Below are 558,154 nucleotides of genomic sequence, written 5' to 3' on the forward strand. Positions count from 1 at the left end.
AAAGGGAGTGCTGTTGCATGCAGAATTAAACTGCTCAAGCATTCCAATTAATTTAGTCGTAATAGTAGGATTTTTAATGCACTTCGGAAATACCCACCGGAGACACTCCTGCTTGGCGAAAACACCTCACTAGGGATATCGACCCACCCGACTTATCCTAAACATGAGTATATTTCCTTTATAGTGTCGGAAACCCTCGTTTACCCTTAAGTATGACTTAATAAATTTGGCCATATTAATGAGAACCTGCAGAGTCGAGCTGTTACATCGAATTCAGTATTCCCTTTTACTTCACAAGTTACGGGTAGAACAATAGAGCTATCAGGTTATCGGTATTCAGCTAATGAGAGGAGTAATTTCCAAATTTGTTAGCATATCAATAGGAATCGGCAAGAAAATAAAACAATAAGAAAAATAAGAGAGAATGCTATAGTCGAGTTTCCCTACTATCAGATACCCATTACGCAGCTAGCAGAAATGCAAACGCGTTTCATCATTTTTCTGAGATATCGAAAGATATTGGAAAAAAATCAAAAATTGTTCAAAATTGTGGGCGTGGCAGTTTTGGCCGGTTTGTGGGCGTTAGAGTGGGCGTGGCAAAATTTGGAAACAATCCTGCGCTACGTATACCTAAACATTCTAGCTTTTATAGTTCCTGAGATCGCGACGTTTATACGGATATGGTCAGATCAACTCAACTAGATCCTTACCAAAAGTTATGGTCGGTGTGCTACACACTTTATAAGGAATCTATTATACCCTTCTACTCGATGAACAAAGTGTTGAAATAAAAATTGTTCATTGTTCAATTGCGCTATAAATATAATATGCATCCATCATAATATGTACTAAAAATAAGCAAAATTGTATGGTTTTAATATTCTCGTTTTATTTAAATGCGTTAAAGAAGTATTTTGTCGTTTTATTTATGGCTTATAAAAATGTTAATGCAAATTGAGAACGTATCGCATGACGTTTCATCTCATCTCATATCATATATATTTGTTTAATATTGATTGATCTTTGCTCTATTAAATATAAGTTTGTAAGACATTATCATAGTTTAGCTTGTCGTCGTTGTCCCAAGGGGTTCATTTCTGTTTTTATTCTCCGGTTCCGTTTTGTGGTTCAGTCGTTATGAAATACGATTGTTTATAACTATGTTGTGTTTTTCCTTTATATTTATCAAAATATATCAAATGCTAACTTATTTTTTAAAGCTTTCTATTTAGTTATTGTATTACAATTCTGTTAATCTCCGTTTTTCTTCCGTTTTGTGGCTTTGTTTTCCTTTAAAATTTGGATACGTTTGAAATAAAAGTTTTGGCAGCTGCTCTGGAGTAAATAATGGTTTGAAAAATTCATCAAACGCACAGTTTCTTTTTAGAGTATCAAATTTATCTATTATTCAAATCTAAGCACTAGCCACATAAATTCTCCTTTTAGTTATGCATCAGATGTTCCTTCCATTGGTCATATGGGTAGTAAGTTATACAAGTATTACATATGGTTGCTGTGTACGCGCTTTATGACTTTCGAGTAAGTATTTTATACGTTTAAGGATTTATAAAATAAATCGGCTCTTAAGCATAACAAAGCTAACGAATTTTCCAAGGGGGCAAAAAAAAAAACATAAATATTTTAACTAAACCAAAGCCTTGTTTGCCATTTTTATATGTTTACAGCCTTTGGCAAATTTCATTCAGCAGATTTCCAGCCATGCGCTAAACTTCAGAAAAGTAAAGTTTTCGAAGCTAATTGTAGTAAGCTTAAGCTTTCTGAAGTACACCAAATAAATCAACAAAAACACCTATTATATTACTTGTAATTAAAAGTAAACTTTAGTTACACTCGAACTAGAGCTTTGTAGTATATAAGCGCTCTGTTTTTTTTTGTCAGTGAATCCTTTCTATGTATTAAGTATTCGGTTTTTCTTTTATAGCGAACGTTACCAGTTAGTGTAAAGGTATTTGTATATACTTATAGACAACCATATTGTTTATTTAGTTTTACTTTCCTCAATTCAAACATTTTCGTTAGTAAGGAAAATATATTTGTGTTTTAGTATGTGAGAATCAGATTGTTTCTATTCTGACCAAATACATAAATGTTTACTTAACGCTTCACGGAAGTCTGGATTCTAATTGAAAACTCGCTTAAGTCGGGTACACAGGCTTTTCAAATCTCCAGTTACGCATATAGTTTCCATTAGCAACAGTTGAAGGTAAAGCCAAAGAGTATATACAAGGATTGGTTTGGTTGAAGAAAGAGTATGTGAGTGACAATGCAAATGAGTTTATTGTTTTAAAAGTACATATAAATTAATCGTATAATAATTAACTTAGGACACCTTGCTCAAAGTTGTTGCAAATGCTTTCATTAGAAACTAAGAAAAATATCATCTCCGATACATGCGTCAAAGTTTAGTCGCAAAAACAAGAATATAAAAACACTCGAGACACAAATCAGGCAAAAACAAATCGAAATCGAAGCGGAATTCAAGAGGGTTGAATTCCGTGCTTTTTTTTATGGTCAAACGAATGAAACTTAACACCTATTTAAAGAAACTCCCAAAATGCAATAACAATATGCATTGTTTAGGATCGAGGGGTATGGTAAGGATGGTCTTTTAGTTAAACTCTCTTCATGCTGCTTCAAAACAAAATTGAATTTTGCATATGATTTAAGGCGCAAAGCGTCGTCATTATGATTATCATCGGTATATCTTTATAAATGTGGTTGCAATAAACACGGCGTTATAAATCAGTATGTCTTTGGATCCGCTTGCGCCGTATATGTCAATAACACTTGAGAATTTCAATGCGCTTAGGTGAATGATTAAAAACTAAATAAAATATATATGCGTTCATAGGCATATATACACGCTGCTCCAGAACTGTGATTATATGTAGGTAGCGGTCTCATTTTTTCGATGTAATTAGTTGCTAAAGTTGCCTTAGCCTATTGGTTTTGTGAACGAGATTCGAACATCGCTGTCACGTCGCGTATTGAGAATTGTGGTGAGATCTTTTCTCTGTTGCTGTAAAAGAAAGGGTCGTTAGTAGAGTTTAATAGTGGGAAGCTCTATGCTTACTTGGTGCCTGCATTGCTCTCGGCCAAGGAGTTCCTCTGCAAGCGATCGCGCGGCATGGGCTGACTACGTTCAAACTTATTCGCTGGCGTCTTGCTGGTGCTTCCATATTTCTGGGCCGTCGTCTTGACGCTGAGTAGCGAAGTGGAGGTTATGCCACTTACGCCACCGTTACTGGTATCACAATTTTGGTTCTTTTCGTCGGAAATCCGGCGCACGCGCTGTTGTCCCAGCTGCTCCTGTCCGTTACCCTGGCTCAAGCCCATGTGCAGGGTGCACTCCGATCCGCCGCCAGTGACGCGGCTCAGCTGCTTTAGGTTCATGTCGATATCCTTTTGCAAGGCGTGCATATCGCCGCGTGACTTGGACTTGATTCGCAGGGATTCTGCAGCCGGGAAGTTGTCTTCCGAGTTCAGTTCCGTACGCGACCGAGACTTGAGAGTATCGCCGTAGTACTTTTGCGTTAGCTGCTGACGCCGCTCCTCCTTGATTTTGTCGATGCGCTCACGATCCAGGACCACGCCTGTTAACACGCTCTTTCGACCCGCCGGGGGCAGGAACTGATTAGCTGACGATTGCTGCTCCTTGGGCATATTATTCTGCTGGATGAGTGAGATGCGGTTCTCGGTGGTGGGGGTGATTGCCTCCAGTTCGCCAGCGCGCTTCTGACATATCTCCTCGGTAATGCTCATACCCGGCAATCGCTTAGGCGGATTCAAGGTTTTAGGTCGCGTGAAGTCAAAGCTCTTGCGCCGGCTGTTGACCTCTGACATTACCTCGGGCAGTTTGTTAGATAAAGACAGATCTTGCAGTTGCTTGCCCCCAAACTCTCTGACAAAGGCGTTCTCATCCAGCGAGCGGGTTATTTTTTGGGCACTGCTGTTCAGTTTCTTGAGTGGCACGGGTGCGGGCATGGCCTTGGGCACGCTCAGTTCGTTGGGCTTCTTCATGGAGCCGCCACGCACCGAAAAATCAAAGTTGGGCAGCTGCTCCACAGGCGAGCTCTCGAATTTGTTGGCCAACTCCTTGACGCTGAAAGTCGGCGATTTGCTGGGCGATGACTGTTCGTGTTCCATGTTGTCTGGCAAGCTGTCTAGACTATCGAGCTCAATTCTATCAACGTTGGGTTTCTGTTCTTCTGTAATGAATTTCATCTCCTCGCCACGTAGATTTTCGTAAACTGTTTTCGGTTTGCGTAGCTCAATGTTTTCGTAAAGTAGCTGGGATTGCTCCTCATCCTCAGGCTCATTGTCCTGCTGCTCTTCGTGGTCATGGTGCTCCTGTTCCAGCTGCAGCAGTTGCTGCGTCATCTCTGCTGCCTTGTAGGCACCCCCATCGTGCTGCTCCTCCTCGGCAATCTGTTTCAGGCTGGAGCGCTCATGTAACATTTGATTAACCTCGGTTACCGAGTTCCGGAAAAGCTTCACCTGCTCATAGACAGTGTTTTCATCAAAGTTGGTCTCTAAGACGGCCGAAGGTTTCTTTTCCTTCTCGGGCGACTTGTATGTGATGCTAATGGTGGATTTTATGGGGCTGGGCACCATCTTGACGGGGGTCTGTTCAAAGTCCTCGTACACGGGCGAACTCTCATCGGTCGCTAGCAGGGAGTGCATGCTTAGTTGTCGCTGCAAGTGCTGATAACCATACTCGCTCGGTGTCACTGACTGACTAGTATTGTCCGTAAAATTGGAATTGTTGGGCGATGAACACATGGCCGCTGCAGCAGCCTGCAGCTGATCTTTAACCGGTAAAGTGGCAGCTCGATTTGCGGGCTGTGGTAAGCGCGGCTGAAGTGGGTTAAGGTCCAAAGATAGCTCCCGTTTCAGGGCATTCATATCACGCTGCTCAGCTTCATGGTGGTTGTTGATCTGCAAGGAGTTAAATGTCAGTTTTGGATTCTGGATATCCCTGACCAATAGATGATTCCCCTATGGGAAAATAATCAATTGGAATTCTTACGTTCTGTCCCAAGCTCTCGTGCGAGCTGCCTAGGTAACTGCTGGCCGCATCCAGACCTAAAAGCAGCGGCTGCTGCTGTACATTGGATGAAACACCGGATAAGCCAGACATGGCCGATGTCAGCATAAGGGGCTCCATGTCATATTGCGGCGTATTTACCGCCGAACTGTTATCGGAGCTTTCGGTGTCGCACAACAACAATGAGTACCGGGGACTGCGGGCAGGAGTTGTAGGCGTAGGCACATGCAGCTTGATCTGACCATCTTCGACGGGTTCCACTCGAGGTTTTCGTAGAGTAGCACCGTTGTTGGTACTGTTAATAGAAAAACCGTGCATCGTTTTTTAAATGAACAACCGTGAGATGAAAACTATGTATACTCACTGCACAGGTCTTGGAGCTGAAGGTTCCTGTTTCTGCCCTGGCTGTGTAAAGGTTCCCTGGTAGCTGAAACGCTCCTTAGCATCCTGCTGTTCTTTCCGTTTGGCCCCCAGCTGGACCGACGGATAGCTGTATCGGGTCGACGACGAGGAGGAACCTGCAGATGCTCCATTCGACGACGATATGGGAGATTGGATTGCCCTCGCTGGCTTTGGTGGCGGGTGCACTTCAACACTGGCGAACTGCTGTTGAGCAGTTGGCACATTTTCGGGAGTTCCACAGTCAATGAACTGAATGTCGCACAACTGATCTTCAAGCTTGTATCGCTTACAGCAGTTTTCGGCTCCACCGGATTCATGTCCGCAGGAGGAGGATGCAGTTCCAGGCGCTGAAAGAGGCGGTGGGGGCATCGTCCTGGCTGAGCTGGGCGATAGGAGATTGAGGCGTGGCTGCTTTTTAGGACTGGGATTAACGCTATTCGTCTGACTGGAGAAATCCTCGGGACGAGCGCGCATTATGCGACGAGTGGCGGAGCCAGAGGCAGGTGGAACATTCTCCTTGCCCACGCGCGGTGAGCTAACCAGAGATTCGCTCTCTGAGAAGATGCGCATTTCCGGCTCTTCGCGGTCGAAATTGAGACCTAGCTCGGAAAGCTCCCGCGACGGACATGTCGTCATGTGACCCCTTTGCGGAGACTGCAGCAAATCGAAGTACGAGTCATGCGAGACGCTCCTCGAATGACCAACAGTGCGCAGGCTATCAATTGAATTGGAGCGTATGCACAGGTCCATTGGCTTCGGATCGCGTTCATTGCTCGTTGTCTCCAGGAGCTCAATAGATTTGGGCTTGTCATGCTTGGTCAGTTCCTTGCTAGCATGAGCATGTGATGCCTGCACAAAGCTCACGCGAGAAGCAACGGAATCCTTGACATCTGTGGTTATTTTCTGGCCAGGATCGGGATTACCCTGTCGCTGACTGCGGGAGAAAATCGACTTCCAAGACGGCGTCTTATCCGGCTTACGTTTCTGCCAGCTGCGCGGGGCCGACAGCACCGTGTGGTATTTATCCGGCAAGCTGGACGGACCACCGCCCACTTCGATGTAGGAGCCAATGTTGGAGGCAGCGTTGCTACTAGCACTGGTCAACATGCTAATGGGCAGCGACTGCTTGAGGTCAGCCCCCTCAACCCGCGAATGCCTTTCCTGGGCCTCTTCCAGGCTTATCAGTTTGGCTCCACCGGTGCTCAGACTCTTCGGCCGCTCCACAACGCCCAAAGATTGATCTTGCTCCCGCTGCTCCACGAGCAGACTTTCGCAATCGGTAAGTGACTCCAGACGTAGCTCACCACCAGCCGCATTCGCAGCAGCAGCTGTAGCACTCGCCACCATGCTGTGTCGCGAGGGATGATCGTCCAGAGCGTCGAAGATGTTATGGCAATTCCGTATCAGGTACTCGGTGACCACCGCCTGCACGCCAACGCCACGCAGAGCAGCCACGCCCCCCGATTCAAGGGCAGGTGAGCGCAGTAAATTTGGCGCCCAAACAATGGCCAGATTCTTGTCCGTCATTCCGGTGCGTTCGTGGTGTTGCGACACCTTGTACAAGTGCTCGGCCAGATATTTGAGGGTTCTGCAAGGAATATAAAACGATATTAATCTAATCCCTGCCAATTTATCCAAGATTTCAATTACTCACCGATAGTGTGGCGGTGGCAGCTTGAGCACCGTCTCCTTCATAAGTCGCAGCCGCTCGTCAGCCTCGTCGGCCTTCACTTGAATGGCCTCTACAAAGTTGTCGTACAGTTGGTAGGTGCACAGGGGATTCGGAAGCTCGCGGAAGTACATCTTGAGCAGCGAACTGACTGCATGGATGTCCTGCTTCATTTCAGGGTTACCCAAATCCGGCACACGCTCCTCATCGAAGGCACGCCTCAGCCGCTGGATGTTGGAGGTGATGCCGGAGAGCCGGTAAATTCCGTCTATAACGCCATAGTTTTCGATGAACTCCGCACAGGACCGGAGAACCATGGGTATGTCCTGACCGCTGTTCAGCAGATGCTCGGACAGGTCACAGTTAAAGACGCGCTCGCGGTAAATTCCACTTTGCTTCAGGCGCCGACGTGATGGTCGCGACAGGATAAAGGAACGGAAGAAGGCGATCAGTTTGCCGTGCTTACGCAGCACCGGCTTAGTGGGTGAAGCATCCAAGTGACCCACTAGCGGTGCTGGCATTGGAAAGTTCCTGGGCACCTTATCGCCGATAGTGGCCACACAGGATTGAGGGAAAAAACCCACTTCGTAGAGGGACTTCTGCAGATGCGACTTCTTGCCGCGCCACCAAATCGACTCCGCCGGACTGGGCATATCGATCACTGAAATCATGTCGCCCACCTCAATGTTTATCTCGTCCGGAGCTTGGGCCTGATAACGCCTCACTCCGTATGCGGCACCCACCGCAGGTGTGTTGATAGTCCTCTGTGTCTCACCATCCGCCAGCGGTAGTCGCCTGCCCTTATTGTCCAGCTGTAGCCAGGTCAGAATTGTGCCGCAGGTCAGTGAATCGGAGGCGATCTTCGAGAAACGCTCCAGGTACTTGGCCACCGCATACTCCACATCCGATTCGCTGGGCAGCTCGGCCGCCAGTTCCTCCATGTTGCGCAGTCCACTGATTTTCCGGTCGTACACGCACCGGTGGAGCATCTCGTCCAGCAGCTGCATGTTCTCGAAGCTCCGCTTGATCAGGAACGGTTCGCAGCGCTGTGGGCACACGCGGATGATGAACCAACAGCTCTCCGGAGAAAAGCTGCGCAGCGAGCTGTGTGGCAAATCACCGCCAAGAGATTGGGAAGCAATACTGCTGCCCATGTGCTCCGACTTGTCATCCAACAGCTGCACGGATAGCGGACCCAGCTGGACCCTTTCGTAGTGGAAGTGGGCGCACTCCTCTAGCTTGGGAAATCGGCACGATTTCTATGGATGAAAAGTAAGATAAGACTTTGTTGGATTGAATCGACTCACTACTTACGCTATTCAGCGGCTGTACGGCCATGTGACGACTGGGCTTTGGAGGCGGTACAGCGCCCTGGATGGGCGGACTGCAGCTGGACTCCGTGGAGGCATTGGAGATTTGTGATGTATTCATGGAGGCGAACATGTCCTGATAACTCAGGCCTGGCAAACTGTCAGCGGGCACGATTTTGAAGTTCAGCTGAGCACTGATGGCGGCCGCCGGGGCATCCATTTCAAACTGGAGCGGTGGAGCCTGGGCATCCTTATCCGTGCTGGCATGGCAGGCAATTGGGCCACCGTTCACTCCACCAACACCACCTGGTTCCGCCGACGCCAGGGCATGGGAATGCAGCTGGGCTGCCAAGGATGTGCTCACCTTGTCCGACATGATGGATCGATCACTCTACGCCAGTTGCGACATCTGAAAGAAGCGGGGAATTCAGATTTAGTGAATGCATTCTCAGTGCTTAACTCTTTAGGCCTTCAGTGGTCGAGAACCCACGATAAATAACAATGCGAAGGCTGCAATTCTTCCCACAAGTCTTCCATTTACCATGCCCATCATTACTATTCCGTTTCCAGGCCTTTCAAATCCATTTGCATAAACAATTTGCAGACTTTATATAGTCACGTTGAAGTTGGTAAATGGTAGACTCAAGTCTTAGGAATATCTTACGTACATGCACCAAATTATATATATAATGATACCCTATTTTGAACAAATGTTCTCTTTCTTTTCTAACTAGCTATTTGGGACATGACTACCTGTTTTTAGAATCTTGTCGATCTCATTCCGAAATCTAGAGCTTGAATCCGGATCCCAGGCCGTTCCCAATGTTTCACTTTCGTATGATCCACTTCCAGCCTAGAATTTCCCACCCCAAATGGAGTGTCATTTAGCTGAAAGTGCCCAAAAGCTAAATTAAACATTCAGGCCTCGTTTATCGGCGTTTACTTTCTAATGGCACGCGCGATCTTTTCATCAGCCAAGCGAGCGACCTGGAGTCTCGCCAGGCCAAATGTTCTACTTTCGGGGCTAAAAAGCTGTACTCTCTCTGTCGCCGATGTGGATTTTTCCCGACTTGGCGGTGGAATAAATAAGGTCACTGGCTCAGACAAGCGGCAGGATGTGGCACACGTAGGGGTATGGTTCGACTCAATAAATATATACAATAAATATTTATAAAGTTCAAACCAGTTGGGCACCGAATGGTTGGTCGGTCGAATGGGATTCGGATTCGAATTGCGATTCGAAGTGGAGGAGATGTGGATGTGGATGAGGATGCGATGGGATGGGATGGGATGCCTAGCGGTGGTTCTGATTTACAGGCGACACGAATGCAATGCAATCGCCGCCAGGCTGCAGCATTTAAACTTTCATAAATTAAGCCAACAGCGGACAACTTTGGACGAAGCGAAACCATTCGAGAGGAGCATGGGGCACGTAGCTGGGGGAAAACGGGTTTTTCCACTCGCCTAGGAGGAAAACTCGAGAGCCTGCTGGGGCCGTCCATCACTTGCGGCCAAAGCGCAGCTAACTATTAAAAATTGTTAACGCTAACGGTCTCAAAATGCAGTCGCATAAAGAAAGAGCAGCGACGGATTGACAGAAAATGTAAAGTGCATCTAAAATCGGGTAAAACAAAACATAAAAACCATGTGCCAACGACCTGGGAAAATGGATACAAACGTGTTACAAAAGATCGAATCGATGTCATCAATCGATGGATCGTGTGATTGAGAGCTACCCAACAATGGTGAATGAATGGGTGAGATAATAACACTCCGCTCCACGTAACCGCAATCTTTAAGCTTTCCCGACGTATTCTTATGAATTAATTAGGGTTCTTTTATTGTTAAGTCTGTTGTTCTCCCATTGTCAGTATCTAAAGAATTCTTTTTGGTCAGCACGTTCTGCTGATATGAGCCGTATGATTTTGTTTTTGACGATGTATACATACATTGGGAAATGCAAATCAGCTACCGGGATTTATTGTTTAAACTCACATTCGAACCTATCTGGCCATAAGAGCAGTTTGCATTCTGATCAGTTTTACATATTTTACAAGTATTTAAAGTTTAAAAAACCATATAAACGACGTTATGTTGGGCAATTGAAATCATTAAAGATTGTGAGATAAAAATTATCATACATGATTAGGCAGATATTGAAAGCTAAACAAATCAGTTTCATCTCAATTATGCACAAAGGTCAAAAAGAAAACACCAAAATACGGTTCGAACTCTGTGCATATTCAATTCCTTGATTGCCCATTGCACTTTGGCCAAAAACGAGCCCAATGAAGACATTTTCCCATCGGTTTCTTTCGCCCAGCTCACTTTCTCCAATCAATTAAACAACATTGTCTATGTCCGGACTGCGAGCCGCCAAACTCCGGAGTTTGTGAGAGCAGCAAACATTTCAATCGCTGTGCAAGAGGCTCAGGCCAATTTAATGCTATGAAATAACTTAATATTGGACAATAGTTAATGGCTTTTTAATGGCGGGCTTCAGGCTCCGTTTTCCACCTCAGCTCGGCCGGGGCTTGACCCAATTGACTCGCAGCGAGAAACCGAAAGCCAAACATGACAATGATCTATAAATCAAGACTGGAATCGCAAGTGCGTGAGTCTGGAGCACAACTAGACAGCATGGACACACGTTTATCTTTAATAAGCTAAATAAAAGTCGCCTCTCTTGACTGCTGTTGGTTGTGCTAATTTATGGTCCAAAGTGGGTCACTCACTCACTGGTTTCTAGAGCGGACAATTGCAGCGAATGATGTCGGTTGTCGGCCATAAAAGACTTACGAGGCTGCAAATGCATGCATAATGTGCTTAAGCCTAGTTGCTGAGACTGCCAGTCAGTTAGTCAGTTCCCCTCCGTTCGACATTCATTCAGTCAGTCAGTCAGTCACCCAGTCACTCATTCACTTCAGCCGGCAAGTGCTAAACGATGCTGGTGTGCATCTGAATGAGACGGATACGCTGACGGACAATTAAATAGATCCGCGACGGTTAATCACAGGAAAATTCCAGGGTAGAGGACTAGAATGGATAGAGTGCGCTTACTAGTTGCTAGCAATTCAAATATTGTAGTTAATATTATAATACCGACTAGTTTACGAACTGAAAATAAACGTAAAATTTCTTGTTTCCACTTTTGAAAATATTTTTAAATTGTATTTTTTTAAAACCCATAGGTAACTATAATTTTTAAAGCAGCTGAACTTGTTTTGATTTCGATATCTGTACAATGTTTTTCATGGCAAACCATTTTCAGGACTAACTAATGATTAAGAGCAATGACGACGACCCTTCTTCTAGATTGCTCGATGACTCTTTCTAGCTTTGACTCACTTTAAATAGTCACATTAGACGGCTAATTGTTCTTGGCAGATTCGCATTACATAATCTAATGATGTATACAGACGTTTGATACCGGGACCAGGTCAATCGAAAGCCATTTCACCGCAGACACATAGATTGGGACCGAGTGACTAATGGCCCAACATGAAGTCATTAGACTGGCCAATTGATGCCAGATAGTCAGCCAGCCAGCCAGCGCTCCTATAAACCATGCAGCATGAACAAATTGCAGCCCAAGGCTGATCCGGTTGCTATATGCCGTTAATCTGTTGAGCAGAGCGGTATCAATCTACGCCCCAGTTGACAGCCAGTGGCACTTGTGCTCTTGGAAATCTGATCGGTTTGGCCCGCCTGGCTGACTCACATGGCGGATTTGTTTGCGCACCACTGTAGTGCATCGTAATGGGGAGCCCTTTGTGGGGTCTGCTCCCGAATCGATGGCACACAACCCCACCGTCGACAGCTGACTGACTGACTCATAACATAGAAATAAAAAAGCAAGTCCGCCATGTGGGAATTGCAATTAGTCTAACCGCCACATTAGTCAACGCTCGTGCTTCGGACTGCCCAAGTCCGTTTTACTAATTTTACCTGACCAAACTTTACACTCCACTCCCATGGCCCCCTTAATTGTCGAGCTCTCGACTTCCGTTCACACAATTATGGACTGTGGCAAACACAAATGCCGAGTTGCAAGTTGGGGAAACGGTTTGCTTGGTTCAAAAAGTTTGAATGCGCTTATATTACATGAACATATCCAGTAAGCAAAGTGTATGTTTCGTTTATTACGCTTTATCTGATTCTTAAATAGTTCAAAGTATATCTTATGCGTTTCCCAATTGGTTTCAGTCCCATTCCGACATGATTACACTTTCATATGGCCATTGCATAATTCCGAAATGTACCAGCCGCGAATTTCCAAAGTCATTAAAGTGCCATTGTTAGGGCATTAAAAGCGTTCATCTGATATGAAGAAAAAAATGGGAAAGCACAGGGCAGAAAAGAAAAGCGAAATCGCTCAATTCCGCTGGCCATGTAAATTTTCTACTTTGACATTTGTGCAGAATTTCGCCTGGCCTGGCCCAAGCCAACTCATCTCCGCCAGCGAACCATAAAACCTAGCCTAGTGTCATTTAGCGAAGTCGAAAAACAGGTACACGTAAACCCACGGACTCACACTCCGACTATCGGCGAGACCAGCAGACTTTATATTTTTAATGGAAGTGAAAGTTTTGCGCGCATCAACGAAATATATATACATGTATGTATGTAGATATATAGCTGCTCTACGTAGACAAAGCCAAACACACGCGGCCGGCAATATCCAAATTTTTTCTTTCAGGTTGTCTTAGACTCGTGGCGCCGGCATGCGAAATTTTTGAAAATAAACAAGCAAAATAAAATCGTACAATAAAAATCGCATTAACAAATATGCGAAGCAGCTGCTGGAAGAAAGCGCAATGGCCAAATATTTAGAAGCAAACGTCAGACGCGAACGGGCAGTGGCAATATAATTTAATTATTATTCATTTCTATGCGAGCGCGACCGACCGAGTGGCCGTGCATATGAATTGTTAAATAAAGTGTTGAATTTCAATAAGACAAACGGCCACAGCGAACGGGGGCAATTGGCACAAGCGTTGAAATTCATAAGCAAATGCGAAAACATACACAAAATATCACCCTCCCCCCTCCATCCAAAATTTGTTCGTATTAATAGACAATCCTGTACTCTACCCATCGCCGGGCATATGAGCTAGGGTGTCGATCTCCGCTCGACTGCGGAATCCTTCAGAGGAATTTGGTATTTCGAAGGGCTATTCTTAAACTTCTATTCTTGAAAGAGGCGATCCGAACAAATTGTTTAGGGTTTGGTTTCTCTAAAAATAGAGAATAAATGAAGATATCGCAAAACTTAAACTTTATTCTGCATATTCTATTTAAATGCATTGTGCACTAAATAAAATGCAATAAATTCAAGCGTTTGCTTTCCAAATTTGCTACTTCGCCTTTTGTTTTGCTGCACACAAGTGGTAATTAGAAATGATAAATTACACATGTTCAATTAAAACTATTCGAGCTATAAATATTCAAATAAGGCAACATTCCATTCATTCACTGGATTTGCGCAGGTGATTCATGGATGAATTGTAGGTTGATAAAAATTATTCTGTCTCACTGATGAGTCAGAACGAAAGGGGACTTTCTTCTTATCTGAGGCTTGGATGAAATGCTAGATATAGAAACTTATCAAAAACTAATGAAAATTATTTGTAGCAATCATTTACAGCATTCATGTTTCCACTGATCGGAGATCATGCAGATTCAACTGAGCAATCGGCGATTGAACAGACTACATTTCGTGATCTATATTTAAACTATGAAATCATCGAACTCATTATATGCACAATAAATGTCAATAAAAGATAGAGCATCTATATTTATTTGCCTTCGACACTCTTGGGCTATGATTTCCTATAATTTAAGTTTTCCAAATGAATTGAATAGTTCGTTCTTAGCGCATTTCACATTCGACGCAGCTCATCGAGCAAACAGAGGGCACAACTTTTGAGGCATTTTGATGGTTTTTGTTTCATATGACTTGGCACTAACAACCATAACAGCAGCAGCAACAACAACAAGGCCCCAGCGACTTGTCAGTTTTAATTGAAATCAATTGAGCTCAATTATTTGATACGCATATGAAACACAACCACAACAACAGCTACAAAAGCCGCCAACCCAAAAATTCTTATACGCCGTGTGGGTTCGGCATTTCCCCCGCTTGCACTTAAATAACCACGAGATAGTTGGCGAGGCTGGGGGCAAGTCAGTCGCCAAATATGGAGCGTTTATGAAGAATTCTTTACATGCATGTAAACAAAAAAACAAAATGCGAATATAAAACGCGACGGCGTCGGCTCGAACAGGTGTAAACAGCAATAAGACACACAGGGCGAAATGTGTAGAACAGCGAATTTTCTGTTGGCAGTTTCGCTGCATTGTTTTTATGTGTCTGCAATTGTAAACTGTTTACATTGGCCAGCAAAACAGTGGTTGGTAATCAGTAATCAGTGATAACGGCTGCAATTGAGCACTATTTGTAATCCATAGGTATGAAAAGTCCCACCTGAACTGTTTTTAGTAGCAATACTGTGCAGGCCAGTGTAATTATTATCCCTACGCTGCTTGGAGAGGGGAATGGGAAATTCCTTCTGTGGAACTAGTCAAAAGTAGTTCACAAGGTTCGAGGATTTAGTTAGCGCTGTTACGAAACGAACCAAGGAACCAAGGCGTTGCAGTCCAGTGTAGCCCTCCACTCCTCTTAGATGTTTGGTGTCACCCGGGTGAAGGCAACTCCCTCCTCAGATGGGAAAGGGTTTTGGTGGCGGGGAATCTGCCGCATCTGGGGGCAGTGGTGTAATGAGCTGGACGCCGGCGAGGTAAACGTTCCCCATTGCAAGCGGTGTGAGCTGTCCGCCCGTTTGAGCGGATGTTTGAGTTGAGTGCACAGCTACCGAGGCGCAACGAAATTAATCGAACTCGAAATCAGGCGCTGGCGGGGGCGGGAGCAGCTTGCTCGCTTGGTTATGCTGCTGCACATATAGTGCCCGTGTATATACATATTTAGTATGTATGTTCGTGTATATAGACGTAGAGTAGATGTATCTGGCCAACTTGACACGTTTCTGCAACAGGCGGCCGCAGCGCAGTCAACTTTGCTCTCGTCACTCGAAATGTGCCATAATCGTGCGCAGTCGCGGCGCGAATCTTTCCCAGAGACGTGAGCCACATAATAACCGCAGTAGGAGCACCACGCGAGTGTATGTACAGCTGCGGTTAAAATAATAGCACTACTGCAGGTGGAAAGGTGATTTCCTAAAAAAAGGTATTGAATGTTTATTTTTTTAAAAGTCTGATTGCATGAATAATAAGTACCATATGTTGTCTCTCTAAGCAAGAAATTTTGACTCTCTCAATGTAACGGTTCTTTTTGTTTTTGGGCACTTTCTGCAAAAGGGCGCTAAATGAGGCGGTAACAAAAATAGCACTGACCACGTTTTTGCTGAATAAAATTAATAGGAGTGATTGCTTTGGGTTTTTTTTCGACATATTTTGAAAAAAGGAGTTGCATTAAAGGTTTTAATTGAATTTTTTTCAAAAGAAGACCAAAAATTCTCTAGTTATGGGTCGGGGAAAGCATTCTACCGTCGAAAAAAGGAATTTGATTAAAAACATGATCTCTGAAGGTAAAACCTACGCTAAAATGGTACGGTTTGTTGGTTTTTCAAACAAAATGATCCGCAACGCACTTCTGTTTGTCGAAAATAACGAAAAACGTGGAAGAAAGCCCTCTATGTCCAACGTGGAGATCAAGCGCTTGGTTCGGCAAAGCAAGAAGGAGCCTTTTAAGCCGGCGACGGAACTGAAGAAGGAGCTCCAGATAGCTGCAAGCGTGGAAACAGTTCGCAAACACTTAAGACAAAACAACCTTAATGTGTGCAGTCCCAGAAAAGTCCCGCTTCTGACTGTTAAGCATGTGGCAAAGCGAATCTTATATGCCAAGATACGCAAGGACTGGCCTGTGGAGAAGGGGCGCCACATTTTGTGGTCAGATGAGAGCAAAATTGTGTTTTTTGGTTGGAAAGGCTCTCGGTCTTATGTTCCGCGTCCACCACGAACTGAAAAAAATCCTCGCTTCACCTTTAAGACGGTAAATCACGGGGGATCCAACATCATGGTATGGGCGTGCTTTTCATACTATGGAGTAGATCCGATTCATATGATTCAAGGCATCATGGATCAGCACATTTACACAGATATCCCGGAAAATGTGATGGCGACATATGCCGAGGATGAAATGCCGTTTTTTTGGACATTTCAACAGGATAACGACCCAAAACACACGAGGAAGAAGGCTCGAAAGTGGTTTGAGCAGAAATCGATCCGAGGAATGAAATGGCCTGCTCAGTCACCCGACTTGAATCCAATCGAAAAACTTTGTGCGGACGTGAAAAAAAGGTTTCTGAAGCCAAACCCAACCATAACGAGGAACTTTGGATTCATGGGGGATCGAGGATCAAGGATTCATGGAGCAAAATTCCTCAAAAACGGTACCAGGACTTGGTGGACTCCATGCCAAGAGGATGCGCAGCTGTCATTGCCTACAATGGTCACGCAACCAAATATTAAGATTCTTTAAACATAGTTCTTAAGATATAATCCATTTGTTGAACTCTTATTTTATTTTTTTAGTTAGTTTTAGCAAAATACGAGAAACAGTGCTATTTTTGTTACCGCCTAAATTTGGAGGTTTTTTTTTGTTTTACCAATTATTTTTAAAATATCCATTAGATCTGTTACCAATTTTATTATTTCGATTGAAAATCATTGTAGTATTTAAGATTAGTGGAAAAAATGATGAAAAAATGTCAGAAAATAGAGAAACGCTGGGGCAAACACGAAATGTGCTTTTGGTGCTATTATTGTTACCGCAACTGTACATACATATGTACATAAAGTATAGTAGCACATATCTGTACGTATCTCGTAATAACAGCGAGAAAGCTGCCCGCACCCAGCCCCCGCATTCAACGGCCAAAATGAGTCAACAAGCGCCCAAAATGTTCTCATAGAACAGAAGTAAATCAAGTTAATGGGGGAAGTTCGCGGATGCGGGGGGATAGGCAATGGGTTCCCTTTTTAAGCCGTTTTCCAACACATAACTTCGCATAAATACCCATTGGGAATGGACGAGAACGAGCAAGATACATATGAAGTTCACATAATATTTAGACAGCTAATCATATTTAATTATAATTATTATAGGTCTATGAAGATCATAAATCAACCATAATTCTACTTAACTTAGCATCTCTACGAACGTAACTAAAGTTTGAACAGTGGAGTAGAAAAGTGAAATGAAGTACCACCACCTATCAATTAACCATCAGTCTAAGCCAAATAGTATTGGTTAATTGATTTTTCCGCCTCCTTAACACCTTTTCGTTAATCGCACACCTCGCTCCTTTCACAAAACTCTTGACTCTACTCGCAGAAGGGTATGAAGAAAAGTAAGTGAAAGGCCAGGAGTTGGCTTTTTGGGAAAGTAACAGAGCGGGTCAAAAGTATCAGTCGCTTGGCAGAGTGGGTGGGGAAGGGGGGTTTTGGGGCACGAGGAGCTGGAGGAGCATGAGCAGCCGGACGGAGCGAGTTCAATGTCAACTGTGTGGGCAGCGCCACGAAAACTCTTTTACGAGCGCTTCCGCTTGAAGAAACACACACAACTGGATGTGTGTAAGCCCGCAACTAAAGCACGACCACACCTAAACATTAAAAACCAGCGAGGGAAGTACATGCTTCCTCCTTTCGGCGTGGACAAAAACAAAGAGACACAAGCGACCATACAGCGGGGGTCAAGTCTTTAAAGTCGTGTTGAGATTTTATTTAAGATCATGTGTAATCTTAGGTTTTAGGTCAATGGTTTGTAAACTCACTTTATGTGACTTAATTAGCGTTTAGTGTTTCTCACACTTAAAAACCAAGACGCGCGTAATACCCGAGGATTGAAAACAAAGGTTAAGGAATGTGGTTCTCCCAAAGGGTTGATTGCGATGAGTCAAATGACAGCAGCAGGCATGAGTTGTTCTATAGCTATTACTATCAAATTCCAGAATAGCATATAGGAAATACAAATGTTTCAAAGTGAACAACATAAACCAAGTTCTAGTCACGGTCAAGTGAGGAACCCTATTTATAGTTATAGGGTTTCAAAATGCACGTTTCTGGGTTTTATCTGGGTTTTTGGGGTTGAAGTTGCAGGACAAAAGACGGCAGCTTTGGAGGAATGCTTTTGTCCGCTCTTCCTCTTCCTCGCTTACCAAGGACTCCATAAAGACGGCAGATACCGGAGGCCCATTACTATTATTTTGACTGCAGCTGTACGAAAGAGAGGCATTGCCAATGGGGTGGAATGTGCATGTGAGTGTGGATGTGTTAAGGAAAAGCAGCAGCAGACAGACAGACAGGCAGACCGACAGACAGACACACAGACGGATGGACATATGGTGGAGTTGTGCCAGGTGAGAGTGTGTGTGTGAGTGTGGCTGCCACAGGGTGACAAAGTCTAGTGTGAAACGGACATATCGCACTTATGTCTTTTACATACCAACTGTTCCAATAGCAAGGCGCAGGCATAGTTACGTGCGCGAGACAGAGAGGGAAACACACTCAGCTTCCTTCGCAAAAAATAATATGGGAGAGAGGAAAAAAAACAGAAAAGACGGGGCGTTATTCGCTGTTATTCGGCACAGAACGCGTCTCGAATGATGATGGGAAAATGGTAAAACAATGGCTTTGGCACAATTAATAGACCCCAAAGACGCCAAACGGTTTTTCGTTTATGTTTTCCTCTTCCTCTCCCTCTCCAACCAGCAGTCGCAGTCGCGGCAGCTATTATTTATTATTTTCGTTGCTGCCGCACAATACACTGACACACATTTTTAAATAGAGAGGAGATACTTTTCAGCATATCTTTTTCCTTTGGCACGCACACGAGCATGCAAACACACGCACACGCAAGGGCGCACCGCACACACACACGCACGCAAGCAGACGGCGGGTGTGTAAGCCCAATTTTCGCATTCGTACACACCTTTTCTCGAATAGATCACCGTGGCAATGGTAAAATTACAACATTTCTCACTGTCCGTCCCACTGCAGAATTAACTGGCTTCCGATCCGCAGCCTTTTACAACGCGACAACAAATGTGACGATAACGATTAAAATACCGCTGGCCAGGGTATAACGCACTATTTAATACCTCTGCACATACAAGAAATACCAAATAAATATCTCACAATTAAAAACTATATTTGCATTTAAGTCGGTTGTAAATTAAATAAGTGTGCTACATATTATTTATATTAGCATTTAAATTAAGGAAACTCCCTGAGTTCAAGAAAGTGTACTGTTATCGATAACAATTTCTCTACTACCGAGGAATAATTACTGAAATACTGCATGCACTGCTTGCTTGTTATCGAAAAACAGGCGATGGTATTTCCTAGCTAGCATCAAGCAGTCACACACCGCCCCAAAAACATAAACAAATAAAACGATTTGAAGATGAATCCGCTAACAAATATGAAAAATGTGCTCAAACTGAGCGAACACGAACTGCAACATGGCGGAAAAAAGAGCTGGCACGACATGTACAAGGACTCGGCCTGGATTTTCGTGGCAGGATTTCCGTATACGCTAACTGAGGGCGACTTGGTTTGCGTTTTCTCGCAGTACGGCGAAGTGGTCAACATCAATCTAATTCGAGACTCAAAAACGGGAAAGTCCAAGGTAATGCAATAGTGCTTAGGTTCCCTTTCTAGAATGTTTATTAAAATCACTGTCTAAACTTCTGCAGGGCTTCTGCTTCCTGTGCTACGAAGATCAGAGATCCACAGTGCTGGCCGTGGACAACCTGAATGGCATCAAAATCCTCGATAGGACACTAAGGGTCGACCACGTGGCCGACTACAAGCCTCCCAAGGAAAATGAGAAGATGGACGAGGAAACGCTGCGCCTTTACATGGAGGGCTGTGCGCCGAAACCTCAACTTCAGCACATCAAGACTGAGAAGAAAGACAGCAAAAGTTATAGATGATAAGAAGGTTAGTTTAAATATAGCAAAGTATGCAAACAGAAATTGTATATTAACTTAAATTTTTTAGTTATTAAACGCTAAAGTAACTATATTATTTTTTAAAGCCAGTAATTTAAGGTGAAAGAATGAATTGGCTTTCCAACCTCTCATTCGCCATCTGCGCTCGCAAAGGAGTCATCATCATCATCCTCATCTTCTTCTTCCTGACCCTCCAGCTCCTTCAGAATCCTTCGCTTGTAGCGCTCATAGGCGCTGCCCCTCTCCCGGTCGACATTGTAAAAGTCCACGTCGTCCACAAACGAGTCTTCCTCAGTGTCGATCGTGTGCACGTAGGGATCGCGAAAGGCTGCATAGTCATCATCTTCGCTGGTGCTGGCAAACTCATCCTCGTCGTCATCTGGAAGAAACATATGCATAGTCAGAAGCGGAATCTATGCAAACAGTTTACCCAGATCTTACCGAGCATAAACTTGTTCATTTGCCGACACAACTCATCATCCGAACCCATGGCGCCCGCTTCGTCGTCGTCCGGGTAATCATTGGTAAAGTAGTTCTCCTGGTTCGAGTCCTCCGAGTCGTAGTCCTCGTCCTGGTCGTTGTAGCAATCTTCTAGCACAATCTCGCCCACAGGAATCACTCTGCGGAATAATCCAAATAATTAGTGGGTTTATTTCGATTCTTTGATCGCGTAGCACTTTCAAATTGAAACACAGCTAAGTTTGTCACGTATTTTGAGGGTTTCTTTATTTAGTTTATATTCGATTTCGGGCAACGCTAGGCCCCAACAGAAATAAAGCAAAACAAACTAAAACTATGCACTTAATTAGACTTCGGCACTAGTGTTATCCGTTTTTTATTGTCGGAATGGAAAAAGAACAAAAAAGGCAACTGACAACTGGCGGAAACTAAACGAAAAATGCTCGGTGAGCTGTTCTTCAAATAATGCGGTGTGTGCGTGTTCGTGTGTGGGGGTAAATTATTCTAATCTAATAGCTAATTAATTCTATTAACATAAGGTAATGAGAGACATTTGCCTAAAACGATTCCGAAAAGTACACTAATTGGGCGTTTTTAGCAGGATACATCTTATTTTTATTAAAAACTTTGGCAAGAGGGAATTATGGGAACTTTACATAACTATGATACATTATTTAAACTAAGAAGCTTTCATCTAACATATTTATAAATGGAATATGGCATAACATAATTGTGTTAGAATTGAACGGAATCTCACAGTAACAAATCAAATAAATAGCTTCCAGAATCATTAGTTTTCAGATCATGCCATGTTTATCTCGTAAAAACCACGTTTTATCGGTAGTTTTGGGCATTTGTCAGATGCTGACTGTAATGAACTATAAGTGATGTGATTTGCCAGTTGCAGTCCTTTTTTATTGTCGTGGGTGCGGCGTTGGGTGTCCTGTCCTCACACTTCCTAAGTGCCTGCGGCTCTGTCTGTCTCTCTCCATTCAGTTTTTTCTTGTTTACCAGTAGCAGTTGTTGTAGTAATTAAACGGATAATACAACCTTATGGAGAACGAACGAATCGTATTATTGAGCTGTAGTGATTGCAATCGTGTCTAGATGGTAAGGATAATATGCAAGTATGAGACTGCGCCCGAGGACAACGAACACAGACACACGCACAGCCACACCCACACAGATACGCCCATAGCACCGACACACAGACACACCGCTTAGATATATATATTCCATATAGTACATAAGTGTAGTGGTGATCGATTACATATAGTAGTTGGTAATGCTCAACGTTTTCTGTGGCTCAATTTGAATGACAAACCTTAAGTAGTTGTCGTCCATCATGTCCACATATGCCGCCTGCATCTCGTTCTCGGGAACATATAGATCGTAAACATAGCCCACGTCCGAATCGGCCGGCAGCTGCTGATCCTGGCTGGGTGTCATCTCCTGCTGCTGCTGCTTCTCAGCGGCTGCATTTTCAGTGCCCGTCTGCTGTTGCTGCGATTCAATGTCCACGATGGTTATGTGGCTGCTGGACTCCTGACTCTGGCTCTCCGGGCATTCCGCTGCCGCGGCACTGTTTTCGAGCGTGCTGCGCAGGCAGTTTACGACCCGGAAACGCTGCTCCCGTGAGTTCTCCTGGGCCTCCTGCCGCTGGCGATCTCTGCGCAGCGCACTGGCAATGGCTGCATCATTGGAGCGCTGCTGTTGAACCAGCTCTCGGGCTGCGGCCTTGTTCAGCCTGGCAGCGGCAAATTTACGAGTGGCACAGTCGTCCTGGGAAAGAGGCATACAAATCAACGTTAGAAACAGTGCATTAAACTTACTATATTTCTTAAACATTTTAGATTCATTACCAATAACCAAGCTCGAGCTATCTTTTATAAAGTACCGACTATTTATTGCGGTTGTGAAATGGCCTTTTGCTATGATAAATGTGCATTCACTTTACAGATAACAGGCCAGTACCTTTAACTAAGGTTAAAGATCACTACTACTGATAAGCATTATTAAAATTGCACACATATATTTCATTAGGGAAACACAAATCAGTTCAATGAGTGCATTTTGGCAGAGATTAGCTAGCCCATATCTTTGTGCATCTCAAAGATGAGGACGTTGACCTTTTTATCAGCAACATTAGGATTCCCTACAGCGTGCCTTTGAGCCACAGCAATATACAGAAAGTAGTGGCCATCAAGGGCATGTAAATTATATCTACGGTTGCTTCTCTAAGCCCTCAATCCTACCTGCTTCTCCAGCGTGCCGGCAAACTTGAGCACGGTGGTCAGTTCGTCTTTGTCTGATGCCGTTGCTCCCGCCACCGCTCCCGCGTCAACCAGGGCGTTCTCATCGTTGTGGAGGCGCCGCCGCTTGCCGTTCAGCACAAATGCCGTGTGCGGCTCCTCGTCGATGCGTCGCTTGATTCGCACAACCGCTGGCATTTTGATTAATTCGCAGAAGACGACAAACAACGAAAGGCGAAGCGAAACAATTAAAAATGTGCGACGCGCAGTGTGACCGTTCGGGGCGTGCCAAAAGATATCTGCAACTCTGGGATTTCACAATACCTGTTAGAGATGGGATTGGTTGAGACTGCAAAACTATCGTAAAGAATCCTTAATTCGTAAAACAAGTAAACTTAATTACTCGATTTAATTGTATAATTTAAAGCTATCTGTTGATAATCATTTGAAATCATTTGATATCTGACAGGAAAAGATTTGAAAATTTGGCTGTGACAGTTATATGTGGTTGAAACTATCAAGCTCTGTGTTTTATACTACTAACTAAGATTTAGATTTCTGTTTTGGATTGAGTGTTATGCATTTATTGGGTATTTGCCATTTATGGCGTATTTCGTATTTATACAGGAAGTTACTATGCTCGACAGTTAGAAAGCCCGCCAATTTTGAATACTTTTCATCCCCGTTTCCGGCACTTCCGGTGCTTCTACCCCCAATCAGCTGATCGAAAGCCGCCACTCCAGGGATGAAGTCCCCAAAAGAAGTTGAAGCTCGCAGGAATGGCAGTTAGTGCTCTTAGCCGGCGAAGTGTGGTTGTCATCGCGGGTGGTTTCCGTGCTCCAGACTTCCGGCAAAAATCTGCCGTCGGAATTACGTTCTTAAAAGTGAAATGATGGCCAGAAGCGGCGACTTCGGCGTTCTTGTGTTTTTAATCAACGCCAGCAGTGCCACAAGATTAAAGTGAGCTCAGTCTCGGATTGAATTGAAGCCATTAAACCGTGAATGGCGCCCAAGTGTTTTTGCGTTTCCGCCCGCGCTTTTTGCCTTTTGTTGCGGTGCCTCGAAGGACGTGTGTGTTTGTGTGTGTGTGCCGCTATTCTCGTCCTGCCAAAATGAAACTCGTATAGGCCCGAGAATGATTTAGTGCCCGATCGCAATCCGCGAAAGCCGCAATTATGTTTTAATTGGCGCTAAATGGTTTACTCACACGCGCACGCACGAAAGGATTAGCAGCAGGAGTCGAAAGTTCGTCGCAAAGGTGGGTTGTTTGTGGGTGCTCCTGCAGGATTGGATTTAACCCTGTTGATTTTGGCAAATTGGAAATGCATTGAACAAATTGGGAGCGGAACAAATAAGCAGTCAATCGTTATAGCGAATTTATGGGACAACTATTCGACTGAAAATCACTGTATGATTGTTATAATCATTTTTGAAGTTATAATATTCGCCTTATTTCTATATATTGGAATTGTATTACTTTTATTTTTAGTTTAGAATGTTGATGTTAGCTAACATATTTATCAACAACATTTGGTAATAAGGAATTCGCTGATAGATAGTTGAGTTTAGATACAATTTAGCTGTCTTAAGTCTTTGAAAATCTGGTCTGGAATTGAAATCCCTTGAAGGACACGGTCAACTTGCATTGTTAGAATTTGCGACATTTGAAGAGCAACCTGATGATGACAGAGGATTGTGTTTACACAAAGTGGGTATACCAAACGGCAAATAAAAATCAAGGACACGGACTTAATTAATAAAATGCTTCATGACAAAGGCGTTACAGGAGATATGTGGCCCGTGATTTTTCCACAATTTCCCAAATAAAGAGAGAAAGGTGGCCCGTTCGTGGCAAATATTTATTTAATTCCGCAGAGCACCTGCCCGTGTGGACTCTTCGCGCTTTGTTCATCCGATGCGGAAGCCTTAGTGCCTATAAAAATATTTACGAGTGAATATTACAGCCTCTGAACTGGGCCCTTTGACCCGGGGACTATCCAAACATACGTACATATGTATGTCTGAGCTCCCCGGGCAGCCTGTTTTATTTATGTGGCGGGCGTCAGAAAATTTGCCATCGCATGAATCATCTGCCACGTCGGAAAAGCCTCCACCGCGGAGGCATCCTCCGTGGACTCCCCACCGTATGTAATTCGAGCCTGCCCACGTGCATTTGGGGGAGTGGGGCATCCTGATGCGTTTGGCATAATAATGAAATAATAATGTCGCCTTTTGTTCGGCTGGAGGTGTCTCAATGTCTCCGGCAATAAATTAATGGGATCCGCACATAAAAACATAAAGAGCACCCTGCAGGTTGAGCCTGCCTCAGTTTTGATTATGTGACACGCAGCTTCCTCATGTGGCAAGTACTACTTGCCTACCAGTTCACTCCAAGGGAGTGAGCCATGGGGTATTCCCACTCATTTTTTGGGGGGCGTCACATTCCTTAAAACATTGCCAGCTGTTGCCGCAGCTCAGCCAAAACTAAATTACCATAAATATGGCCAAGTGCTTGTCCCGAAACACGGCATGATGAGCCAAAGGATCTGCTGATAAAATGCTAATCATGGCGACAATGTTCGCTGACTTGCCAGGACAACCCAAAAGTATCCATCCAAGTTCGGAAACATTTTTTATGCTTTCTTTCGCTGGTTGTGGTTGTTGGTCTTGATGAAAAAAAAACAGCTTAAACAACTTTTGCACTTTTGGTTAAAAAAAAAGATTTGCGATTTTTGATTTCCTTCGGGTAGCACTAGTTTTTTGTTCAGCAAGAAAATATTCAAAGAAGTATTTATGATATGCATCTTAGAAGGTATAGTAATTTCAACTATATAAAAGTTGAGGATAGCTTGAAACATACTAAAGATAAATAAACATTTTAAAATATATTATCCGTTATTAGCAATTTTTACTTCAATTCCAAAAATTAAACCTAAAAAGTATTAATAAATACATTAAATATTAATAAAATTGTTTTAGATGTATTTTGATACATTAGTTTTTGTATATAGTATACTGAATTAAATTTAAATCTGGAATTAAAAGTACAAAGTGCAGTGTACAGTGAGTTCGTTGTAACCGAAGAAGCTCCAGCTTTATTTCCTCTCCTTTTCTTACGCTCTTTTGTGCAACATTTTTGATTAGCTTCAAGTTCAGGAAGGGAAAAGGGACGGAAAGGTCGTGGCCATCGAATGGGGAGGGTAGGTGTTTTAATTTTCGTTTAAACTTGGTCGGGAAAACACCTCGGGGCATCTGCGTGGGTCGAGTGTCTCTTTGTGGCTTTGACAGGCTTTGTTTTTTGGGTGGCTCTGCCTTGGAGAGAAGCATCATTATCATCATATATCCTTGTTAATGTTAATTTGTCCGGAGGGTTGATTTTTTGGCTACGGACCCACGCCCATAAATCATTATAATGCATTTTGTTTGGGACAAGTTGTAGCGGTCAAGTGCTGTGGTCACTTCAATAATGTATTAATCATCCTCATTTTTGTGAATTAAATGTACGGTGGTGATGGAGAAGTGTAATTTATAAGTTAAGTGCAACGAAAAACATATTAATGAATTTCAAATCATTGTTCTTAGTTTACATATTAGATATTATAATGAATGTTGTTCTTTTTTAAAGCATAAAATCTAGAAAATTCTTTTAAACCAAAATATAACCATTGAAAAATCAATACAAAATCCACATAGTACATATTTCAAGATAAATGCGCGTGATAAAATATTTATTTATAAAACACGGCGAATTTATTTGATTTGATAAAAAGAGAAACACAGCCAGAAATAGCCATAAAATGCGTGCATTTTCACGTATCCAACATTTTTCACTTTTATTTTGGGGATTGTGTGTGCTCAATTATTCATTAAACTCGATGACTGTGCAGCCAAAATGGGCGGAGTGTTAGGGATTACGAGTTGGGGGGATTGCTCCCCGGACCAACGCGCCAATTACAAGTGCAAATAGAAATCTGCTGTCGGCCACAATACCAGCGTTATTGGGCTTCCTGTATTATCCTGCATTATCCTGTATATTCCACTTCGATAATACAGTCGTTGCACCCTTCGACACAAATCACATTAATTTTGTTCGTGCTCATTACGGACGAGCTGCTCGGCTTGGCTGGTGCCGGACCAGGACGCACTTTCCACTCTCCACATTCCACTTTCACCCTGCCATTCTGCCATCCTGACATCCTGCCACTTTTCGTGGAAAGGGGGCCAACCCCCTTTGGTGCAGCCGGGAATCCACCCCTCTAATATCATTTTGCAATTTGCACTTGGCAAATAAAGGAGTGAATGCTGTGGCAGATAGAAACGATTCTCTCCTTTGTTCTAGCCCCCGGGCCAAATGCTTCCCAGCCAGTCAGTCAGCCAGCCAGCCAGCCATCTCGCAGCTGGCCAGGATAACACATCCCAAAGCGTTTACATTTCAATGGACAAAAGCTTCGGATCGGGCTCCCCGAGAAAAACGCATGCCACACCAGAGAACTGCAAGGGTGGCACTTTTTTACCACTCGACTCACACCCTACAATTTTGTGTGCGGGTGCTACCCGCCACGCACATCGCGGGTACTTACAAACACACAGTATAAATCTGAACATGCAGACAAGACACCCCGTTGTGCGCGCACCCGAATCAATACGGTGCTCTGCGTCGCGGGTGCCGATCACACACTGCCTAAAAAGGGATGAGTGAGAAAAACACTTATGGGTTTACCGTTAAACACATGGGTGTTTCCAAAAATACTCGGGTGTTTCCAAAAATACTTGTGTGTCTCGTAGATAGGCGAGTCACAGACAAGATGCGTAACTCCATACGTTTTACACTCCATACGTTTACACACTATTCTTTCGGCGTGGCTCTAGACTTTGTCGAATACTTTGTAAAATATGCCCTTCATCTTATTATTATATATTATTATAATTATATATATTATATTATATTTTATTATATTATATATTATTAATATATATATATATGTAATTTAATTATTATATATATATATATTATTATATATTATATATATTTTATTATATATTATTATTAAAAATAATAATTATTTAAATATAGATTCTAGTAAAAATAATAGTAATAGTAATAATGCTAATAGCCGAATCTATGTACATAATGTCACAAAATTAATTTCAAAAATGACTTTATGTAAGATTATTTGTCAGTAGAGTATTCAGCTAGCGACGTGTGAAAAATTAATAAGGCAATGATTCGAAACGGGTGGCACCCATTGAAGAGCAAAGACATGAGCACGAAATTTTTCTTGGGTATTCCCTTTTACCCTTCATTTCTTATACCCGTCACGCTTCCACCCATACAAATTTTAGGCGTACAAAAAATGACCAGAGAACTGCAGCCCGCATACAAAAAATGACGTGCGGCCGATCGTTGACTGTGCGTCCACTCACCCAAACGGTGATTGCGCAGCAGGCCTCGGGTGGTTTTTTTACTCGTAACAATAACACCACGTTGGTAAAACACTCGAGTATTTTGTGTTGCCGCAAGTAGGGTGTCAAAAAACACGGGGTGCCTAGAGTACCGAGTGTTTATCGGGTGGACGTAGAGTGCGAGTGGCGGGCTGCAGTTCTCTGTGCCACACATTGTTAAATAAATTATCGCCTATGCCATGAGGAGGCATCGATGAAATCGAAGCCACTGAATCCGCACCTTGGATACCCTTTTAGTATATAACAATACTTTTATTCAAACTATAAGGTCCTATTGAATGTTCTACTTGTGTATAAGCCTTTCAATCTTATTATGACTTCATGGGTAACCATGAACTCCCATTTATTTCCAGATAATGCTTCTCCTCTTCCAAATCTTTTTATTTGTAGGGTACAGCAATGTCGTTATAACCCGCCTTGAACTTGACACCCACAGCATGATTCGAGACTGGTCCGATTTGGGTCCTTACTCTTCAGATCCCGCCTCCTGGGATGCAAGCGAGTGGATGGGTGGATGGTAGTGGTGGTGCAGCCAAGGCTGTGGGTGCGCGTGGCTGCTTGTGGCTTGATTGACATGCCCCCGCTCACGAGGGGATCCCCAACTGCCAGTGACCCACCCACAGAGTCACTCACTCGAACACATCCTCGATATGCTTTGTGACAAACAGCTGATTGCGTGTTCATCCTGTCTGATGTCCTGCATGTTCGTCTCGGGCATGATTTATGTTCTCAATTGAATTTCTTGACTTTTTCTTGCCGAGGTCGCTGGGGAGCTGGGGGCTCACACGAGGCCGGTGGAGCTGGCCAAAAGAAACGCAGCACAAATTAGCTCATTTTCCGGTACACTTGCCTCACGTGCTCGTTAGCATCCAGTCAAAGGAGCCGCAGGTCATTGACCCCTCACCCCACCAGCGTCCCCCAGATCTTCGCAGTTTTCCGACTTGGTCACGGGTGGGGGCCACTGGACAGCAGATGTTTGCATTTTGCACTACTCAAGTTCTTTGTGCCCCTAACTGTACACTTAGAAAAGGATATTCTCCTTCAAAAATTAAAAGGAATATTTAAATGGTTGAAAATTAGTATTATTATGCTTTCAACCTAGTCAATCCCTATGCATTCCTTCTTAAATGTAAATATTATATTGCATTTTATATTATATAATTGTGGCCTAGTTTGTCAAAGTGTAGATTCTGGGCACAAGTCTGGAAAAGAGTGAGTCACGTACTCCTGCCAGCTGATTGCCTCAAATTGTTTTCGCCCATTTTTTCGAACACATTTGACAGGCGTTTAACTGTGACAGGATGGGTGGGAGTGGGTGTATGTCATAGGACGGAATGGGAAAATTCTTTCGTTTTCATTTAATGCCGACCTAATACGAGTCAAAGTTGCCTGACGCAATATCGCCGAAAGTCCTTTAAGGACACCATTCCACTTCTCTCCGCTGAGCAAGAGTTTGGCTACTTTTGCCATATTTTTTAGGTTGCCTAGCAGTTTATCTGCTTGTTGACGGCTGCCCAAAGGGAATTAGTTATCAAAAGACGCATAAATCCATTTTCATTTTACAGAATACTCTGCTTAGCCATGGCTTCTACGTCCTGCCACTTACTGTAAATAAAATATGAGTAGAATTGAAATTCGAGCAACATGGCTAGACGATATTTGCCTTGGTAATCCCTTAAAGGCAGGACCAACTTTAAATTACATTTATGTGTGATACACAGAGTAAATTCCCTAGTAAAACATCATACTTTCTAAAATTTAAGGAAGGACGACACAATTTTAAGCCCACAGAAACCATCGTCTGATCTTTAAAAGCTAATTTCTATACTTTCTTTCCGTTTAACATAATTTTCTGCTTGGCTGGGAAATGGAAAACATTCCTGACCTTTTTCTCATTAGCACTTTGAGTGACATAAATATTTAGGCCACCGGAGAGCCAAACGAAAAGTGCGTTCATCCGTTGCTCAGGCGACTTTTATGGTCTGCTTGTTAATGCAAATAGCATGCCAAGTGTAATAAAATTATTTCCGCTACTGTTTAGCTTTAGCTTTGGTTATTAGCCCCATCCCGCAGATTTTCCCAGCCCATTTTCATTGGCACGCGATGGGAAAGCGCTCTTGATTTAACTGCCTCGAGATAAGTTTCTTTGGGTTTCTTTGGCTTTCTTGGCTGTTTTGATTTTCGACTCGAGCCAAAAACAGGATAAACATAAATTGTGGCAATCCGTGGCATTGGCAGCTGCCCAGGACACAGGCCAAAAGGCAGGACACGTGTTGGGACTCCACCACCACCACTGGTGGCATGTAAGGCTATGCCACGGGTCGCCGACTCTCCGGGATCCCAGCCCCCTCCCCGCTACCTGTGGCTACCCCCGTCCGTCCCCCAAGCTCCTGCATCGAGTGTGTTTGCATTTTAAAATCCACCCTCGAACAACATTTTGCCAACTTCAATTCCAACCGCTGTCATTTGAAGCGAGTGCTCCTCCTCTCGGGTTTCCCCAGGACTAAAAGTGGACAATGGGTCATTTTAATTTAAACTATACATATTTATAAAGTAAACTATAAACTTAATTTTTATGGGTTCTTCCATTGAATTAGTAAAACGAAAAATAAATAAGTAGAGGCAGATTGTTTAAAACAATAACTTTAAATAGAGTGAAGCTAAGGGTACAATATCATTTAACTTTGGCCATTCAAAGTGATCAAGTAATGTGCAGATTGGGCCCACTGTTTTAAAGCCTGATACCATGGCCCTCATGGGAATTGACAGCGTTTGTGTTTCTGTAACCCCATTTGGCCTCCATTTTGCGCGCATTTTGATTCGGATTTTCCCACTGCACATTCCCATAGAAAGGACTCGTCGTTTGAAGGAGCGGCGAGATATGCCCACTTGTCCACCTGCCGATGGACAGCAGCCAAACTTGGATGCGGATGGCCACTCTCCGAATTTTGTACTTTTTGCGACTTTTTCCGTTGGCAGAGCCTCTATAATTTTGTTGGCCCGGCAGATTGTTGCTTTTCCTTCCCATTTGCTCTTTTCCTCCCTCGAAAAAATTCAATCAAAGCACTACAAGCGTAAACAAGTGGGGTAACATTGGGCTCGCATCCTTGCATCCTTGTTCGCCAGCACTTCAATTTCGAGTGTTTTCTTTTCTATTTGAATTTCAGCTCGTTTTGGCCTTTTTCGAATTTTGAGCCCCAAAATGCGAGTTTGGGGCCTTTGTGCTTTTATGGTTATGCTTGCCTTATTATTGGTGCTACTTGTACACCTGTTTCAATACCCTTTCGAATTTTTAGGTCCTTTAGCTAGGCAAGGATGCAGATTGTAGCTTACTTTCAAGTTTTAAATTGTTTCAACTCAATTCTTTTCCATTGGAAAAGACTTCTTAATAAATCCACTTAAATATGACTTCTAATTTAGCTTGAAAGAGCATCACACATTCGTTGCCAAGGACTCTTGAACTGCCTTACTCTTGAATTAAAAATCGCAGATGGCCCTTTTCGGTCTTTGGCAAGTTTGAATGCCGCGCTGGCAACTTTGCTCCTTGGCTCCACCCCAAATTTCCCAGAATCCCCAACCTTCAGCTGCCTCAAATTTCCGAGTAGCAGCTTGATACACCTAACAGCCGTGCTAAGTCCTTGCAGGATTAGGCTAAACGCCCTCGCATTTTATGCCAAGTACGCTATTTCAGCGCCTTTCTGAGGCCTAAAAGTACACAAAGCGGCAATTACTTGCCAACACGAAAATTCTGCGGATGTGTGCGATGATTCGAGGAAGCGGAAAACTCGGGTTATCTTTTGATTTTCCCTTATCAGAAACTTTTCACCTTATATCTTTAATCATCAGAGAACTGTTTGTATCCCAAAAAATTATAAAAATATGTTTTTTACCCATGTTTCAAGAGATTTTGTTTAAAATAATATAACTGAAGATACTTTAAACAGAACTTAAATATATTTACAAAGTATTTTCTGGTTAACTTGATTTTTTGCTAGGGTATCTGAAGCTTCCGAATTGCTCCCATTTTATATTTTGTTTTTATTGCTGATTGTTTCACTTCTTTCAGGGATAACCATCAATTTTTATTGTTGTTACGGCCGCATTTCACATCGACTTGTTTGTCGGTTTGTATTTTTGGTTTTGTCTGGCTGCCTTCTCAATTATTGATTTTTGTTCGAATTTTCGGAGGCGAAGAATTTCAGTTGAGTTTTTTTTGTATTTTGCCGTACTTGCGGCAATAACTGCGGCTGACAAATGATCTGAACTTTGTCGGAAAGTATTTTTAAATCTAATTAAACCGCAAAGCAAACAGCTAACTTCATCAGGTTCTTTAATTTTTGTTGCTATCCTTGCCCGTTTGTCAAATTTGCCGTATGCAGAAGGACGAAGTTAGTGTCCCCGAACAACGGTAAAGGATAATGGATGGGGCTGCGCGAATTGTCATAACTGCGGGGACATTTTGTAATTAACATCGGCGTCTGCTTTTCCTCAACCTGTTGGGCTTTCCCCAGTTACAACTGTTGCCTGTTCCCACTCCTTTCTTTTAGTTTTCCAGGCCAACACAGTTGTGTTTTTCGAAGTAATTGTGACTAGGATGTGAAGTTGGTAACTTCTTGAAGTAGCAAATGTGGCCAAAAAGATAATGGAAATGTTGTGCTGTCTCAAAATTTGAGTGGGCTTAAGGGTGACAAATGGCAACTTTGCTAGTTTTTCCCATTCATCCCTTTGCTTTATTTTATTTTACAAACAATTAGGAGCTTAAATATTTTGAACACTTCCGAATGTGGTAATCCGATTAGCCAAAATTATGCACAAAAGTTGATTATAATTATATTTCCTGTCAACGAAATGGAGTTTTTAATAGGCCCTAATAGGATTATCATAAAATGGGTTGGTTAAAAAGGCCAGCAATCACTTTTGTATATTTTTTAAAGTGGGATGTAAATTCCCTTTATTTATCTGAGAATTAGAATAAAATATATTATGCTACTATAGCTTAAAACTCATTATTTGACATATTTAATTCTTTGTTAGTAATTAACTTAAAATTAGGGTAATTACTTTTTTCAAAGTAAAGATAGGGCACAGTGTAATTAGAATGAATTTACTTTGATCCTATTCCACTGGCTTTCAACTGCAATTTCCAAATGGCTGTGCCTTGCCAGCCGCAGTGTCTTAATTGAAACTATGTGGCATAGTATAGTATACTTGTTCTTATGTAGTACGTACTCCTTCAGAAGTTGGAGCCTCTCTGGGACCTCCTTTGCCACGCCGTGGGGCACATTCAACCCGTTCAACTTGTCCTGCTGGCACTGCCACTTTTTCACTACTTTGTCATAATTTGCAACTGCTGCACTGCAAAATGCTCCTCCTCCGGCTTCCCGCACAAGTTGTTCTTATTAACTGCTCAGCCATTTGGCGTTCGGCTCTCGGTTCTCCAGCTCTGGCTCTCTAGAGGAGTTAATAGACCGTGATGGGCGGGCTCCTGGAAACAGGACACAACTGCTTGACTATGCAACTGCATATGCCTGCCGTCGGGTGCCATGTCCTGGGCTGTTGTCCTTTGACTGTGTCGCTGCATAATTTATGACTGCTTACTGGCTGCCTGGCACTCAAGCTGTTTTTTGTTAGCCAACACAGCACAGGACACGGGACAGGACCTCGCTCTCTCTCTCAGCCACGAGTCCTGAATCAGTTGTAAATCGATTGATGTATGGCCAAGTTATTTGCACCGAACCAATGCGACGGCTTTAAGCGCCCTGGGCCGCATTGGGGAATTTCCTCGACTAACTCAATTATTTAACAATTTAATTTGGGCTGCACTGCTTGACTTTGAGGGTCTGACTTCCTGTTGCTCCTGGCCATCCGGGTGTTCCTCGATTAGCATGTTCTCAACACATTTGCGTACAGCCCACAAATATTCACACTCCCACAAACACTATACATTTCTAATCCATAAGCAGCTAATAAATTTTGGTCATGCATCATGCGGAGAGATTTTGGGCGGTGCCTCAGCTCCACATCCTGGCCCAATGGACCCCCACTGGAGGGCAAACATGGATGTTGTTCTGGGCGTAATTAGTGAAATGGCTGGACCCACCAAACCACTCTGCACTCTGCGATTAAAGTTGTCGCGTTCACGGGTCCAGCCAGCAAAGTGCATCATTAATTTTAAAGCACTGCCGAGAGAGTCGTGATATATTGTTAATGCCGCCTGGAACTTGTTACACACTTTGTTAAATATAAATATATATGTTATTAATGACTTTTTGCATCTTGAAAATTAAATTTTTCCTTTTTAATGGAAGTTCTAACTCTGTTTAATGTGAGATTAAAGTGGTACTCAAATGAAGTTAATTCAGTTAGTAAGCTAAGCTATCTTTTTTATGCATTTTTGTCTAACCCGATTCGAAATTTTATACCCCTACTTATAATGAATTTGTGGCAACCTCACGCGGCAGTCAACAAGTTTTCTTCAAGCCAACTTTTATGGGGTTATAGAAATCGAAAGCATAACATTCACTTTACGACCAAATGTATCTGAGCTGATTTTGACGTAAATTTCGGCCTGTCTACGCATAAAACTTAATGGGCATTACGAAATTACAGCTGTAGCTCGCCCCTCACTCCTTCACCATGGATATTACTTTGTTTATCGACCTTATTTTGTGTGTCAACTTTTATGACATTTATGACGGCCACAAAAGTCAATTAGCCCTGTAGCTACGATGCTGGCCTTTCAAGGCTTCACCAGGATACTGCCTAATTATTGGTTAGTTTTTTTGAAGCGTCTTAGTCATGATGAAGAATGCTTAAGCAGTTGAAGTATCCAAGCAGAGAAGGTTGAGCAGCTTAGCGGAAAGTTTGCTTTTGGCAATCCTTGGCTATTTGTTTCTACACATACATAAAAAATACACATAAAAGATAAATTTTGTAAGATTTAAATACATTTGCGCACAGCAAAGGACCAGAAATTGTGTGAAATAGAAATTTATTTTAAATAAAGAAAATACTTAAAATTTTTTACTCATTTTATAAAGATTCTATATATAAAGTAAGTTAGTAAACGTTGAGCCTAAGTTAGCTTTTTCTTAAACTGGAGCTATGATTAAAGATGACTGCATTTTAAGCTATTGATTAAACTGAAGACGAAGCTTGGCATCGTTTAGTCCTGTAACCGCTCCTAATTGCTTGGATACAGCTGTATTCGAACTTCGAATGTCTTTGCAAAGTACATATTTGTGTGTGCGTGCCTACTATTTGTTTCTGCCAGTGCCTTTGGGCCATTGCTCGATTCTTTGTGCGTTCTCGGCTTATAAATTTAGTCAAAGCACGTAGCGTAAACTTGGCAATAAATCCGTAAGCCCAGTCGTCCATGGACCACCCCGAGTATGCGTTCGCATGTATCCCTGACTTACACGCATCCCGCTGTGGAACACGTGGCGTATTAACAATATCGACATGAGTAAACAAATGCCCAAGGGGGATCGGAAGGGGGTGGGGAGCATGAAGAAGTCTGCAGATTGCTCGAAGTAATTTACACTTTTCCAACTTCAACTTACCAACTTTGCCCACTCTCTCGTTTTACAGAAGAGCAAACGACGGGAAAAGAGGCAAAAAAAAGTGGAACGACAACGAAAATTAACACAAATGCCTCATAAACTGGCATATCTTGATTGGGAACGGGAACCGGAAGTGCCACCACCCACCAGCCCAAGGACACGTGTTAAGTAGCTCTATCCATAGTCATTATCAGTGAACTGTGAGCAAACATGCCGAACCTCCATCACGTCGACTACAATCGAAAGTATTCCGCCACGGAAACGATTCAGGTAAGCTTTTACTCCATGAGGTCCTGCCTCCCATTTCCTTGCCATTTAAGTCGAAGTCGAATCGCCTGCTGGCTGGCATTAAAAAATACAACTCAAGTGCGATAATTAAAAATGAAACGAACAATTTACGACCCGAAGGAGCTTGGCACGCGACCAGGTTTGTGGGCGTTCCCCGGGCTCTATCTTATCCTGGTGATTTTTCACACCCAGGATAGCGGGGATCTGGGGGCCAGGACGTCGTCCGAATGGAGACCTTACGTTTGACTTGCTCCTCGACTGGATTGATGTGCTCCGTCGCTTTGCTGTGTGTTTTTCGAGTGGAGTTCGGCAAATTAATTGAAGAGTTTTCCGTGTTTTTTGGACACTGCCTGCCTGGGAGCAACCCCCAAGACACGCCTACTGTCCCGCTAATTGCTGTCATAAATTTTGAACTCAACTCGCTGGGAAACATTCCTTGGGCAAATTGTTATACTCTGTCGCCGGGGAGAATGGGCTAAAGGGGGTAGTTGCGCTATTACCAAAGGGTTGCTCAAGGAATTCGGGTAGATTGAGCAATTAGCGAAGAAATAGCTTAATGGAAAGTGTTCTTGGGGGAATCAAGAAGCGACTGGTCTCTGAAAGAATATTTACTCTCTTGCGATATTTACTTTTATTTAAATATTTGAAGCATAATTTGAATATAATAAATTCTCATTGATGTATTAAGTAGATTTTTCTTTTGCATCTTAGTATTTTCGGATGCTCACAATTAGTTCAAATAATATTTATAACTAACTTTGTCAATCCTTTTAATATTTAAGTTATACCATTTATGACATGTTCTATAATGTTTTTAACATATCCCAACAATCAGCTCTATCTTGAATTAAAGGTCTTTAAATATTTCTACATATTTCAAAGAGCATCTATTATTCGGCCAAATAGAGCAGTGTTACTTTTCATATCCCATTTGTTTTGGTTTGCATGTTGTCTCAGCTTCGCCTCTTCCCGCGACCACTTTCCCCGAATTTTCCCGCACTTTCTCCGCCCGTCACCCTGGAGTAAAATCGCTAAAAACAACGTCGGGAAAGTTGAACTGGCTGCTGTTGCTTTTTATTCCTCAGTTGGGTTTGTTTTGTTTTCCCTCGCGGAGAACGCGGCTCTTCCGGATTCCTTTGGAGCCGGGTAAAAACGGGATGGACATAAACCGGGGCGGATGAAGGGCGGTCCTCGTCTCTGAAACTTGATTAAGTAGTTTCCGCGTGCTTTTATTTGCACAATAAAAACATAACTTTTTTGTTTCGCTAGAGCTGCTCCTCTAGTATTAAAGTCGGATGAAAAAGACCGCTAGAGCAAAATGTGTGAAGTGGACTTTTCCCCGGCAATTGCATCCCTCTTTTCATTCGGGACGTGTTTCCTGGCTGCTACTATTTAAGCCGCTATTTTTATGGCTTTTGCGCTGGAATGATAACGTTATGGCTCCATTGTGACAAGTCGCGAACGTGGCTTAGTTAAAATGTCTCGTCATGTGGGATCACACGGATGGTTGGGTCCTTCCCTTCCGTGAGAAAGTCAGTAGTAGTGGGATTCAGACAGTACAGAAACCTAGGTATCCAGATCCATTGTATCATTTCTTCTTTTATTTTAATTTCCTCTAAATCAAGATTAAGATCTTGAAAGACATATATTATTAAATATTTAAAGTGTTTATTTATTAATCTCATTTTAAGTAAGCAAAGCATTTCTATTGTTGTGAATGGTTACTATGCTCTTGGTAATTCTGTTAAAGACTGTAACACGAATCTAGAGTATTGGTCTCTGCTCCCAATTGCCATTCCTTTCCGCCCAAATACCATTAACTGTTTTCTGGTTTTGGCTAATGGTCGGGTATCTGAACAGTCTGCGATACGAACGGAAACAGCGACCATATGACGCTCTATATACCCGCAGACGCCGCGGCCCATTAAAAATGATTACAGAAATGCCTCAGCACAACCTCCCACGAAGGAAATTTCACTTTTCGCCGCATATGCTGCCCGCTTGGAAGTTTCCTTTTTTGCCACTTTTTTTTGGCAAAACAAACAACATAAATATGGATTTCTCATTAAAATGCCAAAGTTATGCCGGCACGTAGATGGAAATGCTGCGAGTCCTTCGAGAGCGGCGCCTGCGCCTGCGACCTGTTTTGCTCTCCCCAATCCCAATGTCAATGTCGGCGTTCTCTTAGCCACATTTGCTGTGCTCTCTTATGGGCCAGGTCACGTGCTGGCATTGAAGGAATTTCACTGCCTGCAGGAGCGGATCGTCGAGGAGCGCAGCCGGAAGGGAGGGTGGCCACGGCTCTTAACACTCAGCCAGGACACCAGGACAATGTGACGCATTTGTCATGAAACGGATTTCCGGTATTGTCGTCGCTGTCTCTGCCACCCCGGGGCGGTGAATAGGTGGTACCCATCCTCATCCACATCCACATCCTCATCGCACTTGGCTTCCCTAGGCAAACTTGTTCAATTTTTTATGACACAGGCGCGGAGGAGAGAGGAACGAGGAACGATAGAAGTCGAAGGCTAAGGAAAAAACACAAAGTTTGTCGTGCCCGGCCGCAAAAGTGGCTATTTAGCATTTTAGAGTAGGCGAACATGACCTCAAGGAACCTTGTGCCCCGTTCTTCATCCCACTCCTCGGAGTCCTTGCGACGCTAGGCTCTGAATTTTTCATTAATTGTATTTCGAATGGGTCGCTAAAATGCAGACGAAATGGAAATTTAAATGAACGAAGAGAGTTGTAGATTTAGTAGATTTAACGTTTATGTTGTAAAACATAAGCAATGGGCATTTACCGCTTGAAAGCAGTATTTATTAATGATTAAGCCAAATAATATCCTTTTTTAATGGTTTTATCTAGCATTCGATTTTTATTTCGTGTTAATATACACGATACATACGATAAACCGAAACTCACCCCTTAAATGCATTTGCCCTCCCTTCCTTTAAAAGTCAGGTAGTAACTACCATTCAAGTAGGATCTGCATGGAAAGTATGCAACATTTTATCGTGCGAGGGTTCATCCTTAACTCGCTTATAATTCCCAATTCGTTCTGGCCTACTCTGGATGGAATAGGGACTGATTTGGGTTTGAAAGTTATCTTTGCGCAGAGGCGATATCGTAACCAATGAAGTTCTACTGAGGTGCGATTATTGCTAGTTGAAAACTTTAACCAATACCCCGCCATGGGGACGTGAAATACCGTCCACTACGGCAATTTTTGGAAGCCCGAGAGGGCCATTAAAAATACATTCGAATATTAGTCTTAAGTTGATAATGAGCAGGCTCTCTTAAAACAGTGCTGAGCTCATCATCTCATTAATGTGCGTTAATGAAAGGACACTAAACTCTAATCTTGATGGGTCATAATCGTTAAATGGCCATCCTTGGGATAACTAACTGCAGGCTTAAAGAGGCTATGAGATTCCCACAGAAATGGCAAATCATCGTGTAAAACTATTTTGCTCAACCATTAATTTAAGCCATTCGGAATCACACACTCAACCCTCGAAAAGGGTTCATGGGCATTAGACGAATTAAACTTAATGTTAACTCCCATTTAGCCTACTCTCTAGCTAAATTACAATAACCACCATCCTGTATTTCTGTGCATGCAAATGGACTGGTTGTGTGTGAATGCGGGAAAATTCCCGAAATGTTCCTGACCGAAAATTACTGTCGCAATTTATGTTTATGCGACTGGAAACTTTTCCTTCGGCTGGATTTTTGTGTTTTCATAGTTCAAGTTCGACAGGAGGAGAGAATCGGATAAACGGAAACCTTTAACTTCTATGTAAATTTACAACTTTGCTAGTTTTGGCTTTCGAAAAACTTCAACCGGTCCTTTTTTGGTTGCTCCTGTGGCATAAAGCCAATCTGGACACACACATAAATACAAAAAAAAGGAATGACCCTCACAAAGTTCAGATTTTCCGATGCGTAACGTCGGTTTAACTCTAGAGACTAACGTCGGTGGCTTGTTTCCCTTTTATGAACTAAGCAGATGTAATTCCAAGGCGACCCATGACCCCAAACATATTTCATTTTTTACGCTTAGCCTACTTTTTGTCAATGCCGAGCATGTAGCACAGATTTGGATTGCTGGCCTTTTCTTGGATCTTCTCAATTTATGCGTTATTTATGCAAAGCAATCCCGCATTGATGAAGATGCTTTCCCGGAATACTTGGGCTTTGGCAAAACAAAGAAAAAGATATAAAATAATTCAATTAAAATTAACGGTATGCCGAGCTGAAATGTTGAATTTTCCCCCTTCGAACTTCTTTTATTTTTATTTATTAATCATTGGCCCGGTTAAATAAATAACCAGGCCCCAACAAAAATTGAGTTTAGACTCATTAGAGTGTTCCTCTCCACGGAAATCTTTAGTAAAAGGCGAAAGATTTATTCGACAATTGAAGAGAAACCAGAGTAACTTACGCTTCAACATGGTGTAAGTCCTTACTCAATATTGATTAGAACCGCTTGGGAATTTTAAAGCAAACAGTTCGGAAATTTAAGTATATTGCTTTATTGTTTGTTACCTGAATGATTAACAAACTTAAGGGATTGTTTTCGAAAAATGTGTATTATGTAGGGATGCCAAATATATGAAAACTACTTTAATTTGAATAAAATCTACAGTATAAATATTTTACATGGAGAATGTTTAATCATTTCAGTGTTTAGTTATGGATATTTTAAGATGGAATTTTATATTGCTGTTTGCTTATGTTTTTTATATCGGGCATTTATTTAGTGTTGACTTAAGTAACGAGTTACGCTCACAAAACAATTTCGTTGATATTCATTGGAGAGTTGTGATACTCAGATACTCTAAACGCTTTAATGTTTAACACGTAATTGTGAAAAAAAGGTCTTTGCTGTAATAAATAACACTGAGAGAGTGGATCATCCCTTAAAGTATACAGTAGTATTTGTTGTTTTGTTACAGATCTGAACATAGTAATTCCCAACTTATTTTAGCTGCAGTCGCATGAAGTCCTTTGTCCTAGGAAGGAGTAGTTATCGCTTCTCGGCCTTATGGCTAAGATCAAAGTGTAGTATCTGTTCTTATCAGCTTAACATCTGATAGTTCCTCCATTGGAGGACAACAAATGTTAAACTGATTTTTGGAATCAGACGGAGTGCTAGGGGCTTGCTCCACCTCTGTCACGGGTTGGCCCGGTATTGCAGTACCGCCGGGATTTCGGCCCAACTGAATAATAAATATTTAATATTAACATTAGTAAAGAATCCTCTCTTTACAACCTATTTATTGGAAAGAGTCTTTCACGTTTGACGTTAAAAACAATCTCGCCCTGCAACATGCAAATTCGAATGGTAGGATAGTTTCCTGCTGACATTGCAAAAGTGTCCTTTGCCTTGCCTTCAATTCGATTCTATTCCCTTTGGGCGGAGGCAAGCTGGTTTTGTCTGTCGAAAATTGTTTAGCCTTCGTCGCCGTTGTCAAGTGATTTGAAAAATTGAATTGATCAATTGCTTTGCCATTTCTGTTACCTTTTACTGATTGGCGGATTTATGGTGTTTGACTGAATTGGTTGGCCCTAATTATACCTGTTACTCGTAAAGTATACTAGATTCGTTGAAAAATGTAACAGGCAGAAGGAAACGATAAAGATAAATATATATTCTTGATCAGGATCAATATCCAAGTCGATCTGGCAATGTCAGTCTATCCGTATGAACGTCGAGATCTCAGGAAATATAACGGCTAGAAGGTTGATAATGTTGCCTCGCCCACTTTTACGCCCACAAACCGCACAAAACTGTCACGCCCACACTTTTGAAAAACGTTTTGATATTTTTTAGTCTTGTAGGTTTCTATTTGCCACGCCCTATGGTTTGTCTTGCCAATTTTTATCGGTATACGAAAAACACATTTCGCGGTCGAATTTCCACTAGCTGAGAAATGGGTATCTGATAGTCGGGGAACTCGACTATAGCATTATCTCTTGATTTTTTTTCACTTTATCTTTACTGTTCTTATTTTTTAACCGTAGACCGTATGTTTTTTTTTTTTTTTTGAAAATTTCGATGATTTAATACATTAGAAAGTAGGATCTCGATCCCTGAGAAATTAACATTGATTCTGCCATTAATTATCATATATTTCTAAGTCTTCAAAGTCCATGAAAAAAATATACTCAATGCTGGACTAATTGTAAAATTATTCCAAACATCTCTTATCAGTATGTGAATTATGCAGATGATATTTTGAATAAAAGCAATCTCTCAATTATCGCCAACCTTGAAAGCTAATTGCGATAACAATATAATGCCATTGTGCTGACGACCTAGTTAAAATATTAGTCCACTCCTACTTTTCATTCCATGTTGTATAAATCGTTTTATTGACTTAAGTTTAGTACTTATCCTTGAAGCTCATGATTTTCAAAAAGAGAGCTTCGTGCTGCTGTATATCAGTGGAAGCGATGTATTTGTCGATCGCCTCGAAGAGCTCACTCTCCCGAACTATTGTGCTCGGAGACAACTTAGCCTTCATTTGGGTGGCACCTTCGACGAACTTATTGTGGAGTTTCTCATTCTCATTGGCGAATTCACTGCTAACGGCCAGTAAGCCCAACAGGCTCATTCCAATCACCTGGGATTCAGGTGCCGATTGACTCAGCTTGCTGTTGAGTCCCTCGAACACCTGTTGCAGTTCGAAGATGTAGTTATATTTCTCGCCAGTGGTGCCTTGCTGGCGGAGGCTCTTGCCCTTGTTGGCATAGGCCTGGAGGGTAGCCGTGCCCGGTCCACGTTGTTCAGCCGGAACGCTGTCCACAACTTGCTGCACGAATTTGATGGTGAGTGACATCATATTATGGATTTGAATGCCCCGGATGGTCTCGGCATAGCCAAAGAAATGAGCTAGTATCTCATTTTGCGATTTTGGAGGAGCAGCACAGGCCAGGCTCTATGGAATATTCGCTGGGTTAAGGCAATGAGATCCGACATTTTGAATTTTTATATTTACCACAGCCGCTATGGCAAATATAAGCATACAACGCATCTTCAGCAAGTGATTTAATTCGACTCAAATAAGTTTGGGCAGAGATAGGCTTTTTATACACAATTCGTTATCAGTGAGTCTTTTATTTTTTTTTTATGAATTATTGTGTTTTTAAAATGGCTCATTAAATAAAGAAAATGCGATTAGGAACTAGAAATTAATATTGCCAGAAGGTTTTGAACTTTCGCTATAAAGTCTGGGTAGGTATTCGCACGGAATAGTGGAGGGAAGACTCTGGCTACTCATTGTATCAAGATAAAAATGAATTAATTAATAATGACAATTACTTTTGAAATACATTCAATACAAATGTGGATGTGTATGTTGACAGTAAAGGTGGCTGATGGTGTGTATAAGAAGGTGGCTATGTTCATTGTTAGCTTGGAAACCAAACGAGACCATCATTGCAAGGAACATGGATAGACGTGACAAAGTATTTGGCGGCACCACAGCGCTTGACCAAAGACACTAGAATATTCTAGTGTCTTGTTCAACTCATGATAGTTTGGACGAAAAATCTTACTTGGAAAGCACTACCCCGCCAACCGATTGACCAATGATTGCTTCCTCTGATTACTATTTTTCCTGACGATGGCTCATGGCCTGGCAGACTTCTTCGTTTATGATGTATTCAAAAATGGATCGGTTCATGGATAGCAGAATCCGGGATTCGGCAGAAATGTAACAAAAAGTAGTGCCTGGCGAAAGAGAAAATAATTTGGAATGATGTAAATGTATAAAAAAACGCATGAGTCGAGTTCATCGACTATCAGATACAATTTCAACCAATTCAGGCAACTATAAAAATTTGCCAATCAGTAATAGGTAACAGAAATGACAAAGCAATTGATCAATTCAATTTTCCAAATCACTTGACAACGAGACGACGGCTAAACAATTTTCGACAGACAAAACCAGCTTGCCTCCGCCCAAAGGGAATAGAATCGAATTGAAGGCAAGGCAAAGGACACTTTTGCAATGTCAGCAGGAAACTATCCTACCATTCGAATTTGCATGTTGCAGGGCGAGATTGTTTTTAACGTCAAACGTTAAACGACTCTTCCCTTGTAAAGAGAGGATTCTTCACTAATGTTAATATTAAATATTTATTATTCAGTTGGGCCGAAATCCCGGCGGTACTGCAATACCGGGCCAACCCGTGAAAGAGGTGGAGCAAGCCCCTAGCACTCCGTCTGATTCCAAAAATCAGTTTAACATTTGTTGTCCTCCAATGGAGGAACTATCAGATGTTAAGCTGATAAGAACAGATACTACACTTTGATCTTAGCCATAAGGCCGAGAAGCGATAACTACTCCTTCCTAGGACAAAGGACTTCATGAAATTGCAGCCAAGACCAGTTGGGAATTACTATATTTGCAGATCTCAGAATCGAATATCGTTATTACATATTTCAGGGAGGGTTTTCCTCACATAGCAAAGGTCCTTGGATAATCTGGTCAGGTAACATTCAGGTATAAATGTACACATGTCAGTAAGTATGAAAAGTAAAAGGGTATTATTCCGTCATTGAATAAAACTTTCTTAACTAAAGTGTCGCTACCAAGTCTATGTTTAATATTTTATTTATTTTTTTAACTATTACATTATTTTATTAGGCGTTGAAACCAAACATTCTAAACAGCATCTTAAAAACACATATAAAAACAAATCTTAAAAAAGCAAACCTCTCACGAGGATTACTAGCAGGTTGTGGGAGGGCTGGACAATTAACGAAGCTGAATCCCAGTCTTTTAAGTCGCCTTAACGGCCTAGCTGGTAGCAGTCTCTTTACAAGTATACTGCGGTGTCTAACAAGTCGATCGTTGTATCTGCGGGAATGTCTACAAATCTGTTCTTCCACAGTGTGTAGATTGAGATCACGGTGAAGAGTGGAGCCACGCACGTACCAATGACAGTTAGTTATTTGCCGCATGGTTCGGTTCTGCATTACTTGTAGCCGCTTGTAGTTGGATTTGGCAGAAATCCCCCAGGTCTGCACTCCGTACAGCCAAATTGGAGATATACAATGCACGTGTACTGCTCTTTTGGCTCTTAGCGACATAGTGCTCCTTTTATTTATCAACCGTCGTAGTTGCTGCATTCTTTGGCCACACCTTTTGGTTATTGTTTTTATGTGAGGCCCAAAAGTAAGACGCTTATCTAAAATTATGCCGCGGCATTTCGCTTGAGATGGCTGTTCCAATGTCACACCTTCAAATTGTATTGCTGGTGTAGCAAGCCTGTTTACGTGTGAAACATGGATTCAATGTTTTTTAAGGATTGACCTTCATGTTCCACCTTCTGGGAATGGGAGGTATCCTCCCATTTGCAGCTTCAATGCGGCATTTGGATCTGTAAAGAACCGCAATATCTTCGGCGTAAATCGCAATGATGGCATGTTTAATAAGGACAAACGGTTGAAAGGACATGGCCAGATCGACACGTCTAGTTATATTGATCAAGAATATATACATTTTATAGGGGGTCGGAAAAGTCTTCCTCTACCTGGTACATATTTTTTAACGAATCTGGTGTAATCTGTTATTCTAAGGGGAACGGGTATAAATATATATAGAAGTAACTACCCTTAGAAATGTGGTATCTAGGTAGCGAAGACAGATGTCGTGAAGTGAGTTTTCCTACCCAAAGGACACTTAAAATTCCCAAGTCCTTCTGGCCAATACTGATCCTAGAGGCTTAATACTTGGTGGTGTAAAGTCACTCTGGTTTCTCTTCAATTGTCGAATAAATCTTTCGCCTTTTACTAAAGATTTCCGTGGAGAGGAACACTCTAATGAGTCTAAACTCAATTTTTATTGAGGCCTGATAATTTATGTTATCGGGCCAATTAATTATATATTTTACAAACATTAGTTACATTTGATTGAACAACGTGTTACCTGTTCAGCACAACACTTGGTGCAGTGGGGGACTGTTTACAATCCTGCGTCTGTGTCTCTGGAATCTGCACGCCTAATTTCTTTTTATCTTAAAAAGAAAATTGAGATTTCGAAGTTCATACGAAAGGCTAGATTGGTTAAGAATATATATACTTTGTAAGGTCGAAAACCATTCCTTCTTTTTAGCGAATCTAGTAAGCCCTTTTACCCTATGAGTAAAGGATATAAAAATGAAATGTTTATTTCACTGTTTTTCTAGTGAAGTTGTTAATAACGATTTAATTCAAAGTCTTGCAATAGTAAAATAGCGCCACCTGTCGGCAAATGGTATTTGGTCTCCATCTATAGGCGGGGTTCTAACTAAACTCTTAAAATTTCCCCACAAACGACAAAGAGGAAATAGGTTTGTGTCTTTGCTGGACGCTTCTGCCGTATATTTCTATATTTCGATGTTTTTTCCATTTCCAAAAAAGGACGAATGCCGGAATTTGTTATATGTACGTGTAGAATGTAGGATGTCAAAAAGAAAAATGAATAAAGCGATAATAGAATAGATTACGTGTGTGTGAAGTAGTACTACCATCGTTTAGAAGTATGTAACAGGATAAAGTATATACATTCTTGATCAGTATGCCTAGCCAAGTCGATCTGGCCATGTCCGTATAAACGTTGTGATCTCGGGTATTTTAAAATCAAGCAATTTGAGATTAGTATTGAAATTCTTGTTAATTCAAACGCCTTATATTGTTTGGTATTTTTTTTTATTATTTTTAGATATCTTGCCTTTTCCTATAAAATTTTGATTGTTTCGCATAAACAGGGGCTATGTTGATTTCACGCTTTGCAGATATCGTAAAATCGCATAGCATAAACGAAGTATATTTATATGTTTGTTTAGTAATATCTTATTTTAGTTTTCAAAGGTATATTTTACATACATTCTTACATATATCATAAGTAACGCTTATATATCAAATGAAATTGTGATTTTGTTGAAAATTAAAAAAATTTGATGATGTTAGAATTAAAACTAATTAAATGAATATTCTGCAAGCCTTTTCTTTTTATTTTAAAATGACTCGTGGATCTGAGATTAAACGCGTAGGTAAAAGCTGACTGTTGAAAAGTGTTTCAACTTTCAGTTTGGCTTTTACCTTGTATTATCTAGTCCCATTTTCAATTTCTTTCATCGTTTCCGGCTTTTCTCTTCGTAGCGGGGCTTTCTATCTTCGCTTTGCATAAATTTTCACTTTGTTTTTATCAAAGTCCGTCCTTAATTCTTCCACTCGCTGTTTTTTATTTCGCCTTTTGTTTTATCCATGTGCCTGAGATTTTTCTATTGAGATAATATTTTGTTGTCGCCGTTGCCTTGTTTTTTAATCCTTTAGCCATTGACTGCGACAACGAAGGACCCTTTTTTGTTTGTGTTGTCCTGCGTCCTGGTTGACTGCATACACGCGACGCGACTCGACGGACATTTTATAGTTATTGCCCCGAAAATTCCCTAGATGGTTTCGTCCATTTTCTATGGTCTTTTGGTTTTATTTCGTTTGAATGAATGTGCAGGCCCGTGCCATGGAAATTGGGGCTCTATTGTTTTATAGTCGCGACTGGGAGTTATCAATGCATAGACCTAGACAGATGATGAACATGTTATGTGGAAATGGGTGTACTTTCAGTATGAGAAGGGTGGAAAACGAACATCATTTGAGAGCGGCTTTCTTCGGTTTTATGGGGGGCCTTTGCTGGTGTATGTGACTAATCAAGTTAGCCATAAAAAACAAATGAAAATTTTAAATTGTTGATTGCAACAGCTTGTGCCAAAGAGCCACAAGGGAAGAACTGAAATAATTTACAAAAGGATCCAAAATGCTGCAATATTAAGTATTAACTCATATACTCCCATATGAATGTTCCTTGGCCCACCCGAACCGACTAGCAACTATCCTAGCTGATCCCATCTCCCTCCGAAGACTGAAGAGGGTACACCCCAGCGATCTCCTTACCAGGAGGATAACATAACATATTACATTTTCTTTTGTACTTTATAATTAAGATACCACTTGGTCTCATTTATCTTTATCACACATTAGGTTAAGTTCAGAGGAATTACTGAACGATTCCTTTTGAAACCATAATAAATAGAATTAGAGAATTGTCTGGAAAAAAAAAAGAATGTTCCAGGGGTCTTGAAATTTGAAAACCTATTTTAGCAAACAACCGGTGGTTTTTATAATATATAAAAAAGTATTTTATGCAATTGATATAAAATTCTCAAATAAGCATATAATAAGTATATTAAATATACATATTTTTGTACAAAATGCTATTTGAGAAATTTAAAATTCCATTTAAATTACGGAATACACTATTTCTTACTTGATGCTGACAAAACTGTGAACAACCACAAAATATGTAATATCTGTACTAACATGTTTACTTCGTTTATAACTCATTAAATGCCAGTATATTGGACTTAAATGATTTTTCCAAGGCTCTTCCAGCCGAATAAATACCTTTGAACCCCTACAAAAATATCCTTCTGGTGACAATTCCCCTAGTCAGCTGTGACGTCACGTGTCAACCTGTTAGACCTGTGGCATTCAACGGTATCCGGAGCAAGGACCAAGCACAAGGACAACAATGAGAGAATTTCCCCAAGGCGAGAGAGTCCTTCAACCCTCGTCCTGAACCGGTGGTGCATTGAACCGAAGCCGGCTAGAAGGCGGATATCCTCGAAGGCTAAGGTCAAATGCAATAGGCGGAGGGGAAAAACCGGCAGCACTTCCAGTGAGCGCCAAAAGTCCTTTTGGGAAATTCCCTGTTGCTCTAAATGTTTTGGCTTTGGCGAGTCCTTCGAAGTCCTGTCAGTGCTTACTTGTCTGTGGTGGCGCGCACTTCGTTTACCACGCTCGACACACGCGTTCGCGTTTCACATCATTCATTCTGCGTTATTTTTTACGTCGTTTCGTGAGTTTTGGGTCCTGGCCAAAGGAACTCGGCATTCTTTAGCAACTGTGGATTATCATAAAGAAATGTCTTCCTTCCACACTCGACCGCCAACGACCAGCACAAAAAAGTGAAAATTAACAAATATATGTGCAATCGTCTAGTGATTTGTTATGCAAACGTGGCAAGAAGTTCGCGAATCGCGACACAGGCAACACTTTATGCATAGTAAATTAACCTCTGGCAACCCCGACTCGAACCCTTTTGGCGATATAAAAAGGAGCGGGAAAATCATAAATGCCAGAACACACATTCGCCAGGATAAGCGAGTCAAAATAATCATAACCGCCGCCACAGGACATTGTCTATGAATGTCGGTTTGCCGTTTTGGCACCGCCGTGGCTTCCGTTTCCTGTTTTAATGTTTACTTTATGCCCGGCGAAAAACACGTCCTACTCCCTCTCCCTCACTCTGTCTCTCTCTCTCTCTCAGCCATGTGTGTGTAAGGATTTTAAGCTAATGTAGTGACATTTTAGGCGCCACGATATAATAGATAATAAAATGTAATGTCGTCCTTTTGGCTTTGGCCCCCGGAACTGAAATGTTTCGTTTCGGGAAAGCCTACTTTGCCCTTTGGTGCGTGCTCTGGGCCGATTATTGCGCTTGTGGGCGTTATAAAAATCAGTCGCAGAAAATCTCTCGTTCGTCGGGAATTTATCAAGAAACAACAAGCCATCGTCATGCCTTAAATTAGATTGGATGATGTGCCATAATGAGGATCTCAAAGTGCGTGTGTGGGCGGCTGTGAGGAGTCAAAGGCTGAAGGGTATATTAATTTGAACGATATGGGCGCAGTTTACTGTGGAATGAACTGCGAGGAGGATTTAAGTAATCTTTATTGCCAGCTGAACCTAATGTATTCTTTTTTCTCTGCATGGAATCGAAAAGGAAGGTCCTGTTTAGAAAGCTTATTTAATTTGTTACTTTCGTAAGTCCTGTTTTATGTTCAATAAAATTAAAGTATTTCAGCTAAGCAAACAACCTATTAAATATTCAGTTGTTGATTAGTTCAATTGATTTAATGAGTTCAGCTTATTAGCTTTCACGCCCAAGGGGTGGCAAATTAATTATTCAGTCTGTTTGTTTTGCACTTCGAAACACACATGGCTTTTTAAAATATATATGTTTTATATATGTTTTTACTGATTTTCAAGTGAAGCAATGCAATACAATTAAAGTTCGAGCACATCCTTGCACGGAATCTCCTCCATCCGTCGGCATTTATTTCTCCATGTGTGTTTGTTTGCCTTACTTATTATGCGTCAAATGCTCCCGAAAGTAGAAGTGAGCTTGAGTGTAAGGCGTGTTTGTCTAATTTTCGGAAGGCAAAACTTCCGTGGACGTGTTGTGCAACATAAAATCTGCTTAAAGTTTATGCAAGCAATACGTTTTCGCAGCATCTTAGGAAAGCGATAGCTAATTTTTTTGCAGTTCATCATTTCTATACTGTGTGCCAAACGAGCAAGTGTTTTAGGTAGTGTAAAAGACTTACAATCTTAGTTTATTTACATATTTAAACTAAATACCTTATTGTAGTATACCAGTATGACTTGTGGCAAATAAATGTATGAATGTATGAAAGCTTCTATTTGGCTGAAATGTAAAAACATTCGACTGTCACGCAATATTGTTCCTAAATGTTTTGAGAGCTCAGAAAATATAATTAAAGTTTCCAGATGAGAAGTTTTGTTGTTGCTTGTAACTCTGGAAGTTGAAACTGCATTAGGAGTGTGTAGCTTGCTTCCCTCCATATGCGGACATGTCAGTTAAATTCAATTTTCCACTCGTAGCAATTAAAGCCCCCACAGAGCAGCACAGCCACCCACCGCCCCTCAGTCCAAGCCCCTGACATGCGTTGTGTCCCACTGTGCCTGATATGTGCTCCTCTCACTTCCGGCGCAACCGGAAGTACTCAAGCAAGCATGTAAAGGGAAGAGGGCAAACAAATCCAAAATAAACAGAAATCATGGACACAGGCGGAAAAAAATAGACTACCAGGAAGAGGACGAAACAAAAAAGATGCTGTTTGGGAAAAAGAAATGCTTGCGAAGCGGAAATTAAGACCCACTCCAGCGAAACGTGCCACGCCCCCGAAACAAAGCTGCCAAAAGTTCGTAAACAAACACATGTCTCGTCTGCAGGACCCCCGATCCCCAACCATCCAACCAAAAGTACCCCACCAACACTGTGTGTAAACAATCCCAAACATATCACATTTTAATCCGATGTAGTGGAAAATTGCGCCATGCGAAACAAGCTGGAAGGAAATTGTTTCCTTCGCGTCGGCGAAATCCTTAGAATTGATTGTACGCCATTTTTTGTCCTTAGCGGATTAGTGAGGACACGTAATAAGTTGGAAATGTCTTCTCGGCTTACGTAATTAAAAACATCCGGGGCGGGAAGTTCAAATGCGAGTTTGTTGTTAGCCTTGTTAGCAGCTTTCGACCCATTTATGTTAATGGCTTTCGTGCACCTGGCCAAATCCTTACAAATGTCCCTCTTGCTGTCTGAAAATTGAATAGTCCTTCGTCCTGCGTCCTCACTTCTCGTCCGTCGTATGGTGCTAATTTATGAGCTTGAGGCGTGACCATATGGTTGCACATCCGTCTGCAGGGACACTTGCCACCAGCTCCGCCTGTTTATTTGCTCAATTTATGAAGTTGAATTATGCTTTTGGTGTGTCCACGTCGACAATGGCTCGGAAAATTGTCGGGCGGAGCTCGAAAGTAACTTTAAATTAGTGCAAATTGTATGCGGTCTAGCTTATAAATATTCAAAGGTTTTTCGATTGCTATCGCAGATGGTGGGTGGTGGCCATTTCACTAATGGAGACACCAGTCATCGCACACACCTATCAAAAGTTGAGTATTTGAGTAGATTTGTCCACCTTGGTGCTATACGGAAATGATTTCACTATGTTTTTGTGTTACCTACAAATGATCCCTATACCTACAATTTAATATTATTCATAAAACCAAATAATATTGACATTGCTTCAGTAATTCCTTTTAGTTAAATTCCAGTACTCAACGATTTGTTATTAAAGGACATGCCAATACTCGCTGGAAGTCCTCCTATAAATATTAATATTTTTGCAGCTTATTTCGATGACGCTTATGAATATGCTCTTGATAAATATTTATACTTTTTGCTTGAATTAACGCCGGGTCATTAAAATTCCGCTAATGTTTACGGAATTTCTAAGGGTGTACGAAACCGAAGAAAAATCTTGTTTTCATTTCCTCGGTTAGTTTGTTTTTTTTCCGTTTCCTTTGGTTTCCCCCACCATAAATTGTCTATTGCTGTCATACTTTTAGGCATTTAATAAATTTTATGACTTTTTTCGCAGGGAGGAGGGAAAATGAGTGGGTGCAGGAGGGGGACTTGCTGTTTTAGCGTTGCTCTGCTTTCCTTTTTTAATAACATTCGACGTGGTCCCCGCTGCTTTTCCGCTTTTCCTCGTGTTCGCCGTTGTCCGCCTAGGGATACATTCGCCTGTCTCCAGAATCCCTCTTCCGACTTTTCCCATCCACTTCCACTTCTGCGGATTGCAAATACGGGTATTTATACCTCCGCTCCGGCTTTCCGCTCCCAGTTGCTCCCCGAAGTATGCAACAATCTTTTATATGAGTTTATTATGTATGCTTTTGCTTGAAACACACAATTTCCTCAAGCGATTTCCGTTTTGCCCCTCTCTATGGGTCTTATTAAATTGCCCCACACCCTTCGCGCTCTTCATTATCCGCCAACTGGCTCGTTAAGTAACGAAAATATGATGACTGCCTGCAAATTGCGCTTTAATTGAATTGCACATAGATTCTGATTTAGTTTTATATTTTTTTGTGCCCTCAAGCTGGAGCGGAAGTTGTGCGTTGTTTTTGTGGTGCTTTGCCACGCCTACCACGCCCCAACTTGCGGCGCAACTCAAAAGTCCTTAGAAGTGTTTCAAACTGTCATACGCATTGTAGTTGGCTCTTTTTATTCTACTTTTTTTTTGGTACGGCCTTTCCACTTTATTTATGCCCTGTAATTTAAAATTTGCCTAAGAATTTACTGAATTATATGAGTATATACCCTTTAAAATTCTATCAAATTTTTTTATAATTTCCCCCAAAAATATTTGTTTTGATGCCATTTTCAAATGAAATCTAGTGGATAGAGTATCTAGAAGTCACACAAAAGGCGTATCTATGAGTTTTTTCTGGCAAACCACACCATACTTATACTTCTCTTCTTTGTTTGAATAACGTTTTGGGTTCTGGTTGGGCTTTTTGGTGCAATAAGAGCAACTGGAGGATGGAAAGAAAAGCGTGCACTTTCCAAAGTGGGCTTTTGTGCGGAAAGCGAGTCGAGGGGCTGGGATTCTGGTCAACTTACTAGCAAATCAAAAGCATTTCTAACCAACTTGCCAGCGAAGTTTGCACAGCGTGTTGGGCGCAGAAAGCGGCGCTAAAAGAACTCAGATTGAGTGCAAATAAAATGATGTCATGAAGTGGGTGGGCGGGCTAAAAGGCCCGGAATGCATGCTCCACTTTATTTCAGCTATCAACTCGTAAAGTTTGCGGCTTGATGGCCTCCGGCAAAACGTCGGGTTTTCCCAGTGGGTGGAAATCTGTTCTTTTTTTCATTCTTCCCTGCAGAGCTGAAAGAGACCACGGCAAAGCTGCAATTACAAGTTGGAAGAGGAGGACTCAACTCAATGCGCAAATCTTGACAAGTATTTTGTCAACTTTGACTGCTGCCAGCTGGAAGCAAAGGCAGATGAAGTGCGAGCAATTTCAACCTCAAAGCAAAAGTGTTTAACTTTAAGTCCTGCCTTTCTCTTCGGGTCCTTTCATTTTTTCCTTTTTGCCCCCATTTCGTCCCCATTTCACGGAATCGTCATGGAAACTGAAAGTGTCAGGGATTAGGTGATGCTGGAGTAGGGAACTATCCACGTGGCTTTCAGGGGGATTTTAAGCCCAGGGGAATGGACGCAGACAAGGATTCTGTGGCCTTATAGGTGTTAAATATTTAATACGTGTACTGCCCAGTTATAAAAGTATAGATTCAACTGATTAGACCACATTTTTGGCACAGATTTAACATTTCTGCTTCTTGAATATATCCCATTTCCTCGCCATGAGAACTACATTCGTAATTGTGATGTAAAGAAACACTGCGTTGTTCCTAGAAGATGGATTACCAATTGCATTTAATCTGGGAAGTAACTCAAACTGGAATTAAATATTATTTGCATTTATCACCATTTCATTAGCATACTTTGCTAATCTGGATAAATCAACCTCGGGGTAGAGTGCTGCCCAACTGCCCTCCCCTTGTCAGCTGCCTGCTTTGACACTAATTAACTTGATTCAGTATTCGAGACTACTGCCATTGCCTACTGCCATCTGCAATTCAATTAAAAATTAACATTTTAATTGCAAATTACTTTCAGTATACTTTATGGGACGCAGGCACAGACACCGGCGGAGAAACTCCACTTAACTGGAGTAACTTCTTTCGCCTCTGCCACCTGCAGCCTGCCATTTCCGGAAACGGAAGTAGCAGGAGGAGGAAGAAGAGGAGAGCGGTAGGAGCCATTGGAACATCGGCTCATTGCGAGGCGTTTAATTCTATCATGCGCCAACAATTATGCAACTTGTTGGTTCACTGACTCAAATGGCCAGGCGGTTTTCAATTTGTTGCCAATAAAACTTTTTCCATTTCGGTTTCCTCTCAGTTGTTGCCACGTTGGCCTGGCAAAAATGTTCGTCATAGTTCTGTTCTGTGAGTGGGCTGAAATAAAGGAAATTAAAAGTTCATTGCTGGTTTTCCGAGTGAAAACAATGCTGGGATAATCTCGATTTGGTGAACATGCTGTTCTTTGTCGTTGTTCACTATTTGCTATATCTATTTTGATTACTCACATTTACTCTTCGAATCTCAGCAAGTGTAATGGAAAAGATACCTGTACGTGAGTGCTGAACCATTCCTTTGTTCACTTCGCTTTCCACTTAATAAATTCATGGATCCATTTGCTGTCAATTTGTTATTGATATCTCCGTTATGTCTGCATTTTTGCGACGGGGGAAACTGAAGGAGAAATGAAACTTAATCAAATGTGAAACTCTAGTGAGCACTTGATATGCATTTTCGTATTGAATTTCGCTTCCAGCTTCTATAGCACAATCGCTTTTATTCGCAAATTTCACGAACAAAATAATACCTGTGCTGTTGCCGGAAGCTGAAGAAAAATATATGTGAATGCTTTTCGGTTTTTTCAATTTAAAGCATTTAAGTTGGAAATATAGGTATCCTTCAATGCACAAATTCAAGGCAAAACCGCATGTGCAGTACTTTAATTGTATTATTGTTCACCTTTTATCGCAATCCCTCCAGCGGTGGCTTCCTGTTAATTGCTTTGTAGACAAATTATAAAAAGCTCGACTTTGGCATTGTTTCGGGGGCATCCTGGAACACTTCAAAAGCAGACGAAACCACGGCGTAACCATGACCATGACTATGACTCTTTGCCCGAAAAAACAACCTAGAAACATATAACTCTTTTTTTCCCGACCCGCTGGGTCAGTTTTAATTTAACTTTGACATGCATCAGCTAAAAAATCCAATTACAAACACAAATGTAAACAGAGAGAGAGAGAGAGAGGGAGATGGAAAAAAGGACCTTATTTTTTCTTTGGTCGAAAGACTAGAAAACCCATTAACGCGTTTTTGCCCTCCATAAAGATGAAGATTTATAAAGCCATTAATTTGGCCCGAGCGCCGAAAAAATGTATACAAAATTTGTGAGTGAGTGTGTGAGTGAAAAGTGCTGAGCCCATGGAAGCTGCAGAGAAACCCTAGAAATGTCCAGTCAGGCAGGAAAACTGCGTCCGGGCTCCTCAACCAAGCCCGATCGCAATGCGAATGAGGAGAACCAACTGGGCGCCAAGCCCAAGAGCCAAAGAACGGACAATCACCATCAGAATCAACCGAAGATGCTGCCACATCCCAACTACATGGAACTGGAGTTCCTTGCCACGGATCCCACGACATCGGCGCAGAGTACGGCCTATCCGGACTTGCCAGTTAGCTATGCCACCTGCTTGGTTGGTCCACCACCGTACAGGGATCCGCCGCCTCCCACACCACCGCCCCTCTCCCAAATGCCCTCGAGGCTCCTCCACTCCGCCCCCAATACGCCTAGTCGTGGCAAGGTGGTGCTCAGCAAGAAGGAGCGCAAGGAGCTCAGCAAGCAGCTGGGAATCGACGAATCCTCGATCCTGAGCAGCAGCGCCCAGTCGAGTCCCTACAAAGGACGTGTAAGTGAGCTGAAGAACTGCATAGCTCGTGGCCTGTTTGCCACCCTCCACAGGGGCTCACAGAAATCGCTGCAGCAGCAGGAGGAAAGACCCATCAGTCAGGAGATATCCCCGCCTCCTCCAGCTCCAGAATCAGCCAATAACAATGAAGATGTGGCGGATTACTCAGAAAAGCTAAGGAATCTACCAGTGAGACAGCGCAAAGCTGCCACCTCGCACATGGAGAACTACTGTCTCTTTGATCCCGTGGACTTTATCAACGAGAAAGCCATGAGATATCCCAGTACTCAAGCCCACGGATTGAGGGATCCCCTCTTCAGCTCAAGGCAGCACTTGGTCTGTGAGGATGAAGATGAACTGGTGCCAGAAGTAATATACGATAACGAGGAGCTCGAGTTGGAGGAGACTATTATCATAGAGACTTCAGCCATGCCAGAGGCGGAATCAGAGGCAGAACCGACTCCCAAGAATTCAGAGACCATGTCTAGTTTTGATCACCACAACTACTTTATCATAGACCCAGCGAACTTTCCCATGGACATCGGCATACCTAATCCCTATACCAACGAGAAGCTGGTCAATGCCAAGTTGGAGCAACAGAACCTGGAGAAGCTCTTCAACGAACTGGAGAACACGGCCAGCATGTCGAACAGCCAGGAGTCCAAGGATACCGAGACCACATCCACCGCCCTCGTAGAATCATCCACCTCCACGAACTCGGCAAGTTCCGCGGGCAGCTGTTCCCTGGCCAATCCCGCCCAGCTATCGATGAAGAAAAAGCTGACATTTCTGAACCTTTCGCCCTTTCGCAGCGGCAAAAAGTCTATCGACAAAAATACTTCTGAGCAGCAACGGGCCATTTCCGAGCTGGTCAGCACGGATCACATGTTGCACCTGCAACAGTTGTTGCAGCAACAGCGGAAGGATCAGCGCTCCCACACGGTTCCAACGGAGTCCAACTATGTGCTCTTCAATCCTGGCCCAGTGCCCAGTCGGCATGTCCAGTACAAGATACGCAAACCAAGACCTCTATCAACCCACAGCGATGCGGATAGTGGTTTCCTATCACCCTGCTCACCCGAAGAAATGCGGGCGAATCCGGCCATTTTGGTGCTTCAGCAGTGCGACAGTGTTCAGGGATATATGGAGGTAAGTTGAGGAATATTTAATGATATATTAGTATAAAATATCGACATGGGTTAAAAAAAGATGAAGCTTTATAGCAGCATCTGATGGCTAATGGGAGATATGCCAAAGTATACAAACCACTTCAACAGAAACCTAAGCCCCTTCATATTTTTGAACAGAACTTTTATGCTTAAAATCAGCTTACACAGTCAAATTCAATTTTTATCCAGACATTTTTTGAAGACTTTGAAGAAGAAAGAAAACATTTTCCCAAAAGATACAAATCATTTATCTTTTTAACTTTGATGGCGTGTCCTTACAAAGGGAACTTTATTATTACCTATGCAAATCTGGGTTTTAATGCTAAGATGCAGCCCGAAAAGTGCCACCATAATGTTCAGTTCGGTGGGGCTCACCACCTAATGGCTTATTTTGGTGAAGCTCTTATGACCCCCTCAATATCCCAGTGCATGTGGCTAAGTTTCATACATTTCCTACATAATCCTCTTACCGTAATGTGAATCGCAGCATTAACCAGTGGAAGGAACCCCACGCAGCAGGTTGCATCAGGGCTTATCTATAAGGATAATTTCGCATATCTTAAGCCGGTAATCATTGCGGGCTGTTTCCGAAGTCGCACTTGTCGCCATTTGCCGGCTCACTTATCTTAACGAGCGAGCAACTTAACAAGTCTTATTATGCATCTTCAAACACCCCAGGGGAGGTGTTACCCCTCGAAGGACCCTTTTCGGAAAAACCCACCCGCAAAGGCGATGAACAAATGTCACCCCCACGGCCGAGTCCTCGAGTATAAATTATCAAAAAAAGAGAACTCCTTCACGGAATTGCAGTTTGGAGGCAGTGCACTGCAGATGATTCCCGAAATCGAGGGCTTTTCAGAGCAGTTCTTGCTGGATTGCATCTGGCTTTCCCATTTTCCCCCGCCCTTCGCTCATCGCTCTTGTTTTCAGTTGCCTCGGGGGAGCAATCAATCGTCGCGTTTTCACTGCTCGCTTCATTAGTTTTCCCTACCGCCAAACATTAGTTTGATTGTGTGCCCAAGTGAGGGACAGGTTGCAGAGAAAAGAAAAGCAAGGAAGAGCGAGGAAAGCGAGGAAAGCGGGAAAACCCAGAAGGAAACAACAACCACACACCAGCTGCGAATGTATGTTCAATCTTAGCGACTTTTAATGGAATTGAATTAAAATTGTTGCCATGGTGTCGAGTCGAAAGTGGGTGTACTCACACCACAACTGGCCCACATAAGCTATTCGCCCTTCCCAATTTTCCGTGCCACAGGCATTTCCTATCATTTGCAAATTGAAATACGCGCTGTACATTTTTGCTTTGAGGCATGCTCCCAAAAAAGCAAGGAATTACAGCAGCCAAAGAATCTCTTGGGGCAGTTTTTTGCCATCAGAAGCATCTAATGAAACGCCGACAGGACAGCAAGTGAAGCCCACTTTTTGGCCCAGCTGAAGTGGCCGGCAAAGTGTCAAGTGCATTGCTTTTCATATCCTTGTGGGCCGTGGTGGTTGTTAGTTCCTGGCTGGCTGGATGGATGGATAGCCGACCGGGTGAGCTGCAAATGAAGGTTTCCAGCAAGAAAGGTCCAGGGATGATGGGGCGAGGTCCTGCGGCAAATGGAATGTAAATTGATATACGCGGGAGAGCGGATGTCAAAACAGAATCAGCTGGCGGGTTCAAAGGTAAAGTGCTGTCGGGGATGTTGTGAGAAGGTAAAATTAGTTGCATCTATTGGTGCCCTAAAAATATATATACATGTTACTATATTAAACTATTTTCAAAGCTAGTTCGTTGGAGTTTCTTTTTATTGTATTCGATTCTCCAGTAATTCAAAATGGTATTCTATTTTTTGTAGATCTTTTGCTATTATCTTTATAGATACAATTTCAAACTGAAGAATTCCCATCAAAATAATTCAAGCTGCCACCCCAAGCACATCTCATTAATTTCAAAATTTTTAGTGGCACTAAGAACCAAAAGTTACAATCAAGATACACACAGCTGCAGCATCAGGAGTCAAGTGCTGTAATTGTCTACACAATTTTCTCTTTCGAAATGAAACCACAGTTTTCCACTTCACATATTCCACCCCTGTTGTTCAGTCCAGTCCAGTCCAGTCCACTATATCGCAGCTATATCGCAGCTTTTCCAAGCCGACTCCTCGAATGCCACTTTCCATCAAAGTAAAAGCAAACAAAAACATTTCTGGAATTTATGCAAACGGCGGCTGGTGTTTGCATAACCATAAATTACAGCCCCTCCCATTTTTCGCTTGGGAATGGTCAGCGGATTTTTGGCCAGGCTGCATGTTTTGGCTACTGCCCATTTTGGCCAGCAATTTGGGAACTACCCCGACTGCTTGGCCGAAAGTCTCAATTGCAATTGCAAACAGCACATTGAGGCATGCAATTTGGCTTGCCGTACAGCCACAGCCCTTTCCTCTCATTTTCCCGCACTTTTCCGAAGAGAACTTGTCGCGAGGCGCTAAGCTGTCAACTGTCAGGCATGCTTGCGTATCCTTGTGCCAGGATGCGAGTGCGGATGCGGATGCTGTGGATGCACCCACTGCGAGGGGTGGCTCTAAAATTGCACCCAAAAATCGTTTACCCCTTGTGGGCGAGGGTGGGTGTTTCGATTGCGCGGTGAAGGAGGGTCGTAAGCCATCCGGGGGATGGCCATTCGCAAGTCGCGTGGCATGCGGCTACTTTATGGATCCAGACCCAAAAACACCCTGTACCCCAACCGGAAAATGCCTCTGATTAGTCCAATAAGTTGTAAAAAGTGTCGCTTCGACTGCTGATTTTGCTACTGCATTCCCTTGGTGATTATCAGATGTGCTGTCGGTCGAGGGTTGGGATTTCATCTCGATAACTTTTTGATTTATGAGCGGCAATAAATGTTCAATGCATTTTATAATTATGTTCCGCCTACAGCGGCAAATGGACGGGAAATGCCAATGCCATATGTGCAAAATTGCACATAATTATGAATGCGATTTTTACTTGTGTTTCGCAGGGAAAATTATGTTGCATTTTGTGCAGCTCGAAAATGCACTGTTCAAAAAGAATGTAGCAAAACTGGATTTTAAAATATATCTACTTAGTGTTTTTATTTCCCATATTCAGTATGGACGCTCTTAAACGCTTTTTCCGATCATTACCAATTCATAAAATTATATGAATTCCGAATAAGCTGCAAAAACTACTGAGCATTCAATAAAACCTTAAAGGGGATCATCGGGATAACAGGTGAAAACTGCAATAAAAAATTACCATTTCAAATGGTTAATCATCTCAGCATTTCATTTATGCACTCACGTGACTCCATTTTCCATTTGAAATCCAGGCAACAGCGAATTAACAAAAAACACCAACACCAAAAAAGTCTCCTCTTCCATCAGAGCAATAAAAAAGCGATATTATTTCTGCTTTCACATTTAACAATTAAGCAGCACGGATGTCCTCGGCAAGGAACTCCAGCCCCAGCTGCAACTGTCAATATTGTAAAAGCTCAACTCATTGCCCCGCGTGTTGCCCCCTGGGATTTTCCCAGACTCCCCTACCAAAGGAGAGCAGATTAAGCTGCAATTTATAGGGAAAATATTTTTGTCCATTCGTAATTATATTGGCGGGAAAGAACAATAATTTTAATTTTAATTTTTCACCAGTCCTTCGAGGCAAGTCCTGCTGGCGGCACAGACTTCGTTTAATGCGCTCTGGTGTTATTAATGCCACAGTTTGCTGCACGTGCGATGGCGACAGCGGATGCCATTCAGCTTCAGCTTCAGCATCGGGCTCTCTCCTTCATTTTCCGGCTCGAAATGCACTGCCTTCCCGTTAAATGCACATTTCATATTTTGCCGACACACTTAAAGTTTTCAATTCGCCGCACTACAAGCTGTGAATGTCCTTTGCTGCAGGCCTCGGGTTTTCGGACCCATTTTATTTACATGGACGGAGGCTCCGTCGCTGTCACTTAGTGGCCGCATGCGGGACATTAAAGGCAGTCATCCAGTCAGCCAGGACGAAGGATACTCCTCCTGCTCCTGCCCGCCGCCCACTCTGTGCTCCACACTCCAGTGGAAAATGCAGCCCTGACAGCTAAATGCGTTGCACTTATGCTTAAAACATGTCAGGCCGTCCAGACAGCACTCAAACAGACGTAGAAAGAAGCTCTTCCAGGAGGGAGCTTCCCTCTGCCTTCCTCCTCCTGTTCCCAAATGATAGTTATAGTAATAGACCGGCAGGAAATAGAACAGAAGCCGAAGATTAGGTTCCCAGGGGAAATAGTTCTCCAAACGACTCGGCGAATAGTTTTGCAGGATAATACGACCTTACTTCTGGTTAAAGTCAGGCGTTTTTAAAGCAAGAAAAATTTGTAGATGGGTCAGGAATTTATTTATAAAATACATTAAAATGAGACCAAGTTTGTGGATTGGATAGATACTTTTGGGAATTTATTATACACCAACAAATTTTAGTTTAAGATGAGTATTTAAAATGTCATTATATATGCAAGCTTCCGAAGGCATTTGCCTTTAACTTTAATAAGGCCCTTAAAAGCAAGTACTGTCCTAAAAGTAGCAAAAGTTCTTCACTAAAAATATATATAAATCCCAGAAGACCTAAAATTGCGAGGTAAGCCAACAAGTTTGAAATTTAAATTTAAAATAGCAGCGTCTGGACGGCGACTTAGTTGCTTTTGCCTGGCCAAACAAAACATCAAGTCCCATGCATTATTTAACAATAATCGTGACAGATTTATAATGTCCCCAGATCCTGTTTTGCTTCCTGGTCGCCTATTCCTATTGCAAAAATGCATCAGAGCAGCAATGTTGAAAAGGGAAAAGTTTCAGGCTCCCTTCTTTCCTTTTCCCTCCATTTTCTTTTATATTTTATTTTATTTTCCGTACTTTTGCTTACGGGATAATCGCCGGAGCGGAGCTGGGAAAGTTTCCTGGGCCTCGTTCCGGTTCTTTTAGGGAGCTGTGAAAAATTATAGCCATAATTTTTGGCCACTAACCAGACTGGGCAGGCTTCCACGGAGGCTGGCAGTCGGCACTTTGCTGCTTTCGACCAGTTAATGCATATTTTAAGCTGCTTTGTTGGCAGTGGGTAACTGAAAATGGCGCATTTTGGCTTATTGAGAAATTTATTTATTAAATTCTAGTTGCAGCTTGAGGCTGGCTGGTGCAACTAATTAAAAGTTTGGCTTTTTTCCGCCCTCGGGCCGGAACAGCTTGCATTGGCGCGCACTTGTATATGCCATAAGGTCTGTAGTCTGGGCTCTCAAAATATGCAATTAATTTACTAGTCAATGCTGGCGAGTATGCTGAGCACATAAAATAATTGCATTGTTTCTGGAATTCCTTGGCAAGCGGCAAAAAGATTTCCTCGACGCAATTATTTACATTTCTTTTGGCGCAAGACGCCTGCTATCTTTCCCATTTTTCTCTCCGCAGCTTTTGTATATTTGTGCATTTGAAAGGTAAGGAAACATGGCAAATAAATCAGTGCACAATGCTGGAAAAAACTCCTTTCTTTCCTTTTTATTTTTTGAGCTGAGGGAACTTGAAAGCCAGAGGTAAAGTTATCTCAGCAAAATAGCTTTGCTGACACACTTTACCAAAATGTAAATGGAAGTAAACAGAACTGACTACAATACTCTTGGGAAAAGGAGTTTTTAAATTTAGTGATGATTGCATTAATGGCGATTAAATACCAAGTTTTCTTGTATTACCATATGCAGTTCTTAATTAACACGGAATGAATATTTTATTAGCTGTTGCATGTGGCATATACTTTAAAATGCATTGAAATGCTCTTGCCAGTTTGTTATTCTTGCATACCCATAACTTCACTAAATATGTTTTGCATAACTCTGAAGGCAAACAGGCAAAAAATGGCTTGCCAAATCCAGACTCCGTTCCGAGTTTCTGGTTGGCCAACTTTGAAGGTAGCTTCTTGCTGGAAAATGGCTGGCTTTTTGTGCAAATACTAATAGCATTAAATATTTATCATTGTGAGCTGTCAAACAGCAACGACAAAGGCAAACGTCTGAGATTTGTAGCTAATTAGAAGAGACAACAACTCACCAAATTGACAAGATGAATGGCCACAGACGTAACCTAGTGATAAGAGTTATAACAAGCAAACAACAACGAAAACCAAGGGCGCACGACAGGATCATGGGAGTGTGGGTGTGGACACAGAAATTTATGACGTGCACCCCAGAATGTAGGCTACACACACCATATCCCCCAAAAATCCCCAACTGGGGGGCTATCAATAACGATTTTTTTGCCCGGCTGCCGATGTTTTTGTGCTACTTTGGGGTTGCGACATAAATGCCATAAAACTAATGCCCAAATGTGTCCCCGTGCAGAATCATTGTGGAAAACACAATACAAATGAACCCAGATACTCTCACACTTGGTGTATTGTAAATACTTCTAAAAATTAATTCTGAAATTGTAACAAATTCATAATCTGTAGTTTTATTTGAAACGTTTTAAAAGTGTTTTCCCACCTAAAACTTAACAAATTACCCAAACAAATCGATATACCCTTTCCTTTGTCACAAAGGTTAGTGCAGCAGATTCGTTTGGGGCACCCTTTGTGAGAAATTAATAACCTGGTTTTACTGTATTTCCCTTTTGTTTTGCCGTTTGCTGATCCTGTTTTTTTTTCGCCCCGGGTCGGGGTGCTGCATGTTGGCCCAGGGGGTTGGGGAGGATTTATTTGCCGGAAATAAATATTAGCCGCAGTCAAACACACTTAAGCCTACGCAGGCGACATCGCCGAGTCCTGTGTGCCATTTATAGTTTTACACAGGCTTAGAACTTGCTTTACACGCACGTACGGCTCGAAGGACCTCCATGATATATGGTGTCTGAGTGTGTGTGTGTGTGGGTTGCTTCCCAGGCGCGCAGATTCCCATAATTGATTTTGTATTGAGGGGTATCGATAAGGGGATGTTGGCCAATATTGGACCCCGACTGCATATTGAATTTCAAAGACTTTTTCTCGGCGGATGGAAAAAATGTCCTTCCATCAATTACGCCCACTGAACAGCGGGGAAATGGTAAAGGGGTGTTGAAATAAACTCCCAGCCAAGATTAAACGTCAACTACAGTAGGTTTGTCCATATAAAATGCAATATGTGCCCCAGTCATAATCAAATTGAACTAAATTCATTTAAAAACTTGCAGCCTCAAAAAGGAAAGTAATCCTCCCTTGATGTGTTGTTCCACCTGTAATAGACCTGCCATAGACAACCTCCTTCGCAGGACATTTGTGCTAGTCTAAGCTCGAAAAGATGCGGGGGTTCACATCCTGCTGAAGAGGGTTGATTGAGCAAGCATTTTAAGTACACTCAGAACTTATTTGCATGAAAAGAAAAGAATAAAATAAACGCGTTTTGTCTTCTCATTAGAAGTATAATTTATTCGGATGTGATCACTTTGAAGGTCAGCCATACATCAGATAAATTTTAACTCATTTTACTATGGTATAATATGCTTTCCGTTGCTATGTAAACAATAAACAGTTTGTTAAAATGAAAGAAATCTGATCTTGAATTAAAAATGTTCATCATGCGGCCATCAGAGCTGTCAAATTTTGATAGATAACAAAGATCTAATCTCTCGAACTGTATTAAACTGCAATCCATCATTAGATCATCTAAAGACAACTTCTCAGCTAACCCTCGCAGTTGCAACCACCAAAAAAGCCACCGCAAAGTAAAGGGGGCGAAACAACAAAGAGCAATCTCGGGGAATCGGAGTTTGAGCATCGCAGACGGGCAGAAAACAGAAGCCTCACCTAAGGCAGCAAAAGCTGGGAAAATGTTGCACAGGTTGCCCCTGCCAACAGGAACAGGAACAGAAACAGGATCATGCGGACATATCAAGGATGTCTGTTGCAGTTACCCTGGAGTTTATACCACCCACCTAACTCCTGGGGCTTATGGAGTGTTGAATCATTTGTTTTTATGTGCCCAGCAACCCAACCCCTCCGCCACTCGCATCCCGGAGTCCTGGCAACCGTAAACTACAAGCGGGGGTTGCGGGTGGGCGGGCGTAGCGAAAAGGTTATCCCAGTGCCAAGCCTTAAACTTGATATGGAAAGTATAACAAATATTTATGCTCTGAGCTGTGTTATTAGATTTTAATTTCTTGCACCCATGGCCACGATGACCCACCCTTGTCGTACATCCGGGGTATCCCAGCTATTTCCGGTTGAAGCGTGCGAATGTTTCTGGCTTGTATTTGCATTTGATGTGGGTGTGGATTGCTCAATCCCCCTGGCAATTGCCTCCCCCGGACTTTCCGCCACCATTGTTGTGAGGTGTCATGGCCAGTAATTGAGTTTGAGCTTCAGTTTGCCGGAGTTCGCTGCTCTCTGCTCATTTTGGCATTTGCTGATGCAACTTGCAAATATTTGACTAACTGCCTTCGTTAAACAACAATTTTTTCTTTGCGAAATTTTCCGCTGTGGCAGTGCGAATTTCCCTAGCTGTTGTACGTGATGAAAGCCAGAGAAAGTTTTCCACCCTCGAAAGGGGGTGTTCGGTGTTCGAAACGACGTTTACCAAATTACATTATTAGAAATTGATGGTTCCGTTTCTGCCGTTGGACGGGGGGAGAAGTCGTCAGCACTTTTCGAGCACTCACTGCGAAAGTGTTTGAAATGTTTTAACCAGTTTGGAAATGGGTTGTCACACTTTTCAAAGGGCCGCAAAGCAGCAAGAGTAATGAGCAGTGAGCAGTGAGCAGGGTCCTTCCTAACACCTCTCTTCGCATAGTCAGACTTCACTGCCACTGGCATTGCGGGAATTTTTAATAATATCCCAAACCAACCGCATTTCAACTCAGTTTAGCCCTCCATTTTCCCATTTTTCCAGCTTCCCTTGTGGCTTAGCCACATTTCAGCTCGGCAAAGGCACCGTGCAACCTCATTTCAAATGTTTCGTTGGTTTGGGGTCCCAGGGTTTACTAGCTTACGCATGCAAATGCAAGTTTTTAGCCCTCAGGCGTCATTGAAAAATGCATTTGCCCTTTTTTGTTTTTCTAACCTGGCTAGACCCCTTGGAATTTCTCGCATTCACTTTGCTGCTGCATTTGCATATTTTTTAAATAACTGAAAATATCGTTGACGGCGTAAATAATGATCCCGGCCGCAATAAGTTGGAAGTTCTAATGCCGGAAAAGCTATGTGTCACTTTCTAACGAGTTATGAAAAGAGATATGTCAATGGATTTACCAGCGAGCCAAAAAAGTTAATATATAAGTTATTTATTAGTTTTACGTATTTAAATGTTGGTCATTTTAAATTTTGGAATTTCTATCGTATTTATTGAGTATACCATAAATCAGATATTCCAGAATATTTTAAAAATGCATAACGGAAAAGAATAAAACATTTCGCAAAATCGCTTCTCCGCCTTTCGGGCATAAATGTCGCTGAATTTGGCATAGATTTGCATGGCAATGAGAATCGGGAAGGAGGAGCATCCAGGAGGCCATGGACATGCAGAGATAGGAGTGCCCGTGCCATATCGACTGGCGACATATTGCAAAAGCTGACTGTGGCATTTGGCATCCGTTCGAGTTCCGGTTCCATTTCGGGTCCTAGCCTGATTTTTTCCACCGGACAGTGGCAATAAAAATGAAAACGCCCCGAGTGCAGCGCCAGGAAGTTGGACTACTTCCATCGAGACCAGACCAGAGCCCTCTGTCTGTTTGATAAGCCAGTTAGGGAATGGGATCGGATGGAATGGGTCTTTTTTGTAGCCCCAATCGCAGGTGACACTGCTTTTGTTGGGTTAATTGTTTGCTTTTTCCCATTTATCTAGCTGGAAGAAGCAGGCGGCGAGTGACGAGGACTCGAGCTGCCTGCCGCTTGCACACTATTAATCAAGTAGATTGGGCTTCCCCGTGGAATTCCCAGCGGATGCGGCTGGCTTGTTTATAATTAATGTGATGTGTGTGTCAGTCTGTTTGTCTGTCTGTCTGTCTATGCAAATTCCCCAGACGCGCTGTCCTCCAGCTTTTCGCCGCCTGGTAATGAAACGTCGTCGAGTTTTGATGGCTGCTTGGAAGGCAGGATGCGATATCCTGGGAGCAGGCCAATCTAACTTGCAGCCGAACTTAATAAACACTCTCGTCGAAAATTGCAAAGTGCAGCGATAAAGTTTTTCATTAATCTCTGGCCCCTCAGCGAATTTGAAGTTTAATCCCAGTCGAAATTTCTTGGCCACACGGCCCCGTGTCGTTTACAATTTACACTGGCTCCACCGCAATTAAATTGAATAAGTTGGGGCCTTCCTTCGGCGGTAAGGGCCACCTGAGCTCCTTTCGGAGTTTTCCGCTTGTCAAATTGATATTTGATTCATGACCAGCGCATTTGTCAAGTCATTCATCTTTCTCCAGACTGAACTCAACTTTTTCGCCACCTAAGTCCCCCACTTTTTGCTCCTTCAATTTCTCTGAGTGATGAATGGACAGTGTTAGGAGTAGAGGCAACCATTGAGCTCGTGCTGGCCGTGATTTCCTGCCCCTTAAGGAGCACTCCTCGAAGCGAATCGAGCTGAGTATATTAGCAATGGCAAAATATATTGCAACCATTTTAAAATTCATTGCAAATTGCAGGAGCAACGGTATGGTTGACTTCTATGAATAAATCAATATTTTGTTTAGTATTTGAATAAAACATTTGTTGTGTGGCATTTTAAAGTGTGTTTATTTAGTTTTGAATATGTATACACTATTGGGACAGATTGTGAAATTATATATATGACTCTTAAAAAACATCCTTGGTAAGCACATGTGCTAACTAACCCCAAAGCTGTAGAGTATCCTATCCAGAGCCTCACTGAATTTGATTGCTTATGATTTCTTACTTTAGATAAATGGATATATTTCTCGTTGATTTCACTTAAGCTCAGGCCGCAGGCCCCGAACATATTAGGCTGTTCCAAAAAAGTCCCTTTGGGCCGACCAGTCGGTTGTGCCTCCTCATCATCATCAGAGGGTCTCCTTTGTCCTTCGACTCCTGTGACTATTCCGTGTTTGGTACCACGGGCACGTAATAAGCAAAAAAAAGGAGAAAAAGGAGCAGAAATATAATGGGGATGTGGGTGGAATGAAGTTTTTGTATGTAAAGGTTTACATTTCATTCCTGCACGATTTGTCAAGTCAGCGGAAATCGTGCCGGCCTATCAGCGTGGCAGAAAATTGAAAAATTGCTTTGCGTGCGAACGAACTTATGAGAAAGTCATAAAAATATTCTGCAACTTTTGCCTTGATTTGTGGTCGAGTCAAACGCCAACTTACCTAGGCAACAGTTATAACTTGGCCAACTAGCCGCAGGTGCCAACCGCAGCGAATACGTAAATCCCCCCGAAACCGGACGGATTTTCGTGGTGTGGAGTGGGTGGAGTGAGTGGAGTGAGTGGCTCCTGCCAAATTGTAGTGTAAATATTTTGGTTGTTTTCCGCACTGGCACTCGAAATTGTACGGGGGCTAATTAAGGACGTTTTCGGTGCCTGGGTAAATAGTCATGGTTCCAGCGAAGCACCCCCTTTTTTGGTTGCCCCAAAAAGTGGCAGGCAATGGAAGTTAAAATAAACTTGTTTCCGATGATTCAGTTGGGAGTGTTTAGACCGCTCCTCGCCGGCGTTTTATTTATTTGGCCAAAAGCAACAGTTTCGTGGCATTGGAGGTGGTTGGGTGGCAGCGAGTTTAAGCCATTTAATGATTCGCTGAGTTTCAGCAAATTAGCATGAAAATTAGAGTACGTTAACCATCAAAATTGAATAATATTAAAACCAAAACAAAGTATTTGTTCATCAACTTGTATCTTTTAAGCCATTTAAATAAGCTTTAAAGTAACATTTGTAGTTTAACATGATTATAATCTCCTGTGATTTGAGCATGCTATTGTGCATTTTCCTAGAAAAGGTACCTTTGCGTGTTGTACTTAAATATTTTGAAAGTTAATGGAACAAAGTTGTGTGGAATTTGGACGCTAAATGCCACTTGGGTTTCTATTAAAGTAAATGTGAGGCGGCAATCGCTGCTGATAAAACTTGCTTTTGCAGCCAGGAGTGCCTGTCATATTTATTTTTAATCTTCCGCAGCAGTGACATTAATAACATCATCTCCTGAAACATAAAACTGCCTTCTTGCATGTATCCTCACTTCGCAGGAAATATTCCCAGAGTGTTTCCCACAAATTTCGTCCTTGTAGTCCTGGTGCGTGTTAAAAAATAATTTCCCTAGATAATTTGACAGGACGCGTGGGCAGTGGCGCCCCACCCCAAAGTTGGCATCCCAAATTCTGCCGCCGTTCCCTTGTTGTTTCGGCTAATAGCAGGCAAAGTTTGAGTTGGCCAAAGTTTTGACAAAACTTCCTTTCGCTGGATTGTTATGTTATTTTTTGGTAAAACTTTTTCGGGTTCCTGGAACTTGTTTTGATTTCATTGTTTATTTATTTTGATGTGAGTGTTCGCAGAGTGTTGATTTAATTGAGCCAAATGTGTTATGAGGCCATCAACTTAATAGGGGGCGGAGTTAATTATTTATTTTCCCGTTTTCAGAGCAGGAAGGAGCGGAAAAGCGGCTTATGGACAGAACAAATACGGTGCGCCCAAAAGTATGCAGCCAAAAATTTATAACACGCCAATTGACTAAGGGACCAAATGAAAAGGAAGGCGCTGCGTCGAGGGGGAGGCGTATTAATTTAACATTATGCGGCAGACAGAGCAAAATAATAAACAAAAATATGCCGTGTATCGTTTAAATTGTTTATACAGCACGAGCAATGTGTTCCCGAAATTCCTGCCCCCTGCAGACCTGCAGCTTGACAGGCTTAAGCCCAGGAACGTGACCTGAACGGGCGGCACATTGTTTGCCCAACTCTTGTTATTATTCCCTTTCAATATTTGTGTGTGTGTGTGTTTGCGTGGCGGCAGGGGGCGTGGCAGGTCCTGTCAAATGAAATCCGTCTGGATATGTGTGTGTGTGTCCAGTTCGGATCGCCTTTGTCCCTTTGCGTTGGGGAGGCGAGAGTAAACAGCAAAACAGCAAGTGGAGAAAAAAAATTGAAAATAGCGTTAAGCCCAGTCGACTCCATGGAATATTTCTATTTTCCGGCGGAAAGCCCAACTCCCCACTCCGCGCCTAGTTGTGTAAGCAAGTGAGAGTGATTTATGCATACCGAACCGTCCTCCCACAAAACGCTCAACCGCTCAACCTGTCATTGAATAACGCCCCGCCAAAAGCGCGTAGCCCCAAAGCTCCAACTTCATGTCCTTGTTGACTCAGCCGAATGATTGTTTTCGAGTGTCTGGATTTGCGTCCTTTTAAGGCATAAGCATTATACAAATATCTGCAAATTTTGGGGTCTGCTTGGTTAGGGCTTAATGCATCCCCTTTGGAACACAATTTCCATTTCCATCCGGAATACGAAAGCAATACATTTTTCGAAAATTTCAAGCAATGACAGTGGGCTCTGCATGTTTACTTAAGGAAAATGTGTTCTTGTTACGCGAAGAGCCCTTAAAAATAAGAGATTTTTATTTAATTAAATAAATGAAAGAAACATTGTGAAATAAGTTTTCGCTTTGTTTTAGGCTTATCAAGTAGCTTAAGAAGTTAATTAGCCACGGGGAAAAGGGAAAGTTCTTAAATACCTAATAAGCAATTAGCAACTAATATAACTCTCGAGTGGCGAGTGTTTCGCAAGAGCATAAGAAGTTATTAGCCAATAACAGACCTTAATGACCCGTTTAAGCCCAGACACAAAGCCACTAGCCCAAAAGACCATATCAAAGGCACATAAGCGCTCATTTCAAGCCAAACCACATCACATACTCAAGCCAGCACTCAAACTCGCACCCCAAAGTCCTCCCGGTATATTCAGGAGTTGTGTAATGTAATCAAGTGTCCACTCCACGGACGTTGGGGCTGGTCAAACAGAATTACGTTGGCCAAAGCCCAACATAGCCCCCAAATTAATTTAATACCGGGATACAAAAGCAAAAAACAGCAGAAACCGAATCAAAAAGGGAAATCCAAACGGGGGGAGGAGCGAGAAAAGAGTCGCCAGAGTCGGGAAACATTATAATAAAATTAATCTCCATTTGTTTGGTGGGGTGGACGGCCAGTCTGGCCGGGTCCCGCTTTATTAGCATCCAGTACATCCAGTACCAACGAGCTACTGGAGCCAAAAAGTGGCAATTATTCATTTTATGAGCCCACGTCGAGGAGGGCTGGGGGAAATGTCGGGGAAAGCATGTGAACCATAAAAATTAAAAATTAGCCCCTGGCAGCTCTAAGGGGATTATGTAACACGCATTCGGGAGAGTCAACAACAGAAGGGGGTCGCTTGGCTGGTCGGTTGGTTGGGTGGTTGGAGCCAGGGCGCCGAAGAATCACCCTTTTTCACTGACGGCAAAGTCAAGAAAATGAATATTTATGCGACACTCGGGGGAGTCACTCACTTCCAGGCATTGTTATGCGGCAAGCACATGTCAAAATTTTCACAGCTCAAAAGGAAAACTGCTGCTGGCCAAAAACAGGCGCTTTTTGGGCTTGGGAAACTGCGCTCGGTCCTGGATATCTAAAATGTTAATGGGTTTTGTCCTGGACCCAGTGCAGGTCCATTCAGGCTCGTCGCCTATTCAAAAATTAAATCCAATTATCAGTTTAAAGACACTCGTTTGCTCCGGGGATTGGAAAACTCATATGCATGTCGGCTTGCGAGGCCCAAAGTCCCAGGCCCAGCCAATTTTAATGCAACAAAGTTTCGGTTTAATGATAAACTTTTGTTTGGACCACACTCCTTTTGGCCAGGAGACGTGCGGAATATGGTTTCCACGACGGCTGCAGTGAATTAAACTTGGAAATGTTAAGAGTTCGGGCTAAGCTTGTAAAACTGAACTTGAAAGGTTACTTGCCCTGGGTTCCTAACTGGAATTTAAAAGGTTTCGTAAAGTTCCAAGCCGAAACTGGAAAGGTTATAGAGGGCATAGTTGCTAAATGCGAGTTTAAAAGTCTTCGCAGTTGGAGTTTATGGCACAAATTTCTGCCAAAAGGTTAATTTGCTTGGGTTTCTATGCAAACATAGGGCAAAATTTCATTGGTCTTTCCACGAAAAGTGTTTCTGAAAGTTTACAATCCGCTAGAAAAGTTTCAACTAAACAATATTTTAGTAATTTTTAGCAACCCACTATGCAATATGGATTGCATCATTCTAATTCAATGAGTTGTGATGCCTGTAATTTAATCCCAATTTAAAATTATATCCTTTTCCACATGTGGCCAAAGTGGAAAAGTATCAAAAGGGTTTTCCTTGACTGATTTGTTGCCATCCCTCGTCAGAAAGTGAAAACGACAGGGATCCACTTGAGGTAGCAAATAACTAAAAGATTTAGCCTAAGCCCGAAAATAGGCAATGCCTCTTGCCAAATGCCTGCAGAAAGGATTTACAATTTGTGAAATGGATTCAACAATTTGCCGGGTGGGGAGTGCAAATAGAATACTTTCCTGACCCGTCCCCAAAAAATATTAGCATAAGTGCCCCGAATTGAGAGCGAGCCTTCTGGATTTCTGGGCAGGTTGAGAAATTCAAGAAATGTAAATAAAATCAACTGCGGAAGGACAAAAGGGACAACAATGGGGGGCAGAAAAAAGGCAGAAGGTGCCGGTCGACAGGAAAAATATCATTCTGAAAACGCTTGACAGCCACTTACACATGTCAAATGCAACAACACCAAAGTGGATAAGACTGGGAAACCAACAAAAAGAAAAAAATCAGAAAAAGAAAATGCAATACAAAGAAAAGGGCAAAGAAAAGGATAACGAGTAAAACGGATATTAGAGTATTAGACAGGAAGCTGGTTGACATGGCTCTTCGTTTCTCCATTTTGCTCCGAAATGGTTGCCAGATGGCTGGATGGCCAGATTGCTAGATGGCCAATGGACCAAGTTCCCAAGTGCAAGTAGGCGCCTCCCCTTTGTTGCTCCTCTATTTTCCACTGCTTTTTTTGGCAGACCAAAGGAATTTTCATGGCATTAACTACACTTGAAGCGTAAAATGAAGCCACGAAGCTCATGGTAAATGCAAGGAATTTCCTAATATTTACCAACGCAAAGTGGAAGGGATTTCGTGGCCGAAACGAAAAGGGAATTTCGCGTATTTTAAATCTTGGCCTCCTAATTGCTGTTGATATTTGGCCAAAAGCCCAAGGCCTGGCCAACTTAATCTGCGCTCGAGTTTTGCGTCTCTGGCCGCTAATTAGCTTACTGTTTCATTTTCACATTTTAAGGAACTTTAATTGGGTTTCATCATTAAAATTCTAATTTGCCCCGCCTTTCTCTCATTTCAGGTAAGCCGATTTGTCGATTTTGTTTGCCTGCTCTATGTTGTCGATGCTAATAAGTTGTAAGTGGATTAGGAACGGATCGGAAAACCTTGGCAAGTTGAAAGAACAAAAGTGTGAATTATTCAAAAGTATCTAATTAAATTTCTAAAGTTATCTTCATGGAAAAGATGTATGAATAATTGCTAGTTATGAATTATAATTAAGGGGAAATATAGTGGTGCTATAAATAATATAAATAGAGCTCACAGAAATTGAACTGCCTTTAGATGCGTTTCAGATTGAAATGGAAAAGCATATGGATGGCTATTTCGAGTTATTTGGTAATAAAGCGCAATATGGCGCATTTAACCTGTGAACTGCATTAATAGTCTCGATTTCGTCACTGGCATGTGATTAACAGGCATCGGGCATCGAAATACCCATTAAGCACCTGGAGACAAGCGGCTTTCATCGGCCTTTGTGCAGTTCGCATTACGGGCTCATTAAGCTCCAGCGACGTCCTCATTAAATGTATACACGTTTAATTGACTTTATGACCAGACACGGCCACGGAAGCCAAAGGAAATCGGTGTCGATGTGGCGTCTGTCCGGGCCATCCTATCCTAGTTAGCACGTCGTAAAAAACAGGCATTTTTTACCATCAACTCGTGCACCCTTTATGTACTCGCACACACATATGCATCCTGCCACAGTGCTGCACGTATGTATAGTTCACATGCTCACGCATAAGGGCTTAAATAATAAAGCCAGCTGCCCCAGACGCGTGCTGCATGCTCATAATTATGTGACATCCGACGAGCTGCCGCATGAAAGTTTAAAAATGCTGAAAGCAGAGTCGAAAAGGCAGCGCCAAGTGCGCAAAGAGTGAACATGGCTTTTTTAACAAAACAAAAAAATAACTGCTTGACTTCTTGTTACCTGCTAATGATGTCATTTTGGAGTATACAGAACAGAGACCCATTCAATGCAATTTATTATAATCTCAAAACTGTAGAGTACGAACCTAATAAATTTTAAGCGTTAACTTTCTAAGTAACTGAATAATTAGTGCACTCCGCACTTACAGGGTAGCAAGAACCGCCCAGAGAGTCAACACAATTTCCTGGGCCTGCAACAATGTTGCCAAGCAACATGCAAATGCTCCATTGGCCATAAAGTCAAAAGGGGGAAATCGAGCAACGCACGGCCTTTACATACATACTTGTTCTTGGGCGCGTTCTTTATGTTTTATTGATGTTCTCGGAATGGTTTAATATGCTGTAATAATGTGTGATTTGTGGTTTATTCGTAATTTACGACAACGTCGCCGTGGGAAGGGGTAGTTCTTAAGGAGGACTTAAGTTGTGCGCCGACCATAAACTTGTTTCGCAATGGTCCATGTGAAATTGTGACACACTGTTTAAAAGTGGCCCGTTGGAAAACTATTTTACGATTAAATTTAAGGATGAAGTGGGAAAATTAATTACAGCACGTTGTCACATGAGCTGAACCCTATCTCTGAAAAAATTATGAAATTATAACAACTCCTAATGAGAGACCATAAATTATGGCGCCGTGAACTCAGCTGGCTGGAAATCCTGCCGCAACACGGGCTATACTTTCGCCTCCTGTTCCTTCCGCATGTGATCAGTCAAAGTTTTTCCAGCTTTTCCGGTTTTTCCTTTCGCATTCTGAGGCCCTCGCACGCGCTGTCTTTCTAATAACGAAGGAAGTTTCCCTCCGGTCGGTGCAACGTTGCAATTAATTATGAGGCACGTTGACAGTTTTTTCCCTCGCAACTTGCCGCTGTGTTACTATTTATTTTTAGCAGCGTTTTCCCTATTTCCACTTCGACATTTGGCGGCGTTGAACTTGACGCAATTTATTTTGTCAAAGAAGCAGCGCCAGCAGACAAAAGACACGCCTAGTTGCGAGTGTGGCACATGTTTCCCTGGGAGGCTGTGCAACTTGTGTTATTTCTATAAATACGGATAGCCAAGTGATCAGGCACCTTATCTGCCACCGGGGAATACCCAGTCATTGACTCACACCGATACTAGGAATAGGGTATAAAAGATATTTGAATTACTCGCTTTACAGAATATTCCAGCTATATTGCAACATTAATTATATATAGATTTAAGAGTAGTTCAAGTCACGGTCTTATGTAGAAATTCATAATAATAAAACAGTGTTATGTTTTCAATAAAGTAAGTTCTAGGTATTATGCTAAAATGACATTCCAAAAACATACTATTTGCCCCAAAATCCTTTTAGTTTCTCATTAGCTCATTCGGACCTTGAACTCTATGTGAGCAGCCTAATTTGTTTTCGAAACGATTTTCCCAGCCTCCAGTTTGTTGACTTTCCCCCAGCATCCCGCTGCCTGTTCGTTTATGGAAAGAATTTTGATTTTGAAGTGCCTGTTGTCAGCATCCTATAAATAGCCTCGAATTTCTGATACCCCAAATGCCGTACCGCCGCGCCTTTTGTTTGTCTTCTGTGTTAATTAACATGAGTAGTTTACTTAATTAGGCGTAAACCCTTCACGTTTTCCCTTTGTTTATGTCTGGTGGTGGATTTCATATAGGTCCGCTCATAACTTGCAAGTTGCAACACTCTAAGGCCGATTGATGATGCCGTTTTCACGCCGCATTAACTGCAATTAGTCTTCATCAGTCGCAGCGTCAGCCAGTCAGCAAAAATGTGCTGTATTGACTTTGGCCGAGCGAGAAGGAAATTTGCGAAACAACTAACAAGCTGGAGGGACATCTACATCCACATCCACATCCCCATCCCCATCACGACCACGTCCTCATCCACAGGAAGCAGCCACTTGAAGGGGCCACTTAGTTGCCATGTTGTGAACGCTGACTCCTCCCCTTGGATGCCCTGGATCCCCTGGATCCCTCGGATCCCCGGAATGCCGATCCTGTTCCGTGTTGTGGTTCAATGTCGTGTGCTCCTCCATCCTAGACGTCTCGCTGTTGTTCTGCTCCCCAATCCTTGTCAACTTGCAAAATTGTTTGTAAAAATAGCGTGTGGCAGTGGCATAAAGTTGGCGAGGCACTGGCAGTGGCACTGCCAATGCCACTGGAAACCCATGGGGCTTGCCGGCTAAAAGAGTGGACAAGCTGCATATATTTAGATATTGTTGATGCATTGTCTGGGTTCAGTGGCGTCGAATGGAGAGGGGTCCCGTTTAGCAATTGCTTTTGAAGTAGACGAAGTGCTGTCAAGGTGGCATTGGTGTGAGTGGTACTATGAATGCTTTGGCGTGGAGTCTCTCGAGTTGCTTCCCATTAAATCGGCTGCATCGATAAACTTCAGCCTGGGTTAATCAGAAGTGGTCTGCGGCACGATGTCAAGTGGTGGTTTAGAAAAATATGTAAAAGGGCGGCAAATTGGCAAAATGCTAATATTATCGTTTTTGATGTCTGACATGGGAGCAGTCGTGGGATCTTGATGCCAAAGATTGTGTTATTATAGGTATTTATAATACAAATTTATGCTCTTAAAGTTCATACGGATTATCGGACTTATTAAGCGCTTAATCAATTCAAATAAATTTTCAATGAATTCCATTTTTATCACGCAAAGTAACTTGAGTTTTACGATACCCATAGGTCCGTAATTTATGTATCCATTCCTAGATTTATTTACTGCAGCACTGAAATTAAAGTCCTTGTAAGTTCCCTTTGCAATATGCTGATTTACCTCTGTAGTGACTTTGCATGTTTTATGGCCAAAAGGGGAAAACTGTTGCATGACTGGCATTCAGCTAGCAGTTTTTATTGTAGGGGCTACGTTGCTAATTTCGCACTGGCTTGACAGTTGAGTAAAGAGAACTAAATAGCAGGTCTTAAGTTGGAAAACTTTTAAAGTGTCATAGAAAAAGGATATTGCATCGCCAGCTGACTTTCCATCTTGGCTTTCACGTCTTTTCCTTGTGTCCACCCCATCAATTTGCTGTTCGGAAGATCTCCAGAAAGTATGCAGGGATTCTTTCCTTGTTTTTTGTTTAACCATTTGCCTTGAGCCAACATGTTGTTGCTGCTGCCGTTGTAGATTGTAAATGTAAATTAATTTTAACTTGACTTATTTGCATTGGCCACCATCTTTGCCACACCGAGTCTGCACCGCTGAAACTGAAAACTTTCCATCTTGAGTGATATTGTATTACAGAACGAAGGAACTCCGCTGCCAACCCTCAGTTTTCCTCCACTCACGAATACTTTCATTTCATTGTTTTGTGCCGGTGCATTTGGCATGTTGAAGTTGCTGCTTTTCCATCACTCACTTTTGCCCAAATCTAATTGTTTGTTTTGTAATTTAAATTTGATATTTTTCCCAAAATGGTTTGAGTAATTGAATTTTCAGTGAGTGTGCACAGATTTCCCATTTTCCATCGCCCATTTTCCATTCGGCGATCGCTTAATCCGGCAGGCAGTAGTAACATTTCCGTTTACACGCATTTATTTTCGTGAGTTTCGACGAAATGTTGCTGGCCATCGTGGAAATGTTGCTGGCATTCTACCAAAAATAGATTCCCCAACTGAAAGAGGAGCAAGATGCTCCCATTTCTCTCGGATGCTCAGTTCGCTTCTGATCGCGTCGCCTATCGGTTGGGGAAAAGCGCTTTTCCGAACGTTTCGGCAGAAAATAGAATTGAAAAGCGTGCCCAGACGGTTTTTGCCGGTTCGGCTTATTTTTAATGAATTAATTGCCCCCTTCGGTAGTTTTTTGTTTAAAGCGCGTTCTGAGAAAGTAGTGCGGCAAATGGTTTGATCAAGTGAAATTTATGTGCTTCGGAAAATGCAGTTAATTAAGTGTAAATAAAAATGCGCTTCGCTATCGCGGGGGAGGAAAATGCCGCTTTCCCGCCCAACGATATAAATTATTGAATGCGGCACATTAAATGATAGTGCCACCAATAATAAATCAATTTTCGGAGTGCCGAGGGCTTAATGTTTAACAAACAGTTTAATTGAATTCCCATTATAATGAACAAAATGCGTGGTAATTGATGTGGTTAATAAATTTCAAATTAAATAGTAAATAATACAGGTCGTGTTGAATTTCAGAAAAGTTAAAGTTTTAACACACAATATAACAATTTCAATTAAATTAGTTGCAGTGAAATAAATAGTACAATTAAAATGCTTACTACAGCGGATGTGCATGAAATCTTTAATTTTAAAGGGTTTAATGTTTCCTATTAATGAGCCACAAATCATGATAAAGGGAAAATACTTAATTATAAAATGTTCTAAAAACTCCCCGTGCTTTTGCGCCAAAATGGAACATTACAAGCTCCAACGAGCCCATTTTTGTGAAACCCCAAACCCTTTTTGGGCCATCAGCAATGAAGCCATTAGGCAACAATTTCTTAGGCCCCCCCCTCATTTTCCTTTTCCACTTAGCTCCACAAGCTCCCAATCCGGGACTTTGATTTTACCCCCTTTCCGCAAGCTGTTTTAAATTCGAACGTAAGAACAAGCTGTTAAAAGGAGGCACCCTTTCGAAACAATTTTTTGTTTTCCCTGCCTGTGGCAAACTTTGATTGCCCGCCACCCCGAGCAACTTTTCACCTTGTTGTTGCCCCCATTTTTCTGTTGGCTCGTTGCTCGTTGCGTATGCGTAATACAAGCCGGGTGCTTCCTAAAAGGGTTCTTATTTTCACGATTTTCCGCCGCAGCCACACCCCACTCCTTCCGCCGACGACAATTGCAGGTGACTCATGGCTGTTAAGTTGGCCCAAACACGCCATGGCCTTAACAGCTGTTAACACCGCGCTGCGCTGCCATTCGTGCGGCATAATAATAAGCAGTTGACCCCCTTTCGTCCCTCATTCCGCATTTTAGAGGTAATTAAATTAACGCCAGAAAGTTTTTCTTCCTTTGCCTTATGCCTCTTGCAGTGTTTTCCGAAGGGTGCCACAATGTGGCATCGCATAATTAATTGAAAACATAATTAAAAAATTACTTTTCCTTTTGGCCTGCAGGCTTTCGGGTCAGCCCCGAAATTTTTACAATACAATTTCATTATGAAATTGTAAGCTATTTTTAGGTGCCCACATATCGATTTCCACTGTGCCATTGTGCCCCATTGGGGATGCTGGGGGTTGTGTCCACTCGGAACCCAGTCCACGTGTCACTCACACTGGCACCGGGCATTTCAACTCGCATCTGTGCCCAATTGCCCGAATGGCCATGCCCATTGACTTTGGCGTAGTGGCCTGTTTTTAGTCCTTTCGTGTGTATCCTGCGGTCCAATATGCGGTTTCCTGGCCATTCTCCTACTCTCTGCGGTCAACCATTGGTGTTTTTTCTTCGGCCTGTGCAAATTTTATGCAAAATTAGGCAAGCAGCTGATGCGTCGGGCAATTAGTTTAATGTCTGCATAAAGCAGCTTTCATTGGATTTCCACCAGATAAAGCGGCAGGTCAAGCGGGCTAATGGTCGGGAAAACTACCAGCAAAGTGTTTGGCTTTTGGCGAAGTTGTCTATTGTGAGTCACGATAATGGCCCAAATAATGCAGTAAGCTGGTGACACGAATGGAGGCTTGAATAACATTGTTAACTTTTTGGATCAGGTTTGATTTAATTGATACAATTATTTGTGCCCAAGTTTATATTAAGAGAAGCATGTGCGAAAACATTTTAGCTTTGATTAATTGAAGTTTGCTAAGTTGATTTCCCACATTGATAGATTCAAAATTCAAAAACACTTATTATCAATCAATATAAATTCCGATCGTATCTTGTGCCATGTATGTATGTTATATTCTGCCACTTATCTGACCCTTAAATGCTCCCCCGATGCTTTTTGGGGCCACCGACCCCCGTGCATCGCTAATTCCGCACTTAGCCCCAGCTGGGATATCCTTCCACCACCCGCCCCCTCCCCCTAAGGACCTTATCCAATTGCCATGAAAGTGCTGGCGGCACTTTAGCCGAACAGCAAGGCAAAGTTTTGGCCAACTTGCGGGATGATATATATTTTTATATATATTTGGGTTTTGTTTTGGATCCGTTTGTGTTTTATTTGGAAAAGTTGTTCCTTTTTTTCGGCATATTTTAGTTGGTTGATTCGTGGGGGGTGCGTGGATCCGGGCAACTGGGTCATATACATTTTTGATGAGTTGTCATTATTAAAAGCGACAAGCCATCCCTCACCTTTTCCTTCTTGACAATCGCTAAACGAGGAGGAGGAGGGCTTTTCCGAGTTTCCGCTTGGCTTTGCCAAAAAAATAAATTTATATATTTTATTTATGTGACAGTTGACAAGCATTTCTGTCTGAACTTTTACTTTTCCTTCCGCGTTTTTTCCTTTTGCCCATCAGCAGAAATGCTGATTTCAACTTATGTTCTTGTTTATTTGTTCTGCCTTCAGTTTCGCCCAGTTGTTATGGGTAATAAAAGAATTGAGGCGAGTTTTCCATTAATTGTGTCACGAATTGTTATCAATTAATGGACGGGACGACAGCATAGAAAAGCGAATAGAAATACTCAATTCAGAAGTCTCTTTCACGAATTCTTCTGCGTGGGCTGTGGAAATTGCCCATAATCACTTTGGGCTTTTCATTCACTTGACACACCTACACAAATGTTTGAATGGCGGAGGGGAGGGGATTCGAATTTCGAATGGCGGAGACAAGGGTTTAGTTTATTGGCCTTTGTAGGCGATAAAGTGCGGTGGGGAATGATTTTGTGAAAACGAGAGAAGGGCTGCCGTCCATTTCAGTGTCATAAAACACTTGAATTGCCTATTTATTTAAAATCCTACAATCGAAATTGAAAAGCTGCATATGAGCAGCAAATGGCACTGGACTTGGAATTTATTGCAGCGTATAAAAAACAGAAATCCTGGCCTGCAGATATTGTCTGCAATGTTGGTAATAACGTTTTTACATTTTATTTTCATGGTAATTTTTTGCTACATTTGAATAAATAGATTACTTTGAATTATATGGGCTGCAAATATAAAAGTACAAAAATATTGTATTGTAACTGAAACTTTGTTTAACTTGTTTGCTTTTCTGGTATTTTTCTTAATTTAATGTTTCATTTAGGAATATTATCACTGCATCATAAAGTATTTATAGTTCATAAAAGGGAAACATGAATTTAAAAGCTTTTATCGGTAGCAATCTGTAAACTCACTTTAAAGCATTAAAGGCACATTTGTCGCTCAGAGGGGCAGTTTTATTGCCCTCTTATGCGATTGACCCATCCCAAATGATGTCACATTCTGTGCCTCCCCCCTCTTGGCCATGTTAACGGACCCGCCTTTAATATGAAACTCAGAAACGCAGTTGATTGGGCACATCAACACATTGGCGCAATCAGTCCACTTGCCTTGAATTTCTCCCCGTTTCCCGTTTCTTCAAGTCCGTCCAAATCAAAGTTGCCGGGCAAAAGGTGTCCGAGATTGTTTTGACATTACTTTCAAATGTCAATCGTCTGTGATTTGATTTCTTCTTCATCTGCCAAGGCCTTCATTGAGTTTCGGGCAAATTGAGTTCCAGGTGGAGGTGAAGATGCCTGAAATGTGGGGTCGAATGCGATAAAAGCCGATAATACAATCCAAATTAATGAGGTTATATGGGGATGCTGACTACAAAGCCGCATCCTGGGGTGAGTTTTGCTCATATTACTGGGTGAAATGCCCCGCCGAGGGGAAGATGGGATTCGGAGAGCTCCATTATCAAAGGCTGACAACAGGTTGTCATTGGATGCCATTCGAGCATGTTCGAATTTTCAAGAGCGACGTATCTGAGAGGCTTAATATCGAAAATCCATTTACACCGCGCGTCATACTTTTAAGCATATGCTTAATAATTTATTATTGGAAAGACATAAGATCATATTCCTAAAATTCCAAAAATGTATTAAAGTTAGAATGATTTGAACTCCTGAAACTCACTGATTAGAATCTACTTAGCATTGTGCCGAGTGGCAGGATCTCATACACCTGAGTTGGCACTCAGAGGCTTTTGGGCAATCCTTAAAGCGGCTTAAAGCGACTGCTAACTGCGAGATAGCCGAACCCACTTGGGCACACGGCGCACATCATCGATGGAGTTATTTAACAGCCTGCAGACCCATTTATGGGCGTTCGATTTAACATAAATTTGACGCGAAGCTCCCCGCCACGCCCCTAAAATCACCTGCCACTTTGGATGTTGCCATGCAAATTCCAATAAAGTAAAGTACCAAAGTCGCGACATTTTTGATAAAGAACAGAAGGAACAGGGAAAGCGACAGCAAGCCCTCGGGGGCGGTTATTTTTGTTTTTTGCACATTTCTGACAAGCTATAAAAATTTTATCAGCATTACTTTTATTCCGACATTTCACTGACATTTCACAGAAAGTAAAGTAAAGTACTTCGGGGCTAAAGTTCACACAAACCCACCGCTCAACCCCCGAAAAATGTTCACACACTAGATAAGGGCGCCCGGATGGTGGGCGTGGCTGCTTTTTCATTTCCTAAATGGCTGTTTGACCTTTTTCTTACCCGAACTCATACCCCCAATACCGAAATTGATTTCCTGGACGATTTGTCAACCCCTTTTCAGCCCCAAACTAAAACTTATCAGGCCAGCAAAATTGCCTGGCCTACACAAATCTGAATTGTCGCTGACAAGGGTGTCAGCTCCAATTATGCATAAGCTCGGCACCCTCCCCCCAGAAAGTTGGGGCTACCGGGGTCCTGCCCAAAAACCCATTTCCGGAACGCGGGTTCGGGAGCAACCAAACAACCAACCTGTTGTTGGCAAAATGATGGCGGGCTGGGCTCTGTTTCTGTCAGCTCGGGGTGCCACTTTCATTTTCAATTAGTTTGTCCAAGTGGGCGTGTGATTTTCAACACGGAACTTCAAAAAATAAATAATAAGAAAGGTGCACGACAGGCATAAAGTGTACGGTGTTTAAAATACCCTTGAATCATGTAAAATACAATTTGCAATGCGTGCTATTCAGTATATAATTGAAATCATATTTTCTTTTTAAGTATAATTTTAAGTCGCAGGCTGGCGAAGCTTTTTTAATATTTATAAACCCCTCTAAATTCAAATTCTCATGGAACCAATACTCCCCAAATGTTAACAGGTATTTGCTTAGAGCACGGGAAGTGTTTTTGAAAAGGGTGAAAGTGAAAATGTTGCCTAATGTTTTTTATTATTATTATTACCGAAGCTGGCTCCATTCTGGTCCCGCTGATAAGGCTTAATGTGTTCAGCGCTCGGTGTTCCAATAAAACTTTATCATAATTGACATTTTAATGGGGCTGCAAAATAAAGAAAAGAATACACTCTACATCGCAGCATTTCTACTTGCGGGCAGCCGTTGGAAGTAATTTAATATTTATGAAACGGTCTGGAGGAAGTAAAAAGTGTTGAGAGGGCTTACCCATAAACACGGCTGTGGTTGAAAGGTGCATAATGTGTAATAAGTACAGCAGTTTGAAAAATGGGTTCTGTTCTCTTGTGTGTGTATTACTAGGGACATTTTAAATGGGCTTTCTGGGGCTTTGTTCTAAGCCTTTATATGTTTGTTTATATGGAATTTGGATGCCACCCTATCAGTTCATGGAAATGCTGTAGTAATTCGTATAATTGTACTATTTCCTGCCGCTGTCGGATAATTTAATATTAAATCAATATTTAAAGCCATTTGCCATTCCAAATGATAAGCGACTCCCTGCAAATGCAAACAAAATGTGTGAAAAAGTGCAAATAAAAAACGGAATCAACTCCATCAATCAGTGAACCTTTTTAGCTGCGGAAAAAATGTTGGCTCGCTGTGTGAGCTACCAAGGGTCCTGTGATAATATCAACGGCATCCTGACGCGTGACTATGCCGAGGTTTGTATAAAGGACGAGACACAAGTAATGGAACTAAATTAATTAGCAAAAGAGTAGCTTTTTGTGCTCAGCAAGGCTAACTGAATTTATGTTACGCTGCGAGTGTGGAAAGTGGAAAAAATGTCGCTTCATAAACATAAGTATCTCTCAGATACACACGCCGAGGCAGTCCTTGCAGCCCATGAGCTACAAGCCAGTAACCGTGACATTCGCCCGGCTATTTTCCACTAACAAGTTTTCAGTTTATTGTTCGGAAAGCCAATGCCAAAGCCAAAGCCAAATCCAGAGCCTAAAGAAAGCAGCTGAAAAATGGGGAAAAAGTTACATTAGCAAGCCGGCTCAAAGTCCTGGGCCAAGTCCATTGTTGTGTGTCTGGCCCTTTGAGATGGAAAGCCCGTTCGTAACTCGGTCGGAAATGGAATACGGCTAAATAGCGGAGTAGCAGAGGGCCAGAACGCAGGCACAATAACAGAACGGCAGCTAGACAAACAGAAGGCTGGCGAAGATAGCAGAAGTACAATGCAAGATATTTTTATTGCCAAGCAAGGCGAACATAAAATGTGTCGCATGCATATGCAGAGGAGTCCGGAAGATGAGGGCCACATTAGGATTGCCAACTGGCAGGGGGCACAATAAAACTATGTAAGGATGTGGCTAACGACGTGAGGGCCAATGTCTGGGAAGCTAATAATGCCCTTGCCAGAAACAAAAAGGAAAGTTCAAATACCCTGAAGATCAGAAGTTTAGCAAAGGAAAGTGTATGTAAGATTGCTCTAGAAGCATAAGCAAACCGAAATGCATCTTTCATATTCGCAATTTTTTTTCTTCTGGTAATTTTGCCAGTTTTTTAATAGATAGCTTTTATGCTTTGCTATCTGACAGTCTTTTAAAATTCGAACTAGCCCACGCAGACCAAACACCCATTCGGCATTGCATCACAAACTTGTGTTTCTTGTAGTTAAATTTATGTAACCAAATTTAGGAAGTCAGACGGATGAGGGATATACCAGGCCAAGGACGACCAAAGACAACAAATGAAACTTGCAGGACATTGCGAGGGAAGGGAGATGGAAATGGGATGAGGATAAGGCCAAGGAATAAAAAGGATTTTTCGTTTAGCCAAAATTGTTGCACAGATTTTCTTAACGACTTCCAAGGGCTCTCAGGGAGGAAATGTCTTCTATTTTAATTTGTTTGCTCAACTCCTTGTGCATATGTTGCCGTTGGCCGAAAGGCAGGATGGCTAATGATTTCCTGATAACCAAATTGCCAAAAGACTGCAATTTTGTGCAGCACCAGGGGACAGCTGTGCTGGCTGAAGTCATAATTACAACTTGAATGCACCATTTGGTTTCCGTTTAGAAAACATTTAAATTCATATGTTTTAATCTAATTTCAGATCTACACCGACTGGGCCAACTATTACTTGGAACGTGCCAAATCGAAAAGAAAAGTCACAGACCTCTCCGCCGACTGTCGAGATGGACTGCTCCTCGCCGAGGTTATCGAGGCGGTTACCAGCTTCAAGGTGCCCGATTTGGTCAAGAAGCCAAAGAATCAACAGCAAATGGTAAGTTGATATCAAATGGGGGCTTAATTCAAAAGAGACATTCCACAAATTTTAGAAGAAGAAGTAGAAACCTTGGATAATCAATAGATTTGCACGTCTTGCTTAACGAAAAGAGCTGTCCAACCAACTTGAATAATTTGAATTAAATGGGAACTGCGGGAAAAGCTTCCATTAGGCAATGACTAGCTGATTTTCCTTGGAATTTTGCTCATTTACCGCACCACCGAAATGCCACTGGAAACGTGGAAAAATCTAAGCGTTGATTATTTCATCCGCAAAGGCTCATGAGTCACTCCCATTTTTTGCGTTAATTGTTTTTTACACGACCAAAAAAAGCAAATGGCAATGGAAATGGAAAAACAGAGGGAAGCGACTAAAGCCAGACCATTATCCGGCATATGCAAATGCCGGCTCAACGTGAAAATATTCCACACACACACGCTCGCACGCTTTGAGTGCGGTGTGCATTTGAAAGGTGGATCCGTCATACGCCGTGTTGGCTGTACCACGGGGCGTATGACAAACTTTTTCATCCGTGCTGCGGCGGCAGCTCCGCAATTCAGTTACGAGTTGGAAAATGATGATTTCCGCCGCACTAAGCAATTTGGCACCAGGTGGCAGTTGCTCCGCCGGTTCCTCTGATTGAATTGGGATGATGACGACGATTTCGAATCTGCTGCAGCGATGGCTGCACTTCACTGCATTTATGAAATTAAAATTAAAATTAAAAAGTTTTGGGTTTCCGCGTTCCACTCACATAGATTCCTCCCAGCGGTGAATTTATCCCGTCTCTTTCTCCTTTACTTTTCTGTCTGCTACGTGAGAAGCTTGCCAAAAAATGCTTTCGCTAGGCTCTTTCGGCTCCTTCGGCTCTTCAGGACCAAAGGCTCCCCAAGGCTTTGGCATATTTTCGTGGGGCTTGCGCTGATTCTGCGGCAAGTTCATTGCCGATATATAAACAGAGACTGAAAGCGGGTCCATGAAATAAAAATTTATTTCAACTTTGTCAGTTTTCGGTTAGTTGACGTTTTGCATATTAAATAGGCGGCAGGGACTGCCAGTTAGAGATGCCAGGAGACAAAGTCTTTGAGAAAATGATAAGCTCAGCTAAACGTGCGCCGCTGTGGCACGTGATGCAGCTAAGAAAATATAAGAATCGAAAAACAAAATCCGAAAGCGAGAAAGAAACAAAAAAAAAAAACAGAAAACGTGGAAAAATAGCTGACAAATTGCCAGCGAACTTGCCCCAAAAGTGGGCGTGACTTAGTCGCGCTGACGTATGTGACATGGGCGCCAAATTGGGTTTATTTGAGATGAAGAAGCTCGAAGCCATGCAATGCATTGCACATTTCTCCGTATATGTATCTATATACACTTCCATATAGTTGACGAGCAGGAGCTTGGACTAACAAACTCAATTTGCCAATTTGCCGTTCAAATATAGACGAATAGAAGAATGCAATAAAAAGTATATCCAAAATTAGTGGGTAGCATGCGAGTTTTGTGTGTTTTTTAGATGGCCGGGGGACCGTTTATACGTTTAGGTGCAAGTTTATGATTGGCAAGCTCTTTCCGCTTCGAATGGAAAGGCAAATAACTGCTGGCGGTGCCGGAAAACACGAAAATATATTTGCATGTCAAAATGAAATTCGCAAATTAAAACCGCCTCTGTTAAAATGTTGTCACATTTGCCCAGCTGGTGATATGTGTGCAACTTATTAAAGAGTTTCAATGCAGGCTCTTCCTTTTAAAGTTTTAATAAGTCTTATTTTAGGTAAATATTAAGTTGGTGTTGATTGCCGAAATTAAATGCCCCTCGGAGGATTTAGCATTTTGCATTGCTTGCCCTTTCATTACGCTTGTTGTGCCATCTGATTCCCATTGATCCTGTTCTTACAACATCATCATTAATTACCCAAACTGGTGGCCCCCTGTGGCTTTATACCTGTTGTGTGAGTCCTTTGCCACCCCGCCACTGCCTTAATATCCTAGACTCAGAACAATGGGCATGCTCTGTCCCGCTTCATCGCACTATTCGTGTTTTCCATTTCAAAGCCAGCAAACAATGCATTTGAAAATTTTCCCATTTTCAGGCCGTTTTTTGTTGCGAACCGGCGGCTCCTCTTCTTTCATTTCCCATTTGCCTTTCATATTTGCATGGCGAAATGGGAAATGCACGTGGTAGCCGGGACGCAAACCAGGTGCAGCGCAGCCAAAGAGGAAAACCTCGTGGAAAGGACGAAAAACAGGACGAAGAACGGACGAATCTGGCCAAGACACATTTGAACAAATTCAATAAAAACAAATAACACCGTGCTGAGTGCATTGAGTGCAGACTAAAGTAAATTTTATCAACTTTTAAATCAAATATTAAACTTTAGTTTGCGTTCTCCTTTCTTTGGCGCGTGTTTCAGTCCAAACTTTGTAATAAACTTTTCCTGGTCGTTTTCCAACCATCTTCAGCTTTTTTGCGAGCCAGCTTACTTTTTGCCAGTGCAAACTTTACATGAGGGTTTTCATTGCCGTTTTTTTCGTCCCTGCAACACGTAGTGCACATTTTTTTCGACTTTCGCAACGTTTTTCTAATGAGTGACGACGAAGGAGCAGGCAGCATCTGAAAGAGCCGAAGGATCCGGGCCAGAGTCAAATGTGGCTAGAGCCGCAGCGAGAAATAAAAAAGGAAAACGAAACTCTTGAAAAATCAGCGAAACGTAAAAGTGTTCAAAGTCAACTTTAGCGACGGCACTTGCCAACGCGCAGGAGGAAAAACCGAAAGCCAAAGTTTCCTGGCTGCCAAATTAAAGGCCGCAAAAATCGAGTTAAAGGCGAAAGGGTTAGAACGGTGGCTTAAAGTTCGCCCAAGCTGAAATGCAGTTTGAACTGCACTCTTATTAACACGAGAACAGAGTCGTTAAAGACGAATAAACCCACTTTGATCGTTTAAAGTGGGTAGTTCACATAGTCAGTTCTTTAATTTTATAATTAATTTTGTTCTGAGTGAAATCATCAAATAAATTTTTTTTTTTTTTTTTTTATTTTTTTTATTATTTATTGAATCTTCCCTTTGTGTTAAGAGACTAACAATAAGTGTTCAAATCTTAATCTAACTTAATTAACTTTCACTTAGTGATAGTTTTTTTTTTTTTTTTCATTAATGCCCTAATAAGTTTATTGCTGGGCTGGGAGGTCGTTGCGGTGCAGCCGGCTTTGACTGCATACTCGGATTAGTTTTCTTGCGAGGGGATTTGTATGGGTGGTCAGCTTTTCGTTATACTTCGTTTTTTTCTCAGCTATTACTTCGATTACTAATTTGATTTTTAGGTCTCTGTGTATGTTTTCGTTTCGAAGGTACCACGGCGCTCCAGTGATAATTCTCAGAATTCTTGACTGTGCTCGCTGAATAATGTCTATGTTACTTCTGGATGCGTTGCCCCACAGCTCGGAGCTATAAGTCCAGATTGGTTTTAAGACGGAGTTGTATAGAAGAGCTTTGAACTCCAGACTAAGTGGAGAGCGAGCATTTATGAGCCAGTGGAGGTTCCTTGCTTTAAGTTTAAGATGTTTCGATTTGGCTTCTATATGTTTGCGCCAAGTGAGCCGCCTGTCCAGATGAACTCCCAGATATGTTACCTCGTCGGCTTGTGGAATGCATATGTTATTCAAGACCAGTGGTGGGCATGTTTGTTTGTTTAAGGTAAAGGTAACCTGCTTGCATTTTTGAACATTTATTGAAATTCTCCAGTCGGCAAGCCATCGTTCTACAGATGTTAAGTGTCGGGATAGGAGTGCCGTGGCTTTTATTGGGCATTTCGAGCGACTGAGTATCGCGGTATCATCAGCGAACGTGGAGGTTGTTAGATTGTAGTCTATGGGGAAATCCGCCGTATACAGGGTGTATAAGATTGGACCCAGTACACTGCCTTGCGGCACTCCAGCTTCGATTGCGCAATCGCGTGAAGTGCTTGTATCGCATCTTATTGCAAACACTCTGTTATATAGGTATGACTTCAGTAGCTTATGTGTGTTTTGGGGCAACAGCTTGATTATTTTAAACAAAAGTCCATCGAGCCACACTCTGTCAAATGCCTGCGCGACGTCTAGAAAAATGGCTGTGCAGTATTCTCGATGTTCAAAAGCAGTACGAATTTCTGACGTGATTCGGTTGACCTGTTCGATGGTTCCATGTTTTTCTCTAAAGCCAAATTGATGTGTTGGAAGTGTGTTGTTTATTCTAAGATGAGGGCTAATCCGAAGGAGTAGCATTTTTTCAAACAGCTTTGAAAGACATGTTAGTAAGCTTATCGGTCTATATGATGATGGCTGCGTTTTATCTTTTCCTGGCTTTGGAATCATTACTATGGTCGACTTTTTCCATTTTTGAGGGAAGTATCCAAGCTTGGCGATTGCGTTGAACAACAGGCAGATGTGAAGAATAGCACACTTTGGGAGTTCAATGAGCATTCTTGGAGTTATTAGGTCGTAGCCAGGCGATTTTCTTGGGTTCAGTTGCTCTTTGATAACCTTTGCTAGTTCACATGGTCGGAATTCAAAGGGTTCTTGAGGATCTAGATTGGCTGCTATTAAAGGAGGGAGAATAAATGTGTTGGTAGAGGGATTTGGTCGGAATACAGTTTGTAAATGGTCAGCGAAAGCACTGGCTCTTTCTTCATCACTTCGAAACCAGGTGCCAGAGGGACTTCGGAGTGGCATAATTGGCGCTATTGGAGTCTTTAGGTTTCTGTGAGCTCTCCAAAGAGGGTACTTAGTGCTGGTGGGAGAGAGTTGCTCGATATATGAACGTTGGCTGTTTTTTTCCTCTTGTTTGAGAGCATTGGTAAGCCTGCGTGTGGCTATCTTAAGCATGTGCTTAGTAATTGGTGATCTATTAGACTGCCAATCCCTTCGTAGGCGTCGTTTATCTAATACCAGCCGCTCGATTTCGCGATTAGTTTTGATGTAGTTTGGTTTTGCATACGTCACTGGCGGGGTTGAAGCCTTTGCAGCCGAAACTAAAATGTTTTCAAGAGTTTCCGTTGACTTGTCTATATCCTCCTTTGTAGATAATGCCGTCGTTAGTTCTATGTGTGAACAGACATACTTTTGATACCTTGGCCAGTTTGTTCTAAAATTTGTGAGTCTATACGGTGGGTCGACGATGTGGGGGCGAGTTAGCATATTTAGAAAAACAGGTGAGTGATCTGATGATAAATCTGCTAGTGCTTCGGCGGTGACCATGTTGCGGGGGACATGTTTAGTAATTGCAAAATCGATCAGGTCTGGGATTTTTCTTGGGTCTGCTGGCCAGTATGTAGGCTTACCCGGGGATACATAGTCTAGCTTGTTTTCTGGCTTCGTAAGCGCATTGTACAATTGCTTACCCTTTGGCGACACAAGTCGAGATCCCCAATGGGTGTGCTTGGCGTTATAGTCACCCGCTGCGATGAACCTGTCACCTAGTGTGTTAAAGAATTCCATGAATTGATCCTCAGAGATTGGAAAGCGCGGTGGGCAGTAGACTGCGGCTAGAGTCGTTGAACCATTGTTGAGTTGTAAGGCTATGGACGTAGATTGTAAGTAGTTTTTGTCAAAATTGTTTAAGTGGTGGTGTTTTATGCGATTTCTGATGAGTATTCCAGTGCCTCCATGAGCTTTACCATCTGGATGATTTGTACCATAGAACAAGTATCCTGGTATATGAAAATTGTTTTTATTTGTGAGGTGCGTTTCTGATAGTAGCATTACGTCGATGTTTTTTTCGTAAATGAACTGTGTGAGCTCTTGTGTATGCCGTGAAACGCCATTTGCGTTCCACAGAGATATCCGTAGGGAAGCCATTATGGGGATTTTGAAGATACAAGAAGTTGAATCAGGATATTTTGGTTTTTCATGAGCTCTTGCAAAGTATTTTGCATGAACGTCATGAAGTCTTTCATGCTTTGCTGTAGGGATAGCATCATAGCTTCGATGCCACTTTGTTGTGTTTGTTGGATGTTTGTCGGTGTATGTTCGGAATGAGCAGTTCTTGTCGGTGGGGCGGGCACTTCTAGTCCGGATTTTAGGGCGCTAGCGAAAGAAATTGTTGGAGTAGTGCTTGGGACAGTTAGGGGTGGTTGAAAAATCGGTTGCGGAGAGTAGAAATTGACTTTGTTGTATGTATGTGCTGTGGCAATACGTTTGTTTAGGCGGCTCTTCAATTCTTTGTACACCACACAGCCTCTGTAGTTTGCAGTATGTTTTTCCCCGCAGTTACTGCATTTCTTCACAGACTTATCGTCCTTGTTTTTGGGGCAGTTTGCGGTAGTATGAGGTTCGCTACAGACAACACATACGGACTTAAGGGTGCAGTATGCCTTGGTGTGGCCGTATTCTTGGCAATTAGTACATTGAACTGGATTGATACGTTTGTGCGGCTCCTCCACGGTGATCCTCCGATGTAGCAAGTACTGTAAATTGTATATTGGGTGCACTTCGTTTTTCTTTAGTGCCTGGAGCTCTGGTTCGAGTTCTATTTTGAATAGTGGCTGCGGAACTTTGTCTTTGTTTAAAATATTAATAGCTGTCTTTGCAGAAAAGTTTTTGGCCTTCAGAGCCTCAATTATCTCAGCTGGTGTCACTGTTGCTTCAATGCCCTTAAGTACTACCTGTAGCCCTTTGCAACTTTTTAATTGGTATGTGTAGTAGTTTTTACCAGCATCATTTAGGTATTTAGTCACTATACGGTGGTCTGCTTCTGTTTGGATCTGTAGTTTTATTTCATGAATATTTCCTTTTTTAAGTGGGATAATGTGGAACTTGCTGTCACCAATCAAAGCAACGAGTTTATTTACAAGTGCATTTGTACTTTGTTCTCGTATGAAAATTGGTGGAGGCCTGGTCTTTTTTGGCTCCCCTACCGTTTTTTCGTTGGGTTGTTCGGTCGCAGAATCAGCCAAGATAGCATATCGGTTTGAATTATTTACTGCAGAGTTTTCATTGCCGTTGTTGGTTCGATTGATTTTGGGTTGATTACCTGCCTTATTGTTTTGAGGGCTGAGCTTTCTCTTGATTTGGATGTAGCGATCCATGCCAGTCTGCACAGTCGAAATCGACTTCTGCTTTTGTTTTGATTCTTCTTTACGTGCATTATTGTTGTTGCAAACGGTCAGTGCTGCTGAATTATTTACAGCTGGCACAGCGATAATTAGTTGGGCCGCTGACGAAGTTGATGTTGTGGCAGTTGCCAGTGAGGTCACTGCACTCGTTATTGCAGTGTTACAGTTACCCGGGACGGTCGTTTGGCGCTGCGAGAGGAGCGGGGTAGGAGAGGCGGTCTCTTCGCTCCACGACTTGTGAGCCGAAGCAGGCAGAGAGGGAGAGCAAGAACGCGGTCTGTCGTTCGCTGAGGGCAAAAGTTTCGAGTTAGTTGAAGGTGAGGGTGCTCGATCACCGATTTGCGGTGAGACGAAAGAAAAGTATGCATTGTTGCGTTGTAAAGAGAGCCGGCGCTCGTCTTGTTCACATTGTCGCTGAGAACGTATGTCGTTTTGATTCATTGTTCTAAGTCCACATATAACAATTACCAGAACAATATGGAATAATTATTTATTTTAGTAAATAATTACTATAGTCAATAATTGTTAGTTGTGCAAACTGCACTTTACACTTTGTGTTTAACTTTCACTATACTGTTGTAGTTTTTAGAACTTGCTATTCGTAGCTTGAAAGAAACACGTCTCCACCCGAAGACTCGAGACTCATTTAATCATTTAAATAATTGTTATAGGCTATATCCAACTTTTCCTGCGGGAACATGATCGTAAGACTTAAAGTATCTTCTGCCATGAACTATATCCACTTTGTCCTTAAAGTCCTGCCTTCAGCTGAGTCACTGCCGTAACAAAGAGCAATTTGTGCAAATTTACTTAAATGCATTTTACAACGCTACTAATTTGATTTCCACTCTCGAGCCAAACAAAGGGAACATGTGGAAGCTGCCAGTCGAAAAGGTAAATGGCTCCTCCTCCAAGCAAACGAGTTCGCACATAAAGATTTTCCCAATCAAGTATGTAAATAACGGGCGGGCGAAGTCTTAAATGGCAAATTAAATCAAAATAAGCACATGCTGTGTCTTACATAATTGCCCGTCTTGGTCCTTTGTCCTCCCATCTTGTCCCGAGCAGGCCAGAAGCTCCTGTTATAGCCAGTTTCTGTGGCCAATCTTCCTGCATTGACTACGCTTTGCCGGAGTTGTTGTGGGTTTTTCCCGTAAGCTGCTTGCAGTTATTAGCAGCAGACAAACATGAATAACAACGCACAGGGCAATTATTATGTAATTAAACTAAAACAATAGCTCAATTTAATGCGCTTGACTGATTTGCCCCTCGAAGGAGTCGAGCCATTGTTGTTTCAGATAAATGCCCTGATTGAAGTGCGATTCGAGAGTTTGGGGTTTTCTTGCCGTCTTAAAACGACTTAAGTGCTTAAAAGTTGAGTGAACATGCAAGGAATAACTTTAAAATATTCAGAAAGATGGCTGAACTAAAAAATCATCTTTTGGCTTAAATACAGATGTTGAGTGGCTTAGAGGAGCTTTGCGGCAAACAAGGCAATGAACGGATTGTGACTTTTCTAATATTTTACTTTGGCATTTAACTGCATGGATCAACAAAAGCCCAAATAAATTTCGGACGCCCAGTCAGCTTCAATCTTTTAAAAAATTACTGCTCCAATCAGTTTACACGTCGAAGCCCACTTAAGATAAATGCAAATGCATAAAAATTCGTGCTGCAGCCCAATTTCCACCTTCGGTTGCCGTTCCCTAAACCTCTTTCGTTGGCTTTTCCGGCTCTTCAGCTGTCCGGGAGTTTTCAATGCTCGTAGTTCAATGGAAAAGCTTACGTCTGCTCTATCTAAAATGAAATCTGCTTAGGTGGCAGGTAACTAAGGATGGGGCTTCGGGTTCCTCTACCGTTTTCCTGTGCAGCATCTGGCCCCAAATTGAAGTTCATTAATGCAGCAGACTTTGCTTTATTTTTAGGGAAATTCCTCTCGTAGCCCAGATACCATTTTCCCATTCGTTTCCCTGCATCGTTTCCATGGTAAACAATGCATAGTTTTTATGGCTCCACATTAAAGTTTACATGTATTGTATGCCACAATTGCTGGTCGGGGGCTAAGCTTTTCTGTGTACATTTCAATTGGCTAAATATACTCGTAGTCGACTTCGTCTTGCACAATCTTCTCCAGCTCTGCGGGTTAAGCAAATAAAATATAAATTCAACTGCGCCCATTTTTGTGTTTTGCAATTCACAATTGCGTGGCGAAGGCAAAAAGGAACAAATAAAGAATAACAAAAAAGTTTTGTTACCACAAATCAGGCGGTAAAAAACTTTCTGGGAGGCCCAGGCCACTCAGGCCCTTTTGCACGTGCAGCATCCATAAATTCCGGCACACAAATTAAGTTGTACGGGAAGAAAAGCCTGGGAGGTGGGTGCAAAATGGGTGGAAAACCGGTTGCAAAGTGGGTGGGGCAACCAATCAATGGCTGCGCCTTCTGTTGCATAAATTAGTCGCGGCACGTGATCCGGTCAGGGAAACTTTCAAGTACAGTTGCCGCACTAAACTTTAGTTACCCCGCCACTTAAATGCCAATTCTTTTCACTTAGAAATTACAACTCTAAGCCTGCTTTAGACGGCTCCCATAAGCCGTTGGTTTCTATTGGTCAACAGAACAAGTGCACTTGATTCGCTCGCCAAGTTTGTTTATCATACGCCATGTAAGCCGGGGGTTGGCCAATTGAGCCATCTCGAAAACTATGAGGCCACAACATTATTTCATTAGTTTGTCCTGTTGCCCTGAAGTGCTCTCGCAGTAAATTAGAGACATTAACTGCAATATTCAAGTTGGCGACTGAAAGTTTCCAAATTGCGTTTGGATGGTGCATGTGGCACAAACAAGTCGTTGGAAAACTACGCTGAAATAAAAAAGATGGACACGGAAAACATTTTAGCTGCACAAAAGATGTTTGTGGTACATGTTTTTGATTTGCCTTTGTAAAATCTTTATAAATTTAATATGAATTTGATATTTGATATATAATTTGATATATATTTTATATAATTTGACATTTTGGCTGAATTGTTTAATAATTAAATATTTCTTTGCATGGAAATCAAAAATACATGCACACACCAAATTACAAGTACAATTTTAATGAAAATGATATCATAAAACTCTATTTTATGTTTAAAAAAGCAAGCATTATTTTTGAAACTATTATTTATTATTATTTATGGTTTTTTTTAGGGTATATTAGGAGCGCATTTCCCAGTTCATTTTGATGAGTTTTCCGTGTTCGTTTTTTGGCTGTTCATTCGTCAAAGTTTCACCAAAGCTTTCTAATTACAAATGTAAATCCCCCTTCGGTCGTGTGTGTTTCTGTGTGTTCGAGAACTTTGTTTAGCTTTTCCACCAGCTCACAAGGGAAAGGGAACTGCGGCGGGAAATCCCCTGTCTGGTACTTAGCTGTGGTCGTACCCGGTAATTGTCATTGGGGGAGTGCAGAGTGCAGGACTCAGAGCTGAGATCCCAGTTCCCAGTTCCCAGTTCCGTGTTCCCAGTAACAATATCGGACCAAGGACCCCCAACCAGTCGGGGAATTAGCTCCACTGATAACTGGACTTGGACAGATGTTTGCCCGTTGTCGCCTGCTGGGCCAGTTGACATGCACATGGAAATGGGGAAATGGGGAGATGGACAACATGGTCATGGTCCTTGGTCTGGTCCGGTCCGGTCCGGTTTGTCTGGATTTTGTTTTCGCTGCGGTTATGGTTTGGGCTCTGGCTTCCCAACTGGTTGTTTGGTCAACAAACAAAAGCGGAAGTGAATTACACTTCAATTGGCTGGCTAAACTGCTCGAAGTTTTGGCCCAAGTCCAAAATGTGTAATGTGTGGAAATACATTTCTATTCTCGGCCAGCTTTTTTCGTGAGCAACTCTTGCCAAGATTCACGCACTTAATTAGACACGGGGCCCCACAGTCGATTTGGGTGCCTCCGATGCTCCTCTAATTGCACTGGTTCCTCCCCGAAAACGACTTCAAAAAGGCGGAACATAGCATCGACCTCATTTCGAGTGCTCTGCAAGATGTTCTATCTAAATTTAGATGGAGATGCAGACTTCCAAAGGCCTCTCGAGTGTACACATACATATGTATGTACACTTGGCAGACTTTGCTCTTTGGCTACAGGTTGACCCAGCCGACATATTTCTTGCTCTCAGTTCGGCCCCCCGATTTTTTCCACTGTGGCCTCGTCTCTTCAAATTTATGTGCAGCGAACTTCTTGTTGACATCATTTTTGGAGGCCACAGCGAGAAGTTCATTGCAATTTATCATCGATTTGGTTTTGGTGGAAAGCCACCCACATGATTTAGGTTTGGCTTCGCTGGGGTTACAAGGGATCTTCACGATCTGCGGAATGATCTTGGAACCCAGCATGTCGCAATTGCTGTAAGATTTTGCGATTGAAGATAATGTTGATTCTACCTGAACTCCCTCAAACAAATAAATAAACAATTATGTGAAGTGAAATAGATACAATTTTCGATCTTAAGATTTATTGTCTGCAATCTAACTTGTCTCTACCTACATCGATTTATTTTAATTATGATTTACATCCTCTTTAAAATGAAACCTTGCCTTTAACCTTTTTATTTTTTTATTATAAAATTGTAAACTTTTAAATTTATTTTTGAATGCTTGAATAGTCCAGTGTAGAAGTCTAAATCGCTCTTATATTTGGCGATGCGACCAGTTCGTGATTACCATATAGATTTATCGACTGCCACTTTTGCCATTCATTCGGTTGGTTGGTTGTGGTTTCTTTAATTGCCAGTTGACTCGCAAGTTGGCTGCGCCATGTAAACTCAACTGAAAAGAACGAAGTGCACAGCTTGGCCCACTTTTTAATTCGGCTCTGTTCTTTGGGCATTGTCTTGCACGTTTTTGCAATTATAATTTATGATACTATTGAACTCGTTGATGGTTCGATGGGGGAATTCATTGAGGGAATTGCGCTCGAGATCGTGGGGATTATCGTGGCGACTGTGTCGGAGTTTACGAGTCCATTCAGGAGAACAGAAACAAGAGGTGATCCATCAAGATACATACGCATACATATATGCTCATGCGTACCTCTTTGATGACTTATTGAAAATTCCATTTAAAATTTGTTTACTCATTGCCCCCAGAACGATGTAGCAGACAGTCGAGCGCTGTCCCTCTTCCACACTCCCCCACAACTGTCAAGAAAACAGAAATCAAAATTGAAGAACTGAAATGTGTTTATGTCTGGGCAGGGAACAACAACAAATACAATCCAGCTAGTACCAATTTTGGCTGGCCACATGCTGCTGAGATATTAACTACATGTTGTGGAGATTTTGTTGCAAAGTACTTCGTTTTGGAAATAACAATTATCTTGAGTTAATAACAAAACATTCAGTTCCATAGCAAAAATAGCTATTTTTGAAAACCAACTGAAAACCCACCAAACCGGTCAGCACTGTCAGCAACATTTCCCTGGCTAGCAACATTGCCAGCAACCCCCAGTCTGGCAACATCCCAAAACCAGTCTGCGAAATGTTGCCTATGGTTGAACAGCTGTGCGATCATTCCATGGGCAAACAAAACAAAAGCAAAAACAGATGACACGACCCACAACAATCAAAACGATTGAGCCGAAGTCGAAGCCGAAGTCAGCACGATCGATGATCTTTTGCCGGTTACGAGTCAGTAGACAACCAACTGTTGCTCGACTCAGTTGTGTTTCTTGTCGATTGAAGGCGCCGCGTTGAGATCCCAACGAAATTGGGTACATTTTCGCGGGAATTGATTAAAAACAAGCTAATTAAATTGATTGATAATCAAAAACAAACGATTGGCCAATCCAGAGTGCAAAACGTCAATAAAGGGCTTAAGCTTGAGCGCGAGTTTTCTGCCAGTCTAAAGTGCTGATTTCATGCAAATTTCGTCGATGATTTCTTAAGCTCGAGAAGGAAAAAATTCATTTCATTTGTTTAATTGCGAACGTTGATTGCCTTAAATGTGCACATCGCACATACATATTATACTTGTGCGCGAATTCCGCAATAGATGATATCAATTAAAAATTTCGTTCAAGCGTCTTTGTTTTTCGCTGCTCCAATTAAACTCAACCAAAAAAAGCTGAAATATCGAAACTCAAAAACAAACAAGGGGAACCAAAACCATTTCGTGCCATCGACGTATGCAGGTCAAGTAACCTCAAGTAGCCAACACAACAGCAGCCAGAAACTCGAAAACTGAAGAGGTAAATGAAAATGTTTGACCCATTCCCCCGTGCTCTCCCCCTTTCTGGGCCCAAGATATTCATCAATTTAACGTTAAATTAACATCAAATCAACATAAACAATGCGAGGAGTCATAAAAAAGAAGGCATGACACCCCCGAAAAACAGGCCAAAACTAATTATCATGACACAACTGTCAAAAGGTGAAGGAAAACCCAAAAACCGCTGGCAGGCGCGATTGCCACGCCCCTTGTTAGCCTATCGTCCTCGATCTCCGCCCCTTTGCGTCCTGTTAGCCACGTCATTTTTACGACTTTCCCTGCCTATTGTGCATGTATGTATATATATGTGTGTATGTGCCTCCTTTTGGCTCACCTTTTTAACCAACATACATACGCACATACCCATGTAGGTAATTTTTGGCCTTTGTGGCTAGGCGTGTGCGGCACAACTTCGGCTACGTGCCCATCTATTCCGGCTAAAACCGGGGCACAGCTGCGCCGGATCAGTGGCGTAGTCTGCGCCACGGGGGTCCTCGTTCTACCTTTCCACTGCAGTCGGTGTGAATGAAGGTGGTCCCTGAAAAGGTAGTGAAAAGAATGTAGGAAAGGCAATGGAAGTCAATAGGTCAATTAGAATTTCAGGGATATTAAATTGCAAGAAAAGGAATCTGTTTCACTTGTACTTTCTTTAAATTCCATTTAGCTTATATATTGTAATAAAAACATATTAAATTAAGTTTAATGCAAACCATTTATGAATTCGATCATCTTTAGTTGGACTTTAGCCCCCTTTAGTATCCCACGTCGCAGCCACTGCCAACGATTTTACTCTGAAAGTGCTCTTCATACATAAAATTACCTTTTCAATCCCATTTCCCTGTATTGTTGGCCAAGTTTATTGTCATTCTATTGCCTCTTATTGTCGCCGTGAATGGCTGCGATGGCGGTTGGCCCTCAGAGGTTGACAATAAAACGCCCATTCCAGCTACAAATTACATAATTATTGCTATTGACCTTTGTTAACGCGCGGCTTATTAAATTTCGTTGAACTAATCCTCCCGAGAGATCGCCTCTTGGGTGGTTTTTGGCCAGATTTTGTATAGCTACCCGCTGGGCTTTCTGGGAATCCGAAAAGTCGATGGCTGGCTATCTGTCAAGATTGTCCGATTGGCCAGTTTTTATTTGTTTGTAGGGGGAGGAAGCTATCTGGCCAAAAGTTGTGGCCAACTAATGAGCTTTTATTTATCACTGACACAGCGATGAGCTTAGGCCACCGCTGGCGATTCATCATCATCCGTGGATGGCTAATACCCCGGCTTAAATCTAAGCCTAAGCCACCAAATTGAGCGTTAAATCGAGCCTGACTTGCCGCTTGCCGCTGCAACAAGCTGTCACAGTGACTTGGAAGTTTATTAATTTAACAAGATTTGGTCGGGTTGGCTGCCTGGCAAGTATTAAATTTAATTTTCGTTAGGCTGCCGGGATCCATCTCCATTTAGTGGGGGGAGGGGGTCCTTTCCCACCCACCTATGTGTGTGCTGCACAGCTGGCAGCTGGTTGGCCAGACAGAATTAGGCTTTTGTCTAGCCGGATAAATGTTGAAGCCGCAGAGCCACGAGACAAACGGCTGTTGCAACGGCCTGTGGACTTTGGCCCGCGGGCCAATGAAGTTGCAAAGTGGCAGCGGCAGCTCGGAGGTGAGTCATCGTGTGCGTCATGTGTTCCAAACTGGCTGAGGAATTGGATTAATTGAGACTTCCACGTTATAAGGCCAAACAAGTGTGATCCAGCATGCCGAAATGGGCTTACGGGGAACTGGAATTTATCCCAAAAGATGTTGACTTCTGGAACACCATATGTCAACAAAAAGAAAAGTTTTTCTTTCCAGCTTCTAAATAAAATATGTTTCGTGTATATCATATTATTATTATTATATTATAGATTATAGGGAAATCTTTCTGTTTTACTTAAAACAACAAGATTTGGAGGGTAATTAGACTGGCTTAACGTTGCTAACTTTTGTACTACATTTTTTTAACCCAACTTTTTCATTGCCATCCTATGCAAAGAGAAATTCAAATTGGACAGAAGGCAAAACAAAAACCTCTTGCTAATCGTCGGAGCGCATTGTCAAGTTAGTTACCCATTAATGCCAAAGGCGAAACTTGTCCGAAACACAGGCTTGTCAGTTGGTTTTGTCTGTTTCCGATTTGCTACTCAATGGAATGGCAAATGGAATTCTGTGTCTCGTGTTTTATACCCCTCCTCCGCCTCCTCTTTCCACTCCTCCTTCACTCCCAAACAACTTCCGCAACACATTTGTCCAATTTGCACACGGCAAACATTGCTCTAAGCCCGATTGTTCCCAATTATTGCCGGCGGTGCGGTGGCCACGAAGGTGAGGAAAGTGTTTTTCGATGCCATAAATTGCGTTGGCCAATTAGGCGGAGGGACCCTAGACCTCAATTAGTGGGTCAGTGGCTAGGGCCAGCCCAGAAACTAATGACATTCCTAATAGTTTTGGGCTTCTAGTATTCAGTTGAAAATAAATCAGTTGGAAAATAAATCAGTATTAATTCGAAAGTAATGCACTTATCATTATTAGCAGCATCAACACTTCAGTGCTCCTCGGCCTAGTGGCATAATTTATTGAGGAAGTGAGCAGGCAAATTGGCTGGATGTAAATAAATTATTTCAGCCTGTGCAATGCTTTTAAATTGCCAATTAAATATAATTTAAGGCTTAACAAGTTTCTGCATAATCCGAAGTACACTGACTAAGCGCCATTCGCTTGAAGACCTACTGCCAAACTATCACTTATTATAACTTTATTAGAAGAACTTTATTTGGGACCATCCCATACTTCATGGAGATTTCACAGAGATACTACCCAAGCATTCTTTTAATATCTCATCGTTAACACAGGCCATTAGTTGTGTCAACTGGCGGCGGGCTTCCCTTGAAATAAATTTCGAGAAACGGCACGCGTTACTCGACAATCGGCCGCATTAAACACAAAATAAATCCATCAACGAGTTCAGAACGGTTAGGTTCAAAGAACCTTTTGCCGTCCCGGCCGTATGTTAAATGGCAAACCGGTTCCCAGCTCAAAGGTGACTCAGTTTGGCTGCAGTTGGTGGCCAGTTGGCCAGTTGGTGGTCATCCATGGCCACCTCACACTCACCCCAACCATTATTGGTCTGCAGTCAAGGTCGCTGGTTTATTTGCGGTTTGTGTACTTTGTTGGCCAAGTATCGTCTCGTCTGCTTAAAGGGCGTTAAGCTTTGTTTACGACCGGAATCCGGAATCGGACAGCGGTTGGCTCTTGCGGCGTGCTAATTGTGGGGCATCAATAAAGAAAATCTTTCGTGGACCGCACAGCGCGAGTCGGAACATCCAAAGGATCCGCGGAGGACCCGCCGACACATAAAGAACGGAAATGGGCGCTACAAATTAGCACGGCTTCGAATGTCTCGCTTTTGCTCCGGGGCAGTGTGTGAACCAAATCGGAAGTACCCTGTAAGTCACAGGGCTTTGGAGTAAGGCATATTAGGCTGTAAAGCATCCTGAGCTTCACTGAAAAGGCAGCTTGAAATGGGTAACTTTTGTTTAATGGATTCTGATCAATAATTTATTTAGATTCATTCTATTTAATAACAATGAAGATAGTTCAGTCTATCATTACTTTATTTCGTTATGCAACTTGGGCCCCCACTCATTCGATCTCTTGATACCCTATTGTGTTTCCTGTGTGGCCACAAATAATTTCTTGACAAAAGTAAACAAATTATTGATTTCATTTATTATGGCTTGCGGTCATTTTGTTTCGGGTTTTCGCTGGGCTTGTGCTTGTTAGAGGGCCCCTCGATGGTCGGCGAACTTCAGTCAACAGCAGTTTTGCCGGCTTCTTTTTCGGCTTTTACTGGTACGCCGGGGGCGAAACATTGGCAAACTTCGTGGGCGAAATTCACATTAATTATATATAGGACTCCAGCGAGGAAGTCGCTTTTTAGGTAGCTCAGCTAACCGGCAATCAAAATTCGTTTAATAAGGTCTAGGAAGAATAAAATCAGATAAAACAAAAGACTGCGAAGAGGGCAGAAAATTTTCTAAACTTAAATTGTTTGCTATTATGGCTGAAGGTTGGTTTTTGGTAAAAACTATATTTTAAATATAATTAGGCAAATTGCTGCTGATGTATAATTTGTGGTTGCTGAACAGAAAAGCGTTGCATTGAATTGAGTTTGGCTTGTGGCTGGAAATCAATTAGCGAATTTAGCCAAGCTATTAATGCCAGTCTTTGCCAACCTTTTAACTGCAATATAATGCAACGTGCCAATTTGGCTTCACTATCCCACCTGAGCCGAGCCAAATGGCTTAATTAATTGCACGTGAATGATTTTGCCCGGCTAAAGAGGCTCCTTCAAAGGAACTCGGCTCAATAGATAGCCGTCCACTCAATCAGTTCGAGATGCACAATGGCTGCAGCACGTCATTTCCCTGCAATCCTGGCCACTCCACCACTCGAAGACCAAGTGGGCCAGAGCCCCATTCATTAGGGCCCAACTGGACCGACTGCAACTTCAACTCCAACTGCAACTTCAACTGGAACACAAAGTGCCGTCCGAGTGGAGCTGCAATCAGCAGAGTCGACGTGCCTTATCATTTATCGCCCCGACTTGCATTTTATTGTTTGCCACTTTGGTTCACATTGTCACTCTGTCCAGATACGCTGGTCTTGTATTATTTTTTGGTACGTGCAGATTTTATTTTATATCATTTCTGCGCTCCTCGCCTTTTGATTGAAGAAGCGCAGCGGAAATGTCAACCGGCAGCAGCATAAACACAAACATAAATCTCAATGACGATGATGATGATGATGATCGTGCCACAGATTACAATGCTGCTGATGTTGACGACGATGGTGTGATGGCACAGTCAAGCCACCCACATGTGCAACCGCCTCCGGTTGCATGGCATGGCATGGCCATTTCACATCCATCTGCATCTGAATCCAAATCCGAATCCGCAGCTGCGTTCTGGGGTTTCCATTTTCGTCTCTTTAGCATAAAATATGCGCCAGAGATTTGACGAAATCCAGGCGGACGCCCACGCAATTCTATGCGCGACTAGATGCAGTGACACATTTTACAATTCGAGGAATTCTGAATTGTGAATTGCGAATCACGGGAACTGAGTAATTAGACATACGGATTGGCTGTTTTCCTTTTAATTTGGCTGGTTGCCAAACGAATGACTAAGACAACGCAAGAAGCTTATCCATGAGGTATAACCAAAAAATAAACAACAAACCAGCGAACAATAAACTATAATCTAAAGTTATACCATTACAAAACTATAGACTTTCTTTCTCTGAGTACCTTTTGCCATACTAATATGAACATCTATCTAACTAAATGCAATGCACTACTAAGGTAAGTGAGTAGTAAGTGTACCCAGTAATTGAGAGCCTTTCCAGTTGCATTCCTTGATCCCTGATTAATTCGATTCATTTGTGAGAATTGCCTTTCTTTCTCCGTCTTCGGTTGCATTGGAAAGAAATTGCACGCAATCAAAATATTGATTGAGCACATTTTTTAGCACGACAACTCTTATTTCGTTCGAAATTAACAGGGAAGAAAGGTGCGTGCCCCACTCGCAGCACAGTGTGCCCCGCCTAAGAGCGACCGCCACTCCTTGTTTTTCCCGCCAGCTGGTCACGCATTGTGCGGTCATAAATCTTGTGGCAAAGGCGTTGAAAAATCGCAAGAAGCAAAAAGTTGAATATGCCAACAGGCTGCGCCTTCGAGGGACGGGGATCTTAGCCTGGCCAAAAGGCGCCCTCTTGCCATTGTTAAGTCAGGTCCAACATGGGAACGGGAATGGGAATGGGAATGGGAATGGGTGTGTGGAAAGCGATTTCGACTGACGCTTTACATAGTCTGCAATCTGGTTTATGCCTTCATTAGCAGGCGACAAGTTTTCACTTTAAAGTATTCAAGTGGCGGCAATTAGCCACGCTTCATTGGCCAACAAATCAGTTCGTTGTTATGGTTATTACTTGTTCGCCATACGATTTCTAGCTGCTGGTTGAGTAGAGATGGAGACGCTCATTGAGATTGACAGGAAATCATAAGACTATAATTTGAGGCCTAGCTGCGCCGCGTTTGTTCGGGCTAATTGAATGCGAAGCGCTGGGTGGGGAGCCCGGTAAACTAATACATATTGGCAATTCGAAACCATAAACAAGTCAGTTCTTATATGTACAGTTGAAACCCGATCTCCAGAGCTAACATCTGTGTTTCGGCAACTATTGATTACGACGAGTCGTCTTCCCATCCGACACTCCCCAGAAAAGCTGCCATTTTACTGCATTAGCCCGCCATTCCAGCTCTGTTTCCCAGTTCTCCTGTCCGATAAAATCTAATTAAATTCACAATTACCAACTAGTTGGTTGCCTGGATTCTATCAAATATTTGTCAGCTCGCCAAGTTGCCAGCAGCAAGAAAAGCCGCATCCGAAAACGAAGGCACAGTAAATTATGTTTTGCTAGAATGCAAAAGCCAGCTGGAACTTCTTCTTGATCCCTATAAACGTCTAAACAGTGAAAGAAAATTAAATATATATTAATTATTAAAAATCAAATCATCTTCAGTTTGAAACATCTAGCACCTAATATTAATCTTTGTATTTTCCAAAATATTATAAAGTTATTTGACTGAGTAAAGTAATTAAAAAAAGTAATTTCATACTTCCCAGATAGTATTTTATAAACTTATGAAGTCCATATCCTTAATTTCTTGACTTGTTTTTCTCAGTATGCGTTTTGGTGCCGACTCTCTGGATGCACGACGTTAATATTGACATGACAAATAAATTGGCCAGGTTGGGAGTGGGCGAGTTGGAGGGTGGGGTTGGGATGGTTGTTAGGGAGCTACTGATGCTGCTGCATGCGGTTTGCCTGCCAGGCAAACAAACCTCAAAATAGTTTGGCAAAATTATGCATTAATGTCGGCCAGGTCGGCCTCCACTCCGCTGGGGGATCCTACGTGCAAATAATGCAGGTAAATTTGCTGCCTCGTCCCAGTGCAGCCCATCCCATCCCGAACCAACCCATGCCATCCCACCCAAGCTATCCCAGTCCAATCCAAATCCCCCGGAATGCCGAATTCAGAGTTTCGAGACGAGTGGAAACGAGCCGGCCATTGGCTAATTTCGCAGAGTGCAACTAAACTATGCAACATTTTCGACAAACCAGGTTGATGTCGACAGGTGCCAAAGGGCATTCATTTGTGTGCAGTTCTAACGGTGCAATTGTCTCCAGAACTGTGTTTGTGCATGACTACCTCCGCCCGAGGCAGTGGCGTAGTCCCCATCGAGTTGCAGGGGGGGTGGAGACTCTGGAGAGCCCCTAAGCAGAGCCAAATATTCGGATTTTCGGGGGATAGCGATGATATAGATTTCAGAAAAAACTTCAGATCATACACTTTTCCGATCACTTATTAATCAGTTTATATAACCATGTCTTTCTAATGTGCATACGAACCAGCATTTGTTACTTGCTCATTAAGTTAAGATATAAGTAGGTCAACTAGGCTTTAAACACCATTTAAATGCATCTTAAAAGCAGGCTTAACTTTTAGACTATAACCAAACCTGGCTTTAATTAGATTTACTTTATATAATGTAGCTTATGCCCTAATGATCCCACTACAATTTTCCAAGCACCGCCCTTGACTGGAGGCGTGTTTTCGCATGAGAACGTGTTTGTCTGTGAAACTGTTGACAACTACCGGGCACAAATGTTAATTGCATTTTCGGCAGTTGTCAAACATGACCAGAAAACGCGTGTACCACGATTTTTCGATGTCCTCTAGCCATTTGAAGAGCTTTGCTCGTTAAAAGGCATATTAGGCCGTCAAAACTGGATTCCACCGACAATTTGCGTTGGCCGTGAACTAGTCGAGGTCTTTAAATTGAATTGCCAACTCTGGTGCCATTGTGTTTGGGGTGCAGGCAAGATGCAATTGTTCAGGGCCATGGGAAAAACGAAAATAATTCATTCGGTCTGAAAAGCATCACTCAATTTGCTCAGTTTATCTCGAAACTGACTGATGGCGGCACTAAAAAAGTTGTCAAATTGGTGGGGCTTCAAAGGAGCAGCGAAGTGGAAATGCTCTAGAATAAAAATATTTTAAAATTATTAAAGACATTTATAATACTTATTTTATAATATTTAAATATTTCTTTCGTCAAAATTTTTACATTTCTATGAAATATTTATATATAACATATTGTGTTTCACACAAGCGGCTGCAGGAGACTCAACTGCAGCATCCCGGGCACTGCACATAGATCTTCCCATTCGAACATTAATGTCTACGGATACGGATACAGATGCAGATATATTTATATATACATACATTGTATATTTGCCGTATGCATATATTTTTGCAGTGGCCACAGCGCTTGACACTGACAATTGCACGTTGCGTGTTCAAGAGGAATGCCCCAGCCCAGTGTCGCTGGACGCAGGGAGCTGCAGTCAGCCGACTGGCAGACAGACATAAAGACAGACATATAGACCGACATATAGACCAACATATAGACCGACGTATAGACCCACCGACGGACCGAACAACGAACAGTTGGACATGTTAACAGGAGCGAGAGCAACAACACACAATAGCAACTGCAACTGCAACGGCAACTGCGAGGTGTCAAAGTCAAATATGCAAAAAACCAAAGAGGAAGCGGTGGCAAGGGGCAGGTTAAGCCAAGTTAAACAGTTGACAGCCGAGAAATGCAAGCTTCAAGGATATGTCCAAGCCATGCAACCTGGCAACTGCGAGCTACCTGGCCCAACGTCGCGTCACTCGGGAACTACCTGCAAAGATAGCTGTGCGTGATGGCCCGAATGGACCAGCAAGTTGGTAACACGACTTCCTGGAAGAGGTCTTAATATGCAAGCTCTGATTTGCATTGATCTCTGAGCGATCTGATCCACTGATCCAACCTTTAAGTTTTGTTAAATTAATTATTTATTCATATTGTGGCTTAAAAATTCATATTCATTCTTGTTGAGTGTATTCAGTTATTTATTATAATTATTTGTTTCTTGGCAACAATATTAATAATAACTATTATTTTTTGAAGGGTAACAGCGAGCAAATTAGCGAAGTTTCTGCTAATCACCTATTCACAGATTAAATTTACTCGCACTCGCTTGTTTTAAATGACATTTCCGAGCATAAAAAACAGCATGCTTCAGTGAGCATTTAAACCGCATATCAATACATAATTAATTTGTCAACACTGCCGAACAGTTAGAGGCAAAAGAAGAAGAGTTTGAATTATGAAAATTGCATTTCAAATATTTTTTACACGCACCGTTTTCAGTGTCAACGAAATGCGAAGTTCTGTCAAGCGACATAAAATATTCTGCGTTCGTGTTGCGTGGCAAATTTGATAAATTTTGCATGCGTAAGTTCATTATGCATAACAAATAACAAATAGCACGCGGGAGTTTGTGTTAAATGTAGCCTATAATTAAATATTGTGCGCAGCGACATGGCGAAATCGGCGGATTGCTGGAATGGTAATTGGCGGAGGAGTTCGTAGGCCAAAATAAACGCCTAACGCATTTTGACAGCGCCATTATTTAAACGCCGACGCTGTGGCACTCGTATCTTTCAGATTTCTGGCTGAAAAGTGCAAAGTACGAACTACAAAGGCATTGCAAGTGACACACCTTGTACCCGAATCTGAATCTGAATCTCGCTTACTTTTGCAATCTTATAAACGCCTTTGCTCGGGGTTCTAACGATTGCCTCGAGTGTTCGGAGTTGTGGCAACCTATGATTGCTGACCCGATTTCATAAATTGCTGATATTGCCATTGCCTTAACGGAAATCACTGCTAAGATCGATCATTTGAATATTTTCTTGATTTCGAAAGCGCTTGGATCTTTAGACTTTAGGATTTTCGTACAGTACATAAGTAAGAACCAAAAATATATTTGAAAAGTTCGTTTTCATTCACGCAACTTAAATAGTAACTAAATTATAGTGAATGCTGCTCCTTTTGACATAAAACAAAATTAATATTCTCGAATTACTTTGCAATCCAAAATTGATCGCCACAGCGACAATTTGTCGACCGTTTTGAGTAAATACTTGTGCCTATAAATTAGCAACTAAACTTTCATTTCTCCCGCACCTAATTAACTCAAATTGTCCACGTCGATGTCGATTTGTAGCTGCATTTGTTGACACGGGTTCGACGAGCCTATTTACCTAATTAGCCATAATTATCCGTGTTCCCATCGCAGCCAAACCGTCACATTTGCTCGGCCATAAGCTACAATTTGAGCTTTCCCAAATCACGACTTCCGTTTGCGTTGGCCCTGTCATTAGCATGGAATTAGAAACGTTTCAAGTATTATTTTGGCCCATTTTGGGTACATGCTGGATCCGTTTTGGCCAGCAGGGCCTCTAACGGCATTGCCCAGTTGGCTGGCCAAGTGGTAAGTGTCAAGTTCAAGGCACAAAAGAGCCGAAAAACAAAGGCGGCCAAACCGCCGACAACAATTGGTAAATAAGTGAGCGATTCGAATGCTGATTGATTTCTGGGTCCCAAATTGGCCTGGACACCTGCAAAATGGAAAAATAACAAACCAAAAAAGTGAGGGAAGCCGGGTAAACAAAGAGGGGAACGTATATGAAATGCAAATAATACAATCGGTGGACAGAATACTCGTCAAGTGAAACCTCCGAGCGGCGACGTTGACACCTGTTCCAGCTTGTTTAGTTTCAATATTTCATTTGCTTGCACAGTCCATTTGTTTGTTTGCATTTCGGATCCGCACTAGAATCGCTGAAAAATATATTCGAGTATATTTTTTCCACCCAGCCACAGATACAAAACCTCGGATTCACGCTCGACTGCAGTTTTGGCACAAAAAATGCGATGGGAACGGATGTGCGATGTGACTGTGGCATCGCAGCAGCCGAATATCATTTAATGAAAATATCAAATTTTGTTTGAATACCGCACTCGGATTTTTATACCTGCCTCAGTCCATTTGTTTCGGGACTCTCATACGTGGGGCCAAAACAAATTTGAATTTTGGTAGATTGTATGCCCAGCACGTTTTCACATTTCTTCGTTTGCTTTTTTTTCGTGGTGTGCCATTTTATTTATGGGCCTCATAAATACATCTCTGTCTTAAGAAGCAGATACAATTTGAAGTTGCCAGAAGTTGATTACCATGTACCAGTACATTGCCCACCTCGCTCCTGTCACATGATAATCAAATGAGTCTGCCAGACAAGTGGCACGTGTTCTGTCTTGGAGGCTATCCAGAATCTCGAAAGATTCGGAGCTATCTTCTGGGCAATTTAACGAAAATATAAAGAGCTGCTCAATATGTAAAGTGTGAAATCTAGAAGTTTATATATGGAAACGAAGTTGCTTCAAAGCTTCAAAGTCAAGAATATTACTTGTCAATTATTTAGATTTAAATGACATTAAAAATTCATAAATACATATAGTTTCATAAACATTCCTTTTTGTGTAAGCAAACAGAGGATTCGACAGAACAAATATATTTGTTTAGCTGTTTTTTACGGATGTAAGCCCTGATGTTCCTTTTACTAATTAAATAACCGGCAAAGCTGTTTTGAAAGCAAAAACCAACTCCAAAAGGCTAATCCATTTACAAACTGCAAAGGGCTTTAAATCAAAGCCGCTGCATCTAAACGCGCATTGCAGTTGGCCATGTGTCGATTGAGTTTGGCCAGCTTTTCGTGTGCGGCTTAAACAATGCCCCATTCATAAATAACTATCAAAACAAAAAAAAAATAAAAAAGAAGAGAAAAAACTGCAAATCTCCGCTCAAAGTATTCATGTAAATAACACAGAAAAAGTATAGGGGAACGTATCTAACAGATACACGCGCCATAAACTTTGAAAATCGTATGCTGTGTGCCATTTTCCCCGATCCCTCCCCTTTTGCCCCTTTTGGCCAGATGAGCATGGCCATAAAATATCAATTTCGTTTTACTACAAACGCCAAAATCGAACGTAAACTTATGAGTCTCTCCCTGTGTAAAAAGAGAACCCGAACAGGGCAAAATGTCGAAATAAAATGTATGCATAGGGAAAGGGAGTAATTGAAAAATGCATTGCAGTAAAAATGAAGAAAAATACATTTGGTAATATATATTCCGAATATATTTCAATAGAATGTATTTTGTATTTTGAATAGCAACGGAATGAATTACAAGCGATTTATCCAAAAACTGGGAGACAAACAGCGATACAACTTGAAAATGCATGTTTGTGATTGAAGAATGTATCTCCTCCTAAATATGAATATCCTTTTACGGTTTCAATTGCAGGAACAGATACTTTTAAGGCTTATTAATTTGCAACAACTCATTTTAAAGTGTACGCCATTCAACTCGTCCTCAATGAAGCCAGAAAAAATATGAGGCAATCATGTTCGATTTGTCAACGTATCTCCGTTTTTGTTTTAATAGCTGTCACGATTTATCATCGATATGAAAACAGCTCATGCTTTCAGAACAATCCATATTTTCCCATTGTCATTTGCTTGGCAGCTCGAAAATATTGTCGCTTTAAAGCTTAACACTTTTGGCCACATTCAACCTTTCTGGCCAGGCTTTTCTGTTCCGTTCTGTTCTGTTTCGCTGCAGGTGAGTGGGCTTAATGACGTTTCACCGACACGGTGTTTATATTGATTTTATACATATCTGTAAATTTGTAAAACAAACGAATCTTTGACTATTATGCAAACAATGCAAAATGCATATGCCGTCGATGCCGAGCTGGCCCAAATGAAATTTAAGCTTAAAATGTTTGCATTCCACTCTTTTTGGGCGTGGAAAGTCAGCGGCAGCAGCACAAATGACTGGTTATTAATTATTTGATTTTTGTTTGCTCTTTCATGCATATTTATGGCCGTATTTTGTGCTAACTGATTACGCCAACCAATTAGTGAGCTTGCAAATTCTGCGACCTGGGCAAATATTTCCAACACTCGTATGTATTTTCCAATCGATGCAGCCGGCCATGAAACAAACTCCGAACGCATATTTATAATTAATTTTACAAATTTGTGCTTTTGATCCTTGGCAACGGCCACGCATCGCAGCCAATTTGATAGCCATGTTTTTTTGCGCTAAATTCAGCTGACCAAATTATTAGCTTGCATTCCTTGTCAGCCGGTGCAAATATTTTCATATTTGACGCAACTTGCAATTTCTCGCAATCTAAACACTCGCATCGCAACGCGCAGGATAAAAATGAAAACAGCTTAGAGCGGCATCCGTGTTGCCTGTTGTTATACGTTGGATGTTGCTTGTTTGTTGGCTGTTGGCTGGTTGGGTGGCAAAAGTGGGAGGTCGAGGTGGCTGGCGATACTCGCACAGCATAACTTAAGGCGTAGCTAAGGCTAAGACGGTGTTGCGACCCGACAGCCCAGAAAATAAAACACCAAACGAAGGAAAACTCACCCAATTGTGTGCCAATGGCAAATGCAGCACAAAGCGATCAGAACACTGAGCGAAATTCAGGTATAAAACTAATGCAACTGTCCCTCGTTAAGAAGCTTAAAGCATTGCCAAAAATTAGTTAGAACTGCAGTCCTAATAAAACAATAAATGTTGTAGTGTTGTAGTATTGAACATTACAAGCTTACAAGTCTGCCTATTTACTTAGTACGCATAAAGTATATCCTTTATAGACATTTTTTGATATATTTTAGTTTGTTTTTTAACTTATAGCTTATTATAAATTATATATTCTACTTAATGTAGTATAAGTACATGTATCTGTGACTTACCATAGCTGTATGAGTGAAAGGCATACTCAAATGAATTCGTCAGCATATTGATATATAATTAAAACTGAGCCCCTTCACATAGATCTCCTCGTGAGGAGAAATGTCCCTCCGATTTGCGTAAGTGCAACATGGAAACACGTTCGCAGCGAATGCTCTTAGCCTGCGCTGCACTTTCTTCGGACGCCTATTGAAGGCAGCCCCAAGTGAAACGGGATGTGGAGCGCAGTGGAGTGGAGCGGCACCTTAGCATACCATATCTCCAAGGCTAATCTCGGCGAGGCGAAGGTGGAGGAGGCCATGGCCAGGGAGCCGGGATATGGAATACTGGATACGGGAACAGACGTTCGAATCCAGCGCAGGAAATTGAGGGGCTTGCGTGCGCAATTTGCCTGCTTATGCTTTCGCCCATTTCCCCCTTTTTCCCCATTTCCCCCAACCAGAACTCCCGGCTTATCATCATCTCGAGTTGAGACCGTCGTCTCTTTATGCGCGTTTTATTTTTATTTTCCCACTGTATTTCTATTTAAGTTGCGCTGGCAGTAAATAATCATAATGCATATTTAAATTGTGACCGTGTGTGCTTACCTGCTAGTTTTTCCCTGCTTTTCCGGCATTTCCCGAGCCACCACCATCCCAAGGCTGCAGTTTTATTAAGACCTCTTTAAGCTCCTCTGCCCTGGCTTTATCGATAATTTCATTTTCTTTTGCTACAGTTGCGAGGGAAAAGAAAGAAAATGGCAGAGAGTGTGTGGGGAAACTTAAACTCAAATTGGCCGCGCCTCATCCTGGAAATATTTTTATCGCAATCAATTTAATGCGCCGGAGCACACGCACTTTGCCAAAGGTCGCTATAGGAACGCTTTTTGGGGAGTGGGTGGATGGATTTGCTGGATGGATGGAGAGAAGAAGCCTTGAAAGTGATTTCGTTTGCTTGCTGAAAAGTTGCCACAATTGCTGTGAATGCGCTGAAATCTTACTAAATATTTCAACACTGAGCAAAGTAACGATGTGGCTGCCGGGAAATTTATCGGAGTGGGCGGGAAACTGCGGATGTGGCGGAGTTTGCGTTGCGCAATTCCAGTGGGAGGTCCCCAGAGTCGAGTCTTTAGAAAACCATACAAGTTTCTTATTAACTTTATTGATATGAACAGGTATTAAGTTTCCCGGGAACACTTCCTTTGGCGGGAAGTTGTAAGTTCAACTACACTTGTCCCCTCTCATTTTGTAATTTTAGCATATTGTAAAACTAAATTGTAGTAAATAGGAAGCAATTATGCACAATCAAGAACACATTATGAAAGTTTTCGAACTTAAATGAACGCAAAGTGAAAGTATCTAGTATCTTCGCGTATTACCAGCTCATTGGTGGCGGATACTTGACACAGAAGGACTAACATTTACGATCTTTAAGGTTCAAATCCAGGCACTATGGCCGATTCAACTTTCACTCGATTGCACTTGCCAAATTAAACTGCCCCCATCTAGGAATTCCCCGGCTCTTTCGGCGCCGTCTGCCCTTTCCTGTCTCCTGTCTCCGGCAAACACATATGTCCGGCAATTTCAATTACATTTCTTCACTTCAATCAAATTGCATTTCGCTTTGGCCTTTGGCCATCTCGGCCAGCCAAAAAAAGCCAAATCGTTTGTGCAGTACGCGTGTTGCACTTGCAGTCATTCGTAAATTGAATTTACAGTTCAGTCTTAGCGGGTGCAGCACTTCTCAGCCGCCCCGAAACAATTCCATTTGAGTTTTATTTTATTTCGCCATTTCTTATCGCCCCGTTGGAAGTCGTGACTCTGGCGACAATTGTCCCAAATCGCCAAATCTCGCATCGAACCCCTGTGAATACGATGCGATTGCCACTGCTGAGTGACTGCTGTCCTGCCACGAAGGACACTTGAAATTATTGAAATTGTTTTGCCATTTTGCGCTGCCCTTCCGCACTTCGAATTCCCAAATTCCCAATCGAGAGGGTGTCTGAATGCAATTGTCTGTCTGCTTATCATTGCCCAGGAATTTTCTCATTTTGAGTGATTCGAAGAATTTGTGTGGATTTTGGTTATTGATTTCCATTTCCGAATGCCAAGGAGTCTGCTCTGCTGCACGACGAGGATCTTTCTCGGCTTGAAAGTGTATGTGAAGTGTGCGTCTGAGCTTTTAATTAGTTGCTAATTGGTTTGAGGCAGCTTTGTCTCTGCAAGGGGATTATTGAACCCAGTTGGTGGTACTTAAAGACTTTAAGACTACGAAATGTATTTATTGCTTGCAATTGTTTCCAAGACCTACAAAGTAGAAAGAGGCTGAAATTAGGTTGGATGTGGCTCATTTTTATATTTGCCATAATGTTGCATGCATTCTCGTGTTGCATTGTCGATAAACTGATCCATTTGCCAAACGAGTACCCTGTTAAACAATTCAATTTTCGGCTCTACCACCTGACAAATTCACAGATATTGCGAATTTCCATATTGTTTTTGTGGCCGAAATCGCAGACGAAAACACACATTTATTTCGCATTTTTTGTTGTATAATTCCTTTGGCCGGCGGTTAATTAAAAAAGGGGCTTGGCCGCGGGCTTTTGGGGAAAGGGGAGCAGACGCCTACGTTGATTTATCGCAATGGGCTTTAAAGTGTGTATAAATCAAACGAATTGTACATGCGAGTATGGTATTTTAAATGAAGTGACACACGGAACGGATGCAAAAGTTGACTTCGGCGATGTCCTGTTGGGCGCGCCACTCTTTAGCGCCATTGACAAAGGACTTTCCATGGCCGCAGAGCATTCGATTCTGGTCCGTTTGCCTTTTCATTTACGTCGTCTTTGTTGACCACTCTTAATCCTTTGGCGGAGCCTCGAGCCGGCGAACGGAGATGCGCTCCGCATTCTGCGATATATTCGCATTAAACGAGTGGAGCCAGGGGGGGTGAAAATGGGAAGCCAGGGCGGAGAATGGGGAAAAGGACTTAAATACAGACTCACTGGCCATGGCCAGCAACACCAACACCAAAAGCAGCACCAACAGCAACACAATGCATCGAGTGCAATTCAGAAATTCTCTGCGCTTGGCACACAAACACGAAGATAGAAAAATCGAAGAATGTCAATAATGGCTGCTGCAGTTTCTGCCTCAGGACCTCTCGTCCTGCCTCGTCCCTCCTTCGAGCCACCCATTTTTGGCTTTAATGACACTGCATCCTGCGACAATAAGCGTCACTTGGCCAGTTTGTTGTCTTCATTTTCGATTGCGCGCAAGGCACAGAGTTGAAAAGTCCCATCATAGCGCCACAGTGAGCTCAACCGAAGCGGAAAACGAAAGGGATATCGTAAGACGAATGAGAACTTTCCTTAGTTATTGAAGCATTTACTCATTTACGCATAAAGTAGATGTTAAAAGTAGTTAAATTATGATGGAAGCACTTTCTCAGAAGCAACATAATGTCATATGGATATGGATATAACTACTATAAGTATGACTATCTTTATAAAGATTTTATAGAACCTTTGGAATGCACTGTAACCCACTGTTCGCCCATTTGGTGAAGGGGTCATTGATAGGACTCGCGCTCCCCAGTGCAATTGACAGCTTCAATGCGAACAATATTATTTGCATTTATTTTTCATTTTTGGGGAAAAGGAGTGAGCCTGCCTTGCGTTCCCAGTACTTGGCGGTTCAACCCGTTTGTGTGTCTGGCTATCTGAGTGCAGGGGGAAGGAAGCTCCTTGCTCTGTGGCTGCGGCAGACTTTGCTGGAGTATCGCCTCGTATCGGTTTCGCGATTTCGTTACATTCAAGTTGCGGTTCGCCGTCTTCTTTGGAGAGGCAACAGCTGCCGCATCTTGTTGCACTTTCGGCACCGCCCTCCCCCCAGCCCATCTATTGTGGTTTGTTTGACTTTTGTTGCATATTACGTAAGTCGGGGCTTCAATGCACTTTGCCTGCGCTAGCTACGCGATTCAATGGGTCTTAACTGTGCCACAGACACTCGTGTTCGGTGACCCTGTTGAGTCACGGGTATCTACACTGTGGAATGGGGAATAAGAACTATTTCTAGTTTGACTCTTTGTATGAAAAATATGGAATTAGTCATCAAAATACGTTTTAAAAGAGAAAGAACCAAAATTCAATATCGATTAGTTCATATATAATGATTGCCTTAAAGTACTTCACACACTATAAGTATTTTGAGAGGTCATCTAGTCACATAATCATAAATACTAATATGCAGTGCTTATTTCTCGCTGTGCATACGGTGCTACTGTAGCTTTGTGGCTTCTGTGGGCGGTGTTCATTGTGGAGCATAGTAAATAAGTGCACCGCTCTGTTTGACACTTGCAGCTGTCAACGCGGCGCGTGATTGATCGAACGATAGTACTTGCCCCTCGGAACGGTGGTAAAAAGCAGGGTTCGCGGAGAGAAATGATGTTGTCAAGGCGAGCTAATGGAGGAGTTCCCCATTAACGTGGCCATAACAAATGGTCCGATCTGTTGGCTCAATCGCACTTAGACAGTTTGATTAAATGCAGGTGCGGAAAATGCGTTACGAGTTCGAATGGTTTGTTTCATTCGAAGTAACAAAAGCTTTAACGACGTAAAATTGCGAAGACACTTTTAATTTTTTTCGTGCAGTAACAAATACGAAGGAATTTTATAAATTAGAACAATTGATGTTATTACTCGCTTTTAGTCTACCATTATTCCCCCATTTGGTATCAGTATAACGCGTAATGATTTGATAAAAGTCTAGCCAGGAAATCTGTACAATTTCTCAGGGCCATTAGTAAGTTTCAAAACTAAAGTTTCAACTCTGACCAATTAGTGCAACATCATAATAATTGCAGTGTGTTTGAAAGACAGGAAAACTTTCGTCGGCAACTACAGAAGTTAATGTGGCATTCGACAGAACTTATCTATCAGTAGAAAGCCCCATCGATAACGAGCAACAGATACAAATTGATAGAACGCAAGTAGGAGCTCTCCGCTTTCCAGCAGTGGCCCCATTTTCCCCGAACAACAAAAGGAAAGCTGAAATTAATGTAAATTTATTGTCCCAATTTATAATGCAACAAATTGAGCAGCGGCGAGCTAGCAGGAACACTTTGGCCAAATATTAATGCTGACAGGCGGTGGGGACGTGGATCCTAGGGGAAAGTATCTCGTAGATACGCATAATGGCGCGGCATTGAACTTGAACTTATCTGCGATTGGAGTTTTTCAATTGTTTGCCAAAGTCATTGGGCGAAAAGTTGCTGCCATTTTGTCTCTCACAAAGTTATTACAAAGTTTGCCATATAAGTTTTGGCAGCCTTTTAAAGTTTGCCCCGCCCAGCCCCACCTCCACTGTCAACTGGATATGGATAACTTTGGACCCTGGGATGCTGCATCGACTTCTCGACTTCTCGGCTTCTCGACCAGCAAATTGAGTGCACACAGCCGGCAGACGTTTGTCATTTGTCTGCCTTCATGTCAGTTGTCAAGTTTGATTTTTCGACATTTGCCTCTCAGTTCTATTTAACTACAATATATGTGTGCTTTTTGTGTCTCTTAATTTGTTGCAACCACTGTGACAAAGCTGGGAAAAAATATGAAATATCGTGCTCTATGATACAGACATGATAAAGACAAATTTGTGAAGTTTTTCGGAAGCACGGCGACATTGTTCTGCCCAATCCCTTTCCCAGCAAAGTGCTGATTTGTGTAGACGATCAATGAATAATTTTTAATATCTGAGAACCTTTCTTTTTTAAAACAATATGAATACGAAAACGGTAAAGTGCCGTTTTAGTTATGTTTATGTATTAAAGTCAAGAGAACTTTATATAATAGCCTCCACTCCTTTTATTCTTGCGTTTACCTATACATAACTTATTGCTTATAAACGTTTAACGAATATAGGTATTTAAATCTCTTATCAAAATACCACGACATGAAAATATTTAAGTTCTTTACAACGAGTGCTTTTTATGTTTCGAGATTAAACCTCAACGTTTCCTAATCCCAAGCCATAGTATCTCAAAGTCGTGCGACCTGTCATTTGTGTTTTTTCTGGTGTTGACAAATGAAAAAGGGTGCTGAGGGGGGCAGTTGATGCCTGAACACTTTATCTTAATGCCAGTTTTTGTTTCGTTCGGCTTCGGTTTGATTCGAGAGGTTTTCCTGGCCAGCTCGTGCTCGTGTGCGTGAAGCAGTTAAAGACGCCTGGGCAAATTAGCCATAAAAAACGCATTTGTACATCGGTGTTTTTTTCGGGGGGCGCCTCATTTGGGAGTCATGTCAAAATCACGACTTGCAGGCGCCCGGCGATAAAAACAGCGCGAGGATTTACATTTATATTAGGCGGCCCAAAGAGATCCGCCCATGAATCATCGCGCGGTTAAATAGCTTTAAGTGTTGGCCTTTCCCGAGCTCTGATTTCATTTGCATTCCGCTGTTCAATCCCTGTTCTCTGTTTCAGTTTGACAACGTCAACTCGTGTCTGCATGTGCTGCGAAGCCAGTCGGTCGGCGGCTTGGAGAACATCACCACCAATGACATCTGCGCCGGCCGCCTGAAAGCCGTGCTCGCCCTCTTCTTCGCCTTGAGTCGCTTCAAGCAGCAGGCCAAGCAGACCAAATCCATCGGCGTTGGCTGCGGCGGCGGAGTGGGCGGCTCCTCGTCGACTCTCACCGGCGGCGGCTCGGTCCTGGGAATCGGAATCGGCGGACTGAGGACTCCGGGATCCAGTCTGAACCAGGATAAGAATCAGCAGGAGCAGCAGCAGCAACAGCAGCAACAAACGCCACAGCAGTTGGCCCAATCGCTGGAAAACGGCAATGAGATGGTGAATCGGTAAGTTTACTTAATTAACTGAAGTCCGTAAGCAAATATCAAACAATTCTTTCTGAATGGGGACAATCTATGATTATTATAATCCTTTAGATACATTTACTTTTCCGCTGGTCATATAACAAATTTTAAAGAGTATGCACCGAAACAGTTGATACGTTTTTCAAACGCGTTGCATTGCATACTCTTAGACACCCTGAATTATACTTATAATATACATTCTACATATTGACTTATACTGCATGTCAAAAATGTATGCTGCACTGACTCCCGAGTACAGAGTGAACCCCTTACATACAGAGCCATCTAGTGGCGAGCTGCTGCATTGGTTTTCTGTAGCAGCGAGCTTTATATCGACAGCACTTTGTGTTAGGTTTGCCCTAATTGTTAGCAGATACTCAAACCATTGGGGGCGCTTTAAAAATTATGAAAAATCTTACATCTAAATACACATTACAATTTCTTTTTTAGCTGAATTTAAATCGATTATAAATTAAAAAGAAAGCAATTCTTTTCGATTGAATATACAGCTATTTAAACTTGCTTAAAGTTACACTTAGAGACTTAGACTGAAAATTTAAATGAAACAGTCAGTTCCATAACTTAAACTCCACTAAGTGGTAAATCATTTTTCGACTTATCCGAAACTCCCCATCGATTCAGAGAAGAACCTCCCCCAGTGTCACCCAAAACACTGCATATCCGATGTCAGGGATTTCCTTTGAATTTAGCTTATACTGCCATAAGACATCCGGCATTTCTTTCTGCACTTTCCCAGAATTCCTTGCGAGTTTAATATGATTTATTGGTTTGTTTGCCGGAAATTACAGGCAGTTGGTCCCCGGATTGGGCTACCATTTTTTGGGGTTCCGCCTCACACCTCAGCCAACAGATGTCATCGGGAAAATGGCAGGAAAACTCCAGAAAGGCAAACACAATTGGCGTGCTACAAGTTTAAAGAGAGGAAAATCTCTGCCGGAGGGCGAATCTCCGCCAGTGCGAGTGCTCTCTGAAAAATTCAAAGTAAGAAGATGGCAAAATTAGAAAACTTTATTTGCCCAATGTCTGTGGGGAGGTCTTCGGTTTTGACTCCGGCTTGTTCCTTTTGGGGGTTTCCTTTGGAGCGTCGTGTTTGCAACCCTCGGGGAAATCCTCGCAGTCGCAGACAGGAAGCGGAAGCTTTTGTGTGGCGCCCGTCCCCTCCTCTCGTTTCCCCTCCTACGACTTGGTCGTTTAACTGGGGTCTCGAGCTAAAATGCGTTGATGACTTTCACTGACTATGAAATTTAAATGCGTTGCGGAAATGCTCTGGCAGACAAATAAATTACACAGGATTTTTATGGTCGTCCTTGCGCCTAGTTTGTGGTAGGCGGCACAATCAGGCGACTGCAGCGCTTCCCTTTAAGTTGCGCCCCAAAACTTTCGCCTAGACCCAGTTCGGTAGTTGGGGATCCCGCCAGCCACCCGGAACGGTGACAAAATAGCAACCCCGAGAATGGTACACCCAAATGAAAATTTTAGAAAGTCAACAACTTGTGCAGGTGCTGAAAAGTTGTGTGCACTCGCATGAAAGCCCTGGTACAAGTAAACTAAATTCGCAACTATTGAAGGTAACTTTTATTCAGCTCGACGAATCTGGCTAAAATACTCCTTCTAGTATTTACTCCACTTCCTTTTTTTGCGTGTACCATTAGCGACACTCCTTGCTGGAATTTGGGCAATGCAAAATTCAAAAGCATTTTAACAATGGCAGCTGCTACTGACTGTTTTTTTATTCCGCACAGAGGGTGGGTGGCTTGCTCTTGGGGAATTCCAATTTCATGGCTGTTCGCAGGTTTTCAGCTCCTTGAAGCACTGACTGTGATTTTTTGGGGACAACCTGCTGGCAGGAGCAACATGTTGCAGCGACGCACATAATTAAAACTAGAGGACACAGGCCATAAAGCACATAGAGCACTTGAATTTATACCCCAAATACCCCTACATATCCTCCGGATTCCAGCAACAGCTGATGGCGATATGAACCGGAGTGCACAACTCCCACCATTTATAACTGCAAATTGCTTTGGCAGACATGCCAGCCATATGTATTGTATTTATAGCAGTTGTAACCGAGCTTAGCCTCTGGAATTGGCTCGAAAGTAACCCCTGAAGACGGGAGAGGTCCTTCCAAAAGGGGAGGAAACTCACATGCACGATATGGGGCCCCACATTTAGCCCCTGAATTGGATAAATCCGCCCACGTGCGTGTGTTCCTGTGGCTCTCTAATTCGCATGCATTTATGCGTGACCATGAACAAGAAGCAATCCCCCAGGATCCCAGGATCCAGAGTGTCCTTTCCCTTCCCGCTTCCCCATCCAACTGCACTCGTCCTGGCTGTGACCACTCTTCACTGGCAAATTGTCAAGTCCTTGTTGTCCTCAGCCTCGTCTGGCTTAACTTTTGTTGTCCTGCGGGCTTGGTTTTTTCCACATGGTCGGCTCCTCTGTTCTGAATTTATAATTCCATTTGTGGTTTTAATTTCGTAAATGTGAGATTAATTTTATTCAATTTGCGTGCCCAGAGTTGGACGGCTGGGCGAAATCCTGGCAGCTTGCGTTTAGGTCTGGGATAAACGCTTCATTGACTGTCAATTGTTGGCAATTGAAGCGGCAAGAAAGAAAGTGAGAATTTGGCAAACGAAATGTTGCCAATGTAATAAAGTAATTTAAAGGAGAGGGATTTTGGAGTCCCAATATTTTAATTATCCGTAAACACCTTTAATTTAAATTTTTTATCTATTAATACTTTTTTACTTATATTAAAGGGCAAGGAATGCACAATGCCACACCTTAAAAGTACTTTTTATTTCGTTTTTCCCTTCCCAAGTCTTCCGTATTATCCATTACACTCTCAAGGAATCGTTCCTCTTGTGGATCCAGCCTCGTTATGAAGATGTCCCGCGTGGCTCTGAATTGGCCACAATTATACAAATGCTCGTTCTCCAGGCGCAGAAAGTTCCAGAAAAATCTTCTCACTATCTCACTGAAACAAATCAACGATTTGCCATTGTAGGGTGCTATCAATTCCTGATGGACCAGGGCAAACTCCAATATCCAAACGCACCGGAGCAGGGTGTTCTCCACGATCACAAAGTAGTAAAACCACTGTGGCATAAGATGATGTCATTAATCACTTTCGAACAGATTATGGTTTAAGATTTTACCCTGGGATAGACCAAGTTGTCGCGTAGAAATTTGTTCTCGCCATTCCACACTCGGAATAAACCAAAGTCCATCAGCAAGTCCCAGAATACAGTATAAATTGACGAAACAATGCAAATTGTTATATAGGCCCAAGTCCAGGGGCTCTCAAAGAGATCAGTATAATGAGCTAAGGATGTTTTAATTCAAATATGAGATTTTAATAAGAAATCAAATAGATTTAAGCTACCAATTGTTTCCATTTGTATTGTTGAAAAGACGACTTCCGCAATGAATAAAAAGTACTTCAAGGCGTTGATCAAATAATCCGTGGACTTGGACCCACTGTCCCTAAATCTTCGCAGGCTCTGAGCGAATCTAAACCACGCAGGCAAACATCGAATGACAGCCACCGCGTAATCGGGCTCAAACTCGAAGGCATCGCTCCGATCCAGGAAATATCGCACATAGAAGCGGACTAGGTAATAGTGATCCACGATGGTGACCACCAGAGAGGTCCACTGATCCGCCACCCAAAAGTCCGCGAAGTTCACAAAGAAGAAGGGGGACAGAAGGATGCGACCCATGACGGTCAATAGCCAGATCCTGCCGGAGTAGAAAAGAATGCGCAAGGGGTTCAGGAACAGCACTACTACAAAGGCCACCTGGACCAGGGGTATGTAGATCGGATCCTCGATGAAGAACTCCTTGTGGAGCAAGTACAGTAGAATGCTCAGAGTGCACATGTATCCAAAGAAACTGGATATTTCCAAGGCTCTCATGGCTCCTATGGCATTCCTCCGCTCCACTTCGAAGATCAAAACGTGGTTCACGCCCACCTTCTCGTACACTTTAATATTTATAGCCAAGCAGAAGCCGAAAGTCACACCTGAAATGGGCCCTCTAAACAAACTGACAAAGGTGTAGCGAAACTCTGGACTCGTATCTACCGAAAAATCTACAGGAAAAGAAAGGAAACATAATCTGCGAGGAGAATCAAATACATAAAATCCACTCACAAGATATAAAACATATAATAGCGCCCACCAAAAAGAGACCTAGAAAGAGCCCGGCGCTGAAAACATGAACCGGTGGAGTTGGGTGGCCCAATGGCGGCACTCGAAGCTTGGCCATCGCCTCAGATCTGTCCCCGTTGGCCAAGTAATCCGTGTACATGTTCTCCGTGGTGGATATCATCCGGTCCAATTGCAGGGTTATGGCCAAAGTGGACCTTAGAACGTATTTATCGTACCAGGCAAATCCAGCCTCTGATTTTAGATTCTTGTCGTACTTCTTGCAGATCTTGCGAAACGCAGTCATGTTCAATGTCTGATAGTTCTGCAACATTATCAGACTGAGATGGTGTACTATTTTAGCTTTTATGTAGTTAAAGTTGCAAGTAATAGTATAAGAGAATAATATGAAAAGTTGTCCATTTTTCTTCTAAGCCAGGATATATGTTAAGTTAGGAACCCATACCTAAGGTAGAACTCGCTCATGGCCAGTCGAAGTTTCTTGATGGGCGGCAGCTTGCGCTTGTTCTCCGTCTGGCGACTCCAGGACGAAGCCGAGCCCCTGGAAGCTGTCGATCCCCGAGGATCCTGCTGTGCACGACGACGGTCTAGTTGGTAATTGAGGGTGGCCAGCTTGCGATGCGCCTCCGCCTGCTTGTGGGCAAAGAAGTAATTCACTTTGGTCAATTCTACTCCGCAGGAGTTGAAGAAGAGTTCCTCGAAGTCCCTGTAGTAACCGATGGCTACATCATTACTTGGCCGACTTCCACTGGGCGCTTTTTCCACGGCATTTCGAATCATTTGCTTAAGTTCCTTGAAAAATTAGATTGAAAGTTTAGTATAGATTTGAAATTGGTGTATTTAGAGTTACATTGTAGTTCATGTACTGGTGCCGCCATTCGGGCACCATAAGATTATCAAGAGTCTTGCCAAACTTCATTTTTACAGGACTTGTATTTGTTCACTTCTATCGTGAGCTTCAATTATTTGACAAGTAATACAAGTGCGATCGTTATATGATGGATACACATTACTTTCATAACAGAAAGCTTAATCCAAAATTAGCCGAAGGCATTATATATCCAGCCGCCCTTGAAATCTGTAATTGAGAATTCATCCCTTTCAGAACGTCAACAAATTTTGTTTGCTTGGTGCTGTAAAAAAGGTTCACTGTCCGCGGAAAACCCACGCAAATTTTGACATGCGTTTCCCATTCCCTTTTTCCAGCAGTTGACAATTTCGCTTTTGTTTTCGGAAACGCTGTCCGCAGAACCGCAACTCTCATCCCTACAATTTCCCGGCTTTTCATGTTCGTTTTTTTCAAGTTTTCCGCCTTTTTTGAAGTGACTGCGTTCGGGTGTATTATTAAAAATAAAGGGAAAATCCTGGAAATGAGTTGACTAAGGGTTGGCCTCAGTTTGCAACTCTTTAAGCTCGCTGACTCTCCAATAGAGAGCCACAATTCGATTCCGGAGGCTTGCCATTAGTCATAAGAAAGGAAAATTGGCAAAAGTGGGAAAATGTCGTCTACAGGCATCCCAAGATGAGTAGTAGTGGGCGGCCAAAAAGGACTCCCATCTCACCTCAATCGTCATCATCAAAGCCGGCATTCATCTTCCCCTCTGAGCCACAATGTGAAAAATGTGAAACAATTGCAACGATGATTACTTTTTCCAACAGTTTTGCCCCCTCGCTGTTTTTGTTCGGTCGTAAAGGAAAATTGAATTGCCAATGGGCGGGGCATCCAGTTTGTCCTGCCCTCCAGGGACCATTTCTGGGGGGGATTGGACGGAAGGCAGGACACGGACAGGCGATGATGAAAACAGGTGAACTCCATAATTATATGCTAAATACTCGGGTAATTAACTCCCACGGGAACATTAACTATTTGAAGAACTTGATTAAGCAGATGAGTACGGCTCGTGAATTTCCCGGGTGATGAAGAGGAAAACTAAGCCAGTGAATGTTGAAAAGTTGCAGCATGTGCGAAAAATAATACCGAATATTATCCTTTCGCAGCAAGGGAAAATGAGCAGCTGTCAGCAGAGTTGGTTTCATTTACATTTCGCTAGCTAACGATGAATTTAAAAATGTACTATCCTAAGACTCAGTTATATATACAATATATTCTAGTCTAAACAGTAAGATTATAGTTTCTAAATGTTGCTTTCTACTGAGGAGCTGAAAGATTTTTCATATTTGAGAGCCAGTTTACCATTTAATAAGTCAAACGTAAGTCTAGAGTATTTCCCGCAGATTTTTTTGGAGTTTGTCCTGGCTGGACAGCCATAACCATTGGGCAAATAAAAATATTTGCATAGACGAAGCGCTCAACAATTGGATGGACGGCCAAGTGAACAACATGGGGTGGTGCACATCATCGGCGGATTCCGGGGACAGACAATATAAAATGAAAAGTAAACATTGCAGTGTCCGCCGGTAGCCATTGAAATGATAAAGTGCCCGGCTGAGCTCCTCTCCTCTCCTCTCCGCTCCGTCCGGAAAGTTCGCCGGAGTCGGACAAAAGGCAGTAAAATGCATGCTTAGTGTTTTTGGAGTCCGGAGTCCGGAGTCCGGAGCAGGGGCTTAATGGCATTAGGAGGGGGTTCCGGAGCAGTCAGTCTGGAACTACATCTGGTTATAGCCGTATGTTGTGTGTGGCAAGTCGGGCGAAAGGCTTTCATGCTTTCTGGATTTGTCCAAACAAAGATTTATTGGGTCTAGTTTTGTATTTTGTAGGAGTGGCGGAGGGTAAAAATGCTGTTTATTTTTAAACTGTTTGCGGCTGTAACGAGTAGTGGAAAGAAAGTTGTGGAAGAGCTAAAGAATCTCTACATTCTCTATTCCCCCTATAAAAAAAAACATTAGGAGAAAGTGCACAGGCGACAGTTTATGCCATTAGTGTAAGTTAATACCCTAACTTACTTAGCTTATCAGATAGTACATATCATTTGCGTTAATTTATTTGCTTCGATTCAATTAACACTCGCTCGCTAAACCTCATCATTTGTATATCAGAATTCAGACTTGGCAGCTACATGAGCTCCAATCGCATTCCATGACAATATCTGCGCGATAAATTCAATTTGAAATCCAACCTTCGCTCGAAACTAGTCAATTCGAGACCTTGCACCTTTTTCAGCTGTCTGCAACAACTTAATTGCTTGCGGCCACTTTCTTTGCCGCCCACTTCTACTGAATACACTAAAACCCAACTCCAATCATTGACTTATAGAAACTCGTTTTTTGCGTTCAATCACTGCGATTTTGGAGCTAGATCGCACATGCCAGTAATTGCAATCATATTTCGACACGCTGCGCAATATGCATTGGCCATAAACTTCATCCCGATCAAAAAATAAAGCATTCGAAAAAAGTGTCAATGCCAGACAGCTGCAGCAAGCCGACGAGTGAATACACTCTAAGCAATGCTTCACTATTCAGATACAAAAAAGGGGTTAGGGTATAGGTGGTAGTACAGCACAACATTCAAACTGGATGAAACGAGTTGAGTGCGTGCCTGATCGGCTTAGCGTCAAACGAGCTTCTCGATGGAAATTAAGCTCGATGATTAAACAGTTTTACTTTCAGCCTGGCCAATTGCCTCAATTTCTGAGACAGTTCATGTGACTCGAAACTATTTGCTATAATTGCTTACTTTGTTGAATTGCGGCGATTTGTTTGCCGGTCAACAATAACTTTAGCCGGCTTAATTGGTCTCGTTCGCCACTCGGCTGACTTGACCCCCAGCAGCTGGGGCATGTGCATTGAACTTCAACTTCGGAGGAGACCAGACCCAGACCCAGACCCTCCGCCCAAGTCCTCCTCCCAGAAGTGCAAGTGCCAAGTATTTTTAGAGCAGCCAAATGCAGCACACCAAACAAGCAAGCGAACAAGTCAAACGCCTCCAGTGATGCGATGCACCATGAGAAATGAGATGATGGAATAATGCACATTGCATTTTATTTTAAATCAGTGGGAAAGAAAAAAGTTGTTAAATTCATTTTCATATTATTGCTTTGATAGTATGCAAAAATCCTTTCGTAAAACATTGTCTTACATCCCAAATCAATGCCGCAAATAAAATTATTTTTTAGAGTGACTTACCTTTTTCGTTCATATTTGTAAATTAAATTTGTAAGGCTTAAGTAATTGAAGATATTAAATTCAGATCAATCTTAATCTTCAGATCAATTTATATATTTATATTATTATATTCTTTTATACACATGTGTGCTTATTTTACAAGTCCATCTATTGGTTTTGTGCCACCTTTATACATTTGATAATGTAAAATAGAGCATTTTAGTTAATTTAAAAATAATTCATATATTATTTGAGACATCATTTTGTCCAGTGTAGCCATCCAACCAGCTCACTTCGAACATCGAACATGTTGCCAGGGAAATTGTGAGTTGCGACGAAAATCGCCGGCAAAAGCGAGTTTTTCAAAACCACCATCAACAGTTCGGTTCGGTCGCTTGATTTCGTTGCGTCGACGGACGCGGGAGATTTTCGTGCGGGTACAGATACAGATACGGATACGGATACGCATTGTTTTGTTTTGTTTCGCCGGCTTCGAGAGACGCGTGCCACTCGCGAAAATAAATGGCGGCAAATCAAAGAGTGTGTGAATAAAGTTGATTAACGACGAGCATCGCTCAGAAGTGCCAAAATAAAGTTTATGTGCCAAGTGATGGTCTTTCGGAGAATTTACTGCGGATATTTTGATTTTTAAGCATAGAGTTCGTCCATAAAATGTACCCAACAGGCTGTTGCATACTTCGTGGCTTTAAGAACACACCATCAGCAGTAACCAGAAACTCTCAACCACCCCATAATTATCGCCTTATCTCAATGCACACAAATTAAAAGGCTTACTGCAGCCAAGCCAAACAGACCCAAAAAATTGCCAGACCAGACGATTTTGTCTCCATGGACCATGTTTTATACACGTATCCTAGATAAGAGTTGCGCGTTGTTTAAATCCTTGGGAGGAGTGGTTTTCATGTCGGCGGACCTTTGGGAACAAAAAGTTTTGCGAATAAAAAAGTCGGAAAAGCTTAGCTCTAATAAGATATATGGGCGTGTGCTAAAGCTAGCTAATGAAAATTAATTCCATTGGACATAAGATCTCATAGCGTGTGGCTTTCTCCCCAAAAATCTATGTAAACTTCGTTTTAGACTTACTGTTCTTCCAATGAAATTCTGACATGGGATACTGTTTCCTCAATTTCCGCCAACGTAAATCGACTCTTATAAATGTTTTGCAAAAGTTTGCTTTCATGCCCGTGGAATACAATCCCATCTCGGAAATTATCGAACCACAACATCGTTTAGTAAAGGGTGAACTTTATCTTCTTTCTTATCAGTCAATTTCACCCTAATTTGCCACCTTTCCAAATGACTGCCTCCAAAGCAGTCAGATGCTCCGAAGAAAATGGGAGTTTTCTAAGTTCATAGCGCAGTGGTAATTAGTGGAGTGTCTGCCATTTGGTTAGAGAAGCTAACCAAATTTGGGATCCCAAAGGGTGCTAATCTCCATTGTCATCGCATGTTGCAGACTGGTTGATAACCGGTTTTTTCGGGTCTTACGACGCGTGTCTCCAATTAATCACCGGCTCGAATCTGTTGGTTCTTGGGAGCTTCTTGAAGCGTCTCTAATTTCATTTTATTCAAGTGGCAGCTGGGGCCGAAAGGATTATGCTGCTACGTAGTAAGGAGATGTATGGCAGCCACCATATTCGGGATTCCGGCTAATTATGGTTAGCAGGAGTTGGGCAAGAGATGTTTTGAAGTTTTCAATTTTCCAATGCTTCTCTGCCACTGACATCTGACAAACTGACAATCTGACAATCCGAGACCCTGACAAGCGGGTAACAGGCGCTGTCAAAATCCTTCGGCGGGGGAGCATTGAACTTGCAACCCTCACAGAAGCCGAATCGAAATCCAAATCAAAGTCGAAACTCGAGATATCAGAAAGCAAGCTGTCAAATTATCGAGCAGCCAAAATCAATTGTTCGGGGAGCCCTATTGCTCTGCCTTCGGCTCAATCCAAAACATGGGCTAATGATAGGGGCACAAGATCTCGGGGCAGAGCGTGTGAATAACCCGAGGTACCTGACAGTCGAGGGCGAAACGAGCATTATTAGTTGATGGCAGCGTTGCTCTAATGCCTTAATTATGATAATGGTAATGGCCAACGGGAGGCGGGCTCAACTCCTTGTGGTGACGATGACAATAAAGCGATTTTCAGCGACGAGCTGCTGGCATGAATAATGAAGATATTTCAAGAATTGCATCTTAAATGAGCCAGGGAGAAAGTAATTCATTCATAATTATATTAATAGTGAGGGCATAAATCTCTTACTATACCCAACATTCACATATCTTCAACGCAATTACCTTGAGTTTTTCATGCAAATTGCTCGACAATTTAAAGTCCATATGTGGATTCTTTGAGCTTGGGATAGTTACACTCCCCTTTCAATAAACGCGATTTAAGAGACCACCCAAGTCTGTCGTTCAGAAACATTGATTATCTTTCAACGTTTCTTGTCGCCTTTTCAATTGGCCAGCGGAGCGAGGAATCAAGATTTCAGACAGCTCGAGGAAATGTCAATTGCAACTTCAGCAGACAGCGAACGATTATGAAATATTCATGTAAATATATACATATATTTTCCGATTTAAATGCAAGATGTGGGCCGCACCTCGCACATTGATCTCAAGGCGGCCCTTTCAAGCAGTTAATTGGCTGACTGGGGAGACCGTGTTGGAAAGGGTAAAATAGTCGGAAGACAAATGTCATTTTGAGTTGCCCAAAAAGAGTGAAATGCGTATAAATCTCTTACCCCATCCAACTTTGCCCTCCTTCCTGCCTGCCCCCTGCTCCAATTCAATGCAAAATGCCGTGACAAATTGTTGATTTGCTTTGACATATAAAAAGAAAAACGCCTTTGTCTTCAGGTTTCCCTACAGATACCCTGCAGTTATTCTCTAGAGGGAAGTAGTAAACCTAGGAAGTCGAAACGATCAGTATTTCGAATCAAATAAGAAGTGTTGGCCCATGGAGAAACCACAAATCCACCTTATTTGGGGTGGCTAGTAAAATAGTTCCGATAGTGACTGGTCATAAAAGCTTGAAATATTGTTTTGCTTTTAATTTCCTTCACCCACTTTGGAGTGCAGTAAAAGAGATTTATTTCCTGTCCACCGAAGTGCAGTGCTCATAAAGCCAAAAGCAGAGGGTATCGCAAAGTTGTGACACTCTCGAAACTTTTCCATTTTCCCTTTGTTTTTCATTCGTTTTTCCACTTTTGTATATTTAAGCGGAAGCTAAAAGACTCTTTCAAGTTGATTTCTGCTCCATAAACTTGTCTATTTTTGTTTTGGTCCCCGCTGTTCGCTGGAGCGCAAAAGGCAGCCCCGGCTTCGCATTCCCGCCCCCAAAATCCCCCAATCCACATGCGTACTTACCCCTCATCTGGCGCTACTAGAATTTGGAGCAGCACGTGCATTTGCACGTTTTAAATTTGTTCCCCACTCCCCCAGTCCGCCCCTTCATTTCATGCCCCTGCTTTTGTTTATATTTAGATGGAAGTATTTTTTTATGTCAGCTAAGAGGGGATTGTGGGGCTTGGGGGCGGGCTTTTGCCATAAATCTCCTCAGAATTTATTTGTTAAAGCCACAGACGAAGTTCGGTTCGATATGCACTGCATGTGCTCGTAGCGCCACGTTGGAGTTTCCACAAACCCGAGGACCATTGGAGTGATTGAACGCTAGCATTGTTAGATTTATGTTCCGAGACGCTCCAGGACAAAGAAACTGCCAAATGGCCCACAAACTCCAGTCCAGTCGGGTTTGACCGGCACCAACAATGGCTAAGTTACATCGATTCGGAGACCCATTCTTTTTCCCTGTGAATTTCCTCTCTAAACTGCATTCTGACATAGGGCTGTTACCAAAACCAGCCCACCTTTTGCCACCCGCGCTGGGAAATTATGTTCGTGACGAAACAATATCCAATGGCCACTACTGAACACTGAAACAAATCATTCTACACCATTTTTAGATTCTAAGTAAAATCTGTTTAGGAACCGAAGTAAAATGAATTTAAATTGGATATTGGTCCATCCGCATTCGTTTCTCTCAGTGTTTTTTCACATATTGGATTATGTATGCGTGTCTTTCAACAACTTTCTGCCACTTCTTTGCCGCATATTAAATTATTTTCCTTTGGCCAACTTGCGGGCACAATGACTAAACGATCAATTTCCAGTTCTTGCCGCTTCGGGCCACTATGCAAAATGCATTTTCCAAAACCGATTTTAATAATTTCTTGGAGCGCCCCTCGGGTCTCTTTTGTGTCGGCGTAGATAAGAGCTGGGTAAACGACTTTGCCACTTTTTATGCAGTGTGCGAAAAGTGCAACGCTCTGATAAGAACATCAGTTTCCTTCACTCCTGCCACTCGAAACTTTTCCAACTCAACTGGCGGCCGTCGGCATTTTAAGTGTGTCAAAAAGTTGCGGTTCAAGTTTGGTACGTGATATTTCTCGAATCGAACGATTAGTTATCGGCGATTATAGGTGGTGGTAAGGGGCAGGATGGGAATCGGTTACAGATATTATTGCCAACGTTAAGAGGGTGTTAACTAATTTTGAGGGCTTTTGTGCCTGAAGTATGGCTTACTATTCTCACTGATTTTAAATACAAAGAAAATCAGAATTAATGGAAATTTTCTCATTGGAGATATACTGAGAAAAGAAAGGGTATTAATTTTAAATGAGCAAAGAATCACCTTTGAAGTTTAGCATCCCCAAAGAAAACCGTTCAGCAAATCACCTTTTTGTTACCTTTTCTATGCCTCCCTCTGGATGCCAACTCATCTTGGGTCAAAAGTCTTGTAAGCACATCGTTTTCACTCCACCGACTTGTTGTTATTCAGCCTGCCAAGACTCCCCTGTACTATTCATGGATTTCTATAGATGCCGCCTAACTTCCTGTTCCACATCTTCGCCCAGCCTGAGCTCTTTGGGCCCGGACTTGAGTGACAAACAACAAACAGCAATTTGCAACAATTTATGGAAATTATGCAGTCAGTCGGGACTCAGCCGAGTCGAGTGCTTTCGGTCTGGCCTAGTCCGGGTTTTTTCCGAAGTTCTGATTGTCGTAATTGTTGCTGTGGCAGCGTGATTACGCAACCGCTGCAAACTTTCAATAAATCAGAAAAATGCACCCATAAGTCAAAGTCGATGGGGAAATAGCTGACAATCCCGGTACACGTCGACTTCCTTGTTACATTTATCGAATCGAATCCAGCCCGTTTCTATCCATTACATTTTACGTCAAATTGATTAAGCTTGAGCTTCGCACCCTCGCAACTACCGGGGAGATGGGAAAATATGACCACTTTGAGAGCATTTAGCAGGCACTTGAAAAATTCCTAAAAAAGGATGTTGCAAGGACTCTCGCTGGGTGGGCGCAGCTGCCACCCACTCACGTGTCACGCACACGTGCGTATTATTTACACGCAATATTTTTTGTTCCAGCTCTCCATCCTTGTAATTGAAGTTATTGATTTTCCTGCCAGGAACCAGCAAAAAGAGCAGGGAATCCGCATCCGCTCAATCCCGAAGAAGTTCATGGCGAGTTGAGCCAAATCTACCCCATGTTTTTGGGTTCTTCTCGATTAGCCGCATCGGCAGTCATACATCAAAAACGAATGTCGGTCCGTCTGGTTCGGTCTGTTTTGGTTTGGTTTGGTTTTTCTTGCACGGAAGCTGCAAATATGTTCATTTAATTGCATTAAACTTGGGACCGCCTGTGCAACCCCCATTTGTTTCTGGGCTAAGATCAAAGTGCTGTGCAAATATTTCGGTTTGGTCATCCCAAAATGGATTAATTTTCCCTTTTCGGACTGTATTTGAGGGAGGAGGGCGTTGCTACCAGGCATTTTGGCTGATTTGGTCCATTTCTACTTGGACTGCAGCAGCCCCCCTTAATTGCAAACTAATTACCCAAAGTAAACATTCTGATATCTGAGCTCATAATTAGTGTGAAAATTGTGTATTTATGTAATTAAAAGGGAATAGTGAAAGACGGAAAGAAGGCGAAAATCGAGTTACTTATATTATTGGGGGAAGATGGGAGTTTCTTATAGAATGGGAGAGATCAAAAATATACGCTTTGATCTCTTCTTAAAATAAAAAAATATGTAGAGACATCATACACTTTTTAAATAGCCATAAAGTATACAAAATAAAGCCATATACATCCAATTAGGTCTGTTAAGAAGCTATTATTAGTATCTTAAATATCCCTCGTAGATAAATAGATATTTTTATGAATCACCAATGAAGAGCAATGGAAAACTCCAAAGTGTAATGTGAGAAATCGAGAAGTTAATCAAAAGCTAATTCAGTGCCAAAGTTGCATCTAAATGCCAAATTTAAATTAGTTATCCATAATCCCCAACAACCCAAAAAACATGGGAAATGCATCATCCTCATCGGCGAATGGTGGCAAAAGTTCACGGAAATGTCGCAGTCTACCCAACTCACCGGATGTCAGAAGGTAACCAACGAATTGAACTTTCAGCTTCTATATATTTTTTCCGGGAAAGTGACAGTTTGGATTTCTGGCCACTAATGAGTGTCATTATGGGTACGAAGAACATTTGAATTGAGCCAAGTGTCAGCACAATAAATCAAGTCAATCACGCCCAACCTGGGGGCTATCTATAGCCCAAAATGAAAACAAAGTTCCACCAGATTTACGATAATTTCTCAAGCTAAACGGGATATTTTTAGGAAAACATTTTTCCGGCCAGCTAATGGAAATGACATTTCGTGGTTCCCAAGATGTTTGCCGGCAAGTGCAAATTTTCCCAGCTCACTCCAGATTCATAATTAATGCCGGCGCAGTCTGTGCCGTCTTATTCCCAATCCTAGTGGCTTCTTACTCCGGTATACACATCTGTGTGGAGGTGCCGAAAGCGACACAGAAGATGACACGCAACGATCGTAGTGCCGAAAGCACTTGGATCTGAATGAAGAACGAAGAAGTTCTGGCTGCCAGCCAGACGGCATCTAAATTCAGCTGGAGCCCTCGGTTTGTTGCCCCCTCCCAGTGGAAATTCGTTGCATAATCCAGCGATCGGCCGGGTTCAGCTGCCCCGCCATATCCATATTACTCAAATATTTCAAAGTGCATTTTAGATATGGGAACACACTGCAGGGAGTGCTCTGGCAACCACCCGAAAATAATCTTCGGAAAGAAACGCATGCCCGAAATCAACCACCGTATCTAAAAACCTTTCAGTTATGATGGAAATGGTGTGACATTCCACTTTCCCTCCTCGTTTCAAAGTCAATAAATAAAACATTTGCCAAAGTTGCATAATTGAAAAAGAGAGCGAGTGCTCGGGAATCTCGTAGTGCGTTATGCCTGTGTGCTACTTATCAGAAGTCCTCGTGCAACCCTTGGAATATTCGGATTGTTTGAGCAACCCCCGCACGGAACATGCGTATGTGAAAGACTCGACTGCTCAAACAAAAATATAAAACTCAAAATGTTGTCAGCTGCATTTTGCCTCGGGTGTGAAGAAAATGTCCATTTCATGTTTTGCTAGGCAGCGCTATAAATGTCGTTATTAGAGGACAGAATAGTCCTATATGTAAGGATATATGTAATAGATGAAAGTAAGATTCACTGAGTGAATTGTACAATTGCTTTCTTAAAATCATCAAATATTCTAATGTTTCATTTAAATTCGTTCCAAAAGTGTTCACCTAACATCGTGAATGCTCCACCTCATTTCGCTCAAAAAAACCTACTTATGTAGGCTACAGACTTGGGTGTGACTGTGCACAAGGAAGTGGAAGTGGAAGTCGCCACTTGAGTTGGCCAAGTGTGGAAGCTGCCGAAGAGAGGCTCTCCAGGGGGCGCAACCACCCCCCCACGTCCTTCCAGACTCCAAGCCTCGCACTCTAGGTTCCTATTTGGGTTTGTTTGCTCGGCCACTCTCCATTTGCGGCTTGTTTACAGGCTTAAGCCAACCTGCTGCATATTTAAGGATGTCAACCAGCCGACAAAAGGTGGCCGTCCGACGATGACGACAGCCATTAGCAGGCTGAGAAACATCTTTCAGCTTGCTTGCGACCTGGGAGGGGAAGGTGTATCTTGGCAGACGCTATTAATTGTTTCTTGTGCCACCAGCTGCAGCTGAGAAAATGCGTCTCCGAAGGCACACAAAAAACAAAAAGCACGAAGTTTCGCCCCCCGTCTAATAGCTGAAAATCGTGACTTTATGTGTGCACTTGAAAATGGAAGAACACAATATGGCTGTAGTTCTGTTTCTTCTGGGCCAGAAAAGCAGAAAGTCAGGAGATTCCCGAGGGTCTGGGGCACTATGTATGTAGATGATGGTACACGACTCCAAAGAATGAACACGTTCTCCAGCGTATCGCATTACCAACATTTCAAAGGGCGGAGACATTGTGACATGGCTTTTAGTTAGGAACAAAGCCGGTGTTCATTATGAGCTAAGTGAAAGAGCGAGGTATCCCTATCCCCGAAGACTTTCATCAGCGGAATAAGTTCCTTCAAGCGAAAATTGCGGAAAGTTGGCGGACAGCTTTCCACAAGATGATTACTTTATAAAGAGTTACACCAGATATGTAAACAGAACGAAGTTCTTATGCCCGTCTAAGATTTCCTTCTGGAAAATGCACTCCCGCCGATTTGTTTGTGATTTCATAAGAAGCAGACTCGAATAAACACACATCCAATCGATTTTCATTTAGAGTTTCTCCCGAACCATAAACATTCCTCCTCTGAATAGCTCTTTAATTCGATTCTGCCCTCCGTTCCCTGACCATATCAATGGCATATAATTACGCTTATTACCAGCCATTCAACACCTACTCAGAAGTCCAATGGCGAAGGGAAAACAGAGATACAAAGAGTAAAAATAAAGCACTCCTTAGACGAAGTAACTTATTCTCGAGTGGCCCAAGCTGTTCTGGCTTTTTGGCCAGGCCAACTCGCATAAATTGCAAACAGGCCTTGGCTGTTGATTTGGGCTGACAGGCAGGCGAACGGGGAAGTATCCGATGGATGCGGTTTTGTTTTGGATAGCGGTTCTTCGGTTCTTTGAGGTTGTGCAGTAGCCAGCCGAATTGCTGTGGCAAATTTATGAAAACTCTGCGCTTAACGGCAATACCGCCACAACCACTCAAAACTCAGACGGTTCAAGGGGTTTTTGGGTTAAGATGGATGTGAAAATTGGCCGAACCGATCTATCGTGACGGGCCTTTAGAGGTGCACAAAGTGCGGTCTTGAGGTGCGGCCGTTCGGATCTCGAAAGCATCTCTTCTCCGGATGGTTTCATATTGTTAAATAACTCAAATGCCAAAGGGACAAGCCGGATTTCGAGTTCTAACCATAACGGGCTAACTCCATGCAACACTCCATGTGTGCTGAGCAATAATAAAAGCGAAAGATGCTGCATAAAAGGCAACTGGCAGATTCCCAAAATGGTCACAGCAGGCGCAGCCAGTGGAGCCTTCTTGTGTCCATACATGCAGGCCCACTCTCGTCTCATGTGCACTGAAAAATAACTCGCGACAAGAGGTACTAGGTATATAGGAATATGAATCGGAAAGTGTAAAATGATTCCTGTCATGGGTCAGATAAATAATATGAACGCACTAGCTCTATTCATATATGTTTATGTACCTAAGGTTTAGATATTCCAGATACTCCTGGTGTGTTAAAATGTACAAATTCATTGTGTTGCTCCACCTTTATTCCCCGAGTGTAGTACTTGGCTCCGCAACGAGAGTCAGGCTTTCAGAAGCTGTTGCCATGACAAATGCAACTCAAGTGATACATTGTACACAAAGCAGCAGCGAAATGCAATGCAAACTAATGGGCAGCCAGGACGAGAAGTTTTCCGGGGGTGTGGGCAGCAGGAGCAGGACTTCGTATATATATATATATGTATATAGAAGCACAGATGCCATCAGCGTTTCCCCCGCCACACGGAAATGTTTAGTGAGTGGTCCAAAACTGCGTGGGCTTGTGGGTTTCAGCAATGGCGGAGTAGCTGGATGTAAGGGGAGGTAAAACACAGGTGAATGCCACCAGTGGAAGGCAGTGGAATCGGAGGAATCAGCCATCCGCAGTGGCAGCTATTATGAGGAACACACACCCGTGGCTCATTCAGTCTGCCGGCAAAGGTCAAAGACATTTGGCAGCTGCTCCTCGTTCTGTTCTGTTCGGCTCGGTTCTTTTCTGCATCTGTGCAAATCTCCTCATCTCCGCATCTCCAGCAACAAATCAAAAATGCGTACTAAAGACGTAAATTCAATTTGTGCAACAGCGGGGGAATGGGGCGAAATAAAGCAAATAAAGAGATGTCGAGGCGCCCGGCGCATCACTTTTGACATGCGACACCTGAACGAGGGGATGCCATCGAAAAGATACGAAATGCTTTCCCACTCAGAACAAGCAGCACAGTAGTTCCCTGCAGATGTGGATAAAGGATGGAGTCGTGGTGAAATATTATGTGGGTGGAGGCGAGTGCCAAGCAAGAAGTACAAATGCATCATTAGCACAATAAGATAGGGGTCTTCATGGTATATTTATATTTATGATGGTAAATATTAAAGCAGGTTAAAAGAATAATTTAGTCTGCATATAAAATTGTTTCAATTCACAATATCTTACAGATGCACACCAATAAATATTGAAAGTATTTTCCATATCTTGAAGAAAGCAATTAGTGTGGGGTGAGATTTCGTCTGAGTTCCCAAAGATACAAAGGTGTTCTGTTCCACTCTTACAATTCAAAGTTAAATGCGCGAAAAGAAGTGTCTCGTATGCGGAAATCCTTTTAAAAATCGCGCCGACAAAGGCGAGCCAAACTCCGTAGACGTCTTGAGGAACAATATAAAATGCAAATAAAATAATATGAAAGTAATTTTGCAAGATTTGGCGAAGTTTCGTTGGCTGTTTGCTGTGCAATGGCAAGTAGAAATGTCCTGGCGGGGGAAACATCCTTTCCGAGTCCATGAGTCTGGCATGCGTATTTAATTTGCAGAAGGAGACGTGGCAACTTCATTTGTCTGTCAGCTTTGTTTTTATTGTCTGCTTTTTATTCATTTAATACAATTGTTACCAGTTCTCCGCCTTTTCTGGCTGACTTATTAATGGCCAACAACAATTGTATGGCGGCAGCCGTAAGATACATTTGTATCTTTGTCTGCCACTTGGCTTGGCATCCCGTCCAGAAGTTTATGTTCGCGACTTATTAAAAGTTAGTGCGTTTTGTATTTGTATACGTTTTTTTTACTTCCCTCTTAATTTGCCTTCTTAATCAGTCTTATGACTAATTGCACAGACTAAAATGAAAAGCTCTGAAAAATGTTTTGTTTTCCTGGGTAATTTATGAAGGATCTCCACTGTAAAAAGGTTTCCGTTCTTTCTTGACGAGTTTTCATTAAAGCAAATTTATACTTTTCTAAAGGGTCTTTAAATGACCATGAAAGCCAGCTTAACGTTCGGAATAGAAATACATTTGCAATTGAGGAACAATTATAGACCAATTAGGAAATTTCAAAGAGCCTACTCATGTGACTACGCTCTTTACATGTCCGCAAAGAAAGGTACTTTTTCCGTTGACGATCAACAAGATATGCAAATTTATGATCACGAACATAAAAAAATTTACTGCATTGCCAGGTCTTAAAGTCGATGTGGTTTTCTCTTCACGTTTTTTTATTGTACAAAGGGGCTTGGCGGCAACAACAAGCCATACGTTCGTTTATTTATAAGCGTGAAATTAATTCAAAAGTATCTTGCAGATACTGATACCGCAGTTCGCGCAAATTGCGGACTGTGATTGCAGACTGCCAATAAATATTTACCGGGGACAAGAGGCGTGGGCGACGGCCATTAAAATCATAAAAGATTACTTTTAAAAAATATACATATTTGTAAATCTCTGTGAATTCATGTAATATTCTTGTTATTATGTGCACTTTAATATCTATATGCATTTTTTCTCGATTGCAGACAAATTGCCCCCGCCTACGCAAAGGTCAATGGCGGAACTGCCATTCCACTGCCCGCCACCGTGATGGTCCAACGTCGCTGTCCGCCGGATAAAGTGCGTCCACTGCCACCCACACCGAATCACACGCCATGTGAGTGCCCATCTATGGTTTGGGAAAATTTATTAAAAAATGCCATAAGCCCGCGCAACCATCCCTGATGCGTTTTTAAGGGAGGCGAGGGACCTCCCCCTTGTTTACCGGGAATAAACAAATTTCGGTCTCGGGGCTCGACAAACAACCCCCAAAGCTGGAAAGTAGCGACTGCACTTAGCCCCTTTCAAATGCGTTTTATGGGTGGGCTTGTGACCGAGATTTTGGCATTGGAGGGGATAGCCCAACTCCACCACAATCAGAGCTCCCTCGGGATGCGTTTGGGGTTAGAATTTCGAATGCCAAAAAGGTGACGTTGATTTAAGGACAAGGTAACTGAATTTTTCATTTAATTAGGAGGCTGGAGAGTAATTAAAAATGCAAAGCATACGAACTTGGTTCTTGGTTTCAGGGTGAATAACACAAACACTCATGAAAGAGCTTTAAATCGTCGAAGTATTCATATTAACAATCAACTGAAAGGTGAGAATTAATCTCATGAGCCACAATTTCCCGTTTGTCATGCAGTTTTGACCCAATTTGTAAGAGAGTGCCGTACAAAACGCTTCTTTCTGCTTGAGTCACGGTCGTGGGCATATTTATAGAACAGTTTCACTCTCCATCATGATTTATACACCAAATATTCGACTGGTCTCTGGTCAATCATAAATCTCGCAGCTCAGACTCCTCCTCCCAATCTGTTATCAACCTCACGCAAGGCAATTAATTAAGTTTAACGTCCACGTTGCCCTTTTGCATTGATTTATAGGTTGACTCTTTCTGTTAAGTGGGCGCCGATCGTGAATTCAAGTGGGCTTGCAGTTCCTAAAAGCATTCTGTAACCCTTGATGTCGCTCTCGTTTTCAGCAATACCGGGCCTGGGAAAGAGCGGAAGTGATTTCAATACCAGCCGTCCAAACAGTCCGCCCACCAGCAACCACACGATCCAGAGCCTCAAGAGCGGTAACAACAACAGGTAAGATTCTATTGAGGTCTCCACGTATATATCCTTGAATGTATACACATTTCTTTATAATTATTGAAAAAAATGTATCTAATTCCAGCCTTCGACCCCCGAGCATTAAGAGCGGCATTCCCTCGCCGAGCAGTCCGCAGACCGCTCCCCAGAAGCACTCGATGCTGGACAAGCTGAAGCTCTTCAACAAGGAGAAGCAACAGAATGCGGTAAACGCCGCCTCGGTGGCCAGCAAAACGCAGATTCAGTCCAAAAGGACATCCTCCTCATCGGGCTTCAGTTCGGCACGCTCGGAGCGGTCTGATTCCAGCCTGAGTTTGAATGACGGCCATGGCTCCCAGCTGAAACCACCCAGTATTAGCGTGAGTTCCCAGAAGCCGCAACCAAAGACGAAGCAATCCAAGCTGCTGGCTGCCCAGCAGAAGAAGGACCAGGCCAACAAGGCGACCAAGCTGGACAAGAAGGAGAAGAGTCCGGCGAGGTCCTTGAACAAGGAGGAATCGGGCAATGAGTCGCGCAGCTCCACAATGGGCAGGACTGGCAAGTCTTCGTTGGTCCGCGCAGTTGGTGGTGTGGAGAAGAACACACCCAAGACGTCCTCGAAGTCCTCTCTGCACTCGAAGTCGGACTCGAAGAGCTCCTTGAAGACACCCCAACTCCTCCAGAGTCCCAGCGGCGGGGGATTGCCCAAGCCTATTGCTGCCATCAAGGGCACCAGCAAGTTGCCCTCCTTGGATGGTGGTGCTGGCCACCTTCCGGCTGCGGAATCCCAGCAGAACCAGCAGCTGCTCAAACGCGAAGCCAGCGACATATCCTCGAACATATCCCAGCCACCTGAGCCCCCCATCAGCACAAATGCACATATCCATCAGAATCAAACGCCACCACCTCCCTACTATGCAAATAGTCAGCCAACGAGCCACATATCATCGCATGGGTTCCTGAGTGAGCCCAGTACTCCGCAGCACAGCTCTGGAATTTACGGCAGCAGTCGCCTTCCGCCACCGAAGTCCGCCCTGAGTGCTCCTAGAAAGTTGGAGTACAACGCCGGACCTCATATACTGTCTTCGCCACCGCACCACCAACGGCAGGGACTGCCGAGACCGCTGGTCAACTCGGCTCCCAACACACCCACCGCTTCGCCAAACAAGTTCCACACGATACCCTCCAAGATTGTGGGCACGATCTACGAATCCAAGGAGGAGCAGTTGCCCCCAGCACCACCACCAGCCAGTGGGGGCTCCATCCTGCCCATGAGACCGCTGCTCAGGGGCTACAATTCGCACGTGACTCTGCCGACGCGAGGTGCTCGCGGTGGCCACCACCCACATCAATCCTACCTGGACTTTTGTGAGTCGGACATAGGCCAGGGCTACTGCAGCGATGGCGATGCTCTGCGAGTGGGCAGCTCCCCGGGGGGATCGCGATTCCACGACATCGACAATGGTTACCTTTCGGAGGGCAGCAGCGGTCTGAATGGACCCAGCTCGTCCGCAGGAGGCATCTCACCCGGAAAGCACTTTCTCAGCATGATGCGGGCCCGAACCCAACTGCCCACCACCATCGAAGAGCGGTATGTTCCATACATATATTTTATTCATTTAGCTTAAATTGAAGGATAGCACATCTAACTAATCTTCAATATTGATTTATTGCTGTGTACTGTTCAATTGCAACTGATGGATTGTATTATCAATTCCTCTGCTTATATACATATTTGGATTTTAAAAAGCGATGTTCTTATCACTCTCGGATGCAAGACTTATTGTGTTTTTTATTAGCTCGTTTTCAAGTTATATATACTATTAATAGTATACAATACCCCATAGAATCTTAATTTAACTACAAATTTCAAAGTAATAGTGTAGTTCGGTCAAATTGTTCTCCTTATAATTAACTTTAAGAATACTCTTTATACGATCAGACTCGCCTTTATACCATGTTATACACATTAGTATTTTACATAAACATAAATTGCCTGTGGGATATCTTAATTCCCTCCAATCACCTTCTGCTAATTTGGCAACCAACCATCTTCATACTTGGAATACAACTTCCTTTGTTCTCCCATTCCTCCCCTTCAACCTTATTGAAATGAGCCTTGATTGGGCTATGTGGTTCCTAAGGTGAGCACTTACTTTCTCGCCAGTTGCCATGAGTCACCTGGAATTCGCTGTTTAAGGCACTGTTGCCTCCGCTGACACCAATGAGTCAACCAGAAGCAGCCGTTCTTCGAGTATCGCTTGCTTTGGATGGATGGCTGTTTCCAAGAAGATGGACCCCGCATTTGTATCTTGTAAATGTGGCGTGTTCTTTTGTCGCCTGGTGGTGGGCAGCAAGCGGAATTTAAATGGAAGAATTGACGGTACTTTGAGTTCAGGCTTCGCTGCACTTTCGATGGGCTTTGGTGTCATTTCACTCAGCTGGCTCCATTTTATTCGAGCGCCACGCACAATTGGCCGCACTTTTTGTGCCACATACTCAACGTACATATGTATATAGCTGACAGTCAGTGAAGCACCTCTCATCAGCATGTGAAGCAGTTAATTGCGTTGGCAGCCACTTGACTACCATAACAACTTCCTGCAGGATACACAAGAGTATCCACTCCACAAAGGCCATCTCCGATCCAGCCAAAATTTGCCAATTGGCATAAAATCCACTCGACGTCAACTGCCAGAATCCAGGGCCACACTCGTGTTGCGGCATGTCAAATGTCATTTTCAATTGTCAATGGCAGGCGACTCGACAATCGACAACGCTCACCTGTCAACGGGAAAATGCTCCTCGCACAGACATCGACACTCCTGAAAATCCCCATGGATACCCATCCACCTGCTCGAGCCTATTTTCCCAAAAAAGGTTTGGAGGTTGCATTGAATTATATTCTTCTTCTATTATAGTTGTTTTAAGAATTGTTTTAAAATCCAAAGTCTGCTACCAGATGGTATGGCTATTCTCTGATCGCCTTGGCGATTCCTTCCACAATTGACATAGCGAAAGGAAGAAGTAGCGCGAACACCAGACCAATTCCGCCCTGAGCAGGAACACCATCGACCTGCTGGTTGTTTTGTGCCCGGTACCTCCTGACCACATTGTTAGCATAGGTTCGATCCTGGACAGTCAATGGCAGACGACTGGAGTACTTCTCGTAGAACTCAATCAATGCGGGCAAATTTCGGGACTTGGTGTATCTATCGACCTCTGAGTTGCCGAAGATTGCGAGCATTTGACGAGCCTTGGCCGTAAACTCAGGATCACTCTGTGCATGTCCTTCTCCTAAATATCCAAGAAGCACCAGCAGGAAACTAAAAATTTATCGAATGTAGATTTGTCTATTTATCTTTGATCGGAGAAAGACTTGCCCAAATAGAATTACTGTCTTCATATTTCGTCTTGATGTTGCACTGAGTACGTTGCGATTGAAACTCCTTAGCTGTGCACTAATTGCCTCTGTATTTATAGCTATGCTATGGTCAAGCTCAAGTCACTGTCTTATCATCTTTGCTTGAACTTATTCTGAATAATTCATTTTCTCGGTATTCCATAGTGTTAAGAAAATTCTTCGGTAGATAATGTCGCTATATATGTATATTGATATATAAGAAAAAATGTAGCCTTGCAGACGGCATTAAAAAGACTTTGGAAGTGAACCCAATTTCTTTCTTGAGCAGCTTTTATTAAAGCCAAAACTATAAGATACCAATTTCTGAGATAGTCGGAGCTAAGATATAGTAAAAAAGGACTTGTTTACGAGATTGCTCCTGGTGGAAAAATCAAGTATTGTAATTGTAATTTGCGGGCGTGGTCGTATGAATTAATTAAGATAAAGCGTGCTGATTGAGTATATAAAACGTTGTTTTTTTTTTTTTAGTCGCAGTTAAATCATGTTTCCCCCAAAAGTTGATATTATGATAGATCTTTTGTATGTTGAAGGCGGGGTTTTTATTATATTTTTAATTCTTTAAATAAATACCAGATATTTAAAGTATATTTTTTAAATTAATTCATGTTTATTATAGTTTCTACATAAAATGACTTCAACAAATGTGTTTGTTTTCGTTTTTTTTTTTTTTGAAAAGTTTACTTTTACTTTAGCTGGCAAAGTAACAATTTAAATGGCACAATTTTGACAATTAGTGACAGAAATTAAAAGTTACAAGCTTCACCATGTGGTCTCATTCAACGGACTTTACAATGATTGCAATAGCTGTCTTGATGATGTCAGACAACCATCCTCCCTGGGCAGATACTCCGTCAACTTGCTGGTTTCGTTGTGCCTTATACTGCTTGATAGCATTATTGATACTATTCCTTTCCTGAGGTGTCAGTCGAAGGCGATTGGAGTATTTCTCGTAAAAGGCAAGCAGCGCGGGAAAATTGCGAGCCTTCGTGTATTTATCGACGGAGGGATTGCCGAACATCTGGGCTATTTCTCGGGACTTGGCCGCGAATTCGGCTTTACTTTGGCAGTGTCCTGAGCCCAGAAGGCAGCCAAGAACAACGAGAAGGCAGCTGATAATATTCAATATTAAGCCGGATGGATATAGCTTCAATTTCAGTATTGCTTACCTAATTTGCAGTGCGGAATTCATCTTTAATATTGATGTGCTGCTGTGTACTGTTCGAGTGTAACTCATAAGTTGCAGTATCAATCGCTGCCCTTTTATATGTGGATTTTCAGCGATCTGCTCCGCTTTCTTATCACCCTTGGATGCAAAAGTTATTGGGCACTTCCTAGAAATCATTATCAAGCTATCAATTCTGCACATACAAATTCAAAGGAACAAGATAGGAAATTTCAGGATGTCGTCTCAATAGGAATTTTATACGGTTATTAACCTGCTTAAAAAGTGACCTTTAACCACTATCTAAAAAACAAGAATGGAATCAAATGATTTTGATGTACCCAAATTATTGACCCTTACTATAAAATAAAATTCTCGAAATTAGTTCTTGATTCGACAAAGACTTGTCGGAATGGAGTTTTGCCCACACATCGGCGCGTTTCATTAAAAAGCGCCCACGTACTGTGAATGGGAAATGGAATGAAAATGCGGCTGTCAGAGGCTTTTCACATTTTCATTAGCTTGCGGTTCTGTCAGCGCATTTGATCTGAGAAATTAATGCAATACCACGGCCGGAACGAACTGAGAGCTCTTGTAAATAGGAACAGCTGTCGCGAAGTTCAGTAGAGTCGAGCCCCCCTGCCATCGTAAAAAGAAGTGACCCTGGACCCTGGAGTCTAAGCCTCGGTCACGTAGTGCAGTTGGAAAATATTTTGTAATTGAATTTTAATGCACGTCGCTGGCTGTGGCAACCTGTCGCATTAGCGTCAGTGGCGGAGCCACAGGACCCTCGGCGAATCCTTGGGGCAGGAGCTAATCAGTTGCGACGCAGACACCTGCAGGACATAATTTCCGAAGCCCAACAAGTGAGCCGGTCTTATGACGCCTCAACATGCGTTGTCTAGCCATGAAGGTAAATCAAAGTGCAGCAGGGCGCAAAATACTTCAGCAAGGATATGGATATCTGCGTGGCCAGCGCAGGCAAAAGGGGTAAAATTGTGGCATCCGAGGCAGACAGTTAGGTGCAAGCCAGACAGGATGTTCAGAGGGGGTTGGGGCCAGTGGTTCCCCAACTGGACGCACATATGGCGATATCCTCGTTGTTCCGACGACGCTGGCCATTGGAAATCCCTGCTACCTCCTTTTATTTAATAAAGCATTTTTCAAGGCAATTGATTTATGGTGCGAGCGTGCCAATTCTTACACTTTTACCAGACAGGGAAAGCGTAAATGAATTTTTATTGCGTATTTCGAAACGGAATTTTCCAGCACCTATTTTAGATAGAAGAATTTGTATTATATTTTAACGAATTAAAGAGGAAATCAGCAAATTAAAATACGCATTTGCCCAAACTTATTTCACGCATATGGGTAATTTTCCATGACCGCAGCGCGAGGCACAAATTGAAATCGCACTCACCACATTATAATGCCTGGAAATTGTTTTTATTAATTCAATCCCGAAACTCAGTGAACCAAGCAGCGCGGACTAAAAGTGTTTCCTGACCGGGCATTTCCACCTGTCTGCTGTCCACTCGAGTGTTCAATGGCAAACTGACCCTCAACAGCCTCGATTTGATACACTTTTTTGGGCTCCTTTTTTGCTCATCCACTCTTTTCCGGTTTTAGTTGACCCCCGAGGGTCGAGTGGGTTAAATGAACCGAACATTTTTGGGCTATTCAATTTATTTTAACGTCCTTTTGCGTTTATGCTCATGTGACGCATTATGGACGCATCATATTTATTGAAGAGCTAGAAAATTCCTTTAGCGTCAGGGAAAAATAAAATATGCAAAGAGCATAAGCATTTAAATGTCTATGCCTTTTTTTATTTCAGTGTGTTTTTACAGAGCTTTGGTAATATATACAGTGAACTGAATATGCTAATTTTAAAATAAATTAATATTCATTCATTTTTTATTAAAGGAAACCTATTTATCGAAACCTACCTACATATCGTTTATTTTCTACATTTTGTTCGTACGTAACTTACATCGAACATATACATTTGACATGGTTTCGAAAATGACTAAAAGTATCTGGTACTCAAACCTAAGTCTCCAATTGTCGACATCCTTGCAAATCAGGATGGCAGCGCGTTAAATGCTTAAATATTAGCAAGTACCTATGTGTTTAGATGACAGGATGGCAACGCAAATATAAGAAATTATTTGAAAATTCATAATTCATTGAAAGGCTTTTCGAGGTTTAAGCTAAATTCAGAAAACATCAAAATTATGTGCTTCAAATTAGCGTCGATAAGTTAGCGGCGATGACGGTGGAACATGTTTTTTTTATTTATTTTTTGTTCGTTATTTAGAGGTGTATAAAAAATGTACAAAATATATAAATGTAAAAATGTTAAGAAATGAAGGATTTAACTATCTATGTGAGACTTATGATTTTAGGACTCAAGAAAATATATAAAATATGCAATTGAACAATCAAAATTATAGTTTTATACCCTTGCAAAAATCAATTCCTTTTCGGTAACTCGAGGTGGCTATACAACGAAATTAAATATTTGTATTGAAAAGAACATAAATGTATAGCTTGTTGATTTGCATTTACTATCTGACATTATGCAAAACGCAATTCAACAAATTGCTCGCAAATCTATTGCAACATTTGTCAAGCTTGGCGAATCGAAAACCAGTTGCAGTTTTCCGTATGCCAGAAAACCAAAAAGATACAACTGCAGGCGCCCTGGCTCAAAAGCCAACTTTTTTCATTCGAACTCCCCCACGGCATGTGCTAAACAATTAAAAGCAACTCAAAGCGTGCGGCAAGCAATCGTAAGCCTTTAAGCCATAACTGACCTTTCCACATGCCCCAATCAAACCAGTTGGTGTGTGTGTACGTTATCTGTCTGTTTGTATACATAAATATGTACATTCTGGCCAACAGCAGCAGCTGAGACTTGGATTTGGACTTAATTGGTTTCCAATAACTTTGCCACGGCTCCAAGCTATTATTCTCAGCTATGATTTTGGCCAGCATCGTGCATTTTTAATTATCATCTTGGAAAAGACTAGTAGGCGATTGTAATAAATTGATTGTCTAGAAAAGCAGAGAGATAATAATCCCGAAGAACTCGAATGTTAATTCAAAGCAATGTGTTTTTATTATTTATATTTTGACAATCTTAATCTTTTGTTTTGGTATCCACTGGTCTTAATTTATCAATTTAAATTGGACAGACTTGACATTCCGTATGCTTTTTATTATTTTTCCAATGAAAATCAATGATTAACTGACTGATTGGAATCCTCAACAAAATCGCTGATTTCCATTCCACAAGATTAATGAGCTGCGGCAAAATAATGAAAGGCCATAAAATGTTCTGTGCGTGCACATGGTGCTTGGATATCGCTGTCAATTAATGAATTTCCATCGTCAACTTGCCAGCCAATCAAGTTTCGCTTTTCATTCACCAAACCAAACACTTGTGAACATTTCGCAGTTTTTTTTCGGTTTTTGGCGGATTGCAATAGCATAACCAGCCCGCCCTTGGCTCAATTACTTCTGGCGTTTAAGCCGGGCTGCCAAACGCCCAAACAGTGCGAAACGAGTTTCGGTTGTTGGCATCAGAAAAAGAGCGAACTTAGTTTCGAACTCGGCTTTTCTCTTAACTTTGGCCCAACAGCTGTAGCTGGCTCTCCCCACCGAAGTGTGGCTAAAAGACATTTGTTGCTTTGGCAGACAGTTGAGTTGGCCGAGAGTGGGTGGAGGAACTCTGCGAGAGAACCACCACCACACCACGACCACCCACTTGGCAGTCGCAAGATTCCCTCACTCTGCTCCTGGACATGATTCACATCATATGGCAGGACTCAGGACTTGGCCGAAAGAGAGCTAAAGTGCGGAACTCTAGAAAAACAGGAGAACTCAAGACCGCTTTTTATATGCACGTACTGGGGAACCATAAACCCGAATGACTGTCGTCCTAAGAGAAAGGAATATGACAGTTTTATTGCTGTTTTGGTAGCAGTAAATACCTTTTAATCTTAGGAAACAGTTTTTAAATTTACCGAAAAATCCTTTTGTTGAAAATATATAAATGTTCTTTAATTACAAAGAGTTTATTGTTTGAACCCGCTTGATTATTATTAATGCAGTGCGCCAAATCAGCAAATTCTTTATCTTCGCAGTAAGACAGCCCATAAATTTCAATTGCAAGCTGGCAGCTCGAGAGCCATGCTACAAACTTTGCCAGAACTTCCATTTCGGCAAACTTTCCTACCCACTGCCACATCCGATCCGCTTCCCCCGTTTTTGCTGTTTTGGTAAATTATCATGCTCCGAGCTGCTTAACTATTTAACAAGTGCGTGGCCAGCAGAGCACGGACCAAAAAAATACGCCCAAAGCCAAAAATGCCAAGCTCCAGAGTTGCAAACAGACAGGTATGGCCATACAGAATTGGCGTGGAGTTCGGGTGGGCAGGTGTCTTGAATTCGACTGGCGTTGCATGTCACAAAACCTTTTACTTTCAACACAAGCCCCGCCAGAGTTCTCTTTTTCCGCAGCGGCTCTCTTCTGGTCTCTCTTAAATGGCTTTTCGAATTTCCCTGCCTTTCGAACTTGGGGTTTCCACGGCACAACGGAAGAGCAACCCCAGAAACGCATTTGAACACTCGGTCTTTGCGGTTGGCACATGAAAATGCTGCGGCAGAAGCGGATGAAAACAGCGCGTTCATAAAAACATTTCAAATTCAGTAAAAATGTAGAATGTTGTAAAGTAAATAGAGCTAATAAATACGTTGTGTGTAGTTTTAAAGTGACTTGTGATGTAATAGATTAGGAGGCTTCCCCTTCCCTACGAGCTCTTTAATAAATTCGCTCTTTAATAAATTCAAACGAAATATTTTCCTCGCAATAAATATATATTCAAATGATAAGTGAAGTGCGGCTTATTTTCGAGTGCTGGGAAAACATAACGAATTCCCATGAGTTACGCGAACTTGCATACTTTTCAGCGTGTGGATAACAATGTTCGTGGAGTGAAAACTTTTCCAATATTTGCCGACATCAGATAAAGGTAAATTTGTTTAATTAACATGTTCCAATCTGGATCCCACCTTCGCCAGCAAATGGAGTAGCAGCGGGTGTCAATGACTGCCCCGGGGCATTAAACCCTCGGACCGACTCTGACTTCCATTCGAGGTCCTGCCTTTGTTTACTCGCTCCTGGTGTGTTTGCCCTGGTGTTTGTCCTTCTGTTCTGCTGGCCAAGTTGTATGCAAAGAAGGTCACAAAAAGGGCTCCCCGTCAAAGGTAAAGGTAAACAAACATGGAAGCCAGAGCTCGCTCGCATTTTCCCACATGTCACCCTAATCAATTTACTCGCTCTGTCTATCAGCTGTCCATCAATTTCGACAATTACTTCAAATAGCAGACCTTCTTCTATGTATGTTCGTTTATTCCAACTAGTCAGGGGCCATAAATCTTAAAAGGGCACCCACTGGGGAGCAACTTTTCCAAAAAAGACTACACCTATAGCAACAGCAACAGCAACAGGCAGTGTGTACACTTCGAAGGACCTGCTTTTTTCACCTCTCTAACCACTCGAGGGGCTTTGCTTAATAGTTTCTGTGCTCGGGCTTAGCTGGAATTTACAATGAGATAGGCGGCTTTCGAGGCACGCCTGACTGGGGTCTGAAGAACCCCCAGCAACCGCAGAGGGTTAAGCGGGCTAAGCTCATCCAGGCGCCATGTGGTTTTCATACCGATTCAGTTGAAAAACTAAACAGTTTTGGGTGTAAGAATTATATTGTAGATACTTCTACAAGCGTGTTCATTTGAATTAGTTTTTTTTGTGTGCATTCCCAATTATTTATGAAACACTTGTTGATTAAATTACTTTAAATTAAAGCCTCATGCAAAAAAAACAGATGTTTATATAAATATGTGCTCTTTTATTGTGGAAAAACCTTAAATAATCAGAGTTATTTAATTCGAATCTATTCGTTAAGCCCAACAATCTGATACACTCTCCCCTCTGCGATTCCATGTAAGTGCAATGAACTTCGGCAAACGTTGGGTTCTCGTTTTCCTTTAATTTTGTTTTCCCGGCATTCCAACCCTCCTGCAAGGTGAAATGGCACTTAATTTAATGTTAAATTTATGTAAGACAGTCGGAGGCTAATAAAAACGCCTCAAACGTCGGCCTGGCATATATAAAACTTTTATGTCGGCCAGCGCAGAAAGAGATTCACACTACTGCGGCAAGGGAAAGCGAACGGAGGAAGGAACGGAGGAAGTCCCGGGAACAGGACGAGGCAGGACAGGATAGCCCGAACGGGGCCATAAACGGGTTGGCCTAAAAACGGCAGAAGTTTGCCGCAGTGGAAACTGTCAAGTGGCGAACCAAAAACAATACCGCAACGCAAACCCACTTTGCATGATTTAGGGCCATAGGGAAAATCGCAATATACCTTGCGATATACCACTTATCCTGCTGCTGCTTATCCTGGCTCACACATACTTCTGGCCAGTCAGATATGCGAGCGGCCGGGAGGTGTGTCCTTTGTATGGAAAATCGATGGCACAATGTGATTAGCAACCCAAAATTACTCGGCGTGGAGGGGGGCGATCGAAGAGGGCTTGTCTTTTGCGTGTCCTCTTCCTGAAGGACCCTGAAGTAGACTGACAAGCGACGTAAACAAACTAACTAACTTAGCAAATGAGTTTATTAATGAGCAAACTAAGTAGTTCTGCAAGGTGGAAATGGAAAATGGAAACGGAAGGGGAAAGTAGGTGGAAAGTCCAGTAAGTTCTATAATTAAAACACGCTTGAAAGGCTAGCCTTTAGTTTGAACTAAAACTGGGAACTTAATACAGCGGCAGATGTCCTGTCATTAAACCTCGACGTCTGTCCAAAATTACTCCATGTCTGGTACCTTATTTAAGTTTCATCTATCTTCTTCCCCTACTCAATTGCTAAAGTCAACTTGCCTGGTTTCTGTATCTCTCATATCCGGTTTTTATCCTGCCCTCCACCCGATTTGGTCAGTCTGTTCTTTGTCGGTAATTTGCAGCTTTCTTAATTAAAATGTGCAACCAAAAACCCAGCTCCCTAATTTTTCAGACTGTGCTATTCTCAGCCATCGGACCAAGCTGAGGTATTGTGCTTTTGTTTCGCATATTAACAAAGTTTTGTGCTTAATTTAATCTGCACTCGTTTGACGCTTTCGTTCGAGGACTCTTCTGAACTTCAAAGTAACTGGCCAAGAATTTTTGTTTCGCAAAACTTGCCGAAAAAGTTTCGCCTTTGAGTGAACCGCTACACAATGTTTTAATCCACAGGCAGGCCTCTTTTCGTCTTACCAACTGGACCCATTTTCATGGCTGCCATAATTTATGGCCCACACAGTTGGTCGAGTATCGCAAAAGGCAAACAATTGCTTTGGGGAAATGCTCCCTGTCGGTTGCATAATTGATGTGGGCCTGCTTGTGCGAGTGTACACTTCTTTTTGCTACCCTGTAATCGCGAGTCAGGGAGTTTGCTTCAGTGGCATAATGGGAAACAAAGGAAATTCCTTTAAGTTATCTGTTTGACAATAATTATATCTGTAAATTATATATTCTATTAATTCGTATAAATAGATATTAATCCTAGAGCACAGAAGGCTGGTCTGGTGAAAGGGATCCCTTCATTGCTACTCAGTTGGCAAAGGCGCCTACTAAATCCTCCATTATATCCTTGACACGGTCTCCGCTCTTTGCCATGTTTTCGAGTGTTGCCTGCTTTTAGGCGCCTTTTCGCCTTGTTTGCCGCCACTTGCAAGGCCATCGCGGAATAGAAACCAGGCTGGGAGGAGCTCGGCTGAAGGTTGCGTGCCAACTCATCTCGGATCGAGCGAACCACCCACATTCCGGCCTGCATGTTCGACACTTTTATTAATGCGCTCGTAACGCTCGTAAGGCTGTCAGAATTCCATTCACAGAACGTTATCGTGTCCGGGGAGAGGGAGGGGAAATCCGAAGGATACTGTAGCATTGTTCGCTATTTCCTGGGCTGATAAGTCGGAATACTTTCTCGCCAACGCTTGTTGTCCTGCTGACAGTTGTAATAAATGAAAAGGATTGCTATCCTGCAATGGGACATAGAATTCCACATGGTTATAACAGGAAGTAGATGTTAGGAGGCTAAGCATGCAATGAGCTGAACGAGAGGGATATAATTCTAATGCAGTGATTCCTTACTTCGAAGAAGTACAATAATTAGAACTATGTTAATTCCAAAGCAATCCACTTAAACAGCTTTTTCGCGCCGGAGTCATTACCACTTCGCTTGGCTTTCGCCGAGTCCTGCTCATGACCATCATTAGTCACTTTCGCATGTACGCACGTAGACTGCGCAAACACAAGTGCCTGGGTGAATTGGGGTCACTAATTTTTGTCAAGGACCTGAATTCCACGCCTAATTATCTACGTAAAAGCCCGTGCCAGTTCGGCGAATTTAGGAGCCAACTGTCAATTAAAAGCGGCAATTACGGCAATGTGTTGCCACCTCGCAAAGCAATCCCCCTCTGAAAACATGGCCGCCAGAGGCGTTCTCATTTAAATTGAACACGTGCTTTTGGTCAGGGAATAAATTAGCGAGACTAAATTAAAAACTACACCAATACAACCCCGAATTTAAACGGACCGACACTCTGAAGCGCAATGAGTACCGCTTGTTTATGGCTTTTCACTTTGTCTTTTAGCCCTGGTTGTTGTTTCCGTTGTTGTTGTGCTCCTGCTCCACTCGGATGCCATGCAAATTACATTTTGTGCACGAAATTAGGAAACTCCAGCGGACTAAAATGGCCGAAATGGTGGGAGCCATGGATCCGAACTGGGTAGTTCGGTGCAGACATGCATGGAATTTCATTTTTGCACTCTCGCCTGGGGAGGCATTTATTTTTTGGCAACACGTACTACGTACTACATACATATGTGCCCCATGTGCTCCCAAAAACTAAAGTCCGCGCACTGACATCGATACAAAGAGCACACTGCGGCAGGACGAGGCTCTGAAATGCCAGGATTCCATTTGGGCGACGAGGTCCGTGCCACCCACAAACACAATGGAGGATGAGGCTTTTCTTTTGAACATTAAAGGCTGGCAGGGAAGAATTAGTGCGATTAGCAAGAGTTGGTGTTAGCATCAAGCAAAATAAACTAAAGCGAAGCAAAGTAGATTGAATCAAAATGCAATATTTAATTCGCAGTAATTCCCATCCGTATTGGAATTTATATTTCCTTGGAATTTACACATGTCATCTGCAATTGACGTATATTGCTCAATTGCTGGTAATAAAAAACGTCACAAAAGTCCCCTACATCTGCAAATTGGTTAGACTTTCCTGATCTTTTTCGTATTAAAAGCACAAGCTGCCAAATAAGTATCAAAATTAAACTGTATTTCACTACACAAATAAGATACAGCTTTTAAAAAATATAAAGGTTTTATGAATATTTTAAATCACACAAGACGAACTAATACGTCAAACAGTTCAGTAAGTAAGTGTATAAAAAGTTCGGCTTCAAGCTGCCCTCCTCTTCTTTCCATTTCGAATAAATTTAAGCTGAACAGAGTTTGCAGTGCACATTGAATTCGCATACTTAATCCCACTAAATAAATAAATTCGACGAACACACACACATTGTCCAAAAGAACGATAAATAAACATTGCGTTGTATAGGATATCGCGATATGTTAATAAGTAAAATAACCAAAGCATTTGACTGGAGATGAGTTCAATCAATCAATTGTTGTATGCCAGCGTTTAAGTTAACTTTAATTGAATTTAAGGGCAACGCTCATATTCGCCCGCCCATTTTGACTGATATTCCTATCGATTTTACCCACTTGCCGTTCAGAAGGCAAGTCGGGGGTCATTTGACCAACTACACTGTGATACGGCAATCGCTATTGATTTTTGCCGCCAGCTACGTACCTACGTCCCCCATTTCCAACCCCGCCCCTTTCATGCATATTGAGTGCGCGACAATTTATGAGCTTTATGTGTCACTTCTGATGCCACTTTCACTGGCATTTTCCGCCCACACACACCCCCGCAACCAACATGGGACAGTCACGCATTCTTCGAGGGTATGACGAGCTGAACCCAACCCTCGGATCCAAATGGACGTCTCAGTTTCAGGGAGAATGTTGTTTTTTCCCTCCAGTTGGGACTGAGCTGAGCTAAACTGTAATTGCTTGCTGGGGTGTAGTTGGGTTTTACGACCCAGACAGCTGTTTTCCATCGTCCTTCGGCTGCGCTCCACTTTATGGAGCCCCAAATCATAGCGTACTATTCGGGATTTCAGCACTTTAGTCGCCCGGGAAACCGCTGTGAAACGCAACACCAATTAATTAATTTATTGGCCAGCTTTCCCCTTTGTTGTCCCATCAAATCCATCTAAATTGGTAGTTGGTTTAAATTGTTATAATTTGGTTTGATGCCAGCAGAAGCCGCATGGAATATTTGCTGTGTGATATTTTATCTTTGCAATATTTATTTAGCCATTCCGTTTTGCATTGTGGCAGGATTCTAGGATTATTCTAAAATAGGAAAATAATAGGGGCTGAAATGAATTAAATCAATTTATCTTTATCATTTTAAACAAAACAGGAGAAAAGAGTAAAGGGATTAAATATTTCGTTATACTTTTCGTAATTATTTTAAGAAACTTTATGATGGCTTACTTAAATTCTTTTTAAGTTCCCAAAATTGGAAATTAAATTAATAAAGTTCTAAAAATTTCCGAATTCATGAGAGCACTTCGTGCTCTCGACAGCAGAATGGAATAAATGCTTTTCACATAAATAAACAACATTATTTATTGGATCACGGACACGCCCAATTAGTTTTGATATATGGCAGCCAAGCGGAGATGATACCGCCCCCATGGCGAAACAGCTTGGATTAGACATGCAATTTTCCGGCTGACTCTTGGCCGGGAGGGACGCCCGCTCCCAGCCGGAATATCCTTTGTCATTTTAATTGAAAAATGTAGCCATTCCTTGAGAAGTTCCTTTCCCTGCCCTCCTCTTTCGGAACACCTCTTTCGCTAGCCACTTGCCAATTGTATTTGCGGACTGTCTGTCAGCCCCTCTGGTTAGGGTCTTTTGTTCGCCTTTGTCTCTGTCGGATGGCTTGACTTTCCGTCGTTTGAAAGGCGTTTGTTTGCCCGCTGATTTGGCCATTGTTTGACAATTTAACTCTTGAATATAACTTTGATGTGTACATTATACAAATGTATTTTATAGTACTTAACTAGGTATATACAATCAATTTTGAGCCCTGACTTGCATAAATTAAAGATGAAATTGTTAGCGGAATGGTAATTTGTCATGGGTTCAATGTGGCGATACTTAATGTGCGCATCCTTAACAGCTCTATTGTAAGCTTTTTTCCATAAATGTATGTTCATTCATTCGTTAGGGGGAAGAGAACTCAGTAGCGTTTAACCCTTATATTATCGATTGCTGTTTATTATCATTAATTAAACAATCCGCTTCTTGTTGATCCTTTCAGTATTCGCAACAGTCGCGGCTCCTTGGACAGCATTGGAACCGCCGCGAACGGCAGCTCAGCGGCCAGCCAGGCCAGCTCCAGCGGCGGCTCCACCACCACCCACGCCCACAACAACAACAATAACAACAACAATAACTCGGGAGGCGGCGCTAAAATGGATGGCAGTCCCCACCATCGGCCAGGATCTCGAAATGGGCGCGATAACTGGAGCAAAATGCCGGAACCGCTCAACGGCCAGAAAGTGGAGAAGTCGGACAAGTCGTCGCCATCACGTCGCAGCATGGGCGGCGGTGGGAGTGGCAGTTCCTCCAAGCAGGGATCGCCCTCCTCCTCCTCGCGCACCAAGGGCGTTCCGCCCAGTTTTGGCTACGTAAAGCGGGCCAACGGCAGCATCGCCTCCACCGCCGAGCAGCAGAACATCGCCATGATGATGGCCGCCGGTGGAGCGGCAGCCAATGGTCTGCCCTGCGGACGCACCGCTCATGTATCGGCGGTGCCGCGGACCGCCAGCGGTCGCAAGGTTGCCGGTGGCACCCAAACCCTGCCCAATGACATGAACAGTGAGTATCAGTAATTGAACATGTAAATTGTACGTTATTAAAACTGTATTTGAACCTTTCATAGAGCTGCCTCCGAATACTCAGCATCGCAGCTTTTCCTTGACAGGACCAACAGCCACTCAACTGAGTCAGTCGATTAGGGAGCGACTGGCCACCGGATCACACAGCCTACCAAAGCCGGGCAGCGATTTGCACGTATTTCAGCACAGGTATGCAAATGTATTCAGATAAAAGGAATATAATTACTTACAATTTATCCAATGCAGAATATCCAATCGCGGAGGAACTCGTCACGACGGATCACTGTCCGATACGCAAACTTACGCCGAGGTCAAGCCAGAATATAGCTCATACGCCATGTGGCTCAAGCACAGCAATACGGCTGGCAGTCGGCTGTCCGACGGCGAGTCCGTGGAGCAGCTGCAGATTGGATCCCCGGCGATGACCCGACATGGTCACAAGATGATACACAATCGGTCCGGAGGACCAGGTCAGATGGCGGGTCAAATGTCGGGCAATGAATCGCCCTACGTGCAAAGTCCGCGCATGAATCGCAGCAATAGCATAAGGTTGGTCTTGTTTCAATAGCAGGGTTTTAAGCTCTCCCTTCCTGCATGAATGTATCTGTATCTCAACTTTTCTCTTTTCCCTCTGTAAATCTGGTTACCCTTGAACAGCTACTTGAAAGAAAGGACATATCCAAGGTGACCATAGAGTTTTAGCACACGAAACATTTTTGCATATCATCTGAAAAACATTCATCGCGCCATCATTACGATAAACAATCAGCAATATTTTAACATATTTTAGCCACCCACTTGCATTTTAAATGTTGCATGCATATTATCTAAATAAGTTTATCAAAGCACCAAAACATCAGTTGAGTTGTAGACTTAGATAATGCAACTCCATTGGGTTTTTAATCTTCAGTGGTACTTAGTTTATAATTATTTTGTGTGCTTATATTCAATGTGTTATTGTGGACTGACTTTATCACAACACACACTAATGTCAAGAATGTCCTTATATAAAATATCGACTACCACACAAGCAAACTTTTTTTGCCTGTCAGCTGTATTTTACTTTTTCCTCTGCCTTAAATATGCAAACAACTTTTGGTATTCCTGTTTTATACCATCAGAAAGCCAAGCGAACTTACCTTCGACTGCAGCCTCCATGTCGCCAGGACATATGCTTGTTTTTCCACATGTCGCTCTGCATATTTAAAGGATTCACTTAAAGCCCGAAAACTGTGAAGGGCGACACGCCCAGTTATTTAAAGAGCAAAGTTTTCCGATATTCTGGCGCTTGGGCAGGTTGTCGCCAACAGACAATGTGAAAGCTCGTTGCCAAAACGAGTTGGGAAAACCATTCAAAAAAAACATAAAAACCCCAAAGGGCAAATGGAAAGCGAAAAAACAAAGAGGAGTCTGCTAGCTCGGAGGTGTTGTTGATGGCCAGATTATTATTTGACATGTCAATAGGTTTGTGAACCCCGACTTGGCAAGGGTGCAGATGAACTTCATCGCTTTTTCCTGGCTGCCTCGTCAGCGAGTTTAGGACTGCGGTCGATTCTCGGTGGCCAAGGGCTTAATTGAAATGTGTTGCACTGCGGCAAAAAGTTGAACGATTTTTGAAACACAAATCAGCTCTAAAAGTCGATAATTTCCACTTTGAATTAATTTGGTAGATATTAACACAAGTAGTGTGTTCAACAAATAATGTCACAATCATCAAATTGACTCAAGTATATCAAATATTTACACATTCCCGGATCCTTGCTAGCCCACTTAGATAGCCCCAATCTACTTTTCCAGTTTATATGTGCCTTCGCTTTCAAGGCTTCGACATCAATTATGCAACAGGAAGTGTGGAAAGGATTGTGCCAGGGGAAGTGGAAACCCTCGAAACCAGTTCGGTGGCTTGTTATCAAATTTTACACTACTATTCACACACCCAAGGTTTGTGGCAAATAGCCCCAGAGAAAACCGACAGCTCTCACCACCAAAAGCAAACAACTGAGCCCACCCGCACCGAGGGGCGCCCACTTGACGTATACGTAATATTAGATTTGCATGCGAAATGCCATTAATGTCACAGTTATCAGAGCCAGGCGAGTGGACATGACTGGATGGACCAGCCCCCATCCTTTTCCGGAATCCTTTTCTGTTTGTGGAGCGGTCATTGTGTGAGCTTTTAGAAATCTCTGCATTTTATGACAATTTGTCTAGGGACTTAAACGCAACGATGGCTCCACCCAATAGCCTTATCATTCAGATGCACAGTGGCCGCAACCAATTTGTAACAGAATTAAACGGAAATGGGGCCCTTTTTCAGGGGAGGAGACCGAAGTGTTCATTTCTCATAATGAAATCGGACTCATAAAGTTGACAAACGCGGCGGAAATTTGCATCTGACCACATTTACCCATCACAATAGTGATCTAAATCGAGATGTACGCACAGAGATATGCATGAAAACAGAAGTGGTATTATTTGGTAAATCCTCTGAATATCCTTTTAAATATTAAACATTATGCGCTTTTGTGTTGGGTGTTTCATTTTCTTTATCTTTCCACGAGCTTACGATTGATAAGGATGCTTTATACATATAATCACGCCTTGGTCCATTTCAGTATGCTTTTGATTCATTCACGCACTCATTCAATGTCACATTAGCGCCACACGATACTAATGAGATTCCATTTCAGATCGACGAAATCCGAGAAGATGTATCCCTCGATGATGAGTCGTGCTGGCGAGGTGGAAATCGAGCCCTACTACTGCCTGCCCGTGGGCACCAACGGCGTGCTAACGGCCCAAATGGCAGCTGCCATGGCTGCTCAATCGCAGGCGGCCCAGGGGAATCCCGGCGTGGGCGTTAACGTGGGGGGCGTGGCCTGGAGCCAGCCCACCTCGCCCACCCCCCTCGCCCGCGGCCCATTCAACACGGCGGCAGGTGCATCGGTGCTATCGCCCACCCATGGATCCACATCGGCCGCAGGACTCGTGGGTCCTGGCGGAGGAGCTGGTGGTGGTGCAATGGTCGGGCATCGGCTGACATATCCCAAGAAGAATGACGAAGGTGAGATACACTCAAAAAGATTTCAGAATTGAACTGAATATCTGACTATATATGCTAAAGTCATATAAACAAATCCATTGAATATATAATTATATTCAGGATTAAAAAGGGGAAACGAATCCATTGAATATATAATTATATTCAGGATTAAAAAGCGGAAAAAAGCTACTTTTGCTCAATATTTAATGGGCTTCTTTAAGTGCAGGCTTAAGAGCAGATTAATGCAACTTTGCCGTTCTGTTTCCTTTTCAGTTCACGGCAGTGCCGCCTCCTTGCTGTCCGGAGGCAGTTCCCTATACGGAAACGCGGAGGAGCGACAGGCGCACGAAATCCGGAGGCTGAAGCGCGAGCTGCAGGATGCCCGGGATCAGGTGCTCAGCCTGAGCAGCCAGCTGTCAACCAATGTGAGTACTCCGTTTAAGTTCAGATGAATTGTGAGTGCAGTCGAATCCTTCTGCTCGGCTGAACTTGCTGCCAGAACTTACTGACAGCCTAAGATACTTTTGGTGTCATTCGCTATCACCTGAAACGTTTTGATGAGCCAAAGGCATTTTTCCTTTCCTCCACAAGTTGCGAGCACTGAAATAAGTTATTAGGGATAATAACAAATAGAAGCTTTATTTCAATGTGTTTCAAATTTACCTAGAAGTAAATAAATCAGAATAGACGCTTTGTATTTATTTTCACACATTTTTAAAGCAATTTATTTTGATTAAAACTCGACCTTTCACCACTCTTACTGGCAGGGTCGTATAGTTCTTGCCTTATTTCCTTAACGATACGCTGAATCGAAATGGCCACTTGCCACTGCAACAAAAGTCACCTGAATAAATTACGAAAATAGGGAGAATTCGTGGCCTCCTAATCTGACCCACCGCATCTTTTATGGTTCAGCCTCGTCGTCTGCATTGTGCCCGGCCATTAATTTAAGTGGTTATGCCGTGTACTTTGGGCCACAATTTATTTGGTTTCGCAGCTGTTGCAACATTTTGCGCATTTTCATGGCCTACGCTGAGGCGCGCTGGTGAAAAAATGTGGCAACTGGCTGCTCCACCGCCTTCCCTCCACTTTTCCCTCCAGAATGGCGGGAAAGAAAAAGCTGTGCGCTCTGAAAGATTCATTCGCCTCCCTTATCAAACAGTCAGCTTGCATTCAACTTTTCCGCCAAGTCGGATTCCGTCATATCCCATTTAAGATGCCCGATACACGGGAAACAACTAATGAAAGTTTCCTGTATTTATATAAAATATTTTCACTGCATCGTCTTAGAGCTGCAAACGTTGCTGCTTTTGTTCAACGACTCCATTCGGGTTTCTTCCAGTGTAAGGACTAAACGACTGAGACTGTGACTGTCTATGAAATGGTGTGTGTGCGTGCTGTCAACAGAAGTCACGCAAAAGTCTGATAAACTTCCGCGGCAGACAAAAGTACTTGAAGAGGCGGAGACCAAGTTTTGCCTACTTTTGGGCGACTTTTTTTGATGAACCTCCCTGCATGTGGGGCTGAAATTGATTTCATTTACAAATTTCTTGCCAACAATTTTCATTTGAAAATAAAACAAAGTTTAAATTGCATTCCGTCGGGGAGAGATCAGCCATTGTACACTTTATGCCTGTCTACATTGTAAAATCGCTATAAAGTATTTTATAGCCAGTACCCCAAGCCACCCAGCCACCCACACCTTTCGCCATCAAATTTATCGGGGCCAGACAGGCAGACAACATAAATCTCTTATTTTTCCACACTTTCCACAGCTCCGCCGCTCCAGCAGCTCCAAGTGGGTGGGTATGGGAAAGTCTGGGGCCAAGGTCAAGGCGTACGTGTAAATCGCCAGAAATGGCCTTTACGGATTCGACGACGATTTGATGGACAGAAAGTTGATTGCAACTTTTGCCAATTTTCCCCAACATTTTCCATTCTCGCACTTGGCGGCGGAGCGCAGAACCTTCGGCTGCCCAGCTGCCATAAAAGTGCAAACAATGTGGAAGCAAAGAATAATTGCAATGGAGTTATGCCGGCTGGAATCTCTCCCAGCTGATATGGTCTGATATGCGGTCTGGATCCGAGTCTGGTTGGTTAAGTGGATTAGGTGCTTGGGTGGGGAAAAGTGGAAGGAAAATGGGTCGCCCCAGCATGATTTATCTGCGAGTGGGTTGAGCAGAGGAGTACATTTACCATAATGCGAAAACTTGAGCCAGATTCCCAGCTGGCTGGTCAAACTTTCCACCAATGTGATCACACCTAAGATGCGAAACTGACAGATTGCGATTATTTATACGCCGGTGAAGGAAAACTATATTTTCTGAATTCTATCTGCTAGAAAAGTTCTATATCTTTTAAGCATAATGTGTAATGAATATAGAACCATTTTTTTGAAGTTAGATGAGGAATGAAATGGAGTCCCTTCTGCAAACGTTTCTTTTCCTATTCAATTAGGTTGGCAAATACCAACAAGCTTGTGCGTTAAAAAAGTTCAAAAACGACTTACAGTTTCAAGTGGATCTGGGATTCCTAACTACAGTTTTGCTACTTCTACTTCTTTGGCATTTCAATCCCCCTTGGCTCATCGTCCAATGCGGATTAAAAACTTTTTAATTGCCCATTGACTTTGATGTCGTTTCTTTTGGCTTTCCCTGCCATTGTCTCGGTCTTGGCCAAAGTTGCCTGCGTTAATTAAATTTCTGCCAGGGCCCATAATGGCTAGATGCCGATATGTCGCTCCCGCACTTCCTCAGTACGTCGTCTATCGATCTAGTTGAGCCTCCTCAGTCCACATGCAACGCCAGTCTGTCAGCAGTTTTGCCGCATATTATTTGCCATTGGCTTTTTGTATTACGAGTATTTTTTATTGACAGACGCCCGTTGTGGAGGCTTCGACGTCATGAAATTTCACTTTGCGGTAGTTGGGCTGAAGCTTCCACACATTGGCAGTTGGTTTGGTTTTTCGCATTTGCTCGAGGAAATTGAGATGTGGATGGGGCACTGAAAGTCTGACAATGCAGTTTGTGAACTTTTTGCAATGCTCTCGAGATGTGCGCTTAAATGTGGGTAGTTTCAGGAGCATTGGGAATATTTTTGCAGCTCTGCCCTTTAATTTTGCAAGTTTTACACTTATTCTAAAAGTTGTTATATAAACGCGAACAGTTTGCTTTAGTTTTTGATTCCGTTTTTTGTGCGCACACTTGATATTTCTGTATAAATTCATTTAATTTAACTCCAAGAAGTCACTTTTCCCGGATTCGCTCCACCTTTTCCAACTCCAGTCTGAGCCAATCCCCCACGCGAATATCCCTTTTTTATGGCCCAGCGCACCCTTTCCCCGTTTTGCTTATCAGCCTGAGCTTTAAGGTAGTTTATAATACGCTTTATTCAAACGCTCTCGCATAAAACCCAAACAGCTTATAAAACTTCCAACCTACATCAACTTTAAACAGCTTTCGACTCAGTCGAACTCCATTCAGTTCGTGCCCCCCGCCACACTTTCGGTGTAGGAAAACACCAATTGAGCAATCTTATCATTGACCATAAATACTAAGCCACAACAAAAACATCAACATGAAGCTACGAAACTGGGCAACCGCCACGCAACGCGCCCATTTATCACGCACTCGAAACTGACCCAAGTGACCGGGGGCACAGACATGGGACAGAACGGCCCCATGCATCTCAGTGTAATAACACTAAAAGCGTGATGGAGCCCCCAAACAACCCCCCAAACTATTACCCCTCCCCCACGCCCCTGCGATAAGACAAAGGGAAATAACTATAACAGATTAGACGGATCGCCTGAAGCGCCACAACTCGCGCCAAATCTCGGAACTACTGCCAGATGACTCTATCCGGACCGATTGAGATAAAGATACGGATGGTAGAGACAGGAAAGGTTACTAGAATATAGAATATGGAATATAGAATATAGGATAAGTGCGGGCGAATGTTTTATGTTTGCTGGCCCACAATTTAATTGATTTTATCTTTGAAGAGAGAGCACTTGAAAGTATTAGTAGGAATATGAACTTTTGTTCAGCAGCTTGATTCATATTTGTTTATCTACGTATTCTTTTTCTAAATTTAGTGCAAATAGCATCTCGTTTAATTTACCCCTTAAGTGACCCTTGCTTGCCAACTGAGCAATAGACTAAATTGCTTAATGGGTGTTTTTGATTGTCTCAAGTAAGAAATAAGACATGAAATTCAGGTTCATGCGCATGAGAAGTTCATGCTAGAAACCTACTTTTAAGTGGCTATAATGACTTATTAAACTAATGTATTGCTCTTTTTCTTTCAGGTAAGTAAAACTCACCAGTTGTTGTCTTTCAATTGTATACACTGAGTATGTATGGGTATGTAGATGTTACTATAAAAACAATTCAATGTGGGTTATTTATAAGCTATTTATTTCTATTGTGTCTGCTCTCATTGTAATATGAAAATTCCCTTTAATATCGAAGTTCATGGCATATTTATAATACTCCCATCTAATAAGTAGTATTTTACCACTCGAGCATGAAATCAATTCCACGCCGCTATTACTATTTTCCACAAATAAGCGATTCCGGATATATGCCACTGGGTAGGCCAACAGAAGTTAAACTAATGCCAAGTCGGCGATTTATGCTGAGTGCCGCCAAAAGTCGGCGACAAATGGGAAGGGGAGGAGCTCCAGAGGCAACAACCCGACTTCATCTTGATTGGCGATAATCAATCATTTTTCAGCGACCGCCCACTAGACTCGTTAAGCGCACCACCCGGCGAAGTTTTAGCAGCTCTATTATGCCCCAGTCTCTGGGACTTGGCCTCCATGCGAGACTTCGAAAGCATAAAAGTATGTGCAGACATTTCTTTGGTGGCGCCGCCGAGTCTCGCGCCAAAAATAAACGACATTGGGCGCTGTGCGTCCCCACCGGGTTGTCCTTCACTTTGGCCTTACGACCAGCCACAAAACAGAAAACTCAAATTTGCAATTTTTTCCACTTTGCCAGTCGTCCTGCCATCCTGGCCGCCAAGGAAGCTGCGTCTGTAATTTTTTCGCTCTGCATAGTTGTGCGCACATCGAAATAAGGGGTCGTCGATGGGGCAGACGCCTGCGACACGGTCCGCAAAAACATACGTATCCTTCGGCGGTGGCGCCACACTGGCGCCTGACTCTGGTCGCCGGCAGTCCTGCAGGATACTCTGGATCAGGGCATGCCTGCTGCCCAAATCCCCTGCGTAGCTCGGAAAGTTTGGCTTGTCTCCATGAGCAAATAAGTACTTGTATTAAGAACCATTTATTACTCAAAAAAGTTCATATTATATATAAAGTTGGATTGCCTGAAAAAAGTATAAAATTAGTATCGTTGCTAGGATCGTAAAATTTGTTAGTACTTTCCGTCTAAATCTTTTCCAAACTCAGGTAGTAAAAACGAAATAAAGTTATCAATAATTAACACATGATACATGCAGTAATTAAAACCCTTTTTTGAAATTATTATAGACCCCTTGTGTGTTAATTTATACCTCCTTTTCGTTAGCAATGTCGAGTTCAAAGCCAACGTAATTATAGTAATTCAGTTTTTTCACACGATTGGGTACAGGAATGTAGTTTCCATTCTCAGGATGTGACTTCCGCATCGCGTGTTATTCCATGTCCTGTGAACTGCACGTAGCGCCCCTGAATATCGAAAGACCCTGCCTTCAGAGCATCCACCCCCTCCGCTTTGTTTTCCCTTTGGAGTCTGTTATTTGTTTTGTCGCCGACAAGGCGGCGTCACTTCCCAGCTGCTGCTGCTGCGCAGTCGACGTCGCGGCAGGAGCAGTTGCCAAACGATTTTTTGAGTCGAGTCGAGTCGAGTGTGTCATATTCAGTTCCGCGCTTGAAGTCGATGCACACGCACCAGGAATCGGAGTTACCAGGGTATCGATCTTGGGGCTCGACTGCAGATCGCAATCAGTTCACTCACGTCCTGGTACTTACAGATACTGAGGACTTTGCCAACTGCAAGTTCCTTTTGCTAGACCACAAAACGAAAAACGAATTTAAAATTGAGCGAATCGGTAAAAACGAACGCAAACGAACGCGAACACGAACACGAACGAGCGCAACTGATCTTGCTCAATATCGGCGGGCTCAGTTCCAATCCGACTGCCAGCAGAGCAGCACGTACTGACGGGTGTATCTGAACCCAGTAGCGGAGTATCTGACGGGTGTTTTTTTCGAGCGGGTGTATCTGCAGTGCGTGATCGCTGGCGGCTGTTTGCCCAACTGATTACCGAAGTGTTGCGCGAAGTGAAGTGAAGATTTGTGAGAAATACAACAGAATTACGCGGGCCAATAGGTTCATTGAGCAGAGCTCCAATGCTCCGGCTATAAATAAATGGTAAAACGCCAAAGCCAAATGAGAAACGTGTTTGTGACGTGCAAAAACAAAAAACGCCTTGAAATGAATGGATACGAATTGGTGTTTCAAACCGGTCAGCAAAAGTTCTCCCACTAAAAACTGCTGACACAGAAAGATAACACAGAAGAGTTCACCTACAATTGCTTAAGTTAAGAGGCACGCAGCGAGATAAAAACTGATAAGCAAATAAACAAACATTGCAATACAAATTAACCACGCGGAAGCTGCGCCACAAACTATATACTGTTCATTGCCTGGGTGTCCCATTCCCAGGGTATTATGCACATACATACAGATACAGATGTATCTGATTCCCAGGGAGAGTTGCTGCTATAAAGTTACTCGTCACCAGAGCCACGCGAATAATTGCAAAATCAGCAAAACACTTCAGGGGCACCGGGGGAAAATCCGCCATATCAGCTGCCTCACTCTGACACTTTTCTCCTTTCCCCATTTATTTGTTTTCTTTTCATCCACCAAAATAGCTACAAATTAAACTGGCTCCATGGAGATTTGCATAGGTGCAGGGAGATGTGCAACAATGGCCAAAACGCTTAATGGAGCATGTCGAAATGCGATGGGCGAGTTGCTGAGTTCAGTTCTACACATGCAAGTGATGAAAAGGTTGACTCAGTGGCGTAGAGTGGCAAAGGGGGCTTTTGCCTTAGATGCAACTAGAAGTATAGATACATACATAGTTCCCCGATCTTTAATGGATACGTTCATTTGCATGTTTGTGCCACATGGAAACATACCTTTGCTTATCATCTACTCCATTAGTGCCACCACCAGCTTCAACTGCTTACAAGCAATATCTCTTTATGATCTTTATAGCGGACCGTAAATCACCCCCTAACCACGTCCATGTCCCCTGCAATTGAACCGAACAGTAGCCTACACACAAATTGCACAAACATGTCAAAAAGGGGAACCGAAAATACGGGGTTAATAAAAGACTGTCTGCTGCATTGTGGAGTTTTATAAGGTTTTCTGTTCGTCGCAGTTGTGCAGCTTATAGTTATTCCCACCGAAAGTGGAGTATTTTTTTTTTGGCCAGCGGGTTGCATTTCAAAACGCTGGTGGGAAATGCTTTACGATGTTGCCAAATTTCAGCCACGTAAATAGTCCTTTGTTTTCGCTGATTTCCCGCTAATGACTTCGATTCAACATCTCACAAACGAAAAAAATGTAAACGAATCAGCGCTGACTGTACTGGTTGATGTAAGTTGTGTGGCATCGTTCAGAATGATCCAGGGAAACTCCCTCACGGATCTCCCTCGCATATGGGCTCTCTGTTTTCCGGGCAGCTGTCCCAGTTTTCGGGAGGTGACACCCTCCCTCACGATTTTTCCATTTTCCACATTTCGCGTCGCGTGTGTGCGTGGAAAGCGATCAATTAAAATCGGGGAAAGGAGACAAAGGGAATTATACTCGCACGGTTCCCATCATTCCATTCATCCCTATATCCTGTGAAGTATGTGTAATAAATTCCTATTGGAGGGGAGTTACAAACAGCAAACTCCCCCTCAAGGAAAACAATTTATGAGCCTTGACTTTCCACTTCCCAAAAAAAAGAGAAGGAACTCAGGGTCGTAAACTCCCAAAATATTTTAATTGAGAGAATATTGCAATTAATTATGCCGTTATTCCAGCGAACTTTTTGCCAGCATCCTTGATGAAGATTGATTTTTGCAACGACGCCGCTGCTGCGCATACATTTTCACGCGCAGCTAATCAAAATTAGTCATGCCTGAAAATCGGAGAAGGTGGAGTCCATCGGGGGTGGGGGAAAGGAAAATTAGTTTTTAATTTGTAATTTTTCGCACACCGACAGGAGTCAACTTTGATGTTGCTTTTGATTTCTAATAGCCGTTTCTCTTTGAACTGCTCGGCCGGCGAGAAAGTGTGAAAATCGTCGAAGGAAAACTGCTCAAGTTTTCCAGTTCAATTAGCCGCCTCGGATCGCCGCCGATCGCACAAGTCCATAACAATTTCCGGCCAAGCGATCGATGGGCAGCCCGAGAAACACATGTTAGCAGCAGCTATCAGGAAAGTATCGGGAAAGTATCGCAAAAGCATCCCAAGATCGCCAGCCTTTCCCTGAAGACCCCGACTTGCCTGAGCCGATATAAAGGCAGCAATTTTGCTCACTTTTCTGTGATTGAAGTACTCTGGAAATGGCAGTGTCTACTCCAATTTTGTTTGTCGAGAGTTGATTTGCCGTCACTTGAATCGAGGAAGAGGAAAACGATGTCAAATGCCTGCAACTCAACCGACTTTGGATGCCGCCAAACAGTCTGTCTCCATCTGGCAGTATACGTATGTCGCCCTGTCGGGTGATTTGCATTTCCCCGTGTTTGATGTAAATGCCATGTAAATATTTGATCAGCCCGGTAAACATATGTGCACTGCACACAGGGCCAGCCCAGAAACACTTAAAGAAATGGGTTGGAAGACCGCGGCAAGGGGCACTTAATTAATGGGCGAATTTTATGAGCGGACCCGCGGACCTGTGACCCGCATCGATATGCCTGCTACTGTTCGGGCTAATGACCGCCGAAATCCCAGATATCGGGACCCAGGGCGCCTGTCCGGCATACTTAAGTAGAGTCCCGTTGAGGCGCTACCTGTTCTGCCCACCAGCGATTGGGTCGGGCTTAAAGGGTTAAGGCTCGGCTCGGTAGATTCTTCTTTGTCTTTCTTAATTGCCGAAAAATATTGTGGTTTATAGCCGAGCCCGGAGAAATGATAATTATGAGGAGAAATCAAGAAAAGATTGTCGAGAGGAAACTATTAAAAAGGAAATTGTCATGGGAAAACAAAGTGTGTTGGAGGAATAGACACAGTCATGCTACGAAGACAAAGAAAATTCGGGAGGTATAATTTGAAAACGAAACATTTGTACACCTTAAATAAAGGTGAAAATAATTATGCACAGTGGTTGAAGAATAGTTCTATTTTTTTTCTTTTGCTTGCAAATAGCGGGGTTAATTTAATCGTGCACTCAATATGAAAGATCTACTAAGTTCAAGTTTCATTTTATACCTCAGAGTTTGCCAGAATATAACTTGGCTTTTGTGCTAGACCTTATTTTCTTTATTAATTATTGCTTATACTTGGTTCCTAACTAGCCAATTTGAATGTTTAGTAAATACAGTCCAGGAGCAGCCTTATGGAATAGATGGTCCTCCATAGCCAATGCAGTAATTACGTAAGTGCAGCTCGAGTCGCTCTCGTTGGCCAAATTGCGGAGTAGCCACCAGCCAAGGTTGCCTGTCAAGTGTTTACCCTATTCAGATGCACCTTTCGTGGACGGCGTGTGCCGGCTAATTGGGCTGCACCTTTGGCAGCAGCTGCTTGCAGCAGGATGCAGCCGTCCTTGTGGCTTTCTGGCACTCTATAAAGAGGCATTAAAGTCGCCCTTTGTCTACTCTTTGTGCTGTTAAGCGAGAGGAGTGGCACCTTTTAAGGCCGAGGAATGCGCTCCAATCATTAATCAGCTGCGACTAATATTGTGGCAGATAGCAGATGAAACCCATTCCCAGTACCATTCCCATACCGATTCCCATTCCGCCGCCATGCACATATTTCTAATTGCAGTTGACAAACACTGAACTGAACCCATTGAGCGGGCATCCAACTCGACCCGCCTGCTCCAGATCCACTCCATGATGGTTCTCGGAAAGGCCAACTTCAACTGAAAAATACCCAGCCCTTTTCTTATCTGGGGCTTCCATTTAGTGCTTGAGTTTCCACGGAAGGCGCTCCCTTTGGTTCTTGAAAATTTAATTATCATTCTCCCAGAACATCACTTGTTCTCGGCGAGGTAGATGAGTATGGATCAATTTGGTGAATTGAAACGATCGCCAGGGGTGGAACCTGTACTGTATAATTTCCGATGGAAAAACGATTTAATAAATGAGTTGGCTCTGCCAACACTTTTCCCAATGTCCGACCAACTTAATTGACTTTCCTCACTTGATTTACGGAGTCAACATGCGAGTGGGAAATAGGATAAGCAGATGGCGTATCTGAAGACATCCATCAATATGTCCGGACCTTGTTAATCGCATAGAAAGCATCTACGAATCTACCAGAGACACCCCACTTCCACTTCGCTTTCGAACAAAACTGGAAAATTTGCATATGACTCAAAACAGACCGAGAAACAGGAGTCCATTGTGAAGTCATAAAATAACAAAAAATCCGAATGGCAGCGTCTAGAAATCTAATCAAAACGATAGCCTCTTGAAAATGGGAATCGAGTTCGGTCCGGTCTCTGGTAAACAAATCACGTCAGCAGACCATCTATCAGTCTTGGCCTCAGTCTCGGTCTTGGCCAGTCTGGTTCGAATGCTTAAAGCTAATGAAATGCAATTGGAAATTTATTGGTTTTCACGGCGATAGGGCTGCGTCTGAATTCCAATTTTCGGCCAGCCGTCCTGTCAGCTGGGGAGCTGGAACTTCCACTGGAGTTCCACTCGAGTTGTCCGTAATTACAACTCGGGGCAACTCTTCCTCCCAGTTCGCAGCGGCGGCTGGCCGTCCACTTGGCGGACGGACAACTACAACTACAATGGGGGCTGTAGTATCTGGAATTATTGTACATGCACACAAAACAATGACGACAACTGCACATCAGTCTGTCAGTCTGTTCGGTCTGCTCAGTCCGCTCAGTCTTTTCAGCTCAGTCGGTTGGCAACCAGGCTGTGTGCATGTGGCATGCAACATTCGCCGCCCTTTCCCCTGTTGATTATGCTGATGAGTTTTTGGTCTCTGTCATATCTGGCGGCCCCCATCTTCGGCGCTAATAATAATAATGAAAAAGTTTTCCTCTCTCGCATTTTCGGGCCTTGCACTTCTTCTTTTTTTCGGGTAATGTAATGGTTTGGGTTAAGGGGTCGACTGTGTTTATGCCCCTCGAACATGCAGACCAATGGACATTATTACAAAAGCCTAAGCTGCAGCTGGAGCGGATTACTAAAGTGGCACCTCCACTGTAACACTTTACTCAGATGAAAGATGTCAAGGAAAGTAGTCACGGGATTTCCACAGAAAAATACTGTATTAAAATCTTTAACATTTTACGGAAAAGCAGAATAGTGGGCTGCACTTGTATCTTATCAATATCATTTTATCTGCGATAGACAAATATTTTTAATAGCCAGTCATTAAGAAGGCGGAGATAAGCCTGCAGATACTTTACTTTGCAGAAACTGGCTAAAATCCGATTATCTACCAACAGCTTAAGTGCATGCAAATCTTAGATTGCTGCCTTCTTATCTCATTAAGCGGCTATTAACTGGCTTGCTGCGCCATTAACTTACATAATTCCAGTCGAGATGGACGCCGTTTTTCCGTACCATTCAGACCGAATCTTCGATTGAAAACGTTCTGGCTTTTATATTCATCGAATTGACCTTCGTTATGCAATGGCTGGCGATTCCACCCCCAGTGAATTGCTATTCAGAAACTCGGATGCAGTTGCAGCATCTCGCGCCTCAAGTGACTCTTAATGAAATGCATTAAGTCTATATATAAGGCACTCTGACGCAAAAACTCATTTCCCCATTCGAGCCAGCCTCTCGAGTTACACGGCTAATGTTGTTATATGGTCTACGATATTGCACATCTCGCAGCGTTTGCCAGTGGACGATGAAAAAGAAACTTAAATTAGCCTCAATTGTTTATAATTTCCACAAAAGTGCTTATGCCGCTGTCAAGTGCGTCGAGTGAGGAAGTGGAGAACGCCGGGGATCGTCTTGCCGCCATTTCGGGCTCGGATTCGCTCTTCTGGCCGATTAAGAAACTCTAGGCTGGTGGGAAACCGGTTTCGCACTAAATAAGTCCACCCGCTAAAAATCAAATCCCCAGTTGGCCCAGACTGCACAGAGAAAAACCCCATTAACTTATGCAGATTTGTCTTATTATAATACAAAATGAACACTTTGAAGTTTAGACTCAATTGAAGAGAGCAAAGTAAATCCCCAAAAAACAATGCATGCAACGCATTCTAAACATCACTTGTTCGACTGTTTTTTTTTAAGTGTCATAAGTTCGGCTCATAACGGTGGCTCAGCCCCTTCCTTTATTTTCTGACCCTCTCGCACAGCAGGTTTCGTGCCTAATTAATGCAGGCTGATAAACTTCAGGGTAAGGTTTTAGGTAAAATATGTATGTTCGAGTATAGAAACTTTTGGTTTTGTAGATTGCTGGCGCTCCCTTTGCAAGACCTTTTATTTTTTGCATAAAAACAATAATTGTATAATTTTACGATCGCAGCTCGATCGCGGAGATAAACATTCGATGATAAGCCGGTTTTTCGGTGGAAACAATTTCGGCGTTTTAGGCGCCGCCGCTGTCAACGAAAAATGTTTTCGTAGCGCTAATTTTCATAAATTTGAAATAGGAGCCATAAAACACTTTAAAGGCGGGCATAAAATTGCTGTTCTCTAATTAATAATTTCTTAGAGTTTATTTGCGTCACGTTTTGTTACTTCAACACACCTTGAATGAGCTAATGGCCAAGCTTCTTGAGCAGTCGAATGGAGGCAAATAGAGCCCCAACAATTGAGTGGCTCTCAAGTGAATTGATGTTTAGCCAAAAATTATTTCAACCACACACCTCCTCCACCTGTCAAAATTGCCGCCCCAACAGTTCTGAGCTACTTAACTATGCAGTTGACAGCCCAAGTCGGCTTTGCGTTTTTGCGCACTTCAGATATTTTTTGGCTTTTTGGCTTGGGTTTTTATTTTCAACCAGTTTCGTCGCCATTGAGCACTCAGAATATTTTGGATATTTGCGCCTGACACAATTAGCCAACGAGTTTGGTGCCAGCCAATACGCCATTGTGATCAATGGAAGCCCCAATGTCAGCATCAGCAGTATAAATAGTTTTCAAGCGACCCCCAGTTCCTCTGTGGAGAACATGTGTTGAGTTGGGAATTCACGCTTTAATCATCAGCAGCTTTATACGAGTATGTGCTCGATTCGATCGCCTAAGCACATTAATCAAATTTTACCCCCGCGATCTCAGCTTATATATTTAAGCGCTGTTTCCTTATATACATACATTTCTGACGAGTCGCAGGCAATTTCCTTTTGAGATTTTGGCTGGCTGATAAGACAGCTCGGCAGCCTCGTCGTCTAGACTTGGGCCCTTTTATTTTTCAGCTGCCTGCCCACAGGAAAAGCATACAAATCTAGACAGACGCGACAGACACTCGCGATAAAGCCGCCAGTTCCCAGTTCCCAGTTTTGCATTTCGGCGAAAGTTGTCAATGCTGTCAAAGGTGCGTTACAGATAAACTAAAAAGTGGAGGAATAGCAGCAAACGCCTTCGCAGAGCAAACCAGTCCGTTTTGAACCCGTGCCATTTGGCCTGCCTCAAAAGTTCAGTTTTTACTATTTTAGCATAACAATAGATACCAAATGCACCATTAAATGCCAATGCAAGAGCTGCAATTGCATAAATTTCAATAGACAAAGCCAATTGGCGGGGAAAAATGCCAACAATTAGACGCCCACATGACCCAGAAAAGTCAAATTTCGAAGGGGGAAAAACTCAGACGCATTCCCGATGCCCTGTGGGTGCTTTGGGCCATTGAATTTTGACAAAACTTGATTTATTTTCGCTCGTTTCGAATTAATTTGCACGATTCGTGATTGGGTTGATTGAATTTTTCACCCGGCCAGTGCATCCCAAACTGCGGCCAGTCCTGCTCAAACTTTAGCCGCAGGGTGACTCACTGCAGACTCACTCCACTTTTTCTGTTTTCCTTGGTCTTTGCATAGGCCATAAATATTACACTTTGTCGCAAAGTCCTAGCCACATTATGTCTGGGTGTGTATAGCATATATTGAATGGTGATTCACTCTGCAATCGTCTGCTGGATCTGCATTGAAAGGTTTGATTGATTGCGTTGATAGATTCAAGGAGGAAAAAAGAGTTTTCATTGTGCGAAACGTCTATAACAAAGCACTTAAAAGATTCTCGTCCTAGTAATTTATATTTTTTATGTGATTATTTGTCCTGATGATCCTAATCAAAATGTTTTCTGTAAGCTACTGCAGCAATAAAACAAGGCTAGTTTGACAACATTTTTCCCAGTAAGTTGCTACAGTTCGTAATACTCGACCACTAATTTAGCTTAGATTCCTGTTCGGAGTGTTGCTCTAATCGCTGGAGAGCGTTAATTTTTAGTTAATTTCTTCATTCACATTGAGTAATTCCAAAATGATATACATTCCGTCGCATCGCCACTCCACTTCCACTCAAAGCAGCCCGCAATTAAAGTCGCTCTTTATTAGAAGCCCCAAACCCCAAGCCCCCGAGAACCGAGAAGTCCGAGAAGTCCGAGTGTAGCACACCATGAACTGCAATCAAAACAATTACAGCCAATTCACGCAGCGCTAAAAACAACAGCAACTGTCCAGAGCAGTCACAATTGCCACTTCTCACTCCACGAGCACTTCCCAGTCCACTCCCAACTGCAAGACCTACAATAAAAAATAGAAAAAAAAAAATTAAAAAAATAGAAAAAAGAGAAAATCAACAGCAATAAAGCAGAAACATTGAAACGTCGTTCGCAGTATGTTGATGACATTAGAAAATGGTTGTTTATTGCATTTCCTTGTTATTGTTGCCGCTGTCAGCTAACCAGACGCATGGCCAAATGGCAAACTGGCAAACTGGCAAAGTCCGGCAGTCGAGCTGTGGTGTTCTATGTAGCCCCAGCCCCACAAGGAACCAGAACTCCTTCGTGGCTCCCAAGTGTCATCGAACCGAACCGACAAACCAATTGACAGGCAGACTCAGCCATAGGAATCGGTTTCGATGCGGGATGGGGTTTGTGGCGACTCCATCGGATCTCGGGATGCCACATGCTTATAGATATGTTCAAGTGCCGTTTGTGTCAGTCGAATGTGTCGCGCAGATGATAGAACCCATGACACTCGGCTGAAATGAAATATGAGATATAGTTTTAGGGGGAAGTAAGCATTAATTGTACTTGGTTCCTTAGGTATTTGTATTTAGTTATGGAAACTGACGTTTAATGATATACATTTTTGGTACCTAGTCGGTATTTGTTCGCCTTCGTCTTCACAACTTTCCCTTTCTTTGAATCCCCCATGCATTTAACACCCACTCTAATTTTCTGAACGATCCCAACCTTCAACCAGCCATCGTATCCATTAGACTGCCCTCCAAAGTGCTGCCCCATCAAGGGGGTCTAAGGTGCGATAGTTTCGCTTTTATTCCACGTTTCTATGGAGGATGTCCGTCAAAATCCGACACAACGTGCGTCATGTGGAATAGATGCTAATTAGGCGCTAATGAGACAACTTGGCCATAGAAACGAACCAAATTTGAGGGACAGGCACGAGTGCGGCTTTGGAGCGGAGAAAGATGGGCAGTCACTGGAGTTTGGGGCGTGACCGAGTTGAGGCCGAGTTCGTTGGACCGGCGGCTTCAATTTATGAATCCCAGGCTCAATTAAAAATGATTGATGCAGTCTTATCTCTTAAGTCCCAATGGGGGGCCCTAGCAATGAACAATCGAGTGCGCGAGTGGGGCAAACTCTATGTTTGCTTGCTTATAAATGATAAACCTCAATTTGAATGCCGCAGCAATTAATCAGTGTTTATAGTGAACGAATACAGAGACGGTCCAGCATGAAAACCATATGAGCATTAGTCCTAAAACTACAGAAAAGAACAGAAAAATGTCGGCAGTCAGTGCGAGTAATAGGCCGCCTCCATCGCCAATATCGGTGCCCATATACGATGGCTATGCCACGATACGAGCCCGCGGATTGACCCGATCCCGATCGATAAGGGCGGAATCGGAGAATGGTGCCCAACTCCCGCCGGTCTTGCAGAAACCCCGAAGGCAGAGAACCATTTCCCTGAGGAGTAACTACAGTCTGCCGGGCGGTCAGCCGGAGGAGATTTACGCCAGGGCGAAACCTGTTAGAACGCCGACCATCGGGGATCTGGAACCTATATACACCAATCCCTCGGCGTTTCGTCCACTCTCGGATGCCTCGAGTTCCTCCGGAGGAGGCAGCATGCCCTGTGATTATCAGAATGTGAAGAAGAACTCCCGGTTCTCATTGGATTCGCTGCAGAGTAGTGCCACTCCAAAGACGCCCGACTACAATACTGCCGGTGAGGAGGAGCCCATCTTCCTGTACACCGCACCCGAGAGTCCGAAACGTAGACTGGACAGTGGAATCCGGAGCTCCTATGATAGTTCAGATCGCGGCTGCTACTCGCCATCACCCAGGATGAGCTTCGACATGCAGGAGAGGGACTGTCCGCGTCTAAGACCGCCGACCTTGCGTCACAACTCGGTGGGTTCAACGGGCAATAGGCGTCCCATGACCTTGTCCCTGAACGAGACACCGAGGTCGCCCACGGGACTTCCACCACCGGCGCCAGTTCGTCGGGAAAGCCTCTATGCCAAGCCAAAGATTTATGCCACGCCCATGCGACCGCCGACCAGTCCACGCCTTAATCTGTATGAGCTTCCAATTGTGACCCAAAGGAGCAACAGTGCCGAACTGCTGGAAAGATCCTGCACCAGCCAGAGTCTGGCCACCATCGACCAGGACGAGATGCTGGTGATCCCCAGTGCCATGCCCATGCTGCCCAACGCCGTGGATAGGCGATACCACACCCTGGGTCACATGAGGGTCAAGAGCATGGGCGCTGGACTGCATCGCAGCCTGGATGTGCCCACGGGCTCCATGTTGGACATGGCCAGCGGTGGCCACTGGCGTTACAGGGCAGGCAACCAGTCCGCCGGGAATATTTACGCCTCCGCCGAGGCCGCCGTCAGCGATCTGAACCGCATGGCTCCGGAGTACATGGATCCGTTGGACTTCAAGATCGGATGCCAAACCACGTTGCGGAGTAAGCCCTTGATTCCCTGGTACGAACTGGCAATCCGCAGGGACTTCAAGCGGCAGTCATGTCCTCCGATCAGCGGATCCGGCGTAGGAGGAGGGGTCTGTGGATCCTTAACCTTGGCGACCTCGCCGCAGGAGGACCATGAAGAGGTGAAGTACAAAACTAATTCAATAATAGGGCTAAATATAAAATGTGCAGTTCATCTACATAACATATATGATTCATATACCTCAATTTGGTTTGATGTACTATCTTAACCTTATTATACTAGCATAAATCAACTTCATTGCCTATGACCAACCCATCTTGGAGTCGCCTTGTTTAAGGGGAAGTAGGCAAACTGCTTTGAGAAACTCGAGCCATTTGTGAGAGATGAAAACTGCCTCTGATATCCGCTTGACAAACTGCATGCAACATTGGATGCTACAAATTCTATGTGGTTTGTTGCTGCGGTTATGGATTCAATGTGGTGCGTGTTCTGTGCCCGCTGATGTCTTCACCTGGAATTCCTCATCCGGCTTTGGCATTGCGAATGCAGCTCCCGCTCCAGCTGCAGCTCATCGAATATGGCCAAGCTATGCAGGAGCAGTGGGCCGTGGACATGAACCCGACGGCAAGTTGGGACTAAAGTGGCCACAGAATACCTGGTGAGGAGCGAGTCCCATTCAGAGTTGCCACAACTGTCAGTCGCCGTTAGATGCGATGCTTTTGTGCGCTGATTGATTTAATCAAAGTTGCATGAGCAGCCCGGCTCCGTAGGCCTTTGGGCACGGGTATATTTGGCCTATTAAGCCGGCAGGCCAGGCTGAGTCTTCACCCATTAGTTTCACGTCCCATGGATTACAGTTGGCGAGCGATTGGCTTTTAATCCCACGACGACAGCACAGTCGCATCTGTAGCTGCTGTCTCTGCAGTGGTGGCCCCAGCCGCTGATGACCAAAACCGATGACCTGGTTTCGTGGAACATGCAATTGATATGTCCACGAAAGAAGTCAGACATCGATGATGGGGTCTGCTAGCCATTGGAATGCCCTGTAGTGGCGATATTGATGTTGAAATCCACACTCGAGCAAGAATGTCATTGGTATTGACTAGGGCGTTTCTCTCACCTAGGAGACTGTTTTAATATCGTAATAATGGTTACTAAGTATTACTAATCTGCCTAGAATACATGCTCTTAGATTTAACCCTTTCATAGCATAGTATATCTTAGAATATCAAAGATTAGATCTATTATAATTAATAGACCCATAAAAGAAATCGCTCAGCATTAAGGCTAGGGCACTCAGTGGCCGCAATTTAATCCGCAAATGTTGAATGAATTAAGAGGCCGGAGGAAATATGCCCATTTATACCAACCTATATACCCAGCTCATTCCGAGCGACAATCCAACATCAATGGCGAAGCACTAAAGACAACAAAGCCGAGTGACTTCGTCGCCAATTGCGGGTCCAATCAATGTCAACTTTCAAAACAAATAAAGTTGCCATTAATGCCGCACGCTGAGTACGTTTGTTTTTTTTTCATATTTTTTTGTTCATTTCCCCCCCATTTTTTAGTAGTTTTTGCTCATATTCGATTTGGCGCGTTTTTAAAGCGGTTTTTAGGCTTAGCCCCAGCGACGCCGCCGACTGTTTTTAAGGCGTTTTTCGTGTTCATTTCATGTTTATTTATGAGCGGCTCCAACAGCTGCCAGTCCTCGATGGCAGTGGTAACCCGAGCTGGCCAAGATGCCGAGAAGTCCACTGTGGAACCGTGGAAAGTGAAATTGTCAGATGGCGTGTGAACAAGCGCCGCTGACAGTTTGGGGAGCACTGCTGATCCCAGATGGTCGGAGGTGATATCACAATTTTGATTGGGGAGTCAAGGGGTTGAAAGCCAGAAGTTGATTGCTTTTAATTGATTATATTCATCGCGGTATTTTGTTATTATTGTTCGGAATTTACATATTTGGCAATTGTTATTGTTGGACACAACTAGACTGTGAAATGATTGATGTGAATTTGATTACACTCTGCAGAAAGGTCGAATTGTTAATTGAATAATGTAAGATATAAAGCTGATTCAATTGAGCATTAATTGAGTGACCTCACCTGACGGCTAAAGTGTGGTTAACAAAGGTATGATTCAGGAATGGGGTGCTGTGCAGCAATTTGTGGCACCTTCTTATAGAATTTGTTAAACGGCTAAGACCAGAGTTTGTGGCAAGGACAGTTCGTCAACCGTTTGTGCCACTTTCGAAGTGCTGCCATGCATAATTAATAAATCTTTGGCTGACAAAACGCCAACAAATTGGCAACTCGAGCTGGCCTTAAGTAACTTGTTGGCTTTTATCTGTCGGAGATCGCTTATTAAAACAGTTGCTCTCTGATAAACGAGATGGCGAACCGGCGATTGTGGCGAGTGGTCGATTGCACATGAAATATATTCATATCGCGCAGATAGATAATGGTTGCAACTGCTGCACAGAGCCAACAAAGAAACTGGTTAGCCAACTAACTAACAGACTGACTGACTGAATCTCCGAGTGCGTCTTTCCCAATTGGCGGCCAGTTTGTATCTCTATCTCTAGACGATTCCCAAATGCTTCTCCGGTTTTCACCGCTGCCGCACCTGAGCTCGCCCGTTCAGTTTGTAATTAAACTATAAATATTTATTCATTTCACTGTGCAAGTCAGCAAATTATTCCGAGCTGGGCACGTGTTTGGATTTCGTAGTTTGTTCATTTGTCCGTTGGCTTTTTGTGGCCATTCGACCTGTCACAGGTGGCTGCGGCTCGAAACCAGTTTTTTACGAGTAGTTCTTGGGCCTGGTGGTTCCCTTCCCGAAAGACGGCCAACCAACAGCCCAAACCCAGCAAACAAAAAACAGAACAAAAAACTTGTTTCCGACCGCAAGACAAGCTGGAAAAGTGGGGGGAAACTGACGGAGGGGCAGGTTCACAAACACAGACGTGACCATGATGAAGCTGTTCGGTGAAAAGGACGAGTCGGTGCCGACTATATATACCCATCTATATGTAGGTATAGCCGTCTCCCCGAGGAAATCAGCGGCTGGCAAAGTAAACTCAATTCGACTCGAGCCCAGAATCAAAACAAACAACAATGGTCAAACGGAATCGAGCTGCAGAATCCAGAAACCAGAAACCAGTCACCAGAAACCCAAACTCAAATCCAAATCGAAATCCATATCTTTTGGCCTCTTGTTTGATAAGCAACAAAGAGGGGAAATGTAAACAAGCTCAAAACTTTTAGCTGCGATGTTGATTTGAATGCTCCACACCAATATTATTTGTATTGTTACATCGTCATCGTTGCATCTTCATTGTCTCTTCTTGGACGTGCCTCTTGTGGCTTCCGGTCTTGAAAGAAATCAATAAAAAACGACAGCAGAAGTATAAAAAGTAAATTGGAAAGGGGACCCAAGACCCTTGAATGCCCATTGATCGTCATGATCGCGGACAACCAAAGCCAGTCATTGCTGTGATTTTCATAAAGGAATTAACTGAAACAGTTCAGAACAACGATTACCAAATGGTCGTTTGGGCTGATCCGATTGATGTCAATAAACAAGCCATCAAATTATTATTTTTCTAATGGTTGGGTCATCATAAAAAGGGATATGGGATCCTATGAAATGTCGTCAGTATAGGGAAATGTTTTCTTTAAGAGATTCTAAAGACACCATGATGATGTACAAATATGTTCACTTTATATATGTATAATATTTATAATCCCTGCACTTTTCAATCAACTAATTTTGGCTCTTTTCTTCCTTTCATTGCAGGTAAGTTCACACACGGAAAAACACGAAAATTGCGAGGTGGTCGACGTGAGTTTGTGGTGCCACCATTAGCCAAATGGCATATTTATCTGGGTAGCATTATTTCGTCGGCGGGGCAGCAGAGGCAATTGTACAAATAATGGAGCCGCAATCGCGATCTTTCACCAGCCACTGGCACAGAGTCTTCCATTCTTGAAAAAGCAAAAAAAAATACGTCGAAGTTGCAGCGGAGACTGCGGCGGCGGATCAAAGTGGACTCGATTGGACTGTGTGGATACAACTTCGTTGTGGGTTTACGTCCTCCACCTCTCTCCACCGATCCGCCGATCTTCCCAGCGCTGTCCAAGATTTTAATGATGATTTGCTATTTTTTCCGCTCGCGGCTCCAATTCGCCTTGCCCAGGATCCTTGGGTCTCCACTCCGATTTGTGACTGTGTGCGCCACAAACAATCAGAACGGATTAGTTTGTTAATCATTTTATTATGTGGCAGGCCGCAGAACTCGATTCGATTGGTTCGCAGATGAAATTGTTTTTTGGCCGAAAAGAAGAAACCATCGTCAAATCGACTCCACGAATGGTTGAAAGGAATCCCAAGGCAGGAAATCCTGATTAGCGAACACAGCACGCTACTTAGTACCCAAAAACTGTGAAGTTCTTTTCTCGCAACTTTGAATGCTGAACAAGAGATACCCACTGTTAAAAATAGTTTCTATTTAGCACACGCTATCTTATCTACTTGAAGTGGCTTAGTCTCCTGCGATAGTGCAAGTCAGCTCCTTCTAATCTTTACTAGCAATCGAGCATGAGGGGGCTTTCTCAATCAACGCAAGGTCACATAGGTTAGAGTCTTCAGCTTCCATCTTCATCAGTTTTCCCCTATCGGAAAATTCAATCAGCTGTACAGGAAACACATTCATAATTCAGCAAGGTTAAAGCCATCAGACCTGGCCGAAAGAAACTTCCGAGCCCCAACTGACTGGCAGCTGACCTTGCAACGCCTTCCCCAATTAGTCATTACCTACCGCCCATCCTGGAAATACTTTCACTATTTTCGGAGACGGGGCAGATGCCTTCATCAATCATCAAATATTCCAATGCAAATTAGACGGAGACACGACCACGCCCCCGCCCATGACCGCCTACCTAGTGGAATAATAAATCAGGCAGCCAGTGACAACTGCTACAGTTTGCTTCTTTTGTCCAAGTCCAACAAATGTCAAGTGCTGCAGTTGCATGTTGCTGGTGTTGTTGTCGCTCTCGTTGTTGTTTTTGCGGGGCATAAATCATCGGAAAGGTCAAAGTGCACCCGCCTACGGCGTGTCGCCAGTAACACCACCAGTAAGCAGCAGAACGAGCACAGCAACATCTCGCTACAAGGGACGAACACATGGTCGCCTGATGTCTGCAGCAGTTGTCAAGTGGGCAACAGCAACAGTCGCTGCTGCTGCTGCTGCTGCTGCAACATGATTTATGCGCAGCAGCAACACCAACGGACAATTTCGGGCTGGCTGGATTTATTGAATTTTACAGTGGACATGAGCGGTGCGACCTACTTTTATCACCCACTATCGGCGGAACGCAGCCCATCGAAGGCCAACTATCTTATCGGGTTGAAACTTAATCAGCTGCTTATCAGCAAAACAGCATTTCCCCTGCTTAAACGCTGCTTTTAAATGTGTTTTTATTATTTTTCGGTTGGGGAAAACTCTGTACGGCCACCGTTGAACTTGAACTTTGTTTCGCTGTCTGCAAATTGCCAGCGATAAATTCTTCAATGCATCCCCCGCAACCCACCTCACCCACCAGCCACATTGACAGTCAAATTAAAGTTGGCAGTTTCGTTGGGGGTTCTGTTGCTGCCTTAGCCATTTAGCATATGGCCCCTCGCACCGACTGCCTTCTATAGCCCCTTCTATTCGCCGGTTTTTTACTTTCCGACTGCGTGTCGCTCGCAGCTGATGCATAACCGTTTAACGCTTCGTTGCCTCCAACGTGCAAATGAACTGCCGCAACAAGAGGCAACAGCAGCAGCAGCAACAGCAGCAACATCATCTGGTGCAACAGCATCGAACTCCCTTTTTTGTACCCACCACCGTACAGTTTGAGAGGCACTGAGTAGGGGCTTGGAGCAACATCATCGCTGCTTTTAATTTCGATGTCGTTTTTTCAGGCTGCTCCTTCTATTTCCCCCCTCTTTTCGCCGTTTTCCTTTGGGGGTCTTTAATGTTTGGCTTTTAGTAGTTGAAGAGGGTGTTTCCTTGCAAAGAATATTTTTCCGAACACTAAGATGGTTCTTAAATGCGTAAGAGACGGAACAAGTAATTTTAGAGCGAAAAAATGCCACAAATAACAAAGTTGCACTGGCAAATGCAACTGAACAATCAAGTATTTAAGTCATGATGCCTCGAATTTTATGAGCTAAGATCAGTTTTGTATTTACAACTAATACTTATTGAGTCAAAACTGATCCAGCTATATATTAAATCTTGTGGGTGGTGAACAAGTCATCTCTTTAATCTCGATCCGCTCTACACTTGAAATGATTTCTAGCAAATTGACCTGACCATATACGGTTGCTACCGAAACCTGCAGAGTATATAATTTTAAGCTTAATTAAATACCTTACTTATCGGAATTGACTTAGCTTCGGAAAATATAAGCTCGCCTAATGCCGCTAAACCAACATTAGCATTGGCATGCGGCAAGTTAGTTGGCTGGACATAGGAATGACCTCATCGCAATGATTGGCTACCGGCAAAACAAATCACACAGCTATGGGAAAAATTAAAAACAAATATAGCGAGCCATACGGATTACAGCAAAATATAATTGCTAGAATTGCCGCTAATCTGTATTTCAGACTATACCCCGATTTCCCACTTGTTCGCTGATATCCATCTAGCACGTTTCGCTATTTAATTAGCCACTCATTTATGCAAATTGCGATGGCACGCTCTATAGAGCTGCATTTTTAAACGGATATTCATCATCAGTAGATGAACACTCCCCCAAAGGTTTTTAAAGGTTCAAGGTCAGAGTGAAGCAATCTTTGGGGGCTGCTCTCGAATAAAATCACTGGCACTTTCCACTTTATCACCCACTCAAAGGAAAACGGCTCTTAAATCGTTTTAATTGTCGGCGGAAACGAAAGGATGTGCTCCTGCGGCTACCGCCTCGTACTGCGTGTCACGTTACCCATACGCACCGTAATCAATTTTTATGCTTGCCACATACGTGAGTTGGCAGCCAAACGAAGAGCCCTTTCCCAAATATGCCGAAGCGGAGAAAGTTGAAAGGGTTTCTACGTGGTTTTTTAATGCAAATCGTGCTGATTGTAATGTGCGCGGGTGGGCTATACACTTGTTGTGATCACGTTTGCCAATTCATAATTTAATTAGTCTGGCGCATTAAAACACCCGCCATGTCGCCCAATTTAATAATACTACAAATGCTAAATTACTTTACGAGCATTTCTGCCAGCAAGACGTAAAGATTGCGCTGCTTCCTCACAACTTCCTTGGCAATTACAACATCCGCTCTGACTCACCACTTTTCTTCTCCGAGTTTCCCTAATGACACTCATCAACTTGATGCAGAAATATATATATTTTCCTGGGTTCCCTAAACACATACATATACGTCACCAGTCACGTCGGCTCATAAAAAATAAGCAACGATGGCAAATGGTGACACAGGTTCTCAAATTCACACGGCCGAATAATTAGTATTAGAGAAGCAACCTAAAACTTTATCTGAAATAACTTACTCTTTAATTATTTAATAATCCAAAGAACTCAGCAAAATTAACATATGTTTAAAAGACAACCTTTGGCTGTCTATAAATATATAAAAAAGACTTCTTAAAAAGGTTCAAAATATCAAAATGGACTCAAAAAATAACTCAACAACTGTGGTTATGCATTCTCTAAGTGCACGTCTTTCTAAGAAGGAACAGAAGTTTTAAAAGTTCTTAAAGCCCGGCTTTTGGCCCGGCTTATTGTGCGTGAGTCATGTGGCCGGGTTGGGTTGCAAGTTGCGGCTGCAACGCCATGCATGCCAAGCAGCAACACCAGTCCTCAGAATGCGAGGCACGATCGAGATGTGCTCAAAACGGGCGATGATGGATTGTAGAGACCTGGCCTAAGCCCATACCCATACCCACCTTAAGCTAATCGCTCCTCTCATCTTCTTCCTTGCAGGCCCATGTGGTCACCGCCTTCGAGCAGTCGCTGTCCAACATGACCAACCGACTGCATCAGTTGACGGCGACGGCGGAGCGAAAGGACGGCGAGCTGACGGACATGCGGCAGACCATCGAGCTGCTGAGGAAGCAGTCCATCCAGGCGGGACTGACCACGGCGCACATGCAGAGCATGGGCGTCCAGACCCAGGGTCAAGGTCAGGTTCAGGGCCAGGCGCTGGGTCAGCCGGGCTCGGATCAGAAGCCACCGAACTCGGGTTCCCAATGCGCCATCAATGCCAACAATGGGTCAATGCCACTGGGAATGCAGCGCCAGCATAGCACCGACTCCATGTGCTCACTGAACTCCATCAGCTCGGGCTGCTCGGCGGCCCAGGACAAGAACAAGGCGAACAAGAAGAAGGGCTGGCTGCGGAGCAGCTTCACCAAGGCCTTTTCCCGCAATGCCAAGATCTCCAAGACGAGTCGTCATGTGGGTCACCATCATCATCACAACCACTCGCAGCAAGAGTTGGCCTCTGGGAAACTTCCCCTGCACAATGGTCACGGTGAACCCTTGGGACTGGCCTCGTTGGCCACCCAACCTGCTCCTCCCCTGCCGAATAGCAAGCAGAGCAGTCCCGCCAAGACCGTCACCCTCATAGACAATGCCAAGCCCATCGATGCCATTGACCAGGAGGATCAGCATGTGGTCGAGGACCTCAAGAAGCAGCTGCGCGAAAAGGATCTCGTCCTGACCGATATTCGCCTGGAGGCCTTGAGCTCGGCCTCCCAGCTGGAGAGCCTCAAGGAGATGATGAACAAGATGCGGGCGGAGATGATGTCCCTGAAGCACAACAACGAGCGTCTCCAGAAGCTGGTGACCACGCGATCGTTGGCCGGTTCGGAGGCCAGCTTGGGACAGGCCATCAGTCCCAATGGATCAGTGGCTGGAAGCTCTGAGGTGTCGAGGCGCTACTCCCTCGCCGACAGCAACAATCGCCCACCCATGGAACTCCCAGGTCGACTTAGTGAAGAACTTGAACTGGAGGAGGACTGTTTGCCACCTGCCCCGGCTCCCGAACAACCTCCACCACCGGCTCCCAATGGCGTCAGTGTGGCTCCCCTTAGTCCCAGTACCCACGTAGACCTAACGCCGCCACCTCCTGCCTTGGAGGCGGCACCTATGGCCAGTCCGGTGCACATGGCCAGTGCCACGGAGGAGTTGGCCGATGTGTGCGATGGCAAGAAGATAGCCATTGCCTGTTATCTGGGTCAGCCAGAGGCGTTTGCCAAGTACTGTGAGGAGCTGCAGGAGCTCGACGGCTTCTATGCCAATGGCCACGAGGCGGATAGCCAATCCCAAAGCGAGAGGAAGTCCAACTATGCCAGCGCCAGCTGCAACGAGTTCGTCATAGCCTGCACCTACATATCCGGCAAGACGACGTGGCAGAATCTGGACTACGTGGTGCGCAAGACCTTCAAGGACTACGTGGCGCGCATTGATCCGGGCACCAACCTGGGTCTCAACACGGACTCCATTACCTCGTACCACCTGGGAGAGGCGAAGCGGGGTCCCGAGATGGGATTCCCGGAACTCCTGCCCTGCGGTTACATAGTGGGCAGTGTGAGAACCCTATACATTTGCCTCCAGGGTGTGGGAAGTTTGGCTTTCGACAGCCTCATCCCGCGCAGTATTGTCCACCGATACATCAGCCTGCTCACGGAGCACCGTCGTCTGATCCTGTGCGGACCCAGCGGCACTGGAAAGTCCTACCTGGCCCGACGACTAGCCGAGTTCCTGGTAGCCCGCTCCGCCAGGGGCAATCCTTCGGAGGCCATTGCCACGTTCAAGTAAGTCTCAAAGAGAACACTATCTGTTCCATATTGCTAAACCATTTCTCCTCAGTGTTGACCACAAGTCCTCGAAGGATCTGCGTCAGTATCTGGGCCACATTGCCGAGCAGGCTGCCATTGCCAATGGAGTCTCCGAGCTTCCCTCTGTGATTATTTTGGACAACCTGCACCACGCCTCCGCCTTGGGCGACGTCTTCTCCTGTCTCCTGAGCGCTGGGCCCGCCAACAAGCTGCCCTGCATCATTGGCACCATGTCGCAGGCCACTTGCAACACCACCAACCTGCAGCTGCACCACAATTTCCGATGGGTATGTTGTATTGATGGACTCTACAAATTTGACCATTTCTTATTTGCTTCCTCACTTGCAACAGGTGCTCACAGCCAATCACATGGAGCCCGTGAAAGGCTTCCTGGGTCGCTTCCTGAGGCGTCGACTCTTCCAGCTGGAACTGCAGACGCAACATCCTCAGCCGGAGCTGGCGGCAGTGCTGGCCTGGTTGCCCTCCGTTTGGCAGCACATCAACCGATTCCTGGAGGTGCACAGCTCCAGTGATGTGACCATTGGTCCGAGGCTATTCCTAGCCTGCCCGATGGACCTGAAGGACTCACAGGTGTGGTTCACCGACATCTGGAACTACCACCTCTCGCCATACTTGGTGGAGGCGGTGCGCGAGGGAGTTCAGCTCTATGGACGACGAGGAGGCGCCTGGAACGACCCCTCCGCCTTCATTAGGAACTCCTATCCGTGGCCCTATGGTCCGGACTCAGTGCCTCCACTACGGCAAATAAATGCCGAGGATGTGGGACTCGAAGGCGTGGCCCTAACCAACGGAGACCAACAGGATCCCTTGGTAAGATACAGGACTAACATTGCTCCTTTGACTTTCAACTCATGAGGCGTTTCGTCAACAGCTCAACATGCTGATGCGCCTGCAGGAGGCGGCCAACTACTCGGAGGCCCAGGATCAGGAGTCCGATTGCGCCAGCCTGGACTCGAATGTCACGCCCGAAAGTTCCGCTGGAGCCGAGTGAACAGCTGAAGAAACCAACCACTTCGTACATGCCAAATTTAGATGGACTAACTGAGAGGAACACGCCAGCTGAGGGTCTGCTGCACCCAAGACATCCTTGCCCCCGCACAAATGAGACTTCTTGCACTACTTTCGCAGCGAGGTTCAAAAGCAGTTCCAAGAGTTTTCCATTTGCACCAAGTCACCGACCTTTCCACCCATCGTTTCTAGGCACTCCCTGCCATCTAGAGTAAATTGCACTTTTTAGCGCACTTGTTAAAAATGCAAATTGTCCAAGCCACAAACTGAACCTGATAAGGAAGCACTACCATCCCAAAAAGCAAGGACCCCGGCTGCGTTTCCGAAAAACCCAAATCTTGAGAAAAGAAACCTTAACTAACATGAAATGTTAAAGAGATAAGACGAGTGAATTCATTATTGTACATATAGAACAAAGTAACCCCAAATCCCCTATGCTTAAGTGTGAATCTGACCGACGGTCTAGACTTTTTATACCCTTTATCCCAGCCCAGAACCGGCGGATCATATGAATTAAATCGCAACTAATACCTAACTCTACTGTAAATGTAGCTATAAGTTTTTGCTACTACCAATTTACAAGATGTATAGTTGAAGAAAAAAGCTTTCACTTTAGTTTAATTATTTGCGTAATTATCATTAAATATTGTTACAAACATATTGCATATTTATAAAGCCCAATAAAGCAAAATACCATTAACATATTTATTATGCCAAGCGGCGCTTAAACACAGGAATACGCGAAAGTGAATACGTAATGCCCCATCCTCGATAAAATAGCTAAATTTCCGAACTCCAGATCCCTATCGAAAGATAAGCTCATGTAATACCAACTCAAGCAGCAAACTATATGATACGATAAAGCAAATTATGTGTCTCTGTCTAATTTAAATGTGTGCATTTATGAGATATGACATCAAATCAAAATAAAATATAATATCAAACATTCATTGTGGTTTATCTTCTCGCGACCAAATATTCCGCCATGTTGCGATGCACAATAAAATATAATGGTTGCTGTATCCTTATTTTAAAATATTTAGATTTAAATATCCCGCCACGTTCCGATTGATAACGATTGAATATATCGATATATTGATATTATTAATTTTATACTCGAGTTGCGGTCACATTGTTCTGCACGAAAATACCAAAATATCGAGCAATAATTACCCATCCACATATACTTTCTTTTGTATATTGCCTCCGGTCACATTGTTCAGCAAGTCTAAGAAAAGAAGGTAAAAGTGCTTTAAAAAATGTTTAAATTGCGAAAATTACAAAGTACCTGCGACCACAAAGCTTGAATACAACGAGCGGGATAAGCAAGTCCACATAAATTGGAAAACCAGTTGCCACCGGTTTATATGCCGTTTTCCGGTAGATTTAACCGCCCACCGATTACACAACATCTGTGATGGCTGTGAAAAATGGGAGAATTATGCGGATATTATGCCAAACACAGCACGAAATCGGGAGAAATATATGGCGACATGCCTAGAGGAACAGCAAAACAATGCGATTTCTATGGAAATAGATTCTATAACTTGGCACGTAGTTCTGCTAGCTGTTACATAACCTCCAACTAAGTGGACACCATATATCGGTGAATTCCTAACCCGTGAGATTTCACGGGTGACCGTCTAGTCGGGTGGGAAATTTGGCTTTCGTGGGTCCAACACCTTATGTCTCTCTGCTGATACCTCATAAATTATTATTCATTTTACTCCCTTGCAGACTCTGTGAGAAAATGGCCCTGCGACTAATCAACAGTGCTGTGCTCCGCCAGCTGGCCTCCCAGCTGCCCAAGAGTGCCCAGGTGGGCAGCGTGGCCGCCGTCCACACGCTGGACAAGATCGGCAAGCGGGAGATCGTGGGCTACGGCTGGAACGGCACCGCCTGCTACGCGGATCGCGTGGATTACCCTCTGCCCGCCGTGCGCTTCCGTGAGCCCACCAACGAGATCAACGCTCTGCGCGCCAAGGAGCAGGGAGACTGGAAGAAGCTCAGCACCCAGGAGATCAAGGCCCTGTACCGCGCCAGCTTCTGCCAGACTATCGCCGAGGTCCAGGCTGGATCCGGGGAGTGGAAGCTCCACCTGGGCATTGCACTCCTCTTCTCCGCCGCCGCCATCTGGGTGGCCGTGCTGATGAACCTCTTCGGTAAGCCATTGTCCGCTTCCCTTATGCGGTTATCTATTATTAAGCATTTTCTTTTTAGTGTACGATGAGCTGCCCGTTACCTTCGACGAGGAGCACCAGAAGGCCCAGCTGCAGCGCATCATCGACCTGGAAATCAACCCCGTCACCGGGTTGACCTCCAAGTGGGACTACGAGAACAAGAAGTGGAAGAACTAAGTGCGCTGTCGTTAAATAATTCCGCGATTGTGTGTGATTAAGTTAGCCGACGTCTATGTGTATTAAGTAAAAGCAAGATAGTCGAAATTAAAGTTATGGCTGCTGCCTAAACCAATCGATCTTGGCTCAGTCATCAGTTTCTGCAGGGAAACCCAGCCTCAATGATCAGTTTCAGAGCAGTGATTGTTATTCGATTTATTAACAGACCTTTTAGTGTGTAGATTACAAACTTTTCGTTACTGAAATTGCCACAGGCATAGCCAATTTAATTACCAATTTAATACCTTCTGGAACTCTTATGTCTCATCTTCCGGCTCTTAGATTTTTGAACCTCATTAACAAGGATCTGCAGGGCTTGAGAGGCATTTGTGTTCTTGGCGAATTCCCTTTCAAACATGCGGCCGAATCTTAGGATCAATGGTATCAGATCCGGTGTTATCATTGCTCTCTCTTTTTCGGTTCTAAAAAGGCGGATTTCAAAGACACTGCAAGACGTACAGACGAACACTACTTACACAGCTCCCTTTTGCTTCACCTCTTTCAGGATCTGGACAACGGCTTGAATGTCCCCAAATAATCTGTACTTGTCTTTGGTAGAAATTTCCCCGTCAAAGAATGCCTTCAGTTCGTTGTCAGTAATATTCTTAGCTTGACCCCATTTCTCCAGCTCTGCCGTCTCCTTTTGGACCGCGCTCCGAGCTCTGCTGAAAAGAAGGCAGGCGTTCCTTGATCGCAGAGCATCCGTACTTGATGCAGAAGATGCACCTACCTCCAGTTCGAAATATCCCTAGCTTTTTGCTCCATCTTTTTGAAATGGCCGGATCTGTGTTTGAAAGTCGACTCTTCTTTCTCCTTTGCAACTGCCGCCTTTGGTTCCGCATCTCGGTTAAAGCTGTTGAAAGCGAAATGTATCTATCCTTCAGATCGATCGAATCTGTATCTTACTGTTTGTGCCAATCGTATCCCTCGTATGGAGGCCTGTGCAGATTGTGTGCTCGCAGATGACGCTGTCTGTCCATCTGGGTGTGGTTCTGGTTACCTCTGCTGTCCACCTTGACGAGGAGCAACAGCAGGCAAAGGAGAATGAGGATCGCTGCGGGATGGAGCCTTGATCCCATGGCTGTAGCTTATAGAGTGACAAATTACTTATACGTTAAATCACAATTAAGTGGGCTGAGATGTATTATGGAACCAATCGATTTCCAATTAGTGACAATAGAAAAAAACAACCTATATTTTAAAAAGGGTTACTCATTCTTAAGAAAGTGTCAATTTATATCATAATTACCTATAGAATCCATTTCTCCTCATTTGAAATGTATATCGCTTGGTTAGCAACAATTCCCAATTCAATTTATTATTTACACATTCGAACATTGGAAATGCTCAATTAAGCAGTGATCCATTGATATGATGGACAAGGCTTCCGCTTCCCATTGTCTGGCGAGATCCGAGGCATTATGGCCGTGTAAATGACTTTGTAACGTGCCCTAAGTAATCGCGTGCAATCCCAACCTTGTCAGCGATCAGATGGAGTTATGTTTTTATGGTGGTGCCTCACACGTGCTGGCCAGTTTTTCCAGCGCTTTTCCTTCTCGATGTTATGGAATCCATCGTGGCCCACGACGTGTCTGGGCACTAACAGCTCCAGGCACAAAAAGAGGCACTAATGAGAAAATATAATATATGCGATAAAAATGTCACTATAACTATTATATCTCTACTTACCAAGCAGAAAACAGTCAACCGCATTGGGAAACAATAGACTGACAACTAATTCAATTCGTCATCTTTGAAGTTCTTGGTAAAACCACATAGGGTGTCCCCAATTTCGACGGAATATATTAAAATTATTTAGTTTTTTATTCAATAATCTTCAGAGATTGGTCACAAAACGAAAGGGTATAATGGGTCGCTGGAGCTAAGGACGTGGCGTGGTGAAGGCGTCGTTCCAGGTAGCCCAATGCTTCTCCGTCTTCAGGCTGTGGAAGCCATCATGTGCTCTAACGTGTCGAGGTCCCTTTATATGGCTTCCCGGCTTCACAAATGGATCTCCTCCATTTTCAGGGTCAGGCGAGGCGTTCGGGTCTGGGATGTCCGTGCTATTAACCATACCGGTGCTATTTGTTGGTGATCCTGTGACCTCGGACCCCGCTACTGTGGTCTGAGTAGTTTCTCCGATGGAACTGCCTTCTGTAACTGGAGACGTTTCGCCAGCTGTTGGGGACGCTGGAGATGATTCAGCCGCAGGGGTTTCCTGAGCCTCGAGCGCGGCTACCAAGAATATAGCGATTCCAATCTAGAACAAAGAAACGTTCGATTATGTGCAATAATGAGGGGAATGCCCCATTGGCACTCACCAGCTTCAGTTCAAGTTTCGCCATGCTGTCGTCACACCTGACACATAGTATGTACATATACTGCGTCGAAACCAGAAGCGCCGACTGGGCAAAGCCACCTTTTATAGTCGCTGCGCAGGTGGAATCGATTGGAGCAGTTCCAAATTGATTGAGTGAATCGCTGCCTGACTCTGCGGGCAGAACCAATTCTCTTAGTGGCCAACTGATAGACGGCGATCTTTAATTTGCGAACGCAGCCGGGGAAATTCCGGCAGACGCATCCAACACCTGATGCCAATCGGGTTTTTCGAGAGAGATAGAGAGCTGATTGCTCTGGGGCTGTCTGTAATTGTGGGCTTACCGATTTCCATAATGGTGGGCGATTCTGGAGCTATATAAGTCAGCTATGGCCGGCAGAAAACAATCAGTTTTCGCTTGGCCCTTGCTAGTTGAACTCAGTCGGTTGGGATGTTCATTAAGCTTCTTCTAATCAGCCAGGTTGGTGCCAGATCTTGGCCAGCACAAAATGACACCAACTATGATTAATTTAATATACATTTTAATTCTAGCTCCTGGCTCTAAGCTACGCTCAGTTGTCGCTCGACGAGGCTAAAAAGCAAATCGATGCCTCGCTTTACAGCGAAGAGGAGACTACCGATGATACGCACCTTCCGGAGCCCCACCTTCCCCCGCAATATCAGCCTCATCATCCCCACAAGAAAGTGACCACCACCACTCCCGAGCCGGAAACCACCACTCCGAAGCCAGAATCCACCACGAAGCCCGCTATTGAGCAGGAGGGTGAGGCCACCGCTGCTCCGGATGACGGACTGGGTCAACTGGACGATGGCTTGCAACAAAACAATGATGGCTCTGCGCTCCCAGAGTCCACCACTCCGGAACCGGAAACCACGACCCCTACGACGACCACTACTACAACTACCACCACGCCAAAGCCCCATAAGCATGAGCCCCACTCTCATCCCCATTCTCATTCGCATCCTCAGCCCTATCCATACCCCGTTCAGTATCCCTACCCCCACCCTGGAGTGATATTCTCCGCCGCGGGACCTAAGCTTGCTCCTCCATCGGCCACACCGCCCACTGCTAAAGATGCGGACAAGGAATCGCCGGAGTTGTCTGGATACCCCTCCTATCCGACCTTCAGATCACCGTACTCGCCCTACCAACCACCGGTGTTCCCCCAGCCTCGTAACTGGCCCAGCTTCTCGGGATACGGACCTCCCAGTCCCGGTTACGGATACCCCCACAACCACAATCACAATCACGATGAAGACTCCGGCGAAGATAAGCCCAAGGACAAGTCTGGAGAGGAGGATAAGGACGAGGATGTGGCTCTGAAGCCACCTGGATTTGGCTACCCGCAGGTCTATTTGATTCCCCGAAGACCAGTGATCTCTGTGCCCAGCTTTCCGCGCCCAGGAGGCGGATATGGTTCGCCCTACGGCTACGGACGCTACTAACGCTCTGAGCTAAAAACTGTGAAAAATCTTCTGAGTCCAGATAGTCAATAATATCTTAGTTTTATTTCATTCTTGAAATGTACTTCCTAACACAATAAATAACTTTTAAATTATATTTTCATGAATTTTTAATATTTGTATATAATATTTTAAATCTTTCGATCGTGCGAATCTGAGTACAAGGTTCTTTAATTAATGTGGGACTGCTTGGAGTTTTCTTTCGGTGCATTAAGTACTAGTTCCTAAATTAAAGGCTCCTAGATTCGGGAAAATGATATTTGCTGATTTGCGCATATGAGATTGAGTTATGGGCTTCTGACTTCCCTGTCGTGTAATCCCCAGGCTGATAACCCCGGGCCCCGACGCTCTCACCTTGGTGATTTCCAGTCGGACGGGTTGGGATCGTGGTTGCATTTAATTGCAGCGCATTCCACCCAGTCAACTCATAGTTCTGTCGATCGTCGGAAGTTCGAGACGTGAGTGTCAGTCGAGATCTGCGAGATGTTGCCGCTCCAATTCGTTTTGCTGGGCTGTCTGTTCATCGCTCAGGGGGTAACTATTCATCGGATTGTTCCACAACTTAGGCTTCAATGAGTTCTTTATTTTCAGATATGCCACACTCTGCCGGATCCCAAGGTAAGTTAGCTAGCAAACAATTTAGATAGTATATTTTTTGCAATATTCCATAATCCACAGCTAAGGGTGCCCCGTGAAACTATCAGCATTCCCACGCATCTCTTCAAGCCAGTGAGTCCGAAATCGAGCAGGGAACCCATTTCTAATAGATCCTCCTTAAATGGCGGAAATAGCTCTGCGCTGGTCGAGGCAGATAACGATGTCGAGTTTCTAGAGGTGAATCTCATCCAATACGCTTAATATAAACGGAAATAAATATATATGTATTATCCTTGAAGAGATCTAGCGGTGAAGTGGAGGAGGTGACCGACGCCTACGAAGAGGAGGACGTTCCACTCCGACCTATCCCATTCCAACCTCGATCGTTTTATCCTCAGAGTCCTCCCCGATCCAACGGTTTCCCCATTCGTGTAAGCGTTTTCATAAGTAGTTGCAAATAGTAGTACAATCCGATTGACGACTGAACTATTTCAGCAACCCATCTATGACAATGCATTCCAAACCGATTACAACGTGGGTCCCAGAGGCAGCGGCTTCGACAACAGACCTTTTCCCAGTTCCCCGGATTTCCGTGGCAGAGGCGTTCGACCAATTCCTGACTCCCCATTCCGCAATCAAAACTCAGGAACCTTTGTATCTCGACCGGTAATCTTGTGTTCGTGTTCCTAGCTAAATAACTAATACACCTTCTCCAGGTACCCATGTCATCTAGTGGTTCCATTATCCCCCTAATCTCCGGTGGCCTCAGTGTTCCGACTGGTAGAAGTGGTCCCCTTGGTTCCGGGGGCTCTTCGAACAACTTTTACCGGAGCGAGTCCTATAGCTACACCTCGGACGGAAGAGGACCTCCCCAGATCGAGCGCGACTTGTACGACTCACGGGATGGATTTGGATCATCTTTCCGAATAGAAGCTTATGTATGAAAGTTCCGAGTTCTCAAAAATAACTAGTTGAGGCTGCTAGAGATTATACTGACTTGTCTGTCTAATGTAAAGATTCTTTGCTTTACAAATAATTAGTTATTTTACTTTCTGCATGTTTTATTTATTAGACTTAATAACAAGTGTATTGAATAGGAGGAATGAAAATCATTAAAACTTTCGAATTGAAACCTGACAGTTTACAAAACTATAAAAGGTATATTAAGGTATTCAATGCCTTAGCAAAATGAATTCCACTTTTCTTACGTCATTCCTGTACTAAGTAGTAAACACTTAATAGCGTATTTATTATATGCTCATTGATTGTTAAATCAGCTGCAATATGTAATCAATTTTTAGCTTCCGGCGAGCGTGCTAATATGATACAAATCATGAACTCTGGACTACTGGTTTTGATACTTGAAGGCAGTTACTGTAAATTATATATACGTTCTGCTTATGTATCTGTTAGTACTTGGTTTAAAGCTAAATGTACTTGAAACATATTTATGTGTATATGTTTATTCAAATGAAATCAGAGTTGGTTAACTTGTCCAGCTTCTCATAGATATCCTTCTCGTTCTTAAAATCATTAAACTGCTTGACCAACTCCGCGTTCCTGGCCAACCGACTGTCGGACCATGTGCTCATGTACTTCTCCACCTTCTGCTCTACGGTTTTCAGAGTAGTTTCCAAATTTCTTTCCAGGATCTGCTCCAGGTCCTCAACTCCGTGCTGTATGAATAGCTGGACCACAACCTCGTCAGCTTCCGATTCGAATTCTTTGCTGCCTGCTATCGAAATGATGCTTTCCAATTCCTCAAGAGCATCCTCCAGTCTATTCAGTTCGAATGAATCATCGAAGTCCAGGGTGTCCAAGGCCGCGACGAAGTCCTTAAGCTCCCTGAGAATGTGTCCTTTGGAGTTCGGTGGTAAAATGAGTTCGGCCTCGTCGATGACCAGTTGGAAGACATGTCTCAGCTGTTCCATGGCATCTGTTACCATTTGAAAGAGTTCACTGGACACTTCGAATTGTAACTGCCATTTGTTAATGGGAGGCGCTGCAAGCTGCAAGTTAAAAGTTAAAGTTTATTCCAGAAGGATATTAGCGAGTCTAAGGATCTTACCGAAAGCTGGAGGGCAGCTACTGCGACTAGAAAAGTCCAAGTTAATCTGCTAGCCATGATTTGAAACTGTATCTAGTCTCTATCGAACTGATTCCTTTTATAATCCCTCTCTTAATTTCACAAAGTTGATACAAAATGGGATAATGACTGTAATCAGTCTTCAGAAATCGGTGAGCGTGATAAGAACGAGCGCTGCCCCTTGCTATTTTAATTAGTGGGTAGTGGAATCCATGTATTTTGTGATTATAAAGTCGTATAGTTCCAAGTCACGATAATATCTTTATTGCTTTAAAGTATCAGTTCCCGAGATCTACACATGTCGATCAGGCAGTTGGAAATTTTCCGGAAGTTAAACGGCATTTTTTCAGGAATGAAGTCCTCGTATAAAAAGATTCCAAATATTTTTGTTTAAAGTACATGTCTCATTTTATTACAGTTCCTAATTCTATGATATTGTTTAAATATTTAGCTATTAATCTTAAGCCTTCGTCCATATACCACTGGCCACTCCCTGGACCAAAGCCTGAGCCAATTTGGTGTAGTCCATTAGCTGGAGCTCAGGAAGTTGGCTCTTCAGGTTCTGGGGAAACTCCAAGAAGGTTGTGATCAGACCGTCCTCAGTTTCGGTGGCCAATTGGGTGACGTTGGAAACCAATTCAGCCCTGTCTTGTCGACTGAGTCGCAGGTACTTGGTGAGATGCGGCTTGACCTTGGCGAAGAATCTGCGGATGGCGATCTTCTCGCCGGGAAGAACCTCGACGAGCAACTTATCTGGAGTCTTGTGGTACATGAGGTCGCTGTTTATCCAGGCGAAGATATAGAAGGCAGTGCTGTAGTAGTCCTCGTTCCCAGCAACCAGGTCGAGCTCCTCGAAGTACTGCCGATCGATGGTTTCGTTGGCCGGAAGAGCCGGAAGTCTTTGGCGGGCATCTTCGATGGTCGAGTAGAGCACCTGATTGAAGAGCCTCTCCACCGCCTGAATTGTGTCTCCCGCCAAGATGGTAGGGCTGCGCTCTTTCACTTGGGCCGAGTCCGCCAGAGCCTGGCAGTCGAGAGGAAAATCAATAAGTTCCTTATCTAATCCGCCGCCGACTCACCGACTCACCAGGCAGATAAGACCCAGAAGCACCCAGCAGCAAGTGCTGCCGCCGATAAGAAACCTCGAACTGCGCCCTGATCTCGCCATGCTCCTCTGATCGCTGCTCGATTTAGACTGATCATGCCGGACGGATGCCAAACGGTCTCCCCACCCAAACAATCTCGACTGGCTTAGGTTTTGTTTGTTTTATTAAGCGCAAGTAGAAAATATCTCAAGTACTGTTTATTCGAATTTCGTAGAGTGAGCAAATTAATGGCCATTAATGTTCGTTCGTGATTTTCTATTTAAGCTAGCTAGGAAAAAAAGATGCCGTCTAGTCGAATGTTAGTAGTAATCTGCATACACACGAGTAACATTAACAATTAGATTTGTAAATTACACATCTTAGCATATACTTAGGTTAGGCATATACAAGCTACTGCATTCTCGTATTGATCCGGACTATATATATATATATTCATATTCAGCATTTATAAATTGGCTTGTAACGGGAAGGAAGTTGTCCGGATAATCAAAATATTCTTTATCTTTTGTACATTTACAACATTTTCAATCTTATCTCTGAAGTTTATTAAAATGTTTTTTTAAATGAATGTAATGTGAAGAAAAGAGATTGGATTACCAAAACATCCTTAATATCTAAATCTTTTAAGGTTGTAAAAAATAAAAAAATTAATACAAATTCTTTTGTATGAGAAATATGAATACGTGAAAAATGTAACGAAGAGTGAAAAATCATTGCTTAAATCATATCGGTTACATAAGTTTATAAAAATCAAGGAGCGTTTGGCATGCGATAAACGTCCTTATAACTATTTCATTTTGTATCTCTGCAAAAGTACTTATGCATAAGTCTTATTAAATTTACGTTCAGAATAACACGCTTTACCCGCGATTGTTGGCAAACACACTGGCATTTCCAACAATCAGCCTAAAATAATTAAATTAACGACCAATTGACTGAGGAATGCATACTTTATAGTTCAATACTGGAAATGTTTTGTTTTGAACAATTTTAATCCGCATTTCGAGATAACACACGTATGTAGGTACACATTGTATCAGGACAATCACTGAAACACCAAGTTGCATATTGATATATATTTGATATAAGTTATTTCGCATATATACATCGCTTGTTGTGTCGCAGCTGTCCAGGCATTGTACTGATTTGGCTTTAAATATATTTATGTATTCTTTATAATTGAGACCTGATAGCAGCCATTGTCGAAGTTCACACCTAAGGAGTTGCTTATACTAACGCTGATATTTGGATTAAATCTGTACAGTATTTTACGAGTTCTCAAGGTACATCTGACATTCAGGACATTGGGGCCATGCAGACCCCAATAGTCGATAACAAGTTATAAAATAATCGTGGCAAAATGCAAAAATAATATGCTTCTTTCTTATGCTAGCTAGAGTTCTTAAATACTTATAAATGGCTAGTAATAGTTAGTAAGAAAATATACTCATATATATTTATGATCAATTGTAAATTCTGTTATCTTGAAGACAGTCCATGGAGTAGAGCTTACAACTAGGTCGAATATCAATAGAGAAGTATGTTCTAACATTTTTTGGTTGTATAGTTTTCAAAAGCAAGTCGAAATGCTTTATATGTGTAAACGAAGGTTCAGAGAAGCTCTTAAACGTTGCGGAAATATATAGGTAATATTATCGATTAACACTTTGCTTACACATAAATATGCATTTGTTCTTACTGGCTATTTAGTAATACCTTGAGTAAATTTTTATAATATCCTTTCTAGCCTATTTTCACCCACGATTCTGGGACTGACTGGAGCTACTCACCATTCAACATCTGGGATTTGGAAATATTGTCCTCGAGTACACTTTCCGTTCTTTGTAAGAAATATCTGACTTACGGTTGGCGAAATTTTTCATACGCTTCTTGTAAAGTGTGAAAATCATAGACAGAAAAATAAGTTTTAAAAATGATTTATTTGTTTTGTGAGAAACTATGTGTAATGTTAAGTCAAAATGCAGTTCCGTTTCTGTAAAACTTAAGCTTAACTTAAGTAAGTGCATAGTCTACCAAACTAGGCGCAGGATAAATGTCAAGGAAACAAATGTTACAAAAGAGAATCATGTTAAAGCAACTGAAGTAGGCACTACAGAGACGGAGGAAGAAAACGTGTTTACTTTTTATCACAATTGCGTATGAAAAATTTCTTTAATTGCTAGAAGCCGCCACGCCCACCGCCGCCCCCGCCGCTCGAGCCCGCCAGTCCCGCTGCCGATTGCCGGGGCACCAGGATGCGCGGCAAGGTCAGCGACCTCTTGGGAAAGCCGTGTCTGCTGCCCTGCGGCTCCTGGGGGGCGGAGATCGAAGTCGAGGTCGAGGTCGCAGCCGAGGTCGAGGTCGTTGGCTCCGCGCTCTCCCTCCGCGGACGAGGTTCCATCGCCGCCTCCGGCTGGCCGTTCTTCACCCCCTCCGTTGACCTCTGGGACTCTCCGTCCGGCTGCTGCGAATGTCACGCATATGACTGCGCCGCCTGCGGCATCATGCCGCCGGAGTAGCCGCCGTCCAGGCCAGGAGGCCGCTCCACCAGGTTCTTGAGACGGCCTCGCAGCTCCTCCAGACTCTTGGACTTCGCCTTGTTGATGCGCTTGTACTTGACGTCCTTGGGCTTGGTCACCGAGCGATGGTTGAGCATGACCCGGTTGTAGTTGGTGACCTGGAAAGGGATATATACATTAACTATGCATGTAAGATAGAAAGATTTATGATTCATTGGAAAAGCCAAAGATTCGTTTAATACATTTAATTCAAAGATTTTGTGCTATGCAGGAAAACAAAAAGTATTTCATCTAGTAAAGTTTCATAATTTACTAAACGTTATAAGTCTATTTCGCAATCTAAGAAAATGGGAATTCCCTCCATTGGCCCAACATTATCCTGAAATTTAAAATTTAAGTGCAACATTTTGCAGTTTAATCTTTACTTTTCAGTTACCTGGGTTTTTCCGTTGGGCGGATCCTGGACTCCTCCTTGTGTCGATGGTGGAGGAGATGGTGGCTGCAGCTGGGGGACCTTGACACTGAGTGTGGTGCACGGAGAGTCGTGGCTGGGAGATCTTTTGAGGGCTCCCAGTTGGCGTCTTGGAATGGTGGATCCGCCGTCGACGGGCGATGAATCTTTGGCTTTGTCCGCGGTCGAGGGACTGGCGGCGTCTATCTGGCCCTCGGTCGAGCTGGAGCTGAGAGCCTTGTCGGAGCGGTTCTTGAACTTGTCCCGCTTCTCGGCCACGTCCGTGGTGGGTTCGGGATCCTCCTCGACGGAGTAAACCGTTTCCAGGATATCGGGACGCCGCAGGAAGCAGTTGTTCCGCCGGGCCGCTCCGTACTTGTTGTGATTCGTCTCGATTGCATCGGATATGGACCGCACTATGGTGATGCCATCGCTGCCCAGCACGCCGCCCAATCCGCCAGCGCCACTACTCTTCCGTCGCGTCCCCAATGTCATCGGGCTGTCCGAGTCGATGTCCTCCAGCACCACCGCCGAATCCGAGTCGTTAAGGGAGTCCAGCTCGTTGGCATAGCTAGCTTCAATGGTCTCCAGCCCGTGATCCACCAGGCGGGAGGACAGGGTGTCGATGATCTTCTGCTGACGCTGGATGGTCAACTCCCGATGGTTCAATAGACTGGCTATCTGCTTCTGCTTCCGCTTCAGCCGGGATTCCAGGAGCAAGAGCTGCGAGGTCAACGAGTTCATCTGATCGGATTTCTCCTTCTGGTAACGATAGTGCTGCTGGACCTGAGGACAGGAATTAAAGATGGCCATTTAGGGTGTGGACTTGGGCAATCACTTTTCGAAATATTTTAAATATAATAGAAGGATAATCTCACCTGCATGGCATATGCCTTGCGCCACTTCATGATGTGCTCCGTCTGGAAGCGCACCTTGGAGCGCAGCTCCTCGATAATGGCTCTGGCTGTGTGGAGGTCCTTGGGATCCTGGTTCATCATGTTCAGACGCAAGTTGCTCGTGTGTATCGAAACGGGAACGGGCGGTGGCCACTGAAATTCCAACGGTGGCTGGTTCACGTCCGTTGGCAGGGAGCCTCTCGGCTGGGCGGTCTTGGCTTTCGGCGTGGAGGGAACGGTGCCAGCTCCACTGGGGCCACCGCCTGCTCCACCCACCCGATCCACTCCTGCAGTGCCAGGATCCACTGATTGCGGCGCCTGAGGTTGCTTCTGTATGCTGCACGCCATGCTGCTGATGGTTTTGGCAAATTGTGTCGCCCGACCGGCGTACATTTGGCCGAGATATATTCGATGCAGCTGGATGGCTGGTTGGCTCGTTGGCTGTCTGGCTGGCTGACTCGATGGCTATATCTTTTCCAGCCCGATGTGTGTGCTCACGCCGGGGCTATCTGCCCGGCCAGCATGCAAAACCCGGCTGCCGCTCGATGGATGTGCACTGGTCCGGAGCCGAGAACGTGCTGACTGCAAGAGGATGCAAGGGGGTTTTTATTAATAGTCAATATTTACAGCTCGAGTGAAACGAATAGCAGCAACATATTTACTTAAACTTAAGCCATTTTGAGTGCTTCCTTGGGCACTGCATTGTCCAGTTTGCTATTTATTCCTGTGTATTCGAATAACTTGCCTCGACTGTGCGGGCAAAGTAGGTTTTCAACAGTCCCTTATTCACCCCAGGAAGCTTGGTTAAAACTCAAATTACGTATACGCCCCATGGCACGGATGCGACAGATGCCACAATGCAAATTCCATTACAATGCCAGGCAGAGAGCCGCACCGAGCAGAAAATGTCATAATGCATAAAATGAATTACATTAAGCTACCATTAAAGTTAAATTCGGTGCATTGGATGCATTTATTCAGGCCACCCACTGTGCGCTCCTTTATACAATTATAATTAGTGTTTTAAGTATATATTTGAATATATTAGCCCGTGGCCCATTGACGCGCCCCAACTGAAATGTGAAACTGACCGTAAAATGCTGCAACCTGCGGTTTAATTTCACCCACAGATAAGAGTCGGGAATCCCTTTAACAGTTCCCCCTTTTATCGGTGGGGGGATGGAGTGAGCTTGGAATTTATGAGCTTATGACTATGCCATTGTCTGGTAAGCCTGATTAGCTGAGTGATTTTAATTATATTTTACACAGCAATGCGTTTGCCGAGGTGTGGGAAAAATCAAACACTTAAATATGCCTAATGATTTTGCTGGAAAGTAATTAGGTTTTGATTTCGGATAAGAATTAAGCCATTACCGTCACGTCCAATTAAAGAGCTCCGTGGCTGTTTAAGCGGCTTCAAGTGCATCTGCAGTGCGTGGAACTCTAATGAGTTCCGCAGAAATGGTTCACGTCGCTGCTCCTCTAAGCCCAGATAAATTGAAATTATCCATATAATCTGTTCCGTAGCTCGGCCATGAACAAAAACCATCTGAGATGCCAGGAAAACGGAAAGACAGCGACAAACAAAAGGAACAGAAGCCGAGGAAGCCCAGCAAGCAAGAACCACATTTTTAACATTTTCATTTAAAATACCTTTCAGCTTTAATTTGTGCAATTCATCAGCAGAGTCAAGTTGAGCTGAGTTGACTGACTTGGGAACTTCCGTTTCCAGCGGCATGGGGAATGAGGAATGCTGTTTGGCCAAGAACATGCAATTGAAAACTATTAGCAAAAGTGCCAGACACGCAATCTGCAGTCTGGGATCCAATGAAAGTTAAAGGCAATCCATGCTCGCATCCTCAGTAGGGATTGCAACTGCAACTTGCCCCATTTGCCGACTCATTCATCACTCTTAATTATGACAATCGCACACGAGCGATGGGAAATCGCCAAGTTCTCACTCGGATGCCTAATTAAATTTTGTTCACCTGCTAGTTTCGAGTAATGGGAATCTCCCCGAGGGTCAATCTTCATTTGGAACTTCGATTTATGTTGCAATTCACTTAGGTCTTAATTAAAACGCTGGCGAATTGATGAGGAATTCTTGGCTTTACAAGTTGCTAACTGACTGACTGCCGCCATCAATTAGGTAAGTGTAGTAAAATTTATCGGAAGTAGAGTGAGTACTAATTGCCTTTAAATAATTGTAACGATGAACGCGATGTATACAAAGGTAGATACTTCAATAATTTTATCGATATCAAGTACTTTGGATAGATAAAATATTTTCCATTTATGCATATCTAATCTAAACAGCAAGTTGCTAACCCAGTTGGATACATAACAAATTTAGTTTTATCTGTATGTTTAATTAACAAATTCGACACTGTCATTTGCAGATGTCCTTGGCTTCCACAGAAAATGGCCGGAATGACAGAAATTCTGCCCCTGAGTCATATTCGTTGGCCACGAGTATGCCAATAACCACCGGTAAATTGAATCCGTAAGCGGACAGCTTAAACTTGACACCTGACCTCCTGGCCAAATTCGGAATGCCAGGTGGAGATGGCCTTGCTTCCCATCCTGTCGGCCTATTTTGGATGGTCCAGTGTGAGGATTGCATGGGGTTTCGATGGCCAGACAGTGGCTGCAAAATGTTTGCGGCCTGGGGGTAATTAATTATGCCTGTCCTACAGCTGCGGTCCCTTTTTTGTGCGTAATGTGGCTGGAACTGTGTGTTTATGTGATGAACGTGATTTTTACACAGTTTTTACAGTTTGCAGCCTGGGAGCAGAACGGCAAACGAGCAAATAAAGTGGCCTGAAACGACAGCGAGGGCAAATAACCCTCTGAACCCCAGTCGCATCCTCCATGTCAGGAAGTTGCACGAGCTCATGGAGGACTTGTGTCCAGCCCTGTTGTCCCTGAAAGGCCGGCTGCTCTTGGACTGTTTGTTTTGCCTTGACCACGACCACCAAAACATGAAAGGACACTATTAATGATGTTAGACGTCATCACAGCCCTTCAGCAAACAACAACCCCTCTCCCCAGGAAGTTTAATTCGGGTAGTTGCCTACCTGTGTAACTCGATAAAGACTCGCCTGAGGATCTAATAGTTCAGAGTTGTTAAATGAAACAGCCTTTAGTTTAACTCCGCATTTCGCTGGGGATACCCCTCGTTTTTGATGTTCTACAGGGAAAGAGTTAGCAATCACTAACTCACTACACGGAAAACATAATATTCAATATCAAGTAGGTTTGTAAGGATTAATATAAGTTGATTTAACTTCTTCGATATGAACATCCGTAATATATTATATTCTTTTGGTGTACAAAATATCCAAAACTTTCCACGTGTATTTTCACGTAAAATTCCCCTCGAACTCTAGCAGATAATTCGCATGCCGTAATAGTTGGCTTGAGTTGGCGAAATTTAGGGCCTTTGGCACAATTTCTTGGTAGTGGCTCAGTAAATTCCGAGACATTAGCCAGGAGTTATCTTATTGTGTTTTCCCAGAAATTACCATCGCTAGGCTCCTGCGAACTTTTTGGGGTCTGGGCCAGCTGGGCAGGATACTCGAGTCCTGTGCGTCGCCAACTCTCCACTTTTATAGGTGGAACGTGACCGTAATAAGCCGTTTTACACGCAAATTTGCCAGCCCCGCTGAAAGAAATGCGTTGCCCCAGCGCATTAAATATTTATCCAATCAATAAAGCATATTTCGCTGGCTGTCCTCGAACATTACACTTTTTTCTACCCCAACTGCTTCTTCAATTACCTGGAACACAGGATGTCGGGATGTCTGGCAGTATTTTCCCGAGCGCTTTTCACTTTTCTCCTTCGCCCTTTATTATTTGCAATCTGAAGTTTTTCACTTTCCGCTCGGCTACTTTATATTCGCCTTTTTTGGCACACACTCCATCGCGACTTCTTATCTCTTATCACTTTCAGGCCTCTGAGCAGGCGGAATTTCGGAATTATTTACCACGCACGGCAAACATTTCTCAACTCGCATATGTTGCTTGTTAGCCGATGTTTGTTTGCCTTCGTTGTTTGTTTGTTTGTTTGCCAGCCGTTCAGATTATGCGTGAGTAGCTGAAATGGATTCGATTTTCCAAACTTCAGGCAAACACCACCCACTTTCGGTTCGAATGTGAATCCTTTAGGAGTTGGATTCCACCTCGACTAAAGTAGTTGGATGAAGCCTTAAAACAGAGAGCTTGGGAGGAAATCCTGGCCGGTGCATCGATTCGTGTTCAATTTAACACTCGGAAAGCTGCTCTTAGCCAATTGACCATTAAGTGAGTTGTTTCAGCCACATTGCCCCTTCCTGTGGGTTAATCGTTTCTACCGGTTCTTCTGCTCATTTATTCCACATAATCGCGCTTAATGCTCAGCATTAATTAAATGGCTTCAAGCTCGCATTACCCAGCACGGAAAATGCGCAGGACACTGGAGGACCCTACAGCTAAAAGGATATAGTACCTCCAACCAGTGCCATAATTTGTGGTAGCTGCATAAAATTATATTATAAAAAGGAGACTTTAATCGCTCTTAATGACTTCATGGCAGCGGCTCAAAAAAGGAGTATTTAAAAGGAATATTCAAAAAGCTAAAGTTACTTTGAAAGCCAATAGAAAAACACCTTCTTCATAAACTGAAGTATGTATATTTTATAAAATAATTGTTCCTAATACTTAATTGATAAAGTACCAACTATTTATACAGTGAGTCCAATAACCAACACCACTGCCATCGTGTGTGCCAAATGAAGTGCAGCGATGCCAAAGTTAAATGACTGTAAGCTCATCTCCGTAATCACGGAACACCATCCCACTCCTGGACAGTTGGCCACCGGAGTGGGTAAAGCCTGCTATATACCAGGACTCCACCGGAATCCCGTCTCACTTTTCAGTTTGCTAGTTTGCAATCAAAACCAGCTGTTGCCTCTTTATGGCATTTTAATTAAATTGTAATAGCTGCAAAGCAGCGATACTGAAAAGCTGAAGCAGTGCATAATTATAAGCCTATTGGAGTCTATATCAGCTACGACTTCCTACAAATTTGTCATTGGGTATATTTAATTTAAGATTTATTGTTATTCATGCAGTGTTTAGACAATGGTTGCTGGTTGTTTGTTAGGTTACTCATAAGGGATATTCAATTTGTGAGTGCGAGATGCACTTTCAAGCACTTTGGGAAAGTATCTTCTTAATTGAAATCTTACTACCTTCCAAACCTTCAGCCGCACCGGTAAACTAATTGAAAAAATCCATTTAACAATCCAAATTTCAGCAGAAAACGGGACTTCGTGAGTGCACTTTTCCTATTCATTGCTGTGTTATTTGCGCTTACTTTCCACCGATTGTTTTGGAGCCTTTTGTGCCAAACAATGGCATCCAGATCCCCACATGCAGGCACGTAGATACATTTATCTGCAGCGTGGTCTGGGCTGGGCAAGTTGGCTTAAAGCTGTAAAGTTGCAACCATTTTCTGGGTGGGCGTGGCCAGGTGCTGCCAAGGCATCCAACTGGGCGGCGAGTGTAATATATTCCTGTCAAGCTGTGCACCACCACCACCCTGGGCTTCTTCCACTCCCTTGCCCATTTCCCAGTCCTCCGGGTCGGGTCGGGTCCTTTCACGCCCCCTCCTTTGGTTTATATATGCGACTCCAAGCTGGGCAGATAGCCACGTAGCTTTGACATTACATTGATTGACTTTTGATGTCTGCGTACTATGTGGGTCTAGGCCATCACTCTCTCTCTGTTTCTCCGATCTGGAGGGGTTTCACATAGCCATTGCGATTGCCAGCAAATTCATACTTCTTCTAGCGATTGGGAGTTAGCTCACGTAAATATGTATTCCTTTCGCATCTCTGGTGTAGCTGTATTGTTATGGTTCCCCAATAAAATATTTATTCCCAATTAGGCGCAGGCCTTTGAGACACTACACTAGGCTGCAAAAAGTGAATTTCCTCAAGCAAGAGTTTACAACAACACTGCAAAATAGAAATTCCAAGCATAAAAGTAGCATCATAGTGCCAAAGGATGCAATATATCTCTAATTGAACATATTTATTGAGATTATCCATACTCGTGCATGAGTTATCCCTTTGTTTGTTAAAAAGTGTATTGATTGTTCTTTCTCCAGCTCCAGCCCACACATTTCAGTTCAGACCTGCCTGGCCCTCGTGTATCAACCTCATTGTCTATGCCTATTAGACCCCTTGGCAGTTCATCGGGCACATACATTATGCAGGATACTCAAGGCTAATTGCCAGGAACGAATATCCATTTAGCTCTCTCTCTTTCTGTTTTTCTGTTTGGTCGTCAGCAAAAGGTTGATTTTATTAACCGGGCTTAATTGCTCCATAAAAGCTTAGTGCTTTAAATTTGTCAAGCTCCTACTGGGACATCCTAATGGAAGGGAAAAACGCTCGGTTGACCTAGTTTTTGTCTCCTTCTACCTTTCCTTTACCTTCTGCAGCTCCTTGGGCTTTTTTTCTGACCACAAACCAACGAGATGTTCACGGCAAGTGATACTTGAGCACTGGGCATTGCTTAATTTACGTAGTCTACTTTGGGGCGCGAAAGGATTATGGGCGTGGCGAAGGAGCGCAATTGAGACGGTCCGGCACGTAATACCGCATCCTGGGAATCAGGTGGACAAGACAGAGGCTCGAGTGGAATGCCACGCACGTATCCTGCGATGTGGCAGGGATCGGGTTTTTGTTCGTCCTGTTATTATTATGCCAGCCGAATGGTGCTCAACAATCTGCTCCTTATGGTGCCAGGATATCAGCGGCGGGGATAATGCGTCCGGCATTTTAAGCCGGATTGTCGATTGACAATTCAATTTTAATCAGAATTACAAGCTAGATGCTTTGCATCATAGAGAGATGAAAACACAAAATATAAGAACCCTTTTTAAAAATTAAAATGTGTGGAATCTACAACGTAACATTCTAAAGGATAATGGCCCGCTGATTTAGTCATTTCCCGGGGGCACCTAATTCAGGTGACTAAACACTTTTCGCATTCCACCTCTTTCAATGAAATCCTTTTATGCGTTTCCCCCTCAACTTAACTTAAGATATTCAGCCTCGGAGGTGGCTGTGAACTCAATTGTAGCTCTAAAATAAACCGCTCGTCATGGAGCGGGCAAAGTTGGCTACGCTTTCAGCTGATTAAGAACAAATTTGATATAAATAAGTGGTGAAAACAACTCGGCACAATTTAACGCTTTGTTGCGGTCAAGTAACTTTAGAATTCCAGTGAGTGAGCCGAGCCAGCTATTCGGACAAAAAATAACGCAAAAAATAAAAACAGAAATAAATGAAAACAAGTGCAGAGTAATGAAAGAAAAAGCATGAAGACGCGTCGAGATGAAAGGGAATTCTTCAGCGTGTTTTTAAGCCGATTTGATTCTGCGGTGAGAGGAACCACAAAATGCTATAACAATTTTCAAGCTAATTTTTTCTCTACGGCGCACAGTTTTGGCCAAGCCATGCCAATGGCCAATGGCCAATGGCATTTTGATTAACTTGATGATGATGAGGCAGTCGGCGAGGAGGATAATGACCTTGGATGCCTTCCGCTGTCAACGTGGGCAGTTGGCTCATCCTCGTTTCCTCCGAAGTGGCATTTCCTTCGATCTCCTGATTGCGGTTAGATGGCCAACTTAATAAGCCAGATCCCCTCGAACTAAACGTGGCCGAGAAAGCGGATTCCGGCTCACTGCGCTTTTGGCGAGGCCAAGAGCTTCTCAGCCAAGCCAACTTAATGCCAATATTTTACTCAACTGGGGATTAGTTTTACTTTACTTTTCAGCTGATTTCTATACCGAGCGACTTAATATCCTGAGAGGCAAACGGAAGCTGGGATAAGAGGACTTCAAATTACCTTCGTGGTTGATTGCTCAAGTGTGGGTTTTCTAATATTTCAAAAACAAAAAGGTATGAATAGGGGTAATGCATTTTCCCAATGTCTAAGGAAACCAGCATTGAACTTCATATAGATAAGTGCCGTGTATTTGCTTCATATCTTGAAAGTTCATTTTTGATCCGAATTCCATTGCCGACGAATACTAAATTTTCCATTCGAATCGCAACTCACCAAAGTCTAATTCAGATTTCGTAACCGCCGTCATATTTGACAGCTCATTAAAGCCAACTGCTATTAGCTTGGACCTCTTACAGTTCGCCTCACGCAGGCTGGTAACTTTCACAACGCACTCCGGGTGGCAAGTGAATCAGTCAAAATCGATCGTGCCACCAAAAACTGACCGATGCCTTGATTGATTGATTGATTGAAGGCACGCGCTGTAATTGGCGACGTGTTTGCCCCGCTGAGACTTACACGTTTTCGCATGTTTATATCTACTCTAATTTTATTAGCTTGTTGGCCACATAAACTTCCGCTGTTAGTTGGCCGAACGTGGCTTTTAATGAGCTGGCATTTGAATTTAAGTTTCGGGATGAATCGTTGATTTATACAACCAACCCGCATTGAAATGGAAATAAAAGTTGTGCGACTCTATTTGGATGCAATTGCTTTTGAGCAAACCTTGAGAAGTCCAGCTTTGGTGAGATCTCAGCTAATCCCATTTATTCTGTGTGTCAGTTAAATAAATTCTCATTAACTGCCGCGTTGACTGAGCTTGGGAACTTGGCCAAAATGGCAACGTATGTTTTTGCGTTCACCTTGGCGAGCCATTTACTCTGCTTCCGCGAGCTTCCTCTACATCTCAATTTTAATTTTCATCTGTTTTGTCTAGTTTTCAAAGGATACGAGAGTTGTCATGACAATATAGTCCTGCATATGCATATTCAAAATGTCATCGGTGAGTTGCAGACGAAAATAAATGCTCCTTGGAAGGAAAGGGAAATTATGTCATCTACCTGGGGATTCGCCTTCAAGGACACGTGCAAGGTCAGCGGAAGGAGGTGGTGATGGGCCACACTGCAGCATGCAAAATCGTTAGGCAGATAAAGAGCCATGAAAAATAGTCGAGCACGGGCCAACACGGAAACAAATAAAAATCAACAGGATTAAATATGCAGCTCTACGTGGCTCCCGACATTTTCTATGGTTCTTTGGTCTCTGGCTAGGTTTCAGCCTTGTGCCCCGCCTTGAATGTGGGCACTGCGGCCAATCTGTTACATTTTGTCAGGGCTTCCATGCAGCTTCTATTCAGAGCCCTGGCCCTCGTCCTTTCCTCCTGGCCAGGAGATGCCTCCTCATCTCGAGTGTCCTTCGCACGTTTACCTTCAGCTGGGCCGTAAATGCGACTGCCTCTGCTGTTTTTACACTCTCAGCCGGGCTCTGAAGTGGATTCAACAAGTCCGAATGTGAGGAGCAGAAGTTCGACTAGCAGATGCTCCTTAGAAGGTACATAAACTTCATAAAACCTGTTAGGACAGGCATTGTTTTCTTAGACTTCACCCAAGGCAAATTTCAAATATTATCATTATCAATAATAAGTATTTAAAGAACTTAATTGAGCAAGTGCCTTATCACGATGGCTATCATATGTACCATCCCTATTCAATATTTTATAGTTACAATTGCAGTGCTGAAACCTACGCTGTCTAAACTTTCGATGGCTGTTACATGAAACAGCGAGGGTGCTTTGTGTTTTCCCGCGGACATCCCCCTCGCAGGCAGACTTAAAAATTTATTTCCCACGATTGTCGGAAACGGATGGCGAGAGTTTTGCGCCACCAGACACCAAATGAGTTGGCACAGCCCCGTGTCATTTTCACTCCGGGCAAAGGAAACTTTGTGTAAGACTCTCGTTTTTATCCGGCACCCAATGAAAAATTTAAACTTTTACCATTTCAGCGAGGACGAATGGGAACTTCGGCCAGCTGCAACATGTGGCGCATAAATTGGTCCTTGGATTGAACACTTCCTGCGCACTAATTCAATTTTAGCCACATGCTACAACTCGAATACGAAAATAGAACGATTGCTAGCTGCTCAGCTTGCATAATTCAAACCATTTCCACATCTCTCTGTACTTCTACCCCACGTTTTGCTAACCAAACTGAAACCATCGTTTGCCACGTGGCAAGGTCAAAAGTCCCAGCCCCAAAAACGTAACAGCTTTGCACTGCGCTACATAAGTAAATTATTCGTTCTGCGCTGCTCGCCGCGTTCCACATGTCGTATGAGTGATCAAAACGGGCGAGGGAAGTAAATTGCATTTACTGGATAGCAGGAGCTGCATAGCTTGGGAAAATTGAACATTTTGCAAGAGAGCAAATTAAGAGACTGTGTAACACTTTTGAAACTTCACCTAAACTAATAAAATAAATATTGGCCCAACAGCCCTCAGTACAATAAGAGTACAAAAGTTCGGTTTTACTCCGTTATTCGGGCATTCTTCAATGCTCATTGAAAATGCCCAGATTTGTCAGATTTTCCGGCCCTCAATTGGTCACTTTGATGCATCAATCCTTGGCAATTATCAGTTGCACAGGGAAACAATGCCCTTGTCGAAAATTGCATTGTTTAGTGTCCATCTGTCGTATTATGACAGAGACATTGCTCAATCTTTGCGGGGAGCCACAAAGGACAGTAGAGTGTAGAACAATGCATTAATCTAATGACATTTTTCCACAATGTCCACAGGAACAGGACCAGCTTTTGTGTTCTCAGGATACACAGCAGTAATTGTTTTTCACTTTTTTGGCTGCGTTGGGGTGTTCTGTGCCGTGGGCGCGGTTACGGACAATTTAACACCTTGGCGGCGCATTAATTTAACCGTAAACCAAACCGCAGCGCCACCATTTCGAATATCAATCATACGGCCCGTTGGCCAAGTGCAAAATCGTTAAACATGGCTGAACTCTGACTTGCCTGCCAGCCTGTGGCTTATTCCCGGTTTCCTTCCAACCAAACCCATTTCCGACCCTGATGCTGACAGCATAATTTACAGTTTTCAGCGGATTAATCGGGAAATGTGCAAAATGCTCTCGGCTACTTACAATTTCAATTTACTTTCGGTTAGTCCAGGCCAAGGGATTGGGAGTCCTGCAAGCAGACGAGCAGAATTTACATAAATTTAATAAAAACGAATTAAATTATGTCAAAACCCGGCGCTGCGGGCTGATGGCAGGAAACATCGTCAAAGGCATTGTCAAAAGTGTATAATGAAAATATTGCGATGAAACTGGGCGACCGTGAAATGTCCCGAATGTTTGTCGAGTGGGTGTGGAGCGTTTAAATAGTTGGCAGAAATTAAATCGAATAACTTTCCCAGCCTCAGCTGCAGTGCTTCAACATCAATTGCAGTTACACCTATTTCCGGAAAAATCAGCTTAGCTGCTGCGGACACAGGATTGTTTGTAGAGTCACAAGTCGGGCTTCGGACAAATATTAGATGTGCTTGTGGTTGGTTGGCCAGGAAACGCACTTTTTTCAGCCAAGTTGCCACAAAAGAGCACTCTTGCCATAAATCATAAAACCCACGCTGCCCATGCCCGGATTTTACATTGGCTCTCGGCATTGTTGTGACAGCTGGCTTCCTTCACCGCAGGAGCACGTCCTTCCAACACCTTTTCTCCCTTGTCTCCCTTGTATGGCGAAAATCCAGCCATGCAAATTGTGTTGAGCCCTTTGTGTGAATGCACATATATTTTTGATTGTCCGCCTCTCGGGCCATTTGGCTTGATTATTTTATTTATATTGCCAGGCATTGTTTTTGGCCACTGTTTATTATTCACTCTCGCCCAAAAGGATATGGTTCCACGGCCACAGTTCTCCGCTATTGCGTAAGCGTATACATGCCTTGGCTAGCAAATTATTCGTAGCACTTTGTTGATAATCTGAATATTTTGCCAGACCCAGACTGGCATAACGAAAGCCGCTTTTAGTCTTGAACTCGACTTAAAGTGCCCTAAGACTTGGGAAGCTGCTCCCTTTGAAGGATGCTGCGAAAGAGTTGAGCAGAGCAAAGACTGTGATTTATACTGGCGAGACCTTAAGGCGTCTGTTTACGCAACTCAAGTACTACATCCAGGACAACAAACGAATGTCAATAAAGGCAATTTTGTGGTCTAATCATATTTGGAAACAGGATACGGATAACAATCTAAACAATCAGGATGCAGCCAGTTCCCCCAACCTGCCTCTGTTTTTCAATACTTGATCGCCTTACGACTGACAAATTGCACAACATTTCTACGCCGTTGGCGCTTTCGGGGAGGTGAATTGGCCAAACCAATTGCGTTAGCAACTTGTCTTCTTCGAAGGATTCGAGGACTTGGACAAAGTTTTGCGTCTTTTGTTGATTCGACTTGCGGGACAAGTTTTTGTTACGCTCCAGACCGTTGCACTCGGGATGCAAATGCATTGTGGTGGGCAAAGCCAAAAGGACCAAAGGCGTGATACGTGATACATATCGAGAACAAAAAGCCACCGAACTCGTAAGAGTGCCATCGACCGACTGCACACTTCATTGTGCAATACACTATCCTTTGTTCAGTTTGGCTTTTCCCGAGATTTGGACAAAATGAAAAAGGGGTTCACGAGGACAATCAGAACAGTCCAGATAAATGGAATTCTATGTGACTAATCTTTGAATATAATTTTGAAGAACTGATTGAATGTGTACAGTAATAGGTATCTTAATCCCAACGGCAGTTACTTCGTAATCAGTTTATTTATTTATCCCAGGGTGTAGTTTGTCTTTACTTATATTTACAAAACTTATATAACTTTAAAAGTAAGTACACTCGCTATTGCTCACTCGCTGCTTGCGATTCCCCAGCGAGAGGAAACAAAAGACGAGCCACCAAGGACAATGTCAGCCTGCGGCCTTTTGAGGGTTAACACTGATGGAGCGAGGCTGTTGCATTGATGCATTGAGGAAGGGGGTGACTGGGGTGGGCTGTTGGTCGGTTGAATGGCAAGGTTGTTCTAGATGCCCCTCAAAACACGTAAAGTGAAAGTACAACAAACTGATGCAAGTATACTAAAGCCGTATTATAAAGTAGCTAGCGTCTAAGACAAATAATGCGAGCAGCAGAAATACATCCTGACAACGTGGCGTATACATCACGTGTTTCGAGCTGCTCTCCGAATTTATTCACCAATTGAAGGCAAATACGAAAATCTCCCACTCTTGTTTGAGTGGAAAAAGTTTCGAGGCAAACTTTTCCAGACACACAATGCCTAAACGATCTTATTTATCGGTGGAATATAATTTTTTTAAGTTTCTGCCCCACATCACTACTGCCCGGCATCACACAATTCTCAGAGGCAAATAACATAAGAAAATATTTGTTTTTCCTCTCCTTATTCTGAGAAATAAAATGAATGTGCCCATTAGCTTGTGCAAACAGACAGGTGGGGCAAAAATGCCCAACTGCCTTTTGGTTTGTGTAACAATTTTGTCTGCCCCGCCGTGTGAATTCAGATGCCAAACAGTGGCCACTATTGTTCGCATAAATTATGCACTTGTCATTCTCATGGTATAGATTCCAGAGCTCCTTCCTTATGGAGTTTGCCAATGTTTTGTTCACTCTGCTGTGTGAACTGTGGATGTTCACTTGGGAAAACGCCCCAAAAGTTAGCTAACAAAGCAATAGAAGGGAACTCCTATGCCCAACATTGGCCATCATTAATTTACCATACCTAAATCAGCAAGACCTCAAACGTCATTTGATAGAATTGTAAGCTATTAAATGGGGAAAAAAGGATACAAACTCTTTGCTTTCATGAATACATTTGGTTGCAACTAAAATGAAAACTATGCACTTTTAGCACACACTTTACGTACCTTGTTTAAAAGTTGCCAACTTTCATTATCACACTTCTTTTCACAAACAAATTTTTTTAGAGGCTAAAACTTTCCTTTGATGCCAACTTATTTCCCGTCTAAAATAAAAACAGTGAGTACCTGTTTTTAAAAACAGCTTTGTTGCATCCACGTTCTTTTTATTTATAAAATAATTATACTCTTTCACGCCTAACTTTCCCGTCGCCCGCCAATTAAGGCCCCTCCGCTGCTCTGGTCATCATCTTATTCATTAGGCAACTATTTCGTCGTTTCACGGTGTACCTGGCAGGACTCCCCGAAATGCTATTAGCGAGCCAGGACCTTCAACGAGCTCCACTTGTAGCGCCTCGAAAAAAGGAGGCAGGAGGCAGGAATGCGGGCAACAGGAATTCCTGTGTAGCAATCAGCAGATTGTGTGACAGTCTGTCGTTCATTTCCCTATTTATTCAACAAGTTCCGCTGCTGGGCCCAAAACTAGGGACAGGATTCGCCCTGACAGGCCAAGGACCCGAAGTCCTGCGGCTGTTTTATGCGCGTATAATCACATATTTCAGCTCTCTCTCTCTCTGCTTCCCTTTCTATCCGGACATTCGATTTGTTTGGCATTTGTTGAATGCCTCAAGGATACGCCGTGCGACTTGTGATCCCTTATTTTAGTGGCATTTATTTTGTCACACGTTATTCACGACCAGCCTGTGTGCGGCTAGCTAGCTGGCTAGCAATGGAGGAGCCATAAAAGTCCTGTGAGCCGGTAAGTGCGTGTTTATTTGCTAAAGAAGGTCCTTGCCCCGACCGCCAGTGCCTTTGGGTCTGGCTTAAAGGTATTTTCGGCGTTGCGGCACGTTATCGAATGTTTGCAGGCGACGGAGTCCTGGCATCCTTGTAATTGGGGCAAGGGTTCGCCAGCTCGTGTGGCTGTGTGTATGACAAACTCATTTCATATTTATTAAATTTGCTGCGCTCGGGTTTTATTTTCATTTGGCACGTACCGAAAGTAAAATAAACATGTGGCTTTTCCGCTTTTCTTATTTTCTGATACACTTCCTGGCGCCTGTAAGCTTATTAGGAATTTTTGCCTGGAAAGGCGAGATGATATACGAATACTTTTACATCCCTCAGCATTGTTTTTATTTAGCTGAAAATTCGTATTCCACTGGAGGAGGAAAAATAATTCCACCGTCATATTTTTGCATGTTCTGTAACTTTATAGCCATGCGATCCCCATGGGCAAACTCCCTAGTTTCCTCGCTTCTTTTGTGGCTGTACATGAATATGTAGAGTGCGGCTATAACTTCCAGCCACGCCCATTCTTACGCCCACCGCAGTCGAAACTATGTAATTAAAAAGTTTTGCAAAGAGATTGCCGAACCAAAAAATGAGAGGCAAATATCTTGTTTGCATATTTCAGCGTCAGCCAGAAATAATAATTAAAAGCAAACCAACAAACCAACAAAGGCTGGCCAGCAGCAATAACGACTGTTAGTGAACCAATTTATAGTGGCTTCACATTGGCTCATTTCCGACCTGGGGGTATTGAAAAACAGGCCAACAGGTGCCTCCTTTGATTCCATATCCATATTCATTCGAGCCCAAAATAATTTGCAATCTGAATATGAATCTCAATTGGTTCGGAAATCAATGAATGGGACAACGAGGCGCTAACTGATGACATCAAGTGCAAAATGCCCCCAGTATTTTCCCAGGCAGATCAAGTCGCAATCATGGCTTTAAGGTTCTCAACTCGGCTTTTGCCACCTTTTATGTGAGCCAGTTTTTTTTTTTTTTTTGGCCAACTGTGAACTTTGCGGCCAGTTTATTCTTGTTTTGTGTGTAGCTTCGGCTTATTATTTTGTTGTTTTGCGGTCAGTTCATTCAACTCACAATTGCTTTTTCTTTCTTGAGCAGAATACGACTAGTATTGGCTCACAAAAGGAGAATTTTCGGAAAAACATGCTTTATATCTCATTGCAAACCCATTGTTGGTTATGCCATATTGGCTTATTTGCAAAAGCTGTTTCATTTTATTGCGCACCACCACCAGTTGACCGTCGTAAATCAAACTTTTGTCAAGTTTCCGCTATACTTTGCCATAAAGAATATTCTGGTAAATGTGTCAACAGAGTAAACGAAATATTTGCATTCAAATAAGCAACAAAAACAAGGCTCAAACCACTGGAACGCATCCAACCAGAACCGACCAAAAACCGATTCCAAACCAGCAGCAGAGAACGAGAACAAGCGGGCCAAAACAAGTGCAACAGGCAGCCGGCAAATCGGGCCAAAAGCAGCAACAGCTGCTTTTCTTGGCTCATACTATGTGCTCGTGCTGGCCATTTTGGCCAGACTGACAACAAAACGCGCAAGAATAACAACCGGTAACAACCACAACAAACGAACAACACTCGTTGCAGTCGGCGAAGATTTTCTCCTTCCTCAGTGCGTAAACTCTTTTTTTACACTAGGAGAAATTATCTCTCTTGGCTTAAATATGGGTCAAATTTATAGCCACAAATTGCGGGCTCTAAAACGAAATGAAAGCACTCGAGATATGTTCTTTACTCTTCCGAAAGTTTGTTAAATAGAGCGAAAAAACGTTTACAAGGTGCATATATAATTCACGTGGTTAATTGCACGGGTCGTCTCATTTCGACTTTTGTTAATTAGTTGGTAGTATATGCAAAGTAGAAACTTTTTCTGGGTGGCTAATGGCATTTGTAAAGGTCTATTGCACGCAATTTTCTTATCAAAAAATATTTTAAAAATGTTATAACTAATTTAAATAAACGACTAGCCAAGCTTATAAAAAATGATACCAGAAAATTACTTGTAAAGTTTACCAAGCCATAAAAACGAATTTGGATTTTAATATATTATTTCAGTGGAATTGCTCTCTTGTTTGCAAATTGTGTATCTGGGCAAATAATGGGTTTTAAAAATATTGTTCTTAATTCCTATTTATATCCTCCTTTCATTCTTGTTTTCCCATTGTTTGTTCAGTGACTGTATACTCAATTGTTCCAAAATTGTATTATTTACTCGCAGTTGCCTCGCTATTTAGGCTTAATTTCAAGTGTATCTTTCCACTGTTTGCAACTTTTGCGTCTGTTGCGCAACAAGTTGGCTGTTGAATATTTTTAAGGCCAAGTCCAAAAGTCAAACAACACGAAGGCAACGGTTTCGTCTGCTGGTTATTGTTGTTCAACCGCTTGGCTTCTAATGCAGTCGTCCGTAGGAAATGGGGCAACCAATGGCAACAGGCCGGGAGCGAGCAGATAAAGCTGGAAGCAGGTGCCACAAAAGGTGATTCCGGCGGGGAGGGGCACACGGCAAGGGTCTCCCGCTGAAGACACTCCCCACCCCCCTGGCTGAGCAACGAAGTCAAACCAGCCGACAGCGGAAGTGACTCCACTTATAAGGAGCATTAGCCTAGTCAAAAGTGCAACCAGATTATATTTTACAGCTAAGAGCCGGGGGATCCAAAGTTTATTACACGCCTGCGTGAGTACCCGTGTGCACCACAATAATCTCGGCTCGAGTTGGCGCATGCAAAGAAGCTTTTCCGTGCTTTGTTCTAGCCAGAGACACAGAAAGAAGTGTGTCGCCTTGAAACGGAAGTCAGAAGCAGACATAATGCGATTGTCAATAGACGGGCCGAACATGAAACTTGCCACAAACGTGACAAGGCTAAAATGAGCAGCTACCGTTACCGTTTGGTAAGCTCAAAAAGTATGTACTGTGCGTTGGTAATAGGATGACATAAATTAATAGAATTCTATCACACACAAACAAAAGTTAAAAACGCATTGATTGAGCAGTGCAATGACAATCAGAATTGCTTCGGTCCGCTGCGGTCGTACAAGTCGTCCTCTTCTGATCCCCAATTCCGCTCAGAATCACACAAGTTGGCCATAACCGTTTGCAAAGCGGCTTATTTGCCACATTTGTGTCCGATACTTGGGCTTTCGCCTTTTGGGCGACTTTTTCGGCCGTTTTGCTCGACATGTCAGCAAATTTGCTTGCTGATTAGAGCGGCCAGATTGGCACTCGGATTTGGCTTGGGCCTTGCCTTTCTGGTCTTTGGTGGGGCTTTTCGCTGTGACAGACGGGAGTCGGCCCAAACTACAAGGCACAAAAGTACTGAAACTGAAGCTGCAACTGAGGCACAATCAGCAAATACAAGACCAACTGCCGTGGCTTGCACAACTTTCTGAGTTTGGAGCGGCGACACGAAGTGTTGCATAATCGAGACCGCTGTGTTGCAGAGACAAAAGTCAGAGCAGCAGTAACAATAAATACTGAAGTACACCCACCAAGCGGCAACCGGTTTTGCGATCTCGAGAGTTGGCCAAATAAAAATAAAATGTATATCGCAGCCATAAACATACTATATATACATATACATACATATAAAAATGGCTAAGCCAAACTTCAATTGTGACCGAAATGCGAAACGGGAGCCGCCAGGGGGCGCCACGCACGCAGTGGGCCAGCCAAAAGTTTAACTTAACCCACTGCCCTCGGTTTATTTTCCATTTTTCCGTTTTCCCAAGCTGCTTTCGCAAACGAACCCAGTGCTCGGCCATAATTATGCCATTTTGATACACTTACCAAGTCTGGGTTGGAAAACGCTTTAATCGCAGTGGAAAATTATTCAGAGTTGCAGAAAGAATGCCTGCAATGTTACTCATTTAAATCACTGAATATTAATGCCTGAATTTATTAAATTCCGCCAAAATATATATGTATATAGAATGAAACAATCTCGAAACAAATATTAATTTGAAAGCTAAATTTGCAGATTCTAATTAAGTTGGATTTATAAGAATTCATTAAAGCATTTGCTTTACATATGTAGCATGAATAATTAGTGATGATTTGCATATAAGTGAGGTATTAAAAAAAATAATAGAAAACTATAAATTATAAAGAGCATTTCGAGTTCGGTTTAATTGTTGTATAATTTGAGCCGGTGTACCTCCGGTTTCTCACGTTTCTTGTGCCGTTGCTTTGCGGTACGTTACACTTAACTTTGCCTATAAGCAAAACTCGTTTGGCGCTGCAAGTTTTTGCATTTTCTTCTTATTTTTATATCTGCCCCAGCGTGTGGCAGTGGCGAGTGCGTGAGCTGGTAATCAGGATCCGGCAATCCGGCTGCAAGAACCCAGCGGCCCCTTCCACTGGGGTTTCCCCCGGGCGGAAAATGCGAACTGGAAGATGGGTCTGTGACTTTTTTCTAGGGCTGCCTGTGGCAGCAACTTTTCCAACTTTCACAATCTGCGCTAAGTGCGTTTTGTGATTTGTGCGGACAGTGGCAAAATAGCTGGCTGAATAAAAGTTCGGCTTGTCTGTGGCCAAATAGTGTGGAGCACTCTCAATTAGAAGACTGATAGAGTGCAGTGGCTAAGTGCTGTGTAAAAACAGTGTTTAAAGACACTATTTTTAGACCCAAGTATTATAACAGTGAAGCTAAAATATGAGAATACAATTGTAGGTATTTAGAAACAATGTTGCCATCAAGCGTTGTGCTGCACTTTCTTATTGGTTAATAGTTAATATTTAGATTAAGCTTACTTCTAAATGTACCTAATCTCTGTGTGCAAAGTGAAAGTAGCTGGCGCCACAGCGATCATCCAAAAAGAAACTAACCATCCTAATCATTTGAGAGCCTTCAAGTTGGCCATTCTGACTTTATATCTCATTGAGAGCACTCCAAGTGCTCTTAATTGCTGAGCATAAAGAAAAGGCATTTGCCCGGCCAGCTGGGCAATTAGAACAAGAAGAAAAAGCCCATTTTATTGGGAGAGGAGCAATTACTTTTAACTATGTTGCAATCGTGGCTATGAGCAGTGCATTAGAAAGGCTTTCGCCTGAATGGCTAAAAGCGCCAGCGTCGTCAAGAGTTGGAAAAGTAAGCGAACTTCATGCCGTAATTACCAATGAAAATAAAAGCGGAGTGTGTGTATAAACAATAATAAAAACAAAACTTTTTTATTGTCGTGTCATAATTGGGTTTCCCCACACACACTGCGTTTTCGGGCGGTTCATTGTCAACCTCCCACCGACTTGTTTTTCTTTCATTTATTTGGTAGGGGCTGATGTGTTGGCCCAATGTTTCCGCTTATTAAACTGCCAGCAGTACAAATCGTAGCAGCCATACAAGAAAGGAAACTTTCAACACTTTCTTGAGCACGCAAGCGACGTCATTAAAACACGCAAGTCACATCAAAAAATCAAATATAAAAAAAGCGTAAAATACACAAATAAATAATAGTTTCATATTCGGCACTCGACTTTTAGTACTACTACGTGGGCCTCATTAAAATGAATAAATGCCAGTGGGTGCAGATATTTCGCACAATTTGTCAACACTGGCCTTTAAGCCGCTTACGCAGGGCCAATAGACTACTGCTCTTTGGCAATTGCAATTAGTAAATGGTATATGGTAGTAAATCCGCTACGCTGCTGCAGTATCGGCTTGTCGCCATTTTACGTAAGGCATTACGACCTCTGGCCGGCGTTACCTTGGTTTTTAATTCCCCTTTGGCGGCCCAGTTCCGCGCCTTCGTCCGTCACACTTGGCCAACAACACCCACAACATTTCGCCCCGACTGTTTTCCCTTTTCAGCTGAAAACTCGTGGACACTTTTGGCCACTTTTACTGGACCGCCTGTCAAGCTGGCCCTTGTCTGAATAATGATGGTTGGAGCATCTGTCATCTGAGGGGCGAGTAGGGGCGTGTTGGGATTGGGAAGGCGTGTTTCGGCTGGTGTCCGGCAAAGTTTTTCCAAGTTGACACTTTCATAAATTCTAATTACATATCAAAGCAAGTGTCATTTGCAGGTGGCCACCGCCGAAACAGCCATGAAAATTAAATGAACCATGCTCGGGCCAGGGCAAACAGAAAGCAGGACCAAAGGACAATATTAAAATATATTATTTCATTTTTCATAACGCTCTCAGCGAAAAGTAAGAGGGCCGTCGCTCAATTGTGAGCCTGGTTTTCGCTGTCCAGTCGACCGGCTAATTAAATCCCAGCCGGGCCAGAATGCATTGCGATTACGCAAGAAGCTTCTCTGTTTTTGGACGCGCTACCTTTTATGGTCAGTCGCCGGCGACCGGGCGATTAGCATAATTCCTCTATATTATTTCATTTGACGATTATTACGGCCATTATTATTTGGCCGAGACGTGCGCACGTCAATGGGAATGAGTAGAAGTCTTGACCTCGCGTACGAGGGGCTCCGCCAACCCAAAAACCGGCTTTCGGCTCTTGGCCATGGGCTAGAAATGTTTGCCAAAAACAGAGATTCGAGAAACAAGTCTAGTTCTTCTTCTAGTCTCGGCCATTGTTGACGCTTCTAATTTAATAATGTCGAACAGAGTGTTAACGGCCAGAAACAAGACCCTCGAGTTTCCAGGCCCAGCTATGCGATATCTTAAGAAGCCGACTGGTCAGTCGAATCCAAGTCTAATTATAGAGTTCCCAAAGGCATTCCTTCGCTCTTGGAGTGATGGAATCTACACCAACACCAAAGTTTAAACCAACTAAGAACAATATTGGAATTTTGGCTTTGACCTAAGCTCATTTGGCTTTGTTTTTGATTGGGCATTGTTGCTTCCTTGGCTTTTAAGAAAATGAAAATAAATGATGTGTTGCTATAAAGTGAAGTTAAGTTAATTTAAACAAATAAATAATACTGTTGAGCATAGCACACCACAAATCATTCTTTCATTGGGGATTTTTTACCCGTACTACCAAGAATCAGCCAGTAGCTACCCAGTTACCACTTGATTTCATTGCCACACTTAGCAAACATTAATCACTTCACGCTGCAAGAGGGTCTTTCCCTCGAATTCAATTTGGAGTTTCTTTCGTGAAACTGTGCGCTTTTCCGCTTCGCACGTGTCAATGCAAATTATATGAATTTACTGCGCACAAAGACCAAAATGGCGGAAAATCAGACACCCAACCACCCACACAAAACGCCCACTGAGAAGTGAGTACTAAATGCACCCAGCTGGCGCTCATATTTGTATGTTCGCTAATTTGCAGCTGAATGGCGCTTAAATGCAGCTGCAGACCCAGAAGCTGAGGCAGATGTCATACTGCATTTGGCTGGAAAAGCAGGCTAACTGGGGAAAATCGGGTGGGGAAATGGGGGGAGAGCAGGCAGCTTTTCCACCAGCGACACGGAACACGAAACGTGACGTGACAGTAATTAACATAATAATCCATTTTGTGGCCAAGGAAAGGCAGCGAAAGAACCTCACCCATAGTGCCAGCCATCCGCTTCCTTTCCCCTTGCCACTTTTTGTTTTAGGTTTCGTTTTTGCTTATCCCATGGATGGTGATGGTGTTGACTGTTGAGTGTTGACTGCGAGTGGGCCTTCGTTTTGGGTTAACTAGCTGGGCGTCAGCGGGTTAAGAGCTGCCACGGCATCATCACGACTCTGTTTTGGCCGGGCACGTTTTAATTTAATGCCTGCAACTTGCACTTGGCCAAATCCAATCCAATCCGATGCCGTCCAATAAATTGCCAGCTGTCTAGGCCCAGCATAGCAATTTGGACAGAATAGAAAGATTGGAAAAGAAAGGAACCACTTCTGACAGCCTCAAAACTCATCATCATCATCCACTCGCCCATATTCCTCATATTTTCTGGGTCACTCGAAGACCTCCGGGCTGGGCCAAACAATTACGCTGGAATATTTGAGCGGTACGCGTGCGGATGAACAACAATCGGCCTCAAGTTGACGAAGATGATGGGTCTGGAATTGGACTTGGACTGGAGGTATGGAGCCATCTGGAGGTTTCAGGCAGCTAATTAGGTTTCACCAACACGATTTCATCTCTTTACGCCGCCGATTTAATGGCGAATGATTTGTTTCAATTAATTAATGAAGCTTTCCCAAAAACATTCGGCTTTGTCCATTTGCGTTAAAGGCGCCCATAAAAAATCCGACTCCAACTGTCCCGATTCGTTAATGCACCCAACCATTCGAGTCCCGAATGGCTCTCCTCTGTGGCAAACAACTTTTGGCAGCCACTGTGGCGCCACAGACTCCACTCCACTCCGCTGCGATGACGATGACGATGACTGTGGGAAAAGTCGTCGCGAAGTCTTCGGATAAATTGGTCTGATGCTTAAGCCATTGCTGCGGTGGCAGTTGCGGCATCTGTGGGTGCGTGTATCTTCATTTCCATCCGGGGCTGTGGGAAAGAAGCCGAAGACCAGAGGCACCAGATCCACCAGCGCTGCCAGCGCTCCTCTCGGCATTTGTGCCGCCGAGAAATATGAATTTTCATTTATTTCTGCCGCCCGGCGCTTCCGTCTTTAAATTGGCCAAATTAATAAGTGAGCCAAGGCCGCGAACCCAAAGCTTCGGCAACAGGACAAAACATTCGCCACTCGAAACGTGGCGTTAATTGCCGGAACCCGCCGGAAAAGTGGGGACGCGAGAGGGAAAACACTTGAGAAAGTTTTCGCGCTGCCAGGGATAATTAAAAAACTCAAAGAGAGCTTCGAGCCAAGGGACAGACCAACTGAACATGCAGTCATTTTATGGAAACACACCGAAGTGAAGCCCCTAACGTAGACGTTTTCGAAATGAAAAAGTTTTTCATACACTAAAATTCTTTAGAATATTTGGGGATCCCTCTATGTACTGCTTACTTTATTAACTTTTCTGTTAGGACGATAAACTTGATTAAACAAAATTTTGAAACAATTTTTTAATATTTATAATTTGGCTTACCATTTTACCAGAGGATATATCAAATACGAATGTTAATTACTTTTAAGCTCGATTTTTTTTCTGTCCTAATTAAATCGGTCGTGTTTTAATGTTGCTAACAGCGTTTCGTTCCTCTGTTTTTCCTTCTTAATTTGTGCTGTTTTTCCCTAATATAAGCACTTCCTCAATTCACATTACAGGGAAAGTGGAAAACCAAACTTTTTTTCATAACAGCCTACGGCGAAATGTCCTTCCAAAGCAATTCTTCGCCTCCTGCTTTCCGCTCATCTGAAGTTTAATACGGCAAAAGGGGCTCTGATGGAGCTTACTCAAAGGGGACATGATGAAATGGTGTTCCTTTAAAGCAACAATGTAATATGCTCCCTCTTTGACAACTGGGCTCTCTCAAGGGTCTTTCGAATCAAGCCAAGTAATTGAGAAGCCGACGAGATGGCTTTAATGCATCTGCAGCTGGCCCAGTTAAACCGCATGCCATTGGCTTTAGCTGGGGACGGGGGAGTAGAGCCCAGCAGGGTCGACTTGAGGTGGGCTAGTCGATCTGCATAATGAAATTGCGGCATTATCTTGCGGAGAGTACAGTTACGAGGCATCCAAATTGCAGTCGGTAGCCGAAGAAAGAACTCGCCTCCAAAGGAAAGTCAAGCGGATACAGATGCAGATGAAGTTCAGATGCAGATGATGCCTCGGGGCAGAAGTAGAACCTGAGAATGATGCGATTGACTTGCTGACTTACTAACAGAATAACAGAATGACTGAATGACTGATTGCCTGAATGGCTGAATGACGGACTGGCGGATAAATGATGGCGGAATTGCAGCTGAGCCCGCCAGCTCTCTTATGCAAATCAGCGACGACGGCCATGGCCGTGGTCTAGTCGAGTCATTTTCGCCGGCCATTTGCAGGTAATTTTCGCACATTTGGCCAACAGCTGCTTTCACATTTGCCATGCTCCCATGCTGCCATGCTCCTTTGCTCCACTCCGCATCCAGAGGCGGGTCGGATTGAAGGGTGGCTGGTTGTTTGGAGGAAATAGTGGGGATGTTGGGGACCGGCATCGCCTCCAAACAATTACGTCAGTTTAGGCATGACTTCTAATTAACTGGGCGTTGTCAGGGCTCTGTGGAGGTGCTCTTTGAAAGCATTGCCGCCTTAATTAGTTTTAATTAAAACTCCTGGCCAAAATTGACCAGCGAGTACAACACAAAGGAAGACAAAGCGGCCATAAGGGATTAGTTAAAAAAGGTTTTTAATACTCCTAAAAGATAGATACAGCATGCTTCAACTTCACGAATCTGCCCAAAGGTAAATAGTGTCTTTAGTGCAAGCATAGTACTTAATAATAATATACCACTTATGTTAATCAGTATTTACAGCTTAAATAGGCAGTGCTTACAAGTGATTAATTAATGAGACGGTGTCTCAGAAAGGTTTTCCGATACTCCAGAAATGGTTTGATTGCACCTTAATATTTTTACGAGTCGTGCATATGACACACACACACAAAACAGATTCATAAAGTGGCGCCTAAACACCATAATCAGTATTTACGACATGGCCTGACAGACGAAGCAAATGACCCCACTCCGCCAATCCAAAAGAAAACCTTTTCCTTTATTACATTTTTATGGCTGCCTGATTTTATTTTTAGTGCAAATGCGGCTATTGTTTCATTTGCCAACAAAAGAACAGAGACCCACTGACTCATGTTCGTGCCCATGCTCATGATGTTCTGGGCTCGGGGGCCCTGTAATTAATCATAAAAATTGTTTGCACCTTGCCGTGGACAAACCACAGACACCAGTGTCGTTTTTCGTTGGGCCCTGGTCACGTATGGCATTACGCACTTCCGTTTCCGGTCTGCGTCTCCCTTTTGGGAGTCTCGCTTGGAGCTTGGCGCGATTCAGTTTGCTCACCCGCGCGCAAGCAAATAAAATATCTAAAATCAAAAACTTTTTATTGCATTCCCTCTTCCGTTTTCATGTATGTATATTTTGCACGCGCAAAATTTATTTTGTGATTTATGGGGCGCAAAGCCAACAACAGACACGCAGAGGGCGACAAACTCGCATTTCCAGACTTGTCGGCGCGACTTTCTGGCCACAGACATTCCGATTTCGCGTTTAAGCCCAAAACAAGAATCCAAGATAACCTTGAGGTCGGAAGGAAGTGGTCTTTTATGGGCTTTCATCTTTTAGCAGGAGAACCTAAATTCATTGAATTACCTCAGTAAGTCTACAAATTTAAATGAAGGGAATCATTGAGGAATAAAGTATGTACATTTATCTAGGAATATGAAACTAATTCAGTTAGGAGCAAGTTATTATGCAACTCCATATTACAGACTTATTCAAAGTAAGCCGTGTACTAGCTGTTGATTACTATGTTTAGTTATACCACCAAAGGAAGGCATTCATAACACATATTGGCTCAATTAAATGCAACTCGTCACCAATCACGTTCGATAATGATGGTCAAAGTGGCGGAAAGCCACCAACCACTTTCTGGCCAACACATTTCCCAACCTCTGCGGCCGTAAGCCTCGTAACCAACTTTTATTTCACAAAGCCTCTGGATGGCAGTTGCCGTTTGGAGCTGTTTGCATTTTTTATACAATCAGTTTATTCTTTTTAATGGCTTTCATTATTTAAGACGCCACTGGCAACAAACTGTCGACTGTCAATTGCAACAATGTTGAGCCCGGGAGTTTTCAGTTTTCCGTCAGCGAATCAGTTAACACAGTTTTTTTTTGCTCGATTGCCCTCTGGTTGGACATTGATTTTTCTGGTTCATTTTTGATGGCATAGTAATAATGTGACATAAATAATAAAGAAACACATTTGCAATCCAACATATTTGCATTATTTGTTGTCAACTCAAATTGAACCCTTGGGTTTTTTTTGGATTTGGTTCAGACCCCGATGGGTGGGTAATTATGCACTATGGCTGTCCATTTGGCATTATGATAATGACAGACCTTCTGCGGCTCCCCAGCCACTTATGCCGAGGTGTTAGGCCGTCAACAGAATTGTGTAGTGAAAAAAAAAACAGCTTAAATCAAAATCAAAGCCTGGCAAAAAGACGCAAGTTGATTCCAAATCGCAGGGGCAAACAACGAAGTGTGTGTTTGCTCAGTCGCCAAGTGACATGCAATTATTTATACATTAGCGATGGAGAGGGAGAGTAAGGTAAATATTTGCCACAAACTTTTGTCAAGTTGTACGTTGCGTATACGGTAAACAATTTGAAATACATTATCTGCTGGTGCTGAGGAAAGAGTTCCATCGGGGTGAGTGTGGGAAAAGCAATTATCGAATGGGCCAAAAGGGCATCCACAGGGCTTAATGCCCTTCTAATGGAGTACCAAAGCGTATTAAGCATTCGAATTTAAAATCCAGCAACTCAGGGGCTGGGAATCGCTCAATAATTTATCGGGACTCGAAGGACTCGCTTTAATGTGGCCTAGTTAAGTATGCAAGGCCTTAACCGCTTGCGGCAGTCACTCCTTCAATCGCGCACTCAGTCAGTCAGTCAATCGAAAGGCCAAGCCAATCGAGAACCGTCGACAGGCGGAGCTTAAAGATAAGAAAATCAGGAAGTTTCCCAGGGAAACACTCTGTCTACTTGTTGCTGATAAACGTTTTTCACTTGTTGTTCACATGCCGGAACAAAGGAGACGCCTTGAGGTTTTTGGCAAGCAATTTATGGATACCGAGGAAAAACCTCAGCTTCGGTGGTTCACGTTCGGCTGATTTGGAAAACATTTGAATGGGGCCATAAAATCACTTAAGTGTGTTGTGCCGTACACGTTCCATGGCGTCCATTTCAATATTTTTTGTGGCATATTTACGGGCGTCGACGACAAGGATTTAAGGATTCAAGGCCCGTAGGGTGGTAACCGAAAACCCATCAGAACCGAATCCTTGCACATACATATTATTCGGCATATGTGTAGGCGCTTTTCCAGCTTTTCCGAGGGGAATTTCGCCTTCGACAGCAAAACAACCACATTAAATTTGTTATAAATTAAGATTGATACCGATTCGTCCCTTGGGTCGCTCACAATGTGCGTATGATTTTGCGGGTCCGAGCAAACCCTTTTCCATATCTCCACTTACCTCCAGTTCTTGAAAGCTTTTTCCACGCTGTCATCAACTGCAAAAAAAATGTATGAAAATATTTATTAGCTGGATTAATCTCGCAATCTTTTAAGTGAAATAACACTATAGTGAAGGAAAACTCCTGAGTAAAGAATATTTGCCCATAAGCACGTTACCTGTTAGTCTCCTTTAGAACGAAACTACGTTAAGCAAAATTTGCTTGTCTCAGAATGAAAGTCCTTTGTGGTTCAGTGAGTCCATCAGAATCTGCCAAGCGCAGAGCATTCTTAAGTTGGAACAAAGATGCATGGCTCGAACAAGTCGACTCGATTTTCAGGACTTAAAACTTAAACTTAAAGCTTAAGTAAATAAACCAGATGGTCTTAAAAGAAAGCTGGTAAAATTACATTTATAAATCCTATCAGCCAGTGAGGGAAAAGTGGTTAACTATTTCCATAAATAATATACAAATATATAAGTTGGCCTTGGCCGTTTCAACAAAGTTTTTGTGGCACATCTAGTAGATACATATTTAAGTCATACGGCTGCTGACATATTCTTGCCCTGCATATTCATGGCACAACTTTCTGAAAGCCTTTTCGCAAGTGTCATGGAAATTCTGTAATTTCCGGTGAAAACTTTTCTTGGCCCAAACCAGGTTGGCCTAAACCAGTGCCAATAGTCCTAATATAGCCATTGCAGTTACAGCTAATTCACTTAATTTCGCACTCGAAAGTGGCCAGAGAAAATAAAACAGCTTAACAGCGTTTTCTTTTTTAACGTGGTTTATTTGTATTTTCCTGCCTTGTTTATGGCCAACTGGCAGCGAGCGAGTCGTGCAGTTCAGGGCCTGGGCCATCGAATGGGCTTTTAATTGACAGGCCTGGGAGCGTGGGAGGGCTCCTCCGAGAAGGGATCCAATGATAAAAAACAGCTTGAGCGGCGGAAAAAAGGTCACGCCAGGTAGGCTAACTGAAAAGCCAAAGCCATCGGACAGCTGCGTTGCATCGGCTTTTTGGAGCCGTTACTGGAGCTGCGATTTTGAACTGGCCTGGGGATAGGACTGAGATTGGGATGTGGATGGAGGCGGGGAGTGTGACTGGGACTGGGACAGGGACTCGGCCGACGGCAGCTGGGAATTCACTCAGTCATGGGGAGCTCGACTTGATTAAAGATTTCACACTTGATTAAGCACCGGGGCCAGCAGATCCAATTGCCAGTTTCAAGTTCGCCGGGGCCATTGTAGATGCTTTCCTTACTGTTTTTTCATCTCTTCCAGCTGTGTGAGCCGAATGTTGTTTATTTTCGGATGTTAAGTACACAACTGCAATTGTTTAACCAAAATTGGTGGACCCAAATGGGCAGAACAACGGCGGTTAAGCTTATGTGTTTAAGCTCATTTCACAGAACTTGATTGATTTGAACGTGTAAATTGATTTTTGTATTTCACAGTTTTAAAACGCGTACCTACAATTAAAACCCGCACTTCAGTGTATTACCCACTAGAAATTTTCGATGAATCGTTTAAACACAATCGTTGAAATGCATAAAAAGCACTTTTGTCTGTAAGTTGATGGAATTTATTTTGTTAATGAAAATATTTATGCACAGTAGCACTTGTTTCTCGCCCTAAATTTGATGTAAAATCATTGATTTTCCATCACTGGTTTTAAGTTAAGTTGGCCATTAACTTATTTAAGGCGGAAAAAACCACATAATAATATTTGCCAAGCCAATGTTATTTTCCCGTACAATCATCCTCAAAGCTGGTGAATAATTCGAGAATAAACTTTTTTTCTATACCCATCCCACTCCATTTCTTTATTTATCTCTATCAATCGCAGTGCGCCAAAAGCCAAAAAAGGCAGTCCGAACAAAGCCACACAAAAAGTCTTTCCAGATACTGTATTTTATTCATAACAATAGCAATTTGAATAAGCCAGCCCCCTGGCTATTTATCTGACCGGTTTAAAGCCCTAGCAATGAAGAAAAAATGATGACCACAAAACAGAAAGCCAAAGCGACTACAATTAAAATGGGAAAATAAAACTGGGAATCGTGATTGCGGGCAGAGCATAACTGGGTCAAATCTAAGATGAGGGCGGACCCTCGATATGAATCGAAAACACTCATACTCGCCGAACTGTGGGAGAGGCTCTGAATAAATAGACAAGAGATCGCGGTGGGGGAAATAGAGGTGGAAATGAAAATGGAAATGGAAATGTGCCGGAAGAGAACTTTTCCCACGACCCTGTGCACGCCGAGCTGTAAGGTTAAGAGCAAAGTTTTAATCAGGGTGGTAAAACTTCATTAATTTGCCGCCAACTTTTTGTGAGGCACTTGACTAGGCTTCAAATAAATGCCATTACAGCGAGCTGCAATCGAAAAACTACGTGCAAGTCGTGCTGCCCCATGGAAAGCAAACGAGGCTGTTGCATGAATAAATAATAATAAAAAAAACGGAAAAACTGAAAAATAAAATGTAACCCAAGCAGCCAGCAGCCGTTGCACATTTTATGCAAATATCGGCCAGCCGAGGCAAAAACTTTCATTCCAACCTAAGCGTTAATAGGAACCGAAGGGGTTGGGGTTGCTCTGCAAAGGGGTTGATTCGTGAGGGATCCAGGCTGTGCCACAAGACCACACATCGCACCACTGCGAGTCCTCGACTCCAGGACCTCCCGCCCCCGAAAGCTCCTTGACTCGCCCTCCGGCGAATGCATATGCATATACCCTACACTACACTGCACGAAAGTAAGCAGTCGATTCGAAAAAGGATGCATATATGGTAAAAAGGATACATGGAAAAAGGATTAGGTACTTAAATAACATTTCTAGAATGTCACACATCCAAATTACAAGTTGAGATACAAGTCGAAACCAGCGAGATAATGAATTTACAATTTTTCTACACTATATATTTTTATGATCTAACTAATATTTCATTGATTATACTCTTCATGGAATTAAAAATGGAATGCAAACTTTGTAAGTAGTTAGGATCTCTATTAATAACACATTTCGACGCCATTGCGATCATGTCATTGCTGTATGAGTATCACCTCGATTTCACGAAATTTGGCTCAGTGTATTCATGCTATTTACGTTTATATGCAATGTTCTCCGACTAACAATGAAACTGTTATGAGTTTGAGTCCAGGGTTGCCATGCAATGCATGGGCTTGTATTATTTTCATTCTTCCTCGCGTTTGCCGCTTTCAGTCTTTCAGGCTTTATGACACGTGAATGTGTAAGGTCTTGTATCTGTGGTCGAGCGTTTTGCGGTTTTATGTTAAAGTACAGCATCTGAAATTGATTTTTCATATTTAATGCCAAAGGATTACGAGCTGCTAGCAAAATGCAGGGGAACAAGCAGCTGAACGCTATATGTTTCACGTAGGGTTTGCTTTAAAATTGAGTTCTATTTTACCAAGTTCTGAAATTGCGTAGAAAAATAGTTGTGGCAAACAGACGCATTTGAAAAGGATGTGTAAAAACAACTGTTCGTTCCCATTTTCATTTGACTTCGTGCGTAGGAGGAGAAGTTTAATTGATTTTAATTCATGGGAAGTGAAACCTCAGCTTCCTAACAAATTGAAATTACATTTAAATGAATTCATTTCCCCACATGAAATAAATTGAATAAACTAGCCTTGTAAATGTTCCAATTGGATTTCATATTTATAGATACAATGCAATTCTACACAACTTATACAGCAAACCTATAATCTCAAAATACCCCCAAGTTCCAGCCCGTTTGACGAGCATTAATACATGGCTTCCCGCGATATGTCAGCGTTCGATTTGCATATTGACTGCAGGGGGAGTAATAATAACATTGGAGACATTGTGGGGCAACTTTGGGGGCAATGGTAGCGACAACAACCTCGTAAATGGAAACCAAATACAGCCGCGGATATGTATGGTAGATGCGACACTCCAGTCGTCGATTGTGGCATAAGCACAAATGTAGATGTATCTGGCAGTTACAATTGCTCGCTCTACGATGCTGCGATCAACGGATATTGAAGTTGTTTTTTACATTTCGTCGGTGCCGCTTATGCAAATAGTTTGGCGAATATACAACTAACTCGTCTCGATTTTTATGCATTTATGCGCCAGGGGGCCACAGTCATGACTCCCGATGTATACCTCCAGTATATATGTATATGCACAGATATATGGCTTTTGGGCCGATTATTCCGATTTGCTTGACCGAAAGCGTAACGCGCACGCGTTCGTCGCCAAACTATAAAAAACTCAGCTGAAAATGAGGCACTCGGGTGCAATGGTCGTGGAAAGTTAGTCAAGCAGTCAATCAAATGTGGCAAAAAAAAGCCGCAGACATTGGTTTTTCATTGCCAACCCACAGTCATCATCCTCGTCGTCATCGCAGTTGCAATCGCACTTGGCTGAAGAGCAGCGTCTTTGATGTTCGGCTGTCACTCCATACATACGGCTTCCATCAAAGTGAAGAACAGCCGAGAACGGGCTAAAAACTAACTGCCTGCCAGCTGAGTCCTCTTCAAACCTCAAAAACCAATTCTAGGCTTTGATTATCGCGCTATCCCGAGGGTTTCCCCAGAAGTTTTTCTCCATTAGCGGCTCCATTAAATGGCACGGCTCGCTCAATTGATATTTATTTGCGCCTAATTGCTTTTCAATGAATTTTACCTCTGTGGTACAACTGCGGGGTATAAATCAATTGCGTATTGAAGGCACTTTATTGGGATTATTTGGGGGCTGAATAAATCTATTTTTCTAATTTATTAGTTAGGTCACAGGCAATTCTAATTACACCGAGCAGTCAAACTGCCACTTGAATCTATGTATCTGTTGATTGTGCTTTTTGTTTGGTTCACTGTGGTGTGAAACCTTTCCTCAACATATTAGTCTCCTTTAAAGAGTCTTTTTGACCGATTTGTCTTGACTTGAGTTATAGAGTTACTTGCAAATACGCCAAATGATATTACCAACCCACGGGGCCAACTCGGATTTCTGTGCCTCGGGCCGCACGTTCCGCCCTAACTGTAGATGTCATGTGTGGGTACTCAGCGACTCGACATCAACTTTGCCTCGTTGTATCTGTATCTTCTGTGGGTCTGCAAGTACATACGTACATATCTACTCATTGCACGGCTCGTAAAAAGCTCATTAAACAAAACGCTGTTGACAGACGACCGACTGGCTGAGTGACTGACTGACTGGCTGCCCGGATCGAAGGAGGGGTGTTTGGGGGGATTTTGGAGATTCTCGTCATTGTGGAAAAGCAAGAAAGAAATAAAAACATTATGTATCAACGCATAGCTAACGAATGTAACTGTAACTCTCGGATTTTCGAATGCAGAGATACCAAAAAAAAAAAAAACAAAAAAACGGCAGAAACGCTTTGGCTGTCAAAATAATTACAAAGCCCGACAATGTAGCGACATGTAATTAACGTAAAATGCGTGTGCCTTTTGGTATCTGTGGAAGCCACGTGAAACGTATCTGCAAGATACATGTGTACCGCATTCAAGAACGAACGAGCACGAATACGAATGTGAATACGAATGCGAGTACACAGGTGCCTAATGGCCCACTGTCATTTGTTTTGTAGCCCGTGAAAGTGAGGGAAAGAAGGAAGGCCACAACTAAATTTGATTAACCCACAAAAAAGTGGCCAGCTCCACATATCTTTGCCCTCTTTTCGTGTCGGTTTTGTTTTTCATCGTCTTCCCTACCCCTACCCCTTCCCCTTTCCATGATGTCATTTTCTTTTATCGGTTTATGGACCGTCTTATTCGTGTGCCTTCCATTTAATTGAACGCCTCGGTCGCTCGAGTGATCCATAAAGTTATTTCCCATCCATAAAGCCATTGGATCAAGTTGGGCCATCAAACAAGGCGATAAACTTTTATGCTGTCCATGCCATTGAATGCAACTCGAAGTTGGCGTAGGTACGGGTCCATCAGAAAAGCATAGTTTCATGGATTTATCAGGTAGTATAGCCCTGAACTTCATGGCTTATGATTGCGCAAAGTGGTCAGCTTTGTATGCGGTCGTAATTAATCTGATTATGATCTGGTTATGGCCCTGTACTTGACTTGAAACTTCCTCACCCTCGGAGGGATTTATTTGGAGTACGTTGGTCGGAAATTAGGAGAACATTTCGGAAGAATTTTTAGGTGAAGAATCATTTTCAACATTTCCATGCTAGCTCACTTAGAAACCTAACCTGCTTACGTAGTTGGAAACTTTCAAATAAACAAACGCAGCTCAACTCGTTCAAGTTCTGCTAATAATATTTACTAAGCCGTGCAAAGAGCTTTGTTCAAATTTATAGATTAAATACTTCCAGCCGATTGAACATGCAGTAGTTAAATACTATTTCCTGTTTTTTAAATAGTTTTGCTTATGTATTTGATTACCTGGTGTATGGAAATATTTCATATCTAAACAGCTCGTTTCATTTTACTGTTGGCAAATGAACCTAATATGTCCATATTCCATTAGGGCTTAATACATAAAAGCCGCTCAATTATCTGTTGGCCCTCATATATACACATATTTTAGGTATTTCCTGCACGGGTTCTGAATCACAACGAATTGAACCTGTGCACTTGAAATGCTCGCATTTTGCCTACTTATTGATAAAACAAAACTGAAATGTGACATGGGAATAATTAAAAGCTTTTTGCGAGGGGGAGATCGGCAGTTTGTAGCGGCAACCAAGCGCAAACCAAACATAATACGAGCATGTGTGTGTGCAGAACACAGTAATAGATACAATTGTATCTATGTATTTATGCATGTCGCTGGCAGGCAGTTCGAAAAAAAAAAAAAACAATTGTAACCGAGCATTGGAGTCAACATGCAGCCACGACAGCAGCAACATCCACCGACAACCCGAAACACGGCATAATGCGACACAAAGTTCCGCTAGAATGCCCAGGCGCATGGCCTAAACCCATGCCCATGCCCATTTCCATTCCTAGTGCCATTCGCATTCCCACTTTTATTCCCTTACCAAAACCAGCTGCTGTTCCCCATCTTTTTTTCGGGGAGAAAGGTTCTCGTTGTTGGGCAATTGTTTGGCTGTTGCCAAACATTCAGCCAACGTCGGGCGGCGAGTTGGGAGAACGCCTGCTTTTGGCCAAATGAACTGCAAGTGCACTGGCTCTCGACTTGGCCAGCAACTTGGCTCACGAGCTTGCCCACCATCCGAACAGCCTTTGGAAGGGGCCTTCCTAGTGATGGCGAAACTGCAAATGCTTGTTTCTTCATTTTGTAACATAATTTGTAAACAAAAATCGTTTGAACTTAAGTAAAGTTATTAGCAGTCATAAAAACTACAGTAATGTTTGTAAGCTTAACTTCAAAAATATTAAATAATATTTAGGTTATTGTTAATGCTAATTAAGGTCGAAACAATTCTGTGAAACAACCTAAAATTTAGTATTATTCAAAAGTTGTAAGCAACAGACGCAAAGAGTGGCAGACATTACAGACTGAGTCATATTTATTCATATAAATAATTTCCTAATAGTTTGCAAAAATATTGTTAGATTGCCTAAGAGCATTCATGATTCATTTAACAGTAAATACAGTAACTTACTATTTTTACACGACTGAATAGTTACGAGCTCAATAGTTAGCTCAACAGGTCTTTCACTCAGATTTATTGGGCAAAGCAGAACATTTATTAGCTTTTGATTACCACCAGCACACCCTTTGATATAAATATAGCATTTCAGTTCACAGAACATGGTGGCAAGCTGGTAGGTCAGCAGCATTTATATGGATATTGATGGATGGACCCCCTGGCAGCGGGAAAGCCGACTGAACTCAATCAAAGCGTGACAGAGTGCCAACTGCACGGGAATGGGATGAATGCTCAGGGACTCACGCTCCAATAAAGTAAGCATATTCATAGAAGGGCCAAGGGCTGCACTTCACCTAATACAATTTTAAACAAGTTGTTTTCCCGCCCCATTTACCTGTGCCCCCAGTTCGTCAGTTCGTGTTTTAGCAATGTCGTTTACCTGATGCATTCATTCTCCCCGCCAGAGAGTCATAAGTTCTAACATGGAGCAAGTCGTGACAGCCAGTCACTCAAGCGGACCTAGAAAAGAGGAGACCCCCTTGAGCCACCAGAGGCATTTGTTATTAAAAAGGGTTAACTCTGCAGTGTTGGATACATGCAACATAAATAATTTTTCGGCATCTTCAATACTTGTGCAGCATTTATGGTTCTCTAAGCCAGTTTAAGTCCTGCTACACGAAGGAAGAAAACTTCAAAATTATGCACACTATCTGCGAAATCAACAACGGAGGAACCAGGAAGCCGTCGAGATATGGGTAAAAATCGAAATGGAAATTCCTTGGGATTAGCATAAGCGTGTTTGAAATGCTCTTTGTTAGCGCCGAAATGGAAAGAATGAAAATTTATTGTGAAAACAGCATTAAGTTAATGAAGCATAACATGGAATCTTGCAAGAACGAAACTTTTCGTGCTCTTTGTTGGGCATTTTGTTTGAGTTACACTCGAGGCCCGAGAAAAGGGATAAAATTGAAGCTGAAAAGAAGGTTTTTGGGGGCATTGGCATCCCTTTTATGTTTATGCTGTGTGGCCAAACTGTTGCTTTTGGGCATAACGAATATTTATGGCTTATCAATTTTGCAGGACACGTGCGAGAGGAAAAACAAAAGGGTCAGCGACTGCCGAACTCAAAGCAGCCCTTGGGCCAACGAAAAATTCAATTAGCAGGCTGCCTAAGAAGATAGCCGTATTAATTGCTGGTAATAGGCAAAAAATTGCGCATACGCAGCATCGGCCCTGAAAGCGGGCATTTTGCATATCCCACAGTTCAATGCTTTTGCCAGCAACAATTTAATTAAATTTCAACTCTGACTTTGTGTTTAGCATATTTCGGGTGCCACAACATCCCCACCATTTCCCCCGCTTCCTTCCGTTTGTCAACGCTTGTCCGGTTGCCAGGTAAAAACGCCATCCAAAGGACAAGGGGTGGGAGGGCGTGCAATCAAAGGTATTACCTCCTGCCGTGTCAGAACAGCTTGTTTGTCCTGCTAATTAAAGTTGCGTAAAGCAATGCCATTGTTGCTGCTCCCTGCAAATACCTTGTGCAAATCAAAGTGACGACCTCGGGCAGATCCAAAGGAGTGACTAGCATTGTTTACCCACCTGTTCTTTTGGCCTGGCTAAATGGAGGGACTTGCCTGCGAACAGCACAACACTTTAATAATGCTAATTGGTCGAGCTTCTTGGGAAAGTTTGTCCTAATAGATTTGTAAGAGTTAATTTCAAAGTGCTCTTGTGAGTAGAGTGCTGATTTAATAGAGGATTTCAATTGTAGCTCTTGAGTTTCTTGGTAGATTAACTGATTGCTTTCCTTTTATTGCCTTGCTTGGTGCACTTAGAAAATAAGTCTACCTATTGCCAAAAATTATAAAATTAAATGATAATGGATTATGTGCATTAATAATATTACATGCAATTTTTGAAGTGAAATACTCAAATTCGATTCCTCGAAAATTGTATTCCAGTGTAACAATAATTTAGAATGACTTACTAGCTATCCTTACTGACAATCTGACGGATAATTGGTTGACATATTTGCACATTCATAATATTTGCATTGTGTTTGATATTTAGAGACAGATATTTTAATTAGAAAGGAATCAAATTTCGGAGTCGAAGGATGCTGCACTGGAATGACATTGATACACAATTTTCCAAAATGCTAACCAGACATGTGCACACATTTAAAGCTCCTGTCTAGTCGATCTTGGCAGTGGGATTTTCTTTATTGAATGGCGCAATTTCCCCAGTTCACAATCAATTATGTCCCATGGCCTCAATAAATGGCCATATTCCCAGAAGAGCTCCAAGTGCCAGGTAGCGTGTCAATTAAATGGTCATAAACAAGACTGACTCCGTTCGACAGACAAAAATTTAAATGAAAATTGGAAAATGAAAAGTCAACACGCTCGACTCAACAGCGGAAACGAAATCGAGCCCATGTCTCACTATCGATGAGCATCGATGTCTGCGTATACGTAATTTTTCAGCTGACATTCGCTTCCTGACTTTTTCTCAACTATTTATAGCCGTAGTCTGCTATGTTGGGACACTTCACTTGTGGCTGCCGGTCTTCTTTATTGTCACCCAGCCATTTGCAGCCATTATTTAAATGGCCCAAATGAAAGAGGAGCAGCTGCGTCTGCGGAAGCCTCCGTTTTGGCTGACTGGTTGTGGATGATATCCCATTTCGAGGAACTCCCGAAAAGGTCGGGACCATATCGTTAGACTCAACTTTAAGTCCCAGCTGTCTAAGGATACTCAAAAATGGCATCCGATTGGCTTTAGATTGGGATTATGAATATTATAGCAAACGTTTTGCCTGATGGCTTATAGATGGCAAAACATTTTTTACACCAAACAGCAATTGCAGTCTAAAGATATTATTAGCTATTTTGTAGTTGTTTATAGCAAATAACAAATAATACATGCTTTTTACTAATAAAAGAATTAATTTACACATGAAATCGTAAAGCTATATTATAAATACTAACACGCACCAATTAATAACAAATGTTTTGTATATGTTTCCTTTGTCTCATCCAAGCGTGCACAGCAAATAAATCAGGAAACTTTGGTGATGAACGCCTATATTGGCAAACTATCCAACATATATTGCACTAAAATGCATGTTTTTTGTTTTATCTTATATACATTTTTACTGTATGAGCCCAAACTCAGATTAGAATTTAAAGTACCCCTACCTTCTCCCTGGAGGATTTAAGATCGGATGAGTAAATGGATTTGGATTACAAACGCTTCACATCTTGTCTCTGTGTATTCTGATATCCGCTTTCATCCGGACCGAGTGTGGCCCACTTCAAGCGAGTGGCATGCAAATAGGATCGGACCCAGAACGCCCTATTCTTGGCCTGCTCTTTTGGGTCTGGGCCCAGTTCCTTATCTGCCGCGCCCATCTGGGCCTGCCACTCGACGCCGACGTCGTCTGGAGTTGGATTCCCGGAGCGGGGTGCTCGGATGCAGTAGGAATAGGAGTAGGACTGGGCGTCTGGGTAGGAATGGTGCAGGATGAAGCCGGCTGCATGTCTGCAGCGTTTGGCTTAACAAGTGATAAACTTGTCGCTTGTCCGCTCCAAGTCCTTGGACATTTTATTATTCCCGCCTCTGCAGAGAGTGCCCTGTAGGAGCCATTACCCCATTCTCCATTCTCCAGTCGCCAGCCTCCATCTCCATTCCCCAAGACCCCAACTTGCAACAAGACGCTGCAAATAGTTAAGTACAAATTGCATGGCTAATTTGAGCTGTTGCATAAGGCTTAAGAGCTCTCACGCACACAGACCCCACTTCACATCGTGTTGACAAGTTGACCGTAGAATTAGCCGGAGAAGGTGTGAAGTGACAGAAGATTTGGCATGAGTAATGACCGTTGCGAGCTGTGCCCATGAAGTAGGCAGGTTTATTAGCAACTGTCAGGAAATAATTTCCACAAGCACTGAAAATTTGCGGGTTGCTTCCATATAATTCAGAACAGTACCGAGAGTCAAGGAACTCAAGTCCGCCCAGAGTTAACGGCTTAAACAAGACTACAAAGTGTTCTACCTGGAATTGGTAAATGGCTTCACCTGGAGAAATGCACACTTACAAATAAAATGTAATTCTAGCTATCCCTGTCAACTCAAATTGGCTCACAATATAAACTTTCTATCCCTAAAACTTTTTCGCGGCAAAAATTGTCAGAAAGCAGTTGAAAATGAAACAAATAAAATGGAAAACTAAGTTCTTACATTTTGATTCTTACTAACGGAAAGTCTGTTTAGAATGTAATGTCGAAAAATGTATTCACAAAATGAAAGGAAAAGTTGGTGTGGAGTTAGCAATGGAAAAATTAAATTAATATATATATATATAACAAATAGTTTTGGATTAGCATAAGCCTTCAGATGGTCAGAAATGTATCCTATTAAAATCAAAACACAATTTAAAGTACCTATTAAGCGAAGTAAAGCGACAGAGCAGCATGAATATTTATTCTGATTTCTGAAATCTGCTCCAATTAAAAAACCTCATCTGTATCTATTAGCGTATCTATTATTTCCAGCTCCTTGAGCGCGCTAATGCGATAAGTATACACGGCGAACACTGGGCCACAATTAACGCAGCTCGAAATAGTTCCACAAATAAAGACAACTAGCACTGATTCCCACACTTGAGTTTCCGTTGTACCCATAACCCAATTCGAGACTTAAGCCCCTCTAATTATGATTTATTCCACATGTGGCCAACACCCCCGACCTCAGACCCAAAAAAGCCCAAAAGGCAATTGAAACTCACCAAATGCAAGTGTTTGTTTAGACTTATTTACAGCAGCATTCGTATGCAGCTCGGGAGCGACTTTAACTTCATTTTAATGGTTATATTCACCGACATCGGCCGCTCGTTCGGATTCGGATTGTTGATGTTGTTTTACCTGTTACCGTTCTACAAACGATACGAGCACACAAACACAATCACTGCACTTTGGGGAAGATTTTCCAGAAATATTTTTACAAAACTCCGCGGTACTTTGGCCAAATAATTGGGCTTAAACCAACACAAGCAAATGGGGCTTGTTGCGGCTGGCGAATTTCGACAAAATAATGCTTTACACCTTTACACAACGGACTAATTTAGCATTTGCCTAATGGGGCGCAATGAGGCTTTGTTTTCGATTGGTTTTTTCTCTTCTTTTTTTCAGTGGGCCAGGCCAAAAAATGAATTCAAAAATCGAGCGGGTCGGCAGCCGAACGCGATGAAACTCGTTTTAAGACTGAGTGGTGAGCTTTATGTTCGCAGTTAGTTGCCCGCGCGAAAGCATCACGAGTTCGATTCGAACATGTTGCCTCGCCTCCGTTCAGTTTTTCCCCCTTCTAACCAGGTGAAATTACAATTTTTAACACAGGCGTATGAGTGATATTCCATTCGATATAAAATATTTAACTGTGTCCATAAAACATTATTGAAATATCTCAATAAGACGTAATATTTAATGGATATGTTCCTTTTAAGATTATTTAGCACTGTTCTTAAGTGTGCATCTAAAAGATACACACGTTCACGTACTGTTCCAAGACTCTCTGCCGAAAGACTTACACAGAACTGAATTTTCCTCTGTTATTAGTTTGCTAACTACTTTAAGATTTTTTAAAAATACAAAATTATCATTACAAAATATTTTTGATATTTGATTTGATTTATAAATAATCAAAGCATGGTCAATTCCAGTTCAAATTTGCATATCAGCACCTGTTCTTAAAGAGTTAACAGACTAACTATGCGCAAATCCGAATCTGGTCACGAAAATGGTCGCAGAAGCAAGGTTTCGAGATATAGGATTATTTTTAAGGGTAACGATTGTCATAACTTACAATAGATTCTGTTTTTAACGTAGATTTTAGTCTGATCAGTTTATCCAATTAAAATTAGTTAAACCATCACTCAAAAGTAAACCCCTAAATCTCAATTTTAAGGGAATCGTTTTTTATGCTTTAAGAAGAATTTAAGCCCAAAATTGTTGCACTCAAACACCAGCTTGTTCGAATCGAACTTCAGCATGCCAGCCCAGAATACAACATGCTGCAGGTTGCGATCTATCTTTCTATCTATCTATCTATCTATCAATCTGTCTATCTACTTATTTATCTATCTATCTATCTATATATCCATCTTTCTATCTATCTATATATCTATTTATCTATCTTTCTATCTATTTATCTATCTATCTATTTATCTATCTATTTATCTATCTATCTATCTATCTATCTATCTATCTATCAATCTATCTATCTATCTATCAATCTGTCTATCTTACTTTCTTTCTATCTATCTATATATATATATATCTATCTATCTATCTATCTATCTATCTTTCCTTTCTATCTATCTATATATATATCTATCTATCTATCTATCTATATAGCTATCTATATATCTGTCTATCCATCTATTTATCCAGCCGGCGAATAAAACAAACGACACTCAGTTGCAGCCACAAATTCACTTCCTTCATTTTTTGTGTCCTTTTTCACGCCGTTTGCTACCACCTACGCGTACCCGTAAGATGCCGTAGACTATGGCCAGAAAATAAAACGGAGCGCGTCCAGTTGGACAACACTCACCTTGTTAAAACCGAACCCAAAACCCAGCTGCCTTTGCCTCTGCATCTGCCTTATTTACATTTCAGCAGTGCCGCTTTAAAGGCGCATGATTAAGCAATAAATTCACACCAGGCCAAGAAAACGCAATGCTTCTAGTTGCAGTTGCAATACCGAAAGAAAAGTTGTGCAACTGACTATTTTGCAACATATTAGGCCAACAAGTAGAAGTGAACTTTCAGCAACAGTTTGCTCGAAACTTGAGGACACTTACCAAATTATATTACATTTGTACAGCATCTAGAAATATTATATATAACATTTTTAGTTTTCAGGTGTATTTACATCTCCAACTCTGGCGAAGATTTCCTCAGGCTGATCCTGCTGCTAACGGTGTTTTGTTATTTATAGTAAATGTTACCTTTTGCTCCACTGCTTTCGGCCAGGTTTTCTATTTGTATTTACAATTGATTTGCATTTGTGTAACACTGTTTCCTCCATCGATGAGCGGAAGCCAGCATCGAAAGAGCGATGGAGAAAGGTGTAAATATTGTGATTATGGTTGAGATTGAGATGTAGGTAAATAATATGGCCATCGGTGTGGGTTCAACAGGTGCCTCAGGGCAGGCGATAGTAGTAGTAGTAGTAGTTGCAAGATGCAAAAGGAAAACATAATCCACTTGAGCGGAGGAGGACTTTGATGCAATCGGTGTTAGAAAAGAACTGCAAGCCAGGAAGTGGGGACAATAACAGGTATATCGACTTGTGAGGTGACGAAACCCAATCTTGTAGTCAATGAACCCAAGTTTCTACTGAGTTTTCCTGTTTAACCTCATAATTATCTCATAATTACAACTTAAATAGATAGAAGAATCTTCCTTATGGATAAGACTCTCTTCCATTCAGCCTAAAACAGGCTTTGCACACTCGGAACGCTCCATTTGAGAACGCTGCTTTAGCCATCTGTACTCGTCGCAATATTTACATTCTAAATGACTTCATTGGCAAGTCAAACAGATTAAATCTCTATTAGTTTTTAAGTGAGCCCCGCCAACGGCGCTCGGCTGGCGTCAATGGACCCCGTCAAGCCGGAGAAGCGGAGAAACCGATCCCGAACCCGGGTCCAAGCCCGACCCTGACCCCAAGGCGAGTTTTGGGCACGCCAGTAATGACGACGACGCATTGTTTCCACCGCCGATCTTGGCCATGTCGCTGAGTCCACTTATTTCCCTTTCGGTCTTCTGGCCCTGTGCTGATGATGACTTAATCGGTGATCGGAGTTTTGGCTTCGGTGGGCGTTATAATGATTTATTATGCCGATTGACCACGCACTGTAACAACAATCTTACTAAGACCGACCGGAGTGAAAACCAGAATCGCCGACTCAAGTGGGATTCATTGGGATTGATATACTCTTGTGAAGTGAGCGTACATGAAAGTGGTTTGATAATAGCTCTTGAGCTATTTATGGATTTTATACCTGTGAATGTGGTTGGTCTTTGTGGATATACTATTCAAACCATTTGTAGACCCAACAATTCATTTAAAATCGTTGCCAGCTAAGAATTTGTTTAGCAACAAGTTGTCTTCTTAAACGAACATAAACATCCGAGGATTCCCTGGGCAGAATCCAAAAAGGTCTGCCATCGGGAACGAGCCGTGAAAACCAGTTGACTGAGAGGCAGATTCCCGCTGTCCCACTGCTTTACATTTCTCACTCAAACCTGTGGTTGAGTGGGTGGCCGGATGGCTGGCTGGCTGGGTGGCTAGATGGGGTGGAAGGATGAGGTGGAACTGTCAGGTGTCCTTGGCTGCGTACCGGCAGCCGGATGATATATCACAAACGCAGACGGGCGGCAGGTGTACGCCGCATCACCCTCGTCATCTTTCTCATTAAGAGGCAGCCAGTCGTTTATTTATGCACTTGACTTGCGTGGCGACTTGGGCGGGCCGGGGCGGTTCGCGGCGAAAGGGGCGTGGCAGCCGGGTGGCTGGATAGAAAAAGACAGGCCAAGAGCCCTAATGAGCATATCATATTTCACACATGTCCGCTCGGCTGCTTAAGCCCATCGTCACCTTTCTGGGCGCCCATTTAACTTTGAGTGCAATCTGAAATTGTTTCTCGAGTGCACTTGTTGGGGCAAACGGAAGGGGGGGGCCTTTGAAGGGGACACCCCTTCCCGAAAAAGATGATATCCAAAACTGACAAATGGCCCGGGCATGGAGGAGATTATTAACCCGCCAGGAGTCATTTAATATGCCCACCTAACGGCAGCTAAACATGCTCAACTGTCACTCCTCAGAGTCCTGACTATGAGCTCGAAATGCCGTCATAAAACTTCACAAGCATCTGGAAAGTAAAACTTTATAACATGCATTAGCTGTGGTCCTGACTGCTTAAAGTGATTCAAACTTTTCGAACAACAAAAAATTCGTTCCATGGTTTGAACGAAGAAACTACTTTGCATCAATAAAATTAAATATTGAAGGATTTACGCTAACGTATTCAGGTTTACAGATGCCATTTTGATTGCTAAATAGATTCTTCTTGTATATAAATAAAATATTTACAGAGCTTAATCGCTATTGGATGGTGTATTTATACATTTATTTTAATATCACCATGCTATTTAATAATTCTCATGGCAAGAAACAATTTGATATGTAATAAACGCACAGAAGCTCTAAACGGAAGCCACTACTAATGAACCTATGAGAAAATAGGAGGAACAAAATTTAGCCATGATTACATTTGGTTAATTCGGAAATATTATTACGTGCAAACCATTTAGTAGGTGGCCAAACAAATACCCCTCGTCTAGAAACCCAAATGAACTATATATGTTTGCTGGTTTATAGGTGAGGCGAGAGGCTTAAAAAGCGGTTCCAGTTAATTGTTCATTAAGACAGGTGTCAGAGGTGCAGGCAACTCGAATTGAGCTGTAACAATGCGTAAACCGATCCGAAAATATTCCACAGGGTTTCAATGAGTCGAGTCGGGGCAAGACGAGTGCAGTTGGGCTGAGCACAGTCAGGCACATTAATTATGTTAATTGAACTGTGTGGCACTGTGGGAGAAATTTCGCGGGGTCGATGACGACGACGATGACGAGAAATTAAGCCATCCTCCGCGGAACCACAGACACATAACTCATAATGCCATTTCCACGTGAAGACTACCGAGGCATAACTCAGCCTACCTCCGCATCTCCGGCAGACATATGGAACTTCAGGCGAGACTTCATTAAAACTTGTGGCAGATAGTGGCCTGCATCGCTCTGCAGGTTCTACGGCTCAGTTCTGGCCAACTGGGAAGATGGTCGATGGTCGATGGTCGATGGCCGACTGCCCATCGCTTATAGGCCCAAGTCCAAAAACAGACAAACTGCAGTCTTGCCTAATGACCACAAAAATAGCCAAATGCAGCTTAATTTATTACCCTGGAACGTCAATGTTGCACTCAGGAAAAATATAAGATACAAGTTTACTTAAGATAGTGGAGTGAAGTACCTCTGTTTGTCCAGAACCAAGTAATAGTCCGATCATAAGCAAGGATCCAATACTTTATCCAAAAAATATCTTTACTTATTTCAAATAGTTAGGCTTATCAGTTTTTTTGATAATTAATCAAAACTAAATTTAAAAATATTCTATGTGTATATAAATATACATTAAATATATAATTGAATTTATTTAATATGCAAATAGCTTTTCTTATATTGCTTGTTAATGGATTTAAGTGACAGAGTGCACCTTAATGAAGTCAACAGAACTTTAATATCTACCCGTGCAACCTATTATTATCCAGCTTATGGCCAAAGAAGCCCAGTCTGTTAAAGATTAGGGCTTTCGATCGCTTGGCTCCCAGTCCCTCCCAGCTTGGCTCCCCCCAAAAGCCCTCAGGAGTACGCCAACCATCTTTTGAGCAACAGTTGAGTGATTTATGAGGCGCACCTCCTCGGCTTTTGCCCCTCTTCTGGGTTATCACTTAATTTGGAAATTACTTGCCAAATAGGACAACGTCGTGGCCCCTATTTTCCTTCCCCAGACTGTGGTTTACTTTGAGGCATCTGCAAATGGCATTAGCAGCTTGTTTAATTGCATAAAACGCTTGCCCGAAGCACATCAATTATGCAGCTCCGGGCGAACACCAGCGGAGGTGTTTGAGGAAACCACCTGATGATGATGAGGTGGGAGGACGCGGCCGAAAGGATTGGCGGGCCTATTAATAGAACAAGGCCAGCTCAAGGCCAACTGCAATCAGCGAAATCAATCATAAATGTGTGCACAAAACAAGGGGAAAATGAAATGCAAAAATAAATGGAAAGCGCATTCAGAAAGACAGTCGGCAGTCGGCGACCCCATACATCCTCCCAGATGAGTTGCATTGTCAGGGGGCGCACAATGCATAATTACTGATAATGATTTAGCGCATTGTTGCGGCCGGAGTGGCGGGCGACCCAAGTGGGTTCTATTGTTCTGGCGGGAGTCTACTAGGCCGGGATGTTACCAGGTTGCCGGGCGTCCTTTCCCCCGACGATTGGGCTTAGTTAGAGATGTCTTACAGATTTCTGCGGCACTCGCACAAAAGTCTCGCCTCCGCGCGATGAAGATTCTTGAAGCCGCTTAGCAGGCGTCGATGACGATAAAATAATAAAAATTGATTTGCCCGTCATGTTTCGGCGATAAAATTTTACAACAGCGTCAGTCGAGCGGAAAGCGGAAAGCGTCATGCGAAATTATCATTATCCACGGGGTCCCATCGCCCATCGCCCAGCAGGAGCAGGAATCTAGGAATATACTACGTATAGCAATGGGAATGGCACGTAACGAGGCCTTCGCCTGTTGCACGGCCAGCAAATCATGGTTAACGACGGTCCCATCCTGGTGGTTCCATGGGAGTAATGGGTTTTCAATTAATCCCGCTTCCATGTGATTTTTCACACCTTCCCAACAACTTGTAGGTGTAGGCTAATTGAGCCGTCAAGTTATGATCGTTGGCTTAGAGTATGCCTTTAATTGATATCCAACGGCTCTTGAGTGCATTTTTTTGGCTAGTTGGCTTAGGTGGAGGAAGCCTACGGCCAAGTGATAAAATCAAAGTGGGTGTAAACTGTTGAAACGGTGACCACTTCACCCACTGGCCTTTCGCACCACAAGATAGCTTCAGATGTACCGACATCTGGCTGGAAACACTTTAATTTTTATAAGCGAATCACCTTGACAGTACAAAAGCAATAAATAACTTTTATAATAATTGTAAGCTAAACTGAGGAAAAGATGTTGTTGTTTCTGAAAACATATTAAGCAGAATGAGAAAATTACAAATCTGGTTTAAAAAAAAAAATTGCAGCGCTACATGAAGAACTAGATGATCCATATTTATCATCTATTTGTTAGTTATTTTGAAAAGTTTGCTTAAAAAAGCTTTTAAAAACCAATTATCCAATGCAAACTAAAATTAAACTTTTTAATCCCTTTCAACGCCTATTTTTTTAATATATTTTTGTTTTAATTTAAGAGTTATTGGTTAAAGGGAAAGAGATGAGAAAACCCTTATTTAGAGGGGTGTAATTTTCGCTAATTTTCTTAGGAATTAGTATTTTTTCAAATTGTGTTTTGTATTAGTAGCACTACACAACTATGCTTTGTTCAATTGAACTTAAGATAAATATTATTTACAATAATAAATATCTTCATATTATAGGAAGTCCAAAATCCAAGATTAAAGCTTCTTCTAATAATAAATACAAAAAGCTTTTAGTTGTGACAAATAAAAACAGAGTGAAAAGAATGTAAACTAAAAACTGATGTAAAAATGTTGTTTAGCTTAAACATACATGTAGACAAAATGTAGGAAGTATTGTGTAAATATGGAAGTAAGTAGATATACGTGTAGAGTAAAAGGCTGAATTAGTTGAAAAATATAGAGATAGCAGAATAACTTTCCGACTCCATAAAGAAAATACATTCTTGACCAGGAACAATATCCGATTCGATCTGGCCATGTCCGTTCCTCTGTTTGTCCGATTTAACCTTGTTAGATCTCAAGAGCATTCTGTTGCCAACGCAGGCACGTTTCTTTCAAAATGTTCCCACGGCGACTTTAACGCCCCCAACCCACTTCAAACTATCATACGATCACTGTTTTGATTACTTTATTTGTTTATTTGCACTCGCTTGGAATATTTAAAGCAATAGCTTTCTGATAATCGATGAACTCGACATTAACTTTTATAAAAGTTTTTATTTTGGTTTAAAAAAATTACAAAAATTAAAACGCAAATCATGTGTTACACTTTGAAATCTACTAAATACTTTATATGGTTGATTTTCGTCATATAACGGGTATTTATTTAAAATTATTTATTGATTTAATCATCTTCCTTACGTCACATTTTTGTATTAAGCATTAATAATCACAGTTTGATGACCATAACTCGAGCCATAGTGTGTGGTTCTGCGGGTGTAAAGATCGGTCGTCCTTGATCGTCCTTGTAGTCGGCGTAGGTCAGCGAATGGACGCACTTCATCCCCAGTGACTCCTTTTGGCGGGCGGAGTAGAAGCTCGTGCAGTAGGCCACCATTGCGGGAAATCCTTTAGCTCGACCCACCTCCATCAAGGTGGCAGCCAGTCGTGATCCCAGTCCTTTGCCCCTCATCGACGCATCGACACTGGTAATGTGGGAGTAGAGCAGCTTCGAGATGCCGAAGCGCTCAAAGAGGTTGGCCTCCCGTTCAATTTTAGATAGCATTATGCATACGCGAGCCCAAAAGTTCTGCTCCATGGACTCTGCCTCAATGCGATGCTTCTCCAAGTCCTCGGGATACTGGGCACCAGCCAGTACCAGTCCCACCAATCTGCCACCATTGTTCTCATCGATGGCCACCAAACACGTGCCCTGAGCAATCATCGACAGGTGATACTCATCGTTCTCCTTCTCATTTTGACTTTGAACCTTCTCGCCACTAGACTGGCACAGTGGCTCTGACTGGAAAAAGTCGTCTTTCATGAATGCTTTTACACTGGGGTAGTCCTCTTTTGTCATGGTCCTTATGGTAATTCCGTCCTTTGTGCTGGAGGCCATCTTGGTTTCGATCTTAACTTTTAAGTTACTTTTTTGACGAATGAATCGAAACTAAAGTGGTGGTCAGCTGATCTATGTGTATTTATACAAGTGGGTTATCAATTTTCTTACAACACTATACCACAAAGAAATGGGAATTTGCTAATATTTTTAAACTTTTAGCACTAGCATGTAAACGTTATAAACTAGTGTATTTTGATCTTATCATTATCATCACAGTAAACAAAACAATTCTGTTAACAATTTTAGGTTAGTAGCCGACGATAAGATGTCGATAGCAACTATTTGGGTCCACTTAGCATTCTTTTTGGTTTCAAGTATAGTGGCGTGTTGCGATTGTTAGTTACCATTACTCAGCTATTGGCATTTCCAAGAAGACAGAGATATGGAATCATTATCATCATTTAAAATTCGAAATGCTTTTTAGGAAATATTTTAAGCTTTATTGCAAGGCTCTAATAAGCCATATCCATTTTCGCTTGGACCAAATGACGCATATACAATGTTAACCGCAATCAGAGGGCTCAACCCCATATTGTTTTTCCTGTTAGGCTATTTCATTGCTCATTAAGAGACAGCTTGTCAAAAGTGAAAAGTAAATACAGCTGCAAGATGAAATTCAAGAAGGGGACATGCGGTCCGGGGTAAGCAACCCGCATGGCAGATTACAAATATGAGCGAATAAAGGCCAAAATATCTGAATATCTATATCCTGGCTGACTTTAGCTTTCGCTATCCCAGCGTAGGCGCCGCCTACCGATATGTGTGCGTAGGTGACCAGCTCTACAACAACTTGGCCAATTCAGATTCCAGCGAATGGCAGGCAGCTAGCACAGCTTTAAATCAGTGCGTCCCCGACCCGCTGACGTCACTGCAACAACAACAGGATGGGCAACAAAAGTGGATGGAAGCTTAGCTTAGCGGAAGTCGACTAGGGGATACTCTATACTCATTATCATCATAAAAATTAAATATTCTTTTAGATGGGATCTGATCCGTACCAGGATCAGAGTGCTCAAAATGGATTCAATGAGTTCCTCGATCAGTAATACGTATGCAAACATATAATCGCTTGAACAAACTGCTGGCCGATCCCAATACTCCCACTTCAATCCACAAATGAGGGTATAAAATGCGTGGGCGGCAAAGTGTTCTCCATTAGCGAGGACTCAAACCTCGGGTAGCCGGCTAGCAGGGAAAGCTTTTGATTGAAGAAGCAACAGGAGCAACCAGTTGAAGTTGAAATGCCTGCCACATGCCGACATCATCAACTTCGTGGGGTTTCGGGAGGAATTCGGCTTTTACGGCTGGCTATAAAGCAAGTCGTTTTCCTCGTGGCCGTTGCATTCGTTCGGCGCGCTTCGAAGGAATCTCAACTTAACACCAACCAATCAACCTTGAAACGGCTAACCGAACAGAGAGTTTCAAAAAACCCAGTTTTCAACTCCATTTTTTGTGATTCTGAGCTCATCGTTTGGCCAGTTGTCAAACATTTAGTTAACTTTCAGTTGCAAAAAGCGTGGCATACATTTTCGTGCTCTCATTGGGCCGAATTCCAAACTTAATTGAAAAACTTTTTAAGGCACTTTCCCTTGAAATTCGGACATTGTGAAATGTAAAATCCAGTTAAAGCAGTGCTTGCATTCTAAAGAAATCTTATACAGAAAAAGACAATTCTCTTGAATAAGTTAATAAAGTTTCCACTTTAAATTAAAAAAAATATTTGCGTGAACGCGAGTTGTTATATTGAAGTGCAGGTAAGTTAAAAAGACTAATAGTACATAAAAAAAAATTTATTTTTGAAGTTATATCCAAATTACGGCGAATAACATATGTTTACTACACTTAAACATTTCACTTCCGGCTTGAAGCTTTTCTAAAAAACATTTTGAAAGGAATTTCAGAAATCTTGTGACACTTAATTTTAATGAACGCCCTTTCGTTACCATGGTCGTATGTGATACACATATACATGTCTTTCCGCCAAAACGGAATCTTTTATATATTAAGTCAGTAGTAACCATGAATCATGTTCGCTTTTCGTACAATCGATGTACGCCTAATGTCAACAAAGGACCCTCGTCACCCGTATCAAAACGACATCAGCTACTTTGTTAAACAAAACTCATAAAATACCAATAATTGTCAATCAACTTTTTTCGACTGTGTTGTTCAAGTCTGGCATAAAACCTTCTTACAACTCTTCGGGTCAGTGTAAGAAACAAGGTCTAATCGGCTTTCATCGAGCTATTTTTTAGACCTTTTATATGATTTGTGGCAAGGGTTCTTAAAACCCCATCAGTTACTTTACTTGAACGGGTTAGGTGGAACAAATTAGACATAAACTACGAATTTTACTAAGAGCTGTGAAAAGCCTAAAAAATAAGAATATTCCAGGTTGGTAGCATTTCGCCATTATCAAAAAAGCAGGCAAGCCAAACAACAAATTAAGATTGCTTTTCCTTGATAGATCAAAATTTTAGGTATTGTGGGGATGCCGCAGCATGGCGATAACTTTCAACAAAAAGCGGAAACGGAAGTGAAAGAAGCGAATGAAATTGCAAGACTGAAGCCAAGTAATTTTAACAAATTCGCGTGTCAGATTGAGCACGCCCCTCGTGCATGATAATCTGCACAGGGACTTTGAAATGGTGGTAAAAATAAGTGAGCTAACAACACCTGTAAGCCGCTTGATAAATATCATTACAAAGGAATTATCCGTGACATTTGTAACTATTTAAAGACAAACAAAATGGTGTTGAAATACACATGTAATTATAAAAAAACGTAATCAAAGAGATACATTGCTTAACATTGCCAGGCGTAACTGACATGTAAACATTTAAATTGCGTGCCAATTAAGGAATCAGATCCAGATTATAAAATATTGACAATGTGAACTTAATGCGTCCACACATTTTCATTAATTACCTTCTTATGGCTGCATTTTTAAGTCAAATATATTTCATGCTACACCCATAACTTTATTCGATTAAAACTTTAAGTTGACTAAAATAGTTTCAAAGCAGGACATCGCTTTTTGCAGAACAAACGACACGAATTGTTCCGAAACTTTTTCATTCACTATGCAAACTGAGCGTTTTTCCTTGTTCCACTGGCTGTCCCTTTGAGCTGATATGTTGCTAGGCTGCTTCTTAATTTTTAATTTTTCACTTGGTTATTTACCACCCATCTCCTTGGATTGGGCAAAAATAGCGAACCAGTTACGTCAAGAGCTCACACTTAAGTCAACATGCTCACTTGGCCAAGTTAGGTTATTAAAACATTTGTCATCCGTTTCCGCCTATCACACACATCCGTTGCCAGCATTTGTTGGCCTTTCAATTTGCATAAATAATTCCAACAGGTGAGGCGGAACCAGGCTCACCACAATATAGCATCGGAAATTGCATTAATTAAACTGATGACATTTTCGAATTAATGTCGACACATTTGCGAGGCTTAGCTAATTTAATTACATGTAAAGGAGATTGCGGCGAATAAATATTTTAAAGTTTACAATGTAGGTAAGCATGTGTGCATATTTAAGCGAGTTACGCGGAATTTAACAAAACAGTGATTTAATATTAATCTGTTTTGATCGAACACTTAAGCTTTGCTAAATATACGAGCATGTGGCTGAAAATAAATAACACAACAACTTGAATTCCATAAAACATCAGAGGACCCCGGTAATTCCTTAAAAATATATAATCTTCATTAGAATTGTGTTCTATTCTTGCTCCTCAGGTAATTTATCCTGTCAGAAAGTTTGATTCGCAGCGTATCGAATTTATTCAAATTTAATTGAAACCACATATGTGTGTATGAGCGTTATTGATTTGAGTTGGCAAGTCAACAATAAATTTTGAGGCCCGGTCCGCGGGTGAAAACCGATTTACAAATGCCAGACAGAAATGTCGGGCCGATCAGAAGCCGTCGGCAAATGTTTTTCCTTGGCTTCCGGCGAGTGTCAATGCCACAATTTGGGGCACCCACAGGCCAGCAATCGCAGAGCCAATCCGAAACAAATGAAAACAATGAAACGAAGACGTTGACACAATAACATGCTCGCACAGAAAAGCCACAGAGGAAAAGAATGAGGCATCTCCATTGCGTTGGCGGTTGGGTCAAATGAGGGCGGTACCTGTCAAATATTTTATCCTGCCTAGCCAAACCTAATTAGCTGCCCCTGCAATTTTCCGCCAAATTAAACTGGCCCAAGAAGGCCCAAGACAAAAGGTAATGAAATTAATAGTTACACATTTTGTATCCAACTAGATTATGATATTAGGCCGGACAACAAATGTCCCATTTAATTGTTGAGCCGACGACAAATCCACACATTGTTTTCAACCAAATCCAAAAATGCTAGAGTATGCAAAGATGACAGGTGGCCATCAACAGGTGCCAACAGTTTACCTTTGAACTCCGCTTGTCTCCTCCTTCCCAGAACAGGTGACAGGGTTTAGTCCCATCTTGCAAAATGCTGCCACTCCTGGAAAGGTGCCATAAATTGTGAGCTCTTTATTACATTCTCAACTGGCTCCTGGCTGTCAGGAAGCGCCAGCATGGCTAAAATGGCTGAGAAAAGGGTAACCAGAAAGGATAGACAGTAAGAAGGGGGCATCATTTCGAGTGAATTATTCAATGTAGGTAGTGTGCAAACATCTGTGATGGATGCCCAGGACTAACTGGCAAAGTGTGCCCTGGGTTTTTAGAACTATTACCAATTCAATTTGTCCTTAAAACCATAAATTCCACTAGATTATGCAAATATATAGTAGCTTTTAATAAGATTTCTTAGGGTTTCTTAGTATAATGCGACATTTTGCAGAATTATTCTCACGGTGCAAGCTTAAATCCCATCAAATGTGTAGCAAGTGGCAAGCAGGAGATGCATAAATATTTATTTTAAATATGTCAAGAGAACTTAATCCCCTCAAATCCCGCCCAAGGACTGCTGTTAACGCACTTTATCAGCACACAAATCCCGAATAAATAAATCTTGAGCACTCGAAAAGTCCAAAACAACATCTCAACTATTTATAAAGTGCACAATACTCCGCAAATTGGCTTAGACCGCCTCCGAACGGCCACGCCCATGCCAGCCAAGCCTGAAATTAGCCACTTTGCGACCAAGCCAAGTAATTTGATGCCCCTTCCTGTCCCATCCTTCATTTCCGCCAGATACCATACAATTTCTTTGTTGGCCCTTCGCTGCTTTCTCTGTGCCGTTCGAATGTGATAAGTAAATATGGTAGAGAATTGGCTAGAATTTGTGTCGCCTTTCTGGCTTTCAGCTTCAAGATTGCTTCTCCGCACTTTATGGCCAATTGGGGTGACATTTCGGACTTAATTCCAGTCCACGGTGCACATGTCACATATCAGTGAACTTCACTCAGACACATAATCTAGTTGGTCAAGATTTTGATCGAAGAACACGTGGTCATAGTTAGTTAGCAAGAATTCCCGTAATTGCCATAATTGCTTAGCTGGTAAACTATTTTAATTGGTTGCACGTGCCCCGCCATTAAATCAGTTTGATGAGCTGACGAACTCTCTACAGCCGTGATAGAAGTCCTTCGGCCACAGCGAAAAGGGGGCGGTCTTCACACGCCCATTTAAAAACAACGGCCGGCTCTAATGAGCTTTGGCCAACGTGGCGTGTACGCAATGTGCAGTCGGCGACAAAATCGAACAGTGCACACGCGTGCAATATGTTTCTATTTGCTGTTTATGGGCCACGAACTAACCATGACTTATTGGCTACATCCTCACCGGATTCTCTGTGGTCTGTTTCCATCTGATTCATGGTGCCATTTCGCCAATGCAAATCACGGCATTTTATTTGAAATAAATTTCGACAGCTCATAAAAGCTGATGCCATAAGCTTATTAGTACCAAAAGGTCGAAACTATATTTTAGCGCTTATATTTGAAAGGTCCTATATGTCGCTGGGAAAAGCCATTTGTTACCCATTGTTCTAGATTTTAAAGAACTAATTAAAAAGCGCTCGTTCATTAAAGTGAAGGAAATGCTACTTTAAAGGCAGCCTGTTTCCCCCATTTTGAGTATACAATTATGTAATGCCTTTGTCAACACAAAAGCCAAACACTTTAAGCTCTGGCTCGGACGGCGAAAAATCCATGAGTAATTTACAACGTTTAAGTTTTTGACTTTTGCTGGCCCTAATTATGCGACACGTTGCAAATGTGGCCCAAGGGCAGGAAAGTCGGCTTTCACTGGCTCACCAAAAGGATATGTAATTGGGGAAAACACGAAACGGAAAACGTTTCCGAAAAAAGTGTCAACAGGTTGTATTGCCAAAGGTTTTCAGCCACTCGAATGTAATTTCATTAGCTAATTAATTGCCCAGCTCGTTGCGTTTTGAATGAGGAATTACCAAAGGGCAAAAGTATTTATAAACTGCCAACTCAAATAAGCGCGAAAGACCCTCATAAATTGTTTTAGACAATTAGGCGGCTGTCGGGCGCATTAGTCGAGCCAGCCAAACGGATTGGCAAATTAATCTACGGACTTTGTTCTTCGTTCCTCTCGATTATTCAAATTGAAATCATCAAGTTGACATTTGAGGAAATGCAAAAAATAAATCCAATTAGGCGAGCGAAATTATGAAGAGAAATGGCGACTTCTGTGCCAACCATTTAAAAATTGTTAATAAAGCGTTGATGCTTAAAGCATTTGAAAAGTTTCATTTGCGATGGAAAAATTACATATTCAAATAAACAGGTTCTTTTTTTTTTAAAGAAAGCATTCCCGAATATATAAAGTTTATATACTCTTGATCAGGATCACTAGCCGATACTATCTCATGTCCGTTTGTCCGTCCGTCAGTCTCTCTGTCCGTCCGTATGAATCAACAAAAGATAGATAGATAGATAGATCAACAAAAAATGTATCAACAAAGCCAATTCCGACAGAAACGATGAGATGCTTTCAAAAATGTTTAGATTTCTTACTGATCTTAATATATAGCTTGCCGATTTCTATTGATATTTCAAAAGAGCTCCGACCAGCTGAGAAAAGGGTATTTGATAAACGAGGAACTCGACTGTACCATTCCCTCTTGTTCGTATTGCACTTTAACCACAAATCAGTTAAACAGAACAAGACGACATAATGCTGCAATTCGTATTAGCCAAAAAGTTCTTGGCACAAAACAAACTTACAACAGACATGGCCGTCCCCAACTAACGAGTTTCCAACATTTTTGGTATAACTACGGACTTTTTGAGAAGCTCATAACTTTCGAGCTAGAGCGCAATCAATTTATGAGCCATTTGGCCGAGGGAGCTTAATTATGAGCACCATAGACGCCTAGAGATACAAATGCAGTGGTTTTCATGCTCATGGAATCCCAGCACCTATCCCAGTCAGAATCAATGGCAGCTAGAATGCGGCAGGTGGCACCTTTCATGCGGACTGGCCAGCCAGCCAGCCTGGCAAAACCTTCGGGGTTGTTGGCCCAACGAAGCGGACGTACCCGTAAATCAATCAGGCGCATTGGTATTTTTCAATATGAATCACAGCATGTCCAGTTCCCGTCCTATGCTTCCATATCATTCCGGGAAAAGGGAAAAACTAGGTCCTAGTCCACCCGCATTGCTTCAAGGGTTTTCCACGAGTTCCGACTGAGGTCAATGCATTCTCGCCCAGCTTTGCATGCTTCTCCCTCAACTGCGGAATGGCCATCAATCGTATTGGCGGAAAAGTATTAAAAATATATTGAATAAATACCAATCCAATTTCCAGCATTGTTATGTATTTGTTCAACAGGTTTCTAAAGCTTGATAAAAGCAATAAAATCGTCAATGAAAATGAACACGTGTAAATCTTGTTATTCCGAATAATTGGCTCGCTTTGCATGTGCAAAATAAATCGAAAAGCGGTATATGGGTTTGATTAGAATGTAGCACCGTTTAATGAAAATGGTAAAAAAAAAGAAAGAGCTTATCAATTAAAAACCTGGCATTGTTTTGAAATCGAATAAATGACAATTATTTTTATCAGCAGTCCAACTGAAAGGTACTTTTGAAACACAAAGAAAACAAGAGAGAATGCTATTGTTGAATTACTCGACTATCAGATACCCGTTACTCAGAGAGAGAGAGAGAGAGAGAGGGAGTGGGCTTGTCCAAAATATTTATTGCATATCAATAATAATTATAACACACTAAAAATTTAACACTAAAGTTCCTCAGATCTCGAGGTACATACGGACAGATGGACGGACTGTTCAGGACTTGCCTAGTGATCCTGATCAAAAATGTATATACTTTATACTTCATATACTTCTGAAATGCTTTATTCTGGCTGCAGCGTTCTTTTCAAAGAGTACCGGGTATAAAAAGTTTTAAAAAACTTTAGGACAGAAAAAATGGAATTCGACACGTATTGACTGACCAATTTTTCTCATATATTTGTTTTAAAAATACCTAAGTACTGATTACATAAATGACAAGCAAAGGTTCAATGTCCCTCCATCAGAACAGTTGATTAATTCAATTAGATGACAAAATCACGTGTCCTGCCCACCAAAACAGTCAACAGAATTAAGTCGCCACTCGGGACTCGGGTATAAAGATAGAATCCAGTTAGTAAATAGCGCCCTATCTAATCCAAAATGAGTTATCTAGCTTTGGTTGAACAGCAGTAAATGCCCCGATAAAGTAGCGATTATAACGTGTTTAGTGTCCTTATTGCGGGGGAGAATATAGATTTCTCATATTAAAATGTTCTGACGGCAAGTAGCTGATATGGAATGATAGCTTATCGCACTAGTGACGTATGCTCATACCCATTGAGTGCAAACTCAATGGCCCGAGCCAACCCAATTAACTTTCAATTACCTCATCATATTGGTTCTCAGCGAATTAGCCATTATTTTCTCCCCAGCAGAGCTGGCGGAAGATGTTTCAATTATATTCTCATTAATTTTCAAACTTTTTCATATTTTCATTTCCCTGCCGCAATGGCAGCGGTTAAATGAAATCGCAATACATTTTATTTCTTTAGGCTTCTTGCCTTCGGCTAAATCTAGAATGATGGCTAATATTTGCATAGCATTTCAGCTTGGTTGAATAGCTCATTATATCCGAAGTAAAAGTGTGATGAGGTATTAAAGGGGTAACATCGAAGCAGTGGACCGAAAATCAAGTTGATTCAGATGGTAAAATAAGAAAGTATTAATATATTTCTCCCATTTCTCCCATTTTCGATAAGGCCTTGACAGTTGAAAAAAAATCAAAGCTATATGCGCCAGTATTGATTGAACTGCCTCAATTATTTTTCAATTATAATTTCCAAGCGAATTGTGCCTGTAATTCAATAAATGTCTTAAATATGCAAACGCGATTTTCAGCTATTTAATCACACAAAAATTGTTTTTTCCTGCTTTTTTCATTATTACTTCAAGGCGTCTGTCGTGTAAACGCCCCAGCAAAAAAAAAACGCTTTTTGTAACACTTGGCACAGTTTTCGTTTAAATTTATTTCCAGCGGCGCTGAAAATGGAAGTTGGGCTAGGAGAAATACATAAATCAGGCGGGACAGACGAGACCAACTGCCTAAAAGAGGCGGCTTCGTGTTCATTCAGAGAAAATGCCCATCAAAATAAGAGCGTATATAAATCAAATAACGCCCCGGCATAAATGAAAATCATTTTCGCAGGCACTTAACGAGGCTCGGGGAGAAACCACCGAGCTTAACAAAGAATTAAGAAACGTTCAGGCTCGCAATCGAATAATTTCGCACTCGCATTAATTGGTCAGAGGAGCTAGCGCCCAGCTCATATCCGTATCCATATACACTGAATTTATATACGTGTCCATCCCGGCGTATGCGTGATATCTGCAACAGCACTTATCTCCATACTGCTGCCTTTAAGATGCCCATCAGGAGCACTTCCTTGTTTACACACATACTCGCACTCGTAAGGACTCGCGCATAACCCTCTGTTTGCAGCATGATTGAAAGCAAACAATGAGCAGGGACAAGACACATTTATTTACTCTTAATTCGACGGCAGCCATTTCCCTTCCCCAGCAACCAGAAATTTCCATCGAAGGGCATCCTCCGAGCTCCGCGCTTGTTGATGGACTCCTGGCGGCGAGCAATGTTCATTTGAATACTGTAAACACACTGTGGTATTACGCTTAGCCGTCGGCGGTAGACTCCATTTGCATTCGCATTTTCCAACACATTAGGCGACTTACATACTGCCAAGTGACTTGTATTAAGCTAGTCAAGCTGTTTGCATCGGAGGAGTATTAATTATCAGTCGCATAAGCCTTGTTTTTTAGTTTTCTCGTCTGAAATAGGGCTTGTTCTCCAGCAGAATTCTAGAAATCAAAATATCAAGGTTAATACAAATAATGTGAATAACAGAGCTTAGTGAATATATCAAGTTAAATTCCTCTTTTTGAAGGGATTTCTTATCATATCCTTGACTTACATTCTGTAAGGCATACTGATCCGAAACCGAACCTAGTCTGAAATGTAACACCAAAAATTCGGTTGAATATTTACAGCTTAACAACCACTTAAGGGAAGCTTAAAAGCCGAGTGAAATAAATAAAGCCCAATGTACACTTGGCCATAAACAAGTGTATGTCATGACTATTCATGGATGGCTTTGCGTGTCACATAAAATGGCGTAAAGTGGCCATCAAAAAATTGGCAGGACATTCAAAATGGAGGAGGTGGCCAAAAGGGGAGCCAGGGGAGTTGGCCAACATCAATATGCCGCTGGGGAGCGTGGGTATTAAAATTGAAAATTGAGAAAAACACATTTTGCGCACTCTGCACCATTTGCAGCTGTATTATAATTTTTACCGAACATCAAATGTCATTCGGAATTTATGTTATGTGGCAAATATAAATACTGTGTAACAGGTCCCACATGAGAAAAATTCTGCGAATTTCCATCGATTTCATTTGCAAAGTACGGCTGCTGCGATGCCATGATTGGTATACAATTTCTTGAATATCCAGTTTGAATAGAGAGGAAAATATCAATTACTCCATAGTGGCCATCGATAAGTATTAGTGGTTAATTTGAGCTCTATTGGCCCAAATGAAATGCAACTAATTAAACACATCCGTGACGCAGCCGAGACATTCGATTTGGCCAAGGAAATGATGGCAACAGCAGTCCAAACAGAACCTGGTCTATGACATTTGGGCCACAAAGCCGCAGCCTTGGTATTGCTTTGTAACTGCGTTGTGCCGACCGCAAATGAGACAGTTGCGGCCAGACCAAGTCGGATATGTATTGGCCGCAAAACGACCAGCTCTTTAAGCCATATTACATTCGCTCGCCCACGCACCACTCGACTCAAAATCGATGGGTCTTTTGCAAGCCTTCGCCTCGTCTGGCCTCATTGCCTATTTATCAATTCACTTTCGATTGCCACTGGATAGTCGTGCAATTGATGGACGACGGACGACTCCTTGTTTGCCCTGCCCCACATGCATTCTTTATGAGCCCAAGTGGAGCCTCCTACTTACGGGAACAGTAGTCAGATAGTTATCGCTTAGGTCAAAGCAGCTAATCCGTAATTACCTCAAAGGTTAACGCAATCAAAGGCGTTTATGTGTTATTTCGAAAAAAGGACAAAGGCCTTAGCAGGATAACGAGTACTTAGATTTAATTAGGAGTTCGCAATAAGTGCTCGTGGGAATCGAAACCAGAGTTGAGCTGCAAACAATATGCTAGTTAAGCCATCAATTGGCATTTGGACATACCTAATAGAAGGACCAACCGAACTAATTATCTTTTAAAACAATATGCTGCTTATAAGGATTTTTAACATTATGAATAACTACAAAGTACTGCTTAAATCAGCATTAATTAGAAATTTGGCTAAAGGCGTAGGAAAATGAAGGCGCATTGGCATTCAGCCAGCGTGTGCGTCAAAGTGGAAAGTTAAGAGTGTTCATGGCCAGCTCTTCAATATGCAGCATGCAACAGCTGTGCCCCTTTAAGTTGCCAGCTGAATCACATCATTCAGGGCTGATGCCTTTTGACTTTCAGCCGCCACCCATTAGCGTTGCCCCCATTTTTTTTTTTGGGGCATAAAAGCCTTTAAAGCGCAGCAATCGTTGCCTTTGGTTCAATTTACAGTGCGAAAACTGTTTGCCAAAAGTGAGTGGCATATGGATTTGAGGCGGCTTTCTTGGTAATTGGTTGTCGATTGGTGACAAGCACACACATTGCACAACTGTCATATTAATGAAAATGCGTAATTTCCCGAGAATTGATCCCTTCCGGCATGAAGGCGCATTCGCCCAGGGCGTGACTATTTCAATTATAGACTGAATGCAAACGGCTAATAAGATTCCAATAAAACGTCCATTTGTCACATAATGAGCATGAGAACAGAGCGCCACGGGCATTGATATAATCAGGGCTTGTCAGTTCTGGGAAATTCAATTTGAAACCCAGTAATATTAACATGACCGCACTAATTACAACAGCATTAGCTACGTTGATTGATGGTCTGTTTGTAGTGCATAACCTGTAAGTCTTGAATCAACAGTGTATGATATGAATGAATATCCGCCAGTTTTCCGAGCTCTCATCTCCTTGGCAATGCACTCAAGTCGCGACAAAAGCCGAATGTTTTTTTGGGTCAACCCCCGCCTTCGCTTTTCCGCTTTTCCTTTTCCGTGACAGTTTCCGCGCGCTCATTGTGTGCACTCACTCACAGCAATTGTCTGTGCGCTGCGCATTTCGAAGTGGGTGGCTTTTAATGGGCATATTAGCACTTGAAGGAGTCTCCAGAATCTCAGGAAGCTGACAAGCGGATTATTCTGCTCGCCGGAAAATCAAAAACTTGGCGAAACAGCCCAAACAAAGCTGAGGCGTTGCAAAAAAGATACGGTTTCTGGAAGACAAAAGCGGGTGACAGGATCATTAGGGAAAGCAAACAATCTTGGTTGAAAACTTCTTGCAGCAGTTTTTTAATATGCCTTTGGATTTTCTTTTTTAAAAGTCATGTAACGTCAGGTTACGACAATTTAAAAGCTCCTTAAGACGGTGCTAGAAAGTATGCTATGTAATTTAAACGTACCCCTAAAACTTGAAATTTTTGATCGCAGTTGTAGAACTGAGACATATGGTTTTTAAATTATATAAAGCAACTGTCTATTGTGATTTATTTTCTCTGTGTGCTAAATTGATGCGGATACTTGGTACTGCTTCTATTCAGCTCTGTGCCACTCCCTTGTTAGCAACTTGAAATGAAATCTAGAAACGAGCTATCATAAATATGACCAACTTTCATCGCTTCCATTCACGGCGGCGCACAGGAAGCACGACAAGCGCGTGTATAATCTTTCAGCTAGCGCTGCTCATCCATCTATCTTCACTACCTGTACGAGTATTACCTGTGCCAGAATGTCAGGCCAAGACAATTGCCATTGTTCACGTGTTGCGCTCGGAAAATACATACTTACACGGGAGGGGGATGGGGTGTTGGGTCGACCTGGGACATTTTATTATTATGACGAGTGCAAAGCGTGTCAACAAACACGCAACAACGTACACGGATCGCCCAAGAGGTGCTCCTTTGGCCTTTTTCCTACTCTAAGCTGAGATACAGCGTTTTCAAATCTCGCACATAACATAAGGATATTATGAAGAAACGGAAGCGGAAATATGGGCAAGAAGTAAGCAGTGCGTATAATATATTGTTGCATACTGCTTGACACTTTGAAAGACGGTAATTGGGAACGTGTCCTTTCTCTGGTAGTATTGATTAAAAATCTTAGCACATTGAACAACTTTAAAGCACATTTGAAAAACAATTTTCGCCGAAATGCCCTCTTCTTGCCACTAAAAAGGGGGCAGCACTTGTGTGCAAATAACACACGCTTCGCACTTTCCCAAAGGCGCCCACTCGCACGGCTTAGTTCATAACGGTAATTCATTCGCATCCCCAACAGCTGCTGCTCCATCGAGGGCGTTGGGGGCGTGGCACATGGGTGGCAGTGGGTGGCTCTGGATGGCACTGGATGGTCAGGTCGGGTCAGGCAAATGTGTCAGCAGTTTTAACTAACTGCATGTGTAATTTTAGCTGCATCCGATGGCCTGTCATCAGTTCAAGTCAACCATGGCGTATGTGCAATTTGTTAGTGATAAGCCAGCTCACTGGAAGCCGAGCGCTTGCCACTTAATGACCTTGCCACGCCCCCAGGCGGAGATAACCACAGGTCCTCAGGAAATTTAATCATGGCTGACACTAATTTATAGGCAGGGCAGCAAAAAATACTTGTTGCACACTTTCCGGCAGGCGAAATTGAAGGAAAGCTGTTATCAAAGGGTTGAGACTGTCGTTCGGTTCCGAAATTTTAAAGCATATTTTTAGCTTTAACCTTACACATTTATCGGCGAAAAGGGGGAGGGATGACCATCCGAAGTGGGCGTGCCAGATTTAACGACTTTAAGGCACGTTTAAGTGAGCAAATATTGACCAGGTGATGGACTGGACCAAGGATGCAGCACGGGAGCACGAGCTAGAGCCGGAGCTGGAGCAGGTGCCGTCCAGCATTTTGACTAATTGACCTGCGGCCACCAGATGATGGCAGTGATAATCCCGCCCGAGTGCGAGTAGTTCCATGCGGACGTACCGAACCCCAAGGCAACCTATTAATAAAGCCAGAGAAATTCTCACGCTTAATTAAGCTATCGATTCGTGGCTGAAAAAATCAAAGAAGAGATAAACGAATTGAAGTTTGCAGGCGATTTGAAAGCGAAAGCTGGAAGACAAATTGCGGGGAGTGCGAGCCAATGGTAATCAATCGATGGTGATTTGTCAGTAAGCAGGAAACTTTCTCGAGGGATACTAACTAACAGCAATGCAGGAGAAAAGTAAGACATATAAGTATAGATATAGATTTATTTCTTATTTGAAGTTTATTCAATACGACGCAGTGTACCTGCCTAATGAACATAATCGCTTTATTAGTTATTTTTAGCCACTTTAAAGGCTTTATATAAGCTTTCACATAAATCTGTATTTAATTCTGTGTTTTCCACTGTATATTTAACCAAAATCCCATAAAATTACCTTTCTTCAAAGTAAATATCAAAATGGCGACAAATAAGCACAGTGAGATGTAGATAGAAACTTCAATTTCGACTTTGCAGTCAGTTAGCAAACCAAATGCATTCAATGTAAAGCTGCCAAAGAAGAAGTTGCCAATCATTTGAGTAATTTTCGGTGAACCGAATGTGGCGACTGGACAAACACAAATGCATTTCCACTCTTGTCTAGACACTCGTCGTAGCTGGGGCATAAAAACCACATGGTAAAGCCACCTCCATGCGGATCCACTTGCGATATCAATGGACCTCTGTTGGGCAATGGGAAATGGCAAATGGGGAAAATGGGAAGCGAACCGAAAGTATTGTGTGTCCTGCTGTTATCCCACCTGTCAGAAGGAGCTCCTCCCTCGCCTGCACATGACCCCCAATGAAAGTGGGCAAATATGGAAAGTAATGGCCCGATTAGTGAACCGTACTGCGGATGCCAATGACATTAGCCATTCAGCGATGCTAAGTTTAGATACTTTTGTCACCGACAAAACTTTCAACTACTTGCCCACGGGGGCGGAAGGAGATCGCTTGCAAGGATATGGATATGAGCTTATGTAAAAGTCAATGAAACCCCTTCAGGGAAACGCTTTGCGTAATTTCAGGACGACCTGGCGTGCACTTCTCCAAATGCAAATGCTTATACAATTTATGGGTCTCAGCGAGTAACACAATTCCATTCCCTTCGATACACTCAACTCACGTTGAGTGCTCCTTGCAATTTGTTAATGAAATGCCTTTCAATGCTACCCGCCGTTTGCCGTGACTCTAGCTCGCCAGGATTATTAATTACATATATTGGTTAAGCGGAAAGTAGAAAGTAGCAAGTAGCAAGTGCCCCCATCGATCAAAAGCTACAAAATTAATGTAATGAATGCCTTCGTGGTGTCAGTAACTTTTGCCTCAGGTGGGCGAAACCGTTTTGATTCAGTTGAAGGTCTAGAAATAAATGCCTGGAATTTGAGATGACAACTGAAGGGAGCACAATGTGTCTGCTCTCTGCAGTCCTTAAATAAATTGATAAAGCAGTCATCAATTTGGCCAATTAAAAGGTTTTACTTCGCACATATACTTTACAAAGAGGAAATCCTAACGAAACGGAAAAACATTTCATATAGAAAATATAATAACATACTAAAAGCAGCTTTGGCATTTTGAACGACTTGTGTTGTTAGAGAAATAGAAAATTCCAATTGCAGTTTATCAATGCAACACTTCTTGAACGGAAAACACTGAATACACTTAAGCTTTGGAAGAACTAGATGTCTGTGCACTTACTTCCATTCTTCGATCCAACTGCAATTGAAAACCAGTTGAAGTGGCATGCAACGCAAACAAGATCTTACAGCGCTGGAACAACAGTCTCGGCTTTCAGTTCGCATAGGATGGCAGAGAACCCAATACCAAAAGTGGCCCAGCACCGAGGGCTTTGTGTGAAATTTTCTTAAACGAGGCGACAGATGGAGAAAAGTAGATGTTGCAAGCGGCGTAAGCCCAAGCCATTCACCTCTTAAGTCCAACTGCATGCCACACTACGTTTTACAATTCAACCGACCGACTGACACTGCCAATCGCCCATCATCCCGGGCTCCAAAGCTCCCATTCCCAGTTGCCATTCCCGGTGGCAACTTTCCAGTGCGGAATGGTTGAATGGCTGAGGCGCCTCCATTGGGGGCAGACATTCGAGTGGCTCCAAATCCCCAGCAATTTGTCGCAACAACTCGCATTACATTACAAAACGATGTGCAAATAGAAACGGCTGCGAGAGCGGCAAACTAAAGGGATTTGCCATAATGGTCGCCCCAAGAATCCTTGGGGTTTTCGGTCTGGGTTTTGCTTTTTGCTACTTTGCCGCCTTTGCCACAGGCTTTATCTATTTAATAACCCGACGAATTGGGTAGCCGGAGTGGGGAACTGGAAGCGGAGGTGTCGGAATCCGGCTTAGTTGGGCTTTAGTTAGTTGTCCTGTTTTCATATTTAGCGGAGCATTAAGTTTCATATTGTAATTGCAGTTGCCTTTCGTCCTCCGAGTCCTTTTATTGACCATGGAAGCTATCCCTCCGTTTCCACTTCGCGTTTCTATTGTTCAAATGGTGCGATCCGACAAAGTTGGTTATACAATAGCTGTCTGTGTGATTGCCTTTTAATTAATGACTGGAATAGTGTAATTAAAAGTTGGACTGTTCTAACAGGACGAGTCATAAAAACTGAAATAACTGGTTGGGCATATGGGTTGTTTAAAAACAATTGTTTTTTCCTCTATAGAGCTTCGAAATTAGTTAGCTACTACTAAGGTTAATGAAATTAATAATGATATTCCAGTCAGCTCACTTACTTTAATGAAATTTGAAGGCCGAAGGCACCAAACGATCTTTGCATCACAGCTTTAAGCAATATTTTCCGAATTAGCAAACGGTATGGTAATATAAACGCAAAACAACGAACATTTGGCAACGCATTTTTATGGATTCAGCATGGGACCTCCTTGGTGGGTCGTCAAGAGCGTTTCCTTGGCCCACAAACAACCTTAAAGTCAAACAGGATCGTGCCCTTTAGGCAGTTGGCACCATAAATTGATTAAGCCAAAGTGGGTGGAACAGTCAAATGGCTGGTAACCTGCATATTAACATCATTACAGGGCCAACCAGCAAATCATAGAAAACGCAAAAATGACAAACACCTCGTGACTCTTTTGGGACCCATAAGTGAGCAAAAAAAAGAGGAAAACAAAAACATAAAAAATACATTTGTGTCTGCGCAATGCTGAAATTGTGTATATTGCGTGCTGCATGTGATCCTATTTCTTGTTTTAAGCACGTTCCCGACGACATCACCCCAAATGTATTTTTCTGGGACCTCTGGGAGCTGTTCCATTTCCGCAGAACGAAGTCCTTAGCCTCGAAAAATGCAATGATTTTCACTTGTACATAATTCAGAAAGTCGAATTAAAGGTTAAGGCGAACGGAAACGGAAATCACCGACTGACAGCTGCGCCCCTTCGACGACTTCAATTGTGTCGCCCCAGTGCTAAGTTATTTATGATTGGCCGGATGTGAAAGTGAAATGAATTGAAAGAGTTCATGCTAATTAGCCTAGCCACGGGAAAGTTGGGTGCGAACTGAACAACAATTTTAATTGCATTGCAAAAGTCTTTCCGCCACTACAAAAGTCAATTATGAAAACGTCTGAGTGCCAGATAGTCAACGATTTTCAGCTTCAAACTTTTCCAGCCCCTCGACATTTCGGGGCCAAAGGTCACGTACAGATTTCGTTCATGGCAGTTGTTGAAAAGTATATTAAAAACAGGCATTACTAAAAGAACAATTAACCATTTTTGCTTTAACTTTAAGTAAATTAAATAGACAGCTCTCAGTTATTGCTCAAACACTAATGAATACAAACAAAATATAAAAATGTCCACAGAACTTGTAGCCTTATAAAACTATTCAATTTGAAAACGTCTAGAATCTGACCAACAGTTTTACTAACTCGCCTCAAATTTTAGCCTGCCCCTAAAATCCTCGGGGCATGGTAAACAAAGTTTTTGATTTTGCCACCGTTTTATTGTTTTGCTCATGCAAATTGTTGGCGGCACTTAGTTTTGTTTGCAAATACTTGTGCATATTTTTAGGAATGTCGGGCTACCAGTTGACTAAACAACAAAATCCCATTTTTTCAACAAGTTTAGTAAACGGAAAATGAAGCTTGAAAAATTGGGGTAAATGAATATTCAAAAAAAAATTAACATATGCTGGGCATAATAGGATTATCCTTTAAATAAATAGAGGAAAAACTAGATTAAATCCCTGCGATATTCATACTAACACTTAATCAGCTTTAATACAAGAGAACGATAAGTCGACTTCCTCGACTATCAGATACCCGTTAGTCTGAAAGTGGAAAAACTATTTTCCAAATTGCTGTGCCGATATAAATGGGCCTAAGGATAATAAAAACCAAAAGAACTCAAACCATCTACAGTTTGTGTGTCTTTGAATTTGAATGCTCAATATCCAAATTCTAGCTTTTATTGTTCATAATTACTAATGAACGGACAAACGATTGGATGGACAAACGGACAGACGGACATGGCCAGATCGACGCGGTTAGTGATCCTGATCAGGATATTAAATACTTTATAGGAAGATCTTCCTTCGGCATGTAACATTTCTTTCAACGATTGAAGTTCACCCGCTTACTTAACTATTAAAGGGTATAAAAATATCAGTGGAAAACTTTAGGGAACAGCACCTTGATTAATTGAATTTCGGTCACCGATTTTCCGCAACTCAGGCATTATCCCCAAACATTTTCCCCCGATGAGTAAGGCCATAATTTGCCTTATCGCCTCACAGCAGAGCGAGCTCTCAGCAAGTCCTTTTCATCGGGTGTTCGGGCCGGAGTTATTTAATTAATTAACACAAACTGTCGCTTGTTTCACGCTTCAGCGTGTAAACGATGTTAATGGGCTTTCAATTATGCCGGGGAACCCCCGCCAAAGCGTATGCAAAGTCCAACAAACTGCAAAATAACAGTGGTCTTTGGCTGTCGACATTGCAGGATGTAAGGATCAGCCGGCGCATGGCCCAAGGATGTCCTCGTCGACTGTCAGACGGCTGGGCAAGAAGTAAAAAAACTTTACAAACTGTCACAGGGATTTTGTCCATTTGATTGCGTATGTAATTACAGTGCCACGACCACTTGTCCTTCATTCTACTTCTTCCCGGCCACTCCCACTTTCCCCACCGCCCACAGTCAGTTCAATTTCAAGTTTTTGTTCAGCCATTCAAAAAAGAAAAGGTCAAAGGCGAGCCGGGCCAAAATCGAAGGCAGGAAGAAAGGTACCACCGGCATTAAGCTGAACCTACAAAGTGATTTGGCGTCTCCCATCGAATTGAAACTGAAACAGCGAATTTGGCCATCGACAGGACCAAGGATTCACTACAAATCACCGTCACTCACTTCAAAGGACACCTTTTGTTGAAATGACACTCAACGAGTGGCCAGTCATGAATTTGATAAAATATTGTAATAAATGGATATGATTAAGTTGACTTAGTTAGGATTTTGAATAGATTTCGCAGATGGAAAGTATTTAAATATTTAAATGTAAACCCATTTGTAAAATAGCTAGATTATTAAAAATGAAAACGCCCACCTATAGATGCCAAACCTTTATTGATTTGACCACTTTCCTTTAAATATTTAACAAACCCTAATTGCTTAAATTGGACAATTCATATTGCCACGAAGGCCTTGTCGCTCCGGTTCAGTGTCTCCTTCGAAGAAGTGATTAAAAATTTATAAAAGCCCAACTCTCATTAGCTAAGCCCGTGAATTCCAGCCACTAAGCCGCCGCTCGAAACAAAACAAGAGTGAACCGCAGAACGAAATTCAGAAAAAGGACTTGACTTGAGTCGCGCATTAGCCTCGCAAGCCGCTTACACAATAATGAAAGCCTACTGTTCGGGGCATTCGTTTGTAATTAGAGCATAAATTTCAATTTCACGCTTGCCACCACTGAGTAGCGAGCAGTTTTCCGAGTTTTCCGGGGAAACGCCGAAACCCTCGACCCACAAGCCCCATTGTGGGGCAACATTTAACACTTGGCATGGGAGCGCAGCACGTGCCCCAACATTATGTTAATGCCACCAAAAGAACAACAAACAACGAGCGGAGCAACAATTTCGGATGCTGCTTTATCTACGCTTTTCAATAAGTTGTCAACGGCGATTTATGGCCATATTTTATGTGGCGAAATTACAGCAAAATAAATGTGCTGATGGCCGATACGTGCAGGTGCAACAAATTATGGATGCGTATCTGCAGCGAACAGGAGCCTTTAAATTTAACCCGCCCTAACCGAGTAATTTGCCATATATTTTAATTGCTCCATGTAACCTGTCAAATATTGCATAATGATTATGCTGTTAATGTGGCAATATATAATACAATATAAACAACACTGGCAGCTACCAAAAAAGAAGAGATATGCAGACTATTTGGACGAAGTTTATGACTTATGTCACGTTCACACTTTTCGACCTTTTGCAAATGCCAACTATTTTGCGAAGTGTCCCTTTGACAGTTCCCTTGAAACTACTTTCCAGCCATATCATGGTTACACTCTGTGGCCTAGACAGACAAATAAGTCTGGTGTTTATAAATAAACCATCATTGCCATAATGGCCATCATCAGCCAATGCAGTGGTCCGTCCTCCATTTGCTGCGTGCCACGAAGCCAAATGACCGAGCCTTGGCAACGCAGTGAGAGCCAGACTTGCAGTGGGATTCCCCCGGAGGGGCACATTTCATTGCCATTATTGGCACATTGGCTGCACTTTGTGCTGCTCCGTGGCCAGGGATCACTCGGCTCACCTGGCGTTGGTGGCAGCTACGGAGTTAATAGCAACTTAACTTTGATTATAATGGATGGTCAGGCAAGATGGACGACTGTTTCTGTTTAGTCTTCAAGTGGAAACTTCATTGTGTCTGCATTTGCATATTTTTATGGATTTTAAATAGATCCATTTTGTCCGGCTCCGATTTGTCCTTCAATTTGTTGGTTGTCCTTGTTATGGTGTTGATTTTCATTTAGATATCCCACGGGAGTATCTCTTTCAATTTTGCACTTCCAACTAGACAAACAAGTGTATTGAAAATAAAATGTAAATTTGTTCATTTGAATACCGCATACAAGTCCCTCAGGTAAAAGCCACATCAATTAGCTTGAATAGCATATGTGGTTATAATATTTTCTGTGTAATAAAGTTGGCTACAAACTTTTGGCCAGCAACTTTTTAACCTTTTACGCTGCCAACTCAGTTGCTAATGCCATTTGAGTAACTCGGCAGATTTCCGCTTAAAATAGAAAAAAGGAGCACGATGAAATAGCACATCTCCACTGACTAACCGAAAGCTAAAGTTTCTTTTCCGCAACTTACGCTTGCTGCCAAAAACTTTTCGTCTGCAGATATTATCAACCGAAGATTATGAGGGTCGAAGGGCAGCAAGTTTACAATTTGCACGCTTTGATAATGGCAAAAACATATGGAGCGGAATCTTAAGCCGATAATCCACACGACCCTGTGTACCCAAACCAGATTTAATATTTCTTAAAGCTTTAAAACGATTTCCCCTTCGAAAAGGAAAAAAGACATCAATTGCCGTGTAATCTTAGACATTCCTTGACTTTCACACGCAGGCGGCCAAAATCGAATGAATCTATGTGCGTAACATATTTTGTTAGATTTTTCATAAGCCCGCTCGGCTCCGTGGCCATATATTTGCCATTTTGGGGCAGACATTTTGAAGTGGATATTGATGAATTTATATTGGATTTGGGTTGCCTGCCGCCGCTGCTTTCTGCCCTCCTTCGGGTTTGTTCTTTCGCAGGACTTTATATTTGAGCTTAAGTGCTTATTTGTTGTTATTTGTAATTTGAGTTTTTGGCTGTGTGTGTTTTTATTTGCTTTCCAATGCCCAGCATGCAGAAATTGATGACCCATGTGGTCTGTCGACTTTGACTTTGGACAGGCTATTAATTTCTGGCCAAAGGACCCTGCTCACCTTCCTCCCCTCCCCTCTCCACCCAGCCATCTGTTTAGGCTCGCAGATTTGAGATTTGAATCCTTGACTTGACACGTGGTCAGTTGTTATTCGCTCCGAGATTATGCAAAACCTTGTAAATCAAAAGGCCTACAACTTAAACGCATCATCAAGTACAAATACTGGCAAATTTGTCAGAGTTCCCTTTCGGGTTTGCACCAAAAGCTGATAAAGCTGCTTATGTAAATGAATACAAAATGGATCGACCAAAAGGGTCCTTCACAAAACGACACTCACTCAAAGTTTCCACGATGGCTGTCTGCTTTTAAAGACTCCATTAGATTTGTACTTATCTATGATTAGCATTCGTGAGAAACTGCTGGGTTAAATTTGTTCGTATTTTATGGGACCTTAAACCAAAATATTTTAATGGTAAACCAAATGTGAAACTTCAATTCCAGTTGGTTATTTGATTTGCTTGCCAAGTATTGTTGTTAATGCCTGACCCAATCCAGAAAAAAGGACACGCAAATTGTGGGAATAACTTTTTCGTCACCCAAAATATGAGCTCCATACTCTAAAGCTTCATTGGAACCGACAGCTTCTACTTTTTGTCACTCGTCCTTGTTCGAATTCCTTTGTAATATCCGGGGTCCTGACCCGAATTCTTTCACCTAAGAAAAAAAAACCAGCGAGACAGCAGACAGCAGCAAATCAATCAACGCAAAAGCCTTGCAAATTCCTTAAATACCGTTTTTTAATCAAATTTGAAGCTACTAGGCTTTAAGGCCTATGTATCTGCAGGTGTCACTGGCAAGTGACGGAAAAGGCAAATTAGGTATGTAAAAACCCCTGGAGCTACAAAACGATTTGGGCCAAGTGGAAAAACATAAACAAAGAGGACCGAGACAACAATCGGCTTTGCCATTTCTATGCTAAACAACAAACCGAAAATTACATTCATTTCCTGCTTCCGGCATCACGTAGCCGCACTGTAGTCACCAAGGCTGCAGCTTCGAGTGTCTGGGAGTGTCGAACAAAGTTTGGCCAAATTACTAACATCCTCCGGGGGAGGGTAATAGCCAAAAAGTCCTGTTTGCAGACTGAGGATATGAAAACGTTGTTCCGAAATGAGGAATTCTAAGAGTGGGCGTGCGAAATAGAGAAATAATGGCTTCTTAATTATGTGTCATTTTGTGTTAATTTTACGCAAACACAATACTATCACTGTTTTAGCTATTTGTTAGTTATAATTAATATAGTGCTCAGCTTAATAAAAATCTTAAAGTTCAACAATACAATTTTTTTAAAAGAAGTGTATTTTCATTTACATAGTTTTCGTTCTGTTTACCCAAATTTATATTATTTATATTATCCGAAAAAGTTTTTCCCCTGAAAGAATATAATTTGGCTCGCAGACACATTAGACATAAGTTAATTCTCCTGACAATGCGATAATGCCCGGCACATTGTTTACTCCTGGGTACGCACCTAAGTTTATCTCAAATTGTTCCTTTCACACTGCAAGTTTTTCTGCCCCTGCTACTATAAATACCATTGACCCATTCCTGCAACACATACCTGTGGCAACTGGCAACATATTTTATTATTGTGGCAGAAAAACCAAACTTGGAAAAAAAAATTTAATCAACATGACTTTTGTGGGTGTTTGTTTGCCTGCCTCTGGTTCGGACCAGTTCACTTGGCGCCTACACAATCGCACTCCTTTCAGAAGAAATCCCTGCATAAACCAGAACGGGGGAGGAGAATCCGTGCGTCGTATTCAAAAGCGGCAGCTGCGTCCTTCTCGGTTTAATTAATGCCAGCGTGAACGAAGTGAAAAAATACAAATCCACATGGATGCAACTATTTTTAGCTTAAAGCCTGGACTTCGCAGGAATTTTGAAAACTGTAATTTTTCGAATGAAAAATTGTATTGCTGCACCTACAATTTCAAGTAAATAGTTGAGACTGAAAGGCAGGATTAAGTTCCATAATATTATATATCGTTCCTTATGGTAGACAAGAGCCGAGGGTATCAACTAAATGCCAAGCAATTTAATTGCATTAGTTATAAACATTTTCGGGCACAAAAAACTAACCACATGGCTGGCGCAGCACAACGGGGCGTATGATTAACGCCCAAAAGCCACAAAGTAGGCAGCACGAAAACCACAAAATGTCAGCCAGCAGCAGCGGCAGCAAAGGCTCATCAAATATGTTGATAAAACACAAAAGATTACAACGGAGCTGGTTTAGGGAAAAGGGTCCCAGGACCAGAGAGCACCACCAGACCAGCCGGACCAGGACGAAGGCATCTAATGTGTTTGTCAAAACGTTTTAATGCCCCATCCAGGGGCTGGGGTCCCATAAAGCCAGCCAGATAGCCGGGCACAGTAACCTTTTTTTTTGGGGCAATAGTTAAAGGTTCTTGGGTCCGGCTGACCAGCACCAGATGACCTTTTTCGCACAGCGAAATAAAAATTGTGAATAAAAGGCAAATAAAATTTGTGTGTCACACAAATAAGGGGGCGAAAAGCCTCGTCAAAGTCTCGACATGAGCAAAAAACAACCTGTTGTGCGTGTGTGTGTGGGTAGGGTGTGTGTGTTGGTTGGTTGGGTATGCGTGTGCGTGTGCGAAGGTCTGTGTTTCGGGGGCGTTAAATGTATTAGTTGGGCTATGCCCTAAAGGCTATTTAAACGTCGTCAATGTGTTTTTCACGCTTCGCTTCAGAAGCCGTTGGGGGAAAAATCACACTACCCAACATAGAAGAGGATGAAATACCTCATATTTACACATACATTCAGCACTAAAGGGTACTCGATAGCTTACTCTTATGACTGTATTATCCCTATTTATGAGTCTATGATCAGTTTAAGTAAGCTCACTAGCTTACAAGATCAAACGCTTCCTAAGAATTCTTTGTGTTTTGAAATACTCATACCTTGGTGTTGAGTGTTTTGGGATAAACTGCTCAAAGAGGCCCTCGATGCTCAACAATGTGTTAATGGGATTGCTTATTATGTGTCAATCAAGCGATTTTCCCAGCCCAATTCCAGACCCCGAAAATATTCGTCATGTCATGTACCATTTATGGCTTGACGCATTGTTTTTTAAAGCCTGCTAAGCCGTGATCTTTCCTCGATGGCCACCAAGGAGCGGCACATTCGGACGTAAATAGCATCATTATCTAGGAGACATCGCACAACTCATTCGTCATTCGTCAAAAGCCAACAAGAAGGCGTCCCCAGAGAACGATGATAAATCACTTTCAATTTTGACAAACGTCCCAAATGTCGCGCAGTCTAGGAGCACATTTCATCGGCCAAACGCCCACTTGCTAGCCCGGCAGATACCAAATTTCCATACCAATGCCGGAGTGGTCGGACTCCGCCGGGCAATTGGCCAACGCATCCGTCCAACAAATCACTCTCCGGCGGACATTTCCGAGATATCATTGGCCAAAGGCGGGTCAGGGCAGGAAAGGGGAGAGCGAAAGTCAATTCGATTAAGGCTTGGACAGACAGATCAGAAAAGATGGATGGCGGTGAACTGCAAATGGTAAATCATAAAAAAGCAGGCGGCTCTGTTATGCGATCCATTGGATGCAGTCAGTTGTTTCCACATTTTAACTTAGTTATTTATGATAAAATCACAGGGCTCCGTAAGGTGTAATTTTCTTTGGTAAAACTCACACCTTTGAATTATTTAGAAAGAGCACTTAAAATGCGCTTTTGAAAAACCTCGAACGATCCACTTATTAGCCATCATGGCGGCACTATTTCTTGGAACGTGCCTCTGTCTTAACTGCAATTCAATTTCCGGCTCGCCTTGCTGACATCACGTATACGCAGGCTATCACGTATGCGACAAGTTGCACCGCCAGGCATCAGCAGCCAGCTCCTAAGAAAATATTTCGCCAGCACTTAACGCCCCAGGCAATCCAGCTTTCTCCAGCTTTCTTCGGATGCTGCTGCAAAGGCTTAATACTCCACTTCCGGCTGCAGCGACAGCAAAAAAGAGCCAAAACAATATTTGAAAATTCAGCCCCATTCGGGGGAAAGTGTCTCTTCCTGTTGAGGAGCTGCTGTGCATAATACTGCATACTCATTTCGGGCCATTGTTCAGACACTTCCCGTCATGAGGGCTCCACTCGAGGAATACCCCCACTTTGTTGCCCTGTGTGCTCTGCCCCAAAGGTGAGCCGTCGTCTATCAGCATCCCGAACGGATTCATCACCATCTCCACCACAATCTGGATGCAATTCCCATCCCTTCGAGCCTTGCGTGTACTGGCTTCTGCTTATAAATAATTCAATTGCCTTTTTCCTGGCCTCATTCTATGTGCTGCAAAGTGAACATATGACGCCTGCAACGAATTACAAAGGACGAAAGGGATGTCCTCACATTTGATGTGAAAAACATGAGGGTCCTTTGCATTGTCTAGCTCACGTCTGTGCTGGGGACGAGCTAGAAATTGCAGTTGTATTGATTATTTTTAAATTTTTAATAATGGAAAACCAATGACCTCGGCCATTAGACAAGCCATTAACCCATGACATCATTTGGTGAAATGTGTGAATTCCGATAAAAACCGTGGCAACTAATGGTGCCATTGGCGCAGCTGTTGGGTTTTTCTGGCTCCTAACCTTTCGAGGGCTTTAACATTTTAAATACAAAAAACGCATTGAACATGTTTGAGTGTGCGGCCCCATTGAAGTGTAGTCATGAATAATATTCGCTCATAAATTGTTTGCCAGTGCTCAAAATATGTATTTCACTGCGAAAATATAAGTAAAGCCGCTTTCATCTTCAGTGTTTGCTCAATGTTCAGTGTAAGCGTTTCTTCAATGGGAAGCATATAAAAAATAGTTTACAAGTATTTTGAACTATGAACTTTGTTCTTTCATCTTTTGGCATGATAAAACACTAGTTGGAAAAATATATATTTGTCTCTTGTTGTGGAAAGGAAAATTAAGACTAAGAACTGCCGTATAAACGTGCCGAAAAAATGGAATAAATTTGAACTCCTCGTAATCTATATTCTTAATTTCAAATTAATGTAATATTAACAGAGACCATGACTAGAAATATTTAAGAAATAGATTGGAGACAAAGTTATTATTTTATTAAAATGTGACAAATATATAAGTGAAACCAATATGTAGTGCAAATGTAAAATCCATCCTACTCCCTGTGGTAACCATTATTCCGACGACAGCTGTGCATCCTTTATGCTGTATTTTTAATTTACCATCCTTGTTTTCTTTCTTACAGTTTCCCATCAACGCGAAGCAAGAGTGATAAGTGAAAATGTTTCATTTGAAGCGGGAACTGAGTCAAGGCTGCGCCTTGGCCCTCATCTGCCTGGTGTCCCTCCAGATGCAGCAGCCCGCCCAGGCGGAGGTGTCCTCGGCTCAAGGTGAGCATCCCGTGCAGCCGCCACCCGAGAAGCAATCCTCCAAAGACTCTTTTCTAGGCACTCCCCTGAGCAATCTCTATGATAATCTGCTGCAGCGCGAGTACGCCGGCCCCGTCGTCTTTCCCAACCACCAGGTGGAGCGCAAGGCCCAGCGCTCGCCCTCTCTGCGCCTCCGGTTCGGACGCAGCGATCCGGACATGCTGAACAGCATTGTGGAGAAGCGTTGGTTCGGCGACGTCAACCAGAAGCCCATCAGGTCGCCCTCCCTGCGTCTGCGCTTCGGCAGGCGGGATCCCAGTCTGCCGCAGATGCGGAGGACCGCCTATGATGACCTCCTGGAGCGGGAGCTCACCCTCAACAGCCAGCAGCAGCAGCAGTTGGGTTCCGAGCCGGACTCCGATCTGGGCGCCGACTACGACGGACTGTACGAGCGAGTGGTGCGGAAGCCACAGCGTCTTCGCTGGGGACGCAGTGTTCCCCAGTTCGAGGCAAACAACGCGGACAATGAACAAGTAATCATTTTCATTTCATCTTATTGCAACACAACCTTCTTAATGAAACCATTAGGGTGGCATATAGCACAACTTTTTAAAGTGCGAAGATCTGGCTATAGTTTTAATACCCTATATATTCCATTGGCCAGATTGAACGATCGCAGTGGTACAACTCGCTTTTGAACTCGGACAAGATGCGGCGAATGCTCGTGGCCCTCCAGCAGCAGTACGAAATTCCGGAGAACGTGGCCAGCTATGCCAACGAGGAGGACACTGATGCGGATCTGACTAACGATACGTCGGAGTTCCAAAGGGAAATCCGTAAACCAATGCGCTTGCGGTGGGGCAGGAGCACTGGCAAAGCTCCGTCAGAGCAAAAGGTATGCATGAATATTAGATCCTTATGTGTGCCCAATCCAAAGTGGTTCTTCTACAAACGTAGCACACTCCCGAGGAAACCTCATCCATCCCACCCAAGACGCAGAACTAAATTATTAGAAGCCCCGCCATGTGAAGGATCAGCAGGAGATTGGCATCAATTACAAGAAATCGTCAACAAGCTACACGGTCAATAAGATACAGAAAACATATATGCCCCGCGTCGGAAAACGTTTTTTAAACCATTTTCGAGATCGCAGCGGGCTAGAAATACACACTAATGAGCATATATACTATACAAACACACATATGTATGATTAACTTTTTTGATTTTAGCAACTATTCAAGTAAACGCAAGCTTGGAAATTTATTCTGTTGTAATCTTTAACAATGCGTAGGTAAAACAAGGTAACACAAGTTGAACTTATATTGAAGTGTATTCATTTGCAATGACTTTAATTTAATTTCATTTCATTTATTGTGCTATTTGTTCGATAATTCTGAATTTGTATTAAATCTCAAAACAGTAAAGTCTCCCTATTCCTAACATGCTCAATTAAGCAACTTTGCAACTATTTGAATGCCCGAAATCTTTTAGACTCAATGTATATAAAAAATGGAGAAACCTTTTAAAAACTAGCGCCAATTTGTTATGACAACGGTAGAATGCCATACACAACTTATTGTTCTATTAGTGACACACTTCTTGATTTCTAAACTAGTAAGCGAATTTCGATTTAACGTTACGATGGAAATGTTTGAAAAACATAGAGGCCCCCGGAAGCTGTATTACTGTAACACTTGTTATATTATGTGTGCTAAAACTTATAAATATATGTATATCAACTATTATATCATACGACTATATATATATATACGATGAGCATTGTCTATTGAAATTTTATTGATGTATTTTAATAAAAGGAGAAAACAATTACAGAGGCGAGCGAGCATAAAGCTGATTGTTGTTAGAACACTTTTGTATATTTAATTTACACCATCATTGAAATTATTGTTTAACAACTAAAACATTATGAAGAACATATACTTTGTGGTGAGCATCCATAAACAGCTGAAAATTGCGAAAACAGTTTACCGCGATATATATTAGTATATGCGCATATATACCTTTAAATGAGTGTAATATCATGAATGTAAATAAAAGAGCAGGAATAATTAAAAGCAACCATATTTTACTCGATCTATGCAACAAATAAATAACTCAGATGGAGTAAAAAACTTACAACTTGCTCTTCTCACTACTTTTTGGGCGGGTTGATTGATTGAAGCTGTCAGTTTTTGGCGATATAAATGCATATCGTCGCAGTATTACCTCCTCTTTATATATCAGGATCACTTTTTAAACTTTTTGAAATTGCCGGACAAAACTTTTTCGTGTATCTACTAAAACTGCCGGCAATTATCAACTTGGGAAGCCAAGGAGCCAACTGCTTCCCATAATGGAATTAAGCAACAAATGCAAGAAAATTAAACCAAACCGAAAGCCAAACAAGAAACAAAAACTCCGATGGCAATGGCAATGGCAGCTGGGAAATGGGAAATGGGGGGCGGGGGATAATCAAGCCAAGGACATTTGGCCTCCCACCTGTTGTGTGATGACAGTCATCGCCATTAACTCGGTTGCCACATCCTCCAGAGCGCCCATTTCCACCAGGCGAAACTCTTTGTTGATGTTTGTCCTGATAATTAACTTTTCAACTCTAATGTGCCGGAATGTGGGTTGTCTAAAATGGTTATAAGTCCGCACATGAAACATTATTTCGGTTAATTTTATGCAGGCATTGAAAATTTAACACGAAATTGCACTTTACGGGGATACAATTTTGGTGGGCGGCAGACGGGTTAGCATAATATGTTTAATTTTCACTGTGAAAAGTCATTATATTCAAAATGCATGCTCTCGAATTATTCAACAACAGTTTCTGCTACTGAAATGGAATTTGAAATGTTGGGATTTCCCTTGAAAACTGGCGAACATACGAGTGGGGGAAACTTTTTCACGGCAGCTGGTTGCAACTATAAGAACATACATAATGAGCGCAAAAACCACATTTTCCAGAAATTTCATCAATTTTATTTTTAGTTTTATTACTTTCAGCGAAAACCTAAAAATAAAGGCAAACATGGAAATCGCATCGAAATCATCCTTTTGTAGCCGTCAATTTGAACATATGCAGATTAGAATCAACTGTTAAGTTGACAACTTTGTTCAGTGTCATTCGCTAATGTCAAAAGTTTTACGAAACGTTTTCGAATGATCTGGTTGTCGATGTTTTCGTTTTTGTCTCGCATATGTACAGAGTGTAATCGGTAGATGCCAACGTTAACGTTACTTAGTATACTTGGCAAATATTTATGCAAATAATATGCAATTACACACACACACGCAAGCGGCGCCTAAAAGCGCTCTGTAAACACCGAAGTTTTCCAACAAACACAAACACACCGGCAACCAACACACACGCACGCATGTGTCCCACAAACACAGATGCAGAAGGAAAATCCTCTTCAGGAGGCGACAAAAACCACTTGCAACTAAAAACGCCTAAGGATTTCCATTCCTTTTTTCTCCATTCTACACTGTAACCAATTTTATCCACCGGAAAAGCTTCTAATCGCGAATTCTTGAGTATAAAACAAGCTACGTTTTACCATATAAATTTAAAATTATTTATTTTAAAACACCTGTTACTCAGCAGATGGAAAAAATATCACAATTTTGGAGATTTCTTATTAAAATTGTTCTCGAAAGTATTTCTGTCAGTGTCAGTACCAACACACGTATGCAAATGAAAGAGCAACAGAAACGAAAAACAATGTTAACTACTTTCCCTTCTGTCTGAGCCGCCAGCAGAATATAAACAACCAAAAATAATGCGAAAGTTTTAATTCTTTTCTGTGGAAAAAAATTAGGCATACAAGATTATATGTGGCGTTTAAATTACAGATTTTAAATGCTGTTTTGCCAAAAATACGTTTACCAATTGAGAAAATTACCCGATTAAACCAGTGAAAGTCTCTTAAATATTTCCTAATTTATTGTTTACTAACTAGTGTTTAAATCAGAACAATGCTTCGTTTGTATATAAAATTCGACTGGGGTGGGGGTATTTGTTTCAGAATACTGATACGAATTGGGAGTTAAAAGTACAGGTAAGAGATTAAGGAGTAGCCGTGTGGATAAATTGTAACAGCATTTAAGGGCAACTAGAACTAAGAATTGTAAAATAATCAAAGGAATTCAATCCAACACCTGACGAATTTGAAAGTCCTCTAAGTCCTCCTGCGGAATTAGCCGCAGTTTCAAGTCGTTGGCCAAATGCAGAACCGCATAGAATGCCACCGACGGGGACAGCGAGTCTGCCATTTTGGTCGTCAAAAGGTTGGGCAGCTTCTGATACACCTGCTGAAAACTCGCGAAACCCTTTGAATAGTGTTCGCTCTTTTTCTTGGGATGCGAGGGTATCGTCTCCTCCGGCACAGCGTTTAGCAGTTGTTTCTGTATTAGAGAGTTGCAGGACTTTTTCAGATTCTTCATGTCTATCACCTTGGCTCTCTTCGCGAATGGAACAACCACTTTGGCAACCTGCAAGTAAATTATTTTATATGGTTTTTAGAATATATGATCTTATAGTAAAGACTCACCTGCGACGGCGCACCCTCGAACTCGGTGCCGATCTCGAAGAGTGTGTTGTTGCAAGTGGCGTTCATCTGGGTGAGGCCAATCTCACCCGCGGCCATGCTTGCCTCGGCCGCTTGCTCCGCGGCAATCGCGGCAATAACGCTCACGTTGGCGGGAACGGCGTCGGTAAAATGCTCGTTGTTGAATAGCTCCTCCTGGTCATTGTCATCGTCGTGGTGCATATCCACATCCATACCGATGCCAAGATCTCCACCCTCATCCGAATCAGGTTCACCTGCGCGTTTCGACAACTTTATGCTGGGAGCGGATTCGTATTTGAAGAAAAGATCCGGGTCCAATTCGAACTTGGTGGGCAATATCAGCTTTCGGGGATCCCACTTCTTTTGGAAATTCGCCTTGCGCTGCCTTATGGTGGTGTCCAGCTGTTGGAAGAAGTTTTCCGTCACATTGCCATAGTCTAAAGCCTTGGCTCTTCGGTTGGCATTCAGATGCGTTGACTTCTTGGCTCGTTGAGTGCGAATAGGCTGGGTGTCCACCTGGCCATTGGTCTGCGAGAAAGTGCTGCGCGGGCGAGTCCGCTTGAACTTCCAGTGCGAGGGGCCGGCCCAAAACTGGGAGATCTGATCCATCGGCCTGTAGGAGTACTCTAGCTTGGAATTCCCGTCTACCGGTCGCAAATCCTCAATGAACTCTGTCTGCTTACGCAGCCGGCGGCAATTGTTGATCACCATTTGCTCCTCGGCAGTGAGCTCTTCCAGCTCATTGGAGTCCACCTCCAGAACCAGAGGCGGTGGTCCATCCAGGTCCGGCATGGGCTCACACTCGGCATTGATGTCAAAGGCCATGGAAATCTCATTTACACACATATCGTCGCCATTATCCAGACCCTCGTCTTGATCTTCATCCTGCACTGCCTCCGCTGGCTTTTCATTTGCCGTCTTGGGATTAGGCGCACTTGTGATGATGTAGCCCGTGTGCAGCGGTCGCAGATTTGATCTTTCAGCATGTGGCAGAAGTTTGCGCATAAGATTGGTGCTCATAAGTGATTCGGCTGGCCATTGTTCCATTTCAGCATTGAGCGTAGTGTGGTCCTGGACCTCCTCGGTGGACTCTTCGCTGTTCCAAAAATTGTAGGTGGTACGCAAGCGCAATTCAGAGTCGAAACTAGGAAGAATGTTGTGCATCAGACGATTGGAAGCATTTATGGAGCCCACAGTGGAGTTCAGCTTGCCAAACACAGGATCCTGCAAGGGAGCCGTATCCAGCCGGCTGTTCAGCGTATCTCTGTTTTTGGTCACGGTGGATATGGGCTTCTTTTGTCGTTTGGGCTTCGGTGCTGCTTCTTTTGCTGCCTGTTGCGCTGAGTCCTGTCCCTCGCCAGTAGCCTGTTCGCCTTGGGTTCCATCATCATCCTCGGCAGCATTTATTTGCTTATCCGTAAGAGTTCGAGCACTCAAGCCAGCTGAAATGCGCATGGCGTCCAAGTAGATGGAGTCCACACGCAGGCCGTAAACCTTGGAAGAGGCTTCTAAAGAGGAACCAGCCATCTAGGGTATAAAATTAACATGAAATTAATTCTTTTACATTAACTGAATGAGGCAAGACCCACCTTGAAGTTGCTCATGCGCTTGTGATGGTGATCCAGCAGATTGGCCAACGAATCGATGAGCATCAGGTTCCAGGCGTTGTCCTTGCTCACTTTGTTGCCATTGTAGAGCTCCAAGCAGTTCTTGATGGTCTCATTATCCTCGATGGACTCGAGAGTGCTCGACCGGTGATGCTGCTGCAGAAGCGTGCGACGTCGGGCTTCCCGCCTTTCCGCCTCGTCGTCGTTAAAGGGGGTTAGCATGCGGGACACCCCCTCCTGACCAACCGCGGACCGCCTGAGCGGAGTTTCTAAGCGGGGCAGAGTCATCCTTTCAAGGAAGTGGATAAATCAGAGGTAAAGTCAGAGAACAGCACAAGGAATTTTAGTTGCCGGAGGCTGGTGGTTTTGGAGAGTGTTTATAAGCACATTCACTTTCAATAATAGCTGGGATCCCAATTAGTTTGGAAATTTTTTGTTGATTTGTTGATTGTATTTTGTCTATTTCTGTTTTTGCGCTGGTATTGGTACTAGTTTACAGTTTCTTTCAAACGACGCCGCAATTTAGGGCTGCATTTCAGTGTTGGTTAAATCTAAAGTTGTGCCAAGCTAGCTAGAAAAAAGAAAGACGAAAATCGCTAAAGAATTAGCTATAAAGTACTGCGGCATGAAATAAACTAGTATAAACATGATTAAGAATTTTATCATGTGAAGAAAATTAAATAAACAAACAAATTTACACTTTAAGCTTCGAAATCGAATAAAAACACAGAAGATAACAATAAAATTTCTTTTAGCTTAGGGCTGCACAGGTAGTGCCAGGGCTAAATGGATTTCAACAATGGAGAGCCGTTAAATTTCAAATACACGTACCTCATTCAAAAAAACTACGGTCTGTAAAGGGTTGAATCTTTTTCAATACTTTTAAAGTTCATCCTTAACAAAATTTGTTTTTATAGTATTTTTTTTTTTTGGCAATAAATTCTAAAGCTATACAAATAAGTAATATTTAGTTTGTAAAAACCCTTCATCGGTCCTTGCGACTCTTGCCAACACTGGCGCTGATAACCACTCCATCCCTGGAAGGCGGCAACTCGTACACACACTGTCGCAGAAGTTGGATCCGCTCGCGCAGTTCACATCGAACCAATGTCGTGATTTTTGTTAGTTTTCGTTGTTTTCGTCTGATAAACTCTAAATAACCAATCGCCAAAGTTGCGCGCAAAGCTCGATGTAATCCAATAGGGCAGAAGAAACGCTCTGAGATTCAAAACCGCATATAGGATCTATAGCTTTTCCGAAGATCAACTCTCCGTGTATGTGTGCATTTCTGCCTGTGGTAGTGCTGGAGTAACTGGACATTTCGAATTTACGCAGTTCCAGCGAAACCTAACGGGTTTTTCAGTTCGACTTGCGGAATAGCAGGAATACGAGATTACGGGGCTACGGAGTTTCGGAGTTTTGGAATCACCATGGCACGCGACACACAAGGAACGCAGGGAACCCAGAGTCAGGCCTCCAATATCTGGACGCAGGTGGAGAGCCAGCCGATGGAGAAGATCGTCTGGGGTCGATTGTACGGCAAGAACATTAAGATCAAATCGCTGGGTACGAGTTCAAAATACCGAATCCTTTATACGCATTCGTCCTTTTCTGTTGGTAACCACATTTCCGCCTGTTTTGTGTGCTCATTACGTGTGCTCCTCATGTATTAAATGCAATCCCATGCTGAACTGTTTCCAGATCTCAACAACGACGAGTTCACCGCAGGACGAGGGGAGGCCAACGACTTGATCCTCACGCTCAACGATTTGCCCGAGAAAATCCTGACGCGCATTTCCAAAGTGCATTTTATCATAAAGCGGGCAAACTGCGAGCTTACCAATCCAGTTTATATTCAGGTAGGCGGTAGTTCCAAACCCAAAAGTTTTGAAGGGAGTCTTGAAAAAAGAAAGCAAATTAAGAATCCACAAGAGCATAATTCAAATTTAGTTTTACCTGCATTTTGTTGAGATTATCAAAAAAAAGGTAACTTCAATATTTAATATTTCCCACAATTAAGTTAGAAAAAGAAGTTAATATAATTCGGTATATTATTTCCATGTAGTAACCTTGTTTCTGCCCATTTCGCAGGATCTCTCACGCAACGGGACGTTTGTGAATAACGAAAAAATTGGCACAAACAGGATGCGAATCCTAAAGAATGACGACGTAATTTCCCTGTCCCACCCAACGTACAAAGGTAAGCGATCGACAAGCAGGTATAGCTATCGACAAGGACTCGCAAGTAATTTTATGTTGTGCACCTGCCCTCCCTTGTAGCCTTTGTATTCAAGGATCTCAGCCCGAATGAGTCGATCGGCCTTCCCGAGGAGATTAACAAGACGTATTATGTAAATCGCAAGCTGGGATCAGGAGCGTATGGACTGGTGCGTTTGGTCTATGACACCCGCACCTGCCAGCAGTTTGCGATGAAAATCGTTAAGAAGAATATGCTCTCTGGGGCGCGACCCAGCACCAATTTCAGTGATCCCGACCGGGTGCTCAACGAAGCCAAGATTATGAAGAATCTTTCCCATCCGTGCGTGGTTCGCATGCACGACATCGTGGACAAGCCGGATTCTGTGTATATGGTGCTGGAGTTTATGCGCGGCGGCGACCTGCTCAACCGGATCATCAGCAACAAACTACTCAGCGAGAACACCTCGAAGCTTTACTTTTACCAAATGTGCCATGCCGTCAAGTACCTACACGATCGGGGTAAAACAAATTAGTTTTAATTGGGTTCGAATGTGTTGCTGATTAAGCAAGCCGTTTATTTCTGTTGTGCAAATAAGTAAGTCATGGGAATGGGCATTGAAAACGCCCTTAACTGCAAATCATTCCTGCGCCTTAACAAATTTGCTACACAGCAATCGAACTATTCATCTAGTAGTTTCTACCTTTTAGGCATCACCCATCGTGACCTCAAGCCAGACAATGTTTTGCTGGAGACCAATGACGAGGAGACCCTGCTAAAGGTCTCCGATTTCGGGCTGAGTAAGTTTGTGCAGAAAGACTCGGTTATGCGAACGCTATGTGGCACTCCTCTCTACGTGGCCCCTGAGGTGCTGATTACCGGCGGCCGAGAAGCCTACACCAAGAAAGTGGACATTTGGAGCTTGGGAGTGGTGCTCTTTACTTGGTAAGTCAATCTGTTGCTATTATCCTACGAAGATTACTTAGTAATTTACTCATATCTTGCAGCCTTAGTGGCACTCTGCCCTTTTCGGACGAGTACGGCACCCCGGCGGCCCAGCAAATAAAGAAGGGCAGATTCGCGTACGGACACCCTTCTTGGAAGGGTGTCTCGCAGCGCGCCAAGCTGCTGATCAACCAAATGCTCATTGTGGATCCCGAGCGGCGACCCTCAATCGACGACGTTTTGCAGAGCAGCTGGCTGCGCGATGCGCCCATGCTGCAGAAGGCGAAGAGGCTGATGAAGCTCGATGGCATGGAAATCGAGGAGGAGAACTTCCTTGAGCCACCCACCAAGCGATCGCGACGCTAGGTTTCGTTCCGTTTCTAGGTGTTTCCATCGTTAATACGTGAGGGTCGAGGCGCGAAAAGGTTTTAATTTTCTGGAAAAATTAAGCGACAACATTTTTCCCAAAACGCCGACACCGCCGCATCCGAGTGTATTGGCGAATTTAAGTATTTTTTGCGGTTGTTAATTTTTACGTGTTGTCTAGTGTAAGTTTCATCGCCCAAGCCCGGCTTATCCTGTAAAAATGCATTTGAAACTGGGCTCTCGCTTCACAATTTTTTTAAGATTCCTATCGATTTGAATTCTGCCATTCCATTGGACTATTATTACGATTTATTACTTGTAACTGTTCAATAACTATAAGTGTTAAATGTAAGAATGACTCTTCAGCAAACCATTCAGCTTTTTGAAATAAAGCCATTGAATTTGTTCGCCAGCAAAATTATTTGATCGCGTGCGTCACCATTTTGCGGCCATGTCCAATGGTGATGAGGGTGCTATCATCGGTCCAAACGGCATCAGTTAGGCGAGAATGGGTGTCCTGGTGCGTGTAGATGAACTCATGGCCCGCCTGCACATTGGCCACTTTCACGGAGGCGGGGAAATTGCTCATCGCAGCCAGATAGGGCCTGAAAATATGTGTGTTAATGCAAATCGCCATTGTTTCGGCTAAACTCGTACCCATTGATTATGAGCTGGGCGACATGGCCCTTGTCGAAGTATTCCCTGGTTTCCGCCAGTTTTCGTGGCACTCGAATGTCCAGAGTATGAACCCTGCCGTCGTAGTCCCCGAGATAGATGTGATTGTCACCCTGCAGCTCCGAGGCAGCGGCCCAGGCGGCACTGGTGAAGCTCAGCACGTGGCTGGCATCCGCATAGAGGCACGTGGAAGATGGAGCCGCTGCCCGGACATCCCAAAGGCGGGCACAGCCGCCACGATCACAGGTCACAAACTTGTCGGCCGAAGCTTCGGATGTGGCCAGGGCAGTCAACTTGTCGGTATGCGAGGAGCGCGATCTGTAGGTACTCACCATATCGGCGCCCGAGAGATCCCAGACCTGCAAGAGTGTTACCTTTGTACATTTCCATACATCCACTCCACATTTATACATACATTGAGGGTGCCGTCCGCTGAACCCGAAACGGCCGTGCGGGGTTCCGCCTTGAAGACGCTCAGTTGGCTGATGGGCGTGGGATGCGCGCTGGACTCGCCCACGAGGAAGAGGCAGTAAAGTGACTGAGAATCTCGCACTTTGGAGTATGTAGACCAGGCCTGGAGTCGCGTATCCCCAAGGGCCACCAGTAGGACATCATCCTCGGCGTAGCGCACAATATTCACCGTGTGCTCCGCCTGCAACTTGAAGTTCGCCGAGTCCACAGTCATGTGGTGCATCTGGTCGCGCCCGTAGCCGAACAACATGCCCCACCAGTGGCGTCCTTCGCGTCGGTTGGTGGCCAGGGCCAGGTGGTTGTGATCATTGATGGCGATGCTGTCCCAGCAGTCGTGCAGTCGCGGCGAAAGGTTTTCCAATCGCGCGTTCAGGTCCGCAACGTTGAGGTTCGGGTACTCCAGATTCCCGGCCAGCTCCAGTGCCGGCGGAGGCTGGTGGGTCACCGGAGTGCGGTACAGCTCCGAGATGCGTTGCGGGAACATCGTTTCTCACTCAAGATTCCGTAAAGCAACCGAGAAGTGGCCAAGTGAGGAAGTCAAAGCAACGAGCCCGGCAAGACCAGATACATCGATTTGTGTACCAATCGAACTATCGATATTATTAGACATCAAGATTAGAGACAATCGCACGAGCTGGATACTCTGGAATTCATAATTTGATTGGTTTATTCAAAATGAATTCCTTTAGACATTAATATCAGTTCTACGAGATCGGAAAAATGTATTCTAACCTATTTTTTAATACAAATGCGCTTCTTTTCGAGGTGAGATGAAAGTGACGATTAATAGAAAGACTTTTAAAATACGTTTTACAACTATGCGTTTTTTTTACTATTTTTATTTATTTTCGAATTGACCACTTTTTGTGAGCATCATCACTACGAGGACATACAAAATGATGATAGTTTTTCATTTATTTATTGGTTAAAGGGTTGGATAAAGACCCGGAACAAGTTCAGAATTCTTTACTCATTTTTGATAAAATTGTGAATGATTGATAATTTTCAAGTACAACCCTTTAAAATGTTATAAAATATATATTTCTTAGTATAACAATAAAACATACGCTGCAGGAGTTCCCAAATTGGCAGTTAATTAAAAATCGAGAATGGCGCACCTTACAAATTCAAAGTTTCTACATTACATTTACATATCACATTGTTTAACGGTATAGTTGTGAGCAACGGTATTTTTTAGGGGATTTCCCGCCACTATGGACATTTACCGTTCGCTTGCACGCGGTCACACAGTGGTTATTTTTGTTTATTATTATCGCGTCGCTCGTTGCGCGCTGGTTTACTTTTTGAAAAGTGCGTTCCTAGCGCGAGTGGTCAGCGTCCCAAACGTCGTAGATTCCATCGCCTGAGCCACCAAGAACAAACTATTTCCTTACATAACTGCGGAATACTTCGACTCAGCAGAGAGCCACGCCACGGAAGGCAGTCAACAAAGACACGCAAGTGCTTGCACACACTGGGCTATTATGCAAATTGCGCCACTGCAGCTGGTCTAAGAGTGCAAGGAAGGGGGACCGAGCAACACACACACAAAGTGCCTGCGCAGAACGAGCGCAACCGCCTCCCCAATCAGCTGTGATCTCTGCGGTCGGGCCTCCATCGAGTGGGTGGAGAATGGGCGGGATGGGGGGCGGCGGGCTGCTGGACATCTACTCCATGGCCTGGGAGCACCTGAGACCCGGAAGCTCGCCCGTCGACTGGTGCGAAGGCAATTACTTGATTTCATCCAACATCGCCGAGTTCGTGAACACGGTGCGTATGTGCGATTTATTCAACGTATGTAATTTGTGCGCTCTGCTCTCGCTGCCCCACTTAGTTGGCCCCGCAGTGGTCGCAGTTGCTCTTCTCACCCCTTCGCAGACAGCTGCTAGTTTTCCCTTTGATTAGGCCTTGACCTTTTTAGAGCGAGAGCGACTGGCAACGTAAACAAAAGATGCTGCTTGCCACGCTTCGTTTGCTCTGGTTGCACGAAGGGGTGGGCGGGGGTAATTTTCGCAGTGCGACACCCGGAAAATGCAGTTTTCTTATCGCCCTGAGCGTCACACCTGTCCGATCGATATGAATCTTGGTATGCGGACAGGGCAAAGCATAACCAACACTTTGTCCTCGGACTGGAAACTTGTGTCTCTTCAGACTTGACTGCTGCACGCACTTAAAACTTAGTCCTGCTTGGGCTAGCTTCTCTCATTTGGTTGTTATCATTACTTTCTCCGGTTCGAATGCATGTAATGCCTTAACTATTTATATAATTACTTTTAACCCGGCTGTCCGATGTTCTTAGATTTGAAATATGTAGATTAAACGCTCGCCATTGGTTTTAGTTAATCAGCCGTTTGCATTTCTCATTATAGTAAAACAGTCTAAACAAATAGCTGTGCTTTTGGTAATCCGCATTAAAATAAGCGTTCTTACACTCGTAACTCGATATGCGACGGACTCACTTTCATTAGGCCTTATCAATGCTAATCGTCTGATGCTAACCATTGATAGAAACGCTGTTTACGAAAACAACGCACTAAAAGTGGATCAAAACAACATTTGTTTTGATATTCTATATAACAATATAAATATCTGCAAACTCTAAATTCGTAACTAAGATTAAGGGGAATTCGTTTCTTTGCGTATCTAATCGCAATTAGTTTATTTAAGATGTTAGAAATGTAAATTAGCCCCTTAAATAATTTTCCAGCTTAATAGTTATCATGCCCATCAACAAATAGAACGTTCTCATAGTGAACTCAAGTCCAAAAGGTTATCGGAGCCCCCATATTTTCCCAACGCGATGACAATAGTATGTCGTAACTTACAATCTTGCGTTTCAAATAGAACGCAGTATCATCAGTTCGGTCAATGTGAACTGGGGGAGCCCTAAGTTACTTCGTAGAACGGCCTTTAATGTGGTGCAGATACACTTCCGCTGGCTAACGATAATGGGAATGGCTTTTAATTGATTTGGTCGACATGAGTAATCGTTCGCCGTGGGCCAGTGAAGTGCACACCACTTGGAACGCATTTCGGCTTTGTTTCCACTGAGTTCGCTCAGCAAACGGAGTGAATAACCCCGGTCTTGATGACACTCTGCTGCACAATAGCCAGCGGCACTTGTGATGAAATCGTTAATATCTTTATAGTGGGAAGTGTGAATGATTGCGGCCTATCCCGGTTTCTTATCACTCACTGGTTTTAATAGAATACGCATATGTTAATGCTGTTCCATGCACCCTTTAGATGTGATAATTGCTCCACTTCTCGCCCAGTTGCCCACTCAAAATGCTTTCTGTTCATTCAATTTGTTCACACATTTACGTGACACAGTGCAAATTGCCCAAGTGACACGTAAAAATGGAGCAAACACAATTAATTATTTAGACAGCCCACTGGGAGCCAGATGGGCATTATTTTGAGATATGCACAAAGCAAATAGGAAACGTTGTCATAAAACTCTACTAGAAAAAAGATAATAATTTCTCCGGTTTCTTGCAGATTAAAGTGCATACAAAATTGGCTGAAAAGTATCTAACAGGTAGAAGGAAGCATTTCCGATCCTAGAAAAGAACTATATTCTTGATCATGATCACTAGCATACGTATGAACTTTAAGATTGAAAAGAGATTCGGATTCTTCATTTGGATGCAGATTCCGTTCGGAGATATTTTGAATTGTACTTTAGTTAATCAATGCACATCTACGTACTAAGATCAGTTTACTGGTTGTCTATTTTAAGCCTCTTTACAGTTATCTAAAAGCTAATTGGACTGACTGAGTATCTGCTTGCTACAGCACTTTCATTGCCCAAGTACAGGGTATATTATAGTCGCGATACTTGATCATGACGTTCTCCCTTGTTTAATTTTAAGTGGCACACTAATTGAAATATAATCAACACAATTACATTGAAGGAATGATAAATATTAAAAAGCCGTTCCTCTGTTTTTGTTTCAACAGTTTAGCAACTTTCTGTTCATCCTACTGCCGCCCGTCCTGATAATGCTCTTCAAGGAGTACGGACGCTTTGTGACGCCCGGAATCCACGTCATCTGGGTGCTGCTCATCGTGGTTGGCCTGAGTTCGATGTACTTCCACGCCACCCTCAGTCTAATTGGCCAGCTGCTGGACGAACTGGCCATCCTCTGGGTCTTCATGGCGGCCTTTTCGCTCTTCTATCCGAAGCGCTACTATCCCAAGTTCGTGAAAAACGATCGGTAAGCACTGTGATCCCCTACGGCTGGCACTATCTAAATCCCCGACTTTCGGTTTCCTTTGTTCCCAGCAAAACCTTCAGTTGGCTCATGCTCTTGTCGGCGATTGCAGCAACGGGCTTGTCATGGTGGAAGCCCATTGTTAACGCCTTTGTTCTCATGTTCATGAGTGTGCCGACCATGGTAATGCTCTACACAGAGCTGCAGAGGTAAGTTCACCTAGCCACTACACAACTCGTAAATCTGAGGGTCTTACCGATAAGCAGGAGGCTCTGATTTCCCGCCTGGTGACCCGAAATGAACCGAAAAGCACATAAATCATGTATCCTATCATCACTCATCCCTGCTATCACGTATGCGATTTTGTTTTATCTTTGGGAGCAAGTGTACTGCGCGAGGTAGAAGCTATTTCAACCTTATCAGCACCTATTTACTCAGCTTTATTTTCTTTGTCATCGATGATATGTTATGGTTTGAGTAGGTCAAAGATCAAAACGAAGGGGTGTTTCCCTGCACTGGCATTCAATGTTTGGGGCCAGGAGTCGGTGCATCAATCAATCATATCAATCGATTTCAGTGTGTAATTAAGATAAACCTGGAGTAGAGTACTCTGCTCGAGGGGGCTTATTGTTTATATTGGCTCAGGTAGTCAACTAGCCACTGATTATTCCCTGTGGGACTTACAGCTGTCACAAAGTTTCGTAATGTATGACGTATCTGGGTTGCAACTATGAGGAATCGATTTATACCCTCGAATTTAATGTGGGAAAGTAGATAATTGACATAATTTCTGTCCTTATAAATTATACATTTTAGCCAGTGCTAATTAGGTCTACTTAAGCTGTCCTTGCAAATGCAATACTTCTTGGCGTTCTTGCGATTTATACAGTTGGCGTCCTTCTTGTAGGAGGTCAATCGACTCAAGTCCTCGACATCTAAGTGAAGAAGCCTTCGGGTTCGACTGTTCCAGCGCACAGTGGCCTCAAAAATTGGGTTTTTCGGGACAGTCTCGAAAACAATGATGTAAACTTGCTCGTTTTTATCAGCCGGCCGAAGTCCGTTGGACAGGATGGTTTTGCGATCTGCTTTCTCCACATAATCCAATGTGAAATTGTGGCACAGATCGCTCAGGTTATGGCTAACTAAGTGCTCATTCATTCGCTGGACAATAGCCTCGGCAATTGTGCTCACATACGGGGAATTCGTAATGGTTTCCGTGGGCTGGCAACAGCACCATTTCTCCTCGATTCCGGCCATTTGGCAAGTGCGATTGAAGGGCAGCTCGAAGAAAAGCGACTGACAGCTCTTACACTGTCTTGCCCTCAGATTATCCGGGAACTCATCTACGGACTTTCTATCTAACTGGAGCAAGTGCTGGAGCGTCATGTACACATCGTAGTTGGACGAGAGTCGATTCTGGTTCTTGCCGAGATTAGTCGCCAAATGGGGATACTTGTGCCGGAACCAGGGTGGCAAGTAGATAAACATCATCGGCATGCGCTCCTCGAAGTACCCTGTGGAAGCCCGCCTCAAAGTGTTATATCGGTGGCCATGATCACTCATCAGAATCACGATGGACTTCTGAAAGAGATTGGACTCCTCGAAGGACTTTAGATACTTCCACAGCAGGTTGTCCAGCGCAGTGGCTCCCTCGTAGTAATCGTGGGTGAAGCTGTTGCTCCATAGGAAGCCAAACATCGGGGATCTGCCCAGGAAGCGATCGATGAACTGCTGGCCAAAGTCCCAGACGTAGCTGAAGCTGAGGTGGCGACCCACGCAGTAGGCGAATCCGAAGTCCTTGGTCACTTTAAATTGTTTTTCGATGGCGAAAAGTAGAGGGCGAAGGTAGTAATCAGTTGGCTGCTTCACAAAACCCGGTTTCAGGTAGTTGAAGGTACTAATGGATGAACAATCTTCGGCGAAGGCTGTTGTGTAGTTGGCTGCCTTGAAACGCTTCCAAATGAAGTTCAGGGAGTCCAAGCAGCCCGGCTTCGTGACATCACAGTAGTCCCCTACTCCCTTTTCAGAATCCCCTGTCAGCACGGCCAGAAGATTGGGAAAGGTATTGTCGCCCACCTTATTGTAGCCCTGCATTTCGAACCAGCCGGGTTGCCTAACGAATTTGTAAACCGATGGCATTGCTCGTCGAAGATTTATGCGCGATGTGGAGTCCAGTCCCATGATCAGAACGCTCGGCTTGTGCACCTCGCTTTTGTCCTTCACGAAATCCTTGACCTTCTCCTTTGGAAGGCGGTCCTCTATGAAGGAAATGGCATCCTGTTGCAGCAGCTCCCGGTGCTTGGTCACATCCCTCACGTAGCAACTGGTGATCATGTAGTCCGTGTTGTTCGGGACGAACTGGTGCTGCTTAATGGATCGACTTCTTAGCTGACTGAAAGAAGTCCAATTTGGCTTATTAACAAAGTAGTAATTAATAAAGTACCTCTTAACTCCTTCAACAAAAATCGGAATTATATATACACCTTCAAAGATCTTAAATATCTGAATGGTATATTACTTTTGCTTCGTGTATATAACAGTTGGAAAATCGAAGGTTTACTAGAGTTTATGCTCATACTCACTTATAGGAATTGTCGGGTTTCTGGTCGGAGTTATCCCGTGAAATCTTCTGGTACTCGCACTCCAGGGTGGCATTGCCCTTCCTGTTCATAATGGGCTTGGCCAGGTGCTCGTGCACATGCAGTCGGTACCGATGAGTCTCGAAGTCGAACTCACTCGTGACCATGTCGCTGTCGTTGTGGCAATGCCTCAGCGTCCTTCGGTGGAAGTTACTCATTGTGTCCCACGTGAAGGGATTCACGGAGGGCATCTGGCACACCGGACTATGTACATAGTACTCATTAGCCCCCTGTACACTGTTCTTGTTCCAAAAGCCAAGGCATATTGTGATTAAAAGCGATTGAAAGTCCTTACGCGTCCGCGTCATGATCACCTCTGGCTTCAGCGTTTTCATTGGCGCCTCGAAAGTCTTGTTTAATAATTGCATTCACAACGCTTTGCTAATTTAACATAAAAGCATGAGCGTTTCTTTTTTAATTATAACACTTTATTAATACCCATATATATCTTTGTTCATGCAGAGTTAGTGACCAGAGGGTCTACCGCCTGGGCATCCGATCGACGACCGTCTGGGCAGTTGCGGTGTTCTGCTGGATCAATGACCGGATCTTCTGCGAGGCCTGGTCCTCGATCAATTTTCCATACCTGCACGGCTTCTGGCACATATTCATCTTCATAGCAGCCTACACGGTGCTGGTGCTGTTCGCCTACTTCTACGTGGAGTCGGAGCTGCCCCAGCGACAGCCGCTGCTGAAGTACTGGCCGAAGAACGAGTTCGAGTTCGGGATACCCTTCATTTCGATCCGGAACCCAGGTAAGGCTCTGCGCAACACCATCTAAGGACGATTCCGCCGGAGTGGAGAGGTGGCAGAGAAGTGACCAAAAACCAAGCGATAATATCGTACATGCTTTAAAACCATACACACTTATTGTAAAATTGCGGCAACGCAATTGTAGCGCACACTTTTTATATAGTTGAAACAGTTTATTAGCCATAGATGTATTTATATTAAGCAAACGAATCGGATTCGCGGTTGTACCCAAAGAGATAAGTCTGTTAACGCCTTAAGATTCGGTGCACCTGAACACTTGGGCCTAAAACAATAATGGTAGCGCCCTGCTTAGTCCATAAATGGGCGATTGCTCCGTGGAACTGGAAAGACATATCTAAAAGATGTTTATTGTTCCGTCTATCCCCTGAAATCAGTTTAATCAAAGTCTTCTAACCCGTTCTATGAGTATGAGTTACCATCAGACTGTGATATGTTATGAACTAATTCATCCCATGACTTCCAGAACAAATGGTTCCTACGCTTTCCCAAAGAGACAAAAAATCGCATTAGGTTGTCAGTACCTGAATTTGTTAATTGTTTTGTGGCTGTCTAATTTACGCAAACTAACCGACTAACACCTACACTAATTCTGGATTGGAAATCTACTAGCATGTAGCAGTGACCACAACTAAAACACTAACCAAAGTAGATCGTTGCTCAAAGTATTATGCAATCCAAATGATCCAACCCGCTACCTTGCTGATCCCACAGATTCGAAAGATTGGCTCGTCTACTGCAGCCTGTACATGCAGGACTATGACTATAACTACAAGCACGGAAAGAACTAAGGCAAGCAATCGGGTGGAGCGCCTTCTCCAAACAGAGACATACACAGCGTGATATAAGTTAGAGTTGCGGAAGGAGGAACAATTAAATTATTTATTAACTACAAAGCTCGCCTGCTCAGCGCGGAAACCAAATTATGTATAGCTGCCATATGGAGCGATAGCTTAGGAAGTATGTATGATTTACTTAGGCTAAACGAATGTCGACAAATGTACTGCGTTAGGAATGCAAGCTCTCTTGTTTAGTCGCAATAAAGAATAGTATTTCAGTTGCCTTTGTTTTATTCAATATTATGTTGCATAAACATATTTTACTCCTACATACTGTGTAATTCGTATAACTTTTCATTCCTTACATGGTAAGTGTCCTTTTCTACGCGCGTGCTTAAGAGGTTGGGTGAGTCTTCGCTGAGCATTGGTCCAATCAAATTCGTTAGGCGATGTCACAATCTTCGAATGTTCAATCCGAATCCGACGATATGTTGGTGCACGAATCGTGAGCGATGCGTTTGTTGATGGGGTTGTAGATGCCGTTGAGCGGATACGGGCCGCGGTAGCTGATAATGTTCTTTGGGGTCTCATGGATCTTCACCTCGTACAGCAACTCCGGCTTCTTCAGCTGCAGACGGATGTTGTCCCAGATGTAAACGGCCAGGTTTTCCGTGGTGCTGGGCTGGGGGATATGAAAGGATAGGCTCATTAGCAAGGTAAGCATTGTTGTGCTTGCCGGTTATTTACTGTATTGGCAAAGTATTCGACATCCTTGTCGAGATTCTTGTGGTCCAGGCGCTTCATAATCACAGTTTCTATAGCCTCTTTCAGCTCCGTGATGTTTAGCACCATTCCGGTTCGCCGATCGATGGGACCACGAACGGTTATCTCAACTGAAAAGACCACAAAGGATTATGAAAAGTACAACTTGCGCAGTCCATTCACACTTTTTGGTATAATCGGCATCAAGTCAAGCTTGAGTTCTTAAGGTTTAGCTAAATCCTAAATATAATCCAAATTTCTAATCAGTTGAGCACTTGCGACACTTTATGCTCGTTCAGCACCATTATTCATTATCAATTCTCGGTCGCCAGTCAACATATTGATTACCTTTGAGCGTTGAACTTGAACATGGGTTTGATAAGCGAGCTTGTCGGCCAAGGTTTTGCTATGGTTAGGCACCACTTTGGGCTCAAATTACCAGTTTAGTGGGGGGCTAAGCCCGATTGAGTCGGGGTTATGTGCTAAGTGTGGCACTTTGCAGGTAATCATGCGACTAAGTGCATCTAGAGGGTATTATTCACCTGTATAGTTGTGTCCGTGGCCGTGGAAATTGTTGCACTTGCCGAAGACTTCCAGATTCTCGGCATCGCTCAATTGGGGACTGAGGAGGAAATAGATGCAGCAATCAATTTAAATCGAACTGAATTGGTTTGCCAGCCGTGATTGAATCAGGCAATTGAATGATTCAATTTGATTCAATCTAATTACCTATGGAGACGATGACAGGCGCTGAAAGTTTCGCGGCGCGTTAAGAAGGCAACAGGTTGCTGCGACATTTCAAGTCCGATTTATACTATATATCTGAATCTGTATTTGTATCTGGATGTGGATTTATATATGCGGCTGATCAGCTGCGCGCTTCGGCACTGTTTCACAATGAATGCAAAACCTGCTTTTGAGCCGCGCTTATTTATATGGTACTTGGATCGGGGGAACAAGGAAATATAAGCCACAAATGCGGCGACTGCGAAAGTCAACACGCTCGGAACTAGTTTCTCTGAACTTTTCGAGTGCGGCTAATTGCAGCTGATTAGCGATTGATGTTGCCTCGTTTTCTGTTGCAAGTGCCTATATGTGCTGCAAAGACAGGGTGTGGTGTGCTATAGCCATGGTAATCAACTCAATTAAGCAAGGAACTCACCCTTATTTTCCTTGGATTTTCAATAATATTTACTTTTGTCTACGTTGCTCGTCAACAGCTGCTCCCGATAACAAGGCAGCGCGCAGCGGTTATCGGCCAGAGATGAGCAGTTTGTTGCCACAACTGTTCTCAGTGATTTGCATCAGCACAAATAGATTATTTTATGGGTAGGGATCCTTACAATATTAGGATTATGGATATATTTATTTATTTAAAGTGACTTTTTTGCCAATTATCTGATATCTTAAGTGAGCTGGTTAACAGAGTTATCTAACGGAGTATGTAAGTGTTGTTCATCCCTGGCTCGTGGTAGCGTTGCCGGACCTCAGGCCGCTCACTGAAATCAACCCTGCTTTGCTATCGATCGCCGCCCGTCACTAGAAAAAAAATAACAAACGACGCCGCGCAATAATTCGAAACTCCTTGGCGTTATTTAAAAAACGAGCAGAAAGACCTAAATAATAATATAGAGATGAGCAACAAGAGCACTCCGGTGCGCCAGCGCATCCAGCAGTTCCAGACGCGAGGATTCCACAAGTCCACGCCGGCATCCGAGATGCGCAAGAAGGTGCTGATGACGCGGGCGGAGGATCGGGAGCACCGGGATCGTCCCGAACAGCTGCTGAACACTGCATTCAGCGGGAGCACGCCGCAGCCCAAGCCCAAGCCCACGGCCCTGAATGCCTGCTACACACCCTCGTCGCTGTACAGGAATGCAAACACTACTCCTGGGAGATCAAAGACGCCCGGCACCGGGAAATCCAGCTGCAGCAGGGCAAAGGAGCGGGACTCTCTGATGGAGTCCTGCCTCAGCGTGTCCGAGGAGAGCAACATGATTGTGGCGGTGCGAGTGCGGCCACTGAACGCCCTGGAATGCACACGTGGTCAGGTCACCAATGTGGTCCAGGTGCACGGAAACAGCAACGAGCTGACTGTCCAAGCGGGCAGCAGTGCTGATGCCTCCGCCGGCGTGACGCACTTCTTCAGCTACGACCAGGTCTACTACTCGTGCGATCCCGAGCGAAAGAACTTCGCCTGCCAGGCCAAAGTCTTTGAGGGCACAGCGCGTCCCTTGATCGACACTGCCTTCGAGGGCTACAATGCCTGCTTGTTTGCCTACGGCCAGACGGGCTCGGGCAAATCGTACAGCATGATGGGCATTGAAGCGTTGGATGACGCCGCTCTGGATGGCGGACCGCCGCACGATGAGGCGGGCATCATTCCACGCTTCTGCCACGAGCTATTCCGCCGCATAGAGGCTGTGAAAAGTCAGCAGCAGCTGCAGGTGGAGGTGGAGGTCAGCTACTTTGAGATCTACAACGAGAAGATACACGATCTGCTGAGTGTCCAGCATGCGGCAGCTGCCGCCGGGGAATCCACGCCCATCCAGCAGCAACAACAGCAGCAGCGGCCGGCCCTAAAGGTCAGGGAGCATCCCATCTTCGGGCCCTACGTAGTGGACTTGAGTGCCCACTCGGTGGACTCGTACTCGGCCCTCCGCAACTGGCTTGCCGTGGGCAACTCCCAGCGGGCCACTGCCTCCACGGCCATGAACGACAAGAGCTCGCGCTCACACTCCATCTTCAACATTGTTCTGAACCTCACCGATCTGAGCAGTGACGATGGCCTGTTCTCGGATACGGACTCGAGCACGGCCTCCTCCCTGCGGCAGACGCGGCGCAGCAAGATTAGTCTGGTGGACCTGGCGGGCAGCGAACGCATAAGCGTCTCCGGGTCGAACGGCGAGCGGATCCGCGAGGGCGTCAGCATCAACAAGAGCCTGCTGACGCTGGGGAAAGTAATTGCTGCTCTGGCCGACTCCCGCAAGGCCAGCGCCAATGGACCCCTGGGCTCTGGGACGCCCAGCACCTTCGTTCCCTATCGGGAGAGCGTGCTCACCTGGCTGTTGCGGGTAAGTGTTACAAAATAGTTCTTAGCTGCGTTTGTACTTATCAACTGGGTCAGTGGGTTGGTCTACTTTCGGCGTGTGATAACTCTTTCTTATCCCCTTAATTGAACCCAGAGGTGATTGCTAAGTATGAATTGAGTACATTTTGCCTTCGAATAAGTTCAGCTCAGTAATAACTTATAATATGTCTTCAATGTAATTCATTTATTTGCAATCCTTTTCGCACTTTTGCCACCACCGATCGGATGGCTTATCAACACTTTCGCTTCGATTAGGCAGTGGCCCGCGGAATGGGGTCCCCTTGCAATCAGTAATTACCCGGAAAGCAATCAGTACGTAGAACTGCACTGGCAACGCAAATGACACGTTGACCCCTGCGGACAGTACCCACAAAATGTTCGTACGGAAAAATGTTTACTTAACTGCTGGCAGATATGCGGCTTTCCACAGATCTCGTGATGAGCTAAGCCCACTGTCCACGGAGATACCATCTCGACTCGCGACACGCGAACTCAGTTTTAATGATGTCTGCACTGCGAGGAGCAGCTGCTAGACAGATTTATGTTGGCTCTATCAATTAACTGGGCTGCTAATTACTTTAATTAAAATAAAGCGTCAAATCGCCCGAAAAACAAGGAAGAGAAGACAACATCAGCCCGAGATTAGATTGAGTTTATCTGCGCTTTTTAGGACTAAATGTGAGATCTCGAGTTCTGAACTCGAGCCTTGTTATCACTCGTTTGTTTATTTTGCTAAGATTGCCAGCAGACTCAGTGTCTTTTTTATTATTATTTCCTTATCATTTTCGATAGAAAAACCTTTTATGAAGGTCTACCAAATCAAAGACCTCCCGCACCTCAATCAATTGAGTGATTAAAGTCTTGGCCTCTTATCATATCTATTTAATCTATTGTTGTTGCTTTTCCTCTGTGCCCATAAAATTTATGACCTGATACAAAGGCACGTGTAAACTTTCTAGAAATTTATTTTAAGAACGCAAATAAAAAGATAGCAGTGTCTTCACTCGGGTAATATAATTGTTTTGTTATAAGATCTCAGCAAAAGGTGTCATAAGCAATGCCCACATACTTAGCAGGAAAATTGTTATAAACTTGTCATGAGACTTGAATGTTTTGTATTAGTTAACATAGCGAGCCATTGCCATTTATCATACTATTTGTTTCACGATTGTTTGAATTGAGTAACGACTGTGGTAATCAATGTAACATACTTATGTGTGCATTTTAAGTTAACAACTGCTCTTAAACGAACACCACACGTTCGTAATGTCTTGATTGTTGGAATATTACCAGGCTAGTTAATCCGAAAGTGAGGGTTTTATATAATACAAGTATCTGCTTCTAAAAAAGGCGCACTCGACATGTGCGACGTAATTTATAATCATTCCACTGCACTCAATGAGTAATTACACGGCGCCAAAGTGAGAGACTCTTGATCGAAGGTACTACAAAGTCCGAACACTTGTCTTTTTTCCCGAAACCCGTTCCACTGAGGCTTATTTAGTGTCCAGTGTCCACTTCGCTTTTCGTTACGGTAGTACGCCCCATAAAATGGCTCACATGATTTATTTCCGTACGCGGCCTTTGCCATAAAAGGTGAAGCCAAATATTTGATGGAATGGCGTCGTACCCAAGTTGGTTGTAACCAGGTGGTCCGTAGGGGACCCTTGCACGGCAGCCAGCGTAGTGACGAAACGCACCAGATGGTGGGCAACCATCCATCTTTAAAATCATTGAAATATTTATATGGTTTAGATTTATTTTTGGATTTTTTTCGTCACTAGTTGTATTTACCCCTTTAAAAGAGGGGTTTTGTTGAATATTTAATATCAGGCGACCTTGTTTTTAGCTGCCTTTGATATTTTTGGGTGTCCATGGTTCCTATCTACCAGTCAAGTACTTTTCCTATCTTTGCATTCGCCACAAAAGTTCCATCTACATCTTCACTCGCCACCCCACAGATTTAAAAATACTTTTCAGATAATGCTTTATTTTGTATTTTTGTGCCGTACTTCGGCACTAAAACAATATAACACTTGATACGTTATCGCGTCTCCTAAGTTGCGACACCAACAATTTCAATTGTTGCTGTCGTTGTTGACGTTTTCCACATTTACACGCCGAAGGCTCGCATTTGCAATTGCCCTTGCTCAGCTTTTTTCCATCCTTAAGAGCTGCAATAACAATTTGTACACAAAATGAATAATTTATACAGATAGTTAGGATGGTAACTAAACGTTTACAAAGTCTATGCAAGCTAGTAAATGTAATTGATGGCAGGAGTATCTTACAATAAATAAATAACTACCTGAACTTCAGTACAAATTAAGTAATGGGAGGTGCTTTATAATCAAATTTGGATGGTTTTTGGAACTTTAATTTAGAACTGTAGTCGTGCTTTGAAATTGGCAGTCCGTTTTGTTTATTAGCACAATCAGACTCGTCATTATAGAGTCATATTTCACAATATATGGATAAGTTAAATGGAAACGGAAAGGTTTTGTAAAAGAATAATTCGATTTTTTTAAAGTGCACATGTACTTATTTAATTTTAAATACAATGGCCTAGCTATTGAGTTCACCTTGCGACTTGACTCCTCTGGAAGTTTTCAATTTTTTTAGCAAACGGTTCAGCATTTTTCAAGTGCAGAGGGATCTATTCTATTCTATCCAAGAAATAAGTCCTTTTTTATCCTAAGATTATAGTATTTCTCAATTTTTATAAGTTTTGAACTCGTTGCGACCTTCTCATGGCTGGGGGAACTTTGGAACTGGAAATGCGGAGTCGCAAGCCAGCTTTCTAAGTAAATTCCAAACCAACTTGTTCGTGTGCAAAGCCCTAGCAACCGCACTGAGTTCACAATCAGCATTTTCCGAGTTGGCTTTGGGAAGCCACAAACACTGTTTAGATAGCCAGGGAATGTGGGATTTCGAATAGAATCCAGAAACATCGAATTGAATGCAAATGGCGTACATAAGCTCACACGATTTCAAATTCGATTGATCTGCGGTGTCCAATACGTGTCTAATGCAAAAAGCGTGCCACTGAGGATACGTCAGCTTATTATTTTCGTAATTAGCAACAGGCGAGTTGTCTGTCGCCGCTATGAATTTTCAAATAAGCCACGTTTTCAGTTCACAAATTAATGCTAATTATCCGAACCGAAACAATGTGACATACGAGCAGTAACCATATTAATTATTCAAAAGATTTCGACTAATTGAGGCATTCAATAATGAAACAATATTCTATAGTAGTTATAATGTAGAAATTCGAAAGTTTGTATCTCTGACCCACGTTGGCGTCACAAAATGCTTGGGAACGTGTGCTCCCCGTTCCAGTTTCCCGCATAACAACAATTGTAACTTAAGCCACACTGTTTAATAATATATTTAGCCCCAACCAAGTGGTTAGCATTGGAATATAAAATGAGTCGAATTCGCTGCACAAACAACTGAATATATGGCTTCCTCCCCGTGAGTTGTTTTTCTCAAACAGCGCTTTCCCCGTCGCCCCATTGCACATACCCTTGCACACCCGTGGAATTATGCAAATGGAATGGTTGGTGTGGGGTTCTCAGTTCTCAGTTTGATCAGTTGAAACTTTGATTCGCCTTTCATGATTAAGGCACGGATGATCTCATCTACGCGTGTCAAACGTTCATTGCTCTAATTCAATTCGGTTTAGTTGGGGGTCTTCATTTGGATCACTTGGGAGCGCGCAACCGTGGACGCTGGGATAGTGCATGGTCAAGTTCCAGGTCGGTTTATTGCAGTTCGAGGTGCTTTCTCTTAGTTCCCAGGGTGGTGCCTAAAACCTGACCTTAGCCATCAAGTACTTACTTATCATATTTAACGTTGTCAAGCGGCGGAACATTTTGAGTTCAGACCACAAAAGACAGATTAACTTCAATTAGTAAACTGGTGCGAGACGGAAAGATTTCCGTAAAGATTTGCATAAGAAATTAAGGCTTTTATTTGGAAAATTTAAGTCCAAACTGACCCACCTCAACGTATGTAATTGGAACCGGTGTCTATCTTTGTTTTAGAAATCGTAGCAACTATGAATGACATCTCCCCACTTTCTTTTAATCGTAATTTCCTCAACTAACCCTCAAGATTAAAATACGCATTTTAACTTAAATTTTTCAATCGTTTGTCGTTTTATTCGGTTTACATATAATTTAAATTAACCATTAATATATAATATATATGATATATAACATTGTATAAATTGAAAATTTTCTTGGAACCTGCAAGCAAATTTTACACAAATCATTACATTTTGATCAATTACTTAAATGACTAATGCAATTGTTAAATCGTTTTTATAATATTCCGTCCGTCTTTTTGCACAGCTGAGTCTGAACACCAAAAACTAATAACAATTTCTGTTCTGTAACGATAAGTTGAGTTAACCAAATGTAACCAGGCATAAACGTTTGAAACAATTTCAACCTTTACGCATACAGCATTACATATTTCGATTTGATTTCATTTTGACACTAGCTCGGACTGTGCAACGCCCAGTTGGTATTACAATAAATATAGGGGAATGTCTAATATAGACAAGGATACAATAAAAATCGGGGTCCAAAGTATGTACTACGCATATATCGAGAAAATAACAGTTGTAAACCTTGATTGATCGTTATAGTTTTCATTATTTCTTGCTTACACGGTATACCTGTAACTGATCCAATTGGGTCCAAACTAAAGCAACGAAAATAACAGAAATTTCGCTTAAAAATTTTCTACTGCAATTTACTCAGTCTCTCGCAAAATAGAAAATTCAGTTTTTGCTTCCCTTGTTGTGTTTCGTGTACATATATAATATTTTCCTTTTTTTTAGCTTTTTACGATGTTCTCGTTTGCCTAAGGTCAAAAAATGCGTTGGTCAAGCGGGGCAGGTTTTCGTTACTTGATTTTTTCGTCGTGCGCTATTGTTTGTCGGTAAACAAAGTGCCGTTTGTAGTTGTACATAACTGCGAAGTTGGTGTAAAAACGAAGTGGTTGATAATGGAAAAGGTTAGTTGTAAATTGGTATCAAGTGGTTCTGGCTTTTGTAAATGGTAGTGTATTCGCGACGCGGAAATGCTGGGCAACCATTTCAAAAATAGGGGTACAGTTGCCTTGGATTATTGTAGCTGCAGGCTGCTGTCTCGCTCTCTCGCGCAATCTTCGTCTTTAACAGCTTTTTCTCTTTTCTCCTCGGGTTTTCTTTGTTTTTGTTTTTGTTCTTACTCTTTCAGGTTTCCTTTCTTCTGGTTAGATTACACATCTGTATACATATATGGCATTTCGCGAATGCTGCGGGCAGCGTCCGCAGTAGAGTCGTCCCGCTCCCACTCACACCTTGCAGCTTTGCGGGGCGGCAAGGACTGTCGTCTGGCTGTGGTTGTGGGTGTGCTCCAGCTCATGCTCGTGCTCGTGCATGTCCTCCTCGTCCTCGCAGATGCTGTCATGGTGCTTCCGCTGCTCCCGCTTGCGCATGTAGTTGATGAGCGGCCGCTTCTTGTGCTCCTTGCAGAACGGGCAGTCCTTGCGCATCTGCTTCTCGGACTTTATCTGCTTGCACTTTTCTGCAATGGTAGGAAAGAGATAGGTCACCGGTTAGTGAAGGTCGTCACTGAATGTTCACCTTCGTCTGTTGTTTCCCGCATTCGCTTCCACTCCGCTTTCGGCCTACGTGCCCTTCTGGGCCTTCGAACAGCTGATTTGACTACGTGACGTCGCTGCGTCTACGTTCACGACGTCACGTCGCCACCGATGGCGCCCCTCCCCTCGCTACCTCGATTTTTCCCGCTACTCGACGTGTGACCCTGTGACGCAAGCAGCTATATATTTAATATTATCATGCACTGGATTTTAGAAACCTATTTTAAAAAGTTGAACCTATCTAATCTTTGGTTTTAATGGAAACATTGTTGTCTTTCAACTACTGTAACACCATTACTACGTTGAGCACAACTGTACTTACAGCATTTGTGCTTTTGTGACCTGCCTCAGTTAATTAAGCCATTGCTTTGATTGCTCAATTGACCGTGTTAAAAGCTAAACGGTTATTATTGATTAAAGCCCAGCCGATCCATGTGGAAAGTCTATTCATAGCCGCTGATAAGCGACCTTGCATAATCTCTAAATGTGTTCAACACTGGGGGAAAAAGTGCTGTATAAACTGGATATATATGTACATGCATATGCATGCAACAATTCAAATAGAATTCAAGTTGTGTATATACAGACATATCAATCTAAAGTGTAAAGTAAGCTAATTATTTGCCTTGCATAGTTTTTCACTTGTTTTTTTCATTTCTCTGCAAACCGATAATGCACTACACGTACATGTATACTATATGGACGAAAACAGCACGAAGGTTTACCATTTGCACACCTCGCTTTCGTTATTGCGCTTCAGTTTTGGCACTCAAACACAATGAAGCCCTGCTTTATTTGTTCCTCCCTATAAAAGAATCCATTGTGCGGCCACCTGCTCAGCTTTTGAGAGCCGATTCTGGAGGTACAGCCAAGTCTTAGTTCTTAGTTGTCTGTGTATTTAATAATCGTAAAGTATTCGAGTGCAGAGTGTGTCTTAATGGACTTGGGTAGTGACCTCGATGAGAGCGGGTTTAACCACCTCTGAAATTGCCACACAAAGTATATCTTTGCCTTTTACGATTTTCACGAGTGACGAAGTGACGATATACTCTTTTTGTATGCCCATCTGAATTGCGCTTTAACTTTGGAATGCCGGAAATTCGTAAGGAACCTTATGGGCTTTTAGCCGCTTTGTGTGTGCAATTAAGCGCGAATATCTTTAGCACGTGGATTCAAGCCGTAAATATAAACAAAATTGAGGGGGTGTGTGGCTGGAACCTACTTTATAAGGTGACTTGCGCCGCGAAACTTTAGACACCCTGTGCTTGTGCGCAAAAATTAAGGCGTGTTCCCCACACAAACACACGCACACACACACTTATGCACATGGGGCCAAGAAATCAGGCTGGCTATTTATAAATGGTTGCACAAACAACAAACAACACACGCAATAAACGAAAACAAGTGAGAAACGCGCCTGGTTTTAATCTCGCCCACTTTTTGCCAGTGCATTCTGAGTGCTATCTGGTTTTTCGCCAAAAATTACCTTGCACTCGACTGTAGCAGTCCTTGACCGCGTGCGAGGAGGTGGTGGACTCCAGGGTGCCATAGGGGAACTCCTCGTAGTCGCGGTAGTAGCCGCTGCGCATGGACCCGCCATATGCCATTGTGGTGTCGCTGACGCAGAATCCCCAAACATCCATGTTGTGCTGCGCAGTGTTTCGGTACTATTTTTGCGAACTGCAGTGCCAATCAACGGGATGTGAATTGTGTTTGTAATGTGGGTGTGTGTTTTTCTTTCTTTCTCTCTCTTTGCGCGCGTTGTGCGAGGTCGTTTCACTTTGTCTCTCGAATGGCTCGGGCGTGCAATGAACCCTGGCTTTTAAAATCACTTTGTTTTGTTTTTTAACAACGCTTTTTGGTGCACTTTTGCGTGGAGGTAACTCGCAGAGGTGCAGAGGTTTTCCTTCTTCTTCTTCCTGAGTTGCGAATCTCTCGCCGAAATTCGATGTATTCTGTTGGAAGTCTCTCGTGAAACTGAAATCCGAACACTAGAATTACTGCATTTTTGTAGCTCTCGTGCGCTGGCGATACTTCGGCTCTTGTTTTGCTGCCCACTTCGGGTCTCCCCTATATTTACTTCTCATGTGCCTACGTGTGAATGTGTGTGGACAGTCGCGGGAAACAGCTTAGGACATGAGCATACAAATGAATGGACTGTTAACTGCGTTTTAAAGCTTGCCTAATCAATATCTCAATAGATTTAGTTATGGAAAAATGTGAGCTTTGAATAGATTTTTAGAAATTTGTTTAAAATATTTCTTCATGTCTTTAGTACTTGGACTAGGTGTATATACTATGCTGCCCGCACTTGTAGTGAAATATGTGTGCCTGTTTGTAAACACGTATGTGCGGCATTGTGTTTTGTTGTGTTTTCGCGTCTCGTGCTTTTGTCAGAGTTTCACCTTACACCCGAAGCCTCCCCTTTCGAGTGCCACAGTGGTTACACATCTCTCGCTTGGGGCACAGTGGTTCGCTACTCTCGAAATCACTTTTGCAGTGGAAGCAACCATTTTCCAAGTGATTCACCCTGTGTTAGTTTGAAAATTTTTAATAAATGTTAATTAGCCGGGGCATGAGGAATACTCTTGGAAGTTTTTCTTATTAGCGGCGAATTGCTAATGCCGCGAAGATGACGAAAAAGTAATCATGAGAGTGATCGGACGGATGTTCGACGGCTGATCATCTGGAGGATTGGATGGACATTTGTGTCTTTATAAGGTGCGCTAATCACGGTCTAGACTGCAGGCCGACCATGCCGTGATTTAGCCTTATTTCTGAAACCAAATTTGGTTGCCAAGCGGGATTTGAACACTTTTGAGAGCCCAAATGGAGTGTTTTTTTTTTATAAACTTTCCATGGTTGAAATGGACTGTATTTCCAGCGTGTGGCATTCTGGAAGCACAACAATGGCTCTAAGCGTGTAAAACCACAAGCTGCACTTTTTCACTACTTCGCCTAGAGGTTTTCGAACATTTGAAAAATTTGCTTAAATCTAGTGTTAATTGGCGGTCTACGTCATTTTAGCCGGTTCCGATCAAGGTTTTTCTGTCTTGGCTTAAAAAGCATACCGCCTATATTAGCGCCTTCCTGCGGTTTGAGTTGGTGCACGCTCATTTCGGTCACTTTGAGGAGATCGTGACTGATTTCTAAAGGTGGGAGGACGTAGAGGGCTATATTTAGGCAAAAAGATTTTTTTTATATGGTACGCTTTGGTACGTGAATGACTAACAGAGAGTGTCGCCATTAATTGTATTAATTTGCGGTTAACGGACCCAGATTCTGACCAGACGACACTGACGGGCCCCTAAGGTCACCTACATATGTATTCCCATGGTAGCTGCTTTTCATGGCATATTCCTGCACCTGCGACCACTGTGCACGCCTACGCCGCTGCTGCTGCGCAGTTTGTGTAATCAACCCTCCTCTTTTCGGTTCCCGCTCTTGTTTGGCCCACGGTGCTGACCTGCTTAATCAAACAAGTGTCACTTACGCACACTGCCAAGAATGTGTGCTAAATAGCTAATACGAAGCTTTATTTGAATACATATGTATGCATACGGTACACTAAAAAAAAAACTATCAGATAAAAATGCAAAGGATGGCCAATGCACTTGTAGTCAGCTAAACAAATATCATACCAAACGAATATGTAACCGACATTTTGAAAGCACTGTGATGCACCAATTAGTATCTTGTATTTCTCAGCCTATTCCTTCCGTGTACTTGCATGTGAATGCATTTTGTTTGCACAACAACTTTTCGATTCCCGCACAGCGGTTGCTGATAAGTCAGCTGATAACGACCATCAGTAGGAGCCTTTGTCACGGTAGCTTTACGCAAACAGTTGGGCGTTGTCTTATCATTGTGCCCGTCCCTATCGCACCGAGTCCACAATCGAAGCACACACTCGAAGGTTTAGATTGTCAATTTTCCATTCCTTGAGATTTTCACGCATCTGTTCAGAGTGCTTACGAGTGCATTATAGTCACCGTGGGCCTAGTGTTTACCGATCGTTAATCATCGTACCTCTTGCATAGTGGGGTATAATCCTTTTTGCCACATATGTACAGCTGCGGTTAAAATAATAGCACTACTGCAGGTGGAAAGTTGATTTCCTAAAAAAAGGTATTGAATGTTTATTTTTTTTAAAGTCTGATTGCATGAATAATAAGTACCATATGTTGTCTCTCTAAGCAAGAAATTTTGACTCTCTCAATGTAACGGTTCTTTATGTTTTTGGGCACTTTCTGCAAAAGGGCGCTAAATGAGGCGGTAACAAAAATAGCACTGACCACGTTTTTGCTGAATAAAATTAATAGGAGTGATTGCTTTGGGTTTTTTTTCGACATATTTTGAAAAAAGGAGTTGCATTAAAGGTTTTAATTGAATTTTTTTCAAAAGAAGACCAAAAATTCTCTAGTTATGGGTCGGGGAAAGCATTCTACCGTCGAAAAAAGGAATTTGATTAAAAACATGATCTCTGAAGGTAAAACCTACGCTAAAATGGGACGGTTTGTTGGTTTTTCAAACAAAATGATCCGCAACGCACTTCTGTTTGTCGAAAATAACGAAAAACGTGGAAGAAAGCCCTCTATGTCCAACGTGGAGATCAAGCGCTTGGTTCGGCAAAGCAAGAAGGAGCCTTTTAAGCCGGCGACGAAACTGAAGAAGGAGCTTCAGATAGCTGAAAGCGTGGAAACAGTTTGCAAACACTTTAGACAAAACAACCATAATGTGTGCAGTCCCAGAAAAGTCCCGCTTCTGACTGCGAAGCATGTGGCAAAGCGAATCGAATATGCCAAGATACGCAAGGACTGGCCTGTGGAGAAGTGGCGCCACATTTTTGTGGTCAGATGAGAGCAAAATTGTGTTTTTTGGTTGGAAAGGCTCTCGGTCTTATGTTCCGCGTCCACCACGAACTGAAAAAAATCCTCGCTTCACCTTTAAGACGGTAAATCACGGGGGATCCAACATCACGGTATGGGCGTGCTTTTCATACTATGGAGTAGATCCGATTCATATGATTCAAGGCATCATGGATCAGCACATTTACACAGATATCCCGGAAAATGTGATGGCGACATATGCCGAGGATGAAATGCCGTTTTTTTGGACATTTCAACAGGATAACGACCCAAAACACACGAGGAAGAAGGCTCGAAAGTGGTTTGAGCAGAAATCGATCCGAGGAATGAAATGGCCTGCTCAGTCACCCGACTTGAATCCAATCGAAAAACTTTGTGCGGACGTGAAAAAAAGGTTTCTGAAGCCAAACCCAACCATAACGAGGAACTTTGGATTCATGGGGGATCGAGGATCAAGGATTCATGGAGCAAAATTCCTCAAAAACGGTACCAGGACTTGGTGGACTCCATGCCAAGAGGATGATAGCTGTCATTGCCTACAATGGTCACGCAACCAAATATTAAGATTCTTTAAACATAGTTCTTAAGATATAATCCATTTGTTGAACTCTTATTTTATTTTTTTAGTTAGTTTTAGCAAAATACGAGAAACAGTGCTATTTTTGTTACCGCCTAAATTTGGAGGTTTTTTTTTGTTTTACCAATTATTTTTAAAATATCCATTAGATCTGTTACCAATTTTATTATTTCGATTGAAAATCATTGTAGTATTTAAGATTAGTGGAAAAAATTATGAAAAAATGTCAGAAAATAGAGAAACGATGGGGCAAACACGAAATGTGCTTTTGGTGCTATTATTGTTACCGCAACTGTATATGGGGGGGGTGAAAAACCACTTCCCTTATCAACTTCGATGCCCATCCAGCTCTTAAATTGGTTGGAAAATATGTGTTTATTGGGATTTCTGCTTTATTTTCTTCAGTCCATATGTCGCATTAAATCATTCTTATCACATTAAGATTAAATGGACCATTTCCAATAACAATTCCAAACAGGAACCATTAGGATTATATATATCGGATTATGTTGTTCCTTAAAAGATATTCATCCGACTCTATAAGATACTAAAAATAGTGTATTCGTGTATTCAAAATGCCTGATTTATTCATCAATGAAAGCTTGTGTCGGTTTTAGGTGCTAGATTAAAATAAAATACATGCAAATGATATTATATTTAGGCTTATACTACAGGTACTGATTCACATGCCCTTGTTGTGATTTATCTCATTTAAAAAGGTGCTAAAAAATATTGTTATGAATGCGAGAAAGCCAAGCAACACGTTGTATACCACAGCCATTTGCCATATTGACCCTGCCAATAATAAATAACTTGATTTACCCCAGATATTAACATCAAAACAATACAATTACTCACCCAATCCAGAGATGCATCACAGAGCTTTTAATATAACTGACGGTGTTCCTTCTTTCCAGGAAAACCTCGGCGGGAACTCGAAGACGGTCATGTTGGCCACCATTTCACCGGCCAGCATCCATGCGGATGAGACCCTAGCCACTTTGCGGTACGCCTGCAAGGCGCGTTCCATCGTCAACCGGGTGAAGGTGAACGAATCTCCCCACGACAAGATCATACGGGATCTGCGCGCCGAGGTGGATCGCCTGAAGTCGCTGAGGAACGAGTACGAACGCCAGCGGCGCTTGTCCGGCAATAGTAACAATCCCGTGCCACGTAAGATCATCATTGAAACCTCCGTGGACGAGACCGAGGTGGAGGCACTGCGTCAGCAGTTGGCAGAACGGGAAAGGGAGCTGAGTCGAGCGCAAAAGTCATGGATGGAGAAGCTCAAGGAGGCGGAGGACCAGCGCAAGTCGGAACTTCGTGTCCTGAAACGCAGGGGATTGGCTCTGGAACTAACGGCCGAGCAGAAGCAGGCCTGTCTGGTCAATTTAACAGCGGATCCCATACTAAGTGGCACGCTATTCTATCTGTTGCCCCAAGGACTCGTGCGGATAGGACGGGGACGTCTGCCAGGAGGGAGTTCTAGTTCGCAGCCTGATATTGTACTGGATGGTCCACTGGTGGCCTTGCAGCACTGCAGCATCGAGCATGAACGTGGTGGCAAGTTGTATGTCATTCCCGGCAGTGAGGACTTCGAGACATACGTGAACGGAGAACTTCTGGCGGATCGTCGCCAGTTGTTTCATGGCGACCGCCTCGTTATAGGTGGCTCACACTACTTTCGCATTTCCAATCCGTTCTGCTCGCAAAGAGGCAAGTCCGATCATCCGGTAGATTTCCAGCTGGCCCATCAGGAGATTTTGCAAAAGCAGGAGCAGCAACTTCGCTCCGAACTGGAGGCGGAAAAGCGAGCCGCTCTCACGAAGATCGAACAAGAGCGGGCGCAGCATGCCCGGGACTTTGAGGAGCGTCTGCAGTGTCTCGAACTAGAGCAGTTCAAGTACAAATGCAACAGCGAGATGCTGGAGACGGAACGCCAGGCCTTGGCCCTGGCCCAACAACAGGAACACACCCCGCTAAGGCAGGAAGATGCAGTATCAACTCCAGCACAGAAGTCGACTATACTGGAGGACATTCAACGCATCATGCTGAATCCTTCGGAGGAGAGTCTTCACAAGACCCAGTTGATGGTCAAAGAGGCCACCCAGCGCTGTCGCCAGTTGGACTTGCCATTGGAGTTCCGGCAAACTCAGACGCCCGATGAATTTGGTCTGCTGCGCACTGTAATCTTGATCCTGGATAAGCAGCGGGGATTGAAGGCCGAGTGGCCCACAGCCAGACTGGGAGTGTGGTTGGATTTGGTCAGGGATAATGCTGAACAGCAGGAAAAGCTAAATGCTGAAACCATTTTCCAGAGTGTTGAGGTGGAATGGGAGCCACTGGACGCGGATCTCAATGAGACACTAAGTGACACACACAACTCCAGTCGTATCGCCCTTAATCTGAGTGCCATGAAGGATGTTCTGTTGAATAAACCGCTGAAACGACTGCTCAACGCATCCAGCAGCAAGAGCAATACACCGCGACAGACATCCACTCCCTCACCTGGAAGCCAGCTAGTGCACTTCACCAAACGCCTGCTGACCTACGATCCGGAGGAGACACCTGGCAGCCAGAGTTGTTTCACCACGCTCGTCCAGCAGGAGCTGCAAATCATGCAGCGATCCGCCCAGCGTTTACGGCGCCACTGCGAGGCTGCCCTACTCGAGCGTGAAAACCATGAGGACAACGGCGTCCTGGCCGTCAGCCTGCAGGAGGCTCTGGCACGAATGGACACCGTGCTCAACGGGATGCACACTTCATTGGCGCGAGCGGAAGCCACTGCAAGTGTCACCTCGCCGACGAAAACACAGAAGGCTGTGCGATTTCTTATCGATTGACGGAGATTAGTTCGCACCTTGGACTAGATTTTATGCTGCAATGTGCTTTGTGTTGTTTTTATGTTTTTAAATATATATATTTTGTATATTGGTTTTTAACAATAAAATGTATTGATAGCACCATCAAGTGACAACTGGCTTTTGGAAAATATTTTAAAGCGGCGGTACAAAAATCGACTACAAATAGTTTATCAAATAAATCACTAGCTTTAGTTGGTTTTTATAATGATTTTCTGGTCTTACATAACTTAGTATCCAAATCATGCTTGTACGTAACTGACATAATAGTTTGCTCTGGCATTAAAATAATTATTTACTTCATTATCACCTCTTCGAAAGCTTATCACGGGTTTCGAACAACTTTGTGTCATGCGTTGTATTAACATCCAAATATTGGTTTATAAAAATATTAAAAGGCCCACAAGGGAATATCCAGGTGTTCCCTCTGCCTTTCCTGTGGAAATCTTCATCCTTGGGCCTCCTGCTTTTCCACGCTTTCAGTGGACTCCAGCTCCCTATCCCCTGTCAATTGCTCCAATAGTTTTGTGTTCAGATTAATTACCCAATCGCAGAACTGTCCGTCCTTAAGGCTTACGAAGTCGGCCAGGAACACGTTTACCCTGGGCTCGTCCTTTGGCTCGAAGGGACCTGGAATCTGTTCCTGAATCCAAGGCTGCAGCTTCTTGTCCACCCGTTTGGCTGTGCTCTTTAGGGTAAAGAAGAGCCGGAAGGCGATATAGCGACCAGTGGGCGTGATGAGGCACTGGGAAACATAACCCTGTTGGGGCTGTCGCGAGAGTAGGGAGTCCTCCAGAAAGGACTGCAGCTTCTTGACACTCGCTTTATTGGGCCATGGTGTGGGCCACGCGAAACTGGGCCAGAATCTCAGCGGCAGCGGAATGGGACATCGCCTGTAGATGATCACCACGCTGCGCTGCATTTCCAAACATCTATTCAGAGTGCAATCCTTGAGCGAACCATCCACCGTGGAGTACAGACGATGGGCGAAGAACTGGATCAGATCCTTGTGCAGCTGCTGGTGATGAGCCACTGTCATGGCGTAAAAGTGCTGCAGATCCAGGATTACCACCTCCTCTGGATGGGTGTCCACGAACTGGCGAATCTCCAAAAGCGGCTCGAAAATCTCCATTGCAAAGAGGCCATGGCAGTAGTAGAACTTGTCATCCTTCTGGGCTATCCTTAGATCAAAGTACCGCACTCCCAACTCCAGTTGCTCCAGGGTCCCAGAAGATTGCGTCTTGCTCCAACGGCGCACGAAGCAGGGAAAGAAGCGATGCCACCGCCTAATCGAAGTTTCCGCATCTGGCGATAGTTCGGACTTGCTGTTTATGCCATAAGTCATCGAATTGTGGGAACCTATACTAGATTGCAGACTCCTCAATTAATTCAGCAGTGCGATGATCTCATCCGTACCTGGAATAGCCAGATTGATGATCGACAGATCGCGCAACTCGCTTGGCAGATCCCTCATCCAGTGATCCTTGGACATGGTGTCTCCTTGTCCTTTCTAATCCTTTCTATAAAGACATACACCGCTAAAGTTGTTGTTGTTGATGATGGTTCTGCCTATAAATAATCCATGGGCTTCACAAGGGGGTTCTTTTAACCGTTGCGTAGTATATTTAGTGGGGCTGCATTGTATTGTGGCATTTATAAAATACCAAAGCAGCTGATTTGAGTCCGCCAAACATTTACAGTTTTAAATGAACACCAAGTACAGTGGATACTCTATGACTGCAGCCACTTAGCTGAAACGGCATTGCTTAAATATCTTTATATCTGCATTTAACCAGTTAAAACTTTCCCGAAAATCACATAAAATTTGAAAATATGTAAAAGTATATTTCGGCAGTAACATCTAAAAAACCAATTGTATATACATTATAAACTACCCAAAGTACCTAAAATTTACGCTTGGTATGTATTTGTTAAATTTATTATATCTTTTTATGCCACTTGTTTTCTGAAAGTGTGATTTAAACTGAGGTTTCACTGTGTTGCTTTGGAATCAGCTGTTCAGTTTTTCACATTGCTATTTCGTTGTTTACTATTATTTCATCATAGCTATTCTCCCTGAGGATGTCGCGGGAGTGCGAGTTCCTGGTGGTCGGTGGGGGTATCGCTGGAGTCAGCTGCGCCGAATCCCTGGCCATCTGCCGACCCAATGCCTCAATTCTACTGCTCACGGAGTCCAGCATCGTGAAGAGTGTGACCAATTTGGTGCCGGTGGCTCGCTATCTGCACAAGTTCGACGTCCGGGAACAGGATGTCACCGAAATGGGAGCTAGTTTCGAGACCCTAGTGGATCGACTGGATCACATCAACAGCAGCGAGCACTGCATCCGCACTAAAGCGGGTGTGGAGATCAATTATCGCTATCTGTGCCTCTGCACCGGTGGAACACCCAAATTGTTCTCCGGCAAATGTGTAGATCCCCTTGTCATTGGCATTCGGGACACGGACTCTGTGCAGCTGCTGCAGCGAAGGTTGGCCACAGCCAAGGATGTCCTGATCTTGGGCAATGGCGGCATTGCCAGTGAGTTGGCCTACGAGCTGAAGGATGTAAATGTACACTGGGTGGTTAAAGATTCCCACATCTCGGCCACATTTGTGGATCCCGGAGCAGCCGAGTTCTTTCACATAGCCATGAATGAATTTAATGCGGAGGATTCCTCTCCGGTTGCAGCTATCAAGCGAATGCGGTACAGTGAAGTGCTGCCCAAGGAGCAGAATAACAACCATGGAGCTGCATTGGGTCCGGACTGGCATCGCACCGTCGACTTAAGTGGAGCACGTGAAGGGGGAGAGAAACGACTACCGAAGATCTATTACAAATCTCGCATAAACAGCGTCCAGGATCTCGCCGATGACGCAGGTGCTTTAGTCAAGTTGGAGCATGAGGATGGGAGCTTTGAGCAGTTGACCTGTGACTTTATTGTTTCCGCAACGGGAGTCTGGCCTAATACCGACTACACCTGTGATTCGCCACTTCAATTTTCCGACGATGGTGGCATATCGGTGGATGAAATGATGCGTACGAATCTGGTGGATGTCTTTGCAGCCGGTGATGTGTGCACGGCCAACTGGCCAGCCGCAATGCACTGGTTCCAGATGCGCCTGTGGACTCAGGCTCGCCAAATGGGCTCCATGGCGGGCAGGAGTATGGCGGCAGCCAGTGAAGGTGAAAGCGTGTACCAGGATTTCTGCTTCGAGCTCTTTGGCCACGTAACCAAACTTTTCGGATATCCTGTTGTCCTGTTGGGACGCTTTAATGGTCAGGATTTGGGCAGGGACTACGAAATTCTGGTGCGCTGCACGAGAAATAAGGAATACATCAAGTTTGTGCTGCAAAATGGCAGACTACGGGGAGCAATGCTAATCGGCAACACTGATCTCGCAGAGACCTGCGAGAACCTCATCCTGAACGGCATTGATTTGGAGCCCTATGGCGATGATATTCTTAATCCCGACATTGACATTGAAGACTATTTTGATTAGTTTATTATGCGCTAGCTTAGAGTATTAAAGACATTAAAAATAATTCGGATCTTGGAGCTAACTGCTAGGATTGGCTTATACCTGGATTTGGTGTTGCTTTTTTTGACCGCTGTCATTTGAGCTTGCCCTCGGTGCCTGGTATTATTCGTTTAAATGGTGGATTAGATGGAGTTCTTGGGAAATGTCTAACTTTTGCAATACTCACCCACATACTTGATCTCATCGAAGGCCTTTCGCGCCTTTTTCAACTCCTCGTTCATGGTCAGAAGATCCTTCACCCTAGCGTACTTTCGGGGATCTTTGCGCACCAGGAAGATAATGTCCTCCACTTGAACGCGACCCGTTCGACCGATCTCCATTGCCCGGTGAGTGGTCTCAGCTATATACTCGATGACCAGATCTTCTAGCAGATCTACGGTTTCCGTGTATGGATTCTTGTCGTCTCCAAACCCGAACATCATGCAGCGCAGCTCCTTGCTGAATAGGCGCTTTCGTCCTGAGTTTGTAGCCACAAATTGGTCATCTTCCGCGTCGTCATCAAAGTTGAACTGAAAAAGGCGATTAGCTTAGAATCGGAGACATTGGAACTGGTGCTTATACTGTTTCCTTACATCACCGCCCTCGAAATTCTCCTCTGGCATGCTATTTGAGGCCATAGTGCTGAGATTTTAATTAAAACTTTGAAATTGTATACAAATACTGTGTTTACGCGAGTAACACCGCATTGAATGAGCATTGTAATCGATAATTGCAGCACTGCTGGCGATAATTGGATGAGAAAGTAGCTGATACTTAGACTAGCCAGAAATAGCTAGATTGCGAACTCATATTTCATATATCTGAGCTTGTCAACAAAACTAAATATTTGGGTTCATAATCACATATAAATAAATTGTGAATTTATTCAAAACCATAATAATTAAATCTTAAAATATAAGCTGCTTAAATTATAGCCACGAGTGAAGAGCTAGCCAAACTGAACGCATGGTTGCACAGTGCGATAACGCCGTCCGAAGAATCGTTATCGAAGCCTTTGCTTGCACACGCATTTCAAAAATTTTTATAAACGAACACATAGTTCATTTAAAAGGGAAAAATGGAAGTGTTTACCTTCGAGAAATCTTACTTGGAGCGCCTAAAAGAAGCGGAGGCGGTGCTTTCGTGGGAGGGAGCCGTGATGCCCGCTTCCCAGGTTCGATCGGAGTGGAAATCCTACGTCGAATTAAAAATTGAGCCTGCAGGTAAGCCACCCACACACACACTCGTGCACAAAAGGCAACTATATATATATGTATACTATTTGGATATATAGGATGGCAGGCAATTTGGAAAATTCCACGCGTTATTTGCGAGGATTTGAAACTGCGCTATCCCACCATTGTTTACGGCTACGCGGAGCAGGTGATCTTTGACGAGCTGAAGGCGGTATTTGTGGTGACAGCCGTGCAGGATAACGATGTCCACCTGCCGGAGAGTAATGAAGTATCGTTGGTGGAGCTGTGGCCCACTGTGCAGCAGGAGAACAGCGCTCTAAATGTGGATACCACCGCGGAATGCATCGATCGCTTGCGGTTCTTCTATACGCATGTGTGGATGCCTTGGGACAAGGACTACGACGATGATCGCGACTGGGTGCAACAGCATCTACAGGCTCGTATCCAACTAGTGTGCGATCTCAGCAAGAACCGACTGCCCCGTCCACTGGCCCTGCACATGCGCACCCTGCTCGCCGAAGCCAAATACATTCAGCAGCGTCTGGACTTCCTGGAACTGGATCTCAGCGATGCCGAGAGCGACGACGAGGCAGTGGAACTCAATGACAGCGCAGCAGAGCCCGCTAGAAAGCAATCTAAAGCGGGCAGTGCCAATGGCAGTCTCAATGTGTCCAGTCTGCCGGTTACGGATCTGATGTGCCTGCATCTGCGCATGGCCATCATAAGGAGCGAGTTCGAGATCCTCGAAAATCCTGAAATGAGGCGCGCCTACAGCGAGCTGCAGTCTAACAGCCTCAAGCGGCTTCGCTGCTCCTCAGGCAGATCCAGACAATCGGAGGATCTCTTGGTAGAGCGGAATCCCATAAGCCATGTGGTAACCTTGCCGGGAAAACTGCAGCAGCAGATGGAACTGCTGAAGCTGGCCCAGACACTGGTCAAGCCGGAATCGCAAGTGCAGCTGTCCCATACGCTGCAGGATGTCCTGAGCATCTGTCAGAGCAACGATGATATTCTACTTTCGCCCGGCGAGCATACAATCAAATTCTTGGAGCACCTCAACGATAATGGCAGCCTAAGGGGACTCACTCAGCCGGAAGCCATACTAAGTCCTGCTGGAGATCTTTCCCTGCTGCCTGTGGTGTGCTCGAGCGATGAGGATAGCACCCTGCTGGTCATTGATGGCGACTATACCTTGTCCGAATTAGTTTTGGATTGTCGTCATGTCCGTAGAGGGATCCTGCTGCGCAACGGAACGTTGACCATGCGAGGGTGTCGCTTGCTGGGCGATGGGAGCTCCAGCACCCAGGAGGGTATTGTCTGCATGCCAGGCGCCAGCGTGGAACTCAAAAGTTGTCTAATTGAAAACTTTGCTGTGGGTTTATCGATGCGACCGAAATCTAGCGCTGAGCTGGGAAGCGTCCAGTTTAAAACATGCAAGACCGGACTGGAGTTGCTGGAGAAATCCGCATCGGTTAATCTGCAGGGTAGCAAGTGCAGTTTTGAAAACTGTGCTTTAGGAATGCTGGCCGATGGTTTCGTATTGGGAGAGCAAAGAACGGAGAAGGTGCTGGTTCTAAACAAATTCAGCGAACTTCAGCGGTAAATGAAAATACGTTGTACTTTACATGTTCAAGAATTACAACTAATATCCTTCTTTTTTAGTTACAACGAGGACAACTTGCTGGGTAATTGCAGCTTTTACAACTGCAAGAAAAATGTGCGAGTTTTCAACGAATCTGGTCAGCTGCTGGCTCAGCGATCGCATCAACAACTCCTTGAGGACGAACTCGGAGGGGAGAACAAGGAGAACATTCAAATGGTCTAGGGGTACATTGTGTACACATTGTGTTTATAAATTAAAACTTAGCGCTAACCTAAAAACCTATTGATATGCGTCAATAAAAAGTATGGGCAAACTTTTTAGTCCAGTGTTTCGATCTTGCAAGTTCGTTGGATGTCCTCTTCTCTAAAGCTTTCATATTTGTTTTAAATCTTGTTAAAGTTAGTTATGTATTAATATATATCCCACCGATTCAGAGCGTCTTCCAGAAAATACTTCCTTTAACACATAAGTACTCCGAACAATATCCTGAATTTGTTTACAGTAATTTCTTTTAATAAAAACAAGTTAATCATCAGTTGGTTAAGCTTTCTGCTTCTGCTCCTGGCCGTAGTACTCGTTGTAATCATACTCCCTGAAGGGCACATCGTATGTAAGGTAGCCGGAGTCGCGGGCTTGCTGAACGGCGACCATTAGACGTAGGTGGCTCTTTTGACACAGGCCTGTCTTTGAGTAGCTGAGGACGTCTCCACTGTGGGGCGATATGAACTGCTCCAGGAGCTCCGTGTTGCGGTAGTCCAGCACCAGGTACTCATCACGGCAAATGGGACAGGGGTTTCCGGTGCTGATGCGGTTCTGGCGGATGCACGTCTTTCGTGTTTTGCGCGGCGCATACATGCCCTTGTGGTTGCGCCTAAAGAGATTGGATGCGGATGCAATGGATGTTTTCACGTGTATGCCTTCAGTTTGACTTACCGATACTGCGTCCACACAAAGTCCTCGCCGTAGGTTTGCTTGTAAGCGGCGCTCTTCAAGTATCGAATCGAGGTCTCCACCGGTATTGCCTTGCTGCGATCCTTCGGGTCCGGCGCGGAACCACTAGCGTTATCCTCGCTTTCGCCCTCGTTGGCAGCCGCATCATTTTCTTCAGTCGAAGTCTCCGCCTTGCATCTCAAGGCGCTGGCCGTGTGAAGAGCTCCCCGGCTATTCCTGGTAATGTTGGCCAGTCCACTGTAAATCCCACGTGCAATCGGCAACATTTTAATTGAATAAAACCTGAAGTTACTTCAAAAAATTCAGAGGCGACGTAACAAGGTAAGTTCCGTGCAGCCGGCGGATCAGCTGTTTTCCGACAAGCTGGCAGCGCCGTCCAGGTGTCGACTATCGATACATTCAGGGGCGGACCATCTCTCACTGGGGTATTCCCCGACCAAAGTTTATTTTGATAATTATTATATTCATATAAACTTAAACTTTGATTGTTCCTGTCTAAAGGCGGCCCAGACTAGAAACATTTTCATAGAATATATAAAATATTTACCATATTAATAAGCTAGAAGGGTTCAGCAGCTATAGAAGTGTCGGCATTACCCTTAATATGTTTCAAGTCAATTTTTTATCAAATGTTCAATCTCTTTAAAATAGAAACCAATATAACGCTATTGAAGGTTGCGGTTGTAGTTTTAAATTTCTTAATCATAATTTGCATTTGCTTAACAGTCAAAATTTAAATATTTTTAACAACGACGAAAGGACTAAAGTTAGAGACTGTGGCGTTTGAAACCGCTAAAATCAACGGTGAGTAGGGCAACATGGCCGAAACCAAACCCCAAATGGCCTCCCAAGCTAACGGTAAAGGCCGACACACACGCTGATACCCACACATATGCGACTTTGGGGCATGAATGAAAATGGCTGCGCCGTACGATTCGGTTTTCCCGTTAGTTTAGTTTCTTTCGGAATTTACTGGTGCAAAGTAGCGGTACTATTACTGCAGCTCCCGCGCCCGCGTGTGTGTGTGTGCGAGAGTGCGCGGCGTGCGTGTGTGTGTGAGTGATTGTACGGTGGGGCAGCCTTAAATCACGTGCATACAAAAACCGAATGAAAAAAGCACGGCATTTATTTACATTTGGATGCCACCATAAAAAATAGAGCGCCGACGCCTGGGTTCGCTGTAAATCGACGTTAGTGAATGCCTAACAATTCCTTGCGTGTGCACATGTTTTTGGTCCCAATCAATACTTGGCAGACGGTCATTTAGATTTAATTGTTGCAAGAAATAGGCCTCGAGCGCCGACAATAACAAAAGAAACACCGGCGGAGCGGTGAGTAATTTTCGCTTGCCTTAAAAATAGAGCCGATTGCAGGTTTCTTATCAATTTGGGAAAAGTCGCGACAACAAATAAACGGGGCTATAAATACCGCTATGCCAACTACAAATGTTTAAAACAAGAGCGCAGTTGGGGCGGGCAAACAAAAGCTGGTGGCTTTGTCACCCGAAACGAAAAGGGTGGACCTTTTTCGAACCACCTGCCTTTGGAAAACGAAACCAACTTTCCCATTTGGAGTGTCTTTTCGCGCATTTCGTGTAATAAATTGTTCCTTTCCTGCGGCGCCACTACGAAAATCGTGATTACGCTGTGCCAAATTATTACCTGTTGGCTGTGTGCCCTTTTTTATGCCTTTCGCTTGCAAACAAACGAATAATTAGCAAGGTGGGCAGCTCGAAGGTCGGATTCTCTGTTCTTACGAAAACAAATTTTGGAAAAACTTCTAGTGTTCATTGGGTTTTTAGTGCAAAATCGCTTGAAAAACTGACTAAATTAACATATATAATTATTCAAATAAAGCCATAAATTTAATGACATATTTTTATATTTTTTTAATTCTCCCAATGTAAAAGTTAAAGTTGTGTAAGTGCCGCTTAACGCAGATTGCTTATAAAACATACATAAAACATATATGACACCGAACATATGTACATTTTCATTGAAAATTGTTGCAAGAAGATAATTTTTGTTTGGTTAGTGGAATAAAACTATATTGACAAACTAGTTGAAGGAACTCATTGGTTACAGGGTATCTAGTACAGGCGTGGGCGTCCCTGAAGTCGGCGCCAAAGAACTTAGTTGTCGGCATTCTCACATTCATTTGGGTTCCTCCGCTTAGCACCGCCCACCACCCACAATCGCTACACTTCCACCCACAGCTCCAGGAGTTGGCATGTTTTTTTACACCCGCTATTGTCGAGTAAAGGGTATGCTAGATTCGTTGAGAAGCATGTATCAAGTAAATACAAATTTATCCGACCCTTTGAAGTATGTATTCCTTGAAAGGAACTTTACCCTCATATCAAAGTTGAGTCCAAGGGGCGCTTCAAATATACCTTATAAGGAATTATAAGAGCTAAACATTTGAGATAAGCAATAATAAGTGTCTGATCCTCTCAAGTAACGTTCGCTATTAATGCACAACGGGTATCTAATAGTCGAGGCACTTGACCACAGCGTTCTCCCTAGTTGAAATTTGAATCAGCGCTCTACTGGGTTCACTCCGTCCGTCTGTTTATCCTGGCCGCTGCACGTCACCTGGAAATGTTTGCGTTTGCCAGCTGGACGTATTGGAACTCAACCGTCACATTACAGGTCCTGTCCACGCGTCCTTCGAGACTCCTGGATTCGGAAACATTAGTGGCAAGGAATATATGGGCACGCGTGTTTCGGCGGTGCTTTATCAATAGGCAGTTGCCGGTTTTGATTAATGTGCTTTCACCATTCCCTAATGTTCCCCAATGAAGTTCGGCTTATGGAGCATTGGAACAGTTCATTTGTGTAATATTTCCGATTCTTATTGGGATAATTTGTGTAATTGCGGGCGCGTTTGTCAATTTCAATTCCAATTGGGGTTCGGTGGAGTTAGTATTCACTGAAAAAACAACGGCAATCAATGGCAAGTGCTTTCTAGTTCAAGAGGGACCGATTTCTGGTAAATTTCTTTTATATGGCAAATTAGGTTGATCTTAATGGGTGCGACTAATTTGTTACTATTAACATTTGTCTGCACTCTTCTTGTTCTTATCGAGGTTGTAATTTCTGTAGATAGTATCATATATCTCAAGGTGTAAAGGGCACATTAGTTTACTTTAAATAAGAATATTATAAACCTATTTCATGCGCAAATAAGACTTTGTTTGTTGTACACGTTTCCCGCCCACATATCGTGTTTGAACCCATTTGTGAGCGAGCAGTGGCCCATCAACTATAAAGCACCGAATAACAAAGAAACAAATAAGCTGCTAAAAATATAATCCCAATATAAGCCCATCGCGTTTATCAACCTACCCAAAAAAAAAGGAGCTAGATAGCCTTCACAACAATTTAAATACCAATTTGCCTAATTAAGGCACCTCCAGACCGCGCCTCCGCCCATGACAACTCAACTCAACTTAGCTTCTGGTGGTCCCCGCAGACCGGGCGTAAGTCCAAAATATTGCGTGACCAGTCGTTTGGGAGCTAAAAGGGGTGGGAGTCGGTGCAGCTGGAGGTAATGACATCAACGGACGCCGCAACATGCTGGGATCCCTGACCAGAGGTCATCGGTTGGAGCTACGCGACGGTGGTCCCTTAGTTGCGCTGCAGCCAAGGCTGGTTGTTTTCAAAAACATTTTAATGATTTAAATATATAGATATATATATTTGATGCCCACGTGGCTGGCCCCGCAATCATCAATTATGTAGGGGCGACCAATTGATCCAGATGCCATTATTCACAGGCAATCGAATCCGGTGGCCTGACATTGAATTCAGCCATTGCATTGAATTCAATCAGTCAGGAACGGTCATCAAGGCCTCCCAGTTGTTTTCTCCGCTCGACTCCTGTTCTAAACTCCTCCATCCGCAGACGATGACGGCCAAGAGCGATATGGATATTCTGGCCAACTCCATGTACGAGGACGACCCCAATGGCAACCTAGCGCCCGCCACCGCCAAGGATCAGGAATCAGTCGAGCCGGAGGAGCTGAAGGTCACGCCCGCTGGCACCAAAGCAACTTCCCCCAACTCGGCGACCTTAGTTTCGACTTCTCCGCGATGGGGTCCCCAGAATAAGGGCGCCCAGGAACTAGCCTTGTTGTACAGTCCAGGTGAGCAGTTCCCACGGATTATAAGCTGTTATGAGAAAGTTACCAGAAGGTGGACTAGAAAGTTTTTGTCCGATAATTAAAAAAGAAGCAGACTGCTTTAAGGTAATGTCCGATTATATATCTATAAAATACTTTCCCTAAATGTCCTAAACATCATATACTTCAAGGATTCAGTCTTTTAGCCATATATTTAATACAGTCGTCTGTAGATTATTTCCTTAGCTTGCTTAAGCGAGCGCACTTGTATGTTATAACTTGTATATCTCACTTCCTTTGCCTAAGTAATGGGTATATGATAGCGAGGCTTCTGTAAAAAGTATATAAAAGGAACCGACCGTCCGTCTGTACGTTTAGAGTGCAATCTCTGAAATCTCAGCTTGCAGATTTCCATGTCGCTTTCACTTGCTTTACCTCATCAATGGGTATATGATAGTCGAGACACTATATTACTTAAAGAATTCTTGGATTTTTTATTTAAAATTTTATTTAAACAGGAAAACGTGCTCAGGAAATCATTTGCGTCTACACCTGCATTGGCCTTATGATCATTAACCTAGCCCTGATTGTTAGACACTTGCGATTGGAGCGGATTAGTGTCGCCTTTCTGTCCGCCCTGTGCGGCATTATAACGGCCGACTTTGCTTCCGGCTTGGTTCACTGGGCGGCAGACACCTGGGGATCGGTGGACATACCCATGATTGGAAAGGTAAGCCAAACGTACATCGGGGATCCAATGTGATAAATGATACGAGACATATATTTCCAACTCTTCTAGAACTTCCTGCGACCCTTTCGCGAGCATCATCTGGATCCCACATCCATAACGCGCCATGATTTCATTGAGACAAATGGCGACAACTTTATGGTTGGCATACCAATTCTCGGCTACTTGGCCCACTACTTCTACATCAGGACGCCCAGCGAGATACAGCAGCACTTCGGCTGGATAGCCTATGTGTTCCTCTGCTCCATATTCGTGGCCATGACCAATCAGGTATATCGAAGTGTTTTCTCACGGCTGCTAGAACTTAACACGTATTCTAATACCCGAAAGATACACAAGTGGTCGCATACCTATTGGGGATTGCCGAGGTGGGTCCTGTTACTCCAGAGCTGTCACATCATCCTGCCACGCAAGCATCATCGCATCCATCACGTGGCGCCCCATGAGACCTACTTTTGCATCACCACCGGATGGCTTAACTGGCCACTGGAGCGCATCAGGTACGGCCCTCTATCAAATTGACTCTGGTGGTTATAATAGCTATGCATTCGATTAGATTCTGGTCAACATTCGAGCTCATCATCGAGCATTTTACGGGCCTCAAGCCCCGCGATGACGACCTGAAGTGGGCCAAGAAACTCACATAGTTTCGCTGCCCAGCGACTGTATATAGGTAACTTGGACCAAAAGCAGCCTTTAACTGCTGAATGTCACCTTCAAATGTTTTCATACAATCGCAATGTCTTACAGAATGAAGTAGCTTTAAAGGAGACAAGATTGCATACATACTTATAAGGTTAATGGCATAGTTCTCAGTTGCATGTTTGTTTAAAATAGTTGATTATCTTAGTTTAAGTTCGTGTTTTTAAACACCATATTACTATTGTACACCTGCACACACTCGCACAACTGAGCGCATAAACTAATTGATCTCGCCACAGATTGATCGTACTACGAGTGAGCCTTAAGTATACCTAAATAATAAATTGAACATTTTACTAACTATTGAGCACACGCTTGCCTGATAAATTTTTAAAGATTTACACAAAATAATATTACTCGATATAACATATGTAAGCTAGGCGAGCAACTGATTTTCCGAAACAAAAAGACATTTTAGTACCGTCTACAAACGCTGGTTATCAATGGCTATAAAGTGAATAAATTTATTTACAACTACATATACATTCAAAAGATAATTAAATTAGGCGCTGTATGCAATCAAATAAGTGACTTAACCTTTGCCTTAAAACGTTTTTATAGCATAAACTCTTCTGGAGAAGCGAATTCTGTTATAGTTGGCACACTTTTAGTGGCGAGTGTTAGTCATTGTAAGAGACCACTTTACTTTCAAAATGTTAATCATTTCATTAACAAGAATTCAGAGTAATCGGCGAATCGAAGAGGCTATTTGCTTATATCATTTGAGGTGTTGTTGCACAACGCTGTAGTTCTAAGAAGGCAATATTCTTTGTGATCTGAGAAAATAAATCGATAAGCTTAAAATCTTTTATTTATTTATGCCATACAAATATTTCAAAAATAAAAGACATCATGTTTTGGTAGCCTTGTTCACGTTCCTTTGGAGCTTATCTCTCTTCTTTTGGGCATCTCTCTCCCGGGCCTTTGTCCACATGGCGATCTTCTGCCGGGTGCGTTCCTCGTGTACAGCCACCTCCATTTCGGCACGGGATTGGTACTGTCTTACCTGGGATTCGTTGTGGAGGAAGAAGGGTCTGCAGCTCCTGCGCATCCAGCTTTTGCAGTTGGCGGCTCTATTTATTTTCTTTTTTTGGGGTAAAACGGGTGGAGCTTCCTGGGGTTCCGGTTTTGGAAGCTCGACTTCCTTTAATTTTATGTTTCGGCGCTTCATTCGACACAAGAGAACGAAAAGAAAAGCGATTGCGCAGAGGGCTAGCAATAGACCCACCAATTTCCCTGGATCGAGACCCTCCTCCCCCTCATCCAGATCATCTAGGTCATCCAGGTCATCCAACTCATCCCCCTCCTGATCCTCTTCAGCCACTTCCTTGCCCAATGCCCGCTTGAGCCGATGGCAATCTAGGACGGTCATGGCTTCCACATCCGCCTTATAGACAACAGGGGCATTGTCTAGACCCCAATTGGGCAATGTATTAGTTTTGAAGAGATCCCGACATTTGGAGTATACCTGGACCATCCATTTCTGGCACTCAGGCCTATTGATATCGACTTGGCAAATCGGATTCATAATCATTAAAATAGGCAGAAAAAATGTTTTTTTGAGCAGTTGATTACATTTTAATATCCCACTTGGTTTTGTAGAAAAATTTTATTAATTTTAAATTTTCTTTATTTACTCTGAATTACTAGCTAAAATCCTTTTCTTAGCTTAAGTTGGCGCTGAGCCTGATCATCATTCAACCAAGACAAGTGAGGCATCGTAAAGTCTCCAAGAGAACAAATTTCCATCCCAGCATTAAAAAGAAGCATAGAAATGTGTACCTACATATAGATGTATATTATTGTGAAGGTACGTCCTATGAGTGACTAAGGCGCACCAACCAAAAAAATTATGCTATTTCTATTAGTATACCCCGATCCCTTGTTTCCCCCGTCCTTTTAACAACCACCAAACACAAAAAGAATTTTTAAAATTTTTCTGGCATATCGATAGAAATTTGTAATAAATACAATGAAAGAAAAGAACAACCACAACAAAAATATTTGTATGCATTGATAATCAATAGACTCCTGCGAGCATTAAGCGATACCCCGATACCCAAAAAGTTTGAAGAGGTCGGAAAAGATTATAATCGGAAAAGTCAGACCACACTTATTTAGTTTTCATATGCTATAATACATATGTAAATTGAATAGATGTAAGATAAAATAGTGAAGTAAACAGATATGAAGAAACGTAAAATAATTTTAGAAAATAAGCTAAAAACCATGAAGTAAACAGAAATGAAGAAACATAAAATAAAAACAAAATAAAAGACAAACCATGGACTAAACAGAAGTAAAACATAAAACATTTGAATTCAAATACTCAGCGCGCTGCACGGCAAGGGAGGGTTACTCTAACCATAAAGTGGATCGGGCACACTAATGTCTCTAAATTGAGTCGAGATATGCGGGCACACCACGCCAAGCCGCTATATAAAGCGGACCACAGCCTTCCGAAGCTCACTTCGGTTCAGCCGGCTATTGGCAACTGTAGTAAACCCATTAACTACCCATGAATAAAGACCCTATAACCAATTACTGTATAATCTCTTCGACTTCTCCTCTGGAAACGAGTTGGATTTTCTTTGCTGATTCCGTTTTGTAAATAGTACACATAAAGAGAGATAAATGTTATTGTTTCATATGTTTATATTAGTTATGTTTATATTTGTTATTGTTTTATATGAATATAAAATCTATGTAAGTATATTTTGAATGTGCTTGTAGATATTAGAAAAATTTGTAATATTTGTGTATTGCTATGTTATCGTGGGGATGCGCGTTGGAGGCAATTCTCAAGCCCCTGGTTTTTAACCGCTGTATTCTGAGGCGGTTTGAGGGGCTTGCCGTGCCCCACCGCTGATTCGCGTAGGTCCAGATTGGCTTGAGAATTGCCTTGTAGACCAGGAGCTTAATGTTCTGCCTCAACATGGATCTTCTCCCAATGAGCCATTGCATCTGCCTTAAACGTGCATCGGCCTATATGCGTTTGCTCACTATATGGGGGCGCCATGTGTGAGCCTGCGGTCCAAGGCAGCCCTAAGTACTTTGGTGTGGGCACGGTAGGGATGTTGGCTCCGTTTAACGTGACTGGTGGGCAGTCTCCTCTTCGTAGTGAGAAGGTTGTTTGGGAAGATTTTTCCGCTCTCACTACGATGCTGCATCTTTTAAGCCAGGAAGTTGCCATTGTATAATATCGGAGGATTCTTGTGGGTCGGATGATGAAGCGAGAAAAGCAGTGCCGTCTGCATAAGTGGTTATGGTTAAGTTCCTGGAAGGAATCTCTCCGTATTTCACTTGGAATGCTCTTTCCTCGGTGTAGGATTTCAGGAGGGTAAAATGGGGGCTTGGGAGGAGGGTGTAGGGCGGAGAGCATAGAGGACGCGAACTTGGCGGCGTCAGTATGTTTCCCAGTAAGTCTCCTGAGCGGGATTTTCCTAAGGACGGGCGTGTTGAGTAGGCCGTTGATTGTGCAGCTGATCTTGGCATGTTCTATGCCTTTCGATATGGCAAAACCTAGAAGATCTGGAGTCTTGAGGGGATCGGTTGTCCAGTGGGTGGGCTCGCCTTTGGAGTGTCATTCTGAACTCGAATCAGAATCAGAATGTGAATACAATATTTTGTCTGATGGGTCAGGCTTGAAATGACCTTCGGAAGTGATTTTTTTTTCTATTTTGCCTCTCTCTTTCTTTTAAAAAAATTGTTGATAATAGTGGGACCGAGGAATCAATTGCTCATCGTTTTCATTCGACTATTTTTCCTGGCTTCACTCGCATTTTCGCCTAGGCATCTAAGTGGAACCAAGGCCGAATTATTGATTTGAAATCCGTGGACCAGTACTTTATGGATCGTCGCTGACATAGGATACCATGGATATGTTTGCATATACAGAGGTGGTCAAAAGTATTTACACAACGTGCTTTTTTTTCAATTGTCAACTTTGATCGCTTATTGCTGCTGCTTTTGTACTCAGAAACGAACATAACGGTATTTGTCGTGCTTCTACATCTTTACAGAAGCAAACGAAGGAAGAAGTGGAAAAAATGACTGTTCTTGGTCTAAAAGTAGAAGCACTGAACTGATGCTTGTCTGTTGTTAGAAGTATTTACACACAATTTTTACGCCTCAAAATTATTTACACACAGCTTTTTTAAATGATTTTTGCGTTTTTAATTAAATTTGAACGAAATATTTTATATTATTTTAATAGGTGATTATGTTAAGCCAACTAATATCTAGTTACTCCTCCTTTGGCATCAATGACTGCTTGGAGTCTTGCTGGTATTGACCGGACCAAGTTGTGCGCAAACTCAAGATGTAATTGGGACCAAATTTCCGTAATTTCGGCTATAGTTTCATCGCGCTGGCGATATCTTTCAAATGTGCTCTGACTCTTAACATAAGCCCAGACATTTTCGATAATATGCATAAATGCATAAATTGCTTGCTAAAGAATCCCTGAAACTGAAACGCAACTTCATCAGTCCATAAAACATCAAGCGAGAACTCGAGAGGCTTCTCTTTATACTCCAATGCAAATGAGTGACGTTCTTCCTTGTTTCTTGGGGTAATATAAACTACTGAACGAACAACATAGGTGTTGATGTCAACTTCCTTCATTCTGCGACGCAGTGTACTATAGCTAATATGTTTTCCAATTAAATATTTCGAAGCTGCGGCAATTTTAACGGGACTTATTGTGGGATAACTTAGTACAACTCCTATAATGTGTCTGCGGTCTCTTGGGTTCAATGCAACTTTTCGGCCAGTTCTCTTTTTATTTACCAAATTCCCCAGTGTGTCCTTTTTTAACTAAATTGTACACAGTTTTACGTGATATTTTGTACAACTCAGCTAATTTGGATGCAGAAGTACCAGCCTTAAATTTAGTGACAATCTCGGCTCGATGCTCAACTGATAGCTCCTTTGTTTTTGCCATTTTACAAATTAAATGCTTAGTTTTATCTATTGACACAACTGTTAACAATTAAGCGATCAAGCAAATCAAAGACTAATTTTCAATTTGCACTGTGTAAATAAATTTTTTTTTTATTTTCTCTCTTTTTTTATTTACAATCTGTCTTAAAAAAGTATGACAATAAGTAAATTTTATAATTAATATTAAATTAACAGAGGCAGTAGTTATCCATTAATCCCTACTACATACTCTATGCATAACATGTTTATGCTGTTGTTTACTATTCATTTGTTCATTTCGTTTCGGATTTGTCAATCAGGAACCCCACCCAACTTAGCATTGAAGTCGCCTCCTACTATAAACTGTGGTTCAAGTTTTTGAAAAAGTTCTTAAAATCTGCTTCTTTGAGAGCAAATCTTGGGAGAAGATAAATTGCTGCTACAGGTACGTCCGCATGCATACATTTGATCTTGACCGTGGCAGCCTGCATAGCATTTTCTCTAGTGCTGTCCATAATTTGTAATTTTAGGCCTTGTTTAATTAAAATAGCTGCGCCACCATGATCTTTGCCCGAAGGGTGCACTATGGTTTTTTTTGCGTTTTTTTTGGCAGAAATTCGAAATGATGACCTATCTTCACCAAATTTGGTTTGTGATACTCTTTAGTTCCCCCATGATGATTCACAAAGTTTCAAGTGATTTGGTCAACTTTCATATAGCTGCCATATAAACGATCTGGCCGATATGCCATAAAAATATTTACATTACCAAAAAAAAAAAAAATTGTATCTATTTTTAATTATATTATATTATGATATTATATACAGAAAATTAAATAAAATAAAATCATATTAAGATGTATATGATGGTCCAAAACAGTTTGTCATGAAATTTAAAAATAAATTTATCATATGGTATGTCATTGTTATGCTATTATACTTACAAAAAAATTAAACTTATTATTTATTAATTTAAAAAAACTCTTCGTCTGAGGCTATTACATCAAGTTCATGATCTTGCTGTAGAAGTTCTCTTTCATCGTCCTCCTCCCCCTCGTCGATGTCCTGGCAATCACCATGATCATCATGATCGCTTCCAACGCATGGTGATTTAAGTAGAGAAATTACCTCTTGCGGCATATTTTTGTTTTTATTTTTCCTTTGTCTTTCTTTTAGATAAATACTAGACAACAAAGGATCAGACGTATCTAGAGCTCTGTTAAAAATATCGGTCATAGTATCTAGGCGACTGCATTTTCTTGCATGTCTTCTCCGATCGCTCTTATAAAATTTGTTCCTCGATTCGGACGCATGCTCACCAAGACAGCCAACAGGCACCAAACAATTATCTATAATTTGATGCCCATGAACTAACACCTTGTGAACAGTAGGTGACATAGGATACCAAGGATATTTGTTGTGATAGGCCAAGCTTTAGTTTAGCGTTAAGAACATCAGGATATGATTGGTAAATATCAAAGCCGTGTACTTTTGTATTCCGTTTTAAATTGATGTATTGGCTTTTTGTAAATCCGTTTTCAAATAAAAAGGCTAATGCATTGTCGACGGACATTTGTGTGGGCTCAGAAGAGAACATTTTTCTTTTTATATTATTGATATTATCGCTGTTACCAGCTGCTTTTAATACAACTGCCATGTCCTTTTCATTTCCTTTTTTAGCCGAAACTGAAGCAGCATGCAAGAGTAATGGTACAGAATTATTATTTTCATCCGCAAGGTCCGAAGCTAATTTTCTTTTTAGTCTGTCACTAGCCTTTTCATAAACTAGTTTTGGACGACCAACTTTGTTTGGAGTTTTCCAATCAGCGATTATACAAATACTATGGTACATGCCAGCCATTTGAAGTGTTTTTTCTTCAACCTGTCCAGCGATCTATTGCAACCTGGCAAATGTTTCCTTATGTAATCAAAGAAGGACTTAACTTTTTTATTTATCAATGAAATACAACATTCATTTAAATTATTCTGACCAATTTTTTTTAATATATGCTGTCTAACTGCATCCTCAGAGCGACTATTGTTGCTCCAAATGTCTAGCAGCTCTGCATGCCCAAACCAGTATTCATCTACAAAAACGTAATTTTTTCAAAAAGGAACAAAAAGGTGCAAATGAAACCAGTTGTATAATATTATACACATGTTAGTTAATAACTTGCCGTTTAAATTCTTTTGCAGTGGTTTGCCATACAAAAGTTATATTCCACGAAACACAGCTACATTTGTTAAGTTGACTGTAAAAAAGGTACAAGTTAACACGAGCAAGTCAGAGGGGTGCGACGACCCGCCGAAATGCCATCCAAGACCGGATGGACCAACAATAACATCGGCGACGCTGAGCCAGCCCAGTAACGCATTTCGCTTTAGCGAAAGCGATGTGCAAGGGTCAGCGTAATGCGAGGCGGGCATGTGCGCGCTGGGTGACCGTCGAAGGCACGGAACTCCAGACGGCACGAGGCGCTGACTAAGCGCTCTGCTGGGACCGCTGCCTCCAACCGAAGACTTGGCGGCCTGAATAAATTTGATTTGCATTTAGTTCGTAAGATACCAGAATTCAGAGCAGTTGGCTCTAATAAAAAGAACCATTCAATACAAACGTATTTGGTTTAATTGACGCCCAACGCGCTTAAGTGTCGTAAAACCTTAAAATCCGTAGTAAAAAGATCTAGAAATCAAGGTCTCGTAATCGGGTTTTCTTTGACACTTCGGACTCGCGCGCTGCACAATAATAGTGAACAGCAACAAACAAACAAAATTATCTAATACAAAAGCAAAACAACGCTGCACAAGCAACAGTGAAAACCGCTGCATATCAACAGTAATCAGCTAAATCAACGACAGCCAGAGGATAAACGGATCAACCAGCTACCGTCTTCGATGCATTTTTATTATACCAGTATACCAATATAACATGTAAGTGAGATCTTTATTTTCAATTTACCTCTTTTAACGTCAACCAGACATGTGTGCCAATGTTTGAAAAAAATACACATAATAAGTAACGAAATAAAAAAAAAAGTGATTGCAATTAAAAGTTCAGGTATAGCGATTTTCATTTACAAATTTAAAAAAAAAAAAAAAACAAATGATGAAGAAGGAAAATTAAGCTCTTTCTCATACAAATTATAAAAAAAAAATTTAAAAAGTATCATTGTCCGATGTATAGAAACAGTAACGAAAACAACGACAGTGACGAAGACTTAATACAGAGCTATAAAGACATAAGAAATAATAGCCATCAAGGGGGTTACATTGACGGTACTGAGACCGACGAAGATATAGAATTAAGTAACTTAATTGACGGCTTTACAGACAAAGTAAAAATGGTTAACGACCAGGAATTTCAAAATCAACATCAGGACCTTCAACAAGAGACAACAGCAACACAAGAACAGGCGAAAACCTCAGGTACCATTAGTAATAAAGATGTAATTAGACTCATGGAAGCGGCCGTAAATGGCGCACTAGAGCATCAACAAAAAATATTTTCAGAAAAGCTTAAAGAGGTTGAGAATAGGCAGAGAGTAAATGAGGGTGGACCCCTAGTGGTATACGAGCAAATACCACATAACTCAGCTATCTCTTGTAATGAACCACTAGACTTAGTAAAGTCCATACCAAGTTTTGACGGAAAACAAGATGAGTATGTGGCATGGCGAACCGCAGCAGTTAACGCCTACGAAATCTACAAACCATATTTGGGTAGCTCTAGAACCTACCAGGCCGTAGGAATCATACGTAACAAGGTAATAGGCCCCGCGGGAGTAATGCTTACGTCACATAATACAGTACTAAATTTTGATGCTATAATAGCTAGAATGGACTGCGCTTATGCAGAACAAACTCCAATCGAGGTAACGCAACAACAAATGCTTACTATGCGTCAGGGAGAACTTCCCCTAATGACTTTTTATAATGAGATTGAGAGAAAGCTAACTCTTATTATTAGTAAGACTTTGTTGTCTTATGACACAAATACTGCCGCTATCTTAAATAATAGGTCACGGCAGGACGCTTTGACCGCTTTTGTGACCGGGTTAAAAAAATCAGTCCGACATGTAGTTCTCTCGGCTGCGCCCAAAGATTTGCCATCAGCATTGGCTGTGGCTCAACGGGCAGAGTCTTGCAATGAGCGAGCCTGGTTCGTTGCAAACTTTAATAAAAATTTAGAGGACAAATCCTACAATTCAGAAAACCGTCGCCAGGGTAACCGTTTTCATAACACCCCACAAGGTAATAACCACAACAACTCCCAGGGTGTTTTCCAGAGAAATCAAAACAATAATGCACCGGGCACTAGTAACCAAACTAGAGGCTCTCAATTTTCTAAAAACCAAGGACATAAAGGCCAAACGCAACAGAACAGTGAATCAAATAATCCTCGTAAAAGCTATTCTCAAAATCTAGGTCCTGAACCAATGGACGTGGATCCCACATCACGTTCTAAATTTAGGGGCGAGCAGACAGCTCGCAGTCGTCAATGGTTGAACCATACGACCCAAGAGCAGTCGCATGACCAGGAGTATAGGGTAAAGTCATCCTACGAAGCAGCGGAAATCGAGGCAGATAACACGTCCGATTCGGAATCATGTAATTTTTTAGGGGAACGTCCCTGCTCCCGTACATAATTCGTACGATAGCGGGGCGGGAAATCAGGTTACTGTTAGATACAGGAGCCTCCAAAAATTACATAAAACCTTTATCTGAACTAAAACACTTCAAACCGGTGGAAACACCATTTGAAGTTACATCAATCCATGGGCACACAAAAATAAAACAAAAGTGTCTGATCCATCTATTCAATGTTAAGTCATACTTTTTCTTGTTAAACAACCTGAACGGATATGACGGAATTGTTGGACTAGATGTACTAAAAAGGGTCAATGCAAAAATTGATCTAACAAAAAACATCATTGAGCATGATCATGGTACAGAGCAGATTTTTTACTCAAAATGCAGAAATGTAAACTTTATTAACATCAATGACGTGGACGTGCCAAACGCCGTCAACGAAGATTTTAAAAAGATGATCAAAAACAGATCAAAAGCCTTTGCGGACCCAAACGAGTCCCTCCCCTTTAATATAAATACGGTCGCCACGATCCGCACTGACGGGGAACCTGTATATTCAAAACTTTACCCATATCCGATGGGTGTAGCCGATTTCGTCAATTCAGAAGTTAAACAACTTCTAGCAGACGGAATAATAAGACCATCCCGGTCGCCTTACAATAACCCAATTTGGGTTGTTGATAAGAAGGGTTTTGACGAAGAAGGTCATAGGAAGAAACGTCTCGTTATTGACTTCAGAAAACTGAATCAGAAAACAATTGATGACAAGTATCCTATACCATCCATATCGACCATACTGTCGAACATTGGAAAAGCCCAGTACTTCACGACTCTTGATCTGAAGTCGGGCTTCCATCAAATTGAGCTCGCGGAGCGCGATCGAGAAAAGACAGCTTTTTCGGTCAACAATGGGAAGTATGAATTCTGCAGACTTCCCTTTGGTTTAAAAAATGCCCCTAGTATTTTCCAACGGGCCATAGATGATGTTCTGAGAGATCACATCGGTAAAACTTGCTATGTCTACGTCGATGACGTAATCATTTTCTCCCAAACAATGGAGAGTCATGTCAACGATATAAACACGGTCCTAAAAACTTTGTGCGATGCAGGCATGAGAGTGTCTGTAGAAAAATCTATGTTCTTTAAGGAGAACGTAGAATATTTGGGATTCATAGTGTCCCGAGGGGGAATTAAAACTTCGCCTGAAAAGGTTAAGGCTATAAAAGAATTTCAACCTCCATCAACACTGTTCAGTCTCAGGTCATTTCTGGGACTGGCCAGTTATTATAGATGTTTCATAAAGGGGTTTGCTAGCATCGCAAGACCTCTGACGAATATTCTAAAAGGTGACAATGGAAAAATTGGTGCAAACCACTCAAAGAAAGTCAAACTAGAGCTGACCAACGAGCAGCGAAAATCATTTGAAAAACTTAGAAACATCCTGGAGTCTGAGGATGTCATGTTGGCATACCCAGATTTCACTCAGCCATTTGACTTGACCACTGACGCCTCTGGAAGCGGCCTAGGGGCTGTTCTTTCACAGAAAGGTCGTCCAATCACCATGATCTCTCGTACGTTACGCGGAACAGAGATTTCAATGGCAACAAATGAACGAGAACTACTAGCAATAGTATGGGCACTCCAAAATCTCAGAAGCTATTTATATGGCGTAAAGAAGTTAAACATCTTCACCGACCATCAACCACTGACCGGTTCAATGTCGGATAAAAATCCGAATCCCAGGCTCAAAAGGTGGAAAGCGTTTGTTGATGAACATAACGCACAAGTGTTCTACAAGCCGGGTAAGGAAAACCACGTAGCCGACGCCTTGTCGCGGCAAAACGTAAATGCTTTAGATAACGATACACACTCCGACATCGTTACTATCCACAGCGAGGAGTCGTTGACCTACACTATAGAGTCAACGGAAAAACCTGTAAACTGTTTCAGGAACCAAATAGTGATCGAACAGGCAGATTTCCCGTCTATAAAGTCGATCATCCTTTTTAAATCAAAAACGCGTCACATTGTGCGATTTACAGACCGCACAACACTGCTTCGCTCACTAGAAGATTTAGTAAAAATAGATGTCGTCAATGCAATCCACTGCGAGCTACCTATACTCGCCTTCATTCAGCACGATTTAATCGTCGCTTTTCCCTCGACGACATTTAGACATTGTAAAAGCTTGGTCACCGATATAACAAACAGTACCGAGCAAAGGGAAATTATGACCACGGAACACAATAGGGCCCATAGAGCAGGACAGGAAAACGTAAAACAGGTCCTTCGTGACTACTTTTTTCCCAAAATGGGCCAGCTAGCGGCAGAAATCACCGCAAATTGCAGAACATGTTCCAAAGCAAAATACAATCGTCACCCAGTGCAACAAACCATAGCGGAAACACCAATTCCCGGTTATACTGGGGAAATTATCCACATAGATATATTTTCAACTGATCAAAAGCATTTTCTAACTTGTATCGACAAATTTTCAAAATTCGCTATAGTCCAACCAATCGATTCAAGAGCAATCGTAGATATCAAAACTCCGATACTACAACTAATAAATCTGTTCCCTAAAATAAAAACAGTTTATTGCGACAATGAAAGGTCTATCAACTCACAAACCATACGAACCATCCTAGAAAATAGGTATGGTATACAGGTCTCAAATGCGCCCCCCTTGCACAGCACGTCTAATGGCCAAGTTGAGAGATTTCATAGCACCCTAGCAGAAATCGCACGGTGCATCAAGATAGATCAAAACATAACCGAGACGACCGACCTCATTCTATTTGCAACAATAGAATATAACAGAACTGTCCACTCGGTTACAAATAAAAAGCCTCATGAAATAGTTCACGCTATTCCACCAGATTTTGCGGGCACAATAAGAGACAAGATCAAAGAGGCTCAAGAGAAAACACTTAGGTACTCAAATGAACACAAAGACAATAAGCAGTACCAAGTAGGCGAAAAAGTCTGGTTAAAAACCAACAGACGCCTGGGTACCAAATTAACGCCACTCTGCTCAGAAGAGGTCATTGAGGCTGATCTGGGCACGACAGTGCTTATTAAAGGGAGGGTGGTCCATAAGGACAACCTTCGTTAAGAGGGTGCCCAATTTAATTTAAAATTTTTTTTTACATTTTTTTATATTATCACTTTTTTATACTTTAGTGGCGTTTGTTACTCTCTATATTTTATATTTTTCGCACTTAGGTTAGGAAACTTGCTACTCCCGTTAGTCCTACTGACAACTCCCTCTTGGACCATAAAACTAAACGAATACTCACACGCTAACCACATACCAATAATGGACGGAGATATTACTTTATGGGACGAGTACGGTTACATGGGACATACAACGAACGTTACATCGTACGAGACTTACGCAGACGAGACGAAACACGCAATGGACTTCTTCGTGAAGGAGCACATGAGACGGGTACTTGAAACGGACTTGGAACGAATAGAGACTCTTCTGGACACACTAAAGGTACGTCACCGACATGCCCGTAGTCTTAATTTCATAGGGACTGCTTTAAAAGCAATAGCGGGGACACCTGACTCTGACGACTGGGACCAGGTGAGGCTTAGACAGGGACAGCTAACGGACTCGGTAAATGGACAGATAGAAATAAACGACAAAATACAATTGCAATTAAGCACACTGACCTCATCCATGAATTCTATTTTAAAATCAGACAACTTAGACACAGAACATTTGTACGAGACAATTTTGGCAAAAAACCGTGTTGTAATTCAAGAGCTTGAAAATTTAATACTTGCAATCACCCTTTCTAAATTAAACGTAATAAGTCCAATAATCCTGAATGACGTTGACGTAAAGGAGATTGAAAGTAAACATCCCACAAACGTTAGCGTGTCAGATATTTTAGAGGTAGCTAGCATAAAAACTTTTCAAAATCGAGACCTATTGTACTTTTTAATAAAATTTCCGAAGCCTTTGTTAACTTGTAGAAAAATAAGAATATTCCCAGTACAGCATGAAAATAGAATCTTAGATTTCGAGGACGGTAGCACGGTCGCGGATTGCGGTACGGAAACCTTCGCGGTCAAGGACTGCAATGTATCAGCGGGCACCACCTTCTGCAGGAGATCGAAAGCGCCAACTTGCGCACAACAACTCATCTCTGGCATGGTCGCCCATTGCAACACCCAGCCTGGACACTTGGACCCAGTCACCATGATCGACGAGGGAATGCTCATCACCAACGATGTAACGATAAATATCACCGACGAAAAGGGAATAAGCCGGATGACATCAGGAACTTACCTGGTATCATATACCGAAAAAATTAAAATAAACGGCACCCTTTACGTCAACAATATCGGAACATCAAAGAAGAAAGCCGCAGTTTCAGCCATGGCCCAAGTAAACGTTCTGAGGCATCTAGAGCGCCTTAGTCTGTCATCAATTCACGGAATGAGCGTTAAAAATCTGCAGCACATCAACCACCTCCAATCCCGACTGCCATCAGGCAACACCTGGATCTTTTGCTCTGTCTCCTCCACAGCCTCAATAACCCTGGTCATCATCTTTCTTATCTACCGTCTGAAAGCCAAACGTCAACAACCATCTAAGACCATTGAATCCGGGGACGACTTCATCTTAAGACAAGGAGGAGTTAACACGAGCAAGTCAGAGGGGTGCGACGACCCGCCGAAATGCCATCCAAGACCGGATGGACCAACAATAACATCGGCGACGCTGAGCCAGCCCAGTAACGCATTTCGCTTTAGCGAAAGCGATGTGCAAGGGTCAGCGTAATGCGAGGCGGGCATGTGCGCGCTGGGTGACCGTCGAAGGCACGGAACTCCAGACGGCACGAGGCGCTGACTAAGCGCTCTGCTGGGACCGCTGCCTCCAACCGAAGACTTGGCGGCCTGAATAAATTTGATTTGCATTTAGTTCGTAAGATACCAGAATTCAGAGCAGTTGGCTCTAATAAAAAGAACCATTCAATACAAACGTATTTGGTTTAATTTACATAAACAAAACACGATACAACTACACAAAAACATATAACATATACAAAAATTTTACTGAACTACAAATCTACATACCTGGCCTACTGTTTTCCATGACACCACCTTAAAATTTTTAATTCTCTGAGGAAATATTAACCACAAATGTTGCACAATGATTTGCCGCCAATTTTGACTTACGCATGTTATCGACAATCAGCTGTCTTTGAGAGGTGGGCAATAAGGCAGTGTTGCATAAAAAAGTAAAAATCGACTTTTTTTTATCTAATTAGACTATCCTAAATATAAAAAAAATAAAAATTTTTTTATTCCGTTCAAAAATTTTTTTGACTTTCTGCCAAAAAAAACGCATAAAAAACCATAGTGGGGTGGTCAGCTCACCTTGCGTCGAAGGCTGGCAAACAATCTGTTTGCCATTCTCTCGAGCGAAGAGGACGACGATGCCGACGACGAACAAGGCATCCCAGACGGAGAACCTGGTGCTGCTGCCACCAAAACCCCGGACAAACCCAAGCCTACTCCGAGGACTTTCAAGCCACCCCCAATCTTCATACCGGACGTGACCAATATCAAGGCTCTCACTATTTGCATTGCTGGAGTACTTGGCAAAGACGTGGAGTTCACATTGAAAATGACAAGCAACAACAACGTTCGCGTGATGACCCCGGACAAGGAAAGCTTCTCCGTCCTGAAGGACTTCTTGACCAAGTCCAATAAAAGGTTTCAAACCTTCCAACCCCGAGACGAACGTGCCTATAGAGTAGTCATCAAAGGTCTTCACTACTCAACGGACCCAGACGAAATTCGGGATGGGCTAAACCGTCACGGACACAAGGTCAGAGACCTCTACAACCCCACCCAAAGAAGTACCAAAAAGCCTCTTAACATATTTTTCGCCAATCTCGAGCCGGCCAAGAACAACAAGGAGGCCTATAAAGTTACGCGACTCTGCAGAACAGTGGTGACGATCGAGCCACCGCTAAAGTTTAATGACGTGCCGCAATCGTTGGGATATCGCTGTCAGGGATTTGGACATACCCAACGGTACTGCCACCTAGAACACAGGTGCGTCAAGTGCGGACGCGGCCACCCAACCGTTGAGTGCAAAAATAATAATAAGCCGGCCCATTGCTTGCACTGCGAAGGACCACATGCAGCCTCATATAAAGGTTTCCGCGCATATAAGAAGGCCAAAAGTAGGCTCGCTTCAAAGCTGGCTTCAGCTCCTCGCGCCCAGTACATCGTGAGCAGCAGCAAGGTTACTCCTAACGTTAGTTTTGCCAACGCAGCCAAGCAGGCAATTGATGAGACTCATGCCATCCCTCAAACACAGGCCAATATTGACAACCTGATGGAAACAATAATGGGCAGAATGGAAGCCATGTTTGAAAAAATGATGAAGAATGCGATGAGTCAAACGAATCAGATGATGGAGAAGGTGATGAGTCAAATGAATCAGATGATGGCAACCGTCTGCAAGTCCCTATGCAAACAGCACTAGACATCACCATCTGGAACGCAAACGGCCTGATCAACAACAGGCCCGAGGTCGAGCTTTATTGCAAGACCAACCAAGCAGATATGCTCCTCATATCCGAAACCCATTTATCAGACAGGTCCTACTTCACCTTAAGGGGGTATGACCTCATGTCAGCCATCCACCCAAATGGTTCAGCACGTGGCGGCGCCGCCATCCTTATTCGCAGCAGCATCAAATTCGACACCCAACCACCCATAAAAGAGGATTGGGTGCAATGCGCCCGAATATCGGTAAGCACCACCCACGGCGACAGTACCTTAGCCGCTGCCTACTGCCCACTAGTGTTGTGTCGTTCGTGAACGAACGAACTAAATTGAACTATTCACCAAACTGAACGAACGAACTAGGTCTGCCTTTATAGTTCAATATAGTTCGATAGTTCAATTTAGTTCACTTAGTTCAATATAGTTCACTTAGTTCACGTCGTTCATTTTGATCTCTTACCCTGATCGTTCGTTCGTTGTTCACTTAGTTCGATAGGTCGGTCTGAGTTCACTTAGTTCGATAGGTCGGTCTGAGTTCACTTAGTTCGATAGGTTGGTCTTAGTTCGAAAGTTCGCTTATCGAATAAGCTGATTAATTTTCGCATACATTTAAAACTACGGTTTACAAGTTTGTGCGTATCTATGGCTTCAAAACGAAAGCATAGCAAAGTTTGGAATTTCTTTGATTCAGTGGATGAAAAGAGTGCTAAATGCAAAAAAAAAAAAAAAAAAACTAGGATTACCCAACACTACTGCCCACCCAGATTTAGAGCCACGGACGATTGCTTCTCTTCGCTTTTGGACAGCCTCGGCCCCAAATTCGTCATAGGAGGCGACTTTAACGCCAAGCACACTTGGTGGGGTTCCAGAGTATGCAATCCAAAAGGACGCGCGCTGTGCAGGCAGGTTCTCTCCCGCAACCTCAATTGCCACGGAACTGGAACGCCAACATACTGGCCCACTGACCCTGCAAGAATCCAGACCAGAGAGGTGGAAGACCTTCTCTCGGACCATAGTGTTATTGCCGTTTCGGTCTACGCCTCTGCAATGTTGAGATCCGCGGGTAAAAAGTTAATCTTCAAAACGTCCGACATCAGAAAATACCACCACTGGCTGAACAACACGACAGCTCTCAACAGAGCCACCAAGGAGCTGAAGGAAACTCTGGTCAGGCTAAGGAAGGAGGCCCTCGACAGCTTTGTTGGTAATCTCGCGCCGGGTGATCCCCACCACAACCTGTGGAATGTTACCAAGCGCATCAAGAGGCCACTGAAGAGGATCCCGCCCATCAGAAGACAAGACAACTCATGGTGCAGAACCGAGACCGAAAGAGCCAACGCATTCGCCGAGCACTTGGAGGAAGTCTTCACACCAGCCAATCGATGTTCCCCAAATGAAGTAGCCGAAACAGAAACAGGCTCCTGTCAGAACCTCTCTCTGACTCCGAGTCGATACCCCAGGCCACGGAAGAGGAGATCAGCAATTTAATAGCGGCAATGGGTAACCACAAGGCTCCAGGCGATGATGCCATCAATGCCATTGCTATAAAGCTCCTACCCCCTATTAGCAAGTCACTAATCACGACCATAATAAATAAGTGCTTGCAATTGGGGCACTTCCCTTCATCATGGAAACGCGCCGAAGTAGTTATGATCCAGAAGCCTGGTAAACATGAAGCCAATCTCGCCTCCTACCGCCCGATCAGCTTACTGCCAGTACTCTCCAAGATACTCGAAAGAGTATTTTTGTCCAGAGTATTGCCGGTGATGGAGGAGGCTGGTCTGATCCCTGATCACCAGTTTGGCTTTAGGCGCCGCCAAGGAACACCAGAGCAAGGCCACCGAGTAGCGCAATATATCCTGGACGCCTTTGAAAATAAGAAATACTGCCTAGCAGTAATGCTTGACATTAAGCAAGCCTTTGATCGTGTTTGGCACCCCGGACTCCTCCTGAAGCTCAAAAACGGCCTGCACCAGCCATATTTCAAGTTCTTGAAGTCGTTCTTGGAGGGCAGAAGGTTCGCCGTCAGGTGTGGAGAAGCGCGCTCAGGCGTCAAAGAAGCCCGTGCAGGAGTTCCCCAAGGAAGCGTTCTCGGTCCGCTCCTCTACAATGCGTATACGGCCGACCTGCCGGTGATACCAATCCAGTACATTATGGCAGCCACTTACGCCGATGATACTGCGTTCCTAACAACAGCAGATACCCCAGCAGAGGCCTCCCAGACTATGCAGGACCAACTAGATCTACTGAACACGTGGCACAAGAGATGGAATATATCGGTAAACAGCGACGAGTCAACCGCCACCACCTTCGTAACTCGGCGCGGCACTTGACCTCCAGTCAGTCTCAACGGGTCCCCAATCCCAGAGGTAGCCAATCCAAATTATCTTGGCTTCACACTGGACAGGAGACTTACATGGAGACCACACCTGCTAAAGAAGCGGAGAACCGAGTCCGTGAATTCTACTGGCTGATGGGCAGACGATCTAAGCTACCGACTTCCACTAAGCTCCTTATCTACAAAGCGATCATAAGGCCAATCTGGACGTATGGCATTAAACTGTGGGGCACTGCATCGAAATGTAACATCAAGATTATCCAGACATTCGAAAACAAAACGCTCCGCACCGCCACCAACACTCACCCTTTCCACGATAATGCCACTATCCACGAGGTCCTCAGCTTCCCCTGGGTGAAGGATGAGATCAAGAAAAGCAGCAGGCAGTACATGCAGAGGCTTCAAGACCACCCAAACAACCTGGCACAAAACCTGCTGGACTCCAGTCAACGCACCAGGAGGCTGCATCGATCCCACCATTTGGACCTCCCTGGCGATTAGACACGCACATTAAAATTAAAATTATATACATACATGATGATATACATCATACATAAAATATCTACAGTTATTGTAAAGTTTTCGCAACAAATTATGTAATCCATTAATTGTCTAACGTTAAGTTTAGTCCTCAAATTTAATGATTGTCCGCGAGGGACAGTTTTAAATAAATACACAAAAAAAAAACATATATATATATATACATATGATATCAAAGAACCTATGATTTTCTGGTGAAGTGTGTCTCGGAAGTAAACATAATATCAATTTTATTCGTTTTTATAAAGATGGATATTTCATTTACATGGCTGGAAAGCCCATTGGTATTCCATATTCCTAGGTTAAGATTTACTTGCATATTTTGTTTTCAAGTAACATTATCATGTTAATTAAATTATTAGTAAGTTCAGACTGTTTTTCCAATAGTTTCCAATATATTTCCTGCAGCAATTTGGGCATAAGATTGATTATCGTTACTTTGTTGGGAATATGTTGGCTTGTTAGGCGGAGCAAACGAATGCTGGATTCCTAAATCATTTTTACTCTGTTTTCTATTGCTAGCAGGGGGCTTAGCAGAATCAGTTGCGCTGTCTTCATTTACCATTTCGAGATTGTTGTAATTTATGTTTGTATCCTTTTTAAATAAAAAGTCAAGTTTTGTGTTTTTAAGTTTTATGTTTTATAGTTTAATATTCTTTTAATTTGCATCACCAGCACCACGACTTGCTCGCAGAAGAAAACATACGAGAAAAAAATAAAGAAAAAGTGTGGCCACACATGTCAAATATAAGATAGTGTTGTTAAACGTTATTTTTGTAGTTTTGAATGTTGGAATACCCTCATCGGTCGTCACCGTTGAGCCTCCACTGAAGTTCAACGATGTATCGCAGTGCTTCAGACCAGTGTATCGCAGTGCTTCAGACCCATTCCTACTGCTTCCTCGAATTTTGCTGCGTTAAGTGTGGTGGCCTTTACGACTCCAGAGCTTGCGAAAAAAAGGACGACGAAAAAGCATGCTGCTTGCATTGCCAAGCCGACCCTGCGTCGTTCAGAGAATGCGTGTTAACATACCCCCTCTCACGGTCTACCCAGTACTGCAAAGAGAGACAACACCGACCCAACAGACCGGCGACACTGCCGCTGGGTGTTGGTTGTTGTGCACAAAATAAAAGAGAATGTTAAAGAGCTAGATCAGTGGAATATTTGACTTCGTTCTGACCAGAACTCTCTGCGCAGGGAGTGAATGTGGACATCGGTCGCCTCCAAGACAACGGGATCTTCTGCACAAGTGGTTTATAAAAAATAAATGTAAGTTGCGTGATTAACGACCGAATATGTGTACAACAATCGCTGTTAAGGCACCGGGATCGTTTTCACTTATCAATTTACATGAACACAAATTTATTTAACAAATAAATACATAAATACAGAACTCGCTGCGCAAGAGGTGAATGTGGACATCAGTCGCCTCCAAGGCAACGGGATCTCATGCACAGTGGGTTATAAAAATAAATGTGAGTTGTGTGATTAACGACCGAATATGTATACAACAATCGCTGATAAGGCACCGGGATCGTTTTCACTTATCAATTTACATGAACGCAAAATTAAAAAAAAAAAAATAGTAATAAATATAAAATTAAAATATTTGCACAGTGATACGGTTTCCTTCGGCAAAATCAAGTAATCATGTTTGTGATTGTGTTGCGCCGCTTGTATAACCCTTGCGACGTCGACGCAAAACCAGACATGTTGCAAGCCGCAACAATCTCTGCATTGAGCTCCCAAACATCATCAACAGCATGAGCTTCAGAGATGCACTAAATGGAACACAAAAGTCCCAATAAAAAATTCTCAACCAACAACCCAAATTCCCAACCAACCCCACCTGAAGCCCCACAACTCAGCCATATAGAGGCTATGTTCACCCGATTTGAAGACATGATTCAAAGAATGATCGAGATGACGCATCTTGTTGCTTCCATTCTGAACAGCACGTCCTGCAAATAAGCCTCAACTTAGTGTTTTGGAACGCAAACGGCTTGCAGAGAAGCAGAAGTTGAGCACCTCATCAAACTGACAACATCGACGTAGTTTTGGTTTCTGAATCCCATTTTTGCCCCAGATCCCACTTCAACATCTGCGGATACGATCTGATCCCAGATAACCATCCATCTGGCAGAGCACGCGGAGAGTGACATCCAATTCACCGATCTACCCGTGATTCAGGATTGGGCACAGTGTGGTGTGGGGGACATCACGGTTGGAGCGGTTTACTTCCCCCCAGGTACGCGATACCAGAGACACACCTGCATGAATTCTTCGAGTCCCTTGGACCTCGCTTCATAGCAGCCGGAGACTTTAACGCAAAGCATTCGTGGCGGGGGTCCCGCACAAACCACCCCAATGGTAAAACGCTCAACAAATACCTGCCGCGCAAAAATATGGACTGCCACTTAACTGGAGAGCCCACACACTGGCCCTCTGACCCTTCAAAGCCGCCGGATCATCTGGACATTGCCATCTCCAAAGTCATAGGTCGCGCCAGACAGCAGTAATCTTTCATTCCAGCCGTGGCAAAGTTCAAAGTTGATGATATTGTAGAGGGGCAGTGGGGTCTACCAAAATTTATGAAAGTATTTAACCGTTATATTTGTATGTACCTATGACTGGTTTTCAGTGGAACCTACACATGGTCCACTCTTTTATATCATACTCCAATCCTGCCTCGGCGTCCAGAAGGAAAGGAAGAACCCTTTTTTCTGGAATAACAAAGGCGACAATGAAAGAACAAAAACACCAAACCATTCCAACAATGTGGAAAGTTCATAAGAAACGCATTATAGTATTAGAAAACATTTGATCAATTCATTGCTAACTTTTTGTAAATGTACAAACGAAATTTACCGCTAGTTACCGTAGAAAGAAAATCTGAAATTAATGCCGAGGTTGTCCTTGAGGGATGTAGAATTCTTCACATACATTGATGGAAAATATTTCTGAAAGGAACTTTTAATCACTATTGAATGACTAATTACTTTGCCTTGGTTTTCTCTGAAATCCTCACCAAATATCAACGTTTACACTTACAATGAGGTCGCTCGGTTGTCTTCTATTAAGAGTATAGTGGTCGTTTGCCAGCCGATTCGACATACCAGACAAGTTGCTGCTGCTGTATCTGGGCCAAAAACGATTTCACATGATTTCACTAATTTTTCAATAGACGACAGGGAATTCGACGATGTCGTCCTGGACACCGTCAACTGACCAGGAAGTGCGGAATGTGCCTTCCCCGAAGATACTCCTACCGTCGCCGCCTTCCCGACCGGCAGGCTTTCCTCATCCGATCGCTGTCGGCTGATCGTGCCGAAATCCAAGAAGAATTGGAAAAACTGGGGCATAAGGTCAGAGACCTCCACAATCCTATTGGGAGGAAAACCGAAGAACCACTTGGGATCTTCTTCGCTAACCTCGAACCTGCTAGCAACAACAAGGAGGTATTCCAGATCAGGAGACTGTGCAGGTCGGTCGTCACCATCGAGCCTCCGCTCAAATTCAATGACGTGCCGCAATGCTTCAGATGTCAAGGCTTTGGACACACCCAGCGCTACTGCTTTCTCGAAAACCGCTGTGTAAAAGGTGGTGGCCATCACGACACACGAACATGCACGAAGAAGGAGAACGAGAAGGCATGCTGCCTTCACTGCCAAGCCGACCACCCTGCCTCGTTTAGAGGGTGCCCTGCTTATAAAAAGGCGAAGGCACAGCAAGCCCCCAAACCCAGACCGGCCATCTCTATCAGCAAGCCCTGCACCACCAAGCTCCCAAGTATCTCCAATATGAGCTACAAAGATGCGCTCATGTCTACCCAAGTGCCACAGCAAACCAATCCCAACCTAACCCATCAAACCCCACCTGAAGCTCCGCAACCCAGCAACATGGAACAAATGTTTGCTCGCTTTGAAGGCATGGTCAAAATGATGATGGAGAAAATGTTCTCGCAAATGACGCAGCTTGTTGCTTCCATCCTCAACGCAAAAGTATGCAAATAAGCCTAAAAATAGTTCTTTGGAATGCTAACGGCCTGCAGAGGAGCAGAGCCGAGGTGGAACAACTCCTAAAAACAGATGCCATCGATGTACTACTGGTATCAGAAACCCACTTTTGTCCCAGATCCCATTCTAGCATTAGCGGCTTCGATGTTATCCCTGCCAACTCCTCTGGAGAGCCTACCCACTGGCCTACAAACCCTGCCTTGCTGCCCGACCTCCTGGACTTTGCCATCTCCAAAGGCATAGGGCAAGCCAGACTAACTTGCTCCAACTATAACAAGCTGCTATTCGACCACAGCGCAATAAAAATGCTTCTCAACATCCCCGTCCTCAAAAAAGAGTTGCCCAGAAGACTCACCGTGAAGCACACTGACGCCTCCAAGTTCACACTCTGGATGCTGTCCTCCCTGCACCCGGATCCGCCACTCTCCACTCCAAGCAACATCGATGCGGCGATCAAGACTCTCACCGAGGAGATGCACAATGCTGCTGAGTTTGCCTCCGCAGCCTAGGAGAAGTGGACACGGAAGAGCTCTCGTATGCTATCAGCCGCTACGATGAGCTGGTGTTGGCGTTAATGCTCCGGTGTGGAGAACTGGAGACGCGGCTCGCTATGCCGCCACCGCCGCCGCCGTCGTCGAATCCGTTAAAGAATACGGCCGCCAATGCTCCCCAGATGCCACAGGTTGCACCCATCGCTGCCCCGCGGACCACCAAGGTTCGCGAGACGTGGTCAGCGGTGGTGAAGTGCGACGACCCTGCGCTATCGGGGAAAGCTATAGCGGAAAAGGTGCGAACGATGGTTGCACCCTCCCTCGGAGTCAGAGTACATGAGGTACGTGAGCTCCGTCGAGGTGGTGGTGCGATCATTCGTACTCCTTCAGTTGGAGAGCTGCAGAAGGTGGTAGCATCAAAGAGGTTCGCTGAAGTTGGGCTAAATGTGGCACGGAATGCGGCCGAGAAGCCGAAGGTCGTCGTCTATGACGTCGACACAGCTATCGGCCCTGAGGAATTCATGCAGGAGCTCCATGGAAATAACTTCGACAGCGAAATGACTATGTCCCAATTTAAGAAGTCCGTGCACCTGGTGACCAAGGCTTGGTCGGTAACTGATGGCGCCACAGTAAATGTGACGCTAGAGGTAGACGACCGCGCGATGGCGAAGCTTGATGTAGGTCGTGTCTACATCAAGTGGTTCTCATTCCGATGCCGAGCACAGGTCCGCCTGCCACAGATGCGTGGGTTTCGACCACAAGGTCAGCGAATGCCGGCAGAAGGACAATGTCTGCCGCCAGTGCGGGCAACAAGGCCACACCGCGGCAAAGTGCCAAAACCCGGTGGACTGCCGGAACTGCCGTCACAGAGGGCAACCCTCGGGGCATTACATGCTCTCGAACGTGTGCCCGATATACGGGGCGTTGCTGGCGAGGGTGCAAGCTAGAAATTAATGTTTAGCTTCATCCAAGCGAACTGTGGCCGAGGCAGAGCTGCGACCATCGAGCTCGGAGTCCGACTCAGGAGATCGGAGTCTATGTTCGCGCTGGTGCAGGAGCCGTATCTCGGCGGGGACGGAATGGATGTGCTGTCTGAAGGAATGAGAATTTTCACCGATCGGCGAGGGAAGGCAGCCATCCTAGTAGATCAACAGGAAGCCATCTGTATGCCAGTGGAGACCCTCACCACGGATTATGGCGTATGTCTGGTCGTTAAAGGGAGCTTTGGCTCAATCTTCCTTTGCGCCGCATACTGCCAGTTCGATGCACCTCTGGAACCGTACCTCCGGTACATGGATGCGGTCCTGCTGCAGGCCAGCAGAACCCCCGCAATCCTGGGCCTCGACGCGAATGCAGTGTCCCCCATGTGGCTTAGCAAACTCTCTCGTCATGCCGAGGGGCAAGCTAACTACAGACGGGGTGAGCTGCTGTCAGAGTGGATGCTGGAGGCAAGAGTCGCCGCCCTAAACCAGTCAACAGAGGTGTACACGTTCGATAATCACAGAGCTACTAGCGATATCGACGTGACAATCGTCAATGAGGCAGCATCTATGTGGGCCACATATGAGTGGAGAGTGGACGAGTGGGAATTGAGTGACCACAACATCATTACTGTTGTGGCCGAACCAACTACCGCGCGCGCAGTTGAGAGCATAGCTCCTGTGCCGTCCTGGAACTTCTCCAATGCACGTTGGCGATTGTTCAAGGAGGAAATGGTGAGTAGAGCAGCCGAACTTCCGGAGAACTTCTCAGAGTCGCCGTTGGACCAGCAAGTTTCGACCCTGCGCAGTATAGTACATAATGTATGCGATATTGCGCTGGGAAGAAAGTCGATTCGATCGCCCAACAGGAGAGCACGTTGGTGGACTGCCGACCTCTGCGCTGCAAGGCACGAAGTCCGGAGACTTCGTCGCCTACTCCAAGATGGAAGGCGTCGTGATGACGGTGCCGCTATAGAGCGTGTAGTGGTCGAGCTGAGGCGGGCCTCAGCCAACTACAAGAAGCTCATTGGGAGGGCGAAAATGGATGACTGGAAACGCTTCGTGGGAGATCATGCCGACGACCCATTGGGGCGCGTCTACAAGATTTGCCGAGGCCGCAGAAAGTGCACGGAGATTGGGTGCCTCCGCGTGAATGGCGAGCTCATCACTGATTGGGGTGACTGTGCACGAGTGCTCCTCCGCAATTTCTTCCCAGTTGCGGAGTCCGAAGCACCGACTGCCATCGCGGAGGAAGTCCCACCGGCCCTCGAAGAATTCTAGGTTGATGTGGGCATGTGTTGCCCGCATGTGTTGCCCGGTTGAAGAGCAGGCGCTCTCCCGGCTTGGACGGCATCAATGGCACTATCTGCAAGGCAGTCTGGCGCGCCATACCCGAGCACCTAGCATCGTTGTTTTCCCGATGCATCCGATTAGGATACTTTCCCGCCGAGTGGAAGTGCCCACGAGTTGTCTCGCTGCTCAAAGGGCCAGATAAGGACAAGTGTGAGCCCTCCTCATATAGAGGAATATGCTTGCTGCCAGTCTTTGGTAAGGTGCTCGAGGCCATCATGGTGAATCGTGTGAGAGAAGTTCTTCCGGAAGGCTGCAGATGGCAGTTTGGATTTCGCCAAGGACGATGTGTGGAGGATGCTTGGAGACACGTGAAGAGCAGTGTTTGTGCCAGCCCGGCGCAATACGTGCTCGGCACATTCGTGGACTTCAAAGGAGCATTCGACAACGTCGAATGGAGTGCTGCACTCCGACGACTAGCCGACTTGGGATGCCGGGAGATGGGCTTGTGGCAGAGCTTTTTCTCCGGCCGAAGAGCAGTGATCCGAAGCAGTTCCGGTACTGTGGAAGTACCGGTAACTAGAGGCTGCCCGCAGGGGTCAATCAGTGGCCCATTTATCTGGGACATACTGATGGATGTACTGCTTCAGCGTCTCCAGCCGTATTGCCAGCTGAGTGCATACGCGGATGACTTGCTGCTTCTCGTCGAGGGAAATTCCCGAGCTAGGCTAGAGGAAAAAGGAGCACAGCTGATGTCCATCGTAGAAGCGTGGGGAGCGGAAGTTGGCGTTGCCGTCTCGACCAGCAAGACGGTAATAATGCTGCTGAAAGGTGCCTTGAGACGTGCGCCTACGGTGAGGTTTGCTGGAGCGAACCTTCCGTATGTGCGTAGCTGTCGGTACCTTGGCATCACGGTCAGTGAAGGAATGAAATTCCTCACGCACATAGCTTCGCTTCGCCAGCGGATGACCGGAGTCGTTGGAGCATTGGCGCGTGTGCTTCGAGCCGACTGGGGCTTCAGTCCTCGAGCCAGGCGGACCATATATGACGGACTCATGGCACCTTGTGTGCTGTTTGGTGCCCCGGTATGGTATGACACCGCCGAACAAGTAGCCGCCCGGAGACGACTAGCCTCCTGCCAGAGGCTAATCCTGCTTGGATGCCTTTCGGTATGCCGAACAGTGTCCACAGTGGCACTGCAGGTACTTGGTGGAGCTCCCCCGCTTGACTTGGCTGCTAAGTTTTTAGCGGTCAAATACAAGCTGAAGCGTGGATACCCGCTGGAGGAGAACGACTGGCTATATGACGAGGACACTACGTGTCTAAGCTGGAAGCAGAGGAAGACTCGCCTAGAAGAGTGCTTACTGCAGAGTTGGCAGAACAGATGGGATGATGACAGCGAACCAGGACGGGTGACGCATAAATTCATCCCATATGTCACTCTCGCCTATCGGGATCCAAGATTTGGATTCTCGATGAGGACGTCTTACCTGCTGACAGGTCACGGGTCGTTTAACGCATTTTTGCAAGGGAGAGCCCTCAGCGATACCACTGCTTGCGCTTGTGGAGATCCATATGAGGACTGGATGCACATATTGTGCGCTTGCCCCCTATATGCAGATTTGCGGAACCTCGATGGACTTGGAGTGCAGCGCCTTGGCGAAAACTGGACCTTCGATAGAATCCTGGAAGATCAACAGAGGACTCAACGGCTGGCAGTGTTTGCGGACGAAGTGTTCCGTAGGAGGAGGGGTGTTTAGCCCAACAACTTCGCCGTGTGGTTAGCGGGCGAGAATACTTCCACAGTCCGCTATTGCTTGTCGTAAGAGGCGACTAATATAGCCATAGGTCCCTCTAACCCTGCTTGTCTGAGCAAAAGGAGGAGGCCCACCGAGCCTCTCTTTCGGTACCACGGGTTGTGCAGCTATCCAAGACTGCACATTGAGGTAGGCCCCCTGGTGGGAGTATCGTGGTGGCTGTGGTTGGTACCCATATCGCGGGTAGAGCCTTCGTGTTCGACGTTTGAGTTACGGTGCTGGTTGCGCAAAACTCGGGTGCTGTGACCCTGAGATCAGTAGAGATTTTAGGTAGATCTCGCTCCTCAGCAAGGGGGAGTGCTTGCCCGGCAAGCAAGTACTCGAATTGCTACCGGGGTGGTCGCTATGTACATAGCTATAGCTTCTAGTCCGGGACGCTTGTCTGGCGTATCCAGACACATACACCATGTTGATACATGCACCACTTGTGGGTGTTCAGGGTGTCGTGGTTGTAATCCCTTCAGTGTGGAACACGCCACGTAAAACAAGTTCGGAGAGATCTGAAAAGTCGTCGTGTCGTCGTCCTCCAACGACCCCGAGAACTCCTGGGAGAGACCTTCACCTCTGGTGTCCAGAAATTGCGGCCTTCGTAGCGAAAAAAAGGCGCCTCAGGAGAATCTGGTTCTCCTCGCGCAACCCAAGGGACAAGGCAGCACTCAATAGAGCCACCAAGGCACTCAAGGATAAGCTGTGTACCCTACGGCAAGACTCCTTCGACAGATTCCTTGAGGAGCTGGAACCTGGTGACCCACAACACAATCTGTGGCATGTCACGCGTCATATCAGGAGGCCGGCAAAGAAGGCGTCGCCGGTGCGCAAAGCGGACGGTTCTTGGTGCCGCTCTGAAGCCGATAGAGCTGAAGCGTTTGCAGATCACCTCCAGATTGCATTTACCCCATTTGACAGATGCATTGGTGAAGAGTGTGCTGCCACCGCCAGGTTTCTAGAGAGTCCATGTCCTCCTAGCCTGCCAATAGAGCCCGTCACCCCAGAAGAGGTTGCGCAGGAGATCGCCTCCCTTAAGGCTAGCAAATCCCCAGGATTGGATAGCATCGATGCCACATCTCTTAAAATGCTGCCACCTCCCTGTTCCCTGTTGCTGGCCAACATATACAACAGATGCTTCTCACTAGGGTACTTCCCGAGATCGTGGAAACGTGCAGAAGTCATTATCATCCTTAAACCTGGAAAACCTGAAGGCAATCTTGCCGCATATAGACCGATTAGTCTGCTGGCAATCCTCTCCAAAATACTAGAAAGAGTATTTCTGCTCAGAGTGTTGCCAGTACTGGACGAGGCTGGACTGATCCCTGATCACCAGTTTGGCTTCAGGCGATCCCACGGAGCACCCGAGCAATGCCACCGGCTCGTAGCACGCATCCTCGATGCATTCGAGAACAAAAGCTACTGTTCGGCCGTCTTCCTGGATGTCAAGCAGGCGTTCGACAGAGTGTGGCATCCTGGACTCCTCTACAAACTCAAGTCCCACCTTCCCAGTTCACACTATGCCCTACTCAAATCGTATACTGAAGGAAGAGAGTTCCAAGTGCGATGAGGTTCCTCAACCAGCACGCCAAAGCCCATACGAGCCGGAGTACCTCAAGGTAGCGTCCTTGGTCTCATCTTCTACACCCTGTTTACAGCAGACCTCCCTATCATACCCTCCCGTTACCTCACAGCAGCCACCTATGCAGATGACACGGCGTTCCTTGCCACTGCAACAAACCCTCAACAGAGGCAACTGGATGCATTGGATCCATGGCTGAAACGCTGAAACATCGTGATCAACGCTGAAAAATCCTCACACACAACCTTCTCTCTGCGCAGAGGAGAATGCCCCCCGGTCACACCATCCCTACCACCAGCACCCCCAATTACTTAAGGCTAACCCTGGACAGAAGGCTGACTTGGGGCCCTCACATCAACAGGAAGGGTATCCAGGCCAACATACGCCTTAAGCGACTTCACTGGCTCATCGGAAAAAAGTCCAAACTGCGAGAGAAACTAGAGATTCTCGTCTACAAGACTATTCTCAAGCCAATCTGGACGTTCGGAATACAGCTATGGGGCACTGCAAGCGCTTCGCATAGAAGGAAGATCCAGAGATTCCAAAACAGATGCTTGAGAATAGTCTCCAACGCCCATCCCTACCACGAAAATTCCGCCATCCACGAGGAGCTCGGGATTCCAGGGGTAGATGACGAGATCTTTAGACACAGTGTGTGCAAAGACACTAGAATAACAAGATGCGTAACGGCCATACATTCGTTTGGCACTATGCAGCCACTTTTTTGGTGAAGGCCAAATTGGCTCTCTTTCCGCTCGCTGACGCTGAGAGCGTAAGAAATCTAAAAATAGAATTTTCTTGCTTGTGTGAGTAAAAACAATAGACGAGAACGTGTATTTGTGTGCGTACGTGTGCTAGAAGACGATTTTCGGGCCGAAATCAATTCTGATCGAAGAAACGAATTTACATATTTGAAGTTTTGGCCAATTTCGTAGCAATATGATGAAATAAAATAAAAATTCACGCCTTGACTATTATAATAAAAAATTTTTTTAAATTCGTTTGTTAAGATCGCCGCTCGAATTACCTTTTACATATTTATATTTATGTTGATAATTAATTATGTGTAATATATATACACTACTTTTATTTGTGCACTAATGCTCAACAACAAATTTTTTTATACACATTTGTTTTTTATTATTTTTAAAAATATTTCAAAAACTTTAATGTGTATTTTACAAATATTAATAAAAAGATCAGATGGCGCCCTTAGTTTTCCGAAATATTAAAAATTTAAGTAATAAAAATTAATAAAATAAATAAAAATATGAAAACTGTTTATTGCAAAAGTCATATCTGGAGGCACGAAGTGCAGACACAAGCACTCAACAATCACTGCCTTATTAATTTTTCTCACGTCGCAAGCTGAATACCCTAATGACAAGTATTCTAATATAAAGTCATTTTCGAAATTTATTGTGTGATGTACATAAATTCGTCTATTACTATTTCTAAGCTTTATTTAAATAATAATAACGTTAAGGCAATGCAAAACATCAATTTTTCGCATGGTGCCAATTTATAAAAAAAAATATAGATTTAAGTCAACGAACTTCTAAGGTGAAGGGCATATTTTGTCAAATTTACAATGCATGAGCATACGTGTGCACATATACAGTTGTCTGCTATCACTGTATGCGTAGAAAAGAGCTGTTTGCTGTAGCGCTCTCCGCTCTTTCTCTCTCGAACAAAAACTCAAGAGAGCCTGGAGCCACCTCTAGAGCCACGGACAATAGCCAATCCCTAAGACGCCTGCAGAGAACGCACCCGCTTGACCTTACTCAACACTTATAATTATACTTAACCCCTACCCAAGTACATTCCAAGTACTCCCTTTACGTTAATGTTTTCCCCCATAAAATTTAATTATTGTCCACTAGGACAGATTTTAAATAATAAATAAAAAGCTATACAATAAAAAAAAAAAAAAATTAATTTTTCAATAGATGCCAGGGAATTCGACGATGTCGTCCTGGACACCGTCAACTGACCAGGAAATGCGGAATGTGCCTTCCCCGAAGCTACCCCTACCGTCGCCGCCTTCCCGACCGGTAGGCTTACCACATCCGATCGCTGTCGGCTACGAAGTGACTAATAACTGACAGACGCCCGCCTTATATAGGCCCTGGCTGGACTTAGTGTGCCCGCCGTCTGCATTGCATTTGCCTATATTAGTGTGGCCAGCCTGCTTGGTCCAGTGTGACCGCCCGATCTTATTGGCGCACTCAGATAGTAGAATTATAATTTTAAAAATGTGGGAAAGTGGTCCTCGACAACCCCGAGCAGATACCCTTCACTTCCTCCTTTTTCGACAAGTTTCGTTGCCTATATCGCGGTTGGATAACCCGATTTCATGAGACATAATTTGGTTAAGATATTTTCGAATATAACAGCTTTATGGTATATTTGGCATCTGTGCAAATAAGTATAAGCAACGTCGGGTCTGCTACGCCTCCTAATTAAATATTCACTTTTTGAGTGAAGGGTAAATACAAAGCCAATAGGTTTTTTTAAACTACAATTTTTATTTTTAATGAAACAAAGCTTAAGAAAAACATAACTTTCTGGGGTTTTTACCTAATTCTTTTAAAACTTTGTTATTGAATTCATCCAAATCGTCCATAATTAGTCGTCGGTGAACACTCATCAAAGCCAGGCCATTAAGAAGACTTTCTACCATTGTACTTCGCAGCCGAGTCTGTATACGTCTTAAGCTGCTAAATGATCGCTCAACTGAACAAGTTGTACACGTTAAAGCTATTAAAATCTTCAGAGATATCGGTTTTATCCCGATTCATTTGCGTGCTGAATCGTATTAAGAACAGTCATCTCAGATACATTTGTTTCCTTACAGCGCCACATTTGTTGCCAAAGCTCAATTTCATTTTTAAGGCTGGGTAAATCGTAAAACTGCGAAATTATTTCGCAACTTGTTATAAGTGAGTCTGTTGACATTATTTGCATTTTTGCCGGATGTAAATAGAACAGGGAAAATGATACATTATTTTCATCGGAAAACCGATTATGGAGTGAGCTAATAATTGAGTCCAAGTAAGGAATAATCAATGACCTACTCCAATACTGTGAGCTATTTTCAGATGGATGGTTATTTCTGTGACATTGCTTGCCAAATATACGAGGAAGTGATGTCATATCCTCATCCAACCCAATTGTCTCTGCAACGACTGTTGCATCGCTTAATAGTTCATCCGTTATACTATCAGGATCATCTCGATGGCTTCTTAATAGTTTTATTATGCGTTTAATGTGCTGAGAGGCCTTGACCGCATCCAAAGTAGTTGATTGAAGCACGTTGACTACCGGCTCCAGCATCGCCGAGTATTTCGCAATTATCGTGAGACACATAATAAATGATACTCTGGAAGCAGCGCTATAAAGCAAGAAGGCATTATTTCGGGTTGCAGCATTGCCATCACGTGACAACCCTTGCAATGCTTCCATTATATCGCCGAAATTTTCCTTAAAACGTTTAATAGCTTTGTATTTTTCACTCCATCTCGTTTCACAAAGCTTGGATATATTGGGAATTATCTTCCTCCTCAGAACAGACTCGCGGAAAAATGTAATAATGTTTTTCGTTGTTCCAATGGTGTTTCGAATATCTGGCAGTGCATTAAGGTCGTTGATGACTAAATTTAGTTTATGGGACGAACAATGAAAATATAAAGCTTTCTTGTATTTCTTGCGTAAGATTGCCTGCACACCGCCCTTTCCAGTCATTGTTGAGCAGCCATCAAATCCCAGTCCAACGCATTTGTCAGGATTGAGATCTTCTTTAGTTAAGAAATCGTCAATAGCATTAGCTATCGATTTTGCATCCAACGTTTTTTTTCCACAAACCCGACAAACGATTCTTGGACTTCGTTTTTGCCTTCATGGAAATACCTCAACCCTATTGACAATTGCTCTGATCCAGACATATCAGCAGTTTAATCAGCTATAACGCTATATGCGTCTGCATTTTGAACTAATTGTATAATCTGTTTTTTTTGGACTTCACCACAAAGGCTGATGATTTCATTTTGAATTTCAACTGATCCATAGCTTGCATTTCCTTTTCTATGCTCCATATGCTTTTTTAAAAAATTTGCTTCCAGCGTCGATTCTAAGCTTGTACACTAGTGGGCATAAGTATTTAGACACCATTAGCTTGCAACTGCCGGGCTATGCTTTTCATAGAACAGTCAAATAAATAAGTAAACTATTGATGATAAAACAAAGAGTGCAATCACAGTTACACGTGAGAGGTATGTTTTGCGTTTTACCTTTTCAATTTTCCTTCTGCTGATAAAAAAGCTAGACAGACAACGATTTGGGCGGTGGCAAAAGTATTTAGACATCACATTTAATTAGTTCGCATTGATCTGTTGTTCGAAGAATATCAAATTTTTGACTTTTTTTAGATCATTTGAACATTTGTTCTTGATAACGTGCTGCTATCTTTTTATTTTTATTTTTTTTTTATTTTTGTTTTATTCATAAATTTGTTAAACATGGGGAAAACAAAGGAACTGAGCGAATTTATAAAAAATAAAATAATAATTAAGTATAACTCTGGTATTTCGGTACAAAATATCATTGATTTATACAAAATTCCACGGGCAACGGTGTATTATCAAATAAATAAATATAAAAAAACACACACAACCAAAAACGTTGCCTGTAGTGGCCGAACACGTAAAACAACTCAAAAGGATGATGGTTATATTTTACGGATGTTTAAGCAGAATGTTCTACAAACTCCCCGATCGGTTGCCAAAGAACTAAAAGAAGGATCAGAAATCGATATCAGTGAAAGAAAAGTTCGCAGACTTCTTAAGGAAGCCCATTTTGGAACATATTTTAGCAGAGTTATGCCACTAATAACTCCACGAAATGAGTTAAAGCGCCTCGACTTTGCCAAAAAATATGTGTTCAGCCTGCATCATTCTGAAACAATGTTTTGTGGAGCGATGAAAATTCTTTTGAGTTTCACTGCTCAAAAAAAAATTTTTGTTAGATTACCGAATCAATATCGGAAAAAAGTGGCACCAGTATGTCAGAGAGTACCATAAATCATTCAGGAGGGTCTGTTATGTTTTGGGGATGCGTAGCCTTCACTGGCTTGGGAGATTTGGTTCCTGTTGATGGAACCGTGAATCAAAGAAAATATTTAGATGTCCTTAATAATCATGCATTCCCCTCTGGTGATAAATTGATTGGAGAGTCCTTCATACTCCAGCAGGATAATGCTCCCTGTCATAAGGCCAAACTGATTACGAAGTTTCTGAAAGATGTTGGCGTAAACACATTGGATTGGCCACCTCAAAGTCCAGACCACGACATAATAGAAAACCTCTGGTCATATTTAAAAAGAAAAAGGGGTGCAAACTTATCTAGAAGTCGCGAAGAAACGATTTTGGAAATTCAAACCTTATGGAAGGATATTTCAATAGATTATATCCACAGCTTGGTACAGTCTGTACCAAAACGTCTTCAAAAGGTGATAGACGCAAAGGGAGGGTATATTTTTTATTAATTTGTCATAATTTTTTAGTTGACTTTTTTTTTCAATTTATAACATTTAAATAATTTGTCCAAATACTTATGCCACTGCTAATTTGCAAGAAAGTAATTTTTGTTAAATCAACAATGAAGTTATCCATATGTTTATGTTACCTAATTTAACTACGATAGTCTACCTATTTACTAAAATTATTAAACAATTTTGCTTTAAGTAAACAATGAGTTACAAACAAATATATTGAATATATTTCTTGTCCAAATACTTATGCCCACTAGTGTATATGTCCTCTACAATTCCTTCACCGTAGTGCGTGCCTCGCAACGCCATGTCGTGGGATCCGCAAAACACAATACAGGAAATAATAGATGTTATTATCTTTCTATTTTCCTGAATAAAGTTTTGGGAGTATTTATTTTTTTGTGCGTCCACAGGCACATTCTGTAGAAATATGTATTCTCTCCATGTGTTTTTTGCTATGTTCGTGGAAATCTTTAAACTTGCAAAATGGCTTGACGACAAAAGAACCCAATACTCCGTTAAATGAATTTGGATTTGGCGGAAATAAAGCGCAATATTTGCAAAAGGCACCTCTTTGGCAACGTGAATATACCAACCATGGCGAATACGCTTCTAATTTTCTTTTTAAATTCTTCGCGTCCATGGAAAAATCATACGTCTTGAGCGGTGTCCAGCATTTTTTGAGCAGTTCGTTCTTTTTTTCATAGGATAAGAGCGATGAGCGTCCAACATATCGGCCAAATCGTTTTCATTGCAATCATCCTGGGCTAAATCTTCTGATAAGCTTTGTCTTGCCATTTCGCAGGACCTTTAGATATACTAACACCTAAGTCGGGAGCAGGCTGTCTCACAGCTGTCTCAATTTCGCTTTCTCCACCTCTTTCTTCACATAGTTTGCGCTTTTTTGCTGAAAAGCCAACCAATAAAATATTTAAGAACTTTGTAAAATCAATTCCGCTATAGTAAAATAATAGCGCCAAAACACAAAAATTGACTCATACCCACGGCTTTAACCATTTAAAGCCGATTTACACTATGTACTGTTCTTATTCTCTTAGGCCCGATTATGATAATTATTACCGATTACTTATCATAATCGGGCCTGCCTTATTTCAACGCTTTTACACTTTTGTTGATGTATTATTATATACATACTTACCAAAAAATTTTCTTATGTCCATTATTGTATTTGCTGGGCTTATACAACGAAATGTTTTTATTTCCAGAAATCTTGTCACAATTGACTTCATTTGCAAACTTTGTACAACACTTTAAGGCTAGCTACGCGCGCTGGAAATGTGTAGTTGGATCAAGCTGTTAACGGCACTTTTCCAGTGAACGCGCACAAACTCAATACCCAGAAGAAAATTTGGTGCACATTCATCTTCCAACACTGGAAACTCTTAGTGAAAGCTCTCCTAGCAAACAGGGAAGCGATCGATAGAAGTGCTGGCAGGTTGACTAAGAGAATAAGAACAGTACATAGTGTAAATAAACAACGGGAACTTACGTGATAGGCAGCAAATTATGAAATTTCTTGAACATTCCTTTTAGGTCCAGGAGGAACCAGACGGCTATAGTCATTACTATCATGATTTGCGTAAAGAGGAGCACATTTTGGATCGCTTGCACAGTCGGGTTGGAGGTGTCATGGTATGGGGCACAGTATCCTATAATGGCCCCTGTGAATTGAAGTTTTTAAAATTGAAATTGAAATTGATACAATAGAAAACGTGTGGGGATGGTTGGCTGGGAAGGAATACGAGGGTAGTAAACAATATGCCACTAAAGAATAGATCACTTTCAGTGAAAACTCGCTTGGTCTACGATTACTTTGAATTACCTACAACAAATATATAATCACATATACAATCACTTTCCAGACGAATGTGTGAAGTCCTTGAAAACAAAGGAGGATCGACTTATTATTGATTTCCTTTAAAAATATTCTAAAATATTTTAATCGAAATGAAACAAACAAACTTAAATTATAGTATCCTGATGCCCAATTTTGATTAAGCCATTTATGATTTGTTTTCCTTTTTTTATTTAAATAAAAATCTATAAACAACAAACTGCATCCCATATTAACTTATCATTTATAGAATTATTCAACTTTTAAATGAAAAAAATTTCCAAATATGTAAAATATATCAAAGACTTTTGCACAAGGGGCGCTAACCTGATGATGCGCTGTGTATATATTCTATTTAATATATAACGAATGTATTGAGAAATTAAAGTTGGTTCTATTTGAATGAACGAAGTAGGAGAATTTTCATTTCCTTCTAAACAAAATCCACTTCCTGAAACAAAACAAGATGGAAAGGTTTGCCCTGGCAAAGAAAAAACAGCGGCTGTTAAGCAGTTTGCAGTACCCAAAATGTGAAAGCTGTTCAATCATTTTTGGTCTAACGTATTTCCAGGTTCTTCCCACTTTCAAATTGGAGTTTAAAGAATATGTAGCTATTAAGAATCTGAAGAGTGCATTGTGTGAAGAACTTTTTTTGTTTTATTTATTATAGAGGTGCGTCATCGGAGCTACACATATGTAGATGCTTCAAAGGACGGGCTGGTGACAAATTGCTGCTGTGTTATCATTGCTGCACTATTAAAGATAAATTGCACCCATATTATTTCCGTCCAAGTTGGTTACTGACAACATGGACATCAAGACAAAGAATCGTGCGGGTGAGAGAATACGTCACCTGGATTATCGCAGTCGTTATCCAAACAAGATTTTCTTTATATCGTCTGAGATATCTTGTCGGTTGAAGGCTGTCCAACAAAAAGATGAATATGTTAAGGCTATTTGCGCGATATTGGAAGAATAACCCTACTTAAAACTGAAGCGAGGAGTTTTGTTCAAGTTTGTCAAAGGAAATGATTTGCTTGTTGTACCTAAGATAATGGAACGTGAGATTATAAGCGAAGCTCGTGGAGTCGGACATTATGCAAACTAGAAGACCTTACATTCTATACAACAGCAGTATATATTGTATTCCGTGATTTATTACTAACAAAAAGCGAATAAAACAGGAGGAACTTTTGCTGCATTGAGAAAGGTGACAAGCCTTTACACACTTTGCATGCTGATCACTTAGGACCGATGGACTCGTCTGTGAAACATTGTACATCCTAAACATTTTACATCTTCGCACTTGTTGATGGATTTTCAAAATTCGTGTGGATTTTTACAGTAAAATCAACCGAAGCTGACGAAGCGTAAAAAAAAATTAAAGAATGGGTAAACCTATATGATAATCCGAGCAGAATAATATCAGAAAGAGGATTTGCGTTTACCTCCGGAGCATTTGAAGATTACGTAAAAAAATGGAATCGAGCATGTCTTAACAACAGAAGAAATGGGCAGAGAGAGAGAATAAAAAGAACTGTCGGCTGAAGATTCTTCAGAGTGGTATAAGTTCATTTTGGAAGTGCAAATTCTGTGTATTCCAATATAAGTTGCTCTACAAAGAAGTCACCATTTGAGATAACGTTTGCAGTGAAAATACAGATTAAGTCCAACGACAGACTATTGGAATATTGAAGAATGAAATGCTTGAAAAATTTGAGAAAGAGAGGCTGATATTACAACAAACGGCAAAGAAGCAAATACTAAGGGCTCAAGACATTTATAAAAAATCAGTACAGAGTTTGTATACAAAGAAGGTGATCTGGTAGCAGTAAAACGTACTCAGTTTGCTGCTGGGAAAATGTTGGCAAGCGTTTTTCCAGGATCATATGAATTAACAAGAGCAAAACGCAGTGGCAGATATGAAGTTCGTAAAGCTGTCCAAGGAGAAGGCCCCAAAAAGAAGCAAACGATTGCAATGAGGAACAATCAGGACGACTTATCGTCTGGGACAGACGATGATGAGCAGGATGGACGTGAGTACACAATGATGGTGGTGGCAGCGTTGGCAACACTGCAGGAAACTATCGATAGGCTCAGAAGTGCAGTTGGCGGAGTAGGAGTCGAAAATAACGGTTATAAAACGACAGTAGTGGAAAGGTGGATAAGTCGGTCGGTCTTTCAGAAAAGATCAGTAGTGTAGTAGTGTTGCGTGAAGTTCTATCAGAGTTTGTCTAGCTAAAATGAAGTGTTATCAAGATTATTCAAACATTTGCCTTTTTTTCAAACTTGACATCTTACATTAAATAATATCAATATGCTATAACCAATATTTAAATAATTACTACATGTATTTGATAAATAAAACATTTACACACCACTAGAAATACACTTCTAAAAACTAAATGAATGGATCCGCAGAAATTCTTTTTTACTCCATGTGTACGAGAATAGTGCGTATAAAATACTGATAAAGTTAGTATTTCAACCATTTAACATCAGCCGGTAAGAGGAGCCACAAAAGTACAATTTACCGCAAGGTGGAGCAAGCGATGAAAAAACAATCGCTAGGTGGAGCCATAGAACCTAAAATTTGCCTCCAGGTGGAGCCACGCGGCTGCACAAATACCGCCAGGTGGCGTAGTTTACCCCTACATGTTGCCGGAAGAGGGGAAATTGTAAGCTAATCCACAATGTTGTGGCTACTAAAGTGGGGTGCGAAAAAGGTGAATTACTTTACCGCTCAAGCTCGCTTCGAGCCAGTTCGATCTGGTTTCACTCAAACCGAAGGGGCAATGTTGCTAGGGACATGTTGGTGTGTTGCCAACGCGTTCAAATCGGAGATTGGTGTGCGCATGTGAGAAAGAACCGAGTCCTGTGGGTTTTCGTATTTGACTCCAATTGGACGGAACGAACAGTCGCTTGGACCGTCGTCAGGTTAAATGTTGGATCTTGGATGGGAAATTCATTTGAATAGGCTCTAAAGGACTGACTGATGACGTGTCAGAAAGCAGCAGAAATGTTAATTAGCCGTATTTGTTTGCTCGCAGCTACGATTGCATTCCGGCCTTTGAGCTCCTTAATTAGAAATTCATTTTGAATTCACCTCCACAGACCAAATCAACTGCTCAGCAATATTCTAAATTGACCCCTTATATAATGGCTTGGATACAAGTAATCTTGTCTGAAAATTATGTAATATGCCAATGTCTGTGTGTACACACAATTTTGTTTTCCACATATTAAGCCCTTTGTTTCACGCCCACTTTGTGGGTTGCATAAGCCTCCGAGGATGATGTGTCAGAAAAACCTCGCTGCCCAATTTTTGTTTCCCCTGCTATACCAAAAAGTAACAGTTCTTTTTTGTGTATAATAATATAATACGCGTGATTTTTTGGATCATCTAAGCCTGGGAAATCTTCATAAATCATAACTGCCTTCAATAAAAAGCAATGTCAACTAGAGTTTCGCATCAGATTTGATTGCATCCCTGGAGCCATCACTTTCCTCGCCTGGGTCACGTTCGACTCGCATCCTGTGGCAACTTTGCGTGCCCTTCAATGCTGGAAATTATCATATCAGCCACTTCTCACACCTCAAGACACACACTTTCCTTCCAGCTTCTGGCGCCATTTATCTGTTGGTTCTGGACGGAAATGGGAAAAAACTCAGGAAGCCAGGGAGAAGAATTGGGTTATGCCACCGTTCAAGAAAAGTGAAATTAGCATAAAGTTCTTTCATTCTCCTCCAGTTTTGTGTACTTTTTTATTTGCTGCCGCCGCCTCAGCTTGGCTAACTTTTTGCAACGTTGTTTGCTGTCTTCTTGAGTTTGTTTGTAATATCTTGGGTGTCGTATTGGCCCTGGTTGTTGGAGCTTTTCGCCAATCAGCCGAATGGCGACCGCTTAGGGCGTTAGTTTTTACCCCCAAGTTTGTGGGTCGCATTGTCTAATTTTGCATTGAGATATGTAAATATTTATGCCAAGGGTTGCGGTGGAAGGACTTTGAAAAAAGGACTGAAAAAGGCATTTAAAAGAAAGCTCAAAAGTCCTGTAAAAAGTTTTATTGCGGGTGAAACGTGTAAGTTGCGTTACTAATTTCATGAATTTGTAATCAAGTGAAGTGGAACTTAGGAACATTCAGTTTTATAATCATGTAATCATAAAATGATAAAATTTAAAGCGACTGTATTTTCTACACTAGCAACTATCCTAGCTGATCCCATCTCCCTCCGAAGACTGAAGAGGGTACACCCCAGCGATCTCCTTACCAGGAGGTTAACATAACATATAACATTTTCTTTTGTACTTTATAATTAAGATACCACTTGGTCTCATTTATCTTTATCACACATTAGGTTAAGTTCAGAGGAATTACTGAACGATTCCTTTTGAAACCATAATAAATAGAATTAGAGAAAGAAAAAAAAAAAAAAAAAAAAAACACTCTCGTTTTAATATATATTGATTTTTTAAAGCATAACTAATAAACTGACACTTTACGTAGTCTAGATGAGTTCCTTTTTTTGATCAAACTATAACTGTTAGGAAAAAACTGAAAGCTGCCAATATCTTTAATTATACTTTGCAAAATGCTTTAAAATTTGGATTGTTAAACGAGAATTCAGTGGGAAATGTTAATGGCGCACAATCAAAATTATTCCGTGTAATTTATTAATGCCGCGTGTGGCACAATTTGTTCCACGAAGCACGTAAAACGGATTTAACAGCCAGATAAGGCTGGACCTGTGCAGATAAAGGTAGCTATGTACATAAAGGACATCAGTTGACTGGACATGAGCCAGGATTGGCTTTAGCCACTCACCCACAACTATTGTTGTGGTCAGCAGCATATTGAGCGACTAATTAAAACTGAGCTCACATGACCTCCTTCTTCGGCTTTTGCCTCATTAATCTTTCTCCTTCACATAACTTTCCGCTCAAACAGGCCAAGTATACAAGTTCAAAGGCAAATTGACAATGACATGAGCAGGGAAAATGAGCATAGTGCAACTCAAATTTATGGTATAACAATGCAATAATTGCAAATGGAGTGGAAGTTTAACATATGAAATCGGGCATAGTTTCCTTGCGACTACTGTGGAGCTTAAAACGAATAATAAAAACAAATGATATAATTAAGTGGTAGCTCCACTACATGTTTGTTTACAGTCGAAGAGTGTTGTTTTTGAAAAGCACGGCCCACCCATCAATCAGGCCTAATTGAAACGAGCCACTTTGGTATGCCACTCACGTTCAGTATCAATTAATGCCACAATGAACCCATCAATTTTGAATTGCGCACACCCAGCAGATCCAGTAGGTTGGCAAACAAACATTACGATGAAATGTCGAACGGATTAATTATTTATGGCCACCACTCTTTGCGGCCCTCACTTCGCCGGCCAAAGAAGTCGTGAGCTCCACTTGGGTCTCCGAAGAAATGTCGAAATGGTTTCTTTGCGAACTTCTCTGAAGGACTCGGCGGAGGTCGGGCCAATTGCAAAGTTAAATTCTAAACAAATTTAATTGAAAAACTTTTCCGTTTCTTCCAATGCCAATGGACGGCTTTTTACTGGGTCCCGGACCCGGGTCCACGGGGTCCTGTGAGTCCTGTGCGTCCTGGAGCACCACGGAAGGCTACAAGTGCATATGCAATTGTTGGCCCTTGAAGTTGCAGTTGCTGTTATTATTATTTCTGGTAGTTCTCTCTTTTTCCCAGCCAACATGCCTCCCTGTCGCGATTCACTTGAGACCCGTTTAGCATTTAGCTCTGGCCCTCTGACTTCTGGTTTCTGGTGCTGTTGGCCCCTTGGCGATTTTTTCCTTATTTAATTATGGCTCGAGATGTTTTGCCCAAAAGTCACCAACGAGCTGCGAAAAGTTCTCGCTTGTTGCCGAAATTGAAATTATAACTTTGACTACTTTCTGTTGCGCTGTGGCTCACACCGGCAAATAGTTGGATGGCTGGAGCAGTTTTGGTTTCGCTTATCTGGATCTGGGATAGCAAGTTTGGGGCATGCACCATTGAAACCTACATTAAATGCGCCGGAAAATATGGGCTTAAATATTAATGCTTACGGAAATGTGTTTTTCCAAATTAATTATCAATCAGGAAGCAGACTTTTGAATAGAATATAATACAGATACACAAACTTTTCCCAGTCCCAAAAGCAAACCCAACGAGTGATTACGAACCTTTAAGAGCTGGAATTTAAGACTGCAATTTAATAAAATTTTCGAAATATTGCGAACTGAACAAGTAATTTTATATTTAGCACCGTATGAATATATCTTGCTTCTTTCAGCACAATGTTTGCGTAAAAAACGAGTCCCAATTGGTTTTATCAATAACAAAGTGACAGAGGTCGTCCCAGTTCTCCCCGGCGATTATCCAATTTACTCGAACTGGTTTGCTTACGATATTATTCGTGCTACTGTACGCGTAAGTGGCCCATTATCTTCAATGAGACAGTTTTCGTACAATGGAATCCAAATTTAACTTTATGCTAGCTTCCACACTTTAAGCAAAAATTCTAGACTTACATTTCGAGCATCTCAGAAAATTATGATTGTGCAACGTGGGATAAAGCTAATATAAAACTAAGTTACGATGACAGACTGCTCCACTTATATGTAGTTATACCTTATGTTTCCGAAGTGTGCGACTTAATATAATTTATTTGGCAACCTTTGAAAGCGTGTGACACTTCGCCCCTTGGAAAGGGTTAACTTCTTGCAATCTTTTTTATCGGTTAACTTCCAACCAACTTCTGCGATTTAATTTGGCAACTTTTCCACACAGTTATTTTCGATCAAAAGACCCTTGCAGTCAGACAGATAGTTCCGATAGTCGGGAAGGGGTGGTAGGTGTGGGGGAGGGGAGATAAATCGTGGCTATTCAGCTTGAAAATGCCCTTAAGTTGCCTCGACTGTCTTAGTGTGCGCTAGTGCTTAAGATAAATATGCATTACCCCCAAATATATAAATGATATGTGTGTGTATGTTGTGTGTGTACCACTCGGTCTCGGTCTCTGCTGCTATAGATTTATACGAAAACTCAAGGATCGACTGCTTCCTCCTACAAGACTGCCGCTGTGTGCGTGCGTATCTGTGTGAGCATGACATTCACCGGCTGCAAGTGGCTTCTCTGCGGAGGAAGGGGCAAACTTGCATACGCATACGCGTTGCACACAAGCTGCTGACGACCAAGTTATGTCCTTGCCGCAATATATAGCCATTGCTTGCTACAGTGGAGCCTTGCGATTGACGGATTCGAAGAAATACACACTACTACTTCAGGTACATTCTCTTGTAAAATAATTAAACCTTAGTATTAGAACTCTTCGTATATCCTTGCGCATTTTTGTTTTTAACCCGGTTTATAGCTCTGATCCATGACTAAAGTATTAGGATATATAGCAATTACTTTAAGGTGTTTATCGTTCTTTATGCTAATCAATACTGTGTGAATTGCACAAAATCGTAAAATATGATTTATTTGAGGTACACCGTTGCGTTGCATACAAACATATGAATGCTCCTTCAGTAGTATTTTTTGGATTTATTTTAATTTCCACTTGTGAGTGTTGACTTGAATTTCTGCCATCCTGCTGTCAGCGAGCACACAGACTGTCAGACAGACTGAAAGGACGAAAGGACAGGAGGACTGTGCCTCATGCATCTCAGTTTCCAAAGAGTGCGGAAGGAGCACATCGGTTTTGGTTTCAGTCTGTATCTGGCTCGATTTTGCTCTTGCTTTCGGTCGCAGCACCCTGATGTGGATGTTTGCGCTTCCGTTGCTTTTTTATTGGACCTGTGGCCCACTTTGTCTCCGACTTGCAACTTTTTGTTTCGCCTTAAGATACGTCCCCTCCCTGCAGCAGCTCCTGCTGTACTTTTTGCACTTTGTCGCATTGTGCGGAAGTGTGCGGCACTTGAGAACTACTTTTACTTTTGTATGTACGCAATATCGTAGGCTGCACCTCGATTTTCCCTCGACAATCCTTACAGCCGGCAATCCTGGCGCTTGCTATGGGGTTTCGCCTTTGCTCTTTCACATATCTTCGTGTCACCTTGGGTATCCGGTTTGCCTGTCAGCGGGGATCGACTGCGTTGTCCTCTTGAGTCCTTGCTTCCGCTTTGCATGTCCTTGCCACTCGGATGTGCTTGGATCCCATTAATAAGCGAAGCGAGGCTAACCGGACTCCTGGAGAATGAACAAAATGAATGACAATAACAGACGGTGACAGGTACCTTATCGGTTTCCCGTTTACTTATTGTCAAACAAAAGTGAATAGACTAAAAAATGGGAAATGGGAAAACCAATAGCAAAATGGCGTAGCCTTTAAAATAGTGCTTAAGCCATGCCAAAGGGAAAGGGGAGTGAAAGGACTTCGGTTGAGCTAATCCCATATTCCAAGAAGTTTTATTCGAAACTGTCAAAGTAAAAGGGCAGGACCAAGTTACTGCGAAATAAAGAATCGGGAGGGACAGTCCAGGTGTGTCCCAAACGCGGCATTGTAGACGCGTGACTGAAAATTTTAATAACCCATTTCTAATTGGACCCGGCAATGGTCAATCTTCTAATGGCTTTGGCTGGTATCAGCCATAAAACCCATAATAAGGGCACAAATTATAATGGACCCATAACGATCAAATTGTGGAGACAGAAATATTTGTATTCAACAGAGTCGAGTTAAAGTTAAGCGCAAAGGGACCGAAATCCGAGGGGAAGTCATAAAAAGTTTAACACCGCGGAATCGCCATGCTGCCTTGTTTTCCTTTTATTTTTCCCAAAAGGTTCTTTTGCGTTTAAAATGGCTTTTGCGTTTTTTGTTTGGTTCCTCGTTCGTGGGGCTTTTGTGCGGTCCATAATAAAGTTGTAAAGCCAACTATTTATTGCTCGAAAATGTTTATCAAAGTAACGTAAATATTTAGTTTGTAACTCTGCGGTATTTTATGGGCTTTTTCCATTTTTATTTATTATTTTTTAGTCTGTTGGGCTCGAGGTGTATGGCCCTTAAATTATAATTTCCAGTTCGGATTTATGTAATAAATATATATGTATGCAGAGAAAGTTGTGATTTTATACGGCTTAAGGTATCTGAATGTGTATGAGCCAAGCACTCAAAAGTGCTCTATTGAAAGATTGCGTGACTGGCTAAATCAAGGATATACCGGTATATAAATATGTGCTCTTAAATGCAATTAGCAGTGAAAGTTCCTTTGCTTGCACTGCCTCATCGTTTAGTAATTGGATACCTGAAAGTAAAATAAACGTAAGTAGAAAACGAACGCTACTGGCCAGTCAAGAGGTGAAAATTCGTTAGAATCGCGTGACGAAAGCGACGGGCTCCCTGTCGTACATTTTTTATGGCCCTTTAAAGCCGGAAAGTCGAATGACCCAACGCGATGGTCAACATGCTATGAGCGGCCGACAAAACACTTTACTTAACTCGTTCCAAAGCTGCCGCCAGACACGGATTTAAATTACCCCTTCCTCCGCATTTCACTCTGACACATTATCAAGGCTTTAAGTGCTCAATAAAAAGGTGGCGATTTAACGGGGAGAAACGACAAATGTAGTGCCTGCTATCTACTTGTAGACTTTTTATCTTATTAGGCACACTTTGCTTAAGTGCTCTAATACGAGGTATCTGCGTATCTTGCAGATTGCACCAGCTTCAATTTCTTGTAAAAAGAATTTTATATAAGTGTTCCACCTTTCTATATTTACATATTTAACTAGTCAATAAAATCATTACTATATTCACGTCAGTTGCTTATAAAATAAAGATACACACCGTTTTTTTAATTAAACCAGATTCAACGACAGAGTTTCAATTCAATAGATTTATTTACTTAAGACAATATATCAATATAGTTCGTAAAATAGTAATTTGTTTTTCGTTCAACATTAAAAACTCGACCTTTTAACCGCAAACGAACTTGAGAAGAAATACTTGGCTTTTCGTTGACCTTTATGGCGCAGATTCTCAACTAATTAAGGGTCACAATGTGTGTAAAAATCGCAGGCACAAAACAAACCCGAATCCCTGTTCGCCACACGGTTTTTAATTAAATTGTTTTGCTCTTTTTTTGGTGGTACCAGTTTTGGCCTGGCCTAGCTTGGACTTTGCGGCGAAATTTACAATGTAATTTCCGTGCAGGGGACTCGGAAAACACTCCTTACTCAATGCCACTGTGCTGCAGCGCACTTGAATTTTAATAGAATCTGCAGCCGCCAGGAAAAGTCCGGATTGAAAGGGGTGCACCCCCTGGAGAAAAGGCGCCAGAACGCGTGTGTGAGAGTGTGAATGTGTTGCCATTATGTCATAACTCTCGACTCCGCCTCCAGGTATGCAACGCTTTGCAGTTCCTCCTCTCCTATTCAAAAATGATAACTACAAGAAGGGCGAATAGGTGAGCTCGTAAGCGTTGTCAAACCCACCGAATATATCTCAAATATGTATCTGATCTCACTTACTCGGAAACATATCGCATTTGCATTAGTATGCAAAGGAAGTACCAGGGCCTAAAGGGACTTACTGTTTTATGTGTCAGTGCAATAATAAACCCAATCACTTTATGCTTGACACCACTTTATTTAATTGATTAAAGTGGATACATAGCTATTATATTATATCAGCACCAGATTTCCGTATTTTGGGAAAAAACTTCAATAAAAAACGTATATAATATTCTTCGATAAATATTTTTAAAATTTTGAAGGCTTGTCGCAAAGTTCCTAATTAAATTAAAGTATATTCAGCACATTGCTTAGAAGGAAAAAATTATGTATATGTATAATTCAGTTCATAAATGTTTGACATTTCCCATACGGAAAGGTTAACCGCCACAAATCCTTCTGGGGTTAAAAGGAAGGAAATTATTTCAACAAGTTACAAATTTTCGGAGTACGTGCCAGTTTGGGCCCGGTCCAGGGCCCATTGTTATGTGTGTCGCGTAGATCTGATCAATGACCTGCGAGCATTCCACATCCACCCATCCCCATCCAACCGTCCTTCCATCCAACCATCCTCCCACCAGAAGCAGCAGCATCCACATCGCCATGCTCATCGTCTTCCACAGTCACGGAGCTGTGTGTCCCATTAGATTTCAATAGGTCCTGGCTCAGGGTGCTTTTGGCCCGGTTGTGTTGGTTTTGTTTTTTGGTTTTTATCAACCACTGCCGGAAATTGTGACAAATTGATTGAACTAAATGGTAAAAATATCAGGCATCAAATTGCCTGTGACGATAAGAGAGTGAGCTTGCCCATTGAAATGGACTGGAAGTCGGAATGGATAGGCGTGCTTGTGTGAGTGGAAGGACATGTCTGCCTCGATGAGTCTGAGTCCTGGCCTCACAATATGCAGGCTGAGCAGAGACTCACGCACTTTCAACGAGACATGTTTTATATGTCAGTCTCGAGTGTCTTCGCCAGACGACAACAAAAACATTGAGACAGGCTTCAATTTCAATGCGACTTTCGTGCTGCCTTCTTGTATTTGCACTACGAGTTTATGGCGCACTAAAGCAGGAATTCAAATGAGGGCCAGGAAAAGCTCCGGCAAAACAATGGCTCTGCGCTGGAGGAAGCTAAAGAAAACTCACTTTAATTCGTGGGGAGCCGTGAGTAGTTGACTCAACCAACTCGTTGCTGCTGCCTAAATTAATGACTCTTAAAGGGGCTAAGAATTTATTATAGTCGAACATTTATTACATCCAACCTCTTATTTATATTCATAGTCATGCAACTGGCGGTACAGCATCTTAGGACGACGTCGAATCACGTCTTGAACTCAACCCTTCTCAACTTTTCTTCCCAATCTTGGGAGCAACTAGAACCTGCCACTGACAATTATGGCCCTCCTTCGCTTTCGGCCAGAAAATGCGACCAGCCAAGTGTCAAAAGCAAGAGCAGGAAAACTTTGCGAAACGAAGATTGATTTAACTTTCGGACAGCTTTGGCCAATCTTGAAATGCATTTTTATTCGCCATCCCCAGTTTTGGCAATTAATCAAAGTACAAAGTAGGTTTGTTCCTGTTGTATGCAATGCAGATTGATTAATCGGATTTCATTGCCAATGCAATTAGAGGTTAATTAATTAGTTTTCAAAAACTTTCGCCAGTAAAGTGTTGAGTGATTTGTGGTTGTAATGGAACGGAAGTTTCTCTTTGCCAAATAACCTTGAAATACACAATTTTTTTTAACAATCTGTATCTTTTTTGTTGCGTTTCATAATATTTACGCTCATTGTCCGCTGTGGAAAAAGTATCGAAAGCAATTAATAATGAAAATCAAATTGCATGTACTTTTTACATAAGCCGAAGAGGTCAGTTGGTCAATTGAGATACAGTCGAACCCAAATCAATTCAGCAACCTTGTCGAACTTTGTCCATAATTCAGTTGTCGAAGACTTTGAATCTTTCTGGTCGACGGGGTCCTTCACTTTTTGCGATCTTTGCCGCCGGGTTATTGTGGTTGATTCAGTTTCCTTTTCGGGTTCGCCTCGAGTGGATTTATTGTTTCGAGTGGCAAACACAAATGTCCACAGCCATCACCCGCATCAATCCTGGCCGCACGTTGTCGACTCCTGTCAGCCACAATATCCTTCTTGTTAACAAAAGTCGGGCCCTGAGATTTTGGGTACCAAACATGGATGGATGGGTGGTGGGATGGGACCAGCGCCGCACACTTTGTCACTTCAACTTCGATAGGTCGACATATTTCTTATTGTTGATAATCTTTCTGCTGACACGGCCACATGCATGTGAATTGAGGACTGGAACGGTCCCAGTTGCTCCTCCTTCATCTCCATTTCATCTTCCAGGCCAGGAGACAATATGTGGCAAGGGCCTTTGTCTTTAACTTGGTAGCTTCTTGCGGCTTTTTGTTGGCTTTGTGTGCTTTATTGTTATCCCATGATGTCACCCAGGACCAAGTTCTATGAAAGACAGGCGGCTTTGTTTGCGGATTTCCGAGGGATTGCATTGCCTTTCAGACTGGCGCTGCATTCGAATAACTTTGGACTGCACTTGTCGACGGGGACGCAAAGTTTTAAAGTTGACCAATTTAAAGTTTATTGAATTACACTCGTTAAGGAGTGTGGGCGAACAGAAGCCTTCCCATTTGACATTCAGTGCGTACCATTTTTGCAGTTGAATAATGTAATTGTGGTGCGACCTCGCAGATGCCATTTATCAAAAATCGAATTAATTATATTTTTGAAAACACGAGTAATAGGGCCATATTAGGCCATAATAATATATCACACTGAATGTGACACAAAGCTTTCGAATATGCTATACAAGTATACTTACATCTTCAATGCCTTTTACCCTCTTCTCCTCTGGTTTCCTTAAACTCGTTTTTTTTATCTGAAACTTTGCCAAGGGAGTTGAGCATCTAAAAATTTCATAATTTGTCTTGTCATTAAACCAGCTTCTCCTATTCACATTGCCATTCCCTTGCCCATCCCCATCCCCATCCTCATCCTCATCCCCTTTCCCATTTGCCAGCTACTGCAATGCAGCAGGAAGGACATTTGTGTCACTCGTAAATTTCCAATGCCGGCAACAAGCCGCCAGCATTCGCATTCGCATTCACATTTTATACTTTACTTCCTTTTCTTCGAGTTTTTTCCTCGGCTTCCGCTGCGCTCAATTCCCAATGTTGCCAAGTGGCAGTCATTGGCTTTTGCAGTGGCTTCTCGATTTTTCGGATAGTGCTTAAACATTTTCAGATTTACTGGCGGCAGGACTCAGAGCTCCGAACTAGAAACCCGAACCGCACGCGCCATAGAATTTATGAGAGTGCCGAATCTTGACGTTTTCGTGGCGCCACAACCAAGGACAAAGAGACTGTCGTCATTCTATCGTCCTATACTGACTATGCATAATGAGGAGTAACTCCCAGTGGTTGGGAAAAACTTCTACTTGTACGAAATGCGGGGAGGGGAAAACGCAAGTTTAATAAGGGCGAATATATCTTCTATTGAAAATTCCAATTTACCTTCGCCGACGTGTGGGAAAAACCTTTTAGCGGAGTCTAACCAGCCAACCAGCTAGCCATTTTCAATTTGGCGCCCAATCTAATTAAAGCTCATTTATGGAAATTTCTTATTAATTGAGCCAAGGAGCGAAGGAGGCATTGTGTTGATTTATGCGCCCAGTGGGCTCATAATTTAACAGGCACCAAGGCCACAAGGACATAATAGTCTTCGCCCGGCTTTAAATGCGCCGATGAACTCGGGCCACATTTTCCCACTGACGCTTGAATTATGCAAGTTAATTTGCAGCTGCCTGAAAATGATGACAAGAAATACCGCCAGCACACCCAGCCCCCACCCACACCCACACCCGCACCCACACCCACGCACAGTGCACAACAGGGCAGGACTTCTGGCTCCTGGCAGCCTAACAAGAGTTATTTCCCACAGACCGGAAGTGAAGTCGACATAAATTGCGGTTAGTGCTAGTCTGCCCATTCACCCCCTCGAAAGCCACGTTGGCCATTTAATACATTGCGACAGCCATTCAGGCAGGGCTCTTCTTCCTCAGAAGCAAGATACCAGCCACCCACTACCTACCCACCTGGTGGGGAACTCCTGGGCAGAAGCTGGTATTAAAATTCAGATTGGTCGCGTCACAGTTTTGACGGTTTAGCCGGACGGGTTAACCCGGCATTAGTATGCGAGCGAATATTAAAACCCAACTTAAAGATTACCATATTTTATGCTGATGCATATAAACCAGCCAGCACTAGTGGCTAGCCTTAAATTAGTAACCACTAGCCGAGCATGAAATAAGGATTATTGCCTTTCGGAATTCGTAAAAGTAAAGCGGATTGAAAACTGAAATCATTGCTGTGGAAATGCGCATCAGGGTAGGACTTTTATTTCGTGAAATTGATTGAATCCGAATCCGAACTGCAAAATGGCAGGCTGAAATTGCAATGAACTAAGGAAATTTCAGGCTCCTGCACTTTTCTCTCTTGATAAGTTTCAGTCTTCTGGTGGAAATTCCACTCCTTTCATGGGAAACACGCCTAAGCTCCGGAAAAGGGGGGAAAAGTGCTTGTTGTCCTGTTTTTGTTACTACTCTGCGGTCGTTTTCATTTCATTTACAGTTGCACTTGAAGTGGCCGAATGGGGCAGGCATGCGAGTCCTGGTTCCTTGATTTCCCCGGGTGCCAAAGGAACCCACTTTCCAGAAACCTCATCCGTATGAGAGCTTGCATTTCATACACTTTTACTGACCACTCGCTGCGAAAGCCACACATCCCACAGATATCACACATCAGAACCAGAGGAGCAGAAAACGTATATTAGGGTTGCGCATATGAATCACACATTTCCGCTTACAGAGTAATCAAATTCGCGGATTTTGTAACCCATACTACGAACATATTTAATATATTAGAGTCAGATGTGTATTTCACCTTTCACTCACTGTTGTGCATCCCAATTGGTTCGGAATGAATTAAATTTTCTGATCTAAACTCCTGATCCTAATCCTTACCTATTTTAAGGATTGAAATCTGGGTTGTCTGGTAACGTTGGCAGCACATCATTTGGATCGTACGTTGGAAGTGTGAACACGGTGGACTCGATTTCATAATCGTTTTCCATATTCTCTTCTTGACCATCGTTATAATCATTTTCAGGTTCGACGAAAAGTGAGCCGCCATTGCAGCTCTTGACGAGCTCATCCTTGTGGCAAAGATTCTTGTATTGTTTATTGCTCCCCTTCATGCACTCAGATGCGGCTTCTTCGTCGGTGTCCTCGTAGACGGGATTATCCTCCTCCTCGCAGAGACTCACTCCGCAGTTGTAGACGCACTTCAGCAACTGGTGGACCAGAGCTGGCCGAACATACTCAACTATGGCGCAGCCCACGCGGTTAGCTCGATCCCTCAGCACCTGAAAGTAGTTTGTGGAAAGTTCCCTGGAAACGGTCTTCAATAATATGGTGGACTTCCTGGTACATGGACTCACTGCTGATTTTTAGTCCACGAGAAAAACAGCTTCTGCACTTCATCTTTCCTATTGGGGTCAAACCAGTGATCGAGTTGCTTCCTCAGGGCCTCCTTCTTCGAGGTCATGCAGAAGTACTTTTCCAGCGAGTAGCTGACTTCGGCATGGTTGTAGGTTGGGGTTATGGCGCACTGATCTCGGATGGGCTCACAGCGACGCACCAGACCGTCGGCCACTTTGGCCAGTTCCGGATCCCATTCGATGGTGGTCATCCGCGCCGCCTTCGGATTCTCATCCATTCCGCCGGCGAACTTGTTGCGATATTCATTGTGCTTGTCCACGATGAGGGCTATCATATCCCAGCTCATTTTCAGCATGGCTGTGGCTTGTTTGGGACAAGTGGAGTCAAAATTCTGCAAGAATATGTGGAGCGATCCGAATGATTTGGACTACCATTTACTACCCACTCACTCCATTGTCATCGCAGAGCACGTGTTGTCCTCGGCACAGGTCAGCTTTGCACCATTTATCTGAAGCGCCCGTATCTGGAATATAAAATGTGGCGAACAGCAGCCAGATGCACTGTATCATGGCATAAATAACCAGAGGTGTGTACTCTGGCAGAGGTTTTGAAATAAATAAATCGAAGCCTTGACGAGCTTCTAGTAAATCGTTGATTCTTCGCTTGATCCGCGACTAATTAGGTTGCTAACATCACCTATTGAAAGGCGTTCCTTCATTCATTGTATTCCAAGTGTCTTAGGGCATGGTACGTTTCCCTGGAACAGCAGATGGATTTGAATAGCACCAGGCTAATTGGTCATTCAGTTCTTAAAATTTAAAGAAGAAGTCACTTCTATCAATTATATAGGTTGTTGCATTGAAATGCAAAGCACTTTGCATGGCTCATAAAGAACTGGCATAGGCAATTGATTCAGGAAGCGACTTAAGCTTAAGTGGCTGTCTGATTGCAGCATTTAGTCGTTCAATGAGGAAATTAAGAGGGAAAACTCGTTTCCGTACTTCTGCTTTTGTACTCCACTTAATTGTCTCGTGAACTTTTGCAGCCCGGCGTTCTCCATTCAACCGATGGGCAGCAAAGTCCCCTGTTTAGTTGCCGTGAAATAATAAATCCAATAATACACACATTAGCTGCACCACATTTGCCGCTTAACAGGGGCTCAGCTAAAAAAGGAAGTCAGATTCCCCAGTTTTTCCCTTTTTTGTCTCTCTGGCTGCAACTCGTTAAGCCACTCAACTAAAAGACTAATCCACTTATTGGCGGTTGGACCGAAGTAAGTACAGAATACACAGCACTGGAGCTGCAGAAGTTCGATTTTAAGACTTGCTTAAGAAGTTGCTGGAAAAGTGCAGCAAATGGTTTTAAAGTCTTCCAAAGGACGAGTGCAGTCGCCAAAAAGCCGGCTTAAAAAAGTGAGTTGAAAAATCACAGGCACCCACAGCGAGTTTTTCATACCTGGTGCAGAATCTGTACATCTTCGGACGGGTTGATGTTATTGGCAACAAAGAGATGGCACCGTTACGTCAAATTAATTAAACTAATTGAGTTTGAAAGGTAACGAACCGAGTAAGCGATGCGACACAGAGCAGAGGGGCAAAAATAAAAGTTTGAAAATGTGCCGAAGTCGTTACATACGTTTTTCACGCCATGCTCGTTTTCAAAGTGAAAAAACGCGATTACAGTTTGCATCCAAATGAAATAGGTTATCAGAGGTGGAAATTCTTGACGTGTTAAATAGAGAAAAGCGAGGCGGTTTTCATAGAAATGGAGCTACGTTTCAGAGTAATTAAATAAAAATGCTCCGGGTGTAAAAAATCTAGTGCGGCATGTTTATAAATTAGATCTGCATAGTATATATTAAATCAGCGCTAGCACATGTTACATTTCTCTAAATCATTTTTTCAGCCTGTGGGAATATTCTTAATGCCTAATGTTTGCATATCCACTACCAACTAACTATATATTTAATAAATCAATTTCGCCAAAAAACCATACACTTTTTCTGTAATTATGCCAGTTACTCGTAGTGCAAAACGGTTAACTAGATTCGTTGAAAAGTTTCGAATGTCACATACAAAAACCAGTCACGCCCACATTTATCAATAAAGATTTAAATTTTTATTGGAATACACTTATTTGACCACTATCTACGACCACGCCCACTCTACCACCGCCCATGAAGATAAAAGTGAGCAAGTTTGTTAGCAATCGCCGTGCGGCCACTATATCTACGTTCCAGGGTATGTGATAGTTCTCCGCTGATTTTAGTTTCACATTTATGCATATTAAATGCATATTTTCAATGGCGGCAATCAAAACATAATATTTACTAAACAAATACTGCAACATATTTGCAAACTTTGCACCTCTCCAGAGATTTTACCTTCCAATTAGTTGCTGAAAATGGATGCACCAAATTGTCATATCGATTGCCATATGTGAGTATTTGATGGCTGATGATTCCACATACAGGCCCCAGGAACACCCCCCCCCCCCTCCTCCCCCCTCGCATTAATTACGATCCCCCCAATTGCCTGTGGGGAAATCAGCAGCGCATATTGTCGCTGGCAAAAAATAAAATAAAAGCCACGGAAGAAAGGAAACCGAAATTGAATTTCGGGAGCAGTTGTCGCAAAAATGCTTTTAACGCGAGCCAAATGCGTGAAGTATACGATATGAGTGGCCGCCAAAGGGAAATGGGTCCTCGAGCGCGTATCATAATTAATGTTAATTGCCTGATTGAATGGGAGATGGCAGGCCCACGAATCCCCGTATGCACACATACATCTGCACACAATGACAATCCCAATTTCCAGCTCCATTCTGGCGCCATTATTTCGTTTCCGCTAGTATTAAGTCGCCGGACTGACAGTCAGTCTCCTTTTCGGTCCATTTCAGGTGTCCTGGTTCAGGCTGAATTGCCGGAAACTTTATTGGAGCATATTGCGCTTGAATAAACATTGGAAAATGTGTGCTCATTAAAAGGATCTCAATTGCAATGAATGCTTTAAATGAGTTAAGCAAGGAATTTCGATGTTTCTTGAATATATCGAACCGTTTGAAATTGAAATCTACATAGACAATCTGCTTAGTTAACCAACATGCAGTGATTGCGTTTGTAAAGGAAGATGGCTTCTTGGCTCGCAACAGCAATTAAGACCACGTGCATTCTAGATGATCGAGGCAAGTTCGCATAAAGGCGGCTTGAACGAGCAAACAACGTGGCTATTTCCCTTATTTTTAGTTTACGGCCCGAAGGTCGCTCTTCTCCACATATGGAGACAAGACGCAATGTTTGACACGTTTGAAAGATAAGGCTAGAGCGTCATTATGCGAGAACAAAGGTCCTGGAAACCGAATTGCGCTCCTTGGAGGCCATTAAATGTGGTGTGGTGCAGAGGGGGGCGTGCACACACACATGTGCGATCTGCGGAATGGGAGAGCGATGCGATGTTTGACGAGTCAGTGCACCTGCACTATGTGCTAATTACTTATTTATAACGCCCAGATTACACGACACAAACACAGCCTGCTCAGCAAGCTCGGTGCAAACTCATTGCATACTTTGCGGCGCCCCGGCGGCTAAATGTTCTTCACTTGGAGTGCAGGCAGGATTTCGAGACGGGACTCGAGATGTGGGCCTGTGTGTATGTGTGTGTGTGTGTGCTGGGATGGGCTTGGGGATTTGGGTATTTGGAATGGGGAATGTGGAGTGGGGAGTGGGGAGTGGGCTGTGGCTAGGCGAGCGGCGGGAATTTCTGCCAGCTCTGCAGACAGCAATCAATCTGGTCGAGCTGCACTTTCATCCACCTCAGTGAGCCAAAATCAGACCCAATCAGTTCCCAATTGGCCGTGTAATGTGGTTCTTTTTATTTTTTGATAGTTTGCCTCAAGTTTCTACCTCTTTTCGGCTACGTGGCTAGCTGGCTACGTGTGCATTTTAGCCAAGTGCCTCTGAGTGTTTAAACAAATTTCGCAAAAGACTCTGGACTTTGTGGGGTAAACCTACCTGGGATATTTGCACAACTTTCCGCCTTTTAAGGAATGCTCTGTACATATTTAAGAGCCATTCGAATGGAAGGCTCTTGAGCAGAGATGGGATTTAATTCTGGCAAAGTTAGAGCAGTGACAGCCAAGTGAAAAACAGTTTATCCACAATCAGGCGAGAATTCTTTGACGCTTTTGGACAATCCGACTGTCTGTCTAGTTAAGCTCAACTTGCCACTGGCAAAACACTCAGGTGTGAAAATGCCACCACCCCCTTCGCATTTCCCGTTGTTTTTCCCTGTTTCTGTCACTTTCAGTGTCTGCCACATCGGGAAGTGCAGCCAAGTTTCGAGTTCATTTTTGCAGTGCCAACGAAATTAAAAAACAATACACTCCACACTTATGCAACTGACAGGCGGCATTTGTGTATTGTTCCGAAAATCGTTTTATTGTTTTCGAATTTTAATTGACTAATGGCTCTTCAATGCGCATGCAATGAGCACAATGAATTAATGAGCATTATTTAAGATAGTAAGTAAGCAGCGACAAACATCAGTAAGTTCGGTAATTCCATTAAGATATCCCACTAGTTTCATTGAAAATTTAACTGTCTTTAAGCCACATGTACCACATTTTTCAGGCGACCACAGTGGAAAATCAAACTAACGCCAGCCCGTTGGCTCTCCATTCGGCATACCGTTTTCACCTTGGCTTGTCATGTGAAATATTTGCCCAGGTGTTGAATCTCCATTTCCATGCATTCGGCTGCTTCCTCAGTCTCTGCATGCCCCGGAATTTCACTTTTCACAGCAGACACCGAGGAAACTCCACTCCGGTAATCCCAGCACCTAACGCAATGAATTCTCCGGATTTTTCTTTTGGCGGAGTTCGGGTGGGTACGACCAGGTGAGGTCGAAATTGCACAATTCACAACAGGAGCAGCGAACAGCACTGAAGTAAGAGTCGAGACACAGGTAATTTATTGCCATCGCTGCCAAAGTGAAACATAAAACGACGTCATTAAGTTATGTCGGCAAGGCGCAAGGCTTGGGCAAAAAATCGTGTTCCAAGTCGAGGGAAATGGTCTTGGAGAACGCGAAGCCATACTGTTGCTTTTTGCTCAATTTTCACCTTTCCTACCCATTTCCTTTCGATTTCAAGTCATTTTTCTTTCGGTATCCTGGTAAATGCAATGAAATTCCACGCATCGATGCGTTGACAGTGATAGCAAGCTGTGCCTGCCGATAAACTAGCCTAGTAACATATGCTCGTAAATAGAATCAACAGAATAGAATGGTAACAGTATATAAGCACTTCATTTAATATTATATTTGTAAGAATACAATAAAAAGGTAACTTTAATAATATGAGTAATATCGGGTTTGCATAGCTATGCTTTAATATTTTACCTCAAACAATATACTTTTACTATTATTCGATACTCTGAACACTTTTATTGATTGTTCCGACTATCATATACCCTAAAGGAGATGGGATGGAAATGTGCAAGCGACTGCTTTACGGATTAAAAATGAGCTTCACCGAGCGGCTGCTACACTAATTGCTTATAACTTTTTAAAGAATAATCCGATTGAAACATTTTTTTAATTGATATTCATAATTAAAAATAAAAATAGCATTTAGTCTCTCGGAAAATCTGTCAAAACATATAAGTTCCAATTCAGATATATACACTTTTTGTGGGCGCCACAGATTTTTGTTGGTGGGTGGCATTGTTTTAAATCAAACACAAGCCGAATGGTCATCTTTGAAATCTGTATACCCATTTTAATATCTTAAAGTTCTCGAGTTTGCGAACTGTCAAAAGGAGAGGCGGAAATACATTGCCGGATCAACTTGATTAGTAAACTATTTGTTATGTAAACATTTCACCCTGGCGACGGGGACAAACATATTTTTTTCATATATCGATCGAATGGACTAAATAAACAAATCGACAACATTGGAGATGTAGAACGGGCCAGAAAGTATATTCAATCTGGGAAGCTCTTAAAGCCGGAATGCATCAGGCCGAAAATGCAATCGATAGTTGCTCCAGGGAAGTTCTTCCCTGATTGGCGGAATCGTAAATTAGTTCTAGTGAGTGGAAAGGCAACTTTTCTCTCATTCAAAGCCATTAAAAATGCAATTGTTAAAAAAGAGCTGGTAGCCAGGTTCTCTGCACTGTGTTGTCCTTATCCCGGCTTCAGTTTTGGCCTCATTGTGTCAATGTGGCAAATTTTGGTAGTGCGCACTCTTGCAAGTTCTCCACATTTCCATTCCGCCGTGGGCTGCTGCGGTCATTTCAAAAGTCAAATGTCGAGTGCAGCTCCATTGGGGTAAAGTTTTATGCCAATCAGCAGAGGCCAGAAAGAAATTTAAATAAACGAACAAAAAACTGGCTTTGTTCTCTAAAATCGCCAAAATTGTTTGTGTGCTGTTCTCTAAAATCGCCAAAATTGTTTGCTCTGTTTTAACTGTTTTAAATTTCCACGGGGAACGAACTGTTTCGCATATCGCTGTGAAAATAATAAATGAATGCGAATTGTTTTATCTCAATCGCAATGCCAGCGTTTCGTTCAATTGCCCAAAAATCAGCAACGTGATTTTTTGACAGTTTTCACAGCGAGCCAGAGTGCCAGACAGTGTTCCTCGATTTTTCCACCGCTTTTATTCTCTCTGTGTGGTTGATTTTTCGAGCTCTGGTTGTGAGTGTGTTAATTGTAATGACTATAACATTTTTATGCACTTTCCAGCATATGCTGTTGTCACGAATGCAAAAACTGCGGCCAATTGTACACAGAAATTTGCCATCGGAGTCATTCGTGTGGGTCACATTTCGTATTTGACTTTTAGATTTGAGCGGCAGTCAAATGGATAGATAACACGTTTATTGATCCGTTGAAATATTGCACATTTCAATCAATTTACTGCAACGTTTGCGGCTTCTCTGGCGCATAAAAAGCAAACTCCTTTCCGCTTTAATTGAAAAGTTACTCTTTTGCAGTTTATTTTCAAACAACTTCAGCTTTGCCAGTGGAATGTACGACAAAAACTCGTAACTTTTGGTCTACTTGTCTGTTTTTGTGGATGTGCAGCCGAATATATTTCAGTGCTTTTATGAAGTGATAAATGGCATTGCATTTAACGAGAAAATCCAAAAAAATATATCATTTATGCTATGTGCATTTATATCGTGACGCCAAAATGTAGCCTCCATATTAAAGTCGTCCTTAATCCATGCAAAGGCCAAGGCACAACTTCCATTACCTACTCTAATATTTAACGCAGCAATCTCTGGGCAGAAAAATATCCTTCCAATTTGCCCAACCACAATCCGACTTTTCCTCCTCGAATTCACCGCAAAAACAAAAATAAAGGAATTGTCATTTTCCTCTTGGCCATTGCCATCTTCCTCGGCTTGGCCCTCTTATGGCCATATTTTGTAGCCGGGCCAGCTTAGGTTATGGAATTTATGATTAAACAAGTTGTCAATATGCCGGAGACCAACTATTAGCCGAGCAATTTTCGGGAAGCCCGAGGTGGAGATGCGGATACAGATAAAACTGCTAAGCGGTCCTGGCTAAATCGATTCCAGCGCGGGTTTAGGACCATTTACGCGCGCCACAACTTTCTAAGCCAGAAATTATATGAGCTTGTCGCCGGAGGGACGAGGCGCAAGTGGGCGGAAGAAGAACTTTGGCGACGGCTTCCCCGGTTTCCGTTGTGTGTGTTTTTTGGCCGAAAATTGCATTTCTATGCAAATGCCATACAGTCAATGACTTTGTCACGACTTTGTTAGTAGTTTGCCTGGCGGGGAGGAAAGCACCATCGCCGGGCAGGGCGAAAAGATTTGTGAGTGCCGGACAAAACTTGGCTGGTGATCAACAGTTAGGCCAAAGTTAGCAGCCGTTAAGTTCTCTCACTGGCACTTTGAGTCGCTCGTAAAGCATAAAGCCAATCACCATTAGTGTAATCGCCTTTGGTATTAAGCATTATCGAGTAGTCCGGGCCAACACCTCCTCCCTTCTCCCGCTCCCGTTCCCGTTCCCGTTCCCAATCCCGTTCCCTTGCCCTTTCCGATTCCGATTGCGATTCCATCTAAGCCACTTCAAGTCTCAGCCCTAGTTTGTCGCTAGTTCGGCCGCATAAATTAAACAGGGCCAAAAAGGGGAACCGGAACCCGTGGTGGTAGGTGGTCTCTTTGATTAAGCCCTTAAGTTTGCACTTGCCGGTCGGTTGGCCTGTCGGTCGGGAAGTCGGGAAAGGCGTCAGGTTGTGGTTCTGATTCGGATTCTGTTTACTGACCATGCTAATCACAAAGGCTGAATGCCGACTGCCTCATTGTTCGTGAGTCCGAGTCTGCGGATGTGCCTTCATTAAGGTGGCTTGCCGGAAAATAATATACGAATGATTGAATGCTCCAGTGAACCAATAAAACAAGCACGACACAGCTCGGCACACTGGAATGGCAACTGCAGCACGGTACTACGACAATAATTCAAATTTTATGATTGAGTGGGCAGACAGAACATCTGCATGACAAGTATAAATAATGTAATCTGTGTGCTGGCAACTACATAGGTGCTTAGTAATTATGCCTATTCAAATAGTTGCTTCTGCAGCACAAAGAATCCGTTGTGTTATATGCAAATAAGTAGGTATTAAATATAAACATGTATAAATAAATACGAATGTACATATAAAGGACACACACCCACATCCTCGCAGTATATTTAATCATAATGCCCGATGCGATGATGTCACACTCGTGGCATCAGCACTTGGGGAACTCCAAGCAAACCAAGCCGAATGTGGATGAAGATGATGCCATGGTGCCTTTCCCATTTGCAGTCATGTCGCAGCAGATCAGTGTTCAAATCCCTCCCAAGCTGGCTGGCTTATCGATTGGTTCCAGCTTCCGACCCCTTCGACATTCCGCAAAGTTTGTTTGCCTCGCCAATTTCACTGCCATGGATGCAATTTGCGTTTTGCATTTTAATGATGTCATGTGGGATGTCGAACAACTCCCCGCTCTGCAATTCTAACACACTGGCCGCATGTTCGCAAAGTTTCGAATGGCAGTCACCTCAACCAAACCACGCTCCAGTTACGATGTCTGCATTGAATGGCGTTTGTCAATTTAAATGCAAGTAGCTGACGGGGAAAAATCGACATACTCGCCACTGTCATTCGTTGGGGTTGGGATTGAATTTTCAAACTAATTTCGCCGCTAAGTAGGAGCGATTTGGACAGCTGAATTGATTGGCATCGCTGGTTTATTTATAACATAAATCTAATGGAAAAACTTTTCAATCGCGTTGATTGACCTCACCACGCCCACATTCAAAAGGACAAACAGCCGTTTCCAGGACACAATCCTTTGATGTGTTTTCCATTTCCTTGTGTGGGCACTTGGCTTGCCGTGCTGCTGCCCAAAAGGCAAAAGGAAACGTTTTCAGTTCAAAGTTGTTTCTGGTTTTATTCGCTCGAATTTTCCACTCTCGAGTTCCTCACACAGTTTTCCCAATCGCCCTTGGTCATTTTCCGAGCGTTGTGTTGTTTTACCCCCCATTCCCCGTCCATCCGCCAAGAATGCAAAACGGACAAAAAGTGAGTGGCAAGAAGTTGAATTTATTTTGATGCAGATTTGTTTGCCTATTTGTTTGATTGGCTAGTGTTTTCTGATAAAAGCTTTTCGGCACCGGGCATTTCCATCTCTATGAATTCGGCCCACGGCCAATACGTTGGAAATCCCATTTTCCACAGAGAAACATTGGGACAACAACGTATTTCATTTTTCTGCGAGGCGAAATTGCATTAAAGATGAGAAACTCGCTTGATCTAATTGATTACTTAATGGCTTTACATAAAGAATTAATAGTTCAAAGTGGTTTGTTGGAAGTCAAATAAAAGTATTTTACTATTTGCTATATGTTTCGTCATTCAATCGATTGATGCTTAAATATGCAGTGGATTGGTTTAGATTTGGATTGCATTTACTATAAAGTGTGTATTAAGCCCTGCTTTAAAGTCGCTCTATTTTTAATGCATTTCTTTTGGCCCGCTCAACCGAAAATTCCGATGGCAGATGTCCCCGGCCGCCTCCAAATTTGATTAACCTGGCTGGCTCACAAAAAGTTGCTTGAACTGTGAACTGTCTGTCATGCTCATGGCAAAAGAACGAGGGGCGTAAGGACGAGGAGATTTACGAGCAGAGCGAAAAGTACTCGCCGCCGTCAAGGCTTTTCATCCTCAGATTCCAGATTTCCTCGGCTGTCGTGAGGCTCTCAGGATCCAACAAAGCCGGGAACATTGCACGCAGTCTGTAATGGCAATGGCAATGGCATCACGCATTCAATTAGCCAAAGTGCAGAGCGGTCCAAAGTGCGCCAAACGGTTTTCCCAGCCGATTTTTCAAGCCCAAGCTGAGCAGCACTTTAAGCAACGCGAAAAATGGCGCAGCTCGGCGAAAGAGTTGTCTGCAAAAAATTAGGCACGAATTGTGGGCAATTTGTCGTGGTCTCTGAACGCGGTCTCCACAATCCCCCACCATCGTGTGTGTGCGCAAATATTTTAACTTTTCCGGATTGTTTTGGGTCATGTGGGGCGCACACAGACTTCGACTAATTGTTGCAATGCTCGCGGCAATTTGTTCCTCTGCGGTTCTGTTTGCACCTTTTTGGTGGCAGCCCTCCTGGTTTTCCTGGCCATTTTCCAACTGTCAGGGCGACTTTATTTTCATTTCGCTTTTTATTTCTGCTCGTCCTGGCGCCGACTAGCCGCCCTCCACTTGTGTACTTTCTTAGTCCTTTTTAATTGCCAGGATTTCTGCTCGAAGCCGACTTGCAGCTGCAGTTCTTCCCTACATTTGAATGCGCTCGAAATGTTTCCGACTTGTTCGCAACTCGGTGGGCAAATCCTTAACCACCTCCAGCTTCAGTCAGCATAAATGCCGCCCGCGGTCTGTGTAATCGACTTCTAATTACTTAAGCCAGTTGTGTGTTTAACTATGCAGCATAATGGCGCCCAATGCTGCTGTAATTATTGAGACCCGGAAACTGAACGAATTCGGTCTGCAAATGTTGAGCTGAGAGCTGGGAGCTGGGAAGTTGGTGAAACAAAGGGCTAATACCAGCAGAAAAAAGACAGTGAAAAGGAAGCTACTTTGAATGCATTAAAGCACTCATTGCACTTGGAGTTGTCTACATTAATTAAAGTTAATTTGAGACACTTGTCAGTTAGTTACTGCTCTGATTTCATCGATATCATCGCACTGATTGGCGCACAGCAAACAAAGCAATACCTGAATTTCTATAGGTAAAAGATAAGGCATTTCCTAAAATGGCTGCGCCAATGATATAACAATTTGGATTTTATCCTTGCTCCATCCTTACATATATCCTTATATCCTTGTCGTCTTTGTATCTCTTGGCTGAATGCCAAACGGAGAGTTTTCACCTGCAACATGCCTACTCAACTGGCAACCTCGTTGATGGGATGGGGATGAGAGAATGCCTGTCTTCTCACTAATAAACCGTAATAAACTGATGTCCTTTGGGCTGTGCACACATATACCGCCCGCCGTCTCCCTAACTGCGCTCCTTTCAACTGGGCTAATACCCGCCTTTCTCCAAAAGAATACGACAAACATTTAATCTGCACACAGACACGCGCTGAAACTTAACGGCGAAGGCAGCAGCAGCAGCAGCAGGAGCAGCATTTCCTCGCTTTTCCGGCTGCAGTCAGAAAAGCGTAGCGAAAAGACGGGGAAAATGTGGCAGAATTGGGGGACAGGGGACTGGAGGTCCTGTGTAAAAATTATGCGCCTTGTTTGGCGTTTTGGCATCGCTGCCAAGCAAAATACACACGGCAGATGATTATGAGATCACTTTGTGTATGACTTGCTGCGAAAGCAGATCCTTTTACCTTAACTCCTCAGCCTCCCCCTCACCACCTCTCACCATGACCACCTGTCATGTCCTGGCTTTAATAAAAATAAATGTTTCTTGTTATAATTTCTTACACGTCTCTCGCAATTTCCTCATCGCTCTTCTTGTGTCGTTTTCCCATTCTTCGCCTGATTCCTTTGTTTTATTTTAGAGGGTACCTGTAATTTGAAGGGGTATGTTGCATTTGGTGTGATTTTCACATACACTTATGATTAAATGACATTTTACGAGATACTTATGTCACTTATTTCTAATTATGTAAAGGTCACACTATTCCACCCGAGTTTTTGTTAACTCTTTTATTTTGTAGTCCATGGTACCTCGGAGTCGTGGCTCTCCACTTTGAGTTTAACGTGTGTTTATCTTTGCCTCACTGGCGCTTTGAAGACCCCGCTTAGTGGGGTTGACCAGGTGCAGGAGGGTGTAAAACGAAGGGAAAGTCCCACCCCCTTTCCCGTGCCTTCCAGCACTTGTCTGTCGCTAGCTTCCTGTCTGCTCCATTGTGCCGGTGAGACGTCTGCCCCCTCCCCCACCCTCTCATCGGTGGCGGGAGAGGGGAAGGAAGTCCTTTGCGAAAAGGAAGAGTGCATAAAATATTAATCATTAAGGGCGCGGCGGTAATGAAAATACATACTAAAACATAATGCATACATTTTGGGCTAATAATGTTGAGGGATGGTGGTGGCCCTGCCATAATGATGGATATTATACCGCCTGCTGGTTGTTGGTTTATGGTGATTGGAGGGCAATCAACGAAAGTCAGGTGGCCGCAGTGACCTTGTGCTTCGAGTGCCACTTCCCATTTGGATATCAACTGATTATAATGAATAGGAAGTCGACAACTGCCATTTATTTGGATTTTTGACATTAATATTCCTGCTAGCCAAAGGGGCACGTTGAACTCCCCTATAAATCCAATAAATCCAATTGTTCAACCTTCTCAGTTAGGGTATTACTTTCTGAAAGAGTACAAATAATTTATAGTGCTTCAATTAAGGGGCTCACAGTTTCTCGAAATTGAGAATACTTAAGACAATCCTTAAAATTAAGCTAAAAAACTCATTAATTCGAATACAAAAATAGCAAATCCCCTGAGATAAATCCCAAAGTTACACCCAATGGCCACCCCACCTCTAGGATTGAGGGGATTTGTTGTACGTCATTGGCATGATAAAAATACGCCAGACAGCAGACAACCGACAACAGAATTGACTAGAAATTTATTTTAAAGTCTTGGGCTTGGAGGCGTGTTAGCCCTGTCAGATGTCGTTACCAGCCAAATTACAGCAACAACAAGGTAATTGAGGGAGGCACGGTGATGTGGTAAGGAAAAAACAGCAAAGTGTGTGCTGTTGCCAGTTGCCTAAACGTCCTCAGTAATTGACACTTATTGGATAGACCACCGCCATTAATCAAATCTGCGAGAAAAATTCCGAAGGATTCTCATTAGCCAGCGCGGGCCATTGCCCCAAGAACATTGGCCAATTATTGGATTTTAAGGACGCCAGCGAAGAGGCTCCATCATAAAACTTAGACTCTGTGGCACCACTCTTTTGGCCCGACCTTGAACTTTGTGTCGCCATTGCGTCGCCCATAAGCGTCAACAGCAAGAACATCAACAACTAGCTCAAACTTTCCACCGTAGCCAGTTTCACTTTTCGCGTTACCAGTTTTTATTCGCAACTTTTACTGCTTCCTTTGCCGTTTTTACCCACTTGTTTACGCAGTTTATGTGTTTTCTTCTTTTTAATTTTATTTCGATTCAAATTAAAGTGTGCTGGCTGCACTCGATGCTGCAACTGCAGTTGAAACTTTTACTCTCTCTGGAATTTCCCCTTGTTTTATTTTCGTGTATTTTTCTGTTTTGCTCATGTTGATTTTCATCGCACCCCTGAGCTAAAGTTTTGGACAATTTAATTGCAGCTCTGTGGTCTTTGTCATTAAATGGTGGCGGTAGTCCAAGCTTGTAATGGCCTATAAGAAAAGAACATGTGACATGACTATATATGATGAGAATCAGATGAGAAATATATAATAATTAATAAAATTAATAGTATGTAAGATGAAGGTCATATTAGGATTGTGACGCCTGCCGCGCACATTTAAATATAAAGATGAAATATAAGGAAGAGTAGAACTCAGCGACGAATAATTAATTAAAAATGAATAAAAATAAGAAATATGAAGTTAAGAATAGAATTAACTGAAGAATATGAATGATTGAAATTTAAATATTTGAGCGCGTGCGCCAACATGCACGGTCGGAGGGTCACACTGGACCAAGCAGTCTGGTTACACTTATATAGGCAAATGCCACGCAGACGGCGGGCACACTAAGTCCATCTAGGGCCTATATAAGGCGGGCGTCTGTCATCTATTAGTCACTCCGTAGCCGACAGCGAACGGATGAGGTCAGCCTGCCGCTGGGAAGGCGGTGACGGTAGTGGTAGCTTCGGGGAAGGCACATGTGAAAATTATGGGGCGCTTCTGCAGCTTTGTCATGCGATTAATACAGTCGCTACCATAAAAGGTTTAGGCGCCACAATAATCGGCTGGCAAACGACCACTATACTCTTAATAGAAGACAACCGAGGGACCTCATTGTAAGTGTAAACGTTGATATTTGGTGAGGATTTCAGAGAAAACCTAGGCGAAGTCGCCCGGATCGGCTTCCCTGTGTTTGATCCAGATTCCTATGTCATTCTTATCGGTCTGACTGAACCGCTTTAAATTTTGAGCATTCTGCCACTGCTATAATGCAAGATTACTGCGCAATGTCGATGTGGACCTGTAATATATGCTCTGAGCAAACAATTTTTCGCAATCATTCCATCTTGTATTTGTGCCCTTTTTTTTCCTTAATAAGCATTTTCGCCAATATTTTTTCATTTCCCGTTAAATTTATTTTATCTATTTCAGAATATATGTTTTTCTTAGACTTGGATTCCAACCTAACTAATTTTCGTTTTAGATTTGAGTTTTCTTTCCTCAAATTTTTAATTAGAGTTTGTCTCTCATCTGACAATTTTTTAAAAGCGAAATATTTTTTTGAAACACTTTTAAAGTTTTCGGGTTTTTATGGCACTGCCGACAAACTTCAACGGGGGACTTTGAGCGGTGTCTTTTTCGTGGAGGCGATCCTACAGCATTTAAATTAATATAGGCATTATTGCAACTTTTATATTTTATAAGATTGCGATCTGGAATTGTCCCTTTCTTCAAATATTTAACCCCAATATCATCCCCAACAGCGACGAAGTGCTCGCCATAAAATCTTCTGTAAATTGGCATTTTCCGCCCATCTTATTAACATTTTTGGATCCCTTTCAGGAAATCTAAACAATTTAAGAGCGGGGAAATCGCGCCTAGATTTCCGACAGTGGGATAAGCTGCACTTGTTCCCACTTATGTATCTTCTTTTTTTCTTGGCCATATCCATAAGGTCATTCAAATGGGCCATTTAAATGTTTTTTTCACTTACAATTTATAAATTTCAATTGAAACCTTTGTCGAAAAGCAGCAGCACGTTGTATAAGCGTGAAAAATTACGAAAATACGTAAACACTAATCACTATTTATCGCAATTACTATTTGCGCTTATAATTCCGTACTTCACTATTGCAACAAAACGATTTTAGTATAGTCAACTAGTCAAAACATCGAGGAGCTCTGCGTATAGTGAACTTTAAGCAAACGGGTTAAGAGAAATTAAAAGGAAAAACCAAAAATTTGGCGCGCTATTCTTCCCACCCAAAAGTGCGCGCTTTTTAAAAATATCAAATTGGAATAGACAAAAAAAAATTAAACTGAAAGCTAAATATAATGCGCGTTTTAAATAATGAAAATGGTTCATTTACATACATCATATTAAGTCAAATGAGTTAATAAGTATACTAAATAATTAAGTCAAATTCAAAGGAAATTATTATAACTACTGTAATTTGAAACATACATTTTCCAAAAAGAAGACATTACATTGAGAAATAAATATTTCATAAAAATAATAATTAATTTTTTATTTTTTAAAAAATAATAATTTTAATAATAAATAATAAAAATAATAATATTTCATAATAATAATTAATAAAAAATAATAATACGTAGTAGAAAATAAAAATTAATAAAATAAATAAAAATATTAAAACTGTTTATTGCAAAAGTCATATCTGGAGGCACGAAGTGCGGACACAAGCACTCAACAATCACTGCCTTATTAATTTTTCTCACGACGCAAGCTGAATACCCTAATGACAAGTATTCTAATATAAAGTCATTTTCGAAATTTATTTTGTGATGTACATAGATTCGTCTATTACTATTTCTAAGCTTTATTTAAATAATAATAACGTTAAGGCACTCCAAAACAAGAATTTTTCGCATGGTGCCAATTGATAAAAAATAATATAGATTTAAAGTCAACGAACTTCTAAGAACCAATATAGTAACTTATGTAGTGGGCACTTTATTTAATTACTAAGTACAATATACTGTTGTTTTATGCCGTAAGCTTGTTGCGCGGCGGAGCTGAAGTTCAAGTGTGTCCAGTCTGACGATATCAGAAGATATCGTCCTCCAGGAAAGGTCTTGGCGTTAGTACCTGTTTTCGCCGTGATGCCAGACCGGGCTTCAGTCTGGGCGCCACATCTACTCCCCCTCCAGTGACTTCGCCAGGTGGTGAAGGTAACGGTATAAATTCTGGAGCTGAAGGTGCAGGGCTCGGCGGTGTAGGTGGCTGCGAAATCTGTTGGTCAGGCGGTGGAAGGGCATATTTTGTCAAATTTACAATGCATGAGCATACGTGTGCACACATACAGCTGTCTGCTATCACTGTATGCGTAGAAAAGAGCTGTTTGCTGTAGCGCTATCCGCTCTTTCTCTCTCGAACAAAAACTCGAGAGAGCCTGGAGCCACCTCTAGAGCCACGGCCAAAAAATCACGTACCAAAAATTGGTATGGCGTTACGCATCTTGTTATTCAAGTGTCTTTGGCATCACTCTCTACCGCGTCGGCGTAACGTTTTCTGACGCGTTTAATTCGGGAGCGAGGCATGTCTGGCTTCTTCGGCGATCAAAACTTAATGCGCAGAACAAACGTTGCAATAATGCGTAGAACCCAAGTCTACCCGCAATACAAACACACTTTGGAGACTTACTTCACTCCACACACACACTAATACCAACACACATTATGGCATTTTTGTCAATTCCATGCTAGTCCCATTCTTAACGGGAATATCTCTCTCTCGCTCTCGCTCCCGCCCGCGACCAGACTACGTTCGGCAGAAACAGTTATTTGCCACGCTGTTGCGAGGTAGAGAATCCGCGTTCTAAAAATATGCAAAACGAAAGAAGTGGACACAAATAACAGAAAACGGTCGTTATACTTGAAATTAAAAATAAATCTGCGACATATACTTATTGTAACTTTTCTTTCATTTTACGTTAGTTACGTATCTGGACGAGACAATTTTTCTCAAAACCTTAATGTTCTAAAGCGAATCCATATATTTCTACCGAAAAGCGTTTGGGAAATCCTTCAGCCGATTCACCGACACTTTCTAAAGCTATCAGGAACTTTTCGCACTCTTCTTATGTGCGTATTATATAATATGTTTCACCCTACGTATTATTTTTTATATTAACTAATTATTATACATTTCTCATCATATATAGTCAATATAGGGCATTACAAGTTTATCCGGCCTATATATACATATCTATATTCGGCCTACCTTGGTTAATGGCACATGCATGACCCCCAATGCAAAGACGCTAGAATATTCACAATAGTCTTATAAATCTTGATTTTTTTTTTCTAATTCTAATTCTATTTATTATGGTTTCAAAAGGAATCGTTCAGTAATTCCTCTGAACTTAACCTAATGTGTGATAAAGATAAATGAGACCAAGTGGTATCTTAATTATAAAGTACAAAAGAAAATGTAATATGTTATGTTATCCTCCGGGTAAGAAGATCGCTGGGGTGTACCCTCTTCAGTCTTCGGAGGGAGATGGGATCAGCTAGGATAGTTGCTAGTCGGTTCGGGTGGGCCATAAGCCTGTCGGCATAACGGCTGCTGTGGAAATTAATCTGAACCCCAAGAAGGGTAACTTTCAGATCTCTTTCGATGACAATGTTCGTCACGTACCAGGGGAGCCCAGATGCGTGTGTGCTCTCGACTGGACCACACGGAGCCTATTAAGCTGGGATTTGGCGGCAGTTCCCCACACCTGGATGGCATAACTCCACGTTGGAGCGAGAATGGCTTTGATTAAAAGAGCCTTTGAGCTCATTTGAAGTTTGCTGGAGTGGAAGAGCCAGTCGAGCTTTTTTAGCTTCGCCAGTGACTTAGATTTGACCGACGTGATGTGGGCCCCCCAGGTCAGTCTCCGATCTATATGAACTCCTAGGTAGCAGTGCGATCTAGCATTGGCTTCCATTGAAGGTCAGATCTGTGCAGGTTCCGGGTCGCAGGGAAAAAGTTACACAGGCTGACTTTGAGGAGTTAATGGCCACATTCCATTTGGCAGTCCATTTTTCGATTGCGTGCAGCCATTCCTGGACTGCGTTGGAGGCAGTTTGCAGTGAAGGATGAGACGCCAGTATGGCAGTGTCATCGGAGTAAGTGGCCAGGAGCAGCTGAGCCGGGGGGACTTCGGCGTTGTTTGCGGGAGATGGCATGTCAGCAGTGTACAGGGTGTATTGGAAGGGCCCAAGAACACTTCCCTGTGGAACTCCTGCATGAATCTCCTCCAGGCTGGATCGAGCATCACGCACTGCAACGTCGAACGTCCGATTAGAGATGAACGATCTCAGGATGGCATAGTAGGGAGCAGGAAGGAGAGCTTTCATCTTGTATAGAAGGCCCTCATGCCACACCTTGTCAAACGCTTGCTTCACGTCTAGAAAGACGCCGACCGTGCAGAGTTTGTGCTCGAAGCCATGCGTCACCTGGTTTACCAGTCGATGTATTTGTTCAGGGCAGCCGTGGGACTTCATGAAACCAAATTGGTGTGGAGGTATGTGGTTCACTACTTGCGGCAGTTCCATCTGGCGGGCTAAGAGTATTCTCTCAAAAATCTTAGAGAATGTTGATAGCAGGCTGATTGGGCGATATGCATCGATCTGCGTTGGCGGCTTTCCGGCTTTAGGTATCATGATGATACGTGCTCGCTTCCATTGCCTTGGAAAGTGCCCTAGCCTTAGCATGGCATTAAAAATTTTTACTAAGGCTAGGACTCCTTTGCGTGGCAGAGACTTCGCAGCACGGTTGTCGATGCTATCGTAACCAGGGGTTTTCTTGATGTGTAGCGCCTTCAGCTGCATCATGACTTCCTGCGGAGTGGTATGCCTAATGGGGCGAGCCGGTACAGTCGGAGCGTCCAGAAAATTATTGATTTCTACGTGGTTTGAGTCGTCTGTTAGGTTGAAGGGCAAGAAGGTGGAGGTCAGGTGCAAAGCAAAAGCCCTCGCTTTTTCATCGACCGTCTTGAGCCAGAGGCCACTTTGACTCAGGATGGGAGATTGAAACATAGGCTGCCTCTTGATATTTCTTGTGAGCCTCCATAACGAGAAGTTGCTGTTGTTATCTGGGCCAATACCCTCAAGCAGGGTATCCAGATTATCTCGTCGGGTCCTGGCTAGCAAACGATGCAGTCTGTTTGTGGTACTAGAGTATAGCTGCTTGATGCTCGGATCTCCTGTGGCGATATACCATCTCCTGAGGCGCCTTTTGTGGGAGAGCAGCTCCCTAGCCTCCAAGCTCAAGATGGGAGCCCTCCTTGCGGTCGTGTGACGAGCTTCATGTGGGGGAGGTGTGACCCTCCGTGCTGCTTCCGCGATTGTAGCTACGAGGTAATCTACATAAGCTTCCAGACTACTGCATGTGTCAATGGGGATGTTGAGATCAACTGTGGCCTCGATGTGCTCCTTGAAGGCCACAGTATTTGCAGTAGGTGACAGCATTTTAGTGACACCTTTGAAAAGCTGAGCGTCTTCATCCAGCACAAACAGCAGGGGGAGATGGTCAGACGACCACCATCCATCTCCATCATCCTTTGGAGATCCCGAAATCAATGGCACTTGGAGTGACACTTGTTCGAAAGGGATAGCAAGTAGCTTCTCCAGTTGCAACAATGTCGATACCTTTGCCCGCCAGAGCGGAGAGCAGCACCCTGCCTCTAGTGCACATCCTGTAGTTTCCCCACCATCTGTGCTTTGCGTTCCAATCTCCTGCCGCTAGGAACTTTGTGCCAAATTGAGAGATGATAAGCTCAACGTCAGCCTCCGTCCACCTGAGGTTAGGAGGGCAGTATACTGAGGCAATGTTAAAAGTACCCCTGCTTGCCGTCAGCTGGATAACTGCTGCCTGGATGTGATTTTCCGACAGGGTGGAGAAGAGTTGATGGGAGATGAGTGATCTAATAAGGATCGCCGCACCTCCGCGACGGCTGTCATCCGGGTGGTTGGCAGTGTGGAGGGTAAAGCCAGGAACTCTGAAAGTGGACCGGGAAACGAAGTGGGTTTCCGACAGCAGGAGGATGTCGATTTCGTGAAGCTCGATGAAGGCGAGGATCTCATTGGTCTTCGAGGAGGCCCCATTGGCATTCCAAGCTGCTATCTTAAGAGGACCCATTTAGAGCAGCAGGAGGGAAGGTGCGATTTTGCATGAGCAGTTGCATTAGTGTTTCAACTAGTGACATCATCCTGTCAAGCCTAGAAAACAGTTGTTCCAGCTTAGACTCAAGGTTGGCGCTTACAGGGGGGACAGTAACGGCAGGCTTGGCGACGGGCTGACTTCCTCTGACTATACTAGCAAAGGAAGGCTTACCAGACATATGGACTGATGGACTGGGTTGGTGTACTCCTCTTGCAGGACCAGAAACAGAGGGTTCTTTGACTTTCCGTTGATGTTTGCGGTTAGAAGCCTCTAGCAGGTATTTTTTGCAACCTTTAAAGTTTGCTGCATGGGGGCCGCCACAGTGAAAACAGAATCTGGCCTCGTCCTGTTCCAGCTTGCACTCTGCAGTGGGGTGATTTTCTCCGCATTCTCTGCATATATAGTGCCGAGAACAATATGCCTTGGTATGACCATAGCCTTGGCACCTGTGGCATTGAATCGGTTCCGATTGCTTACGGGGTTTCTCCCAAGTTACCCTGTGCCTACAGACAACCAGTATGCCCTTTACTTGATTGTTGTTCTCAGCTTTTTTGAGGTCAATGAACCTCATATTAAGAGGAAGAGAGGTAGCCTTATTGCGCGGAGTATAAATCCGTACAACGTTATGTCCTTCGTTCTGGAGGGCTGCGATGATATCCACCGATGGGACTCCGTGGTGAATATTGCGCATGACAATCTTGTAGGGTCGGTCCTCCGGTAGCTGATGGTGATGGAAAAGGGATCCTTTGTCGAGAAAGTGACGGGCCACCAGCCTGTAGCTTTCTGGGGAGTTGCACTGAACAGCGCAATCTCCCGAATTCAGGGCCTTTATTGTATAGGAGTCTCCCACAAGAGCGTCCAGCTCGCCGCGAAATGATGTGAAGTTCACCACATTGGGAAACATCATTCTAGGTACCTTGATTTCGGGGCTGATACAGTTTGGTGAGCACCTTTCAGCTGTTGTTTTTGTCCTGCTTTCCTTGCGGCACGGTTGAGGGCGGTATTCGAGGAGCATGGCTCGTCGTTGTCACTCGAAGATTCCTCGCCCAGGACCATATCTTCCTTGTCGCTAAGGGCTTGGAAGCGATTGGCAGTGATTTTTGCCGGCTTAACAGACGCCACCTTTTTTACCATTTTAGGGGAGAGGACCGCACCTGCTCTCTTTATATTTCCTCTATTCCTAGATTTAAAGGAGACATCCTGCCAGCCGGAGGCAGATTGTGGCTTCGCAATTGAGCTGACAGATGCACTGTTGTGAGTTGTACTGGCAGTAGTAGAGCATACGTTGCCGCTCAAGGAGGTGGTGTATATGTACGCAGACGAGATAGTCGAGCTGGTGGAGGTCAGTGTGAAGGTCGAGCTGCAGTAGGTATTAGAAATACTGGTAGTAGCGAAGGCTGGATCTTCACTTAGCCAGCTCTTTGTCAATTCCTTCCGTATCTCTTTAGGACAAGCGCCAGCAATTAGCTTCATCGACTCATAATCGATAGATTTTTGCTGTGGATCGTTATCCATATTCAAAATCTGCCAGCTAAAAGCTTACAGTTCAAGCAGCAGAGTGTCTAAGACACAAGCGACCGCGTGGCCGCTGGGCAGCGGAGCCCCACTTCGTGCAAACAAATTCACGTTGAGTTCCACTACAATATCACAGATAGCGACTTAAGGGTCACTATTAACAATTTGTGCCACTATTTTGGATTTGATTTTAGTTTAAAAAATTCACGAACAAAAAACTATAAACTCTGACCTACTGCTTGGCCTACTCCACGCACGCCCACTCTAACGCCCTAAAACCGCCGAACCGGTCACGCCGACACTTTGGAACAATTTTTAAATTTTTTCTCATTTTATCTATCGATATCCAAGAAAAACTATGAAATTTCAGGTTCGCATCCACACTATCTGAGTATCTGATAGTCGGGCAACTCGACTACAGCATTCTCTCTTGGTCTATTCCTTAATATTCTTTTAGTAATCTAAGGAAGAATCTTAATACCTACCTATTTCGTAAGTATTTTAATAAGTAATTAGTAAGTTACTTGCTGTGTACAGTCAAATACCCTGGAATGTCAGCCTAGAAATCCTTATATTTAACATTCATATAGCAAGTTCGAGCAAGAAGGCGCAAGAGGAACAGTTATAGTAGATCACCAGAATCAAATCAGAGCAGCAGGAATAACGACAGCAGAACAGCAATGGAAGTAACAGCTGAATAAAAGCAGATCGACAAGAGATAATGATAAATAACAACGCATATACAAAATATATATATAGATACAAAATTGATAATAATTAATAAAAATAATAATATGTAAGATGAAGGTCAAATTTAGGTTTGTGACGCGTATCGCGCACATTAATATATTAAGATGTATTATGAGGAAGAGTAGAATTTAGCTACCAATATTGAATTAAATATGAATATAAATAAGAAATATGAAATTAAGAATAAAACTAACTGAAGAATATGAGTGAGAAAGAATTAAGATGAAATAAAAAATAGGATGCAATTCAAATTTAAATATTTGAGCGCGTGCGCCAACATGCACGGTCGGAGGGTCACACTGGACCAAGCAGTCTGGTTACACTAATACAGGCAAATGCCACGCAGACGACGGGCACACTAAGCCCAGCTGGGGCCTATATAAAGCGGGCGTCTGTCATCTATTACTTACTCCGTAGCCGACAGCGAACGGATGAGGTCAGCCTGCCGCTGGGAAGGAGGTGACGGTAGTGGTAGCTTCGGGGAAGGCACGTTGCGGCGCGATGACCCGGTGCAAATGAAAATGATGGGGCGATTCTGGCAGAATTTACTAAATCCGTTGAATCATATAGTACGCGCTATTCCAACGCGTTGGAACTTCTTGTAAAAGTCCATAGCGTGATTCAGATGTTTGTGCACTTTTAAGTTTCTTTGTTGCGATTGAACTCGATTTGAAAAACGATATTTTTTTTTTGTGCGTATTTATTTAAAACTGTATAAATTTGAGGACTAAACTTAACGGTAGACAATTAATGGATTACATAATTTGTTGCGAAAACTTTACAATAACTGTAGATATTTTATATATGATGTACATAGCAGGTGTGGTCTCCATGTAAGTCTCCTGTCCAGTGTGAAGCCAAGATAATTTGGATTGGCTACCTCTGGGATTGGGGACCCGTTGAGACTGACTGGAGGGCAAGTGCCGCGCCGAGTTACGAAGGTGGTGGCGGTTGACTCGTCGCTGTTTACCGATATATTCCATCTCTTGTGCCACGTGTTCAGTAGATCTAGTTGCTCCTGCATAGTCTGGGAGGCCTCTGCTGGGGTATCTGCTGTTGTTAGGAACGCAGTATCATCGGCGTAAGTGGCTGCCATAATGTACTGGCTCGGTATCACCCGCAGGTCGGCCGTATACGCATTGTAGAGGAGCAGACCGAGAACGCTTCCTTGGGGAACTCCTGCACGGGCTTCTTTGACGCCTGAGCGCGCTTCTCCACACCTGACGGCGAACCTTCTGCCCTCCAAGAACGACTTCAAGAACTTGAAATATGGCTGGGGCAGGCCGTTTTTGAGCTTCAGGAGGAGACCGGGGTGCCAAACACGATCAAAGGCTTGCTTAATGTCAAGCATTACTGCTAGGCAGTATTTCTTATTTTCAAAGGCGTCCAGGATATATTGCGCTACTCGGTGGCCTTGCTCTGGTGTCCCTTGGCGGCGCCTAAAGCCAAACTGGTGATCAGGGATCAGACCAGCCTCCTCCATCACCGGCAATACTCTGCACAAAAATACTCTTTCGAGTATCTTGAAGTGTACTGGTAGTAAGCTGATCGGGCGGTAGGAGGCGAGATTGGCTTCATGTTTACCAGGCTTCGGGATCATAACTACTTCGGCGCGTTTCCATGATGAAGGGAAGTGCCCCAATTGCAAGCACTTATTTATTATGGTCGTGATTTAGTGACTTGCTAATAGGGGGTAGGAGCTTATAGCAATGGCATTGATGGCATCATCGCCTGGTGCCTTGTGGTTACCCATTGCCGCTATTAAATTGCTGATCTCCTCTTCCGTGGCCTGGGGTATCGACTCGGAGTCAGAGAGAGGTTCTGTCAGGAGCCTGGCTGTTTCGGCTGCTTCATTTGGGGAACATCGATTGGCTGGTGTGAAGACTTCCTCCAAGTGCTCGGCGAATGCGTTGGCTCTTTCGGTCTCGGTTCTGCACCATGAGTTGTCTTGTCTTCTGATGGGCGGGATCCTCTTCAGTGGCCTCTTGATGCGCTTGGTAACATTCCACAGGTTGTGGTGGGGATCACCCGGCGCGAGATTACCAACAAAGCTGTCGAGGGCCTCCTTCCTTAGCCTGACCAGAGTTTCCTTCAGCTCCTTGGTGGCTCTGTTGAGAGCTGTTGTGTTGTTCAGCCAGTGGTGGTATTTTTTGATGTCGGACGTTTTGAAGATTAACTTTTTACCCGCGGATCTCAACATTGCTGAGGCGTAGACCGAAACGGCAATAACACTATGGTCCGAGAGAAGGTCTTCCACCTCTCTGGTCTGGATTCTTGCAGGGTCAGTGGGCCAGTATGTTGGCGTTCCAGTTCCGTGGCAATTGAGGTTGCGGGAGAGAACCTGCCTGCACAGCGCGCGTCCTTTTGGATTGCATACTCTGGAACCCCACCAAGTGTGCTTGGCGTTAAAGTCGCCTCCTATGACGAATTTGGGGTCGAGGCTGTCCAAAAGCGAAGAGAAGCAATCGTCCGTGGCTCTAAATCTGGGTGGGCAGTAGTGTTGGGTAATCCTAGTTTTTTTTTTTTTTTTTTGCATTTAGCACTCTTCTCATCCACTGAATCAAAGAAATTCCAAACTTTGCTATGCTTTCGTTTTGAAGCCATAGATACGCACAAACTTGTAAACCGTAGTTTTAAATGTATGCGAAAATTAATCAGCTTATTCGATAAGCGAACTTTCGAACTAAATGAACTAAGACCAACCTATCGAACTAAGTGAACTCAGACCGACCTATCGAACTAAGTGAACTCAGACCGACCTATCGAACTAAGTGAACTCAGACCGACCTATCGAACTAAGTGAACAACGAACGAACGATCAGGGTAAGAGATCAAAATGAACGACGTGAACTATATTGAACTAAGTGAACTAAATTGAACTATCGAACTATATTGAACTATAAAGGCAGACCTAGTTCGTTCGTTCAGTTTGGTGAATAGTTCAATTTAGTTCGTTCGTTCACGAACGACACAACACTAGTGGGCAGTAGGCAGCGGCTAAGGTACTGTCGCCGTGGGTGGTGCTTACCGATATTCGGGCGCATTGCACCCAATCCTCTTTTATGGGTGGTTGGGTGTCGAATTTGATGCTGCTGCGAATAAGGATGGCGGCGCCGCCACGTGCTGAACCATTTGGGTGGATGGCTGACATGAGGTCATACCCCCTTAAGGTGTAGTAGGACCTGTCTGATAAATGGGTTTCGGATATGAGGAGCATATCTGCTTGGTTGGTCTTGCAATAAAGCTCGACCTCGGGCCTGTTGTTGATCAGGCCGTTTGCGTTCCAGATGGTGATGTCTAGTGCTGTTTGCATAGGGACTTGCAGACGGTTGCCATCATCTGATTCATTTGACTCATCACCTTCTCCATCATCTGATTCGTTTAACTCATCGCATTCTTCATCATTTTTTCAAACATGGCTTTCATTCTGCCCATTATTGTTTCCATCAGGTTGTCAATATTGGCCTGTGTTTGAGGGATGGCATGAGTCTAATCAATTGCCTGCTTGGCTGCGTTGGCAAAACTAACGTTAGGAGTAACCTTGCTGCTGCTTACAGTGTACTGGGCGCGAGGAGCTGAAGCCAGCTTTGAAGCGAGCCTACTTTTGGCCTTCTTATATGCGCGGAAACCTTTATATGAGGCTGCATGTGGTCCTTCGCAGTGCAAGCAATGCGCTTATTATTATTTTTGCACTCAACGGTTGGGTGGCCGCGTCCGCACTTGACGCACCTGTGTTCTAGGTGGCAGTACCGTTGGGTATGTCCAAATCCCTGACAGCGATAGCATTGCGGCACGTCATTAAACTTTAGCGGTGGCTCGATCGTCACCACTGATCTGCAGAGTCGCGTAACTTTATAGGCCTCCTTGTTGTTCTTGGCAGGCTCGAGATTGGCGAAAAATATGTTAAGAGGCTTTTTGGTACTTCTTTGAGTGGGGTTGTAGAGGTCTCTGACCTTGTGTCCGTGACGGTTTAGCCCATCCCCAATTTCCTCTGGGTCCGTTGAGTAGTGAAGACCTTTGATGACTACTCTATAGGCACGTTCGTCTCGGGGCTGGAAGGTTTGAAACCTTTTATTGGACTTGGTCAAGAAGTCCTTCAGGACGGAGAAGCTTTCCTTGTCCGGGGTCATCACGCGAACGTTGTTGTTGCTTGTCATTTTCAATGTGAACTCCACGTCTTTGCCAAGTACTCCAGCAATGCAATTAGTGAGAGCCTTGATATTGGTCACGTCCGGTATGAAGATTGGGGGTGGCTTGATTGCCTTATGTTTCTCCTTTTCTTCTCCTGTAGAGGAGTCTTGGCTGGCAGATGGTCGAACACATCCTCGTCGTCGTCAGATGACAGAATCGCGAAGCTATTACCCGCTAGAGCAGCGGCTCTGCTTGTGCTCGGTCCGTCTATTGGATGAGAATGCTTGACCGGATTCTTCCTTCTTACCTCGCCTGGCTCGGGTGATTCGTCGGAGTCCAAGTTGTTTTTACAATAAACAGGCACTCCAGCCGGTACCACGACAGGCTAGAGCGCCACAGAAATCGCCTAGTCAAGGCACTGTCCAGAGCTCGCCCATCAAGAAGGCTCTACAGGAGACAGCCGAAGGACCACATCATACGTTTCCCTTGACGAGAACCAGGAGATGATGATGATCTCATAATTGTTATATTGTTAATTGTTATATTTGTATTATTGTTTTGTACAGCTAACTCTTTTTAGAAATGCAGTATGAAACTTTCAAAGCAAATACCAAGAATCCGCGAAGTTGTGTGGTTTAAGAGTTGTTGTAACTCAACTTGCGCTTTATTCTCAAAATTCTCGATGCCATTTGGTCCAAGCTTTAGTTTAGCGTTAAGAACATCAGGATATGATGGGTAAATATCAAAGCCTTTTCATAAACTAGTTTTGGACGACCAACTTTGTTCCAATCAGCGATTATACTGATACTAGATGCCAGCCATTTGAAGTGTTTTTTCTTTAACCTGTCCAACGATCTATTGCAACCCGGCAAATGTTTCCTTATGTAATCAAAGAAAGACTTAACTTTTTTATTTATCAATGAAATACAACATTCATTTAAATTATTCTGAACAATTTTTTTAAATATATGCTGCCTAACTGCATCCTCAGAGCGACTTTTGTTGCCCCAAAATGTCTAGCAGATCTGCATGCCCAAACAAGTATTCATCTACAAAAACGTAATTTTTTCAAAAAGGAACAAAAAGGTGCATATGAAACTAGTTGCCGTTAAAATTCTTTTGAAGTGGTTTGCCATACAAAAGTTATATTCCACGAAACACAGCTACATTTGTTAAGTTGACTGTAAAAAAGGCACATAAACAAAACACGATACAACTACACAAAAATTTTACTGAACTACAAATCTACATACCTGGCCTACTGTTTTCCATGACAACACTTTAAACTTTTTAATTCTCTGAGGAAATATTAACCACAAATGTTGTCTTACGCATGTTATCGACAATCAGCTGTCTTTGAGAGGTGGGCAATAAGCCAGTTGTTCATAAATAAACCCGCCAGTGTTACTGTTTAGTTTGATTTATTGGTTAATTTCAGACACTTAATATTAATTAGTTCGACACCGATGCGTACGTTTTCTCGCAGATCAAAAATGTGACTAACTTAAGCTTTGGCTGTACTCACGCCATACGATTAAACTAGCATAAGACGTAAACAAGTTACAGTTAGAAGGGAGTTAGAAGTTTGGAAAAGTACTGGGCAAGCTCGCGGACATTTACAGCGGTGCGATGCTTACATTGATTCCGCTGATAAGCTCCGCTGAAGCTGCAGACAAATGATAATGTAAACAAAGATAAAGGGTGACTTGTTCGCGTATACTGGGTGTCTCGTTTCCAAACACCACCTTTTGCTCGAACGCACGCAAATATATTTTCAAGGGGATCCTGGTTAAGTCTACTATTTAAAAAGAAAAAGTGGTCTGCGTGATCCTTAAAGAGATCTTCGACGAGTCCAAATATAGCTTCAGTAGTTTGGATCAAGCCATCAACACAAAATATTTTATTCCCGTGATATTTAACGCTTTTTAGGTATTCCTGCATTTCGTTTAGTTTATTCCAAACTGCATTGTTAACTAGAAGCGCGCATTTCATGGGGTTTTTTTCAGTTAATACTCTGCTATTCAGGCAATCAAAGTAATCATTACCCTTTTCGACCAACTGCAGCCGTAGAAGCTGCAACTTCGGAACTATTTCGATGTAATTGCTTGATTTGGTTACAAGTCTTAATTGCCGCTGCAACAGTGTGGCTAAGTGTCATTAGCTCAAATCTAGTTGGATTAACGTGGCTCCTTGTTAATTTAGTCATTCTCGTTACTGATCCATGATCTAATTCGTAAACCTCTCGAATGACATCAAAATCAACTAGTCCGTCAGGGGTTTCAAAATTAGCTTTCAGAAAATTATTCCTTATAGACTTGAAAAGATGCCGAATGTCATAAAACATATAATATTTTTTATTATTTAAGGTAAAGTAAGGTTTCTCATTGGTGACTTCAAGTAGTGTACATTTTCTATTGTTACCTCCTTGATCGTACACAACACCCCTTACTTTGAACCCAATTTTTTCAGCAATAATAATGTTTTTATAAATAAGACTTTTTAAGCAATCGCCTTTTATATTCGTTTCGGCCACGAAATAGTTTATTATAAATTTCCATTTTTTTAAAATACCCCTAACAACAAATACGCAAATATGGCTTCCGATTTTATTAGTTTATTTATTATTAATTTATCAACTGACACATTGTAAGCTAGGTTTTTTTTAATTGCTACTTCATCACAAGCCAATATGCACTCTTTATCAGATGCATTCATTTCTTTAATAGATTCTTTAAGGGCTGAGTACAAACATTCGTTGTCTCCGGGTTGTAATTTTTTGAAGCTGTTTCACTTTTGCAAAGATGATGGACTTGGAAAATTTAATTTTAGCGAGTCTCTTAAAAACGTATATGTCGATGTGGACCTGTAATATATGCTCTGAGCAAACAATTTTTCGCAATCATTCCATCTTGTATTTGTGCCCTTTTTTTCCTTAATAAGCATTTTCGCCAATATTTTTTCATTTCCCGTTAAATTTATTTTATCTATTTCAGAATATATGTTTTTCTTGGACTTGGATTCCAACCTAACTAATTTTCGTTTTAGATTTGAGTTTTCTTTCCTCAAATTTTTAATTAGAGTTTGTCTCTCATCTGACAATTTTTTAAAAGCGAAATATTTTTTTGAAACACTTTTAAAGTTTTCGCGTTTTTATGGCACTGCCGGCAAACTTCAAGGGGGACTGTGAGCGGTGTCTTTTTCGTGGAGGCGATCCTACAGCATTTAAATTAATATAGGCATTATTGCAACTTTTATATTTTATAAGATTGCGATCTGGAATTGTCCCTTTCTTCAAATATTTAACCCCAATATCATCTGGGAAGAAATGATCTTGGCATTAAAACAGTGATGAAGTGCTCCCCATAAAATCTTCTGTAAATTGGCATTTTTCCGCCCATCTTATTAACATTGTTGGATCCCTTTCAGGAAACCTAAACAATTTAAGAGCGGGGAAATCGCGCCTAGATTTCCGACAGTGGGATAAGCTGCACTTGTTCCCACTTATGAATCTTCTTTTTTTCTTGGCCATATCCATAAGGTCATTCAAATGGGCCATTTAAATGTTCTTTTCACTTACAATTTATAAATTTCAATTGAAACCTTTGTCGAAAAGCAACAGCACGTTGTATAAGCGCGAAAAATTACGAAAATACGTAAACGCTATTCACTATTCTATATTTATCGCAATTACTATTTGCGCCTATATTTCCCTATTTCACTATTGCAACAAAACGATTTTAGTTGAATATAAACTCGATTATATGCGAAAAGATCAAAAAATCGAGGAGCTCTGCGTATAGTCAACTTTAAGCAAACGGGCTAAGAGAAATTAAAAGGAAAAACCAAAAATTTGGCGCGCTATTCTTTCCACCCAAAAGTGCGCGCTTTTTAAAAATATCAAATTGGAATAGACCAAAAAAATAAATTAAACTGAAAGCTGAATATAATGCGCATTTTAAATAATAAAAATGGTTCATTTACATACATCATATTAAGTCAAATGAGTTAATAAGTATATGTCGTGGCGAAAATAATGAGTATGCGTTTACTTCTTCTCCATGTTCCCTTTGCTATTATGCGTGTTCCTATTTATTGTCAATGGGTGAGGATGAATAGATGAATTATCTATGAACGGGATTTTGCAAAAACGAGAGCGATAGAGCTGTTGCTGAACGTGGCCACTTGCGCTGCTTGGTTAGAAAGGGAAAACGATATAATGAAAAGGGAATGCCAAAAATTGAGAAGAGACAAAGCAGGCTGCACGAAACTGGAGTGAGGGCATTAATCGTGGAGAAGCCAAAGCAGACGCAAGTGGACTCGTTGACTGCGCACAGCTGCATAAAATTATATAGTGAAAAGAGATATGAGCGACGCTGATATGGACGGACGGACGGACGGCGAGGCCCCTGATATTCATAACCCGACATATACTAAATAATTAAGGCAAATACAAAGGAAATTATTATAACTACTGTAATTTGAAACATAAATTTTTCAAAAAGAAGACATTACATTGAGAAATAAATATTTCATAAAAATAATAATTAATTTTTAATTTCATTAAAAAATAATAATTTTATTAATAAATAATAATATTTCATAATAATAATTCATAAAAAATAATAATACGTAGTAGAAAATAAAAATTAATAAAATAAATAAAAATATTAAAACTGTTTATTGCAAAAGTCATATCTGGAGGCACGAAGTGCGGACTCAAGCACTCAACAATCACTGCCTTATTAATTTTTCTCACGACGCAAGCTGAATACCCTAATGACAAGTATTCTAATATAAAGTCATTTTCAAAATAATAACGTTAAGGCAATCCAAAACAAGAATTTTTCGCATGGTGCCAATTGATAAAAAATAATATAGATTTAAAGTCAACGAACTTCTAAGAACCAATATAGTAACTTATGTAGTGGGCACTTTATTTAATTACTAAGTACAATATACTGTTGTTTTATGCCGTAAGCTTGTTGCGCGGCGGAGCTGAAGTTCAAGTGTGTCCAGTCTGACGATATCAGAAGATATCGTCCTCCAGGAAGATCTTGGCGTTAGTACCTGTTTTCGCCGTGATGTCAGACCGGGCTTCAGTCTCTGCGCCACATCTACTCCCCCTCCAGTGACTTCGCCAGGTGGTGAAGGTAACGGTATAAATTCTGGAGCTGAAGGTGCAGGGCTCGGCGGTGTAGGTGGCTGCGAAATCTGTTGGTCAGGCGGTGGAAGGGCATATTTTGTCAAATTTACAATGCATGAGCATACGTGTGCACACATACAGCTGTCTGCTATCACTGTATGCGTAGAAAAGAGCTGTTTGCTGTAGCGCTATCCGCTCTTTCTCTCTCGAACAAAAACTCGAGAGAGCCTGGAGCCACCTCTAGAGCCACGGCCAAAAAATCACGTACCAAAAATTGGTATGGCGTTACGCATCTTGTTATTCAAGTGTCTTTGGCATCACTCTCTACCGCGTCGGCGTAACGTTTTCTGACGCGTTTAATTCGGGAGCGAGGCATGTCTGGCTTCTTCGGCGATCAAAACTTAATGCGCAGAACAAACGTTGCAATAATGCGTAGAACCCAAGTCTACCCGCAATACAAACACGCTTTGGAGACTTACTTCACTCCACACACACACTAATACCAACACACATTATGGCATTTTTGTCAATTCCATGCTAGTCCCATTCTTAACGGGAATATCTCTCTCTCGCTCTCGCTCCCGCCCGCGACCAGACTACGTTCGGCAGAAACAGTTATTTGCCACGCTGTTGCGAGGTAGAGAATCCGCGTTCTAAAAATATGCAAAACGAAAGAAGTGGACACAAATAACAGAAAACGGTCGTTATACTTGAAATTAAAAATAAATCTGCGACATATACTTATTGTAACTTTTCTTTCATTTTACGTTAGTTACGTATCTGGACGAGACAATTTTTCTCAAAACCTTAATGTTCTAAAGCGAATCCATATATTTCTACCGAAAAGCGTTTGGGAAATCCTTCAGCCGATTCACCGACACTTTCTAAAGCTATCAGGAACTTTTCGCACTCTTCTTATGTGCGTATTATATAATATGTTTCACCCTACGTATTATTTTTTATATTAACTAATTATTATACATTTCTCATCATATATAGTCAATATAGGGCATTACAAGTTTATCCGGCCTATATACCAGGTGTACAAGTAGGGAATGTCGGTTCGAACATATAGATGTCTCGCAAACGTAAATATTTACCGATTGTCATAAAACTTTGACCTTGTGAAGTGTCAACCTTGACTGTCGAACCACCATAGTTTGGCGCAAATTGAGCGTCATAATTGTTTACTCTCAGTGCAGTCAACATGTCGAGTTTCGTGCCGAATAAAGAGCAAACGCGGACAGTATTAATTTTCTGTTTTCATTTGAAGAAAACAGCTGCGGAATCGCACCGAATGCTTGTTGAAGCCTTTGGCGAACAAGTACCAACTGTGAAAACGTGTGAACGGTGGTTTCAACGCTTCAAAAGTGGTGATTTTGACGTCGACGACAAAGACCACGGAAAACCGCCAAAAAGGTACGAAGACGCCGAACTGCAAGCATTATTGGATGAAGACGATGCTCAAACGCAAAAACAACTCGCAGAGCAGTTGGAAGTAAGTCAACAAGCAGTTTCCAATCGCTTGCGAGAGATGGGAAAGATTCAGAAGGTCGGTAGATGGGTGCCACATGAGTTGAACGAGAGGCAGATGGAGAGGCGCAAAAACACATGCGAAATTTTGCTTTCACGATACAAAAGGAAGTCGTTTTTGCATCGTATCGTTACTGGCGATGAAAAATGGATCTTTTTTGTTAATCCTAAACGTAAAAAGTCATACGTTGATCCTGGACAACCGGCCACATCGACTGCTCGACCGAATCGCTTTGGCAAGAAGACGATGCTCTGTGTTTGGTGGGATCAGAGCGGTGTCATTTACTATGAGCTCTTGAAACCCGGCGAAACGGTGAATACGGCACGCTACCAACAACAATTGATCAATTTGAACCGTGCGCTTCAGAGAAAACGACCGGAATATCAAAAAAGACAACACAGGGTCATTTTTCTCCATGACAACGCTCCATCACATACGGCAAGAGCGGTTCGCGACACGTTGGAAACACTCAATTGGGAAGTGCTTCCGCATGCGGCTTACTCACCAGACCTGGCCCCATCCGATTACCACCTATTCGCTTCGATGGGACACGCACTCGCTGAGCAGCGCTTCGATTCTTACGAAAGTGTGAAAAAATGGCTCGATGAATGGTTCGCCGCAAAAGACGATGAGTTCTACTGGCGTGGAATCCACAAATTGCCCGAGAGATGGGAAAAATGTGTAGCTAGCGACGGCAAATACTTTGAATAAATGATTTTTTCTTTTTCCACAAAATTTAACGTGTTTTTTGATAAAAAAAAAACGACATTTCATACTTGTACACCTGATATACATATCTATATTCGGCCTACCTTGGTTAATGGCACATGCATGACCCCCAATGCAAAGACGCTAGAATATTCACAATAGTCTTATAAATCTTGTAAGTCTTGAACATTTTTTTCGATCTGCCAAAAAAAAATTTTGCACGCCCACTCTAACGCCCTAAAACCGCCGAACCGGTCACGCCGACACTTTGGAACAATTTTTAAATTTTTTCTCATTTTATCTATCGATATCCAAGAAAAACTATGAAATTTCGGGTTCGCATCCACACTATCTGAGTATCTGATAGTCGGGCAACTCGACTACAGCATTCTCTCTTGGTCTATTCCTTAATATTCTTTTAGTAATCTAAGGAAGAATCTTAATACCTACCTATTTCGTAAGCATTTTAATAAGTAATTAGTAAGTTACTTGCTGTGTACAGTCAAATACCCTGGAATGTCAGCCTAGAAATCCTTATATTTAACATTCATATAGCAAGTTCGAGCAAGAAGGCGCTAGAGGAACAGTTATAGTAGATCAACAGAATTAAAGCAGAGCAGCAGGAATAACGACAGCAGAACAGCAATGGAAGTAACAGCTGAATAAAAGCAGAACGACAAGAGATAATGATAAATAACAACTAAATCACGCATATACAAAATATATATATAGATACAAAATTGATAATAATTAATAAAATTAATAATATGTAAGATGAAGGTCATATTTAGGTTTGTGACGCGTATCGCGCACATTAATATATTAAGATGTATTATGAGGAAGAGTAGAATTTAGCTACCAATATTGAATTAAATATGAATATAAATAAGAAATATGAAATTAAGAATAAAACTAACTGAAGAATATGAGTGAGAAAGAATTAAGATGAAATAATAAATAGAATGCGATTCAAATTTAAATATTTGAGCGCGTGCGCCAAAATGCACGGTCGGAGGGTCACACTGGACCAAGCAGTCTGGTCACACTAATACAGGCAAATGCCACGCACACGACGGGCACACTAAGCCCAGCTGGGGCCTATATAAAGCGGGCGTCTGTCATCTATTACTTACTCCGTAGCCGACAGCGAACGGATGAGGTCAGCCTGCCGCTGGGAAGGAGGTGACGGTAGTGGTAGCTTCGGGGAAGGCACGTTGCGGCGCGATGACCCGGTGCAAATGAAAATGATGGGGCGATTCTGGCAGAATTTACTAAATCCGTTGAATCATATAGTACGCGCTATTCCAACGCGTTGGAACTTCTTGTAAAAGTCCATAGCGTGATTCAGATGTTTGTGCACTTTTAAGTTTCTTTGTTGCGATTGAACTCGATTTGAAAAACGATATTTTTTTTTTGTGCGTATTTATTTAAAACTGTATACATTTGAGGACTAAACTTAACGGTAGACAATTAATGGATTACATAATTTGTTGCGAAAACTTTACAATAACTGTAGATATTTTATATATGATGTACATAGCAGGTGTGGTCTCCATGTAAGTCTCCTGTCCAGTGTGAAGCCAAGATAATTTGGATTGGCTACCTCTGGGATTGGGGACCCGTTGAGACTGACTGGAGGGCAAGTGCCGCGCCGAGTTACGAAGGTGGTGGCGGTTGACTCGTCGCTGTTTACCGATATATTCCATCTCTTGTGCCACGTGTTCAGTAGATCTAGTTGCTCCTGCATAGTCTGGGAGGCCTCTGCTGGGGTATCTGCTGTTGTTAGGAACGCAGTATCATCGGCGTAAGTGGCTGCCATAATGTACTGGCTCGGTATCACCCGCAGGTCGGCCGTATACGCATTGTAGAGGAGCAGACCGAGAACGCTTCCTTGGGGAACTCCTGCACGGGCTTCTTTGACGCCTGAGCGCGCTTCTCCACACCTGACGGCGAACCTTCTGCCCTCCAAGAACGACTTCAAGAACTTGAAATATGGCTGGGGCAGGCCGTTTTTGAGCTTCAGGAGGAGACCGGGGTGCCAAACACGATCAAAGGCTTGCTTAATGTCAAGCATTACTGCTAGGCAGTATTTCTTATTTTCAAAGGCGTCCAGGATATATTGCGCTACTCGGTGGCCTTGCTCTGGTGTCCCTTGGCGGCGCCTAAAGCCAAACTGGTGATCAGGGATCAGACCAGCCTCCTCCATCACCGGCAATACTCTGCACAAAAATACTCTTTCGAGTATCTTGAAGTGTACTGGTAGTAAGCTGATCGGGCGGCAGGAGGCGAGATTGGCTTCATGTTTACCAGGCTTCGGGATCATAACTACTTCGGCGCGTTTCCATGATGAAGGGAAGTGCCCCAATTGCAAGCACTTATTTATTATGGTCGTGATTTAGTGACTTGCTAATAGGGGGTAGGAGCTTATAGCAATGGCATTGATGGCATCATCGCCTGGTGCCTTGTGGTTACCCATTGCCGCTATTAAATTGCTGATCTCCTCTTCCGTGGCCTGGGGTATCGACTCGGAGTCAGAGAGAGGTTCTGTCAGGAGCCTGGCTGTTTCGGCTGCTTCTTTTGGGGAACATCGATTGGCTGGTGTGAAGACTTCCTCCAAGTGCTCGGCGAATGCGTTGGCTCTTTCGGTCTCGGTTCTGCACCATGAGTTGTCTTGTCTTCTGATGGGCGGGATCCTCTTCAATGGCCTCTTGATGCGCTTGGTAACATTCCACAGGTTGTGGTGGGGATCACCCGGCGCGAGATTACCAACAAAGCTGTCGAGGGCCTCCTTCCTTAGCCTGACCAGAGTTTCCTTCAGCTCCTTGGTGGCTCTGTTGAGAGCTGTTGTGTTGTTCAGCCAGTGGTGGTATTTTTTGATGTCGGACGTTTTGAAGATTAACTTTTTACCCGCGGATCTCAACATTGCTGAGGCGTAGACCGAAACGGCAATAACACTATGGTCCGAGAGAAGGTCTTCCACCTCTCTGGTCTGGATTCTTGCAGGGTCAGTGGGCCAGTATGTTGGCGTTCCAGTTCCGTGGCAATTGAGGTTGCGGGAGAGAACCTGCCTGGCTCGGGTGATTCGTCGGAGTCCAAGTTGTTTTTACAATAAACAGGCACTCCAGCCGGTACCACGACAGGCTAGAGCGCCACAGAAATCGCCAAGTCAAGGCACTGTCCAGAGCTCGCCCATCTGGAAGGCTCTACAGGAGACAGCCGAAGGACCACATCATACGTTCCCCTTGACGAGAACCAGGAGATGATGATGATCTCATAATTGTTATATTGTTAATTGTTATATTTGTATTATTGTTTTGTACAGCTAACTCTTGTTAGCCGGCGCGCCAGTTAAAATACCCCCTTTCTCCGGCAGTTGTTTTTTTTTTTTTTAAAGCTTTCCTACCTCGGTCGGATTGTAACTGGCGCAGCCGGTCTACGGACAAGGGATTAACAATGCCCACTACGCGTATCGTTCTAATTCTAAAGAGGTTATGAACATGTGACGGCAGTAGTTGTGGGGATTTTAATAGTGAGTGGAAAATAAGAAATTAAATATAACGTTATTGAAACCTAATGACGTGCAAGTGCAAATAAAACGAAAGAAACGATGAAAATCAAGTACAAATTGCTTCACAGGCGACCGTATATGTGTACATCAATCGCTGATAAGGCACCGGGATCATCCATACACCTTAACGCATAAAATGTTACCAATTAAAAATGGTAAATTAATCAAAAATAAAAAATAAAAGAACCTATGTAAGAATGAATAAAAGGGGAAGCCCTCGCAGTAGCGAATCAGTTAGATTCAAACACCAGAATTGAACTTATTAAGTGTACGCACAAGTTTATAGTGTGAACATTTTGGTCCTTCGAGAAATTCTGTTGTTTTCCCCCACCAGTGCACAGTAATTTTTTATGCGTTTTTTTTGGCAGAAATTCGCCAGCCAACAGGCACCAAACAATTATTCATAATTTGATGCCCATGAACTAACACCTTGTGAACAGTAGGTGACATAGGATACCAAGGATGTTTGTTTTGATAGGCCAAAAAAACATTTTTACAAAATGTTTTAAATTTTTCTGAGTCAATTTCGTATTCTGAGGAAATCGTTATTAAAATAATATACAAGCTATAAAGAATGTCGTAATCAATATTTAATATTGACGACAGTAAGGCTGTATTAGAAAATGGCCTTCTGGCTGTATTGCCAACATTTGAATTTCCGCTTCCATTCGGTAACGGCTTGTCCACATTGAGCGCCTTTTTCTCCATCATTTGTTTTTGTATAAAATGCTTTCGTTCCACTAATTTAGGTTTATCAAAGTCCTTTACATGCCAAGTTTTAAGATCAGCTCTTGTAACGTGTAACGAATTGAAATGATGGATGACTGGAGTACCTGTACTTGCGGGCGCACGCTTTAGAGGCCGGCTCTAGCTCATGGCATTGGGTGTGGTGGTCTTGCTTGTACAGATCTCTTTTCGTTACAGACAATAATGAATAAGATCAAGAAATTGAGCGTGCTTCCAACAACAACAAAATGAAGGAGCTAGAATAAAAAATCGGAGGAAGCAAATTAATACTTTCGAAAGCGGACAGTTCTAGAATGGGAGGAAAGTTTGAGAATTTTTCGCCTGCGAAGCACAGGTGGAATCGTGTTCGCATATTGCCCTACCCTACCTAAGACCACTTTCCTTAAGAGCATAGCTCTAGTGGCCCCTTTAGTGCCCTACGTCCGGCCGAGTCAGCCGAGTCAGTGTTTAGGTTTTTAGAAATTCATGTTTTTTATATCAATCGGTACTTAATAATTAATAACAATATTTATATCTAAAAATAAGTACATACTAAAGGAAACAAGTAAATATAGAAATACAGACTAGTGTAACTCAAAGGAATCTAAAGCAAAGTTTTTCTTAGTTGCGCGATCAGAAAACGTAGGTGGGAAGAATAGCGCGCCAAATTTTTGGTTTTTTCTTTTAATTTCTCTTAGCCCGTTTGCTTAAAGTTCACTATACGCAGAGCTCCTCGATTTTTTGATCTTTTCGCATATAATCGAGTTTATATTCAACTAAAATCGTTTTGTTGCAATAGTGAAATACGGAAATATAGGCGCAAATAGTAATTGCGATAAATATAGAATAATGAATAGCGTTTACGTATTTTCGTAATTTTTCGCGCTTAAACAACGTGCTGCTGCTTTTCGACAAAGGTTTCAATTGAAATTTATAAATTGTAACTGAAAAAAACATTTAAATGGCGCATTTGAATGACCTTATGGATATGGCCAAGAAAAAAAGAAGATTCATAAGTGGGAACAAGTGCAGCTTATCCCACTGTCGGAAATCTAGGCGCGATTTCCCCGCTCTTAAATTGTTAAGGTTTCCTGAAAGGGATCCAACAATGTTAATAAGATGGGCGGAAAAATGCCAATTTACAGAAGATTTTATGGCGAGCACTTCATCACTGTTTTAATGCCAAGATCCTTTCTTCCCAGATGATATTGGGGTTAAATATTTGAAGAAAGGGACAATTCCAGATCGCAATCTTATAAAATATAAAAGTTGCAATAATGCCTATATTAATTTAAATGCTGTAGGATCGCCTCCACGAAAAAGACACCGCTCACAGTCCCCCTTGAAGTTTGCCGGCAGTGCCATAAAAACGCGAAAACTTTAAAAGTGTTTCAAAAAAATATTTCGCTTTTAAAAAATTGTCAGATGAGAGACAAACTCTAATTAAAAATTTGAGGAAAGAAAACTCAAATCTAAAACGAAAATTAGTTAGGTTGGAATCCAAGTCCAAGAAAAACATATATTCTGAAATAGATAAAATAAATTTAACGGGAAATGAAAAAATATTGGCGAAAATGCTTATTAAGGAAAAAAAGGGCACAAATACAAGATGGAATGATTGCGAAAAATTGTTTGCTCAGAGCATATATTACAGGTCCACATCGACATATACGTTTTTAAGAGACTCGCTAAAATTAAATTTTCCAAGTCCATCATCTTTGCAAAAGTGAAACAGGTTCAAAAAATTACAGCCCGGAGACAACGAATGTTTGTACTCAGCCCTTAAAGAATCTATTAAAGAAATGAATGCATCTGATAAAGAGTGCATATTGGCTTGTGATGAAGTAGCAATTAAAAAAAACCTAGCTTAAAATGTGTCAGTTGATAAATTAATAATAAATAAACTAATAAAATCGGAAGCCATATTTGCGTATTTGTTGTTAGGGGTATTTTAAAAAAATGGAAATTTATAATAAACTATTTCGTGGCCGAAACGAATATAAAAGGCGATTGCTTAAAAAGTCTTATTTATAAAAACATTATTATTGCTGAAAAAATTGGGTTCAAAGTAAGGGGTGTTGTGTACGATCAAGGAGGGAACAATAGAAAATGTACACTACTTGAAGTCACCAATGAGAAACCTTACTTTACCTTAAATAATAAAAAATATTATATGTTATACATTCGGCATCTTTTCAAGTCTATAAGGAATAATTTTCTGAAAGCTAATTTTGAAACCCCTGACGGACTAGTTGATTTTGATGTCATTCGAGAGGTTTACGAATTAGATCATGGATCAGTAACGAGAATGACTAAATTAACAAGGAGCCACGTTAATCCAACTAGATTTGAGCTAATGACACTTAGCCACACTGTTGCAGCGGCAATTAAGACTTGTAACCAAATCAAGCAATTACATCGAAATAGTTCCGAAGTTGCAGCTTCTACGGCTGCATTTGTCCAAAAGGTTAATGATTACTTTGATTGCCTGATTGCCCGACCATATATATATAAATATATATTATATATATATATATCATATATATATATATAGTGACATATCCATAAGTCCCTAAGACTTAAGCACATGCCTACACAGCACACCCAAATACACCCTACACTACTCCGGATGTACCTAATGGATTCCAGATAAGAATAATATGATCATCAAGACTGGGTTGAGTGGAAAATCCCCAACTCCAAATAAGTCACCCACTGGTAGACTAACATCCGTCCCGTAATTTAAACATTCCTTGCCTAAGCCCTCACCCCATCGTCATGTTCCCACGTTCAAAGCTCGGACTCGCAATCCCGAAAATAAAAATTATTAGATTTCAATAAACAAAACTATAAGAAGCTAAGAGCGTTTTTATCCAAGAGCGAATGCACTTGAATCCAAGAGAAATCCAAAGACAATTAAAGTCAGCAACTCCAAAGCTCTTTCTCTTTACTTGATCAGATCCCTTAAGTCGAAAGTCCATATCAGAATCGATATCGAGGCTTGAACAAAATCAAATGGCTTGCCAATCAAATCAGAATAATTAGATGAGTTCAGTTTGAGACCTAATTGTAATCGGTCGGTGTTCTTCAACAAAATAAAAAATTGTAATCATTTAGTGAAATAAAATTATATTTTTTTCACATATGAGTATTGCAAACATTTAATTATATATATTTTATATATTATTGATTACACACACACGGACATGGGTGTGTCCGTATGAACGTCGAGATCTCAGGAACTATAAAAGCACAGCAGCAGGTGCAGATTCTTAATCTGCTCACTGCCCTCCATGGGCAGCAAGCCCCATAATGATGCCGCTGCGCATCATAGTGTGGAACGCCGACGGCGTATCCACGAAGTTGCCTGAAGTGGAGTGCTTTGTGCGACGTCACGAAATCGATGTGTTACTGCTCAGCGAGACACACTGCAAGGGGACAGAGACTTTGTAGCTTACACTGCCAATGATTTCAACGCCAAAGGCGGGGCAGCTATCTTGATCAAATCTAGTCTTGCCAACTTCCCGCTAACACCAATAGCCACTGACAAGGTGCAACTTGCGCCGGCTATTGAAACGGCACTTGGTACTATAAGTTTTGGACTACGGACGAGCTTAGGTACATTTTAGAAGAGTTCCAGACGAAATTCATCGTTGCATGCGATTGGAACGCGTCCCACTGGCTCTGGGGTGCGGAAAGGAGCAACCAAAGAGGCATTGCACTAGCGAATATCGTCCTAAACTCGGAGGTGGACTCGCTAGCAACAGGAGGACCAACAAGATACCCGTACGGCAGTAGAGGCTCACCAGGGTACATTGATTTTGCACTGACAAAGGGTGTGCTGGGCATCCACGCTAACATAAGTGCGGTTGTTGAGCGTAGCTCCGACCACTCTAAGGCTCTTTCAATCAAAAACGTGGAGTTATGCCATCCAGGTGTGGGGAACTGCCGCCAAATCCCTCAATAGGCTCCGTGTGGTCCAGTCGAGAGCTGCACGTCACGCATCTGGGCTCCCCTGGTACGTGACGAACAAGGTAATCGAAAGAGATCTAAAAAGTTACTCTTCTTGGGGATCAGATTAATTTTCATAGCAGCCGTTATGCCGACAGGTTTATGGTTCACCCGAACCGACTGGCAAATATCCTAGTTATGGTAATCCCATCTCCCTCCGAAGACTGAAGATGGTACACCCCAGCGATCTCCCTACCCGGAGGATAGTATAATATATTACACATTAAGTAATTTATAACTAGACAAATTTTTCCTTTTGTACTTAATAATTAAGAAACCACTTGGTCTCATATACCTTTATACACACATTAGGTTAAGTTCAGAGGAATTGACGGAACGATTCCTTTTGGAACCAAAAACAACAAAAAATAAGCTCCGACCACCTGCCTCTGGTAATTACGATGATTTCAACCATTCAAGCTTGCCAGCCTGCAACAGGTTGAAGAAACTCATTACCAGTTGAACCAAGCGCTTCAAATGGATCTGCCAATCAAGCCGTTTGAACCCTGCGAGGTAGCCGAAGTCATTGTGCGCCAGAGTAGCAACAAAGCACCAGGACATGAAGTCATCTGCAACGCCACATTGAAGGCCCTGCCTAGTCAAGCGATCCTCTACATAACGTTGGTTTTCAACGCTGTTGTGAGGTTGCAATACTTCCCTTATCAGTGGAAGCTCGGAATAATCTCCATGATCCACAAACCTGGCAAGCTGGAAAGGGAGCCCGCCTCCTACCGACCGATCAGTCTCCTCCCTTCAATTTCGTAGGTGTTTGAGATACTGATTGCTGTCCGCATTGTAAGGATTATGGAAGCCCAGAGGATTACCCCTGAGCACCAGTTCGGTTTTCGTGCTGGTCACTGCACACTGGTTTTTTATGTGTTTTTTTTTTGCAGAAAGTCAAAAAAAATGTTTAACGGAATAAAAAAATTTGTGGTTTCTTTATATTTAGGATAGTCTAATTAGATAAAAAAGTCGATTTTTACTTTTTTATGCAACACTGGTTTATCGCCCACCTCTCAAAGACAGCTGATTGTCGATAACATGCGTAAGACAAAATTGGCGGCAAATCATTTTGCAACATTTGTTGTCATGGAAAACATTAGCACAGGTATGTAGATTTGTAGTTTTTATTCAGCTCAAACAGCAGGGGGAGATGGTCAGATGACAGTTCTGTCAGTATTTGGACGTTGATTTCTTGCTGTCTGAATCCTTTGGAGATCCCGAAATCGATGGCACTTGCTCCAAAGGGATAGCAAGTGGCTTCTCCAGTTGCAACGATGTCGATACCTTCGCCCGCCAGAGCGGAGAACAGCACCCTGCCTCTAGTGCACATCCTGTGTTTCCCCACCATCTGTGCTTTGCGTTCCAATCAACTGCCGCAAGGAACTTTGTGCCAAATTGAGCGATGATCAGCTCAACGTCAGCCTCCGTCCACCTGAGGTTAGGAGGGCAGTATACTGAGGCAATGTTAAAAGTACCCCTGCTTGCCGTCAGCTGGATAACTTCTGCCTGGATGTGATTTTCCGACGCCCTTGTGGGAGACTCCTATACAATCAAGGCCCTAAATTCGGGAGAAAATCACTCCACTGCAGAGTGCAAGCTGGAACAGGACAAGGCCAGATTCTGCTTTCACTGTGGCGGCCCCCATGCAGCCAACTGTAAAGGTTGCAAAAAGTACCTGCTAGAGGCTTCTAACCGCAAGGTCAATGAACCCTCTGTTTCTGGTCCTGCAAGAGGAGTACACCAACCCAGTCCACATGTCTGGAAAGCCTTCTTTTGCGAGTATAGTCAGAGGAAGTCAGCCAGTCGCCAAGCCTGCCGTTACTGTCCCCCCTGCAAGCGCCAACCTTGAGTCCAAGCTGGAACAGCTGTTTACTAGGCTTGATGTCACTTGTTGAAACACTAATGCAACTGCTCCTGCAAAATCGCACCTTCCCTCCTGCTGCTCAAAATGGGTCCTCTTAGGGTAGCAGCTTGGAATGCCAATGGGGCCTCCTCGAAGACCAATGAGATTCTCGCCTTCATCGAGCTTCACGAAATCGACACCCTCCTGCTGTCGGAAACCCATTTCGTTTCCCGGTCCACTTTCAGAGTTCCTGGCTTTACCCTCCATACTGCCAACTACCCGGATGACAGCCAACGCGGAGGTGCGGCGATCCTTATTAGATCACTCATCTCCCATCAACTTTCTACACCCTGTCGCAAAATCACATCCAGGCAGCAGTTATCCAGCAGACGTCAAGCAGGGGTACTTTTAACATTGCCTCAGTATACTGCCCTCCTAACCTCAGGTGGACGGAGGCTGACGTTGAGCTGATCATCACTCAATTTGGCACAAAGTTCCTTGCGGCAGTTGATTGGAACGCAAAGCACAGATGGTGGGGAAACACAGGATGTGCACTAGAGGCAGGGTGCTGTTCTCCGCTCTGGCGAGTGAAGGTATCGACATCGTTGCAACTGGAGAAGCTACTTGCAATCCCTTTGGAGCAAGTGTCACTCCAAGTGCCATCGATTTCGGGATCTCCAAAGGATTCAGACAGCAAGAAATCAACGTGCAAATGCTGACAGAACTGTCGTCTGACCATCTCCTCCTGCTGTTTGAGCTGGATGAAGACGCCCAGCTATTCAAAGGTGTCACAAAAATGCTGTCACCTACTGCAAATACATCATCAAGCTCGTCACACGACCGCAAGGAGGGCTTCCATCTTGAGCTTGGAGGCTAGGGAGATCCTTTTCCACAAAAGGCGCCTAAGGAGACGGTACATCGCAACAGGAGATCCTAGCATCAAGCAGCTATACTCTAGCACCACTAACAGACTGCACCGTTTGCTAGCCAGGACCCGACGAGAAAATCTGGATACCCTGCTGGAGGGTACTGGCCCAGATAACAACAGCAACTTTTCATTATGGAGGCTCACAAGAGGTATCAAGAGACAGCCGTTGTTTCAATCTCCCGTCCTGAGTCACAGTGGCCTCTGGCTTAAGACGGACGATGAAAAAGCGAGGACATTTGCTTCGCACCTGACCTCCACCTTCATGTCCTTCTACCTAATAGACGACTCAAACCGCGTAGCCATCAATAATTTTCTTCGACTGCACCGGCTCGCCCCATTAGGCATACCACACCGCAGGAAGTCATGATGCAGCTGAAGGCGCTACATATCAAGAAAACCTCTGGTTACGATAGCATCGACAACCTTGCTGCGAAGTCTCTGCCACGCAAAGGAGTCCTAGCCTTAGTAAAAATATTTAATGCCATGCTAAGGCTAGGGCACTTTCCAAGGCAATGGAAGCGTGCAGGTATCATTATGATACCTAAAGCTGGGAAGCCGCCAACGCAGATCGATGCATATCGCCCAATCAGCTTTGTTGGAATACCCTATTCAACTACAAAAATAACGTTTAACAACACTTCCTTATATTTGACATGTGTGGTCACACGTTTTTTCTTTTTTCTTGTATGTTTTCTGCTGTGAGCAAGTCGTGGTGCTGGTGTTGCAAATAAAATGAATATTAAACTATAAAACATAAAACTTAAAAACACAAAACTTGACTTTTTATTTAAAAAGGATACAAACATAAATTACAACACTCGAAGAAAAGTATTTGCGTGATGTGTCTGTTTTTATAGTGAAATTTTATGTACAATTGTGGAACGCCCCGGACGACTTCGTCTTGGTTTTATCTGAAATCATCACCAAATATCAACGTTTACACTTACAATGAGGTCCCTCGGTTCTCTTCTATTAAGAGTATAGTGGTCGTTTGCCAGCCGTTTTCTGTGGCGCATAAGCCTTTCATGGGTAGCGACAATATTAATCGCATAACAATGCAGGAGAAGCTAGAGCTGGAAGACCATCGGTGGCACTATCGATAATATCGATGGTGTTATGTTTTTTCAAACCATCGATGCTTTTCGAAAACAATCGATGGTTTCTTCGCACTGGTGTCACTAACACTTTGATACAGAGAGAAAGAGAGACATGTAAGTTTGGTAAATTTTATACGGAATGGAAATTATAGTTTTCTTTTTCAGATTATAGAAAAGTAATAACTATGAATTTGAGAAGATTGGTGGTGTTGGAAGAGGTTGGAGATGGATAAATACTTAAAAAGTAAGTACTTTTAATGCAAACACTCAAACAGACTCGTTCGCGTACAATGTGCATATGTGTATGTATATACAGTGGAACCTTTTAAATAAGATAATAAATATTGTAACAGACAACGACTCGTCTATGAAAAAAGCGTGCGAATTAATGAAAATGAAACATTTACCATGTGTCTCGCATACTATTAATCTTTTAGTGCAAGATCTCCTGAAAATAGATTCTATAGTGCCCTTACTAGCAAAGTGTAAGAAAATCGTATCGTTTTTCAAATCGAGTTCAAACGCAACAAAGAAACTTAAAAATGCACAAACATCTGAGTCACGCTATGGACTTATACAAGAAGTTCCAACACGTTGGAATAGCGCGTACTATATGATTCAACGGATTTAGTAAATTCTGCCAGAAACGCCCGAGCTTCCCGAGCTTCCCCGAAGCTACCACTACCATCACATCCTTCCCAACCGGAAGACTTAACTCATCCGATCGCTGTCGGCTACGGAGTGACTAATAGCTGACAGACGCCCGCTTTATATAGGCCCCAGCTGGGCTTAGTGTGCCCGTCGTCTGCGTGGCATTTGCCTGTATTAGTGTAACCAGACTGCTTGGTCCAGTGTGACCCTCCGACCGTGCATGTTGGCGCACGCGCTCAAATATTTAAATTTGAATCGCATCCTATTTATTATTTCATCTTAATTCTTTCTCATTCATATTCTTCAGTAAGTTTTATTCTTAATTTCATATTTCTTATTTATATTCATATTTAATTCAATATTGGTAGCTTAATTCTACTCTTCCTCATAATACATCTTAATATATTAATGTGCGCGATACGCGTCACAAACCTAAATATGACCTACATCTTCATATTATTAATTTTATTAATTATTATCAATTTTGTATCTATATATATATTTTGTATATGCGTGATTTAGTTGGTATTTATCATTATCTCTTGTCGTTCTGCTTTTATTCAGCTGTTACTTCCATTGCTGTTCTGCTGTCGTTATTCCTGCTGCTCTGCTTTAATTCTGCTGATCTACTATAACTGTTCCTCATGCGCCTTCTTGCTCGAACTTGCTATATGAATGTTAAATATAAGGATTTCTAGGCTGACATTCCAGGGTATTTGACTGTACACAGCAAGTAACTTACTAATTACTTATTAAAATACTTACGAAATAGGTAGGTATTAAGATTCTTCCTTAGATTACTAGAAGAATATTAAGAAATAGACCAAGAGAGAATGCTGTAGTTGAGTTGCCCGACTATCAGATACTCAGCTAGTGTGGATGCGAACGCGAAATTTCATAATTTTTCTTGGATATCGATAGATTCAATGAGAAAAAATTTAAAAATTGTTCCAAAACGTCGGCGTGACCGGTTCGGCGGTTTTAGGGCGTTAGAGTTTGCGTGCAAAATTTTTTTTTGGCAGATCGAAAAAAATGTTCAAGACTTACAAGATTTATAAGACTATTGTGAATATTCTAGCGTCTTTGCATTAGGGGTCATGCAAACCATGTGCCATTAACCAAGGTAGGCCGAATATAGATATGTATATATAGGCCGGATAAACTTGTAATGCACTATATTGACTATATATGATGAGAAATGTATAATAATTAGTTAATATAAAAAATAACACGTAGGATGAAACATATCATATAAACCTTCTCAAAATTGTAATACACCCTTAAGAAGAGTGCGAAAAGTTCCGGAAAGCTTTGGAAAGTGTCGGTGAATCGGCTGAAGGATTTCCCAAACGCTTTTCGGTAGAAATATATGGATTCGCTTCAGAACATTAAGGTTTTGAGAAAAATTGTCTCGTGTTCAGATATTTGATATATCCATTGGAAACGTAAAATAAAAGAAAAGTTACAATAAGTTTACGTAAATCATTTGATTTCAGGCGCCGTTATTTTTCAAAGCGAAAACTTTTTATTCCCGTTACTCGTAGAGTGAAAGGGTATACTAGATTCAATGAAAAGTATGTAACAGGCAGAAGGATGCGTTTCCGACCATAAAATGTATATACATTCATTCTTGATTAGGCAATGTCCGTGTGTCCGTATGAACGTATCGAGATCTCAGGAACTATAAAAGCTAGAAGGTTGAGATTCAGCATACAGATTCTAGAGACATAAACGCAGCGCAAGTTTCGTGACAGTTTTGGGCGGTTAGAATGGACGTGGGGAGGTCACTATAGTCTGCAAACTTAAGCTGAAATATCTAGATTTTAAAGTTCCCGAGATGTCGACGTTCAAATAAAAGTACGGTTAGGGCGGTAATCCTGATGAAGAACACATTTTTATGCCTGTTACGCATTTTTTAATGAATCTAGTAAACCTTTTAAGTCTACTAGTATCATTTAGAACTCAATTGTAAGTTGCAACGAGAATCTTCTAGCGGACATTACATATTCTATCATAATCATTAACGAATAACCTGATTTTATTAGTTGTTTTGCCATTAATATAAAATTATTCGTCTGCAAATAGCATCAATATATTTAACAACCTCTACTAACCTCCGTGTAATTAAAACTTATTAATATGGTAGGCGAATAATGTCTTTGTAAGCCACATAATCAATCTGACAATTGCAAACAAACTTAAATATGCAGGCAGTCGTAGCTAGTTCGACTTGGGTAGCGATCTTGTTGATAAATATATGTACTTTAAAGGGTCTAAAAAGCTCGGTTTTAAGATACAACTGAATTCCGATATGAAATATAAATATTCACATTATATAACGCAATTCAGACTTCTTCTGCATAGGACCCTCTACCAACAAGCCGACAACAACAAACGTATGAACAACTATAATCTGATATTATGCTTACAAATTGTTTAACCATTGGTCCAATTACACTGTGAGAGCTCTCAAACGAGGCTTAAACACATGAACTGTTCAGTTGAGGTCAGCTGGAGCGACCCAGTAACTTAATACCTTTCGCATGCCATCAATTAATCCTTCAAGAGCGCAAGTGTACACATGCGAAGCTGGCTGTGAAACAGTTTGATATATTTATAAATGCAAGTGCATGCGGGATTTGCTCAGTGGTGCAGAAGTATTAAATTAATGCATGCACAAGTTTATGTTCCATAAAAGCACGCCTTGCTCAACGGGTTGTTCTGGGAAGCAAGCTTTCTCGGTGCCAAGTTGAATATTAATTCTTGGTGTAACTAATATTTAGATATCAAATCTTTTAATACATTTAAGAAAATACATTTTAATTACCCCGTATTTAATGCAAATTCTCTTACTGTTCCATATCTGGGCAATGCCTTTATCGAAATTAGGAACACTTGCTGCCACAAGTCCTGCAAAGGCATTTATGCACACTTGCGTGCACTTTGTTGTTCCAGTTGCAAGCGTTAAAATCGTGGCACATTAACTCTGGTCGAGTCGCAACGAGGCTGCGGAAAATGGTTAACTTTCTGCTGGCCTAACCCCAATAGTAAACAACTATTCATTTAATGACTTGAACTACAATTTAAGCAAAACTGTGTAAATAAAGCCAGGAGCAGGGCAGGAGGACGGATATTGCCACGGAAGTGAAATCAGGGCAAATGTCGCCGACAAGGACACTGGGTGAGCGTGCACACGGCATCGCCAACATCCTCGTTTCCACTCCTCCGTTCGCCGAGCCAGCGGTGCAATTCGCTCGTTGTTGGCACTTCCGACGGCTGCTGGGGTTAATCTGCTTCAATTAAGCTCATTTATTTGAATTTAATTGCTTTCCGCTCACCCCTCGACGGTTAAGAGGCCCCATAACGCAGCGACTTCCTTTCGATTTACCAGAGTTACTTACCCTTTGCCTAACTTGATTACACATACTCGTTTTGGCCAGGAACCTGATCCTGGGCTGAGTTCACCAGCCCCTAGTCCACCAATATTATACTCTAAGTGCGTAGAATTAGTCCATTTAAGACAGCCGTTTATTGAAATATTGATAATCATATTTAATAAAATTTATTGTAATTTAGCTGGGATATTTTATGATTAACACATTAGTTTGAGTTAGTATGCTGTACGATAGATTTTATATTATAATTGCTAACTCTTTATATTCACAATAAAAAGTTAGCATCGAACATTCGGTTCTCGTGTAATTACTTTTCCCGGGTCCTTTCACCCGTTTTAAGCCATCTCGAGCCAGTTCCCTGGTAAATCCTTCTCCCCCAGATTTTCCGAGTGATTTTCCGAGCGCTTAAATCTCGGCGTGTGCCTGTGAATGTGAGACACGTGCAGGGACGCCGGCATTAGGGTGTACGTGTGTGTGTAAGCTCGTTCATTTGTTTGCAGGACTCTTTTTTGTGCTCCTGCTCCTTGCTTTTCCGGTCTGCATAATTACAGGGACGTGAGGGCTTTAAACTTCATGCACTTGGCTGTGCATGCGTGTGTGCGTTCTAAAAAAGAACTCTTTCACTATCACTTTCAGGCACATCCTCGACAGCTAGGATGTGTAGGTGGGTTGGGATTGGTGGTGGTGGCAAAGTGTTTATGGCGGTCCTGGTTCATTAGGAGCTCTGTAGGGGATTGTCGCTCCAGCCCCACACACGCCGAGTGCGTACCATGCAAATGTTTTCGGTGCCGTACATTAGCTTGTCCAGACAGCAGTCAGCTAGCTGGTGTAACTGCGCTCCCGTTTTCGGTTTCATTGTTTCGGACAACGCGGCGTATACGTGATGCGAGTACTGTGAGCACGAATAGTTGCAGCTCATTTTGGGTCAACATGCTGTGCGTGCTAAGTTTAGTTGAGTGCTTTCGCAGCGAATTTGGCCCACTGTGACACCGTTTTGTTTCGGCCACTGTTTACATTAAATTACAAAATGCTTCCTTTTCCAGCGGATGATGGCCATTTAAATCGTCGTTTGTGGTTTTGCGCCGGCAGCTAAATAAACTATTACGCGTAATTAGCCTGACTTTTGTGGCTGGGATTAGTTTTATGGTTGTCCTGACGAGGGCATTTGCGCAAATTGAATGGAACAATTTGCCCCCGGCCACCAACAGTTTCGCCATCAAGGTGAATCTACGCGACCTTAAAGGCTTTGAGCTCTGATTTAAGTCGGTCGGTGTGAGTGATGCTTGTTCCTAACATTCTAGCATCTCTTTCGATTACTATTCCCTTTGCCTGCTGCCTCTTGGTCGTAATCCCGTAACCCAGAACTCAGAACCCCGAGCTGCAACTACAAGCAACTGAGACTGAGGCTTTAGCCGAAATGTAATTATATTCGCATCTTCTTGCCAGCATTTTGCTAAAGGTGGTTATAATCCCACAGACACTCCAAAAAGCATTTTAAGCAGGGACTTATACAAAATGCATGAAGCCAACTCACGCACACAAGCTGGGAAACCTGCATCGCAGACAGGATATAGAATAATCACAGAGCGAGGCATGCATGTGTTCTCCCCGAAAACTGACTACAAATTACGATTTTCTGCATTATTAAAGTTCTGTCCTGCCTTTGACATCGTGTTCGTATTTCCCTTTTCGAGTTGAAATGCTGTATGGTGGCACTTTTCCATTGGTCCAGCAGCAACTCGGTTTCTTAAAGCCCCTTGCCAACTTATTTAATCAGCAGCCGCATAGGCACATCCGTGCCACAAGTAGTGGCACACTTTGTAGCTGAGCTGCGCACACATACATGCATACCTATGCATGCCACATTCTATACACATACATATATGTAGACGCATGGCATTCTGTTCCGATGTGCGCGAAAGTGAGTGAACATTACACGCAAGTCAAATAAAATTTTGTGCTGCACACACACAAGCACACACGCACACGCAGGCAGTCACTCGTGTACGTGTATTTGCTGGTGGCACTCAGGCTCGCAAAAAGGCGCGCATAAAAAGCGTCTTTAAAATGCGCTCGGAAATTGTTGCATGTGACATTTTGCGATACCGCCGCTTGGGGTCCTAATACTTTCCAGCTAGCTAAAGACGGGTTTCAAAGTTAAATTGTTTGATGCGGAACTAGAAGATACATTTTGTGCAGAAAGGAATACTTCATTCGTATATTTATAGTTTGTATCTGAGAAGTGAATTCCTGATTACTTGTTAAGGTTTGAAAATATAATTTGTATTTGAATCACAATTTCTTATTTTTTAAAACTTAATTTCCCTAGCATTCTCCGTATCTGAATCCCTTAGGCTCTAGAACTTTACTCCTTCTTTTGCAGGCGAAGATCGATTTTGCGGATCCCTGAACTCACACCCTTTTAACCATATTTGCAGCTGCAGTTCAGGTTTTATTTGCCTTTCGGGAAGTGAGTCGGTGTGAGTGTGTGTGGACGTGCGGCTTTTGCAGTTGACACACTAATACACACGCAAGGACCAAGCACACACACACACATGCTCACAACTCACGACTTTGGCGGCGGCACGCAAAACACATTTCATTTACGTTGAGTTTTCCACAGAGCCCCACGCCCCCTTTTCCTTACGCCGCCCCGCCCCTTGAAACGGAAAAGAACCGGAGGGTGACTGTTTATAAACTGTTTTCCTGCGGCTTTCCAAATACCTAGCATCAATGTTGTAGGCAGTGCAAAAAACTGATTTCTCTACATTGTTTTTGCGTTGACTGGCGGCCTGTTCGTTTGAGCGTAAAATCTCGTTTAGTTCTCAACCAGCCGGCAATCCACATAAAAATGAAAATTAAATAAATAACGCATAAGCAGGACTACAAAATATGGAAACAGCAGTGAAGCAGGGCCAAAAACATGTGAAATATGTCACTAAAGTGGTCAGAAGTCAAATTGTTCTCGTGGTAAGGTGGGTTTATACTGCAAATGAGAATGAGAAATAATAAAATGTGCTGACTATCGTTAACTTATCTGAATATTTGCAGCTTCAACGGCTTTGTTTTATTATGTCCTTAATATTAAAAAATTAGTCAAGCTAATAAATACATGTTTTTGTATCAGGTAAACACTTTAATTAAAAATTCCCTCTTAAAATTAAATAAACATAGCACCATCCTACCACAAAAGGACTTTTTGCCCCAAATCCATGCAGAGTTGGGTGAAAAAGTAGAAATTTAAACGCAAATTGAAGCCTTTTTGTGGCACAATTTTTTATCTCGCTGGCTGAATTTCCCTGCTTCTACATGCATTTTTAAAAATATTTTTTTTACGTTTTTTGGGCCTATTTGAAAGCGTTTTTTTCGCCGGCTTTGGCATTTTTATAGCCGCAATTTCTGTTTATTTGTATAGTAGTATATCTATACATGTTTGTTTTTTAGTTTGCTGTTGTTTCCGGGGCTTATTTGTCTGTGCTCAATTGATTGAGCTTTATTTGTGTTTGTGTGCACTGGGAAAGGCAAAGAAGTTTTTTTAATTAAATTTGAGCGGATTTTAAAAGTCAGATGATTGTGCGATGCTCTTTGGGGGAAAGGACTGTTTGCCTTTCCTATATCCGCAATTGTAGCGTTTTGGTTTAATTAAATTATGCCAGGGGAAAAATGAGGCCACTTTCCACAGATTGTTGCGTAGATTCAACAGCTTTTACAAATAGTTCCTGTACTCCTTTTGAAACGATTTTTACTGGCTTAGTTGGTTAATTAGAAAAACCTCCATGTATTATTACGCAGCTAAAGTAATTAAGTTATCATTCAGAGGTGTGGGAATCGAATTGGCATTTGAATTAAAATTCAACGGTTTAAAATCGGTTACTACAAAATATAAATGGTAACTCACTGTGAACAGATTCAAATGGCTGCCTATTAAGGTATAAATGAAAATTTAATTTTCTTTCAATTAATAAGCAATTAGTTACGGCAGCAACAAGGTTTCATTCCCTGGAATTCAATCAATGCAATGTAAACAAAAGTTTTCGTGTTAATATAAATTTGTAAAGTTAAAGGAACAATACTACCTAGCTTAGACATTCCTAAAAATCTTCATTATTTTTATAACTATTCTAAAATATTAATAAAACATAGCAGTAGATTTCTTTTTAGATATAATTTTAGAAATAGAATAATGTGATTTTTGGAAGTATCTACTGTTTTTCTATGTTTTAACAGTTTTATAAATGCTTTTATTTAGCTTAAGTCTAAAAGTCGAAGTCTTAAAGCTTAGTTTATTTAAAGCTATTATATCAACGTGTAGAGTTTTCTAAATTGTATATAACAGTGCTTTTACCACAACGTTGTGCTATTAATCTCTTTTAAAAGCTTTAAAGCTAATTTATGGTAACAGTATCACAGTTTCAAACTTTTACTGTTATTCAAAGCATTCACGTGTATATAACAATTCCTCTGTCAGTTGAGCTTTATGATTTCATACGAAGTCGAGGATTATAGCATTCTCTGAAAGTGTTATACAGTTTTGATATAATTTAAGGGATGATTTAAAGGAACAAAGCTTTGCTATAAACCATCCTTGCTCGAAAAGCGATTCATTTTCCTGTGAGGGTTGAAATGAAAACCATTCATTTTCCATTGAGGGGAAATGTGAGTGATGCGCTTTACTCATTTGCACTATTCATTCTGGGTTTGCATTTGTTTTTTTTTTTTTTTGTTTGTCATTGAAGAACGAGGACTTTGTGGAATTTAATTTAGTCGACTTTCATTTGCAGCAGAATGCAGAAAAAGGATGACAAGATAATAAATAGTTTGATTTGAATTGCTCCAGCTCCGTTTCAGCTTTTTTACTGTCAATATTAGTGTTTTCTAAATAATGACTGTGAGCGGCAGATTGGTAAATTGATGTAGTAAAAGGAGATGGAGCATAAAAGCCACGTTTACAGAAGGGTAGGAACAAGTAGGCAGTAAGATACTCTACTTATCATCCATGCTTTAAAAATCAATCCAAATTACAGATAATTTAACAAATTTAAACGTTAAATCCAAACGTTTTTGCGTTGCATAATGTTTTAAAAACATTAAGAAATAGTCTTAGAAAAGGAATAAAGCTTTACAATAAGCGCTTTGCTATATTTATTTCGGTATGTTATTAAATCTAGCAAAGCTGGTCATAACAAAAAACACCTGAAACGATCAAAGCCAACCATATCATACATATATCATTTTAAAAAGCAAATTGCTTCGACTGTCTGTTCTGTGGCTACCCAAAATGACCACAACCAACGTGAGATGAGAGAGAGTGGAGGAAAAAGTGGGTATCATCGAGGCAGGACTGTTGATTGGAAAAACTTAACAAGCACATTAACACGGAATGAAAAATACAGATTTTGCCAGTGGTGCGGCAAATTAATGAAATAAAACTTAACCTCAAATTTCATAATAAATGCCAAACCATTTTCTCTCCATCGGTTTGAGTGGGTGATTGCCAAAGTTTGGCATAAAACTTCCTGTTGGCGCCAACACACACACACACACAATCGCTTTACACTTGCGGTTTTTCCTGGCGCAGTTCGCTCCTTTCGTTTTTTTTCCATTTTTTTTCACCCGCCACATAGACCAGAGTCAACTTTATTAAAAATCACTTAAAAATAACCGAAAATAGCTGGCAGAGTAACAGCAACGGCCGCAAATGATGACAATGATGGTGTGAAGGTAGCTGTGGCTTTCGATGGGCTTGGGCGGCTAATGATGAAGTTTCCGGTGCCAAATGGGGGTACGTCCATGATGATGTTGTTTGTTCGAGTCCCCATTTCGGCGGGTGTGGGCGCAAATTTAGCATAATTCAGGCAACAGCTGTTGCCACAAACGATAAAGGCCATGAATGGGAATACAGCAATCTCGCCGAGAGGACGATGATGGCCAAAAGCTTACCCGGCCACCCTTTCTCGGCATTCCTTTGGCATTCGCCACAGCCATCCCCAGCCACCCCCTTTCCCCATTTCCCCATTTCGCCGTGGACTACGCTGTGGGAGAGTATATGGCAAATAAAGCTATTGGAATGTTTATAAACACACAAAAATTTTAGCACGACTTCATTTTTCAAATTCCAAGTTTACCATCGTCACCACCACCACCACCAGCAGCACCACCATCCAGCCAATCCCTTGGCAAGATGGCCAAAGCCAGGGAAGAGGGCAAGTACAGAGTCGTAGAAAAAATTTGCCGTCGAGAAGTCAGGAGCAGAGCCAAGTCGTCGCTGGCAGGTGTTGCATTGAATTAATGGTGCAAATGGCATTTCTATTGCCTGCGAAATTGAGTTGCAATAAATATTTATGCAGTAAAGTGAAAAATTGGCAAAGCAGGAGACAGCCAAAAGGAGCAAAACCCTTCCATGAGTGCGTGTGCCTAAGTATGAAATCAAAGTTGGCCGTCCAGGCGCCGGGTAGAATGAATATTCCCCATTATTTAACTTCATTTTTCAATCGCCTGGCGTCCCCCTTTCGACTCCGGTGGGGTTTTTGTTTGGGTCTGCGTCCTACGACGCATAATTTCGAATGCGATGCATATGGCCCGAAGGTCTATTAATATTCATATATCGAGGCCCTGCCAAAAGTCGACCAATCAAATGCAGCAGGCGCCAAGTGCAAACAAAGTCCGTGTTGGTGGCAGGCAAACAAATGTGGGATTGGTAATAAATGGCAGACTTAACCTCGAGGAATGTAGTGAAGTTCAACTGGTCTGGTCTAAAGGGAAATCAAATTGTTGGCAAGATGAGACCACTTAATTAATAACTGAAAAGCTTAGAACAACATTAATGTATTAACTAATTGGTAAAATACGATATAATCGCTCTGTTCTTTCTTTGTGATTTTCATATTTCCCTCTATTTGGGTATAACTTTAAGCATAGTATTTAAGAAACCTTGTGTCATAGGTATTATTTTCCTAGTTCCACCATCGTTGCTCATTAGCGGAGAAATCTCAATAGATATGGCCCAATCGATTCTACAGTTTGTGTCCGTATTTTGCATATGATTGACAGGGAAGAATCGGGGAATCCGCAAAATGGGAACCTCTTTTCCCTTTCTGCGAAGTTTGACCAAGTTGGATTCGCTCTTACTGTCGACAGCGTAGGCAACGATGTCGTTACCATTTTGTCTGGCTTAACGATGGAAAAAATCTGTCAATTACAAGCAAGGAAGCGAAAAAGCGTGTCTATCACACAGTCCACTCCGGATCAGTTTGGTTCGACTCAGAAGAGGACGAGACCCGTCTGGTCCGGAAGACGGGGAGAGTAGTTGGAAAATCGGGCAACAAACAAACAAATCCCTCGGAGTGGCAGTGGGAATGGGCCTAAAGTGTAGGCCAAGTGCTCTGGAGATGGTTAGGAGCAGGACTAAAGATGGGGGTTTCCAAGGAGAGCGAGCAATGGCAAAAAGGGATGAAAACAAGACAGTGAACTGACCGCGACAGGTTGCATGTCCAATGTTTCTGACTCTGCTTCTCATCCCTTTATACAACCACCTCTTCTATTTTTCCAATTTTCGTACCCGTTACTCGTAGAGTAAAGGGACATAGTAGATCTATTGGAAGGTATGTAACAGGTAATTAGAACTGATCAACATAACTAGCCAAGTAGGTCCTGCCATGTCCGTCTGTCCGTCCGTTTGTTCGTTTGTCCGTAACAACTCTGCGATCAAAGGAACTATAAGTTATACAATGATAAGATAAAGCTTGCAAGTTCTTTTACTCTTACAGAGTAACAGGTATCTGGTAGTCGAGGAACTCTGTCAATTTAATGGAAATTTAACAGAGAGTGTTTTGAGTTAGGTCCTATGAAATTCATTAAATAACAACATTATTCTTATTATTTGAAGCACACCAATTAAAAGCAAGTAGAATATATTAAATTAAAGTTATTCAAAATGTTAAATAATAGCTCATAAGTATTGGATGCCTTTTGTTGTAATAATTTTAAAATGTTTGCTAAAAGTAATTTGGAAAATATTTTTTTGTTGATCAATTCTTACGCCCCAGTCCCTTTGATTGTTACCCCTAAGTGGCAACAGCTCGTGGTAATGGCCACGAAAAAAGACAATAAAAACAAAAGGATAACAGAAAAGGACCAAAATGGTAAAGCATAGAGCATAGAGGAATAAAGCAATGAGCATGTCGGCAATTTTCCCTTCCAACGGGAATACACGGACAATCGTTGAACGGAACTGTGCACTATTTTACACTTCTTTTCATTGGCGGAGGAACGAGGACTTGGCAGGCTCGGTCTGTTTCCAGCAAAAGTCTGACAAACCTGTCACGTGATTGCTCAACTGAAACTTGGGCCAACTGGACTCCAGTGCTGGTGGTCAAGGGTGGAGTTGGGATTTTCAAGGGGATCGCACTTTTCAGAATAAGAGAAATATCTTAGAGATATGTAGCACTTTTGCATTGACTAGTGTTTTAAATAGTTCGCATGTAAGCGATGTTCGCATATAGCTGAACAGCTTAAATTTTAGATTGGATACCTTCTAATATCCTTTGCTAAGCCTTGTGGCCGATATAAGCCTTTCTGGCAATAGGGTCCTTGTGTCAGCACCTTAAAGCTACCCCTCTTCAATTTATTCTCCTGCGCTTAGTCAGTGGCTCTGTCGTCGCCGTGGAAGGCGTGTTAACGGGGGGAAAACAAAAATGAAAAGCCAGAGGGAATCCTTTTCGCTCATCCTCCTACGCAATTCAAGGGACGAGCCTGCTGTTCCTATGTCATAGTCATAGCCATGGCGACGATATTTTTCTAGTGGCTGAAGCTTTTAATTGAATTTTCCGCTATTTACGGGCTGAAAGAGACGCTTAAAGGAGGAAAATGGGGGTCTGCAAATGGCTAAGAGAGAGCTGAAAGGTGGCCGTTGGCTCAAAAATATGGTGCTAAAACGTTGAAGAGGAAGAGCTGCCTTGCAAAGAGGAAAATTGCTGGAAATTATTTATCGTATATTGTCCGATTTTTCTTTCACCTTAACTAAAGCCGCTGCGTTTTCCTTTATTGACATTTAAATAAAAGAGAAAGTTTGCAAGAATGGTGTGAAAATACTGCAACCTAGACAATCGTTCTATCTAGGTCCTCTTGCTGAGTAATTATGGTAAAAAGTTTAATTTCCCCAAGAACTCAGATGAATTCATCTGGGGAGGCTGACTATCGAGGGAATGTATTGGGTAACTTAGCCACGGCAGATGAAAATACAAATGTATTTTCGTTTCCGTGTCATTAAGGTAGCCAGGCACTTGCCTAATTGCTGCTCAAAATGAAAATTTGTTTGGTATTATGATTCAGCAGCCCACATTTCCCAAGAGGATCGTATGCTTTCACCTGAAAATACAAAGCTCAATCCAAAGGCAAAGAAAATATCATGGGAAAATGTATTATGGCTTTTGATTACCCGCAAAGCGTCCAAAGCTCTTGAATATTGCAAACTTGACAGTTGTCCATCAAACGTCCACAATCATTGGGGTAAAACAAATACGATAGACTTTAGACCACAAAGCCCGTTTCTCGATTTCATAGCCAGTATGGTCTGGTATAAGCCAATATTTTTCAGTATGCCAGCAACGACTTGGCCATGTCGACTTCATTATTGACCGAGCAAAACCACTAGCACAGGGATACATTCATATTTATCACTTAATAATAACCAAATCCAGTCGATGAGCATATATCTTAATTTCTGGAAATTGGTATAGGACCACAATAGCATGCAGACTGGCCAGGGAAATCTCTGCCATTTGGCTTTTATTTTCTTTGACTTTGTTCACGGATACCCTTACTAATAGTTTGTAGTTATGTGGAATTGGTAAAGAATATAATGCTGTATATGAAAATTTTCCAATTGGAATATACCCCAATCGATTTGCCCCTCTCCAAAGTCACCAGCCTTGCGATTGCAGGAATAATATTTTCGCAGTGTGCATCAAGTTTCCTTCCTCTTGAAACACCATATACACTTCAATTGAAAAACTTTGTAGAGAGAAAGCATTTCAGAAAACAAAGCACTTTCACAACGCTTCTGGCCCAGCAAAATTCGGAAGCTTCGTTTACTTGTCTTACATTTATTATTATTTCTGTGGGCTGAGTTATTCCTGGGCGAGTCCTGAACATTTGGTTGTCAACCCGACTGTCGTCGTCTCGTTTGTTTGGTATTGTGCAAGTGCTTGCACTTTGTTTATCAGCCTTGGTGGGACAGTCCCCGTTGCCCAAGTGCTGCAGGATCTCCAGGAGTTGCTTCCTCGTCCTGCTGTGCTGGCTGCTGCAAAAGTACACGTAATTGGGCTAATGGATATTTCGGTACTAACACAATTTTGCTAATAAAGATCGCAAACACACACACACACACACACACTAACACACTCCCACAGATGGAAGGCCGATGCCGAACGGGGCGCCAGGCGTCTGCGGCAGCTTCTCCGAAAGTGTGGCGGCATGAGCACGGCAAAGGAAAGGACACCGGACGGCAAGGACACCCGTCTGCAGCAGGACTACATCTGCAGCAGGTTGTCTCCGATTTTTCGCCCAGTCCAGTCTCCTACGGCTGCAACGCAGCACAGCACAGCACATTAGCTACATTTTTGCCTATATTGGGCCGTAAGTGCGTCTCTATGTTTTTGTTGACAACTCCTTACTGGCCGCACAAACACAGGCGTTTCCACACACACACAGCCACACAAATACCAACACTGGCCGAGAGCCGCACTCTGATTTACATAGCCATGGATGTAGGATGTGTGGGATGTGGGATGTGGGATGCAGTGTCCAGGACGCAGGATGCAGGACGCCGGATGCTCGAAGCCATAGATTTAGTTTTGCAGTCGGGCAACAGAGACTTACAGGCCGGATGAAAAGTAATGGGGCAGCGTGGTCAAGGTGCGTTCTTCGACTATTAATATCGACTATAAATGAATGACCTTTTATATTGAAAGCTTTAATTATCAATTCCATTTGAAATAGTAAATAATGAAGGCTGTGCTCGCTTAGGCTAATCTACACATTACAAATTGAATTCGTATATGTCACTTATGCGTGTTCACCAAAAACCTTTCATTAAATAAAACCTAAATTTATTGCTCAATTGGTTTCGGCATAAAACATATTTGATTGAAATGAATGTTCTATTTTTTTGATTGTAATACCACATATATTTTACGAAATAAATCATGAAAAGTGCCCAAGCTTATATTCAACGTATGTAATTTAAGTCACGCCAGTAGCTCATTAAATTTATTTTCCGAAAACGCTTGCCACTTTCTAATTGCACTTGCCAATGTGGATTGCAATTCGAGTGTCGTGCAATCAATTGGCAATTGGAAGGGCGAATCATTTCGAATTTCAGTGGGCTATACGGAAAATACCCCGTAAATCCACCAGCAGTGTCAACTAGACTTGTAGCCTTCTTGATGGCGTCTGCCGTTTACTTTTCACCACAGACTGTGGCTGGTTACCGCAAGGGGAGGCAACCACTCCTGCCACTCCTGATCCTTCGATCCTGCGATATGGGTAGATGGTGCGTGAGCAGTTTGCACTATGCCCAAGTTTGTTTTGCAGATGAGCGTTGGGTGTTGGTGTGTGTGCGTGTTTGGTTGGAAACGGGGCATGCCCCGCCCCTCTCGTATCTTCAGAGGAAATTTCCAAAAATTTCGATGCCACACACTCACTGTGTGTGGAGGGGGATTGAGGCTGGATTCCGGATGGGCGGTTAGGTGGATGGGTGGATGCATGTCCTTCAGTTGGCTTTGACTCTCGGCTGGTTGGGCTCCTTCAACCACAAACAAAACCCATCCAAGCAGCTAAACTCACACCCCCAAGACCCGGGCACCCAGGCTCGAACTGCTCGTTCTACTCGCTCCCGATTCCATTTCCCATTTTGCAGTAGTTAAACTCAATTATTATGCAAAGTCAACAATGTCTATTTGTGCCACCAAAAAGGTGAAGGCGACTGCCAGGAGAGGAGCTCACTGGAGCTCAACAGCAGGGGAACTGGATGCGGATGCGGAATGGGGACTTGAGGTGGGAGACACTGGTTTTGGGGAGACTGGGGCCGTACACCCATCACGACCAAATGCATTTAAATACATTTTGATTTGCAGTTAAAGTGAAAACTTGAAACGTGTTCAGAGCTACGTGGTGCGGTTATCTTTCTCTCTGTGTGAAGTGGATTTCGCATGGCATCCAGCTCATCCCACAGAGACGCTCACAGATGACAAATAATTTGTGCAGTTTTATTGAAAATGTTTGACTTTCGTTGCCGGTTTTTGCAATTTGCCCGAAAAACTTGTCGCGATCCGCTTGACTTCCTTGGAATATTGCTGGAGAAAGAGCTGCGGATGGGGAAGACGGCTGTTAAGCTTTTAAAATGGTTATAATCAGGGGTGCTAAAGAAATCTGCTGTGGCCCGAAATCGCTTGAAAAGATTGCCATCAAAATATTAATCCGACTTGCGCTTGAATAAGAGCAAAACGTAGTGCACACTTTTCTTATTTCTTAACTTTGATCTACTTAAAAAATGTTTGATTTCACTTAAGGATTTTTGCGTAGTGTTGCTAAGGGGAATCACCATTCGTTGTGGGCGTCCGCATCCGCATGTCATTCTGCCCCCTACTATCCTTCGCTAGTTTTGTCTAGTCCCGCCGTTTGCTGTACTTCTGCTAACAATAAGTTTTTAAGTAGTTTGACATTTGAACTTGCATATACTTTTTGAGCGCAATAAAAATGCGCAGCTATCCGGAAATAAGAGACGCAACAAAACAAATAAGCAAAGGCACAGAATGCCGCCCCACTTCCGCCCCACTAGCCCCACTTCAGTCGCACTTTCTCCGAGCTCCTCCTTCGAGTGTCCATGCGAAATGATGGGTTTGGGGTTGGGTTTGTGTTCGGGGGAAGGGGCCAAACTTTGTCAGCGAAAAATTGCGGCGCAGTTTATTGCAAAAGTTCATTACAGTGCAAATGTTGCCAGTCTTGGTTAACAGGGCGGCAGAAAGGGGCAGCGAGGGGACGACAGGACGCAAGGACGAAAGGAAGGGAGCCGGCAACGCCTTTAAGTCTTCTTTGTCTTTTGAGTTGTTTAATTATAAAGTGCGAAAAATGTTTGCATACTTTTCGGCTGTCTGTGACACTGATGAAGAGCAGAAGAGCAGGTAATGGCGATGCAAACCGGCCCCGCCCCTCACCGCGTTTCCTTGCCCCTGCTTTGCATCCCCTATTTTTGCACTTTTTTGCTATTTACTCCATGAGTAGCGGGCTGTGGCAAAGTTAGTAACTAATTTGCATTTTCTCATCAACGCAGCCCCGCCTGCATAACTAATATGAGGCAGGCAGATTGATGGGGGTGTGATGGGGGCAGGGCTTAAAATATTATAAATAGTTTGGCTGCGATTTTGCATAGTTATGCGGCGGTGGGGCAGGAAAGGCAGGAGGCACTGCAGCAGTCGGAAATCGGGGGACATGGCTGGGCATTAGAGCACACGTCAATCATACGACATGTGGTCCGCTCAGTGCTGGGCAATTTATCATTAGATGTGTTCGAGAGGCTCGGTAGATTCTGCACACTTGATAAATGAAGTTACCACTGCGGTTCCTTACGGATTTGCCTCGTTTTTTTCGGTCTCGTTTTTTCGGCTTTCACTTTTTGTTCGATTTTTGTGAGGGTTTTGTTTTATGGTCGCTTTATGCAAATGAGCGGCAAGAATTTTCCATTTGTAGTTTCCGACTTTGGTTTGCTGTTTTTGCCCTGACTAATAGAATGTCAACTTTGCCTGGAAATGGGATAAAGGTGTTTCACAAACCGGCAAAAAGGTGTTGATTAATGACAAAAGAAGCTGGCCAAGTGAATGTCAATCTGCTGAGTGATTGAAATATCTCAGAAAATAAATAAGACCGTGGATTATAGTGTTAAGCCGAGTCTTAGCTTATCCAAATTTAGCAATTAAGTTCTTAGGATATTATACCACAACGACAAACACGAAAAGATTTCCTTGCAGTTCACTTTTCCCTGAATACCGATTTATATTTGATATATTCAGCTTTCAACAACAGTTTTTCACTTGGGCACAGTTGCCATGGGAAAAAATATACATTCATTCCATCAATTCCAACCATTCGCTGTCAACTTAAATCTTTATTAAATGTGTATTTTCATACAAGTGGTTAAATCCACTTCGCGTGATTGTCACACAAACAAACTTTTCGTTTTAAAAACAATTTTCCGCTAACAACTGGTCAAAACCTTTTGCCTTTTTTAATTGATTTCGTTGATATCATTTTTTGACCGACTCATTTCGGTTTACTTTGTTTGGGCCGAATAAAATATTCATTTCGCTCAGACCGATTTCAATTTAACGGCTCACGTTTATAAACTCATAACTTTTATGGACTAATTTGCGATGGCTGCGCTTTCCCGCCATCTAAGTGGTCCAACCTGCCAAAGTAAATAAATGAGACCCTAAAAAGTTTACGATTTATACGCGACTTTTGTCGTCTTGCGCCCGCCAATAACTTTTGCCAACAGTATTTTAGCGCTAATTAAATTTCTAAAAGCAAATCATCGTCGGCGGCCATAAGTCATGCATACCAAGTGAATTGAGTTCGGCGGATCGGTTCTCACGAGCTCTGGATTTGGTTTGTTTTTATTAATAATTTCCAAGCCTCCGCCAATTGTTTTTATTTAATTTATTGCGCTACGCGCTCGATTGCTCTCGCCTTCTTAGCCAACAGGCCCAGAAGCGTGGTCGGAAAGAGGCAAAAAAGGTCCTGGCACAACAGGTGTTCAAGGAGCAGGCTGCCGAGGCAGGCAATCAAAATGCCACGGCATACACTAATCAGCTTGAGGACATGCGGCAAATGTTCTAAGTAAGCAGCTGTGCCTTCTCACTTAAGGGTTACGCCGAAGGTTTCCCAGTAGGTAGGAGCTAGATTAGGTTTTTAAAAAGTGTATTTCCCTCTTCCTTACCTTTTTAATCATATTATATTTAATCAGTTCTTATGTTTTAATAATGAACTTATTGGCCAAATGGATGCTGTGCATTAGAATTATTGTGATTGATCACTTACGCAGTTGCATAACCTAACACCTACAAACCTTGATAAGTGCTAGGTTATGCAGGTCAGATTATATCTATTCCATCATACCCATCGTACCCTGCGCTAAAACACACATTCGGGATGGGGATGGCAAGTGTAACAATGAAGTGGAGTAGGCACTTGAGGCGAGCACTGGCAGAGAGCGAGAACATTGGCATAAGTACCGCTCAAGGCGGTTACAAGTAAGCTGCCACGCCCACCGCCTCTGCCGCCTCCAACGCCCACAGCCCCGCCCACCTTGTGCCCTTTGGCCATATCTTTCACACGCTGTTTATATTTGCATACATTTAACCTGCGGCCTGGCTCGGTGTATAAATGTTTTTCCTTGGGTTTTGTTGTTAGTGCGGCTAGGCCGAGATTTGTTTTTACAACTTTGTTGTTTCTATCGGGGAGTGTATCGTAGTTACAGATACAAAGCAGGTCTACTTATACATTATTTATGCATCTTTTTTGAAGAACGAGTGGTGTACTTGTGTCTTTTATTGACCTCAGACACATAATTAAAAATGCACAAGACGAATGGCTATTGAGCGAAGAAACATAAAAATGAATAATTAGTAGCAAATGAATAAAGTCTATTTAGAGCTCAGATAAATTCGAAGTACAATATGTATCATATGTGTGGGATTTATGCTTTAAACGATCAAGTAATTAATTATTTCTATCTAAGTATTAATAAGTACTTTAGGACTAAGTCACGATTTGCTTAATTCCAATCGAATTTTCTTTTGATTTATGTAAAGGAATTTACCTTAAGTGTATAAACCAATATTTTTCGCTGTGGGAAGCGTGGTTAGGTGATACCTTTTTACGACTTGAGCAGCCGTAAAAAACCCACAGGTGTACACAGGACACCGAACTGGATTGAGATCAGGACATTTATCACAACCCGTCAGGATATCAAAAGGCAAGAGAAGCCACTTTCCCGTGTTCTCATATCGGCAGAGCGAATTGGGTCGCGAAACAGTTGCCTTGCCACTTTCCATTCCCTGGTTTTTTGGCCTCTGCCTCTGCGGTAAAGGAAAATATTTACACAATCAATTGAATTTCATTGTAAAATTTATTTTTATGAATTATTAATGACTTTTACTCGGCATCGGTGCCGTGACGGCAGAGAATATGCATCTTATCTGAATCCATTTATCTGAATATCTGCCATGGCAGAGCCGACCGCATTTATTTCAAGAATTTGAGGCATTTTCCGCATTTTGGCCGACAAATAATCGATAGCCGAAGGGTAACTCAAATATGTTCGATATGTTCGTAAATATTTTAGCAATTTGCGGTATTCCAGTTTAGTCAATTTGTGTATGTTATCACACCTGAGCTCTCGTACAAAATGGAAGTGTTGTTTCCATTCATCAAGTTTTTAAAGCTAAGTCAATTCACTTACACGACAATTTTTCAGTTAGCAGTAGCTAAAGTCTTTACTGCCTAAGGGGTTACAACATAAAAAAATATATTAATAAAAAAATACCCAAGACTGTAACTAAGACTAAGATTGTCATAACAATAGTCTTTTGTGATATAAGTGCTGCAGGCGAAATAGATTCCGAATTTTGTGCAAATATAAATTGATTTGATTACATCAACCAAAGTAATACTTAAACATAAAATTATTGTATTTTAAATACAAAATAAAAGGTAGAAGGAAATTTAAAAGTTATTATACTATTAATATTCACCTATTTTAAAATGTTAATGTTAACTATTTCAACTGAATAATGCTCGATAAGCCATATTCACAATTCTAAAACAGCAAATCCGCTTGAAGCCTGTCTTATCGACTTTCTACAACTTAAAAGCTTTTAAGACGGATGATTTAGTTTAAGGAATGAAAATCATAGATTGATTAAGACTTAAGCATGGGATTTATATGTATTGTGCAAACAAAACTTTTCTTGCATTTTATTGATTTATTAATAATGATTTTTATATTGTACAAACATTATATTTGTTATTTACAATAAGTTTCAAGTATGAAAATGTTGTTTTACTGCAGACTTAACAGAGAACTCATTCAAATCAAGAATGTGCACTTACAGTTGAATTCAATTGCCATTTTTACTTTACTGTATAAAATTGACTCAAGCGAATTTAAGTTCTCTTTTAAGTTTCTAGTATGCTTTCAGTTGAGCTGCAATTTTAACATTACAAATAAGACTTACTCAAATAACGTTAACATCTCTCTTGAGTTTCTGGTATGCATCGGAAAAACTGAAATTTTTTAAGAGAACAAATGGCTAAATAAAAAATCACTCAAAAATAAAATTCTCAAATTTCTCTTTACTACTCAATTTTCTTAGGATTCTAACGAGTCCTTGTCGTTCTCTTCGCGAGGCCTGCCGAACACGGAAACCCACCACTAAAGAGAGTGACTAAATTTGGTGCACTCATTTGCGTCTCTTTAAAGCTCATTCTCTGGGCCATCGGAAAGCTTTGAGTCACTCGGATTTAGTAGCTGAACTTCAATTTTTGGCACATTTTAAGAACACAACGTGTAGGGCACGTGAATTTTATTTATTTAATGGGTTTATTTTTCCATCAATTTGTTATGCCATGGAGAATGCCTGAGCTTGGCTTCTCTAACTTATTAGAATAATTTCATATACTTGTTTTTGCAACGCTTTACTTTTGAGCGAAGCCCAAAGTTTATTTTACTTTTTGAATGCAAGGACGCTTTTTCTTTTGTCGAACCAATGAGTGAAAGTCGGCTGAAATTGAATGGCCGACAGTCCAGCAAATCCATCTGCTACTCGAGGCATCGCCTGCGAAGGTCCTTTCGGCCTGGCTTAGACATGTTAATTTCGACTTAATGCTGTTTAAGTAAAGCCTCAATATTTGCGCCTAATACGCATACATGTGTTATGAATGTAGGCGCTAGTCACACACACGCACACTCAAATATGAGTGACTTACATGTGTAAGTCGGAAACACGACGAAAACAGATGCTATCTTGCATACATTTAGGCGCACAGGACAGTCGGGTTTGGCCAAAATAAGGCTGGGTTTGGTAACTGGAACCAAGGCGTCAGTCACGTGCCCCCAAAGGGGCCAAGCGGATGCAAGGGGGGCAGTGGGGTAAGAACGCATTGGGGTCAGTGACGTAGCCTGTGGAGCGATAAGCAAACATTGTCCATCAAAAACACACCAATGCCACCTACAAACACACTGCACACACCCTCGCACAGACACCGCATTGTATTGAGCATGACATATTTGTCGATTTGCAAATTTATGTCGGGCTGCCAGCTGACCATTCCACAGCGCATCCCGCATGCCCCTCGACTGGCAGCCAGGACTACCAGGACATTGGCTTAGATCGAGCCAGAAACACGACCAGCACAAGCCGGGCGTAAAACAAGGGCCCGAAATGAAATTAAACAATTTATGAATAAAATATCTGGCTGGCTGGTGCTGTAACAACTTAAATGAAGACCTGATGCAAACAAGGACCACCTCAACATATTAAGTGCTTATTAAATATTTAAATTGGTTCTTAAATGTGTATTATTGGTTTTCTGGTTTATGATACTTAATGGTGCTTCAGTTTCAAGTTCGTTTCATAAATGGTGAGAATTCGTCGGATACTTCAGTTGTAGCTTGGCTCTCACAGATAAGCTCACGGTAATAGTTCAACATTTGTGAATCCTTTTAAAATTAATTCGAATAATAATTATGATTCAATTGCACTTTAAAATTTCGATTGATTTACTTGGGTGTTTCCTGCTTTTAAAATATTACCACTGCGAATTAAATACTCTTCAACGTTTTTCCTTTTACGGTATCTGAATTAAATTTCGAAAAACAATTCAATTTATTTATGAAAGAGCTAAAATTACCAATTAAAAAATACATAGAAAACCGAAAAACAAGCATAAAAGATTAATTTTGAATTTAAAACACCCACGCTGGGCATTCGGGGAATTCCCTCTTTTAAATTGAGCACTTTTGGGCAGCATCAGTTTAATAGCCACCAACAATGGAATCCCGTGGAACAGCCCAAACCCGTATGAAGTCAATGACTTTTACAAGCGCTTTGCATAAAATTATTCAATTACATTTTAATGCTGCATACTTTGGGCTGATTTGTGCACAACGCCCACTAACCAGCGCCCACACCCGCAAAGGCAAACACTTACTTGGGCACGTTCGCACGGGTGGGCGTGGCAAAACACACACCGACACACACTCGACGCTGCCCACTTCATTAAAAATCCTGTCAATACTTATTAAACTCAAAAATCAAATCAATTTTGCGCTATAATTACAAAAATGTCTGCCGCCGGTCGTAAAGTGCTCACCAACACGAGGACAATGCACGTATGCATGCATGTACGAATGTATGTGTGTGTGTATACGTGTCCATGTGCAGTTCTATAATACCAACACATAAACAAACAAATGTCAATTAAAAAGTAAAAATTGCTAGAAAATGGCGCTCGACCTGACTAAAACAAAAGGAACTAAAGCCAGCCAGGACGACAGACATGAGATTTGAGGGGGGAGAAGGAGCAGCACTAGCAGGAGCGGGGGAGTGCGAGGGGTGGGGCCCTGCGAGGCTGCCAGGACGACTGGCTTTGAGTCCTGCATTCGACAAGCAGAAGCTTTTGGCATTTGTCGTGCATTTTGTGTGAGCGCACAAAACTTTTTCGGCAAATGCCAAGCGAACATTTTTCAACGCCACCAGTTTTCTGCTGCCAGTTTTCAGTTTTCAGTTTCCAGCAACTCGTCGTTTTCCGAGGCCCAGTTTTTCCCCATCTGCGATTTCTGGCCGTTGTTGCTCTTTTCGCCAGTTGCCACACTGCACAATTGGTACACGTTGCTCTGCATTTCGCCAGGTTTTTGGGTTTAGGCTTGGCCAAAGTTCGCGGAGGCGGGGCGTCGGATTGGGACTTAGTTAGTTACAGTGAAAAGCGACTAAGTGGCAGCGGAAGAGTTAAATTAGTGACAAAATTGGTGAGTGGATGACGCTGGCAAAAGGCGAACGAGAAACCACTGGCCATTCCTCCATCTCTGTCTAACTGTCTATCCGATCAGAGGCCACACCAACTGGTCCCTGGGCGGATGGTCCTGTGCTGATTAGGACAAGCTCAGCAGTCGGTGCTCCATGTCTGATTTCTGAAGGAAAGCCAAACACAAATGGTTCAGGAATCAATTTATAATGAAAACCTTCAAATGCTACATTAGATTTTCATGTCGCATAGAGGGGAATTTAGTTGGATAAACTTGTTAGCAAAATATAGAGGTTTAACAAGAAGAGGGGCTACATAGATACTCGTCTAATATTGTATTCATACGAACTTGCCATATTCTATTGCTACATACATTCAATTGTATTCGACATTGTGTATAATAAATTTCCATTTTGCGAGCAACCAACAGCTATCTTCCATATCAAACATGTATCTACATCTTAAGTCCTACAATACTGCAATTATAAACGTATTTTCGAGCTCCTAGCATGAGTTTTACACGGAGTTTCCTTTGTATGCAGCATTTGATTTCAAAAACCAGAATATCTGTTATTCCTTAATCTCTTTATACATTATTTACTCGGATTTCCCTGGCATTTACCACTCAAGTTCACTCCTCTGCAGCTGGCCAAAACAAGCCTCACTGTTCGCGGAAGGCCCAAGTGCAAAAGCCGAAGTGGAAGGACAACTGCAGCGCGGAGTGCTTGACACGCTGGCCAAGTTGCCATTTGCCACTTGAATCCTTGGAGGAGTGCACGGAGCGAGGGGCAAGGACTTGGCCTAGACAGGCTGAAAGGCCTGACTTCGCGTGCCGCTCGCTATAAATATATGTATATTGTATACGGCTCGCTATATATATATATAATATGTGTATCTAGATAAATAAGTATAAAATCGGGAGTGTGGAAGGCAGGAGGCAAAAGGACTCGCGACTGAAATCAACAAGCAACAATTACAGAGACAGATGAGGCACTCGGCAGGGTGAAGCAACAACACTGTGAGATTGAGCTCCACTTGCCACTCCCACCACCGTCTCCGCCCACTTTTTATCCTTCGACTGACAAAGATCGAAGACGTTGACAATGGGCGAGAGCCTCGGCAGCGATAAGTGCATTGCTCGATAATCGAAAATGAAGCAATAAAAACAAAAGCCCAAACAGGAAGCCAAAGTCAAGAGCCGAGGATGACACGGGGCGTGGCAGGAGGCGGCAGGACGTGGCAGGAGCAGGCTGACTGTGTGCCAAGTAGGCAACAACAATTATTATCCCTGCCGTGATTGGTGGGCGGGGCGAAATGAGGAGAAAACACCAACCAGTCCACCCCTTCCCTTGCCGTTAAAATTTACAGTGCTGTGGAAAATGCTTTCTCTGTGGCCCTCCCCTCGTTCTCAACTGCTCATGCATAAATAATATCGATGTGAGCAATGCGTCTGGTTATCTGAAAATGTTTTGGGCCCTTCGTGTCGGCAGCAGGTGGGAATATTTTGGCCTGCGGGGCCGTTAATGTCTAAGCAGGTGCCAAAAAGGCTGGCTAAAACCCAAAGCGGAAGTGTAAGTGAAAGTCCCTACTTCCGGCTGAGGAAGGAACTTGTCTATCCGAAATTAAAGTTAATTTACCTAACTCAACGCCAGTAATTCCTATCTCTGTCTTTTGCCTGTTTAAATGTATCCAACATGGATACGTATACTAATGGTATCCTTATAAACATTAATTTTGTCTTTGTTGGCAACATACTTCACAAGTTTATTTTTAAATTGTTTGCTTTGACATGCTAAATACCAGAATCTAAAGTGTTTACTGCACAAAAAAAAAACAGAGACACAAGGATAATTAAATTATACTACAGAACTGGAGAATTTTGTTCTGTTGGCTTTTCAACCAACTCAAATCTTTTGTTCGGTTGCGTTTTTGTGAAAAAGTAGTTGCGAGAATTAGTTACAGAATGCTAAATTGTCTGGCAAAAGGCAAATAAGCCACGTTCTTTTGAAAAAAATAAAAATAAATTAATTTGTTGCTTAATCCAGACTCTTTCTGGTTAGCTTCTTCAAGCCGAAAGGGAATTTGCTCTTCCCTGGTCGCTTTCGTCTCATGACACTTTATAAATTTATAAATTATGATTTAGCCCCGATTGCTGGTGAAAGCTCCTGTGTTGCCAACAAGTTGCCACCAACAACAGGCAGATTATATCCTTATCGACGTTGTAGACGCCTCATTTGGTTTATAAATGGGTGTAAGAGACACGGAAAGCACAGGAAACAAACAAAAAATAATGCGAGCGGGAAAAGAAAGGCAGGGTTGTCGTATCTTGAGAAAATATCAATTACAATTAAATAGATTAAACCTTATCATGCAACAACTGTCGCACAAGTGTCCCGCACAAGGACGAGGATGTCGGAAAGGACGAGTGGGCTGAGTGGGGGTGCAGAGAGGAAGGAAACAAGCGGCAGAACAGGCAAGCAAACTCACTTTTGGGAGGGGCTGCAAAGTGGGCGGGGGTCGGAAGGACATGCCAGGCTGAAACAAGCGCAAACCAATATAAACATACACACGCATACACATACAGAGCGCAACAGTGAAAACGCTTCGCAAGATTAATGAACGTACAAAAGTTTAGAGACAATGACGACGCCGGCGACAACAGACAAGAACAACGACAACGACAACAACACCAGTAGCAACACCAACACCAACAACAACACCAACAAGAGCTCCAACGAAAGCCGGCAACAACAGCGTGACATGACCAGGACAACAACAATGGCAGCCGGAAAAGCGTCGGGAAAAATGAGGGAGGAAAATATATGGCATACACTTAGGCGCGCCAAGTCGGTAAGTCGTGCAAATTTATTTTGGCGTAAATTTCATTTCACTAATCGAATCGATTCTTATGCGTTTCATTTCATTTTCAGCTTACTGACTTTTTGCCTATCTCGCCCGCCCGATTTCCCCCATTTCCCGCCTTCCCCCCCGTTGGTGCTCCACACTGGAGCGATACCAGTGTGTGCATTGGGCTAGGTCAGCGGATCGGAATGTGAATGTTTGGGGTCGTGCTCCAGTGATTGTCCAGCAGACAGAATGAAGGACACTCGAACTTGCCCCGGACCGTACTTAAGTGGGTTTCGTTGGGTGACAAGAGGCCACTCTTTCGAATGCTAATGAAATCAGCGCTAAATGCATAGCTAAATTTGCTTCAACAAAATGTGTTAGTATTGATAAACATTCTTGGTTCTTTCGTTCATTAATACTTTTTAAATCATTGCTTATATAGCTTGGCAGCTTTAATTTCCCAGATCTCCCTAAGAGTGATTAAAGCCGAGAGATGTGGAAATTTAGCTGAAATGCCAAGCTCCACCTGCTTCGAGAGTCAACTTTTTGAGTGCCATACACTTCGTGAAGTTTATGGCTTTTTTCAAGCGACCCACTTAGTGGCCTGAGTGAAACTCATCATCAGCATTGTTTCAGCTTGTAGTTTTTCCATCCGGGCCATCCCCCTTACCACACAATTTAAATGTCAGGCAAAGTGTCTCCTGGAATTTGTTTGAAATAGCATAAATATCCCCTGCTACACACTTTTCCTTTTCGCCGTCTTTGTTTTTGCCGGCGAAGCATCCGCTTGAGTTTCCGCTACAAAACGCACATACCATCGGCCATGTTTTTCATTTTCCCGACAGCTCCATCAGAATCGCTTTTCCTTTCGGTTCCGATTCAAAGTGACTATTTTTTGCCTGCCTTTCCTTGTTGTTCAGTCGTTTTGGCTTATTAAACATTTATTGTGTTTGGTGAGCTTCCGCTACAATTTGTTTTCGGGCTTCCTGTAAAGATTTTAGCCCCGCCTTTCCTTGGCTATTGTCCCTAAGATTTCACCGCGTAGCGCCTTCTTATTTTAAATCCGTCAACAACTTGGCACTCGTCACAACTTGGCCCACTACCTGAAAGTCTTATGTGTCCCAAGTGAGCAGGCATCGAGGTTTGCACCGTTGAATGGGATTTTAGCATCATATCCATTTACAAAAAGGTTTCAACCTGCGGAACATCGCAACGGATCCTTTGGGCTTTGACAGCAACGCTTTAAGGATACAAATACGAAAGAAGACTTTCTTAAAGAACTAAAAACGTTATGTATATTATATGATTTCGAATCGCTTTTAAGTGCTTAGTACACCAAAGGTAAAATTATTAAATTTCCACAGAACAAAACTGATTTGAAGTGCAAATAGATACAGCTTAAATTCGTATTGAAAGTTTTTGGCAGATCATTTCAAAATTAAGACCGTTTTAGAAACTGAAATAACAACTCTGGGCATCATCGCCGATTTAAAATATGTGGTTGGCCTAAATACCCATTGGCACACATGTGAAATAAGCCAAATGAACGCACTGCTGCATGGGAAATGTAACAAACCAAAAAGGAACTTTTATAAGCCGCTCCTAATAGACAACTCAATGCAGACACACAAAAATAATAGCGCAATTTGTGTGAGCAACAGGAAAATATATGGCCATGCATTTTTTATGATTTTTTCCAGGAAAACGACGAAAAAATAAGCTGAAAAAACGAGAGCGTCAAAACAGCCAAGCGGCAATGGGGGAAAAGCGGTAGCAAAGCGAAAACAATTTAAGTGTCCTTCGGTTGCCACGCTAAACGCCTTCAATTTAACGCCAGACACACGCCACAGGGGCAGACAAACGGGGGCGGGGTGAGGCGTTGCGGTGGGGTGGTGTGTTTTGAGGGGGTCCTGAGAGTCCTGTAAGAGTGCGAGTGTGTGTGTGCGAGCTGATGCCGCAATGCGTGTTGACCGCCAACGCCGCTTTTGCCGCCACTTTAAAAATCTGAACGCATGTGAATGGCATCCGAAAGTATGCTACAGCGAAAATCACTTAAGCGTTGAAATTTGTACTGTAAAAAAAGGAGCACAGCGAACTGAAACTTTGCCAAATGTTGATGAGGTGTGGGAAGCAACAACAACTGCGATGTCTAGCGAGAAGGTAACAGAACTTTCAGTCAAGAAAAACATAAAACTTTCGCCCAATGCCGAGCCAACCTTTCACTCTTTGCCCCCAAAAACCCACACTCTCCCCATACCCACCCCCGCAGTCACCACCACCCCCAAGAACAACCAACTCTTACTCATTTATAGTATGGAGATGTTGAGTAGCTTCTTTAAGTATGCGTGGGGCACCTCCTTATGCATATGTATGTGCACTGCAAGCAATAAAGTAAAATAACATTTTTTAGATGGTAAATAAGAGATTAGGAGTACTTAGAAACGTGTTTAACTACGTGAGTTACTTGGTTTGTCTATATATATTTATTTAACATTAGGAAAGATGATTTAAACATATAAAATCGGTTACCATTAATGCAGCCATTTGGCTATAAACCATTTCTCCCAGTGTATGCGTCAGGATGGCTGCAAGTGCACTCTGCAATTATGATAACATGTGCGCCCTCGCCGCCCTCTGTCCCCCGGAACTTCGGTCCTTTGGGCCTCTGCCTGCTGCCAACAAAACAAGTTAATAGTTTTTACGCAAAATTTTCTCAACAGGCAGCTGCCTTGTTTCAGGTTTTTGCGGCATGTTGAGCTTTGTTTGCTGCAGTTTCCACCGGTGAAAGTGCATTTGCTGCTCCGGCTTGCTCATGAGCCCTTCAAAATGCGGATTTTTCCTTTTACTGCATGCCGTGCCACATTATTGTTGTAGTATAATCACGTTATAAAATTGGGCAAGGGGGTGGGGGTGCCACATTTTCATAGACGCTGTTACTTACGAGCTTCGCAATATCCTTTCAATGGCCTCAATCGATTGCTATATATGAATTTATAACCAGCCTATCATTACCATATGATAAAAAATAGAGCTGCTTTTGCCATTCATTTCTTGTGATATTTTTTGCACTGAAATGTTTTTGATGGAGGACTCGAATGGACGCAAGCTTAAAGCGGAGAAATTAGCCAAAGCTTTGGCAGACTCACGAACCATTGACCCCAATCATTCCCTACACTTGTTCACTTCACCGCCTTGCGACCTCGGTAAAAATGTCGTTCCCTCTTTGGAAAATACCAAAAAGTTGTTACAAAAAAAGGAAGGCAAACGAAATGAGAGGGAAAACTTCTGTGGAAACATTTCCCATTCAACTTCATTCCTTTGAAACCGAACAATTCCAAGGCCTTTTGCAGCCACTTGTTGTGGGCTCACCGGGTGGGTGAAATGGAGAGAGATGGGGGCATGGGGGCATGGCCAAAAACACATGTAGACCCCGCCCGCTGTTTTTCGAGTAACAAGTATGGCAAGCCAAATAAACTGTGCAGATAAGAAAATTCGAACCAAAAAATGATACGAAAACAAATTACATTTTAACCGAAAATACTGGCCACAAAAAACGAGGGAAATTGCGACAAGGATTACCATAAAAGGCCTACCTACCCGGCCGCAAAAAATGATTGTGCAGAAGCTCAAGCAGAAATAACAAGTACCGAAAACTGTTGAAAAGTTTTAAGTGCAGAATTTATAGCTACCGATTTGTTGTCTGGCCCTGGTCCCCTCGCTGCTGCTGGCTCGGTTTCTGGTCCACCCCAATCCACTTGCACTTAGTGCTTGAGCAAAATCAATATGGCTGAAAAGCGCATAATGAGTGCGCCGTCGTGTATGTGTATGTGCCTGCATTTTGAAAATATGAAAAGTCGAGGAAAGTTTATGGCAAATGAGTAATGAGTGGCTGAGCCCGGTCGACTGCTCCTCCTCCCAACTGATTGCCCCCACTGGCACTAAACCAAAATTCGAAAACGAAAGCCAAGCCACCAAACGTTAAGGCCAGGCCAAATGGAAAAATGCATTTTGTGAATTGTTTCTACCATTTAGAAACTATTTAGCTATATTTTGCTCAATCTCATGCAATTTAGCACGCGATTTTAAGTTGAGATACAAAAAACAAGGTCCGATTGATATAAGTTCTTACAGTATACCAAAATCACAAATTTACATAAATCAAATCCAAGCCAATACAGTTAAGAATCAAAAGGTTTATTTTACCTTTTCATAGAAACATCAGCTTGAAATTCAATGTTCATCCACTTAGCCGTTTGTGATACAAAATAATTTATGTGAGGAAAGCTACTTGTGGCCACTCTAACATGTTGCAAGCTGCATTTGCTGATTCTGTTTTTATTTCCATTAGTTGTTGTTCTACTCTAAAGTTTGTCGAGCACTTGGAAACTTTTTTCGCTTGACATTTAAATGCGTGTACACACACATACCCACGCTCATGTGTGTGTGTGGAAGTACGAGTGTGTGCATTGGTCGTGTGAATTAATTAATTAAATATGAGATGGGCGGGGCTTAATTGGCAGCTCTGGCTTCGAGTTCTGTATTTACTCCGATCAACTTAATTCAATTTGCGTTCAGTCAAGAGCCAAACCTGGAAAAATCCGCGACTTCATATCAGCGCTAACTTAACTTAATTAATTTAAATTTGATTGACGATGGCTTATATGCCTGCGCGTTCAGCTCAAAGTCCATTGCAAACAAAATATAATGGCCAGTTGGTATGTTTTTAAAGGGGGTGGGATTGAAAATATTCAACAAAGTGGGTATTTTTTTATATTTAATTTAATTCAAGTATTTAAGAAATAAATAAAGCCATGCTTTCGCCTATTTGAGTAATGAGCACACAAGAAGTGAAAGAACTGTGACTTTCTCCAAACTTTTGGAGCCACCCCGCTACTGACACAATCAGAGTCAAAGTTGACACAGTTTCTCCCTTTATCTGCCACTCGGGCAGACGGGCATAAATTATATTATGTTATGCAGGATAAAATGTGCCGGAATGGGAGTAAGAAATCAGAAAGTGACGCCGAGGCATCGCCCGAGGCTGAATTTTATGCGGCTAAGTCCGCTGTCTGGCACTTCGAGCGGCCCCCGTCGCGTAAATCGAGGAGTTTTGAGCATCAGCACCGGCTGAAACACTCCTAAACCTGTTCGAAGGATGCAGTGGCGATGGGAGGTCGAGAGTTAAAAGCGGCTGATTACATTTGAATCCCCTCATAACTGTCAGAAAGTAACTTGCTGCAGACTGGACTGTTCGTGGCCTGCCAACGGCAACGTGGCGTATGCGCAATGAGAGCAGCGGGAGCGGTAGCGGGAGCAACAGCGGGAGCCAGGGCATCGTCCCGGGAACGAGTTGGCTGTCATTATGTCATAAACACATGAGAAAGCCTGATGTTTATACTTAAAAAGCGCTCATAATAAGGCTGCCTGTCAGTTTGCTTGGCTAGAGGCCACCGGTCGTAGACTCTCCGATCCGATGCGATACGTTGCGATGCGATGCGATGTGATGTGTTGCGATGGAATCTGCCACCTGTCCAGGAGTTGGATGCTTTTGTTCCACGCCACAGGACTCTGCCCCGGATCCACGACTCATTTGATTTTCATATCTGATTAATTTAAAATGCAGCACCGCTGAATGGTTCGCCGTATGGTATGCGCGATTTCAGTTTTGATTATCCGAAAGTAAAACATTTTGGCTCTGAGCGTCCTATAAGGCTTAAAGTACCTTTGTGTGGGTATCGTAATTATTTTACAAGACTCTTATAAAATATCCACATTGTATTCGATGCCTTTTATCCACTTTTAAATTTATTAAGGCCTCGAAGGCTCGGAAGAATTTCCATCACACATTTCATATACACGTAGTCTCCTTAATAATACCACTGGTACTCTTCTCCCCTCTCATCTGAGCCACCAGACTGGACCCATTCTATATGTACAATGTCGTGTATTTTACGGTGGGATTCCATTCCACGGGGCGGCTAGTTGCCTGAGTGCCCAGACTGCTGCGGTTGCCAATATTTCGCAAAACGTTGTAATTAAAATTGTTATCTTTTGAAATTGAAGCGCACACATAGACGGTAAGTGTCGGTGTATCGGAAATCCATGCCGGACGTCAGCGATTTGTGCTATGCCCCACTGCTGGCATATAATTTTTCACCTGTCTCGATGACTAGGAGCTTGATGCCCGGCTGCCGGGGTCATAACTCCCAAATACCCTGGGAAACCCACCGTCATACCCCGCCACCTCTGCCACTTGGATTAACCGGTGTTGCTGAAGTCTATACCTAAAATTGCATGGGTCAATTGCCCGGGCACAATGTGAGATATTTTTGGCATTTTTCAAAGTTGGGCGTTTTCGAGGATATGATATACGAGGGGGGTGCCAGGGAAGCAAGCGGTAAATTGGTTTCGGTGCTGCAGTTTATAAGGTCCTAACTACAGAAGTTCGAAACCGAGAATTAAGAGAAAATCGCAGCTTAATTCTCAAACTAATTAATTTGTTAAAAAAGAAGTCTTGTGAAACAGCTTCAGCTTATTTAGCTTACTTTTCTCAATTCAGCAAATAATTCCAAACAGATAAGTTTCAGAAATTACATCAAAGACAGTTTGATAACCACAGATATATGGATATGTTCAGCTTCCTTAAAAAAATATTAGACAATCAAAACACATTTACATCACAATTTAAGTCATAAAATAGTTCATAAAATGCCAGCACAATTTTTGTGGTCATTACAAATGCAGTCTATATTTAATATTAACTCGTACTCAGCTTTGGGCTTGATGACAGCTGAATGGCAATCTCAGCAACTGACTTTCTAACCTAGAGTCCTTTCTTCTGAATCCTTTCAAATGCTGACAAGTGATGTTAATCTGGGCACCTAACCCCGCATGGCAATCCCGAATGCCACGACATGCCGTGAACAGCCACACTCCTGTGAGCTGTGGACGAGTTGTCTATAACTTGCTCATTTATTAAGTGATAATGGACTGGCTCCTGTTCACGCAAAACAAGCAACAACACCCCGTCGCCCCAAAGGCGACAGACAGCCCCAAAATATGCAAAGAATGGTGCACTAAGTGGGAGTTGACAAACTCGGCCACTCGGGCATACATGTGTGCATGCATATACACACACATGTGGTGGCCACAACAATTTCATAAGAAATTCGTGTAAGTCTGTTGACGCCCCAGCATATTACTCACCAGATACTTGGGCATACAACTTCATGGCTCTGCCCTTGTGAGCTTATCCTCGCTCGTTTAAGTTTGGGCTTGGCATATGTAAAACTTTGGGCAAACATGACAACACACAGCCGAATAATATCGCATGCCATAAATTACACTTAAGTATTTAACAGCTTTATAGAAAACAACCACTGGCCACGCCCCCAAAAGCAAGATCGAGCCAAGCAATAAAATACCGACGAAGGCGGTTAGACAAAATGGAAAATGGAAAATGGGCGGCAGCAACACGGATTGCTTTTCTGGCCAAAAGCACGAGCATGTTTCTATTTGCATGGCCCTGTGTCGCAGTCGTATCCCCAATTTTATCTAGTATCTAAATACATTTTTCATCAAAATTCCAGTCTGGCCCGATTGCGGAGGAGGAGGTGTCCCCTGGTGCCTGGGTCTGTGTGTGTGTGGCTAGTCTAGCCGAAATCGCGATGACAGCGAATCAGTTGTGCAGCAACAGGTCGGGGTTCTTGAGTTACTTTCCAGTCTGGCCAAAATGGATTTCTACATTGTGTTGGGACAGATTTTATACAAAAGTTGGCAGGAAAGTGGTCTCAATTTGCATCACATCACCACAGCTGACTTGGCTTATTTGGTTTGGCTTATAAGATTGCAATGATTTAGACTTGTAGGAAAAATATAATGAATTCTGCCTGATTTTAAGCAATTGAGTCTATTTGATTTTATCTAAATCTATCTATTATCTATTTAATTTTTATCTTCTGGTGTATCCAGTACCCATTTTAGCAGCTAAGAAATTGGGAATCCTGTGAAAACTCTCATTAAAGCAACAACTCAACGTATGTTTATACGTATATCACTTGAAATACTCTTGCATTATATTATATTATTTCCATTTACAACGAGTCAGCGGTGTCAACGATCCAGCTCCTCAGGCTGGCGACATCGGCATAGACGCCGGGGTAGCCGGTCCAGGCACATCCGTTGCCCCAGGACACCACGCCCACAAGCTTGTTGCCCGAGACCAAAGGACCGCCGGAGTCACCCTGGCAGGCGTCCTTCTTCTCGCCGGTGGCACAGACCATGGTCTCCAGGATCGAGTCGCTGCCGTAGTTGTAGGTGTCGGCGGCACAGTCCTTGTAGTGCAGCAGATCCACCTCCACCTGCTGAAGGGTGTCGGGGGACGAGCAGAAGAGGAAGCAGGTGGTGCCCCAGCCGGTGACCACGGCAGTGGCTCCGGAAACGGCCTCGGAATCGGCCAGTTCGATGGCCCGGATCTTAGAGGTCTGGCGAACGGGAGAGCTCAGCTTGATGATGGCCACATCGTTGATCATCAGCTTGCTGTTGTAGCCCTCGTGGTACTTGAAGGCGCGGACGGTGACCACCTCACCACCGGAGCTCCTGGAAGTGGAACCCACTCGCACCTGCAGCTCGCTGGCGGCGTAGGATTGCATGCAATGGGCAGCGGTCAAAACGGTCTCCGAATCGATCAGACTGCCGCCACAGAAGTGGGAGCCCTTGGTCGTCTGGACGGACACCTGGTAGGGGAAGTTTTCGATATCCGCGCTCTCGCCGTTCACAATCCGACCGAAGGGGAAGTCCAGTCCCGGATTTCCATGGCAGGAGGCAGCCAGGGCGACCAGCGCCACCACACTCAATAGCAAACGATTCATTCTCACTGTGATCACTAACACCAAATCCGTTCGAGGCCTCGACTTTTATAGCCAAGTTATCCCAGCCCTGGGCCTTATCGATGCGAACATGCGACTGGCTGGCTCCGAAGTTGTAAATCAGAGCCTCTCTATCAGGAGTCTAGGACCATGACGCGGTTCGATTAAGGTTTATTGTTCGCGGCAATAACCGCAGATAGTTAATCTATTAGACAAGGAGCTCAACTAATGCCTATATGTGGGGGAACCTAAGTATTATATTGGTAGTACTACTTTGGGACACTCCCATTAGGAAAAAGAATCATTTAGAATAACCAAAGCATACGTTGGTTATTTTTGATGGAAGGAATCGCGTGCCAATCACAGAACTTATCTGCTGATTATAAATCAATCTCAATGTTTTTATAGTTCTATTGATTACGGGTTATTGTTGTTAAAAATAATCCCACAGCAATCGATGGTTGAATCTGCAGGTTTTCAATCTATTTAAAAAAAGAATAAAGGAAAAACAAAGGTGCTGATTACGATCTCGGGTAACTCCAACGAATTATACTTCCCCATCGGTCTGTTCCAAAGAACTTAGGCTTTAACATATTGTTGAACTTTCGGCCTAAGATAAATGTAATTCAATAACCTAAAGATACTTATTAAGCAGTTACCACAATTGCATTCTTTTAGCCTGACGATCTGGAAGACAAATGTCCGAAGTTCTTGCCTTGGCAAGGTCATAAACCAATTATGACAAATAAAGGGAGTCCCTCAACCGCAGCCCCACATCCTCATGTGATTCGGCTATCTTGAGCTCGATGTTGAAACCTCAGAATGCAGTTCTGAAACATGCCGGAGACAGCTGCAATCTGCTCAGCCAACAGAGCAGTCACAAAGAACCGCGAACAGAATAAAGCTTTATCTTATCATACAGACGCTAAAGCCAGTCCGTAACTAACTTTCGAAGGACATCGAGGGTGGAGTGGCTTTAGTGGATACGAGTGGAGTGGGTGGCCTTGGGTTGGATTGCGTTGTGTTTGGGGCAAGGACCCTCGGGGGCCGCGAACAAGACAAACGATGGCGAACTGAGTTGAGTGGAGTTGACCAGCCACGAGCAAGTGCAGCAAGAAGTTAACATGACCATGAATTTGAGCTGCCAAAGTTCATTTTTAATTTAGCGCGCACACACATCCTCCGAAAAGGAAACGCACTCCGAGGAGAACAATCTATTAAATCCGAAAAGGACGAGGAGCAGCGGGGCAGCGGCACTGCACAGGATTCGAAGCGGGTCTCATGTTCTTCTTGTTCTTGTTCCGAAAAGTTGTTGATATCTATTACCGAAGATTCGAAGCAGTTCGCCGGCATCTCAACTCAACTTAACTCGGATTCGGGGGCGGATGTGCCTGTGGGATGTGTGTGTGGTGGCAGCGACTTAAAGACAGTTGCCGGTTGAATGGAACCGACTGCCAACTGGGCAACTGATGCTGGGATGGAGGGACACGGCATGCCGGGATGCCGGGTTGCCGGGATGGTGGGATGGAAGACCATTCTAGTGGATGGAGCGACACACCCCGGCACATCCACATGTCTGACATGACAGTTGGTTATGCCGGGGCCACAAGGCACGTAGCGCAGTGCAGTTAAGATTTGGATTTCCTTCGCCGGGCGTATCAAAGGAAACAACGCAAAAAATCTAGAAAATACTACAAAACACTTATCTGGGTGACAAATAGAAAAAGAGCTGAATGCAGGGGGAAAAGAGGGCTGCGACAACATTGAAAGAAAAATGTCTGTGAGTAGATTAAAAAAAATATGAGAAAGGGGATCCAACCAAGCGACCGCCTGCAGAATGGAGCTATACAAAGCTAAGAAATGGCTCACGTTGTCGTTATAACGATGGCACGGCGGGACACAAGGCCACAGTGTAGCAGGATATAGCAGAACAACAATTGTGTAGTATAGTATATAGTATTCTTAAGGAACATACCTGTATAGGCGCTGTGTTTAATAATATAAATAATAAAGTTCACTCGAAATTCGAGAGTTCTTAAGCAGCGGATTTGCTAACCTTTGTGAGGGATAATGATATATCTAATAAATCAGGCAATATATTTGAACAGCGTAATATATTCCATTATTTACAAATCTAGATTATCCTCGATGCATGGAACCCCTGTATCCGCGACATGGTCATGGCTGCTCATGTGTGCTGGCTGTTGTCTTAGAATCGAGCGCCTAGACAACCTGCAGGCGCTTTCTCCACCGTTTTTGCCCCAGTCTGCTGTTGCCATTTTGCTTTCCGTATTTATTTTTTCTATCAGCGCACTGTTGTTGTTAATATTTGCAAGGCGACTTTATCTTAACAAGATCGAGGAGAGGACCAAGGACCCAGAACCGGGGATGTGGGTGTGTGGTGTGCGTTGCGTCTGCCATTCCCTCTGTCATTTAAAATCATTTTGCAAGTTTTGAGCTGACTTTGAGTTTGTCTTTCTGTTCTGTTCTGTTCGGTTCCACTTGCCCCAGACTTTCCCTACACGGCTTCCATGCGTCCACTCTTCCTGCTCCGAGTTCAGTTCATGTGCACGGATTTGTTTCGTTATCGTTTGCTGGAGTGTCAGAGAAGACAAGTACAGGACCCAGAAGTCGGAAGGGAGGGGATACTGGTACAAAGCCGGGGACTCAGTTAGTGTTAAGTCCATCAAGTGAGCAGACAAATAAGTGCGTTTGATCCGATTCGATTGCAGCTAATTCGTTTACGGCCCGGCCTACAAGAGTGTGTGTTGTTATCACAAAAAAGTTATCAAGTAAAAGCTACAAGCTACTCCAGATCTCATTTAGTTAGAATTAACTTGCTGCTCTCTCCATTACTCACTTCGTTTTATGTTTTTCCAACTCGTAGAGCATTTTTCATTTGGCCAATTTCGGTTAAATTAACTTTGCCTTTGCGAGCTCTGTCCAAAATAATATTCTGACCCACTCATAAACCACTTTCAACTTTCGTACAGACAGTACACTCCACTAAATCATAAAAAGAGATGAAAATATGATGTGTCCCGGTCCATAAACCATTTGAGGAGAATCAACAAAAAGCAAGCCAAGCCAAGCTTCCGTTCCCAGGACATTCATATTCTCCCACCGGTGCACCGGTTCGGGGGTCCATAAAACTCCTGGCGGGAGTGCGACCATTCTGGTTAGGGCCCCCACATATGAGCCATAAAAGAGTAACAACAAATACCGAAATTGTTATTAAATAACAACATAACAATATCTAATTTCAACAGGCGCGGAGGGTGTGTCGGCCGAGTAATATTTAATAAATTTCGTTAGATAGGTTAAAGGTATAATGCGGGGAGTGGATCTGGGGACCTGGGAGGTCGTAACCATTGCATATTCTTCCCATGGGGTGCCTGCCCATTGTGGCCCATTGTGGGCCATTGTTGCCATGGCTGCCAGTTGGAGGCTCCGCCAGACGGCCTATTAACCACATTTTAAGCATAATTGAATTTCGTGCATAAATTTCGGTTTATGGGTCGTCGCAGGGAGACCACAACCCGGCCAGATTATTACATTATTTACTGGGCGTGTGTGCACGAAAGAGACGGACAGATGCCGTGCGAGAGAGAGGGCAGACCAGGTGGCGCCACCAGACGACAGGGGCATCAATTTTTCATGATTCCACGTTTCGGCCTGCCTCCCTCTGTTGTTTCATGCTTTTTTCCGCTTTTTGAAATGGTTCACTGCCCCCCACTGCCGCTGGAAGCCCGAAAAAATATTTATTAAATTTACCTTTTACGATATAAACACAAAAACACGAGCGAGTACTGGAATAAGCCAAGCCATTGGTTGCAGTCTCGTCTCTAATATGTTTTGGGGCTAGCAAAGGGACAGCGAAAGGTAAAGGGATCCTAGATTAGTGGGTTAGAACCAAAATTGATTGCCCAATTGGCTGAAAGAATAATGGGATCCGCAAATAGGAGTCAAATGCATGAAGTTCTTTGATATTTCATGTTCTTGAATTAGTTACACACACGCATCTACACTGAGAGAAATAATCGTTCTCAAGGATCTCGATTTGTGAATTTCGATCTCAAAATCTAGCCAAGATCCAGATCGAGATCGAAGCATTCTCAGATTGCAGCCTTTTGCCCACGGGCTTTTTTTACAATCTTAAGCCCGATACTGCTTCCGTCTGAAAATATCAACATTGAGATCGTTTTGGTCTAGAAATCAAGAAGGTTTCTTCCCATGAGAATGATTCATGCCCCTGATTACGAGCACGCTTTGCCCAACCGAGCTCGGTTCTCAATTTTTTGGGTGTACATATTGGAATAAATAACATACGTATGTGCCCTATTCATTACTCACTCACTAAATTGGAGCTTAAAATCAATTCTGATAAGCCTGATTAGACCATTGAATGTCGAACCATTCTTATCACAACACCCTTAATCATCAAACAGTGATACAACTATCTTTATGATTCGATACGGGTATGTCTCAATTGAAAAGATATTATAGATTTAATTGCCTTGAATTTTCAAGGACACACACTCTTATCCTCGCAGATTTCCGATTGAGATCAACTGGGAAAACTTCTGTGGCGGAACAAACAAATCTTTGGCCCCCAAGCCGGCGGCGAAACCAAAGTTTTCAAACAAACAATTGCCGCTCCATTTAACCGACTTTCCCTGCTGACTCACACATATGCTGCAGTCATATGTTAACCCTCAAAGCGTTGCCAAAAAAAGGAAAGGAAAGAATCCCGTGAAATGGGGTAAAAAATCCAAGTATGTTCAGCGAAAGTTCATTGCCGCTTTTTAGGCGCCAACAGCAGCTTACTGCGAAAAATTCCACAGAACAGCAAAAAATGCCAGCCCAGAACAGAACAGAGGCAACACATCAACTTTTTATTAGCTGCAAAATAAACACGGGGGGTGGTGGGATGTGGGTGGTGTTTTGGTTAGCTGGAGGAGCCGAGAGCAAGACGCAAACAGCAAGCAAACAGAAACAGCCGACAACACAAAACGCAAACAGTGGCGGCAAGAGTTGAGTAACAAATATTTACAGCGCGGTACAAGCTGGCCCAAATGCCACCCAGCACTTACCGCCCACCACCCACCAAGCACCACCCATTGAAGCCCGGCTATTTGCCTTTTTTGTTGGTTAAGACAGTGCCAAGGACCCACAGTCAATGTCGAGGTCCTCGCCGCGGTCCTTCGCGACTTAATAAATCTTATTGAAGTGCGCGCACAGCCTCTAAAATATGCTACGTTTTTATTCTCCGCCGTTCGTTGCTTTTGGCCAACGCCACTCGGTGGAATTTGAACCACCATTTAAGAGGCCTACTAAAAGGGGGGTGGGGGGTGTGGTCTGTCTACCTTGCGTTTGCTTTACATAAATTTATTTCTCACTCCGCCGGACTATTTGGCATCGAAGTTGGGTGGGGGCAGGAGGGTCGGACGCGGCTTTAATGTACATCAATTTGTGTTGATTGTCGACCATAACAGCGGGTTGGGGAGGATTACAATTGCGGTTGGAAAATGTTTATCCAAAAAATGTAATTACACATTATGAGTGCTAGTAGGAAAGCGAGTTCCTTGATTTATGGCCAACCGTAGCTACCTTTTGCACTACTTAAGTAACATAGACATGGCAAGTGAATAACTATACAGATATACAACATATTAGAATTTAGGTTTTACATTTTTGCAGCACATCACTGGGTGTTTTGCCACATTAATTATTGTAGTTAACGTAAGGAACTACAACAATTGCACGCCTGACGTTTAATTTCGACAAAATATACATCGGCACAAACATCCTCAAAATATATTAGCAAAAGGACATTATTCTTGTCAACATTGGGTTCCCATTGGGTTGGACTTGGATTGGGGCAGGAAGCGGGCGCCCATAAATTTGCGGTCTTAATTCAGTTTAGTGGCCTGCCCTCGATTTTGTTTCGCCGCTTTTTTGCCGGCTCTCCCTTAATCGCGCTAAATTAGATATAAGCCGATGGTCGTGGCCCAAAGCAGTACGAATGCCAAGAACGTGGCTAAACACCCAACTTGCGATGGCCTTTGCTCATTCGCGTGGCCATCTAAAGCAAATTATCGAATTAGTTTGTTTTTGTGTGCGGCCAATTTTTATTAGCTGTTATGTGTAGAGCGCTGCACTTGGCCAGGGAAATTGATTTCCCTGCCCAAAGAAGCTGGCCAAAACAATATAATTCCGGACAGTAAATTAAGTTTGCCCCGCAGACAGCTGCGGGCTATCACCCTAATTGGCAAAGGCATTTCCCCCCCTTAAAAACGGAATTCCCAAGGCACGACTTATCTAATCGCTGATTTGGCCGATACAATCGTCAAGTGTTTTCGGCCAGCCGATCAGGAATTCCCCATCGAATTGGTCATATTTTTAGTAAGTGGTATAAGTTCGATACTTTATTTAAATTTCAAGGTGCTTTCATGCGGTTAAAGTGCCTTTGGCCCCAATCGGCGTCATCAGCGTGACTTGTATAACCTTTTGGCAAATCATAATAATTGTGGTAATCATTGCCGAGTGCAATCAATCATTGGGATTGGGCATAGATGGCGTCCAGAGTCCAGTCAGATTGATTGCCCATTGGATTGGGATTGGTATTGGGACACGGACTCGGATTCGGATTCGAATTGGCATTGGGGAATGGAAATGGAATCGCTGTTGACGGATATCATCTCAGAGCCGGAATCGAACTGTTGACTCAGTGCAGGCCACACACACACACTCGAATGGTGTTTTTTCAGGGGAATAAGTTTTCACGTGTCGCCGTATCCTTTTTGGCTCATCCTTTTCCTGCCGGCTCCTTTTCGCTTTTGTATGAAGCGGTCTTGCGCCGCCTTGTCGCCGTCGACTGTCGTCTGAATAAACATTATGGCCGTGTCGCTGGCTGACCAGCGAGCAGATTTCTTTTGTCACGACTCAGGAATCCACGGACAAGCATATACTTTTCGTGGACCAGCTCGAAGAGCTCCTGCTGGAAGTAGCCGTGCTCCAGAACGCGCGCATCCTTGTGGCCACGCCGCCGTATTTGCTTATCCCTCAGCCGAAACTCGCGCCACAGCATCTGGATGTGCAGCCATTTTTTGGCAATGAAGTCCAGCGTTTTTCGCTCGGATGGCGTTTTCTTGTAGTTCGAGATCGCATGGAAAATGAAGTTCGCACTGATTTGTTGCTGCAGCGCCAATTGGTCCAGCGCAAGGATATTGCCCTCGTCCTTGTGGCCCGCCATCAGCGGATAGCTGGCGCTCAGCTTTAGTGCGACAATGTTCGGCATTTTTTGCTGCTTAATTTATCGCCCGCTCTGTCAATTATTATAATTTATTCGACAGCTACGTCTTGTTTAATGTTTTTAATTAATACTATTAGTTTCCCTGCACTGCACAGAGCCTGTGTGTTCGGCAGAATCTCTGCAACTAAATGTTGGGCTCCAAGTGCCGTGTTTTTATAGCGATACCAATTCGACTTTGATAAACCCGTGGACATACAAATAATATGTCGATGTGTGTGCTTTTATTAATAGGTTATTTAAGAACCTGATAAAAAGCAATGAAGCAATGCACGTGCTTTGTTGTAACGACCAATCAAAAGTCTACGGGGAAAGTGAAAGTTTGAGGGAACTTATACAATATATGTAAAGAAAATTTTAATGGCTTACAATGGCTTTTCACTTATATAGAGTTTTGTTATAATATCATAAGTCTAGCTAGCATCTAGCTATGTTGAGCTGCTGTCAAAACTGAAGAACCAGGCCAGATACCCTACCCTTCGTCTAGAACGTACTTTTTGGAATGTCACGTTCGGAGCGCGGAGGCGGGCAGATAAAGCCAAAACGCCAGTTATCAAATCACGCTCACGGATCCAACGGCTGATTCATGGGGGCCAGTCGAATGTGCGCAATGCGCTATCGGGGAATTATTGGCCGATAAGCTTGATAAGCCCCCGTCTGCACGCACTGGCACCGGCTCCCACCGCCGAAAGTCGCACTTCCGAAATCTGCCACCACCATAAAGTGGCTACAATAGGGATAGGGCCCGTCCTGACACATTAGCCTACTCAACAAAATCGTTAGACCAAAGTCAATGAACACAATCGTTGAGCGTAACTCTAGGCAACAAAATTTTATCGCCCCCAAGTGGGTGGGGATTTGGGCAGCACTACAAGTTGAAGGGGGTTTTGGGGCATAAAGCGTGACAATGTTTGTCGTCAAGTGTCGCAGACTCATCGCTGATAATTGTTACGATTATCCACGCCCATGCCATCATGGCCTCGACGACATCATTATCACGGAACGCCCAGTTCCACTTCGAATTTAGTGTGAGTCGTGTGTGAGGGGTAAATCCATTCGACCTATTCCTTACACTCATGATTTAATTATGTTCCCGCTGCGATTGTCGAGTGGGGATCAAATCACGATGACAAAGCTACCGATTTATGGAGTAAAAAATGGAAGGGAAGCAATGTAGCACCTCCGTTCTCAAGTCCAACTTTCATTTCACTTCATCTGTGTATCATAACTTTTGAAAGTAGTAGAGTCGAAATAATATAAAACAGATTACTTGTGCATTGAATTTAATTTTAATGCCGGCTTTAAACGATTGAAATCAAATGAGCTGTCAATTACGAGCCTCTGCCATTAGCTTTTCGAATTTGTTAGTTGCTCATATTTATTTGTAATCTGATTTTATCAGGGGGATTTAAATGTGCTGTTTGCACCGCTGTTTAATATCAAATGAGCTGTCAATTACGATTATTACTAAAAACGAATTTCAGTGCAGGTATTCACATATTTCATTTTGTTTTTAATTTTCAATAACAAGTATATGGGTAATTTGCGTTCTTGTAGCTTTAGAAAATTTCGTAAATTAATTACCGAATAAAACGTAATATAAGCGAATAAGTTCGATTTTAATAAACAAAAAAACTGCTGAAATTGTGGTAGTCAATTAAATGTGTGGTTTGAAGTCGAAAAAATATATCCAAGTTTGAGTTATTTTTATGACTTTAGTCGAAGTTTAATGGTTAGTATTTTTAAATTGCCTTATAAATTCATTCAAAGATAATTATGTGCTCGTAAAAACTTTCAATTATAAGCATTATAAGCAGATTAAGTTCATAATTATAAATACTGGAATGGTGACAAAAGAAATTAATGAAAAAACCGACGGTTTCAAATTAACCGTGCAACTTTTGAATGGAACTGGGGCTTAAAGTCAAGCTTAGTTCCTTTAAATAATATTTCTGTAAATTATGATATTTCTACATAGATGATCTAAAAGTAAAATTATTTATCATTAGGTAATAAAAATCTATTTTTTACATGGGAGACACATGCAATCCGCCTCAACCATTCGATCGTTCCATCGGCCATTCCACATTATACACGCTTCATTCCTCTGCACATTTCATTGGTCAATTGACTGTGAAAACCTGTAAAAACAAAAACACAACCGTGGGAGGGACAGCAGAAGGACCCAGGTCCTGGCCAACAAGCCATGGAAAATTACTAATGCATTTCTAAAGAGTTTTTCATCAACTAAAGTCCCCGGCAGCAGCTGCTAACTGGATGTTACCTGTAACCCGACTCCGGCTGCCATTCTTTAAGGCAAATATCATTAGCATTATGATGCCACTTCGCCCACCGACCACGTCACTTCCTCAGCCATCCAGCTGGGTCCCATCCTCGTCGCTCTTCGCAGTGGCCCATCATCAGCCACGTTCCATATGCACATTTACACACACCGCCCGGGGGGGACACACCCTGCGGACGTGTATGAAACGTTCGAGGATAATCCGACTATCGCATACCCTCTTTAGGACGATTTCACATTCATCAGTTGGTCAACGCAACTGAAGTTCTGAAGCTGTCAGATGATATCTATAAGATACACCTAAAGTAGTCAGTAAGTACGTTCTTTAACCAAGTATAACTATACTCTTAAAGTTTGATAGAGTTAAGGATTTCCACCAAGCTAGTGGAGCTACGGACAAGATAAGCGTGTAGATAATTAATGTACTGAGTGATAACCGAAAGAATGCAAATGTTATTCACAAGTTTTTGAAGCCTCAAAGTTTGTGCGGCATGTTAACTCTCAGCTTTACCAGCTACCCGAAGATGGGAAGCGCGGCAGCAACAAAGTGAACAACAACGCGGACAGGAAGCAACGCACGTTGAGTGAGAAAAATCATGTGCGCAAATACAGAGCAGATTGCAAAATCTATTGCCCGCTCGTAGGCGCAAATGTTCACTGTGCGCTGCACGGCACAGTGGGTCGAAAGTGCAGCTTACTTGGAATAATTTTCAATTTCCCCCCCTTTGATAGCAGTTGAATGGATATCGCTTTGGACTGGGTGGGATTTCTATGAATAGTTTTGTAATCATTTCATCATATACTCTCCCTTACCACCAACATTAAAAATAAACATTTCACCTATTTAAATAGAACTATTTAATAAGTTTTCAAGTGCATTTTTAGCACCATCTGGATGCACTGTGCACTGCGAGCTCGTTCGAAAGTGTGCGTTGTGTGCTTGTGTCAGTTGGTTGCCTGTGTAAGTGTTGCAATCGAGTTTGCGTAGTGCAACTTTTTGCCTTCCATATTACTTGAAAAGCAGGCGATGCGAGCGATAAATATATACAACATATTTCCATTTGCAGGATTGCATAAGCTAAAGCCACCTGGCCATATTTCAGTGGTGCCTGTGGTGGTGTTAGTGGCTGTGCTGGCTTAAGCCACACGCATGAAGAACTCAGCCAGGCCCGGGTATTATTTTATTCAATTTTTGTCAATTTGTTGCCTTGGATACTGGCTGAGATCGGGGTGGGCCGCTTGAGTGGGAGTAAACCATTCAATCAGCAAGATTTTTACCTTTCAGAAAACCCATCCCCACCCACCCACTTGATTCCGATCCCGATGGCTCGGTAAGAATGCTCTGCATACATTTAGGCGCCCACTGTTTACTTTGGACTGGGCCTGAAAGCCCCACAGTCTGGCAAGGAAAATTGTTATGAAATTCTCAGCTCAGTGCAATTTTTCTGCCTATCTCAATCTGTGTAAAGTGGCCTGGTTGTTTGACAAGTTGCTGGAGTTGTTGGTCGTGTTTTTGATGCTGTTTTATTGTTGTTGCCACCCGATTGTGCTCTGGTTTAAGCCATTGATTGCATTGAGCTCGAGCCTCGTTGATTTTTGACTTTTCCAACCGACCAGCAGCAGCAGCAGCAGCGGTAGCAGCAGGGGGAGCTGAAGTTTTTATGTTTTTTTGAAAATTAAACTCCACTCCGACTCTGTGTCCTTTTCGTTTGTGCCTGCGCAGATGAGGACATAATCTGACTGATGTTGACTGAATGGATAGGCATTTTGTAGGCCTCTGCATTATCCGGATGCAAACGACAGGACAAGTGTACTTTGTCTGCTCTAAAACGAAGTTTGGGGGCTTACTGCGAAAATATCCTGCCAAGTCAACTTGGCCTCGATATTGCTGAGCTCCATATATCCGATATTAAGTACTTGTAATTGCCATTGTAGCAGACGGACTGACAACATCAAAGATGCTAGTTAATGCAGAACTGATAGCTCGTACAGGGCTCTGATTATTTATTATTTCTAAAATTTCTGGCCAACACATTACATTTTTTTTAAATATATCGAATTTTTAGCCCCACTAACGCTTATGCATTTCGCCCATTAACACCTGCACAGCACATGCGAAACATTATTACCACCCGCGGCGATGGGGAACTATTTTATTTATTTTCCCCTCAGATGCTTTGTTTCGCAAGGGCGTTATTTTAATCAACGCTTTGGCGAAACTCTCTCGTTCGGCAGACACACCTGCTCCTGCTGCGACCTTTGCCCTTCCTGCTGCAATTGCCGCTGCCCGGGGGCACCAAAACCCGGAGGGGGGCTGCGAATCGGAGGGGGAGTGCGTTACATAGTTTGCAAATAAATTAGAATTTGCTACAGCCAGCGGCAAGCAAATTAGAAACCGCTTGAACTACACGAGGCGAAATGTGCGTGTTATAACTGCCAAGCACACAGATACACGGATACATGGATACTCGGCTACACAGATGCACAGCCACACAGATACACCGCTACACAGATACTAGCACGCACACGTAAGTACACAGCCAAAAATGAATCTAACTGCCGCCGGCTAAATGTGCGTGCAAAAGTAAACACGAAGGGAAGGCCGCCGATGGAGAAGGGCGGACGGGCGGTAGCGGTGGGTGGTATGTGGGCGTGGAAAGGGGCGGAAGCGGGGGCACTAAAACAACAGAAACGCCCCGAGATGAAAGTCGAACGCCAGGATACAAAGCCGGGATACAAAAGAGTAACCGCAAGTGTACATATTTCTTGATTGTAAGTCCGACTGGAAATCCCTAAGTACCACGGAGTACCTTGGATTAGTGAAGCGACTTAAAACTATAATATTATTCGAATGCCATCCTTTAGAGGCTGGTATCTAGGGATCTTATTTCTTTCCTTATGAGTAATTTTCCAAATCCTATTTTCGATGAAATAATTTATCTGACGCTTTCATAAGTTGACTATTTTCTGTTTTTATTGAAGAGTTCCCTTTCCTAGTCCTGGTTGGTAGAAGTTAACGCCTCAAGAAGGGGTACCTTTGCAGCCTAACAAGCCCGCTCTTTTCCCCATCGACTAACCGAAAACACCTTTAGCCGCTTTCTAGAGCCAGTCAACGCCTCTGTGGCCCTTTGGATCCAGGAGTCCCGCTCCTCGGCCGAGCCCACCACATGCATTTCAATTAACGGCCACCGAGAGCACTCGACGGGCAAAAACACGTGCTCGCAGCGCCCTGGCCACGCCCCCACGCCAGGCTCGGAGGAGGAGCCGCCCACGGAAGGTGGTTCCTGGCCACATATCCTCATTGTTTATGCTGCGGGGACTGCACTTTATCAAAGCGCCGGGCTGGGCTGAAGCTAAAAACAAACTGTGGTCGCGAGCGCCATTTTGACTCACTAGTCGCCAACTTTTCGGATACCCTACGAACGGAGTAGAGTATGAAGGGAGTTCAGATCCCTGATGGTTTCGTCTTTTAGTTGTACTGAAATTCGAACTACTTTTTAGATAGTTATACAGGCACACCCCAATACTCATTGTCTTCTCAAGAATGGAATAGCACACATATGAATCCGTGTGTTTATGATTGGGCTACCATCAATTGAATCCTGTCTATAGAGTCCTCGAGGAATTCCCCTTCAAGGGTGCCAGGCTGTCCGATTTGCTGCGCTTCCTGTCTTCCTGTCTTCAAACTGCCGGGTAAGAGCTGGGAAGAGCGCTCTTCAACTGCCAAGCGCACGCACTTCCGATTCTAGTTTTCTGTTACCTGCAAGCTACCTGCCACAACTCGGTCAACGCACCAAGTTCCTGTCGCCGAAGGCTGTTTGGGGAGCTGTTCGTGGGGCGGGGCGCCCGCCAGCCATCGTACCGGATGTATATTTTTGTTAGCCATCGGAGGACAATTTTGTCAGCTGCATATGCAAACAATTACCGCAAAATAGAAGGTAAACAAAATTACTTCCGAGCAATTTCGCGTGCGAAAGCACGACACACCCCCACTCCCCCCACAGGATCCCCCAGTTCGCCGAGTTAAATACCCACTGCCATGCCACGCATCCCTAATGCTTGTGTCTATATGGCAAATTATAACTTTTGCTTGTTTGCCCAAGAATTCGCGGTGGAGCGCCATGGGAACGCGGCGAAAAAAATTGATTTCGCAGAAAAAATGCAAGCGATGGAAGCAGCAAAAAAGGGTGTAAATCCTTTTTATAAAGTTTGAAGCTACGATAATAATTTATCGCAGCATAATGGGAGTTGAGAGCGGCAAAACCATAAGCTGTACGTAACTTTATATGCGATTTAAGATTGTTTAAAACACTCGTAATGGATATCCAATTAGAGCAAAACTAGTTTAGCACAGGCGTAGATATAAATAGAATATAATAAAGAATATAGAACTGTTTCATTTGCATGTGTGCCCTAATAGCTACGAAGTGGCCAATCTTACAATAAATAATTCGCCGGGTTGGTCGAGCTCGTTTGGATTGGCAATAAATTTGATAGCACTGAAACAGTTCCAAGCAATTAATTTATCCACTTAACACGCAAACTTAAAGTGTAAATATTGGTTCCTTTGCTCTGGTTTATGCCACTCCTTCTCCCCATCTGACTTTCTCCGCTCTATCCCTGAAAATGACTTCCATTCACACCGCTCACCGCAACCGCAAAGTATGCAATTATTATATGAAAAGAAATCGAGCGGAGAACGGTTGGAGTTCGAGTTGGAGCTGGAGCTGGAACTGGAGTTATACTACTCGAATACAACTTCAATGGGCGCCGCAATCGACTTTAAAAAGCAGTTGCAAGTTTCATTTTCATTCTCATTTTTTTTCGCACGTTTAATGCTTTTTGTTGTGGCTGTTGGGTCTTGGGGTTCTTTAATTGGCCCACACTCAACGGGACTTCTTCAAATGCAGCTCACAGCTGGGCGCCATTATTATTTCCCCTGCATAGCAGCGCCCACTGCCGTTTACCTTCAGTCAGCCCTTTTTTGACTTTTTCGGGCCAGGCCAATAAAATGTCTGAGTTTTGTCTCCTCCTGCCCCATCCTGCCCCACAGCCCCCACTGTGCATCTGGTTTTATCGGCTCCGGGCTCTTTCTCCAAGGCGTGAATGGGTTGAAAGGCAGTAGAATCGCACGGAGGACTGGGGATGCCGAGGAAACCGCTTATCAGGCAAATTTCTCGCCTTGTGCTGGCGCGCATTATTGAGAAATTAAGCGCACAGCGTGTGCATTCCCACACAACACGTACTGAGGGGGGGGGGGGGGGGGGGGGGGGGGGGGGGGTCCGCCGGCGTTTGCCAGCCACAAAGCGGAAGTTCCGAGCTGCCATTATAGCCGGGGAGCGTCATCAGGTGGGGCTTGACAAAAGTTGGGGCAAACTTTAAAGATAAAACTGGGGAACGGGCGCCAGTTAGGGAAGTATTATCCATATATATGTATATGGGTGAAATGATTGCGGGTTTTCCCAGCAGAGCGCGTTCGAAACCTATATGCGAAAACGGAAAATCTTTTAAACATGCCGTAAGGTGCTAAAATAACTGCAAAAGGCAGCTCAATCAAAATGCACTTATAGTGCTTTCTTAGCGACTAAGCTGGAATTAGAGAAACTATTATTTTCAATCAAATCGAATACGCACACTTTATACTTTGTACACATACCAACCATACCATACTAAGCCAACAGATTAGGCATACCAGCCTGGTGAAATCGATTAGTTTAAACGGCAATCAGCTAAAAGGAACGTCTTTGTACATTTTAAAGCCAACTTGTGGCCGACCACCGTTGAACCGCCTCACGCACATAAGTCCACGCCCACACGGTGACAAGGCAAATAAGTCACTGGCACTTAACGAGCGGCGCTGGCGAATGGCTTGTATCGGTGGGCGAGGTCCTAACAGGCTCTACAAACATAATCACAGGCTAAGCAATGGGCGGGAGGATAACTGGGCTGACTGGGCTGCCTGGGCTCCCTGGGCTTCCTGGGCCCAGCCAGGACGAGTGCAGCTCGAAGCGCATCCAAAAGTATGCAACAATTTATGCATGTTTACAAAGGCAATTCCTGCAACACGATGATGGCAGTGGGAGTGTGCGTTTCAGGGTTTCGGGGGCTCCCTGGCCTGGGAGCAGCAGGAGCAAACAAATGACCAGTGGCCACTGGCCAGGACGCGTACCAGACTTTTTTTTTTGGTGCTGGGGGGAGCTGGATGGGTTTTTGGCACACCGCAGAGCATAGACAAACATTGATCACTTACAGGAAGCCAGGGGACTGCCGACTGCCGACTACCGACTGCCGGCAACTGGCCATGGCTATAAGCCAACTGGCCATTTTGTCAGATGCGCTGCGTTGCAGCAGCCGTCGCATGTTAATATCTGCCCCTGCATACCAGTATCCCTCTGGTGCTGTATCCTGAATCCTGTATCCAAGCATCCTGGCGGGTGGAGGAATCCAGAATCGCTCTTGGCCGTGGTGCGTCTATTGGTCAATGGATTAAAGCCAAGCGTCCGCGTGGGAGCAGCTCAACGCCATCGCACAGGGACCACTCTTGTTTTCGGACCACGGTCTGCACGGCCATCGATAAAAACAGCCGCCAAAGGGATTTTTTGCTTTTTTTTCTGAAAGAACACTATGTTTAAGGGAATATTCCACGGATTTCAAGGTAGTTTCTGCGCGATCAGCACATATGTTAAGCGAATTTCCAATATATGTATAAAGGTTAGGGATTCACTAGTAACTTAACAACTAGAATGTTGTACTCCTTTCTATCAGGATTCATTACTGTTTAGAATACTTTAAATGAATTAACGAAGGAATGATAATTACTTTTGCAACGATTTAACAAAAAAACTATAGTATTGTTTCTCGACTATCATATATTCAATACAAAACTTACAGAAGTGTAATGGGTGTGGAGTTATTCAAAACAACTTTACAAAATGTCATGTATACCCTGTATTCCACCAGTAACTGGCAACTCAGCACTCGACTTTAGCGCTCAATCTTGTATATTTACTATGTTTTAAGCTTAAAAGTCTTACTGTGCTTTATACCGAGCTTAACTTTGCATTTGCCTTACCTTAACTTTACACATTTTATATGCATGACGGGGCAAATCATCGGACTGATTTGTTTACCAAGTCCATACTCTGCAGCGCAAATAGATCACTCAGCCAGATGAGTCATCATCATTTGGCAATCTGCTTTAATTAGTTTGGCACCGAAAGCCAAACCAGAGTCCAGAAACCACTTGCCCTCTCAATTCAGGCGATCTTGAACCAACATTTTCCGCTGCCAATAATATTGGCAAACATTTTGGCGCAGTGTCAATTAATTTGCCACACACTCGCTGTTCGCTGCTCGCATTTCCTGCCACCGTTTTGGCCCACTCGACAACAAAACAGGCAAAATGAAGTTGACGTTAGGTGGTGGGTAGTTGACTGTGGGGTGCTGGGTGGTGCTGGCTGCTTTGGGTGCTTTGGGTGGTTGGCCCGTGGTGGCTGTCAGGTGTTTGGCATTCGGGTGTCGATGTCACTTGACGCCTTCTGTCGCGGCTTTCGGTCGCCACCGCCCCGCTGAAACCCTGTTCCCTCTGAACTCTGCCCTCCTTAGCCAGCTTGCCAAACAGCCCGGCAATTGCTATTTAGCTGATTGTGCGGTTTCGGCTTTAAACGTCTGCGATTTAACCCCACCGCCCATCCCGAATCCGAAGCCCCGCATCTGAATGCGGATGCCCCTAGCCGATTTCTGGCATAAAGTGCATGCACTTAATTAATTACAGCATTTTGTCTTGTCGCATAAAGTGAATTAAATTGAGGTGCCGCTGGGTTCAGGGACTGGAAGCGCCGAGTATTAGGAGCTTGGATTCATTGAAATATTAGATTAATAAATCAGCACGAAAATAAAAACATTAATTATTTAAGCAAAACGTGGACTGGCAGAGCATGAGGTTTGCCCCAGCAACAAAGAGACATCAGTTGCACAGTTGGATTCAAAGAATCGATATTAAGACTGTCTCAACAAATTCGTTTTAAGCAGAAACCAATTCTACCAATCGAACATCACAGTGTGCCCTCTGCTGGCTTAAATTAATTTTGCTTTATTGCACTGCAGAAAACTGCACTTTATTAAACCGTTGCATTGTTTGCCAAATATGCAATACATCTGAGTCTGTCGATATGCAATCGCTACAGCAAATTTACCCAGAGAAATATGATTGTGCACGTGAACATATACATATCCATACAAATGTGTTTAAATTTATCTGTGTGTTTATTTTCCTGCCAACTGTTAACCCCATATTGCGCTTTATTTATTTAATTCGATTCGCTTTTCATTAACTTAACTCTCGCTTTGCCATCTGTCTAACCAGGCCCTCTATTTTATTTGGTTATTTTGACTTTTATGCTTCGCATTTGCGCGGCGAGAGGGGACAGGGGACAAAAAGGACTCCGCACAGTTATGCAAATGTAATTAGTTGCATGACCGAAACCATAGAGCAATATTTATGGCGCAGACTGTGCCGAGAAGTGAAATCGGCCTCTGCTCCGCCGTAATTCCCCGAATCCGCACTGCTCCTCCGGTTCTACTGTTCTACGGTCATGAGCAAATGCTGTTGCCGGACGGGAGTATCTGCGAGATACTTTTAATTTTTTACGATTTTTGTGGGCAAGAGAGCTTTATGTTACCCTTTTTTCCAGCTCACCATGTTTTTTTTTTTTTTGTTTCTGTGCCGTTTAGAATATTTCTCTTGTCAGCCCTCCTTGTTTTTGTTAATTTTTTATGGTCCTAGGGTTCGGCGATGGGTTTCGGAGGAGGAGTGGGGCTGCAAAGGGATTCGGTTTTATGGCGGAAATGGCAACGCTTGCCACAAAATAAAACAAAAGATATTTGCAGTGCGGTGTGTGCGACGATAAAGTAGACTAGGTCGAAATAAAGATAAAATAGGCGAACGTTTTGGCTGCCCCAACATTCCGCTTGTAATTGCTGTGCAGCTGAAAATCTGGAAAAAAGAGAGGAGTGTTTAAATATTCGCCCTGCACTTCAGTCGTGCCTTAAAGGAAAAACCTTTAAAGCGAAGAAGATGAAAATGCAGGCCACCCTCCGCTGGAAACCGAGGTAAAAGCAAAACAGTTGGAAAGGAAAGCAGCTGAAAACTTTTGCCAGCCATTTGCCGGTGAAAATTGAGATTTATGAGTGCACTAGGTAGGATGGAAATAGATAGGGAAACAGAAAGGGTAAGGAGCGCACACAAAAGCCCGGCTGCATCTATTTTGCCGAGTTTGTTTTTGCCAAGTTGGAACTTGGCATATTTCTCCATTACGAATGGCGCTTGCAAATTGATTTGATTTGATTCGATTTTGAAGTCGATAAGCCCGCTCTTCCTGCCTGCATTACCAACCAGCCCCTCCACTCCCGATCCGTCCGCCTTGCAGTCATCCATGGCACCCCGGACTTGGAGGGAAAGCCAAGGTGAGGGAATTCGTAACTTCTGCTGCCTTCGAGCAGTTGTAGTTCCCTATCTGGCCCCCCTTCAACCTCGCAGTTGATTGGCAGACACAAAGTGAAAGAGTGGTCCAAGTGAAAGATGGGGATAAGCCAACAGACAAACGATTATGTAAATATCTGGCATCTGGCCGACGAGAGTGGCTGGAAGAGATCTTTTCTTTCCAGGCGTGTGCAGATTGCTTTTATTAATTAAAAACGCTGTCCACTTTTGCAACAGAAGAGCGGGCATCAGCATCTTTCTGAAGTACAAGTTAAGACATTAATCGAAGATAACGTGAGTTAACCAGGGAAGGGAAATTAATAATTGTGCATTAAAAGTCTGCATTGGCTAGGTTATAAGATCCTTAATACATATTACAACATTCACTTTTATACAATTACTGAACACAGTGGACACTGATATTTACTAACATAAGTCTATTCGCTTCTATTGCTGCACACTGCTCACTAAATTTTCATTTGAATGCGCTTCGCTTTTAATATTCACTTTATATGAATTATCACGCGTGGCTCACTTAACTCAAACATTCTTGTTACTTAATACATTTTAATTTGCCAAATTTGTTTTATCACCTATCCCTGTCGCACCTTCGTTTCCGTTTCCGGTCCCGCGCCCGCGCAAAACCAACAATGTGCCATAGCTAAATACTGAAATTTGTTGCATACTTTTGTGCGGCGTACGAAAAATAGGCGCTAGACCACAAAATTGCTGGGCCCACACCCACATGGCCACCTACTCCCACCCACACCCACTCTCATGGCCATGCCAAGCAGTAACATCAACACCAACAAACATCTGCAAACCAAAACCCGCGAGCGGCGAAATAAATGGGCCGTGCAGGGGTTAAGGGGGAGTGGTGAGTGGGGGTTGACGCGGCTCGCGATAATTATGTATGAAGCAATTATTTCGCGTGTCCAGCAACAACAACCGCGGGCGGACATGGTGGCAATAACTGTTTTGTTTTCATGTTTAAGGGTATTTGAGTACGCGTACAGAGGAGCCTCACTTGAACGAACCATGTCATAAGCACGAGTCCCATCTTGGAAAACTATTCAAATGTTGAGGAGCTGATGGTATTGGAAAAAGTCGCTTGCATTGCTGCCATGTAAGAGGCATCAGGAGGTCCCACCTCTTCGCTTTCGATTCCTCTGGCTAGTTCGCGGGATTCGGATCCTAGGAGTTTGACTGTGTATTTGTGCTGCAAACGCTGCAAGTGGCTCTGTGTGCGTGCTACGTGAGAGCCACACAAATTGAAACCGACGAGGCCGGCAACAATTTCGCTTATGCCGCTGAGTTCACTAGCAACGAGGCAGCAAAAGCAGCGGCTACTGGTTAAATGCCTGACTGACGTCTATAATTATAAAGTGGACAACGCGCAGCAGAAACAATAATAGCGTCCGTGGCAGGGCTAAAAAACAACAATTTGGGAAAAATTTAAGCACGTGTGCCGCGTCCTTAGTCCTTTGTCCTTCGTCCTTATCCAATACGCTTACCGCCCACCCACTCCGATTACCAGCGGTGGAAAAAAACAAGTGGAAAATGTATAAAATTAAGTTGGCAACTCGCAAGAATGCAATACAAAAATACCCAAATGCAAGCCCTGTATATTTATCCTTTTTTTTGTAAATTGGGTTTTTGTGTTTGGGGTCGCCTCGTCCACTTTTAATTTCTCTGAAGGATATTCGGCAATTGAAAAAAGTACGAGGACAGTAAATCAGAGTTTATTGGAATGGAATTTATGGATAAAATGCCCTCTGTTAAATCTTGCATTTAAGCGTGATTTATTTAAAAAATCCAATTTATATTAATTTGATTTACATGAAAGCGGATTTTATATCGCTTGAAACTACAAAAAATCGCGTTTGTAGTGGTTCAACTTTAATCGGCTTTAACAGTTAAGCTTGCAAATTTGTTGCTCACTTTTTGCCATTGTAATTAGAGCCAGTTGGCAAGTTGCATTTGATGGTCTTTCGAATAGAACAGCCAAGTGCGATTCAAATACATTCACGGACAATTCCAAACGCTTTCTCCCCGACAATAACTCGACGAACATTTTTCCAATGCCAGACATGGCAGAGGAGGACAGGATCTGCAGGACCTTCTCCCACTGGCAACCGTTTAAATATGTAATGGCACTGTGGGTCAGCTGGCTGGATCCTTTGCTGCTCGGGGTCGAAGGTGAGAGCGCAGGACCCACTCGCACATACACCAGACTAATTAAGCTATTTATTAGGTTTGAGGTTGAGTTCAACAGCAGTTAGTTGCAGTCATATGGTGGTCAGATGCGAGTTTCCCGTTTCCCATTGAGGTAGTGCAAATGCCATGTCAGAGTCTCGAAATAGCTGGGATACAAAAAGTGCAACGCGCTTTTGGCTTATGACTTTAACTTTGTTTGCTGTCCTTTGTGCGCAGCTCGGAGTCCTGCCCTCTGCGGTTGGCATAAACCACTGCCCAACCAGCCAACTCCACCCAACCACCCAACTCAACCCAACCACCCATCCACCCGCAAGCCCTCCAACGCTTCATGCACTTCATTAAAGCCACATAAATCAAGCCAAGCGGACGGAGGGGGAAAACATAACAACAGCAGCCATCCATTGACAGGAAAGGTTGATTTTTCCTCTGACGTGCCTTTTTCTGGTTAGTTGCCGGGATTTTGTGGAGGTGTTGATAACCGCAAGGTAGTGCAAATTCAACCGGAAAATTTACAATGCAGTCGATGCAATTAAACGATATTGCCATTTCACTTTTATCGACCTCTGCACGTTTATCCTGAAAATCCCAGGCACTTCTGAATATCATTTACTATTTTCCCTATAATTGCTTTTACTGCAGCTCGTTTCGCTCAAGCAGATTCATCATAAACTGCTGAATCTGATTTATAAACACCCCATTCGCTTTGCCGTTAACAATCATTCCCAAATTGGACAGCTATTCAGCTAATAAGCCAAGAATTTATTAATCTGCACAGCAGGGCGACATATTCGTGTCCATATCCATTACTAAGTTCCAATCACTATCCGATACGAAATGCGAGGAATGGCGTTACCAAAAACGTGTAAAGCCGAACGACAAACAATGTGTGACTGGGCGATACGAAATGAAACATGGCTCAGATTAACGTCATGTTGGTAACAAGTTTCAGCTATGTTGTTGGTCATGCTTATCAACCATTTTTGGCCTTTCCGATGGGCAATGTCGAAAGTATTGTGATTAACAATCAAAAGGTAATTATGCTCCTTATTTAAGATTTGCTTATTGTTGCACATGGTGGCCAATATGTTTCGATGTTCTCGCATATTTCCAGTGGAGAGCATCTTCCTTTTGTATCCTACTGATTCCGCATGTAAATCTTTTCGCATTAATCCTCGGCCTTAACAGTTGTTCATCTTCTCGTTGTTGCTGCTGTCGAACTCTTTGCTGCTGCTGGGCTCACATAATGAAAAAATCAGAGTCCTCGGGTTGAGGCAGGCCTATCCGTATAAGTACACACATGTACGTATACAGAAACACAGAGTGTGCTGGCTTGGACGTGGGGAAAGAGTGGACTCGGCCCGCATTTTCGCACAGACGGCCGAGGGAAATAAAATTTAATATTAATGCACTTAACACATTTTTCACTTACGCTGTAAAATTTATACATTCACCCAACGTGATATAATTTTTGTCACTTTTTTAAAGCTCTCACACTTTCCGTGCACATAATTGCAAATTGATTTTTTTAATGATAATGTTGCGTGGCTCTCTACTTTATTACAGGTATTCAGAGAGTCTGTTCGAATTCATGAAATTTAAACATAAATAATGATTAAAAAAAGGTTTGGTTGTTTGATATTTAGCCTAATGTTTATCATCGCACTTGAAAGTACTTAAAACTCATTCGCAGAGTGTGCAATAATTATAATTCACTCACAATGGGAGAAGTATCATTTTAACAGCATACTCATAGACACCAACTCCAGTGATTTCCGGCCACAATTGATTTATGAACGAGGCCTGATAAGCCTCCCATCAAATTGGGTATATCACAGTCGCAAAACAGGCGTCTTTATTATATCCCGCTTTTGCCACCCGTGCCGTAGTTGTAGTTGTAGTTGTACTTGTACTCATTAAGGTCTTTCGGGCAAGTGATTAACACAAGCTGTTGCATGCCCCTCCGGCGTAGGTTGCGAGCACCAGCCGGGCCCAGAACAACAGTGGCAGTAAAAAATGAAGTGTTGCCTGCCTTTGGGCTAACCCATTTTGGGTGTTGGTGCAGAAATCCCGGGTCATATTTACATGAAAGACAATTGCCAAATGAGTGGGTGGAAGTTGGGAAAAGGACCGGCTGCAAGCGTGGCCGTGAGCTACGACCAGTGTTGTGCACTTGTTTTAAGATCCACTTGTAACTACGGTGTATGTGGTGGAAGCCCCCCTCTTTCCAAAATAATGTTGCCTACTTCTGGACACCTTGCAATAATTATAAGAGTGAGTATATCATAAGAGATGTTGGGACTACTACTGCACATAGTCAGTGGGGCTTAAAATTTTAGTAACAACTAAAAAACTCGCAATCTTAAACACCTTTGCCATTACCTCTCCTAGCTAACGGTAGCTTTAACAATAAGCCTGGCTATTTTACGCTTTCATGTGAAACAAGAACAAATCGTTGGGAGAACATAATCCCACAAAAAAACGATGCCCCATGTGAACTGAAAACTGGACTGCACTAAACCCCGAGCATCTACTTTCAATTAAGATCGATACGTACTTTCACTTCACCGCCTCCAATTTGATGCGAGCTTAGTTCACTTTCATTTCGCTGCTTTCCTTCAACTGTATTTGGCCAGAGAGGACTTTTCGCATTGTTACCACTAAAAAGAACGAAAATAAGAACTAAATTCCCGGAGCACTTAAATCCCCATGTAATTACAGGCTGCGTGGGGCATGTGAGCTTTCAATACAGTCTCCCATCCATTGAGTCCCATCATATTTACCATTGGGTTTCATTTCGATCTTTATTGTTGTGTTCTCCATCTGCAGCGGCTGCAGCTTGACCAGCTAAATCCTTCCCCCCTTCCCCCCTCTGCCAATATTTGTGCACTAAATTCTGTGCTGCCTCAAAGCGTGTGTGCCCAAACCCTGCTCGCCAAACTTTTTCTTAGTCATTTTCATTGTGGTAATTGTCCGAGTTACGAACATTAATGTCCTCGGCATAAGGATATGCCGTGACTTACGCTTGGAACAGACGCAGTCAAGATAATAGGAACGATTTACCCTCAACAATTGTGTGCAAACTCAGCAATTCATAAAGCAAATATATTATTTAACAAAATATATTAAAAAAGTATTTGCTATATCAGTAGTAAACCTCAAACGTTGAGAGCCAAATATTCAATGTTAGCTAGGTCACAGTTTAACAACACATTTGCCTTTTGTTTTTTATACATGTTATAGATGGTAATTATTATTCCGTTAACAGTAATTTAACCTCAGCTGTAAGGCGCGCCCCTCCCTAAGATATTGCTTCCCTGCTCCGGTGGCGGCTGGCCGTTGTTGTCCTGGTTGTTCAGGGCGAGTCAGCAGTCAAGTGGTTGTCTGTCTCCACTCAAGTGTCACCAGGACTCAGGGCTGTCCTCTGCTCATCACACATACACTCTAACAGCGCCATACTGGCCCACTCACACACACGCGGACACAAGCTGGCAGCGATCCAAGTGGCTGAAAAGGGAGACTTAGTTGGAGGACACTGCGTGTGCCATTTTCACTTCCACTTCCGCCGCACTCACACACACACATGCACACTACTAGGACGTGCATGCATATATCAATACACATACATATGCATGAGTCCTTCACAATGTTGTCTGAATGCGAGTCCTGCGTCTAATCGTAAATATTCTTAGGCCCTGTTTTGCTGCTTGATCCCTGGCCTTAGCGCCCTTCCCCTTCCCCTTCCCCTCCTCCACACCACCCTCCACAGTAAGTTGTGTAATTTTCCGGCTTGAAAACTTATCTCGCTTTATACTTTCCCTCTGTTCCAGATTTCTTTTGTTATTGGGTGTAGTTTTCGTTCCACATTCCTCTGGCTGTTCAAGTTTATGGGGCTAGAGAGCGGAAAGATATAGGAAAACGCATAATTCTTGTAAATTACTGCACGTAGTTTTTTCTTTTTTGCTATAAATATTAACTAATTTCTAATTACTGTTAAATAAATCTTTAAAATTATTGAAATAAAAGGAAAAAGCTAGCAAAATAAAAGGTGATTGACCCTGTAAAAGATCACAAAGGAAAGAATTCTCGCCATATTCTAATATAAATAAAAGATTACATTTATCGAGATCTTTTCATTTTCTCTACCATACACGATGAACTCTACATTAATCTTATTTCCCCGAAATCGCACACTCAAACGGAAATTTGCCTGGGAAGGAACTTTCCCACGAACACCTTGCTTTCCTCTTAAATCTTTAAGGCGAAACTCTCGCACAAAATTCGCTTAAAACTTGCACTCCAAACTTCATCTGCCGCACAAAGAGCAAACACATCACCGAAAAGAAGATCTGGCCCAGAACATGCGGGGAAGTGGGTGGATGTGGGTGGGAGTGGGTGGAATCGGGGGAAACCTGCGGCAGTGGGTGGTGGTGCGATGTGGGTGGTGGGCGAAATGGCCACTTGTAAGCAAACTCAAAGCGGGACAGGTCCCAGTTTCAAATATCAACGACGGCTTCGGTGAGTGCTTAAGCTCATCTATCAAAATATTTGTCGTAGCTTAAGTGACGAAAAGTATGTTAAAAGAAACTTGAAAAATATTGTCAAAGCAACAGAAAAGAACCAACAAAGGAAATAAGAAAATGAACCCCAAAGAGAGCACAACTAAAGGCCGCGGGTGCAATACTAAAAGGATATCAAATTATTTGGATCCACAGTGCAAAGGGTTAATTGAAGATTTATGTCGTTAGGGTTTATCTAGAGAAATTTAATTCACAAATTAATTCACTTGTAAATTTTGATGGAATGATATCATATCATCCCTAACTTAAGCTGCTGTAAATAGTCAGCATTGAACAAAAACTAAGAACTGTGAAGTGTGAATAGATTTTTACTAATGTCCTTGTAAATATTCCTGTTTTTCCGCAACATACCTAACTAGGATGCTCCTAAGTTCACTTCATTTATATTGCATAATTGGTTTTTCGTGCCACTTAACTATAGCACCATATATTTACTAGGCACAGTAACTTTGTCGTTAGCAAGTGAGTTTTTCAAAAGTAATTTTGTGGCGCCACACTAACCAGTCTTTTTGTGCGGCCATTCTGTGTACTAGGTTTCAATGCGTAGCAAGGACAGGAACCAACGACTGGTGCCTGACTAGGGTAACAGATTCAAAAGACATGAACCGCGCAAACGACAATTTAAATTTGTATTTGAGTTAAATATTTAGTTATTTTTTCAAAATACATGCATTTTAAAATAAAGTTATTGACAATTGCAAACATCTTATATTATGTTTAGAAGCGGAAGAAATATTGTTACCTCTGTTGTTGTACCTCTCTGTTTATGTTTTCTAACATATATGTATGACCTGCGATCTTACGCATATCCAACTTCAATGAATCCAAACCATCTCAGATGCTTCCACTAATCCGCGGGCATTCGCAGTTCATCGCACAGTTTTTATAATAATCCCATCCATCTCGACAATTGTCTACTCACGGAATTCCAAATTAAAATTTCACATTTTCCCTTATTTGCTGCGAGTGTCTGCGAGTTGAATTGAAATCAGGCCTTCGGGCTCATATCTATCATTAGCATTTTTAATGCCTGTTTAACCTTTGTGTTTGAACCGCATCTTTCGATTGTTTCCTGCTGAATTTTTCTCCCAGCTTTCAGCAGGCTGTGTGTCTTCCGTATTTGGGGTGAATTGTCTTATAAATCTTTCTTTATATTAAGTCATTTTATTTTGATCCACACAGGCGTTTACATCTTTGGTAAGTGCTCTAGTTAAGTTACAAGTTAAGTTAAATTCAGACCCATTTCAGGGAGCAACATGAGTATTCCCTTAATACGCAAACATCTGAACGAGATGGGGACCCTTAAGCTCCGATCGTCCATGGGTCGGAACTATATTCCCATGGCCGGTCCTCCCCGATTTCCGATGAGTACAGCGCAGCGTTTGATCTTCGGATGCGGTTCCCTGGTTGTCATGATGATCATTCCCTTCTACTGCCTCTTCAGTCTGCCCCGATGGTCGAGGATGCATTTGGGACTTCCGCCGGAGGAGGAGGACCAGGCGGAGGAGCCTCCACCAAAAGAATAAAAGGAGGAGAAGAAATAGATCCCTGACCTTTCGACACGCTTTCCTTTAAACGGTGACTTCTGAATAACACTTTCCTGGGGTTTCCATAAAAAGAACCTGCAACTGCGTGGCGCTATTTATTAACAACGCAGCATATTAAAATTGAGCCAGATCGATCGTTAAAATATAATAGTTCATTTTATTGGCGCATCATCTTTAGTGTATGTAGTGTGTAGTTAAAAGCCAATCTCATGCGCTACCCACTTTTAGTGACCATCGCAAAATGGCACCCTCGTCGATAGTGAAAGTGAGGAGGCCATGCTAAATCATACTAAATCAAGCTGACTTGATTTACTTTACACCCCGCAAATAGATCCGCTTTGAAGTCTGCCCACCAATTGGGGATCCACGGTAGCACCGCAGACAATAAACCATCCATTGTCCGCGTCCAATTAGTTGGCTCAAACACCTCTTGCCAAGAGCCAAGCGAAGAGCTCCTGTGGAAACGCTCCTCCGAAGCCGCAAGACCATTTTCACCGGCTGCCTGCCACAAATCAAATTGCTGGAAAACTAAGCAACCCAAAAAATAAACAAAACGACGAGAAATACGAAAAACCCAAACAAGCCGAGGAAACCCAAAAAGCAAAGTGCCTACTTTCATTAAAAGTATTTCTGCGCTCATTGCCAATGCATTCGATTGTGGACTTTCTGGGTCCCTGGGAGTCCCATGCCTAGTTAGGCCTCCGACTTGACTTTGACCACCTCCTGTTGGCCGTGGGCCTCGTATCGCATCCAATCCTCATGATCTACAACACACCGTGACCTTCTTCGCCTTGTCTACACAGGGAGAAATGATAAGAGTCAATGGCAATTTAGTGATCTTTTTACTTCAGTAGCTCAATGGTTGATAACAGATTTTCCTGTGGAGGCCAAATTAATGTCACTTTTATACAGCTCATCCTTACTTCCACTACTAAATTATGAAAATTATTTTCCGTGCAGAGAGATACTCGTCTCAAGTCGAAACGAAGGAAAATCCAGAAACGGCCAGCAAACATTCGCACACGAAATTTGAAAAAGTAAAACCGTCGAAGGAAAGTGAATTTCTTTTTAAGCAAATCAACTTGCCACGCCCCCCGTTCAGCCCCCGCCCCTGCCCCTCCTCAGCTAGGCCTGGAGATTCACAGATTTTTTGGTGAAATTTCAAGTGCCATTAAACTGGTTCTGTCAGCCGTTGCACTGTCGATCGGATTTTCGTTTGGCTTCGGTGTTTTGCTTTGGGCCAAGTTTCTTGCGTTTTTGTTTGGGGTCCACACTTGCAACGCTCCTTGCAGCCAAATTACAACTCTAAAATAATAATATTTATAATATTGAGTGAAGAGTAGATTGTTCACTATTTACTATTGTCATAGGGAAAATTCCTGGTGCATTAACCAGCACTGAGCTGACAAGGATTCACAAGGATATCTCTGATGCATTAGATTGTGAAGTGTGTGACTGTTTATTAGGTGTTTGAGTTAAGGTTGATACCCAGTAAAAAGGGTATTCCGGGCATCTGCTCCGTGGGAAATCGGCATGTGGGCACATTCCTGGTTCCCTTTTGTCATCATCGCCCACATTCCGCGCTAAAAACTTGCTTCATTTTCGTGGTGATGCCGAGGCATTCAGGTGGCATTTAAGGCAGCCACGGAGCTGCCTCCTTGCAGTTTTCGTGGGCGTTGCAAGATCAACTCCTTGGGGGCAGGGACGGGAATGGGGATGGGGATCGGGGAATCACTCGGCAGACACTTGCCGCACTTGCCACACGCGCTTCGTGGCGTTGCGTCAGTTTAGTGTGTCAGAAGCCCCAAGAAGAAAGTTGCTCCGGGTATGAAAAGCCAGCCGTTTTGATCCGGTTTAGTGGTCGCTACAGGTTCGATGTTCCTTCGATTGGGTATCGGGGTGCTTTTTTACTTTCTGCCGCCACGAAAAACCGTCGTCCACTTTCGGTCGCAATTAATTATGCGGCGGGCAGCTGAAAATGAAAGTGCGCACTCAGGTTGCAAGTCCAAGTCCCGATCTTGGGTTCTCACTCTCTCTTTTTCCGGCCCCTGTGCATCTGGATCGCCGGCTGTGTGGTCTGTGTTTTTTTCGAAATCACTGAAAATGTCACTTTATTCCCTTCATTAGACACCAGGCGTCTTTGTTACAGGACACAGAAAGAAAAGAGAAATTTAAAGTCCCCCTCCAAGCATAGAACTTGATTAAATAAGAACATTAGTAGCAATATATCAATATATGCTGAATATATTTGCTAAATACAGGACCTTACTCACGAGCTGAAATATATATACATATCTCATATTAAGCACTCTCTTAAGGAAATCGATCTCTTGCTTTTTTCTTAGTGCTCCGCGAAAAGTGAGGCCATTCTGGCGGAGATCTTCATTATCATCAAACGAGAACGCCGGTCCGGTCCACAGATCCCATTGCCATCCACCGATGGCTTCCCATCGCGATGTCGTTGTCATCGTCGAACATAGCGGCCCATAAAGAGTTTGCTTTATGCCCGCCGACCAACTCCAACTCGCAGGTGGTCACTTAGTTTATGGCCGGGCAACCGCAAGATCGCACACCGATGGAGCTGATTTGTTGTCGCCATTCCGCGACCAGGATTACCAGCTCCAGCTAAACAGCTAAAGGGGTCTAAAGTGTTCCCTGCGCGCTGCTAAAAACAATATGGGGCAGGATGAGGGACTCTGGATGCGATTAGTCAGGCAGATACAATATTGAAGACTGTAAGCTGGAGAACTGATAAGTAGTTGATGCTAAACTCTCAGGACAGAAGGTTATTGTATCTTTCGTACGCTTTAATTCAATTAATAGCCAATCGATTGACTCATCACATCAAGCCCACAACTATTATTAGCCCAATTGTGTCCGCCCACACTTTGGTGACCATTTCCGACCATCCAATCCCGCAGACTCAGACTCGGAAGAACGCTAGCCAAACTCAAATTTATGGGGTTGTCAACACGCCAGCCCCTCTGGGGACTACCGATCGATTTGTTCCCATGAAAATCTCATTTCGGTTGTGCGCTAATAAAAATTAAGCGCCAACCAATAAACGTTGTACGAAATTCTGTAAAATAAGCTAGAGGAAAGGCCCACACAAAATGTGGACAATCGATCGACGGCGGCGACACGATCAGCGGTTTTATTTGATCTATTTGGGACTGTGCCCCGTCAGCTAAGAAAAAAACCGAGAAAAACTCAATGCGATTTGGGAAAACTGTGGCATGTTTTCCCAACATCAAGTCGCCTCCGAGTTGCAGCTAATAATCGTTTAGGACGAAGCTCGAAAGCCAAGAGCGCAGACAGCGGGTCCATTTGGCGAAATATTACTCTAGACTCTAGACACCAATTATATTAATAGGCTTTTGTTGTGCTCCACTGAGGATCGGGGTACTGGTGGATCGCCCAGATTGGGGGAGTGGAGTGTGGCATTTTGTCTCTGCACGAATCACGTTTTAGAAATTGCATTACACATAGCAGGCCGTCGAATGGAGCAACTACTGAATGTGCCCCACTTGGAGTTGAACTCAGGCACTGACGAAATATCTTGAATTGAAGGGCAACCCAAATAAGCCTCACATACTTGGATATAACAAGGGATATACTTTAAATAGGTACACTTACTAGTTTCGCTTTTATATATAGTTATATGTCAGCATTTCCATTTTGTTACCAATATTTCTCGGCGTGTATTCGTAGATTTGGATCTTGGGTCGGAATTAGAGAGACAATCTCTGCCAGGGGTTTTGGTTTTTGCGCAAGTTCTGGATGTGTATTAAGTGGCACTTAGTTTTAATGCGCTGCCCTACCGTTTAAATGGGCCTCTCTGGTTCGCAGGCAAATCGGAGTTACCTGAAATAATTGCATGAACACAAATTAGAGCGCGCCACATAGGAATAGTTCTGTGATTTCGGTGATTTTAGTGATTCCGCTGATTGCGACTCTTCCGCTGATTCCCAGCTTTCTCCGAAGGTCTTCAGTCTTGTGTCTTCTGTCACGTCTACTTGAGCACGGTGCCCGATTCTGCCGCGATCATAGTTCTCCAATACTTTGCCTTAATGCTTTATAGCCGGCGAAAATAATGCGTATTGTGATCACTGAAGTTGGCCCAAAGAAAATAGAAAATACTTATTACTTACTTCCCCAAAGGGGGAGGCATTCGTCTTGTCATTGGTGTTTTCTGGGTTAGCTGGTGTGGTATTTGGCACTTGGGTCAATGTGCCACATGTGGCATTAATGGGCGTTAAGGGGCTGGAACTTCCCAGGCTGCACTCAGTTGCAAGTTGGGTTGGGGGTTGATAGGAGCTGATGGAAAGTTGGCAAATCACTCGATTTGCATTTGCAAATTAGCTCGCATCTGTGGCGGCAATTAAGAATGTGCATTCTGGGCCTCCTTAGACCCCCATCAACATACCTATACCCCATTTGGACCTGCACAAAATTCCCACATTCGAAAACACAGATCGTAATGAAGACGTGAAAAAATTGATTACCTGAGAAGAACACGTACGATAATCATAACTCCGCCGCCCTTTTCACACAGTTTTCCCCTCATTTTTACATTTTCCTCCATTCTTCTTGGCCAACAGCAGCCTTTCAAAGGCCTAATTGCATCACGTTTTTAGAGCAACTCCACAACTGCAGGCTGCGCGGCTTGAACATGCCGACAGAATATTACACAATTGTAAAGAGCCAGGAGACATCAGAGCCAGCTCAGCCAGCTCACCCAGCCAAGCCAAAGAAAAGTGAGGCCCATTAGTTGCACTGCCGTGATTTCCCCACGTGAGCCAAGATCCCCGCCCCTAAGCCAGACCCTCCCCTTCCGACTCTCTACGGCCACATGCATCCGTATCTGACGGGGGTTTTGTCCGCCTGCTTCACTGAGCGCCAAGTCGGTGGCTGTGACAATAATAACCATTTCCGAACACATCCTCCAATAGCAGACGCTCCACTTCCCTCACCTGGACGATAATCTGTTTGCTTGGGAACAAGAACATCGCTAATGAAAGTTTTTGATTGGGAAAATTAAATCAATGATGAGAACATAAGTTCTGATAATTTAATTTATATAAATCCATTTAAGATCTTTTAATTTCGAGTTTATAATAAAATATATTCATGTATTTTGTGCTCTCAGTTTACTTAAAATCCATTCCAAAGCCTGACTACCTCTTCAAAGGGCCCGAAGTGCAACTGTCTCGAATTTATGCAATTTCTGAGCAAAGTGTCAAGCGCATCGAAGCGTTGCATCCTCTGCCGAAATGCTGCAACATGTGGCAACCAAAGTACGCAATCTGCAGCAACCAAATTTGGCCAAAGCGACTCTACTCACCTGCGTTTGACACACATTCGGAAACTCCCATTTTCGTTGAGCAGAACCAAACTAAACGCTGGCCTTTGGCCGACGGAGTAGATGCAGCTCTGGCCAAAAACGGATGCACATTTCCGGTGCGAAGGTTCATGGCATGACAAACAATGCCCGTTCGCCGACTCAGAATCCACGCCCACCGCTCTGACCAGGCAAGTTGAAAGTCCAAAGCTATACATAGCCAGATATATGTATTCCGAATCTGAGGCTGCAGCTCGGAACTTGGCCAAGTGCCACCCGCGCGACAAGCGCAATTGACCAAAAATGCAACGCTTGGCTGAACCTTCCCAATAGAACAGCAGTCGTCAACGGGCAGGGAATGGAGTCAGTGGAGAAATAAGTAGGGATCGACTGCGAGATGACCTGTAAGTTACATGGAGACTTTAACGCGCTGGCAAATATATATTTTATTACACTCGATCACTGAAATTTACTTTTTAATAAAACGCTTTTGTGAAAAAACAACTAAAAGGTAATCAACATTTAAAGAAGCACCAATAAGCTCGTAAAAGAGGAATGAAGTAAAAGCCTACTTAAAGATACTTTTATATGGTCCATTCGAAGTTTATACGATATTAAGCTGCATGCTAATAAGGCCTAAAGATGCTTTCTTTAACGAGGGAAATAAACCCCAATTATGGCATTAATTTCATAATCTCGACACAAACACTTGTTATTTTGTTATTTTTAGAAGGTATTGGCATGAATATGCCCATGAATACATTTTCAAGCGGCACCATAACTACACCTATTCACATTTGTTTCTGGCGCTGGCCCGTTGAGTTCCTTGAGTTATTGTGAGTGATTCATATGAGTCAGGTTCGCAAACTGAATGGAGAACAAAGACCAATCCAGCTGCAATACCCATGCACATTGCATTTGGAGTGGGTTGAAGTTCGCCGCCGGCTGTTGAACCCGCCATCTAAGCCAACAGATCTGTCTGCCTATTTGGCCAATAATTATCTTTTTTATTGGGTGTAAGCCAACGCAGTTGGCTAATTAATTCATTAGCGATTGGCTCATAAAACTGCGACAACTGCAGCGACGGGCTTCTGCGATTTTAATGACAATCCGCGATCCGAGGTGTCGTCATTTTTTCTGGCCAGCTGGGGACCATCGGCTTCCCTGGCGAAGGACACGCTTTTATGGCTATTCGATGATTACGTGGGCAGGTTCCTCGGCCAATTAATAAAGGCTGTTTTGTTTTTTACTTGCACGTACTTACTTTTAGGTTTATTTTCATTTCTGCCAGGGGACAAAAACACGTCGTTAAAGCTCACCACCGCAGATGCCGATGCTGTAATAATAATAATACGAATGCAAATCTCTCCCCGCCACCAGCGAGTCGGCATTGATATAAAGTTTCAATTTACGGCTCATATATCATAACTGGCTCGGTGGGCGGGGGACGTACATACATACTTATGGGCTTATTAACTCGTAAAACGCGCCTGTCGCCGATCTTTTAGTTACAATTGTTGTCGGATGCTCCGCGGTTTTCCAGAGACCTTGAATCGGCGGGCTGGTGAAATTCCATATAGGTAGACACGTATCTTCTCCTGCGGTGGCTTCGAGTTCGATAGTGTAGTTTTGTAACTGATCATCAATGTTTGTTTAATTCAAACTTCAGCCAGGCATTCAGCATAAAATAAATATGAAAGATACTCTTTTACGGCCTGAAACATGTTCTTCTTCTTACGTGCTAGTTGGTAACCAGTTGCATTTTTGTTATTTGTTTTTCAGTTTATTTCAGTTAATTTTACATTCAAAATAGTTTCCCATACCCATAAGTTGCAGTTTTTCACTCCTGATTATATCAATGATTAGTCGCTGGAGATTAAACTCACATCTCAATGCGTGACCCCGAAAAACAACTCGAGTGTAGTGAATAGCCCAAATTAAACTTAAGTATAATTAGCTTGGTTAACTTATCCACCTTTTTTAAGATCTAACCATTTCCGCCTGCACGAAATACCACTTTTGGCCTTACGACAAATTGCAGTCGAAAATTAAAACAAATACGATTAATTATTCCAACCAGAGCAAAAACAAATGTTTCTTATCGGCAATGGAAAAGACAAATAAAACCGGAATAAAAATGTTTATACAAATTAAATGATTATTAAATATTCAAAGAAACATCATATTTCTCTCTCCAAATCAATACAGAGTATTAATTTTAAAAAATGTCCTCAAATCCAATAAGACCACCACGAAAAAATTGTCCCTCAACTCCAATTGGATCGACCGATCCGTCTACTTTTTAGTCGGCAACATTTCAGTCTGCAACATTTGGGAATGTTGCATCATCTTGTTGCTATGCATGTTTCCACACAAAGAGAGAACAAGACGACAAGAGATAATTCTCTTTTTTTGTTTGAAGTAAACATTTTTAAAAGAGAAACTTCTTTTTCTCGCGCTATTGCTTGTTTTTTTGCACGCTCTGCCGAATCGACTTCATTTTTATGTGATCTTATTATTATGAAAATCAGCTGTCTTTAAGAGAAGAGTTTTAACTTAATAAAATTTCCTCAATTCAAATTCAAATTCCTTATAGAACACAACGAAGAAATTTCTCTTTGTGTACGAAATAAATTGTCTCTTAACTCCAGTTGGAACGGCCGTTCCGGCAACATTTTAGTTGGCAACATTGTTGCATGCTGCATGCATTTGAGCACGATAGTGTCATTTACGATTAGCAACTCGCGGCGAACGGACGTCTGTAAAAAATAGCCGGGAAAAAAAACGAAGTGCGATTGCCGAAGAAAAACAGAGATTTCAAATAATGAAGAAATGCAAATGAAACAGAAGAAAATAAAAATAAAGCAAAGTGCGTGATTTCCATCTCCTCAGTGTTGTGAAATTCCCAGCAGAGTCTAACGGCGAATTGCGAATGCCGACTCAAAAAGTGCGAAAACAAAAACGTGACGCCAGTTTTCAATATTCTCTAGCGAAAATCATGTGTTTTTTGTTATACCCTGTGCTTTGTGTTTAATGTAGCTGACGACAAACAAAATATTAGAATTGTGTGCGTCGGGAATCCGAATTCCATCCCCTCGTGTTGTGTTATTATTGTATTGAAGTTTAATTTGCCTTTACCACACACAACAACACAGAAAAACAACAACACCGAAACTAAACCAAACCAAACCAAAAACAAACCGCGAATTTTGCAGGTTAGCCCACCCGAAAGAGGCACAAAAATCAATTATATGTTGGCCAGTGCCGGGTTTGCAGTGGAATCGGGTTGAAAGCCATCGATAGCCACACACACACAATGACGGAGCACCAGGCCGAGGAGCAGGCGGACACGCCGCCCACCAAGGTCAAGGCCACGCCCACACCCACCCCGAGTGGAAAGTTCAAGGACGCCAAGGAAGATGCCTTCCTGTCCACATCGCCGGACAGCGCCAACGGCGATGCCCAGCACAAGCTGCCAGCGGACCAGCTGGCCATGTCCTCCAGTGCGCATCCCCAGCAGCCGGGCCAAGCCCGCCCGCTCATCCTGCAAGCCTTCCATCGCTGCTCCTCGCCGGAACAGTGCGTCACGCTGCACGACATCCTGGACTCCTTCAAGGCCCCGCTCTCCGAGGACCAGGCCTGGGCCCTGATCCACCAGTTCGCCGGGCTCTACCACCAGGTGGCCGTCCAAGCGCACACCTGTGCCGCGGACTACGAGGCCGCGCTGCCCACCGGATTCGAGCTGCACTTCCACCGCGACGGCAGCGTCCACTTCTCCGGCCCGGATCAGCTGACCCCCAAGGAGCAGCTGCAGCAGGAGCAGAGCCCCCTACCCCCGCAGCACGACGTGACTGTGGATCAGCCGGACCACAGCGCCAGCAGCAGCGGCGACAGCAGCGTCATCAACAGAGGTAAGCAGACCGACCTACTGAAAAATCAATATGCATATTTCTCACGGCTACAGTTAGCGGAAATTTGTGTTCCTGCAGGTTTAATTCCAAGTTGTTTAATTAACGGAAATTAACCTAGTATGAAACTTCTATTCCTTGAATTTTGTTTTTTATTTTTAATCATGCTGAAAATATTTGAACTAAAATTGATTTATATTCATAGTTATAAATGTTATAACATTTATTTCTTACCGTGGCGTACAAAACTGGCAATCTTTAGAATCTCTATAGAAGTGGAAATGTTTAATACAACATTGATCAACTAACAATTTGAATTGATAACCTAATGAACCTGGCGCAACCCCAAATGACATTTTAATGTCGTTTTTTCTTACAGTTATAGTAACATGTTTTAATCACAAATAATTTACATTGCGAGCAAATGCACTTTGACTACCCTTGCTTATTCTCTTGACTTTGTGTTGAGTTCTGTATCTTTTGACCAATCTTCCACATTATGTTTTTATGGGTCTTCCCAAAGATATATATGTGTACCCACATAGTTTATGTGTATTTCGGCTCGTCAGAGGTCAGTTGGGTGTTGACTTCAGATGCGGAACTGTAACAGTGATGAAAACTGGGGCTGTGATTAGCTGGGCCGGAAAACCGGTTGCGCTGATGCCTCTCCGAATGCTGAGGGGTCTTTGTCTTTTCGGCAAACGCTTTCATTTTCAGTTAATAAGCCACAGTTAACTTCTTTCTCTCGGCCTTTTATTTTCGGACATTTGCCGTGATGTGGGTTTCCGTGTGCCATCCATCTGACTATTGGCACCGTCCGGCCATCGCCAGCGGAGTCCCAGCGCTTTCCAAACAATCAACCCACACTATCCGCCATCCGATGATGACCTCTGCATTTAAGTTATGCAGCCAGCCAGCTTTGATTGGGGTTTTCCCCACTTCTGCCTTCTGTCTGATTGCGTGCTGGCTTGGGAAAGTGTAAACGGCGACTCCCATGAAGAAGGTCGCATCCCAGTACCCCATCAGCAGGGTTTTTCACTTTCTTTTGTAGCTCGGAGAGCACAAGTATCACTGGAAGAAAGGCAGGTCATGTTCGGATTGGGCGGAAGATTGAAAACTTTTCCTAGCCGCAATACCATCCAATCAAAGTCTACGAAAGTAGATTTCTTCCAGTGTAACGATCACAGCCTTTCCTTTCAGCATTCCCCCTGCTTTCGCTGTTATTGATGGGGGATACCTTTTCGCCTCCCGATCTCTGAATCTACAGAACGTGTCTGGGTCTGTCTCGCAGCTAATTGTTTAATCATTCGTCTGCGCGGGACTGTCAAAATACAGGTCGGTAATCTATCGGCTTTTAGATAAGCCACGTTAATTGGAAAATGCGTTCCTGAGTGGGTAGTGATGGGAATCTGGGATTTCGTTCTCCTAGGTGGCCCTTAATGTGACTCAGCTCAGCTTTTGGCCTGCGGCATTAACTGCATTCCATTGCATCTTTGTTCGTATGGGCCTGGCTATCTCTATTTGGCCAGGCCAACTCTGCTTATAGCCGGCTTTTGTATCAGCGAGGCCAATTAGTTAGCTCTTATAGGCAATTAGCCAGGTACACGGGTAATCTTAAGGGCACGCAGATACAGGAAGTTACAGTATTAATTGAACTGTGTATCTCGGAGGTGAAGGAACTATAGATGGCTGATAATGCTGTAGGAATGTGTCAGGAGTAATGTTCTTAAATTCCTAATGGGATTTTAAAACCCATTTCAGTATACTACTTAAAATTCAAAATGTAACTTATAAATAGCCTAAAAAATGTTCTTGGCTCTTAAACCTCTGTAATTAAATCGTCAATTTCTTATCTAAGTTCACACGTAACCTTTGTTTATGCTTATCATCCGGACTTTCCTCGGGCCAAACAGGGATCACCATGTAACACCTTAATTGCCGCTAATTCAGCCGCTAAAATCCAAGCCATTAGGTGAGATATCGAAAGGTTTTGGCCCGGCAACCTCGAGAACCGCCAGCGGGGGCAATTAGTCTGCTCAAACAAGTTATTACAGATGGGAGACGGCCCGGACGGGTGGATGCCATCAGATTCAGCACCTTCTAATGGCTTTCGGTCGGCTGCTTCTGTGTTATCCGAAGCAAATACACCAAATCGGTGGAACGTTCTCGCAGGTTACATTGTTGCGGTGCGGGCTTTGAACTTGCCGCATCGATTTCGATTTCGGTCTCGATTTCCGTTGGTCTCTGGCTGAAAATCGCGCTCCATCGCCTCCTGACAACCGCATCCACGGGCGCAGCGAATCATTGATTGTGTCGAATTCGGCTCCAGACCCTCGGAGACTATCGGAACCCTCGGGAGCACCCGCGACCATGGAAATCGGGGCGTGGGAGACGGAGCTTTTGATGGGAAAACGTCGGCGGCGCCGTCGGGTCGCCGCGCCCTCTGGCGCCTCGATTAGGCGCGCAGCAGTTTCCACAGGCTTTTCCACATTTTCACGGGCGCACCGATAAAATTGGCGCTTGAATCTGTCAACACACAAACTCGCCATTACGTTTTTCAGCAGGCTCGCAGAAAATTGGGAAACGGCTTGCGCTAGCAGGTGTTCGCTTACTGAGAATTTTCCACTGGAAAATTCGCCCACATATTTTGTGGAGCCTTCTCGCCAAGGTCATGTGTCATGCGCAGTTCGGCAAAATCGGAAAACCGGAAAACAGGAAAATCGTGAAAGCAGAGCATAGGGAAAATGGAAAGGGAACATTTGTTGCGGTAGGTTCTCTTCTTCCAAGTCAGCTGTTGAATGTTGAATGTTTTACTCTGCTTATTTTCGCCGCGTTTCATTTGATTCATCTCACTTAATTTGATTCTTCCGTTTCCAAACACATTTCACCCGAAGCAATCAAAGAGATCTGAAAGAAAGCTAGAAAAAATCCCTTTTGGGCCTCGAATCATCCGCTTGGGTGATGATATGTTATTTTCACGTCTATGACTTTCTTGTTTTCACCGACAATACAAACAACTGGCCGCTCAACTGGTTTAATGTTTAAATAATTACACTAAAAATTACCCAAACAACGGCCAGCGAAAAATGGCCCGAAACAAAAGAAAACCAAACAAAATTATAACGAAACTAAAGCTCAGCAGCAAATTGGTGCACTTTTTGTTGTCCGTTGTGTGGAGGAAAATGAAGAAAGACTCATGGAAGTATCTTTAAGTAGTAGGAGGGGAAATTGTTGCTAATCTTGGACTTATCTCTTTGTCTGGCACAGCTTTGGGTGGAGTCTAAATGAAGAGTTACCAAATGATAATTGCAATGGGCCGCCTATTTATTAGGCACTTCAGTGGGCTCAATTAGCCATTAGAGTGGGGCGTTTTCCGATGGAGGAGTTTTGAAATGGCTTCAATTTAAGATGATAAGGCCAACGATTTCTTCTCAATGTTTCGATTGGTGGCAGCTAATTTATAGTTCCACAGTTTTCAGAGAAAATGTTTTAGCTAGCCGGTCAAAGGTATTTCCCAACCGCCAAACATTTCGATTTTGCAACCTCGTAACCCACTCAAAGTAACTTGGAATTCGAGACCGTATATTATGTTTATTTCGGATTAGGTAGCTGTCTGAAATGCATTTATTATAATATTATAAAGCGGCAGTAATAGTTTATGTTTTCCAGGGGACCACACCACGTGCTTTTGGGTTTCCGCGTTGGCTTATATTTTTTTTGACACATCATAGACCCAAATTTAATTGCCAGCTATTGTTGACGCTCCAGTTTTGGGACACAATTAATATAATAATTTTTTCATAATGACAACAAATGACATAAGCACGACGACGAACCTGAACCAAATTTCAGAGACCCAAATGCGGTGGGCTATTTTGTATTTCGTATTTGTGTTTTTTTTTATTTTTTGGGCCTCTCCTAAACTTGTCCACCTGTGCAGTTTGCATTCGAGTTACGAAATCCGCTGACCATTGGCTGCATTTTGAAATGGAAATACTTTGTGTCGCCTTCGGACGCAGACATAGATACTCAATGCAAGAGACTTGGGTTTTGAAAGTGCGTCCCAGACCCAATAAATCAGACGATAATCCAAATTGCGGCGCGCTTTTCCCTCCGTTGTGTGGATGACACTTGTGGGGCCCATTGAGCGGACACATTTGGGGTCCAACCGATCCGATTGACCATGAATCGCTTGTTTACGCTCCAAATTATAAATAAATTTTGATGCAATTAAACGCAATCGAAAGCGGCAAAGTCGTCGAGTAAATGCGCGCCGATAGAGCTGTTTTTCGTATTCCTATCTTATCGTTTTTGTAAGTAAATAAAACACCTATATGTCGCCGCTTATATTCCAAATGTGTGTCGAGTGGCAGCCACATAAACAGCTTTGGCGCGGAGGTAGTCAAGAAAACTTGCTAAAAGGTTTGTTAACCCGTGTTTCCAACGAATGTGAACTGTAGAAATCTGCTCCATGGGAACCTGACTCTCGGATATGCGGTAGAACAAGCCAACTGAAAAGAAAGTGTTGATAATATAGCTTATATTATTGTACTGTGTATACATTAGATAAGGGTCTATTTATGGGCATTTACCAAAGCAAGGGTCAGTCAGTTTACGAAGGTACTTAAAAAATTTGTAGGGATATTTTAGCATTATTAGTATATCGGAGATTAGATTATTTGATAAGGGCTGCACTCATATATTATTATAGCTTCAAACGACCTTGTTGGGATTGGTCAAGTAAACTAAACAAAAATTAGGTGGTATAACCTTGTTTTGTGGATCTATGTTCCTTTAAGAGTGTCATTCCAAACCGATTTTTATGTGGGGTTTTCTTCACTAAACTCCGTTTTTAAATAAAGTTAATTTATATACCTCCAAGGTCAGCCATTAATATCCAAGTCTAACAAAATAATTTAGGTAAATCCAATTCAGTGTCTGCAGACCCACATGCATCTCATTTTTTGCACCTATCGCAATCGCCTTAGCCGTTTAATTGATGTATTCGTGAGATACATCCATCTTCAGCCGCCGATCCAATTTCGCTTGACACATTTACTGGGGGGCGTGGGCGTCTCCGGTTGGGGTAATTCACCTTGATGGCGATTTTCCACGGGCCGCGATGACTGCGCAGGCGCAACTAAACTGTAATCGAGACTCTCGCTTTCTACGCGGCTTGATACCGCGCCTTGATGACTGTGAAATTAGACGGCGGACTGCAGATTGCCTCTCAAGACTGAAGACTGAAGATTGAAGACTGGGGACTGAAGACTGTGGAGCGGGTGGTGCCATATCGCTGTTATCATAACCGACTAACCGACCGACTGATTGACTGACTGCGGCTCAGTGAAAAACTCGAATCTCTTTCACTTTGCATATCGCCGGCGCTGAAATTACAATATAAATTTATGTACACGGCATACGTATGGAAGAAACAATCTTTAATCAGCATTTACGCTTTCATCTTTCACATTTCTCAAAGAGTGGAAACAACACCAGCAACAGTGCCATAAACAACAATTGTTGTTGGTCCGCCGCAGCAACCTGTTGACGAGTCTGTGCTTTGAGATACAGATACACGGCCTGACTTTGGCTTCAGCAGCTGCGAACTATTTTAATTTGGTGGCGAATTTGCATAGTCTGCATATCTTATGAATTTGTTCGTCTATTTGTCTGCGTTAATTTGGTATCGGTGGCCATAAACACACACAATTTGGCTCTTTCTCTCCAGATCACAAAAGATGAAAGCAAGAGTGACATTTAAAGCGGTTCAGGCCCAAAATTGGGAATCTTTTGTCCCCGCTTTTTGTAGGGAATTATATTCCAGACCTTATGCAATATTGAATATGCACACACGATAATTGAAGAATGGGGATCATGGACATTGTGGTTTTTGGGGCTGAGTTCGGAATGCCATTCACTTGATTCGGAATATCTCTGGCAGGAATTGTTACTTCACAGTGGTTACAATCGGATTGTGTTGGGTTTTTGTGGGCACTGTGCGCCTGTGTTGTGAATTTCCTTATGATGTAAATGATGTAAAAAGCAGCAGCCATCAATGAACGTCCGAAACATAGCCTGGGAATTTGGTTGGCAATATGGTTTTTGAGTTAATGGTCTATGGGGTAATCTTAAAGCTAATGTTATGGCTTACGTTAAAGGGAAAATCGGAAAAGTCTTCTAGAAGTGTACACTTAACGATGAAATTTGAAAGAAAATTGTAACAGATTGAAGCTCACTCGCCCAATAAAATAAAAAGTCCAATTTGATTCTGTTTAAAATTACAAAGTTTAGTTCCGCTCGATTATTGAGTAACCACTCGAAAAACAAACGCCCGTAATTACGTTAATTGGCAACTATCTATCATTTCCTGATCCATTATTCATCCGCGCTTATTAATTTATAATTTGAATGCAGAGACGCGGCAGGCACTTAGGTGTAACCAAAAAACGAAGCCGAAATGAATCAGAGGAGGGGGAGCAAACTCATCAACAGCTCATTGCCCGCATTTGATTGATAAATACTTCAAATATGCCCATAGACGATGTAAATATATGAATATATAAAACGATTGCCAAAGGCATTCGGCGTCTTTAAATTATGGGTTAGAAACGAGGTTGAAAAGGCAGTGGCAAAATATGGTCTTTAAAATGCCGACGATTTTAACGTTTCTAACGCCTCAACAAATTTCGCCGCGTCTAATTAATTTTGCTCACAAATCTGCATAGATATCGCAGTTTTTGCCCAGATTATTTATCAATTTCTATAAGATATTTGCAAGCCAAAAGAAACCCAGTCAGCGTGCGGTTGCCGTTGACTTGCACATGACTTTCCTGACATTAGAAAGTAAATTGCCATGAGGCCACTTGGTCAACCATCAGAGCCATGCACTCCACCATCCACCATCCACCATCCCATCACCTCTACCACAAAATCCCGCAGCAGCACATTTATAAAACTTTATTACATAGTTTCCAGTGAACCTGATGAAATGCAAGTGGGATGATGAGATTGCCGCGGCCGAACAATTGGAAGCCAGCCAGGCTGGCCAAGTGCTTGGCTTTATTATTATTAATTGGATTCGACGGGAGGAAAGTCCATTGTCTGACCCTGAGACTGCTCGCCGTGTACTTCGATGTTTTTCGCAATTTTCCAATCGGAAATGCAATTTTCCCCATTCAATTTCGAATGTCCACGCTTTAGAGCGGTTCCCCGGCAATCTAATCTTATCGAAATGGGTTCGTTAATTTCTTTCATTCGAGCAAAGTGCACAACACCATGTGTATAGGAAAGTAGGATCCCACTCTCTTTGGCAACCAATGTCGGATCGCCAATTAACCGACTTCGAATTGACGCACTGGCCGACCGGTGATTCATTCCAAGATAAGGAACTGTGATTTTATACATTTTGTCACCACCCATAAGGCCTTGTGAAAATAGATGAATTTAGACTAATATTAACTATTATTCAAATGTAATCTACAGAACTTAGCTTTGACCAAGAATTGGACATGCAATTACCCTTTATTTATGGCCATTTACTTAATTGCTTATATTCACTCTTCTAATAACGTAGCCAAGGTAATGCCTTAGATAATCTAAGCCATTTAACGCAGATGAAAAATCATAAAAAATATACTGGCGAATAAACTTCAGCTTCAGTTATAAATTTTAAGTACTTGCCAGATGTTTGCTGATCTGCTGATTCTGCGTGAACTTTTAAATTGTAACGATCGCAGCTTATTCAATAACGCTCAATCAAATGCACATGTTCGCAGTGAAGAAGCGTTGCGGCTGTCTCATAAATCAGGCATTAATAAAGCCCAACTTTGCGCAAATTTGGCAGAGGCATTCCTTCCATTTGAAATTCTTTGCTAAATGTCAATTAATTATAAGCTGAAAGCGACTGCCTGCCTCGAAGAGTTATATTTGTTATTTAATTATTGAGTCGCGGCATGTCGTGTCCGCGTTGGAATTTTGGGATGAATTTGCCTAAAACCCCAACTCCTTGTCCTCCTCTTCCCCCGAGAAGTTGCCTCTTTTTGAGTCATTTCCTGCGAATGTGATGGACAACCACATCATAATGATATCATGCTGGGCATTCGAGCTCGTCTCTTATTTTCGTGTGCAGCCTTTTTTGTACCATTTTTTCGGTTTATTTCCGAAAACCGTGTTCTGGTTGTCTGACCCGCTAACTTCGTTAACCTGTAGTTAGGTCGAGGGTTTAATGCGGAACCAACACAATGGAGGGCCAAAGAGCTAAGATCAAATGCCCGTAATTCATGGGACTTATGAATCACTTCGGGATTGTATAACTCTTTATTGCGGTAGAAGTAAATCAGGTAGGAAACTACTCTAATTACGAAGCTTAGGAGCGGAAAATGAATTTATTTCGAGATTGAAGCACGTGTAGATAATACATATGATTTTATTTGGAAAAAGGAAGTATTTTTATTGTAAGCTAAATATGCATAAAACATCAATAACTTGAATGAATATTACATAAAATGAATATACCACACTGTGTTATCTCAGCGCAAAATCAAGTTGATTGCAATAATATTTGCCTATGTGGGTATTTAAAGTTTTGGGTGTACCAACCGGTTGGTCAGTCAGTCACGCTTAATAAACTGCAAAGTGGAATTGCTGGGCCATGATATGGGGTACTGACTGGCCACCCCCCATCAGTCCACCCCTTTCTACGTGGCTTTATTGTCGCAGCTTGTAATGAAAAGCCGGCCGGTCAGCCAATCAAACCAAAAAAAACCAACTCGAGCACCTTGGCATGAGCGTCGAGTAGCGGCGCTGCTGAGTCAACTTTTTTTTTAGTTCAAAATTGCATTTAATTGTTTAACAAAATGCCAGGCGCGTTATGTGGCTTATAGAGATATGAGTTATAATACAATTGCTCGGCTTGTCCATTGACAATTTTCCGCACCGCCCCACCCAGTCGCCAGCCAGCAGTCAGCAGTTGCCAGCACCACCTGTCCCAGTCCCGCTCCCAGTACCGCTCCCGTTACCGCTCCCTGTACCGCCGACTCACCGCCAATCCGCCCCGGTATCTGACTGTCTGCACAACAAGTTTATGATTGCTGAACCCGTTTCCAGCACTGGTATTTGTTATTTCTGTTACAATTTCTGCCCGCTTTTCGCCCGTTTTCCCCCGTTTTCCCCGCTTCTCCCCCGTTTTTATGCACTGGGTTTGGCCATCAAGTGCGGAAGTTGCAGAGCTAAGAAAACTAAATTGAGACTCGAAATGTTTGCATATTTTTAAAATGCAATTGGAAAGGTGAACAATGTCTGCTGTTGTTTGGCTTTCTGCTTAATTGCAGTTGACTCGTTTATGATTTCCCGCTAACTGTAACCGAATTTATTGATTGCACTTGCACAAAGTGTTTTATTAATTTACAATATTTAATCTCCCATTTGTTTACCCAACAGCGTTCGACAACAGCAATCACCACCACCACCATCATCACCCGCCGCTCGTCGTCTCGCATAGAAAGGTGAGTCCAACTTCGATTGATTGGGCCAAGAGCATTTCCCGGTGTCCGAATCTTGTGCCCGGGGCTTAAATGGATCGTAAAGCCTTCGGAGATCGTTCACGTGTCGGCCAGTTGTTGGCGACTATTAAGTGCCCTCAGATTACTGATTAGAATTACGGCCAGTAAAGTGAACTCAAAATGAGTTCTTTTCGTGGTCATGTTGCTGTCTTGTTACGGTTCCGGTTCGGACTTAAATTGAGATCTAATGATTTATGATGGAAGAAATGGGTTCTTACCCCGCAGCGGCAATTTCGAATCAAAGGGGCGGAAGAGTTGAAACAAGAACGGATAAATATATGGGGTCGTAAAGCGCGTTGAGTGTCGCTTAAATAGATTAGATTTTAACTGCACTGCACTAATTAAGCTTAGCTCTCAATCAACCGGTTATATTAGGGTCTTATTAGTATTCTCACGGAATGTTTATCGTCTTTTTGAAAGCTAAAGAGAACGCAATTAGAATTAGATATTTAAATCGGAATGGAAAGGATACTTATAAGATATAGGACTGCCTATATCTATGACTGACTGCCTAAGCTATGACTGATATCATAGCTTTCCATTGGGTTGTTCGAGAGATTTAGTTGCTGAATCTATCGATTGGTTATCCGAGCTCCTCAGTTTCTCTGCCATGCCCCGCTCCTCTTTTCAATCAGCCCCCAAGAAATCCCCCACACGAACTCCTATCTCGAAAGGCCCAGAGCTGACATCAAATTGAACAGGCCATAAAACAAAATGAGCTACAACCAGTAAGACAAGCTCCCTAGCATAATGTGTGAAAGTGTTGGCGGCGCAACAGCACCATCAACGATTTTATGGCAATTTTAGCAGATGTTCAACACATAGCCGCACATGCGAAAGTGCTGCCCAAATAAAAAAAAAGAGTACCACGAAGAATGCACTGTAAGGTTTTTAGTTCCCATAGGCCAAAAACTCGAGAGCTACAGAAAACTACAGAAAACGAGGCAAAGAGCTGAGGAAATGCGCAGGCGCAACGCCGGAGAATTCACATGGTGATCGTTAGCAACCCTGTGCGGAGGCAGGCTTGGATCTCAGCGAGGTAATTAAATCCGTGAGCAACTGCAGCCGCAACAGGGCCAACTGCATTTCGGGCCCAAGAAGATCGTAACATGGAAGCGCCAAGTTTCTCCACGCCTGGAAACTTTAATGTATCTTTTAGTTTGCCCCTCGCTGTTGTTTCCCTTCCCGGCCACATGCTGCATACTCGTACTACATATATAACATAGATGCCGTTTTCAATTAAGTGTGCTTGCCGTAATGGGTGTGTTTGTGTGGGAAATATGCATGTTTCACCGCTCGATGGAGGTCGTTCCTTGGGTATACTCGCTATGTATATTCATTCTACCCAACTCGCACAAGGCAGCTCCATTGTCTCCGCGCTTCATGGGAAATTCCCGAATGCATTCTTAGAGTTACCTTAAAATTCCTATAATTTACGATCTTAGAAGGCCCTATTTAAGTCGGATAGCACACATTCCTTCATAAATATGAAAGGGTGGAGGAAATTCCCTTGTAAATAAGATAAGGTTCCACTTGCTTACAATAAACATATAATAATTTGTATGCAATCTTATGGCTAAAACAAAAGGGAGATGCTCTGTACTATGCAAATGCAGCTAGGTCTTGAAAATGAAGTGGTTTCAATGCCATACTTCCATCTTAGCTTTTTATGCAGTCGCTTAAAAATACCTTATGTAAAAGGATCACTAAAAATCGCAGTCAACATAGGAAATATATACCAATTAGCTTGGCCACCCCATCGTGAGCCCCTAAATTGCGATCCACTAAATCAAGAGTCGCGTCAGCGGCCGAAACGAGCTGAAATTGGACAATATTATACAACAATTGCAAAAATTACCCAGGGGTTGGTTGGTCGCTGCTAAGGTTAGCCCGCCCCCTCAAAACAGAAAGGGGCGTTTAAAGTGCGACTGCAATGCGCAAAAATGTTCATTTGTTTGTTTAAAGCCCCGACAACAATTGAAATTGAGTGGAAAAACAATTGCCGGAGACCGAAGACTTGAGCGTTCAGAGTGACAGCGCGTGCAGTGACATTTTCCGCTCGTAAATGCACTTTGGGTATGTTTGACCTTTGTTTCGGGTCCCCAGTCATTCCCATCGCCAACTTGGGGTTATGCAATTGCCCAAAGGACAGGCCGAAGCGATGAGATGCGATGCGATGCGGAACTTGTGGCGCCTATCATATGACAAACCAGACATCATCATCATCATTGTCATCATTGCATATTATGCAAAGTACAAAAATCGATGATCACATATACTGGCTAAGCGTGCGAGAGATGGCAAAGAGATATGTTTATGGGTGCAGATACAAATTGCAGCTGAAAGGCAGCCCACTAACCGCAGAAGACTTCATCGCTTTTCCAGACCCGAACTCGTGATCTGCAGCTAGCTCTGCCTGGCTATGGCTAGTTGGAACGACTAACAAGCCGACAAAACTGAAAAAATGGCTGACTGACTAAGTGACAGGCCGTCTGCCTTGCGGGGATGCGGACTAGGAAGTCGGTTGGCGAATTGCTGCGGTCTGCCCATCCCACTAAGGTCGCCTAGAAATCTGTTATCCATACCCCAGATAGTGAGTCAATCGGGGATGCGCTTTGCCACACTCCACTGCTCACTGGGCAAACAGCCGAATAAAACCTTCGAAAGTATTATACATACCCCCACACCATCCAATTTCTTCCATAAGTCTGGCTAAGGGCTTGGCCAGCTCCATTTGTTGCGCTTGCATTGCCATAAATAGGTTTCCGTGGAGTTGCAAAGTAGGGGCACTTCTGTAATTGGTTTATGGATTTCCGATATTGTTTGGGTGCGCCACCTACCCGAGGGAATCGAAGTCGGAGTCCAAGTCGGAAATCGGTGGCTTTGGCGGCTTTTCGGGGCCGCCAAATAGGATTACTTCGCTTGACAGGCGGCTTTAATATTTTCAAGGCTCCCTAAATGCCTTTTATTGGGTTATACGGGCGAATTGCCAAATATTCCGAATAGGGCAGGGCATAATTAAGCTGGGCGAGTTTAATGTTGCCGGAAGACGATTTCGGATTCATGCGGTTACATTTTCGAAAGGTCATGTTGTGTAACTAGCACCAGTTCAATATTTTCCCAACCATTAGATCTTTCTAAAAATAAATCTAAATTGACTTCATTCACGTGATACAATTAAAAGTAGTTCTGGGCAAATAACAAATTACTGTGCTTTGTTTTACAACCCAAGGCTTTTTGCTATCTGGTGACTAAGCATCCCACAATCTAAATCCCTTTAATGGCGCAAGGTTGAGTAATATACTTAATGTGTGCCTTAAAACCCTTGATTATCATCTATTTGCCTCCGTAGCGTATTCTCCCGCCTAAAGTCCAAATTCATTACACCAAAAAAAAAAGCAATTTTTGGTTATGAAACCGCTTTCCGCTGTCAGGGCTAAAAGTCTCGTGCAAAGAGTTTTCGTATCTCCAAAATAGATAACCACACGATGTTCAGAAGCCGTGGCCCAAATATCACAGATATCGGGTGACACACACTTCGTAGGCCAGTGTAATTTAATGCGCAACTGACTTCGATTTCATTCTGATTGGGCCGGAAAGCGAGTTTTTAACGCCTGGACATCGATTGGGATAAATATTTTGGGAGTGAAGTCAACGCCGTGCGATGGGCAATTACCAATGCAAACTGCGGTGCGAGATGAAGGTTTGATGATTACGCCGAGCTAATATTAACTCCCAAAAGCGTGCAAATTGTTTACAGTAAATATTGTGCCTAAAATAAGGCTCTCGGGTTTCGTTCCTTTCCGCCTCGAAACTCTTTTTTCCTCGTTTTGCTTTGAAAATTAAACGAAATAAGTCATCGCTTTTTCAGAGCGTGAACAGCTGGCCTACCTGTTCCATTTAACTGGCCCGCCCGTACTTTTATGGGTTCAGTTCGTCCCGGTACATTCGTATGCCTTATGCTCCAGTAGCAACAACATCGGCAGCAACAAGCAACAGTTGCTGCCACTTCCACTTGCAACTTTGCTTGCTGCTGCTGCTCTGCTGTTGCTGCTGCTGCCGTTGGCCAGCTCCAAAAACAATGAGTCGCCTCTGGATGGCGACTTGGTTGAGTGCCTCGCCGTTTGCTGCTTTATGCTTCGTCTGGTTCTCTGGTTTTGGCTCTGGTTCTCTGACTCCGGCTACAACAACGGCTCTGGATATGACTAGCTGCTATAGCTACGCATTTATAATAGGCGAAACATGGCGCAGTGGGACGAGAGTGGCTGAAAACCATGCTAACACCTTTAGTGTCCACTGCTATAGAGTACATATATTGTTCATTCATACAAAAGAAATATTAAAAAAGGTAGAACACTTTTATGTGTAATATAAGACCACTTCTGCAGTGGCAATCAATTTCCCGAATTTCCCCTTCAAACCAAACACTTTGTCCCACTGTGCCACTCGACGCCTGTTGCTAGTTCGCCTTGGTGACGGCGCAGACGCATCGCTCCATGGCCCATTGTTCTAGGGAATCAATCAATGGATGGCAGGCACAGCACCAGAACTGCCAAGAGATCGGGTATGGGTATCGTATGGGGATCGCATGGGGATCGCATGGGATGGGTATGATGACCATGTTGATGACGATGACAACGCGCGCACGACGTCAACATAAAAGTGTCGATCAACTAAACGTTCTCGGGCCTGCGGATGAAGACGATGGCCGAAAAGGGAGTGGAATTGGAAATGGTATATATGGGATATGGGATACGGAGGAAAAGTTCGAGAGGCAGCCAAGAGGCAAAACTTCATGGCTCGGCGGAGCTGGTGCTACGGGATTGTCTTTGGAGCTGATTCTATGGAGCAATTGTATTCACGAGCGGCTGTAATTGCATGCACCGCCGTGCTTTGCCCATACCTTTAACATAAATACACTGAGCGAAATTAAAAGATGAAGTGAGCTGTTTCGTCACTAGTTTTTTTAAGTCGTCAACAGGAAAGTTCTTATAGAATTTACATTAATAAAATGTTGTATTAAGAACTACAACAGTTGAATGGCTTATATTTAATTGTATTTCCCAATATTTTTAAAACTGCATTTTCTACAGACTTCAATCTTTTGGGCGCCTAAACAAACATTAAACATTTGAATTGAATGCATGTCAATATTTGACGCCTGAGGCCACCTCCACCTCCTCCTCTTCGCTGACCGTTAGGCAAACAATGAACAATTCAAGAACCCAAAATCCACAAGGAGCCCCTCAAGTGGGGGCCACACTCGAAATTAGAATAAATGCAAACGACTTGGACTAGCACTTGGGATTTCTCTGTGGGAATGAAGCCATAATTCGTGGCTCTCGCTGGACGAAACCCAACCCATTGAAACCCATTTCTGGGGCTGCCAGTTCGTGGCACATGGACGTGATAAAGGACTCATTAAAACATCACTTCAATGGGCCGGCCCAGCAGCCTCCAAAGACGAGATGCAGTTGGGGTCCAGGCCACGGACACGGACACACACAGATACAGATACAGATACACACCAATGCCAGGCACTCACTTGTTCAATTGCTCTGCCACTTTAAGACCCCCAAAACAACACTCCAAAAGCGAACCAGTCTTTTCTGATACCCTTTGGCTGTTTGGGTGGTAGGAATGGGTGGGTTATTTTAAATGTTACGAAAATTATCAGGCGAGTTTGAGCATTATTTCGTTGGGTTAACCTCCACTCTCTTGAATCTTTTGAAAGCATAACGTTAAAACTTTGACTAGCGTACCAAATATTCTTGAGAAGCTGAGCAAATAGTTACAGATCACAGATCATAATTATTGCAATGTCTATGTAGTTACACAAAAACTGACTGGTCTTATTAATAGATATATTTTTTCCTGAATGATGAGTATCAGGGATTCGCCAACCTCTTCTATATTTTGTGCCAAATGGAAAGAAGACGCCAAACAAGTTGCTGGTTCACTTGGGAGAGTAACAGTTACTTTTCCAACTTACATATATACACGGATATGTACGTGCGGCGTATACGTATATACCTGTATCTATCTAATTTTTGGGACCTGCCTGCACATAGGGGAGTTGCTGCTGGCGTCCAGTTTGGAGCCCGTCATGGGAAACCTCTGGCAACTGGTTGCCAGTCACGAGTTGGTCCCGGCACTAGCCATTCTATTCTATTTGCCAGCTCCGACTTCTCTTGGCCAGGCTGGATTCATAGGCACACTTGCAATTTAGTGGCATTAGGGGTGTAGTGGTTGCCATAACCGCTGCACAGGGAGAAATACATTGAACTTGCGATCAGATATGTTTTATGCACTGAAAAGGAAGTGGTAGTATTCACTTCAAAAATTCAATCATACATACCTTTCTATCCTCACCCTCAATCTTTATATATGTCTACGCTTCCATGGCTCGTGGTTTGGATGTTACCATTTTTCGTGTTTTATGTCGCAGATAATGGCAATATTATAAAGATGTTAAGCCCGTTTTTATGACCGATTTTGGCCGTATATTTTCGCGACGGGTTCGCAGTTGAGTTCAGAGCGGTTCGGCTGAGTTCTGCAGTCATGTGCGAGTATTTCAATTTCTGTTTTGGTCCGCCGGTGGTAATACGTACGGTACTTGAGCCAATTACCCAATTAAATGCCAGCGTTTTGTGCTATCTCATCGTCGCCATCAGTACCAGTATGATCACCACCCCCTTCTGGATCCCCCCATTCTTACCCGATCCGCAGATGCCCAAATATTGATATATGACGTTTTGTAGGCTACGGCCCCTTGGCAGTTCTGTGATTCGGAGTCATGTTCTAGAGGCGAGTACAATTAGCGTTTTGTTTCGGGTTCCGTTATAATGCTGTTAGGGATTACGCCCCACCTCGCTCCCCAAAATCCGAAAACTCGTTTATCGATTACTATCGATGCGTTGTCCGCCGGTCTGTTGTGACGGTGGGATCTTGGGTCTCAGTTTTTGATATTGACGGCCGATCTGCTGCTTATTGCTGCCCATTGATTGCTGTAGGGCTTTGATCGCAATCTCCGATCTCTCCTTCTAAGCCTGTCTTCAAAAGAGGCTCAGTCTGCTGTCTGCTGTCTGTGTGCTCGAGAAGTCTTTTCTAGGTGGCCTGGTCCGATCTTGGAGAGATCTGAGAACTTACCGGAACTGCACTAAGCGTTTTGATTGAGGCATTCGACGGTCGATGTTGATGGATGGGTTGGGTAAACTGGGGAATTGGCGAAATAGGTTCCCATGGATACATGAGCGCACGAAGGCGAGTAGCAAATGGCTCTAATCTCCAAGACTGTCCACTGAGAAGAATAACTAAATCCTAAATCCTAATGTTAGTATTATTTGAATTTTCAAATATTTATTATTAAAAGAAAGCCAATTAAAAAGAATTCATTCGATCGCCCTCAATGAGTCATAATATGCCAGTTGCTCTAGGGGCTTCCCGGTATCTCGCGCTGTGCCCCACATTCTCAACTCCATAATTGCCTTATCAGTTCGCAAAAGATCGCATACTTGCCTCTTTCGTCCACTTTTCAGGCCAAAAGCCAGTGGTATATGTATTTATGGTATCAACAAAGAAAGAAAATAATGGGAAATTATTGTTATTCACAATTTTAGACGTTGCGAATCGTGTGAATTGCCGTTTTCTACATGAACATAAACAATAATTGTAGCACCAGCATAGTTATATCTTGTACATAGATTTATATATATGTATATATATGTATATAGGTATATATAGAAAATTAACCCAGTTCGCACGTCTATGCCGAAACAAACAAAAGTTTGCGAGGCAAACGAGTTGCTGGCAACAAAAGACAAGAAAACGACAAAAGCAGCAGACTCACCTGAAATCCACAAGGCAACATGCACCTCAAAAATGGGGTGGGCGAAAGGGGAAATGTGGGCGGGCGGGGGAGCCACCTGCCTGATAATCATTTCCCCTGCTAATTGCAGGCGGTCTTGGTAAAATGTGCAAATATTATTTCAAGACAGTTACAAATACCGAGCCACACTTAAGTCCCCGCTCATATTCACACTACCACTCGCATTCACATTCACATTCGTTTCGATTCTCATTCCCATTCACTTTCCTCTGCTTTTTTGAGTGTGGCGACGACACCTTGCTGATAAGCTGAGAACGCAATTATTAGATGACATGCGACTTGTGTGGTGCACTGTAAAAATTAGTGTACATTTTATTATGGGCTTATAAACGAAACCTAATGAATAAGAGAATATTACTTCAAAAAATAAAATATATAAACATATTTCTGGAAATATTTCTGCTTAGAATACCAAACCTTTCCCCCTGTGTACCGCTCATATTCATAATTCTCTCTGGGCTGCTCGAGTCTTGTCTTGAATTTGGGTCAAACATGCATACTCATTGGCCTCCCCTGCCATCTCCTTATCACAAATGATCCCCCATGCCCCATGCCCCCATGCCCACCTGTCGCCCCTGTCATCCATCTCGGATGCCTGGCAGAGAAACTGGAAAATCTAAAATTGTATAACCTGCTCCCAGCCGGCCGAGATGTGGTTTGGTTTCCTTCAACCCACTGGCCTGTGGGCCATGGTGGGTCTTGGTCGCGGGCAGGCAGTTGGTCCCGTGTATCTCACAGTATCTGCGGCCATAAATTTCAGCCACTTTGATCTTGCCACATCGAATGTAAAGTGCTTAATGGGCCCGAAACAGTTGACCGGGCTTAGCAAACAAAAATAGGAGAACGAGGAGCAAAAAGCGAGCCTTTTGTGTGCGTGGCACAAAATTGCATTGTAATTTACAAAAATATTTCCAGTTCTCATTGTCTCTTTCTGCGGCTTTTTATTTATTTTACTTATTCTGGTTTTTGTGAGCTCTGTTCCCTAGAGATTTTAATCGTTGTCGCCAGCGTCGCCTTGTCAACGTTGTTCAGCCCCCCAATCCCTCCTAGAAAAACGAAAAAAGAGTTCCGACCGTTTTATGCTGCTTTACATTGGCGTCGCATTTTTTGCCGCTGTTGCTGTTGCAGTTGCAGTTGCAGTTGCTGCTGCGATGTTGCTGCTGCCAACATTGATCACGACTGACCAGATAGCCTGGAGAAGTGGCCAAGTCGAGAGCTACTTGTGCGCCGGCTGCCGATTGTCGTTTGCCTATATATATGCTACATCCCTCTATATATATATAGAGTATTTATACACGGCATTCTTTCTATGGAAACAATTGCATAAAATGTGAATCCTGATAGCGACAGAAAAAAGTCGAAGCCAGCCTCTAGGAAATGGTCAAGTCAAGTGGGTAGATCACAGAAAACAGTAGGAGATCGCAGACTCGAGACCGCAGAGGAATGGACGGGAGCAAGGAGTGGGGGCAGATGGCCAGACAAGGAGTTTATGATTCCCCCAGATGCTTAGGAGACAATGGGTAGTCATAATGGAGGATTGCAAGAGGCCCGCACATAAATATATCAGAGTGTACTGCACGAAAGTTTCTTCTCTGGTCTTGTCTCGAGATATATTAGAACTATTAGATATCCTAGTGACAGTTTCCCTGCCTAAAATGTATCTATAAGGATAACTTCCATGATAATAGGCTTTTTTTTTTGTTTTTTTTAAACATTAGTTTTAATGTTACTTCCAAAAGAGTCCAGCCTTTCAAAGATCGATTTGACCTTTTGTTAATTTATTTTCATACACTTGAACGGACAGTTGGCAATTACAGCTGCGCCCCCAAGTGCATTCAAATATTCACACCTCACCAGACTTCAGACTACTTCCCTCCTCCGATTAGTGTCGCCTGACTCAGCAGCTCCTGCTTATAAAACAATGTCCAAACTGGCCAAAAAAAAAGGGAAATAGCCGGGCAGTAGCCGATGAGACCCAACAAAGCAAGTACAGTAAATCCTCGCCGTGGAGGTCAGGCTAAAGGTTAAACTGACTAGATTGACAACGATGGGAGGTGGAGTGGGTGGCGTGGAGGCCCTTTGTTCGCCGAAAACCGAAATGGAACTTTGGCAACTGGCTTCTATATAATTGCCGCATTGCATGTCCGTGGTTTCAACTTTGATATTAGCCCGAGTTCGGGGAGCAGTTTATTTTAGTTGTTGTTTTTCGCTGAGAATCGTCGGATTGGGAACAGGCGCACCCTCGACAAAGACAGTCTCACTTATTTAGACTGGAGGTATATGCAAAGTGGGGAAAGAAATAGCCACGAAGCGGTTGCCTTTGGCATATTACACTTTGCCTCACCACGGTTCACCGTCCACAATGCACATTCCGAATCCAAAGATATTCCCAGTTCTGTTCTCCCTGCTAATTGCATGGGAAAATTCACAAGACAAGACTATGGTTCCTGCTTAAAAGTCGCCTGATTTGTGCCTATATAGGCTGTCATTATGCTCTTAATTGCTCTTAATAATCATTAGTTGGCGACCTCGCCTTCTTCTCTCTAATGATGCCAATTTCTATCAATTTTAATAGGCCTTTTCCCTCAGGAACTTCTTTAAGTGAAAGAACTTTCCAAGAGTCTTAAAAAAAATCTATAAAATTAATCATTTACTGCATTTCTGGCATTAATGTCATGGAATATTGATGTGGCATTAAAAGATATAACACCAAATAGCATTTGCTATTTTACAATCTGATTGTTAGTATTTGTTCGGTCTTTGGATTTGTTTTTCCACCACTTCACTTTATATCCCACTTGCGCTCACTTGACTTCCACCTCTTCCATAATTTTCCCATTAATTATGTCTCTCAACCTTCAACGCCTGCAACTGCAACTGCAACTGCTGCGGTGCAACAGGCATTGCAGCTGCAATTCTTCGGCAAATGATGTAAGGGTCTCCTACTCCACGGAGGGGCAAAAACGCTGGAAGCGTTTAGCTGACATTTGTTGTCAACCTCTTCAGTGGTGCAGAGCCCCGGGTGGAAATGCCACTCGGCACTGCATCCACTGCTTCCACTGCACAGCTGTCACAATGTTTTATCATTTAATTTCCACGATAAAAACAAATCCATGTGAACGTGGCTGAGAAAATGTGCCATAATGTGCATAAAGTGTGTGGGCGACGCCGGCAGCCCACGCGCAGATTTGGATGCGGATCGAGATCGAGATTGAGATTGAGCTTGGGCCGGCGATGAAGGTGAATATGAAGATGAAGACGGGTTCACTGGCTGGGCTTAAAAAAACGCCACCGAAATATTATTTAACGGCTTTGGCTTCTACGGCTTGGATGTTCGGATGTTTGGATGCTTTAACACCTTGTAGCTTTTTCGGCAAGTGATTTCGCCAACGCCAAAGTGAAAGTGAAACAACAGCTGACACTGCACTTGGCTGTTTGAAGTTGGCGCTGCTCGTGGCTTGCTGCACCTGAACTCTACAACTTCCCGAACACCAATTACATATAAATATATATGTATATGTATACAGATATATATATATATATATATTTTCTGCTTTCCAACGAAGCTCCGTCAACTTCAAACTCCAATTAGAGTGTCGGTTTAATGAACTGCTGTCTGAACAAGGCACACGGAATCCCCGGATCGCAGACTTCAGGGCTTCGGGGGGTTAACTGCATTACACGCTGCACAATTTTTTATGGCTCATCGGCCTTAACCTTCGGCCCCAACATCAACTGCATTTTGCTGGCGGCATGGAATGCCATTTTTTCATAGCCCTGTAATTATTATATTTAATATTTGTCCGTTTAATCCCATTGCAGATTATCAGCGAACTGGCGGAAATCGTCTACACTGCGTTGGATTACAATCTGCCGGAGGACGAGGAGTGCCAAGTGTCACAGGAGCTGGAGAATCTGTTCAACTTTATGACGGCAGATGGTGAGTATGGATTCTCGGGAATAATAATCTATAGCTTTGACCCACAATCTTCTATATATTTTGAAGTCAAGCCTCAAGTGTTTTGAGATAAAAGTACATTCAGTATTGACACTATTTTCTTCAAATGGTGAAATCGCGTTGTGCTCGTTTCTTTGTGACTCAGATATATACCATATAGCTTAGAACAGTAATTAAATCTCTCAATAAAAATCCCAATCTGAGCTCGGTTTTTTTTTATATTTAAGCAGGGACTTTCTTAAACCAAAAGCCCCGTTTATCGGGCTCCACGAGCGAAAACAAGATGAAGGTTGAGTGAGGCGGCGTGCCATGAATCACGTATTCTTTGTGATACATTTAATAAAAATAATTATAATACAATAAACTCCGAACCTTATAGAGCTGATTGGATCTTGTTCATTGCAGAAACAGACGATGATTGCATTGACGAGGGCATCGACGAGGGCGACAAGCGCTGGGACGACGAATCCGAGGAGGAGCGCAACGATACCAAAGAACTAGAGCACATAATCGAGGTGGGTTTCCAATTCGAGTCGATCGTATCTGACATTTGCAATCAGGTTGTGGCATGATGTGCCAAAAACCAGGCACCCAAACCAAATCAAACCAATGCAAATTCAAACTCCGATCCAAGGGTGAGTCAGACTCTTTTGGGGGTGCGCCAAGATCTGACCTTTTGACCAGGCGCTCAGTCGCTCTATTTGCCAGCTCTTTTAACATATTGTGTATAAATCTGTGTGGAGCCAATGCATCGATATTCATCGGTGGGATAACTTGTTTGGCTCACGTTACAGTTAACCAAAGCACAGAAAAAAATTTACAATCCATACTCGCGAAATTAGTGTGTGCCAAGTCTAAAAAATGATAAAATAAATATATTATTAATTAGGGATCCGGGTTCAGATGTTAGTTATCAGACTATATTCTATTTTTAACGAGTTGAACGCAAGATTAAGGTCTCCAGTTCACAATATCTATGCGACCATTTTTCTTTCTGTGCAGAAATCAAAGTATCTGGCGGATACTTGTTGTGCGCGTATCTGTATCGCGGCTAACCGCAAACAAGCCGATTTAGTCCGGGTTCTAGTCGGATACGTAGCTTATGATGCCCGGTCGAGCGACCGACTGGAAAACAATTTCAATTGCGGCTCGATTGCATCGATATTAAATAACCGAAATAACCATAAAACCAAACGCTTTCGTAATCGAAGGAAATCAGCCGCAGATCTGTAAATCAGAAATCTAAATCTGAATCTGAATTCGAAACCGCCTACCTGCCGCAGTTGATTGCGCTTGGGGAATGCTTCCGCGTTCTGCGGCAGCCAGCGAATCATCTGCCGCGCCATTCGCTCCACCGGAGAATCATTGGAGGCGCACACGAGGATCCACGATTTGGGGCGAGTGGGGCGTGTGATGAACCTCACACCGTTGCTGATTGAGCCGGTGTCTTCGGTTCCTCGGTTCTGTTTGAGTGCTCCCCGGGCGGGCGGGGCTGGGTGGTTCTTGTCTAATGAGCCACTTTATGGAATTGACACATTGCTGTCAGGCAACAGCGAGCAGCGAGTGGATCCCTGATCTTTTTCCACCTGCCTGACTTTTCTAGCACACCATCGTAAAGTGGAAAAGTATCCGCGACTGATACAGATAAATTTGCATTTCTCCAGTGTCTGTGCCTCTCGGGTTAGATAAGATTTGTTTGGGGGAATAAATTGAGTTGGTCTATACGCGCGATATGATTATCGTAATAAGTGAAAGGAAATTGCCGAAGGCGTGAAACGAAATTAGCTCTTGGTACGCAGAACCTGTGTATGGGTTTGGATTATTCCCAGAATTTGTTATGAATAAATGTAGGTTAGATGGAACCGCAGAAAATAAATTGAAACCAATACAGTGCGGTTTGAGTGTGTTATAAAATATATAGGCACACGGATAAGTTTGAATGTCTGATTAGCAACGAATGTACGGTTCTTGCATTGGTTTGTTATGCCGCAGTTCATTTAAGGTAGTTATTAGCGCTTTTATTTAGCTAATTTATTTATTTACTCCCTTATAGACCTGCAGAAATCACATAAAAACCACCCTGCCAGAGAACCACTATAGAGCTGTCTGCAGAGCCCTCGTGACGGAGACCATAGAGCTCCGAGTATTTCTGCAGCAGGTCCTGAACAATGGTAAGTGCCACTACTATTCGACTGAGAAGACAACATGTTAACTAATTAATTATCTTTAAAAGCAGGTGCCGAGAAGCTGATCAAGGCCTCGGAATCATCGGCCACCACGCAACAAGAACTGGCGAAGCTGGGCTTCAACGACTGGGTAAGATTCTTCAAGAGTGCTGTCCCCTTAAAACACCCAGATACTACACCATACCATAGTTATGTAATGGTGCTCCACTAATGGCCCACAGTGGCGATAGCGTCTCACGATTTGTTTGGCGCACCTCTTCGAACGAAAACATATGCCATGAGCCATCATCATCATAATCATTATCGCAGAGATCACGAGCATTTGTGGCGGGGTTTTCCGCTCTGGGCTGGAATAAAAAGTGAACTATTTCATGCATTGCCAAATGAAACTCACTTTTAATTTCAATAATTGGCCCGCGGTGGTCGCCTCCATATTGGCCATCATCCTAATGAGTTCAACGCCGCACCATTCGTCGTATGAACTGTGTGATTTTGTGAGCTATTTTAATGGACGCATATATCATCTATATATTTTGGCGTTCGCTGTGACCTTTGCTGAATATGTCGAGGCCGTCACAGGAGTTTGCCATCATCACCACATCGGCCCGCCGCAGCCGTCTTTCAACCTCCGAAACTCATTGAGACACACACGCAAATTGGCCAGGCACGCAAGCCAAAATTCGCTCTTGTTTTTGCTTCAGCTTCTTGTTGACTTTTTGTGGCGTGAAAAGTTATACTACAGTCGGCATTTTACCGTTCGAGGTGTGTTTGATTTTTTCAATCAGATGGAAACCCAAGCCTGTCAAAGAACAGTTGCCAAAGTTTGTCCTCAAAAGTTGATAAGGCTGAGAATGTGCTAAATGTGGGGTTCTATAAGCTCCAATGTCTTTAGACTTATTTGCATAACTCGGGAAATGCTGCAGCTGGTTTAAGCCACGTTAATAAACCGGATTGGGTATGAATGTAAAGCAAATGTCTAATTATTTCAGTGGCTAATTTGCTTGCCAAAATTATTGCCGTCAACAAATTCTGATATTACCCTATTTATATGAACTGCTAATTGCTTAAATTTAATAATGCTGTTTCTTTGTCTTTTGGAGTCAAGAGAGCCCAATAAAAGCAGTATTATCTGTAGTTTGGGGCTGTAATCATAATAAAAAACAAAAGTAGAATTTCTTGAGTCAATCTAGGGTACATTCAATTTGAGAAATGTTGGGCGCGACTTTTCCTCGCATGTCCGAGGATTACAAATCGCAAAAATAAGAAACCTTTGCGTGTGAAATAGACGACACATCATTATTTGCCCATACTGGAGTACAGACGAAACACAACCAGATAGTGAAATAGACCATAAATATTTGCACTCCATGAATTTGCATGTGCCGATAGGCGGGGATTAAAAAAGAGGGTGCAGCCGTGGAATTGGCCAATTAATTGGCCAGACATACACCATATATCATATGCGCAATGGAGACCTGGCAACGAATCCAGTCAAGTGTGTTTATTTTGTGTCTTCTTGGTTTTGTTGGTATTGCGAAACGAAATTTGAGTCCATTGTAGAGCGTTGATTAAACGCCATCTTATCATTTTCTACTTCTCCGATAAGAGTTCTCTACCTTTGTTTGGTCTAATGTTTATAGGGAGTTTTTTTTTTTTATTTGCACTCGTTTTTTAGCTACTGCCAAACGAAGTGCAAGAAGTGTGTCTTTAGTCAGCGTTTTATCGTGTTTTCTGGGAAGACAACAGCCTTCAGAATGTCACACAGCCAACTGATTGTTAAAACACTTTTTGACTGAATTAACATTGTTTTTGTTTGGGCATTATAATGCTGGAATTGCGGAAATTTAGCTGGTTCTGTTTTATTACTATTTTTTCTCGTTGGCTTTGAACGTGTTTCGCTGGCAGGGGAAAAAAGGTTTTCCGAGGAAATCTCTCTTTTCGGCAGACATCGTGTCTGTGTCTCGCCTAGCTGCCTTCGATGATGGTGATGATTTGGTATGCTAATTTTCGATCCAGACGTTACCAATGTTGTACGCACATGGGCCAAAAGTATTTCAAAAGCAACAGCAGATACATCCCAACTTTTGCGGAAGCTGCTGCCACTCAAAGCTGGCCTGATGTTGCTGCTGCAAGTTGATGTTGCAGCTGCTGCCGCTGCTGCATCTAATGCTGCTGCGGTGAGCGCAGTTGAAGCGTGGCGCGGCATCTTAATCGTAGGTATATGTATGTGTGTGCAACATGGTGTCAAAACATGTGCTGCCATTGATGCCCTCGGCTGAAATCGGACCCTAGATGCGCTCCACCCTCCGCGCCTCGTTTTGCATGTTTAATGAGGTGTCTCAAGATGCATGGCCACCAATTGGCGGCGAACAGGAAGGCGATGGCGAATGGAAAGTGAAATTGCGGATCACTGTTACATATCAGGCCCCATTGTGTGCTAAACAGTCTTCCTGCCACCGCGCAGCGTTCAACACTCATTACTCATACGCACAGTTAACTTGTCAGGCCGATGGATCGGATCGGTCCCCCTCGCAGCGGGAGTCTAAACTATTGGCTAATTAAATGAAAATAATTGCAAAAGTGAAATGCACCTCTCACCACTCTGTCTGCTCGTTTTTCTTCCTGTCTCAAGCACGAACTGCAGCTGTGGAGGGCACTGCAAGTAGGTCCCTGGTTCCATTGCATGTTCTCCATTTTGTTTGTTCGTTGTTTGTTTGTTTGCCTGCTTGTTTCTGTGTTTGCCGTGTCCCACATCGCCAGCGATCCGTCGCAGCTATCTAGTATCGGATCTCTATTGATTAACCACACCTTCCCGAATCCACAGGCACGCTTCTGGGTGCAGGTGATCGACGAACTGCGACGCGGAGTGCGGCTGAAGAAGAGCAACCACGAGCGCACTCCCATCGAATACGAGCTGACGCCCTACGAAATACTCATGGGCGATATCCGAGCCAAGTGAGTACAAACTAGTCGATAAACACCAAAGTTGAGATATATGCTGGCTACTTCTTCATTAAATTACAATGATAGCAGATGATTTGATCTTCGGACCTTACATAGATAACATAATTAGCACCGCTTATTTGTAGCCAACAAAAGAATGAAAGCAATACCCCCTTTAGAAACCGCATCTAAGCCCGAATTTCTCTTCACAGAAAGTATCAGTTGCGCAAGGTGATGGTGAACGGAGATATTCCGCCGCGCGTCAAGAAAGATGCCCACGCCATGATCTTGGAGTTCATCAGGTCACGGCCGCCGCTGAAGAAGGTGTGTAAAGCCCCCAATGCCAGTTCCCCAACGAATTCCCAATCCATTCGCACGGCCAGTACCCAAGTCAACCGCAATCCCGACAGCAATCCCTCCTCATCAAAATCCCCATTTGCCTAGTGCAGAATGTGTAATATTGATGCAAAGGCTTTCCCTTCTTCCGACTTCATTTCATTTGCCGTGATTCCTCATTTTTTGTACCAAAATGTTGTTTTTCTTTGAAATAAAAATTATTAGTTTACTGTACGTTCTTGTTTCTGTACTTTCCGGACCCATCAGGCCAGCGATCGACAATTGGGCCCACCGCGCATGTGCGAGCCTTCTCCGCGGGAGCAGCTCATGGAGTCCATACGGAAGGGGAAGGAGCTCAAGCAGATCACCCCGCCGGAAGCACCGACCCTCAGGGAAAGGGGTGAGTAATCAATGTTCAACTTAACTAGTGATACTAGACTTCCCATTTGAAAAGTCCATTTGTTGTTAAAAGTACATATTGCTGTAAGAGTACAGTGGTCTCAATAGAAATCCGTAGGGTACTCTACACATGGCCAACTAATGGGTTCCACTCTCACTGACCTATCCTACAAAAGGCCAAGCCCATTGTCAAGGGGAAACCTGTGGATTTTGCACAGTGCCTGCCAAAAATAGATGCCGCCTCTAATCTTCTGCGGGCGTCCATCGCTTGGATCCTGGTCTCAAGTCGTTGTGTGCTGCTGACTCCAAATTTTACCGCCAACGGCCCATAAATTGTTGTCGCCTATATAGACAACCGATGTCTCCTGCCGCCGAGAAATATAAAAGAGGAGTGCTGAGGGATGGAGAAAGGGGCGCTGGTAGAAAACTAGTTACTGGCAAGACTTTTTCACTGCACTTGTTGCTGGGGGAGCCCATTGTCCGTCTGTCCTCCTATTTTTCTGCCATGTTTGTTTGTTTGCCGTTTGCGATTCGCTGTTTGTGTGTGTTTGCCGGCCAAAGAGCGCATGCCAACATAGATCAAAAACGGCAAGATTTTCCAATCACAACACTGAAAGGAATTTGTGCACGGTAACCAAACGAAATTGTTCAATATCGAGAGCTGATAAACCTGACTAAAGAAGAAGGTGGCTCTTAAAATGAACTTACAAGTGCTACCATTACTAAGTTTTTTAAAACATTTTCAACTATATGTTATCTATAAAGTGCAATCCATTTTTTTTCCTGTGCAATCCCCACCCCGAATCCAAAATTGAAATCCCCAATCCGCTCGGTTGGAGGAAGCGTGCAAAATTGTGACACACAAAGATAGCGACAACGCGACGACGACAACGGCAACTGCAACATTTAAGCCAGGAAAATCGAAGAAATCCAAGCACGACAACCTCACCTCCGTCGAAGTTGGCTATTGTTGGCTGTTTGGGTTTTCTTTTCGTCTGGGAATCTCTCGTATTTCTTCTTCGACTTTGAAGTTCATTTCAATATTGCAGCAGCAGCTGGACGAATTTAATTTGTATGACTATATAAAATCGAGTTGGTAAATTCAACGGCTTGCCTTGAAATGCAAGTTAAATACAATTTAGTCAAGTGGTACATTTAAAGCCCTAAAAATATTTAAACAATCTTTTTGGTTAATCTGATGATGATAACTAAACTCAAATACATTTTTTACATATACTCCTCTACATGGTTCGAATTGTGTAGCCCAACCCTCGGTGAAAACTGAAATTTTCTTAAATTTGCAAAGCATACTTATGGGTGCTCCGAAAAAAATGTTTTGGTTTACAGACACTGAAATTCAAACTCTGAGAAATAGAAACTTTAATGTAAACTCTTTGAGAAATAGTACGGTCAGTAGTTAAATTAAAAATGCTAAAAATGTAGTCATAAGCCGACCTCGTCTTCCATTATCCTTCCCTTGAAACTTCTTGAGCCTTGATTGCCATATCCTCGCGGGACTTAACGCGCTTACTCATCACATGTGGCGAGTCCTTGTTGCCGCTTGACGACGTCATCACCCCAACGGTGACGTATAAATCACCCACGCAACAACAACAGCGACGACGGCCAAACAACTTTTAGGCCGTTAAATGTCAAAACAAAACATTGGCGCTCTCTGCGAGCGACGCATGCGCAAACCGGGCCGAAAAGTGGGGAAGCTCGAGTTGACAGCTGCCACATTTCTCAGTTCCGTGTTGAGCTTCGCTGGAGACGCCTCGTCGTTGTCCGCTCTGCAGCTACCGATTTTTCTGTGGGCTAAGTGAAAATGAAATCGAAAGCGGTGGCTATCTAGTAAAATAAGCAAAGTACAACAAAGTGGCGTGTGGATATTGGGAAACGCTCAACCATACTTAATGGAGCTGCAGGGCAAACCCGACTGATTCCCATCAACCCTCCCTGAAAAGAGAGAACAGTGCGGCCCAGAGGGTGGCTTCCCTTTTTCGGACTCGGATCGATAGCCTCCATGCAACCGTGTGAGAAAACCGAAAAGTGAAAAGCCAAACGGAAATGTGCCAGGCTTAACCCATGGAAGCCCGGCCAGCGAAACGCTCCACGGCAGCCTCCGTCTTCCGGTCGCATCACATGCCGCGGGAGTCGGATCTGGTGGACATCGGCAGCGATGCCTCGCTGTACTGCGGCTCCGATGGGGAGTCCAGTCAGGCCCAGTCCACATCCACATCCACTCCGAACCCGCAAACGAGTTCCGACCAGGATCTGGACCAGCCCCAGCCAACACCTCGCGCGGCACCGAGAGCATCGGCCTCCAATAATCCGCCAACACCCAAGCCACGACAGGCCATCAGGTCATCAAAAGGTAGACATCAGCATCTCCAGACCCTCGAAAAACACACAATAGCGTCTCCCCATTGTTGAATGTGCTCCGCTTTGACCTGGTTTCGATTTCAGGCCTGCCCCAAAGTGCAAGTGGGTGGGCTGGGGGGCAGGGTACCCGCGCTCGTACTCTACCCCGAGGAAGTGTTTCTTGCTTTTGTGCTCGAGAAGCTACTCCAAGGCAACTGCAGTGCTCCGGTAATTGCCGTCGTATTATGACTTCGATTTTAAGCTCCAGTCATTAGAGGCATGAAGAAATTGGGTCCAAAGCAGATCTAGACACATGCCGAAGGCTAAATACCCTTTGTTGCCAAATAGCATTGAAAAATAGTTATTTTTATTTGTTCACTGCAATTCAGAGCTTTGGTCATTAGCGACATGGAGAAATAACACCCAAGATAAATAGACTTTGAGTAGCTTAAACACACTTGTTACTGGCCAACATATGGAAAAATCCGAAGCCATAGCTTCCATTGTTTGCTGCTAAATGTTTGAAAAGTCGCTGCCATAGTATGATTTATTTTGAGTTTTCAAATGGTTGTCTTTCTATCTAGTTCATAGTTTTCATAATCCATGAGTAAAGCAGATCGATGAAAACACTCGTGTTTGCCCCCAACCGAAAGGTTAAAGCCAGCGGACATAATGCCTAGCCCCCGGTGGTCCGTGGTCAATGGTCAGTAGCGAGCCGGATCACGTAGCAGTTATTACAGAGCCGTGGACCCATAAAGTATCTTTGAGTTGCACAAAGGCGAAGCGAACTCTTCCGCTGCAGATACGAGTTCCCAGGCGTTGCACAAGCGGAGTGGGTTTCACAAGTAGAACCATTAGGTGCGATGGGCTTAACGGCTTTTATGGTGTGGCTAAGTAAAAATATAAAAAACTATGACTACCTTTGACGTCGGTGAAGTGAGAACCCAGACATGTCACCTCTAATTGCGCAATGAGCGGCAAAAAGGGCTGGAAAATCCAGTTTTATTGCGAGTTATTCAGAGATGCCTGCTCCATTGCCCAATGATATTCATTAGATAATCCAATCGAGCCTACAACTTTCCCACCACTTTCGCCTGAGAAACGAGGACTTATTGTTACTCCGGTCTGTTTTTCTTGCAGTGCTTCCAAATGCGAACTCCACGCTGTCACGATCCAGACAGCGGCTCATCAAAGTGGACTTCTCCAAGTTTCAGGTGGGTTTCGTAACATTCCAAAAGAACTCCAAGGGGTCTGACTTATTTTCCTTATTTTCTGATTTTCTAATTCTCCAGGACGACGATCTCTTCTACGATGAGAACAGCATCAGCAGCTCCCACTCCACAGCGGCCACCCACCAGCATCATCCACATCTCGCCGAGATGCACCGCTGCTCGCAGCCCAAGATGCCGCCGTATCCATTCGGTGGCTACATGGTGCCCAGTCAGGCACGGCAAGATTGCCGGGAGACGGCGGCGCTGATGCGGCCCCGACGCACAAGTGAGTATCCGATTCTAGCGCGGATTATGCAACATATGTCCGTATATCTATAACCTACTTGGGAGCTTTGGGAGCACACGCCACTAGAGCACAAAGTACAAGGGCGGTTTGGATTTGATTGAAATTCGAGAAGAAGCGGTCCGACAAACTAACATTTAATGGTTTTTGAATATAAGTTTACGGGTTTGGTTAATTATTTCTTTAAGTTGCAAAGGTATTTTCATATTAAATATTTATGGGAAGAAAGTATTTTATATCTTATCTTTTCTAAATCTTTAATGTAGTCATGTAGCGACAGACTCAACAATATTTTATAAAGCTTTCTCCAAACTATGAACTTTGAAAGTCTTGCGCTAATTAAATAGGCACTTGCCACTGCTAACTTCCTTTGTATAAAATAAATAATTTTATATTTAAGACCGGCTTACTTTATGCTCTAGCTTTAATGCCATGGCCAAGCCATCGCCTTACGTCTTTCACTACGTATTTTGGTTTTCAATTGCAGACAGAAAGTTACGAAACCACAAGAAAATTAGAATAAAAGTGTCTAAAATTGCTTTTCATTTACTTTTTTAGTGGTGATGCAACTGACTGTCTGTGATGTGGTTTAAGTTTTTATAATTTTAATTTAAACTATTTTTATTTCTTACTTTTTTCCTTTCCTTACACAACAAAAAAAAAAAAAAAAAATCAAACACAAACTTATTTTGCCAAGGTATTTGATCGTTTTTCTGTGAGCACACTGCTAACCTATATCGATGAATTAATTTTTATGATTTTGTATGACACAAGCAAAGCCCTAGCAAAATCGAGTGAACGTAAAGTTACCAAAAATCGCACTAAGATCAAAAAATCAAATAGAAATTTTGGTGTGGTGTGGGCCGAAGTAGCAAATAACACTTCAAAATTGACGATCGGTTGAGGCGGCACTCAAGCACACACAATGAACCACACAAATATACAACAAAAAAAACAAATCTCGAAATATTTTGTAAAAACAAATGTGAATGTAGAAATAAAATAAAGTCTACTGCAATTCGCCCCTAGTATTATTTATTATGGCACCTCGTAGTGTCTTTTAATTTTGGTACTAACTTAATTGTCTCGGCTGCCAATAATCGTATAAAAATAATGTATTTTTAACTTGCCAAAAAATGACGCTTACAATCAAAATAAATATGTGAAAAACGAACAAAATTAACTGCTGCCCCGAACGAAAATGAAACGCGATCAGTGGAGCCGGCAAAGCAGGCGGCGCCTCCAGAAGAGCCATCCTTCACGAAGGACGAGTACCACAAGTTCTACGACACGGCCCTGGAATGTAAATATTTGCTAAGAAACAGCACGTAAATCCGTAATGCATTGCCATCTTGCATGATTGTCCCCCTATCGGATATCGAAATTGCTTTTAGACGCCACACTAGTATATATCACGCTACTAAACAGACAGCTTGCTTTCGAAATACACATCTGACATTTAACATTTGTCGCTTTTCCCTGCGCCTTCACTGTCACTGTCCTTCATGTATGAAAATAACTCATCCGCCCCGTTGACCCTGACTGAATGCGTTCGCCTCTCTTTAATTGACAGCCTACGACCTGGCCACTCAGTGCGAGTCGAGGAGGGCTTCCCTGCGGCGCCACACCATCGTTGGATGCCAGAGCAACCTGGACGAGACGCACTCAATGCCGCCCACGCGGCCCGAGTCGCGTCAATCGGACGACGTCAGCAAGGAGGTGAGTCCGCCAGCATAATGGTAATGAGGATATCGAGGGAAGAGGGTGCCCTCTTTTTGCATTATTATTTCAAGGATAATACATCTGTGGTGGGACTGCCATACTTCACAATATGCTAGACTCTTTCATTGTCGACCATTTCTCCACTCAAGCAAACTTTTTATCAGCAAATCAAAACAATAGTGTTTAAACCCTATTCAAACTTTATTTCTGTATCTACCAATCCGTTGCAGACGTCTAAGAGAAGTCCTGCGGAGCAGACCCATCCCTCAGACGAGGGCAGTTCAACATCCTCGCTTGGGCCATGGAACAAGTCCTTCATGGACAAACAGACGTGGATGGAACGGGGTGACGATCGGCTGTCCGTCACGCTGGCGGAGATCGTTCACATCCGTTCCGTCATGACCAAGGCGGAGCTGGAGGGCCTGCCGATGGACGTGCGCGTCAAGGAGGATGTTGAAAAGCGTCGCGTCTGCTTCCTGTGCCTGCGCACTCGGTTCTCGTTCTTCGGTCCCTGGGGCATCCAGTGCAAGCTGTGCCAGCGCACGGTCTGCGCCAAGTGCTATACCAAGGTGGGTACCGGGTTAATGGTTAACCATATGGCTGCATATTTACACATTCGGATTTCTGCTCAGATGCGAATTCCCTCGGAGCACTTCCGGAACGTGCCCCTCGTGCTGATCTCGCCATCGCTGCTGTCCAGTCCGGCCAGCTCGAGCACCCCATCACCCTCCCATCATGCCCAGCAGGCGCACTCATCCTCGACGGGGAACATAATGGACGACCAGTTCCCCAAGTCGCTGATAGAGCGTCTTTTGCGATCCGAGTCAGATCGAAAGGTGGGCTTCCTTACAGTTCGACCAGTAAACATAGACCTAATGATATTGATTCCTCTGTTCCAGACTCGCAGCACCGTGGGCAGTGCCCCATCCTCACCCAAGCACCAAAGATCAAATATGAGCACACCGGGCATTAGCGTGGGACCCGGAGCATCCTCCTCAGCGGCCGCCACTGGACAGGCCGTGGAGGCACTGCACGACCAGGCGACCATGTCGTCCTCGTATTCCGCGGCCATGCGACCCTCGGGCGTCCACCAGCAGCAGAAGCAGCACTACAACAACGCCATGTCGAGGAGCATGGAGGGACCCCGAAGTCTGCCCGTGCACAGTCCAGCATATCGACCGCTCTCCAATAACAGCACACTGGAGAGGAAGTGAGTTTTTTGTCTGGATTGTGGTGCAATACATTTATTAACCGTAATTTGTTCTCAGATCCCGCTTCTCGAGGGGATTCAACCTGTTCTCCTCGGGCAGCCATCTTGCCCAGACGCAGGAGCAAAAGGAGAACCTGCGCGGCGAGCAGGTGACCGTGTGCAACGACTGCCAGGGACTGGTCAACGAGATCACCAGCTCCGTGAAGCAGAAACGCAGCTCTGCCCGTAACCGCACCATTCAGAATCTCACCCTGGATCTGACGCCCGTTTGGAAGTAGGCGGGAATCAGATCAGAGATAGGATAACTCCGCAGTGCGTTTGAAGACCGTAGGATGGTTGCAATGGAGTTCTAACGACTGACTTGGCTCTGCATCGCTATACATACTACCATTGACTACATGACATTGATGATGACTCATTGACAGACAACAGACACTATTTGATTACTGACCACATTCCTTACCTGAGAGAATTTTCAGTTTCAGCGCGGCTGTTTTAGGGCCTTCAGAACGCACTTGCACACTTAGCTATTTACATACATGCATAGATATGGATTAGATCGACTGTTGTACACATAAAAGAATAGAGCCTCGAGGAGCCTCGTTTGTAAATCGTGTTAGTCTAGTGAATAAGCAGAGGAAATACCGAGAATTCCTGGCTGAAGCTTTGTACATTTTCTGCCGGCTACAGAGAGATCCGCTTGAGCGCACCCCACCACTTACTATTTATAAAGGAGCTAACTTACACGTCGCTACACATTAAATTATCGCAGATCGCAACGCGATGCCGTTGTTTATAATTGTTCAAAGTATGCGTAAAAGTTGATTAAGTACATGTAATCATAACTCTTGTATCCGCGTATATCAAGTGCACATATATTCGACCTCACTTGTACCCTGTACCCTGCTCCTGCATTCGTTTCAGCACGAGCGACGTATTGATCATACAGAATACATCGATATTCGCAATACGATTTCCAGTTCAGAAAGAAATTTCGTTGTTGAGATAGTTATCCAAAAATGTTGTGAAACTTTTGTGCTTGCGCAGATCTTTGTTTACCTTGTGAAGTTTTCGTTTTGTTCCCCTATTAACTACAATGTCAATGTATAACGCAAGAACCACTTGATAGCCTAATTTAATTTTAGTCGGCGTTGCTATGCAGCCCAAACTATTTAGTTAATTCGCTTAGTTTTAATTCTCCCTAAGTGCGTCTAAGTTGTAAGCGACGTCTATATAATTGTACAAGCTGATGATGCAAAGCAAACCCCTAACGAACATTATATTACCTAATTGTAGCTGCTATTATAGTTTTTCTAACCGTTTTTGAACAATTTTGTTTGATTTATCTGTAATTGTAAATGCATTTAAGTACTTGTAATATTAAATTTTATGCTTTTAAGCTAAATTCATTTACAATAATTTAATACACACACGAACACACAAAGAGATCGAAAATACACAAAACAGCAATAATAAATGAAAATACAAACTAATGAACAAGATTCAGTTTTTACACAGTGGTCTTTATTTGTAGCTTAGCTTTCTTCTGAGGGAAACAATTGGATTCGTAGTCTTCTATGTAAAATAAATTAGAGTCCATCTCGTTATTTAGGTAACAGACTATACATATTTGAAAAATATTCTGTACCTGTAACGATTATTTCGAAAACTAAGAGAAAGCAAGTGTTATATATGTTATAAGCCTTAAAGCTAGGTCAACTAGATCTACCGAGTAACAATTAAGCTTGGTCTACTGCGATAAAGGGACTCGGGCGGCGGAATACAGGAGGATGAGTTAATCCCCACGCGCCTTCTTACCGCCGCCATGTTTGTGGTCGTTTCCGCCGTGGCGCTTGCGATTGAAGCGCTTGCCCTTGTTCCTGGTGAAATCGCGTCGCTTCTTCATGAACTCGATGGCCTTGTCGATGAACTCCTTCTCCTCCTCCTCGGTGGCCTTGCGCAGCGACAGAGAGACCTCATCGTTGAACTTGAGCTGTGGATAGGCAAGTACGGTTTCGGATTAGCTAAGTAGGGTAAAGATATAACTCCATTTCTGATTCTTACCTTGCCTTCCTCCACCTTGGCAATGTATTTTTCGGCCGCATCGGCCTCGGTCAGCCGCACAGAGCCCTTGGTTTCGCCCTTGGCGAACTCAATGTAGGCCACATCGAAGTCCTTGATCTTCTCGAAGGCCTCGCGTATCTCCTCGCGGCTAGAGGTCTCCGGAGCGCCCTCGAAGACAACAATGGCGTTCTTGGGCAGCTCGAAGGCCGGCTCAGGCTTGGTTTCCTTCTTGTTTTTGCGCTTCTCGTTCTTCTGGGCGTATTCTTCCTGCTTCTCCTTAAGGTAGTCCACCTGCCACTTACGCAGCAGCTCGCGCTCCTTATAAACGATCTTCTCCTGTTCGAGGAAGGCCTTTGCCTGGTCCTTGGTCTCGAAGGTAAGGAAGATGCTGCCCTTGAACTTGTACGACTTGGTGGGCTTGTCGTAGTGCTTGCGCATGGTCAGGTTGACCACTTTGTCGTAGTTGCCTGCAAAGTCGAGCAGTTCGCTAATCTGCGAATCAAGTGGGAAGCCCTTGGCGTAAGCGGTCCGTTCCTGGATCTCCTTGCGCCGCTCTTCGTTGTGCTCTGGAATGGGACGCTCTGGATGGCGACGCAGGCTGAGTTTGTCTTCGCTAATCTCAACGAGCCCCTCCTCGGATTTATTCAGGGCAGCCACGATCTCGGATAAGTCCGTGGACAGAGAGGCCAATCTCTTGAAGGTAACGAGCACCGACAGGGGCACCCAGCCGTCCTCGTTCTTGCCGATCTGCTCGCGCAGAAACTTGTCCCGATTCAGATTGGCATCGCCGAAGTAGTACTCTACCTGCCGGATTATGGCGCGCTCCTGTTTGGAGATGCCGCCAGCGGCTTCCTCTGCTGCGGGAGCCGGGTCCTCCTTGGCGTCGCCGTTCTTCGCCTCCAGCACCTGTGCCTCGGCAGGCTGTGCTACCTCCTCCTGGGTTTCCACACTCGGGGTTTCAGCAACATCGGCCATTTTAGCTGTGAAAATTTCGCAAAGAACTGAAAATGAAATGTGCGCTCACTGAAACACGTGTGAAATCGGTAAAATGAGTCACGGCGTTTGACAACACTATTCCCGAAATGCCGTGATAGAGATGCGCATTTCAAAAACCGTGACTAGCTCCAAGCATTAACTTGAAAATGCAGTGCGGACATCTTGACTGTGCATTATTTAAAGGCTTCAAAAATATACATTCTTTTATTTAATTTTGTATCTAGTAATGGTCACATTTCGAATTATATCAACAAAAATCAAATAAATACATATACTCATAAACAATTACCACGATATTCAAAAATAAGAACATACCGTACCTAAGGTAATAATTCAAAATATATGTGACGAAAAGTTGTTTATATTATTTTTGAATGTGAATACTTAGTGTTTAATAAGGGTTCATAAACATAGACAGACTTATCAATTTACTCTCAAGTCCAAAACTATCGATGAAAAGTCACGGAATGCTAACCGATAGCCCCATCGATGCCGATGACCTGTTGGCACGCACACATCTCTAGTTTGGCTGCGGCCGATTGCAGCCCTGGTTTTCTAGGTTTCTATTTTGGTCGAGCGCAGTGTTTTATTTATGTTTGCCATGGGAAAAGAGAGTTGCTAAAAGTGCCTAAATACGTGCACCTGGTTCACAAACGGGCGCTCCAAGCAGTTGACCCCAGCCCCACGGATCCGGCACTTGAGTAAACAAGTATTTCGAATAGTGAGTGCAGTTCAAATCGCGTCGGCCTAGAAAAGAATCCCGAAAATCGGGCAATAAATAGTTAAAAGTGTGCTCCTTTTGCTATATAACAAATTGTGTATATAATAACAAGGGTGGATAAGTCGCGCAATCAACGAAACTGGGAAAACTAAACTATTAGTCACTATTCTATTTTTGCTCAACGAACGACAGGGAACAACAACAAACGGAGCAACAAATGTTTGATAAAACACAACGCAGCTGAAGGTGAGCGAAGAACTAGAGTGGTTAAGAAAACCCTTCAGACAGCTTGGCTGCGAAATATCTAGCCGTGGAAATGAGTCAGGTTTTCCAATAACTGCTCGTCTGGGCAAAGGTTCAGTGGCATCTGAAAATTCACCCCACTATGCGTCATCCAAGTAGAGGCATCATAGACATCCCCACAACGGCAGACACAATCAAGCCTTCCTATAAGGAACGCCTGGGTCATTTTTATGGCATATATAAGAATGGAGCGGTTTTTCTTCTAGGTCTCTTTAAAGTCCTTGTTTCCACTTGAGAATCTAATATACCTATACTACTAAATTCTTCATCGATGAAGACATCTCTTACAAGAAGCCTTTAGTAGACTGAAATATTGTCGTTTTTTCGTCCCACCAAGGGACATATTTACATTTTATGTAATGACTACTGTACTTTCGGCACAACTGTTGTTCAAGTTGCTGCTGCTCGTGCAATAGTAATTTGTTGCCGGTTTCTGGAGTTCAGAGGTCCGCCTGCATAATCCATTGGGTCAATAGCAGGGCTCCTTGTGGGCATCCGTTCCAGCTCCTCCCGAAAGCGTTTGTTTGCTAGCACTCGCTGCGAAAATAAAATGCACTGCCGGACGACGACGGAGGCACGTTCTGCCTGCCGCTGCCTGCTGCATGCCACCTGCCTTCCGGCCCCAAACTCCCCCATTGGATCCCCAGAACCAACAAGCATCATTACCCGAATAATTTTGAACCGCTGCCAAGAGAATTTCCTATGAAAGGTGGTGGCAAGCTGAATGTAAATTCATTCTTTTCTTTACTCTCACATGGTCTTGGTTTCGACCACCAGTTCCAAGAGCAGTTTGCTAAATAAATGATATATATGTTGTAAAATAGTTACACTAGGCCATACTATTCAAAATTCCAAAAGAATTATTTTTGAGATTGGAAATGTTATATTTGTTTATATATTTAAGGGGAATGGGAAAAAGTCTAGGGTAAGACCACGTCGAACCACTTGCCTCATTGCGCCCTATGGTTGTTATTCTTACGCTTTAATGAAAGCATGTTGGCAATATCTGTATGTGGGCCTGTGATTTCCCAAAACAAACATTGGCCGTCAAATCATGCGCCTGATTTTCTTCCGTGGCTGCTGGGAAACCGCATTTCTTCATATTTCCGCTGGTGACCTCGTTCTTGGTGTGTTGGTGTCGAGAACAGCGGATCCCCACAAGCTATTGGAACTCCCACTCGCTCACCTCTTCGGTGTGCCCACAGCCACCGATGACTTCCTCCGCCACCAAGTATCTATAAATACGGCGAGCGAAGCAATCAAACTATATTACGTCCATATATCTGAGGAAATGCATCTCAAGTGGCGGCTGTGCAGCCTGTAAATCTCGGTATTGACACATTGAAGAGGCCTTATTGAGTGCAGTTCGGCTGAGGTAGTAGGGATGGCGATTCGGATCCGGTCCCGACCAGGCAGAACTGCATAAATTTGGTTTGTCTTTGGCTGACTTTGTTTGTCTTTGCCGCTGTCTTTGCCAAGCAAAACAATCCACTCGCTTTTCTTTTACATCTCTCGTCTTTGTTGTTTACGTTCCCCAGTGTCCCACGAAAATAAACATTCGGTGATTTGATTTGGGGTGCTCCCCTCCGATGGATGCGACGTTTTCCTCGCCAAATTGCGCATTTCCGGAAGCCGTAGGACATTCGTTTGAATTTCGCCTTCGGAGACGGATCGTTAATAACCAAAAGAGTTGTCTCTTATACTCGGAGAGCGTGGGACCGGTGTATCTGTATCTGAAACTTGTATCTGTATCTGCATCTGGGGCCGCACAGCCGATCCGCGCGGCGCCATGTGCAAGTTTAATGAATTAATTAAAATTTGGTTCCGAGAGCTTCAATGGGGTATGTATGCATCTTTGTATGTGCCCACATATCGGCGTGTGTGCCACTCGGTATCTGCATTTATGCATCTGCTCATCTGACCTCCGATGCATCGTTTGGAGCACCACCACCTACGGAAATTTGATTGTGCCCGGCCATGGACTTAAAGTGATTTCAGGGTTAAACGAAGCGGAGGAAAGTGACATACATTTGGCTTGGGTTTGGCGTTGCACTTATAAAGCGTATTTTTGCCGACATTCTGATCTCGGCTGATTTGAATATGAATATTCTGTGGAAAGAGTATTGTCTGGCTGGTATCTAGTTCTTGGTCAAATGGTCGGTTTACCATCTTTATTCAGTGGAGTTTACAGTTCCAGCACACTTGTTTGTCTTAGAATAAAAGTATTTGATTTAAATTTGATTTATACGCTATCATAAATTCTAAAAATAGGGCGAATTTAACGTTTCCTGAAGCCATAATCCCATTAAAACCACAATGTGTGTCGCACGATTTTAAATTTTAGATTATACAAGTCTACACATTCCATAAACATTTCCTATGATTCATGGGCATATATTGTATGTTCAACAGGAAACTGAGCGGAACAGGTGAAATTTTCTGAAATAATTCTAAAATGCTTGAATATGAAGAAGTTCTCGATTGATGACTGAATCCGCAAACATGGAAGATCTCACATCCAATAACCGTGCCACATATATTTTGGCACAAATATTTTTATGGGGTTTTTCAAAACACAATACAAAAGCACAGCGAGGAATTCTGCTGCTGGTGTCGCTTATTTCTCAATGAAATACAATTAAGATCCTCATTTTGGAAACGCAGATGAAAAGGTTGTCCCCGGATTCATATTTTTTGTCACATCTCTGTTGATTTTTCGTGAAAATATGCGATGTGTCCGGTCGAAAACGCTCGCGTACATGTAAAAAAATATATTCGATTCTCCTACGATCCGACGGGACTCTCAGAAAATTGCTGCGAGAGTGGCACTTTCGGTTGCCGTGGAAAATTCGTCTGCCATATGTCGCCAGCTTTTCGGTATTTTCCGCTTTTCTCGGCAGTTTCGCTGAAGCAATGAACGCGTGCGGTGCATCGTCGGAGAGCAGCAAAAACGGCGAAAAACGTCAAATTTTCGTACCACAAATTATTGTCGAAAAAGTATATATCACCCATCTATACAAAAGACTAGCGGGTATATGTATTCGAGTGCCTAGATGGCGAAAAAGCGACATTTTAAGAAATTTTCATGCGTGTGTGCAGCCAAAACGTGACCTTGCCTCAGGGAAATATTCTCGTCATCCTATAAATCTTGACAATCTCATGAGAGCTGTAATAATTCGCGAAAAACTACACGTTCCAGTCTGGCATATAGAACTTGCGAACCGCCAATATGTATACTTTCGTCGGTTTTTTATTTTTAGTATTCAAGAAAACTATTTGGGCAAAATAAACCAAGTTATTCATATTTTTGCGTTTACTCATTGCGGCAATAGCGCACAAATGTGATCCATCTATTTTTAGAAACTAGATCACTTTTTAACTTTTTCAGTCCAGAATTCAATTTTTGCATAAACATAGGAATTCCTACATTAATAAAAGCGACGTGTGCTGCTAATTTTAAATATTACCAAAAGTGGCTGATGACTTTTATAAACGACTTTACAAATTATGACATCCATTAACTAGTCCCCTTTTTTATAACGTGCCATTTACAAGGTGTTACTCATACGAGAGACCATTTTGATTTAGCTTTTGAATATTGACGTTTTTTGTGGGTAACAATGTCGCAATATAATTTTCGAGGCATTCGAAAATATTTGCGATTTTGCTTCTTTCTATAGATATCTCGATCGAGTGCACTTGCCTTCGGAATCCAAAGTGCCAATCCCATTTCCGTCAACGAAAGTGTTTAACGATTGAATGAAATGTTGATCTCTTAAAGAGTTGTTCGAACAAACCATATAAAAAGGGTCGTAAATATTTTTAGACGCGACGTGGCCGTTGTTTATGATTTATATGTTGGCCTGTCCGGCTATTCAAATTGTTTTTATGGCCCGAAAAGTTTTTCTTTCACAATACGCGCGAGTGATTTTTACCCAATTTTTTTAATGGATCCTCGCAGCTTGTGTGACCTTGGCCATCGTGTAGCGCACGAGTTTTCCAGACACTTGCAGTAAACTAGGAAAGAAAAGCCGGAGGGGAGTCGCCGGAAAAGTGTCAAGAAACTTGCGCACGCGTTTCTCGACAGATGTTTTCAAAATGTTTTCTTCTTTGGGGCCATAATTATTGCTTGGCTAATGCCAAGAAGCTGAGGAATTCCGAGCGATCGACGATGATGTAGCTCATCGCTGCAATAGTGCGTAGGTGCTGTATATAACGAGCGATATGCTTCCATATGCTTTTTCATTGAGCAAATTGCCTGGCTGATGTTTCAAGTTCAATACCCATCGCCTCGTTTCAGTTGAATCAATCTAGTGCGGACTCGGATCAGCCCTGAACAATCCGACAATGGATCAGCCACTGGTGGTGCAGGCGGAGTACTCCTTCATGGGCAGCAATAACGACGAGCTGTGCTTCCAGAAGGGCGATGTCATCACGGTTACCCAGCGCGAGGATGGTGGCTGGTGGGAGGGAACGCTGAACGATAAGACTGGCTGGTTTCCCAGCAACTATGTGAATGAGTGCAAGGTGCAGCTGCCTCTTACGGAGACCATACGGCCGCCGGAGGAGATCCAGGAGTATCGGTCTGTAGTGCTCAAGGATCTGCTTGACTCGGAGCGCGCCCATGTAGCCGAGCTGCAGGGTCTGCTCGAGAATTTCCTGGAGCCCATGCAACAGACGCAGATGTAAGTTCTCTATTCTCTCATATAATTTGAATACAATCTAAAGTTGCTTCTCCTACAGACTCAGTCAGGATGAGTACGCCCAGCTGATGTGTAACTTTGTGGAGATTGTGCGTACGCATGAGGATTTGCTCATCCAAATCGAGGAATGCAACGATCGAGTGGGAAAACTATTTCTCACCAGCGCCCCCTTGATGAAGAAGGTGCACCAGGCCTACTGCGCTGCCCATCCAAAGGCCATAGTCATACTGGATAAGTACAAGTATGTGCTCCCCGCTTTATATATCTATATATCCCCAATTATCCCATATTGTAATGTTCAATTATTAAATATACATTTATTTCTATTCTAAAAGGGACGAGCTGGAAAAGTATATGGAACGACAGGGCGCAGCCACTCCTGGATTACTTGTGCTCACGACGGGTCTATCAAAACCCTTCCGGCGACTGGACAAATACTCGGCCATGCTGCAGGAGCTGGAGCGGCATATGGAGAGCAGTCATCCGGATCGCGGCGACACCCAGCGGAGTGTCGCCGTGTACAAAGACATAGCTGCCACCTGCTCGGCCACCCGTCGCCAAAAGGAGCTGGAGCTGCAAGTGCTCACGGGGCCAGTCCGTGGATGGCAGGGACAAGAGCTGAGCACCCTCGGGGACATCATCCACATGGGCAGCGTTGCAGTTGGAGCTGATCATCGCGACCGATACTTTGTGCTCTTCCCACAAACTTTGCTATTCCTTAGCGTTAGTCAGCGGATGAGTGCATTCATCTATGAGGTGGCAACACTAGCAACAACATGGTGAATTTGTTTGTAATCTGTTTTTACACGCAGGGCAAGCTACCCTTAACTGGGATCATAGTGAATCGTCTGGAGGACACGGATGCCCTGAAGAACGCCTTTGAGATAAGCAGTCCTTTGATCGATCGCATTGTAGCTGTTTGCCAGGGTCCGAATGAGGCCAACAAGTGGGTGGAGCTGCTCAATGCCAATAATCCCAGCCTGCCGATGGGCATCAAACGGCAATTGAGCAACTTGAGCAACTCTTCGCTAGGACACCTAAATGCCGCTCATGTAAGTAGTATATTTCTTCTATATATTCACCTTTATTATCGTTTCGTTTTGGCGACACTTTAAACCGTGAGCAGCTGAGTCAACATTTGGATTCACGGGGCTACTGCACGCGATTCTCGCTGTGTGCCTATTACTCCAGCCCCCCGTGCCATGTGCGACCTCTTCGTGTGACTCTTCCCCCAAGCAATTACCCAGCAACAGCTCCGTACGCCAATCTTAGTGCTCACTTTGCCAGGCTTGTTAAAGGCGGCGGACTGCGGAGTGCTATCGTAAAGATGCTTCTGTACCCGCAGGCTCGCCAGAGCATCGATCTCAAAAGGATTGCGTTGCGCAAAAAGCGTTGTCATAAGGCCTCCGCAAAGCTAAAAGATCTCAATGCCAATCAGGATTCGGGGCAGTCCGAGTTGGAACGACAGGATGCAATTGAACTACCAACGGACTCGGAAAGCTATGATGATGACTTTGAAGATGATTTTTTGCATTCCTGCGACTCGGATCCGTTTGAATATGTGCAGTTTTACCAAAACAAGCGGAACGATTCCATGTGCAATTCCACAGGCACATTTGTGGACCATGGCACGGGTGCCAGGAGGCACTGTTCCTCTATTAACCTCATTAAATTGGATTCCGCGGATACGGACGAAGTTCTAGCGCTCAACGAGTTAAAGAAGGAGTCTCTTGTTATAGGATCCAGGGCACTAAGAGCTTTGGCTCGAAAGTCCACGACTCGAAATTCCAGTGTGCACACATCCACGGCAACTTTGGAGCTAGGTGTCGGTGGCAGCATCACAAGCTGTGTTGAGGAAGAGCCAATTATTAAGGTCAAGCCACCGTTCTCCCTGCAACAACAAAGTTCCGATGCGAGTTCCATTTTTGCAGCTAGATTGGGTGGTGCATTCACCGCCTGCGAGAATCTGGCCAGTATGCCTGTTGATCTCAGCAGGGAGTCGAGTGTCCAAGAGCCACCCACTCCTCTGCCTGCTTCACCGACAGAACGGCACAGCATGCCAACCATATTTGTGGGCAATCGCTTCAACCACAGCAAAAATACAGAGGTATATGTACCAACGTGGCGAGATCGCCAGGAAATGCAAAATCAGAGTGTGGATGCGATGCAGGATGAGGAGTTGCACTCCAGTTCCATTGATCTACCCGCCGCCTGTCTATCTGCTCCGGATAAACTGCAAGCAGAACTACTTTACAACTACGACGAGATCCTAGAAAAACCTCTACAGCTGCATCGGGAGCTAACGCCCTTTCCGGGCCATAATCTTAACTCGGATAAGCGGGTTTCCCACAAAAGCGACAGTCCGTCGACAGGAAATCCAAAGACAGATCCAAATCTTGCCACAAGAAGTAGTTCCACCACCGAACTCTGCATTGATACCACCTCAAAAAAGCGCACAACCCCGCCAGAGAGAAGCCGGGATTCCATTAGACGCTGCATCAGCTATCAGTTCCTGCAGATGTCCAATCGACCGCCCCCTCCACCACCGCCACGCAGAGATCCGGATCTACACTTAGACACCAAATGCCGCTGCTGCGAAAACTCCCAGTGTCCCAGTCCGCGATCAAGTGACAGCGGAATGGCTGGCAGTTGCACAATTACATCACCGGATCCGCCCAATCCGGAATCATACTTTCCCATGGAGGCCGCAGGCCACGATATCCTAGATAATGTGGAGGCAGAGAGGTTTGATGTGTGCGGAATGTTCAGGGAGAAGTTTCTCACTCCGGAGGCTACTCAGGATGTTGTTGATCTATCAGAGGAGCAGCCTCAACAATCAGATGAACCCACTACCCCTACCAACCACAAAGAGGAACCTACTTGCATTAGCTCTGCTCAAGTACAAGTGAATACGAGGAGTATTTTTCTGCCCTCCAGCTCGAGCATGGATGAGACGAACAGGAATATCCCAACCAACAATATCCTATTTAGCTCGAGTTCCGCGGAACAATTGGAACCGCAGGCAACCTTTCGCTCGGGCATGTATGCGCACTGGTGGAAGAAAGAGCGCCTGCCGCCGGAGGTGGTGCGTGGCATAGCCCACGCCTACAATAAGAGCTTGCCCTCCAAGGACTCAAAAGATTCGGGATCAGTGTGCTCCAGCTGCTTCTGTTCCCTGGGAGCCAGCGGTTACAGCGAGGGCGCACTGTACTGCTCAGTGTGCCAAAACTGTGCGGACTACTACAACGGCAGTGTCACCAGCACAACCAACACGACGACCACCACATCATCCGCCAGTTGCCCACTGTGCAGTGAGGACGAGGGCATGATTGCTCCCACACACGACTCCTCCTCGCTCGACTGTCCCATATGTACGGGCCGCATTGCTTCCGGCGCCGAAGAAGGCAAGCAATCCGAAATGGATCGACGGCCAGGTAATCTAAGGATTCCTGTGGAATGGTATCCGGGTTACCTGGCTGACGGCGTTTGTTCCGTGCACGTGTTACGTTTGATTGTTTTGTAAATTCGTTTTGCTCTCATGTTCACCAAACTCAAAAATCCCTAATGCTCTACCAGCAACCATTTGGCCAAATGCAGCACGTCCAAAAAAGTCATCACACATTGCTTCCTCATCAGCACATCCTTTGACTAACCCAGTGCGAGTTCATTGTTTGCCCAAATTTCCAAAGGAATTGGTAATAAAACAATAAGTAATAGCTTTTGAAAAAATTTCTTTAAATACGTTTCCTTTCTTTCTTCTAAACATTTAAAAGTTTATCAAGTCTACAAATGTATTAAATATGTATATGAGTCAAACTAAAGCACATCATGATATTTGACTGCAATTAATATTTGAATATGATGATTTCTGAATTTACGGACTTGCAAATGGCATTCAATGAACATTAGTTCTGCTGTTCCTCCCTCCACTCTGGGTGGTAATTTCATCCGTCGTAAAGCTAAACGAATTACAAAACATTAATCTAACGCTCGACAACACAAAAATTCAAAACGAGAATGAAAATTACAACCAAAAACCAATCAAACGCATTCGATTCGATTTGCTTGCTGCGCTTAGCTCGCTGCAGGATTTGCCTGAAGGATTCACCTGCTGTTGTACGTTTTCTTGTTGCTATTGCACCGCTGATCCTGTTGACGGCGGGCCAGATAGAGATTCTTTGATTAAAACTAACTTACAGTATTTTATGCGTTAAGATTAAAAAAGAAAAACACAAACACTGTTAACCAGAGCTCTTCATCTCTTGCATTGCAGATGTCGCCGCCATCAAGCCACATACTCCTACCACCCGGCGGCCGTCCGCCAGCCACTCCCAGCAGCATCCCGGCCGGCAGCAGCAGCGGAGGGAGCCACAGCCACCAGGGGTCGCCGGCCACCAACTCGATGTCGCATCACAAACGGAGCCAGTCGTTCAACCACCACCTCAGCTACAATCAGTACACGCCCACTCAGCCTCCACCACATCATCTGCATCCACCACAACCACCAAGTCTGCCAAGTCATCTGGGGGCAGCCGGCCCCAGATCAAGTTCAGCCCAGACACCAAACAGCAAGACAGCAGCTCCACTCCAGGCGTCATCCATGGACGCCAGTCCAGCAATTCAGGCAGCGGCAGCAGCAGCGGCGGCAGCGGTGGGAATGGGGGTGCCAAGCGCAAGGAAAGGAAGCACAAAGGGTGAGAAATTGAGACCATACTACGGGATTTGTATGTTTTCTACTTACTAATCACTCCCTGCTGGGATTCTAAATTTCCCATCACATATTAATATTTAAACTAAGCATCAAATGTGTTTTGCATCCTCAGCTAACTGGACCATAAGCTGCCTACGACCCACGCCGCCGTTGCGACCCAGTTTATTGAATGCAACCAGCGGATCGGGAAGTGGCAGCGGTGGCGGCGGCAGCAGCTCCAGCAATGCCCTGGCCAGCTACTGCAGCGGAAGGAAAAACCAGCCCACCTACGAGGAGGACGCCCTGGTGCTCCGGGTTTTCGAGGCCTACTGCGCCGCCTATCAGAACAATGCCAGGAACACCATCCACTCGGGTAAGTGGCGCAAGCCATCCCAGATGTGCTTCATCTAGCTGTAACGATTTCTATGTGCTCCCGAACCAAGTTTGATTATAATTTGCTGAAGAACAAAAGCTACAAACTGTTAGCCAAGTTGCTTATTTACACACACACTCACACAAACACAGCTGTATAATCCTCACACAAAACACAGACTCACTTAAGAGTTCAGCCGCTAAACAAACCACTTATCATTTTGTTGGTTTGGTTGCTCTATAATTTCATGGTTTTATTCACTTTTCACAAGGCGTTGCACTAAACCAAGAAGAATTTTCCAAATTTAATCGAGAATATTGTAATAGGCTTAGTCGAACCATTAACTTTAAGCTTACGAATTGTTAACCAGTTACCAAATTATGTTTAAGAGAAAAGATTGATTTTTTGGTTGTACCATTGGCCACTGATTTCGTTTTAAGATCAACAAACTCAACTCTGCAATTGGTGCTAAGCAGCGAACAAAGGAATCCAAAGTTTTTGCTTTAAAAGATGTCAATTATTCTGTATCTCTATAGCTATTATTTGTATTGACGACCATTGAATTCGAATTACTTTGTTTCTTACTTAAATAAACATTATTTTTGTTATCCCATTACCCATGTAAACCTTAGTTTAATTTATTCTTACCGCCTTCGTCCCAACTCCCATTCCTACGCTCAAATCATCCTCATTTCGAATTATTTGTTACCATTAACATCAAGCTACACATTATGTATATAGTATGTTGGATTTTTGGTTTAGGTTTTTGCTAACCATCTTGCACACTCATCCCACAGTCCTGATTCAACTGCAACTGGTACTGTTGTGGTCCCCTGCTAATGGTACTGGTACTATTTCCTTTATCCTGTGGGCGCTTTCTCCCCTCGGTGTCGAACTCATCATTGTAGGAAAACACTATCATTCTCTCCATATTCCTGCTTCATTCACCTTATTCACATTTGGTTGTTGTGGTTGTCTCCCTTTTGGCGTTGTGATCCCTTTGCTTTTTTGTTTGGTTTTTGGTTCTCATTGGTCCCACCTGTTGTCGTTGTCGTTGTTGGTATTTCGTTTTCCGTTTCTTCAAATCTCTTCATTTTTCTCTCTCTCTTTATTCCACTCCGACCTGATCCAAACCGATCTATATATAGCCTTGCAACCCTGGACTCCGTGTCTGCCCATCCGCGGTGGCAAGCTGAAAACGAGCAAAACCTTCTCGACCTCCAATCCACAGCTGCCTTTCATAGCCAATGTCGGCAACTCAGCCTACCTCAATCAGCACCAGCAGCAGCATCTGCAGCAGCAGCACCTGCAGCAACAACACTTGCAGCAGCAACATCTTTCCCAGCAGCAACCAGGTCGTCAGCACTCCGCCGGCAGTTTGAACTCCTCATTTATTTGGCGCGAGGCGAGCCCGAACAACTTCAACCTATACTCCAGTTCGGTGTCTTCCTCGCTGAATGCGACACCTGCGCAACGCTACTCCTTATCCGGAGCTGCGGGAGGATCGCCGTCCATCAAGGACTACCAGAGAGCGCTATCCGAGGAGAGAGCAACCAGAAAGTCCCTGAATCGCCTTAAAAGTGGTTTTGGTTCGGGCTACGACAATGTGTGCACATCACCTCTGCTGCCGAGGAAGAACAAGCCTGCACCCAAATTGGTGGCTCAGCAGTCGTATCAGAGATCCCCGGGAAACGCCACAGCCACCACTATAGTGAAGCCGAATCCGTCAGGACACCCAGGATTATATGATCGCCGCTTGAACCGCTCCTTCGAGACCTCCACTTCGCACCGCTATGCCGGGTATGGAGCGGGCTACTTGATGAATTGCGGCGGAGCTTTGCGGACCAGTACGCTCCAGAGGAGCACTCCGCAACTGGCCGGTGGTGAGAGATCCGATGACAGCGATGTAGAGCGGGAACTCCTACGGGGCAATGGATCTGGACCCACGGCCAGTTTGGAACTTAATGCCGATGGCAGCAAACGGCAGTCGGGCAGCTGGTGTTGCGGTAATTTTGTGATGAAGCAGTGGCGCAAGATCAACCATGTTTGAGTCTGGGTTGGGGGCATCACCCACCATGCCTTCATCAGTCATCAGCATTGCATCGCATCCGCATATCGCATCCCGCCGCTCCAGCTCCAGATACAGATACAGATGCTTTGCTTTGAATGCGCTCCGTGTGCGAGTCTTTATTGATTTTTAGTTGATTTACTGGCTGCGCAAAGCTTCCAATGCCACAAGCCTTAGATTCTAGACCAGCGAACTATATGAAGTTGTAAGCGAATGGGCGTTTGACTTGTGCTCGCTTTGATTGTCTTAGCCTTAAGCAGCGCCTTGATGTGTCTGCGGTGAAATTCGGCCAACTGCCTGAGGTTATATTCATTGCATTTCAGGCGGCCAAGCGAATTTCACTGCACCTAGACTGTAACTAGAGTTTGTGCTTAGCTTATATTGACTTACACCTAACTTAGCCTATTATTAATATGTAATCTGTGAAAAGACTTGGCGAAAAAGCGACTAGCTTAGAAGATGATGAAGCTTGCCACTGAGTGCAACTCCTGGTTCCGTTTTGAATTTTTATGGAATTTAGTTCAGCTTAATAAGGGCAGTCCTTAAATTTCCGTCCACGCCGTAACGAATTCTATTTTTACGTGGCCAATCGAGTGCGGATCACAATTTTGCCATTGGAATTGCCTAATATGCATAGTCCAAACTATCTACTAGATATAATCGTACTTCCTAATGCATCTGTGTTCTTGGAGGACGTTGACCTAGTGAGTTTTGTATTAAATGTCCGTTACCTGCCTAGCAAGCAATTAAATCAAAGAGTGTGCAATGTGTAATCAAAGAGTGCGCTTTAAATGTTAGTCATAGCTAGAATCAGCAACTAAATCAAAGTAACCAACTGTTGTGCATTATTGATCGATGGATAAACGAACTTATTTTGTAAGTGTTTTGTGAAACAACCAAATTAACAACTATATACTCTTAACTACTATTAACCAGTTTATACGTTTGTACTGTAATTGAGTTGATATTTGTCGACGCGAAGGAGGGATGGATAACTCAACGAATCCAAACGAACCATGAATAAAATTCTTTACAAGACGAATCTTCCTTTGTTTGTCTATGTGGTTGTGTGCTTTGTTGTTAATAAATATAGCGATAACTTAGATATACCCTTAAACTTGTATAGTATCCCATAGATTGATGTCCTGTAGTCGAAAGCCCTGTGTTTTGGCTCCCCCCTAGCCATATGACATTTAAGATATACACTCTTTATATTATCCTAGCAATAGCTTATAGTTATCACTTACGCCTAAACATATTTCTACCCTACACAATCATATTTTGTACATTACCATTAATCCACCCTTCTCCCCATCCGATCTCTCGCACACAACACTAACATATTCTGTTCTCTGTTCGATTTTCTTTTATCCACCGAAACACACACCGGCAAGCAGGCCTTGAAAACGAGGACATGACCCCCACCCTTCGCCAACTGTGGACCGCCATCCGCCAGATGCAGCAGGACATGTCCCAGATCAAGCTGCAAATCAACGAGGAGCGGGCCCTGCGAGCCGATCTCCAGCAGCTGCTCATGCAGCATTTGGAGACGAGCAGCGTGAGCAGCGGGGCCAACACACCCAAGTGTTGACTATGCAAGTGACCCGGAGGGTTCTGGAGGGGATTCCTCGGTACCGATACATCGAAACAATACCCGCCGCTGCTTTTAGCTTTAATTCATTCTTAGACACTTTTACCTTGCATCTTCGGGGGGCAGTGGGTCAATTACCAAAAAATTATCTACATATGGACTTTGTAATCGTATATGGATTGTATTTACCGAGTACTATTTATGTGTATGTATACTTGTGAACGGACAATATGCCAATTGTATCTAATATTAACAAGCATCTGCTTCTATCTTATTATTGTGCGATCTATCAAAGAGGTTTCTGTATGTTTGAATACCTTTTATTTTTGATTGATCGCATGCATAATTTGAACTAGAGTATTGTTCTTATATTTCGGGCAACTTCAGCGAAGATCTGCTTAAGCCCATCTGAACATAAATAATTCGTTATAATGCCTAGATATAATCTTCATTGTAAGAGCCTAGCACAACATGCGTATTTTACTGGCATTGATTATACTCTTTAGACTTATTGTATTTGACTTATTTTACGACGTTGCCGCCATGCAACTTTTAAGAGCTGCTTGTGTAAGTTATACGAACAGATAGACCCAGTTTTGATCTTAGTTTTGACGATGATTTCAAATTGACAATGCAAAATTCTTAAAAATGTGCCAATACTTTAGTAATTTAGTAAGCTGCAGCAACGTACGAAGAATCGCTCAAAAAGTTGTATTTACCGATTATACCTAGAACCTTTATTGGATTAATATACACGCACAGAAAATGTAAATGAATTCGAGGCTTTCATTGAGTTAGTGCATTCGCAAGTGGCAGCCTCTGGAGATTGCAATCGGAACCCACATAAGCAGAACAGAGCAGAACCACTCCGGATCCCAAGAATGCCTAACGATTTAACGAGTCTAAAACAATGTATAACCGCTATCGCTTGTCTGACAATTTTTGCTGAATAATTCGGAGTGCCAGGCGGCTTTTCTGCTCTGCTTCGTGCGACTTGGCAAGAGGAAACCCGTGCCCGACTGCAGGGGAGCATAATGAGATTGCAATCAGTCAGCGGGAACATGGAGTGGCAGTGGCGCTGGCGGTGGTAGTGGCGGAGGCAGCGGCAGATGGCGACAAATGAGCAACAAACCACGTCAAGAGCGAGCGACATTGTTGGCAAAACAATTTCAGTGTGTCAGTAAGGATTTGAGAACAATGCAGGCTGCCTGCTTGGTTGGCTCCCTGGCTGGCTGGCTGGCTTGCTGACTTGGCCGGAATGTGTCACTTCCACTTCCTGGGCTCGGAGGGGCCGTGGAACCCGGGTTGCGAGGCAACTTTGGACTTGCGGATGCGAAGGCTTGCGGAAGTTTTCGCATGCAATCTGAGAGGTTGCTCCTCCCTCTGCTTGTTGGCCAAAATTTATTGCAGCTGCTTAGCTAAACGGTTAGATATTGTGGCTCCTAGGGCCTGTGGCTACACTCCAGCTTTAATGACAATCATTAGTGCCTCGCTCTCTGGCTGGCTGCCCCTCATATTTTGCAGCTATTAAATTATTAATAATTAGCAATTACCGCCTGGTTAGCAATTTATCAAGGCCTACACGCAGAGAAAGAGGATGCTGGCAGCTTCGGTGGGGGAAGTTGCAATAAATTAAAACTAGTTGTATCGCTAATATATTCTACCGTGAATGTATTCTATTTTGTTACTCAGAAGAAGTAAGCCTAAAGCTTACTAGGCTAGAAATAATAGCTTGCAAGTCACATAAGATACTTTAATTCGAAGAGGCTTGAGTATTTTTTTGAATTTTATGATAAGCAACTCATGGAAATTACCAAAAGTCACATCATTGCAATGAATCAGGCTTCAATTTAAATCGCAATCCTCTAGGCTAGAAATTTCATTTTAAAATCATTTTTTTCTAAGTGCTCTGGGCTGACGTCTGACACCAATTCATCCTGCAGCGTGTCCGTCCTCGGTTGACTTACAAAATCATAGGCATTATGGAACCGACACATAAAACTGGCGCTGCACTGGAATTAACTCTTTGACTTGGACCTCCTAAAGAGTAAAAAAACCACCTGGTTCGCGCGGAGTTAACCCATTTTCAACGCAAACCCATGGATGTCAGCCGCGCAGATTCATCTGGCGATAACTCGACCTGAAACTGAAATTATAATGTAAACCACGATATCTGCATTGCATGTGTAGTAGTTGTGTTTTATGGCTTGTCTCATTTGCTTAACCATGGTTGTTTGTGGTTGAATACGTATTATTACATATTAATGGATCCACTGATATTCAATCTTAAGTGTGGAGAAATTCACAGTTTCCAGTACCCATTTGCCTTTAGCTTTTACTTTTGTTTCGACTTTAGGGTAAATGTGCTGTGGGTTTCCTGAGGCCCGTCCACGGAGGAAGTTCGCTATTATAAATGGCTCTTAATTATGGTTTGCAGCTCCTCCGATTTAAGCATACTTCCACAACTGGACCAGCTCATTTACTTTGAGGCGGAGACAGTAACTGACAGCCAAATCATTTATCATGCTTAATTACCCGATTGAAACAATTCTGTGATCAGGTATACCACTAATTATTCCCATTGTAATTGGATCTTTCCTTTCCTAAGCCTGAGATCTTAGAACTCAAGTTAGACCGAAGCATGAAATATTTCTCTTAATTAATGTTTAGTAACACATTATCTTTTACAAGTCTAGTACATGGAGTGGAGTTCGCTCTTAGCCGACTTTGAATTGCAGGGCTAAGTTATCTGCAGTAAATAAAACAGCACGCTATAGTCGATTTTCTCGACTATCAGATACTTAGCTTGTGACAGAGGATTGAATTTAAATATCAAAATGATTCCGTACATGCTCATATCTCGAATGCAATATGCCAAGATGATGTTAGCCAAGAGCAGCCTAGAAACACTTTTCCGTGGCTGAGCATCAAGCCATGTGACCCACATTGGCCACCACATCCATCGTCAGCAGCTCATCATCAACGGTAGTCGTGAGTAGCGGCACAAACTCAGGAGGCGACAGAAGAACGACCCGACAGAACGTCATCGATATTGGTACTCTCGTTTGCATCGGCATACGTATACGCAGCGTTGGCTGGCTCCGATTCTCGATGGCTCAATTCGATCGGTGTCAATGCAATGCGATGCTTCTAACCCAATTCACGGACCACGCTAAGTTTTCAAATTTCTCGATGGCTGTGGAATAACATGCATACACGGAAAAATAAGTAGAGCTTCATCTACCATAAATGATTTTATATGCGAGCAGTACAAAATTATTCATTCAAGTTGGCACTCTTTTGTTTCTTTAATTAATTACATTTTCACAATCCTTTTATCTTTCTTTCAGACTATTAATTGTGAGATACAAAATATTTTGGAGTATTTCTCAACGTGTTCTGTTTAACATAGCAAAGCTACTAGAAAAGGTTTTCCTCTGTTTCCGCCTTCTGTGCTCTGGCATTTGTCAGCGACCATTGGCTGAGCACTAATGGTCGGTGGTGGCTCATCTCCGGCTCCATCTCCGTCTCCGTTTCCATCGCTTGTGACCCTAATTACATTCAAAGCGAGCGTGCCAGCTTCGGGACACTTCGAGTATATTTATTATTGACTGCTGTTATTAATGCCCACTGAAAGCGCGTTTGACACCAGCTTTCAGCACTTTCCGCACACGAAAATTGGACAAATGTACACTGTGCAGCAGGGAAAAGTTTAAAGCACGAAGGAAAATGTCTGAAACTGAAAATATCTAGTGGTTTCTTTGTAATCGAATTTCGATTCTTTGAAGTTGGGAGGATTGATCTTCAAAACCGTTAGATTTGACTGGATTGTGGGGCAGCACAGTGCTGGTCATAAGTCAGCGTCCACATGAAGGCCATTCGATCCGCTAGGTGGAGTCATGAGTGATCGCGATGCGATTCGCAGCGCCTTTATTAAGTGCACCTGTCTGCGCTCGCACGTCGAAGATTAAAAGCAAACAATGGGTACGTCGGAGGTGGCCATATCGCACTACACTATACTATACTATATATAATAACGGAACCCGCGGACCGGTGCGAAATCGAAAAGTGCAACGGAAAATTGCACTGCCAACTCCGCTAAGCAATCCCCCCCTCTGCACACCACACATAGTTTTCCAAGCATCCATCGACAGCACTTTCATTTTCACGCTCATCCAACTCATCCAACTCGCGACTCGCTCACAATGGGGCTTATTAATCATATAATTATGTCGGGTTGTGTTGGTGC

At 43.1% G+C, this 558,154-nt stretch overlaps 44 protein-coding genes, 1 long non-coding RNA gene and 5 other non-coding genes across 76 annotated transcripts; 21 read left to right on the top strand and 29 right to left on the bottom strand.

The window, feature by feature from the left end:
• Positions 1-1,331: 1,331 nt before the first annotated feature.
• LOC117135206 (GTPase-activating protein CdGAPr) lies at positions 1,332-19,579 on the bottom strand. 2 transcript variants are annotated; one of them, XM_033295292.1, is made up of 8 exons: positions 19,461-19,579; positions 18,975-19,044; positions 8,454-8,858; positions 7,125-8,398; positions 5,433-7,058; positions 5,051-5,363; positions 3,095-4,959; positions 1,332-3,040 (listed from the first exon to the last, which is right to left on the bottom strand). In XM_033295292.1, the coding sequence occupies exons 3-8, from the start codon at positions 8,823-8,825 to the stop codon at positions 2,962-2,964; spliced, it is 5,529 nt and encodes a 1,842-aa protein (XP_033151183.1). In that variant the 5' UTR covers positions 8,826-8,858; positions 18,975-19,044; positions 19,461-19,579; the 3' UTR covers positions 1,332-2,961. The 2 variants fall into 2 exon arrangements, with proteins under 2 accessions (XP_033151183.1, XP_033151182.1); XM_033295291.1 differs by lacking the exon at positions 18,975-19,044.
• Positions 19,580-19,862: 283 nt separating this feature from the next.
• On the top strand, positions 19,863-20,557 carry LOC117145046 (RNA-binding motif protein, X-linked 2). The gene is made up of 2 exons (XM_033310557.1): positions 19,863-20,159; positions 20,227-20,557. The coding sequence occupies exons 1-2, from the start codon at positions 19,935-19,937 to the stop codon at positions 20,464-20,466; spliced, it is 465 nt and encodes a 154-aa protein (XP_033166448.1). The 5' UTR covers positions 19,863-19,934; the 3' UTR covers positions 20,467-20,557.
• LOC117145026 (RNA-directed DNA methylation 4) lies at positions 20,175-23,498 on the bottom strand. Of its 3 annotated transcripts, XM_033310538.1 has the most exons (5): positions 23,199-23,498; positions 22,268-22,725; positions 20,926-21,104; positions 20,610-20,863; positions 20,175-20,434 (listed from the first exon to the last, which is right to left on the bottom strand). In XM_033310538.1, the coding sequence occupies exons 1-4, from the start codon at positions 23,391-23,393 to the stop codon at positions 20,613-20,615; spliced, it is 1,083 nt and encodes a 360-aa protein (XP_033166429.1). In that variant the 5' UTR covers positions 23,394-23,498; the 3' UTR covers positions 20,175-20,434; positions 20,610-20,612. The 3 variants fall into 3 exon arrangements, with proteins under 3 accessions (XP_033166429.1, XP_033166420.1, XP_033166437.1); XM_033310529.1 differs by lacking the exon at positions 20,175-20,434 and having other exon boundaries at positions 20,457-20,863; XM_033310546.1 differs by lacking the exons at positions 20,175-20,434; positions 20,610-20,863; positions 20,926-21,104 and adding an exon at positions 21,185-21,993 and having other exon boundaries at positions 23,199-23,497.
• A 12,917-nt stretch (positions 23,499-36,415) lies between these two features.
• On the top strand, positions 36,416-190,967 carry LOC117147746 (protein sickie). 9 transcript variants are annotated; one of them, XM_033314771.1, is made up of 16 exons: positions 36,416-36,490; positions 86,553-86,723; positions 120,353-120,726; positions 141,003-141,133; positions 142,001-142,109; positions 142,198-143,682; positions 158,206-158,765; positions 158,830-158,974; positions 159,032-159,334; positions 159,443-159,469; positions 161,476-161,849; positions 162,102-162,253; positions 187,130-188,964; positions 189,020-189,275; positions 189,340-189,819; positions 189,881-190,963. In XM_033314771.1, the coding sequence occupies exons 1-16, from the start codon at positions 36,431-36,433 to the stop codon at positions 189,998-190,000; spliced, it is 6,582 nt and encodes a 2,193-aa protein (XP_033170662.1). In that variant the 5' UTR covers positions 36,416-36,430; the 3' UTR covers positions 190,001-190,963. The 9 variants fall into 9 exon arrangements, with proteins under 9 accessions (XP_033170662.1, XP_033170681.1, XP_033170645.1 ...); XM_033314763.1 differs by lacking the exon at positions 36,416-36,490 and adding an exon at positions 85,064-85,153; XM_033314790.1 differs by lacking the exon at positions 159,443-159,469.
• On the top strand, positions 39,613-39,752 carry LOC117135348. Its single transcript, XR_004459002.1, has one exon. It is a non-coding gene; the product is annotated as a U4 spliceosomal RNA (small nuclear RNA).
• Positions 40,823-40,947, bottom strand: LOC117135350. The gene has a single exon (XR_004459004.1). It is a non-coding gene; the product is annotated as a U5 spliceosomal RNA (small nuclear RNA).
• LOC117135356 lies at positions 41,540-41,735 on the top strand. Its single transcript, XR_004459010.1, has one exon. It is a non-coding gene; the product is annotated as a U2 spliceosomal RNA (small nuclear RNA).
• Positions 42,898-43,548, bottom strand: LOC117147796. Its single transcript, XM_033314849.1, has 2 exons — positions 43,513-43,548; positions 42,898-43,452 (listed from the first exon to the last, which is right to left on the bottom strand). The coding sequence occupies exons 1-2, from the start codon at positions 43,546-43,548 to the stop codon at positions 42,898-42,900; spliced, it is 591 nt and encodes a 196-aa protein (XP_033170740.1).
• On the bottom strand, positions 44,661-44,856 carry LOC117135346. Its single transcript, XR_004459000.1, has one exon. It is a non-coding gene; the product is annotated as a U2 spliceosomal RNA (small nuclear RNA).
• Positions 46,268-46,392, top strand: LOC117135351. The gene has a single exon (XR_004459005.1). It is a non-coding gene; the product is annotated as a U5 spliceosomal RNA (small nuclear RNA).
• LOC117147790 (xenotropic and polytropic retrovirus receptor 1) lies at positions 123,556-125,874 on the bottom strand. The gene is made up of 6 exons (XM_033314835.1): positions 125,791-125,874; positions 125,386-125,732; positions 124,926-125,260; positions 124,157-124,864; positions 123,930-124,096; positions 123,556-123,870 (listed from the first exon to the last, which is right to left on the bottom strand). Exons 1-6 carry the CDS (start codon positions 125,857-125,859, stop codon positions 123,556-123,558), a joined length of 1,941 nt encoding a protein of 646 aa, XP_033170726.1. The 5' UTR covers positions 125,860-125,874.
• LOC117147812 (protein Turandot F) lies at positions 145,007-145,528 on the bottom strand. The gene is made up of 2 exons (XM_033314869.1): positions 145,475-145,528; positions 145,007-145,417 (listed from the first exon to the last, which is right to left on the bottom strand). Exons 1-2 carry the CDS (start codon positions 145,495-145,497, stop codon positions 145,063-145,065), a joined length of 378 nt encoding a protein of 125 aa, XP_033170760.1. The 5' UTR covers positions 145,498-145,528; the 3' UTR covers positions 145,007-145,062.
• LOC117147806 (protein Turandot E) lies at positions 146,185-146,850 on the bottom strand. The gene is made up of 2 exons (XM_033314858.1): positions 146,682-146,850; positions 146,185-146,624 (listed from the first exon to the last, which is right to left on the bottom strand). Exons 1-2 carry the CDS (start codon positions 146,747-146,749, stop codon positions 146,288-146,290), a joined length of 405 nt encoding a protein of 134 aa, XP_033170749.1. The 5' UTR covers positions 146,750-146,850; the 3' UTR covers positions 146,185-146,287.
• A 213-nt stretch (positions 190,968-191,180) lies between the features above and the next one.
• Positions 191,181-192,489, top strand: LOC117146661. Its single transcript, XM_033313006.1, has 3 exons — positions 191,181-191,258; positions 191,755-192,179; positions 192,238-192,489. The coding sequence occupies exons 2-3, from the start codon at positions 191,768-191,770 to the stop codon at positions 192,372-192,374; spliced, it is 549 nt and encodes a 182-aa protein (XP_033168897.1). The 5' UTR covers positions 191,181-191,258; positions 191,755-191,767; the 3' UTR covers positions 192,375-192,489.
• A 65-nt stretch (positions 192,490-192,554) lies between these two features.
• LOC117146648 lies at positions 192,555-193,500 on the bottom strand. Of its 2 annotated transcripts, none has more exons than XM_033312993.1 (4): positions 193,320-193,500; positions 193,144-193,266; positions 192,890-193,075; positions 192,555-192,835 (listed from the first exon to the last, which is right to left on the bottom strand). In XM_033312993.1, exons 1-4 carry the CDS (start codon positions 193,490-193,492, stop codon positions 192,652-192,654), a joined length of 666 nt encoding a protein of 221 aa, XP_033168884.1. In that variant the 5' UTR covers positions 193,493-193,500; the 3' UTR covers positions 192,555-192,651. The 2 variants fall into 2 exon arrangements, with proteins under 2 accessions (XP_033168884.1, XP_033168876.1); XM_033312985.1 differs by having other exon boundaries at positions 192,890-193,078.
• A 221-nt stretch (positions 193,501-193,721) lies between these two features.
• Positions 193,722-194,193, bottom strand: LOC117146676. The gene is made up of 2 exons (XM_033313032.1): positions 194,103-194,193; positions 193,722-194,040 (listed from the first exon to the last, which is right to left on the bottom strand). Exons 1-2 carry the CDS (start codon positions 194,124-194,126, stop codon positions 193,894-193,896), a joined length of 171 nt encoding a protein of 56 aa, XP_033168923.1. The 5' UTR covers positions 194,127-194,193; the 3' UTR covers positions 193,722-193,893.
• Positions 194,194-194,214: 21 nt separating this feature from the next.
• On the bottom strand, positions 194,215-194,883 carry LOC117146667. The gene is made up of 2 exons (XM_033313017.1): positions 194,735-194,883; positions 194,215-194,673 (listed from the first exon to the last, which is right to left on the bottom strand). Exons 1-2 carry the CDS (start codon positions 194,789-194,791, stop codon positions 194,296-194,298), a joined length of 435 nt encoding a protein of 144 aa, XP_033168908.1. The 5' UTR covers positions 194,792-194,883; the 3' UTR covers positions 194,215-194,295.
• Positions 194,884-195,099: 216 nt separating this feature from the next.
• Positions 195,100-196,312, top strand: LOC117146637 (leucine-rich repeat extensin-like protein 3). The gene is made up of 2 exons (XM_033312974.1): positions 195,100-195,211; positions 195,283-196,312. The coding sequence occupies exons 1-2, from the start codon at positions 195,182-195,184 to the stop codon at positions 196,195-196,197; spliced, it is 945 nt and encodes a 314-aa protein (XP_033168865.1). The 5' UTR covers positions 195,100-195,181; the 3' UTR covers positions 196,198-196,312.
• A 329-nt stretch (positions 196,313-196,641) lies between these two features.
• On the top strand, positions 196,642-197,860 carry LOC117140556. The gene is made up of 6 exons (XM_033303555.1): positions 196,642-196,749; positions 196,807-196,833; positions 196,894-197,049; positions 197,112-197,243; positions 197,308-197,478; positions 197,529-197,860. Exons 1-6 carry the CDS (start codon positions 196,699-196,701, stop codon positions 197,754-197,756), a joined length of 765 nt encoding a protein of 254 aa, XP_033159446.1. The 5' UTR covers positions 196,642-196,698; the 3' UTR covers positions 197,757-197,860.
• Positions 197,861-197,869: 9 nt separating this feature from the next.
• Positions 197,870-199,190, bottom strand: LOC117140574. The gene is made up of 2 exons (XM_033303578.1): positions 198,881-199,190; positions 197,870-198,821 (listed from the first exon to the last, which is right to left on the bottom strand). The coding sequence occupies exons 1-2, from the start codon at positions 198,935-198,937 to the stop codon at positions 198,279-198,281; spliced, it is 600 nt and encodes a 199-aa protein (XP_033159469.1). The 5' UTR covers positions 198,938-199,190; the 3' UTR covers positions 197,870-198,278.
• A 91-nt stretch (positions 199,191-199,281) lies between these two features.
• LOC117140566 lies at positions 199,282-200,103 on the bottom strand. Its single transcript, XM_033303567.1, has 2 exons — positions 199,986-200,103; positions 199,282-199,922 (listed from the first exon to the last, which is right to left on the bottom strand). The coding sequence occupies exons 1-2, from the start codon at positions 200,064-200,066 to the stop codon at positions 199,359-199,361; spliced, it is 645 nt and encodes a 214-aa protein (XP_033159458.1). The 5' UTR covers positions 200,067-200,103; the 3' UTR covers positions 199,282-199,358.
• A 1,822-nt stretch (positions 200,104-201,925) lies between these two features.
• Positions 201,926-244,343, bottom strand: LOC117140544. 2 transcript variants are annotated; one of them, XM_033303539.1, is made up of 6 exons: positions 243,883-244,343; positions 231,528-231,564; positions 214,862-214,907; positions 203,853-204,452; positions 202,960-203,760; positions 201,926-202,681 (listed from the first exon to the last, which is right to left on the bottom strand). In XM_033303539.1, exons 4-6 carry the CDS (start codon positions 204,261-204,263, stop codon positions 202,478-202,480), a joined length of 1,416 nt encoding a protein of 471 aa, XP_033159430.1. In that variant the 5' UTR covers positions 204,264-204,452; positions 214,862-214,907; positions 231,528-231,564; positions 243,883-244,343; the 3' UTR covers positions 201,926-202,477. The 2 variants fall into 2 exon arrangements, with proteins under 2 accessions (XP_033159430.1, XP_033159437.1); XM_033303546.1 differs by lacking the exon at positions 201,926-202,681 and adding an exon at positions 202,750-202,902.
• Positions 232,765-239,962, top strand: LOC117140582. The gene is made up of 3 exons (XR_004459430.1): positions 232,765-233,074; positions 239,246-239,408; positions 239,501-239,962. It is a non-coding gene; the product is annotated as an uncharacterized LOC117140582 (long non-coding RNA).
• Positions 244,344-251,964: 7,621 nt separating the features above from the next.
• Positions 251,965-252,806, bottom strand: LOC117146035 (dopamine N-acetyltransferase). The gene has a single exon (XM_033311970.1). It carries the CDS (start codon positions 252,767-252,769, stop codon positions 252,101-252,103), a length of 669 nt encoding a protein of 222 aa, XP_033167861.1. The 5' UTR covers positions 252,770-252,806; the 3' UTR covers positions 251,965-252,100.
• Positions 252,807-254,127: 1,321 nt separating this feature from the next.
• Positions 254,128-282,974, top strand: LOC117150624 (short neuropeptide F). Its single transcript, XM_033317594.1, has 5 exons — positions 254,128-254,526; positions 280,715-280,859; positions 280,917-281,371; positions 281,503-281,733; positions 281,796-282,974. The coding sequence occupies exons 2-5, from the start codon at positions 280,751-280,753 to the stop codon at positions 281,841-281,843; spliced, it is 843 nt and encodes a 280-aa protein (XP_033173485.1). The 5' UTR covers positions 254,128-254,526; positions 280,715-280,750; the 3' UTR covers positions 281,844-282,974.
• A 1,779-nt stretch (positions 282,975-284,753) lies between these two features.
• Positions 284,754-287,552, bottom strand: LOC117146571 (condensin complex subunit 2). The gene is made up of 3 exons (XM_033312874.1): positions 287,005-287,552; positions 285,398-286,942; positions 284,754-285,338 (listed from the first exon to the last, which is right to left on the bottom strand). The coding sequence occupies exons 1-3, from the start codon at positions 287,308-287,310 to the stop codon at positions 284,994-284,996; spliced, it is 2,196 nt and encodes a 731-aa protein (XP_033168765.1). The 5' UTR covers positions 287,311-287,552; the 3' UTR covers positions 284,754-284,993.
• A 516-nt stretch (positions 287,553-288,068) lies between these two features.
• On the top strand, positions 288,069-290,951 carry LOC117142149 (ovarian-specific serine/threonine-protein kinase Lok). Of its 2 annotated transcripts, none has more exons than XM_033306038.1 (7): positions 288,069-288,296; positions 288,358-288,639; positions 288,724-288,881; positions 289,114-289,222; positions 289,303-289,740; positions 289,930-290,164; positions 290,227-290,951. In XM_033306038.1, the coding sequence occupies exons 2-7, from the start codon at positions 288,453-288,455 to the stop codon at positions 290,528-290,530; spliced, it is 1,431 nt and encodes a 476-aa protein (XP_033161929.1). In that variant the 5' UTR covers positions 288,069-288,296; positions 288,358-288,452; the 3' UTR covers positions 290,531-290,951. The 2 variants fall into 2 exon arrangements, with proteins under 2 accessions (XP_033161929.1, XP_033161930.1); XM_033306039.1 differs by having other exon boundaries at positions 288,070-288,296; positions 288,358-288,588.
• On the bottom strand, positions 290,809-292,263 carry LOC117142175 (protein valois). Its single transcript, XM_033306040.1, has 3 exons — positions 291,621-292,263; positions 291,188-291,564; positions 290,809-291,135 (listed from the first exon to the last, which is right to left on the bottom strand). The coding sequence occupies exons 1-3, from the start codon at positions 292,158-292,160 to the stop codon at positions 290,949-290,951; spliced, it is 1,104 nt and encodes a 367-aa protein (XP_033161931.1). The 5' UTR covers positions 292,161-292,263; the 3' UTR covers positions 290,809-290,948.
• A 672-nt stretch (positions 292,264-292,935) lies between these two features.
• LOC117138409 (alkaline ceramidase) lies at positions 292,936-300,360 on the top strand. The gene is made up of 5 exons (XM_033300490.1): positions 292,936-293,446; positions 295,640-295,896; positions 295,965-296,102; positions 298,995-299,287; positions 300,018-300,360. The coding sequence occupies exons 1-5, from the start codon at positions 293,309-293,311 to the stop codon at positions 300,092-300,094; spliced, it is 903 nt and encodes a 300-aa protein (XP_033156381.1). The 5' UTR covers positions 292,936-293,308; the 3' UTR covers positions 300,095-300,360.
• LOC117138398 lies at positions 296,612-299,063 on the bottom strand. Its single transcript, XM_033300478.1, has 3 exons — positions 298,971-299,063; positions 298,476-298,913; positions 296,612-298,285 (listed from the first exon to the last, which is right to left on the bottom strand). The coding sequence occupies exons 2-3, from the start codon at positions 298,898-298,900 to the stop codon at positions 296,716-296,718; spliced, it is 1,995 nt and encodes a 664-aa protein (XP_033156369.1). The 5' UTR covers positions 298,901-298,913; positions 298,971-299,063; the 3' UTR covers positions 296,612-296,715.
• LOC117138414 (6-pyruvoyl tetrahydrobiopterin synthase) lies at positions 300,356-302,111 on the bottom strand. Its single transcript, XM_033300505.1, has 5 exons — positions 302,007-302,111; positions 301,574-301,942; positions 301,387-301,466; positions 300,830-300,975; positions 300,356-300,764 (listed from the first exon to the last, which is right to left on the bottom strand). Exons 2-5 carry the CDS (start codon positions 301,639-301,641, stop codon positions 300,552-300,554), a joined length of 507 nt encoding a protein of 168 aa, XP_033156396.1. The 5' UTR covers positions 301,642-301,942; positions 302,007-302,111; the 3' UTR covers positions 300,356-300,551.
• Positions 302,112-302,372: 261 nt separating this feature from the next.
• Positions 302,373-318,008, top strand: LOC117135286 (kinesin-like protein KIF14). The gene is made up of 2 exons (XM_033295455.1): positions 302,373-303,918; positions 315,956-318,008. The coding sequence occupies exons 1-2, from the start codon at positions 302,479-302,481 to the stop codon at positions 317,879-317,881; spliced, it is 3,366 nt and encodes a 1,121-aa protein (XP_033151346.1). The 5' UTR covers positions 302,373-302,478; the 3' UTR covers positions 317,882-318,008.
• LOC117135288 lies at positions 305,906-311,582 on the bottom strand. Of its 3 annotated transcripts, none has more exons than XM_033295459.1 (2): positions 311,080-311,582; positions 305,906-306,109 (listed from the first exon to the last, which is right to left on the bottom strand). In XM_033295459.1, the coding sequence occupies exons 1-2, from the start codon at positions 311,234-311,236 to the stop codon at positions 305,955-305,957; spliced, it is 312 nt and encodes a 103-aa protein (XP_033151350.1). In that variant the 5' UTR covers positions 311,237-311,582; the 3' UTR covers positions 305,906-305,954. The 3 variants fall into 3 exon arrangements, with proteins under 3 accessions (XP_033151350.1, XP_033151349.1, XP_033151348.1); XM_033295458.1 differs by lacking the exon at positions 311,080-311,582 and adding an exon at positions 306,518-306,673; XM_033295457.1 differs by lacking the exon at positions 305,906-306,109 and adding an exon at positions 308,787-309,517 and having other exon boundaries at positions 311,080-311,576.
• LOC117135287 (PI-PLC X domain-containing protein 2) lies at positions 317,995-319,514 on the bottom strand. The gene is made up of 2 exons (XM_033295456.1): positions 319,316-319,514; positions 317,995-319,258 (listed from the first exon to the last, which is right to left on the bottom strand). Exons 1-2 carry the CDS (start codon positions 319,389-319,391, stop codon positions 318,348-318,350), a joined length of 987 nt encoding a protein of 328 aa, XP_033151347.1. The 5' UTR covers positions 319,392-319,514; the 3' UTR covers positions 317,995-318,347.
• A 400-nt stretch (positions 319,515-319,914) lies between these two features.
• On the top strand, positions 319,915-321,443 carry LOC117150213 (pyridine nucleotide-disulfide oxidoreductase domain-containing protein 1). The gene has a single exon (XM_033317010.1). The coding sequence runs from the start codon at positions 319,982-319,984 to the stop codon at positions 321,398-321,400; it is 1,419 nt and encodes a 472-aa protein (XP_033172901.1). The 5' UTR covers positions 319,915-319,981; the 3' UTR covers positions 321,401-321,443.
• Positions 321,381-322,134, bottom strand: LOC117150214 (transcription initiation factor TFIID subunit 13). The gene is made up of 3 exons (XM_033317011.1): positions 322,012-322,134; positions 321,606-321,948; positions 321,381-321,535 (listed from the first exon to the last, which is right to left on the bottom strand). The coding sequence occupies exons 1-3, from the start codon at positions 322,054-322,056 to the stop codon at positions 321,513-321,515; spliced, it is 411 nt and encodes a 136-aa protein (XP_033172902.1). The 5' UTR covers positions 322,057-322,134; the 3' UTR covers positions 321,381-321,512.
• A 285-nt stretch (positions 322,135-322,419) lies between these two features.
• LOC117146550 (protein nessun dorma) lies at positions 322,420-324,534 on the top strand. Its single transcript, XM_033312851.1, has 3 exons — positions 322,420-322,641; positions 322,713-324,213; positions 324,277-324,534. Exons 1-3 carry the CDS (start codon positions 322,497-322,499, stop codon positions 324,437-324,439), a joined length of 1,809 nt encoding a protein of 602 aa, XP_033168742.1. The 5' UTR covers positions 322,420-322,496; the 3' UTR covers positions 324,440-324,534.
• A 174-nt stretch (positions 324,535-324,708) lies between these two features.
• LOC117146561 (28S ribosomal protein S18b, mitochondrial) lies at positions 324,709-325,533 on the bottom strand. Its single transcript, XM_033312862.1, has 2 exons — positions 325,151-325,533; positions 324,709-325,088 (listed from the first exon to the last, which is right to left on the bottom strand). Exons 1-2 carry the CDS (start codon positions 325,432-325,434, stop codon positions 324,758-324,760), a joined length of 615 nt encoding a protein of 204 aa, XP_033168753.1. The 5' UTR covers positions 325,435-325,533; the 3' UTR covers positions 324,709-324,757.
• A 355-nt stretch (positions 325,534-325,888) lies between these two features.
• On the top strand, positions 325,889-331,658 carry LOC117150535 (transmembrane protein 189). 2 transcript variants are annotated; one of them, XM_033317461.1, is made up of 6 exons: positions 325,889-325,972; positions 329,075-329,315; positions 329,810-330,021; positions 330,091-330,309; positions 330,370-330,539; positions 330,596-331,658. In XM_033317461.1, the coding sequence occupies exons 2-6, from the start codon at positions 329,078-329,080 to the stop codon at positions 330,684-330,686; spliced, it is 930 nt and encodes a 309-aa protein (XP_033173352.1). In that variant the 5' UTR covers positions 325,889-325,972; positions 329,075-329,077; the 3' UTR covers positions 330,687-331,658. The 2 variants fall into 2 exon arrangements, with proteins under 2 accessions (XP_033173352.1, XP_033173350.1); XM_033317459.1 differs by lacking the exon at positions 325,889-325,972 and adding an exon at positions 326,135-326,499.
• LOC117150536 lies at positions 331,578-332,309 on the bottom strand. The gene is made up of 2 exons (XM_033317462.1): positions 332,210-332,309; positions 331,578-332,151 (listed from the first exon to the last, which is right to left on the bottom strand). The coding sequence occupies exons 1-2, from the start codon at positions 332,220-332,222 to the stop codon at positions 331,592-331,594; spliced, it is 573 nt and encodes a 190-aa protein (XP_033173353.1). The 5' UTR covers positions 332,223-332,309; the 3' UTR covers positions 331,578-331,591.
• Positions 332,310-359,633: 27,324 nt separating this feature from the next.
• On the top strand, positions 359,634-360,052 carry LOC117150470. Its single transcript, XM_033317366.1, has 2 exons — positions 359,634-359,869; positions 359,945-360,052. The coding sequence occupies exons 1-2, from the start codon at positions 359,651-359,653 to the stop codon at positions 360,029-360,031; spliced, it is 306 nt and encodes a 101-aa protein (XP_033173257.1). The 5' UTR covers positions 359,634-359,650; the 3' UTR covers positions 360,032-360,052.
• Positions 360,053-382,550: 22,498 nt separating this feature from the next.
• LOC117143429 (antigen 5 like allergen Cul n 1) lies at positions 382,551-383,836 on the bottom strand. 2 transcript variants are annotated; one of them, XM_033308139.1, is made up of 3 exons: positions 383,686-383,836; positions 383,236-383,627; positions 382,551-383,185 (listed from the first exon to the last, which is right to left on the bottom strand). In XM_033308139.1, the coding sequence occupies exons 1-3, from the start codon at positions 383,803-383,805 to the stop codon at positions 382,765-382,767; spliced, it is 933 nt and encodes a 310-aa protein (XP_033164030.1). In that variant the 5' UTR covers positions 383,806-383,836; the 3' UTR covers positions 382,551-382,764. The 2 variants fall into 2 exon arrangements, with proteins under 2 accessions (XP_033164030.1, XP_033164038.1); XM_033308147.1 differs by having other exon boundaries at positions 383,126-383,160.
• Positions 383,837-456,556: 72,720 nt separating this feature from the next.
• LOC117137589 (uncharacterized protein DDB_G0293860-like) lies at positions 456,557-456,972 on the top strand. Its single transcript, XM_033299101.1, has 2 exons — positions 456,557-456,766; positions 456,847-456,972. The coding sequence occupies exons 1-2, from the start codon at positions 456,557-456,559 to the stop codon at positions 456,970-456,972; spliced, it is 336 nt and encodes a 111-aa protein (XP_033154992.1).
• A 7,828-nt stretch (positions 456,973-464,800) lies between these two features.
• Positions 464,801-465,659, bottom strand: LOC117150619 (trypsin). Its single transcript, XM_033317588.1, has one exon. The coding sequence runs from the start codon at positions 465,631-465,633 to the stop codon at positions 464,857-464,859; it is 777 nt and encodes a 258-aa protein (XP_033173479.1). The 5' UTR covers positions 465,634-465,659; the 3' UTR covers positions 464,801-464,856.
• A 6,424-nt stretch (positions 465,660-472,083) lies between these two features.
• Positions 472,084-473,008, bottom strand: LOC117150620. Its single transcript, XM_033317589.1, has one exon. The coding sequence runs from the start codon at positions 472,928-472,930 to the stop codon at positions 472,526-472,528; it is 405 nt and encodes a 134-aa protein (XP_033173480.1). The 5' UTR covers positions 472,931-473,008; the 3' UTR covers positions 472,084-472,525.
• A 19,628-nt stretch (positions 473,009-492,636) lies between these two features.
• Positions 492,637-493,226, top strand: LOC117150621. Its single transcript, XM_033317591.1, has 2 exons — positions 492,637-492,716; positions 492,768-493,226. The coding sequence occupies exon 2, from the start codon at positions 492,776-492,778 to the stop codon at positions 493,043-493,045; it is 270 nt and encodes an 89-aa protein (XP_033173482.1). The 5' UTR covers positions 492,637-492,716; positions 492,768-492,775; the 3' UTR covers positions 493,046-493,226.
• Positions 493,227-501,128: 7,902 nt separating this feature from the next.
• Positions 501,129-537,909, top strand: LOC117146590 (protein spire). 5 transcript variants are annotated; one of them, XM_033312950.1, is made up of 17 exons: positions 501,129-502,318; positions 511,757-511,821; positions 523,589-523,706; positions 524,130-524,239; positions 525,778-525,895; positions 525,958-526,040; positions 528,735-528,865; positions 529,066-529,177; positions 529,457-529,589; positions 533,090-533,163; positions 533,242-533,446; positions 534,681-534,767; positions 535,038-535,183; positions 535,417-535,755; positions 535,819-536,022; positions 536,086-536,396; positions 536,455-537,909. In XM_033312950.1, exons 1-17 carry the CDS (start codon positions 501,724-501,726, stop codon positions 536,672-536,674), a joined length of 3,051 nt encoding a protein of 1,016 aa, XP_033168841.1. In that variant the 5' UTR covers positions 501,129-501,723; the 3' UTR covers positions 536,675-537,909. The 5 variants fall into 5 exon arrangements, with proteins under 5 accessions (XP_033168841.1, XP_033168922.1, XP_033169014.1 ...); XM_033313031.1 differs by having other exon boundaries at positions 525,961-526,040; XM_033313123.1 differs by lacking the exon at positions 534,681-534,767.
• On the bottom strand, positions 506,496-507,276 carry LOC117146907. The gene is given in 2 exon segments (XM_033313563.1): positions 506,496-506,826; positions 507,204-507,276. Coding segments are annotated over 2 exon segments (240 nt in total). The 3' UTR covers positions 506,496-506,659.
• LOC117146836 (la protein homolog) lies at positions 537,899-539,535 on the bottom strand. The gene is made up of 2 exons (XM_033313432.1): positions 538,461-539,535; positions 537,899-538,389 (listed from the first exon to the last, which is right to left on the bottom strand). Exons 1-2 carry the CDS (start codon positions 539,433-539,435, stop codon positions 538,192-538,194), a joined length of 1,173 nt encoding a protein of 390 aa, XP_033169323.1. The 5' UTR covers positions 539,436-539,535; the 3' UTR covers positions 537,899-538,191.
• Positions 539,536-539,982: 447 nt separating this feature from the next.
• Positions 539,983-554,681, top strand: LOC117135786 (rho guanine nucleotide exchange factor 7). 5 transcript variants are annotated; one of them, XM_033296302.1, is made up of 9 exons: positions 539,983-540,423; positions 544,781-545,165; positions 545,224-545,424; positions 545,519-545,939; positions 545,996-546,235; positions 549,457-549,877; positions 550,007-550,246; positions 551,395-552,252; positions 553,712-554,681. In XM_033296302.1, the coding sequence occupies exons 2-9, from the start codon at positions 544,828-544,830 to the stop codon at positions 553,903-553,905; spliced, it is 2,913 nt and encodes a 970-aa protein (XP_033152193.1). In that variant the 5' UTR covers positions 539,983-540,423; positions 544,781-544,827; the 3' UTR covers positions 553,906-554,681. The 5 variants fall into 5 exon arrangements, with proteins under 5 accessions (XP_033152193.1, XP_033152168.1, XP_033152202.1 ...); XM_033296277.1 differs by lacking the exons at positions 551,395-552,252; positions 553,712-554,681 and adding an exon at positions 546,310-548,587 and having other exon boundaries at positions 539,983-540,177; positions 540,370-540,423; positions 550,007-550,099; XM_033296311.1 differs by lacking the exon at positions 551,395-552,252.
• The last annotated feature ends 3,473 nt before the right edge of the window (positions 554,682-558,154 follow it).

This window comes from Drosophila mauritiana, chromosome 2L (genome assembly GCF_004382145.1).
Source record: "Drosophila mauritiana strain mau12 chromosome 2L, ASM438214v1, whole genome shotgun sequence".
NCBI classification, from domain to species: Eukaryota; Metazoa; Arthropoda; class Insecta; order Diptera; family Drosophilidae; genus Drosophila; species Drosophila mauritiana.

What these genes read in the sequence shown, in the direction of transcription:
- LOC117135206 (XM_033295291.1), bottom strand. Translation starts at nt 8,825, where the DNA reads ATGTCGGACAAGGTGAGCACATCCTTGGCAGCCCAGCTGCATTCCCAT. An exon ending in CTGCCACCGCCACACTATCG is followed by an intron (nt 7,059 to 7,124) that starts GTGAGTAATTGA and finishes TATTCCTTGCAG; the next exon opens with AACCCTCAAATATCTGGCCG. An exon ending in GAGAGCAATGCAGGCACCAA is followed by an intron (nt 3,041 to 3,094) that starts GTAAGCATAGAG and finishes TTTCTTTTACAG; the next exon opens with CAACAGAGAAAAGATCTCAC.
- LOC117145046 (XM_033310557.1), top strand. Translation starts at nt 19,935, where the DNA reads ATGAATCCGCTAACAAATATGAAAAATGTGCTCAAACTGAGCGAACAC. An exon ending in CAAAAACGGGAAAGTCCAAG is followed by an intron (nt 20,160 to 20,226) that starts GTAATGCAATAG and finishes AAACTTCTGCAG; the next exon opens with GGCTTCTGCTTCCTGTGCTA.
- LOC117145026 (XM_033310538.1), bottom strand. Translation starts at nt 23,393, where the DNA reads ATGCCAGCGGTTGTGCGAATCAAGCGACGCATCGACGAGGAGCCGCAC. An exon ending in ATGGACGACAACTACTTAAG is followed by an intron (nt 21,105 to 22,267) that starts GTTTGTCATTCA and finishes ATTATTCCGCAG; the next exon opens with AGTGATTCCTGTGGGCGAGA. An exon ending in AATGAACAAGTTTATGCTCG is followed by an intron (nt 20,864 to 20,925) that starts GTAAGATCTGGG and finishes TGTTTCTTCCAG; the next exon opens with ATGACGACGAGGATGAGTTT.
- LOC117147796 (XM_033314849.1), bottom strand. Translation starts at nt 43,548, where the DNA reads ATGCGTTGTATGCTTATATTTGCCATAGCGGCTGTG. An exon ending in TATTTGCCATAGCGGCTGTG is followed by an intron (nt 43,453 to 43,512) that starts GTAAATATAAAA and finishes AATATTCCATAG; the next exon opens with AGCCTGGCCTGTGCTGCTCC.
- LOC117147746 (XM_033314754.1), top strand. Translation starts at nt 56,307, where the DNA reads ATGTCCAGTCAGGCAGGAAAACTGCGTCCGGGCTCCTCAACCAAGCCC. An exon ending in GGCAATGAGATGGTGAATCG is followed by an intron (nt 120,727 to 141,002) that starts GTAAGTTTACTT and finishes TCTCGATTGCAG; the next exon opens with ACAAATTGCCCCCGCCTACG. An exon ending in TGCACCACAATTTCCGATGG is followed by an intron (nt 189,276 to 189,339) that starts GTATGTTGTATT and finishes CACTTGCAACAG; the next exon opens with GTGCTCACAGCCAATCACAT.
- LOC117147790 (XM_033314835.1), bottom strand. Translation starts at nt 125,859, where the DNA reads ATGAAGTTTGGCAAGACTCTTGATAATCTTATGGTGCCCGAATGGCGG. An exon ending in ACCAGTACATGAACTACAAT is followed by an intron (nt 125,733 to 125,790) that starts GTAACTCTAAAT and finishes TAATTTTTCAAG; the next exon opens with GAACTTAAGCAAATGATTCG. An exon ending in AATACAAATGGAAACAATTG is followed by an intron (nt 124,097 to 124,156) that starts GTAGCTTAAATC and finishes AAACATCCTTAG; the next exon opens with CTCATTATACTGATCTCTTT.
- LOC117147812 (XM_033314869.1), bottom strand. Translation starts at nt 145,497, where the DNA reads ATGAAGACAGTAATTCTATTTGG. An exon ending in AAGACAGTAATTCTATTTGG is followed by an intron (nt 145,418 to 145,474) that starts GCAAGTCTTTCT and finishes ATAAATTTTTAG; the next exon opens with TTTCCTGCTGGTGCTTCTTG.
- LOC117147806 (XM_033314858.1), bottom strand. Translation starts at nt 146,749, where the DNA reads ATGAGTTACACTCGAACAGTACACAGCAGCACATCAATATTAAAGATG. An exon ending in AATTCCGCACTGCAAATTAG is followed by an intron (nt 146,625 to 146,681) that starts GTAAGCAATACT and finishes GAATATTATCAG; the next exon opens with CTGCCTTCTCGTTGTTCTTG.
- LOC117146661 (XM_033313006.1), top strand. Translation starts at nt 191,768, where the DNA reads ATGGCCCTGCGACTAATCAACAGTGCTGTGCTCCGCCAGCTGGCCTCC. An exon ending in CGTGCTGATGAACCTCTTCG is followed by an intron (nt 192,180 to 192,237) that starts GTAAGCCATTGT and finishes TTTTCTTTTTAG; the next exon opens with TGTACGATGAGCTGCCCGTT.
- LOC117146648 (XM_033312985.1), bottom strand. Translation starts at nt 193,492, where the DNA reads ATGGGATCAAGGCTCCATCCCGCAGCGATCCTCATTCTCCTTTGCCTG. An exon ending in GGATACGATTGGCACAAACA is followed by an intron (nt 193,267 to 193,319) that starts GTAAGATACAGA and finishes CGCTTTCAACAG; the next exon opens with CTTTAACCGAGATGCGGAAC. An exon ending in GTGAAGCAAAAGGGAGCTGT is followed by an intron (nt 192,836 to 192,889) that starts GTAAGTAGTGTT and finishes CCGCCTTTTTAG; the next exon opens with AACCGAAAAAGAGAGAGCAA.
- LOC117146676 (XM_033313032.1), bottom strand. Translation starts at nt 194,126, where the DNA reads ATGCGGTTGACTGTTTTCTGCTTG. An exon ending in GGTTGACTGTTTTCTGCTTG is followed by an intron (nt 194,041 to 194,102) that starts GTAAGTAGAGAT and finishes TTTTCTCATTAG; the next exon opens with TGCCTCTTTTTGTGCCTGGA.
- LOC117146667 (XM_033313017.1), bottom strand. Translation starts at nt 194,791, where the DNA reads ATGTACATACTATGTGTCAGGTGTGACGACAGCATGGCGAAACTTGAA. An exon ending in CGAAACTTGAACTGAAGCTG is followed by an intron (nt 194,674 to 194,734) that starts GTGAGTGCCAAT and finishes TCTTTGTTCTAG; the next exon opens with ATTGGAATCGCTATATTCTT.
- LOC117146637 (XM_033312974.1), top strand. Translation starts at nt 195,182, where the DNA reads ATGTTCATTAAGCTTCTTCTAATCAGCCAG. An exon ending in AGCTTCTTCTAATCAGCCAG is followed by an intron (nt 195,212 to 195,282) that starts GTTGGTGCCAGA and finishes TTTTAATTCTAG; the next exon opens with CTCCTGGCTCTAAGCTACGC.
- LOC117140556 (XM_033303555.1), top strand. Translation starts at nt 196,699, where the DNA reads ATGTTGCCGCTCCAATTCGTTTTGCTGGGCTGTCTGTTCATCGCTCAG. An exon ending in ACACTCTGCCGGATCCCAAG is followed by an intron (nt 196,834 to 196,893) that starts GTAAGTTAGCTA and finishes CATAATCCACAG; the next exon opens with CTAAGGGTGCCCCGTGAAAC. An exon ending in CCAACGGTTTCCCCATTCGT is followed by an intron (nt 197,244 to 197,307) that starts GTAAGCGTTTTC and finishes GAACTATTTCAG; the next exon opens with CAACCCATCTATGACAATGC.
- LOC117140574 (XM_033303578.1), bottom strand. Translation starts at nt 198,937, where the DNA reads ATGGCTAGCAGATTAACTTGGACTTTTCTAGTCGCAGTAGCTGCCCTC. An exon ending in TAGCTGCCCTCCAGCTTTCG is followed by an intron (nt 198,822 to 198,880) that starts GTAAGATCCTTA and finishes TTTAACTTGCAG; the next exon opens with CTTGCAGCGCCTCCCATTAA.
- LOC117140566 (XM_033303567.1), bottom strand. Translation starts at nt 200,066, where the DNA reads ATGGCGAGATCAGGGCGCAGTTCGAGGTTTCTTATCGGCGGCAGCACT. An exon ending in TTCTGGGTCTTATCTGCCTG is followed by an intron (nt 199,923 to 199,985) that starts GTGAGTCGGTGA and finishes CTCGACTGCCAG; the next exon opens with GCTCTGGCGGACTCGGCCCA.
- LOC117140544 (XM_033303539.1), bottom strand. Translation starts at nt 204,263, where the DNA reads ATGTACGCCGGTCGGGCGACACAATTTGCCAAAACCATCAGCAGCATG. An exon ending in GCAAGGCATATGCCATGCAG is followed by an intron (nt 203,761 to 203,852) that starts GTGAGATTATCC and finishes TCCTGTCCTCAG; the next exon opens with GTCCAGCAGCACTATCGTTA. An exon ending in CGCCCAACGGAAAAACCCAG is followed by an intron (nt 202,682 to 202,959) that starts GTAACTGAAAAG and finishes ATCCCTTTCCAG; the next exon opens with GTCACCAACTACAACCGGGT.
- LOC117146035 (XM_033311970.1), bottom strand. Translation starts at nt 252,769, where the DNA reads ATGGCCTCCAGCACAAAGGACGGAATTACCATAAGGACCATGACAAAA.
- LOC117150624 (XM_033317594.1), top strand. Translation starts at nt 280,751, where the DNA reads ATGTTTCATTTGAAGCGGGAACTGAGTCAAGGCTGCGCCTTGGCCCTC. An exon ending in ACAACGCGGACAATGAACAA is followed by an intron (nt 281,372 to 281,502) that starts GTAATCATTTTC and finishes TCCATTGGCCAG; the next exon opens with ATTGAACGATCGCAGTGGTA. An exon ending in AAGCTCCGTCAGAGCAAAAG is followed by an intron (nt 281,734 to 281,795) that starts GTATGCATGAAT and finishes CTACAAACGTAG; the next exon opens with CACACTCCCGAGGAAACCTC.
- LOC117146571 (XM_033312874.1), bottom strand. Translation starts at nt 287,310, where the DNA reads ATGACTCTGCCCCGCTTAGAAACTCCGCTCAGGCGGTCCGCGGTTGGT. An exon ending in AGCGCATGAGCAACTTCAAG is followed by an intron (nt 286,943 to 287,004) that starts GTGGGTCTTGCC and finishes TTTATACCCTAG; the next exon opens with ATGGCTGGTTCCTCTTTAGA. An exon ending in TCGAGGGTGCGCCGTCGCAG is followed by an intron (nt 285,339 to 285,397) that starts GTGAGTCTTTAC and finishes ATTTACTTGCAG; the next exon opens with GTTGCCAAAGTGGTTGTTCC.
- LOC117142149 (XM_033306038.1), top strand. Translation starts at nt 288,453, where the DNA reads ATGGCACGCGACACACAAGGAACGCAGGGAACCCAGAGTCAGGCCTCC. An exon ending in GCATTCGTCCTTTTCTGTTG is followed by an intron (nt 288,640 to 288,723) that starts GTAACCACATTT and finishes AACTGTTTCCAG; the next exon opens with ATCTCAACAACGACGAGTTC. An exon ending in GTCCCACCCAACGTACAAAG is followed by an intron (nt 289,223 to 289,302) that starts GTAAGCGATCGA and finishes CCTCCCTTGTAG; the next exon opens with CCTTTGTATTCAAGGATCTC.
- LOC117142175 (XM_033306040.1), bottom strand. Translation starts at nt 292,160, where the DNA reads ATGTTCCCGCAACGCATCTCGGAGCTGTACCGCACTCCGGTGACCCAC. An exon ending in CAGCGGACGGCACCCTCAAT is followed by an intron (nt 291,565 to 291,620) that starts GTATGTATAAAT and finishes ACACTCTTGCAG; the next exon opens with GTCTGGGATCTCTCGGGCGC. An exon ending in GCCCAGCTCATAATCAATGG is followed by an intron (nt 291,136 to 291,187) that starts GTACGAGTTTAG and finishes ACATATTTTCAG; the next exon opens with GCCCTATCTGGCTGCGATGA.
- LOC117138409 (XM_033300490.1), top strand. Translation starts at nt 293,309, where the DNA reads ATGGGCGGGATGGGGGGCGGCGGGCTGCTGGACATCTACTCCATGGCC. An exon ending in TCGCCGAGTTCGTGAACACG is followed by an intron (nt 293,447 to 295,639) that starts GTGCGTATGTGC and finishes TTGTTTCAACAG; the next exon opens with TTTAGCAACTTTCTGTTCAT. An exon ending in CATTTCGATCCGGAACCCAG is followed by an intron (nt 299,288 to 300,017) that starts GTAAGGCTCTGC and finishes CTGATCCCACAG; the next exon opens with ATTCGAAAGATTGGCTCGTC.
- LOC117138398 (XM_033300478.1), bottom strand. Translation starts at nt 298,900, where the DNA reads ATGCAATTATTAAACAAGACTTTCGAGGCGCCAATGAAAACGCTGAAG. An exon ending in AAACCCGACAATTCCTATAA is followed by an intron (nt 298,286 to 298,475) that starts GTGAGTATGAGC and finishes GACTTCTTTCAG; the next exon opens with TCAGCTAAGAAGTCGATCCA.
- LOC117138414 (XM_033300505.1), bottom strand. Translation starts at nt 301,641, where the DNA reads ATGTCGCAGCAACCTGTTGCCTTCTTAACGCGCCGCGAAACTTTCAGC. An exon ending in GCCTGTCATCGTCTCCATAG is followed by an intron (nt 301,467 to 301,573) that starts GTAATTAGATTG and finishes TTTCCTCCTCAG; the next exon opens with TCCCCAATTGAGCGATGCCG. An exon ending in TCGAATACTTTGCCAATACA is followed by an intron (nt 300,765 to 300,829) that starts GTAAATAACCGG and finishes CATATCCCCCAG; the next exon opens with CCCAGCACCACGGAAAACCT.
- LOC117135286 (XM_033295455.1), top strand. Translation starts at nt 302,479, where the DNA reads ATGAGCAACAAGAGCACTCCGGTGCGCCAGCGCATCCAGCAGTTCCAG. An exon ending in TGCTCACCTGGCTGTTGCGG is followed by an intron (nt 303,919 to 315,955) that starts GTAAGTGTTACA and finishes CCTTCTTTCCAG; the next exon opens with GAAAACCTCGGCGGGAACTC.
- LOC117135288 (XM_033295457.1), bottom strand. Translation starts at nt 311,236, where the DNA reads ATGGATGTTTGGGGATTCTGCGTCAGCGACACCACAATGGCATATGGC. An exon ending in CTGCTACAGTCGAGTGCAAG is followed by an intron (nt 309,518 to 311,079) that starts GTAATTTTTGGC and finishes CTACCATTGCAG; the next exon opens with AAAAGTGCAAGCAGATAAAG.
- LOC117135287 (XM_033295456.1), bottom strand. Translation starts at nt 319,391, where the DNA reads ATGTCCAAGGATCACTGGATGAGGGATCTGCCAAGCGAGTTGCGCGAT. An exon ending in CATCAATCTGGCTATTCCAG is followed by an intron (nt 319,259 to 319,315) that starts GTACGGATGAGA and finishes AATCTAGTATAG; the next exon opens with GTTCCCACAATTCGATGACT.
- LOC117150213 (XM_033317010.1), top strand. Translation starts at nt 319,982, where the DNA reads ATGTCGCGGGAGTGCGAGTTCCTGGTGGTCGGTGGGGGTATCGCTGGA.
- LOC117150214 (XM_033317011.1), bottom strand. Translation starts at nt 322,056, where the DNA reads ATGGCCTCAAATAGCATGCCAGAGGAGAATTTCGAGGGCGGTGAT. An exon ending in AGAATTTCGAGGGCGGTGAT is followed by an intron (nt 321,949 to 322,011) that starts GTAAGGAAACAG and finishes CGCCTTTTTCAG; the next exon opens with TTCAACTTTGATGACGACGC. An exon ending in CGATGAGATCAAGTATGTGG is followed by an intron (nt 321,536 to 321,605) that starts GTGAGTATTGCA and finishes GAATAATACCAG; the next exon opens with GCACCGAGGGCAAGCTCAAA.
- LOC117146550 (XM_033312851.1), top strand. Translation starts at nt 322,497, where the DNA reads ATGGAAGTGTTTACCTTCGAGAAATCTTACTTGGAGCGCCTAAAAGAA. An exon ending in ATTAAAAATTGAGCCTGCAG is followed by an intron (nt 322,642 to 322,712) that starts GTAAGCCACCCA and finishes TTGGATATATAG; the next exon opens with GATGGCAGGCAATTTGGAAA. An exon ending in AAATTCAGCGAACTTCAGCG is followed by an intron (nt 324,214 to 324,276) that starts GTAAATGAAAAT and finishes CTTCTTTTTTAG; the next exon opens with TTACAACGAGGACAACTTGC.
- LOC117146561 (XM_033312862.1), bottom strand. Translation starts at nt 325,434, where the DNA reads ATGTTGCCGATTGCACGTGGGATTTACAGTGGACTGGCCAACATTACC. An exon ending in TTTGTGTGGACGCAGTATCG is followed by an intron (nt 325,089 to 325,150) that starts GTAAGTCAAACT and finishes CAATCTCTTTAG; the next exon opens with GCGCAACCACAAGGGCATGT.
- LOC117150535 (XM_033317461.1), top strand. Translation starts at nt 329,078, where the DNA reads ATGACGGCCAAGAGCGATATGGATATTCTGGCCAACTCCATGTACGAG. An exon ending in ACATACCCATGATTGGAAAG is followed by an intron (nt 330,022 to 330,090) that starts GTAAGCCAAACG and finishes CAACTCTTCTAG; the next exon opens with AACTTCCTGCGACCCTTTCG. An exon ending in TCGTGGCCATGACCAATCAG is followed by an intron (nt 330,310 to 330,369) that starts GTATATCGAAGT and finishes AATACCCGAAAG; the next exon opens with ATACACAAGTGGTCGCATAC.
- LOC117150470 (XM_033317366.1), top strand. Translation starts at nt 359,651, where the DNA reads ATGCATTCGAGAACAAAAGCTACTGTTCGGCCGTCTTCCTGGATGTCA. An exon ending in ACGAGCCGGAGTACCTCAAG is followed by an intron (nt 359,870 to 359,944) that starts GTAGCGTCCTTG and finishes GTTACCTCACAG; the next exon opens with CAGCCACCTATGCAGATGAC.
- LOC117143429 (XM_033308139.1), bottom strand. Translation starts at nt 383,805, where the DNA reads ATGATACAGTGCATCTGGCTGCTGTTCGCCACATTTTATATTCCAGAT. An exon ending in TGCTCTGCGATGACAATGGA is followed by an intron (nt 383,628 to 383,685) that starts GTGAGTGGGTAG and finishes ATATTCTTGCAG; the next exon opens with AATTTTGACTCCACTTGTCC. An exon ending in TCGTGGACTAAAAATCAGCA is followed by an intron (nt 383,186 to 383,235) that starts GTGAGTCCATGT and finishes GACCGTTTCCAG; the next exon opens with GGAACTTTCCACAAACTACT.
- LOC117137589 (XM_033299101.1), top strand. Translation starts at nt 456,557, where the DNA reads ATGACGACGCCGGCGACAACAGACAAGAACAACGACAACGACAACAAC. An exon ending in CACTTAGGCGCGCCAAGTCG is followed by an intron (nt 456,767 to 456,846) that starts GTAAGTCGTGCA and finishes TTTCATTTTCAG; the next exon opens with CTTACTGACTTTTTGCCTAT.
- LOC117150619 (XM_033317588.1), bottom strand. Translation starts at nt 465,633, where the DNA reads ATGAATCGTTTGCTATTGAGTGTGGTGGCGCTGGTCGCCCTGGCTGCC.
- LOC117150620 (XM_033317589.1), bottom strand. Translation starts at nt 472,930, where the DNA reads ATGCCGAACATTGTCGCACTAAAGCTGAGCGCCAGCTATCCGCTGATG.
- LOC117150621 (XM_033317591.1), top strand. Translation starts at nt 492,776, where the DNA reads ATGAGTATTCCCTTAATACGCAAACATCTGAACGAGATGGGGACCCTT.
- LOC117146590 (XM_033312950.1), top strand. Translation starts at nt 501,724, where the DNA reads ATGACGGAGCACCAGGCCGAGGAGCAGGCGGACACGCCGCCCACCAAG. An exon ending in AGCTGGGCTTCAACGACTGG is followed by an intron (nt 526,041 to 528,734) that starts GTAAGATTCTTC and finishes CCGAATCCACAG; the next exon opens with GCACGCTTCTGGGTGCAGGT. An exon ending in CGGACGACGTCAGCAAGGAG is followed by an intron (nt 535,184 to 535,416) that starts GTGAGTCCGCCA and finishes AATCCGTTGCAG; the next exon opens with ACGTCTAAGAGAAGTCCTGC.
- LOC117146836 (XM_033313432.1), bottom strand. Translation starts at nt 539,435, where the DNA reads ATGGCCGATGTTGCTGAAACCCCGAGTGTGGAAACCCAGGAGGAGGTA. An exon ending in CCAAGGTGGAGGAAGGCAAG is followed by an intron (nt 538,390 to 538,460) that starts GTAAGAATCAGA and finishes GCCTATCCACAG; the next exon opens with CTCAAGTTCAACGATGAGGT.
- LOC117135786 (XM_033296277.1), top strand. Translation starts at nt 544,828, where the DNA reads ATGGATCAGCCACTGGTGGTGCAGGCGGAGTACTCCTTCATGGGCAGC. An exon ending in TGAGTGCATTCATCTATGAG is followed by an intron (nt 545,940 to 545,995) that starts GTGGCAACACTA and finishes TTTTACACGCAG; the next exon opens with GGCAAGCTACCCTTAACTGG. An exon ending in TGCTTCCGGCGCCGAAGAAG is followed by an intron (nt 548,588 to 549,456) that starts GCAAGCAATCCG and finishes CTTGCATTGCAG; the next exon opens with ATGTCGCCGCCATCAAGCCA.